At 40.6% G+C, this 415,000-nt stretch overlaps 5 protein-coding genes, 2 long non-coding RNA genes and 1 other non-coding gene across 12 annotated transcripts in view; 4 read left to right on the top strand and 4 right to left on the bottom strand.

Annotated features, from left to right (window-relative positions):
- traf7 (TNF receptor-associated factor 7) overlaps positions 1-5,938 on the top strand; it is a 41,774-nt gene extending 35,836 nt beyond the window's left edge. For all 3 annotated transcript variants that reach the window (XM_017713763.2, XM_017713764.2, XM_017713765.2), the window contains exons 20-21: positions 1,661-1,780; positions 5,200-5,938. In XM_017713763.2, the coding sequence (XP_017569252.1) occupies positions 1,661-1,780; positions 5,200-5,214 (135 nt within the window). In that variant the 3' untranslated portion in view covers positions 5,215-5,938. The remainder of the gene's footprint in view (positions 1-1,660; positions 1,781-5,199) is intronic.
- A 12,554-nt stretch (positions 5,939-18,492) lies between these two features.
- caskin1 (CASK interacting protein 1) lies at positions 18,493-194,848 on the bottom strand. The gene is given in 24 exon segments (XM_037544688.1): positions 18,493-21,117; positions 23,969-24,272; positions 24,275-24,445; positions 24,602-25,373; positions 25,713-26,744; positions 26,908-27,077; positions 28,631-28,769; positions 28,855-28,956; positions 31,355-31,465; positions 37,928-38,025; positions 39,211-39,307; positions 42,361-42,479; positions 49,012-49,116; positions 55,797-56,015; positions 58,614-58,740; positions 64,092-64,186; positions 64,828-64,936; positions 66,839-66,947; positions 80,995-81,125; positions 85,750-85,845; positions 90,041-90,186; positions 95,184-95,281; positions 109,800-109,851; positions 194,245-194,848. Coding segments are annotated over 24 exon segments (4,593 nt in total). The 5' UTR covers positions 194,339-194,848; the 3' UTR covers positions 18,493-21,020.
- A 5,253-nt stretch (positions 194,849-200,101) lies between these two features.
- crlf3 (cytokine receptor-like factor 3) lies at positions 200,102-237,018 on the top strand. The gene is made up of 9 exons (XM_017713755.2): positions 200,102-200,173; positions 212,086-212,213; positions 222,807-223,014; positions 226,928-227,015; positions 230,191-230,368; positions 230,689-230,911; positions 232,868-233,006; positions 234,698-234,810; positions 236,145-237,018. The coding sequence occupies exons 2-9, from the start codon at positions 212,097-212,099 to the stop codon at positions 236,411-236,413; spliced, it is 1,335 nt and encodes a 444-aa protein (XP_017569244.1). The 5' UTR covers positions 200,102-200,173; positions 212,086-212,096; the 3' UTR covers positions 236,414-237,018.
- A 6,685-nt stretch (positions 237,019-243,703) lies between these two features.
- Positions 243,704-259,836, bottom strand: suz12a (SUZ12 polycomb repressive complex 2 subunit a). Its single transcript, XM_017713754.2, has 16 exons — positions 258,902-259,836; positions 256,251-256,297; positions 256,064-256,128; positions 255,536-255,604; positions 255,108-255,157; positions 254,713-254,798; positions 254,218-254,437; positions 253,551-253,653; positions 253,364-253,469; positions 252,345-252,525; positions 251,294-251,382; positions 250,880-251,023; positions 249,356-249,513; positions 247,911-248,109; positions 246,254-246,333; positions 243,704-244,055 (listed from the first exon to the last, which is right to left on the bottom strand). Exons 1-16 carry the CDS (start codon positions 259,065-259,067, stop codon positions 243,791-243,793), a joined length of 2,028 nt encoding a protein of 675 aa, XP_017569243.1. The 5' UTR covers positions 259,068-259,836; the 3' UTR covers positions 243,704-243,790.
- Positions 259,837-265,770: 5,934 nt separating this feature from the next.
- LOC108436953 lies at positions 265,771-267,802 on the bottom strand. The gene is made up of 2 exons (XR_001858573.2): positions 267,719-267,802; positions 265,771-266,917 (listed from the first exon to the last, which is right to left on the bottom strand). It is a non-coding gene; the product is annotated as an uncharacterized LOC108436953 (long non-coding RNA).
- Positions 267,803-268,904: 1,102 nt separating this feature from the next.
- Positions 268,905-268,976, top strand: trnat-cgu. Its single transcript has one exon. It is a non-coding gene; the product is annotated as a tRNA-Thr (tRNA).
- A 2,487-nt stretch (positions 268,977-271,463) lies between these two features.
- On the top strand, positions 271,464-290,473 carry LOC108436952. The gene is made up of 2 exons (XR_001858572.1): positions 271,464-271,901; positions 290,315-290,473. It is a non-coding gene; the product is annotated as an uncharacterized LOC108436952 (long non-coding RNA).
- Positions 290,474-342,648: 52,175 nt separating this feature from the next.
- rab11fip4a (RAB11 family interacting protein 4 (class II) a) overlaps positions 342,649-415,000 on the bottom strand; it is a 115,292-nt gene continuing 42,940 nt past the window's right edge. For 2 of the 3 annotated variants that reach the window (XM_017713752.2, XM_037544965.1), the window contains exons 4-15: positions 370,841-371,043; positions 370,058-370,225; positions 369,529-369,663; positions 362,913-362,948; positions 361,111-361,210; positions 360,895-360,998; positions 360,205-360,345; positions 359,926-360,007; positions 355,372-355,509; positions 353,737-353,886; positions 352,932-353,075; positions 342,649-344,124 (exon numbers count right to left, since the gene is read on the bottom strand). In XM_017713752.2, the coding sequence (XP_017569241.1) occupies positions 344,008-344,124; positions 352,932-353,075; positions 353,737-353,886; positions 355,372-355,509; positions 359,926-360,007; positions 360,205-360,345; positions 360,895-360,998; positions 361,111-361,210; positions 362,913-362,948; positions 369,529-369,663; positions 370,058-370,225; positions 370,841-371,043 (1,518 nt within the window). In that variant the 3' untranslated portion in view covers positions 342,649-344,007. Of the gene's footprint in view, positions 344,125-352,931; positions 353,076-353,736; positions 353,887-355,371; positions 355,510-359,925; positions 360,008-360,204; positions 360,346-360,894; positions 360,999-361,110; positions 361,211-362,912; positions 362,949-369,528; positions 369,664-370,057; positions 370,226-370,840; positions 371,044-396,601; positions 396,951-415,000 lie in introns of those variants that run through there. The other variant, XM_017713753.2, reaches the window with a different exon arrangement.

Below are 415,000 nucleotides of genomic sequence, written 5' to 3'. Positions count from 1 at the left end.
ATTTCTGCATCCGCCGTCTAAAGGCTACCACAACTGGCCTAAAATTTCTGCAGCTGCCATATGAAGGCTACCACACACGGTCTAAAATTTCTACAGCCGCAAAAAGGCTACCACACATGGTCTAAAATTTCTGCATCCGGCGTCTAAAGGCTACCACACGCGGTCTAAAATTTCTACAGCCGCAAAAAGGCTACCACACGGTCTAAAATTTCTGCATCCGGCGTCTAAAGGCTACCACACGCGGTCTAAAATTTCTACAGCCGCAAAAAGGCTACCACACGGTCTAAAATTTCTGCAGCTGCCATCTGAAGGCTACCACACACGGTCTAAAATTTCTACAGCCGCAAAAAGGCTACCACACATGGTCTAAAATTTCTGCATCCGACGTCTAAAGGCTACCACACGCGGTCTAAAATTTCTACAGCCGCAAAAAGGCTACCACACGGTCTAAAATTTCTGCAGCTGCCATCTGAAGGCTACCACACACGGTCTAAAATTTCTACAGCCGCAAAAAGGCTACCACACATGGTCTAAAATTTCTGCATCCGGCGTCTAAAGGCTACCACACGCGGTCTAAAATTTCTACAGCCGCAAAAAGGCTACCACACACGGTCTAAAATTAATGCATCCGGCGTCTAAAGGCTACCACACGCGGTCTAAAATTTCTACAGCCGCAAAAAGGCTACCACACATGGTCTAAAATTTCTGCATCCGGCGTCTAAAGACTACCACATATGGTCTAAAATTTATACAGCCGCAAAAAGGCTACCACACATGGTCTAAAATTTCTGCATCCGCCGTTTAAAGGCTACCACACATGGTCTAAAATTTCTGCAGCTGTCTAAAAGGCTACCACACGGTCTAAAATTTCTGCATCCGGCGTCTAAAGGCTACCACACGCGGTCTAAAATTTCTACAGCCGCAAAAAGGCTACCACACGGTCTAAAATTTCTGCATCCGCCGTCTAAAGGCTACCACAACCGGCCTAAAACTTCTGCAGCTGCCATCTAAAGGCTACCGCGCACGGTCTAAAATTTCTACAGCCGCAAAAAGGCTACCACACGCGGTCTAAAATTTCTACAGCCGCAAAAAGGCTACCACACGGTCTAAAATTTCTGCATCCACCGTCTAAAGGCTACCACACACGGTCTAAAATTAATGCAGCCGTCTAAAGACTACCACACATGGTCTAAAATTAATGCAGCCGTCTAAAAGCTACCACACACGGTCTAAAATTACTGCAGCCGTCTAAAGGCTGCTACACACAGTTTAAAATCTACTGCAGCCATGTAACCATTACTGCACATCATCTAGAATTACTTGAGCCGTCTAAAGGCTACCGCATACCATCTGAAGACTACTGCAGCTGTCTAAATTCGAATATCAAATTTGAATGAAATTCCCTGAGCTAGCATACACAAACACTCTGTGCTGTCTGTTTCAGCTACTTTGAGGAGCTTTTTTTTATATCTGATAAATCATCATTGCAAATTTGGGCTGAGTTTAGCTCCAGCCAAATTTAACACACCTGATCCAGGTAATGAAGGCCTTCAGGGGCCTCTGAACATCAGAGCCAGGTGTGGATCAGTGGTTTAGTGCTGCTGCCTCTGTGCTGTTCTGGTTGGTTGTGTCTGGCTGATTGTTTGATCTACCTGTGCAGGTGTGGAGTATGGACAACATGATCTGCACCCAGACTCTGCTAAGGCACCAGGGCAGTGTAACGGCGCTTGCTGTCTCCAGGGGGCGCCTCTTCTCTGGAGCTGTGGACAGCACAGTGAAGGTCAGAGACTCGTCTGAAGCTCCATCACTCATTCTGCTTTTTACACAGTACTTATCAGGTCAACGTCGGTAAACAGGCTGGTGCAGAACGGCGGACCATTCACTGAGAGAACACAGTACCGTTCTAGAGATCAGAATTTGTGTTTTCTGACTTCAAACTGACTTGGGACTTAAGAATAAAATCTTTTTTTCTTTCATATTCCTACCAATAAAATATACCTATAATTGATGATTTTGTACATATTTAGCTTGTTAATGTCTCTAGTGATGTCTTGGGTTTAAATAGATTGAAACAATCTTTGTACATATCTAAAGTCTCAATTTGAATATATGTACAATTTAATGAAACTTCTTTCTTTCTAGACACACACATATACATACATATACATATATAGTAACTCACAAAAGTGAGTACAGCCCTCAGATTTCTGCAAATATTTATTATACCTTTTCATGGAACTATGCTATAGAGGTGAAACTTGGATATAACAAAGTAATCAATGTACAGCTTGTATAGCATTACAGATTTACTGTCCTCTGAAAATAACTCATACAGCCATTAATGTCTAAATAACTGGCAACACAAGTGAGTACACCTCACAGTGAACGTCTCCAAATTGTGCCCAATAGTGTCGTTGTCCCTCCCTGATGTTAATCAGGAGCATGGCTGTTAAATTTGGTGTTTTGGGTACAGTTCGCTCATACTGGCTATATACACCATATATACTGGATATACGGTGGCCAAGGTCATACAGCAGTTTTCCAGGACAGGTTCCACTCCTGTTCCACAAGTTGAGTCCATGAGTTCTGTGTCATATCCAGAGGTTGGCTTCAAAAAATAAACACATGAGTGCTGCCAACATTGCTGCAGAGGTTGAAGAAGAGGGAGGTCAGCCTGTCAGTGCTCAGACCATATGCCAGACAATGCATCAACTTGGTCTGCATGGCCATTGTCCCAGAAGGACGCCTTTTCTGAAGCTGATGCACAAGAAAGCCCAGAAACAGTTTGCTGAAGACAAGCAGTCCAAGAATATGGATTCTTGGAACCATGTCCTGTGGTCTGAGAAGACCAAGATTAACTTGTTTGGCTCAGATGGTGTCCAGCATGTGTGGTGGCACCCTGGTGAGTAATACCAAGACAACTGTCTCTTGCCTACAGTCAAGTATGATGGTGGTAGTATCATGGTCTGGAGCTGCATGAGTGCTGACGACACTGGGGTGCTGCGGGTCATTGAGGGAAACATGTACTGTGACCTTCTGAAACAGAGCAAAGTGCACCGCATGGCAGTTTTCCAACACAACAACGACCCCAAACACACCTCCAAGCTGACAACTGCCTTGCTGAGGGTAAAGGTAATGGACTGGCCAAGTATGTCTCCAGACCTAAACCCAATTGAGCACCTGTGGGGCATCCTCAAGTGGAAGGAGGAGGAGCGCAAGGTGTCTAACATCCACTAGTTCTGTGATGTCATCATGGAGGAGTGGAAGAGGATTCCAGTAGCAACCTGTGCAGCTCTGGTGAATTCCATGCCCAAGAGGGTTCAGGCAGTGCTATATAATAATGATGGTCACACAAAATATTGACACTTTGAATACAATTTGGACACGTTCACTGTGCGGTGGACTCACTTGTGTTGCCTGCTCTTTAGACGTTAATGGCTGTGTGTTGAGTTGTTTACAGAGGACAGTAAATCTATACTGCTATACAAGCTGTACACTGACTAAGTTAGTCAAGTTTCATTTCTGTAGTATTGTCCCATGAAAATATCAAATATTTGCAGAAATGTGAGAGGTGTACAAACTTTTGTGAAATACTGGATATCTGTGTGTGTTTGTGTGTCCATAATGAAATTTCTTTAAATTATATATACATATACAGTACATAAGGGCATATAATATGTCTTGAATGAAGTTATAATACAATTAATTTCCATATATTTCAGTTGATCTCAGTGTAAGGTGACAGTATATTATTTATTTCTTAATAATAACTTATAGTACCTTCTCGTCCCCAAAATGTAAAATACTGAATAAAACTTCTGAAAGTATACTAGTACACTGTATAAGATATTAATGTTTGGAAAATCACAAGTGATTTTATACTTTGGAACAAACAGTGGTGCTTGAAAGTCTGTGAACCCTTTAGAATTTTCTATATTTCTGTATAAATATGACCTAAAACATCAGATTTTCAAGTCCTAAAAGTAGATAAAGAGAACCCAGTTGAACAACTGTACAAAAATATTATATTTGGTCATTTGTTTATTGAGGAAAATGATCCACTATTACATATTTGTGAGTGGCAAAGGTATGTGAACCTGTAGGATTAGCAGTTAATTTAAAGATGAAATTAGAGTGGTGTTTTTAATCAATGGGATGACAATCAGGTGTGAGTGGGCACCCTGTTTTATTTAAAGAACAGGGATCTATCAAAGTCTGCTCTTCACAACACGTTTATGGAAGTGTATCATGGCCCAAACAAAGGAGATTTTTGAGGACCTCAGAAAAAGAGCTGTTGATGCTCATCAGGCTGGAAAAGGTTACAAAACCGTCTGTAAAGAGTTTGGACTCCACCAATCCACAGTCAGATTGTGTACAAATGGAGGAAATTCAAGACCATTGTTTCCCTCCCCAGGAGTGGTCGACCAACAAAGATCACTCCAAGAGCAAGGTGTGTAATAGTCAGCAAGGACCCCAGGGTAACTTCTAAGCAACTGAGTCCACCACCAGGAGAACACTGAACAACAATGGTGTGCATGGCAGGGGTTGCAAGAAGAAAGCCACTGCTCTCCAAAAAGAACATTGCTGCTCGTCTGCAGTTTCCCAAAGATCACGTGGACAAGCCAGAAGGCTATTGGAAGAATGTTTTGTGGACGGATGAGACTTTTTGGTTTAAAAGAAAAGCATCATGTTTGGAGAAAGAAAAACACTGCATTCCTGCATAAGAACCTTATCCCATCTGTGAAACATGGTGGTGGTAGTATCATGGTTTGGGCCTGTTTTGCTGTATCTTGGCCAGGACAGCTTGCCATCATTGGTGGAACAATGAATTCTGAATTATATCTGGGTTCTCTTATCTACTTTTAGGACTTTTAGGTGAAAATCTTATGTTGTTTTAGGTCATATTTATGCAGAAATATAGAAAATTCTAAAGGGTTCATGAACTTTCAAGCAACACTGTACATATGTTACATAATGGTAGATACATAGCAATAAAACAATTCTGTTCTGAACTACAAAACTGTAAAAATACTTGAAACTTGATAATTATTCTCAGTCCTGGTCCTTGTGTGTATATGGAGCCCCGCTGGTGACATCCTGTATAAATGAAAATAAAGTGTGGTCATGACTTAGTAAGGCATGGAAATTAGACCCTGTCTTCTGTCTGACCGGTGCTCTGCTCTCTCTTCACTCTCACAGGTGTGGACATGCTAAAGGAGCCACCATGCTGGACTGTGATGACCACACTACAGCTCTCCCTCACCACATAGATCTCCGATTAACTCAGTCCGAGCTCTACATACCCTACGGTTACGTTCAGATCTCATTGCTTTCAGAGGACACAAAGGATGGGATCGGGAACGTGTTTGTTTTTCTGTTTGTGATTTTTCTTTTTTTTTTGTGATGTGGACACAAACTCTAGACCGAAGAACTGGGATCACAGTTGAAGAGGCCGCTTGCCTTACCACAAACGGTTTTTGGCCATGGACAGCTTTACAATGGCTGCCGTAACCATGATGATACTGAAACTCTGTTTTGTAAATAGACCACCTGTTCTGATCTGTTTAAGCTCCAAGTGATGATGCTGCAGGCTCCGTTCTCCAGACAATGAGCTTTAACCTCTCAGCTTAAAGCCTCGTGTTAACTGGCTATATAGGTAAAGAAACTTTGAGTTAAAGGGTAATTCAGGAGTCGTGTTACAGAAACTTCTTCACTCTGAAATCTGTTATTTGGTCTCCATGACGACTTCAGTCTGGGCTGAATTTGGGACCGTAGCTATTCCAGAACAACAGTTCCTAACTTCATAATCACATCATTAACTCCAGATAAGAAAACAGCATCACATAAACATCCTAACTTCTTCTTTCGGCTGCTCCCTTTAGGGGTCGCCACAGCGGATCATCTGCCTCCATCTTGCCCTATCCACTGCCTCCTCTACTTTTACACCATCTCCATGTCCACCTTCACTACATCCATAAACCTTCTCTGAGGTCTACCTCTTCTCCTTCTGCCCGTCAGTTCCATCTCCAACATTCTTTGACCAATATATCCACTATTCCTCCTCAACACATGTCCAAACCATCTCAACCTGGCCTCTCTGGCTTTATCTTCAAACTGCTCCACCTTCACTGTCCCTCTGATCTGCTCATTTCTAATCTTGTCCATCCTTGTCACTCTCAACGAAAATCTCAGCATCTTCATCTCCGCCACCTCCAGCTCAGCCTCCTGTCTTTTAGCCAGAGCCACAGTCTCCAAACCATACATCATAGCAGGACACACTACTGTCTTGTAAACCTTCCCTTTCACTCTTGCTGCTATCCTTCTGTCTCCACCCACTCCATCCTGCCTGCACCCTCTTCTTCACCTTTTTTCTACACTGATCATTGCTCTGGATGGTTGACCCAAGATATTTGAAGTCATCCACCTTTACGACCTCTACTCCTTGCATCTTCACCTTTCCACCTGCCTCCCTCTCATTCACACACATGTATTCTGTCTTGTCTCTACTGACCTTCATTCCTCTCCTCTCCAGTGCAAACCTCCACCTCTCCAGATTCTCTTCCACCTGCTCTCTACTCTCACCACAGATTACAATGTCATCTGCAAACATCATGGTCCATGGAGCCTCCTGCCTGACCTCATCTGTCAACCTTTCCATCACCATTGCAAACAAGAAGGGGCTCAAAGCTGATTCCTGATGTAACCCTACCTTCACCTTGAAACCATTTGTCAGTCCAACTGCACACCTCACCACTGTCTCACTATCCTCATACATGTCCTCCACCACCCTAACATACTTTTCAGCTACACTTCCTCATACATGTAAACCTCCTAAATATGGTCCTAACTTTAGGATAAACCTCAGTTTGACCTTTTTTACATCAGTAGTACAGCAGCTCACATTTTAATATTATTTTGATTACGTGTTTACAACAGACATAACAGCTGATTTTCAACTTCGATCGAGAAAGTTAAGATTTCCTATATGGAGATGAGATGCTATTAGATTCCTAAATTGAGATCAGATTCGCTTCTGTTATACAAATTTGTTAAAACAAAAAAAAGACCTAAAAGATCTAGGGCTAAAACAAAAGAGAGGAAGTTTCTGTAATACAGCCCCAGGTCCAGAAAGTAAAAATCCCCAGGATTTTGTTCCAGCTTTCTGCAGATTTCTCCTGCTGACCAGAGAAGCCAGGTGGTTGGCACAAATTCCTGGGGTGGGCTTTTACATTTGAAGTAACACCAAAAGTAAAACCTGTATGATCTCACATTCGCCCTTTCCATCAAAATCAGGAAGGAAGGAGGAAGCTGTCTTTGCTGCGCTTCCTGGATTTGTTTCTGATCCACTTTTTCTCCAGATAAGCCGTGTTTTGAGGGGAGGCTGAACTGAAGTGTTTTTGTTGAGGTGGAACATCAGTGCGAAGCCAGACGTCAGAAACAGGAGCAGGGTGTCTTCACAGCTGGTGATAATGACTTTATCGATTATAATGGGATCAGTTTTTGACGTCGATGCTCTCTCACTGTGCTCACCGTCATACAGGGTTAATGTGCTGTCAGCAAGTGTTCAGTGTGCAGGACGGGGCGACTGCTGAGGGTTTGGAGAACGAGCGCTTTAAAAGCCGCTCCTCTCTCAGTGCTGAATTGGGCTCCACACCCGCTAACATACTCTGATGCTGAGTGAATGCTTTAGTGAATACTAAGTGACTGCTAGCTGGGTGAATGTTTGAATGAATGTCATGAATGCTAACGGCGTAAATTCTAACTGCGTGAATGCTAACTGAGCGAATGAGTGAATGCTAATAAGGTTAATGCTGAGTGAATACTGGGCGAGTGCTAGTAGGGTGAATGCTAACTGAGAGAATGCTACTAGGGTTAATGCTGAGTGAATACTGAGCGAATGCTAGTAGGGTGAATGCTAAATGAGTGAATGCTAGTAGGATGAATGCTAAATGAGCGAATGTTTAATGAGTGAATGCTAATAGGATGAATGCTAACTGAGCGAATGCTACTAGGGTTAATGCTAACTGAGCGAATGCTAGTAGGATGAATGCTAACTGAGCGAATGCTAGTAGGGTGAATGCAAAAAGGGCAAATGCTAACTGAGCGAATGCTAGTAGGGTGAATGCAAAAAGGGCAAATGCTAACTGAGCGAATGCTAGTAGGGTTAATGCTAACTGAGCGAATGCTAATAGGAATAATGCTAACTGATCGAATGCTACTAGGGTTAATGCTAACTGAGCGAATGCTAGTAGGGCTAATGCTAACTGAGCGAATGCTAGTAGGGTGAATGCTAACTGAGCGAATGCTAGTAGGGTGAATGCAAAAAGGGCAAATGCTAACTGAGCGAATGCTAGTAGGGTTAATGCTAACTGAGCGAATGCTAATAGGAATAATGCTAACTGATCGAATGCTACTAGGGTTAATGCTAACTGAGCGAATGCTAGTAGGGTTATGCTAACTGAGCGAATGCTAGTAGGGTGAATGCTAACCGAGCGAATGCTAGTAGGGTTAATGCTAACTGAGCGAATGCTAGTAGGGTTAATGCTAACTGAGCGAATGCTAGTAGGGTTAATGCTAACTGAGCGAATGCTAGTAGGGTTAATGCTAACTGAGCGAATGCTAGTAGGGTGAATGCTATCTGAGCGAATGCTAGTAGGATGAATGCTAACTGAGCGAATGCTAGTAGGGTGAATGCTAACTGAGCGAATGCTAGTAGGGTGAATGCTAACTGAGCGAATGCTAGTAGGGTTAATGCTAACTGAGCGAATGCTAGTAGGATGAATGCTAGTAGGGTGAATGCTAACTGAGCGAATGCTAAAAGGGTGAATGCTAACTGAGCGAATGCTAAAAGGGTGAATGCTAACTGAGCGAATGCTAGTAGGGTGAATGCTAACAGACGCTGTGCTGTTCAGACATGCAGCTCTGTACGGAGTATTTACAGTGTTCAGTTAAATTCCTGCTCCTTCATCATGTTTGTGTATAAATGTTAAAAGTTTGGGGAAATTTTATAACCTATTTTACTCCAAACGCTCATGTTCTCTTTGTTGTTTACCGCGTTAAAGCCTAATCAGGTTTACTTCGAGAACAACAATATTACACCTGTAAATATGTGCACCAGTATGAGTGACAGTACTCTGTGGAACGTGAAGCTGAGTGTTGGAGATAAATACACAGAACCTTCTCACAGAGCTGCTTCACCATGAACTGAACCTGCACAGTGGAAATGAAAAGGTGTCCCTAAACTTTTGATTTCAGCACACTGGTTATTCTGCTTTACTCACTTGTTCTCGACGGTCATGGAGGACAAATCTTGCCGAATAACTCTGCGGTTCTCTGCTCTGAGGCTAACATGCTAATAGATCAGTTCCAGTAATTGAATACTGTAATCAGTGTGTAGTAATATAGATTAATTCAAAGCATTTATGAAGAAACAACAGACTGAATTCACAGGAGGGAAGAGAAAAGGTTTAAAGGCTCTCTTCCAAACCAGCACAGAGAGAAGGAAATAATGGGTGCCAATGCTTAAAGGAGAATTTCACCAATTTTTCAGAATTCCTGAATAACTCCGTGTGTCAGGTGTAAACAGGTGGTTCAGAGAGGTTTGGTGTGAAATGGTTCAGATGTCTTTACAGTAGTGGTGATAGGAACCAGGGGTCACCAAGACTATAGACATCAATGTTGATAATGGTAAAATAGTAGAAAAGTTTTCTTGGGGGACTATTTTGCTCCACAACACCCTGCATGTGTCCTTCCACCATGAATGGAGTTTAAGTTATCTAAACTATCATAAAACAGCGTCTCAGTCATCAGGCAGTGAATTCATAACCGTTTCATGTAGGAACTCTGTGAGGGAGTTTTTTGAGGTGGACGTCTGGTTCCTATCAACGCCACTGAACAGTCGTGACTAGATCAGGGCGTTTCACACCAAACCACTCTGAATTACTCTCTTTACATATTTAACAGTTAACTATACCGGGGTTTCAAAAACTTAGTGGATTTGTCCTTTTAAAGAAATCAGAATCAGTGTTGAATTTGCTCATGTAAGTGTTATTTTCTGCAGATGCAGTGGGTTGCCTTTTGAACAAAATCACTAAAAGTTCTGAATAGATTTTGTTGTACTTGCTATAATTGTGTTTGATGTTTTTGTAGTTTTGCACCGGCTGAACTGGTTCCTCGTGTGAGGATTGGGTTTTTTTTTTTCTCCACTGCAATTGTGGACAGGATCACTTGTAAAAAACCACGTATGCCTGATTTTACCATTAAAGCAGTGGATATTTTGAAGTTTTTGTGTTAAATAAGTTGCACAGAGTTTACAGAATGTACACGAGCAGTAAGTCGGTATGAGTGTCTTGTGTGCGTTTCCCTCCCTCTAGTGCACAACCTCAGAACTGCAAGCTACAATCCAAAAAGCACCACTCCAGCTTCACATAACAAGCTTTAATTAGAGGGGAAATTCAAAAGTCCTACATAATTAACTGGTTCAGATGTAAATAGAGCGGTTCAGAGTGGCTTGGTGTGAAACACTCCAGTAAAACTTGCCGAGTCAGAACTGTTCACAGTGGTGGTGATAGGAACCAGACGTCCACCTCTAAAATCTCCCTCACAGAAAGTTACTACATGAAATGGTTATCGATTCACTGCCTGATGACTGAGACGCTGTTTTATGATAGTTTTGAGAACTTACTCTCTTCATGGTGGAGGGATACATGCAGGGTGCTGTGAGACAAAATAAGATAAGATAAGGCTTTATTGTCACTCACATCACATGTGGTACATGAGGTGGAACAAAACATTGTACTCACGGTCCAGTCAACTCCCAAGTAACATAAACAAAAAGAAGGTGCAAATAAAGGGGTGGACCAATAACAGCAGCATGGACCGCAGCAGTATGAGTACGAGGTAGGAGGTGTACATCTAAATGCTGTTAATGTATAAAGTGACATGTGTGGATGATCTAGTGGAGGCACTGATTCAGTAAAGCAGCAGTTAATAAGTGGACATGAAGTGCCATTGCAGTGATTGTCTAATTGGAATTTAAGAGTCTTACAGCTTCAGAGAAGAAGCTGTTCCTCAGTCTGGTTGTTTTGCACTTAATGCTCCGCAGCCTCCTACCTGAGGGGAGCGGAACAAAAAGTGGGTGTGCTGGATGGGTGGGGTTCTTCATGATGCCAGTGGCCCTTTTCCTGCATCTGGAAGTGTAAATGTCCATGGTGGTGGGACTCCAACAGTCCTCTGTGCAGCCTTCACCACCCTCTGCAGAGCTTTCCTTTCTGCCACAGAGCAGCTTCCATGCCACACGGTGAAGCTGGAGCACACAAAACGCTCTCCACCACACATCTGTAGAATAAGGTGAGGACTGAGCTCCCGAGTCCAGCACGCCTCAGCCTTCTGAGGAAGTAGAGGCGCTGATGTGCCTTCCTGATCAGGCTGGAAGTGTTTTTACTCCAGGTAAGATTGTTACTTAGGTGTACGCCCAAATACCTATAACTGAAGACCACTTCCACTGCAGATCTGCTGACATGTAGGGGAGGGGAGGGATGGTGTTGCCCCTTCTGAAATTCACAATCATCTCCTTTGTCTTCTTCACGTTGATGCAGATTGTTCTCACTGCCCCAACTCTCCAGGTGTTCCACCTCCTGCCTATGGCCAGACTCATCAATATTTGTGATGCATCCGACCACTGCCGTACCACAGCCTGGATGGATGGCTGAGCAGTCATATGTGAGCAGTGTAAACAGGATGGGGCTCAGCACACAGCCCTGGGGGGGAGCCGGTGCTGAGGATGATGGTGGAGGAGGAGATGTTGTGGATCCTCACAGACTGTGGCCTGTTAGTCAGGAAGTCCAGGACCCAATTGCAGAGAGAGATGCTCAGTCCAAGTGTGTGGAGTTTGTAAGCCAAATCGTTCCCAAAGAAAAATTATTATTCCAGATTTTCCACTATTTTCCATCATCAACATTCCATATAAACTCAGAAGACTGATGTAGGTTCCCTGGTGGTTCTGGGTAGTAAATAAAATGTCTATATTTGTGTTGTAGGCATGTTGACCCCTGGTTCTTAACACCACCAGTGTAAAGACATCTGAACCATTTCACACCAAACCCACTCTGAATCTTTGTTTACATCTCACACACTGAGTTATGCAGAAAATGTTGAAGTAATTTCGTCAACAAAAGCAAAATAGTCACCAGATAGCTTAATGCAAGTGACTTCATGCTAACTAGTGGCTACTAGTGTCCATTCAGTGTTAGCCACATTAGCATTGCACAAACTTGCTTTAATTCTTACAGGTTTCTCAGACTTATTCTGCAGCATCAGTAGTGAATCTCACCATATTGGAGATTGTGTTTTTGTTCCTTAGTTCATGTCCAGGAAACTGGCCTACATTGTTTTCTATACTTGAAATAGTAACTAGGCTAACACTGACTGCACTACAGCATTATTAAGATGGTTTGGTGGCAAAATCAGCTTTAGCCGCTTTTCACCTCTGTTACTCCAAATGTAGATGACCAGTCAAGACGTGTTTGGTGTCTGAAGTTTGCTGTGTTAGTTTTAGCACTAATGCTATGAGACTAATGTAGCTAACAAGTAATGGAAGCTAACGCAGTCATTTAGCAAATGCATGGACAAGATTTGAGCTGCTGCTACTCTAGCATAGCTAAACAATGTCCTTTAGTCCATGTTTATAGAGAACAGATTCAAACAGTGATAGGGTAATCAATCACGACATAAAGACTATTAGTGATACTAAACACCTCCACGCAGTCTGAAGCTCAAAGCTAAAGTTGGATTCCTATTTTCCAGCTTAGTGGAATTTTCCTTTCCACCTTAAATGATGCTTCAGGTGCCGGAGTGCTGCACTATTTAAGGTGGAAAGGAGCATTTAAATAAGAAGCTGAGACGTGTTTGGTGTCTGAAGTTTGTTGCATTAGTTTTAGCGCTGATGCTATTAGGCTAATGTAGCTAACAAACAATGGAAGCTAATACAGTCATTTAGCAAATGCATGGACAGGATTTGAGCTGCTGCTACTGTTTAGCTATGCTAATGTCCTTTAGTCCATGTTTATAGAGAACAGATAAGTTAAGAGATTGGTGCCATTGGTGATACGGAGCACCTCCACGCAGTCTGAAGCTCAAAGCTAAAGTTGGATTCCTATTTTCCAGCTTACTGGAATTTTCCTTTCCACATTCAATGATGCTTTAGGTGCCTGAGTTTAACTGCTGCACCGTTTAAGGCGCAAAGCAACATGTAAATAAGCTGGTGAACAGAATGCTAAGAGTTAGCACCATGCTAATCGCTAATGCTTCATTTACATACTATTTTTGTTGAAATAAAGTATTTACTACGACTATAATTTGAAGTATTACAACTAAAGAACACCGTACTTTACTCTTAAATGGGTTGTTTAGTAAGGACAATGAGTAGAACCATGAATACTTAAAGATCAATTTGCATGGTGAATTGGTTCTTCCTACTGATGGAGAACGAGCTGTAAATGATTCCATATAGCACCAAAAAAAAGGGTTCTGCTATTGTTTACAATGCCAAGCTTGTTAAAATAGCGGGATCCTTTTCTATTTTCAAAACGGTTCTATATAGAGCTCTATAGAACACATTCTCCATCAATCTAAAGAACCATTTAATATTGTAAGTGATTGAGTGTTCATGGTTCTATATAGGACTAATATTTTTATTAAAGAACCTTTTAAGTTTTTTTCGGGTGTATACAGCACAATTTAAAATCTGCTAAAAGTTAAAAACATCCCACATTTAATTAGAGTCCGTTGTCCTTTTCCTTTCCGATACAATTGTAAGTAAAATCACTTAAAGGCTGGTGCCTCAGTAAGTTCTATTAAGGTGGAGCTGACATTTTGAGTAAGAAGCCAAGGTATGCGTTAGCACTATGCTAACAGCAAGCTTCCATCACTGGCTAGCTCTGTTAGCCTCATAGCTAAAGTGCTAAAACTAATCTGTTTTGGCCTTTTGGCGTAATTTTTTATTGTTTTAGTGAACGATTTGCAGCGAGAATGAGAACAGCTGTTTGTATAGAACATTTATTTTATTTAGAGCAGGTGGTTGTTGTGCATCACTGCAAGCACACCACATTTCCCAATGCCAGTCACAGCAGGTCATATACAACATCGACACAATATACAGCCTGCACACTCGCGCAGCAGTGCAGGAAAACTCGCCTTTTTAAAATTTTCATTTCATTTCTCTGCAAATAGGATGAAAATAAAATTTTACAATTTTTAACCAAATAATATTTTGCACCAGCACACCTTTTTTTAATCTGTTTTTATCAGCAAAAAAGGCAAAAATAAAGAGAGATAAACAACCCTGACAGTAAAAATGACTATTATAAAATGCAGAACGGATGTTAATAAAAGGGGATGAAGCTTCACAACAACACATTCAGCTATTTACAAAGCCGGAGGAGGACGGTTAACAGCTGAATCAACACAAGAGAAGCAATCCAACTGCAGTTTCTCAGAGTTTAGAGCAGAATGAAGCTCCCACGCCGACCCAGCCAACAGCAAACACCAGTCAGAAAGAGCGGAGGAGAGTCCAAAATCACAAACCAGCCGAAAACGGTGTGAAAGAACCAAAGCAAGGCACGTACATTTCTTTAAGAAAAAGAAAAAACATTGCATAATATACAACTTGTCAAAACAATGTGAAAATTTGGCCACAAAAGCTACTTTAATTTAAAAAAAGAAAAAAAATATTCTACAAATCATCTACAGTTAATTTAGTTTCACCTAAAAGCCCTCTTTAAGTTTGCACGTCATTAAATACCATTGTTAAAACATCTTTAATAATATAATCTATGCTTATAACTTAAAACCTAAAGTATTTTCTTCATGACCACAAGGGGGTGACACTGCGCGTGGTGGGTTTTTCCTTTTTCTGTAAATGGTGTTTCTGCCCTTTTCCTAATCGCAGACTCGTTTTAGCTCCGTCTCCTGGATGCTGTGGAGATCATCAGAAGGAGGCGGGAGATTGTCGTGACAATGATGAGAGATGGTGAGGGCGGGGGTCGAGTTCCTGTTCACACTGTAAAACTGCTCTGAACCTGAAGTGCCTTGAGTTAAAGCGATACTTCTGCCCCATTTCACCCCAAACGCAGTCGCTCAGCTGAGACACGTTTGATGTACGAAGGTTTCTTCGTTAGCTTTAGCACTAAAGCTACGAGGCTAATGTAGCTAACAGGTCGCCAAAACCAGAGGCCTCCAGATATTTTCAAAGCAGTTTCTATGACTAAATAAGCGCTTTGTCGCTGTACTTAAAGGGGAACTCCACCACTTTCTCAAAATCCTTGCATAATTAAGTGTTTAAGATGTAAACAGAGCCTTTCAGGGCGGTTTGGTGTGAAACGGTTCGTTCTAGAGAAACTTGCCGAGTCAGATTTGTTAACAGTGGTGGTGATAGGAACCAGACGTCCACCTCTAATAGCTCCCTCACAGAAAGTTCCTACATGAAATGGTTATGAATTCACTGCCTAACGTCTGAGACACTGAGAACTTAAACTTCATTCATGGTGGAGGGATACATGCATCGTGCTGTGAGGCAGAATAGTCCCCAAAGAAAACTTATTTTTACTAATACTCTATGAACCGGCTCACACCAAACCACTCAAAGGCTCTATTTATGTCACAATTATTATTTAGACCGTCAGAGCCCTCAGAGCAGACCTCAAAGGCCAGGAGTTTTTTTAGTTCTCTCTTTTCACTTCCTCTTTACAGGCTAGCAACACGTTCATTTTGAAAGTGTCCACAATGGTGCCAACGTTTGTGTTGTGCGCTCTCTACTGTGCATGTTCATTCAGGAGAAAGATGGAATTCTGTAAAGGAATGTGTGACAAGAGATGCTTTTGAACTCTATTTCTAAAGTTTACAGTGAACTCATAGCTCCGCTGCTAAAATTAAAGAAGCAAATTTCACTCCCCAACCATGTCTTAGCTGATTGATTATATTTGGAATAACTGTTGGAGGCTGTTCTCACCAAACTATTAAGAGTTGAGGTCTAATGTATTTTTGGTGTGCAGCCTTTTCCTATCTGTGATGATAGAAACCGCTGACAGGTGGACGGTGATCTCTTTTCTGTCACTCGGGTCATTAAATCATCTTGCAGTAGTAAATGAAGGTCATTATGAGTTCAGAGGCTAAAACATCTCCAGCTCTGAAGACCAAATGAATGCTCAGCTTTGTATTTATATTTTCTGCAGCAGATCTGAGGCGTCACAGGGAGGGAAAGTGCAGACCTGCGCCATCTGCTGGTTGCATTTAAAACGTGAATCATTTTAAGACATTTTAATAACATACTAAAATCACTGAAAGCACAAACTTTTTTTTGAAACTTTAAAAGTACCAACATGTTTTGCGATACATGGTGGGTCACAATATTTTTTTGCTGACATAAGCCAGAACAAATAAAATAGTGCCAAATTTTAAAAATGCTATTAAAAAATAAGAATACAATTATTTGAATTTAACATTTCACACACTGAGCTTCACTAAATCCAACTAAACAGGATTAATGAGGCTCTATAATCAAACATGCAGTAGTGATGTTAAGAGTGATGTTAAGAACTGATGATATACACAATATGAACACAATATGAACAGCAATGTATATATTGTGATGCAATTAATTGCAATTTTGAGAATATCTGCTAAGCTGTGTAACTGTGGAGATAACATTTCTACAAAACCCACAGCTCAATGCTGCTCCCCATTTTTGGAGGAACACTTTGTACAAACTGTATTTATAACTGTATATTAGATTGTTTTAATATGCTAATCCAATTTAAAAAATGGTCCAGATGTCTTTAGAGGGGTGGTGATAGGAAGTTGTAGTCGCCATGACTACAACACAAATATAAACATTTTATTTACTACCCAGAACCACCAGTGAACCTACGCAAGCCTTCTGAGTTTATATGGAATGTTGATGATGGAAAATAGTGGAAAATCTGGAATAATACGTTTTCTTTGGGGACTATTTTGCCTCACAGCACCCTGCATGTATCCCTCCACCATGAATGGAGTTTAAGTTCTGAAAACGATCATAAAACAGCATCTCAGTCATCAGGCAGTGAATTCATAACCATTTCATGTAGGAACTTTCTGTGGGGGAGCTTTTAGAGGTGGACGTCTGGTTCCTATCATCACTGTGAACAGTTATGACTCAGTGAGTTTCTCTAGAACAGAGCGTTTCACATCAAATCACTCTGAACCGCACTGTTTACATCTTAACCATTTCATTATGTAAATTTTGAAAAATGGGTGGAATTTCCACTTTTTATGCTACATTTTAAATGCAAACAGCAGGGGGCACTCTGCCCAACTTTCCACTCAAATGCAGCAAAAACACCCATCTACATATTTTCCACAGGTGGATTACAGAACCAGAGTTCAGAAACACTGTTCTAGACAGTAACCTCAGTGGTTCTTGCTTAATCAGACAGACGTTAACCCGGTAATATGAGTTTGGTGAAAAGGAAACGGCTGTTTGAAGAGAAAAGAGAAAATCAGAATTCCTTCCTACAGCAGCTTAACACATTATTTATGTTTATCCTGGTCCGGCATGGTGACCGCATCCCCCTCTCCAGCTGTATGCGAGCGTTATGAGGAAGTTTTTACTGCCAAATCCAATTCACATGTAGTCTTAAATTAATATTTATGTAGTTATTTCTGGATTAATCAGTGTAGTTTGCATCATCAGACTAATATTTGCATCGCCTGCCTTTAACACGCCACATTGGCCAGACTTGTCTGAAGTTCAGCTCTGCTCCAAATCTGACACGCCGCTTCTGTCCAGTGTAAATCAACCTAAACACCTGCACTGCATGCAAATCTCCTCCACACAAAGGAACTTAACACGAGAGAAAGTGTGAGGAAGGGTTAGGAGACCCATTAGCGACACCAATGTCAGTAAAGCCATCGTTCTAAATCTTCTCTCAGCTCATAGTCTTATTTTTGGGGTCCTGTTTTGTGCTCATTCTCAGACATGCTTGTTCCCTTCACTTGACCTACAGCACCTTCAGGCCCTCATCAGCTCAGCTCAGCCCCAAACCGGCAGGAATGAAGCCCTTTTAGTTTCCATCAGATTTAAAAATCTTTACAACCAGAATCTCATTGTTTCTTTATTTGCTGTAGACATGCCGCCAAACCGTGTCTACGGTTTTAGACCAACAGCCTCAAAACGAAGAATGCGCAGAGCAGCAAATGCTCCCCAGAGGCTACTGCTAGCTCTGTCGGTACACTGTGTTCACTTTTATTTTCTGAGCCACACGTAGACTGAGATCTTTTGAATGTTAAGCTGACCACAAGCCTCAGGATCTTGTCAGCTGTTTTCTGATTGTCTCTCAGCCATGTAAACACTCTTCTGTGCAGCAGGTTTTATCAGGCAGATGAGCAACATAAGTTAAAATAGTTTCTCGCTCTGCATGAAGTGACCAAGCTTTCAGTGCGAGCTTTTCACTGGACTGAAAAGTATGATGTTAAAGTTAATGTAGGGATTTTTTGAGCATTCAGTAGCTTCTAACTGAGATTCTCATGAGTTTGCTGTGGGTTTTTTTGTTGCAGGCCACGTTGATTGTGATTGGTTAATTTGCGTCAGTCAAACGGCCTCTACCTGTCAAAGTTGGCCGTTCTTGGTCATGGTAAGTGACGAATTGACTCTCTGACAGCAGGCACGAGTTTGGCTTGCAAGACTTAACATTCTTGTCATTGAACTGGTGTAACAACAGTCATGTAAACAGTGCAATGACGGTTGCATTACTGGTGTTCCTTGCAGTGTGCGAGAGGTGTTAGCCACTGTTTTATCTTGGAAGGTGTTTTTAACATACTAATCTTTACAACAGTCGTTTGATTTTGTTATCCAGTAGCTACACCTGGGAATATTCCACAAAGCAGGATTTCTCAGTTTAGCTGGATAACTTGAGCTCAAAGTCAAGCCTGTTCAATAAGAAAAGAGCTGAGTATTCCCATTGGACAGTCCTCATCTTTGGCCTTAAGTTGTCTGGCTAACTGGGGAATCCTGCTTTGTGGAATAACCCCCTGGACACTGAAACTATGGGCGTTCAGTGCCTGCATTTCCGAGGAAATACAACCTGGATTATTCATTTGTGACGGTTCTTGGTGGAACATCATGCAAACCACTGCAGCATGCTGCTGTTGCCGTTTGCGGTGGCAGAGCTTTCCATATTTGCTCCTTTCAAAAACAGGGAATGTCCAGTTTGCCATTGCCAGTCTACTGTCATGATGCTAATCCTACTCGTAAACTTAACTGAAAAAGAATAAATTTGGCGTAAACATAAGTCATGCAGCTTTTATGTCTTGAGATATTACCGCCTTCAATGGCTAGGTGGTGCAAGATTTATGAAAAGAACCAAACGTTGTTCTAAAACTGTAGTTGTAAACCTGTGGTGATGTCATGGGGGCTTTTATCTTCTATATTATACTGCAGTTTTGTTATCTGCTCAGGCCAGGATTTGTTTAGATTGAGGTCACTGATTTCTATTTTGTTCAGAATCTCTCCACAGCACCCTCTACTGACTCCCAGAATCAACATCCGTGAGTGTGTTTTCAGCTCTGAGGTCACCTGTCGTGTTAAGGCACACGAGACACTGCGCAGGACGAGGTTGGGGGGCAGAAACGGGGGCATGATGGCACATACGGACCAGGGATGGGCATTTTAATATTTATGAATATGCAAATAGTAACATCATTTCATCAGTTGGATTTGATTAGACACAACTAATTTGATTAGTTGAATACAGCTAATAACAGACACACAAGTTTTTGCAATTTTCTATTCGTTCTGAGCCCTCCCCCTGACTGTGATTAGTTCTAATCACTGCCTCATTAGTTCTGAGACCTCCCCCTGACTGTGACTGGTTTTAAGCACTGCTTTGTTAGTTCTGAGACCTCCCCCGACTGTGATTGGTCCACATCACCACCTTGTTTGTTCTGGGACCTCCCCCTGACTGTGATTGGTCCACATCACCACCTTGTTTGTTCTGAGACCTCCCTTGATTGCGTTTTTAATCATTTTAGCCGATAGAACAGTCAACTTCTCAACCCTTTTTTGCATCTGGATCAGGACGATGACTGTTTGTAAACAGTGCTAATGAATAAACTGAACTGAGTTCATGCCCATCCCTCGTGCGGACACATCCGTGTTGAATGAGGCAGCGGAAAACTAAAAGGTTCTATACAGAGGTACGGGAGCTCGAGGCAAGCACACAGAGCAGAGTAGGATTTCACAGGAACTCCAATCACTAAAGTCAACACGGCTCACTACTGCCCTCTACTGAGCACAGTTAATATATATTTATATGACAGCTAGCTTAGCATCTTTTTTAAACTCTGTTTTTGTCATAGAAAAATTTGTATTTCTGTCAGGAAAGTCCATAGAGTTCTGTAACATAACACTGTATTGTACCATTTACCATGAAATAAAAACAAAATAAAATATTTATATATATTTATATATATATACTTATATATATATATATATTACTGTACTAATGCATGACTCTCACTATGAGATTTTTTTCTTTATAGATACAAACTTTCCTCATGCTTACAATGTACACATACCATACTATAATTTCATATACAGTAATTATTGGTATTGTTTTTCTATTCATTCCTCACGATAGCATTTTTGAATGGAAAAGAACAGACAGTTGAGTTTATTTTCTGGTAAAACTCGTCCTCTGCCCTCTCCACCCTCGTAAAGCCCTGGATGATCTTCATCGCCCAGCCCTGAGGTCACTTCACCTGTGGGGGTTGTGCAAACCAACTTCGGGGGGGAGAGAGAAGGAGAGTGGGGATATTCAGGAAGCAGGAGAAGAACAGGAGGGAGAAGGTACAGGAGGCTGGGGGTCGGAGGTTTTGGAGGTTCTGAAGGTTTTGTGGGTTTGTTTGGTTAGTCGGTTGGTTATTTGTGCCCTTTTTGTGCTCTCCTGGGTCCTGAGGTTGTGCCACAGAGACGCAGGCTGTGCTCTTCACTCCAGCATGGCGTCCAGCTGGTCTGCCAGGTCGTCAAACATGCTGCCGATGTCGTCCAGGATGCTCACTGTGCTCTTGTTCTCTGTCACTGAGCTGCAGGAACACAAACACATTCACAGTATTTAACACCTCAGTACCACTGGACCACTACCATCTTCAGCCTGACAGCAGGGTTAGGGTTGGATATTTTGCCTTCAGTCAGAGCCCAACGAAAGTGAGTGAAAAACTTAGGTGCATAGCCTATTTATAGAATTTAAATACAAAAAACATAAATATCTAAGAAGAAAGAGAAATACATATATATACACTCACTGGCCACTTTATTATGTACACCTGCTCAGCTGCTTGTTAACACAAATAGCTAATCAGCCAATCACCAATCATAGCCAATCACTAAAAGCTCAATGCATTTAGGCATTTAGAGATAGTTGAGACAACTTGCTGAAGTGCAAACTGAGCATCAGAATGGGGAAGAAAGGTGATTTAAGTGACTTTGAACGTGGCATGGTTGTTCGTGTCAGACGGGCTGGTCTGAGTATTTCAGAAACTGCTAATCTACTGGGATTTTCACACACAACCATTTCTAGGGTTTACAGAAAAAGAGAAAAATACCAAGTGAGCGGCAGCTGTGTGGACGAAAATGGCTTTTTGATGTAAGAGGTCAGAGGAGAATGGGCAGACTGGTTCGAGATGATAGAAAGGCAACAGTAACTCAAATAAATAAACGAAATCACTGAGGAATGTTTCTAACACCTTGTTTAAAGGTATGCCATGAAGAATTAAGGCAGTTCTGAAGGCAAAAGGGGGCCCAACCTTATACTAGCAAGTGTACCTAATAAAGTGGCTGGTGAGTGTATATGTGTGTGTGTGTATATATTATATATATATATATATATATATATATATATATATACACACACCACACACGCACACACATACACTGACTCTGAATATACAGTTGTACAATACAATGTACAGTTGTACAGTAATAAGTTACGAAAAATAAAGCTATGAAATGTGCTGCTGTACACATTCCGTATGTGCAGTTAGTCTGAGGTAGATAATAAATGAGATGCAGGACAGGATACTGATATAGAATCTTCCAGATTATACAAGATATGGTTAGAAGATGTACAAGATGTCAATCTATATGTGCAAGTACAGATTTGCAAGACTGAAGGTGCAGTAAGATCAGAGTAAGTCTGTTGGTTGGATGAAGTTTAGATTGTCCATGGAGATAATGACTCAACCTCTTGGACACCACAAGTGGTCCATGAAGCCCCTTCAGTGGTCCTCAGACCAGTACTGAGGGAGGCCAGTTGTCTGCAGTGGGCATGTGAAGGCACTTTGTCATTAAAATCAGTGAATAAATAATAAAAAGGGAAATATAAAATGTGTTCAAATAGGAAACAATATTAATACAAGCCTTGCAAAAACAGCAGCTTTGTTCATTTTTTGCCCTTTAACTCTAAAAACTAAATATTACAAGCAACTGGCTCAAAAATTGTGTTGTAGAAACATCCCACTTCATCGGGCACTGTTCTGCCTTATTTCAGGCTACAATATCCCACTCTGTTTACATTTTAAGTTCACTGATTCATGTCCCAGATTGTGGGGTAGCCAACCAAATACAACTGTAGTGGATTTTTACAAAATTATGTTTTCAAACAAAAAGTTTACAGTAACACTTTACTGTAGGGTACGGTTCATAAGCCTACATGACGCCTACATCATGACAACTGACACAGATCTACATAAATGTTTAGAAATTCTAGTTCCAATAGGTGTCTTTAGCTATAAAGGTTACATCTGCCAATTTTGATCAAAGTCAGCTAAAGTAGCCTTTATGACAGATTATGGAATTAGCATTTATACACATTCATCTAGGTCTATGTCAGTTGTCATGACAAGCCTATGTGGGTGTCATGTAGCCATATGAACTGTACCCTGCTGTAAAGTATTACCAACTTTTATTTCCCTGTGGGCCTTCATGCTTTCTAGTGGTAAATATGTGGGCGTTGAGGTGTAAATGTTTAAGAACTTTTTTAGGAGACAGTATGACAGTAAATATGTGGGCGTTGAAGTGTAAATGTTTAAGAACTGGTTTAGGAGACAGTATGACTTCCTATGAACTATTAACACAAACCAAATTCTGAGTATCCACTTTGGAAAACAGGATCTGTATTCACAAACCACCTCAGGTGTCTGAGTGCTAATCTAGACTGAGACAGTGGTGATCGTCAAAGGATTCTGATCTGAGATTAGATTTGAGAATACCGCCCCCTGGCTACTTGTAGCGGTGAAGTTTTGTTTATGTTTGTAGTAAGTCTTATAGATATAGACCAAGATCAGAGTGGAGAGGTTTATTTACGTGTCTTATCGAAATGACACTAAAGTGTGCCATTGCCAGACCCAAAACAGACCCTTTCAATTGCATCAGCTGTTCAGAACGGATTTCCAATATAAACTGTATAATATAAACTGTCCCTTTTTGTATCACATTCACCTTCATCTAAACACACTTATCTATTATGTATAACGTGCATCTTTAAGTTGGTACATGCAGATCTTAGTGGTTTGCAAGTTGATACTGTGTATACCTAATAAATCATGTTGGCAGAACCTCTACAGCAGTGGTCTCCAACCCTGATCTACCTCCCTGCAGAGTTTAGTTCCAACCTGTCTCCCATAAGCTGCCCTACTCCTTACTGTGCTCTAATACATCTAATCCAGCCAATCAGGGACTTAGGAAGAGGGTGATTAGCTGGAGCAGGTGAAGCAACCTGTGGTTGAAACCAGGCTCTGCAGGAAGGTAGACCTCCAGGGCCAGACCACTACTCTACAGTGTATTTTTGCAACGGTCCATTACTTCAAATCATAAATTCACTGTTATGACCCTGACCATGGCGACATATATGATATTCACAGCATGTATGGGACTCACTCTCTGTGCCTGTCTTCTTTAATCTTCTCTTCCACGGCCTGTAATGCTGCAGCCAGTGAAGCGCTAGTCTCCTCAATCTTCTGCTGCACAGCATCCGCAGTCATTACTCCCGATCCTGGCCCTGATCCGCCGCTGCCACTGTCCATAGACACCCCACTGATGGAGGAGCGAGGAGGCTTCACAGGGGGAGGCACAGGGGTCTGGGGAGTTTGGGGCGTCTGCGGGGTTTGTGGCGTCACCGGGGTCTGCGGTGTGTGTGGAGTCTGGGGGCTTTGGGCCGGCGGAGTCGGGACTTGACCGGGTTTGTGGTCAAAGCTGGGCTTTCGATCTTCGTGACCGGTTGCCTTGCTGGAGATGGCACAGGGGTCTGGTTGGGCGTTGCATTCATGGACTGAAGGATGTTCTTCGACGGCTTGGGAGCCGTGGGAGGAGGGGTGGGTTTCGGAGAAACTGGAGGAGGCATTTTCTTCCCTTCAACTACATAAAAGAGAGAGAGAGGGGAGAGAGATGGGAAGAGAAACTCACCTGAGCAAATTTTGATCCAACAAGAAAAGAAAGGCATCAAGCCTTTGAGAGGATACTCACATAATTGTGTAAAGACAGGGCAAGAGAAAGGGCCACACTGTGTAGTACCTGGGCTGCCAGGTGCCCCTGGTCCAGGAAAAGGGGCTTTCTTGGTCACGGCAGCCGGAGGTCCCTGCTTCTTCAAATGTTGGGCCAGAACAGGTTTGGGTGACACTGGAGGTTTGGCAGGTTTGCGAGGCATGCTTTCATTAAGCTGGCCCTCCAGGTCTGCGCTGTCCCTGCGAGGCTTGTTCTCTACATGCTCCTGTGGCCTAGGCTGTTCAGACACAGTCATGTCAGATGTTGGGCGTCTCTTGATGGTGCCAGTACCGTTCTGGTAAGGCACAGCCTGTGGTTCTTGCTGCTGCGGCTCCTCAGACTCCTTGTTCTCCCTGCTTTTGGGTCTTCGTTTCACCGTGTTGGACTCAATGAGGTGGAACTTGGCTTCCTCTTGGTGTTGCTTGGAGCTCCAGGTCCTCCTTTTAAAAGTGCTTGTACCATCCATGTTGGGGGGCTCCTCTTGTGGCAGGGAATATATACCATCCACTCCGTCATCACCCTCACCCTTGCCCTGTCTGGGTCTCTGCTTGATGGTGAGGTTTCCATCCTCAGCGAATGGCAGATTTTCGGCTGAGCTGCCAGTAGAGCTTTGCTGAGGTTCCTGTGACAGTCTGTCCTGGACCTGCTGGACTTGCTGGATCTGCATAGGCTGAGGCTGGTGTGGACCTCTTTTAGCTGCAGCCACCAGATCAGTCACTGGCCCACTGATGGTCCTGCGCCGGTTCACCACCTCTCCATCCAGACCAATGGCATCGTGTTGCTTCCCGCCTGTTGTACTCACCTGAGGAGAACAAATCTATCAAGGATTTATGCAAAGGTGCAAAGTGAAAGCCTTAAGACAAATGCAACTACAGTTTGTAGTAGCTACAAAACACAAACTTCCAAAAAAGTTCAATACTTTTTTACTCACACTGACTAAACCTCTGACACCAGAAACTGGTTCAATTTGATTTTCCACAAAATTATTGCTCTGAGGATTGGATAGACATGAAAGTCCTCCAACTCGGCAGCCTCTGTCTTCCATTTTAATATCATTTAAAAAGTCCTGTTTTCAGTATCGCCATGTTTCTGCACATATGGTAACTGCCGATTTTAGCATTTCTGATTCAGTCTTGCTTACCTGTAGATAATGTCCTGTAGATTTCTGAGCCAGACCTTTAGCTCCCCCTCCAATGGAGGACATCTCCAGCATGGCAGCGATGCTCCTTACACTGCCCGCACTTCCTGTGTCCACGGTGCCCCCCAGGTCACTGGCGCGTCTCTGTGGTTGGTAATTGACATCCAGGAGGTGACCACCTGTGCCTGTTTCTTTGGGCACCTCAGTCAGGTTGCTGCTGGAGCTGGAGATAGCCGAGCTGGAGCGTTTGGGTGGAGGCGGTGGAGGACCCTTCTTCTTCTGCCTAAGAGCAAAAGACTGGCTGCGGTTCACATTCTTGTCTGCTTGCCCTTTCATGGAGTTACTTCGGCCCACCCGATGCTGGACGGTTGCGTATTTGCCACCCATGTCTGGCACGTTTACCTCATCCCGCTCTGTTTCACTATCGGAAACAGCATAGCGGTTCAGACTGTGAGCTCGCTTCTTTGGTGTACCTTGCTCATTTCCATCGTCAGCATCACCCTCTGGTGGCAGGCACAGGAGAGGTACAGAGACAGCTGGTGCTGACTGCACTGCTTCTACACTCTCCACAGGCTGTGGGGCTGGTTGTGGATGCCCTCTGTGAGTTGGAGACTGAGGCATAGAGCGAGGGGACATGGGTCTCTCTGTCTGCTGCAGAAGCTGGGGGCTCGGTTTGGGCTTGGTCTGAGATGATGCCATGGTCTGAGAGGAAGGCGGCTTGGTCTTGGTCGGAGTCTGAGGTGGAGTATAAGGAGGACCACTGCCTTGTGGGTAAGACTGTCGTGGTTTTGGTTGTGAAACACTTCCTCTCTGGCCTCCCGCCTGACTGCTCTGACGCATTGTACGAGCCTCTTTTCTAGGAGGACCAATCGGTTCCTCTGAGTCCCGGCTCTTGTTGATGCTGTTCTCATGGAGGCTACGTGAGCGCTGCTGGGGAACCGGACCCCCGTTGGCATTATTTCGGACCTCAGGTCCATCCTGCACATTTACAGGGCGGCTCAGGGCAGCCTGAAGTTCCCCGCTCAGCTCGCTGTCCTGAAAGTTGGGATGGCTGTGGTTATTTAAATATACAGCTAAACAAATTTATCTCAGTATTCATTAACTACCAGTTTGAATGCAAAATTATATTGTTTAAGCAGAGCTTTATTTTTGTTTTATTGTTCAGCATATCAACTGGTAGTGATATTCCCACCTTTACCTGGAAGGTGGTCATCTTTGGAGACATGCACTCTCCACTGTCCGGTGGAGGGCTCTCGATAGCCACCATGTCCTGTGAGGATGGAGGTTTCTTACGCGTATTTCGATTTTCAGAGCTTTTCTGCATCTCTGCCAGCTTCTTCACAGCCAGCATGAGCTTCTTCTGGTGGCCTGGACCGATTTGGGTAGGTACATTGGTTATTATCACAAATATTAAAAGTAAAATGGGTAAATCTTAATTATTGCTTTTTTCATATTCAAAGAATGACGCCTGATTGAATACTTAAAAGTAGATCTGAATGATTTAATTGATTTTACATTCATTTTTATTAACATTTTCTTATTTCCGTGACCGAATTCTCATCACCACAACTTTAGTGTCCTGTTCTCGTATTTTTAAAGCTAATTCTAAAAAAAAAAAAAAAAATCTTTTTGCAAGTTTATCTCATTACCACAACACCTTGACAACCTCTGTATTTTTTTTTTTTTTTTACTTATGCAAAAATGTTGTGACTGTAAGTAACATTTTGTTGTTTTGGTCCACTTCCTTAGCATTTACAATGAAATCATTAAAGTTAATGTCTACATCAACAAATACAGCATACAATAACAGAATACAGTGTAACACAATATAGTACACACATTTATTCTCCAATTGAATAAAGTAAAAACTGTCGGTAAAAAATATCAGTAATGAGAAACTGAAATTTCAATGAATTGCGGTGATGAGAATTAGACTGCCAAAAACTTTTAAACAGAAAAGTTAAATCTTTCTGCTGTACCATAAGGAACTTCAACTCAGAGTAAATGTGTCAAATGTGTCCAATAATGTGTCACTCTATATTTTTTGCCATATCATTTTATATCAATGATTAGTGATCAAGCTCTGCTGTTGCAAGTGAATGGCCTGACTTCTTCGACCCATTTAATAAGTAAAACACACACCGCGTCATCTAGTGCATCAAAGCAATCCTTTACACAGATGACTATAAAAGTCATACCAAGACAGATAGAGTTTTGCAGATGATACAGTGATTGTTGGCCTGATGCAAGATAAGGAGACTGTACATGTGCAAAGTGGTGTATAGATATGAATTTGAAATTAAACATTACAAAAGCAAATTATATGAAAATTGACTTCCATAAAGTACCCCAGTCTCCATCAGCTGTATTTGTTGAGTTATATAGAAATGGGGAGAGTTATTGATGATAAACTGATCTTTAACATGAACACTGATATAATTTGTAAAAAAAGGGAGCAGATTGCACTTCTTAAGCAAGTTAGACAGTTAAACCTCCTCTATAAAGTCATTTACTGAATCTGTTTTAACTTTTTCTATGATTTCTTTTTTATTAGGAACTTAATGTAAGGAATAATAATTGTCTCAACAACATTGTTAAGGCGGCAATCAAAATAAACTCCCTTAAATAACATATTTATCTGTCACGTCACCCAGAAAGTGAGACTGATACTGTTTTGGTAATATTTTTATATTACTAGATATAATATATGAGCTGCATTGTGTGTTTTTGTGGATGTTGCTAATGATGCGTTTTTTTCTTGTGTTATATGTTTAGTACACCTGGCTCTGAAACTAATTTCCTCTCTGCGGATAGTAAAAGGAACTGAACTAAAGCAGCAAAAATACCTCAAATGCGCATAATAATTAGATGAAAATGATCATTTGTGATTATTAACATCTTGTAATCGTTTTCTCTCCTACCGAGCTTCGTGATGCCGATCTCCTGCAGGTCCTCCCAGGTGATGTCAGTGATGAACTCAATGTTCTCATAGCCGTTCTGGACCAGAACTTGGTAGTACTGACTCAGCCCTATCATGGTTAACCACTCGCCGAGATTAGCCTGAGAATCACACATACCTCATTATGGTTTCTTAATGTAATAATTTATTTTCTTGTTTGTCCTCTTTTGTGTTTGTGACACTCACAGGCTTTTGGTCAGGTGTCCACTCTGTCACGCTGAGCTTGTTGATCTCTGAGGTCATCTTCTTGCGATGACCTGGTTTAGTTACGCCAATGGCTGTCAGGTCCTAAAAAAAAGCATAAAGCATCCCAACCTACTATCAGACCAGCCCCAATACCCTCTTCACGCAACCATGCACTGTAAACATACACAAACATAAACATACTTATACAGTAAAATAGATACAAATCAATGAATGCATTCATATTGTTTATGTATAAGTGATTAACAGTGTTTTTTGAAATGACAATGTAAAAGCCCTGCAAAGCAATGAGGAAAGCAAAACAATACCAGCAGTAAGTGAGGAAAAGAAGCATTTTCAGAGTACCCTCAGACTTTTCCACCCAGCACACATCCACTAGGTGCTCAGACTTTTGCATTTGTACAGTATTCCGAAGCTTAAATAATCATCCGTAAATAGGTTAGCATAATGAAGCCAACACAAACAACCTCAAGGTGAAATATGGAAAAAGCATTAGGGGTAAGCGCTCACAAAGACTAGAAAAAGGATTAATCTGTGTAGTTAATGTGATTTCAAATGGTTTACACTGAAAACCTGCATCATGCCTCATTAAAATTTCATTAGAAAGCATTTCAGTAACACTTTACTGTAGGTCAGTGTCCATAAAGCTACATCACACCTACATTAGCCCTTCATAACAACTGACATAAACCTACGTAAACTTTTATAAACACGTATTCCAATAGGTATCATCTGTCAAAAAGATTTGTCAGCTTTGATGTCAAGTTCACAAAAAGTTCTGACATTAGGTTGTCGTGACACTTTATGGGATGAAATGATAGATTTTGTAGCTCAGTATATGTCGCACTAACAAAATTATGCTCACCATGTCAGGCACTGGGCTTTAGAAACCACCTGGGAATACTGTAGTTACCACCAAGCAACAATCTAGCAGCCACACATAACACCATAGCAATGCCCTAGCAACCACCTCTAGCACCATAGCAAAATCCTAGCTAACGCCTAGGATACCATAGCAATCACATACCAACACCCTAGCAACCACATGGAATATCACAGTAACCACCTAACAACTCCATAACAACCACCTAGCAACACTGTAGCAACAACCTGTGATCCCAGAGCAACCACCTAGCAACATTGTAGTAACCACATAGAACACTGTAGAAACCGCCGAGCACCTAACCACCTGCTGACATACCAAAACAACTGCATAGCAACACCCAAGCAACCACCTGGAGCACCATAGCAAAATCTTGGCATCATTCTATCAGCCACCTGGGATACCACAGCAATACGCAGGCAACCCTGTGGAATGACACAGCAAACACCTGGGACACCATAGTAACCACCTAGCAATGCTTTAACAGACACATAGATCACCAACACTCTGGCAACAACATAGATTATCATAGCAACCACCTAACAACACTGTAATAACCTGCAAACACTCTAGCAACAACCCGTGGTAACAGAACAACACTTAGCAAAACTTTAGCAACCACCTAGCAGTGCCATAGCAAACACCTGAGATACCAGAGCAACATCACAGCAACATTCTAATAACCACCTGGGAAATCATAGCAATCACATGGCAACACCCAGGCAACCATGTGGAATATCATAGCAACCACCTAACAAAACCACAGCAACCACCAGAGACACTACAGTAACTACACAGCCCCACCTTAGCAACCAGATAGATCACTGTTGAAACCACCTAGCAATGCTGTAGCAACCACCTGGAATACCAGAACAACCACCTAGCAACACCCTAGCAACCACATGGAATATTTTAACAAGCACCTAGCAACACTCTAGCAAAAACCTGGGATTATAAGAACAACCACCTAGCAACACACTGGCAACCACCTGGAAGACCATAGCAAAATCCTGACAAACACCTGGGAACTGCTTAATCTGCGCAATCTCTGTAATTTCTATCGAAAATGCACATTTCTATTTATTACGTATTATAAAGTTATAATGTTGTTTCATCCCAAAACGAGTAATGACTTCAAAGTTGACAAATGCAGCCGCTGTGATAGATGACGCCCATCAGAATAAGCCTTTATAAATGTTTATATCAGTTGTCATGGTGAGCTTATGTGGGTGTTACGTAGCCTTATGAACAGTGAAGCATTACCAACATTTCTACAGATGTACAACACATTACACACAATAACTGACCATCCAGCACTGGGGAGGAACAGATTCACACAGGGGAACAGACAAAAAGAGACACACAAAATAAGAGAGCACCATATGGACCGTGCCGTCCAACAGCCATGACTCTGCCAGCTCTGGCTGGGAGAGTTCAGCTTGCCCACTCATGCCGTGGGAAGCGGGACCAATCAGATTCAAGCTCCCATGACGCCCTGCTCTCGACCGTGTGAGCTGGAGGCTCATTTTTGGCCGTAACGGAGGAGCCCAGACCGTTGGAGGTGTTTTGGGGAGCGCTGAGGGAGGGATTGGCTCTTACCTCTGGGGTCATTCGGCTAATGGTGGGAATGTCATAGCCGGCGTTGATGAAGTTTGGAGCGTAGACCTGCAGCTGAAATTCGCTCAGCCATTCGATAACGGCCTCTGAGCTCTAGAAGAGAAGATATGAGGCAGTGGGTCACTGTCTCAGTCCCATCGCTAAGGGGTCAGTGGAGGGGCCAGAAAACTGAGTACCACAAACATACACTCTTGCCGGAGACTCACCCAGTCTGGTCACGCGTGAACTTAAATTTCACCTGTGTTGCATAAAGTGCACCTCTTGCACTTCATTTCAAACTTGTGTAGTACTCAGGTGCAACCGTCTCAACTTTGTTAAACAAGTTTCGTGAAACTTGTTAAAATGTAGATAATTAGTTAATGTTAACACCTGAGCCATATATGAGCTTCACAAAGCTTAACACATCATGTTGCTCATTTGCTGAGAATGAGCAGGTGGGTGGAGGATGAGAGGATGGGTTCCTCTTTTGAGTCTTGATTCCACTCAAGGATTTGGGAGGAGGCTTTGACCCAGATTTTCTCTATATTAATAAATCTTGATTGATAACCAGCTAGAGCAATTTTTTTTGACACTGGATGGACACTATTTGCATGAGACTTGTCTTGAACTTGTTAGTATTTGTCCTCTGATTTGTACTGGACTTGTTTTGTACTTTCTATTTGACCCTGTAGCATTTGTACTCGGTATTATATTGATCTCTGTTATTTGTACTATTATTATTTGTACTAAGTATTGTTTTAGACTATGGTATTTTAACTAAGTATTATTTTGGACTCCATAGTATTTTGATAGTATTTACACTCAGTATTGATTTGGACTCTATAGTATTTATACTCAGTACTGATTTGAACTCTATAGTATTTGTTTTGAGTATTGATTTGGACTCTGATTTTATACTCATTATGGTTTTGACTTGATAGTATTTGTACTTGGATTTCTCTTGGATTTGTTAGTATCTTTGTGTCAGATGTATAGGGTTTGTTCCCAGACTGGTGTTAGTCTCCATCATCGGCCTAACCATTATTCTTGGGTTTTGACCAAAGCCAATCCCAGCTATTTAAAATCTATTTAAAACAATTTTTCTTTGTTTTAACTGCTGCTAATGGACAAAGACTCATACTCGAGCAATGCAAAACCAAATCATTGCTTCTATATCTGTTTTATTTAACTAATTTACATTAGTATTGGTTGGATTCATTCGGAGCAACAAATGGAGAAAACCTCAGGGCATAGATGCTGATGCTGATCATCTGAAGACCTGAAAAGCTTCCCCACTGAGAGACTACAATTAAAAACGGACTGTTGAAGTCAAATTCTAAACTTTCAATTCATACGCATGTGTGCTTGTAAACAGATAGAGGTATTTTATTTATTTTGTTTTTTGAGGAAAAATATGTTACCTTTGTCAGTTTCTGACATTGAAACAAATGCTAATGTGTCAGATGTGCAGAAGTCAAAGCTGACTTTGTTCCAGTTTCTGTGATTTGTAAATACTGTATGTGAAAATGAGATCTGATCAATATCTGGAAACTGCATTTATATGGCCAGTGTAAATATGCTGTCTTAATTCAATGCTGGTCAGATCACAGTGATCAAAAACAGCCTAGGCCAGTCAGATATGGAACCGTATTTGTACTCAGTATTATTTTGGACGTGATAGTATATGTACTTAGTATTTATTTGGACTCTATAGTATTTGTACTGAGTATTGATTCGGACTCTATAGTATTTGTACTCTGTATTGATTCAGACTCTATAGTATTTGTACTCTGTATTGATTCAGACTCTATAGTATTTATACTTAGTATTGATTTGGACTCTATATTATTTGTACTCTGTATTGATTCAGACTCTATAGTATTTGAACTGAGTATTGATTTGGACTCTATAGTATTTGTACTCTGTATTGATTCGGACTCTATAGTATTTGAACTGAGTATTGATTTGGATTCTGTAGTATTTGTACTCTGTATTGATTCGGACTCTATAGTATTTGTACTGAATATTGATTTGGACTCTATAGTATTTGTACTCTGTATTGATTCGGACTCTATAGTATTTATACTCGGTATTGATTCGGACGCTGTAGTATTTGTACTCTGTATTGATTCGGACTCTATAGTACTTAAACCTGACTTTGCTCCAGTTTGTGGGATTTGTAAATATTGTATGTGGAAATGAGATCTGATCAATATCTGGAAGCAACATTTATAGGGCCGCTGTAAATGTGCTGTCTTAATTTGATGCTGGTCAGATCACAGTGATCAAAAAGGTCAGTCAGACAGGGAAACATACAGAGCCTTGCTCTGTCTCTGCCTCTGGGACAGATTTTTCTCAAACAAACATGACAGCGCACAGATGTGGGAGTAAACACCGCGCTGGCCTCTGAGAGCCAAAGGTCAATAGGGCAAGACCGATCAGAGACAAGTTGACATTGCTTTACATGAACCCTGAGGACATCTACGAGTCCTCTCACCCACCTTCACATGCAAGCACTGTGGAAAGAAGGCACTGAGGAGCTTAGCAATCTGCCAATATGATAGCAATTAACATGCTAAGCACTGCCCACTCTCACACAGAAGTGAGAAGCTCAGAGTCTGTTCCTTTCAGGGAGGATACAGTATATGTCCAAAAGTGTCTGCAAAACACTTCTCATCTGTGAGTTTGGCTAATTAAAGCCCACTGTAAAGAAATCTGAGTTGGTAAGTTACAGTTAATTTAGTTACATCGTTAATGCACCATTTAACTTCAAAACTGCCTGAATAACTTTATAGATTTACCAGAATGGGGTAACAGCCCATTCTGCTAAAATAGACCATCGCTGACTTGGAGGGGAGCTCTACAGCGGGTGCTGTGAAGCTCTGCTTCAGCTCAAACCTTTGAGCACTAAAAGAAGTAAATAAACTACAAGAGCAACCATGACCTCTGACATTAAGTTTTCAGATTTTTTTTTTTTGTAAAACTTGTAAACATGTGGAAAAAGTTGCTAGGCTTTGTCAACCCCCTCAAGTGAAAAGAGGAACTGCCCTAGATATGCTGAATTTTACTGTAAAATACACATCACAATAAAAAAATCAATATTTATTGAAAATTTTGTCCTAATTTATTTTTTTAAAGCACTGTGGATGGGATTCTCTGGAGAAACCACAAGGCTAAGGTCACCACGCCCAAAGTTTCATTAAAGTTGCACAGCATTGAACTGTGAATGGTCGGTTCTTCAAAACACCGGTCTACAAACTTTTGGACATATATTGTATCTCTGGCTGGTGGAAACTGTACAGCGTTTCTTTTTTTGAAAGGAAAGACAGAGCAGATTTGGTCAGATGGCCGTAAGATCCGGTCTTCAGGCATGAAGCCACCCAGCACTTTACAAACCCGAAGCCATCCGATTTCTCTCAAAGTGAATGCCGGAACTACTGAATTAGTTCCACTGTGCTCCATCTGGGAGCTTCACAAGATCCAAGGCAGTCAGGACTCAAAAAATCAGACTCTAAGTCTCACACTCTCGTTTCGTTTTATTGCCACACCAAATAAAATGAGTCAACACTGCTGGGTACCTCCTGAACAGAAATCGCAGGCTAAATAAAAAGTCTGGAATGGGTTTCTAAAAGCAGCAGATGAAAGAAGAGATGGTAGAGAATGACGGATGAGGAGCCTGGCCAGGACGCAGAGGAACACCTACAGGAGGAGTCAGTGTAGTGGAGCTGGAGAGAGGATAGGAGAGAGAGGAGGACAGACACACTGCCCATTTGGGGATAGCTAGCTGTTTTCAGCATGTATTCTGTTGTTTGTTTACTGTTTTAAAGCCTTTTATTTTATTTAGAGGAAAACAATCATATTAAACAGCACACAGTAAGTACGAGTGCTGAGGGCACAGTGACACTGCAAGATTCAAGGATTGTTTCACTGCAACTGCCAAAAATAATGTAAAAAAGATCAGGGGCCCTATCACAGAAACTTCACTCTGAAATCTGATGTTTTTAGTTTCCATGACGACATCAGTCCGGGCTGAATTTGGGACAGTAGCTATTCCAGAACAATACTTCCTAACTTAATAATCCCATCATTAACTCCAGATAAGAAAACAGCATCACACAAACATCCTAATTAGACTAAACCTCCTAAACACTGTCCTAACTTTAGGATAAACCCCAACAGGGTCCTAACTAATGTTTAAGGCCTGTTTCTATGGTTTTTAGGTGGCTGTATCAGGCAGCATAGTTCACTACCAGCATTTGGGAAATGGAGACTGAAACTAGGGAGCAGCAATGCTCTGATAAACAGCAGGGGGCGCTCTCACATTATTCACTACTTACAGTTTATCATGCTTTAGGTCAGTTTGAGCTGTCTGGCTAATCTGATTATTTTGATTATGTTTCTGCTGTGTGTGTTTATGATCGGTTGCTAGGAAACAGACATGACAGTTGATTGCTGACTTTTATCAAGTAAGTTAAGATTTCCTAACTGGAGATAAGAAAAGATGCTGTAGGATGAGATAAGATTCCTAAATTAAGGTCAGATTTGCTGTAGATCTTATCTTGAAGAAAAAGATCATACGTTAAGCCTGAAAGAGAAGAAGTTTCTGTAATACAGCCCTAGAACTTTAAAGTAAACTGAATGTAGTAAAGATCTACAACCTCAGAAAAGAAAGGTACCAAACTGTCAGTGAGGCAGAACCCTTAAGGCTACATCTTCAGTACCTTTAGTCAGGAAACATAATTGTACCATAATACATAACAAATATACATTTAACTCTTTATAACTTAATAATTAATTATTATAATCATTTAATTACTGACTCCACACACGCTGTCATCACTCCAGTCTAATATTTAATGGTTCTGTTTAAAAACATTAGGTTATGAAAAGTAACACTCTTAAAATGAAAAATGGTTCTTTAGTAAAGACAATGGATCTATGAAAACACAAAGAACCATTTGCATGCTTAAGCGGTTCTATGCATGGTTAAGTGCTTCTTCAGGTTAATGGAGAATGTGTGTATATAGTTCTATATAGAACTTTTTTGATGAGGGTTCTATGTAGCACCAAAAACAGTTCTGCTCTTATTACAATGTCAAGGTTGTAACAATAGTAGAACCTTTTTTGGTGCCATACAAAACCATATACAACACATTTTGCATCAATCTGAATTATTTTAGTGTTCATGATTAAATAAAGAACCCCTGCCTTTACTAAAGAACCCTTAAAGAACCATCTTTTTTATGAGTGTAGTTCTGAGGCCCAAAAATGACCTATTTTTACACTTAAAAAAGCAACTAACATAATAATGTGTTTTTATTTAATCTCTTTCTCTGTGGTTCACCGTGTGCCCACTGGACTGACACCGTCGGTTACAGTACCACATGCGCAACAGTCTGATTGATCGCCACTCAACATATTTGCATAAAGTTTGTCCAGACGCAGCGAGCTGGGAGAGGAAGGTGGCCATCAGTGGTCTGATGTGTCAGTTATGTGCATATATTACATCACTGAACAGTGAGAACATTAACATCTCACGTGTTTATCTATCACAATCACAATATGGGTTTCTGTGATGACAGAACAGATCATATAAACGACACACGCAATCAATGAATTACATTAAGCAGCTTTTAAACTTAGCTTTTCAACAACCGTAGCATGTTAACATGAATTCTTGACTTATTTGAACTTGAATAATTTGTTTTACATTTGTTTAATTTGTTTCAATGAACTCATTTCATGCTAATCTGGTTTCTAACTTTTTCAGGTAAACTGCGTCATTTTTTACAGTGTAGTAACTCACTGGGTCTTTTAGTCAGGGACTAGTGGGAGTTAAAGAGCAATTCAGTATGTTAAACTGTGGCCTGAATATAGAAATTTGTAGTCTCAATATAGTAATTTGTGGCCTTAATATAGTAATTTGTGGCCTTCACATTTTAATTTGTGTTCTCAATATATTCATTTCTAGCCTACATATATGAATTTGTGGCCGCAATATATTATTTTACAGCCACAATATAGTAATCTGTGGCCAGACTTTATTGAAAAATAATCCCCATTTCACAGTTCGTTCTGTGCAGTATTTCATCTAAAAAACCCACCACAATGATAGTTTGTTACCACTAACAGTGATTTACATTAACAATTAAAAGTGTCTTATAAGAATCTTCTGTTCCACCTTAAACGCTGTGGGAACTACATTCCGGTGCCTAAATGTGCCAGAATCTAACCGCGGCACTGTTTAAGATGAAACAAAAAATCTGAACAAGAAAAGTTCATTATTTTAATCATAACTTATCGCTTCTCTTATCGTCATGGTGATACCTGACAGCTTTATCGATCATCACGTAATGTCAAAATCACGCAGCCCTAATGGGCAGTGAGAGAGAGAGAGAGAGAGAGAGAAAGAAAGAGGGAGGACTGCCACTCACCGTGTCTCTCCTGCAGCCCAAAGCCTGCAGCACAGATGAAGCGAGCTGAGACAGGAAGTGCTGCGGCAGCATCCTGATCAGCGTGTATGAAGGTAAAGGCGCACCTGTCCGTGTGTGTGAAAGCAGGTTCAGCCCCTCTTACCTTCCCCTCGGACTGAGCGTCAACTTTCCTCTGAGACTCTGAGTACGGCTGCTCGTGGAGAGGACAGCTCGACACGCTCTGGCTGCGCGAGGTGGGACCTGCAGGAAACACGCACATGTTGGCACGTTAACATGGCACAACCAATCCACTTTTCTGTTGCTTGACCAACTGGCCTCCTCAGCCAATCCTCTCGCCCCTGTTCCTCCTCCCACGGCCATCTGGTACAGTAGAGCAGCCAAACTCTCAGTACTGTAACAACTCACACCGAGATTTTACAGCAGAAATTGATTCATGAAAAGATAGGCCTGGACGAAGGGGAGACGTAATCAGATATCAGCCACTAACTGATAAATAATCAGACAGCAGCGAGTGCTGCATTGTGAAACTGATAGAAGACTGATTGTTAAACAGCTTGCTAAATAATATCAAATCAGGGTGGGTGATATAGAAAATAACACTATACTTAAAACTATACAAAAAAACAAATCACAATATCATCATATTGTCTGCCCCTAATATTAAATAAAAGTGTGAAAAATTCCTGCATAATTAAGTGGTAAAGATGTAAACAGAGTGATTCAGAGTGGTTTGGTGTGAAACTGTTTACAGTGGTGGTGACAGGAACCAGACGTCCACCTCTAAAAGCTCCTTCACAGAAAGTTTGTACATGAAACGGTTATGAATTCACTGCCTGATGACTGAGACACTTTTATGATAGTTTTTAGAACTTCAACTCAATTCATGGTGGAGAGATACAAGCAGGGTGCTGTGAGGCAAAATAGTCCCTCAAAGAAAACGTACTATTCCAGATTTTCCACTATTTTCCATCATCAACATTTCATATAAATTCAGAAGACTCATGTAGGGTCACTGGTGGTTCTGGATAGTAAATAAAATGTCTATATTTGTGTTGAAGTCGTAGCAACCCTGGTTCCTATCACCACCACTGTAAAGTCTCTACAATCAGTCATTTCACAAAATCTGAGGAATCTCCTAATCAAGAGTTTGAATACAGCTGAATTACACAGCAACTCTAGAACAACAGGAAACACCTGTTTGTTTTATATGTATGCACATGAACAGGGATTTGGAACATGCTGAGCAGAAGTTTCTCCAGCTGGGGGCGATATTATAATTATAATCCAAGTCATATTTGTGGTGATATAATCAATAACAGAACTTAAACAACACAATAGTGTGCTAATTATTCTAGATATCGCTTAGGACCAAAAAACAGACTGTCTTCTTTCTAAACTGCCGCCCACTCTGGTGCTCATGCGTACCCTTCGTTGTGGTAATGGACGAATGTTCCAGGGACTTGGACTGTTCCAGAAGGTGCTCTTTAGCTTTAGCTGACTGCGACAGCACTGTAGCCAGAAGCTGCAGGATGAACAAAACATCAACAGATCATTAATAACTCAGCATTGCACACCATTACTGGTTAATAAAATGTAGCCAATTTTCCCCAAATGTCGTTGATCAGATAAGTGATGTTTGGTGTCTGAAACAGACACATAGCTAACAAAACTAACCCCTACAAAGCTAACCCCCAATTAGCGTGGTGCTAACTACAGGCCTAAACCATCACACACTTGCCTCAAACTGTTGCACACAATTTTCCAATCACTCCTGGTGGACTCGATCAGGAGAAAGAAGACTGTAATCCAAAATGTAATTCTTTATATTATTATACTGGAGCTACAAGGCTAACATTGCTCACACTAGAAGTCAATAGTCACCCAAATATTTTCCTTAAAACTTCTCTCTATCTGCTCAAACCTCATCCAGGTCTTCGTTAAGGTGGTACAGACTTGAAGATGTGGATTAGGAGGTATTGGGCCAGATTCATAAAGCAGCAGATTTACAGACATGTTAAGAGTGAATAGCGTGGCAGTTGCACGTTTATTGATTCATAAATTACCGCCTTGTTTTACAAGGTTGTGCAATGTGAGGCTTGACTACACGATTATCTCATTCAACATGCCGTGGTAGAAATTCATTGCACGACTAAGTACCAAAAATAAGGCCTGAACTTCTCTGACGGTCATTTTCCTGCTAAGAATGATATTTTCTATAAACATGTTTGGTCTTACATGCAACAAATCACTTATACACACACTCAGCTCATTAACCAACACATTTCAAAGACGTGTTTTCTTTGGACGGAACATCACAGTAAACCTTACGTGCTGTTGTAGGAGAACATAGGAGAAAAAAGACATGCTTGAGGAAATAAAAGCTAAACCAGCTTGTCAGTAAAGTAAATGTTAGCATGTCAATTTAATTTTAAATTGTAATAAGAAATTATAAATGTTACTTTTGTTATGAATACATTATTTCTGTAATTATAATGCAAAAGGCCTAAATCATTATTATTATTATTATTATTATTACTTAATTGATTAATTGATAACTTGTACAGCAATATATAATTGAAATTTAAGATAGTAAAATAAAAAATAATTTTGTAAGAGTAAAAACATTTTTATAAAGAAATTTTGGTTCTTGATTAAAAGTTATGATAGATTAAGATAATTTAAAGAATAATAAGCTCTTAATAATAAGCCCTTGATCAACAGGTGCATCCAAATAGTTGAAAGCGACTGAACCCTTACTGAACCTGATATCTCTATCCATATGACAATAAACCGGCCTGGTAGAGCATCATAATACCGCATACAATGTAATGTGAAACACCTCAAGAATAACAATGAACATGCGTACTGCACAAATTATACAGCGCTAAGCTGACAAAGAGAGGTTTTAACAAAATGATGACAGCGTTACAACCATAATAAGCTGTCAGACCTCCATATTTTACACAGATTCAAAGTCCGATTACTGCTAGAAAATAAGCCTGAAAAACAAAAGAAAGCCACCTCTAATGCTGTGAGATTGTTAACACTGCTGTCGCTGCGTCACCGTCTCTGAGACACTGACACTGTCCTGATCAGAAGGTAGCTTTCAACTGTTTAAACACCGAAGATAAGATTGTTCATATCTGACTGGATAATTATCATTAAGTCACACATCTTTAGAATCATTGAGGTATTTTTATATTTTGGTTCATTTAAATAGCTGAGTGCAGTACATTTTTACACCTCTGCAGTACCGTTTAATGAAAAGTAAACCTGAATTCAGTTGAAATCACCTCCAAATTACAGAGCACATGCAAACAACCCAGTCATCATGAATTATTTCAGGACTTTCCACTGGCAGAATGGAAATCGACTCATCTGCTGTTATTATTTATAATAACAAAACTGCATAGTTTAATTCAAAATATTATAAAAGTAATGAAAAATGTTTAAAAAAGCTTAAAAAATTTATTTAAAAATATTAAAATTCAAAGCCAAACTGGGAAGCTCCAAAACAGCCTGAAACTGAACATTTTACAGCTAAAGTGAAAAGGGGTGAATGGTGCGACGTCAGTCTAAGCATTGGCCTTATCGTCAGGAGATCCTGGTGATGTTACAGCCATCCGTGGCCGGGAGTCCAAGAGAGCACTAAATAGATATGACTAAATTGGGGAGAAAAATGGGAAAAAAACATTCTACTGAGTTTTCAAAAACCTGAATTTTCAGTGATCAAAATGCTGTTTTGGCGTGGACAGGTGCCAGTCCCGGGTCATCAAAGTAACCTGGGCACAAATTGCCATTTGGCAATCGCAGTGTTGGACATGTCACTATTATAGGTGGATATTTATATTCCAACTGAGACAAAACAGGAGTACGATTACTTACATATTAACGACAGCAAGTTAACATAAACTCAACAACCAATAAAACACTTCCTCCTATAAAGCATGTGTCCACTCTTCCCAAGCACATTGCCCAATGAAGATGACATCAATTAATATCAGACAGCTGAGATGGACATAAAGATAAAGCAGCAAACTTAAAAACTGTCAATCATCTTAAACGGAGAGCATGTCGAAGTAGACAATTCACAGATCAATGGTGACAAAGACGATGCACCTTTTTTCTTTAACTCTTGCTGATATTTTATATTTGGCTTGAGGAAACGTGCATCCACTACTCTGTTGGGGTATCATGTATCACTTTAAGAGATCCACCAAACACATCTTCTGAAGCTCCAAATTCAAAGTACATCCAAAGAAAGTACATTCGCTCACTGCTAAAACCTGAAAGTCTGACTGAGGTAATGGCGGACCATGTAACGGCTGCTAAGCAGTGATAGAAGGAGAAAATAAAGAATCATGATTATGATCGTACGGCTGTAACACAATAACAAAATAGAATATACTTAATTTTTTCCACTAGTAGGCTTCCCAATGACTCCTAGTGGCTCAGGCCCATAAAACTGTGGGATGATCCAGGTCTGATAGGAGGTCAAAAACAAATAACTTGTCCAGGTTTGAGTGGACGAGGCGTCCCTTGAGTCTGTAGAAGCAGGTCTGAAATAACTCTCACCTTCACCCCCTCAGCCTGGGCATGGAGAATGTGGGAGCTGCTCCCAGCGCTCTGGCCGCTACCTGAGGAGCGGGCACTGGCCACGCTGCCCGAACTGCCCACACTGCTGCGATCTCCACCTGAAACAACACATGCATGGACAGACGGACAGACAGACAGACAGTGAGTCCAGGCTGCTTCTGACTGGCCCTGAACTCACGCTCCGCTGCAATGCACTGATACTGAAACATGCATGAGGAGACAGAGGATGCACTGCAATCATGAACATCAGGCTGTTAGAGTGGACAGAGAGGATACTTAAAGCGACAGTTTGGTGGAAACTTAGATTTACCCAACTTAACCCCGTCAATTCAAATGTAGATGATCAGCCGAGACGTGTTTGGTGTCTGAAGTTTGTTTCTTCAGTTTCAGCACTGGAGCTTCAAGGCTAATGTAGCTAACAAGTAACATGATGCTAAAAATATGTCTAAATGACAAACTCTGTGCAGTTATTCATTGTCTGTAACAGGCTTAATTATGTGGTTTCTGACACTGTATGACTAAAGCACATTGGCATTTAACATTTTTTGTGGAGTGCCTCAGGGTTCAGTCGTAGGGCGACTAGGTGGTTATCATTAGGAAACCTAATATCAATTTTCACAGCTATACTGATGACACACAATTAGAGTTGGCACTGGAGCTACAAGGATAATGTAGCTAACAAGTAACATGGTGCTAAATCTATGTGTAAATGCCTCAAACTGTGTGTAGTTGTTCAGTATCTCTAATAGTCTCGATTATGTCGTTTTTGACACTGTATGAATCACTGTTATCTATAAACATGGAGTCCCTCAGGGTTGTTTAAGGGCCTTTGCTTTTCTCTTTGTACATGTTACTTCTAGGTGATGTCATTTGGAAACATAATATACATTTTTATAGCTATGCTAATGACACACAATTATATATTTCTAATCCTTCTCATGATCAAGACTCTGACCAACTGTGTATCAGATATTTCTCACTAAATTCTTTACAACTAAATCACAAAAAACTGAAATACTGACCATTGGAACTAAAACTCACAGAAAGTTGCTTTATGAGAAGCTCATCTCTTTATTTTAATGTACCAAACCTGTAGTAGAAACCTGGGTGTGATCTTAGACTCTGAGCTCTGTTTAATCTGGATGTAAACACTTATTGTGTAAACTGTCATTAAAGCAGCTTTTTATCAGTGAGGAATATAACAAACGTTCAGTCCTTTCTCTCTCAGAGCAATGCAGAGAAACTATTTGCTGTATTTGTTTAGTGTATTGGTGAGGTGATCAGCAACATAGATCCTCACAACACCAACACAGAGCGCTCATATCACCCTGTTTACACACTGCACTGACAGCCTGGATCTGTTAGAGAGAGTTTAAAGCTCTGCTGCTGGTTTTTATAGCTTTAAATGACCTTAAATCTCCTGGATGTTGGTCTGTTTACGATCTCAGATCTTCGAAAGCACCTTCAGTAAAACACAGAAAATGTGGACACTTTCAGTTATTCTGCTTCTAAACTGTGGACCTCAGATCAGCTTTTATTAGATAGTTAAGTTCAGAGTTCACTTTTAATAAACACCTGAAAGCGCAGCTCTTTGACTCAGAGCTTCAGTAAACCTCTACGGCTTTTTGGTCTTTATCTCTAATCTGATCTGCATTATTGTCTTATATGGTTTTAAATTAATACTTATAATTTCCTCTATTACAGTTCAAAATTCGAATGAGAAGTTGTAGAATGAGAAACTGACTTTGACTTCATGACTTTTTAGCGTTTGTCAGTTTCTCGTTGCAGATTAACTGTATCAGGAAACCAGCTGGTGTGATTATAAACACAATTCTGTCTATTTGTCTCTAAATTATCGATGTTCATCTTAAATCTCTCTCTTTGCCATTTCGTTAGCTACTAGCTGGGCGAGACTGTTGTATATGTTGCTATGGTTACCAGCAGTCTGTGCTGATCGTCAGGGTTAAAGGGTGAATTAGCAGTTCTACATTAACTCCAGAGTTTGACCATTTATTGTTAAACTGTGTTGAACGATCAACAGAGCTTTATTTTACTGTAAAAGAGGATTATTTTATTTTTACCTACAAATCTGATTCTGCTGTGGAGCTGCAACAGGACAGTAAAAGAACCGCATATTGCTGAGCTTATGTAGAAGTCTATGTAGAATCTATTGTCAGAGTTATTTATAAAATATATCCTTGAGTCATTATTAATAAAAGGTTTGCAGTAATCATTAATTTAGAAACTATTAAAATAGAGTATAGAGTCATCGTAACTAAGGCCCAGGCTGTCTTAGGTAGGAAAACAGGCCTCAAGCTTTTAGGCGAGAGGGGGTCTGTATTTTTGCAGCGCTAAGAAGCCTTAAGAGATAAGCAGACATCGCCATGTAAGAAATACGGTCTGTTCACTAAAAGCAAGCTAGCTTTTAGTGAGGAGATAGATAAGCAACTCTTAAATAATTAAAAAGGCCCAATTGGAGAGTCGTAAAAAAGGTCCTTGTCAGACAAATTTAACATAGCAAATATAATGATAGCTAATGGGAACCCTAGGATGGTCAGAGAGGAGGAGTGAAGAGAGTGTCCCAGGGAGGGGCACTGACCATATTCAAAAAACATTAGAAAAACTGACGTAATGTGTTGAATCTTTGCATTTTGGCGATCCAGGAGCCGACTTGTCACCTGAAACTTAATAAATGAAGATGACCTTCCTCAACAGAACCATCGGCTGAAGTTTGGTTTTTCATTTTTCTTTAACCTTCTGCAAGAATGCTTTTTAATCTTTTTGACTGCATTAGCCTTTTTGCATTTTGTAAGAATCCTTTGATTTTAATCACCCTTTTTTGTCTTAGAGAACAGAATAATTTAGTACTAAAACAACATGAATTAATTGATACTTAACAACACGCGTTTCATCCACATCGTCCAAGACTCGGGGTAGGAGGGCGAGTCCCGACACTATGTAGAAATTCTAGATAAGAAGGACCATCGTTTTAAGTGTAAAACCTTTGAGCAGTATAGTAACAGTTCCAATTGTTGGGGTGCATGTTTATTATCCGTTAGCAACATTAGTCTCGTAGCTCCAGCACTAAACCTGAAATAGCAAATGTCTCAGCTCACTGCTGGATTTTGGGGTCAGTTTAAAACTGTGTAAAATCAACCTCCTCTCCAAACTCTCCCTTTAATAAGTGGACTGCTGGAGGTGCAGCGTGTGACCACAGACTGGACATGGTAAAGGACAGACGTGGACAGCACAGAGTGAGAGGTGGATCTAATGGTCTGATGAGCTTAATCTGTATGACACACAGCAGACAGGAGATGTCCTGGTCCACTGAGAGTCAATGCTCAGGCCACCACACGGCCACGTCAGTGTGCAGGGCTCTGCCGGAGCTGACTCAGCGGACGCTCCTCTGACAGCGCATGGAGGCTGGGTGTCTGCAGCCGAGGAGCATCTGAGGTCAGGCGGACAAACAGTGGCCTGGAGAGGAGCAGGACAGACCAGGGCGAGCGAGGGATTGGGGGTGGGGGGTGGGGGGTGGGGGGGGGGGGGGTGGGGGGGGTGTTGCTTGGGGGTTGCTCCGATCGAGCAGCTGACGAGCTAGACTGGATGATTTTTATTCGAAACACCTTGTTTGAATCTCTGTCTTGATTAGATTTGAAGACATATATGATAATCATCAGTGAAGCAAACTGCAAATATTTACACTGCAAAAAGATGAGCTAAAATAAAATAAATAAACTGTGAATTTGATCAGATTACTTACTACTTACTCACTACAGGTCAGTAGTCAGTCTAACACACTGAATATTAGCAAATAACTTTTTTTGTGTTCTTAATTTCAGCACAAGGCTGAAGAAGGAGCAAATAAGTGAGCAATCCAGTGTAACTGACTGAACTCTAGTGGAGGTGATTCTGCTGATACTGAAACAAGCTGTCTGATGTTGAAACAGCTCTTTATTAAAAACCCATGTTTAATTTAAAACTAGTCCTTAATCTCAGAGATGACGTCTTACAGCAGGACACTGATTTTACTGACATCACTGCCAGCACTGAGAGAAACTTTACTCAGCATTCAGTATTTTAAAAAATATGTCGTTTGATTCTTAAATCAACCAGCTGAACTTGAGTTTGTGTGTCAGAATCTTAAATCAGGTTATTTTAGTGAAAGAGAGACAGTACAGACTGGTTATCTGTCTAATGTAGCTTGTTTCACTAGTACAATACTCAGTTTTCAGATTTCCAGAGGCATAAAAGACACATTCATGATCAGTTTAACATTAAACAATGAATTCAAAGATAAAAACTAGTAAATAGGTTTTAAAACAGGATCATTAATCTCATAAACTACATTCACATTACAAGTCTCATTGCTTAAATCAGATTTTTGTGCTAAAATCCAATCTCTCTGACACAACGGTTCACACTTGTTTAGGTAAGTGACTCAAATCTGTCATTAATGTGAACAAACTGGCATCCTGAAATGATCCTCATGAGCACATCTTACTCAGTAACGTCACATGAATGAATCGTGTTCATTATCAGCACGAACTAACGAGCAGAATGAGCTTCACTGAGAAGATAATTAACTCTAATCAGCTGCTTCAAGGAGAAAAGGGGATGAGCTGCTTTTCCATTGTTTACAGGCTTTAACTTCTGTTCAGCACTGCTGCCATGGTAACCCTGAATGATGGCGCAGCGCAGTGGGAAAAGAAAGAACATGAATTCCAATCTGAGCGCCACATTAAGGTCACGTGGCTACAAATCAGATATGTATCCAATATAGGATCACATATGAAAGTGGCTCAGGTGAAATGTGAAAAGATCAGATTTGCGTCCACACAGCCCTGAAACATAAGATCTGAGTCACATTAGGGCAGAAAAACAGATTTGTGCGACTTTAATCTGAAAATGTGAACATAGCCATATTTCCAGATCTGAGTCCGCATGTGGGTTGGTTCAGGACGCAGGCTCACATTAGGCAGATTTGAGCCACTTACCAACACAAATGTGAACCATCATGTTTGTGAGGTCGGATCTGGGCAAAAAATCTAATTGTAATGTGAACATAGCCAAAGTGGCTCAGATCTGATTTGAAAAGATCAGATTTGTGTTTCCCACAGCATTGAAAACATCTGATGTGAGTCACATTACACCAAAAAATCTGATTTTTGCACATTGCACATTTAAGTGACTAAGTAATGTGCTTCAGTGCTTTTGCAGAGTTCTGTATGTAAGTGTTATAAAAACAACAAATTCAAAACTGGCTGTTTTTGCAGCTTAGTTTCCATATTTGGACTGTATGGACTGGGAGGTAAGAGGAACATTTTAAAATGTTTCTCCATGACATGGAAAATAGGGTAACACAATCCAAACACAATTTGGATGGTCCACTGTGGATACTGTAAATGCTCAGCCTGTCTATAAATATCATTCAACTAAATTTCCATTAAATGCAACTGAACTTAAAGCTCAGTATGAAGGATTTTGTTATATCTATTCCTAAACCTAAACTTAAACCTAACCCTAACCTCAAGGCAAAATTTCCACCTACTCCTAACCCTAACCATAACCGCATTGTTGTTGATAATCAACTGAGTATCCCCAGAAAGAAGAATTGCAGCCCCCAAATAAAGCGTGACCGACAGCCATGTTAGCAGAAGAGTTGAGTTAGGCTGACATCTATTAGCAGCAGACTCCAGTCCTCCAATGATATGTGAGTCAACCCCATAAATACACTTTTCAAACAAGACTAACGTTAGCCAAGTTATATAATAGCTAGCTTTCCAGCAGGATTGATCACTGTAATGGTCTCCTAACTGGATTTCTTCAGCCAGTTCAGAATGCAGCTGCCAGAGTCTCACTAGGAGTAAAAGGAAGAACCCCTCCATTCTTATACCCTTACACTGGCTACCAGTGTTTACGTTACTGCTCAATAATGTCTTAATGGTCAGGAGCAGGGTATTTATCGGACCTGCTGCGACGATATGAGCCAAGTGAGATCATTTGGAACTGGTCAGTCAGTCCTGCTGAAGGTGAAGACTAAACATGGAGAGGCAACGTTTAGACACTGTGCTGCTCTTAAATGGACCCAGTGGACAGAGAGCATTAAAAGAGCCTTGACACTGGACACTTTAAACTAGCCTGAAAACGTTCCTGTTAGAGCAGGTTTCAGCTCAGTTTAAACACTGTTAGCTCTGCCACTCTTCTCTCCTCTAACGACGCTCTATTATCATCATTTCATCTTTAATCTGACTTTAATGTTTATTCTTCTCTTTTAAATTTGTTGCTTTGGTGACTTTTTTTCTATTCGACATCTTTTTATATGTTAATTAACATTATCTTTGTATTTTCTCATCTGTAAAGCACTCTGTGTGACCGCAGTGTATGAAAGATGCTGTGTAAATGAACTTGTCTTGCCTAAAAGCATGGCAGAAATAATAGTTAAATGGCTACAAAGGTCCTGGATTATGTCTTTTATGTGATTGTTTTGGCTTTGCTCTTTAACATCTTATCTATGATTAATAAAGAATTCTAATGACATGGAATTAGTGGTTGTTATCAGACCCAAAGAGCCAGATCGGAGCATCCCTAAGCTGGAGGGGCGGGGGTGGGGGGGTTAGGCCCTGCTGTTACCTGCTACAGGCTTGCGCAGGACCCAGATCTCCTCACTGCTGCCCCCCTGTGGCCCGCCAGAGGGAGTCGGGGAGCCGTGAGGGCTGGACTCTGAACCGCGGGAACCTTCAACACAGAAATCAGCGTTAACGCCCGCCGCCCTGCTCCAGCCTGCACTGCCCTCTGCTGGTCAAGAGGATGTCTGAGGTACGGTCAGTTAGTGAAGAGTCCGTCCATTCTTGATTTAGGCCAGAAACACTCCCCACGCAAATGCCAACACCCAGCAATGAACAAGTACAAGTTTCCACAGTGCAAATTCCACGTTACTATGCTGTTTAAATCAAATCAGCATCTCTGCAAATTATTAGACAATAGCAATAAATGTGTCAACAGTTGAGGGCGCTGTGCTGCTTTATTGTTACATAGGTGAAAAAAACAAGTTAGGTACTGTGGGTACTGAATTGCTCAAAGAATGGGAAGTAGGGCTGCATCCAAAACACACAGTGCACTATTCTGTGAGTCTGCCATCCTGTAGCCGCCTAAAATACAGTGACCCTCTTCGGTTTTCACTTAACAAATGAGAACAATATCTTACAATAACCTGCCCATTTGGTAGCTTTCCCTGCAGCTGTCATTGACCTCCACATATGAGAGACATATTTGGAATGTGTTTCATGTTAAATAACATCTACTTTTGCTAATCCACTTTTTAGATTTGTTAAACTGACTTAACCCACCCCCCTCCCATCGACCCACCACCAATGGGAGGGGCAGTAGTAGGGGTTTGGTGCTTTGTGGATCGGGCAGTGTCTGAAGGCGTGGGCCTTGGCGTTCTGATCCTCGGTTGCTGGCTTTTGGAACTTGGAACGTTACCTCACTGACGGGGAAGGAGTCTGAGTTGGTGCGCGAGGTTGAGAGATACCGGCTAGATATAGTTGGGCTCACCTCAACACACAGCTTGGGCTCTGGGTCCAATCTCCTTGAGAGGGGCTGGACTTTATTCTTTTCTGGAGTTGCCCATGGTGAGAAGCGGCGGGCAGGTGTGGGCTTTCTCATAGCCCCTCGACTTGGTGCCTGTATATTGGGGTTTTCTCCGGTGGACGAGAGGGTAGCTTCCCTACGCCTTTGGGTTGGGGAACGGGTCCTGACTGCTGTCTGTGCTTATGCACCGAACAGCAGTTCAGAGTACCCAGCCTTCTTAGAGTCCTTGGAAAGGGTGCTTGAAAGTGCTCCTCCTGGAGACTCTATTGTCCTACTGGGGGACTTTAACGCTCACATGGGCAATGACAGTGAGACCTGGAGGGGTGTGACTGGGAGGAATGGCCTCTCTGATCTGAACCCGAGTGGTGTTCAGTTTTTGGACTTCTGTGCAAACCACAGTTTGTCCATCACGAACACCATGTTTGAACACAAGGATGTCCATAAGTGCACATGGCACCAGGACACCCTAGGCCGCAGTTCAATGATTGACTTTGTAGTCGTGTCATCGGACTTGCGGCCATGTGTTTTGGACACTCGGGTAAAGAGAGGAGCTGAGCTGTCAACTGATCACCACCTGGTGGTGAGTTGGATCAGGTGGTGGGGGAAGATGCCGGTCAGACCAGGCAAGCCCAAACGTATAGTGAGGGTTTGCTGGGAATGTCTGGCAGAAGAACCTGTAAGATTGATCTTCAACTCACACCTCTGTCAGAACTTTGACCAGATATCGGGGGAGGTGGGGGACATTGACTCAGAATGGCCATGTTCCGTTCCTCCATTGTTGAAACGGCTGAATGTAGCTGTGGCCGTAAGGTAGTTGGTGCCTGTCGGGGCGATAATCCTCAAACCCGGTGGTGGACACCCCAGGTGAGAGATGCCGTCAAGCTGAAGAAGGAGTCCTACCGGGCATGGTTGGCCTGTGGGACACCAGAGGCAGCTGGCAGGTATCGACAGGCCAAGCGATCTGCGGCTTCAGTCGTCGCCAAGGCAAAAACCCATGTATGGGAGGAGTTTGGTGAGGCCTTGGAAAGTGACTTTAAGTCGGCTCCGAAAAGATTCTGGCAAACCGTCAGGCGACTCAGAAGGGGAAAGCAGTGTGCCACTAGCACTGTATATAGTGGAGATGGTGTGCTGCTGACTTCGACTGAAGACGTCATTGGGCGGTGGAAGGAATACTTTGAGGACCTTCTCAATCCCACCGACACGTTCTCCGGTGAGGAGGCAGAGTCTGGGGACATGGGAATAGGCTTGTACATTACTGAGGCCGAAGTCGCTAAGGTACTTAAGAAGCTCCTTGGTGGCAAGGCTCCAGGGGTGGATGAGATCCGCCCTGAGTTCCTCAAGGCTCTGGATGTTGTAGGGCTGTCTTGGCTGACACGCCTTTTCAACATTGCGTGGACATCGGGGGCGGTGCCACTGGATTGGCAGACTGGGGTGGTGGTGCCTCTTTTTAAAAAAGGGGACCGGAGGGTGTGTTCCAACTACAGGAGAATCACACTCCTCAGCCTCCCTGGTAAGGTCTATGCAGGGGTACTGGAGAAGAGAGTCTGGCTTATAGTTGAACTTCGGATCCAGGAGGAGCAGTGCGGGTTCCGCCCTGGTCGTGGAACACTGGACCAACTCTTCACCCTCTCCAGGATTCTGGAGGGTTCATGGGAGTTTGCCCAACCAGTCCACATGTGCTTTGTGGATCTGCAGAAGGCATTCGACTGTGTTCCCCGGGGTATTCTGTGGGAGGTGCTTCGGGAGTACGGGGTACATGGCTCTTTACTACGAGCCATTCAGGCCCTGTACAAACAAAGCAGGAGTTTGGTTTGCATGGCCAGCAGTAAGTCAGACTCATTCCCAGTGAGAGTTGGACTCCGTCAGGGCTGCCCTTTGTCACCGATTCTATTCATAATTTTTTATTTTATGGATAGAATTTCTAGGCGCAGTCAGTGGATGGAGGGTGTCCGGTTTGGTGACCTCAGGGTCACATCGCTGCTGTTTGCAGATGATGTGGTCCTATTGGGGACATCAGGCCGTCATCTTCAGCTTTCGCTGGATCGGTTTGCAGCCGAGTGTGAAGCGGCCGGGATGAGAATCAGTACCTCCAAATCCGAGACCATGGTTCTCAGGCGGAAAAGGGTGGAGAGCCCTCTCTGGGTCGGGGATAGGCTCTTGCCTCAAGTGGAGGAGTTCAAGTATCTCAGTGTCTTGTTCACGAGTGATGGTACAAGGGAGCGGGAGATTGACAGGCGGATTGGTGCTGGGTCAGCAGTGATGCGGGCTCTTTACCGGTCTGTTGTGGTAAAGAAAGAGCTGAGCCATAAGGCAAGGCTCTCGATTTACCGGTCGATCTACGTTCCCACCCTCACCTATGGTCATGAGCTTTGGGTAATGACCGAAAGAATAAGATCGTGAATACAAGCGGCCGAAATGAGTTTCCTCCGCAGGGTGTCTGGACTCTCCCTTAGAGATAGGGTGAGAAGTTCGGTCATCTGGGAGGGACTCGGAGTAGAGCCGCTGCTTCTTCACATCGAGAGGAGTCAGCTGAGGTGGTTCCCAGGACACGCTGGCGTGACTATATCGGCCAGCTGGCCTGGGAGCGCCTCGGAATCCCCCTTGGAGAGCTAGTGGAAGTGGCTGGGGAAAGGGAGGTCTGGGCCTCATTGCTTAGGATGCTGCCCCCGCGACCCGAACCCCGGGGAAGCGGAAGATAATGGATGGATGGATGGATGGATGGACCAACCCACTTAGGCCACCTGTTTAACAACTGCTACTTAGTCAGAGTAGCCAGTCTCTATAAAAATCATTTAAAAGACCTGACTGTGAATAAGAAAGTCAGTTATGCTGATTAACATGATGCAGTAGAAACACTTCACAAACAGCTGAATTAAAATCTTTTAGTGTAAATCTCACTGATTAGTGTGATGAGATGATTGGACAGATCAGAGTCAGCTGACACAGGGAGCACACATACATAAATTGCATACAAGGAGAGACAAAGATAATCTATAGAGAGAAAATGTGTGATTTAAATGCATATTGTTTTCTTACAGATGTAAGAGAGACGTAAGCAACATAAATATTATTAGGCTAGTAACTGTTATGTGATTAGAACAATTTAAATTGTAAGGGGTCATTAAAGAAAAATTTAATAATGTAGCATCTTATTTTGGACTGCGTTGCCCCCGACACTGCTTAAAGGTAGTGTGTGATTATTTACCTGAAGGCTGTTATGCACCGAACATGATTCATCAGTGTGATTTATTCAGACAACGGTAAATGAATTCAAACGTGTATAACTGACGGTATGCTGCACAACAAACATGACATTTCAGAGAGTGAAAATGTAACTTCATTATTATTTTATTTGCTCTCTGTTCAATTTTTGTGAACCTTCACCCATGACAAAAACTCACTAACCATTCATGTTTGCCTCTGCCGTTGGCATGACAACAACTAAGATGGTGTTGCAGCTATATTTATGTTGTTTTTTAGCAGCTCATTCAGTGAGTAACAGCCTTCAATCACAAATTCTGTTCTTATTATAGTGGTTATATTGCATATTTTACCTTAGAAAATCAACCTTTTTGTGCCCACACTTTTGCAAATTTACATTACATTTACGGCATTTGGCTGACACTCTTAACCATAGCAACTTACTTAAGTTAAGTTAAACGTACTTAAACGTACTTATGGTGCTTAAACGTAGCACCATACCCACCACATGACTACATATTGTGCTCCAGATTTTCTAATATAAAAACATATTTTGTCCAACATATGCATGGGTTAAAATATGCTATAGTGCCCCCTTGCTGCAATGCAACGCAATGTTGATTTTTGTGTAGCTAAAAGCACTTGTGTTTGTGTTATTGCATGGGGTGTGTTTCTGGCCTTCATCCTACCTGCAGGCCTCACACAAAATTATCTTTTCTATCAAAATTCTCTCTCATACACTCACCTCCACACCTCACAGAGTGCACACATGCAAATATACTACATTTTAAACACAAATATATGTGAACATTTATATACATTAGTACATAAATATATAGATTACACATGTATATCTGTATATATACATATATAAATGCCTTGAGGCACACATACACATAGATAAGTACATATATAATATATACAGAGATATATAATTATATATGTGAACAGGTTAAGAACGAGAGGAATTGCAGTGCATCACAAGAGCAAAGTTCATCAGGGTTATAAATGCTGAGAAATTCAAATCACAGCATCATTTACAATAACATATTACTCCGTGGAAAGGCACAGGTGAGATAGCTTACCTGAAAAATTAGATTTGGTCATACTGCTCTGGCTAGTTCGTAAGTAGTAATAATAGCAAAGGCTCCGTAATGTTCACACAGACGTTCTTCACGTTCTCTTTTTTTCGCCATATTGAGAAGCATCCTGCGTATCCAGGCAAAAGCCTTTTCCTCTAACAGAGTCCATTCTCAGATTGGGGGGGTTAATCAGAAGTCAGAGGAGGGTCAGATGGAGAGGAAAAATGCAGGAAACTGGACAGAGACAGAGATGCAGGCAAAGGAGAGAGGAGGCCATGCTGTCCTTTTTTGAGTGTGACAGAACCCCACATTAGTACAGAGACAGTGGGAGAGGTCAAAGGTCAGGGAAGATCAGAAACAAAACACACAAAAGCCCACACGACCTGCTGGTAACCTGCCTGACCAAAACTAAAGTCAACGATGTGTAAAATAAAGAGACAAATCCAGAAAAAGGTTCAGAAAACTTAAAGGAATGTGAAAACGCTACTGAATTGTAAAGTAGTTTAGCAAAAAATCCAATTTACAGAATTTTCCAAATTTTAAGCCAAATGCAGTCCATCAGTCAGAGACTTGTTTGGTAAGTTTGCTTCTTTGATTCTTGTTTATGTTAATGTAGCTAACAATTCAATGAATTCTTACATCTGCCAGGCTTAGCAGGGCCTACAGTGCACAGCTTTTAGCCTGATTTTAACTCCAATTTCTCCCTTCTGACAAATTTTCACAATCTGAGTGATTTTCCAGGTTGGGACTGATTGACAGTGTGGATGATCATGTGGTGAGAGTCAAAGTTTAGCCTTCTGATTGAGCTCTGGAGTGACAACATTGTTAAACATGATTAATTAATTCTCAAAACATTTTGAGAATACTACACACATGTTCTATTGATGTTTTCAATGGGTCATTTTCTTTTGTTCCCAGAATGTTCTTCTGGGAACATTCCCTAAAAACATCATCATGTAATATAATCTGTTGCCCTGACATGTTGTCTTAGTTAACATGTAATCTTTTAGGAACATTATTTGAAATGCTAAACATCCTTAAAATGTTCTTTGAACATTAGATTAAAAGGTTTTCTTTAAACATCGTTAGAAGTTGTAGGAAACGTTAGCCAAAGTTCCCTGCTAGCTGGGAATATTCATGACAGAGTTGAGTGATATGGTAAAAATATGGGGATACTCAATATGTCATGGTATTTTTTAGCCATCTGATCAGGTGGCACTGAGAAAAAAGAGCCAGTAGTGCTACATTTTTAAAAATCAAAAACTGAACACAGTGATTTTTATTCAGTATTTGGCACTAAATATAGTTAAACATGACTAATTTTGCTCTATTTATAAAGAAAAATTCTACTGATTGACTACATTTGGGGTAAAATTGAAAAAAAAATGTGTACATTAGTTTCCTGGTGAATAATTATCCTTAAATTTTGAAACATTCCTCTAAGTTTTGAGAATGAAATAATGAATAAGTGAAATAATAACAATAATAATAACAATAAAAAAAAAAAAAAAAAGTATTCATTGGAGAGTTGGGGGCGTGTACCTTGTTGGTTGAGTGGCTCAGTTGGGGTGCTTTGCGACCTGTTATACCCAAAGGAAGTAAAAAGTGGCTGATGGGCATGTGGCACGGGTGGAGGCGGCAGGATAAGAATCTCATGATACGATTCCCCATTCGGCAAGGCGGCAGTGGGGGACGCGCAACCACTCACGCACAGCGGGATGGTTTGATACTGTTGGGTACAAACGACTGTACTCCATGAACCTAGATACAGGAACACGACCACCAGCAGCACCGGCACAGAAAAAAAAAATACACGCAAGAGAGGGGAAAACAAAATTAACAGAAGGAGGAAAAAAATTCAAAACAGCAACAAATCAACAACAACAAAATTTAAAAACAGCAAAATCATAAAAGCAGACAAAGGAGGATTGATAAGTAGTGAGTTTCTCCTTATTAGCTGAGACACAGACTGACTAAATTAGCCAAAACTGTTACACATATTATTAAGAGTCCTACATACATATATACATTGACACCGTTGGAATGGAAAAGCGTTTAGTGGTAAATAAAGATGAAAACAATTAGTAGCAAAAGGAATGGATGTAGAACATGTCTGAGGAAGTATAACCGTATAATCAATGAACCTACTGAATTTTTATTGATTTTTTTTAGCTACAGTAAAACAATAGGAGCCACTTCACCCCTACACTTCCTGTAGTGTATTACATTCTGTCAGAGTGACTGTGTGGATCATATGAACATTATAAAGGCTTTTTAAATGAAACAGAAGAAGCCATATCGCCCCCTACACTTCCTGTAGTGTATTACAGTCTGTCAGAGTGACTGTGGATCATATGAACATTATAGAGGCTTTTTAAATGAAACAGTAGAAGCCATATTGCCCCCTACACTTCCTGTAGTGTATTACAGTCTGTCAGAATGACTGTGTGAATCATATGAACATTACAGAGCTTTTTAAATGCAACAGTAGAAGCCATATCGCCCCCTACACTTCCTGTAGTGTATTACAGTCTGTCAGAATGACCTACAGTTGACTCAATTCTCCAGCTAAGTGTGTGAATGAGTGGATGGTGAACGGTGATGAAGATGCTGAATGTTTGGTTAAGCATGAAACACGCTGAACACAGAGGGACAGATGAACACAAACACAGAGCTGAGACTAAAGCCACCTCTTCTGATCCAAACAGTGAAACACAGCAGAGTCAACAGTGGAAATAAAGGCCTTTCCCCTCTCTCCTTTCTTCTCCTCTCCTTCATCATCTTCTCTTCTTCTCCTTCCTTTTCTTCTTTCTTGTCTTTTCCTCAGAGATCCATGCTTTCTCCAAGCCTCAGCTATTAGTTACTCTCAATTGCAGTTCCCTCTGTGGCCACTGCTGTTCACCTTTTTGCATCATTGCCATTTGCTCAAACTGTACTGCTCATACTGCAGCTGTTTGGCACGAGGATAATCTGAGGCTACAGGCGTATTTGTCCTCCTGAATCCCGCTCTAAATCCAGAAAGGTCTGATAAATGTCAAAGAGATGGCTGCATAGGTCACATGGCCTTAGGCTGGATGCGGTTCCCATGACAACGGCAAGTTGTTGTGAGCAGAAACTTTTAGAGCCACCAGAGGGTGCTCACACAATAAATGCTGCCAGAGTTGAGGGTAAGCTGTAAGATTATCGCACTGGAACTGCTCGAAGTGTTGATAAAATTTCAGAGTTACATCAGTTACATCAGTTATCAGTTAGAGCAGAAATATAGCGTGTTGAGTTGTTTCCTCAAATGCAGTACCAGTTAAAAGTCTGGACACACAAACTTATGAAAGGTTTTCTTCATTTGTATTATTTTTCACATTTTAGAATAATAGAGAAGACAAAAAAGTGCTAAACACAATATATTCCACATTACATTCAGTTCTTCAGTAGCTCCCTTTTGCCTTAATTCAGGGCACAAACTCTCGGTGTATGTTTTCTTTTGGAAATAAATTCACAGACATTAACTGATACACTGAAATTAAAATTTCTGACCCAAATCTGAAAGTAAGGACAAAACAGAAAATCGAAAGAAAGAGTTTCTATATATAATATTCACTTATTTTCATTATTCTTAAAGGTGATAACTGTTGGGAAAGACAACTGATAGAGCTAGAGGACCAATATCATTTTTAACAGCTTTATTATTACACTATTAAAGAATAATTAAAGTCTTAATAAAGTTGTTAAATGGTGAAAATATAATACTTCATAGATTCCCAAAGGCATCTAAAGCTGAATTCCAGAGTGGTGCCATTATACTGATGGAAAACATCTTGCTTTTTAATAAGTAAATAATCCAGGAGTGGCTTTGTAACTCTGAAGATTCTCCAGGGGGCACTGTTAGCACACGAGTCAATTTAGTGTTCTTCATTTAGAGATGAAACAGTCGTGAACCCACACCAGCAGGATCTATACAATGCTCATATGTATGCTACTCTGTGTGATTTATGTGATTTCTATTAAAAACAATCATCAATTAGATTTGTTTATTTGTTAAGTGTTAGATTTTGACACTTTGTTGTAGTCCAAAAACAAAAATTGACCGTTTCTGGCAGCTGGTCTGAATTTTATTGAGACTGATTTACTGAATGTCTACTACCTGCATATGTCGAAGAAACAAGCTGTAATCATTTAATCACAAACCTTTCAATCAGAATATCTTTAATATTACCAGAAATGTCCATTTACTTAGGTGGGTCCAAACTTTTGACTGATTCTGTGAGGATGTACAGGATTCTGTACAGGAAGGAAACTCCAGAAAACAAAGCACTGTTGCTCTGTACTGCTGACTGCTGCTGACCGTTCTACTCCCTCTCTTACCTGGAGCACCTGGCCTTTTGCAGATCACCTCCACTATGCTGGAAGGGAAGTAGCCCACTCGGTCATTTCCTGTGCGGTTGTCATGAATACAGCCTTTCCATCTGCCGTCCGAGTGCTGCTCCAAAACCTGGAGAAAAAACACAAGTCATCCAAACTGGACAGGTGGAAAGCTCTCAATATCCGACAGGAATAACACATAGAGGACGGTGATGCACTTAGACGCTCATCCAAAAAAATAAAATAACTTTACAGGCGCAAAAAGGTTCCTAACTCTTTATATAAGTTAACATGAACATATTTTATTCTTGAATAAAATATAATATAATAGAATATAATATAAAAAACATTTATGCTTTAGTAAATAAACTATGAATTAATGAGAAAAACGGTTTTAATACTGATGTCAGTTGTGTCAATCAGCAGATAAGCCTGAAAGAAATAAAAATTCAAGTATTACAATTTGTATATATTAGGGATTGCACAGACTTATGGACTGCTCAGTAATGAAGCTTTAATCTTTATGCCATCTAGTCACTGATCACATGACTATGACACTAACATGGACGCCTCAGAGGTACAACAGGTGAGGAGCCTAAAGATTTCAGGGTCTATATCTCTGGTTTGCTGAAGGCTAACAATGCTATCTACTTGGAAAGAGCACATTACACTCTACTGACCTGATGAGTTTCATTCTAACATTTCTCCACTGATCTACCGAGCTTCAAAGATCACATATAAAGTAGTTTTCTCAGACTACATAATAAAGTCCTATGTGGTTGGAGAGGAAACATAACGCCCTGTAATCCTGTATAGTTTGAAGTCAGTTACTCTCATTTTCGCTTAGTTACAGTGCTCTAAACATCTCTGGCTTTAGAGTCTTTAGAGTCTCAGTCAGGCCTCCTATGGTGCGTCTAAGTAGGATACAAATTTTCAAGATTCTGGGGTCCTAATATCCAACTCCCTAAAGGTCAGCAATGTGTCACAGTTGACTGACCTGTGGAGTTTGGCTTCATCACAGATTTTTAAAGCTGGATTTTTAAAGTCGCCTGTCGCATTCACTTCTCCTGTAGTTCCATGTATATTCAAGACGTCATTGGTGATTAGTCGACCACAACTTGACCTTCATCACATAAAATCTGAGTTTCTGCTGCTTTGTGTATATGGTCTTTCTAATTTTCTTTTACTTTAGTTGTTTTCTCGATTTTTTTTATTTGTCATGTATTTGAGAAACTTTTATCATTACTATTATATATTTTATATATTTTTTCTTCTCCTACTCAGTAGCTTTATTTCTTTACATTTATTACTAATTGCTTAATAATTTTATTGAATTGTTTTGATTTGTTAATCTTATTTCTCCTTAAGACCTTATTTCTCCTTAAAAGTTTCTTAATTTTTAATTTGTCTTATGTACTGTTTTACAAATAATTTTCAGTTTTATTTTTTTTATTTACTTTGCTATATTTTACTTTAAATTTACATTTCCTCTTTTTTTATATAATGCTCAGATACACTGTAAATGAGGGTCACTCTCATTGCACTGAGTTGGATTGATTAAATTATCATGGTATTCGATAATATCAGTATTTGGCCCAAGGCTAGCAGGATGACGTGTTTTCAAGTGGAACCAAACCCTCAGTGGAGACCTTCTTGGTCACCCTGCTGCACTGACTGATGTAGAAGAGTGAAGCAAAGAAATTTGTGTAATTTTCACTTCTGTAAACTGATCTGTAAAATCTTAGATTTTGAGGCTTATTGATGTTTTTCAGTAGGTTTACAGCCTTTATCTCTTTCCAGTGGCACCCTTGATCATTTTCATTACCTTTGATCATTGTCAACCAAAATATTTAATGCATCCCTATATCCCTATTAGACATATTAATAACTATAGTTAAGAGGTTCATGCAGCTGCAGGTGGAGGACTCTCGAGCAGACACAGAACTGCAAGGGAACCTTTTAGAGCCTCTTAGAAATCTGTTACAGCTGCACCATTTAAGGTGGAACAGGAAATTCAAATGAGGCGAAAAGGAACTGAAGTTTGTATGGCTCTATTCTTCTATTTTGGGATCTTTTTGGTCTAACATAAAGTCCTAAATTTACAAAGTGAGAGGTTTATGGTACTTTGTATGCCTTGTAACACATTATAAACACATTTATAAAGTATTATGAACACAGGACTCAACCACAGATAGCTTTCCCCACAAATACACCTGAGCAGAAAAACTACAAATCCATCAAAACTGTACTTATGTGCACAAAATATGTAAATGGAGCTGGTTATTACCCTAAGATGTTAATTATAACAACAGCAGTAGCAGCGTTAACCTCCCTCTTTCTGCACTTTCCTGATTATTAGCTGATTAAGGCTGTAACAGATCTGAGCCGGGCTCTCCGGAGCATCATTAATTAATATTCACGGATTAGAAGTGTGAAAGTCACTCAGGACACACAGGATAAGCTTTTCTGAACGTAAAGAGCTCCTTTAATTATGAACAAATTACCAGCAGCGTCTGGAGGAAAACACGCGCATCAGCGCCCCCTGTAGATCATCCATCAGAGGACACCAAACAAACTGCTGTGATTACTTGAGACATCACAATGTTCCAAGTTTAATTATGTCCGAAATCTGACTTTCCACTGCGTTTAACTACAGAGAGCGTCCTCAGAGGAAGAACTGCTATTGTTCCATTTAATATGAGAGGAAAGCAGTTTTAGTCCTGATCACCTGGGTCTGTTAGAGAGAGTTTAAAACTCTGCTGCTGGTTTTTAAAGCTCTAAATGACCTTAAAGCTCTTGAATGTCTGTCTGTTTATGATCTCAGATCTTCGCAAACAGGCTGAATGTGCATATAATGTGTCTATACAGAACCTCTTTGAAAATGGTTCTATATGGCACCAAAAGGTGTTCTTCTATTGTTACGATGTCAAGCTTATAACAACACTCTTAAAAATGGGTGGTTCCATATAGAACCTTGAACACTCAAAAGCATGATGAAAAGGTCTTGAGATTGGTGAAGAATGTGCTGTAGATGATTCTAAGCAGAACCTTTTTGAATAGGGTTCTATATAGCACCAGAAAGGTTTCTTCTATTATTAAGATGTCAAGATTGTAACAACAGAAGAACCCTTTTTGGTATTATATAGAACCCTTTTTAAAAGATTATGTATAGAACCATCTACAGCACATTCTCCATCAATCTGAAGAACATTTTCACAATGCAAAGAACACTTTAATCATACTAAGGGTTCATTATGTGTTCATGGTTCTATATAGAACCACTTTCTTTACTAAAGAACTCTTGAAGAGCCATCATTTTTAAGTGTGTATGATAAAAACTTAATTTGTTCACTGGCTTAATTGGCTTAATAGTTTCTAATAGAGGTCACTAGTTTTGTGTAGAACACAAGATTAGATTCCATTAGGAAACCATCAAAAGCATCCTTTAGACTGTGAAATCAACCCCTTAAAAAGCCAAAACACATTACAGAACCTTCAGGAACCAACTGAAGCACTTAATGTTTTCTATGGTTTTTCAGCAGGTTGTCCACCATGTTTGAGATCTACCACTGTGTTCCACACAATCAGTCGGTCAGTTTAAAGTGATAGTTTGTGAGTCCTGTGGTTTCTGACACTGTGGGACTCACACTGTGTCTTCTCTATAAACATGGACTAAAGTACATTAGCACAGATAACATCAGCAGAGAAACATCATTATTTAAAGCTTTGGACTCACTCATCTCATTAAACGCTGTTATTCAGTAACAGCTTTAACAGTGTTATGAATTAGAACATAAACTGCTGGATTATTTATAATTTAAAGCTCTTTTACAATTACTAAACTATTAAATAACTGTAATTATCAGCTCACAGTCATTAAATTACTATCAGTAGCTACACTATATTGCAAAAATATTTGGTCGTCTGCCTTCACACACATATGAACTTGAGTGAGATCCCATTCTTAATCCTGGCTCGCAGTTTCCACTCTAATTCATCCCAATGGTGTTCTATTGGGTTGAGGTCAGGACTCTGTGCAGGCCAGTCAAGTTTTTCCAGACCAAACTCGCTCATCCCTGTCTTTATGGACCTTGCTTTGTGCACTGGTGTGCTGTCACATTGGAACAGGAAGTGGCCAAACTCCCCAAACTGTTCCCACAAAGTTGGGAGCATGAAATTGTCCAAAACCTCTTGGTCTGCTGAAGCATTAAGAGTTCCTTTCCCTGGAACTAAGGGGCTGAGCCCAATTCCTGAAAAACAACCCCATACCATAATCCCCTCTCCACCAAACTTTACACTTGGCACAATGCAGTCAGACAAGTACCGTTCACTGAGCTCCTGAGAGTTGTGTTTGTAGAATGTTTGTAGAAGCAGTCTGCAGGCCTAGGTGCTTGGTTTTTTTTATACCTGTGGTCATGGAAGTGATTGGAACACCTGAATGCAATGATTTGGATGGGTGACTGAATACTTTTGGAAATATAGTGTATTTTATCAGTGAGACTTGACTGCCTTTCAAATATGAGACACCGTGCATATGAATTAATTAAGTAATTCATTAATTAATAATAATCTGTGTTATACAGCTTTCCTAATTATAATGTATATATGTGAGTCAAGCAGCATCAGAAACCACATAATCGAGACTATTAGAGATACTGACCAGGGCCAATTCTCTTTTAAGCTACACTGGCCTCTTAGTTAATATACACCAAACATGTCTCAGCTGAATGACTTCATTTTGGGGTGAGAGGAAGGGCCAAACTATTACTAGCCACATTTAAATGCAGCCTAATAATCTGTTAATAATCCGACTAATAGCTCATTTGGAATAGTCTAGTCTGATTGAGACCATTCAGAATACAGTTTCTATTCAACCGAGGTGGGTAATCCTGTAAGTAATCTGTTAAATAGAAGAGTTATATCTGTGTAAACGCCTGTATCTGATTACATTCCCTATCGGAAAGTTTAAGTCTGTTCTGCAGGTGCGTTGCGTCATGGTGAAAGTTTACACTGTTCAACATGTCAAAGCAGAACTTGGTCTGCAGAGGAGAAGAAGTTTATGCTATGATCTTTAAAAGACAGCAGTGGGACGAACGTGCAGCTTATGTGTCTCAGAAAACAGAGCCTTCTTCTCGGCCTTCTCAAGCACAAAACACAAGCGCTGCTCATCTCAGTCTGACTGGACTCACGTGATGCTGATTGTCATGGTAATGTCTACACTAAGTGGTTGGATCCGAATACTTGTAGTGAGCATGTAAACAGAGATTTTCCATCAAGGTGTTGAGTAGCGTGAGATATAAACCCCTCAGTGCTGAATGTATTCAATCGAAGTTTGCATGTAAACACTTTACTGTCACTGCAGCCAGATGGGTAATGTAAATGGTAAACATTTCTCTGTGATGCTCAGTGCTGCATTACTGCCTCCACAGTCCTGCTCCGGGAGACTGACTGCTGCAGAAAGTGAATTGAACAGAGTCTTACTGTGATGACGTCTCCTGCTTTGATGTTGAGGCTGGTCAGGTCGTAGTTGTTGCAATAATCCTTCAGAGCCCTGACCTGCAGGGCGGCCGACGCATCTGCACACAAACAAACACACAAATACAGCCTTGTAAATCAGAGCTTCTGCCCACACCACACACAGAGGTTTGTTTTCATATCTTTTAAGGACATGGGTCATATAATAGGTGTTAGCTATATGTAATAATGTTTTCTTTATGTTTTATATATGTAAATACATTTAATAATGATGTTCCAACTATATTATAAATGTGTAAGTATGCATATATAATGATAATATTTCCCATATGTAATAATATTATTCCCATACATATTGGACATATTTAAGTTGTAATAATATGTAATATTATTATATGTAATAATTTTATTTCTTGTAAGTATTATATACATGTACCTATATGTAATAATATTTTTGTATGTATTATATATATTTAATTATCTATATGTGATGACATTATTTCCTTCATGTATTATACATGTGTAATTACCTATATATGATATTAATTCCTGTATGTTTTATATGTTTAGGCACGTATATGTCATAATATTATTTCCTTTATGTATTATATGTTTAGGTACATTAATGTGATAATATTAATTCCTGTATGTATTATGTATGTGTGAGTTCCTTATATGTGTAATATATATTGACTCAGTAAGAGACAGAGCAGTAGAGACAGACACTCTTTTCTCTTTGTACCTCTCAGCATCTGTTTGATCTCCTTGCTGGCCTGTGTGGCTGTGAACTGGTAGACGATGTCCAGTGCAGTCTGGCTGTACGTGTTCCTTACTGTCGCATTAATGCCGCTCTGCAGAAGACCAAAAGATCAAAGGTGAAAAAGGCAAGATGTTTCCTACGATGGCCCCATAACAGGTACACAGTCAGATCATTAAAGGGCTCATATCCTACAGCTTTCTTGTATTTACTCTTCCCCTGTGCTCCACTTATGTCCTGTGATTTTTACAAAGGGATGGGTGAGTACACAAGCACTTTCACATAAATCTACGTAAGTGAGTAAAGTAAGCAAAGTACTCCAAGTTGCAATACTATTTTACTGTTTTATTACTATTTTAAGTTTTTTATGTCTGGAATCTCATCAACAAAATAATACTATACAAGTACTATATACTATATACAATACTACACAACTTACTGTGCCAAAAGGCAAACTTGGTAAAAAAAAAACAATCTGTGTTCTGACTCCATAAACACTTTTATACATTAGACAACCTCCATAAAAGCTCCTATACACTAGAACATGAGATATTACTCCATAAACAACCTCAATTAACACTCGCATACACTAGAATAGGAGATATTAGCCCATAACTAACCTCAATAAAGGCTCCTATATGCTAGAATAGGAGATATTAGTCCATAAACAACCAAACTAACTTAGATGTTAGTCCATAAAAGACTGAACTGACTGAACATAACACAGGATATTAGTCTGTAATGGATATTAGTCTATAACCAACTTCAATTAAACACTCTTATATGCTAGAATAGGACATAATATCCCATAAATGACTTCAATAAATATGCGTATAGGCTAGAACAGGAGATATTAGTCCACAAACAACCTCAATAAAGGCTCCTATATGCTAGAATAGGATATATTAGTCCATAAGCGACCAAACTGACTGAGATATTAGTCCATAAACGGCTGAACATAACACAGGATATTAGTCTGTAATGGATATTAGTCTATAACCAACTTCAATTAACCACTCCTATATGCTAGAACAGGATATATTAGTCCATAAACAACCTCAATATACGACTTGTATACACTAGAATAGGAGATATTAGCCCATAACCAACCTCAGTAAAGGCTCCTATATGCTAGAATAGGATATATCAGTCCATAAACGACCAAACTGACTGAGATATTAGTCCATAACCGACTGAACATAACACAGGATATTAGTCTGTAATGGATATCAGTCTATAACCAACTTGAATCCTATACATTAGTCCATAAATGACTTCAATTAAAACTCCTATAAGCTAGAACAGGAGATATTAGTCCATAAACAACTTCAATTAAACACTCCTATACATTTGAATCAGAGAAATTAGTCTATAAACAACCTCCATAAATGCTCCTATACACTAGAATAGGAAATATTAGTCTATAAACAACCTCAATAAACGCTTCTATACACTAAAATAGGAAATATTTGTCCATTAACCAACCCCAATTAATCACTCATATACTCTAGAATAGGAGATATTTGTCCATAAAAAGCTCAATAAATGCTTCTATACACTAGAATAAAAACTAAGGAAAATATTTTTCCCCATTATACGGGCTCTTTAAATCATATTGAAACATACTTATTATGTCACAGGTAAAGAAGAGGCAATGTTTTGACTGAAGCAGTAAAGCTGCTGATCAGCGCAGGCTGAAATGCCTCCTCTGAGAGACTGTGTCTTTGGTTTTGTTCTATCCTCTGCAGACTCCCTCCTCGCTCACTTGCCTCCTTCCAGTCTGATCTGATCACTCTGAAGTGGGTGAGACAGATGAAGGCAGTGCAGCTGTCTCCGTCTGAAATACTATGGACTGTTCTGGCCTGTCTAAGCACTTTAAATCAACACAGAAACAAGGCTAAAGAATGCCTTTTCTAATAAAAGTTGCATTTCTCAGGATTGTCAGATTCAGCCATCTGCCCTTGTCTGTTTTTATTTTAGGTGCAGATATACTTACGTCCAGCAGGAGGCGCACCACGTCTGTTTTGCCACACAGTGCCGCCTCATGGAGGGCAGTGCCAGCTTTCGTCTGCCTGTTGATATCGATGCCTGCCTGAATCAGCAGCCTACAGAGAGAGATTATTAGGGAACATTAATCCATAAACAACCTTCATAAATGACCTCAATAAACATTCTTATACACTAGAATAGGAGATATTAGTCCATGAACAACCTCAACAAAAGCTCTTATACGTAAGAATAGGAGATATTACTCCATAAACAACCTTAATAAATGCTCTAATACACTAGCATAGGAGATATTAGTCCATAAACAACCTCATTAAACACTCCTATAGGCTTCCTATAGGCTCAAAAAGGAGATATTAGTGCATGAATTACCTCAGTAAATGCTCCTATATGCTAGAATATGAGATAATAGTCCATAAACAACCTTAGTAAACGTGTGTATATGTTAGAATAGGAGACATTAGTCCATAAGCACTCACTAAACAGCCTATGTTCTGTAGTAAGAAATATTAGTCTACAAACAATCTAGTAGTGACTGAACAATTTGTTTTAAGACTAATAACTTAATTAAAGGGGTTTAAAGCTCCACCCATCCCCTCCAGAATCCATTCTTCATGCAACTGTCTATTCCAGAATCCCCTAAGAATACAATGAATTGAATTAGAGCTGCACAGGTGGGACACATCACTGATGCAGAGAGAGAAACTCCAGACTGCATCAGCCTCATTGACTCTCTACAGGATTAGCTGCTGGAATCATGTGCTAGTGTTATATAATCATATTACTGATACAGTGATATACAGCAGAGGGTCCCAAATATGTTCACAGCAGGGCCCACACATAGAGGTAGCATCTCTCCAAAGACCCACCCACTCATCTAAAAGTCCTCAAACCCTTATGCTTTCAATCTAGTCTAACTCAAAATACTTTTCTTTCAATTAGCAAATGCAGTAGAAAAAGAATGAAGCACTAAATCTCCAGTGTACTGTGAGACTGTAGAACAGAAAAGCTATAAAATATTACAGCACTTTTTTATTTTATGTTTGGAATGTATTCAACTCTTCCCTTCAGTACAAAAACATTAACAAATTTCAACATACACAATGTGCCCAAAGCTATGTGGACAACCTTCTTAATTACAGAGTTCAGGTGTTTCAGCCATACCCATTACTGACAGGTGTATAAAATCAAGCACACAGTCATAAAGTCTCTGTAGACAAACGCTGGCAGTAGAATTAGTCACACTGAAGAGCTCAGAGACTTTAAACCTGGCACTGTCATAGGATGCCACCTCTGCCCCAAGTCACTGTCAGAGCTGTCCTAGACAACTGTAAGTACTATTATAGTGAAATGGAAGCTTGTGCTTAAAGCGCCCTGCTTCAGATTGTCCTCAGTGGGTGGTAAAGCATTTTTAACAGTGTCAAAACTTTGGAACTCACTTCCTCAGAGTCTACATGATCTCTGTCTCACCCTTTTAAGACACAACTCAAAACCTACCTGTTTTCCCAGTGCTTTCGTTTGCTCTAAAATTCAAATTTTTATTTTTTTGTGTAAACTGATTTTGTTCACTATATAAAGAACTATAAAAATATATAAATTAAATATAAAATACATACATTCGCTATATAAATGAAATTATTATTAGGTGCAACAATAGTTCAAACACAAGTGCTGAAGCGTGTACAAAATCATGTATATCAATATCAACTATTCTTTGTTGTATTACTCACTACAGAGCTCCAAACCGCCTCTAGAAGCAGCATCAGCACAAGAACTGAGCATCAGGAGCTTCATGAAATGGGTCTCCATGGCTGAGCAGCTGTAAACAAGCCTAAAATTGCTATGTGCAGTGCCAAGCGTTGGCTGGAGTGGAGTAAAGTGCCACCACTGGGGCCCAATCCCACTTCTTATTTTTGCCCTTACCCCTTGTTTTCGAGTGCCACCCTAACCCCTTGGAACGGAGTTACAGGGCAGTAGTTGAAACCTTCTCTATGAAATGGGACCCTCAAATAAAAAGAGCATTACTTCATTAACAGCTACTAGCACTGCTCTGTAGGCAACCCTGCCAGTCTGCAGTGATAGCAGAGGAGGGTAAAGTTCAGCTGCTCACTGCTGGGCTTTAGTTACATTTAGGGAATCATAGGCCTTCAAAGAGGGGGCCAATTATTTATTATCACCCACCCCTAATTCTTCAGTGATATGAAGCTGAAGTCAGATATTCTCCAGCTTCTCATTTGAATGTTCCCATTCCACCTTAAATGGTGCAGGACTTACATTCTGGTGTTTCAGGTGTCAAAACTGCTGGACTATTTAAGGTGGAACTGGAAAGTTAGCTAGCTAGCTACTGAGCCATTAGCCTGCTACTAGTGATTTTTTAAGTGTGTTACAAAGATATGACCATAATACATTGAAACGACATTAAACTAAGAAAATATGATGGATATCGTATTTTTATTGGAGAAAATTCTCACATTTGTGGGTTTCTTTGGTCTCTTGTTCAGCCATCTTGCCGTTTTTTTTCCCTCATAACACTATAACTCATAACAGGAGTCTCTGAAAAACCTCCATTTGGAGGGTCATATAGTCTTAACATTTCTCCCTCTATCTCAACAAGAATCAGGACACACTACCCCCTAGATGTGAATGTGCAAAATAGAGGGCTGAGTGGTAGTTGCGAGTGGTATAATGGGCTTGGATCAGTAGAACCATGTTCTCTGGAATGATGAATAAGCTTCTCTATGAGTCTGATGATGAATCTGGGTTTGGTGGATGTCAGGAGAACGTTACCTATAGAAATGCACAGTGCCGACAGTAAAGTTTGGTGGAGGAAGGATAATGAGCTGGGCTGTTTTTCAGGGTCTGGGATCGGACCTTTAGGACGAGTCCACTTTAAGCATTTTGCCCCACACTGTGACCATCCAGTTGGTCGCGACCCACAGTCAGAACACCACTAGTTTAGGCCATTGAGCCTTTTCCTCTTGCTCTCTTTTTCTTACTAAAATTCTTTTTGGTTGCTAATGAGCACATCCATCTGAGCTAATCAGAGCTGGAGCTGAACTTTAATGACCTCAATGCTCCGATAAAGCGGTCCTGATCAGGGTCAGTGCTCGGTTTCATATTTCCTCTATAAATCAATCCATCTGAGTGAGTCTCAGTGTGACTGCCGCTGGTGCTATTGGATTAATGATATAATTACCAGCCTTTTCTCCGCTGCTGTAACCTGTGGATTCACACGGCCCATTTTTAACTCTAATTAGAGCTGGCCGCTATGTGGGCACAGGTGCGGTTTGTTTTTCTACATTTTCAGGACAGAAAGTCCAAGACTGAATTACAGTTTTAACCTACAGGAGCAACAAAATACTCCTGACCTTCTAAAGTTCTTTTAACTAACTGAAACTAATAAAGCTGTTTTATATTTTGTAAAAATTTCATGATAAATCAACCAAAGAGGAATGCTGCAAAATCACATTAATTTACATTGAAAGTTATGAACATTTTTGTCTTCATGGGATATATTACTATTACATATACATAAATAACTATATATCTTTATGTCCATTGTGTATCATTTATATTTAAGTACTTATATATATCATTAATGTGACATATATACTATAATCAATCATCTCTATATGCATATATTACATATATACACTGCTCAACAAAATAAAGGGAACACTCAAATAACACATCCTAGATCTGAATGAATGAAATATTCTCATTGAATACTTTGTTCTGTACAAAGTTGAATGTACTGACAACAAAATCACACAAAAATCATCAATGGAAATCAAATTTATTAACCAATGGATTCCTGGATTTGGAGTCACACACAAAATTAAAGTGGAAAAACACACGACAGGCTGATCCAACTTTGATGTAATGTCCTTAAAACAAGTCAAAATGAGGCTCAGTATTGTGTGTGGCCTCCACGTGCCTGTATGACCTCCCTACAATGCCTGGGCATGCTCCTGATGAGGTGGCGGATGGTCCCCTGAGGGATCTCCTCCCAGACCTGGACTAAAGCATCCGCCAACTCCTGGACAGTCTGTGGTGCAACGTGGCGTTGGTGGATGGAGCGAGACATGATGTCCCAGATGTGCTCAATCGGATTCAGGTCTTGGGAACGGGCGGGCCAGTCCATAGCTTCAATGCCTTCATCTGCTGACACACTCCAGCCACATGAGGTCTAGCATTGTCCTGCATTAGGAGGAACCAAGGGCCAACCGCACCAGCATATGGTCTCACAAGGGGTCTGAGGATCTCATCTCGGTACCTAATGGCAGTCAGGCTACCTCTGGCGAGCACATGGAGGGCTGTGCGGCCCTCCAAAGAAATGCCACCCCACACCATTACTGACCCACTGCCAAACCAGTCATGCTGAAGGATGTTGCAGCCAGCAGATCGCTCTCCACGGCATCTCCAGACTCTGTCACGTCTGTCACATGTGCTCAGTGTGAACCTGCTTTCATCTTTGAAGAGCACAGGGCGCCAGTGGCAAATTTGCCAATCCTGGTGTTCTCTGGCAAATGCTAAGCGTCCTGCACGGTGTTGGGCTGTGTGCATAACCCCCATCTGTGGACGTCGGGCCCTCATACCATCCTCATGTAGTCGGTTTCTAACTGTTTGTGCAGACACATGCACATTTGTGGCCTGCTGGACGTCATTTTGCAGGGCTCTGGCAGAGCTCCTCCTGTTCCTCCTTGCACAAAGGCGGAGGTAGCGGTCCTGCTGCTGGGTGCTGGGTCTGGGAGGAGATCCCTCAGGAGACCATCCACCACCTCATCAGGCGCATGCCCAGGTGTTGTAGGGAGGTCATACAGGCACGTGGAGGCCACACACAATACTGAGCCTCATTTTGACTTGTTTTAAGGACATTACATCAAAGTTGGATCAGCCTGTAGTGTTTTTCCACTTTAATTTTGTGTGTGACTCCAAATCCAGGCCTCCATTCGTTAATAAATTTGATTTCCATTGATGATTTTGTGTGATTTTGTTGTCACCACATTCAACTTTGTACAGAACAAAGTATTCAATGAGAATATTTCATTCATTCAGATCTAGGATGTGTTATTTGAGTGTTCCCTTTATTTTTTTGAGCATATATATATATATATATATATATATATATATATATACACACACTCACTGGCCACTTTTATTAGGTACTAGTAAAAGGTTGGACCCCCTTTTGACTTCAGAACTGCCTTAATTCTTTGTGGCATACTTTCAACAAGGTGTTGAAAACATTCCTCAGATATTTTGGTTGGTTATTTGGGTTGCTGTTGCCTTTTTATCATCTGTAACCAGACTGCCCATTCTCCTCTGACCTCTCATATCAACAAGGCATTTTCATCCACACAACTGCCACTCACTGGATATTTTCTTTTTTTCTGACCATTCTTTGTAACCCCTAGAGATGGTTGTGCGTGAAAATCCCAGTAGATCAGCAGTTTCTGAAATACTCAGACCAGCTTGTCTGGCACCAACAACCATGCCACGTTCAAAGTCACTTAAATCACCTTTCTTCCCCATTCTGGTGCTCGGTTTGCACTTCAGCAAGTTGTCTTGCCCACCTCTACATGCTTAAATGCACTGAAGTGTGGCCATGTGATTGGCTGATTAGCTATTTGTGTTAACATATAACGTTGTGTGCATAATTATTAGGCAGCTTTTTTCTTTAGGCAAAATGGGCCAAAAAGAGATTGAACCGACTCTGAAAAGTTAAAAATTACCAAAAGTCTCTCAGAGGGATGCAGAACTCTTGAAATTGCTAAGATATTGGGGTGTGTTCACAGAACCATCAAACGTTTTGTTGCAAATAGTCAACAGGGTCGCAAGAAACGTGCTGAGAAAAAAAGACGCAAAATAACTGCCAAGGATTTGAGAAGAATCAAGTGTGAAGCTACCAGGAACCCATTATCTTCCAGTTCTGTCATATTCCAGAACTGCAACCTAGCTGGAGTATCAAGAAGCACAAGATGTTCAGCGCTCAGAGAGATGGCCAAGGTAAGGAAGGCTGAAACCCGAGCACCACTGAACAAGTCACATAAGCTGAAGTGTCTAGACTGGTCCAAGAAGAATCTGAAGACAGATTTTTCAAAGGTTTTATGGACTGATGAAATGAGAGTCTTGACGGACCAGATGGATGGGCCCGTGGCTGGATCAGTAACGGGCACAGAGCTCCACTTCGAGTCAGACACCAGCATGGTGGAGGTGGGGTACTGGTATGGGCTGGTATTATTAAAGATGAGCTGGTTGGACCTTTTCGGGTTGAAGATGGGCTCAAAATCAACTCCCAAGCCTACTGCCAGTTTTTAGAAGACACTTTCTTTAAGCAGTGGTACAGGAAGAATCTGCATCTTTCAAAAAGACAATGATTTTTACGCAGGACAATGCTCCATCACATGCATCCAAGTACTCCTCTGCATGGCTCGCCAGTAAAGGCATTAAAGATGAAAAACCTATGACGTGGCCCCCTTCCTCACCTGACCTGAACCCAACACACTCACCAGGAGAGGAGCCCCTCAGCGTGACACCAGCAGAAGTAAGGAGGACGCTGAGGAGGATCAACCCCCGGAAAGCTGCTGGCCCGGACAACATCCCCGGAAGGGTGCTAAGAGACTGCGCCGACCAGCTCTCGGACGTCCTGGCGGACATCTTTAACGCCTCCCTCATCCAGGCAGCAGTCCCCACTTGCATGAAGACTGCCACCATCATCCCGGTCCCCAAGAGCTCTGCAGTGACAGGTCTGAATGACTACCGGCCAGTAGCCCTCACGCCGATAGTAACAAAGTGCTTTGAAAGACTGGTTCAGACCCACATCAAAGCCACCATCAACGTCACTGTGGATCCACACCAGTATGCGTACAGGAGGAATCGATCCACAGAGGATGCCATCTCCTCTGTGGTCCACACTGCCCTCACCCACCTGGAGCAGAAGGATTCCTATGTTCGTATGCTCTTTGTGGACTTCACATCTGCTTTCAACACCATGATTCCTCAGACCCTGATAACAAAACTCTCCTCACTTGGACTGAGCTCTTCCATGTGCAACTGGGTCCTAGACTTCCTGACCAACAGGCCGCAGTCTGTGAGGATCCACAACATCTCCTCCCCCACCATAACCCTCAGCACTGGCTCCCCTCAGGGCTGTGTGTTGAGCCCCCTCCTGTTTACACTGCTTACATATGACTGCTCACCTATCCATCCAGGCTGTCATATTGTGAAGTTTGCGGACGACACAGCAGTGGTTGGATGCATCACAAACAGAGATGAGTCCAACTACAGGCAGGAGGTGGAACACCTGGAGGGTTGGTGCAGAGAAAACAACCTCTGCATCAACGTAAAGAAGACGAAGGAGATGATTGTGGACTTCAGAAGGGGCCATCATGACCACCTCCCTCTGCACATTGGAGGTTCTGAGGTGGAAGTGGTCGACAGCTACAGGTACTTGGGTGTGCACCTGAGCAGCAACCTCACCTGGAGCAACAACACTTCCACTCTGGTCAGGAAGGCACATCAGCGGCTCTACTTCCTCAGGAGGCTGAGACGAGCTGGACTCGGGAGGGCAGTCCTCACCTCCTTCTACAGATGTGTGGTGGAGAGCGTCGTGTGCTCCAGCATCAACGTGTGGCATGGAAGCTGCTCTGCTGCAGATAGGAAAGCACTGCAGAGGGTGGTGAAGGCTGCACAGAGGATTGCTGGAGTCAGCCTCCCCAGCACCACAGACATTTACACCTCCAGATGCAGGAAAAGGGCTACCTGCATCAGGAAGGATCCCACCCACCCAGCACATGCACTTTTTGTCCCGCTCCCCTCAGGCAGGAGGCTGCGGAGCATCAAGTGCAAAACAACCAGACTCAGAAACAGCTTCATACCAGAAGCTGTAAGGCTCCTAAATTCCAACTGAACACACTGCACTGACACTTACAAGAACAAGTACTGTTACAGGCACTGTCACTTTAAACCGCACTGAGACACTTTATCTAGACACTTTATCCACTGCTCTAAGTCAATATCATGCTGCTATAGCAAACTTGCACTCTGGACTTCATATTGCTGCTAACTTCCTACTCTCCCTCTCTTGTGTACTTTCTATTTATTTATCTATTTTAATAACAGCTCTTGGGTGTAAACTGGACCATGAGATCTTAATTTCGTTCCACCTCATGTACCATGTGATGCGAATGACAATAAAATCTCCTTGAATCCTTGAATCCTTGAACAGAGAACTTGTGGGCAATTCTTAAACGGGAGATTTACAGTGAAGGAAAACAGTACACCTCTCTGAACAGGGTCTGGGAGGCTGTGGTTGCTGCTGCACAAAAAGTTGATCGTCAACAGATCAAGAAACTGATAATATTTGTAATAATTCTGCGCAATAATAGTTGCCCAATAAATGTGCACATATAGATATTCTCCTAAGAAAGCCAAAACCTCACTTTTACTTTCTTAAACATTCATGTTTGAGGTTTATTAACATTTTGGATTAACTGAGAGCACTGTAGTTGGTCATTAATAAAAAATAATCCTCAAAAATAAGACTTGCCTAATAATTGTGCACACAGTGTACACACATACATATATAGCTGTTCTCAGAAAAGAACCTCGTATCTCCAAATGGTAACTTTACAGGAGAAGAAAAAAACCTTCTTTACATTTCATGTAAGTCAATTGAACCAGCCGTCTTTCCAAGTCATTTTGGGCAATTTTCAAATTATGTCAAAAACTGAAAAATGCCAAAAATGGAAATACAGGGTTTTATTCCAGCAGCAGTGGTGTATATATAAGACATGCTTTACTATATATAAGATATATATGACATATTTTCTATTTTTTATTATTACATACAATCTTTAAGGCTGTATATAGAACCATTTTATGCTGAAATGGTTCTTTGCATGGTGAAATGATGGACAGTGTGTTGTATATGGTTCTATATAGCATTAAAAAGAGTTCTGCTGCTGTTTTTTGTGCTATAGAGAACCATTTTCAAAAAGGTACTGTATAAAACCATATACAACACATTCTCCATCAATCCAACCATCCTTTCACCATATGAAGTACCATTTTAGCACTAAATGGTCCTATATAGAACCCATGAACCTAAACCATTCCCTGTCCTAAAGAACCCTTGAAGAACCTTTTTTTTAAGACGCTGCAGATGTTGCAAACATCAGGCAGTGAATTCATAAACATTTCATGTAGTAACTTTCTGTGAGGGGGCTTTTAGAGGTGGATGTCTGGTTCCCATCACCACCACTGTGAACAGTTCTGTCTCAGTATGTTATTACTAAGTAACTTAGTAAGTAAATAAGTAATTATTTAGAAATTCTAATGTACAGGCATTCTGTACAGAATTCTAATGTATATTGGCAGATGTTCTAAGATTTTATAAGTGTATAAAATGTCATCACTTCAGACCAATCAGTGCACAGTTTGGGGAATTTTCTCCTCATCAAACTGAGGTTAGCTGTTGGCTATGAAAGGGTTAAAGTCAGTGGAGATTCTCGGCTGTCGGCCGTAATAGTTATCTGTATTGATATTTACTGTTCCTGACCCTGATCACTGACCTGCAGCTCCCAGCACTGTTCATCCCACCACACAGTCACAGATGACCTTAACCCTCACCCTAAGGGGGAATTCCATCAAAATTCCTGCATAATTAACTGGTTGAGATGTCATTCGGAAGTTCAGTGTTCACAGTGTTGGTGATAGGAAGCAGACGTCCACCTCTAAAAGCTCCCGCAGAGAAAGTTATTACATGAGCTTGCGATGAATTCACTGCCTGATGTCTGAGACGCTGTTTTGAGAACTTAAATTCCATTTATGGCAGACGGAGGAAAAACAGTCCCCAAGGATAACATATTAATTGAGATTTTCCACTATTTTCTATCATCAACACTCCATATAAACTCAGAAGGCTCATATAGGTTCTCTGGTGGTTCTGAATAGTAAATAAAATGTCTATATTTGTGCTGTAGTCATGGCAACCCCTGGTTCCTGTAACCACCACTGTAAAGACATCTGAACCATTTCTCACCAAACCAATCTGAATCTTTCTGTTTACATCTCACACACTGAATTATTCATATATGTTTAAAAATCGGTGGAATTCCTCAAAATGGTGAGGTAAATGTTTTCAACACTTCTTAGCTACATTACGAATGCCTGCACAGACAGGATGTTTAATGTGAGGCTTCTCCACTGAACACTGCAATTTCTTCATCCTTCTTGAACATTGTTCTCTATTTTGAGCTTTTTTTAACACCCGTTCCACTGTTTTCTATTCTGAGCTGTTACACACAAACACACAAACAGAGACACACACACACACACACACAGCTGTGGAGAGGCAGATATGAGGTGTGTGTGAGGCTTTTCTGTCACAGAGCTGCTGAGGAAGTTTCACAGCAGGTCACATGACCAGGGTGTTAATTGAAGCAGCGCTACTCATACAGGATCAGAGCTCCTACGTTTCTCATCCCTCAGCTACATTTCACTGTATTAGAAAAGCCCTTCCGTATGGCTACAAACACTGGCCACTTTATTAGAAACCAGTACTTAGATAAGGGAAGTGTTTTCAATAAAGTGGCCAGTGGGTGTAACGCAGTCTCAGTGTTTCTAATAAAGTTGCCAGCTGGGCAAAATGCAGTCTAGGTGTTTCTGAAAAAGTGACCAGTGAGTGTAACGCAGTGTAGGTTTTTCCAGTAAAGTGACCAGCGGATGTAATGCAGTTTAAGTTTCTAATAAAGTGAGAAGTTGGGGGAAATGCAATCTAAGTGTTTCTAATAAAGTGACAAGTGAATGTAATGCAGTCTAGGTGTTTCTAATAAAGTGGCCAGTTGGGCTAATACAGTCTAGTTGTTTCTGATAAAGTGGCCAGTGGATGTAATGCATTTTAAGTGTTTCCAATAATGTGGACTGCAAGGGTAATGTAGTCTAGGTGTTTCCAGTAAAGTGACCAGCGAGTATTTGCAGTTTGTCAGCCAAACCTACGTGGTATATAATGTTTCTGACAATCTCTCTGATTGCCCAGCAGGAGAACAGAGGAGCATCTAGAGGTCACCTCCTGCTTCCTCTCTGTGTGCTCAGACAGGCAGTAAATCCAGTAGCAGTAAATCACAGACTGCACCCTCACACTCATTTCAGAGCTATTATGATCAGCGCCCAGCCTCCCTCTAGACCCCCCCCCACTGTTTACTATTGATGCGGTTGAGAAATGTGTCCTATTCCATAGCAACAAAGGACCAACAGGTGGATCCTTCATTAGCCTACGCAGGTTTTAGAGGACATGCCTTCGTAAACCGCATCCTTTGAAGGCTGCAGCCCCTGAATTGGGACACAGCTTGTATGTAAGCTCTGTGAGGGGTAGCATGAGAGATGTGACACCATTCGTGGCAGTCAGATCTGAACCTCCTCAACATTCTGCCAGTCAAAGTCATGTTTGAACAAAACTTGTTTGTGCGATCGGCCCTAAAAGCACAAGCTTTGGTAGTTCTATCTTGTAAATTCTGACCCATGAAAACATTACTAACATTAACCCCACCAAGTTTCATTACACACTTCTATAACCTAAACAGCTCAGCCAGTTTGCACTGAAGTCTCTGTAGTTACTCAGTAATAAGCCTTAGTGTGTAATAAGACTGAGATTTTAAGGTCTTTGTTAGAAGAACAGTAGAAGTTTGTCAAGCCAGCTTCATTGTTTCTCACTCGTTTCTCACTAAACAGGCAGAGAAACTGTGCTGACAGTGCAGACTCCAAACTTTCAGTTCATACTGCATCTCTGTGTTTGTGTGTGAACACCTGAGCTCCAGGTTTGCTGGCAAGCTGCCAGAGACAAAACACCGCTGCCCAGTCCTAAAGAGGTGCAAAGCCTGCTGGGATATCTCGCCTGTCTCAGTACACTCTCACAGAGCCTTGTACCAACTACTAAAAATAACATCGCAATTCACTCCCATACTCTCCATCAACACGCCGGGCCTGATCAGCCCCGAGCCCAGATTAACTGCGATTAAAGAGCCCATATCACAGAAAACTGAATTCCTCACGACTTCCTCGCTTTTTTAGACAGAAGTGTTTGATGTAGAACATGAACACAATTAAAGCTTCAGCTTGCTCCTCAGTCCAAATATGGAAACTAATCTGCAAGAACAGCCTGTATTTGACTGCATCATGGCTGTGATGTCACAGCTATGAAGATGCTTACATGCAATGTGACTGCTCATTCAGCCTTCACTCTCCCTCTCTCTTTCTCCCTCTATCTCTCCCCGTATCTCTCTCTCTCTGCCTCTCTGTCTCAGTTTCTCTCTCTTTTTCTTGGTCTCCCTCTCTCTCTCTCTTTTTCTCCCTCCCTCTATCTCTCTCTCCCTCTCTTTCTCCATCCATCTCTCTCTCTCCCTTTCTTTTTCTTTCCCTTTCTGTCTCTCTCTTACTCTCTCACTCCCTCTCTCTTTCTTTCTTTCTCTCATTCTCCCTCTATCTCTCTCTCCCTCCATCTATCTCTCTCTCTCTCCCTTTCTTTCTCTCTCTTTCTGTCTCTCTCCCTCCCTCTGTCTCTCCCTCTGTCTCTCTCTCTCCCCCTCTTGCTCCCTCCCTCTATCTCTCTCTCCCTCTCTCTTTCTACCTTCTCCGTCTCTCCCTTTCTTTCTCTCTCTTTCTGTCTCTGTCTCACTCTCTTACTCTTGCTCGCCCTCCCTGTCTGTCTCTCTCCCCCTCCCTTTCTCTCTCTCCCTCTCCCTCTCTTTCTCTCTCTCTCTCTCTCTCTCTCTTTCTCCCTCCCTCTCTTTCTCTCTCTCTGTCTCTCTCTGCCTCTTTCTCCCTTCCTCTATCTCTCTGCCTCTCTCTTTCTCCCTCCATCTATCTCTCTCTCTCTCTCCCTTTATTTCTTTTATTTATTCAACAACCTGTTTGCTTTTATTGCTGGTTTGAGGGCTGAATTGGCCTGAAGTCACTTTTACACACTTTAATGAGACGTGGTTACAATAAAGTGTTGTTAAAAGTCAAAAGTCTCTCTCTCCTTCTTGCTCTCTTTCTCTCTATCTCTCCCTCTGTCTCGCCCTCTGTCTCTCTCTCTCCCTCTTGCTCTCTTTCTCTCTCCCTCCCTCTTGCTCTCTTTCTCTCTCTTTCTCCCTCCCTCTCCCTTTCTTTCTCTCTCCCTCTCCCTCTCTCTTTCTTTCTTTATCTCTCTCTCTGTCTCTCTATCTCTGCCTCTCTCTCTTTCTCTCCCTCTTTCTTTCTCTCTCACTCTCTCTCTCCCTCTCTTTCTTTATCTCTCTCTCTCTGCCTCTCTCTCTCTGCCTCTCTCTCTCTGTCTCTCTATCTCTCCCTCTCTCTCTTTCTCTCCCTCTTTCTTTCTCTCTCACTCTCTCTCTGTCTCTCTTTCTATCTATCTCTCCCTCTGTCTCTCTTTCTCTATCTCTCTCTCCCTCTATCTCTGTCTCTCTATCTCTCCCTCATTCTCTTTCTCTCCCTCTTTCTTTATCTCTCTCTCTCTCTCTCTCTCCCTCTGTCTCTCTTTCTCTCACTCTTGCACTTGCTCTTTCTCTCCCTCTCTCTCTCTTTCTTTCTCTCTTTCTCTCCCTCTATTTCTTTCTCTCTCTCTCTGTCTCTCTATCTCTCCCTCTGTCTCTCTTTCTCTCCCTCTCCCTCTATTTCTTTCTCTCTTTCTCTCCTTCTCCCTCTATTTCTTTCTCTCTCTCTGTCTCTCTCTCCCTCTTTCTTTCTCTCTCTGTCTCTCTCTCCCTCTTGCTCTCTTTCTGTCTCTCTCTCTGTCTCTCTCTCCCTCTCTTTCTCTCTCTATCTCTCCCCCTCTCTCTCTATCTCTCCCTCTTACTCTTTTTCTCTCTCGCTCTCTCTCTCTTTCTTTATCTCTCTTTCTCTTTCTCGCTCTTGCTCTCTTTCTGTCTCTCCCTCCCTCCTCTCTCTCCCTCTCTTTCTCTTTCTCTCTCCCTCTCTTTCTTTCTCTCTTTCTCTTTCTCGCTCTTGCTCTCTTTCTCTCTATCTCTCTTTTTCTCTTTCTCTCTCTCCCTCTCTCTCTCTTGCTCTCTTTCTCTCTCCCTCTCCCTGTCGCTCTCTCTTGCTCTCTCTCTTTCTCTCTCACACCTCTCTTTCTCTCTCTCTCGCTCTTGCTCTCGCTCTCACCTGATGATGTCTATGTGTCCATTCTTTGCGGCCAGGTGTAGCGGACTTGTCCCATTGGGGTCGGTCGAATCTCCGGGTTTGGGCTCCAGAAGAGCCGCACACATATTACTGCTGAGGAGCAGCTGAACCACCTACAAATTATAATAAAAATTCAATATTAATAATAATAATAATATTTCAATAATAACAACAATTATAACAACAACAGAACAAAAACAGAATTATTATAATGATCACTATTTATACCACCACATAAATGATAATATACCTCTCCATGGATCACCACCTTATCGTGGTGGAGAGGTTTGTGTGCTTGAAGGACCCTAGGAGCTATGTTGTCTGGAGCAAAAGCTCCTGGTAGGGTCTCCCATGGCAAACTGGTCCTAGGTGACAGGCCAGACAAAGTGTGATCCATAACCACCCCTATGAGGACAACAAAGCAGGACTTGTGTACCCTGATCAGGGTTACCGGGGCCCCACCCTGGAGCCAGGCCTGGGGGAGGGGCTCGCAGCGAGCGTCTGGTGGCCGGGCATTCACTCATGGTGCCCGGCCGGGCCCAGCCCGAAGGAGCTACATGAGTCCCCCCTCCCATCGACCCACCACCGATGGGAGGGGCAGTAGTAGGGGTGCGGTGCATTGTGGATCGGGCAGTGTCCGAAGGCGTGGGCCTTGGCGTTCTGATCTTCGGTTGCTGAAACTGGCTTTTGGAACTTGGAACGTTACCTCACTGGCGGGGAAGGAGCCTGAGTTGGTGCGCGAGGTTGAGAGATACCGGCTAGATATAGTCGGGCTCACCTCAACACACAGCTTGGGCTCTGGGTCCAATCTCCTTGAGAGGGGCTGGACTTTTTTCTTTTCTGGAGTTGCCCATGGTGAGAGGCGGCGGGCAGGTGTGGGCTTTCTCATAGCCCCTCGACTCGGCGCCTGTATGTTGGGGTTTTCCCCGGTGGACGAGAGGGTAGCTTCCCTACGCCTTCGGGATGGGGAACGGGTCCTGACTGTTGTCTGTGCTTATGCACCGAACAGCAGTTCAGAATACCCAGCCTTCATAGAGTCCTTGGAAGGGGTGCTTGAAAGTGCTCCTCCTGGAGACTCGATTGTCCTACTGGGGGACTTCAACGCTTACGTGGGCAATGACAGTAAGACCTGGAGGGGTGTGATTGGGAGGAATGGCCTCTCTGATCTGAACCCGAGTGGTGTTCAGTTTTTGGACTTCTGTGCAAACCACAGTTTGTCCATAACGAACACCATGTTTGAACACAAGGATGTCCATAAGTGCACATGGCACCAGGACACCCTAGGCTGCAGTTCAATGATTGACTTTGTTGTCGTGTCAGCGGACTTGCGGCCATGTGTACTGGACACTCGGGTAAAGAGAGGAGCTGAGCTGTCAACTGATCACCACCTGGTGGTGAGTTGGATCAGGTGGTGGGGGAAGATGCCAGTCAGACCAGGCAAACCCAAACGTATAGTGAGGGTTTGCTGGGAACGTCTGGCAGAAGAACCTGTCAGATTGATCTTCAACTCACACCTCCGTCAGAACTTCGACCAGATATCGGGGGAGGTGGGGGACATTGACTCAGAATGGGCCATGTTCCGCTCCTCCATTGTTGAAGCGGCTGACTGTAGCTGTGGTCGCAAGGTAGTTGGTGCCTGTCAGGGCGGTAATCCTCGAACCCGGTGGTGGACACCCCAGGTGAGAGATGCCGTCAAGCTGAAGAAGGAGTCCTACCGGACATGGTTGGCCTGTAGGACACCAGAGGCAGCTGGCAGGTATCGACAGGCCAAGCGATCTGCGGCTTCAGTCGTTGCCAAGGCAAAAACCCAGGTGTGGGAAGAGTTCGGTGAGGCCTTGGAAAGTGACTTTAAGTCGGCTCCGAAAAGATTCTGGCAAACCGTCAGGCGACTCAGAAGGGGAAAGCAGTGTGCCACTAGCACTGTATATAGTGGAGATGGTGTGCTGCTGACTTCGACTGAAGACGTCATTGGGCGGTGGAAGGAATACTTTGAGGACCTTCTCAATCCCACCAACACGTTCTCCAGTGAGGAGGCAGAGTCTGGGGACACGGGAATAGGCTTGTCCATTACTGAGGCCGAAGTCGCTAAGGTAGTTAAAAAGCTCCTTGGCGGCAGGGCTGCAGGGGTGGATGAGATCCGTCCCGAGTTCCTCAAGGCTCTGGATGTTGTGGGTCTTGGGTCTTGGCTGACACGCCTTTTCAACATTGCGTGGACATCGGGGGTGGTGCCACTGGATTGGCAGACTGGGGTGGTGGTGCCTCTTTTTAAAAAGGGGGACCGGAGGGTGTGTTCCAACTACAGGGGAATCACACTCCTCAGCCTCCCTGGTAAGGTCTATGCAAGGGTACTGGAGAAGAGAGTCCGGCTTATAGTCGAACCTCGGATTCAGGAGGAGCAGTGCGGGTTCCGCCCTGGTCGTGGAACACTGGACCAACTCTTTACCCTCTCCAGGGTTCATGGGAGTTTGCCCAACCAGTCCACATGTGCTTTGTGGATTTGGAGAAGGCATTCGACTGTGTTCCCCGGGGTATTCTGTGGGAGGTGCTTCAGGAGTACGGGGTACATGGCTCTTTGCTACGAGCCATTCAGGCCCTGTACAAACAAAGCAGGAGTTTGGTTCGCATGGCCGGCAGTAAGTCAGACTTTTTCCCAGTGAGAGTTGGACTCCGTCAGGGCTGCCCTTTGTCACCGATTCTATTCATAATTTTTATGGATAGAATTTCTAGGCGCAGTCAGGGGATGGAGGGTGTCCGGTTTGGTGACCTCAGGGTCACATCTCTGCTGTTTGCAGATGATGTGGTCCTATTGGGGACATCAGGCCGTGAACTTCAGCTTTCACTGGATCGGTTTGCAGCCGAGTGTGAAGCGGCCGGGATGAGGATCAGTACCTCCAAATCCGAGGCCATGGTTCTCACGCGGGAAAGGGTGGAGAGCCCTCTCTGGGTCGGGGATGAGCTCTTGCCTCAAGTAGAGGAGTTTAAGTATCTCGGGGTCTTGTTCACGAGTGATGGTACAAGGGAGCGGGAGATTGACAGGCGGATTGGTGCTGGGTCAGCAGTGATGCGGGCTCTTTACCGGTCTGTTGTGGCAAAGAAAGAGCTGAGCCATAAGGCAAGGCTCTCGATTTACTGGTCGATCTACGTTCCCACCCTCACCTATGGTCATGAGCTTTGGGTAATGACCGAAAGAACGAGATCGCGAATACAAGCGGCCGAAATGAGTTTCCTCCGCAGGGTGTCCGGACTCTCCCTTAGAGATAGGGTGAGAAGTTCGGTCATCCGGGAGGGACTCGGAGTAGAGCCGCTGCTTCTTCACGTCGAGAGGAGCCAGTTGAGGTGGTTCGGGCATCTTGTTAGGATGCCTCCTGGACGCCTCCCTTGGGAGGTGTCACAGGCAAGTCCACCGGGGAGGAGACCCTGGGGAAGACCCAGGACACGCTGACGTGACTATATCGCCCAGCTGGCCTGGGAGCGCCTCGGAATCCCTCCCAGGGAGCTAGTGGAAGTGGCTGGGGAAAGGGAGGTCTGGGCTTCATTGCTCAGGATGCTGCCCCCACGACCCGAACCCCGGAGAAGCGGAAGATGATGGATGGATGGATGGATGGATGGATGGATGGATGGATGGATGGAAATGATAATATATGATATATGATATATGTGATAATATATGATATCATTCATATAATTATAACAATAATAAAAATAAAAACAATTGTTATTATTTTATTTATAGTTTATGACGTTAAAATAATGAAATAAACAGACCTATAAGAGATCTTCTGTTCCTGATTCAAAGTTACCAACAAACTATTTATTTGCATTAATGTATATTTCAGTGATGAATGTTTCCTGTTCATTGTGTGTGTTTAGTGATGTTTAGGTTACACTGTGTATTTTTTATTTTTTTTAATGAGACCAAATATGATTGTTCTCCTTTGGCTGGACAATAAAGTTATATATTATATTCCACTCTATTCTACACTCACTGGCCACTTTATTAAGTACACCCCCTTTTGCCTTCAGAACTGCCTTAATTCTTTGCGGCATACTTTCAACAAGGTGTTATTTATTTGAGTTACTGTTGCCTTTCTATCATCTCGTACCAGTCTGCCCATTCTCCTCTGACCTCTTGCATCAACAAGGCATTTTCGTCCACACAACTGCCGCTCACTGGATATTTTCTCTTTTTCTGACCGTTCTCTGTAAACCCTAAAGATGGTTGTGCATGAAAATCCCAGTAGATCAGCAGTTTCTGAAATACTCAGACCAGCCCGTCTGGCACCAACAACCATGCCACGTTCAAAGTTACTTAAATCACCTTTCTTCCCCATTCTGGTGCTCGGTCTGCACTTCAGCAAGTTGTTTTGACCACCTCTACATGCCTAAATGCACTGAGTTGCGGCCATGTGATTGGCTGAATAGCTATTTGTGTTAACAAGCAACTGTACCTAATAAAGTGGCCGGTGAGTGTATATGCATAACATACCATAAAATATTAAGATAAAGAGATAATATATTGTCACAGTTATTACAAAACTGATGCACTCCAAAACTAAATTTCCCAAATAAAACAGTTCATGATCCAAAAGGAGCTGGAGCTCCTTTGGCTGACAGAATGTAACCTGTACTGTGGTATATGTGTGGTGTTATGTAAACAGGTGTTTTGAGTTTTTGATGTCAGAGATGATGCTGCAGTTTGTGGGCGGGTCATTGAGCTCTCTCAGAGCCGTAACTCACTCCGACACGGCCGAACTCGCAGGCCAGGTCCAATGGGGTTTTTCCAGCGTTGTCCACGATGCAGGGGTTCGACTGGTGCTGCAGCAGCATCTCTGACTGGACACAGACAGAACATACAACTCTTACTTACTGCACTGTGACCAAATATACACAAACATACACAGATATAGTTGTAGAGTAACACACTGTAGTTGATCTATGATCCATATGGATTTTCCTCACAGTTCAGCATGCATGTGTACCAGCGATTCATTAATAAAGTTTAACCATAACAGTGGCGAATGCATCTTACTGCAGCTGTTTCTTTCCAAAATAATAATTCCCTAAATCTCAATATGGAGCTACAATGAAAAGACAGGCAAAGCAGCTGAGTGTCACATAAACAGAGCACATTCAAAGCAGTTAAAGCTGCACTATGTAAGTTTTTGTGTTCAAACTGATGGAGGTATCATTACTGTATTAGGAGAATATAAACAAGCTTAAATATGGTGAGCGTGAGCTGCTGCGAGTCACAGGAAAACCTGAAATGATCAGTTGAAAGTCATGTTGAGTTTTTTAAACCACGTCATACGTCTTTATATATTAATTTCACACACAGACTCAAAAAGAAAATCTTACTTAATGATCAGGTCTCTTGAGGTTGACTGTCTCCCCAAACAGTGTAGACATCCTGGTCTTTTTAAAAGAGTTCAAAGTTATAAACTCAGGTTTGCTTTGTTTTGTTTCTTTTTTTTACTTTTTTATGATGCTCATGTAGGCTATTTTTCATTCACTATTGTTCAAAGGAAGTAGGTCATCCTGCCTCATACTGTATTTTACTTTAACAGTACTGACTACTTTAAGATCTATTTTAACATTGGATGCCCTGAATGTTATTTTCATTTAAGACCTTGCTTTAAGTGTTCTTTAAGTTCTTTGTATAATAAATCAAAAGCAAAGTTATGTTTGTTTCCCTTTTTATATTGCTGATGTGAAAAAATGATCTAATCCATGTCTCACAAAACATGATACGATCCAAACTGTGATTTTTGTGATCCATTGGACCCCTAAATACATGTCGTCGCTGTCAGAACAAAACCAAACCTTGTAACTCCATTTATGTTCCTTTTGATTTTTTCAGGCAGTTGGACTTTCTGTTGTCCATGAAGATGAATGGACAACAGAAATGGTCTAAAATGAATTTGAATAAAATCTTGTTGCATTAACTACCATTTAAAGTTGAGGATGTTTTTCCTTCTCCTGAAAAGCACATATATATATATATATACACACCCACACACACACTACATTGCCAAAAGTATTCACTCACCCATCCAAATAATTGAATTCAGGTGTTCCAATCACTTCCATGGCCACAAGTGTATAAAACCAAACCCCTAGGCCTGCAGACTGCTTCTACAAACATTAGTGAAAGACTGGGTCGCTCTCAGGAGCTCAGTGAATTCCAGTGTGGTACTGTGATAGGTTGCCACTTGTGCAACTGTGCAAGTCCAGTCGTGAAATTTCCTCACTACTAAATATTCCACAGCCAACTGTCAGTGGTATTATAACAAAGTGGAAGCGATTGGGAACAACAGCAACTCAGCCATGAAGTGGTAGGCCATGTAAAAGGACAGAGCGGGGTCAGCGGATGCTGAGGCGTGTAGTGCACAGAGGTCACCAACTTTCTGCAGAGTCAATCACTACAGACTTCTAAACTTCATGTGGCCTTCAGATTAGCTCAAGAACAGCATAGAGAGCTTAATGGAATGGGTTCCCATGGCCAAGCAGCTGCATCCAAGCCTTACATCACCAAGCGAAATGCAAAGTGTGGAATGCAGTGGTGTAGAGCGCCGCCACTGGACTCTAGAGCAGTTTAGACGTGTTCTCTGGAGTGACCAATCACGCTTCTCCATCTGGCAATCCAAAGGACGAATCTAGAGATGCTGTGAGTCCACGCTCTGGTGTGCCAGTTATGTGTGTATATTGTTGTCTCTCACCTTGCTATGGCACTGTATAGCATATAATGTGATGGCATTATAAAAACCTGTATGGCAATCAGTTTAATGTAAATCACAAAAAAAAAAACCCAAATCTTTTGCATGATGTGTCACGCCCCCAAATATGCTGCTTGAAATTTCAGCATCTCCAGCTTAAACACCTTCCCAGCTCCCTGCTTGAATAAATAAAAAGTGGGTCTGCCTTAAAGGGCTGAGCTCTGTTTGTCTCTCTAACCTTCTACTGCGCAGACCTCCGTCTCTATAAGCCCTGAATTAAAAGCTCACAGGACGCCGAACTATGCCCCTCTCCTCAGGCCACTGTGACTAAGCATTTCTGTTACTGCAGACAGAAGCAGCAGTCAGAGGGACGATGATGATGAAAGTGTTGACTTGGAACACTGCCCTGTACACATTACTGTAGCACACTATCCTCAGGGTGGAAACACCATCACACACTACAGCCCGTCACTCACAGCTCCATTAAGAAACAGCATTCACACTTCATTTAAAATCTCATCACACACAGATCACAAAGCCATGAATCTGCTCCTTTAGAGAGAGAGCGCACAGCGAGGAGCTCAATTAGCTCTTCATTAGGGTTGGCCAACGCTTAAAGGGTCAATATTCTACATCTTTCTAGCATTTTTATTGTTATAAACATTATTTTTATTACAAGCTTGTGTGATGTTATTTGTTAAAAAAAATCATAACTCGTTTTTACACTATCATTTTCCAACCTCTCTTTATCAATTTAAATTAAAATGGCCCTTTGTGTTAATGGACCTTTAGGACTGATCTATGCAAATGAGCTCAGTTCTGATTGGTTGCGCCATTCAAAAAGCAATATGGGCTGAAATGTCTAAATTCTCAGAGCTGCTATAGGCTGAATAGGTAGGGCTAAACTGCTGTAGGCTGAAAAGGAGGGGCTAAACTGCTGTAGGCTGAATAGGTGGGGCTAAACTGCTGTAGGATGAATAGGTGGAGCTAAACTGCTGTAGGCTGAGTGGGAGGGGCTAAACTGCTGTAGGCTGAATGGTTGGAGCTAAACTGCTGTAGGCTGAATGGTTGGAGCTAAACTGCTGTAGGCTGAATGGGTGGGGCTAGCTGTGTGTTAGTTTCCATATGTGGACTGTACAGTCTGGTATGAATGGTATATTTTGAAACTTTAACAATGTTCTGTACTACATAAAACTCCTTAATAAAAATAAATCAGAATTACAGTTAATATAGGTCTTATTACTTAACTCTGTGGGTGTTAGTTTAGCACTGCAAGTATTAATGCACATCTGCAGGTGATACTTCAATACAAATACAAATGTAAATCACCAAACATTTTTCTGAATTAGATTAAATGAATAACTGGCTCAAAATGTAGGTAATGTGATATAAACTGAGTCTGTTCTACAGTTTCTCATTAAGTAATAGATGTAAACATTAGTGATCTGAAAGCCGCAATACAGTGTATGTAAGGTGCAGTTACTGAGCGCAAGGTTGGCCAAAGTTAAACCGGTTCAGAATGGGAGGGGGGAAGAGGTAGTGAGTGAGATATTCACCAGCCTAATGGCCTGTGAATAGAAACTGTTCGTCAGTCTTGTAGTCCTGGACTTCACACTCCTGTAGCATCTGCCTGAAGGTAGGAGTATGAAGAGTCTGTGCTGGGGGTGTGTACTGTCCCTGATTATGTTGTGGGTCCTCCTGATAACCCTGGTGTGATAACTGTCCTGTTGTGAGGGGAAGGCTGCTCCTAAGATGGACTGTGCAGTTTTGATCAAACATTTATTGTGATGTAAAATCAGTCTGTTCTACAGTTTCTCATCAGGCTGAATGAATAACTGACTCTAAATGTAGGTATTGTGATATGAACTGAGTCTGTTCTACAGTTTCTCATTAGGCTGAATGAATAACTGGCTCTAAATATAGGTATTGTGATATGAACTGAGTCTGTTCTACAGTTTGTCATTAAGCTGAATGAATAACTGACTAAATGTAGGTATTGTGATATAAACTGAGTCTGTTCTACAGTTTCTCATTAGGCTGAATGAATAATTGGCTCTAAATGTAGGGATTGTGATATAAACTGAGTCTGTTCTACAGTTTCTCATTAGGCTGAATTAATAACTGGCTCTAAATGTAGGTATTGTGATATAAAGTCAGTCTGCTCTACAGTTTCACATTAGGTTAAATGAGATTTTATCCAACAGTAGAAGAATTAATGTATTTGGGGTGAAGTCTGGATAGGACAGTTAAATTATCTGATCTACCTGACTGAAAGACTGTCCACTTCACTATTAGTTTCAGCACTGGTCACTCACCACATCATAGTGTCCGTGCTGTGCTGCCAGGTGCAGGGGAATCTGGCCTTCATCTGACTGGCCATTGACTGAAGAGCCAGACTTCAGCAGCAGCTTCATGGGCTCAGATCTACCCTGCCAGGCAGCGTAGTGCAGGGGGCGCATACCTATAGCAAACATACACAAACATTTATTATTATTAAAAACCCTTACTTTGTGATTTGACCTTGCTGGCCACTTTATTAGAAACACATACCTTGTGCTTACACTGGATCAATTAAACATTACAGAACACTTTTTAAATAAAATGATAGAAGCCATATCGCCCCCTACACTTCCTGTATTGTATTACAGTCTGTCAGAGTGACTGTGTGGATCATATGAACATTATAGAGGCTTTTTAAGTGAAACAGTAGAAGCCATATCGCCCCCTACACTTCCTGTAGTGTATTACACTCTGTCAGAGTGACTGTGTGGATCATATGAACAATATAAAGGCTTTTAAAACGAAACAGTAGAAGCCATATAGCCCCCTATACTTCCTGTCGTCTATTAAAGTCTGTCAGAGTGACTGTGTGGTTCATATGAACATTATAGAGCTGTTTAAATGAAACAGTAGAAGCCATATCGCCCCCTACACTTCCTGTAGTGTATTACAGTCTGTCAGAGTGACTCTGTGGATCATATGAACATTATAGAGGCTTTTTAAATGAAACAGTAGAAGCCATATCACCCCCTACACTTCCTGTAGTGTATTACATTCTGTCAGAGTGACTGTGTGGATCATACGAACATTATAGAGGCTTTTTAAATGAAACAGTAGAAGCCATATCACCCCCTACACTTCCTGTAGTGTATTACAGTCTGTCAGAGTGACTTTGTGGATCATATAAACATTACATCTGTTCTTTAACAGATTTGATACTGCAGGCTCTGTCCTCCCCGGTCCTGACTCCTCTGCTGCCGGTCCTCACCCCCCTCTCCCTCCTGATAGCCTGCCCCCCTCCTGTGACACCCCATCTCACACCTCCACCCCTCCCCGACCCATCACCTCTACAGTGCGTCTCACTGCTGACCAGTTGAGAAGACAACTGATGAGACTCTACACAAACAAGGCTGCAGGTCCTGATGGGGTACCCCCAGGGCGCTTAAAGCCTGTGCCCCCCAGCTTTGTGGAGTACTGCAACATGTCTTCAACATGAGCCTGAGTCTCCAGAGGGTCCCTGTGATGTGGAAGACATCCTGCATTGTTCCTGTTCCAAAGACGCCAAAGACTACAGGCCAGTGGCACTGACGTCCCATGTCATGAAGACCATGGAGAGGCTCATCTTGGATCAACTCCGGCCCATAGTCCAGCCTTCTCTGGACCCCCTCCAGTTTGCCTATAAGCCCCGTCTGGGAATTGAAGACGCCATCATCTATCTGCTCAACCGATTATACGCTCACCTGGATAAGCCAGCCAGCACTGTGAGGGTCATGTTTTTTTACTTCTCCAGTGCATTTAACACCATCTGGCCTGCTCGTCTGGGTGATAAGCTCACAGCGATGCAGGTAGGCGACCCCCTCGTGTCCTCGATTTTTGACTACCTGACTGGCAGACCACAGTATGTACGCCTGCAGCACTGTGTGTCAGACAGAGTGGTCAGCAACATTGGAGTTCCACAAGGAACTGTCCTCTCTCCCTTCCTCTTCACCCTCTACACCACAGACTTCAGCTACTGCACAGAGACTTGCCACCTTCAGAAGTTTTCTGATGACTCTGCAATAGTTGGATGTATCAACAAGGGTGATGAGCAAGAGTACAGGGCTACAGTGAAGGACTTTGTCGCATGGTGCGAGCGGAACCACCTGCAGCTCAATGTGACAAAGACAAAGGAACTGATGGTGGACCTGAGGAGAGGCAAGGCACCGGTGACCCCTGCGTCCATCAGGGGGGTCAGTGTGGACACTGTGGAGGATTACAAATATCTGGGTGTGTAAATTGACAATAAACTGGACTGAGCTAAGAACACTGATTCCCTCTACAGGAAGGGCCTAAGGTCCTTCAACATCTGCGAGACTATGCTCAGGATCTTCTATAAGTCTGTGGTGGCGAGTGCTATCCTCTATGCTGTTGCATGCTGGGGAAGCAGGCTGAGGGTGGCAGATGCCAAAAGACTCAACAAACTGATCCGCAAAGCTGGTGATGTTGTGGGTGCAGAGCTGGACTCGCTGACAGCAGTGTCGGAGAGGAGGATGCTGTATAAGCTGCAGGCCATTATGGACAATGGCTCCCACCCACTCTACAACATGGTGATGAAACACAGGAGCTCATTCAGTGCAAGACTCATTCTACCAAAATGCACCACAGACCGCCACAGGAAGTCATTCTTACCTGTGGCCATCAAACTCTATAACTCCTCCCTTAATGTGTTATTCACAAAGTGTGGCTCATCTGTGCAAAACTCAATGCCAAACAGTTCATATGTGTAATAATAATAATTGTGTACAATAATTCAGAGGTAAAATAATTTGAACTGCTCTATACTAGATGTTTAATATTTATTATCACAGTCACCACCACTTTACTATATTCATAAGAACTTAAATCTTGTGTTCTCTTTATCTTTGTTTTTAAATTTTTAAAGTGTCTATTCTTTTACATAAATGGCTGCAAATGTAACAACTGCAATTTCCCTCTGGGATCAATAAAGGATTCTGATTCTGATCATAGAGGCTTTTTAAATGAAGCAGTAGAAGCCATATCGCCCCCTACACTTCCTGTAGTGTATTACACTCTGTCAGAGTGACTGTGTGGATCATATGAACAATATAAAGGCTTTCAAAACGAAACAGTAGAAGCCATATAGCCCCCTATACTTCCTGTAGTGTAATAAAGTCTGTCAGAGTGACTGTGAGGTTCATATGAACATTATAGAGCTGTTTAAATGAAACAGTAGAAGCCATATCGCCCCCTACACTTCCTGTAGTGTATTACAGTCTGTCAGAGTGACTCTGTGGATCATATGAACATTATAGAGGCTTTTTAAATGAAACAGTAGAAGCCATATCACCCCCTACACTTCCTGTAGTGTATTACATTCTGTCAGAGTGACTGTGTGGATCATACGAACATTATAGAGGCTTTTTAAATGAAACAGTAGAAGCCATATCACCCCCTACACTTCCTGTAGTGTATTACAGTCTGTCAGAGTGACTTTGTGGATCATATAAACATTGCATCTGTTCTTTAACAGATTTGATACTGCAGGCTCTGTCCTCCCCGGTCCTGACTCCTCTGTTGCCGGTCCTCACCCCCCTCTCCCTCCTGATAGCCTGCCCCCCTCCTGTGACACCCCATCTCACACCTCCACCCCTCCCCGACCCATCACCTCTACAGTGCGTCTCACTGCTGACCAGTTGAGAAGACAACTGATGAGACTCTACACAAACAAGGCTGCAGGTCCTGATGGGGTCCCCCCAGGGTGCTTAAAGCCTGTGCTCCCCAGCTTTGTGGAGTACTGCAACATGTCTTCAACATGAGCCTGAGTCTCCAGAGGGTCCCTGTGATGTGGAAGACATCCTGCATTGTTCCTGTTCCAAAGACGCCAAAGACTACAGGCCAGTGGCACTGACGTCCCATGTCATGAAGACCATGGAGAGGCTCATCTTGGATCAACTCCGGCCCATAGTCCAGCCTTCTCTGGACCCCCTCCAGTTTGCCTATAAGCCCCGTCTGGGAATTGAAGACGCCATCATCTATCTGCTCAACCGATTATACGCTCACCTGGATAAGCCAGCCAGCACTGTGAGGGTCATGTTTTTTTACTACTCCAGTGCATTTAACACCATCTGGCCTGCTCGTCTGGGTGATAAGCTCACAGCGATGCAGGTAGGCGACCCCCTCGTGTCCTCGATTTTTGACTACCTGACTGGCAGACCACATTATGTACGCCTGCAGCACTGTGTGTCAGACAGAGTGGTCAGCAACATTGGAGTTCCACAAGGAACTGTCCTCTCTCCCTTCCTCTTCACCCTCTACACCACAGACTTCAGCTACTGCACAGAGACTTGCCACCTTCAGAAGTTTTCTGATGACTCTGCAATAGTATATATCAACAAGGGTGATGAGCAAGAGTACAGGGCTACAGTGAAGGACTTTGACGCATGGTGCGAGCGGAACCACCTGCAGCTCAATGTGACAAAGACAAAGGAACTGATGGTGGACCTGAGGAGAGGCAAGGCCCCTGCGTCCATCAGGGGGGTCAGTGTGGACACTGTGGAGGATTACAAATATCTGGGTGTGTAAATTGACAATAAACTGGACTAAGCTAAGAGCACTGATTCCCTCTACAGGATGGGCCTAAGGTCCTTCAACATCTGCGAGACTATGTTCAGGATCTTCTATAAGTCTGTGGTGGCGAGTGCTATCCTCTATGCTGTTGCATGCTGGGGAAGCAGGCTGAGGGTGGCAGATGCCAAAAGACTCAACAAACTGATCCGCAAAGCTGGTGATGTTGTGGGTGCAGAGCTGGACTCGCTGACAGCAGTGTCGGAGAGGAGGACGCTGTATAAGCTGCAGGCCATTATGGACAATGGCTCCCACCCACTCTACAACATGGTGATGAGACACAGGAGCTCATTCAGTGCAAGACTCATTCTACCAAAATTCACCACAGACCGCCACAGGAAGTCATTCTTACCTGTGGCCATCAAACTCTATAACTCCTCCCTTAATGTGTTATTCACAAAGTGTGGCTCATCTGTGCAAAACTCAATGCCAAACAGTTCATATGTGTAATAATAATAGTTGTGTGCAATAATTCAGAGGTAAAATAATTTGAACTGCTCTATACTAGATGTTTAATATTTATTATCACAGTCACCACCACTTTACTATATTCATAAGAACTTAAATCTTGTGTTCTCTTTATCTTTGTTTTTAAATTTTTAAAGTGTCTATTCTTTTACATAAATGGCTGCAAATGTAACAACTGCAATTTCCCTCTGGGATCAATAAAGGATTCTGATTCTGATCATAGAGGCTTTTTAAATGAAGCAGTAGAAGCCATATCGCCCCCTACACTTCCTGTGTCTTACAGTCTGTCAGAATGACTGTGTGGATCATATGAACATTACAGAGCTTTTTAAATGAAACAATAGAAGCTTTTTTCTCAGCTCTGACCTTTCTGGTCCCTGATGTCCACCATGGCCTGAGACTCCAGCAGCAGAGAGATGAGCTCCAAGTTTCCGTTGAGAGCAGCATGGTGGAGCGCAGAAAACCTAAAACACACAAACATACAAACACACAGTCAATGTCATTACATTAGTGATCACAGACAGTTATGACTGTAGTCTTACTTTTATTAGACAGTCAAGCTCAATGCTCACTTTTAAGAAGCATCTATAAACGTATCTCTTTAATTCAGTATTTGATTAAACCTCTGTGTCGTGTTTTTTATCTTTTAATTTGATCTGTTTCATTTTCTTCTGATTCTAAATTAATACTTATGATTTCTTGTATAACTATGTTTTATCACCTGTCTGTAAGGCACATTGAGCTGCCATCGGCATGAAAAGGGCTATATGAATAAAAATGAAAGAATCAATCTAGCTCAATCAACTGTGTGATATGACAGGCTTCTAAAGCAGCGTCACAGTCAGGTTTATCAGGTCTATATAGTTTATATAGTGTATAGTAGTACTGCTGAGTCCTGGACACATTAGTTAGCATAGTTAGTACTGATTAGTGTATAGTGGTACCGCTTAGTCCTGATCAGACTAATTAGCACATATTAGAACTGATTAGTAAATGTTAGTACTGGTAGTGTATAGTAATACTGGTCAATACTGGTTAGACTAGTTAGCATATGTTAGTACTGATTACTGTGTGTGTTAGTATTAAGATTAATGTATAGTAGTACTGCTTAGACTAGTTAACACGTTAGTACCAGTTAGTAAATGTGAGTACTGATTAGTGTATAGTAGTACTAGCTAGCACTGGTTAGACTAGTTAGTATATGTTAGTACTGATTACTGTGTGTGTTAGTACAGATTAGTGTATAGTAGTACTGCTTACTCCTGGTTAGACTAGTTAGCAAATGTTAGTACTGATTAGTGAACAGTAGTACCCGTTAATACTGGTTAGACTAGTTAGCTTATGTTAACACTGGTTAGTGTATGTTAGTACTGATTAGTGTATGGGAGTACTATGTGGTACTGGTTAAACTAGCTAGCATAAGTTAGTAGTGGTTACCATGTGTTAGTACTGGTTAGTATATGTTACTATTGTGGTAAGTATCAGACAAAGTAAAGCAGCTGGATAAAAAAATTCACAGAGGAGCAGGCGTGGAGACAGATGGACTAACAGACCAATGAATGGCTGAACAAACACATGCAGCAATGTGCAAAGGAAAGGACAGACAGATGGACAAACAACCAGATGGATAAAGCAACAATGAGAAGAAAGGGGCAAACAAACAAAGCCATTTGTGAATGAAGGAACAGACCAGTGAATGTTGGTGTTGAATAAAGGAGTGAATGGGCGACAGGCGGCTACAGACAGGTGGGCTAGTTTGCTAGCTTCTGGTTATGCTGGGTTAGCTTTAGCTCGCTAAGCTTCTTTGACTTTGAAACTGTTTTGTGTGAGCGGGGCCAGAGACACAGCCTTGTGATTGGTCTGGGGGATGATTACGGAAGTGTTACCCAAGATTAGGACCCAGTTTACACTAAGAGGACAGACATATGGTGAAGGTCATTAGGGGTCATTGATCATAGGAGCTTTATTCAAGGGATGAACTTGGTATGTGTTTACCTGCAATCGTGACTAACCTCATTAGAAAGAAAACACAAGATTATGTTCTTTAACTGTCACTGTAAGAGTGAATGAGCCACTGCCTACACCCCCCACCCCCCAACCAACCCCACCCCCATAGGGGTTTCTTCCCTCTATTCAATTATCAGTCTGAGAAAAAGGCACAGAGACAGTTCAGCAGGGTCGCAGCAGCTAGCAGACACTGTCAAGAATACAAAAAATGAATAACGCTCGCAAAGAATCAGCTCTGAAAGTAAACGTAACATAAGCATACCCATAATCCCCGGCTGCAGACAGATTAACGTTAATATTCAGTGATATAAAGCCTCTGTAGTGCTCGCTGTAGGATTCACATGTGGGTTTTTTAAATGGGCCAGACAGAGCGATCTGATTGGTCAGTCTACGCTGCGGCTCAATCGCCACGACTAGAGTGTGGAATGTGCTGTAACCATGGTGACGGTCATGAGAGAGAGAGAGAGAAAGAGAGAGTGAGAGTGAGAGAGGATGCTTAGAGTGGAATACTAAACACATGCACAATCCCTCAGTGACCCCACTTTCACTTTCTCTGCATCTCTCGTCCTCTGTACCTCTCTCTCTCTCTTTCATTCTGTCTTTCTTTCTCTTTCATTCTGTCTCTCTCACCCTCTCTCATTCTATCTCTCACCCTCTCTTTTGCTGTCTATCTCTCTTTTTTCCACCCATTTCACCCCTCTCTTTATTTGTCTTTATCTTTTTGTTCTTTTCTCTCATTTATCTCCCTCTCTTTCCCTTGCTCAGTCTTTCTTTCTCTCTCACTTCCACATCTCAGTCTCTCTATCTGTAGCTAACAGTGAAGAAACCCACTAACTCTCTGTCTTTCTCTCTCTCTCTCTCTGAGTTCAGTAGTAGAGTCACAGCTGTGCAGTCTTCATCTCTCTGCAAATCACAACAACTACCTCCATGTCTCACTCTCTTACTCTCTCTCTCTCTGTCACACACACACACACACACACACACACACACACACACACACACACACACACACACACACACACAAACAGTGTGACCTACTTTTTCTAATGAGTGTACTGAAGCCTCAGGCTTCCCTCCAGAGGAGCTGCCAGGACCTCATCACTGAACACCATCAGCATCACCATTATTGTCACATCATCATCGTCATTATTATGTCACCATCATCATAACCACCATCATCAATACCCTCATAAACACCATCATCTTTATGTCACCATAATCACCATTGTCCTCATTACCATCATCACCATCATCTTCATCACCATCATCATCTTTGTCACCATCATCACCATCATCCTCATTACCATCACGATTATCGTCATCAACATCGTCATTATGTTACCATCATCATCACTATCATTATCACCATCATCACCATCGTCTTCATCGTCATTGTCATTATGTCACCATCATCGCCATCGTCATCACCATCATCAAATCACCATTATCATCATCGTCACCACCATCACAATCATCCTCATTACCATCATTATTATCACCATCAACATCATCATTATTATGTCACCATCATCATCATTATCATTATCACCATCATCATCACCACCATCTTCATCGTCATTGTCATTGTCACCATCATCACCATTGTCATCACTATCATCAAATCACCATTATCATCATCATTGTCACCACCATCACAATCATCCTCATTACCATCATCATTATCACCATCACCATTATCATCATTGTCACCACCATCACAATTATCCTCATTACCATCATCATTATCACCATCACCATTATCATCATTGTCACCACCATCACAATCATCATTACCATCATCACCATCATCTTCATAGTTACCATCATCTTTATGTCACCATCATCACCATCGTCCTCATTAGCACCATGATTATTGTCATTATCAACATCGTCATTATTATGTCCCATTCATCATCACTATCATTATCATTATCATCATCACCATCATCTTCATCATCATTGTCATTATTATGTCACTATTATCATCACTATCACCTTCATCATCATTACCATTATTATGCCATCGACATCAACATCATGATTATCGTCATCATCACATCAACATTATCATCATCATTGTCATCACCATCACAATCATCCTCATTACCATCATCATCATCACCATCATCATCATCATTATTGTTACCATCATCTTCATTATGATGGTATATGTATATATGACACCATCACTTTCATCATCATCATCATCATCATCATCATCATCATAAGCAACATTGTCACACCATCATCAGAATAATCATCATAACCATCATCAACACCATCATGACCGCAATCATCTCAATCAACATCATCATCAAAAAAAATCTTAAGTATCAACACAATAATGAACACCATCATCAGCATCACCATTGTCATCATCACCATCTTCACCATCATCCTCATCATTAACTTCACCACCATCGTGACTATCAGTAGCAGCAGAAACAGTATATCATGACCACCATCAACATGATCATTGTCACATTCACCAACATTATCATTACTTTCATCGTCATCGGTACCATCATTACAATCATTATTATTATTGTTCATCACCGTCATCACCATCATCATCACAATCATCATCACCATCATCACCACTTTCACCATTATCATCACAATCATCACTGTCACCATTATTATCAACAACACAATCGTCATCATCACATTCACATCATCAGTATCATCACCAGCAGCACCACAAACCGCACCATCACTATTATCATTATGAGCACCACCAAGATCACCATCAGCACCATTATCTCCACCACTGGCATCACATGATCTTCACTGTCACAATGTTGAGCACGTGATAATACTTAATGATAATTCACGTCTGCAGAGCTACGTTTGTGTGGTACACTGTATCCTCTCTGACTCACACCGAAGGAACAATAGGAGAACTGAAGCGACCTGTGGGTGGGAGTGTGTTGGTTGGCAGTGTGCCAGTCAGTGTGTTTGAGCTCAGTGTGACGTTGTGTATGCGTGCGACTGGTTCTCGTTACGTGACTGTGAGCAGCTTACAGTAACATCTCTGTTCTGAGCACAATGCATTATTACAACTGTACGTTCATCACATCAGCGTCCAGATGTGCTGAATATGGTTAGAGCCGCTCTCCTGTGGAATCCAACAAGGAGAGAACAGGTGTCTCCTCCGAGCAAAACCTTAATAATTCATTAACGATGCTCCAGATTGTTCTCATCTGTCTGGGGAACGTTAATTATGCAGAATCGTGACTAAACATGCAATCAAACACTTACAGTGAAATATCTCTGAAAATTATGCTGCTGGTTACAATATATACAAGGCCTTATTAGGACTGAATTGGGCTCAACAGCCTGTTAGGGTATAACAGCTGGAGCTGGGTAGAGGGAGCCACATACTAAATGTTTGGGAAATTTAGCCAGTTTCCTCTGTTTAACCAATTACCCCACCAATTAGCATGAATGTCAGAAAAAAACATTGCTTACCTCTTGAAAATGTAGTAGCCTATGAAGGTATAAGGTGGGTGTTTCTAATAAAACGGCCAATTAGTGGAAGCACGAGCTAGGTCTTTTCAATAAAGTGGCCAGTGAGCAAAAGTACAAGGTAGGTGTTTCTAATATAGTGGGCAATGACTGAAAGTACAAGTAGAGTGTTTCTAATAAAGCGGCCATTCAGTGGAAGCACAACGTGGGTGTTTCTAATAAAGTGGCCAGTGAGTGAGGGTACAAGGTAGGTGTTCCTAATAATGTGGCCAGTGAGTGAAAGTACAAGGTGGGTGTTTCTAATAAAGGGGGCAATGACTAAAAGTACAAGGTAGGCGTTTCTAATAAAGTGGCCAGTTAGTGGAAACACAAGCTAGGTGTTTAACAAAGTGGCCAGTAAGTGGAAGCACTATGTGTGTGTTTCTAATAAAGTGGCCAGTGAGTGTAAAGCCTGATGAAACCCTGAAACAGACTCTTTTTCTCTGATTTGATGACACTGATCAGTGTGACAGTGACTGAATGATGGCAGCAGCTTCTTTTCTGCACACACTGACAATTATTTAAATAAACATCCATTCATTCTGCTGGATGTCCTCTTAGTTTAAGCTGATTGTGGAGATTAGCTCAGCCAACTTGACCGGTTACTACTACAATCATGTAAACAAACATGTTCAGTCATTCATCAGCTTTATTAGCTCTATATACTGACCTCTGTGTTGTAAAGCCTGATGAGTAATCTGGCCTCAACTCTTTACTAATCCACACAGAGATTAGTGAGATAAGCAAACTCCACTGTAAACGTTGAGCACTCCAGAACAACAGCTGAACTCTCCTCTCTCACTTCAGCACTCAGAGAGCCTGTTTACAGCTGTTTGAGCTGTCAGTAGCTGTTTTTAGCTCACCAGATCCACTCAGGAGAAGAACGTCAATCTCTGACTTCACAATGATTAAATCAGTTGATTCTTTAGGAAAAGATACAATAAACAAATACAACAAAACACCAGTATGTTTATGAAAAGCCATATTTTTTAAAACTGTAAAAGTCAGTGACAGTGGAGTTTCACGTTTGCAGTTTTACTGTGCTCTAATCCACAAATAACAAGTCTGCGCCACCTTAATGAAGACCTGGTTGAGGTTCGATGGCGCTGCGAGAAGCTCTGAGGGTATATATAAAGAAAAGATCTGGGTGACTATTGGGTGGTTTGGGTGGTTTTAACTACAGTAAAGAGGCACAATTTGGACACCAAACATCTCAGTTGATTGACTACAAGAGTGTGCACTGAAAAACTGAAAAAATGGTGATGCTATTCCTTTAAAGTTTATGTGTTATGTAGTTAAAATGCATACTTGAAAAATACTTTAGTTTTATGTATTTAGTAATGTGTAAAAACCTCCGCTGTGGTGACCCCTAAAGGGAGCAGCCGAAAGACGAAGAAGTAATGTGTAAAAACTGTATTGCAGTTAAAAACCATTCTTGTAAAATAATGCAAGACACGTTTTTTCCTACACAATCAGTTCCCCCTTTGAAGAAGATCACTTGGCTAGTCACCCACAGGTAATTTAAGAGTCAGACCCCTGGCCTAATCCCACCTTCCAAACCGCTTATGCATCTGAGTCATGGGGGTGATGGGATCTATCCCAGCAGTCATTGGGCGGAAGCAAGGATACATCCTGAACAGGTCACCAGTCCATCTCAGGGCAGACAGACAGACAGACAGACAGACACACACACACACACACACACACACACACACACACACACAGGCAATTTAGCATGTCCAATTGTCCTGACTTCATGTCTTTGGACTGTGGAAGAAAACCAGAGCACCCGGAGGAAACCCATGCAGACACAGGGAGAACATGCAGGCTGGAACAGTCTGTAGAAATGAATATAGGTCTCCTTCATCTGTCTGACTGGAACAGCAGTACAGGACTGCATATGTAAATCTTCACAGGCTGAGCTCTGAATTCAGCCTAGTCCTGAATCTGCTGGTTTAGAGTTGTACGGTCTTCGTTTCCCTCAGCTCTGTCATGCAGGGCTGTGGTGATGAATGCAGCCATTGTTCTGAGAGTTCTTGGTGTGTTCTGATCAATGCTGCAGTGACTGGGATATTCTTCCACAGCTTTTGAAAATACAGCCAAAGAAAAGAGGCGAGGCCGAGCTTTGATCTGTGGAGCTCTTGGCTGAATGCAGGTTCAGGCAAGAGATGAGTCTCTCTAGCGTTACACAGTCTCATATTGAAGAACCATGATCTGTCTGAACTCTATCCTCCACCAGAGGGCAGAATAGAGCTGCATCTCATGTTTTGGTAGAAGAACTTATCTGTTTAGTCCAGTGAAGGAAACAGAAAGTAAAAAGATTACTACACATTGTCTGCAGGCTACTGCACCATATAAAGATTACCAAACACCATCTAAAGACTACTGCAGTCGTCTAAAGACTACCAAACACTGCCTAAAGACTATTGCACTCATGTAAAGACTACCAAACACCATCTAAAGACTACTGCAGCTGTCTAAAGACTGCCAAACACCATCTAAAGACTATGCAGTTGTATAAAGACTACCAAACACGGTCTAAAGACTACTGCAGCTGTCTAAAGACTACCAAACACCATCTATAGACTACTGCAGCTGTCTAAAGACTACCACATACACTACATAAAAACTACTGCAGCCATCTAAAGACTACCACACACTGTATAAAGATTACTGTAGTCGTCTGAAGACTACCAAACAGTCTACAGATAACTCCACTATATAAAGACTACGACATGCAGGTAGACTACTGCAGCAGTTTAAAGACTACCAAACACCATTTAAAGACTACTGCAGCTGTCTAAAGACTACCAAACATATCTAAAAACTACTGCAGCTGTCTAAAGACTATGCAGCTGTATATAGACTACCAAACACCATCTAAAGACTAGTTAGTGCAGCTGTCTAAAGACTACCAAACACCATTTAAAGACTACTGCAGCCGTCTAAAGACTATGCAGCTGTATAAAGACTACCAAACACCATCTAAAGACTAGTGCAGCTGTCTAAAGACTACCAAACACCATTTAAAGTCTACTGCAGCTGACTTAAGACTACCAAACACCATCGAAAGACTACTGCAGCTGTCTAAAGACTACTAAACACTGTCTAAAGACTATTGCAGCCATTTTGAAGCTGCCATACACCATATGAGCTCAGCTGTAGCACTTAGAAATGCTCCCATTAACAACAGACTAAACCATTTTTACACTTTACCCTCTACTGTATAGAACAAAACTTTCAACAACCTTTCATGAACTTTAAGTTACTTCAAGAAATTTTCATGATACCTGATATGGCACAATATTTGTTTCAGTCATCTGATCAGTTGGAAGAGAGACAAAAGAACCGGTAGTGGTACATTTTAAAAATTACTATCAAAAACTGTGAGCACAGAGATTTTTATTCAGTTTTTGCATTAATCCAGTTAAATAGGACTAATTCTGCTCTCTAGCCTCTACTATCTGCCAGGACTTGCTGATGATCAGCTGTGAGCCGAGTTTGCTTTGTGCTGTGATTACGTCTTTATTTCTGAAGTCTACAGGATCTGAGTGAGACCTAAAATACTCACAGAACCAGCACACAGATGGGCAGAAAATGATGGAGGGATGAGTGATGGCACTGAGAGATGGAGGGATGAGTACTGGCAGTATTACATGCTGGATAAAGTGTCCTCTACAAACCCTCTGTCTGTATCAGGATGCTAAAAGCTCTCTGATGCGCTGAAACACTGAGTGCTCTAAAGCTGGGCTTCATTTCCAAGACTGATAAAGCCTGAACATGAAAAAATTCACCAAACACAATCAGTTATTACTTTCTATTGAATCAAACACTGCTGTAGGACTCATTTGCATAACAGTCTAGTAAACTACACTTAATTGTTCTCAAATACACCCAATGACACTCATTTACATTGTATTTCCACTTATTCTGTACACTTTCTTCAAATTCCAATCAAATTCTGCTCAATTCCACTTTACAAATACTCATTAATATCCGTCTCTTGTGGCTCAATTTCTACTAATTTTCTCTTATTTCTGCTGATATACACTAATTTTCACTTAATTCCACTCAATTTTACCCAATTCCACTCAACATTATATAGCCCAATTTAGAACTGGGCAATACAGCAAATATTGCAACACTTGAAGACATTTTCATAATATTTTTTCAGATATCTGATCAGTTTGGATTGAGAAAAAATAACTAGTAGTACTACATTTTAAACACTATCAAATTCAATGATTTTTATTTGGTATTTGGCACTAAGTTTAGTTAAACGAGACCAATTTTGCTTTTTTTCAAGTAAAATTATCTTAAATGTAGTCAATAAATCTAATATAACTCCTTTTGAGATTGTTTTCAGCTTAATATTAGATTATTTACTTTATTTTTAGTCTGTTTTTACTTGCAAAATTTTCTGCCAGTATAGTAAGAAAATTTTGTTCAGTAAACTTACCCAAACCAAGTAAATAATCAGTGCACAACCATCTCAAATTGGAAAATATTATATATATATAATATTATATATATAAATATTATATATATATATATATATATATATACAATATATATTTCACTTGACAAGATACTAATTTTCACAGTGTTTATACTGAAAAATTCAGTTGGTCAGCATCTGCAAGTACTGACGATATACATGATATGTTCAGAAAAGCATATCACATTATATAACATAATTTATCACGATAATGACATATACTGTCATACTGCCCCGAGTTTACTCAGTTCCACATTTGCCACACTTAATTTTAGTCATTGCCACTTCTTCCACCATTCCCACTAATTTCACTTCCACTTAATTCTACCTATTTCTGCTCTATTCCTCTCAGTTCTACAGAGAAATATTCATTATTAGAGAGCAGAGCTGAGGCCACTAACTGTCTGACTGAAGTCATACCCGAAAGCAGTGATGTTATGGTGCTGCAGTGATGGAGAACACAGCAGCTGCTCTCTGTCTCTATCTGTATATACAAACTACTGGCCTCAGGAGAGAGAGAGAGAGAGAGAGAGAGAGAGAGAGAGAGAGACAGAGACAGACAGAGAGAGAGCATGCAGAGTTGTCAGCCTTAAATTTGTGCTTTTATTGACCAATTTAGTCTATTTTGTTCACTGACATCCTATTTGTTGAACTCTACATGTTTGCCTTTTCACTGTTATCTCTGTCCATATGTATCCTCTGCTTGACCCTCTGTGATCTGAGGGCATTTTCTGGATTTGTTCTTCATTTCTTAAACTCTCCTTTAACTCTCTTCATAGAACATGATCCTCATATGTTTCATATCAAAATGCTTTGTTATCTCCATCACTACTTTCCAAACCCGCTTCAGCAGCTGTAAAACCTCTGCACACTGTTTCACACGAGATGTGGACTGAATGAAGAATGAAGGCTTTCCAGCGAGATGGTCAGTCCTAAGTGATTTTCTGAGTGTCCATCGGTCAGTTACACACCAAATGTAGACAAACACACAAATCCACCAGTTCTACACGGTGAGAGGCAGATGACCATTATCTGGTTTACTGCTTTGTGGCTGAGCTATTGTCACTCCTAGACACTTCCAATTCACAACAATAGTAGTTGTCTGGGGCAGATCTAGCAGGGCATAAATTTCACAACCTTTGGCAGAGGGGACATCCCATAAAAGTGCCATGTTTGAAGTCTCTGAGCTCTTCAGTACAACTCATTCTACTGCCAGTGTTCGTCTATGGAGACTGCATGACTATGCGCTTGACTTTATGCACCTGTTAGCAGTGGGTGTGGCTGAAACACCTGAACTCAATAATTAAGAGAGGTCTCAACATAATTTTGTCCGTGAGCTACCACGACTCATTTTTACTGCTTTCCTGGTTCTTTTGCTTCTTCTATTGTTTAATGGTGATGAAATCCTGCCTTAACTTCTTGTAATTGGTCCAAAAGTGTTAATGCATCCAAAACAGTGTTCTCATGCTACAGACAAACCCGACCATGGTTCAATTTGACTGAGCCCACCAATCCAGACTGTGGCCCAGAACTAAATAAGATAGAAGTGAAAGCAGCCTTAATGGTGAAGTCAGGCAAAGTGCATCCAGACAAATGTATTATTATTATTATTATAAAGGATGGGAAAAGACGGTGATTAGTATTTATTAGTGATGCGGTATCGGTGAGCCAACCCAAATGCTAATGCTAGCTTGGTTGTATTTATGTGTTTGTAGCTTTGTGGCTAGGCTAGCAGTCTGGATTGGGTGGCACCACAGGAATTGGTATAGTCAGAGAACACTGAAGAATGAAAACATGAAATAACACCACAAATAACACTCTAAAACTCTAAGCTTAGGCTGAAAAGCCTCTTTAAAGGGTCTTTAATTAAGAGAGAGAGAGAGAGAGAGAGATGGAGAGATGGAGAGAGAAAGAGAGAAAGTGAGTGAAACTGAGAGACAGACAGAGAGACAGAGAGAGAGAGAGAGAGGGAGAGAGAGAGAGAGAGACTGAGAGAAAGTGAATGAAACAGAGAGACAGAGAGAGAAAGAAAGAGAGTGAGAGAGAACGAGTGAGCGAGAGAAAGAGAGAGAGCAAGTGAGAGAGAGCGAGAGAGAGAGACAGAGAATCAGAGAGAGAGTGAGAGAGTGAAAGAGAGAAAGAGATAGCAAGAGAAAGAGAGAGAGAGCGAGCGAGAGAGACAGAGAAACAGAGAAAGAGAGAGAGAGTGAGAGAAACATAGAGAGAGAGAGATGGGCCCAAAACATCTCAGAAAAGTTCCAGAAAGCAATCAGAGACCCTGATTGAGATTTGTCATATTTACACCCTACACATCCTAATCGATAAATACATCGTCCAAAATAAAAACAAAATCTTTGCATGTTTTATTGATTTCAAAAAGGCTTTTGATTCCATTTGGCACCAGCAATAAATGCAGCATAAAAATTGGCAATAAACAAACAAATTCCCAGGAGAGCGGAGTGAGACAGGGCTGCTGTTTAAGTCCAACTCTAATATATACAGTAATGAATTGGTGAAGTTATTAGAGGAGTCCACAGCTCTCGGTCTCACTCTGCACGGCTCAGAGATTAAATTCCTGCTCTGTGCAGATGACCTGGTTCTGCTGTCCCCCTCAGAACAGCAGAACCTGGACCTGGGCCCTGGCAGTAAACCTGAAAAAGACTAATATAATGATATTTCAGAAAGGATCCAGATCTCAGGGAAAACAACACACATTTAGATTAGGTATGAATAATATTCAAAAGTCAAATAGTTACAATTATTTAGGTTTAAACATCAGTTCTTCTAGAAATTTGAACTTTGCAGTGAATGAACTGAAAGGCAAATCTCGCAGGGCTTCCTATGCCATAAAACAACAGATTCCTGTGAAAATTCCATTCAGAATTTGGCTAAAAATATTTGAATCAGTAACTGGACCAATAGCCCTTTATAGCAGTGAAGTGTGAGGCCCACTTACTAATCAGGAATTTCACAAATGGGACAAACACCCAATTGAGACCCTGCATGCAGAGCTGTGTAAAATTATTTTAAAGGTGCACAGAAATGCCACAAACAACGCATGCAGGGCGAAAATCGGCCGATTTCCATTCATTATAAAAATACAAAAAAGGGCAATCAAATTTTGAACACATTTAAAAGACAACGACCCCCACTCATATCATTATAAAGCCCTGTAGGACCAGTAATTGAGCAAAGACAACAGCCTCCTCACTCAGCTGGTCCTGAAGCACAGTTCAACACAAACACACACTAACCCCTCACTAACACACACTAACACCTCACTAACACACACTAACACCTCATAGGCTCAGGACCAGAACACACCAGCTGAACCAAATTACAAAACAGCTCAAACTGAATTACCGCACCTATTGGGAAACTGAGTCAAACTCACAGAGCAAAATGCAGTGTTATTTGGCCGTAAAACGTCATTACAGCGTAGCAGATTACCTGACCACAATGACTGACCCTAAACTGAGGTCCACCTTGACGAAGTACAGACTCAGTCAGCATCGTCTGGCCATAGAGACGGGCAGACACAGGAAGTCTTGGCTACCCAAGGATCAAAGACTGTGCCGGCAGTGCCAGAAGAATAGGCCTGAGACAGAGCAGCACCTTCTGACTTAAAGTACCAAATTTACTCCCATTAGAGCAAAATTCTTCACCAAAATCACCAAAACATGTCCTGTGTTTGAGAATCTTCTCCCCATAGAGAAGCTGCCATACGTTCTAGGAGAACATAAAGAGTTCTGCACATTGGCAGCGCAGTACGTTCACACCTGCCACACTCTGAGGGACAGTGAGTGAAGGCACCATATCAGAGACACACATCTAAAAAGCCATAATATACCGGATGATGATGATGATGATGATGATTATTATTATTATTATTATTATAGCAGCACCTGTTATATCTGTTCTTGCTTTATATCTGTTACTGGCTGTTTTTTTTGGTATATATTGTACTTCGTTCTTAATTTCCATGCGAAAGCTTTGGCAATACGAGTGTTAATATAATATAATAGAGAGAGAGAGAGAGAGAGAGAGAGAGAGAGAGAGAGAGAAACTGAAGTTCAGACACAGAAGCTTTTGTCCTCCTTCATCTCAGCTAACCTACTTCCTTCCTGAACGATGACATCAGAATGACCCTGTTTAACATTCAGCCTCATGAATATTTAATGAGGAGGGAAGACCCTCCATTCTCACCCTATCAATATTAATAAGCAGAGTGGTTTAGTTTGTCCTGCAGACAGAGGAGAGGGAGGAAAGAGACGCTGCTTTTCAAAAGTTTCAATTCACTGTTTACAGTAAGAAAAATCAGGAAATAAAATCATTTACATACATAAAACATAAAATAATATCCTGATAAAATGATGCAAGATATGAAATAACTCTGATACTCTGGTGCTCTGCAAATTCAAGGGCTTTAGATTGTTAGTTATAAACTGTAAATAAATATTTATGTAATATAAATATGTTAGAACATCAGGAATCAGGGAGAAAAGGTTCTATTAAAATTAACTTCCAAAGTTCTTTTATAATAAAAAAGCCACAAAAGTTCTAATAAAATTCATATACAGAATTAAATTATAATAAAATTAACATCTAGAATGAAGTTCTAATAAAATTCATATCTACCACTCTAAAGTGGTGATAAAATCTTGAGGCAGATCAGAATAAAAACAACTATTGACTATTACAGTATTTTATTTATTAACTAATTAATAACGTATTGTTTCTCTTTGAATATTGAATAAAACCTTCAAGTTTAGTTTGAAATATTTCTAAAAATATATAAAAAGTTACTACTGAATAAAATTAATTAATAATTCCCAAATGACTCCAAACTTTTGAAGGTAAATAAACAGTTGCACACAGAGACTCAAATAAACACTGTGAGTGATGCTTACAGTGAGTGACCCCGAATGACCCCAAATGACCCTGAATGACCCTAAATGACCCTCACTCACCCGTCTGTGTCCTGGAAATTAACGTTGACCTTCTTAGCAGAACCCAGCAACTCTGCACAGAGAGAGAGAGAGAGAGAGACATTAGATAACAATAAAATAAACATTCTGTCCAGGAAACTGAATACAACGTTACAGAACATTTCCCTCCTTTATAAACATCTGCTGTTATGATTTAGAATCAGCTAATGCATTAGCCTGAATGCTAACTCCTGCATAAAACTTCAAATTCCACATTGTTGATTTTCTAAGTGAAAAAAGTTACAAAGAGCTCCTTCTGCCCATTTTAATACACAATTAATGTTGATTTACATGAGTTTAACATTTTTGGAAACAACAAAACTAGAAAACATGCAGCCTGTGCAAAAGTTATCGCACATTATATATATTTTAGGTTTACTTTGTTAGTTTAATGCTAAACTCCGTAAATAAACAGAGCACTAAAATATGACAGTATTTGTGATTCTGTAGATTTCAGACACAAACAGAAGTCCAGTTTAATATTTTCTATCTGACTTCTAACAATCACCTGTCTAATATAAATTAATTAAATGACTTAATTTAACATTGTTGTGATGTCAGCACTCAAACCCCTCAGATGTTTAAACCAAAACAGTTTCAATAAAACATAAAACTGTCACACTATTATTTAGACAGAATCTTCACAATGTAATGGACATGCAGATAAATATAGAAGATGAACATGCCTGAAGGATTAGCACAGAGCTGCTTCAAGCAAAAATAGGAGTGAAAATCAAAATTTCTATTGTCAGCCAGCGCAAGTGCACACAAACTTGTAGCTGATGAATGAAGGACACTTCAATAACCGAAGCTGTGTTACTGATAGATAATCAATGGCCATAGATTTCACAACTAAACAGTCTCTTCACACATTAGCAAAGCAGCTAACACTAACAGCAGTGACAGGAAGGGAGAGGAAGAAAAGCCTGCTGGTCCTCGAAGGCCACAAACACAGTGAGCACAGTCAAACAGAAGCCTGGATCACAGTGGAAGGATGTGGGAGAGGAAACAGCCTCTATTGTTCTTGTGTCCCTCAGGATGAGCTGGATATCAGCGTCCATGGCTAATTTACACTCTGTTAGAGCTCAAGATTAAAGAAAACTCCTGTCTTTAGTCCTGAGTTAAAATCAAGATGAGATTTTTCATAAATTCATATTGTAAAATCAAATATTTTCTTAATTAAGGAGCTAGATCTCATCTTACAGCATCTTATCTCCAGTTAGAAAATCTTAACTTACTCAATCAAAGTCGACAATCAGCTATCATGTCTGTTTCCTAGCAACTATCATAAACACATGCGGCTGAAACACAAACACGTCATCAAAACAAGTGAGTTACATGTAAGTTACGCTGCTGTTACTGATGTAAAAAGGGTCTAAACAGAACTAAAGAGTGATAAACTATGAGTAGTGAATACTGTGAGAGCACCCCTTGCTGTTTATCAGAGTCGCCACTCCCCAGTTTCAGTCTCCATTTCCCAAATGCTTTAGCTGAGTGCGCTAACATTATTCCTCCTAATAAACAGAAAAACGTTAAGCTCCGTCTCCTCATTATTCACCACCATCACTGTAATATTTCATCATCAACATTAACACACAGAGGTAATCAGAGGGGCGGTGGAGTTCGAGTCTGCAGCATCTGAGGTTTTTAAAACACAGAGTTAACACAGAGCTAGACAGTTATGTGTGATTTTAAAGGGCTGCCAGAATCTGACTCCCCTTCATGCACATGTAGGCATATGGACACTTTAGTGAGGGACTGACAAACACTGACCAAATAGTTTCTCTCATCACAAGTAAAAAAAAAAAAAAAAAAAAAAAATATAAATATATATATAAATATATTTGGGAGGAGTTTCTCATAAAGTGGCCAGTGGGTGGAGCTACAAGGCAGGGGTTTCTGATACAGTGGCCAGTGGGTAGAGCTACAAGGGAGGGGTTTCTAATAAAGCACTATAAGGGAGGGGTTTCTCAAAAAGTGGCCAGTGGGTGGAGCTACAAGGAAGGGGTTGTTCAAAAAGTGGCCAGTGGGTGGAGCTCCAAGGGAGGAGTTTCTGATCAAGTGGCCAGTGGGTAGAGCTACAAGGGAGGGGTTTCTAATAAGGTGCTATAATGGAGGGGTTTCTCAAAAAAGTGGCCCTTGGGTGGAGCTACAAGGGAGGTGTTTCTGATACAGTGGCCAGTGGGTGGCGCTATAAGGGAAGGTTTTCTAAAAAAGCAATCAGGCAGTAAGTGTGAGGTACAATGCAGGATGAGTTCAGCATATTCCACGGTATTTGAGAGTTTGTACGTAATATAATCCTTTATTTCTCCCTGACCTTGACGAGGATTTATATTCAGTATACACTGATGATATAAATATATGCTTTCGAATCAACTCCACAGCTCCTGAACATTGTTATCGTTAATTACGTTGCTGCAGTATCTCTGATGAGCTCTGTGAATCAGCTAATTAGATCTCTTTCTCTTTCCACACAGCAAGTCTGCATGCAGGGGGATAAAATATGGGTCAGTACAAATAAAGCTCTCAGAAGGGAGCTAAACATTTCACTCCACCGACCCAAACAGCGCAGAACGACACATCAGAGAAACGTAAAGGGCTTCGTATTATCATCCATTAGGTGATACAGAGTGGAGACTGGCCCAGTGGGGGAAAGGCTGGTTCTCTATCAGAATTAATGAGAGATCTCAGTAGTGCTCAGCAGGTTTCAGCGAGCTGGTATTTCTGTAGTCTTCTAGTAGAAGATAAAGCTGCAGTTTCATAACACATGTATTAAAAATATTAACAGTAACCACATAACTTCTTTCTTAGCAATATTTGTAATTATGATGACTCACAGAAACTCATCTGGAGCTCTTCAGTCAGAAACTGACCACTGATCAATGACTAGAAAATGACCAACACAGACATATGTACATATGAGCTAATGTCTCTAATGCTAGGGGATTTTAATAAAGTGGCCAGTGGGTGGAGCTATAATGTAGGGTTTTCTGAAAAAATTACCACAGGGTGGCGCAACAAGTGGCAGATTTCTAATTAAATGGCCAGTGCTATATGGTAGAGCTATAAGTTGCCAGCTGGTGGAGCAACAAGGAAGGAGTTCCTAATAAAATGGCCAGTGGGTGGAAGTAAAAGGGAGGGGTTTCTAATAAAGTGGCCATAGGGTGGAGCTATGAGGGAGGGTTTCTAATAAAGTGTCCACTGAATGGAGCACCAAGGCAGGGGGTTTCTGATACATTGGCCAGTGGATGGAGTCTGTTGATGGGAGCTATAAGGGATGGGTTTTTGATAAAGGGGTCAGTGGGTGTAGTTACAAAGCAAGGTTTTCTGATAAAGCAGCCAGTGAGTGGAGCTACAAGGTGGCCAATAAGTGGTGTGTGGATGAAATATGAAAATCTTCAAATGAAATATGACTGATTTTGGTCCATAAACCCACACGAATGTCATGTAAGTAACACTTTTGCAAAAACAAAACAAACTACAATGAAAACATTATTGGCACTTTAGCTAGTAAAACATTGCACAGTCCTCATAATCTCAGTATAAAAGTCCTAAAAACAGCACCAGTATATCGACGCTCTTCCGAAAGGGCCGGCAGATTGTGCAGACTCACACCCGACAGAGCGGGGAGCAGATAAACGTGTCTGAGTGTGAGAGCATCTCTGGGGGTTTGGGACTGGAGCTGTTTTTCAGGCTGATGCTGGAACTTTTAGAAGGAAACGGCTCTAATGGAAAAATCAAAGAGCCAGAAGTAGCCGTGGAGATAGAAACAAGAACAGAAACAATGAGGAGCTGCCCAGAGCTGATTGATTCAACATATCCAGCCTGTTACGAGGTGAAAAGGAGCGATGGCCATCCTCGCTGACCCGCTAACAGGACTCTGACTCTAGGAAAGTCTGGAAAGTTAATAAAGTCTGACTGTCAGACTTTATTAACAAAATCCAAAACTTTCACGTATTCAGGCTATTTCAACTGTGGCATATTTTTTTGTTGTATAACAGTTAGTTCTGTGCACATTGATCTGATTGGCATTCTATTCACATTGCTGCAGACTTCAGAAAGTATGAGTCACTCTGCAGACACCCTTATTCATTTTATTCTAAACTGTTTTTTACTCTACAGGGACGTTTTTGACTATCACCGCTATCTCATTCAGAGGTAAACAACAATATTTCAAAGCTGAAGTGTTTTGTCCTGACTGGTCAGAGTTTTTGAATATTCTAATAGTCATGAAATAATCGAAGAGTAAATAGTAGACCCTTCACTAGAGGGCAGTGCAGAGCTGTGTCTCACATTTTGGTCAGATGTCCTAATCTAGAGTTTAATCCAGTGAAGGAAAGAGAAAGACTATTACACCCATCTAAAGGCTACCACACACCATTTCAAAAAGGCTGCAGCTGTCTAACGGCTACTGCACACTGTCTAAAAACTACTGTATCCTTCTAAAGGCTAACACACACCATCTAAATACTACTGCAACAGTCTAAAGACTACCACACACTACCTAAAACTGCTGCAGCTGTCTAAAGGCTACCACACACCATCTAAATACTACTGCAGCCATCTAGAGACTATCATACACCATCTAGAGACTAATGCAGCTGTCTAAAGGCTACCGCACACCATCTAAAGACTGCTGCAGCCATCTAAAGGCTACCGCACACCATCTAAAGACTGCTGCAGCCATCTAGAGACAACCACACACCGTCTAAAGACTGCAGCAGCCATCTAGAGACAACCACACATCGTCTAAAGATTACTGCAACTGCCTAAAGGCTACAACACACCGGCTACAGACTGCTGTAGCCGTCTAAAGACTGCTACATAGTGTCTAAAGGCTACTGTAGCCATCTAAAGACTACCACACACTGCCTAAAGACTGCTGCAGCTGTCTAAATGCTACCACACACTGTCTAAAGACTGCTGCAGCTGTCTAAAGGTTACCACACACTGCCTAAAGACTGCAGCAGCCATCTAAAGGCTACCATACACCGTATAAAGACAACTGCACCCATTTAAAAGCTACCACACACTGTCTACAGAATATTGTACACAGTCTAAAGGCTACTCAGCTATCTAAAGGTTACTGCACACTGTTCTTTCATTACTGCAGCCATGTAAAGAGTACCACTACTATCTGATTCGATAGCATTACTGCTACTAATTGATGATTGGTTAGCATCACTGTTACGAGTGCTGATTTGTTAGAATTACTGCTACTGAGTGCTGATCGGTTAGTATCAATGCTACTGAGCACTGATTGGTTAGCATTACCGGTACTGAGTGTTGATTGGTTAGTATCACTGCTACTAAGTGCTGATTGATTAGCATTACTGCTAATGAGTGCTGATCGGTTAGTATCAATAATACTAAGCGCTGGTCAGTTAGCAAGCTGATTGAAGTCAGCTCTGTCCACTCTGTAACAATCCTAGCAACACCTCCTGGTCAGTTATTTATGGTCATACAAGACCAGCTAATGTTGGCCAAGCTACATTTTATAAAATGCATCTGAAATAGAGTAAAAATGGGCAAAATTTGCAAGCATGACTAGTGGTGTTCTGTTGAAATAAAACCTGGTGGAGCTGAACATGGAATGTCTATTCCTAGATAGCTTATTAGCTAAATACCCAAATATGACTAGATTAGCCTAGCCTAAACTTTTAACTCAGCTTGTAGCAACGTGGCATTCATGAGATATTATATTCAAATTTCACGTCTCCTCCTCATTATATAGAAGTCCATTCCTGGCTTCAGGCTATCATGATCAGGTCTGATTAAAGTGGATTCAGCATCTCTGAGGGTTCAAACATATTCGGTTTGCACAACTATGTCCCATTTGTCTTTTTTTAATCAGAGAAACAGGAGGTAAATGGCAGCAGTTAAGCCGCCTTCAGCTGTTTTGAGCTGCCAAAATGCTCCACTTCATAATGAGCGGCCTCAGCAGAGCATAAATCAGCTTGTTACGTCTTTCTGTCTGAGGAGCTGGACACACTCAACATTCTGCAGCACAGATTCAGAAACATTCAGTTCAGTTCACCTTTAATAGAGCCTACAGCTAGGCTGTAATAGTTCAGCGAGAAATCTGATTTACCCCAAACTTAGTCGATGAGCTACGAGGCTAACGTAGTTAACAAGTAATGGAAGCTTACACCAATTACCATCATGCTCACCTGAATCATCACACACTTGCTGAACTGTCAAAATTCCTCCATAACTCAGTGTGTGAGATGTAAATAGTGATTAAGAGAGGTTTGGTGTGAAATGGATTCAGATGGCTTTACAGTGGTGGTGATAGGAACCAGGGATCGCCATGACTACAACACAAATATAGACATTTTCATTACTATCCAGAACCACCAGAGAACCTACACGAGTCTTCTGAGTTTATATGGAATATTGATGATGAAAAATGGGTAATGTTTTGCCTCACAGCACCCTGCATGTATCCCTCCACCATGAATGGAGTTTAAGTTCTCAAAACTATCATAAAACAGCATCTCAGTCATCAGGCAGTGAATTCATAACCATTTCATGTAGTAACTTTCTGTGAGGAGCTTTTAGAGGTGGACGTCTGGTGACTATCAGCACCACTGTGAAGAGTTCTGACTCAGTAAGTTTCTGTAGAGCAGAGAGTTTCACACCAAACCACTCTGAACCGCTCTATTTATGTAGAATTATGTAGAATGTTTTAAAAATGGGTGGAATTCGCCTTTAAGAATTGAGTGCAGCAGTGGAGCTGAACTGTCAGTGTGAGATATATATATATATATATATATATATATATATATATATATATGCGCTATGACTAACAGCTGGTGTGGATCAAATGCATGCAGATGTATTGCGCTCTTACATACCAACCCAAACATATGGGAATGCTTCATTTACCTCAGCCAGAGAGGAAATCAGCTCCGTAACCTGCAGGATGTTTGGAAATATGCCGAAATCAGAGTGGGCAGGTGGCCGACTACAACCTCTGCATAAACGTACTAGACAACACGTGAAACCTCTTCCAAACTGCTGGGAAAGAATCCCAGGAGGTTCCTCACAAAAGCACAGCATGAACATTACATTCTTTTATGAACACAGAAACCCAAATGGGTTCTTTGTACAGTGCCACAGAACAGCCTTTCAAAGGATTTAGAACCAAACAAGATGTGAGTCTTACAAACTTTATAGATTGCACAGCCTTTGTGTAATGAAAAGGTTCCAGGAAGAACCTAAACAGATATTGAACCATAGAACATTGCCCCATATATTATGTGAAGAAACTTTTAAAAGTCTGAAAAACTTCATATAACGCCAAAGTTCTAGGGAAAACCCTTTAATTGGTATAGAACCTATACATTATATATTTACAATGCACTTTTCATCTTAGAACCTTTACGATATGAGAAGAACCATTTTAAACTTTAAAAAACGTCCATATAATGTAATGGTTCTAGGAAGAGCCCTTAAATTGGTAAAGAACCTTAACATTACAGCCTAATAATAAGAGAATGTAAAGGTTCTATACCTATTAGGGTTCTTCCTCGAACCTTTTAATTACTTGAATGTTCTTCAGACTTTTAAAAGACTATTTTCATAATGTGAAGGTTCTAGGAAGAACACTTAAGTTGGTGTAAATTGGCATAGAACCTTACCATTACTGCCTTAAAATGGGGGAATCTAGGTGCTAAACCAATTTAAGGGTAATTTTTAAAACCATAACATTTTTTGCAGAACCACTTTAAAAGTTTGAAGAACTACCATGAAGAAGGCTCTATGGATAAGTCTTAAAGTGGTATAGAACCCCTACACTGGACCTTTAAAAAAGAAGGCCTTTAAAGGTTCTTTACTAAAGTCAGTGGTTAGGCAGACACGACACAAAGATCCCTTTAAATGTGTGTTTTTGTTAAATGGTTCTTCTCTGTATATAACCTGCTGTATATGGTTCTTTAAATGTATATGGTTTTTCTATGTGTGCGTCAGAGGGTTAAAGCAGACAGTGAGAGCAGCTCTGTTGAGTGTGTGGTGGTCTCTGGTAGTCCCAGAGCTGCAGGTGACTCTACGACAGTGTTCCTCTGCTGCTGCTGGCACACGGTTTGGAAAATCATTAGTTAAAGTTTGGCCCTGTTTACCAGCCTGGCTCTGCTGAGAAGAGAGAGCAGAGCAGTCAGACATTACCCAGCATGCACCAGACACACTCCACAGTATTACATCACACAGTACTGCCTCTGTATTCAATACACCCTAAAGCATCATCACAGACAGGGTCGGACCACAGCAAGGCCACGGTTCTACTTTCAGAACAGAAACGAAACAACGCCAACACTAATGTTATACAGCACAGACACTGAGCAGCCGTACGTTAAAGAGTGCATCTACGCTCACTGTCCACTGTATCAGCTCCACTGACCATGTAGTTCCACTCTGTAGTTCTACAGTTACAGACTGTAACCATGTAACCATGGAAAGGGGTGTGGTGTAACCATGGAAATGGGTGTAGAGTAACTATGAAACAACTATGGAAATGGGTGTAGTGTAACTATGGAAATGAGTGTAGCGTAACCATGGAAATGGTTGTAGCGTAACCATGGAAATGGGTGTAGCATAACTATTGAAATGGGTGTAGTGTAACCATAGTCCACTGATCCATGTACCAGTGTCGTAGTTTGTAATTTAGATGGACATTTCTCAATCAGTTCATCCTATAATTAATTTCTATAGTCTGGATTATGACAGCGGGGCATTCTTTAAGGATGGGGGGGCAAAATTGGATTTGGAACTACGCCTACGGACCAGAGAGAAAATTTAATTTGCTGATTTCTTCCTCTCCCTTCTCCTTGTCCCTCTATCTCTCCATCGCTGAGTCTTGGCCCTGAGTTTGTCTCTCTCTGTCTGTGTGTGTGTCTGTCTGTCTCTCTCTCTCTCTCTCCCTCTCTGGGGGCGTGCGGGCCGTTTTTGTTTTGCTCTGTGTTTCTATGTTTTAATTCCTGCCTGTAGGACCTCCCTCCTCCTGCAGCGTCTTCATAAAAGGTCCGGGACACTGAACAGCTGAAACTGAGCCAACATCAGCATCTCTCCTAAAAATATCTGCTCTCCTCCTTCTCCCCCCACCAAACACTGCCTGGGTCAGCACAAAAACTCTGCCGTACGCAATAAGCAACGTACAGCAGGAGAACCTGCAGCTTCTCACCTGTGGAGAACTGAGAGCGTGTACTGTAGCACTGTGAGCAGGAGGACAAATACAAACCTGATACTGATCAAAGCTGATCTAGGATCAGATCTCAAGATTAAAAGCAGAGCTTCTAAAACAAGTCCTCACTCCACGTAATGCTAGCCAATGCAGGCATCTGTTAGCTTCTTTAGCAGAAGAAGCAGATAGTTTTCTCCTCCAAGCATGTTGAGCTCCAATGATTCAGTTTGAAAAGATGTGGTGGAGCTTCACGTGTCTTGGAGGAAGCTGGTGCTAGTCTTTACCCTCCCAGTTTAGCAGCATCACTGGACACAGCTAAATTAAAGTGAAATTTGGGTATAAATATGCAACTATTCTGCTCTGATGTACATATTCACACATTTATCTCTTCTCTCATTTTCTCTTCTATTTTCACTCTCTATTTATTGGCCTTTCTATTCTATTTGTCCTTTAGTTAAATGTTTTTCTTTCTTTGGAATGTTTGTTATTAGTGCGTGGACTCGTCTGGTCTGGTCAGTATGTTAAACATTATACATGTGCATACTCACCAAGAAAAACCTATTTTATACACACTTGGTGCAATCAAAGTTGAAGTTGGTAATTTTGTAGAAATCAGCAAGTATAAACTAGCTTTTAAAAAAAATCCCTCCCCTTACTATCAGCGTTCCCTCCAAATCCACTCCCCCAAAACACACTAACACTCAGCGCCTGACTGCTCACGACAGAGAGCACTGGAGCCACTCAAAACCCATATAGACTAATATCACATAAATGCCATCAAATGACACCTGCCCAAAACTACAATACAGACAATGTTGAACACAGATATACATAAAAGATCACCACAGCTAGCTACATCACATCTACAGTTTAGCTAACGTTATGAGGCTGCCTATTTGCCAGCTTCTCATTCAAATTTTCCCCTTCCACCTTAAATGGTGATTTCAACTTCATGCTGACATAAGTGTTGCACTAATACATAATGTAGCTACAAAAGCAGCTAGCTACATTAGCTACATATTTCAGTAAAATGACAAATTCTCTCATAAACAAACCAGATAATTACCTGTCCAACAGAAAACAGCAACCTTGACATCGCTTTCCAGACCATCAGCGTCCTCAGGTTTTATATTTCCACCTTAAATGATGCTGCAGTTTCCTTCTGACACTGGCGCACCTTTAAGGTGACTGATGCATCATTTAAGGTGGAACGGAAAAGTTAAATAAGAAGCAGGCGGATCTGCAAACCTCAGTCTCTTGTGAGCACAGTTATGATTTTCTCAGTACATCAATCTGTGTGGTAAGATGTGTTAAAACAATCACCTGTAATCAATATTACATTATGATTCTACCTGATATTATTTGATGTAATTATGATTTTAGGATGGTTATTCTCCGTCATTATAACTGGCTCTGGTGTTGTCTTGGCTATAACTGATTCCAGCAGCAGTCAAGATTCAGGGTCAATTCCAGAGGACCCTGAGACATATATCACTAAATGATTTATGAGACAGTGCAAGCAGCAAGACATCGAGACAGCTGATTTCAGTTTTGGACACAGCCAGCATTTGCGTCAGTAATATGAATTTAAGAATGCATTGATTCAGTATTTTAAATTGTTCTGTGATGTCTGAAGTTCTGCGACTTTGGTTCGGGGGGGGGGGGCGGCTGCAGCTTTATATGCCCATTTACAGCCTCACGATTTGGCCCTAGAGTAAAACAAGCTGTTTCCCTTTTTTGGGGGCTCATGACTAATCTGACGACCGTGACGTGAGGCACCACGATGGTTCACACAGAAGCAGCATGTGGAAATAAACATGTAAATAAGCCTGTCCTCAGGCTGTTTAGTTTGCTATGCTAGTTACTTGGAGCATGCTAGTAACTAACATTAGCAACAAAACAACAAAGTAAATGAAGTTGTTAGCTCATTATGAAAATTCCAGTTTAGGATGGTCTGGATTCAACCACTGGCATCGCCATTAGCTGGGAATTCACAGCAAATAGCCAATTTCATCACATGACATCAATGAGCCTCGTTCACTAACCGTTCTTAAGAATAAATTTCTTCTTAAAACCCTGATCAATGTTCTCTTATTTGGAATTTGTTCATAGGTAAGAACACTTGCGAACTAAGGACCGTTCTCAAGAACAAATTTAACCCTCTATTGCATAAATTGTTGCTTAAAGATCATAAAAATGTTTTATTTTGTTTTTGTTATTTAAAAATGCTTAAATAATAGAAATAAAGTAAAAAAAATGTTTTAAGTATTTGACAAATTGTTGACACATGGCCATAATGCGCAATTGCACAATAGCAATATAATTTTTAAAAAAAAAAAAAAAAAAAAAGCAAAAAAAAACATAAAATGTAATTTTTCTCTTAAAACATCCGTTTTTGAAAATAAGACCAAACAAATCCAACTCATATGTACTGAAATGTATGACTGAATATTTACAAATATTGGAAATTAATACAATTTCAATTGGTTTTTGGGATGTATGATGATAGCAACATCATAAGAATTTCTGGTTATGTGATGTCATAGTATTCGTCCTTTTAAAGTAAAAGTCCCTTTTTCCACAATAGGAAAACAAAAAAAAGATTTTGTATTACTGCTTTTTATTAAAACTGAGATATAGTCATTTATTATAACTTTGGCTGATTTTGGTGAATGAGATCCATTATTTTCATATCATCCTTCATTATTTAATTACTATTTTTTTTCTGTAATGTTTATTTGATCTGAGCTGTGAGCAGGACAGTAACATCACATTGTCACGACTGCCCGTAACAGGAGAGACACTCGCTGATGGATGTTACAAGGTTTAATTTAATAGGGCAATACAAGATAATCGTAAGGGACCGGCAGGGTCAAAAACAACAACAGCAGCAGCAACATAGACATACCAGAGGGTGGTCGGACTGAAGAAAGGTCGGTACACGGGAGAGCAAAAACCAGGTAAAGGGGCTAGGCTAAAGGGTAGAGACAAGTACAAACAAAACGGCAACAGAAAGGCAATCAATGGGCAAGGCAAAAAAGGAGAAAACGAAGTACAGGCGAAGGACAGAAATAACAAAGGGAAAGAACAAGGAAAACGCGTCGTAACAGAGCTAGAGGCTAGATAATACTCAGCACCAAACACAGGAAACAACAGGGCTTAAATACACAGGTTCACAGGTGTAGACAATCTCACTGATTAGAAACAAGGCGAGCCGGAGCGCCGGAGTGTCACATGCTCAGCAGAGTCACTGTAGTCCATAGGTAGAGCATGCTGGGAATTGGAGTCCATGGAGGTAACAGAGTCCAAGGCAGGCAGACTGACAGCGTCAGAGCTGACACACATCTGCCTAATTTTAGCCACAGTGTACAACGAAGTCGGCTTCCTATTCACCAGCTTCTTGTTCGAATGCCTATTTCACCTTAAATGGTGCAGAAGTTGCATTCGGGCACTAATAACTGGTGAATAAGATGACCTCAGATTAATAAGTGAACACAAATGAGTCTCAGTGGTGTCCAATGCCAGTTTCTCAGATCAATAAACAGAAATAATACAATATGCTTATTTCTCATGAGCCTCTTGAGTGCCTTCGAAATTGTTTTCAAGCAGCTGTTCAGCTCTGTGACTTTAGTGGCACATTCATTCATTATACCAAATATGTCCTCCCCAACGTCAAACTCACTCCTACACCCTTGAGTTCCATGTACTGAACTCTCCTTATTCAAACAATAGCATCAAAACAGTTTTAGCAAAAAGAAAATGAAGTCTCAGTCGTTGTGTAGACTAAAGCAGACTGACGCACTGGGATATTCACTGTATAAAAGCTGATGTCCACACTTACGGATAGCAGAATGTATGTGAAGGGTGTGTCCAGTGTTTCTGTATTGTTTTTCTACAAACACCCTGCATCCTGTAGAACTGTAGTGGGGTTGCTAGGCAACAAGCATCTTCTACCTCTTCCTACACATGTGCACACAGATTAACGCAGGGCACCCACACTAACACAACACAAACACTGTTTCATTAGATTACATAATAATGATTGTTATTCTTTGTTATCCATCAGCATATATGTTTATATTATATAAATATAAACATTATTTTCTCATAAATTCATACTCAGTCTTTGTCTCTGGCTGTGTCTGAAACATAACCACTGCTATTCAGACAGTTTTCTGAGGCAGGACGTTTCTCAGTTGTGTCCTGATGTGTGTATAAACGCTGCCTACTGCGGTACCTCAGCTCGGACGTTGTTCGGATGGCAGTGTAAATTTGCATCCTTCAGTGCCTACATTTCCAACATTCCGGTGTGTCGATACCAATACAGTCAGGAGGAAAAAGGCAACAGCACAGAAGAGAAGAGAGACCGGATTGCATACAAAATCAGGGTGTTTTATAACTGTTTGCTGTAATTTATGGAGAATGTTTTAATTTATGTACAACTTTATATTTTGGTAATAAGTTGTGGTTTGGAACATGTTAACCACAACAGTGTAATACAGTGTAATGTGTCTAATCTGTAGATGCAGTCTAATGTTTGTAATCTGCAATGTAATCTTTGTAATCTGCAGTGTAATATGTCTAATCTGCAGTATAAGGTTTCCAATCTGGAGTGTATTGTTTATAATATAGTGTAACATGTTTAATCTGGAGTGTACTGTTTGTAATCTGCAGTGTAATGTGTTTAATTTGCAGTGTAATGTGTTTAATTTGCAGCATAGTTTTATAATCAATGTATTTTTCTAATCTGCAGTGTAACGTGTCTGAATTCCAGTGTAATGGTCCAATCTGTAGTGTATCTAAATTGCAGTGCATTGTGTCTAAACTTCAGTGTAACGTGTTTAAATGCAGTGCAATAGTCCAATCTGCAGTGTGTCTAAATTGCAGTGTAATGTGTTCGAAATGCAGTGCAATGTGTCTAATCTGCAGTGTAATGTTTGCAGTGTTAGTGAAAAAGAAAACATGATTGACAGCTGCTTGAGACTGATGTGACATTTAATTCGATTCGAAAACTGAAGGCTAAACGCCTTCAGTACACTCTCACCCACCCACACACCCACACACACACACACACACACACACATACACACACATACACACACACACACACACACACACGCACACACACACACACACACAAAAGAGCTTATCTGGACATGTTTTAGTACAGATTCTCATCAGGCTGAATGAATAACTGACTCTAAATGTAGGTATTGTGATATAAACTGAGTCTGTTCTACAGTTTCTCATTAGGCTGAATGAATAACTGACTCTAAATGTAGGTATTGTGATATAAACTGAGTCTGTTCTGCAGTTTCTCATTAGGCTGAATGAATAACTGACTCTAAATGTAGGTATTGTTATATAAACTGAGTCTGTTCTACAGTTTCTCATTAGGCTAAATGGGATTTTTCTCAGGATTCTGTAAAGCTTGTTCAACATTACAACAGTAGCTACATAACAACACGTTTGTGGGTGGATCCTGGAGGGGGAAATCTAACTCAGCTCCGAGTGGGGATCATAGATGATCAGAGAAACACTGCAAAGCCACAACCAGAGACACAGAAAGACACTCTGAGACACTACAGAGCTCACATTGTTCTGAAGCCAAAAGGAAGCCAGTTAAACTCTGGCCAGCATCAATTCATTTCCTATAAATAGACACTAATGTTTTTCCAAATTGGACTGATTCCTTTCAAAGCTCCTAAACCTCACAGCAGCATCTGCAAAAATAACAAACACATTAGAAAAAAAAGCTCAGAGGAAAAAAAATCCATTTTGACTAAAGAGAAAAAGAGGAAGCCAATCAAACGTCTGTTACATAAGGAGAAACACAGAACTGTCCCAGAGCAAACTATTCGAAAGAACTTACACAAGTAAGAAGAAACTTTACTGAAGCTTTAGATGAACCAAATTCAGCCATCCTCCTCCTGAGTTTAGCTTTGTGACGTCTGTTTGTTGACGTTTACTGTATGTCACTCAGCATCAGAAACCATATAATCGGGTCTATTTGCATACAATGTGCATGTACTAAGGACCTAGAACCCTTTGCAGGATGAAAGGGTGAGTTTACAGTAATTCTCGGTGCAAATATAAATAGTGCAGTAATAGAATGTGCAAACATGAATAGTGCAGTAATACTGGGAAAACATACAGTAATACACCTAGTTTATGTAATCAATCATTCAATCAATTGATACAGTTATGCTGCTGATGGAATTGTACAAATCCCAGTGATGGCTGGAGTGCAAGAGAGCAAGAAGTCAGAAACCAAACCTGTTTGGTTCTTGTCTGTTCCAAAACTGTTCTTGTCTAACCTACATAACAAATAACTTCACTACCAAACAACACATTATTTTATTTGTATACATTGGTATTTAATCTAATGTTATATAGCAGACCAAACACATTATACGCTAGTGGGTGGAGTGGCGTGCCTAAAGAGCATCAACTTGTTTGAGAAATAACAATACCAAATAAACGTCCAGATTACATTGTCATGTTGGTATGGTGGGTGGAGGAGCATTAATTGTTCTAGCACTGGGGCCCATAAGATTCTAGTTACAGCACTAATCCTCAATCACAAGGCTGATTGAGTTGGCCCACACAGTTTTATCAAAACTGTGTTCCCCTACAGTCTACAGACAAAGCTAACCACCAAGCGAACATTAACCTAGTCAGCATAACTGAGCTATCAGGCTAGCCATCTGTCTGTCATCATCCATTTATTTCTGTTTGTCCTTCTGCCTCTTCATTCATCTGACCATTAGTTAATTTGCTCATAGAGAAGATTACAAAACCACTCGTCTATGTAGAGACTTTCACTTGTTTTCTGATACCTTATCTTTTGTGTATCTGGATGTATCACTGGATTTCAGTATCACACAAACATTTTTAATATTTTACACTGTGTTCTCTGGGACTTTAACATCTTGACAGTTGTCAACGGTAATTAACAATTTAGCAGAGTTAGCATAGCCTGCTAGCCCAGCTTCTTGCCTCACTTCGTCTGGCTGATAATTTTCCCTTTAGGTTCAACACCACTACTAAATCAGGAGCATCAGACAGTCTAAAAGACACAAATGCCTTTCAAAGAGAGTGTCGGCTTGACTTTGACATCCACTTTGCCTATGTATGAACCAAAAAACAGAAAAACACTTTCATCAACAGCCCCACAGTCTGATCACCAGCACAACAGCACCACAGCCTGATCCACAGCACAACAGCCCCACAGTCTGATCCACAGCACAACAGCACCACAGCCTGATCCACAGCACAACAGCCCCACAGCCTGACCCACAGCACAACAGCCCCACTGTCTGATCTATGGCACAGCAGATCTACAATCTGATCCACAGTAAAACAGCCCCCTAGTCTGTTTTACAGGAAAACAGCCCCACAGTCTGATTCATATGAAAACAGCCCCTCTAGTTTCTGCTTTCATTATCTGCTCCTGATGGTCTGATGAGTGCCAAGCCTTTAGGGCTCCAGGAAGGAGAAAATGTACTCCTTAACTACTTAAGATAAAGAAAACTCACTCTTTAACCACATTTGTCTGAGGTATAATGCTGAGGGCTTTTGTTTGTGCAAGAACAGTTTGCTGTTTGGCATTAAAACCAGAATAAGGTGGCGATGATTTCAGAGCATCAGAGGCAGATGGTCAGAGAATATCTGTTTAATATATATATATATATATATATATTTATATTTATCTGTAATATAAACACACAGTCTGCCACAGAATCTGGCCAGGATTTTATTGCCATTATCTCAAGCACCATTGTTACATGCAGTAAACTTATAAGAACGTTGCAGCAGGCATTACAGTCAAAAACACCAAAAATATGCACAAGTGGCCTCTTATACAGTGCTGGGCAAAAGTAAGAGACCATCATTCTTTTAGCTCATTTCCAGTGAAAACAGCCAGAGTTGAAGTACAACTTCAACAGTAAAATCTAATCCCAGCTCTGTGAGGGTCAGTCTCTCTCACTTTATTCCAGCTTTCATTCTTTTCAGGAGACTCACTTTCAGTTCCTGAAAGAATCTGCAGACACACCTAAAAAGTTCAGTCTTAGAAGTTGGTTTAGCAACAAGTAATTACTAATTCAGTATCACCAATCCATAAAATTTTCCCCGTATCTGAAATCTTAACCATAGATGAAAAGGGTCTCTGACTTATGCACTGAACTGTAGGCCTTTGCGATCTAAAAGAGTTGTAAAGTTAGGTGGTCAGTGGGGGGTTAGAGGTGTTTTGTGAGCTCCATGATTAAAGAGACTGTCATAAGTGTGATGTGGAAGGCCAGACTGACCAGTGCAGACGGCAGCGTACAGCCTGTTTCCTGATTCAATTAACAAGTGTCCTCTCTGCCTCCGTTTTCCCTCGCGTGATCGCTCCTCACAGCACATCTGGACATCCTAAAGCACATCTGGATCTCCTGCCGCTTCTCCACAGGCGGCCACAGATGGGCTGGAACGGGGTCTCCGCAATTATGGCTGTTTTACATTTTATGTTAAAATGCTTTTAACAGCATGAACTGTGTTACTGTATTTACCCACAGAACCTCCTCACTGGAGCAAGAGTAATGCTTCTAATCTGCTGATTTTGCTCATTTTTAGCTCTAGCAGTACTGACCAAAAATGAAAAGTAGTTACCAGCACTGGTTACATTATCCAGATCCAGTTACATTATTAAAATATTTTTTCATTATTTAATATTTTGGATAATGTATAATGTTGCTACATAAATGCTACATAAGGTTCCTTTAGTTGTAACAATCCAAAGATGCTCTGTCGGGTTTCTAACACAGTCTTTAGTCCAGATCAGCAGCAGGAAGCACGTATTTATTAACTTAAATATCATCTGAAAACCACGATATATTTTGAAAATACTGTGATATTTATTGTTATTATTATCAGCCTGCACTGTATTTGTATATAAAGCAGTGCTGAGCTGAGTGGAATGAGGAGCAGAGCTGATTAGTAATGAGTCACTGATCAATATTTACTCCAGGAGACGACCCCTGCCGTCTGTCTGCGGAGGTCACAGTCTGCTGTTTAGGCCTGCGTCCAATGTCAGTTCACTGAGTAACTGCAGTAACACAGGAAGATATGGCTGCCACTCCCACTGCCCACCATCACCACTCCCACTGCCCACCAATGCCACTTCCAATGCCCACCAATGCCACTACCCACCGCCACACCCATTGCCCACCAAGACCACTCTCATGTCCCCTCCAACGTTACTTCCGTGGCCCACCAGTGCTGCCCAACAACACCACTACCACTGACCACCAACACCACTTCCACTGACCACCAACACCACTTCCACATTCTACCAGCGCCACTCCCGCTGCCCACCACCATTCCCACTGTCCACGAACGCCACTGTCATGCCTCCTCCAATGTCACTCCCACAGCCCATCAGTGCCACTCCTGAGTTCCCTCCAATGTCACTCCCATGGTCTACCAACACCACTCTCACGGTCAACCAACACCATCCCTACTGTCCAACCAACGGCACTCTCACGACCCTCCAATGTCACTCCCGTGGCCCATCAATGCTGCCCAACAACACCCCTACCACTGCCTACCAACACAACTCCCACAGTTCACCAATGCTAATCCCACTGCCCAACAAGGCCATTACCATGGCCCTCCCACACCACTCCCACTGCCCAACAAGACCACTCTCTTGGACCACCAACGCCACTCCCATGCCGTCCCAGTGCACACCAATACCGCTCTCACTGCTCAAAAGGCCACTCTCAGAGGCCACCAATGCCATTTTCACTCCACTTCCACTGCCCACCAATGCCACTTACATATCCCACCAGCCCAACTCCCACTGCCCACCAATGCCACTTAAACTGCCCACCACCACTCCCACTGCCCTCCAATGTCATTCACACGGTCCATCAACACCACTACCACTGCCCACCAATGCCACTCTTATGTCCCCTTCAATGTCACTCCCATGGTCCATCAACACCACTTCCACTGTCCACCAACACCACTCCCACGGCCCATCAACACCACTCCTATTGTCCAACCTCACCACTCCCACTGTCCACCAACACCACTACCACTGTCCACAAACACCACTACCACGGTCCATCCACACTACTCCCACTGCCCACCAATGCCACTCTTATGTCCCCTCCAATGTCACTCACACGATCCATCAACACCACTAACACGATCCATCAACACTACTCCCACTGTCCACCAATGCCACTCTTATGTCTCCTCCAATGTCACTCCCATGGTCCATTAACACCACTCCCACTGTCCACTCACAACACACCTACTGTCCACCAACACCACTCTCATGTCCCCTCCAATGTCACTTTCACTGTCCACCAATAGCACTCCCATGGCCCATCAACACCACTCTTACTGTCCACCCTCACCACTCCCACTGTCCACCAACACCCCTACCACTGTCCACAAACACCACTCCCATGGCCCATCCACAGCACTCTCATGTACTCATTTTAGAGAAGCCAGAGTGTAAAACACAAACTTTTAGAATAATTGCTTTGCCTGGTATAAGTGTGGCGTACTGGCCTGCTAGTTAAGTAGCCATTAGCTTGCCAACTATCAACTTACAAACCAGAGATGGTATAAGGGGAAATGGTATAAGGGGAAGGTTGATGAGGTCACATCAAAAACAGAGTTAAAATGGAGGGCAGATGTTGTTTTTGCTCAACGATTCCACTGTTAGCATGATGGCCAAATTTGGTAATGTTTTGCAATGTTGATAATTCAGTGAAGAATTCTTCACTGAAACGTTCAGAGTGTGTTTTAAGGAGGGAATCTATCTGGAAGCATGTACATCTACTGCACATAGAACATCAGAATATATGTTTGCCAGAGGTGCAGACATTTTCATTTTTAGATTGAAGATTAAGCCTGTTCATCATGGCTGTGAAGCAACCGTTTGTGGATTCACAGACGGGAATGTTAATCAGTGTGTGCATTTTTAGCCCTTCATAAATAAACTCTGTTGTTGTGCTGTCAGCGAGTCACAGTCACGTCAACACACTGAGGGCTTTAGGACTGTCTGTCTGTCTGTGTCTGTAGGACCGTTTGTTTTATTTATGAGGTTTAACTTCTGCTATTGTTCTGTGATGGATTTTACTCCAGAGACTGCGCTACGAACGCACAGCGACCATTTAGCATCAGATTTTGTGCAGATTTGCTGCTGTTCTCCACTTCATTACCACCAGTAAATACTGAACTGCCTGAGCTATTTCTACAAACACACCAGGAAATGAGTCCTGTTCTAACTGCATAATGATCTCATCATCTAATCATTACCAAAACCATCACTACATTCTCCCTTCACTAACATTTAGCAGCAGCAACCCACACTGCAAGCTTTCTGTTTAAACTACAAAAGTGTATATCCTGAAGAAAACGCATGATTGCACAGCTTATGCAGTTGCCAGATGGTTGCTAAGTGGCTGACAAAGGGTTTTTTAGGTGGTTACTATAATGTTGACAACCAGTTGCTACGGTATCCCAGCTGGTTGCTAGATGGTCGCTATGGTATCGCAAGCAGTTGATAAGGTGTTGTTAGGCAGTTGCTATGGTATCTCTGATGGTTGCTAACATAGACATATACACGTAGATGCCGCTTTGTCTGCGTGTCCACCATGTTGGAGAGGTCAAGATCCGCTTGTGAACAAATTCACTTGTACTGAGAGACAATGAGTCTCAGGATGAAATCAGCCACAACTTCCGTTTTACTTAACCAATTTTCACCAAATCTGCTTCGTTAAAATCCTCCGATACAGATTAATCTAGGCTGTACGGGCTGCTCTCGGCAGAGGAAAAACAATCAAATCAACAGGTTCTCTGTGCATCACCAACCACTCGGCCATATCTACACATAACATCACACAAACATGAGCGCGGATCACTGCGTTCCCTCCGTTATTTAGTCCTATTCCCATTTCTGAGAGCAATATTCTTGAAAGAGTGTAATTTTGGACAGCATCTGTCTTAAACTGCTGTATATCTATGGTTGCTAGCATGTTACTAGGTCGCTGGTATGGTAGCCCACATGGTTAACAGGATTTTGCTAATGGACTTGTATCATCAGTATATAAGCTGGATGCCCTCCATTCTTTCTTAAGGGAAAAAAATGTTATTTAACGGTGACTGCACAAAAACTGTACATCCAAATATATACAAAAAGCAGTATTTAAGCACACTATTCCCAACCGGACCAAACGGCACAAGCAGTCATAAATGTGGGAGAAGCAAAAGAAGAAAAACATACCAACAGATAACAATAGTGTGGCACAATCAGTCATTATTGGGGAAAGTAATGAAAACTTTAGCACAGTTAGGAGATCATGCTGGTAGAAGTTTGTTTCTTTGGCTTTGCACTGGAGCTACGGACAGCTAATGTAGTTAAAAATGCAAGTTTACACCTTATTACCACTGCATAGCTAATTCATTGCCTCAGACTGTGTATTCAGTACCTCTAACAGACTTTATTATGTGTTTTCTGACACTTTATGACTCACTGTCATCTATAAACATGGAGGAAAATATGGACACGAGTCTTCTGAGTTTATATGGAATGTTGATTATGCAAAATATTAGAAAATCTGGTAAAATACATTTGCTTTGGGGACTATTTTTGCCTCACAACATCCTGCATATTATGTATCCCTCCACCATGAATGGAGTTTAAGGACAAAATCTCTCAAAACTATCAAAAAACAGCATCTAAGTCATTGAATTCATAACCATTTCATGTAGTAACTTTCTGTGAGGGAGCTTTTAGAGGAGGACAGGTATGCGGCATGCAGGGGTGTGGCAGCACCCCCAGATTATGGGACTGCTGTAATCTGAGAACTGCTAAAAATAATTTTAAAAACTCTGAACATGTAAAAACATGTGTGCTTGAATTTTTGTATTCATTTCATGAGCTTTTTGTCATATAATGATAAACATATAACACACACACACACACACACATACATATTTTCTAAGCCGCTTCTCCTTCTGGGTTGTGGGGGATGCTGGAGCCTATCCCAGTGGTCATCAGCCCGAAGGCAGGTGGCCAGTCCATCACAGGGCAGCACATCATAACACAGCACTGTTATACTTTTATACTGCAGTTTTACAGTAAATCACACTGTAAGTGCTTTAATTTAAGCCTGTGGTATTAATGATGTAGCTGTTTAGGCTGTTAGCTCTTTTAGCCTGTTAGCTAGTTGACCAGCCAGGTTCTAGTAAAGAAAATAAGCAATCAGCCCCTCAGTTTAAACAGAACCAGGTTCTTACTTCATCAGTACACTCGGTGCTCCATGTGAGCAGCACCAGAGTCAAAGTTTATTCATTAACAGCAGAAGGGTTTTTCATGACATGGCGCAGTTATACAGAGCTCAGCTGATGTGAAGTGGTCAGTGTGCACAAGTATTTGAACACAGCTCAGCCAGTCAGCTATTTGATTTATAAGAGACAAGACACAATTGGTTGCCGCACCACACATCAATAATCTGACTGGTCGCCTCTGCCCAGAATGAGAGAGAAAGCGGCTAAATCACAGTATTCATAAGTGGTTTGATATGATAATTATATGTAAATTCTCAAAAATATTCACATATGTTTTGCTTAAAATGTCAGAACCCGAACTTAAAACATATTCCCTCTTCCCTAGAAGTGGATGTCTGGTTCCTATCACCACCACTGTGAACAGTTCTGATTTTTTCAAGTTTTTCTAGAAACCACACACCAAACCGCTCGGAACCGCTCGGTTTACATCTTAACCACTTCATTAGGCAGAAAGGAAAAAAACCACGAAGAAATCCCCCTTTAATAACACAACAGCTGTCAACAGTAATGAAAAATGAAAAGCTTAGCAGAACTGCTTTAGCCTGCTAGCCTAGCCTCGTGCCTCAGCTCCTCTAGATTCAGCAGCATCTCACAGACAGTCTGAAAGACACAAATACTCTCCAAAGAGAGCGGGAAATTTATTAGACGTTAAGCCGTCTGCGATTCTGGCTGCACTGTTTTGCAGCTCTGACGTAGACGTTCACTTTGTCACTATGCAAACCAAAAACAAAACAAAAACAAAACTGCGAAGTGGACTCAGGACAAATGGAAAATATAAATTCCTCATAAATTTCCTCATGCATTGGCTGGAGGTCACATCTCAGCGACTGAGACACTGTGTCCCAGAAAAAAGGAGCCATCCAGAAGCTTCCATCAGAAAACAGCTATGACAGATCCAACCAGACCCCGTCACCAAAAAAGTGGTGTGTGTAGGTGTGAACCATTATTCAAAAGTTTCAGACTGTTTTCATTAGTATTAAATCAATTTGATTTCCAATAAAACTTAAAATGTTTCTAAGCTTAATAATATAAATATATATAAAAATGTAATTATGAATAAAATCTATTAATTAATAATAAAAATCTGCTTTGCAGGATTCAAACAATCATTAGGCAGCTGCGAGAAATATTTTTTCCAGACTGATGAACAGCAGAGGATTTCAAAATGACAAAATGAAAGCTGTAGAACATTTTCAGCAAAGAATTGTAATAAAATTAATATCCAGAATGAAGTTCTAACAAAATTACTATCCAGAATGAAGTTCTGATAAAATTAATTTCCAGAATGAAGTTCTGATAAAAATTAATATCGAGAATGAAGTTCTACAAATTAATATCCAGAATGAAGTTCTGATAAAATTAATTTCCAGAATGATGTTCTAATAAAATTTACATCCAGAATGAAGTTCTGATAAAATTAATATCCAGAATGAAGTTCTACAATTTAACATCCAGAATGAAGTTTTGATAAAATTAACATCCAGAATGAAGTTCTAATAAAATTTACATCCAGAATGAAGTTCTGATAAAGTTAATATCCAGAATGCAGGTGTGGGTTGTTGCAGTTCTCATGCTAAGCCATATTGTTCCTGCTGCCTTCAGAAAACAAGCAGGTTGGACTAGTTGGCGCATACAAGGCTTTTTCTTTATTTTTAATCATTAGAATAAACAAATTAATCAAAACCGTGCATGGGGGTGTGTTAGTGCCCATGGCATGGGTAACTTGCACATCTGTGAAGGCACCATTAATGCTGAAAGGTACATACAGGTTTTGGAACAACATATGCTGCCATCCAAGCAACGTCTTTTTCAGGGACATCCCTGATTATTTCAGCAAGACAATGCCAAGCCACATTCTGCACGTGTTACAACAGCGTGGCTTCGTAGTAAAAGAGTGCGGGTGCTAGACTGGCCTGCCTGCAGTCCAGACCTGTCTCCTATTGAAAATGTGTGGCACATTATGAAGCACAAAATACGACAACAGACTATTGAGCAACTGAAGTTGTACATCAAGCAAGAACAGGAAAGAATTCCACCTACAAAGCTTCAACAATTAGTGTCCTCAGTTCTCAAACGCTTATTGAGTGCTGTTAAAAGGAAAGGTGATGTAACACAGTGGTAAACATGCAACTATCCCAACTTCTTTGGAACGTGTTGCAGGCATCAAATTCAAAATGAGTGAATATTTGCAAAAAACAATAAAGTTTATCCATTTGAACATTAAATATCTCGTCTTTGTAGTGTATTCAATTGAATATAGGTTGAAAAGGATTTGCAAATCATCGTATTCTGTTTTTTATTATTAACTTTGTTTAAGGCTCAGCTTTTTATTTGACTTTTCCATTCTAACTTAAACGATGCAGCAGTTAGGCAGCAGAATGTAACTGCAGCACCATTTAAGCTGGAATGAGAAATTTGAATAAGAAGCTGGTGAACAGGAAGCTAACTTTGCTAACACATTTCAGGTAAGTATGTAATAATTTAGGTGCAAGAAGCAAACTGAAGACACCAGACATGTCCTGGCTGATTGATTATATCTGTGGTAAGTGGGGTGGGTGGGGTGGGTGGGGTGGGGGATATATAGGGGGAGGGGGTTAAAGTAGCCTAGATATATCGCCAAACTACAAACACAGCACCATCAGTTCGTCACACACGCTCACAGACTGTGCTGCTCGCAGTAGTGGTGTCTAGATGACAGTGGGTTCAGTTCTCCAGGTCAGAGGTGTGAAGACAGAGGAAAGCAGAGCTAAAGCTCCAGGAGACGATAACTTCTCTGTGACCTTGCTCTACTCGACCAGCGTGATCGATGATGGCAAAGGGAGTATTACATTTCTCCTTTCAGATAAGAAGACACATAGGCGAACATCCAGCATGGTGCCACCTCAGGCAGCAGGATGTAACTGCTACCTCATTTAAGGTGGAACGGAAAATCAGAACATGGAGCTGGTGAAGTGAATGATGATTTAGGCACAATGCTAATTGGTGGGGTGTCTGCTTCCATCATCTGTTAGCTAGATTAGCCTCATAGCTCCAGAGCCAAATCTAAACATGCAAACTTCAGACACCAAACACTTAGTAAGATGGGAAATATTTTTGACCAAAAAAACATTACGTATTAGTATTTCTGCCTTTCTGGACCAACATCATGGCAGACCTTCATTCAATCACATCTTCATTTAATCAATCACATTCAATTCAGTACAGTCTCTCTCCACTTAAGCTAGTAATGTAAATATGGAGAATACAAATAAGGAACAAAACACAGTGATGGGAATCACATTATGGACCGTACAGAAAGTGACTAGAATGTGTGGCCTCTCAGAGGTCCTAGCAACCAATAGGGATACCACAGCAACCACATAGCAACAACCTAGAAACCACTTTGGCATCCACCTACAGGCACTCTAGGAACTACTGGAAAAGAAACAATAATAATCACCATTCATTATTCTAGCAACTACCTGGGATATTAGAGCAAAACATTAGCAACCACCTAAAAACCACCTAGCAACACCGTACCAAGTAAAACCCTAGCAACCACCTTGGTAAAACATAGCAACCACTTACCAATACCCTAGTAACCATCTGGGAACTGCTTCAGCTGTGCAGTAACTGCATTTTCTTCAAGATATGCACTTTTCTAGTTTTCTTTTGGGCCAAAAATATGAAGTAAATAGGTTATTGAGGTAAAATATTTCATTTTAAGGAATGAGTGATGTGTACTGTGATTTCTTGACATGAAAATAAAAACAAAAAATTAATTAGCATGTCAGTGCCAATCTGGTGGAATGTGTTTTGTACAGGTTCAACTTTTAACATTTACATCAGTACACATCAGCTTTCACAGATAAATAGATAGATACATTCATAAATAGATATATTCATAGATAGATAGATAGATAGATAGATACATTCATAAATAGATATATTCATAGATAGATAGATAGATAGATAGATAGAATCATAAATAGATATATTCATAGATAGACAGATAGACAGATAAATAGATAGATACATTCATAAATAGATAGATAGATAGATAGATAGATAGATAGATAGATAGATAGATATATTCATAGATAGATAGATCGAGAGATAGCTAGAGAGCTAGATAGATAGATAGATAGATAGATAGATAGATAGATAGATAGATAGAATCATAAATAGATATATTCATAGATAGATAGATAGATAGACAGATAGACAGATAAATAGATAGATACGTTCATAGATAGATAGATAGATAGATAGATAGATAGATTCATAAATAAATATATTCATAGATAGATAGATAGATAGATAGATAGATAGATAGATTCATAAATAGATATATTCATAGATAGATCGATAGATAGATAGATAGATAGATAGATAGATAGATACATACATAGATAGATAGAGAGATAGAGAGATAGATACATTCATAGATAGATAGATAGACAGATACATAGAAGACATTTTATACAAACATATTAGGGCAAAATACAATGATATTTAGTGCAAGGTGAGAAAATCTGAGTCTTAGTCTTGGTATTCCTGAGGTGGGGTAGTGCTGTACCAATAATTTCTGCTACACTGGATGTTAAAAGAGTCAGCCTAGGGGAATTGGGGGTTTAGGGGGGGCAAACACTTGTTGGCACTGCAATCCAGCACTAAAAGTTTAGTTCAAAAACAGAATATGATGAACTGCACAGCCACAAAGCCTCCAAACAGTGCAGCAGGTCATTGTAATACCATGACTACTGTCGCTGTGAGTAGTAGATTAGCCATCAAATGATGGTGTTATAAACCTGCGTTTTTCCTCTCCACTTGGCAGTGATCTTCTCCTGATAGCTTTCTTTCATTCTGGCAACACCAGAGCAGATTTTGTCTCCTAGCAACTGCATCCTCTGTGTGGAGGTTATCAAAGAGCAGCCTTATTTTCTAAATCTTAAATCATCTTCAAAAACTAAATAAACACGCCTCCGTCAGCAGCAGCACGACGACCAGTGAGCGAAGGAGGACGCATGGCGACCCTGACCTTTGACATGACATCTGTGATGAGGAGGACACAGACAGTTAAATGTATAATCAATACATCTCATCCATCAGCCACAGTCAGACTGCTCGACTGCCGCTCTGCAAGTGAGCGTCACTATTTAACCCTTACAGGTCACCACTATGACCAGTCTTAACACAAGCCTGTTGTAATTATATGTTAAAACCCCTGACGACTCATTCTCAGCACTGTTTTCTACCTATTATCTGTTGGAGTTTTTAACTATGCAGAGGCAGTGAAAGAATACTGTTGGTCTTTTCTGTTGAGAAATTTTTGGATTGACTTTCTCTGCCGTGTTCTTCAGTTGGATTTGAGCTGGACTAAATTTAGCATCAGATCTCTGGTCACATCAAGCATATCAAGATTACATCTGGATGTGGGCAAACCACAAAAAAGTGTAAACACAGTCAAGATGTATTTAAAACATACAAATCTGATCAATCAAACCACTTCAGGTGGTGGACTAAGACACATTTGAGCCACAATGTTACAGCAGCATAAACACATCCATCTCAGCAACCAGAACCCCTCAAAGTACAACCAAAACTCCTCCCAGTACAACCGAAACTCCTCCCAGAGCAACCGAAACTCCTCCCAAAGCAACCGAAACTCCTCCCAGAGCAACCGAAACTCCTCACAGTACAACCGAAACTCCTCCCAGAGCAACCAAAACTCCTCACAGTACAACAAAAAACCCTCCCATCCCCTCCCAGTCCAACCGAAACTCCTCCCAATACAACCAAAACCCCTCCCAGTGCAATGAGATCAACTTCATTTACAACACTGTGTAAATGAAATGTCTATATTTGTGATGTAGTCATGGCAACATCTGGTTCCTATCACAACCACTGTAAAGACATCTGAGACTTTAAAATCAACCATTTCACACCAAACTACAAAAAATAAGTCAATGTGCCTCAGGAAGAGTCTCAAAACAGCTGGATCAACCCTGTGTATGATCTTCAACTCTGCTCCTAAACTATAAATGCATCCTAAACATGCTCATGTTGGTCCAGGATTGTGCTACAGGGGTCCGTTGGCCTTTGACATGCTGGTGCCCATAAATGGAGGGCAGGGGTATGGGGGCAATGATGCCTCTAGTCCCCTGAAACTAATGGAGGTGAAACCAGGGCAGCATCCCATCCATCACAGCCAGGGAGAGAGAGAGAGAGAGAGAGAGAGAGAGAGAGAGAGAGAGAGAGAGAGAGAAAGAGAGAGAGAGAGAGAGAGAGAGAGAGAGAGAGATGAATATTTGATATTTCTGTTCTGCTGAGTAATCTCCTGCCATCACTGTGAGGGATTCATTAATACAGACCCTCCCCCTTATCCCATATATATATATATATATATATATATATGTGTGTGTGTGTGTGTGTGTGTGTGTGTGTTTGTTCAACCATTTTCAAGCCTCTCCTCGAGGAAGCCCAGTATTATATGTAGTTCAAAAGCAACTCCTGGTTTGACCAATCAGTGCTTCAGTAACTTGTGCTCATGATGTAATTGATAATATTAACATGTCTCTGTGGTGGCTGTGAAGGTGTCAAAGAAAAATATGGACCCAAGAAATTCTTGTTACTTTTTATTGTTTTTATGTTAATTTGAATTATGAATATGACTTTATTATAATGTATATTGTGATAAACTCACTGCTGAGGTAAATTGTTTAAACATTTGCTTGGATGCCTAAAATGTTTGCACAGTACTGTATATATCAGTATTAATCACCATGTGCATCAAAACCTGGACTTGGTTTAATTCACAATCAGTAAAATTTCCGTGTAATGACAATTCAGGGTCATTTGGATTTAGTGTTATTTGGATGTAACGTAATTTGGTTCTAAAATAATCTCAATTTGGTGCCATTTAGATCTGGTGCCATTTGAGTCTAAAATAATGAATTATATAATAATTTAGTGTACCTTTAAGTAATTTGTAATTTGTGTTCAGTGTAATTTGTAATTTGCAGTACACTTTGGATTTGGGGTGCATTTGGATCTGATATAATTCTGATTCTGTGTTATCTGAATCTGGAGCCATTAGGATTCAGTGACATTTGGATCCTAAGTAATCTGGATTCAGTGCAATCTGCATTACGTACTAGTATGTAATATTATACAGTATATAATGAAATAGTTTTGCCCCAGAAACTATTTCATTATATACTGTATATAGTATAAATGTCAATGAATCCAAATGACTCCAGATCCAGATAGTTCAACATTTTTTGCTGAACTATCACTTTAAAGTTATCACAATAGAAATTATACATGTTTTTGGTTTAAGCCCCCAAAATCATCTGCACACACACACACACACACACACACACACACACACACACGTTTGTCTTATTGTACATATGAGGATGTCCATTGGTTTCTACAGATTTTTGTGTTACTGTAGATAAATAATACCTCATGTAAACCCTAATCTTAACCTCAGTATCCATTTTTTCTGCTCTTTTAGTTTTCAAATAAAAAAGTAAATGTGGTGAAAACAACAAATGCTCAAGTGAGAACCAGCAAAATGTCATCACTTGAGCAAAAAATTAATAAAGTCTGATCATAGCGAGGACATGGGGTAAGGGGTACTCACAAGTATAGCAATACAAACACACACACACACACCCCACAATGCAATAAATGCTGAAATGTGTGTGTCCCGACACGTGATGCTGTTTTTATGCCATGAATGGGTCTTAAAGCGATAGTTCAGAAACACATCAAATTCCTCCAGTTCTCATGGTTCAGTGTAGGAGTGACAATTCTGAATTAGAAACTGAAACCCCGGTACAAACATCCCCAGCACCCCCCAAAACCCAGCCTGCTGCCACCACTGCTGGTGCAACCTGTTGAGCTCTCGTTGTGTTACTTATGTATAAAAACTCATTTTCATTTTGGGAGTAACACTATAGCACATACAAATAACCATAATTATTATTCTATCTGTAGTCAGATAGAATCTCTTCTCTTTAGTGTAACAAACTCGCTGGCGATTTAATAAAACCCAGAATTTTGTCCCTACATTTTATCTCGTTAATCCCCCCCAAAGAACACAAAACGAAACAACAGCAAACACAAGCTGTAAACCGGACTGTGTATTCGCAGAATCATTACAGTCCTACTTCTATACTTCTATCCTTCATTTTAGGTTTGCGATTAACAATTAATGACTGATTAATAACAGCCAGCAAATCAGTCAAAAGAATTTGCCAAAATTCCAGTAGGCCAGTAGATGGTGGTCATCGTCACTACAGTGATGTCTCTGAGAGACATCTTCCTAGCTGCCCCCTTAATCTGTAACCAGGTAAGGAAGAACAGAGAGCAGAGAGAGAGATGGAGAAAGAAAAGAGAGAGAGAGAGAGATGGAGAAAGAAAAGAGAGAGAGAGAGAGATGGAGAAAGGGGGAGACAGAGAGAGAGAGAAAGAGATGGAGAAAGGAAGAGAAATAGCAGAGAGAGAGAGATGAATAAAGGGAGAAAGGAAGAGAGAGAGATGGAGAGAGAGAGCAGAGAGAGCAGAGAGAGCAGAGAGAGAGTGATGGAGAAGGGATGACAGAGAGAGGGGATGAGAGAAAGAGAGAGTGGGCAGAGAGAGCAAGAGAGAGAGAGCGGGAAAACAGAGAGAGAAGGAGAGAGTGAACAGAGAGAGAAAGAAAGAGTGGGGAAGAGAAAAGAGAACAGAGAAAAGAAAGAGAATGACAGGGAGAGAGATCAAAGGGAGGGAGAGAAAGAGATGGGAGAAAAGCAGAGAAAGAGAGGGAGAGAGAGAACAGAGGACAGAGCGAGAGGAGAGAAGGATGGTGACAGGGAGAAGAGAGAGAAAGAGACAGGGAGAGAGAAAGGGAGAGATGAGAAGAAAGATAAATAGAGACAGAGAGAGAGAGAGAGAGAAAGACAACTGAGAAAAAGAAAAACGAAAGCGAATGAGAGGAAGAGTCAGAAAATGAAGAAAAAAGGAAAGAAAGAAGGAGGAAGAGAAAGAGAGAAATAGAGAGGGAAAGAAAGAGCGAGCGGGATGCAGTAAAAGGGCACCTCTCAAACAAAAGGGTGCAGCAGGTCAGAGAAAATGTCAGACAATATGAATATTCATCACAGCGTTTTACTCTCCACACAAAATGAAGGTGTCAGATTGTAACTGCTGCACCATTTAAAGTGGAACAGAAAATTTGAATTTCATTTCACTAAATACAAATGAATAAACACTAAACAGTATCAACTATTAACTATTCAGTAGCTACTATGAATTACTTTGGTCCAGTTTTCTAGATAAACTCAGCTAAAGCAATAATACTCTAACCTATATAATCCATTTATAATCCACACAGGCCTATGTGATGCCTGTAGGCTGGCATATAAACTGGGGTTTTCCCATAAATGTAAATATAATCTCTAATGATTATTCATGGCCTGGAGGCAGTATCTCCTCGTCTGTAGTGCACAGTCATAAACAGAGAGTTTCCTTTAATGAATCTGTTTGTGGATCTCTGAGTGGCTCTTACTGCACCGAGCAGCCTGGAGCTCTAACGAAGACGTACAAACAAACTCTTAACCGCTCATTAAAATTCAGCACACTCGCAGCACACAGACAAAAACACTGACAGGAGCTATAATCACCTTTCCACTTTGCTACAAACACCTAGAGAGTATTACCCCCACTGGCCACTTTATTAGAAACACCAAAACAATATTACACCCACTGACCACTTTATCAGAAACACTTAGACTGCATAACACCCACTGACCTCTTTACTAGAAACACTTAAACTGCATTTTCCCACTGGCCACTATATTAGAAACACCTAGACAATATTACACCCACTGACTACTTTATCAGAAACACTTAGACCGCATTACACCCACTGACCTCTTTATTAAAAATGCCTAAACTGCATTTTCCCTACCGGTCACTTTATTAGAAACACCTAAACTGCATTTTCCCCACTGGTCACTTTATTAGAAACGCCTAGACAATATTACACCCACTGATCACTTTATCAGAAAGACCTAGAATGTATTCTGTTTATTAACACCTAGACTGCATTACATCCACTGATGACTTTATTAGAAACACCTAGACTGCATTACACACACTGACCTCATTCATTGAAACACCTAGACCTCATAATACACACTGGTCACTTTATTAGAAACACCTAGACTGTGTATTCCCAACTGGCCACTTTATCAGAAACACTTAGACTGCATTACACCCACTGACCTCTTTATTAGAAAGACCTAGGATGTATTCTGTTTATTAGAAGTTTATTAGAAGCACCTAGACCGCATTACACCCAATGGCCATTTTATTAGAAACATCTAGACTGTTTTACCCGCAGCAGCCACTTTATTAGAAACACCTAAACTGCATTATACCCACTGACCTCTTTTTTTTTGAGAAACACCTAAGCTGCATTATACCTACTGGCACTTTATTAGAAACACTTAAACTGCATTACACCCACTGGGCACTTTATTAGAAACACCTAGACTACTCCTAGTGGAGCTACAAGGGAGGGAACTATAATCGAATGGTTGGTGGGGCTACGAAACCAGGGTTTCTAATGAAGTGGTAAGTGGGTGTAACTGCACGGGAGGAATTTCTGACAAAGTTGCCATAAGGATGGGTCTCTTATCAAGTGGCAGACACATTACACAAACACTGAAAAATTCCTTTGCTGAGTCTCCAACAAACAATGACACATTCATGACAATTTACACATGCAAACAAACACACACACACACACACGCATCACCTCCTTCACACTCTCTCAGCTGTCCATCCGTCACATTGAAAGCAGAGTCCCAGCACAGATCAGGAGGATATTAGCATATATTACCATGTATTAGCATACGGCGACTTGCGACTCGTAGGCAGCACTGATGGATCATGTTCATGTCCAGCACGTTCCCCCTGGAACTGAGTCTGAACACTGTCAATGTTTAGCCTGTTTATGCTGCAGCGTTCCAGACACAATTGAATGTGGGAAGTTCCTGCTTGTTATTTACAGCTTCCAACCCCAAAGCGCTGCACTGATCGGAGCCCAAAACAATCACAAATAAAGAAAACACAGAAAGCTCCAGAAACTAGTGTTTGTTTTATGATGAGGCTGTGTAGTTGTAGTTGTGTCTGCAAGCCTAACAGGTTATATTATCCCATTGAGAAAATCTGACTCATCTGTGAAGATATGTGTTTCCAGACTGCTTTCAGAATGAGGCACCATGCAAAACCAACCAGAACAGAGCTCATTTACATATATCAGTCAACCCTCTGGGGTCCATGTTTCTGTATCTATGTCTGTATCTTTGTGATGATCCAGCCCAGAAATCCAGTTCAAACACTTCCTCAATCTGTAGAGTCTCCCTTTCCATTCCATCTTATTATGAGATCATAGGAGACTCATATCCGGAGTTATGAGCCTATGAAGAGGGGCTGGAAATCTGAGTTGAGTCTCGAGTCACTGAGGTTTGAGTCCAAGTTGACTCTGGAGTATGAGTCCGAGTCGAGTCTCTGAGGTTTGAGTCTGGAGTTATGAGCCCATGAAGAGGGACTGAGATACACATCATCTGTCTCTCACCGCATGGAACTGGTGGATTCGTGTGTCTACACTCTGTGGGAAACTGACTGACGGACACTCAGGAAATCACTAAAGACTGACCATCATGTGGGAAACCCTTCATTCGTCATTCAGTCCACATTGGAGGCTCATGTGAAACGGCGTCAGAGAGTTTACAGCTCTGAAGCTACTGTAGCGGGTTTGGGAAGTAGTGATGAAGAAATGATATGAAACATATGAGGATCATGTTCTATGAAGAGCCTTTAAAGGAGACTATAAGAAGAGATTAATTGAGAGAATGACCTGTTTAATTCTAAGGGGTAAAAAGAGGTTGGAAAATCATGTAATGATAAGCCATGTAAAAGTAAATTATGGCCGTTGTTAGTACATAAAACCACACAAACATTAAAAATACAGATTTCAGGGGAAAAATATACAACAGAAATGTAGGATACGGGCCCTTTAATATTATCTTAAAGGGGAATTCCACAAAATTTTCTGGATAATTAATTCGCTAATGAATGATTCAGAGTGGATTGGTGTGAAATGTTCCATTCTGAGCCAGAATTTCCAGAGCCTAATTCAATTGGTTAGTGTTTTTCTATGGACATAGAAATATCTGTGCCAGCAGTGAGTGACCTTAAAGTAGCTGGACACATTCATTAGAAGGTCTGTCTGGATACTTTTGGATCATGTTGATTTCCTCGAATGCAGGATGGCACTGCCGTCTAACTCGCTCTCACTGCCTCAGAGATCTGAACTCTGTAAGGTAATTACGCTGTGCTTTGAAGATGATGCAATTAAGTTAGGCCTCATTTCCTCTCTGAGCTCTGAGACTGAAACTTCTTCTCAGTGTTTGTACAGCACAGACAGAGCACAAAGGATATCAGTCTAGAACCATACACATAAGCTCCGCCCACAAATGTGTTCCTTAATAGCTGCTGTTGAGAAACTGTACAAGCTTTACACAATGCTGGTAAAAATCACACTAAACCGAACGAGACTCAATTTATACGACAATACCTACATTTAGAGTCAGTTATTCATTCAACCTAATGAGAAACTGTAGAACAGACTCAGTTTATATCACAATACCTACATTTAGAGTCAGTTATTCATTCAGCCTAATGAGAAACTGTAGAACAGACTCAGTTTATATCACAATACCTACATTTAGAGTTGGTTCAACCTTCGTTTTCTTTCTCCATCTCACTCTGTTTATTTTTTCTTTCCCTCTCTCTACTTTTCTCTCTTCTGCTTTATCTTTCCTTTTCCATCCAGCTTTCCCTCTCACTTCCTCTCTATTTCCCTTTCCTTCCCTATTTCTCTCCTTATTTTCTTTGCCGCTCTCTCTCTCTCTCTCTCTCTCTCTCTCTCTCTCTCTTTCTCTCCTTTTATTTTTTTCTTCACCCCTCTTTCTCTCCCCTTCTTCTTCTTTCTTTTTTCCATCTCTTTCCTTCTCAATTTCTCCTTCCTTTACCACCTCTCACTCCTTATTTCATTCTATCACTCACTATCAATCTCTCTCTCCCCCTCACTCCTTCTGTTTCTCTCTCCCTCACTCCCTCACTCCTTCTGTTTCTTTCTCCCTCTCCCTCACTCCCTCACTCCTCCTGTTTCTCTCTGTCTCTCCTTCTCTCTTTCTTTCTCTCTCTCTCGTTTCCTTGCCTGAAATTCAGAGTCACTGTAATATTTCAGTCTTGTTTACAGCAGTTCTGGTTGGTTATTTACTGCAGGCGTGTTTGGCAGTGGAGAGAAAGTGCACGCTTGTGCATGTATGGCCACAATTACACTTTGGGTCATGCGAGCAGCAGCCAATCAGAAACAGCGTACAGCTGCATAGTCAGACGATAAGCAACCTTAGACTGTATGTGTTTGCATGGGTAAAATAAGTTAAAAAAACAAACAGATAAATAAACAAATAACTACTTTTTAATAAAGAAATCTGAAGCTCACCTACAGCAGACTGTAAGTGTGAATGTGGATAAGCTCTGGCCACTCTCTGTCTATAATATATAATAATATATGTGTGTATGTATGTGTGCGTGTGTATGTATGTGTGTGTGTATATATATATATATATATATATATATATATATGAGTGTATGAGTGAATATGTGAGTGTATGTGAATGTGTGTGTGTATGTGAGCGTGTGTGTATATGTGAGTGTGTGTGAGTGTGAATATGTGAGTGTGTGTGTATGAGTGTGAGTGCGTGTGTGCACGCATGTGTGTGTCCATGTGTGTGTTTGTGTGTGTATGTGCGTGTGTGTCTATGTGAGTGTGAGTGTGTATATATGTGAGTGTGTGAGTGCAAGTATGTGTGTGAGTACATGTGTATGTGAGTGAGTGTGTGTGCATTTGGGTGTGTGCGTGTGTATGTGCGTGTGTGTGTGTCTATGTGAGTGTGTGTGTGTAAATACATATATATATATATATGTGTGTGTGTGTGTGTGTGTGTGTGTGTGTGTGTGTGTGTGTGTGTGTGAGTGTCTGTGTACGTGTGTATACAGTGGGGGAAAAAAAGTATTTAGTCAGTCACCAATTTTGAAAGAGTTAAAAGATTTAAAAAGAAATAAAAAGATGAGAGAGGCCTGTAATTGACATCATAGGTAGACCTCAACTATCCATCCATCCATCCATCCATCATCTTCCGCTTCTCCGGGGTTCGGGTCGCGGGGGCAGCATCCTGAGCAATGAAGCCCAGACCTCCCTTTCCCCAGCCACTTCCACTAGCTCCCTGGGAGGGATTCCGAGGCGCTCCCAGGCCAGCTGGGCGATATAGTCACGCCAGCGTGTCCTGGGTCTTCCCCGGGGTCTCCTCCCCGGTGGACTTGCCTGTGACACCTCCCAAGGGAGGCGTCCAGGAGGCATCCTAACAAGATGCCCGAACCACCTCAACTGGCTCCTCTCGACGTGAAGAAGCAGCGGCTCTACTCCGAGTCCCTCTCGGATGACCGAACTTCTCACCCTATCTCTAAGGGAGAGTCCAGCCACCCTGCGGAGGAAACTCATTTCAGCCGCTTGTATTCGCGATCTCGTTCTTTCGGTCATTACCCAAAGCTCATGACCATAGGTGAGGGTGGGAACATAGATCGACCAGTAAATCGAGAGCCTTGCCTTATGGCTCAGCTCTTTCTTTACCACAACAGACCGGTAAAGAGCCCGCATCACTGCTGACCCAGCACCAATCCGCCTGTCAATCTCCCGCTCCCTTGTACCATCACTCGTGAACAAGACCCCGAGATACTTAAACTCCTCCACTTGAGGCAAGAGCTCATCCCCGACCCAGAGAGGGCTCTCCACCCTTTCCCGCGTGAGAACCATGGCCTCGGATTTGGAGGTACTGATCCTCATCCCGGCCGCTTCACACTCGGCTGCAAACCGATCCAGTGAAAGCTGAAGTTCACGGCCTGATGTCCCCAATAGGACCACATCATCTGCGAACAGCAGCGATGTGACCCTGAGGTCACCAAACCGGACACCCTCCATCCCCTGACTGCACCTAGAAATTCTATCCATAAAAATTATGAATAGAATCGGTGACAAAGGGCAGCCCTGACGGAGTCCAACTCTCACTGGGAAAAAGTCTGACTTACTGCCGGCCATGCGAACCAAGCTCCTGCTTTGTTTGTACAGGGCCTGAATGGCTCGTAGCAAAGAGCCATGTACCCCGTACTCCCGAAGCACCTCCCACAGAATACCCCGGGGAACACAGTCGAATGCCTTCTCCAAATCCACAAAGCACATGTGGACTGGTTGGGCAAACTCCCATGAACCCTCGAGAATCCTGGAGAGGGTAAAGAGTTGGTCCAGTGTTCCACGACCAGGGCGGAACCCGCACTGCTCCTCCTGGATCCGAGGTTCGACTATAAGCCGGACTCTCTTCTCCAGTACCCTTGCATAGACCTTACCAGGGAGGCTGAGGAGTGTGATTCCCCTGTAGTTGGAACACACCCTCCGGTCCCCCTTTTTAAAAAGAGGCACCACCACCCCAGTCTGCCAATCAAGTGGCACCACCCCCGATGTCCACGCAATGTTGAAAAGGCGTGTCAGCCAAGACAGCCCCACAACATCCAGAGCCTTGAGGAACTCGGGACGGATCTCATCCACCCCTGCAGCCCTGCCGCCAAGGAGCTTTTTAACTACCTTAGCGACTTCGGCCTCAGTAATGGACAAGCCTATTCCCGTGTCCCCAGACTCTGCCTCCTCACTGGAGAACGTGTCGGTGGGATTGAGAAGGTCCTCAAAGTATTCCTTCCACCGCCCAATGACGTCTTCAGTCGAAGTCAGCAGCACACCATCTCCACTATATACAGTGCTAGTGGCACACTGCTTTCCCCTTCTGAGTCGCCTGACGGTTTGCCAGAATCTTTTCGGAGCCGACTTAAAGTCACTTTCCAAGGCCTCACCGAACTCTTCCCACACCCGGGTTTTTGCCTTGGCAACGACTGAAGCCGCAGATCGCTTGGCCTGTCGATACCTGCCAGCTGCCTCTGGTGTCCTACAGGCCAACCATGTCCGGTAGGATTCCTTCTTCAGCTTGACGGCATCTCTCACCTGGGGTGTCCACCACCGGGTTCGAGGATTACCGCCCCGACAGGCACCAACTACCTTGCGACCACAGCTACAGTCAGCCGCTTCAACAATGGAGGAGCGGAACATGGCCCATTCTGAGTCAATGTCCCCCACCTCCCCCGATATCTGGTCAAAGTTCTGACGGAGGTGTGAGTTGAAGATCAATCTGACAGGTTCTTCTGCCAGACGTTCCCAGCAAACCCTCACTATACGTTTGGGTTTGCCTGGTCTGACTGGCATCTTCCCCCACCACCTGATCCAACTCACCACCAGGTGGTGATCAGTTGACAGCTCAGCTCCTCTCTTTACCCGAGTGTCCAGTACACATGGCCGCAAGTCCGCTGACACGACTACAAAGTCAATCATTGAACTGCGGCCTAGGGTGTCCTGGTGCCATGTGCACTTATGGACATCCTTGTGTTCAAACATGGTGTTCGTTATGGACAAACTGTGGTTTGCACAGAAGTCCAAAAACTGAACACCACTCGGGTTCAGATCAGAGAGGCCATTCCTCCCAATCACACCCCTCCAGGTCTTACTGTCATTGCCCACATGAGCGTTGAAGTCCCCCAGTAGGACAATCGAGTCTCCAGGAGGAGCACTTTCAAGCACCCCTTCCAAGGACTCTATGAAGGCTGGGTATTCTGAACTGCTGTTCGGTGCATAAGCACAGACAACAGTCAGGACCCGTTCCCCAACCCGAAGGCGTAGGGAAGCTACCCTCTCGTCCACCGGGGAAAACCCCAACATACAGGCGCCGAGTCGAGGGGCTATGAGAAAGCCCACACCTGCCCGCCGCCTCTCACCATGGGCAACTCCAGAAAAGAAAAAAGTCCAGCCCCTCTCAAGGAGATTGGACCCAGAGCCCAAGCTGTGTGTTGAGGTGAGCCCGACTATATCTAGCCGGTATCTCTCGACCTCGCGCACCAACTCAGGCTCCTTCCCCGCCAGTGAGGTAACGTTCCAAGTTCCAAAAGCCAGTTTCAGCAACCGAGGATCAGAACGCCAAGGCCCACGCCTTCGGACACTGCCCGATCCACAATGCACCGCACCCCTACTACTGCCCCTCCCATCGGTGGTGGGTTGATGGGAGGGGGGACTCATGTAGCTCCTTCGGGCTGGGCCCGGCCGGGCACCATGAGTGAATGCCCGGCCACCAGACGCTCGCTGGCGAGCCCCTCCCCCAGGCCTGGCTCCAGGGTGGGGCCCCGGTAACCCTGATCCGGGCAGGGTACACGAGTCCTGCTTTGTTGTCCTCATAGGGGTGGTTATGGATCACACTTTGTCTGGCCTGTCACCTAGGACCAGTTTGCCATGGGAGACCCTACCAGGAGCTTTTGCTCCAGACAACATAGCTCCTAGGGTCCTTCAAGCACACAAACCTCTCCACCACGATAAGGTGGTGATCCATGGAGAGGAGACCTCAACTATGAGAGATAAAATGAGGAAAAAAAATTCAGAAAATCACATTGTCTGATTTTTAAAGAATTTATTTGCAAATAATGGTGGAAAATAAGTATTTGGTCACCTACAAACAAGCAAGATTTCTGGCTGTCACAGACCTGTAACAACTTCTTTAAGAGGTCCTCTGTCCTCCACTCATTACCTGTATTAATGGCACCTGTTTGACCTCGTTATCTGTATAAAAGACACCTGCCCACAACCTCAAACGGTCACACTCCAAACTCCACTATGGTGAAGACCAAAGAGCTGTCGAAGGACACCAGAAACAAGATTGTAGACCTGCAGCAGGCTGGGAAGACTGAAACTGCAATAGGCAAGCAGCTTGGTGTGAAGAAATCTACTGTGGGAGCAATAATCAGAAAATGGAAAGACCTACAAGACCACTGCTAATCTGCCTCGATCAGGGGCTCCACGCAAGATCTCAGCCCGTGGGGTCAAAATAATCACAAGAACGGTGAGCAGAAATCCCAGAACCACACGGGGGGACCTGATGAATGACCTGCAGAAAGGTCAACGTTACAAAGGCTACTGTCAGTAACACACTATGCCGCCAGGGACTCAGATCTTGCAGTGCCAGACGTGTCCCCCTGCTTAAGGCAGTACATATCCGGGCGCGTCTGAAGTTTGCTAGAGAGCATTTGGATGTTACGGAAGAGTATTGGGAGAATGTCATGTGGTCAGATGAAACCAAAGTAGAACTGTTTGGTACAAACACAACTCGTCGTGTTTGGAGGAGAGTGGATGCTGAGTTGCATCCAAAGAACACCATACCATCTGTGAAGCATGGGGGTGGCAACATCATGCTTTGGGGCTGTTTCTCTGCAAAGGGACCAGGACGACTGCTCCGTGTACATGAAAGAATGAATGGGGCCATGTATTGTGAGATTTTGAGTGCAAACCTCCTTCCATCAGCAAGGGCATTGAAGATGAAACGTGGCTAGGTCTTTCAGCATGACAATGATTCCAAGCACACTGCCAGGGCAACAAAGGAGTGGTTTCGTAAGAAGCATTTCAAGGTCCTGGAGTGGCCTAGCCAGTCTCCAGATCTCAACCCCATAGAAAACCTTTGGAGGGAGTTGAAAGTCCGTGTTGCCCGCCGACAGCCCAAAACATCACTGCTCTAGAGGAGATCTGCATGGAGGAATGGGCCAACATACCAGCAACGGTGTGTGCCAACCTTGTAAAGACTTACAGAAAACGTTTGACCTCTGTCATTGCCAACAAAGAATATATAACATTAAGTATTGAGATGAACTTTTGCTATTGACTAAATACTTATTTTCCACCATTATTTGCAAATAAATTCTTTAAAAATCAGACAATGTGATTTTCTAAATTTCTTTCCTCACTTTGTCTCTCATAGTTGAGGTCTACCTATGATGTCAATTACAGGCCTCTCTCATCTTTTTAAGTGGGAGAACTTGCACAATCAGTGGCTGACTAAATACTTTTTTCCCCACTGTGTGTGAGTGTATGTGAGTGTGTGAGTATATGTGGTGTGTGAGTGTGTGTGTGTGTTTATATGTGCATGTGTGAGTGCGTGTCCGTGTGTGTGTGAGTATGTGTGTATATGTGAGTGTGTGCGTTAGTGAGTGTGCGTGCATGTGTGCGTGTGATGTGCTGTAGGCTGTTATTAGCAGCTCCAGTGCAGGCAGATGTACGTTGTTTACAAATGCCATGATCTGTGTGGTTAAAGTAAGCCCGGCCCCTTCAGAGCCCCGCCCCCTCTGCGGAGGCTGAGTGTGTGTGTGTGTGTGTGTGTGTGCATGTGTGTAGAGCGTACGGAGTGGTTTGTTTTCCTCCTCCTCTCTGCCAGTCGTGCTCTCCGCCCCTCTGTTTATCTTAGCTCTGTATCACTGTGCTGGTAATTGTGAGCAGCAGTGGCGGATGCTCGTGACTTCAGATGGTTTGTTTACAGTCAGAGGATGTTTAGAGGACGTTTAAGTTGTCTGGCAGAGGCCATTCACTTTAGTTTAACCCTCCACCTAAAGTGTGTATGTGTATATAACCCCAGCCTAATCCTAATACTGTATATTCATAACATATAGAGGGCACATCGCTACTGTCGGAAGAAAATCTCATATCTCTATTTTTGACATAGTTTGAAAATGTCAGTTACCCTTTACATTGTGTGTAAATTTCATGATGAATGGACCAGGAGAAACGACCCAAAATGACTTGGAAAAAAATCTGGTTCCATTGACTTACATTAAAAGTAAAGTATGTTTTTTCCTTCTCCTGTAAAGTTGCCATTTTGGAGATACAAGGTTTCATTCTGACAGCAGCAATATGTATAAAAGCATTACACTCTCAAAAAAGATGGCTCTTCAAAGGCTCTTTAGTAAAGAAATGGTTCTATATACAACCATGAACCCTTAAACAACCCTCTGCATGAATAAATGCTATCATCACTTCATTGGCTGCCTGTTAAATTCCGTATTGATTATAAAATTTTTTATTGACATATAAAGCCCTACACGGGCTTGCTCCTGAGTACCTGCAAGACCTTATTTCCCATTACGTGCCATCACGACTACTCAGATCCCTGAGTGCTGGCTTATTAATAGTTCCTAGAATTCATAAGGCTGCAGCTGGGGGAAGAGCTGTTTGTTATAAAGCCCCCAAACTCTGGAATGATCTTCCAGAAACTGTTCGGGACTCAGACACAGTCTCAATCTTTAAAACTAGGCTGAAAACTCACTTGTTCAGTTTAGCGTTTGGTAGGTAATGTTCTCCCTTAGATAAAGGCAGCAGATCCAGGGCTCCATGGACACAGGGAATTATAGTAAACTGAGACACTGGTGCTGTCGTCCCGCTGCTCGCACGTGGTCACTCAGGTTTGTGGATGGTGGAGCGGAGGAATGCCAAACTGTTTCAGAGTGCTACCGTGTCTATGTCTCCTTCTGGTTCTCTCCTTTTAGTTAAGCTGTCATAGTCAGATCTGCCGGAGTCGTTAGCAACACTCTGGAAATGTTCACATTCCCTGTTTTACATACAACAGAAAGACTAAAACTAATTCCCTCTCCCTGACTTCTTTCCAAGTATACAATCCCCCACATGTCTGGCCGGACACTGATGGACGACTAACTGTCGAGCCCTCCTGCTACCCACTTCAGACCAGCTGCCCACGCCCCAGCTACCGCCACCTACCTTGGACCAACTGCCCACCCTACACTGATGTTTTCATAGACTCCTAGCTGTTACTACTACTAATACGACTGCTATTAATATTAGTACTATAATCACTTGTAGGTGAGCCTGGTTCCTCCCAAGGTTTCTTCCTCAGTTGTGAGGGAGTTTTTCCTTGCCACTGTCGCCCCTGGCTTGCTCACCTGGGGGTTTTTTACACTTCTTGTTAAAACTCTGTCTTTTCTGGAATTCTGTGAAGCTGCTTTGCGACAACATCCATTGTAAAAAGCGCTATACAAATAAAATTTATTTGATTTGATAAATGGTAGTCTGCATGGTGAAATGTTTCTGCAGATTAATAGAGAATGAGTTGTGCATGATTCTATATAGAACCAAAAGGGGCCTTCTACTGTTACAAGCTTGACATCAAGTAGAACCCTTTTTGAAGCAGAATCCTTTTAGGTCTATATGGAACCCTTTTCAAAAAGGTTTTATATAGAACCTACTATGGCACATTCAGTCTGATGAACCATTTCACCGTACAAGGATCCCTTTCATGATGCAAAGGGTTCTCTGTGTGTTCATGCTTTTGTATAGCACTATTTTCATGGCTAAAGAACCCTTGAAGAACCATTGTGCAGAGCGTGAGCTGCATATCAGCGTATTTGTGTGGAAGATCAATCAGTGAGAGCTCTGTGGACTGGAGAAGCTTCATCCTCAGCCACATCACAATGAACCAATCATTCAGAAAACTCCACCCCCATTGCAGACTCAGAGTGGCTGTTTCTGAGATCTGTGGTGGCCACACTGATGGTAGCTCTCTGTCTCCACTGTGGTTTGGATGCTGTGGTGCTGCTATGCTGTGATGAAACACTACACATGCCAGAGGAATGCTTGCTACACTATGCTAGCATTAGATGAGAACAGAGGTAATGTGAAGGGATGTAATACAGAGATGATTTATAGAGATCTGGAATCATGAAAACGCCCCTAAAGCACTGATAAACCACTAAACCATTAAAGTACCACTAAAGTCATAGTTTAAACCATAAAAGAGTATCTGTGTTAAATAATACTTCCTTAAATATGATTATTTATATGATTATTTTGCCCAAGAAACTACTTCAAACGACACTCATTAAGAAGAATCATGAATATGAATGATTAAGCAAACTAAAAATGCACCCTTGCCATGCCAGGTACTGAACTGGGAAAATCTGCCTTTTGTCTCTAACCACCTTCACTGTGCCCACAACTGTTTTACCTGGTTTTTCACTATTATTGTCTTATTTTCATTACTTTACTTATTTCCTTACTTGTTTATTTATTATTATTCATACTCTTACTATTATTTTAATTTAGATTAATTTATTATTAGTCTGCCCTGCGATGGACTGGCAGGCTGTCCAGGGTGTATCCTGCCTTCCACCCAATGACCGCTGGGATAGGCTCCAGCACCCCCCCGCGACCCTGAGGGAGAAGCAGCTCAGAAAATGTGTGTGTGTGTGTGTGTGTTATTATTAGTCAATTTAATTACTTTTTAGTTTCCTTTTTGATCTTACCCTCCATTTGTTTTATTTATATCTTCTGATTTTATTAACTTTTACCTTTTTCGCTAGGCTTTAATTATTGTTTTATAATTTTATTATTAATGTTTCGTTTTTTATACTTACCTGATTTGAGTAATTTTTTATTAAATTTACTTGTATTATCTGATGTGTTCTTACACATTATCTCCTTTTTTCTGCTGTATCTGCTCGGCAACATTGTGAACGAGGGTCACCCTCAGTGTTCTCCGGGGGTTAATTAAAGCTTAATTGATTAATTTTGAACCATTTTCTTTACTACATTTATGAATTCACTGCCTGATGACTGAGACATCGTTTTATGAAAGTTTTGAGAACTTAAACTCCGTTCATGGTGGAGGGATACATGCAGGGCGCTGTGAGGCAAAATAGTCCCGAAAGAAAAGAAAACTGATTATTTCCATCAACAACATTCCATATAATCTCAGAAGACTTGTGTAGGTTCTGGATGGTAAATAGGCAAATAAAATGTCTATATTTGTGTTGCAGTCATGGCGATTAATAAATGGAGAAAATGCAGAAAATGCTGTTTATCAGAAACACGCACTGTTTAATTAATGCATGCTTTATTATCTCCAGAACTGGGCTACAAATTAGAAGGTTAGATTAATTTAATGCTTCAGATCCTGAGGCTCACACACGTAGAGGGGTTTAATTAGGTGAGTGTCAGTGAGGGAGCAGCGCTGTAATTTGCCGGTGGGTAATCAATCCATGTGATCAGCTCTGTAGCTTCATACTGATCAACTAATGAGAAAAACACAGTAAACTTAGCTATAGGCAGGATTAAAGTGATAGATCAAGAAAGATAGATCTACACACACACACACCAGCTGAGACTGTAACATGGAGCACTGTAGTGGTGAAAAATAAGACTGACTGACATCCAACTGTACAGGATGACAGGGTGATGCCTTTCCAACCACACAGGACTTTTTACCGTAGTCAAAGAAAACTTCACTTAATAAACGAGCCTTGGATTACAGACCCTGACATACAGACCCTGAAATCACCAGGCTCCTCACCCGCCATCTTTTCTGAGGCATCCATATCGCTAGGGTCATAATTACGTGATCAGCAATTAGTCGACATCAAGATTGAAGCGTCATCACTGAGCAGTAAAGTCGACAAGTGTGTGCAACTCCTAGTAGCTAACAGCTAACGGAATTAGCAGCAATTCAGGCCCTGAGCCAATCAGCTGCACTTTATTGCTCTCAGTAAGGCTTAATCACTTTTACATCGAAATCACGAAAAGAATGAGTCCAATTTTCTAATCGCAAGAGCTATAATTTTAATGAAAACTTATATTTTACATCATCATCTAAAGTTTAAGTAGAGGAATTTTAGCAAAAGAAATTGTGAGCTCAATTTATACAGAATAATAACATTACAGGATACATATCCTACACTTATTAGGTCCACTTATAGCATTTGTGTGGTTTTATTTTCATTCTTGACTGTTTTCCAGTCTCTCTTTATCCATTACAAGGATTTTTATTACTGTGCCTTTAAGACTAATATGTAAATGAGTTCTGTTCTGATTGGCTGTTCTATATTGTGCCTCACTCAGAAAGCAGTCCAGGCTTAAGACTCCTCATAACTTCAGTGTGAGTGGGGAGTGGAGCTCATCTGCTGTAAAAGATGGATGTATATAGATTAGTAAACAGTCAATTGCAAATAGGTTGTTTCTGAGGGTTTGTTTGCATGTATGGAAAGTTTTGAAAGTTGTAGCTCGTTTGTTTCCAAAAAATGACTTGAATTTGGTTTTTAATCATACGAGCCCTTTAAATCACAATCTTAATATTGATAAAAAATATATATTTATCTCACATTGTTCAATCATACTTCTCAGTTGGGTTCATGGTTACAGTATATATAAAATATGGCAATAACAATTGAGAAACGCTATATTACGCAGCCTTGATTTACAGAGCCTCCTGACTGTTGAAACTCTGACACTTTGTCAAACTTCTCCGCTTTTTTTATGAGCTCTATTTCATCAGCAGACCATAAACAAATTCATCCTGAGTGAATTACAGGCTCAAATTCTGCAAACACTTTCTACAAACAGCCGATGGAGATTTTCAATCAGAGGAAATGACTCAGAGAAAGACAGTGGCACTGAAAGTGGCTCCTGACATGCTTCCAGACTCTAATGGGCTCCAGCAGCGAGATGGAGAAGCTCCAGGGAAACAGAGAGAGCGCTGTCCCTCCAACAGGAGCTGCAGTCCACCTGCCAATGACCAACATCGCCGAACAGGACGGAGGGTCTGAGTTGCTCGACCATGTATCCCATGTCCACTTCAGCAGAACTACACATAGAAATATAGAATTAACCAAAAACTGTGCTTACTGGACATAGAATAGCTGTAAATGAAATCATCCTCCAATAAACAACAATGTCCTCCAACAAACACCAATGTCCTCTAACAAACACCATCATCCTCCAACAAACACCATCATCCTCCAACAAACATCATCCTCCAATAAACACCAATGTCCTCAAACAAGCACCATTATCCTCCAACAGACACCATCATCCTCCAACAGACACCAATGTTCTCTAACAAACACCATCATCCTCCAATAAACACCAATGCCCTCCAACAAACACCATCATCCTCCAACAAACATTCATCCTCCAATAAACACCAATGTCCTCTAACAAACACCATCATCCTCCAATAAACACCAATGCCCTCCAACAAATACCTTCATCCACCAAGAGACATCATCCTCCAATAAACACCAATGCCCTCCAACAAACTTTATCTTCCAACAAACACCATCATCCTCCAACAAACACCATCATCCTCCAATAAACACCAATGTCCTTCAACAAACACCATCATCCTCCAATGAACATCATCCTCCAACAAACACCAATGTCCTCAAACAAACACAATTATCCTCCAACAGACACCATTATCCTCCAACAGACACCAATGTTCTCTAACAAACACCATCATCCCTCAATAAACACCAATGCCCTCCAACAAACACCATCATCCTCCAATAAACATCATCCTCCAACAAACACCAATGTCCTCAAACAAACACAATTATCCTCCAACAAACATTCATCCTCCAATAAACACCAATGTCCTCTAACAAACACCATCATCCTCCAATAAACACCAATGCCCTCCAACAAACTTTATCTTCCAACAAACACCATCATTCTCAGAACACCAACATCTTCCAACAAACAGTAATATTCTCCAAAAGGCCATCATTCACAAAACACTACCATTCTCCACCAAACACCATCATTTACCAGTCAATGCCATATTCTCTAAAAAAACATCAGAAACCTCAAAGAAACACTACAATTGTCCTTAAATCTGGCTTTTAAAACAAGCCAAATTAACCAGAGTAAATGGGGAAAAACATTCAGGACCATCAATATAGGCAAGCAAAAAAATCAACAGACATTATCATTCTCAAGCAAACACAATTTTTCTACACACAACACCAACTTTCTTCAACAAAGACCATCATTCTCCAACAAACATCACTATTCTCCAGCAAACACAATCATTTTACAAAAAACACCATCACTCTCCCTCCCAAAAACATAATTCCACAACAAACACCATCATTTTCCAGAAAACACCACCCTTCTCCAGAAAACACCATCCTTCTCCACCAAACTCCATTATTCTACAAAAACACTGTCACTCTCCATCAAAGACAATATTCTCCAACACAAACACCATAATTCTTCACCAAAACCCATAATTCTCCAGAGATCATCACCATCCTCCACCCCACAGTCTGATCCTAAGGTTTGCTCTGAGCTGAACTCCACAGTCTTTAGGGAGAGAGAGGATGGACAGATGAGAGAGCAGAGAAAGAGAGAGAGGCTGCAGTAAAGAGTGTTTAGTGGTCACAGGGCCAGCAGGACAATCAGGGCCAGTCGTCCATGTAATTAGGTGCGATAACACTGCATCAGCATCCTCTGATTAAACTTTGCTGATTAACGTTCGTCTCTGACAGTCATGGCTCACTTCATGCTTTCAGGACACTGAACTCTCTGAGCTCTGGGGCTTCTGACCACCACAGAGCTGACATGGTGGACAGCATTAGCACTGCGTTTCAGTCATAAAAATAACAGCACTGCTGTGTAGTCAAGCAGGAGATACTCCCTCTGTCTGAATCTCTGCACAAGGAGGAAAGACTTTAAAGGACACATTTCATCATGTCACTCAGTAATTATCAATAATACCTATTAGTGATTGTGCAATACAAACAATGCACAACGCTATTATTATCTGATGGTACATTATTCTTTTTCTTGGTAAACATTAATTATCCATTGACTTGTCTCACAGTTTTAAAGATACTGGTGCCATTCCTACTCCAGAATGTTTGGTCTGATCAGGAATGGTGTGCTTGCATAGGATTCCATTCATTTTAGCCGTCATGCAAGCCCTATTGTTTCTTTACCCAATATCCACCAAACTACATGTCCTCACTCAGTGCAGGTCCTCAAGCTCTAATCCACAGCCACACTGACCTACACTACTCTATGTGTTGTTTTTTCATCCCCTATTCAACAACACCTAGCAAGCAGTTGAAAACCTTATAATAACCCTTAGTAAACACCCTGTACACCATGGCAACCACTTAACAACACCTCAGCAACCACCTGGGATATAATAGCAGCTGCCTGGCAACCACCAAGCAACCACCTGGGATACCATGATAATCACCTGGCAACAAATAAGCAACCACTTGGAATACCATAGCAACTGCCTGGAAACCAACAAGCAACCACCTGCGATACTAAAGCAACTGCCTGGCAACCAAAAAGCAACCACCTGGGATGCCCTAGCAACTACCTGGAAACATTTTAGCAAACTTAAGCAGTGCAATCACCCTGCATTTTCATTAGGAAATGCACTATTCTAGTTACTAAAGTGCCAAACTGTAATTCCTGTTTATTATTTCTATGCATTTCCCAATGCTCCTCTCTGAATCCTGAAGAAAACAGAACGGATCGGATTTCTATACTATATGATATTCGGTAACTGAGTTCTTTATTGACGCATGATTAATCCAAATGATTACATTTAATTTTTATACATTCAACCTAATGAGAAACTGTAGATCAGCTTAAGGGGAGAAAAAGTGAACAGAGCTGGACGCAGGGATGGTGCAGCAAAAAATCAACCCCTACAAAGATGAATGTGCGGGCTTTCTCGGCAAAAAAGGGATCGAAGCTCAACTTATAAATAAATAAATAAACAAATAAATAAATGTAATAACACTAAATTGCTCATTTCCTACATTTATTAGGTCCATTGTGTGGTTTTATGTACCAAAAGCAGTCATAATTCACTTTTTCTTGACTTTTGTCCAATTTCTCTTTATCCCTCAGAATTAAACAAATTTTACTTTGCCTTAAAGACTGATATATGTAAATGAGGTCTGTTCTGATTGGCTGCCCTGTATGGTGCCTCATTCAGAAAGTAGTCCAGGCTGAAAAGCTCCTTACAACTTCAGTGTGATTGGGGAATGGAGTGCAAATAGGAGGATATAGGCAAATGAGCTTATTCTTGTGACATCACAAATACAGTGAATTTGAAGTACTTCTTTGCTGAAAATGCCTCAAACAGGCATTATTGAGGTGGAGAAGGTGTCAGACTTTGGTAATTGTTATTGTTTTATTATCCAGACCTACATAACATACATAAATAGTAGCTTGTTCTCTAAATGACTCCTGTCGGGACCAGTAGGCGGAGAAGAGCAAAGGATAGATTTGAAATACAGTATGAAATCTCTGTTATCCAAGCTGGGTAGGTGATACAGGAGGCCTGTTACACACCCACCGCGGCCTCACTCCGCCTAGCTCTGTCTTTCAGACGACTGCTGGGCTTTGAAGTACAGCATGAATAGTAGATGTGAAAAATGAGACAGAAGCGCTTCTGTATCTTATATTAATGTCCCGGCTTTCTCCTGAGGCCAAACTGGAAGTACAGGTTAGCACAATAACCCAGTAACCCCCACTCGTCCTCGATTACACTTCTCTGAAAGGGACCGGGCTGGGTGTGATACTTCCTCTGAGAATGGAGCATCATTATCACTCGGCTTGTTCTGCAAGGTCAGAACCATTTACGCAGTTCCTACCTCATTCAGGATACTCAGAGTTCCACTGAAAATTCCACCCATTTTTCACAATGCATAATCAAGTGGTTAAGATATAAACAGAGTCGTTCAGAGTGAGTTGTACTGAGTCAGAATTGTTCACTTTGGTGCTGATAGGAACCAGACGTCCACCACTAAAAGCTCCCTCACAGAAAGTTCCTACATAAAATGGTTATGAATTCACTGCCTGATGTATGAGACACTGTTTTATGATAGTTTTGAGAACTTAAACTCTATTCATGGTGGAGGGATACATGCAGGGTGCTGTGAGGCAAAATAGTCTTCAAAGAAAACTGATTATTTCAGATTTTCCACTATTTTCCATCATCACCATTCCATATAAACTCAGAAGACTCATGTAGGTTCACTGGTGGTTTTGGATAGTAAATAAAACGTCAACTGTGAGTGGGATTACTGAAAAGTAGGGGCATTTATGAACCACAGCAGCTCAGCCAAGTGTCAGACCGTGAAAAGTTACAGAGCAGGTCAATGAGTGCTGAGCAACGCTCTGCTGATCAATAACTGCAGAGTTCAAACCTTCTCTGGCATCAATATCAGCACAACAACTGCACCAGGAGCTTCATGATTGAGCAGCTGCATGCAAGCCTTATATCAAAAAGTGCAATATTCTGTGAAGTGAATCAGGTTCTCTGTCTATCAGTCTGATAGACGAGTCTGGGTTTGGCGAATGCCAGGAGAATGTGCCTGACTGCACTGTGCCAGCTGTAAAGTTTGGTGGAGGAAGGATGATGATATAATGTTGATTTTCAGGGGTTGGTCTAGAACCCTTAGTTCCAGTGAAGGGAATCCTAGTGCTTCAGCAGAACAGGACATTTTAGACAATTATACACTTCCAACTTTGTGGAACAGTTTGGGGAAGAACCTTTCCTGTTCCAGCATGATTGAGCTCCAGTGACCACAGCAGCTGAATAAAGTCATGACTGGGTGAGTTTCGTGTGGAAGAACTTGACTGACCCTTACAGAGTCCTGACCTCAACCCCATCACACACCTTTGGGATTAACTAAAACAGAGATTGCGAGCCAGCCCCCCTCGTCCAATATCAGTGTCTGAACTCACAAATGCTGTTCTGGATGAAGCAGCACAAATTTCCACAGACAAACTCCAACATCTTTGTAGGAAACTTCCCAGAAAAGTGGAAACTGTTAGAGCTGCTAAGGGAGACCAACTCCATATCGATGCCTAAGAATTTAGAATGGGATTCATAACAGCACAAGTGTCCCAATACTTTTGTCCATATAGTGTATGTTAAGGCTCTTGATGCAAAAATGTTCCACTGCCCTTGAAATCGCCGGTTGTCATTGACGGCTGCTCTGTTCGTGTACAGTCATGACTGAATGTCACTCAGTAAATGAATTAGCAGGTTAATTGCAAAGTAATTGTAGGTTTAGTAGTGCAGCCACCAACATGTGAAAGGAACAAATGCAGCATATGGACTGAAGGGCCAATTTAAATGAATCCATGGGCCACAGGCCCTGGGGCCAGACTCTGGACACCCTTGCTGTAGGAGTTTGGAGAGTGTTTTATCTCAGGCTCCAGCGCTGCAGCACTCCTGTTAAACGCTGCTAAAGTTACCGGCTGAACAATAGCTCTGTTGTCTCAGACGAGGTCAGTGTTTCAGCCCAAGAGCACCAGCGAACCCCAAACAGTGTCCGCTCTGTGAGAGCGCATGACTGAACGAGAGTGAAAGAACAAGTGAAAAGATTAATTACTGCACAGGCTGTAGAGATTCCAAAGTGAAGCATCAGAATGAAGGAGCACAATTTCTAATAAAAATTAGAACACCATGATAATGAAATCATATCAGTATTTGCAGATAATTGGTTTAAAAAATAACCAGTATTTGACAGATGTGTAGACATGCAGATATTTTAGACTGATGTGTGATGGTGTGTGTACTGAACTCCAGAAGAGCAGCATGTTTAGGTGATTCAGAGTTACCACACTAAAACATCTGCATTTTAACCATAAGTGTTATATTTCTCTGTAATGCTGATTCAGATGGATTGAAGCCTTGTACAGGCTAGATTAGTTTACCCAATCAGTGATAATCTCATGCAAATTTGAGCATAAAGGTACAAACCTGGATGCTTGTGTCACATGTGGTCAAGGTGCAAAATACAAGAGGACGAGGGATCGGGAGTTGGGAGGGGGTGTTTGGATGGTGGGCAGGACCTCCTAATTAACCACTTGGACCTGAATGCCTCAAAATCAACATTCATGGGGGTCTCTGAAAATAACCTAATTATGACGTAATACTGTTCAAGTACAGATCCAGTGATGCTCATTGTTTCTCCACTTCCACCACCATCAGCTTACGTTTCTGGTGATCTTAATTAACTAGAGCTGCAGCACTGCTCTGCCTCAGGGTGGCACCCAGTTGGTCCTTCATTGTCTAGAAACTGTAACTCTGCCTGGAATCCTCTGAAAAACTTTACAATGAGCTGCAGCAGATCTGTAAATCTGAAAACTCACCCAGTTTCCCAAGAGTGACCGTTCCTCATTTCTCACACGGAAGACAAAAGAGGAGACGAGGAAGATCTCAGTTAATGTGAGGAAGAGCACAGAACCGCACTAGAACAGAGACTTTACAGAAGAACAACAACCGAAAAAACTGACACTGAATTATTAGCATCGCTACGGTCAGTGAACTAGTCTTGGGTGTTTACCACACTGCATGTGGTCATACGATCACATGTGATAAAGTGAAGATATTGTGCATATACAGAAATGTTTTGGTGGTATTATGTAGCTGTATGTGGATATAAAGTGCTTATAATGTAGATGTAGCTACTGTTATAATCTCCTCCTGATACTTCTCTTCCAGTGAAGAGAGGATGGACAAGAGGTTCTGCCACCCAGACCAAGTATGACTTAATGGTTAAAAGATTTCCAAAACATCCACGGTTCATGAACACGGTTCATTGGAAAATGTTTAATGTGAATACGTGCACAAAAAACTATATATGGCACGTAGCAGTACTCAAAACCTATTTTTTTTCCAACACAGTGCCACATCTGCCTGGAAAATCCACCAAAATCATAGAAATCTGTACTGCTGCGATATACAAATTCAGTCCGATTTTAACATGATTTTGCTGCAGCTGACAAATTTCCATCGTTGGGCCTGAATATGAGCATTGAGAACATTGGGCCTCATTCACCACCTATTAGTGAAGAAACACACTAGGGGGCAGTGAGCACACTTGCCCGAAGTGGTGGGCAGCCCTATCCACAACGCCCAGGGGTTAGGTGTCTTGCTCAAAGGCACCTCAGTCATGTCCTGTTGGCTCAAGGTATCAAACCGGCAACCTTCCGGTCACAAGGCTGGTTCCCTAGCCTCCAGCCCACGACTATCCATTCAAGGGGGTTTAAGAACAAATTTAGGCCCAATTCCATTTCTTCTATTTACCCCTATCCCTTGTTTTTGAGTGTCACCCTAACCCCTTTGAACTGAGTTACAAGAGGTAGTGGTTGAAACCTTACCCTACGAAATGGGACAACCAACTTAAATAAAAAAATAAACACATAAAAAAGCATTGCTTCATTCAGAGTGCTACTCTGTAGGCAACCCAGCCCATCTTCAGTGATAGCAGAGAAGATATTAGCACAGCAGTTACATTCTGGCACTTCAGGCTTCAGAACTGCTGGACTATTTAAGGTGAAATGGGAAAGTTAGCTAACTAGCTACCGAGATATTAGCATGCTATTAGCGATTTTTTGTGCTTGTTAAGAAAAAAACAACCATAATACACTGAAACAACATTAAACTAAGATAATACAATGATTATTGTGATTTTTTAAAAGGAGAAAATTCTCACATTTGTTTGGTTCTTTGGTCACTCACTCAGCCATCTTTCCGGTTTTTCTGTTTTTTCTCGTAACATTCCATTTGGAGTGAACCTCTGAAAAACCTCAGTTTGGAGGGCCATATAGCCCTAACACTTCTCTCTACTCCTCTATCTCAACAAAAATTGGGATACCCTAACCCTAGAGGTGAACATGCAAAACCATGTGGTAGGGGCAAGGTGTGAAATGGGATTGGGCCTAGTGAATGAGGCCCAATGAATGGGTTGTGTAGTGTGACATAATCAAAGAACAGCAATGTGGTTTCTAGGACACCCCAAGGAAAAGTCTGACATCTTGACCAATAGAATGACAGAGTGCTGTCTGGAGCACATATGTAAACACAGTGAAAAGAAAGAGGAACGCTGCTGTTATAGATTTCAGGCGGTACAATGAAACAGAAGAAAGGTTCTCTGTGGCCACACTACCCCTCGAGGGAGAACCATGTCCAAACATAAAATACATAATGTTTATGATACATAATAAAAGATTATTTACCCCAATTACCTATAAATTCGTGCAAGAATGTGAACAGAGATTGGTTAGTGCCAAACCTCTTGCTGACAAGCACCATGAAAAATATGTCATCTCACAATCTGTGTCATAAATATCATAATCCTGATACGTTTTGTCCTGTAAATGTTTTCCCCACCAGACATCACTGGATTCTCTGAATTATTATTTATTATTATATTATTATTATGAATATAAACAATATTGCACTCCTTTCAGGTTACTCAAAGAATCTGCAAACACACCTCCAAAGTTCAGTCTTGGAAGCTGGTTGATGATTTTCTGACGTAATCAAACCCATTCAGTGGTGTTGAGGTCTGGAATCTGGGGTGGTCAGTCCATTGTTCAGCTTCTTTGTTTGATGTGTCCATCTCCTTTTCTCAGTGAGGCTCTTCTTGATCAGCTACACATCCTTTCAGACCCATAGTGCTGAGTCTTCTTCTCACAGGGGAAGGATGGACAGAAACACCTGGGGGTGCTTTTTATTTGATGGGGCAGTTTTCGTGTCTACCAGGTCTTCCAGGTGGTTGTTAGGAGGCACATTTTCTCTGTTGCTTTTTTGACTTTCTCCTTATGCAACTGGATTATTTCATGTCTCCTCACATATATCTCCTGAAAAATGAAGAACTTGTACTCACAGGCCGGTTTGACTGGAAGTGGGGCTCTGACGTTTGCATGGCGCTGTATGTGTTGTAGATGGTGAGGCTGTCTGTGAGAGGCTGATGCAGGCTGACACAGCAGCTGCTGGCTGCAGGAGCTCCGTTCAGTCATTCAGACCTGCATGCGCTCAGTACTCTACTGTAGTATGACTCACTGCGAGAGAGAGAGAGCAGTTAAAGAGGCAGAGCGCTGCTCTCTCGCTCTCTCAATACATCACCATGGTGTGTGTATACAGGATAAACTACTGCTATCACTCACAGCAGGAGTACAGAACAGTGACTCATGTAGCACAGAACAGAATCAAACCGAACCAGCTTTAAAGTGATAGTTTAAATAAACATTCTCAATATAAGGCTGGCTGAGTGACAATTAGTTTCACTTGTGTATGCAAGTGTCAATACTTTTACTTGAGTATTGATTTCGGCTCCTCTACCTGCCTCTGAACCTGATCATGAACAGTGTCAGTATTAGTTCTGATGCTGCTTCAGCAGCTGCAGCCTCAGATAGCAGTATTGTTAGCAAACGTCTCTGAAGAACATCAGGTTGTTTTCATACCCAGTTTTTTAAAGATACACCACAGTTTTGTTTTTTATGATGTATCTCTTTCTTTTGGTTTGGTTAGTGGACTGTAAACGCTAAAGTGGACTAAATTACATACCACTTTTGTCAGAGCAAAACCTCGTATCTCCAAAATGGTAATTTTACAGGATAAGGAAAAACCTTATTTTACTTTTAATGTAAGTCAATGGAATCAGATTTCATTAAAAGTCATTTTGGGCAATTCATTATGAAATTTGCACACAAGTTAAAGGGCAACAGACATTTTCCAATAATGATAAAAACTGAAAAATGATACAAGGTTTTGTCCTGACAGCAGCTTTACGTAGGTGTTTGTTTATTGATCAGAAGTTTTGAAAGGATACAAGCGCCCTGTTACTCTAACACTCACCACCCCGAAAACAGAGAAATGGAGAGGCTTATCGTCTGTGTGTGTACCAATCTAAATTAAAAACCAGGTCACTGATGCTTGGCCAGAAACATGCTCCACAATCCATGCTACAAAATTAAATGCATATTATTATTTTATTGCTTGTCTCTTGTTATTTATGGCAGCTCGCAGTACAGGAACGATATGAGTATTTGTAAAGAGTGTTAAAGAGTGTTAAAATGTTAAAGCAGCAGGTTGTGCAGACAGTACAGAGAAGATGTTGCCTTGAAAAAAGAAAAGCTCTGGTGTTGAATTACCTTGTGAATCAGCGTGGGCCAGGTGTTTGGTGCTGTCTGAATTCGGGTGGAAACGCATGTCTTAACCAGAAGAAAGAAAATGCTTGACAGGTCCGCACCAACCATGGCAGTTCTGAAAGCTCCTCCCAGCTAAACTGGAGATTCTGATTGGCTCTGCTGCTCACTTTTACTGTTCGTGCTGGGCAGCGCTTCATACAGTCATACAGAAAGTGTGCTGAACTCAAAAGTAGTGGGGCATCACCACAGTACTTTCAAAGTGGTTTCAAAGTTATAGAAGCATGTACCCAACCAATTAGCATGGTTCAGTATCTGTAGCAGTCTTGATGATGTGGTTTCTGACACTGTATAACTCACTGTTACCTATAAACATGGACTAAAGAACATCGGCTAGTATTTTGTCTTTACACTCTAAAAAAATAAGGTTCTTCAAGTAAAGATAATATAAAACCATGGACGCTAAGAACCTTTTGCATGCCTAAATGGTGAAAGGGTTCTTCAGATTGGTGAAAAGTGTGCTGTATATGATTGTATATAGCAGCAAAAAATATTCTGCTATTGTAAACTGTACCGTAAATACATCCTTTACCAATCTATTACTACTACTACTATTTAAGCATGCAAAGGGTTCTAGAGTGTTCATGGTTCTATATAGAACTAAAATGAAGAAAAATGATCCGCATAAATACTGTAATGTATTGATATCTGTACTGTATGATATGTATGGTGCTGTAAACCGCTAAATTATCTATAATACTGACTTGCATATAGTATTCCTGCACAGTATAGTATTCTACAATACTTGTACAATGTCTAGGGCTAGGTTAGTTGACCATAATGGCTGTCTATAATAATCTTAAATAAACAATGTTTTTGTCTAGTTTGTGCCTTGGTTGCTGTTGGTTTGGCTATATTGGAATACACTAAATGGCCAAAAGTATGTGGACACTCCTCCTAATTATTAGGTTTGGGTGTTTCAGCCACACTCATTGCTAACACTTGTATAAAATCACACAGCCATGCAATCTCTATAGACAAACACTGGCAGTAGTGTCATACCGAACATTGACATGGCAGTATCATAGGAGGTCACCCTTACCACAAATCAGTGATTTCTGCCCTGCTAGATCTGCCCTGTACAACTATACAGCTGCACACAAGCCTAAGATCTCTATTCGCAATGCCAAGCGTCAGCTGGAGGAGTGTAAAATGCCACGACTGGACTCTGGAGCAGTGGAAATGTGTTCTCTGTAGTGACGAATCAGCTTCTCCATCTGCCAGTCTGATGATGAATCTGGGTTTGGTGAAGGTCAGGAGACCGTTACGTACCGGAATGCAGGGCCAACAGTAAAGTTTGGTGGAAGACGGATGATGGCCTGGGCTGTTTTTCAGGATTTGGGCCCCTTAGTTTCAGTAAAGGGTGATGGTAATGCAATTATATGCTGTCAGCAGTTTGGGGAAGAGCCCTTCAATTTCCAGCAGGACTGAGCCCCTGAGCATAAAGCAGCTCCATAAAGACATGGAGTGATCAGTCTGGTGTGGAGGAACTCCAGTTGCCCTCACAGAGCCCTGACCTCAACCGCACTGAACACCCAGCCCGTACAGCCCATATATAGAAACTAAGCTGCCATTTTGAATTCACTGTTTCTGTGATGTAACAATTCTACCTCATTTATATATACACTATATTTCCAAAAGTATTTACTCACCCATCCAAATCATTGAATTCAGGTGTTCCAATCACTTCCATGGCCACAGGTGTATAAAACCAAGCACCTAGGCATGCAGACTGCTTCTACACACATTAGTGAAAGAATGGGTCCAGTCGTGAAATTTCCTCACCACTAAATATTCCACAGTCAACTGTCAGTGGTATTATAACAAAGTGGAAGCGACTGGGAACGACAGCAACTAAGCCGTGAAGTGGTAGGCCACGTAAAATGAGAGTGGGGTCAGCAGATGCTAAGGAGCATAGTGTGCAGAGGTCACCAGCTTTCTACAGAGTCAATTGCTACAGACCTCCAAACTTTATGTGACCATCAGATTAGCTCAAGAACAGCATAGAGAGCTTCATGGAATGGGTTTCCATGGCTGAGCTACTGAATCCAAGCCTTATATCACCAAGTGCAATGCAAAGCATCGAATGCAGTGGTGTAAAGCGCCGCCACTGGACTCTAGAGCAGTGGGGACGTGTTCTCTGAAGTGACGAATCATACTTCTCCGTCTGGCAGAAACAAAAAAAGCTTGTTTATGGGATAAAGTGAGCTTGGCAAAAGGCCATATGCAAATGAATCATGAGAAAAAAAATATGAATAAGAAAAAAAGAAATGTAGAATATGGGCCCTTTAACTCAGTAAACGCTGTTATAACTATCTTATGTTTGACATTGTGTAGCTACAGCTGGTATATTCCTCACAGCTCCACAACAGCCCTGAATCGGCTTCAAATAACAGAGATTTCCTCTGAGGTCTGGCTGGAGGCCATAACGTCACACAGCTCACGGCAGGGCAGCTTTTATCTCTCTCCTGCCCCCCCACCCCACACAGCAGGGCAGCTTTTATCTCCCTTTGCCCCCCCCCACCTGTCTCCAGCAGCCCCCTGTGCCCAGTCTGTGCCAGCCTCACCGTCTGAGTGAGCCGTCTCCATGCCCTGGCACCATCTGCCCACTCTAATGCCCTTCTGGATGCAGTTAATTCATACTGGAGATACAGCGTGGCATGAGTGGCTCAACCAAGCTCAACCACATCACAACTAACAATTAATTGGGTAATCAATTAACCTTCCAACAGTTATTCACTTAACTGACTATCTAACTATAGGAGAGCAACAATATAACAGAATTGTGTTGCAGTATTTCCTATTGTGTCATGTTGCTGTACAGTGACTAGTATGAAAGCTAGCTAACACTAAGCTAACATATTACTGTGTGGGTAGTGTATTAGTTTAGAGCTAACATATTACTGTGTGGTTCGTGTGTTAGCTTAGAGCTAACATATTACTGGGTGGTTAGTGTGTTAGCTTAGAGCTAACATATTACTGGGTGGGTAGTGTCTTAGCTTAGAGCTAACATATTAGCTTAGAGCTAACATATTACTGTGTGGCAAGTGTGTTAGCTTGGGGTTAAAATATTAGCTTGTGGATAGAGCATTAGATAGGGACACAAAACAGCTTTTATTTCACATATTTCGCTTTAATAATGTTGAATATACTAACAAATAAATATCTGAATCATTAACATATTAATGAACCCCAAAGTGCCTAACTGTTGTTGAGGGAAGCGATTTGACTTGCTGTGATGAAAATACACTGTTAATTCAAACAGTGCAGCTACTGCAGGTGTTGGAAATATATTAATAAATATAGAAAAATACAAACTCTGAACTCAACCAAACACACAAGTTTTGCTAAACTAATATTATTAAAAAGTTCAGAACTCCGTATTATTATTATTGTTTTCAGCAGTTGTAGTCCTGAAATCAGGGAATGCTGCAGCCCCCTGAGCCACCCCCCCACCTGCCCACACACATTTCCTGTGTCCCTAACATATATAACATATAACAACTTCAGTATACAACAGCAATTGTTACATTTTAGTGCAGATAATACAAGCAGCAAAGCAACCAACTCTGTAGCTCATGCAAATAAAGTTAAAGAGTAAATAAAAGGCTGAAATAGCCACCTAAATGATTAAAGAATGTGTGCATGTTTGGTTGCTACCTTTACACAATGCACAGAGACTGACCGGATATGGGATATCATGCTGTCGCCAGGCCAACGGGCGTAAGTTTAACCTCCAACAGCACTCTGATCCCCGACCCGTGAGGAAATCCCCCTCTGCTCTAAAAAAGGCCTTTCTTCTCAGCAGGGAATCCTGACACACATACAAACCATCAAGCTAGAGCACAGCTCGTGGCCCGTACACACTCACAAACACTCATGCTGTACGACCACAGACTGGAGCGCATCAGTACAGAGAAACGCAACTCATAGTGTGTTTAATATTAGGCTTTTACAATTAGACTGAACACACTTGAATACTGTGGCCTTATTTGTTTATTCTCTTACAACATGATCTACAGTTATACTCAGTGAAACATAGGGGAACATACTCTGCATCTATCTGAAGTGCCCTTGAGCAAGACACCTAACCCCCAACTGCTCCCCAGGCGCAGTGGATAGGGCTGCCCACCAGTCCGAGCAAGTGTGCTCACTGACCTCCTAGTGTGTGTGCATTCATCTGTGTCTCACTGCTCAGATGGGTCAAAATGCGGACAATCCCCATTGTGAGACTAATAAGGGTCACTAAGGGTTTTCTTTACAAAAGAATCCTTGAAAAACCATAAGTTTTAAGAGACATCCACAAATCACATGTACATTTCCTGAGCTTGTTTTCTTTGGCTGTTTTGTTTACCATTACTCTTTATTCTAGATTCTATTCATGGTATTTTTATTGTATTTGTCTCTTACTTTGATGCTTGTTATCAGTCTGTGTTTATCTGGTTTGTTCAGTGTGTTCATGTCATACATGTGTGACTCGCCAAGGCTGATTCCTTATATGTGTAACACACATGGCCAAATAAAGTGATTCTGAAATCTAAGGGAAAACCCTGAGCCTCCAGCTGACTGACTGTGCTCAGGTTAAGGGGAGAAACTGGGTAAATGTGATTTACTGCCGAAGCACCGCTTCCAACCGAGGAAGAGGAATTTCCGCAGCAGTCTGAGAATGGAGAGAATTTGGGGGAAAGACCCGTTAGCTCTGAGCTGAGTGGTGGTTTTGGAAACACCCTTAAAAATCTACAACTAGCGCTCACGTGCCAAAGCCACATGTAGGCCGTGTGTGAGGAGACTGGAGGCTCTGTGTGGCTGTGCGTACAGTAGATGTCTTTCCAGTCAACTGTGTTTTTACACGGAACATGGAGCTTACAGTGACTGGAAAGAGCCCTGGACGGACGGCACTCCATGGAAAAATCTGTTCTGCTTATTTTCCACTCAGTGCTCACAATAGCAGGAGCTCAGCTTACGTAAGGCAAAAAAAAAAACCAGAAAAAGCCATCCTGCAGGGTGATGCTTACTGACTTAACCACCTCCACTCAGTCTGACACTGTTAATTTAGTTTTAATTCACTTTTAATATGATTATTTGTAATGTTTTCTTTCTTCTTATCTTTTTAGCATTTTTCTTCATCTTTTTATCTATTTTATTACTGCAAAGTTATTGTTTTACATCCCTTTATTTAATTAATTATTAAATAATAATAGAATCTTATTCATTTTATCCCTATTTGGTTTCGTATTAAGTTATTGTTGCAATTTAATGATGTAATAATTTTTCATTTTTTACTATTAAAGTTAAAGCACACTATGCATTTCAGCTCAGACTGCTTTTTGAATCAAGCAGCACATTTGCATGTGTCAGTCTTAAAGGTGCAGTAACAGAAACAGTCTGTTTAATTCTTACTTTTATTTTGATGATAAATCAAATAAGATCAAATGGATCTTAAAAATAATAATCTCCTAAAAATTAAGGACTTTGGGACACATTTCCCTCAAAATAATGGGATCTAACTGCTCACCATGTGGCCATGAGGGACAGGGATGCAGCCTCACTTCCTGCTCTAAAATGCAGAGGCATGGCTAAAAGGCTCCACCCACAGAAAACTGTGTTTCGGTAGTGATATAAAATGTGGGATAAAGTTTTTTTTATTTAAACATTAAACTCATTATGAATCTAAATCTTTTAACTTCACTTAGAAAGAAATGAAAAAATATCTCTATTGAAAAATAACATTTAAAAATATTTTTGAAAAAAGACCAAAAAATCTAAGTATTATTTTCAGAAGATTAAATTTAAGGGTTAGGGTTTAAGACACACACCTATAGAAAGTATACAAGTCTGACTACTGCTGATTCCTCCAGCGCGGTGCTGAAGCAGTGGGCTTTAGTGGGTTTCTCTGTACCCTCACAGCAGATCAACACAGATTTCACTGTCCTGCTGCCTCTGTAATCGCTCTCTGGCTGTAGGACGTGTTATGTGTGCACTGCTGGGCTCCAGCAGGTGCTGATCTCCAGCTTGGTTATTTCTGTTCAGCCCCAAAACACAACATGCCACATCACACGATCTGTCTGACTCCATCTCAGTCCCACATTTGGATCTCCATTGCAGCATTAGCCCCTCATTCTTTATCCTTTCTGTGAGTGCAATCAAACGGCACAAAATCAAAAGCAACATTGATTTAAAACTATAGTTTGGCAAAACAATCAAAGACCCTCAGTTTCCCCTTCACTTCAAATACAGTCAAACAGTCAAGACATGTTTGGTGTCTGAAGTTTGCTTCTTTAGTTTTTTTCGCACTGGAGCTATGAAGCTAATGAAGCTAATAAATAACAGAAGCTTATATCCCAACATGCTGACTGCATGCCTAGATCATCACATGTTTTGCGTTAAGTAATCTCTGACAGACTTGATTATGTGGCTTCTCATACTGTAAACTTGCACAAAATTATGACACAGCTTAAAAGAGTACGGTTCAGCAAAATAATAAACATCATATCGCCCCCTACACTTCCTGTAGTGTACTGTGGTCTGTCAGAGTGACTGTGTGGATCATATGAACATTACAGAGGCTTTTTAAATGAAACAGTAGAAGCCATATCGCCCCCTATACTTCCTGTAGTGAATTACAGTTTGTCAGAGTGACTGTGTGGATGAGTGACTGAGCTTTTTTAAATGAAACAGTAGAAGAATGACTGTGTGAATCATATGGCTGCCTCTTCAGATGAGCTAATAAGGTAGCAGAGATAATCAGTTTCACACTGGATGAGGACTTATTGTCTTCTACATGAGGCCTAACATCCGCTAGACTGGTTAGCCTAGTTAGAGATAAAGCAGCACCATCTCTGCCTTTTCAATCACATCCTTAATACTCATGTTCAGGCACTCATCTTCCAGAGGAGCAACACACAACATACTTACAAATATGAGCAAAAACATCATATTTCACTGAATTGTTAGCCATCGTCCTGTGGTGAAACACATTGAATACCGGCATTATGATTTCAGTATTCTGGTACCAATACTTCAAATGGTTAACTGAGTACTCCATTATCTGTACACATCACTAGTCTTAACAACAAGGGTTCTATCTTCTTCTTCTTCTTCTTCTTCTTCTTCTTCGTTCGGCTGCTCCCTTTAGGGGTCGCCACAGCGGATCATCTGCCTCCATCTTGCCCTATCTACTGCCTCCTCTACTTTTACATCAACCATCTCCATGTCCACCTTCACTACATCCATAAACCTTCTCTGAGGTCTACCTCTTCACCTTCTACCCGGCAGCTCCATCTCCAACATTCTTTGACCAATATATCCACTATTCCTCCTCAACACATGTCCAAACCATCTCAACCTGGCCTCTCTGGCTTTATCTCCAAACTGCTCTACCTTCACTGTCCCTCTGATCTGCTCGTTTCTAATCTTGTCCATCCTTGTCACTCCCAATGAAAATCTCAGCATCTTCATCTCCGCCACCTCCAGCTCAGCCTCCTGGGTTCTATACAGTACCAAAAAAGGGTTCTTTGACTTATACCATTAGTAGAACTACAATACATTCTTCAACAATGTAAAGAATCTTTTACAATGCAAAGAACCCTTAAATCATGCAAAGTTTTATTTAAATGTTCATGGCTCTATATAGGATCATTTTCTTTACTAAAGAACCCTTGAAGAACCGTCTTTTTAAGAGTGGACCAGAAACAGTATAATAAAGTTTGATAGAGTTCACTTAAAAACACGGTTGGAGGCAAATGAACAATTATTAAGGCATGCTGTTAGAGTCATGCTAATGGGGGGTGTAGAAGTGGGCAATGTGACAATATTTAATTGCTTTTGTGATAAATTATGTCAAGTATGCTTTTTTAGGTCAGTGTTAGGTCAGTATGTAAAGGACAGCAAGCAACTGCATGTTTCAGTACAGAGAGAGCATAAATTGGCCTTTATCTGGCATCGCTGGGGCTTTTTTGTCTGTTCTATCTTAACAAACATCAGAAAAGTTAAATATGTAGATACATATTACGCATTGTGAAAATGTAAAGTATCGTGATACTATATTTTTTCCATATCATCCACCCCTAGTTAGTGCTATGTTAATTGGTGGGGTCTCAACTTCCATTAATCATTATTTGCATTAGCCTCATGCTAAAGCTGATGAAGCAAATCTGCTGATTAACTACATTTGAGCTAAAGGAGGGGGAAGCTGGGGGTATACGATCTTTTGCTGATGTGTGCATTTAATAGACGTCAAGTTATTTCAAGCTGTTAGACGGGTTTTAATATACAGAGATATTTCTCATTAGACAGGTCTTAATGTACAGAGATATTTCTCATTGCAATCAGTGAGATGGAGTGGAGACTAATTTATCATCGCTGTCTCTGTGAGCACAGATGAGAACACGTTATTTTCCAAAAAGAAACAGAGATCCAGTTTGTGCAGCCGCTCTCTATCCACCCACCTCCACCTCCACCTCCAGCACTCCACTGTGTGAGCTTACATAACAGCTCCATCGGCCTTCATCCACCGCTTTCCTTTTTTGCATTCAACAGTTAACAGGCTGGCCTCCTGCCCGTCCACCTCTTTTATCTTTACTGTCCGTTTGAGCAAGCCCTGAGAGACTTTAGCAAACACGCACAAAATAACATGCAAATTAGAGCTGCAATTCATCTGTCTTCTTTGTTTGTGAAACAACAGAATTCATATCGCCCCCTACACTTCCTGTAGTGTATTGCAGTCTGTCACAGTGACTGTGTGGATCATATGAACATTATAGCGCTTTTTCATTGAAGCAGTAGAAGCCATATCACCCCCTACACTTCCTGTAGTGAATCACAGTTTGTCACAGTGACTGCGTGGATCATATGAACTTTATAAAGCTTTTTCAATGAAGCAGTAAAAGCCATATCGCCCCCTACACTTCCTGTAGTTTATTACAGTTTGTCAGAGTGACTGTGTGGATCATATGAACATTATAGAGCACTTTTTCCCAGCATCAATAACAAAAATCCACATTAACATGGGATCAAAATAGGCATCATCAACATTACTGAATAGTCATTGTAGTAGTAGTGCTCATCTAAATCTCTCTAACCGGTGGTCCAGTGTGACACACAGAAGAGACGTGTTGGTACGCCACAGTGGCAGCCGAGACATTTTAGGACCCTTCTGGGTGGTCCTAAGCCACATCAGGGAGTAAAAGATCTAAAGCAGCCCACAGTACCGCATGGCTTATGTGGGACAGGTCCCCAGATTAAGGTCATGTGGAGACTGGTGGGGGGGGGGGGGGGCAAAGCCCATTATGATTCCACTCACAGCCAGGAAACCCCAAATACAGAAATGTGGAGAAGGAAGTGATGAAGCAGCACTCTTAAAAATAAAGGTTCCTTAACGGTTCTTGGCTTAGACGTATAGGACTGACATAAAGCTTATATGCTTATGTATATTATGTCGTTTTTTTAAACTTTCAAAAGGTTCTTTACATTCATAACTCATCTGCAAAAATGGATCTTCAAAAAATCTTCCAACGACAGGTTCTTCAAGGAACCAAAACTGGTTCTACTGTGGTATCCCTCCAAAGAACCACCTCTGTGTAATTCTGGGTAATATGGCTGAAAATCTTATCATCATGTATGTTTTATATGTCATTTGATTAAAGCACCCTGAAAGGAAAAACAACATAGACCAGCATGTCTGGTCACCACCAAACCCAGCATATGTTGTGTTTTGGATAATGATATGCCAGTCAATCAGCATGACAATGCTAAGGTGATCGGCTAAAACTGAAGCAGACCAACACTAGACCAAACCAGCACAGACCAGCATGTACTGGTCTGTGCTGTTTTGTGAGTATTGTATGCTTAATCCTGGGTCTAATTAGTGTTTTAAAGCTTAAAAAACCTGATTAATAAATTTTAGATGTTCTGTGTTTTAAGAAAACTGAATCAATTCCACACACTACAAATTGTGCTGTCCTCTTGCTGTGTAACTGCTAATTAATCCTGCTAACTAGCTAACACTAGCATACTCCACTAACTGTAAACAGACAACGCTAGCTTACCTTGCTAACATAAATGACACCAAATCCAGCACACAGATAAATACAGCTAACTCTGCTAAACATAAACAGTTAACACTAGCTAACTGTGCTAGCTGAAAACAACTAATGCTAGCTGACTGAAAATATCTAATGCTATCATTCTCTGCTAACTGAAATCAGCTAATGATACCTAATGATAGCTAATGATAGCTAATGCTAGCTGAAATTGCTAATGTGATCAAACTCTGCTAAATGAAAACATCGAATGCTATTTAATGCTGTTAACTGAAAATAGCTAATGCTAGCTGACTGAACCCAGACAGTGAGCATATATTGGTCCGCTGGTTTGATAAGGTTGCCACTCCACTGACTGTTTGCCACCGCAGGTTCACCCTCGGACCACCCAGATTACTGTCCTGCCTACAAGTTGCAACTAGTTTGTAATCTTCTCAAACAGATTTTAAATGCACAGAGACTTTTATTTTAGAAAATAAGCTTACTCAAAATTTACAAACAGAGAAAAAAAAAAATGACTAGTCATAATGTAAAATGACTATAGAAAATGTTGCTGATTAAATTATTTACTATTCTAATTTATAAGTGTAACTAAAGAAATGAAGGAAGAAAAAATCAGTAAATTGGAATGTGAATGAAATATGAGCGATGACAAGTGGACATTTGTTTAATCCTCTGCTTAACTGCCAGTGGACCGCCTGGAAAACACTGAGCAAAGTGCCAGTAGAGCGCCAGCTTTGTCATTAGCAGGCCAACAGAGGACCACTGTCCTCTTGCTATCAGGGAAAATAACTAATGCTATCAAACTCTGCTAACGGAAAACAGCTAACGCTATTTAATGCTATTAATTGAAAAATAGCTCACACTAGCTGACTGAAAATAACTAATGCAACTTAACCAAAAGCTTTTTTTTTTCTGCTAACTGCTCCTCTAGTGTGAGCTGCTGCGAGTGAATGGCTAGACTTCCTTTCCTGGCATCATCATTTATAAAAAAAAAAACATGTATGTGCATTATCAATGTAAAAATTCAGATTTTCATCATCATTAGTGCTTCCCCGCCAAGGACAGAAGAGCCTCTCTAGTTCTACACACACTTACACACACACTTACACACATACCCACACCTCCTCCATTTCCTCCCACATGTTTTAGCAGAATCATCACTTTACTGAAGTGAGATCCATCCATCAGGCCAGCGTTGCGGCCCCTGCAGGCCCTGAATTGCGCAGCAGATTTATTTCACTCTAAATCTACAGAAACGCTCCTGCAGAGAGAAACCAGCTCAGGCAGGAGCAGAACAGTCAGGAGGAGGGCAGAGAGTCAGTAACATACAGCTCCATTAGACAGTACAATCCACATACAGGCTTCAGGGTACATGCTTCATAATAGGACATGTGTCACAATCAGTGTCCAGGGTAATGCATTACAACATAGAACGTTACTGTAATCACATTACATTTGTCTGTAGCACAGTGACATAACGTGTTACTGTCTTAAAGTCCAATAATCGTGTTACTGTTCCTAATAGAGCGCACTTGGGCAAATTTGGCTGACCTCTCGTCGTGTAGCTTTGACCAGAGCTCGTGCTAGAGGTTGGTCAAAAATGACAAAGCTGCACAAACCTCACCTGCATGATCTGACCCTCCTGCTGCTGCTGCATAAACTCAAATCATCTAATTAACCACTGCTTCACCTGTTTTTCCTTGTTTTATGTTATTTTATTCTAACGCTATTTGCTATCCTGTGTGAGTCAGAAGAGCATGGGTTCCCCTTTTGAGTCTTGGTTCCTCTTAGTGTTTCTTCCTCTTACTCTTAGGGAGTTTTTCTCTCCACTGGCGACGCTTATGGGGGCTTGGTCCCTGATTTTTCTGTAAAGCTGCTTTGTGACAACACCTGTTGTAAAAAGTGCTGCATAAATAACTTGACAACTAGTAGCGAAAGACCCCCAGACCCAGAGTGATGCTGAAGCTCAGTGTCAGCCAACCACAACCAAGGAGCCAAGGCTTTTCAACAGGTAGCAAAAGCAGACTTTATGAAAGAGCATGAAAGGAAGACCTTGCATATGTCCTGCTTATCAGGATAGGCTTTTGCGCTGAGGCTGAAGTCGGCTTCCAATTCACCAGTGTCTTTTCCCGTTCCACCATTTGCCAGTCCATTGCAGGGCAGACACACAGAGATATAGATTCACACACACACACACACACACACACACACACACACCTAGGAGCAATTTAGTGTGCCTAATTGGCCTAAATGCACATCTTTGGACTGTAAGTAGAAACCCAAACAGACACAGGGAGAACATGCAAACTAAACCCTGGTCGCCCAGCTGGAAATCAAATATAGGCCCATCTTGTGACCCACTGCTCCAGCATGCCGCCCTGATAATAATGTAGTTTTTCAAAATAAAAATGAGGACTTTTATTTTGAAACAGATCTGTCCATAAAATGCCTAATGTCTGAACAGCTAAAAATGACTTTGCTTTACTCTTTTGGGCCGTTTAAAGTAACATTTGCATCTTACTTTACTATATGGACAGTAAATTACTCATAAATATTGTATGAACAATATTACGATGCAGTCTCAAAGTGGTGGTGGAGTACTTTGCATCGCAAGCGAACTCCTTAAATGTCCACAACCCACACACAGACAGCAAGTTCTATTACACTCTTCTATAACTTAAAAATAGCTCTACCAGTTTGCATTGAAATCTCTGGAGTTAAGCCTTAGTATGTAAACAGCCTGGCACTTTAAGGGATTAAAGAGCCATATAACATGCATTTCAGTCAGGCTAACTTAATATCACTATTGAAGAAAAGGTTAAACACAATTCATTAATCTTGGGGATATTTAACCTCAAAGAGTGTCAATTCAATGGCATAGCAAGTGCATAATGATACTCCACAGACCCCTCTCGCCCTGGACATCACCTGTTCCAGCTCCTTCCCTCAGACCGGCGCTTCAGCCAGAAGAGGATCAGGACATCCAGGCTACAAAGGAGCTCCATCCTACAAGCCATCACTCTCTTGAATAGTTAAAATATTACACAAAAATAATATTCCAGCTTTAAACTGCTGTTCTACATATACATGTATATAGTATCAACTCAATTCTATCCTCTGGAACTGCCGTCTCAAACCAGTGTTTGTTCTAGCATCTTACTTACCTGAGACATTACCCCACTGATCTGACTGTCACCTCATTGATCCCTTTCTCTGCGACTTTACACACTTTAACTTTAACTTTAGACCCATACTTTGCACACTGTAAGGTTTACAGGTATGACTGTGTGTGTGTGTGTGTGTGTGTGTGTGTGTGTGTGTGTGTGTGTCTGAGTGAGTGATGGTAGGAATGCACGTTATATTTAATATTTATTTTATCTTATTCCCTACATTGACTGTCTGATACTGTACACTGTCAGCTCCTGTAACCAAAACCAAATAGCATCCCTGGCCAAAACATCTTGATTCTGAATTCTTGGGCTTTCTTCAATACCACAAGCAAGGAAGAACATCACAAAAAATGAAATGAAACCTCTAAAATAATTGGGATAACAGTTCTAGCAATTACAATGAATAATGTTTTTCATCAACAGTGTACAGTTAAAGTTAAATTAAACCTTTGGCACAACAACATTTTAAAGAAGATATAGACTAAAAAGGAGAAAGAATAACAAACTGAAAATACAAATGTTTAAGAAAAAGCTAATAATTAAAAAGCATAGGTGAATCATGTCCAAGCATCTCAGCACTTCATGGTCATCTTTATTATGCATGAGTTTTGGCTGTCCATAAACGAAAGACTGAAAATAGTATAGTTATTCAAATTAAAATAAATGCATGCTTTATCAATGTTGATTTAAATATTAATTCAAATGTAACCCCCTTATAGAACTGAAACACATAAACCTACACTATATTTTCAAAAGTATTTACTCACCCATCCAAATCATTGAATTCAGGTGTTACAATCACTTCCATGGCCACAGGTGTATAAAACCAAGGCCTGCAGACTGCTTCTACAAACATTAGTGAAAGAATCACAGGAGCTCTGTGAATTCCAGCATGGTACCGTGATAGGACGCCACCTGTGCAACAAGCCCAGTTGTGAAATTTCCTCACTACTAAATATTCCACAGTCAACTGTCAGTGGTATTATAACAATGTAAAATGACAAAACGGGGTCAGCGGATGCTAAGGAGCATAGTGTGCAGAGATTGCCAAATTTCTGCAGAGTCAATTGCTACAGACCTCCAAACTTCAGATTTGCTCAAGAACAGTGTAGAGAGCTTCATGGAATGGGTTTCCATGGCTGAGCAGCTGCATCCAAGCCTTACATCACCAAGCACAATGCAAAGCATCGAATGCAGTTGTGTAAAGCGCCGCCACTGGACTCTAGAGCAGTGGAGAAGATTCTCTGGAGTGATGAATCATGCTGGCAATCCGATGGATGAGTCTGGGTCTTTGGCGGTTGCCAGGAGAATGTTACTTGTCTTCATTGTCCAAAGTGTAAAGTTTGGTGGAGAAGGGGTTATGGTGCGGGGTTTTCTTTCAGGAGTTGGGCTCGGCCCCTTAGTTCCAGTGAAAGGAACTCTTAATGTTTGTGGGAACAGTTTGGGGACGGCCCCTTCCTGTTCCAACATGACTGCACACCAGGGCATGAAGCAAGGTCCATAAAGACATGAATGAGTGAGTTTGGTGTGGAAGAACTTGACTGGCCTGCACAGAGTCCTGACCTCAACCCCACAGAACACCTTTGGGATGAATTGAAACGTAGACTGCGAGCCCGGCCTTCTTGTCCAACATCAATGTCTGAACTCACAAATGCGCTTCTGGAAGAAGGGTCAAAAATTCCCATAAACAAACTCCTAAACCTTGTGGAAAGCCTTCCCAGAAGAGTTCAAGCTGTTGTAGCTGCAAACGGTGGGCCAACATCATGTTAAACATTAAACCCTATGGATTAAAAATGGGATGTGCGTGTGAAGGCAGACGAGTGCATACTTTTGGCAATAGAGTGTGTAAGAAAAAAATAGAAGACTCTAAAAAAGAACTATATATATATATATATATATATATATATATATATAAATTATCAACGAGTATTGCACCATTTCCAACGTACAGTTTTTGTAACAGGAATATAAGTTATGGAATAAAAGCCTAGCCTTTGCTATATATGCTAATAGTGAGTGTGAGGTAGATAAATGAGATGCATTCATGATGAATGGACCAAAAGAAACAGCCCAAAATTACTTGGTAAAAAGGCTGGTTCCACTGACTTACATTAAAAACATTTTCCTTCTCCTGTAAAGTTACCATTTTGGGTCTATGAAGTCCGATAGCAGTGATATGTACATATATCTGTGTGTGTATATATATATATATATATATATATGTTCATGTTATGAAGTATAAGATGTTATGGATGATGTCAAGAGTTCCCTTTTTTATTAATGTATTAAAGCAGATGTATAAATATTGACATGCTCACGTCTATTGATTCCCGTATCAGCACAGTTTATCTGTGATATTTAGCCGTATTGATATTATGTACGCCGCAGAGAGAAGCCGCAGTACGGAGGTGGTTAATGATTGCTGTGCTGCTCTCCTCTTTTTTTGGTACCTCCATATGTTCCTCCTGCTAAAATTCCTCCGGCCTAATCACCGCTGGGACGCCGGCGCAGGTTGGAGAGAGAAACGGAGAAACAGTCACACCTCCATCCACGAGACTGAGTCACGGCGGCTAATTCATCACATTTGATCACAAACCTACTCACTAATAAGAGCAGCAGCGCAGAACGCACGGTTACACTGCAGCTGTGAAGGCGAGGCGGTGCTGAGTCAGCGAGGAATATTCAGTCTATTGAGTGCAGGAGAGTTAATTAATAAATATCCAGAGTCTCCTCCTCTTTTCTTAGTGCTTTTGTGCTCTAACAGACCTGAATGAACTCATTAATGATCTCGTTAGTCGTGAGTCAGAGCAGGAAAAAGGCCGACACTTGGAAAGTACTGCTCTATACTAATACATTAGTGCCCATGTTTTGGACATATTACATTTTCTTTGGTCCAAATGTTCTCTGAGCACAAACCTGAAGAACTGACCAAAGAAGGCGTGCTAGGCCAAAAAGTGAGCTTTTATGACTGATATCAAAGCTAAACTAAAACAAGAGAAAACCTAAACTTGTTAGCAAATAAGAGTATAATTATATGAAATAAATAAAATCAGTAATGTTATTCAGCAGTATAAATATTAATCATGACAAAGGAAATATATTATTGGTAGTAATTTTAAAATTCCATTAACGTCTGACCCTTCGACCCATCTGTAGTAGTGCAGGCTGTATGCTGCTCTAGTAGAAGACGCGTTTTTCATTCAAATACAGCTTTTAAATGTCTTTTAAAGTGATATTTATTCAGATACTGCGCAAATTATGGTAATTCCTTATTTTAAATCAGTCATACAGTGTATATGATGATGTAACAGACATTATATTTCTGGGCAAACAATAACAATAATAAGTTAAATCTAAAAAATCTGCACTCATGAACATATTAAATGCTTGCACAAATGTAATGTATTATTGTTCTAAGTATAAACCAGAGTGCCTCTTAAGACTGATTTACATAAATAAGCTCTGGATTGGCTGGCCTGTCCGATTTGGATGATTCTTGCAGTTTCCTGTAAATGGAGGAACAAGGCCTCTAGTAACATATTTGTTAATGAAAGCAAACAATACATTTTTGATGAAGCTTATTTGGTCCAGTTCTGTGCAAAAGTATTTGCCCCCCTTTGATTCCTTCTATTTTTGTATCTTTTTGTATGTCAGATCTCCCAACTATATTTAACATATGATAACGACAACCTGTGTTAGCATAAAAGTTTTAAAATGATCAAATAATAAAATTATCCAACACCAACAGGCCCTGCATGAAAACACAGTTGCCCACTGGGTTATTCAATCAACCAATTAACCAAATAGGGCAGTCGTGGGCTGGAGGTTAGGGATCTGGCACTGTGACCAGAAGGTTGCCGGTTCAATCCCCAGGGCCGACAGTCCATGACTGAGGTGTCCTTGAGCAAGACACCTAACCCCCAACTGCTCTCCGGGTGCCGTGGATAGGGCTGCCCACCGCTCCGGACAAGTGTGCTCAATGCCCCCTAGTGTGTGTGTTCACTACTGTGTATGTGGTGTTTCACTTCACGGATGGGTTAAATGCGGAGGTGGAATTTCCCCGGTTGTGGGATCAAAAAAGTATCACTTAAATGTAGTTGTGAATGGGGGTTAATTTTGCTTGATTACTGCCAGCCTTGTCGAATGTAATTATCACTTAATAAGAACCTTTCTGGTAATGTAAGGAATGATCAAAGATCTCAAAAAGTGGCACACAGTGCGGCGATCAGAAGAAATACCGTAAGAGATGAGAGAAAGCTATTAACATGTCGCTGCTGTCGGAACAAAACCTCGTATCTCCATTTTTGTCGTTTTTTTAGTTTTTGACATAATTTGAAAATGCCTGTTGCTCTTTACATTATGTGTAGATTTCATGATGATTCAACCAAAAGAAGCATCCCAAAACGACTTGGAAAAAAGTCTGGTTCCCTTGCCTTACATTAAAAGTAAAGTATGTTTTTTGGAGATACAAGGGTTTATTCTGACAACAGCAATACATTAAAAAGACTGACCTGCATTGCTGTTGTTACCTTTGACTCATAAATAGTACTGCACTGGACTCACTGGAGTACACTCCATGTGTGTTATGATGGCTAAAGCGCTCAGTCTAAACGGGGGATGTTTATAAATTTATCGTTCTTGCAAATATGGAATTTCCTCAAGCCTCAAACCCTCTCATTCCTCAGCACTTCAGTGGCATAAATACAGAAGTGCCTGCTGTGATTGCCATGTATGAAGCAGAACTATTAAAGCAGCACTGTCACTTTCAAAGCCACTTACTCTCACAGCTCTATGGCAGACACACATTAACAGGTGAATACAGGCAGTTTACACAGCACAGCGTATGAACAGCTGCCATAAACAAAGCTTTTAGACCTTCAACACATCTTTCATGACTGATGGACTGATTGTATGCAGTTACTGAAACTGTTCTTCTATCTAGAGCTGCAGTTTATCAAAGGCCCTTATCCCACCCTTCCTCCAATTCTCCAGCAGATCAAGAATCAGGGTTTTGGTTTTTCCCAAAACACAGATTGTACCTTTAAGCAGGAAAGGAAGCGCCGAGGACCGGGGCCAGGTTACATAACAGGCACAACATGCTCTTTAATGCCGTTTAATACAGACCTTAAAGGGCCTGTTTTATGGGAAACTGATACGTTTAATGAAATATGTAACTCCACCATTCAGCCTACAGCAGTTTAGCTCCACCCACTCACCCCACAGCAGTTTAGCTCCACCATTCAGCCTATAGCAGTGTAGCTCCACCCACGCAGCCTACAGCATTTTAGCTCCACCCACTCACCACACAGCAGTTTAGCCCCACCTACTCAACCTACAGCAGTTTAGCTCCACCCACGCAACCTACAGCAGTTTAGCCCCACCATTCAGTCTATAGCAGTTTAGCTCCACCCACGCAACCTACAGCAGTTTTGCCCCACCATTCAGTCTATAGCAGTTTAGCTCCACCCACTCAGCCTACAGCAGTTTAGCTCCACCCACTGGCCTACACAAGTATAGCTCCACCTACTCAGCCTACAGCTGTTTAGCTCCACCCATGCAGCCTACAGCAGTTTAGCCTCACCGTTCAGTCTACAGCAGTTTAGCTCCACCCACTCAGCATACAGCAGTTTAGCCCCACCCATTCAACCCACAGAAGTTAAACAGCCTGTTTAATTAATAAAGGAATATAGGGAGGCTGAAAAATGTCCACTCAAAATTAATTAATTACCAATGTATTAAACCACACAAATTTCATACGAGGACTTTAAAACACAAAAAATGCATGATATGGGCTCTTTAACTGAGCTCTATTACAGATGCAGTAATCCTGCCCGTCCATCCTCCGAGCGCTCGTATCCCTCCATCCTGCAGTGTTACTGTACACCACTCACAGCTCCCCATGGCGGCCCAGCATCCGCACACCAGAGCCACGGCCAGCGTCCACTACCACATTAATGTCTCTCTCTCACTCTCTCTCTCAACCGTTCAGTTCCATCTCTCTCTCTCTCTGTTTTCTTTCTTTCTCTCTCACTCTTTTTCTGTTTCTCCTTCTTCCTCCCTCTCCTCTACTTTTCTTTCCCTCACTTAATTTCTTTCTCTATCTTTTTTATCTCTTGCTGTTTCTAATTCTCTCTCTCTCACCTATTTTCTCTCTGTCCACTCTCTTTCTCCTGTTTTCTTTCTTCTCTCTTTTCCTCTCATTCGATCTCTTTCTCCTGTTTTCCTCTCTCCCATTTTTCTTTCTTCTCTCCTCTGCCTTTCTCACTTTCTCTCTCGTTCTCTCTCTCTTTCTCCTGTTTTCCTCCATTTCTCTCTTTCTCTCTCTGCTCTGTTTTCTTCATTCTCTCTCTCTCTCTCACGCTCTCTCAGCCATCTGTGCTGTAATGTGATCATCTCGGTGTGTGCTGAGAGATGGAGGTTTGGATTGGGTTCAGGATCTGAGGCTGAGTGTGAATATTGCCTGGAATAGAGCTGCCGAGGCCTCATGTTTTCCTGGAGCATCTCTCAACCTGCTCGGCTTCAATAACAGCACAGATTTAAAGCAATAGCTTGCAAAAAACAACAACAACAACAAAAACAACCCCCGCTCCCTTTACTCCAAAACTTAGTCGATCGCCCGATACAGGTTTGGTGTCCGAAGTCTGGTTCTTTAGTTCTAGTGCTGGAGCAATGAGGCTGTGTGTGTCTAACGTAAAGACGAAACCACATAAGCGAGTCTATTACTCACTACTCAAAGGGTAATCCCACTAGTTTTACAAAATGTATGCAAAACTTTGTGAAATGCTTCCAATGCTTCCAAAATAAAAGTCTTGAGCACACAGCATTCCCGAGAATTCAGTCTTTTAAGTACAACGTCCTTTAATGTCGCATGCAACATTGTCAACCAGAGAGGGAATTGTGAAAATTCCACAATTTCTCTCATTTTCTGTATAATTGTTTTCTGCTTAAGAGATATTCAGAGCAGTTTGGTGTGAAATGGTTCAGATGTCTTTACAGCGGTGGTGATGGGAACCAGGGGTCACCATAACTACAACACAAATGTAGACATTTTATTTACTATACAGAGCCACCACTGAACCTACACGAGTCTTCTGAGTTCATATGGAATGTTGACGATGGAAAATAGTGGAAAATCTGAAATAATTTTTTAGGGACTATTTTGACTCACAGCACCCTGCACTGTGGGCAGTTGTGACTCGGTAAGTTTCTCTAGAACGAAGCGTTTCACACCAAAACAGCGACATTCGGTCTAAACACTGAATAGTGACACTCTTCGGGTCCACCATGCACTCGGTGAGTTATTTCCCTTTCCTAGCCCTGCTCTCTGCTGTGCTGTGTTTGGTGGCCACTGTGGAGTGGAGTTTGCTTTCACTGCCCACATGTACAGTCCATTTTCATAGAGCTGGAATGCTTTTCATCCTGCAGAAGAAGGTTCACTCGCTGCAGATGGAGCACAGTCTACTGCAAATCTTCTGCTTTGTGTTAGTTTACAGCCAGTCAAGTCCCAGCCAATAGGAATCAGCCGCTGCATCTCCCCATCCCCTGCTCTGATTGGCTGCTTTTGGACGACACATATTTTAAGATGATCCTCTACACACAAACAGCACCAGACACAGCTCACTGATTTAAGTTCACCGCGTCATTATCAGCACCAAGTGTTCAAGCCATAGTTCAGTGGTAATTCAAATTCCCCCACTGGAGCTGCTCTCTTAAAAAGATGGTTCTTCAAGGGTTCTTTAGTGAAGACAACGGCTCTAATGGACTATGAGCACTCAAATTGTTCTTCTATTGTTTATGATGTCAAGCTTGTAGGTATAGCAGAACCCCTTTTGGCGTTATATAGACCCATATACAACATATTCTCCATCAATCTGAAGAACCATTTCACCATTTATGCATGCTAAGAATGTTCATTGTTCTATATAGAGGTATTGCATTCCCTAAAGCACCTTTGAAGAACCATCTCTTTCACACCAAACCACTCTGAATGACTCAACCACTACATTATGGAGGAATTTTGAGAATTGGATGGAATTCCCCTTTAGGTAACCTGTAATAGGCTTTCTTATGCTCTCTTATGTGGGTCATATCAACTAACACCAAACATGTCTTGGCTGATGGGCCACATTTGAGGTCAGTGGGGGGTTGGGGTTAGTTTTTGGCAAAGTATCGCTTTAAAACTGCAGCAGCTCTGTTCTGCCTCACAGGACATCACACTGATGATCATGTTCACTCCACACACAGCCGGTTTGGCGTCTCTCGCTGTGTGGGGGTGCGCAAATGTGCAGCGGTGTGGATGCTCGTGTTCAGCTAGCCTGTCACTTCTGGAGGCAACATTCAGCTGAGCAGCTACATGCTGAGACGGAGAGAGAGAGAGAGAGAGAGAGAGAGAGAGAGAGAGAGAGAGACAGAGAGAGAGAGAAAAAAAGAGAGAGAGAGAGAGAGAGAGAGAGAGAGAGAGAGAGAGAGAGAGACTGCTGTCTCCCAGATGCCAGCTATGAAATGCAGCTGCCTTATCGCCGCTGCCGATATTAAAGGGACAATTTAACAAAAAATGAAATTTTAGCAGTTTTCTCTCTTCCTCTAAATATGATCTTTTATCAATAAAATTAAAAAATATTTAAATGATCAAACACAAACAAAATTAAGAAAATTGCTTCTGCTACTGTTTCCAACTATGTGACATCATTTTGTGTCATAAAGGATCAGAAAGCACCGTCAATTGAAATCGAGTCTATTAGAGGTTACTTAAAGGCCTCATATCATTGAAAACTTAAATCTTCCCATTTTTAAAATAAAGCAGCTTGATGCAGTATGTAAACATCATTTTAGTCAATACAATTTAAACTTAACTACAATAACTACAGTAATAAGTTTCTGTGATGTCACAAAAACTAACGCTTAGTTATACCCACCTATTCAGAGTACAGCAGATTAACCCCACCCATTTAAATTTTAGTTTTAAGGAGTGTTTCAAACTAGACTGCTTTCTGAATAGGGCACAAAACAGGACAGCCAGTCAGAACAGGGCTCATTTACATATATGTCTTAAAGGTGCAGTAACCAAAGCCTGTTTACTTGTAAGGGACAAAGAGAGGCTGGAAAACAACCATGTAGAAAGGAATCAGGAATGTTTGGGTTAAAGAACCACACAAACTTTGTTAGTGGACCCCCACAGGAAAATTTAGGATATGGGCCCTTTAACATCTCATCATGGTTCGAGGCAAGTATGTGCTGACTTAGGCTACGTTTACACAGCAGGTAAAAGTGGCCGAAATCCGTTTTTCTTACTCATATGTGAGTCTGTGTGTCAGTGTGCACAGCAAAAAATGCACTGAATCTGACATTTTCAATTCCGATTTGAGAGGCTTTCATATATGGTACTGAAATCCGGGACATGTCTGATCTGCAGCAATGCGACTCAGCCTGAACAGCCAGATTGGAATTCATGTGACTTTTACATCAATCCAACTTGACATTCGCCATAATTTCATGCAACTGAGACTACACTTAGTGGCCTATGGCTTTGGCGATGACTGAAAATAAAAATAAGATGCAGAACTACAAAAGCAATTGTATGTCAACCCTTTTAGTACTTTCTGTATGTTTAAAAACCCATGCGTGAAGCCAGAGGACTGTTCCTGTTAGCTGTACTAGTTGCGTAGGCTCTGGTTATTTCAATGGTCATGCTAGCATGAGGCACCAGAATGGGACTGCTGCACCATTTAAGGTGGAATGGGACAATCAGAACAAGCTGGTGAAGAAGAAGCCGACTACAGCTTCATCTAGAGTTTCTGTATGAACGATGGACAACATTAACTTATTTCTGCTTTTTCACAGAACCAATAGGTCAGTTTTGTCCCGTTTGCTAACATTTGTGATAGTTATTGTTTAGCTTTGCAGCAGCAATTGTACCAACAGTTTCTAACCCACAGCCTAGTTAGCATTAGCTAAATTACTTGCTGTGTGGTTGTTTGTTCTTAGGTTATATTATGGTATTTGTCTGTACAATGTTTTGCAAAGGCTTTTATGGCCACAAAGATCTAAAAGTTGTTTTGGCTTGGCAATGCACGTCCATGAATTTGCGCCTTTAAGCTTGGCATCCAGCCCCGCCCTTTATCGATATCAGCTACTGGCCAATTGTGCTGAAAATCGGTATCGGCTCCAAAAACACTGAATGGTCCATCTTTAAAAATGTGTTCTGAGTGTAATTATCTTCCTTAGAAATAATTAAAACCATAAATTACTTCATAGCACAAAAATGCTGGATAATACATGAATTAATACTGACCACGGCCAAGGTTTCAAGTTAATGAGTCACACAGACGCTGGTCAAATGTGACCGCCGCCAGCTTTACACATCCTCACCACACTGATGGCACAAGCAGGTGTCAGAACGCGCCAAAAATTAGAGTGTTACAGGAAGCTGGTGAATTAGAGGGAGGATATGATGGATTACAGTCATTTTCCAGCATCGCTGGAGCAACTTAGCAGCATGTTTTCTGCTCCAGTGTCCTGATGGACCATTAGACTGACCTGAGCCGCTCTGAGACAGAGACAGAAAATGCAAAAAATGCAAAAATAACCCAGCTGCACCTGCAAGTGCTGCACATTAAGTACTTCAGAAGTACACAGCGAAATAAAAGTCTCACTCCACTCTAACCACACTCTTTAAAAAGATGGTTCTTCATAGGTTCTTGAGTAAACCTACAATGGATCTATATGGAACCATGAACACTCAAAGAACTATTTGCAAGCTGAAATGGTTCTCTACATGGTGAAATACTTTGAATGTGATGTATGGTTCTGTGTAGCATCAAAATGTTTTAGTGCTACACTCTTAAAAAAGATGGTTCTTTGAGGGTTCTTTAGTAAAGAGAATGGCTCTATATAGAACCATGAATACTCAACAAACTTCTTGCATGCTTAAAATGTTCTTGCATATGGAACTATTTTTCAAAAAGATTCTATATAGCACCAAAAATGGTTTTGCAATTGTATACAAGCTGGATATTGTAGCAACAGCAAACCCTTTTTTGGTGCTATAGAGACCTCCCTCAATCGTACCACGCAAAGAACCAATTAATCATGCAAATGGTTCTTTGAGTGTTCATGGTTCTTTTTTAAGCATGCGTATTATTTGTTGTCGTATGCAGCGTCATATCACTCTGCCTCTATTTTATATTGCTTTCATGTATTCATTCTTCAGTGTTCTTTCACTACAATACCCCGCATGCATTACACAAATACAGCACACACCACTCAGGCTCTCAGCTTCTGCCTTCCAAAAGGTGTACCTGGAAGACTAATGCACAAGAGAGAAAGAGAGAAAATCTCCTTTACCTTCCATTAATTTGGGCTGATTTCAGTTATAAAACAAAGACGCAATTGATCCATATTGCATCACCGTACAGCCCTGTCCTCTTCTACAGATACTGGACTGTCTGTCTTTTGATCCACAGGTCTGTCAGTCACTTCATAGGTTCAAAATAAATGCTTATCCACGAAACTGACACAAAAAAGTGAGCTGTAATATCTGAAGTAATACAAAATGCAGAGTGTGTTCACTTATTAATACTACAACAATAATGGCTCTGCTAGAAAATCCCACATAAACCATAAACCAGCATGTCTTGTGTTTTGGATGGTGGTATGCTGGTCAACCAGTATGACCATGCTGGTTGACCCGCTAATCCAGCACAAGACCAGTAAAAACCAGAAGAAAACAGCTTGGAATTCACTGCTACAAGCATAAACAGTGCAGAGCTTGATGACTGGCAGATGATAAACTGCCAGTTAATCATCAGTGTTTGCTCCTAACAGACTCACTTTAACTTTGAATCACTCCACAATCTCTTCATAACTGGATATATTCTGCTCTCACTAGCAGACTGGACAGAGAGCAAAGAGCTAGCTGGCTAACAGGCTAAAGCTACAATAATAAGTTTAAGCTGTAAAATAAAGCATTACTTTAAAACTGAGACATACAATGTAAAGATTGTTACTTAAATGGCTGTTATAACCTTCAAATGTTCGTAATTAAACCAGAGCTGACATAAAAATCCCAAACAGCCTCACGCTAACTCCGCTAGCTTGATGCTAATATAGTATGCTATATTATTGTATACACATACATGCATACAAAGGTGTAATAAGCCTACATTTTTAAAATACTGTCATTTGTAATTTTACTGGCCTTCAAAAAATGAGGAATGAATAAATGAAAATGAAAGTACAGATGTTGCACATAAACAACTTTCAAAGTAATTCTATCAGTGAAGGCAAAAACTTTGACTGGCCGTCTCAGTTAATGTACGGAAAGAATTGTCCTTCTTGTCTTGTCATCAACTCTGTATTCTTTGTTATTATTGTTTTTTTTTCCGGTTTCACCCACATAAACCCTGGCGTTTCTAATGAAATAGCTAAAGAAACTCCATCATGGTGCGATTTTGGTTTGTTTTGATGTGTATGGGGAAGGGGAGCAGGGAACAGGGTTGGGGACAAACCAGCAGTCTAACTTAATTAAATAGGTGTAGTGGAGAGAGACCAGGTCAGGAGCCCACACTAGCAACTATACAAGCCCACAAACACACAATTCATGACTAATATTTGTAAGCAACTTTACTGAAAAATACAGCCTAGGTCGCTTTAAATAAGCAGACTTAGCAACAGTGGTGTGGGCTGGGGGTTGGGAGTTGGGGGGTGTGGCATCACAATGCTGGCTTAACATTGTGATGTCTGTCAGCCATCGACGATGGACAACAGCATCAACTACCAGCCCAACCCTACCAGCACTAAAAGCTTTGATATGAGCTTCTGTAGCAAATACATTACCATGAGGGTTTAAACTCCCTTCAGAGAGCAGAGCAGAGCAACAAGATTCAGTTCACAGTCGTGTAGCTTCTAATATTTAATGAAGTCTGTTGCTGCAATCTATGCTCACAAGTTGTCATCAAAGTTCTGTGGTAAGAGAAATCCATACGCTGGAAGGAGGTTCCTTAATAATCTCTAGTGGAATCTCTATGAAAAGACCCAGCATGACTGCAGAAACTGTGATCTGAGCCAGAATCACGGCAAAGAAATGCCTCAAGCTTCAAGACTGTGCTGAAAATCATGCAGGAGCAACCAACAGGCACACCTGGACACCTCTGAGGGTCTTCAGGCATTAATTGTCTGTCAATGACAATGCAAGGCAATCATGTATAACATGTGAACAGTAAACAAAGTCCAGCTGAGCGATTTCCCCATCACAACATACCACTTACACTCAGTGTACCCTTTACTCATTGATAATTTCAGCCACTGGCCACTTTATTAGAAACACCAACCTTATGCACCCATTCACTGGCCACTTCATTAGAAACACCAACCTTGTGCACCCACTCACTGGCCACTTTATTAGAAACACCAACCTTATACATCTACTGCACTACAATCTATCAGCCCCCCCCCCCTTCAGGACGGCTGCTGTCCAGATGATATTTAGGTGGTGCCTGATGTGCTAGGTGGAGCTACCAGGGAGGGGTTTCAGATAAAATGGCAAGCTACGTGTACTGCACACGGCCTGCTGAGCTGCAGTGAGAGCCGCAGTAAAGACTATGATGTGGACCAGGAGACATCTAGAGCTACGTTTTCCAGCTTGTGCTGCAACAGCACCCGCTTGCACACGTCCAGCAGGCTCAGCTCACCACTGTGCTCTGAAGGTGTCACTGATGCCCCCCCCCCCCCATACCCCCCCCCCCCCCAGCACCCTCGGTATCTCCTGAACATGTTTCAGCCATCATCCCAACCTTAGCACCCATGCACACCCATGCACTGCTGCAGCTGCTCATGATGATGATGATGCACCTACTCGCTTTGCCTGGTTTGGGTCTCTGCAGGATCTTTTGCACGGTGAGCAGATCCTCGGTCTTCACGGCCTGAAGCAGCTCCTGATCCTTCCCCATCCTTCAGCACAGCTTCATCACATCCACAGCATCCTCTTCGCGCGGGGGGGGTGGGGGGTGGGGGGGATGGGGGGGTGAAGGTGGTGTGTGTATGTGTGTTGGGGGGGTGCTGCTGAAATCCAGGGAGCTCTTTTGCAGCGAGACGGTTACACCGAGCACGATTTCAGGCTCTGAAAATGACCAGAAGCATCAGATTCTAGGCTGCAGCTTCGCAATCAGCGAAGAAGAGAGGTTCCCAAAGCGATCCGCGCATTTTCCCTTTATTTCATTTATTGTTTTTTTTTTAAATTATTATTCTTTAGTCCACGGTCTGTCCTAGAAGCCGAAAAATCGCGACGCTGACGAAGCTGTGAGACAAAAACAAAAGCGAAAAAACGAACACGCTCGACACGCGCAGGCAGAAGCGAAAAGGACGAAACAAAAGAGCAAAAATAATAAAATAAACGTGTTTTTTCTTGTTAAGTGCCGAGGCGTGGCGGCGGTGCGCTGTCTGCTGCCATAGCTGCGCCTGATGTGTGTGCGTGTGTGTGTGTTTTTTACTAGCGTCTCCGAACAGCGTGCAAAAGCCCACCCGATTTCGGACAGGCCACGCCTATATACTCTGCGATTGGTCAAGCTTCACAATTGGTCATCTGTTATTCCATAGATCTGCATACAAGTAAAACCTGAGGACGTGATTATGGTTTTAATTGCTGTGTTTAATTTTTACATTTATCTTTTTTTAAAATGTCATTTACACATAGCAACATTTAGCGCATGTGAACTGTCTCATTAATTTAGTTTATCTAAAATCTCTTAGAAACAACACAAAAAGCAATGTCCACTTATCTTTAGTGAGATATTAAAGCTTGATGAAGCACTTATTGTTGTTGACTACTTATGAGATTAATTCATATTTAGTATGGGTGAATTTGAGTATAATATAGACAAACACTGGCAGGAGAGGGTCGCACATCTCAGTGACGTTAAATGTGGCACTGTCAGAAGACGCCACCTCTGCTTCATGTCAGTTTGTAATAATTCTGGTCTGTTAGAGCTGCCCCAGACAATGGTAAGTGTCCTTACTGTCAAATGAAGCAACAACAGCTCAGCCACAAAGAGGTAGACCACACTAACTCACAGAGAGGGGCTGTCAAGTATCATACCATGAAAAAGTTGTCTATCCTCCAAGCTGCCTCTGGAAGCAGCATCAGCACAAAAAAATGATCATCAGGACCTTCATGAAGTGGGTCTCCATGGCTGAGCAGCTGTACACAAGCCTAAGATCTCTATGCGCAATGCCAAGTGTCAGCTGGAGGGTTGTAACGCGCCGCCACTCGACTCTGGAGCAGTGGAACCATATTCTCTTGAGTGATATTCTCTATCTGTCAGTCTGATGAATCTGGGTTTGGTGGATGTCAGGAGACCATTACCTACCAGAATGCAGTGCCAACGGTAAAGTTTGGTGGAGGAGGGATAATAAGCTGGGCTGTTTTTCAGGGTTTGGGCTCTCACTTCCAATGAAGGGAGATGTTGATGCTGCAGCACAAAGACATTTTACACAGTTATCTGTATATACTTTAAAAGCTATATTTCTACACATAAGTGCGTTTATATTTGTGTGTGTGTATATATATATATATATATATATATATATATATATATATATATATATATATATATAAACACACACCCTATATTGTATTACATATATTAATATATCAGTATATTGTTTGTGTCTTATATATTTAAAAACAGCAATCACTAAAGACCTATAATATACAATCAGATATTTTAATGTAGTATATTTATTTTTATTTCTCTTTTCAACTCTTGACAATTAATAGTTATAGTAAAAGAAGGGAGAAATAAAAAAGAAAAACCGAGAGAAAACGCTGATACGACGTTAGCCCCGCCCCTTGTGCGCTGTGATTGGCTGGTGCAGTTTGTACACTCCGTTCTACAACGCTTCGCCTCGCGCTGTAGAATTTCACACATCGGAAACAAATACACGGCGGTCTGGAATGGCGGGACGCTTGTGATGTCATTAACCAATCGCAGGAGGGGCGGGCCTTTCAGGAATACGGGTGGGAAATATAAAAAGAACGCTAAAGCTACTGCTTTGGAGAAAACACCAGATTCTCTGAACTCAGCTGAGCAGCGTTTCACATAAATGAGTCTGTTTACCTTCTAATATGGAATCATTTACTGACTGTAAATATGAAGCGGAGATGAAATTTTAACATGTTCAATAGTTTATTTATTTATGTGTCATCCACTGCAATGTTTTATGGATTATTTTCATTTATTGAGTTAATTGTTTTTGTGAATTTGGTAAGCAACACTGTTTTTCTGTCAGTAGAGGTCAGAAGAGGAGCTGAGTATTAACTCCATTCAGGTCAATGTGTGCACAAAAAAGCTGCTGTTTTAGGAATAAGCGGGAAAAACAGATCTGCAGGGAAATTTGACACACAGAGAGAAAAAGGCCAAATCTGTAGACCTTCAGCAAAAAATCAAGCATAACATTCTGACCACCTCATTGATTCTGCACTCATTGTCCCTTTTATCAGGTCCACTTACTATATAGGGGCACTTTGTAGTTCTACAGTTACAGACTGTAGTCCATCTGTTTCTCTGATATTTTGTTAGTCTCCTTTTACCCTGTTCTTCAGTGGTCAGGACCCCCATGGACCCCCACAGAGCAGGTATTCTTTGGGTGGTGGATCATTCTTAGCACTGCAATAACATTGATGTGGGGGTGGTGAGGTAGTCCACCACCTACAAACATCCAGCCGACAGCATCCTGTGACCACTGTTGAAGGACTAGAGGACAACCAACACAAACTGGGCAGCAACAGATGAGCTGTCGTCTCTGACTTCACATCTACAAGGTGGACCAACAAGGTAGGAGGGTCTAATAGAGTGGACAGTGAGTGGACACAGTGTTTAAAAATATGAATATTAATTAATATATAATTAGATATATAATATTAAATGCTGCCTGATTTATGTGAATTCTCTAATATGGGCTTCATTCTTCATCTTCCATCATCATCATCATTATAATTATCACCATCATCATCACCATCATCATCATCATCATTTCCTCTTCTTCTCCCTTTCCTTTTCTTTCTCTTCATTATCATCATCATCTTCATCATCATCATCATTTCCTCTTCTTCTCCCTTTCCTTTTCTTTCTCTCCATCATCATCATCATCATCATCATCATCTTCATCATCATTTCCTCTTCTTCTCCCTTTCCTTTTCTTTCTCCCAATCATCATCATCATCATCATAATCATTTCCTCTTTTTCTTCCTTTCCTTTTCTTTCTCTCCATCATCACCATCATCATCTTCTTCATCACCATCATCATCATTTCCTCTTCTTCTCCCTTTCCTTTTCTTTCTCTCCATCATCATCATCATCATCATCATTTCCTCTTCTTCTCCCTTTCCTTTTCTTTCTCTCCATCATCATCATCATCATCATTTCCTCTTTTTCTCCCTTTGCTTTTCTTTCTCTCCATCATGATCATGATTTTCTCTTTTGTCTCTTCCATCATCGCCTCCCTTTCCTTTTCATGATTTTGAGACATTTAGGGGGTCCTGGACCTTGTCCTGTTTCTGATTCTACTCCGATGTCACAGTATTGCTGCTCAATTCTTTTCACTGCACATTTTATATTTATATACTTCATATATGTTTGGGTTTTTATTTATCTTCCATTATTCTGTTCTAGTCCATTATTGCTTGCTTTCACCTACCACTTAGTATTTACACAGTTTGTTTATGAATGTACAGTGTAAGAGGCAGTGCAGAGTGAGAGTTTCATTAAACAGTGCAGCTGTTTATCTATGCATATGACAACAAACTAACAAACTATAGTCAAAGAATTACATTTTATGTTGACATCACATTTCTACACATCACATTGAGCGGGTGATCAGACGATGAGGAGCTTCAGGCGACACCTAGTGGAGAGTAATGACAAGTACAGTTTTCAGCTGTGCGGTCCTCTGGCGCCCTCTAGCGCTGGTTAATGAATTGCGCTCTACAGAAACGAGTAATTTCTGGGACGGAATATTTAGAGTTTATTATTGAAATCCATTCAATTATAGATCATAGGCATTCTGAGAGTTTAAGGTTAAGCTTTAATTCATTTATGTTATTAAAGATCCCTGCTAGAAAAAACAATATAATGGCCAGTTAAACCAGCAACAGACCAGCACAAACCAGTTCAGACCAGTATGGCGCTGTTTTTTCAGCAGAAATAATCCTGTTTTCATTTTAAATAGTCATTTTATTTATGATCTCATCTTCATTGGTGATTTATTTTGCGAGTCTTTAATCAGAATGTGCTATTATTGCTTATACCATCAGTTCCGGTTCTGTAAGGTTCTCACCCTGGTCAAACCAGAACCGCATTCGTGTGAGCAAAATCTCATATTAACACTGTTCTGTCACTTTCACACGTGTGTTATGGTATGATAATTAAGTTATATAAATTAAGTATATAATTACGTCACTATAAATATTTAACTGCTCAAGCTTTGAAGAGAAGCTCCAACATTTTTTCAAAAATTCTATGTGATGAAAGACATAAACAAAGCACTTCAGAGTGGTTTGCTGTGAAACTCTCTGTTCTAGAGAGACTTACAGAGTCAGAACTGTTCACAGTGGTGGTGATAGGAACCAGACGTCCACCTCTAAAAGCTCCCTCACAGAAAATTACTACACGAAATGGTTATGAATTCACTGCCTGATGACTGAGACGCTGTTTTATAATAGTTTTGAGAACTTAAACTCCATTCATGGTGGAGGGATACATGCAGGGCGCTGTGAAGCAAAATAGTCCCCAAATAAAACTTATAATTTCAGATTTTCCACTATTTTCCATCATCAACATTCCATATAAACTCAGAAGACTCGTGTAACTTCACTGGTGGTTCTGGGTAGTAAATAAAATGTCTATATTTGTGTTGTAGTCATGGCGACCCCTGGTTCCTATCACCACCACTGTAAAGACATCTGGACCATTTCACACCACACCACTCTGAATCTCTCGGTTTACATCTCACACACTGAATTATGGAAGATTTTTGAAAAATGTGAAAACTTCCCTTTTATCAAGGAGGGGAAATTTATTTCTAACCAGAAAGGCAGGAGCATCATCATGTGTTATAACAACGTCATAACAAATATATGTTTGGTTTGATTTTTAGCAACTAAATATCTAATTGTGATTGTCTTCATGCTTGTTAAAACTTAAAATACATGTTGATTAGTGAAGTATTATGATCAATTGCCAAAAAATTTAGGGCAGAATAATGATCCAGTCACATAGAAGGATTAGTTGTTTGTTATGAGGAACGAGAAGCAAGTTTGGAATCACTTTCACCCACAGAATCAGCTAAAGTCAAAGTATATTTTCATTGTTCAATTTTATCAAGAATCCTCAAATATCAATTTAATCAACCAGTAAAAGCTGTTCTCAGATCAGCGTCAGACTTTATTTTCCCACCCGTTTTCCGACAGAACCCGCCCGTCTCAAGCCGAGATTAGCTAGTAGTTCATACTCGCAAGCCAATCGAACCACTCTAGAACGACGAATGTGCCACCACAGCCAATCCCAGCGCAGGGAAGGCGGCGTTTGACGGAAAAGTGGTGAAAAAAACAGCCGCCTCGTTTCGTGAGGGGGCGGGTAAACCTGGTTTTCTGATTGGCTCGAAATGAGAGCGCCTCGGTCGTGATTGGTCATCGCTTTGCTATCAAAGCGCTAGCCCTCGCGGTTGGGCCGTTACTGTTGTCGTAGCTTCAGTGGAGTTAGCATGAAAAAGGGGAAACTTTTCTGAGGTAAAAAATCTCATATTATACGAATTATTTTGCTGTTTGTGTGTCAGTGTTATCTAACGTGCCCATCTGTTCAGATTTAGCCTGTCATAGTCGAATATTTTGGATGTTTAGAGCTGAAATCTTAACGAGTGGTGAGAGAAAAACTTGTTGGAATTTTCCCGTTCCACCTTAAATGGTGAAGTAGTTACAGTCTACTGCCTCAGGCGGCAGAATGAAACTACTGCTCCATTTAAGGTGGAACGGGAAAATTCCAACAAGAAGCTGGCGAATAGGAAGCCAGCTTCAGCCTCGTAATTAGTAAGTTTTATTGCTAACTAACTACAGTACCACATTCATCCTCACATATTTTCTACTTTTAAAATGATTTAAAGGGTTTAAGGTGTAAATATCTGGATGGTTTCGTGGTGGATGTTGTTTGTGAACGGGCTTTTATCACTTCTGTGTTTTTAGGGAAGTTTTCTTGTCTCTTTTTAAGCGAGTATGAACATGTTAGCGTTGTGCAAGCTGCTCTGTTTTTGCTCATGAGGACCTAACAGATAATAACAGGCTGTCAGTGGAAGGAAAAATGTGGTTTTATACCAAAATGATCTTTATCTGTCTGTTAATGTGTCTGTCTGCCTAGTGTCTGTCTGTTTACATCAGTCTCCGCTCGGGATTGGATGATTACAATCCTAATTTACATAATTAATCTGTCGTGGGTGAGTGGGAGAACAAAGTTTTATACAGACTTAAAAAGAATGGTTCTTAATAAAGGAAATGGCTGTTTTTAGAGCCACGAGTTATATATAGAACCATATGATGCTTAGGCCCAAGTGCTTGACATCGTAACAATAGAAGAACCCTTTTTGGTGCCTTCACTAAAGAATCCTTGTAAAACCATCTTTTTAAGAGTGAGTAGCTAGCAAAACCCTTCTGGTGCTATATGGAACCATTTTCTTAAAGGTTCTGCATAGAACCATATACAACATGCTTTCAGTCAATCTGAAGAACGGTTTCACCATGCAGAGAACCATTTAAGCATACAAATGATTTTATATAGAACTCATGGCTCTAAAAGAACTGTTGCCTTTACTAAAGAACACTTAAAGAACATCTTTTTAAGAGTAGCAGAACCCTTTTAGTGCTTTATAGAGCCATTTTAAAAGCTTCTATATGCAACTCTATGCAACACGTTCTAAAGAAACATTTCACTATGCAGAGAACAATTTAAGCACGCAAATTGTTCTTAATACAACTCTTGGTTGGTTTTACTAAAGAACCATCATTTTTAGGAGTGAACAGCAGAACCCTTTTTAGGTTCTATGTTTTTGAAAAGCTTCTAAATAGAATCGCACGCAACACATTTTACCATGCAGAGAACCGTTTGAGCATGAAATGAACTTGTGGTTCTTGTGCAACCCTTCTAAGAACCCTTGAAGAATTATTTTTAACAGTGAACAGCAGAAAAAATGTTGTTGTTATACATGCCTGTGCTAAGCATGCAGAGGTTTCTTTATAGAACTTGCTGTTCTAATTAGATCCATTGCCGTTACTAAAGAACCCTTGAAGAACCATCCTTTTAGTGTGTACCAAACAAACCTGTCTGTCTGTCTGTTAATGTTATCAGCCGTAGAGGAGAGAGCCAACACTGGGGTCAGTGAGGCCTGTGGGTTGGTGGTGTTGTTTTGTTGTTTGTTGTTCTGGTGTAGGACACTTTCAATTTCATTCACATGCCTCAGCTTTGACCGTCAGCTCAGGCATCCGCACTTGTCAAGTCAGCTTTGTTGTCAATACTACAATATGTACAGGACATACAGTGTACTGAAATTGCGTTACTCTCAGACCCCGTGGTGTAGCAATAACATTAAATAGACAATAAACAAGGAAAGTGTGAATTTAAATAGACACTAAAAATAACACTAATCGTAAAAATCAATTTTTCAATCAAAAAAACATTTATTGTAGAAAAATATAATAATAAAAAAATATATAAGAAATTAACACTAAAGTGACATAAGGCACATACAGATTAAGGTCTGTGGGTATAAATAGTGCAGATGTTAACAGTAGTGCGATCAGAATGAGCTTATGGAGCAGTTAAACTGTGGCGAGGTGAGCGTGTCCGAAGTCATGAACATGCTCCTGATTTTAACTAGAGATGACCATGAAAAATGCACACCATTCTGAAATTGAAAAACAGCTTGAGCAGGAATTCCCAGCGTTGTTGTTTGGCGGGGGCTCGTTGCTCTGAATCTAGGTCAGCGGCCGTCGTCCCCTCTGCGAGGCGGCTTCTCGCAGTTTTGGGAACCCGTTCAGCTGGACCAGAGCTGGACCAATTAATTGCTTGAGTTAATGCTCTCTCTCTGCAGATTACTGGCCTGGAGCTGCTGGAGCATGAAAAGAAACCCCTTGCTGCTAACCAGGGGGATTAGGGCAGCTCCCTTTCTCTGGACCACAGTCAGTTTCACTGTTTGTAAACTGTCACATTTCACAAAAACTAGCGTATCTTATCTTACCAAGTGTACGGCTCAGTGAAAAAGAAAAGAAAATGTAGCACTTTACAATACACACTGGTTATAGAAAAGCTAGCAGTGTTTTATGGCATTTAATAATACACACTGACTATACAGTGCTAAGCCATGAAGAAGGCATTTAGCAATACAGACTGGATATAGAAGGGATAGCAGTGTTTGATGGCCTTTAGCAATAAACACTGGTTATAGAACGGATAGCAGTGTTTGATGACCTTTAGCAATACACACTGGTTATAGAACGGCTAGCAGTGTTTGATGGCCTTTAGCAATACACACTGGTTATAGAACGGCTAGCAGTGTTTGATGGCCTTTAGCAATACACACTGGTTATAGAAGGGATAGCAGTGTTGATGGCCTTAAGCAATACACACTGGTTATAGAAGGGATAGCAGTGTTTGATGGCCTTTAGCAATACACACTGGTTATAGAAGGGATAGCAGTGTTTGATGGCCTTTAGCAGTACACACTGGTTATAGAAGGGATAGCAGTGTTGGATGACATTTAGCAATACACACTGGTGGATGGTATTTAGTAGTACACACTGGTTATAGAAGGGATAGCAGTGTTTGATGGCCTTTAGCAATACACACTGGTTATAGAAGGGATAGCAGTGTTTGATGGCCTTTAGCAATACACACTGGTTATAGAAGGGATAGCAGTGTTTGATGGCCTTTAGCAATACACACTGGTTATAGAACGGCTAGCAGTGTTTGATGGCCTTTAGCAATACACACTGGTTATAGAACGCATAGCAGTGTTTGATGGCCTTTAGTAATACACACTGGTTATAGAAGGGATAGCAGTGTTTGATGGCCTTTAGCAATATACACTGGTTATAGAAGGGATAGCCGTGTTGGATGGCCTTTAGCAATACACACTGGTTATAGAAGGGATAGCAGTGTTGGATGGCCTTTAGCAATATACACTGGTTATAGAAGGGATAGCCGTGTTGGATGGCCTTTAGCAATACACACTGGTTATAGAAGGGATAGCAGTGTTGGATGGCCTTAAGCAATACACACTGGTTATAGACGGGATAGCAGTGTTGGATGGCCTTTAGCAATACACACTGGTTATAGACGGGATAGCAGTGTTGGATGGCCTTAAGCAATACACACTGGTTATAGAAGGGATAGCAGTGTTTGATGGCCTTTAGCAATATACACTGGTTATAGAAGGGATAGCAGTGTTGGATGGCCTTTAGCAATATACACTGGTTATAGAAGGGATAGCAGTGTTGGATGACATTTAGCAATACACACTGGTTATAGAAGGGATAGCAGTGTTGGATGGCCATTAGCAATATACACTGGTTATAGAACGCATAGCAGTGTTTGATGGCCTTTAGCAATATACACTGGTTATAGAAGGGATAGCCGTGTTGGATGGCCTTTAGCAATACACACTGGTTATAGAAGGGATAGCAGTGTTGGATGGCCTTAAGCAATACACACTGGTTATAGACGGGATAGCAGTGTTGGATGGCCTTTAGCAATACACAATGGTTATAGAAGGGATAGCAGTGTTTGATGGCCTTTAGCAATACACACTGGTTATAGAACGCATAGCAGTGTTGGATGGCCTTTAGCAATATACACTGGTTATAGAAGGGATAGCCGTGTTGGATGGCCTTTAGCAATACACACTGGTTATAGAAGGGATAGCAGTGTTGGATGGCCTTAAGCAATACACACTGGTTATAGACGGGATAGCAGTGTTGGATGGCCTTTAGCAATACGCACTGGTTATAGACGGGATAGCAGTGTTGGGTGGCCTTAAGCAATACACACTGGTTATAGACGGGATAGCAGTGTTGGATGGCCTTAAGCAATACACACTGGTTATAGAAGGGATAGCAGTGTTGGATGGCCTTAAGCAATACACACTGGTTATAGAAGGGATAGCAGTGTTGGATGGCCTTTAGCAATATACACTGGTTATAGAAGGGATAGCAGTGTTGGATGGCCTTTAGCAGTACACACTGGTTATAGAAGGGATAGCAGTGTTGGATGGCCTTTAGCAATACACACTGTATATACAGACAGCTCCAACCAAGCACAGTACCGCTTTAAAAAAAATCATTTCTGGCAAAAGGTTTCAAAGCATCTTACGTCATCTCGGTTTAGTAGTAGTACTTGCACTCCTACCATCAGACTTTAGAACTCCACTCTGCAGTCGTAATCTTGTTTTTTATGTCAATGTTACTTTATTGAGACTGTGTGTTTTGTGTAGGAGTGTATATTGTTTGCGTATTGTGTTGTGTGTGTTTGAGCAGCACCAAAAGAAATTCCTCTCAGTTAAGTACCGACTGATATGGCGATATAGTATTGAGACTTACTGGTGTCGGGTAAATGTTTGGCTGAAAAGGCAGAAATCTCTGTTGGCAGAGATGCAGAGGTAGATCCGGTGCGGTTGCCTGGGTAACGGTGAAGTCCAATCTGGTTTAAGGCGTTTAGTCATAACCAGAACTGATTGCTTCATCTTGTTAGCGGTGACAAAAAACTGGAAACGGACACTGATAACACTGTTCCAGTGCTGCTATAATTCAGCTCACTCACATCCTATCTCAGGTACTTTCTGAAATGTGGTTCAGAACACATTACTCCTCTATACATGTCATCAAAGGAAATGTTCAACAAAAAAATCAAATATACAGTTCTGCCCTTAGCCTAAATGTAGTCAGTCAGTGAAGGTATAGACTTATGGTATTTCACTCTGTGACACCCTGTTATCTGTAAATGTGGGTCAAAGTACCATATTCACACTTCAAGACAGCTGCTGCTGTTTTAGATATTGATGGTCGTTATCTCTGGTTTCCCAAAGACTATAGTAAAAAGTCGTTGGAGAGGGGGGCATAATGCACTGTAATTCTATGAAGTAGTCAGTTACTCTCATTTTCAATTTAGAGGTATGGTGCTCTAAATTTCTCTGGTCCTCCAGATCTCCGCTGCGGGTGAGCGTCTCGGCAAAGCCGCCTATGGTGAACCTATATCAGATACAAATGTGCGAGGTTCTGGAGTCCAGGTCGCCGGTTCCCTGAAGGCCAGCAGTGCGATTCGAGGCTTGTTGGAAAGGGCACGTCACACTCTATTACAGAGTTTGGCTTCGTCACAGATTTTTAAAGTTGCTTATTGAAAAGCATTCACTTCACGTGTGGTTTTATTCTTGACGCCATCAGCAAGTAGTCAGTGTTGACTCAACTTTCATCACACAGCTGTTGACTTAAAAAAAAAAACTGTCCTGCAAGTTATAGAGAGCATACAGTGTCATAAACCACATGAGATTACTGAAAAACTCCACACTGAGTATGACTGAGTATGAAGACCTGGGAGTGCAGTTAGTATCATGCTAATTGGTGGATTATGAGGTTCCATTACTGGTTAAAACTAAAGAACCAAAATTCAGACACAAATTGGCATGATATTTCAGTTGGCGTAAGTTGGCAGGAGGATCCGATTTCTTGCAGTGCTGCCACTTTTATAACATGTCATTAAGAGCGTCGTGATGAAGTCCACAGTGATCACCATGCTCTGTTTTGTTAGGAAGAAAATCTGTTTTTTTGTCCTTTATGGAATTTGAGGTTCCTGTTATTGTTATTGCAGAGCCTGACATTTTCACAGTCAATTTTGGGAGCGTTCCTCTTTTCTCTAACCTGCCTCAGCTTAGAGCAGGAAAACTCCACATTAGAACATGCTACATAAAAAGAATGTTGGAGATGGAGCTGCCGGGTAGAAGGAGAAGAGGTAGACCTCAGAGAAGGTTTATGGATGTAGTGAAGGTGGACATGGAAATGGTTATTATGAAAGTCGAGGAGGCAGTGGATAGGGCAAGATGGAGGCAGATGATCCACTGTGGCCACCCCTAAAGGCAGCAGCCGAAAGAAGAAGAAGAAGAAGAAGAAGAACATGCTACATAACAAATTAACCATCATTAACCAAAATTCCACTGATGTTTCAGTTTTTTTGTGTAACTCTGTGTGTGAGATGTAAACTGAGAGATTCAGAGTGGGTTTGGTGTGAAATGTCTTTACAGTGGTGGTGATGGGAACCAGGGTTACACCATGACTACAACACAAATTTTATTTATTATCCAGAACCACCAGAGAACCTACACAAGTCTTCTGAGTTTATACAGAATGTTGATGATGGAAAATAGTGGAAAATCTGAAATTATAAGTTTTCTTTGGGGACTATTTTGCCCCACAGTGCCCTGCATGTATCCCTCCACCATGAATGGAGTTTAAGTTCTCAAAAATATCATAAAACAGTGTCTCAGTCATCAGGCAGTGAATTCCTAGCCATTTCATGTAGTAATTTTCTGTGAGGGAGCTTTTAGAGGTGGACGTCTGGTTCCTATCACCACTGCTGTGAAGAGTTCTGACACGGTAAGTTTATCTAGAATGGAGTGTTTCATACCAAACTGCTCTGAATCGCTCTGTTTACATCTGAACCACTTAATTATGCGGAAATATTTAAATATCAGTGTTGTTCCTGTGTAACTTTACCGTACATGCTACATCTATTCTCAGTGACTTGTCGGCTTGTAAGGATGGATTCTGCATCCACGGCTACTGTTTCCTTGCATTGACACTGTTCTGGGATTTGTTGTTTATGAAAAACAGGCTGCTTTAAGGAGTCGCATCAGCCGTTAAATACTCAATTGTGAAACTTGTGAAACTTGCACTGTTCTGACTGTTATAGTCTTATGTAAATGTGTATATATAAAGTGTGTGTCTATATATTTATTGAAATTCTTCATAAGGTAAATGCAGATAATGTGAATACAAACAGTGCAGAAACATTCACCTCCGTTTAACCGCACTCAGAGAAGCCGCTGTGGGCTTTACACACACTCACTTTTATCTTGTTAGGGTTGAATAATATTGAGCTCTGTCTATATGTTGTTCATTTCTGTTCTTACTGTTTCCCCCATTAAACATATTGTAACGTGGGGTTTTTCTCTGTGTTTAGCTTAGCAGCTACTACTCAACATTGAGTGCCCAGCCCAGCCTTTGCCCTGCTTTGTTTACATTCAGGCTATGGGAAATTCCTGTTAGCAAGCCCTATAAAGAAAAACTAGCCCCCACCGTACAAATTAAGAGTTCAATTAAGAGTCAGGAGTCAATCTGTAGTGTTGATTCCCACTTTATTTTTCTCCGTATGTGCAGAAAGAGTGAGCTTCCTCTAGCCATTCAGCGCAGGTTTTCTCCCCATAATAGCCTCAGCTCTTTAACCAGCTTTTGTAATGTTCGTCTCTTTAGTCCCTGGGGGAAAAAACACAGAAAAAATCTTAACAAAACAGCAGCATTTCAGGCAATATAGGATCTGAACTGTTCATAACAACCGGTATTTTAAGGCAAGGCAAGTTTATTTATACAGCACATTTTACACACAAAGGCACAGTTCAGTGTTGTTTACATTAATAAAAGGAAAAATAAATACAAAGGGCCTAAGAGTGACACAGTACAAGATAAAAATCTTCAAATAACCAATTAAAAAAAATTACTTGAGTGTTATTTAAATGAGCTTATTTAGAGGAAATTGCAGTAAGAATAGAGCTCAATTATAACAGTGAACGAGAAAATCACTGCATTTGGTCTTCTGGCAGTTTATTCTGGTCGTAGCCACATAACAGCTGAATACTGGTTAGATTGTACTCTGGGCTTGACTAGCTGACCGGAGTGGATGGATCTCAGAGAGACCTACTTGGTTTGTATTCTTTAAACAGATCCAGGGTGCATTCCAGGCTGAAACTATTGTGATTTATATACTACACACTTAAAAATGACAGTTCTTCAAGGGTTCTTTAGTAAAAAAACAGAACCATAACCACTCAAAGAACACTTTGCATGATTAAAGGGTTCTTTTCATTGTCAAATGGTTCTTCAGATGATGGAGAATATGTTGTAGATGGTTCTGTGTAGCATCAAAAAGGACTCTTCTCTTGCAACAAGCCTGACATCATAACAATACCAGAACCTTTTTGGTGCCATATAAAACCATCTACAGCACATTCTCCATCGATCTGAAGAACATTTCACGATGAAAAGAACCTTTCAATCTTGCAAAAGTTTCTTTGAGTGGTCTTGGTTCTACGGGGAGATTCACTCGCAATGAGCAATCCTAAGGGGTACAGGGGGTTTGCACCCAGAATTTGCAAACAGAGGTTAAACGTCGCCACGGCTGTCTGACGCCTACCTCATTGCTCCGATGCAGGGGCATCCCGGCTTGTTTGAAGCTCCATGTCACTGTTGTTGGAAGAAAACCTCGTTTTTCAGTTTTTTACATAATTGTTGACGTGTTGTCATGTTGACCTTTTATACTTTGTGTAAATTTCATGACGAATGGACTAAAAGAAATGAACCTTAATGACTTGTAAAAAATTCTGGTTCCATTGACTTACATTAAAAGGAAAGTATGAGCACATTGCAGGTTGTTTCGTTCAGCGAGAGTTATTACAGAATATTTGGGGCAGCTTTCGAGTGAATCTCCCTGTATATAGTAACATTTTTCTTCACTAAAGAACCCTTTAAGAAGCATCATTTTGTGTGTGTATTCGTAGTTGTAGTACTTGAACTGAAAACCGGTGTAAAGGTTTTAGAACTTGAGTAAAACTGTTTTCTCTCTTGTATTGCAGAGCCAGCGTCCTTACACAGCGAGTCCACTAGCTAAGTTGATTAATGTTGGCTTCACCTATTGTGTTACAAAGGCAGTCTTTCAGGACGCGTTATACAAGCAAGCTGCCTACATTTAACCCCAGAAACAATTTCTAATGATCTACAAACACATATGTTAAAGAAATATGGCGGTAGGTCAAACAAGACATCGGTCGTCAGAATCGGCTGCTCAGTCTGCCGTGTTTATCAAACGGAAGCATTGGAACTTTCGGCTGGTGAACAGTATTATGGAATTGCCTTCAATTGTTGTTTACATGCAGAGATTTTTGCTAATCTGATTAGTTCATTCTGATTATAGATTAAGACTGAGGTGTTTTATATGTTAAGTCTACTCAACAGTCTGATAGAAATGTCCGTTTACATGCTCATGACAAGTAATCAGATCCAAAATTACCTGCATACGTAGTAGAGGTGGGCATCTGTAGGCAACTAGGGCTGCGATGCAATTATGAAACGATTATCGATGCATCCACATAAATTTTTTTAAAATCAAGATTTATTTTTTTTCTCACTGTGTGAGGACTTTATTTTCAATATCTTTAATTACTAAATCAAATGGAAGTGATGTGGCAAGTGAACTGAAAGAGTCTCCTTTGCTGCTCTTGTTTGGAGCACATGAGGCGTTGCTGCAACTCATCTATGATAAAATGTGTAGTTACGATGAAATAAGATCGTGTGGCAGTAGATCCATGCAGCAAATTACAGCTATTCTGCCCATTTTCCTCTGTGATTTCTTAAATTCAGCTTTGTTCTCGTTGTAGAGTTGGGTGTGGTGGGAAGGGGGGAGGGGCTGTCACTGTGTCAGTAAAATATGTTTGTGAGTGAACGCTGTATCTTACATAGCGTACAAGCGTTGTATACAAACATAGCGCCCTGGTTGTCAGCAACTGAGTACAAATGCAAGTCCTTGGTAATATAAGTTGCAACACAGTTTGTAATTTGCTTCACCATTTCCGAGGTGGGTGGAAGCTCTGACATCAGTTGCTTGATGGTCCACTTGTTGACAGCAACTACAACCGAGTGGAAAATGGGTGGCAATATGTAATATGGTTTCTCATGTTTGTCGTTTCCAAAATATTTTAGTATAGTGTGACACAACTTGTAAATAGTGTGGCTCCTGTCCAGGTTCCTCTTCCCTTCAACTTCATAGAAGCCAAAGTCCTTCCATACGCTAGCTCAGGGGTTGGCAACATACCTAGCTAGTAACTAAAGACAAGTCAAAGTTAATATTTGAAGATGAATGGAAGTGTTATCATTTAGAAGCACTCAGCTGGTTTCCCGTAACATTTAATCTGCAATGAGAAACTGCTTGAAGCTTGCCGTTCCACCTTAAATGGTGCAGCAGTTACATTCATGCGCCTCGGGCACCATTTAAGTTGGAACGGGAAAATTTTAACATGAAGCTGGCAAATGAGATGCGACTTCAGCCTCGTAAATATTTAAACGTTGAGAGACATTTTACAAGAAATGATTCTTGTCGCCAGACTGTCCGGGCACTGTGCTTCCACGCTGCCAAGTTCCACCTTTTGCGTTCCGTCAACATTACAGTATTTAAAAAATCAAAATTTTGAAAATTCATTTTTGACAGTTGTGAATCAATTCAGAATCGTCAATGTCTGCATTGCGATGCTTCTAAGAATCAAACACCCCCCCCACCCACATGTGTGCAGTAAAGCCACGACAGAAAATTCTGCCACCCCAAGTGGTAATGGTCTGCATTCTGCAGCATTGAGCAGTCAAGAGTTCAGTTTTCCCAATTTTTGCCATCAGCCATAGTGGGGTAATAAACTATAATATTTTATCTATTTATTTATTTATTTGTTTGTTTGTTTGTTTGTTTATTTTTGTGGACACCAAACATCTCATTGTTGAATTCTAGACTCAGTATTATACAACCAAAAGAGAAGATTGTCCTCCCGCCTCTCTCCACCATGAATAAACAACCTACACTGCTAAAGCTCTCTTCTGAAAATCATCTGTTTTTGTAGTGCCATGGCAACGTTTGCATACCTTTATTCCGTCGTTGGCTCTTACCACTGTAAGGTGTGGAATGACTGTTTTCAATGAAGCATGCAAATGCAGCATACCAGAGTTTTTCCAATTGCGAATGTAATCAGATACATTCACACAGCTGTTATTCTTCTATTTCATGGATTATTCACCGGATTTCCTGCCTCATTCAATGAGAGAAATTGATAGAAAATTTCTATCTGAGATAGAAATTGCATTCAGAATAGACTCAATTGGACTAGCCTGTTCCGATTAAAGCATGGACATATTCTTTTCCGATTGAACTCTCTCGTTGGATAATCAACAGATTATCAGGCTGCATATATAGGTGGCTACTGAGAAGGATACATGTAACACTGATTTCAAACTTGGTCAAAATAAGGAACCTTAGGAGACAGCTGACTTATGTAATTTATTATAACAACATATATTGTCATATTGCCTAGACCTGATGCTAACTGCATTTGTAAATCAACATGTTGCCTGAAATCACAGAGTATTCTCAAATCTCTAACAATTGTTGAGTAATATCTAATAACTGTTTTGTATGTCGCTTGCAATTACATATTTCCACTAGAGAGGTCACCAGACAGACACAGTGCTGTTTCAACCCTTAATTCCATAAACTGCATAATTCTATATAGGAATTATTTTATAATTATGATGCATTTTACATCCCTAACTATTATTGCTTCTTATTTATTTATTTTTAGGAGCTGCAAGGATGTCTGTGGAGGCGGAAGTTTTGCTGCAGGAGGCGAAGGAGAGTATAGAGGCAGCACAGAATTACAGGAGTGAACTACAGCAGAGACTACAGGGCCTCAGCCAGGCACGGAAACAGGTACGCGCTCATTGCCGCAGAGAGAGGATGTGAAAACCGTCACACATTTTGAGTTATTTCTGCAAAACTTTCCCAGAAACAAGCACCAGATTACAGATGCTTACAGATGTTGTTTAGCCCCGTCAATTAAGCCTACAGCACCCATTGAAGTGGTGTGGAGTGTCGTTCCTGCAGACAGTCTGTATCAGAGTTACTGCAGTAGAAGTTGTAGGAAAACTATTAAGCATGCTGTTCCTGGCTGTTGGGAAATGAATCATTGCAAATCACTCCAGAGATCTGCACTTCCAAATGGAGCGGCTGCAGGTTATAACAGAGCTCATGTATCATTCTTAAAGGCACAGTAACAAAAACAGACTGTTAATTCTGAGGGATAGAGAGAGGCTAGAAAATTATCATGTAAACGTGAATTATGACTGTTTTGGTACATAAACCCACACAGACGTTATAAGTGGTGCTCAGTGGAAAAATACAAGATAAATGCAGGATATGGGCTCTTTAATGAGGCTGAGAGACAGAAGCTGTGGAGTGTGTGTGTGTGTGTGTGTGTGTGTGTGTGTGTGTGTGTCTTTCCGTCTGCTGCTTCTCCGGCTACTTCCTCCCACACACACACAGCTTACTGCACGTAAACAATGCAGCTATTTCCTGCAGCACAGACAACACACACAGATACAGAGCTCTCTACTTCTCCCTCTCTAAATAAATAAATAAATAAATAAATATATCCTCTCTGATTTTCATTTTCTGTGTTCTTCTGTCTTCTTTTTCTCTCTGTCTTTATTTGTGTCTTATTTTCTTTTTGTCTTTATCTGTATTTCTCTTTTTCTCTCACTCTCTCAAGTTGACCCTGTGTTTAGTCCAGTTGACAGATTGACCCCCACTCTGGGTGAGACTGTGTGTGCAGCTGTCTCACTGTGAGGACATATGTTCCCATCTGACACCGACACACACACACACACACACACACAAAATGAATTAGTAACATATTAATATCATTCAGTATTAATTATTCAGTGTCAACTGTGAATTACTCAGTAATTATTATGAATTACTGAATGAAGCTGTTGTGTAGTATCTGTACTGGTCTGAGTTTGTAGTTGCAGTTCCTGCTCCACTTCCTGTGTATCTGTTCTGGGTTCCCAGCTAGTGCAGAACACACGGGAACGGCTCTACTGTTTTGTCTCGCCCACACTAACAGTTACGTTTGAGCTACAGTGTTAATGCCGTTTCTGCCATGCAGTTTGATGTACACAGAGTTCTGTCATGCAACAGTGATTACAAACAGCTCTTATAACCACATCCACAACCGAGTTCAATCCTTAAACAGCAGTCAAAGACAATGGCACTCCTGAGCACACTGCTGCGCTGAGACCGTGATTTCAGCTCTATCCGCCTCTAAAGAGCATTTTAAGAAAGATGGTTTTCTAGTGGCTAAATTGCTGTTTCACTTTGGAAGGATGTAACTACTATGAAATATTCTGTGCCTGCAACGAATTATTCAGGGACACATTCATTATTAACTACTATTAATTATTCAGTATATGCTGTTAATTATTCGGTATCTACTATGAATTATTCAATATTCACTATGAATTATTTAATATGTAATATTAAAAATATGGTAACCACTACGAATTATTCAGTATCTATGACTTATTTGGTATATACCGTTTTTTATTCAGTATCTCCTATGAATTATTCAGTATGTAATATTAATTATTCTGTATCTATTATGAAATATTCAGTATTTAGTGTGAATTATTCAATATCTGATGTGAATTATTCAGTATGTAATTAGTTATTCAGTATCTACTGTTATTCAGTATTTACTGTATATTATTCAAACTAGCTTTTTTGTGCTCCTGAATGGTGCAGCCATCTAAGTGGGCACATCATTGTTCAATCAATGGCCAGGAGTCCAAGAGCTAGTAATTTCACAGTATTGGATTACATCATTGACAGCAGCAGTAACACAGCAGGAAATCTCAGCTGTTTAGATTTCATCAAGCAATACGCACATATATTAGTTAATACACTTTAAAAATTTATACATACACTCCCCTCCCTTGATGATGGAGGAAAACAGTGGAAAATCTGGAATAATAAGTTTTCTTTGGGGACTATACTCACAGCACCCTGCATATTATGTATCCCTCCACCATGAATGGAGTTTTAAGTTATCAAATCTATCATAAAACAGCATCTCAGTCATCAGGCAGTGAATTCATAACCATTTCGTGTAGTAATTTTCTGTGAGGAGCTTTTAGAGGTGGATGTCTGGTTCCTATCACTACCACTATGAACATATGTATTCTCTCATACATACATAGTACAACCCCAATTCCAATGAAGTTGGGACGTTGTGTAAAACATAAATAAAAACAGAATACGATGATTTGCAAATCCTTTAGAACCTATATTCAATTGAATACACTACAAAGACAAGATATTTAATGTTCAAACAGATAAACTTTATTGTCTTTTGCAAATATTCACTTTGAATTTGATGCCTGCAACACGTTCCAAAGGAGTTTCGACAGGGGCATTTTTACCACTGTGTTAAATCACCTTTCCTTTTAACAACATTCAATAAGCATTTGGGAACTGAGGACACAAATTGTTGAAGCTTTGTAGGTGGAATTCTTTCCCATTCTTGCTTGATGTACAACTTCAGTTGCTCAACAGTCCGGGGTCTCCGTTGTCGTATTTTGCGCTTCATAATGTGCCACACATTTTCAATAGGAGACAGGTCTGGACTGCAGGCAGGCCAGTCTAGTACCCGCACTCTTTCACTATGAAGCCACGCTGTTGTAACACGTACAGATGTGACTTGGCATTGTCTTGCTGAAATAAGCAGGGACATCCCTGAAAAAGACGTTGCTTGGATGGCAGCATATGTTGCTCCAAAACCTGTATGTACCTTTCAGCATTAATGGTGCCTTTATAGATGTGCAAGTTACCCATGCCATGGGCACTAACACACCCCCATACCAGCAGAGATGCTGGCTTTTGAACTTTGCGCTGATAACAATCCGGACAGTCCTTTTCCTCTTTGGCCTGGGGGACATGACGTCCATGATTTCCAAAAACAATTTGAAATGTGGACTCGTCAGCCCATAGGACACTTTTCCACTTTGCGGCAGTCCATCTCAGATGAGCTCGGGCCCAGAGAAGCCAGCGGCGTTTCTGGGTGTTGTTGATATCTGGCTTTCACTTTGCATGGCAGAGTTTTAATTCGCACTTGTAGATGGAGCGACGAATTGTGTTCACTGACAGTGGTTTTCTGAAGTGTTCCTGAGCCCATGTGGGAATATCCGTTATAGAATGATGTCGGTTGTCAATGAAGTGCCGCCTGAGGGATCGAAGGTCACAGGCATTCATTGTTGGTTTTCTGCCTTGCCGCTTACTTGCAGAGATTTCTCCAGATTCTCTGAATCTTCTGATGATATTATGGACTGTAGATGATGAAATCCCTAAATTCCTTGCAATTGCACGTTGAGAAACGTTCTTAAACTGTTGGACTATTTGCTCACGCAGCTGTTCACAAAGTGTTGAACCTCACCCCATCCTTGCTTGTGAATGACTGAGCCTTTCAGGGATGCTCCCTTTATACCCAATCATGACACTCACCTGTTTCCAATTAACCTGTTCACCTGTGGAATATTCCAAACAGGTGTTTTTTTGAACATTCCTCGACTTTCCCAGTCTTTTGTTGCCCCTGTCCCAACTTCTTTGGAACGTGTTGCAGGCATCAAATTGAAAATTAGTGAATATTTGCAAAAAAACAAAGTTTATCCGTTTGAACATTTAAATATCTTTTGTAGTGTATTCAATTGAATATAGGTTGAACAGGATTTGCAAATCATCGTATTCTGTTTTTATTTATGTTTTACACAACGTCCCAACTTCACTGGAATTGGGGTTGTATTTTTTTCTGTGTGTGTGTGTGTGTGTGTGTGTGTGTGTGTGTGTGTGTGTGTGTGTGTGTGTGTGTGTTTGTGTGTTGGAGTGTGCTTGTTAAATGTATAACAACTCTTGTAGAGCCCACACTTTCGTACAAGGTGTCACATCATTCTCACAGACAGAAAGATTTATAGATATGATTCTTCAGAGTTACGACTCGAGCACAACAAGAATGCCATGTTTGTGTCTGAGTAAATTAGGTCAGGCCTGCACTGCACGCTTTATCAGAGCGTTAAACACTCTTTAACAGAAAAGGTTGTATTATGATGTTACAGCGTAGATTGCTCTGATAAACATACTCATAACACCAAGTTCTCTTTGAAGGGGTCTGAAGCACAACCCATGCTACAAAATGTTCTTTCACACGTTGTGTGCAATTACACATTTTCACCAGAGAGGTCACAAATCTCCAAATCTTGCATAGTGCAGCTTTTAAATTTTCCACATACGATCTGGACCCGAAAAAAGTTAATGCAGTGTGTAAACAGGCTTGTTGTATTTATGATCATCTCTTTCTGCCTGTTCATTTACGGTGCACACCATCATGGCAAAAATTCAAAAATTTTGGCAAAGACTGACGTTAATTGTGAGATGCTATCAGTTTTAAGTCTTGTAGTGTACGCCCAGCAAACAGAAACATATTGGTATCGGCAGGTCCTTTAAAAAATTGGATAGACTCAATGATATTTAATACTGATATTTAATGATGTAAGAGAGCAGAATGTTTAGGGGACGCTGGTCTACTGCACTGAAATATCTACATTTTACTCAGTTTACTGCAATCACAACTCAATTCAGTATAAAATAAATAGGCAATTTAGAGAAAATAAAATATGCAATAAATATATATGTATAATGAATATATGTATATAAATATTTTAGCGGAATACAGTAATAAATATTGTGTTTCTCTGTTACGCTGATCCAGGATTCAGTCCCAGGATTCAGGTTTTATTCATTTGGTCTGATTCAGATTTATTGTTAAAAATGCTGTATAGACAAGTGTACCTGGTAGAGCTGGTGGAACAAAGAACCACTAAGCTTTATTAGTGTTTTTTTTTTTTTTTTTAATTTGTAAAGTGTTTAGTTCATAAATGCATACTTTAATAAGATGTATTATAATCAATAATATTATTGTAATCAGTCAAAAAATCTAAAAAATGTTTTTATGGAAAGACCAAGCAGTCGTGTGTGTGTGTGTGTGTGTGTGTGTGTGTGTGTGTGTGTGTGTGTGTGTGTTTGTGTTACTGCAGGTTTATCTGTGTTACTTTAGGCTGTCTTTCCGTTTCCTGTTAGAGAACTCTCTCTCTACATGCTACACACCAGTCTGTCAGTCAGCAGCTCTGGAGCGTGTTTGTGTACTTGTATGTTTTGTGGGGCACTTCAGATTTTCACCTCAGAGGCTCGAGACTTGACTCGGACTTACACCTCAGAAACTGAACTCAGACTCACACCTCATAGACTCGAGACTCAACTTGGACTTGAATCTGAAGAGTTAAGATGTTCACCTCAGTTTCACACAGAATGTAGGCAGATACACAAATGCACCAGTTCCACACGGTGAGAGGTAGATGATGTGTATCTCAGCCTCTCTTCATAGGCTCATAACTCCGGATGTGAGTCTCGTAGGATCTCGTGATAAGATGGAATGGAAAGGGTGACTCTACATAACTCTTCAGAAAGTGTTTGAACTGGATTTCTATGCTGGATTATTTTTAAAATACACAAACAGATATAGAAACATCAGATATGACACATACAATCACTGACCCCAGAAGGTTAATCCTTTTTTGAACACCAGTGGAAACTCCTGTTTTTTTTTTCACTTTCTCCTTCTTTATGCAAGTACATCATCCTGTATAATCTCCTCAAAAATATTTCCCAAAAAATCTGTTTGTCCCTGACTTTTGCACAGTGTGTGTGTGTTCCTGCCTCTCCCTGAGGCAAGTTTATACGTGAAATCTTCCTCGTTCCAAAATTATGACAGACGATTTAAAACATGCTCTGCACTCTGTTTCAGGATCACCTTTTATGTCCCTGTTTAGCTTCAGTGCTCAAACCCAACCATTCAGAGTAAAAAATAACAGCATGTATAACTATTTCAATAAACTACAGTGTAATCACTCAAACAATGTGCAGAAAAACATCATAACTATGTTTTATAGATGTATGTATGATCTTGTGCTTTGTAGGAACTTTTACAGAATGAAATGGCCCATATCCTGGAAAACTGTGAGAGCCTGTAGTGGTATGTCAACATTTGTTAGTTTCAAAACTGTTTACTCCCCAGTCCAAACACTGCTTATATGGACCTAAACTGCAAAACCTGCCTGGTTTTAATTAACTGTTTTTGTGATGTCACAACCACCAAGCCTTTTTTGTGTGTGTGTGTGTGTGTGTGTGTGTGTGTGTGTGTGTGTGTGTGTGTGTGTATGTATGTATGTATGTGTGTGTGTGTGTATATATATATATATATATATATATATATATATATATATATATATATATATATATATATATATATATATATATATATATATATATATATAACACACACACACACACACACACACACACACACACACACACACTCTGACCAGGCATAATATTATGACCACTCATTTTCCATTTTATCAGCTCCACTTACTATATAGGTGCATGATGTAGTTCTACAGTTGCAGGCTGTAGTCCATCTGTTTCTCTGATACTTTGTTAGCCCCTTTTTACCCTGTTCTTCAGTGGTCAGGACCCCCATGGACCCTCACAAAGCAGGTGCTATTTGGATGGCGGATCATTCAAGTCAGAAAAAAAAAATTTTCAAAGCTGCTGCACAGTTTGTGTTGTTGGTCATACTGTTGTCCTTCATCAGCGATCACAGGACGCTGCCCACAGGACACTTTTGGCTGGATATTTTTGGTTGGTGGACTATTCTCAGTCCAGCAGCGACACTGAGGTGTTTAAAAACTCCAGCTGGTCTGATCCACTCAGACCAGCGCAACACACACTAACACACCACCACGTCAGTGTGACTGCAGTGCTGAGAATGATCCACCACCCAAATAGTACCTGCTCTGTGTTGCTTTGGGTCCTGACCACTAAAGAACAGGGTAAAAGGAGGCTAATAAAGTATCAGAGAAACAGATGGACTACAGTCTGTAACTGTAGAACTACAAAGTGCTCCTATATAGTAAGTCGAGCTGATTAAATGGACGTTATGAGGAGTGTTTTCGCTCCTGGACTGCTTCCTGAACGAGGCACAGCCAGTGAAAACAGCTCATTTGCATATCAGTCTTGAAGGTGCAATAACAAAAAAACAGGCATAGAGAGGTTAGAAAATGGTGATAAAAAATGAATGATGACTGTTTTTGGTGCATAAAATTACATTGAGGTTTAAATGTAGAATTATAATTAACTACAGAGCCAACCAATACACATGTAAGATCACTGAAGTTAGAAGTAAGAACTGTTTATTATGAGCCCCATGGTGTCCCAGTGAACACAGACTGCTTTCTTTTATCTTCGTGTGCCTCGACCCACCACGCCCAAGTATTTTGTTTGTTGCGGCTTGTTGTTATTGTGAAATTTAAAGTGGAAAATAAAAACTGTGCTTATCTTAAATAACAGCAATCACCACAAGTAATTACAATTAGGCAATTGTGACTGGACTGCACTCGTTCAGTGGGCTCTGGAGAAATGTAGACGGTGGGTGAGTTTAAGTAGTTTCTCTTACAGCTCTTATAAGCGGAATTGCGATGTTCATGCTGAGAAACCGCGGAGCTTCCTGCCTCTCTGGGTTTCATCTTGGTGAGTGTGAAGAGCAGTTAATTCTGAAAGGTGAAGAGTGGCTTTGTCTCACAACCATTTCCCTTTTCTCATGTAGGCTGAGCATGTCGAAGTGACTTAATACTGCATACAAGTCGAACTGTCCCCGAATAAGCAGATCCTCTGTTTCTCTTTCACTCTGCTGTCTGTGATAAAATATGACAGAAACACTTCCCATTTCTTAAAGAACAGGAGATAAATTTAGCCTGAACGATTTGTCAGACAGTCTGACGTAAAGGATTTTGTACACGTAGCAATATATCGTCAATGTTTAGGGGTCCAAGCACCCACAGTGCTTCAGCCCTAATGTTTTTCTCAGACTTGCATGAGTAATTTTTCTTCCTTAAAACAAATGAAGATAAAGGCTTACAAACATGAAATTAGGTTAACAGATATGGCTGCAACAAACTAGTAAGTTCATAGTCGAATAATCGATTACTGAAACGAATACTCGATTATTTGGAATATGAATCACTACATTGCGAAATAACTTTTATGTAGCTATTAGCTTTTAAATTTAGCTTGAGGCTGATTTATGCATTTGGATGACAACGAAAAATGAAGATAATAAAGATGAATACCATTCAAGAATTCACTGTTTTAATGAACTTTTTTGCTAATACAAAACAGCAGGGAGTATCTGCTATCAGAGGAGAGTGAGTCTCTCACAGGAGCCTGCAGAGATGCTGACTTAAAAAAAAAAATAAAACTTCAACATATTTTTCCTGTCAAAATTTATAACCAAGGATGTGCAAAGTAGCAGCAATGAAATATAACAAAACTAAATCAGTTTTCCTTCTATCAGGTACAAAAATCAACCTAAAATTAAATGTTGAATATAAACAGTGTAGTCTGCTCTGTGCAGTCTGCTGTCTGTCTACATTTATATGTATTGTAACAGAGGAAAGTCAGCATCTCTGCAGGCTCCTGTGAGAGACTCACTCTCCTCTGAGAGCACATACTCCCTGCTGTAGATAGAGGTGAGTGGCGAATGTTTACTGGCAGACCTCTCTGTGAACAGTTAAATTTGAATAACTTTGTGTTAACGCTACATTTCAACGGTAACCCTTCGTCCAGCTGCCCTGTATGTTCATGTAGAACTACTACCGTAGCAAGTTGTGCTAAATGTTCGTGCAGAACAGAGAACTGTTTGTAATCGCTCTCCTGTGTTCCCCGAATTCGACTGCACTGGTGGCCTCGACGCAAAGACAACAATGCGGTGTTTAAAACTGTAAACATCTGGAAGGTGAAGAGCGTCGCTGTGAATAACAGTTACTTGCTTCTCTGTTCAAACTCCATTAACAATTCCAGAGAACAGTATTTCGGAATAGAAAATGTTCCAGCTCAGCTCAGAACATGTAGTAGGACAGAATTTAACATTAACATTAGCTAACTAGCTCGCTAGCACATCTATCGCCACGTCCTAAACCACACACTACTCTACTTCACATACTAGACTAATAAGTGCACTTCTAATGGTGTATGCACTATTTAGTGAGCTAGTATGCGGTTTGGGATGCAGCGTATCTTACCAAGATAAATCTTCACCCAGTAAGCTGATATGTTTCCTCTTCAGGTGCTCCAGCATGGAGGATGAGCTCAGCTGGCACGGAGCTCAGCTGGCACGGAGCACAGCTTTACATATAGCACAACTGACAACCTTTTTTCTGAGTTTAGTTCCACATTTTTGAGGATTTCGTTCTTGAGGCTGCCTTCGTGCTGTTGTTAAATCTGCAGTGAGCAGTGATGTCACTTTCCCAGTGAGTGCTGAATTTAGTTGCAGACTAATTTGGACGCCGATTTAAGTCGACCAAGTCGAATAATCGTTGCACCCCTATTAGCAGGTATTACTCCATTCCATTACTAAGGCACACAAGATGAACCCGATTGGCCTGAAAGGGACGCGATGGTGCAGTGTCTTACATTTTGGCCGATACTTCTTCAGCCTCTTGCAAGAAGCGCAGACTCATTCTTTGCCTCCTGATCAGTGATCATTATTATTAGACACATTAAAAAAAATGGCGTAGAACTGTCTACAGGACATTCTCCATCAATCTGAAGAACCCTTGCATGATGCAAAGAACCCTTTAATCATGGAATGGGTTCTGTGAGTTCTATATAGAACCCATCCATCCATTTTCCAAGCCGCTTCTCCGTCAGGGTCGTGGGGGGGGTACTGGAGCCTATCCCAGCGGTCATCAGGCGGAAGGCAGGACACCCCCTGTCCATCGCAGGGCAGACAGATAGACACAGACAGTCACTCACACCCAGGGGCAATTTAGCATGTCCAATTGAACCCGGTGGAAACCCACGCAGACACGGGGAGAACATGCAAACTCCACACAGAGAGGACCTGGTCACCTGGCCGGAGAATCGAACCCAGGCCCTCCTCGCTGTGAGGCAACAGCACTACCCACCGTGCCACCGTGCCACCTTCTATATAGACTATACATTTTCTTTATAAAGAACCATCTTTAAGTATGTAGTTGACAAAGTAATCACAAACAAAAACTAGCAGTGAAAAAACATGCTCGTTAACTGTAATAATAATAATAATAATAATAATAATAATAATAATAATAATAATAATAATAATAATAAATGTTTAACTCTTTACATCTCAAACACTCAATTCTAATGAAGTATCAGTGAAATTCCCCTTAATTAAGAAGCTTGAAGACCCCAAGAGAAGACGGGACGCCAGAAGTCGAAATCATTTTTATGGCTCTTAAAAACAAAATATATTACAGTAGTAATAATAATATAGTAATGATGATGTAAAGCTAATTAGTCTGTATTTGTGTGTTGCAGGTTCGGGGCAGTTCCACTCACACTCGCGAGGCATTACGGAGGCACTTCCAGGAGCTGCAGACGGCGCTGAGTCGCCTGCTGAGTGACCGGCTGAGCGCACTCTTGCAGGAAGTGGACGCCATCGAGCAGGACAGTGTCAGCCCGCTGGATGACTGCCAGAAACTCATCGAGCATGGGGTCAGCATGGCAGACGAACTGCTGCGTGAGGGTGAGAGACTCACAAATACAAACTACAGCTCACTACAAAACTTAGTCTTTCATCTTTATTATTCAATCTCTGAAATTAAAGCGTAGTGTAAAGTGCGAATGTTTGTTAAAACTGAGTGTGATTTCTGAGTGAGGACAGTAAAAACAGGCTAAAATATGGTGAGCTTGCGCTGCTGCCGCGTGTTGCCCTGTAAGGCCTAAAATAATCTTTTAGAACTCGAGAGATGTCAAGTTTTTCACACCACGTAGTACGTCTTTATGTAGTAACATCACACACAGACTCAAAAAAAAGGTCCGGTTTGATGTTTAGGACTCAAATGATCTCAGAACCAACATCATACTGATAAAGATGTGATGATAATAGTAGATAATTCACTCACATCCTCAGAAGACGCTCCCAAGTTTTCAGTCGCCACCACCAAATATTGTACTAGGAGTCAGAAGTAAATTGTATAGAATTATAAAATTATGAGCTTTAATTACCACAAGATTTTTGTGTTATTTGAACAATGTCAGCTTTTTATCAGCGAAATTTTGCATTGAACTGCTCAGTGAGGCTGAGACACTCAGTACGACACCTTCGTCTTCAAAATGCCTCAAGCCTTGGGTTCACTGCACAACTTGGTCTTAACGGATTATAAAGACGTCTCACGCTATCAAACTGGGGTTTGCAGATATTTTTGGGTGACAAACATTGAAGATCACACACTTAAATGACTTTTAAACTGTTGCTGAACCAAACTGAACTCACTGAACTTGTGCAAACTCACACATTCTCCCATTACTAGAAGATGCAAATAAATAACGTGGAGGTGCTGCTGCTGTTTTCTCTGCCATTTGTGTTGAAACAAAAATCTGAGTCTGTGCCCCTCAAACACGACTCAACTCTCTATCCAACTGTCGATTCCGACTGACCCAAAAATCTGCAGACTAGAGCCGACCAGCTCAGACTGAGCATCAGGGCTAAAATCAGGGTAAGTTGTGTAGCATAACCCTGGCTTTTACTAACATTAAAGAAATAGTTAAAGTTGCATTGTGTAAGTTTTTTGTGTTAAAACTGAAAGAAGTGTCATTGCTGAGTGAGGAGAATAAAACGGGCTAAAATATGGTGAGCAGTCGCCGTGTAAAGCCTGAAATAATCATTTAAAGTCTGAAGGCGTTGAGTTTTTCAGACCATGTCATACGCCTTTACGTATTAACGTCACACATAGACGCAAAAATAAGGTCTGGCTCAACGTTTGGGTTCCTGTTAGAGAAGTAAATTCATCACATGTCCCAGACAAGCCTTAACATCAGTACCTGCTCAGATCAAATCTTCAACTCAAAAATAAAAATTGCTTGTAGACACTGACCAACTGCATGTTTCATTATAAAGAGAGCAAATTTAGTCAGTTTTAACTCGATTTAGTGCCAGATTTTTTTAATGTAGCTCTACTGGCTCTTTTTTTCTCTGTTTCAACTGCTCAGATGTCTGAAAAAATAGTGACATATTGTGTATTGTTAAAATGTCAAAGTATCACAGTATTAGATTTTTGCCATATACCTCTAGTTTAATATATATGCATCATTACCTAATAAAAAAAAGTGTAACACTGTTCTTAAATCTCTGTATGAACACGTGTCGGGATTGTGACTGTTTTATTAATGTTACATCTATCTGTTTGTCCAGAGCTGATGGCGTGATGATATTTTTGGACTTGTATATGCTGAGTTTCAGGATGTTGACATAATAGAAGTTTGTTTGGACAAACAGCGCTCACTGTTTTGGCCCAGTTCACTTCTGTTATTAGACAGTGCGAAGCGAGAGCAGCCTGACACACTCTTAACTCTTTATTCCATTATTATTCCACTGATCTGTAAAATGAGGCTCCACAGTTACAAAATGATTACGTTTGCCTTTGATTTCTATTCTGTGTAGACAGTTTTGAGTCTACACTTATGTTTTCTCTTTGTTTTGATGACCTTTCAGGAAAATCAAGACTAACACAGCAATAACTTTATCAAACTCAAATCAGATCTACTACTTACAAACACGGACTGAAAGTTCACAATCTGCACTTTCCAGTTTTTCCACTTTTTTTTTTTTTTTTTTAAGTAATTCATACAAAATAACAATTAACAACTTTAAAGGTTCTGTTTTCAAAATAATAATAGTATTCTATCATTATATAAATTCTGTTGTGATGCGCTTTTCTTAAACCCATAGCCTACAAACACATTTATGTATTTTATGTCTTTGTCACAGCTTTAAAAAGGCACACAGACTGTGTACAACGTCGTCGCTGTTGGAACAAAACCTCATATCTGGTCCATATACTGGTCCATTCATCATTAAATATAACTCCAGTAACTCTGTAAACAAGTGAAAAAGAAGTAAAAGACTGAAGGATACAAGATTTTTGCGTGACAGTGAGATGTACTGTATATTTTCTGTTAAATATATAATATATTATAATATATTGTGTGTGTGTGTGTGTGTGTGTGTGTGTGTGTGTGTGTGTGTGTATGTATATATATGTGTATATATATATATATATATATGTGTATATATATATATATATATATATATATATATATATATATATATATATATATATATATATATATATACACACACCAGTCAGGCATAACGTTATGACCACCTCCTTGTTTCTACACTCATTGTCCATTTTATCAGCTCCACATACTGTATAGCTGCACTTTTGTAGTTCTACAATTACAGACTGTAGTCCATCTGTTTCTCTGCGTACTTTGTTACCCCCTTTTACCCTGTTCTTCAATGGTCAGGAACACCATGGACCCTCACAGAGCAGGTACTATTTAAGTGGTGGGTCATTCTCAGATCAGCAGTAACACTGACGTGGTGGTGGTGTGTTAGTGTGTGTTGCACTGGTCTGAGTGGATCAGCAGTGCTGCTGGAGTTAAACACCTCATTGTCGCTGCTGGACTGAGAATAGTCCACCAACCAAAAATATCCAGCTAACAGCGTCCTGTGGGCAGCGCCCTGTGACCACTGATGAAGGTCTAGAGGACGACCAACACAAACTGTGCAGCAGCAGATGAGCTGTCGTCTCTGACTTTACATCTACAAGGTGGACGGACAAAGTGGGAGTGTCTAATAGAGTGGCCAGTGAGCGGACAAAGTGTGTAAAAACTCCAGCAGTACTGCTGTGTCTGATCCACTCGTACCAGCACAACACACACTAACACACCACCACCACGTCAGTGTTACTGCAGTGCTGAGAATGACTCACCTGCTCTGTGAGGGTCCATGTCCCTCTGTGCTTTATTTCTTCTCTTTGTACAGCACGTAAGTGAGCGCTTAGTTAAGTACTTATTGAAATGTATTGTGCTGCGTTTAATTCTGTTCTCTTGGTGTCAACATGAGCTTCTGCTTCTAGCAGTATCTGAGCTCAGTAAAGATACTAGCAAACTGGCAAACATACTTTCTCTGACTGACAGCAGAACAGTTTTGTGAGTCACTCTGAATAAGAGCGTCTGCTAGATGCTGTAACTGTAATTCATGGTTAGCGAGTTAGCTTGCTAGCCAACTGCACCAAAAAGGAGTATTTTTAATAATTCTTCTTGTCCAGCCTCGGCAACACAAACAGCACATCTCCACTGTGGCTGCAGCTTAATGGTTTCAGTAACCGTCCATCTTGGACTGAAATGCAAACAGAAGGTTCTTTTCCTTGATTAATTTTCAGTAATTAGATCAGTTAACTCATTAAAGGTTTAGCTCAGTCCAGATCCTGACAGATGGGCATGTGAGACTCCACAATGCAGTGTGTTCTCAGCAGAGCTACGGTGTTTTCTACACAGCTGAGTTTCTGACCTCCCCAGCCCCTCTTCATCTGAAGGTCTCTCTGCTCTCTCTCTCTCTCTCTCTGCCCTCTGCTCTCTCTCTCTCGCAGGAGAGGCTGCCCTTCGCTGTGGGATCAGTGATAAAGAGGATAAGCTCTGCAGCTTCGCTAAAAAAGCCCTAAACATCCAGCTGGACAGGTGAGCAACATCTGACAGTTATCAGGTCATGTGTGTTTTAACGTGCATACATTTAAATTATGATACTTTTATATTCGTTCAGATCAGAATCTCTACATAACAACACAACTTACAGTTTCTTAGTAGGTACTAAACAATTCATAGTAGTTACTGAATAATTCGTAGTAGTTACTGGATAATTCACAGCATATATTGAATAATTCACAGCATGTACTGAATAATTCATAGTAGATACTAAATAATTTATAGTAGTTACTGAATAATTCGTAGTAGTTACTGGATAATTCACAGCATATATTGAATAATTCACAGCATGTACTGAATAATTCATAGTAGATACTAAATAATTTATAGTAGTTACTGAATAATTAATAGTAGATACCAAATAACTAATAGTAGATAATGAATTATTCAGTATCTAATATAAATTATTCATAGAGGATGTTGAATTAAGTATATTCCTAACCTTAACGATTCATTTAAATTTTTTTTTTTAAGTTTATCGTTTCAGTTCAGAGTCACTATTGAAAATGCTCTGAATTCACTTGCATAACGGAAGGCAAGTTTATTTATACAGCGCTTTTCAAACACTGCCGTCATTCAAAGTGCTTTAAAAATGAGAAGACTGTTTACACAGGAATGGAAAGCAGAAAAACAGGAACTAACCTTTTACACTGATCAGCTACACTTTACTGTGTGTTGCTCTTTCTGTTCACTCTGGCAGAGACAAAGCTTTTCGTAAGTGAGAGCTGGAACAGAGTTTAGAGATCAGTCCAGATTCTGATCTGATCCGTGTTTATTTGGAGTGAAATCTTAAGTTCTTTACATTCTTTGCTGATTCTCATGTCTGATATTTGTTATGCTGATGCAGACGCACAAATATTTATAACATAAAAACTGGGACTAAATCTCAGAATCAAAGGAATAATCATTTGTGTAGAGTTACAAATGCAGTAAACAGAGTAAGATGGACGTTTTATTGCAGTAATCCTGTGTGATCTAAACATTCTGCTGTCTTGGAGTTCATACATCAGCAAAATTTATTTATTGGCCCAAAGCTGCTCATTTTTTTTAAGCAAACATCTGCAAATACAGATACGATGCCAATATTACTGAGCATCCTTAGCTCAAAGGTGTTTTACTGATAAACTCAAATAATAATTATAATAACTATTATTATTATTATTATTATTATTATTATTATTATTATTATTGCTACTACTGCTACGTTATTCTGAGAGATGGAGGTAAATTCTATTGGGTGTTACCAAACACAGAGACAGATCACTAACATATTAATATAAATGACAAATAAGTAACCTTCAAATAGTAAACCATCCTTTTTTCAACAGCCAAAATATGACATTTTTAACATAACTCTTAATTATAGAGTAAACAGAGTCTGAGAGACGCGCTGGTGCAGTCTGAGCCGTAAGCCTGCTTATGAGATTTAAATTCAACCCTGCTGAGATTTACTGAAGATCACAACTTAATCACCTTCACATAATTTCAGGCTCTAATTGATTTCCTGCAGTTCTGCTGTTGCCTGCTAAGAAGATGAAGTGTCCTTTTAAAGGGTCCGTATAAAAGAAAAAAAAAAGGGTGAAAATTTCAGTTATTTATTTATTTTATGTATTATGTAAACAAAGTTTAAAGCTGTAAAAACGGCCTGGTTTGAATACTTCATGGCTGCAACGTCATAACCATGAAAACATTTACATATATATCCATCAATTTATTTAGCCCACAGCAGTTTAGCCCCGCCTGTTCACACAGTTTATAAGGAACGTTTTAGAGGTGTGATGCACGGCAGCCAATCAGATCAGAGCTTAGTTACATATATCAGTTTTAAAGGCACAGTAACAAAAACAGCCTAACTTACGACTATGCGTGCGGGAAAAATTCTTAGATGCATCGCGATGCGGATGTGAACGATTCTGAATCGATTCACAAATGTCAAAAATCGTTTTTCTAAATATTTAATTTATAACGTAATGCTGACAGAACGTAAAAGGTGGAACATGGAAGTGGGTAAGTGCAACGCCCGGACACTCTGTGAGATGCACATAACACCACAACTGCATGAGTGAGAAATTTGACTGGCTCCCTCTGCATTAAAAGCCAGGTTAGGTCAGGAGTAACAACCCAAATGTTAAGAAGAGCCATTTTGTCCTTTCAACAAAAATCAAACCACCTTGGCATCCACAACATTTATGTCTCAGTTCATGCTGGTGTCCTAGTATGAGTTAGGTTAAAAATATAAATGAAAATGCGGACTTACTCTGCTCTGCTTTAAGCTTTAGCTATAGCCGCTTTCCTCCCATCTCCGCCAGGAAACTTTTCCTCTAAAGTAGAGCAGCTTATTGTAAAATGTCTCTCAACTTTTGGCTGTTTTACGAGGCTGAAGTCATTTCTTGAAGTCGCTCCAGCTTCTTGTTCAAATTTTCCCGTTTTTCATTTGAAAGAGAAGCGACTTCATCTTCGCAGCTTTTTAGTGTTTGACAGTCTCTCATTGCAGATTTAACTTGCCAGGAAACCAACTGCAGCGCTTATGAATGCGAATAACGCATCGTTGCTAGGTGACCTGCAGTATCAGTCGTTGCGAAACAGGGCTTTCGCACTGTGTTGCATACGTCCCGTTTCAAAGATATTTTACTGACACAGCGATCCTCCCACTCTACAACGAGACCAAAACTTAAGCTATGGGCTGGAAGGCTGTAACGTGTGCTGTGTGTACATCCACCGCCACTGGGTCTTATTTCACCGTAACTGCACTTTATCACAGATAAGTGGCAGCAGCATCTCATGTGCTCCAAGCAATAGCAGTGAATGAGAGCCTTCTAGCTCACTTGCCACATCAATTGCATTAGATTTATTAATAAAAGATATTGGAAGTAAATTCATTGTAGATCATTACAAATACTTTGCTTTAAAATTAAAGTCATCACACAGTGAGAAAATAGAAATCCTGTATAGGAAAAAAAAGATGCATCGAGATGCAATGATGATCGTTTTATAATTGCATCGCAGCCCTCTGAATCATCATAGAGTCGAATTGTGAGGTGCCTAGAGATTCCCACCCCTACTTACGACTGTTTGGAACATAAACTCACACAAATGTAACCGGGTAGGATACGGGCCCTTTAAGTACACGGTATCTATGTGTGTTGTTCAGCCTCCCGGAAGTTCCTGCGTTAGTGGACGTGCCCTGCTTGTCTGCACAGCTGGACGACTCATTGCTGCATGTGATGCGCGAGCGCGTGGCACGGCACGGCAGTGTATCGGCTCATCCGCCCGTACAGATCGAGGAGCTGGTGGAGAGACCAGGAAGTGTGCTGGTGCGCTGGTGTAAGGTGGGGAGAAATAGATAATCAATACATTGTAATAGCAAGTGAACCATTCATAGTGTATACTGAACAATTCACACAAAGTAATGCTTAGTAGATACATAGTAAACAGTAGAGGCCATATCGCCCCCTACACTTCCTGTAGTGTATTACAGTCTGTCAGAGTGACTGTGGATCATATGAACATTATAGAGGCTTTTTAAATGAACAGTAGAAGCCATATCGCCCCCTACACTTCCTGTAGTGTATTAGTCTGTCAGAGTGACTGTGGGATCATATGTATCGGCCTGGTTAGTGGATGATGTTGAAATGCTGTCTGTGTGCAGGTGGATGAAGACTTTAACCCTCAGGATTACCGACTGCAGTATCGCCGTAGCAATGCGACTCAGTATGAAGATGCGTATATCGGTAAGGACTGTGAGTTCCTGGTGCTGCATCTCGATCCCCACACGGATTACCTGTTCAGAGTGTGCGCTCGCGGAGAGGGACGAACAGAGTGGAGCCCATGGAGTGTCCCACAGACAGGATATACCACCCTCACACCACACGGTACACACACACACACACACACACACACACACACACACACACACTTTATATACAGCCGTAAACAAAAGTTTTTAAATACTTCTGGTCAAATTACCTTTTGAGAAAAAAGACATATTTACTTATCCTCTATAGAGAACACTCAAATGTGACACTTCCTGCGCATTTTAATGGACAATTACCATTTATTTGCAGAATTTAAAATGTTGGAAAACATCAAATCAAATCAAATTTATTTGTATAGGCTTTTTACAACTGATGTCACAAAGCAGCTTCACAGAATTCCACTAAAGACAAAGTTTAAAATGAAATGTAAAATCCCCAGGTGAGCAAGCCAGGGGTGATAGTGGCAAGGAAAAACTCCCTCAGAGCTGAGGAAGAAACCTTGGGAGGAACCAAGGCACCAAGGGGGGGACCCATCCTCCCCTGGTAAAACTACCCTACAAATTACTGACAAAAACAAAACCAAAAAAAACAAAAGAGGAGCATATACATCACATAGGTCTGCTGTTATGCTCATGTGTAAAACGGGCCTTTGGCACAGGTTGCATTTTATGTTTTCTGTTTTCCCCCCAATGTTATATTTAGCAAAAAACAGAAATTGTACAGTAAAAATGCAGACTTGTTCTCCATTTTTGTGCACATTTCTTATTTGCTCAAGTTAGAAAAGAAAGATTTGGTTTCATTGAAAAAACAGCATATTGTGTAAATCACAAAATAAGCCTCGTCAGAATGTATTTATGAATGCTTATTCCAATAAGCTGCTTCTACAAACATTAGTGAAAGAATGGGTCACTCTCAGGAGCTCAGTGAATTCCAGTGTGGTACCGTGATAGGACGCCACCTGTTCAAGAAGTCCAGTCGTGAAATTTCCTCACTACTAAATATTCCACAGTAAACTGTCAGTGGTATTATAACAAAGTGGAAGCGATTGGGAATGACAGCAACTCAGCCACGAAGTGGTCGCCCTCGTAAAATGACCGAGCGGGGTCATGCTGAGGTGCATAGTACGAAGCGGTCACCAACTTTCTGCAGGGTCAATCTCTACAGACCTCCAAACTTCATGTGGCCTTTAGATTAGCTCAAGAACAGCATAGAGAGCTTCACGGAATGGGTTTGCATGGCTGAGCAGTTACATCCAAGCCTTACATCACTAAGCGCAATATAAAGCGTGGAATGCCGTGGTGTAAAGCACCGCCACTAGACTCTAGAACAGTGGAGACGTGTTCTCTGACGAATCACGCTTCTCCATCTGGCAATCAGATGGATGAGTCTGGGTTTGGCAGTTGCCAGGAGAACGGAACTTGTCTGACTTCATTGTGCCAAGTGTAAAGTTTGGTGGAAGGGGGTTTATGGTGTGGGGTTGTTTTTCAGGAGTTGTGCTCGGCCCCTTAGTTCCAGTGAAAGGAACTCTTAATGCTTCAGCACGAAGAGATTTAGGACAATTTCATGCTCCCAACATGACTGCACACCAGTGCACAAAGCAAGGTCCATAAAGACATGGATGAGCGAGTTTGGTGTGGAAGAACTTGACTGGCCTGCGCAGAGTCCAGATCTCAACCTGATAGAACACCTTTAGGATGAATTAGAGCGGAGACTGTGAGCCAGGCCTTCTCGTCCAAGATCAGTATCTGACCTCATAAATGCAGTTCTGGAAGAATGGTCAAAAATTCCCATAAACACTCCTAAACCTTTTGGAAAGCCTTCCCAGGAAGAGTTGAAGCTGTTATAGATGCAAAGGGTGGGCTGACATTATATTAAACCGTATGGATTATGAATGGGATGTCACTCAAGTTCATATGCGTATGAAGGCAGACGAGCGAATACTGTATATAGTATGAATATAGTAATGAATACTTTTGAAAATATAGTGTATTCATTACATTCTGAAATGTTCAATTTAAAATATTTCAAGTTTACAGCTCGGTATAACGTGTGCTCTGTCCTGTGTGTGTTTAGAGTGGAGTCCAGGTGTGGACGGTTACATCCTGAGCAGCAGGAAGAACATTGCGATGCGCAGTGACGCTAACCCCGGCGCTGGGGGGGTGCTCTACTCCAGCTCCCCGACTTACTTCTGTGGACAAACACTCACATTCAAGTACGTCCCAATACAACACTGCAGCTAAAAATGACAATATCAGTTGTAAAAAGCTTGAACTGACTTGCTGAAAGCAGCTTTGCAGAATTTCAATAAAGACAAAGTTTTAACGTGAATGTAAAAACCCCCAGGTGAACAAGCCACAGAGACAGTGGTAAGGAAAAACTCCCTCAGAGCTGAGGAAGAAATCTTGAGATGAACCAAGGCTCACAAGGGGGGACCCATCCTCCTCTGCTCAAACTACCTACAAAATTATTATACTACTAATATTAATAGTAGCAGTTTTAGTAGTACTAATAGCTAGGAGTCCATGAGAAACTTAAATGTAGGGTGGGCAGCTAGTCCAAGGCAGGTAGCGGTAGCTGGGGCATGGGCAGCTGGTCTGAAGCGGGTAGCAGGAGAGCTTGACAGTCAGTCGTCCATCAATGTCTGGCTGGACATGTGGGCAGTCGTTTACTCTGAAAAAGGTAGGGAGATGGAATTAGTTTTGTTCTGTTTGGGTGTATGTAAAGCAGAAAATGTGAACATTTCCAGAGTGTGGCTAACGACTCTGGCAGATCTGACTATGACAGCTTAACTAAAAGGAGGGAACCAGAAGGACACACAGACACGAGAGTACTCAAACAATTTGCCATCCCTCCGGTCCACCGTCCACAAACCTGAGTGATCGCATGCTCACGGGACGACAGCACCAACGTATTAGTTTACTATAATTCCCTGTGTCCATGGACCCCTTGATCTGCTGACATTTCAGCAGATCACGTTTCAGCTGATCTGCTAACATTAGCTACCAAAAGCTAAACTGAACAAGTGAGTTTTCAGCCTAGATTTGAAGATTGTGACTGAGTCTGAGTCCCGAACATTTTCTGGAAGGTCATTCCAGAGTTTGGGGGCTTTATAAGAAACAGCTCTTCCCCCAGCTGCAGCCTTATGAATTCTAGGAACTATTAATAAGCCAGCACTCAGGGATCTGAGTAGTTGTGATGGCTCATAATGGAAATAAGGTCTAGCAGGTACTCAGGAGCGAGCCCGTGTAGGGCTTTGTCAATAAAAGAATTTTATAATCAATACGGAATTTAACAGTCAGCCAATGAAGAGATGATAGCGCTGGACTGATATGATCAAATTTTCTAGTTTTAGTGAGGACCCTGGCTGCAGCATTTTGGACTAGTTGGAGTTTGTTGGAGGTGTAAATTCCTGCTCGTACATCCTGACAGTAGTGCATTACAGTAGTCTAGCCTAGAAAGTAATAAAGGCATGTACTAGTGTTTGTGTCAACTGGGATAGGGTATTTCTTATCTTGGCAATGTTGTGAAGATGTAAAAAAGCTGTCCTAGTGATGCTGCCTGTGTGTTGATCGAATGATAAATCAATCAAATATGACACCAAGATTTTTTGCTGCTGAGCCAGGTGTAACTGGAAAGTCAGCAAGATTTAAAATTAAATCACATAATTTATTTCTTGGCACTTTTGGACCCAGAATGAGAACCTCTGTTTTCTTACTTCTGCCCACCAGTTAGCATAGTGCCTAAATCAATCAAACTGTGGTGGTGTCGAGTGGCTCGTATAGACTTCATTATGTGGTTTCTGACGCTGTGTGACTCACTGTTCTCTATAAACATGGACTGAAGTATATTAGCACAGCAGAAAACACTAGCAGCCACCTGGAAGACTGAATTCTGTGTCTGCAGGATTTCGGCGGCTGGACAGATGGATAAACGTGACAGTGTTGGAGTTTGTGCGGACAACCACAGCGGAGCAGAGTCTCTGCAGAGAGATCAGGCCGTCTGCATCACCACTAGCGGTACGATTCATTTACTTCATTTTATAGGAATGTAAATCTGTGACCAGACAGCCACACGAGTCAAATCAGTCATGAAATCACTGCAGCTGCGTTAGATTTTATTATTATTTATTATTATTATTCAAAATTATTTTAAAAAATATACTCCATACTAGTGAAAGTCTACATGTTGCTGTAATATAGTAATTTTTTTTAGTTTTTTTATGTTACTTAAATTGCACACTTTACCCAGTTCTCTATTAATTAATAGTGATATCTTTTAACACGAATGTGATGTATGGTTTGGAGACTGTGGCTCCGTCTAAAAGACAGGAGGCTGAGCTGGAGGTGGCGGAGATGAAGATGCTGAGATTTTCGTTGGGAGTGACAAGGATGGACAAGATTAGAAATGAGCAGATCAGAGGGAAGTGAAGGTGGAGCAGTTTGGAGATAAAGCCAGAGAGGCCAGGTTGAGATGGTTTGGACATGTGTTGAGGAGGAATAGTGGATATATTGGGCAAAGAGTGTTGGAGATGGAGCTGCCGGGTAGAAGGAGAAGAGATAGATCTCAGAGAAGGTTTATGGATGTAGTGAAGGTGGACATGGAGATGGTTGGTGTAAAAGATGGAGCCAGATGATCCGCTGTGGCGACCCCTAAAGGGAGCAGCCGAAAGAAGAAGATCTTTAACACGAATGTTTGCATACATGGATTCTGGTTTCTCATTGAAGATTGATCTGAGCACACTTATTAAAAAGTCTTAAACAAATTCTGCTGTTCTTTCTCATAATATGAAGCAAAAAGACGTGTGAGCTTTAACCACACCATCCTCTGTCCTGCTGCATCTTCGGAGCTGATGTGTAAAAGTGTATCGCTCTGGATGACTCGACTGCAGCGATTAGTCCTGCTTTGTTCAAAATCTAAGAGGCTCCATTGTCCAATATCATTTCCTATTGTTACTGACGTGTGTATTAGAGCTTCATCAAATGTTCAACTTTTTTCAGTCCGTTTTCTGTCAAGGCATCATTTTCATGGCAAGAGACATTTTTTGACAGAGAGCAAAACGTCCTTAAAAGACAGCCCCTTTTCATCTTTGTTCAGTTCTGCCTTTTTATTAAGGGTTCATTCATTTTATTTCATTTCAGTTTTTCTTATGATGAATAGCAGGTGTAATAAAGAAGTAGTAAAAATTTCACAAATGCTGACATTTTTCTCTGTAATTACTTTGTTTTGCAATAGACATTTTTTATTTACTTTTTGTGCTGTCATTTTTTGTTTTAGTAAAGTTTTAGTTAACTATGAAAACTCTGCTGTTTTAATAGATAACCCAGCCAAATATCCCTGTATTTCGCCGCAGGTGCCGTGTTTGTTAACGGGAAAGAAATGACCAACCAGCTGCCAGCGATCACCGTGGGGTCTTCGGTCACGTTCGACATGGAGGTGGTCAGCCTGTTTCCCATCAGCAACAACAACAACCCCAGCGACGGCGGCACCTTCAAGCTGAGGGTTACGATTGGCTCAGGGAACAGAGAGGTGGTGTTTTACTGGCTGCTGGATCAGGTGGTGGACTGCCTGTTTTTCGGCTGCTCTTTCACGCACCCTGGCTGGAAGGTGCTGGTGTTCTGATGTTGGCGATGCAGCTTAAAGTGGGGGAGGGGGGTTCCCGGCCTGCTGGACCCACAGTCCTGCAGCACATTAGTTTTACACACACTCAGATTTCCCCCGCCATCTTGATTAGGTGGACATTATCCGTTCTATCAGTGCAGGTTTCATTAAAAAGAGACTCATGAACAATGTAGGTGTTAAATGTTTTCACTCTGTCGTCACATTTGAATCCTGACAATACTATGAGTCTAAGGCTGCGTTCACATTACAAGCCTCTGCTCATTTCTGATTTTTTTTTGCAGAGATCTGATCTTTCTTACTGGATCGTTCACATTCCTGAACATAATTGCTCTCAGCTGTTCATATTAGAGCAAAACAAAGGTGAAAACAACAGCTCAGATACACTGGGACTGATTTTCCAACATCTAAGTTTGTTCTTAAGCATGCGCATGAGAAGGATCCTAAGAAAAAGTCTCCATCAGATTCATGATGCGTTCTTAAAGCACAGAACTGTTCTCACCTTTGTGCTCTTGAGTGTGTGTAGATTCTGTTCTTACCCAAGAAAAAAAATCCTACATAAGAACATTAGTGAATGTCAGAGTCTTCGTAACAACTGCGTAAGGGGGTTTTAAGAAATTTTCTTAAGAACGTTTGGTGAATTAGGCTCTTTTGATTCTGCTGTATTTATTGGCACTAACTTAACACTGAATGATGCCGTATACGCAGTGAAAAAGTCCACATAAATTCCGAGCCGGCTGTTCTCATTAACGCCACAAATCAGATTTGCATCCGATTCAGGACCACGTAAGAAAGATATACAGGTCTGATTTGAAAAGATCAGATTTGCGTGCCCACACAGCTCAAACATTGGGACAAAAAAAATGTGTGTGCCACCTAAAGGGCAACTCCACCAATTTGCACAACATTTCTGCATAATTAACTGGTTAAGATGTAAACAGAGCGGTTAAGAGTGGCACCTTGGTGTGAAACGTTCTGCTCTAGAGAAACTTACCGAGTCAGAAATATTCAGTGGTGGTAATAGGAACCAGACCTCCACTTCTAAAAGCTCCCTCACAGAAAGTTACTACATGAAATGGTTATGAATTCAGTGCCTGATGACTGAGACCCCATGAGAAGTTAAACTCCATTCGTGGTGGAGGGATACATAATATGCAGGGTGCCATGAGGCAAAATAGTCCCCAGAGAAAAATTAGTATTTCAGATTTTCCACTGTTTTCCATCATCAACATTTCATATAAACTCAAAAGACTGTAGGTTCTCTGGTGGTTCTGGATAGTGAATAAAATGTCTATATTTGTGTTGTAGTCATGGTGACCCCTGGTTCCTATCACCACCACTCTGAGTGACACTGTTTACACCTCAAATGCTCAGTTATGCAGGAATCTGGAAAAAAAATTGGTGGAATTCCCTTTTAGGTCTAGTAATGTGAACGTAGCCTAAGAGAGCGTAATTAACCCTGATGAGCAGTATGTGAAACATTACTTTGTAAATGTGGCACTACTGTTTGGATAGTTTAAATTTATTCAGTCTTATGCTTGTCAAATTTCATGTTTGTGTTGATTTTCTGACTGTTAACAAGTTACTAATCCTCTACAGAGACACTTCTGCACACGTTAGACAATTACTGTTTATTTACACAATCGTTGTAATTTGTAATGTTGGGGGTGGGGGTTCCCTGTAGAGGCAACTTATTTACAGTTAGAAAATTATCAAAATTTAATTAATTTTAACAACTGGACTGTATAAACATCATGTATCTGTTTGTAGGCATGACCGCGGATTCACACCAGACACGTCTCTGAAGTGATTTCAGTCGTCCGTCTAATCACTAAACCCACATCTTGTATTTTTTTTTTTTTTTTTTTTTTTTTTTTTTTTTAATGAGCATCAACTCTGACATTGTCAAATCAGGCACTTCCAATTTCTACAGCGCACTAAACTAGATTTATGATCATTTACCAAAACGTGATCTTGTTGCAGCTGCCGAGCAGCTCCTGTACTGTACCAACGCTGTAAAGCATACGTTCAAGAGCTTTTAACTGATAAAAACAGCAGTGAAGACTAGAGAAGGACTGATCAGGGTTTTTGTGGCCGATACTGATCATCTTTCAGCACAGTCAGCCAATACTGGTCAAGGGTAGGTCTGGACTGTTAAGGCCTGACAAATAGGGTGCAATTTTAATATTGTCAAACTTTTTTTCTTTTAAAAACAATGAAAACGTTTCTTTTAAGCACTTAAAAGCTACATCCTATTCTACACAAAAAAAAAAAAAGACAACAGGGAGTCCCAGCACCTCCTACAGGAGCCAACGCTGCATAAAAAACAATTCTGCAGGTCAGACGGGGGATTTGAGGCTCATTTGTTCTTCCTGCTGTATTAAAAAACATTGATTTAACTACAAAAAAAGCAGGTGTGTTTGTAAAGGCAGTAAGATTTAGGAGTGTAATTTTCAAAAAACTACAGTTTACAGCAGACATCAAAAACATCCTAAGTTTAACACAGAAACTAAGCTGTTTGTAGATCATGTAGGCAACCAAACCTCCATGGGTTGTGACATCACAACCACAACTTACTGGCTGTCTGACACACCATATGCAGGGGCCTTAAAGTAGATATTAAAAATCTGAATCTCAATTTACAGAAAATCCCAAATTAAATTACAGGTGCATTATTAGCCATAAAAATTGCAATGATCTGTTTTCCCCAAACCGTGTTGTGAAGTTTCAAAATCACTATAAAATTGCTTTAATTACAACAGAAGCAGCGTAGTATACATGATGGAGAGTGTTGGAGGCAGTGCGGCTCGAACGCTCAGCTGCTACACTTAAGTGAGCTGTCTGGTGTGAATCTGGGGTCATGAGATTTTTGTTGTTTTGGCCGTGTTTAATCCTGATGTCGGAACCTTTTAATCTTTTTAGTTTTCAACGTTCGTGAAGCTCCCTCATAACGTTAGAGCTGCTAACATATTCAGTAGCGCAGTGTTTCGACTGTAAACTGTGCACGACTCTTTGAGAAGCAAGTCTGAGGTGTTTGAGTGTCTTGTCAGGAAGAGGTGTGTTTCAGCAGGTCTGAGCTGCAGAGCTCGCTGCTCAGGTTTTACCACAGAAAAGAAACAAGGTGAGAGCAGAGCAGGACTGCAAAGATCAAAGGCAGGTTTTTTTTAGGGGTTTTTTTGTAATGAGCTTCAAGTGTAAAGGCATCCCCATCCTGCTAACACAATCCCGTCAGTTTTTAGGAACCTTTTAAAACTTTTTTTTTTTTTTTTTTTTATGAGCCTTGTGGCTGAAATTACAGCCCCATGGAGGAGAACGTTAATCTCTACATCCACATTGTGGTCTGTTTTAGGTTTTGAGTTTTCTTAGACAACACATACTGTGCACAGGGCGTTTCATATTGTTGCTGTTGTATGAAAACTTCTATACAATTTTATAGAAGAAACATTTTTACTTAGCAAAACTTAGTTTGTCCATTTGTAATGAAGTTCAAATAAAAAATGGCGATGATATTCAGTTGGATGCAAAGGTTTTAAAAACCCTGGTCAATTTACAACCGTGTGGCTGATAAGTATGAAAACAAGAGAAAGCCAGAAAATTGTTTTTCAGTATAAATATGCTTGTTTTTTTGGCTTATTTTCAAATGGTGTTTTTTTATTTTATTTTTTTTTAAAGAATTGTCTATGCAAAGAGAATTTTGAAACTTGTGAACATCATAAGGCAGAAATAATAATTATCCAGACAAAAAAGGTACGTGAATCACGCACTGCTGTGTAAGCTACTTTTTCTTTTTCATAGAGGATCTTGTTGAAGTGAGGCTACACCCCACCAGGGCCCGATCGAGTGATACTTGTGACTGATACAGATTTTAAGAAGCTAGAAATTACAATAATTGATCATGATGGCAGATTGTAATTTAATATAGTCAAAAATTAACCAGACTTAACTAAGCTGTAAACAGAACAGTCAAATAAGGTTTAATCACTCCTTAATTAAATAATACAAATATTGTCACATTGGGCGGAGCTTAGTATCATTTTGGGTTTGTTATAATTTGCTCTTGTTTCAAGTTCTCTTAGATAATAATCTGAGGGACCTTAATATCGGCTGATATCAGTCGGGCTCTACATGAGAGAAAAGTCGCATATGGATACACTTATGAAACTGTGATGGTTCAATGTGTTTTACCTCATTTATGTTTGTGCCTTCTGGAGACGCCTGTAAGAAAGCAAGTGAACATTTGAAACAAAATAAATAAAAGTTTAGTAAACACTTCAGAGTGCACTTAATATGCCAATGTGTCAACGTGAAAGTGTTCATTTTCCTGATTTCAAGCAACATGACATCAATAATGGAAAAAATCTTTATTTTTAAATAGAAAAAACAACTTTCAGATCACTCCTTTAGAGCAAAAGCACCAACCTCAACAAAGCTGGCCAACTATCAATTCATGGCAAAGAATTTTTCTTTCTTTTCTTCCTTAAAATCCATTTAACTTTCTTATGGCCAACTACATCTTGTGCAAATGATGCTGGTCTCCGTTTTGAGGCATAGAAAGCATAGATAAGCATTTCAGCTGGTAAAGTCACAACTTGACAGTCTTAAAAATCAGAAAACTCTCTCAGCCCCCCCCCCCCTCAGCATTTTCATCACCACGGCGCTCCAGCAAACGAAAGCAAAGCATTCAGAAAGCAGTTCTGCTTCCTCCAACACTCACGCTGCCTTTGGGAACTAAGGATCAAGCATGAACAGTGTCGCTCCCTTTGGTATGTAAATTCCACCATAAGACTAATTGATTAACAAATGCTTTGCGCCATTTTCTCTTCCCTTATGTACATATCAGAGGACTTGGGGTGTTTAGACACACCTGAAGAAAGAAAGCTCCCATCAGACAGTTTCAGGCTAGAGACAGAAGAGAACTGCATGGAACAGCAGCAAATAAAACTGCCGACAAGAAAGAGGAAAGGGCTGCGTCCTCAAACTACTAGTTTAAACCAAATAAAAAGAGAAGTGGAGCAGAATCAGCCCATTAATGGCAAACAAACAGCTGCCACTCTTTAAAAACAACAACTGTGCTTTCAGACCTAAACCTGCACTGATGTCCTTACAAAAAGGTTTGTGATAAAAAGCCTGAACCCTGCTCAAAGTCCATGAATCCATGGGAAAAGAAGTGTAAACATTGAGCGCAGGGTCATCTCCCTGCTCAGGAGGCTGATTCTCCTCAAGTGTACGTGATCAATACCCTGTATGTGTTTGTGTCTTGTGTTTGTGCATCACCTGGTTTCAGTGTAACAGTTTAAGACCCTGGCAGACATTCACTCTCACATTTTCAGCACCCTGGACTGACAGGAATCCAGCTCCAGTCATCTATTCAGCACACCAGGCCTGGAGGACTACAGTGCTGCTTTCCTCCTACCCCTTAATGCAACTCTCAACAGCACCTGGGCATATGGTGAATTATCACAGACTCAGCATGTTTCCCTACAGGCAGGCGATATGATGATGCATTCATCATCAAGACCATCTTATATGACTATATATGAACATGAATATATTCGATTATATCATTATAGTAATAAAGTATGTCAAAATATCCTTTTCTGAGCATATCACTGGTACTCAAAGATACTTCCCAACTGCATTTTCAATTACAAAGAGTCTCATTAGTCCTGTTTACTAGGACTGTGTGAATACAAATGAATTGGATTCAGTTTTTGATCATGTTTTTTTAAAATGCAGCTCTCCTTTGTCTAATAACTTATTAAATGTCCGAAAATAAACATCGCTATCCATCGCGCATCATAAAAAACTTAAGTATTGCGATATTGCCCACCTCTATATCAGTATCATGAGCATCGTAAGCACTTCCGCACCGATCAAAATTTGAACGATTTTCATATTCCTGAAACTCAGCTGGTTCACTGACATTTTGCCCAAAAAAATTGTCTGAAAATGCCTTCAGGTATCATGTAGGGGTGGGCGATATGACCATATTTTATTGATACCATGATTTGTTAGTGTGCTTTTCTGAGCATATCATCAGCACTTACTACATGTTTAATTAGAAAGTGAGCAGTTATGCCTGTTTAATTGTAATTCATTGTTTGTAAAACACTGAATACAAATCATCTCAGTTGTAGGATTATCATTATTATTACTGGCTTTTTATATGCGGCTCTACTGGTTACATCTGATCTGTTCCAGCTCATTAAATCTGAGAAAAACTAAATATTTGTTATGCATATAACAATATATGCACAACATTTTCCCCTTACATTTTCCTGCAAGTGAGAATGGAAATCTTATTGCCGCAACAGTCCATTGTAGTAAAAGCCAAAGGGCTGTTGCTGAATTCCACAAAAACACAATGAAATTCGTGACTAGCACAAAATCAAATCTACAGCCATTACAATTTCACTTATAGAAGCAAACTAGTCACTTGCTCTTTAATGGTACCAGAGCATCTCATTAAAGCTGTTCTTACTAGTTTTATCCAACTTTACAACACTGGATCAAGCGGTTCTGATTATTACTTTCCTTAAACGTTGTCTGGTATCCACAGTGACCATAATGAACTAGACTTATCAATGAACTGATGAATGTTCTACAACAACACATAAATGCGTCCTAACTGGACATAATTTAGCACCTGCCCATTTCAGCTTCTGGCAAACGCACTGAAACTGTAGCCTGTGGTAATCGACCGTAGACCACAGATGCAGAAAATGAGACACTGGGTTAAGACTTACTGTAATTAGCTGAATCAGAAGTACTAAAGCAGGGAAGCTGCTCTGGCCCTTCAGGACTGGTCTCCAAATGTTCAGCCAGATACCTGTACTCTCCATACAGTTTCAGAAATATTGACAAGCTAATGCACCACCATTAGAGAGAATGATTACAAAACCTCAGAAAAAAATTCAGTAAAAGCCACAGAGGAATCCCCATTTTTCCACCATGCTATTTAAAATATATTAAAAATCTTTCCAAAAGTCTTTTTGAAACAGTCACCAAAAACTATAGTTAATACCAAGATCTCAGGGTAGAGGCCAGAGGTCACAAAGACAAATGCACATTTATTTTTGAAGCTGATTGCTGAAGACGTCCATCAACATCACCCTGAACATCTCGTTTGGGTGCAGAGGAAAACGTCAGATTCCTGCTCCAATTATTCAACTGATTTGAGGTTAAAAAGCAATAAGCTGGCATCCTGGACACACTGACAACGGAAAAAAGCCATCGTCTTCAAAGTCTTCCCCCCCCCCCCCCCCCCTCCATCCCTCCTGCAAATCACCCCGCAACAAAACCCTCCACCACCCCTCCTGTGTGAGACACCCTTTGGCCCAGTGCCTGAGGAGAATGCTTCCAGAAATCATGTGAAGTTCCTTAGGCTCGTGCTTTCCCGGGTTCTGCCACTTTACTAGCCTGTCCAGGAGAGTTGCTGGCACTGCAGTTGTTCTCGGTCCACTGCTGACCCTGCCTCAGTAGAGCCATCGCCTTATCAATGGTCACAGTGCTCACCAGGCCAAAGTCGTGCATGCTGACCAGGTGGAGAAGAAAGTTTCTGCAGAGGTTTTTCTCCATGATAATGGAGCCACACTCCTCCACAAACAGCATGCAGGCCTGATTCATCTGATTGTCAGCTATGAATCTGAAGGCAGAAAGAATAAAAGATAAAGACATTAGATCCTTGTTCAAACTACCTTAGTAATTATAAAAAGCAAAGACAAAAATAATAAAAGTAATAAACGCACACATCTGAGATTGTACAATCCTATTTCCAAAAATATTGGGACTGTGCAAAATGTAAATTGAAAACAGAATGCAATGATATGCAGATCATTTAAGTCCTGTATTTAATTAAAAATAGGACCAAGACAACATGAAATCTGAGAAATTTTATACACTGCTCAAAAAAATAAAGGGAACACTCCAATAACACATCCTAGATCTGAATGAATGAAATATTCTCATTGAATACTTTGTTCTCTACAAAGCTGAATGTGCTGGCAACAAAATCACACAAAAATCATCAATGGAAATCAAATTTATTATGGAGGCCGGGATTTGGAGTCACACACAAAATTAAAGTGGAAAAACACACTACAGGCTGATCCACCTTTGATGTAATGTCCTTAAAACATGTCAAAATGAGGCTCAGTATTGTGTGTGGCCTCCACGTGCCTGTATGACCTCCCTACAACACCTGGGCATGCTCCTGATGAGGTGGCAGATGGTCTCCTGAGGGATCTCCTCCCAGACCTGGACTAAAGCATCCGCCAACTCCTGGAGTGTCTGTGGTGCAACGTGGCATTGGTGGATGGAGCGAGACATGATGTCCCAGATGTGCTCAATCGGATTCAGGTCTGGGGAACGGGCGGGCCAGTCCATAGCTTCAATGCCTTCATCTTGCAGGAACTGCTGACACACTCCAGCCACATGAGGTCTAGCATTGTCCTGCATTAGGAGGAACCCAGGGCCAACCACACCAGCATATGGTCTCACAAGGGGTCTGAGGATCTCATCTCAGTACCTAATGGCAGTCAGGCTACCTCTGGCGAGCACATGGAGGGCTGTGCGGCCCTCCAAAGAAATGCCACCCCACACCATTATTGACCCACTGCCAAACCGGTCATGCTGAAGGATGTTGCAGGCAGCAGATCGCTCTCCACGGCATCTCCAGACTCTGTCACGTATGTCACATGTGCTTAGTGTGAACCTGCTTTCATCTGTGAAGAGCACAGGGCGCCAGAGGCGAATTTGCCAATCCTGGTGTTCTCTGGCAAATGCCAAGCGTCCTGCACGGTGTTGGGCTGTGAGCACAACCCCCACCTGTGGATGTCGGGCCCTCATACCATCCTCATGGAGTCTGTTTCTAACCATTTGTGCAGACACCTGCACATTTGTGGCCTGCTGGACGTCATTTTGCAGGGCTCTGGCAGTGCTCCTCCTGTTCCTCCTTGCACAAAGGTGGAGGTAGTGGTCCTGCTGCTGGGTTGTTGCCCTCCTACAGCCTCCTCCATGTCTCCTGGTGTACTGGCCTGTCTCCTGGTAGTGCCTCCAGCCTCTGGACACTACGCTGACAGACACAGCAAACCTTCTTGCCACAACTCGCATTGATGTGCCATCCTGGATGAGCTGCACTACCTGAGCCACTTGTGTGGGTTGTAGAGTCCGTCTCATGCTACCACGAGTGTGAAAGCACCACCAACATTCAAAAGTGACCAAAACATCAGCCAGAAATCAGAAAGGTGGTCTGTGGTCCCCACTTGCAGAACCACTTTATTGAGTGTGTCTTGCTAATTGCCAATAATTTCCACCTGTTGTCTATTCCATTTGCACAACAGCATGTGAAATTGATTGTTAATCAGTGTTCCTTCCTAAGTGGACAGTTTGATTTCACAGAAGTTTGATTTACTTGGAGTTATATTGTGTTGTTTAAGTGTTCCCTTTATTTTTTTGAGCAGTGTATATTTTTAAAAATATCTATACATTCTGAATTCAATGGCAGCAACACGTCAAAAAAGTTGAAACCGGTGCGACAAAACACTGGTTAAGTTGTGTAATGCTTAAAAAAAAGAAAAATGGTGAAACATCATACAACTAAGTAAATTGGCAACAGGTCAGTAATGAGTATAAAAATAGCAACTTCTGTATCTTAAGGCAGACAAATAAAGATAAACATTATTTTCTTTCTCAAATTACCTCAGTGATCTGAGGTTTAAAAAAATTGATACAGGTCAGGTAACGGTGACCTACGCTCAGACTAGGTATGAAGAAAGACTGTGTGTACTGATTATATTAAGCCATAGATTAGATAGATCAGGTGGAAGGAAAAGAAATACACACCCGTGTTTCATTACATGAAGGTTCCACAGTTTCATCACCTCTTTCTCTCCTTCGTTGACATCTGTGAACTCCTCGATTTGCTACAGGAGACAAATCATGTTATTTCAAACAATGACAGCACGAGAGGAAACGAAAACAAAACAACAACTGCTGCAAACTGTTCCAATATTTGCGCAAGTCCAGACACTCACTTCATGGAAAAAGATTTCTCAGTGACTCAAGCTAAACGTCAAAACTGTCCAATATGTTGTTTGCTTGTTCGTGTGATTCTGATGAACAATAACAACAACAACAACAACAACAACAAATGACTTTGAACCATTTCTAGTCAATATATTCAAAAACAACAAGACCAGCAATGACATACCAGCTACTCCAATTCTAGAACTGGGCAACATGACAATATATCATCATTATCGTAAATTATTTCACAATACAGCATGATTTCTGAACATATCGAGTATATCATTGGTACATGTGGAACACTGACCGACTGCATGTTTCATCATAAAAAGAGCAAAATTAACCCTGGTTAACTGGATTGTGCGCCAAGTATTGAATAAAAATTCACAGCTTTTAATAGTATTTTTAATGTAGTACTACTGATCTACTGATCAGTATTGTAAAAGTGGATGTATTTGTGATATATTTTTGCCATACTGCCCACCTCTATCAAATTCTACACTTACTGGCCACTTTTTTCGTAGCTCCTTGCTATAGTAGATCACCTGTTGACATACAGTTTGTGTTAGCCATCCTCGAACCCTGTGGCCACTGCGGTAACGAAGAGCCTTTCTTCTCTGACTGACCTACAGCTTCATGTACTGACCACATTTAGTCCAGACTGCAACCATGAAGCTCAAATCAACACAGAGAGCCGCAGATTTTGATGTAAATTTGAACACTTTGATCCATTGAGCCTCATACTTCAAAAGACTTTTTCAAACGAATTTAATATCAACAGACATGAAACAGCATGAAGATTACAGTAAATATTCAGGAGAGAAACTAAAGCAGCTGCAGCTCCGTGAGTCCCAAACAACCGACTTCTTATCAGAACAGATTCAGCATTTAAGGTAATAACGGCTGTTTATGCGGTTTAATCTGCTCTACTAGTTTAGTATAGTGATTTCTGATGGCAGCTGCTGCATTTATTTGATATTTGATAAACAAAACTGAAAAATGAAAAGATGTTTGTTTACTTTGTCTAACAAATTATATTTCTGAACAGGTAAACACTTGAATAGGAATATAGTTAAATGCATTATACGTGTTTTCTTGTTATTCATTAACAATTTAGATATTGGTTGTATTTGCTTACAGAGCCAAATGGCTCTGAGCATCAATAAACAAAGCACTGCATCTTTTATGCAGTGAAAGAACACGGTAGCTCACAGAAAGCACAAATTCTATTCACTGATATTTTGAAAACCAAATATTTTGAATCATTTGTGAATAATATTTTGGCCTTCAGGTATTTTGACATGGTATGATGTGGCCCTCTTTGAAAAATGTTTGGACACTCCTGGACTACAGTTTGTAACTCTAAACCAACAAAGTGCACTCATAAGAAGTGTTTCTGATAAACTGGCCAATGAGTGTAGCCTCAAGGTTGACGTGGCCAATACACTGAAAAATCCCTTGAGTAAGACCTCACCATGGTGGTCTTTTCCCGAAGCCACTCAGGGTCCCTCTCGTCCTCGCTGTCCACATCCATCTCCTGCGGTCGAAGGGGCATGCAGCTGTCGCTGTGGAAGTACAGGCGGTTGTGTCCGCTGACGTACGTCCGCTGCTGCTCCAGCTGACCCTCCTCTGACTCCAAAAACTCGGACAGGCTGGGCTTCGGGCGCTTTGGCCTAGAGAGAGACACCATCACAGACACCACAAACTCTCAGCAATGCACTGGAAGCAGAAACACTGAACTGAACATCAGGCTCCAGTACCACTACATCAGCTGATATGGAAGGATGAACCCAGAAAACAGCATGGCCTTACTTCAATTCTGTACAGTTTTAAGAAAAGCATCCACCTACACACTAATAGGCCCACAAGCCAACTCACTGAATCCCAGTTAAGATCCCACTCTGCACATTTCTGTGATTAAATTCATGCTTCAAGATGGCTGATATACTCTTTTCCAGCTATGCAACTTCCTTTTGTATGTTTACAGACAACAGAATGTTGTAAACAAAGGAAAGCTTAAGATGATTAAACAACTTGATAAGGAGGTGTGTGATGATTTAAGTATGCAGTTAGCACCATGGTAATTGGTGAGGTATAAGCTTCCATTGCTTGTTAGCTATATTAGCCTTGTAGCTCAGATGCTAAAACTAAAGAAGCAAACTGCAGACACTAAATGCCTTGGTTTATTGCCAACATTTGGAAAATTGGTCAATCTATTCCTTAAAGGACTTGACAATTAACAAGTTTAGATTAGTAAAAAAAACTGCACCGATCATTTTCAGGACTGGGCACTAACTAACAGTGTTTCCTAAACTGGTATACGAGGAGCCCCAGTAATGTTGGGGGTATAGAATTTTTTCCATGACATTTTCACTTACTTTAGTCTTCATTTCTGGATAGTTTTGTGTACTTTTAAACATAGTGTGTATGGCATGTGCAATGAGTCTGCAATATTTATGCCACCCAGCACTTGGCAAATGTGGCCTATAATCAGTTGGGTATTTTGTCCTTTCTTTACTAATATTTGTGTAAAAGACTGTGTGGGAGAAGACATTCTTCTGCATGTCAGGCTCAGAAGAAACTAATGATAGTCGTTTATCATAAGAGGTAGGCAATGTGACAATGTTTATAGTTTACTTCAGAGTGAACTACATACATAATACAGGCCTAATGTTAACACTTTATTCATCCTGTATTCAGTATATCTGGTGTGTTCGTGCCACTGCATTGTAAACATTTTATATGTTTAGGTGGATTGATTTTACAAGGCTAAATGTCTGCATTAAGGCACTGTGTGTGTGTGTGTGTGCAAGGAGTAAGATGGGGCACTCAGCAGATGGTTTAATGCGAGAGTGTGTACAGGACTAAGAATTTTGAGAACCACTGTGCTAATAGAAAAATAAGCACAGCGGGACCGACCTGCAGACGAGAATGTGCGTAACGGAGGTTCTTTTAACTGGGCCGTTACGGCTGAAGGCAAAGCCAGGCTGGCAGTGGATGTCCTGAGGATTCCCCACATACGAGCCATCGTAGCACTCATTCACAGATACATCAATCCTGGCTCCTTTGGGGTGAGGCTGCCCAGCAGGATCAGGAGAAACATAAGCAAGAAATTAACATTTCCTTAATGAAAAAGAAGATTTACCATAAGCCATGATAGTACATACATTCACTGAGCACACTATTAGTAACAGCTCCTTGTTTCTACACTCATCCTCCATTTAATCAGCTCCACTGTTCATATAGTTGCACTTTGTAATTCTACATTTAGAGACTGTAGTCCATCTGCTTCTCTGCATAGTTTCTTACCCTGTTCTTCAGTGGTCAGGACCCCCTCAGAGCAGGTATTATTTGGGTGGAGGGTCAATCCTACCTTGTCAGTCCACCTTATAGATTTTACATCTACAATAGCTCATCTGCTGCTGCACAGTTTGTGTTGGTCATCCTCTGGTCCTTCATCAGTGCCCACAGGATGCTGCCAGCTGGATGTTTTTGGTTTTCAGTCCAGCAACGACAAAGGTGTTTCAAAACTCCAGCAGAACTGCTGAGTCTGATCCACTCTGACCAGCACAACACACTAACACACCACCACCACCATCAGTGTTACCGCAGTGCTGAGAATGATCCACCACCCAAATAGTACCTGCTCTGTGAGGGTCCTGTGGGGTCCAGACCATCGAAGAACAGGATGAAAGGGGGCTAACAAAATATCAGAGAAACAGTCGGACTACAGTCTATAATTGTAGAACTACAAAGAGGCAAGTGGAGCTGATAAAATGCACAATGGTCTAGAAATTACGAAGCATTCCTCATAAATTGAGTGTGTATATATATATATATATATATATAAAAAAAGAAACTGCTGTTGTTTGGAACAAAACCTCGTATCTCCATTTTTGTTTTTTTGTTTTTTTAGTTACATACATTTGAAGGGCCTGTTGCCCTTTACACTGTGTGTAAATTTCATAAGGAATGAAACGAAAGAAATGGCTTGGAAATAATTCTGGTTCCACTGAGTTTTTTAGGTTTTTTCCTAACCGTCTAAAGTTGCCATTTTGGAGACACACTATCACTGTACAACAGTGATATATCTGATCTGTAAAACTACTGTATGTTCACTGTTGACTGATAATTAGTTTCAGAATTACTTGTAATTTGTTACTTTATTCAATAATATCTTAGAAAACGCAAGATATTCTGGCATTCTGAATGTTAATTTAATTCTTGGCATCATTTATCATCTAGGCCTACAGCTACATTCATTTCCTAGTAATTATCTGAAACCTTTTAAGTTGTAAACTGATTTTTTTTTATCGTGTCTGCAACAAAACTGGTCTTATACTCTTAAAACCACTGAATCTAAATCTTTTAAACAGTATGTCCATCGCCCTGGATGAACGAGTGAGCGTGCCTAGAAAGCACTGGCAAGTTTATTTTGCTCACCACATAGTTGAAGATGAAGCGGCTGTGGGAGAGCTTGAGGTGTTTGAGGAGGCTGTAGAGTTTCCGGCAGTTCAGCGTGCACCAGGGGCAGTGCAGGTCGTCTCTCGCCTCCGTCTGCTGCCGTGTGTTATTGTTGTACAAGAACTAGTCAGAAAGCAGAAACAGAGAAGCAGTTGTCAGCACGACACTTAAACCCTGAAGAAAAGGTCAGTGCTAAATGTCAGAGTAGCCTCTCAGGAAGGTGGCTCACACACAGCCACTATGCTGACTATCCATAGCCAAAAACAGCACAGATGACCTCAATGCAGAATTACAGGAAGCTCTGAGCTCCTCTGATATTCCTGGAGCTGAAATCTCAGACAGAACAGAGCACCCACACAGGTCAGACAGGTCATAGTCTGAAAAAAATGTTACCTGATAATAAACACGTAGTTTCTGTCGAGGCTCAACATGGACCTGCTCCCTCCGCACCGGCAAGTCTGTGCTAACTGGATCTTTAACAGCTGAAAAACAGCAGACACATCAGCATAGCACATGTATATAACACTAAAGAAGAAACCTTCCTACTGTCAGTCATTTATTTAACATTACACTATGGGCAATATGACAATACCTTACCACAATAATGTGTCACAATACGCTTTTCTGAGCACATCGTGGATATCGCCAGTACTTAAACTCTTAACTATGCTACATTACAATGTGAGCATAATTAGTCTGATTATGCAGTGAAGTTCGCAAGACTGAGTAAAAACACCATGGTTGTGGATTTAATTATTACTATTTTTGCATATTTTAAAAAGCACCACTGCAGGTTCTATTTTGTCTGTTCCAACTTACTAAATCTCAGTAAAACTAAATATCGTGAGGCATATTGCATATCATCTTTAAAAATAATTTTATTGCCATGATCACCAACGATACGTTACGCTAGTAAAAAGACATTCAATTAATGAATATCCAAATAAATTTATTCATGTCCAATCAGACAACTTTACTTAACCAGGTACCTGAAGGAAGCATGTGTGGCTTGCAATTCAATCAATAAATAACTTGTGCACTGTAATTCTACATTTTTAGACAAGCTTTTACATCTCAAGTAAAATGATAGTACAGATGTACTTTTGCATTTCTAAACTAGCCGTCTGTTTTTATCCTAGCTTTTTGATGTCTGATATATTTAGATACCCAGTTCTGAATTTAGGATATCAGCTATTTGTATAGGTTATTTTTGAAATCGTTCTTAACAGTTTATCAAAGTCTTGGCCACACAAAATATACAAATGTTAAATTGTCCATGCCTTCTTTTTTCATTCATAAAATATTTCCTTGTTGGTATGTTCACATACCTAATAAATGTGTGGCACCTTCTTTTTCTGTTTAAAAATGTTTAAACAGTAAAACCATCCAAGCTGCCCATCACTAGCAAAAACTTACCCAGTCGAATCAACAGAGCAGAACGTACCTACTGTCTGAGGAGGTTTCGGGGCGCTGGGCCTGTGGCTTTCTCCACCGCTGGTATCAGAGTTACGCGTAGCAAGTGGTCTGGCTACAGGCGCTGTAGTGCGCTCACTCGTATCACCTGTCCAGCGCAGGGTGAACTGCAGAGTTGGGCCGTGAGAGAAGGTGTCGAACGGAGGGACCCACTGAAACAAAAGACGCTGAGGACAATTAAAAGAAAATCCCCATGACCATGATATTGCAAATGCAAGAAATATGTCACACTAAAATTTTATTTAGCATCAGTTATCAGTGGTGGGAGAGATAAATTTCAATACAATTTTCTTGCTACATCATTAAAACTTTAACACCTTTGTGTTTGAAAGATTAGGTGGTGCTGATACTGTGCATTCTGCTTCAATAAATTATTATCATCATCACGGTTATGGATTATTAATATTAATGGCTTTTTAAACAGCATCTCTCTGATTTTAGTCATGTTCAAATACACTCATTTTTACAGCCTGCGTATTCCTGCCATCAGTAAAGATGCCTTTTATTTTCTAAAAAACAAGCTGTTGAAATAATTCCAGGTGACATTCCTCCCGTGTGAATGTCGGTAACAACTATTATATTTTGTGGAAAAGAGTTTGGAGGCGCTCGAAAAAGCATTTACCTCTGTTCTCTGTGGCTACAATCGAGCCAATATATACTAAACTTTTCCTTGAACAATAAAACATAAAATTTACAGAAAAAGTTACATTTTATATGTGATTAGTCTTGGCTGCCAATTCCCAAAGTGATGACAACGCAAAGTCACATTTACGCTACACTACAGACCGCAAGACAGATGTTTAGGGTAAACAAAATAAATCTCGTCTGAACAGTGCCTGAGAGTTTCAGGTGTAATCTCTCTTCTAGATTTCAGTAAACACAGCTACACATGTACGGTTAACATCATGATTTTTGAGACTAAAATGAGTCACATAAACTCAGTGCAACTCATCACCAGACATGCATATGTACACAAACATTTCCACAAACCTTTCCATCCAAAATAGTTTCCCATGTGGCTCTCTTTTTGCCAATAGGACACTCTTCCATCTCCTGCATAGATACTTCATATTCACCGTCCAGCAGCTGCAGACGCCTGATATAGAAATTAATAAACAGTTACTTAAAACATGCAGAAATTAAAGTCTTAAAGATGAACTATGTAGTAGTGTAGTACCTGTTCTTATCAAACACTGTCATCTGGGCCACAAACGTTGTCTCACCATCATCCCGATGGGAGGAGTAGCGTTTCTTCCTGCTGGGAACCTCTTCGATAACATCTGAAAAACAAAAATATTTTCTGTGCGGTTTTTTTGTTTTCTTCACAATTTCTACCAGCCAGTTCATAACCTAGCAGGTCATTGCCATAGAACTGTTAGAATTATCACATTTATAAAAATTGCAAGCATTCAATAAAGGCTCTTGCACTTTGCTCCCTCTTTGTTTCAATTTAAGCCTAAGATTTATGCTTTTATCCTACATGTTTATGAAGTGATGGTTAATAATCTGCATTTTTCAGATGATTAGCCTTCACTTCATAAACATGCAGGATAAAAGCATAAATCTTAGAGTTAAATTGAAACAAAGAGGGAGCAAAGTGCAAGAGCATTTATTACATGCTTGCAATTTTTATAAATGTGATCATTTAATATCAGTATCTTTTCAGTACATGTACAAAATATTTCATTTGCATACATGCAAATGCTACAAACCAAAACCTCAACCCATTTACAGTAACATGCTAAATAATCACTGAACCACAGAAACCCCCAACATACTCCACAATAACCTCAACAAAATACTGAAACATTATATAACGATGCATCACAAGACAAAGTCCTTACTGGTCTCTCTGCTGGACAGGCCGTTGATTTCCCTCCCTCCGGGACAGGTGACCCTGAACAGCAGTGAGTAGGATTTCACCATGTGGCTGTTACTGGCCTCAAATTCCTGACTGGACACAACAATAGTGGGGCACGAGCCCACCTTCATCTGGCTGCTGTCCGGGTTCAAAGGCACCTGCTTCTTACCTGTAGGCACTTGCTTAATAGGGCAACTGACATCCTGCAGAAGGCACAAAAATATCAAATGGGGGGGGGAAGGTTACAGAGATAAAAATTCACTACTCAACTTTAGTCACAAATACACTCCACCACACTATAAAACACAAGCAATCGTAACAAAAGGTACCTTAGAAACTTGACATATTTAACTGTAGAGTAATTTTGAACTGTACCTATACCATTCATCATGTAACATTCACAGTCAAAAGGCCAGCTGATGTGTTTAAATGATATCCAACAAACATGAATAAAAGCACTAAAATCAATGCTTTTTACCTTCCGTTTCTTATGACAGACTTTGATGAGTAGCACCTCCAAAGACACAGAGTTTTCTTCATTCTCTGAGTTCTGTGAATTCTTATCTGATGGTACAGCACAAAATAAATAAAATAAAAATCACTGTACAACCGCCAAAGATCACTGGGCCCCATTCACCAACCGTTCTTAAGAAGAAATTTTCTGAAAGGTGAGAACAGTTCTGCACTTTAAGAATACATCATGTATCTGACGTTGCCTTTTTTTTTTTTTAAGGACCTTTCTCAAGAACGCATTTAAGAAGCAGCTTAGGAAGATGTTGGTGAATGAGGGCCAATGTCTTTATGATTGAGTCCAGCATGAACTAAAGAGAAGGAATAAAATGTTAAAATGCAAGCTTGGTAGACAGCTCTTACCAATTTTATGGAAAAATCCGGTGAAAGTGAGCTGTAAGTGGGAGGCCAAACTGGAGAAAAAACAAACAAAGCAGTAGACGGTTCAAAGTGGGCAATATGGCACAAATGTAACATCACAATATTTGAATACTTTCACAATACACAGGCTTGCAAATAAGGTACAATATATAAAAATATATAAGCAAAACAGCAGTGCTGGTACACCAAGTACATTTGCAACGATAAATGACTTAAAATGAATCAGTACCAAAAAGATGCATCACTGACATTCTCAGAAAAGCATATTGTGACTCATTTTATCACAACAGTGGTAACAAATTCTCATATCATCCATCCCTAAGCACAATTTAGACATTTACAACAAATTTAATACATTCTTCCAGCACTACAGAACTGAACCAAGTCCAGATGAGCAGTTATCTTCTTACTTGTGCGACTCCTGCTCCATTTTTGTTCGCTCCACTTTGAAGAGCAGGTCATCCACATTAAAGCATTTTCTAAATCAGAATAAAAGAAAAAACAACTCACTAATACAGTTAAGAGCTTTTACAACCTCTTGGGTAGTTTTGTAATAGAAGAAAATCAAACACATATCTTGGCTGCCCCTACACAGCTTGTGTCAGTTGGAGTGGATTTGCCTAGATATGCAAATTTTATAACTGAAGGCAATCCAGGTGCCAAGTCTCTCTTTTCATCACATTATAATGTTTCAATTACAGTGTACAAAAAGCAAGTTTAGTATATCTTTAGGTGTATAAGACAATACATACACACACACTGCACTGTTTGCACTCCACAAGCAACACGGTGCACTTCAAAAAGTGTGCAAAAGTGTCCTTACACTATTATGCAGTTATTCAGCATGCAAAGACATACTGGAAGTCTTCAAACAGAGCATTCATAGTGTTTGCGCTAGCTATTTGAAGTGTATATTCACAAAAACAAAAGTCTAGTACCTTTTCCCATTGGTTCTGGAGTTCCGGTGAGACATGTATGTGAGGGTTCTATGCAGGAAAATAGGCTGGACATAAAAATAAGAAATAAAAAGTAAAGTCTGTTTAAGGAAGCACAGCTTGTAACCTCTCTGATGATTGTTAGTTTCATAATAAACAACGACACATCGCTCCTTCATGATGTACTTACCGCCATGAGGTTCCTCGTCCGAAGGAATCGATATATTTGAGTCGGTTCTGCAAACAGAGGACACAATGCAGTTTAGAGAACTGAAAGGGTTCTGTAGGCTGTGCAGAGGTGACAATACTTTGGTTTTTTTTTTTGGAACACAACACAGTAACCTGCATCATCACTTCATGATATCACCAAGTTACATTTCGCCAAACATCTTTTCATCTATGTGCCTGACAGGGACCGGGTGATCATCCTATTATATACATCCAATATTGACATCACACTTATCAGTAGCAGTACAATTTTCTGGTTAGACTGCTGGGATTCAAACTTGCCAACCAGTATCACCAGTAAGGAAGGATTCTGAAACAGCTGCAGAAGTTACTCATGTAAATACATAAACATATGAAAACAACCAAAAAACTGAATAAAAATAGGTGGCATATAAAGGAAACTGAAGAATTCTGAGTCGCCCTGCCCCCAGGTATCAATATATTATTTAAAACTGTAAGGAACTGCTGTTTATCTAGGTTTAAGAGACCTGCCAACAGACATGACAACCATATCAGTCAGTAAAACACAATTCAAGCAAAAGAACTGGGATTTAACATTATCTAAAACCTAAACACTAAACTAAATCATCTTGTACTTCAAGTTATCAGAATTTTTAGCCCTTTACCATCAGTCTCAGTCACAAAATGTTCATGTTAGGCTCTAGTTGGCTGATGTTTAAAAACAAAAGCTGCCTGATTAGGGCAAAAATCTAAATCACAATTATTTTGGCCAATACAGAGATGTTGATTATTTAACTTAGTTTTTACTTAGATTTATAACACAAGACAAAACGAGAACATCATTGTGAAACAAAACAAGGCACAAAATAATAGTTTTCAATGGTTTTGTTTTCATTATTGTCAGAAGCAAAAATTGTGACTGAAAATGAAATTCAATTAATCGCCCAGCTCTACTTTGTGATGCATCATATCACAACACTTTGAGAATTTTTCCGATACCATATTTAATTTTTTCTGACATCTGTTAATTGGAAACAAGCAAAAAAATTGCCACATTTTCAAAAACTACTGCCACTAATCATATTTAAATGTAAATGATTACGTAACATTTTAAACAGGGTGCTGCTCCATATCTGGTTGAACATGATTAATTATGCTCTTTAATTAAACATGCAGTTGTTATAAATGTTCTAGAAGCACTGACGATACTCAGAAAGGCATATTGTGATATAACTGATCATGATAATGACAACTATTGTCATATAATCCAGCCTTACTTTGTGGTCAATGTGAGTTATAGTAAGTAAAGGTATGAAAGGAAATGAAAGTTTATACACAAACATGATAAAACACAAGCAGCTTCTGCCACAGATTGTGATATGAAGGTAGTTTTATAGAGGAGAGCAAGTCAACTGGATGATTAAAGTTTAGAGCAGGGCAATATGATATTTTTTGATATTGTCATAAATTACATCTACAACATGCTTTTCTAAGCTTATCGTTGATATGGATATCGTAAGTACTTAAAAACACTCAGCAACTGCACGTTTGATTACAAAGAGAGCAAAATTTGTCCCGCTTAACTGGATTTATTGCAGCTCAGTTGGTGAAATGTTAAACACAAGTAACTGGTATTGCAGTTTTTGATATCATTTTTAAAAGATGGCACTATTTCTGTCTGTTCTAAATGATCAGATGTCACGAAAAATAAATATTGTGACACATCGTGGATCACAAAGAACCACATCAAGTTGTGTGAATTCCAATTTTAGCATACCTTTAACAATTAGCAGTTTAACTGAATATAGTGCAGCTCATTATGTAAAATGAAGACAAATGGTTGGATTCCGTTTTTGATAAAGGTGGGCGATATGACAAACATAATATATGTTATAATATTTTTTCAGTCATCTGATCAGCTGGAACAGAGAAACGCATTTTAAAAATACTATAGTATACAGTACAAAAACTGTGAACACAATGATTTACGTTAAATATTTGGCACTAAATTATCTTATTATCAGATGTCAGGACAAATAAATATGGTGACACCGTGTATAGTAAAAACACTTCCTGAAGCATTGTGGTCTTACAATTTTATATCGCCCATGTCTACAGAAGGGCACATAGGACACGGAAAGCACGTGTCTTGGGTTTGATACACGTGTCTCTTTCCGTCTGTACGACCAAGAATTAAGCCAATAACATAACCATTATCACAAGTGTCATTATATACTCCTAAAACATGTTATCTTTATGCATATCAGTGGTCAGGAAATGTGTCCAGGAGAAGTTTATGCAAAAGGTCGTCTTCTATGCTAGACAAAGGTGACTTTAAAGTGCTTATTTCAGAGTAAAGAAAGGTGAAAATGTTCGAGCAGATGGCTGAAATGCTGAAATGTGCAGTGCTGTTCTCATCTTCCAAACCACAAGACTAAAGCTCCTTATTCGAATTTCCCGTTCCACCTTAAATGGCGCAGCAGTTACAGGACGTAACGAGGGGAAGAATGGAACTGCTGCGCCATTTAAGGTGGAACGGGAAATTCGAAAAAAAGAACCTGAATAAAACGCTAACTTCAGTGTAACCCTAAGGTAATACAGACATAATTTCCGGGTTCGGTTCCTACCCACAGGATACACATGAAAGCTTACTTTCAAAAGCCTGCAAGAAAAGCTCATGGTCGGCTTGAATCTGCTCCAGTTTGGGTCTCTTAGCCGCGTTCATGAGGCCGGAGTTCGTGTGGTTTCCTGCGGCTTTACCACTGCCTGATCTGCACCCGGCTCCGTGGTGATCAGAGCCGTGCTTCTGAGGCGCCATCCCCGGACACACAGCCTCCAAACACGGTTCCGAAAGGGTCCAACAAACGCGCAGCCGAAAGCTTCTGCCCCGAACAAAGCGGCACCGGCTTCGGCTCTCCACTCGCTCACTCACTCAGCCGGGCACCAGAAACATCAACACATCGGAGATTTGGTTAGCTTCCAAGATCCGGAATAGTGCAGCATCGAACCTGCCATAAGTGCTCGGTCCGGTCCGGTGGGGGAAATTTTAATAAAACGGTCAAAAAAGACACGAAAAACGGTGTAACTCTATATAAATTAAAGCCGGAAAAGGAGGTAGTTAACGTTAGCTGGTTAGCAGGTATCTTCTCTGCCCGTTTCACTCGGTTTCCGCTGTTAAACAAAGCGGGACTGAATATTTTTGATGAAAGTAAGCTCAAGCGGTGCTGGTGCAGGTGTGAATCCGAGTCGGAGTGACAAAATTCTTAGTTACAGACCGACGGAACACGCGCTAGCGTTGGCTTAACATTACCTCAGCGTTAGTTTAGCAACCGACGATTTTCAAAAAAGCCACCGGCGGCAATAATATCGTTAGCACCGGGTGCCGCCAGAAACACCGAAAAAAACAACAAAACCCTCAAAGCCGATCGCCGATAATACTTATAATCTTTAAATTACGTATGTTGGGAAAAACAATTATATTTTTTATCATTTCTCCTAAGAGAACTTCAAACTTCTGTTCTGGCTAACCTAGCTAGCTTTTTCGGCCTCCTCAAGAATCCCGCCCACCGGCAAACCCGCGAAAAGCAAGTTCGGTAGCGCGCGCGCAACTGCGCTCAGCCCTCTGCCTATAATTCCCGCCCGTATTCGGGAAAAGCCGCGCCCCCGCTGTGTTAAGATTGGCTAGTAGCTCGTACGTCACAAGCCCTTCCCGCCAGTCTAGAAGGTTTAATAGCCTCAGGCAATAGGGGCGGGGTCAAGAGTGGCGAAACGGCTCGTCAGTCTGGTCTTCTGGCCAATCCGACTGCAGGCGGTGGGACGCTACTAGCCAATCGTAGCTGCCAGAGGGTGGAATTTCCCAAATACGGGTGGGATAAGGAATCACGCTCATGCTTGCACTGCAAAACTCGTTTTTTGTTTTTGTTCCCACTTGATTCAGACCGGCCAATATAGGCAATACATATTATAATGTTTACTGAACAAAATACGTAAACAAAGTCATTCAGAGTGGGTTGATGTTAGATGGCTTGTTGAAGACATAATTACAGTCTTTACAGTGGAGGTGCAGTGTTGTATATGGTTCTATATAGCACCAAATAGGGTTCCGCTAGTGTTTACAATGTCGAGCTTGTAACAGTAGCAGAATACCTTTTGGTGCTATAGAACCATATACAACACATTCTCCATCAATTTGAAGAACTATTTCATGATACAAAGAACCACTTAAACATGAAAGGGTTCTATATAGAACTTGTGGCTCTAAATCGAAACACTTCTTTACTAAAGAAACCTTGAACAACATTTATATGTGTAGTTTAATAGAATCTAATTTGTTAGGCAAAGTGGCCTGATATTATAAAGTGACTAGTTGCTTAAAATCAAATGAGTTTGCGTTATAAACTATAAACTATTGTTGTGCAGTCTGTTGCTTGCATGTGATTGTCTTAAAAATTAAAGCCACACACCGAGACATTTATGTATCAAATCAATTTTATTTCCATTATAGACTTTTAAATTAATAAATAGTTATATAGTGAGTTGATGGACAAAAGCATTGCTGCTCTCTGAAACTACGGAAGGGAATTCGTGCCGAATTGAAAATCAGTCACTACAGTGGAAAAAGGTGAAACACAATGCACATAAGACATTACTGTCTTCTGCATTAGAAGGTGAAATGCTGATTTCATGTCAGAATCGAATACAAGTTGCCTTTAAATGTAATGAAGGCACGACTATCCTGCTTTCCACTGTGCAGCACATTAAACTGATTTTACTAATTGTCAGCATAACAGTAAAATAAGTGAAATCCACTTTACACATAACATTACTCACTCTTCCACAGGGGATGTGTAGCATACGTGCTATAATGAAAAGTAAAACCCCCACTAGTTTTTTAGATCGTCAAATTCTGTTTCTATATCTGTGTGTGTATCTTTGTGATGATCCAGCTCAGAAATCCAGTTCAAACACTTCCTTAATCCGTAGTCACCCTTTCCATTCCATCTTATCACAAAATCCTACGAGACTCACATCCGGAGTTATGAGCCTATGAAGAGGGGCTGAGATACACGTCATCTGCCTCTCACTGTGTAGAACTGGTGGATTGGTGTGTCCATCTACATTCTATGTGAAACTGGCCAATGGACACTCAGAAAATCACTAAGGACTGACCATCACGCCGGAAACCCTTCATTCTTCATTCTGTCCACATCGGAGACTTGCGTGAAACGGCATCAGAGAATTTACAGCTGTTGAAGCTGCTGCAGCGGTTTTTGAAAGTAGTGATGAAGATTACAGAGCGTTTTGCTATGAAACAAATGAGGATCATGTTTTATGAAGAGCCTTAAAAGGAGAGTTTAAGAAGAGATGAACAAATCAAACTCCAGAAACTGCCAGAATGAAAACTAAAAAAATCCATCAGACTGCACAGTGGAAAGCAGTGACTGCGTATACATGCACTCAATAATCCGATAACAATCAGATTTCTGCAGTTATCTGATTATTAAAATGGTCATGTAAACAGCATACTGAGATCAAGAAATCTGATTAAGAGGCTGGATTTTAGCTCAGTAATCAGATTTCTCTGTGCTGTAAAGTCTTAATCTGATTTCTTTCAGATTTCTCAGTCTGCGAGAGATCAGGCGAAAGACGTTGTGAGACACAGCTAAACACTGTTGGAGCGGCATTGAAACCAAACACAAAATAAAGGATTTAAATATCGTTCATCTTCTAGATGATGATGTATGTTCATATTTTCAGCTGAAGTGGTGCAATGTTTTCAAAAAACACGTCATGAATTTGGAGTTTTACATTATGTTTATGTCACGTCGTCTTCTGTGAGTTTATTGGCTGGTTTTAAGGCAGAATTATTGTCTGACTCATGTAGACCCAGAGTTTCCCCATTATCTGATTACTGAAGTGCAAGTAAACGTGTTGATCGGATTACTGACAAAATCTGATTTTCTGCAGTTATCAAATTATTAAGAGCATGTAAACACACTCAATATAGTTGTGCCTTCATTACATTTAAAGTGGATTGTATTCTGTTCTGACATGAATTCAGCGCTTCTTGTTTAAACTGCGATTCTGCATGTGTTGTTTTTCAGTAAAGAGGTCAAGTGGAGTGAAAACAGTGTAATAAAGGGTTTGTTTTTCATTTTGGCTCGCTTCAGTATCTCACTGTGGAACAGTAATGTCATGTGTGTATGTGCATTTCATGTTTTTTCACTGTAGTGGCTGCTTTTCCATTTGGAACGAATTCCTCTCCGTAGGAAACAGTGATGATCAGTCTGGAAAATGAAATATTATTCTTCAGTGCAAATTCAAGTCATTTATGAAGCTCCAGTGTTAGGTCGAGCCACCTCTCATCCTTCCAGTAAAGGCAACATCCAGCCCAGCCACAGTAACCTACACAATGTAGAATTGGCATTATGTAAAATTAGCGTTGTGGTCAAAAACAGTAGCCAGTCTTCCCCAGACATCAACACGCCCTGTGACTCAATTCAAGCACTATGGCACATGTACTACATGCCAATGGTAACCAAGACAGTTCTTCAAGGGTTCTTTAGTAAAGACATAGGGCCTCGTTTTCCAAGAGTCCTTAAAAAGAAATTCCTTCTTACACACTTTTGACGAAGACTCTGACATTCACCCGTGTTCTCTTATGTGAGATTTGTTCTTAAGTAGGAACAGAATCTACACACACTCAAGAGCACAAAGGTGAGAACAGTTCTGCGCTTTAAGAACACATCATGAATCTGACATAGACTTTTTCTTAGAACCTTTCTCAAGAACACATTTAAGAACAGACTTAGGAGGATACTGGAGAACGAGGCTCAATCAGGAACCATGAACACTCAGAGAACCCTTTGCATGATTAAATGGTTCTTTACATGGTTAAATGGTTCTTCAGATTGATAGAAAGTATGTTATACATGGTTCTGTATAGAACTTGATTCTATGTAGCACCACAAAGGGTTTCCAATGTTAGAATCATGCAGAACCAAATACAACACAGTCTGCATTAATCTGAAGAACTATTTCACCATGCTGGGAAACATGTAATCATGCAAAGTGTTCTGTGAGTGTTCATGATTCTATACAAAACCTTTGCTAAAGAACCCTTGGAGAGCCATCTTTTTTAAGAGTGTACTATACTTTGTGCACTTCTACAAATCAAAAGTCTTTTTTTTGTATGTCGTTAATTCTTTGTTAATTTTGAACGCGACCAGTTTTAACTACACAGAAATAACAAAACGGTTTCACACTTCATTGAACGTTAGTAGTTAGCTAACGTTAGCTTTAACCTGATCTGCCCAGTTTGCCTCCTAACATTTGGAAATCTTTAGCTGCGTATCACAAATAGCCTAATGGAAAAAAGTCACAGAAATAGGACAAAGATGTTTAATTTTTTTTTTTAAATGTCAAATTTGATCATTTTCTTCCCTTCATTTATTCACTTTCCAGGCAAAATGGCTATTAAGTTATTCATTTTTCAGGGAAGACACTTATGAACAGAATCACTTCGCACAGAAATTACAGACACCACTCAACAATTTACTGTCAGACAAGCCCAGAATCGGTCCTCAGTGCGGACTCAAGTATTCGGGACAAGTGTGAAAACGCCGTTAGTCACTTTTATTTTCATCATAAGTCCCATGGTGTCTTAATGAATGCATTTACTGCTTTCTTTAATTCTTTTAATAGACTTATTTGCCTCACACCGCCAGATCTAAATCTATTCGAGTGTCAGTGAATCTCTTTCCCTTTATTCCAGCTTCCGTTGTTTTCAGGTGACTCACTTTCAGTTCCTCAAAGTAGATAGATAGATGGATAGATAGATACATTATTGGTCTCAAAGGAAATTTAGCAGTTTCTGCAAACACACCTCAGAAGTTCAATCTTAGGGGTGCTTTCACTCCTACCTTGTTCAGTTCTGAACTTTGGACTTTTCAGTTTGGTTCGAACCAAAGTAGCAGATGTGAAAGGTGCCTCGGGCCAAAATTTCCATTCACCAAAAGAGGTGGTCTTGGTCTGGATCAAACTAAACTATGGTTCAGTTCGTCTGCAGTGTGAAAACACTTTTTGGATGGTTTAGACCTCTGGACCAATTACAGAAGGCTGAGGCAGGATGGCATCACCCATTAAACAACACAAGAAGAAAAAGAAGCTGAAAGCAGTAAAAATGAGTCGCGGTAGCTCAGAGGGAAGAGACCATTTGTAATTTGCAAAAAGTAAAAAAAAAAAAAAAACATAAAAATGCTGAAAAGCGTCCCTTATTCTCTGAGAGGATGAGACAGAGAGAGAGAGAGAGAGAGAGAGAGAGAGAGAGAGAGGATATACATTTTTCTCCATTCAAATGGAAAAGCCTGCCCACCAAACTGACCACAGACGGATGTCAGACGCTCCTCTACAAACCAATCAGTGTCCTGCACAATGAGACGTATCCCACACAGGTGATGACTACAAGACGCAGGTGAGCCATGTAGAGTTCTTAGTGCACTCACTCACTAAACTGCAATGAGAAACCAAAACTAACCAGATTAAATGTACACAGTGTAACAGAAACTTGAACTTTTTGGTGTGAAAACAACCTCAGAAGTTGGTTGTACTTTTCAAACCTGTCTTGAATACTTGAGTCCACGCCCAGGACTGATTCTGGAGCAGAGAGCTTCCACACATGCAGCAGACCCACCAGGGTTTCTCCAAACCATCATTTTTCAGAAGGACAAGATATCGGATCTCTGTTCTGCTCTCGGACTTGACACACAGCCTTTAAAAACAATCAAATGTACCGAACTGGCAAGCGGACCCGGGTCTGGAAATGGCTCTACTGTGAAAACGCCACCTGATTCTCAGGATCTGAGTAATCCTGCTCACATATTCAGACCCAGCCAATAAAATCTTACGCCACACCTTGGATGTCCAGTTTCTGTGTTCAGATGTATTCACTTTTCTCAGGGAGGTTCTTATTGACAGCTACACATCCTTTCAGACCCATGGCACTCAGTCGTCTTCTCACAGTGGAAAGACGGACAGAAACACCTCTGGATGTTTTCAGATCTGAAGCTTTGATTTTCTCCTCTCTCTCAAAGATGAAAGCTTTAAGTGCTGTTTATCTGATGGGGGCAGTTTTGGGGTCTGCCACGTCTTTCAGGTTTGTTGGGTGCCTTCTTATGCCTGTGAAATATCTCATATCAAATCTTCTCAAAAATATCTTTTGAAACATTAATTAATTTAATTGCCATTTTGACTGGAAATTACATAAACTGATGGTGGTCTCTGACTTTTGCACAGTACTGCAGACCATCCTGGTATTAACACACTACATCATTATGTGTTTCCAGACTTGAACATGCCACTCGCCCTAAAAACTAAAAGCACTTGATTTGAGACACAGGAATAGACCATGATAAACATATTTAAAAGTCTCCCAGTGCAAAACTCCACTGTAACAGCCTTATAACCGCATGATGACACCACACTGAAGAATCACTGCTAGCGCAGAAGAATGATCTCATGGCTTTGAAGCTCCAGCCTGGTCCTGGAGTCGTTTGCAGTAGCATTTATTAAAGACAATGTATGAGCTCAGCATGATAAGGCCTGTTGAGATGATTTCTGAGTGCAGGTTCCATTCCAGCTCAAAACGTGGCTTCTTGGCCCATGAGTTCATACCATTTCATAAGTACACTGTTGCTATGGCATCTACCAGCACCACAGATCTTCTGGTTCTTTTCTCCTACCCCTTTTCCATGCTTATTGGTGCACAGACTCCGTTCTGATTCCCCAAAGCCATTTGAATGATCATGTTGTCTATATGAGAAGGTAAAAGTGCAGTTTGTGAAATGACACAACCACATCCAGTTCTGGTCCTCTGGAGGAACATGAGGAACATGGTCATAATCCCAGGCTAACATCTTGTCTCTGTGATGATGAGCTCAAATACTCAGTATAATGGCTTGCTCTCCAAATTCTTGTGGAGAATCACACCTTTGTGCATTACAGCCACATGAGGATACAACGTTTAGGAAGCTCCAGCCTGGTCCTGGAGGGTCCAGCAGTGGTTAGCGTTTTGGAAGACGTATGTATTCAGATGTTTTCAGATCTAAAGCAGCTTTAGTTTTGGTGTCTACCAAGTCTTCCAGGTGGTTATTAGGAGTACCATTTGTTTTTTCACTTTGACTTTTTCCATGTTCTTGGACAAACATGTGGGGAATCACAAATTTGTGTGTTACAGCTACATGAGGATACCACGTTTAGGAAAGTGCAACTCTTGGAGAAGAATGATAAGATCATTCATTGAAGCTCCAGCTTGGTCCTGGAGGGTCCAGCGGTGGTTAGCGTTTCTTGAAGACGATGTATGAAATCAGCACAATGAGGCTTGCTGAGAGGAACATGATGACAAACTGGTGGACGCTGAGGACACTCTCTAGAGTGTGTATGCGCTCCTCCATGGCACTGGTGTGGAAGTAGTCATAGACGTAGGCCCCGATACCCCACACCATCCACACTATGTCCACAATTAACTTCATGGTTTAGACGTTTAGCCCAGTTTACTGTGTTCCTGAGCCCGACGAATCATTCTGTAGCTGTCATTCTATAACTGGACATCCAGTCGAGCTGTAGGTGTCTGGTCTGAAGCAGCAAGCCACCTTGAGCAGCTTTAGATGCCTGCTGAACAAGACAAGACATTATAGCCATGACAACAAACCTCCACTGGATTTAATGCTAAAACCAAGACCATAAAATGTGTTTATAGCATTAGCTGTGCAGTTAGACTGTTTACACATTATACACACAAAAAATATGGTTCTTCAAGGGTTCTTTAGTACATGGAATGACTCTATTTAGAACCACAAATTCTGTATACAATCATTTCATGCTTAAATGGTTCTCTGCATGGTGAAAGATGTTCTCGAGAGTGATGGAGAACATGCTATACATGGATCTATATTGAAACCTTTTGAAAATATTTCTATATAGAACCAAAAAGGGTTCTTCTGTTGTTACAAGGAAATTGTAACACTAGTAGAACACTAGCTTTTTGGAGCTATACAACTGTGACTTCTGTCTAGAACCACTGGCACGCTTGAATGGCTGCTTGCATTGAGAATGTGTTGTATGTGGATCTATACAGAACCTTTATGGTGTTACATAGAACCATGGAGAACCATGCACTGTACATATTCAATCAATCTGAAGAATGTCACCATGCAACGAATCTTTAAAAAATGGAATGGTTCTATATAGGACTCATGGTTCTAAACAGAACCTAGCTTTACTAAAGACCCCTTAAAGAACCAGTGTGCACATGTAAACAGTCTAACTGCGCCGCTAATGCTATGAACACGTATGGTATTGGTTTTAGCATTAAATCCAGTGCTTAGCATTAGCACACCGTTATAGAAGACTAAATAGTTATGAAAAAAGACCCAACAAGCGCAAAAAGGGTAAAATATTCGCTCCACTTACCTAAATCTTACAAAATCTGCTTCGTAAAATGTCTTACGAACAACACGTTCAACGGTTTGTATTTCCCACCCATATTCCGGAAAGCCCCGCCCTTGAGCATTAGGATTGGCTACTCACAAGCATATCTCCCGTTGGTTGACATGCACCAGCCAATCCTAGCGCAGGTAACGGAATTCTAGCAGCCAATCGCAGCCGAGAGAGGGCGGGTGTTTGTCACAATTTGGGTGGGAAAAAATAAGAAGCACATCAGCTGTTACTGTACTATTTTTGTACTATTTCGCGCAGACTCAGTGCAAACGCGTACACGATCTATTTTAATCTGTTGAAATCTTAACACTGAAAACGTCGCATACGACATTGCTTTTAGATTAGGTTACAGGGCGTGTCTCCTTTAGCTGTTATTGTTTTTAACGCTACAGGGGAACTCTGCCGAATTAAAAAAAAATCTACACTCTCTTAAACCACTCTCGTGCAGAGTGGTTTGGAGTGAAACGCTCTGTTCTATAGTCAGAATTGTTCACGGTGGTGGTGATAGGAACCAGATGTCCACCTCTAAAAGCTCCTTTACAGGAAGTTATTAACATGAAATGGTTAATTTAAATAGGCTCCAGCACCCCCCCCCCAAGCCGTGCGACCCTGAAGGAGAAGCGGCTTAGAAAATGGACGGATGGTTAACTTATGAATTCACTGCCTGATGACTGAGACACTGTTTCATGATAGTTCTGGGAAGATTTTGTCCTTAAACTCTACTCATAGTGGAGGGATACATAACATGCAGGGCGCTGTGAGGCGAAATAGTCCCCAAAGAAAACTTATTATTTCAGATTTTGCACTATTTTCCATCATCAACATTCCATATAAACTCAAAAGACTCGTGTAGGTTCACTGGTGGTTCTGGATAGTAAATAAAATGTCTATATTTGTGTTGTAGTCATGGTGACCCCAGGTTCCTATCACCACCATTGTAAAGACATCTGAACCATTCACACCAAGCCGCTCTGAATCTCTCTGTTTACATCTCACACACTGGATTATGGGATGATTTTGAAATATTGGTGGAATTCCCCTCTTGAAACCAAACGATATTATATCGAGGTGAGAGCGAAGTAATTTCTGAATTCGGTATTCGTCAGAAAGAGTTGGGAAGTTCATTCAAATGACCTGATTTTGGCCGTGGAGACCGATAGGCGCGGTGGCCAAGTGGTAAGGCGTCGGTCTCGTAAACCGAAGATCGCGGGTTCGAACCCCGTCCGTGCCTACGATACAACGGAGAGGCATGTTTTTAATAAATTTAAATATATATATATATATATATATATGTGTACATATATGTGTACATAATACAATATATACACTGACCCCCCACAGAATGAAAACCTCCCGTTTGTTTCTATTGACATTTTTATGCCCTTATTTTAAAGTCTTATTCCAATGATGAAGCGATGTTATAGTCTTCACACATTCCTTACTGAAAAAAAATAAAACCTTTAAGAAATTATGTTAAGCCAATTCATATTAGAAAGCAAAATCATCAGGTTTTAATTCTAATGGTTCTAACAGTGTTTTTTATCCAACAGGGCTTTTATCTGCTATTATAAGCTGCTTCGTCTTATAGCTGCACTCTACAAAGTGACCACAAGATGGCGTCGGAAAACCGTAAAGTACACAGTAGTATTAAAGCGCAGCAGCTTTAATGCAACACCTGGGCGTGAATATCAGTGCAGTTCAGTGCTGAGACTCCAAAATAAAAACACTGAACAAAAAGGAAAAAAGACACACACACACACACACACAAGCAAACACACCCCCTTACACCCCCAAACAAACACACACACAGGGGAATAGCATCAGAATTTCAGATTTTGGGCCCTGGGCACAGTTCTCTCACAAGAATATATAGGAAAGGAGAAAATACACGTACACACACACACACACACACACATACATATATATATATATGTATTTATAATTATTATTATTACCTCTATGAGGCTGGTCTGTATTAAGCATTAAACAGCTGAAGATCAGTAAGGTAGGCGTGCTCTGAGTCATCAATCCTGCTGTAGTTCATTAAGGAGTCAAACGGTGTTTATCGGGTTAGCCTCTGGGCTAACGCTAGCTTCAGAAACACTCTGTTACGTGAGCCGTTTTAAAAATGCTTACCTGCTGCGCTGAATCAAACTCTGAGCTCGTTTACTATACGACTGTGAATGCAACTACTGTTACTTGCTATTTAACTAACCTAGGTTAGCTAGGTTACGTTGGTACAGCATGTTTACAGTTTGGCGCTTTAGGCTCACCTGTGGGTCAGCGCTAGCCTTACTATTTTCACCTCCTCTGTCTCTCTCCGCTCCTTTCGTTTGTCTGCCTTCACGTGAGGTAGATGGATGATGGCAAATCAGAGCCATGATGGGAAATTCTGCCACCAAAAGCGGCAGAAGGAAGCCTGTGAACTTAGCACGCGAGATACATTTTCCCAACCTTTGCCACCACAGTGGTGGAATAAACCAGATTTAGATTTTTTGGGAGCCGTGGATGCCGAACATATCGCTGTTGAATTCCTGACGAATTCACTATTAAAGAACAGTAATAAAGAGCGCAGAGCGCCCCCTGCCTTGCTCCACTTCAGATAAACACTACAATGATAAAGCTCTTCTAACAATCATCCATTTTTACCGGCGTCACTGTCACCATGGCAACGTTTGCATAGCTTCATGCTTTGCCTCGTTGTGAGGCCTCGTTTTTAACTGTAGCTCTATTTTCCATCATCAATATTTTATATAAACTCAGAAGACTCGTGTTGGTTCACTGGTGATTCTGTACAGTAAATAAAATGTCTATATTTGCGTTGTAGTCATGGCGACCCGTGGTTCCTATCACCACCACTGTAAAGACATCTGTACCATTTCACACCGAACAAGTCTGAATCACACTGTTTACACCTCGGCTACAGGGGAATTTTGAAAAATTGGCAGTATTCCCCCCTTAATTTCTAGGTTATATTAATCGAGGTGAAGTGAGAGGGCCATGGTTAGTCAGGGCCAAACACACACACACACACACACTATTACAGGGCGGAGCAGCAGGACTGAGAAACTAAACCACCAGTGAAGGAACTGGCCGATTTAAAAGAGGGCGTTGAGAAGAGAGCAGACCGGAGTGGATTTAATGCACTGGAATGGACTTAGTCGACAGGATTGTTCTCACTGAACTGGATTGACTAGATTGTAATTGAATGACTGGACTGGATTGGGTTAACTGGACTGTAATCTCTGAACTGAACTCATCTGGGTTGATTGGAATGAAGTGTATTTACTAGTATTTATTATTTACTAGTATTTAGTATTTAGTAACATGGATTGTAAATGTATTTACAATCCATTCCATTCCTAGAATGTAATGGATTGATTAGACTGGATCAAACTCATGGAACTGGATTGGGTTTACTGGACTGGATTTACTGGATTGGAGTAACTGACTGTGTTGACTGGACTGGAGTATATTTACTGGATTGGACTGAAGTGGAGTGACTGAAACAACAACAACAACAATAATAGTAATGTAAAAGTACAGTGCAAGCGAAAACATTTTATTTTATTTATTTTTTAATCAGTGATGGGAGCTACAGCAGAGTTACTGGACTGGATTGAATGTACTGGATTATCCGGACTGGATTTCAGGACTGGACTGCCTCTAAAGCAGCCTCTAGCAGTGTGACTCAGTGCTGGAGCTTCTCAGTTGCACCAGAGTTGCTCCGTCCACCTCTCTTTTGTGGAGAAACTCAGCACTGAGAGAGAGAACTGGACCAGAGCAACTGGATTAGACAGAACACACTGGACTGGACTGGATTTACCGGACCGGGCTCACTTTAGTCACGGTTTAGTTTAACTTTTTTTTGTACAGCTCCAGTAATGTGACTCAAACCTGGAGCTTCACAGTTGCATCAGTCGCACAGACTTGCGTCCAGTTTTCTCTGGTGGAGAGACATGGCGCTGGGGAAGAACCGGACTGGAATAACTGAAACGGACTGGACTCGCTGGCTTGGACTGACTCTGCAGTAAAGTGTGTCAAAGCTGGAGCTTCACAGTTGCTCAGACTTGTTCACAACTCTGTCCAGCAGCTATGAGGAGCTAAACATGTGCTGTGGAATGGCCTTCACACCGGTCAGCTCACGCAGTACCAGGTAAGATTCAGTTCTCCGACACAAGATTTTCATTTTGTGTGCCTAACAACTTTATAACTGCAGTTGTAAAGCCTATATAACTGCTAATATAACAATATTAACTGATATAGTCTTAAGAAAAAAGGGCTCATGACTAAGCAGAACCACTTTCGGTTCCTTGAGAACCCTTTCAGGGCATGGTTCTTTAAATAACCATGTGTTTAAATGACTGGGATAGGCTCCAGCATCCCCCGCGACCCTGAGGGAGAAGTGGCTTAGAAAATGTGTGTGTGTTTAAATTATATATGTGAGGGCGAAGTGCCTTTTGTAAAATCTGAAGATTTTCCACGTAATGTATAGGTTCCAATGAAAGGTTCCTCCAGAAGCATGTAACCAAGCCAAGAACCTTTTAGTTTAGGTACCTTTTAAGAGTGTATGCGCCACTGTAAACTCCAACATTGGCCCAGTTATGCTGTCCTACAAGGGTTCTTTAGTAAAGGCAGCGATTGTATATAGAACTGTGACTAAACAATTCTTGTTCTATATGATGTACTATATGGTTCTTTGAGGAATCGTTTAAAAAATGTTCTAAATAGCCCCAAAGAGGGTTCCCCTGCTGTTACAAGTCACAGAACATTTTTTTTGTACTATTTAGAACCCTTTGTGCTAAATTCTAGCAATGGCAGCTCTCTCCATTTTGCCTTTTAAAAACTAAAGTTCCTAAACGGTTCTTGGCTTGGACGAACAGTTCTAGGTAAAACTTTAGCTGGAATAGAACCTTTGTGTCATGTGGAGGCTCCTTAAATGTAAAAAAAGGTTCTTTACAGTCACACATCTCAAAACGATCCACTGAGAGGTTCTTCAATAGAATCACTCCAAAGAACCCTTTTTGGAACTTTTATCTTTAAAAGTGCATGGAAAAACCTTTAATCATTAAACACACTATGTGGAGGTTCTTTATACTTTAAAAGGCTCTTGACACTCACATACGCCATTTACAATACAGGTTCTTTAAAGAACAATCCAGTGAAAGTGGTTCTTCTTCTAAAAATCCTTTCTGGCATCTTTATTTTAAAAGTGTAGTTCAAAACTTTAAATAGGATAGAGTCTTTGTATAATGTGGAGGTTCTTTCATTTTCAAAAATGTTCTTTACACTCACACATTTCATTTACTGTAAATAACTATCCATTAAAAGGTTCTTTAGGGAACCAAAGACTCAGTGGTTCTTCTCAAAGAACCCTTTTTGGTACCTTTAGTTTTAAGTGTGCACCAAAAAACCTTTAACTACTAAAGAACCTTTTTTAAAATGCTGTAAATGACACCAAAAAAGGTTCCACAACTCTTAGAAGTCACAGAACCTTTCTGGTACTGCATGGAACTCTTTGTGTTAAATCCTAAAATTATGACTCTCTTCATTTTAAAGTGAACAAAGAATTTATTTTGGAACTTTTATTTTGAAGAGTGCAGTTGATTAATATGGAGATCCTGGTTGCCAGCATTAAAGGGCCAACATCATGGAAAATTTCAGATTTTTAAAAAACATTAATGTAGTATGTTAACACTGTTAAAGATTCAAAACACATCATTCACTTTTCACACATTCATACTGTTCATACGGTCCATTTATGGAAAATAAGCTGCGAAATCAGCCCATTTTGAATTCACAACTCATTAATTTTGTGATGTCACATATTACTTACATCAGTCTAGCTCCACTTATTCATGTTAAATTTTTAATGAGTGTTTCAGGCTTTAACTGCTTTTAAAATTAGGCGCAACACAGCGCAGCCAAACAGAACAGAGCTCATTTACATATTTCGGTCTTAAAGGCACAGAAACAGTCTGTTTAATTAAGAGGTGAAGAGAGGCTGAAAAAAGGTAGTGTAAAAATGAATGACTGGTTTTTGGTGAATGAATCCACACTAACGTTCTCAGTGGACTTCAGGAGAAGAAATAGTGGAAAAAGTGGGGTATGGGCCCTTTAATGAAGCCTGCAGTGGAGTGTGTGAACGAAGGCCGCAGCTCTGTGTCCAGTGCGTTAGAGGTTGGGTCTTTGCGGGCAAGGTGAGCATCTACACTCTCAACTGGCCTACAAAGTCCCAGTTTCTGACTCACATAATCTTCCACACAGTTTCATTCATATTTAATGATATTTAAACAAACACCCAGGGCAGATAAACGTCTCCTGCAGCGGCAGCTTATGGAGTAGTTTACATATGATAAGCCTGAGTGAGGAAACACGGACGGCTTTGCTCAGTTTAGTAAGAAAATAAACTTCTACACTTGTGTTTCCGCTGTTCAACAGTGAGCAGGTCAGGAAATGATCAGCATTAGACTGTAAACGCACTTCAGCTCATTTTTTACCTCCATCATCATCCTTCACTTTATTTTCTTCTCATGTCTTAATTTCTGTGGAAATGATGCACATTTTACTCAATTAAATTCAATGCAGCACCTTTTATAATGTTTGAATGTATAAGAGTGGGGTCAGCCTAAATTTAGACTATGCATATTTTTTTTCCTGTTTTAAGAGCAGGTTTTCAGGACAAAGATTAAGTCTAAATCTAGACTCTGTAAGATTTTTACTATTTGAAGTGTAAGAGCAGGTTTGCAAGACTAAGATTAAACCTAAATCTAGACTCTGTAAGATTTTTTTTTCTGTTTGAAGTGTAAGGGCGGGTTCACTGGACTATGATTAAACCTAAATCTAGACTACATTGGATTTTTTTCCTGTTTAAAGCGGAATGAGACTAAGTCTAGAATTACATAGATTTATTTCCTGTTTGAAGTGTAAGGGAAGTTTCCTGGACCAAGATTAAGCCTAAATGTAGGACATATCAGATTTTTTAAGTGCAGGATTAATATTAAGCCTAAATCTAGACTACATACATTTTTTTCTGTTTGAAGTGTAATGGTGGGTTTTCAGGACTAAGCCTAAATCTAGTACATGTGAGTTCTGTTCCTGTTTGAAGCAAGGGTGGCAAGAACCAAAATTATGCATAAATCTAGACTACATAGATTGCTTTTCCTGTTTGAAGATGCAGATTAAGACTAAATCTAGACTGTATATAATTTTTTCCTGTTTGAAAGGTAAAAACAGGTTTTCAGGACTAAGATTAATTCTAAATCCAGACTGCATATATTTTGTTTCTGTTTGAAGTGTAAGGCCAGATTTACAGGACCAAAATTAAGCCTTAATCTAAATTACATATATTTTCCTCTTTGGAGTGTAAAAGTGGGATTACTTAGATTGAGTCTTAATCTAGACTAAATTGTTTTTTACCCTTAATATCAACTGAAATTATCACATGGTACAAGGTTATTCAATCTATTTCTTAGCATGTTTTAGTTTTTTTTTTACATTATTTTATCCAGTTTAGTTTTTCTATTGGTTGATTATTTTTCATCTTTCAAGCACTTCAAACACAATTATCTGCAAATGATAAAATTACCTTAACATATATAATCACTTGTAACAAGTAAAATATGTTAAGCAATAGACAGAATTACCTTGTAATATTGAATTACATAAATAAATGAGTTCAAATATTCTCACAGGGATCTCAAAATAAAACATATTATTGTATTGACTACATTTAAAGGGCAATTCCACTGATCTTTCAGAATTATCCCATAACTAAGTGTGTGGGATGTAATCAGAGTAATTCAGAGTGGTTTGGTGTGAAATGGTTCAGATGTCTTTACAGTGGTGGTGATAGGAACCAGGGGTTGCCATGACTACAACACAAATATAGACATTTTAATTACTCTACAGAACCATCAGAGAACCTACACGAGTCTTCTGAGTTTATATGGAATGTTGATGATGGAAAATCTGAAATAATATGTTTTCTTTGGGGACTATTTTGCCTCACAGCTCCCTGCATGTATCCCTCCACCATGAATGGAGTTTAAGTTCTCAAAACTATCATAAAACAGTGTCTCAGTCATCAGGCAGTGAATTCATAACCATTTCATGTAGAAACTTTCTGTGAGGGAGCTTTTAGAGGTGGACGTCTGGTTCCTATCACCACCACTGTGAACAGTTCTGACTCTGTAAGTTTCTCTAGAACAGCGTTTCACACCAAACCACTCTGAACTGCTCTGTTTACATCTCAACCACTTACTCATGAATCTCCTGTAAGGTTCACGCAACTAAAGTTGAATGAAAGTTTCAAAGTGATAGAGAGAGAGACAGAGAGGAAGCAGGAGAGAGAAAAAAGAGAATGAAATAGAGGGAGTGAGAGAAGAAAGAAAATGAGAGAACGTATAAATGCCCCTCGTCTCTTCTCCCATGAGAGAACCTCTCTGGAGGGCGAGTGATGAAGCTGGGTGAAGGTTCTCTGTGGAAGTGAAGAACAGTAGAACGTGGTAATGTGCTGGTAATGTGCTGCAGATGTTCTGCTGGTTATATAAAGCCACTCAGGTCTGTGTGAGCTGACCCTGCTGTCCCGTCTGCGCTGTGGTCTGTGTTTGAGCGTATATATTGGATTCTGGGATTGGGCCCAGCAGGGCTGATTAGAGACGCTGATACTGAGCACAGCTGCCAGCACTTTTTCACTGCCATTTAACATTGTTTAACTCATTTGTGATCAGCTGTACTTCACTGCAAAAAACATGTCTCATATTTTATATTATATGGCTGTATATAATATATTATAATAGAATTTATCACTGCTGTCAGAACAAAACCTTATATCTCAATTTTTGTTGTTTTTCTGTTTTTGACATTGTTTGAAAATGCCTGTTGCTCTTTACATTGTGTTTCGTGATGAATGGACTAAAAGAAACGGCCTAAAATGACTTGGAAAGACATTTTTTTTCCTTCTGTAGAAACAAGATTTTGCACTGACAGCAGTGATATATTATATTATATTATATTATATTATATTATATTATATTATATTATATAGCCATAAATTAAGATGCAAGTGAAAGCATTTTAAATTACAGTTATACATAATATTTCAGATTTTCTGAGATATTATATGATAAATCAACCTAGATAGATAGATAGATAGATAGATAGATAGATAGATAGATAGATAGATAGATAGATTCAACTTTATTGTCATTACTCAGTACAAGTACATGGCAACGAAATGCAGTTAGCATCTACCAGAAGTGCAAATAGTAGCAATAGTGCAAAAAGAGACTGTGCAAGTGTGCAATAAATAGGCATAGTGCAACATTACAGTATATAGAATAAATTACTTATAGATATGCAAAAAAATAGATTATAGGTGTGTAGATATATACATGAACATGGTGGAGATGTACACTGTATAGGATAACTGTTGCGATGTGTTATTTGATTTATATATTTGATCTTCTTTGCGATATAAAGTGATCTAATAGACAAAAATGACTTGAAGGGCCAATATCTGGGATTTTTCCTCCCTTTTTTAAATATGCACTCTTAAAAAGTTGGTTCCTCAATGGTTCTGATTCTACATAGAACCATTTAGTTCTTTTCATGGTGAAATAATTCTTCAGATTAATGGATAATGTGTTGTGTTTAGTTCTATCTAGCACCAAAAAAGGGTTCTTCTAAGCCTGACATTATACAATTTTATACAGCACATTCTCCCTCAATCTGAAGAACTCTTTTGCAATGCAAAGAACCCTACCATTTCTTTTCTAAAGGATCCTTGAAGGACCATAATTTTTAAGTGTGTAACAAAAGCAAAACCCTTTTGGGTTCTTCATAGAACCATTTACAGCACATTCTCCATCAATCTGAAGAACCATTTCACCATGCAGAGAACCAAAATGTTCTTTGTGTGTTTATGGTTCTATATAGAACCGTTGTTTTCCTTTGAAGCACCATGTTTTTTAAGAGTGTACTATAGAAACATTATTATCAGTTTCCGTCTGTATGTAGAAACTAATCTGCAAACACAGCTCATTTTGCATTCAACGTTTTTGTGATGTCATACATTTGCATATTTTCATCTACACTTGTTTAGCCCTGCCCACTCACACTGAAGTTATAGGAGTGTTTCAGTTCTGAGTCCTTTCTGAATGAGGGGTAGTACAGGGCAGCCAATCAGAACATACAGTCTTAAAGAGATAGTAACAAAAGCATCTTTAAAAGTGGGCTTCTGTGTGAAAAACAAAATAGTACAATTGTTGGATATGGGCTCTTTAACAACAAGCACACATGTAATCTGATCTTTCAGTGCAGTGAGACAGATTCACTGGATAAAATGACAAACATGTTAAATGTCTATAAATGGGTTGAATAATCTTCTAATATGCTCACAACAATCTCACAGTGAAATATAAGATATTTTTCCACTTTTTCCGCTGGCTTCAGTGGCTGAGATGTATTTATGTGGAGAGCACGTTAGCGCACGCCATTCCAACACAGACAAACACAAACCCAAAGAGGAAAACGTGTAGCTTAAAGAACCGAGCTGAACTCAGTAACCTCTCTCAGCTCCTCCCTCAGATCCCAAAGCAAAGCCCCCCAACCCCCCTCACACACATACACACACACACACGCACCAACACATACACACACATACACACACCCCCACACACATACGTTTATAACAGCAATTTATGAAGAGTTTGGCATGCATGAGAGAGAGAGAGAAGATAAAGAGAGAGAGGGAAAGGAGGGGAAAAAAGAAGGGAGAGTGGGAGTAAGAGAATGAGACCGAGAGAAGGAGAAAGAAAGAGAAGAATGAGAAAGAATGAGACAGAGACAGAGAGGGAGGAAAAACCAACAGAGAGAGGAAAGAGAGAGAAAGAAACAGAGAAAGATGAGAAAGGAAGTGGAAGCAAGAGAGATCAAGAAAAAAAAAGAAAAAGGCAGAAAGAATAAAAAAGATACAGAGACAGAGAAAGAAGGATAAAAAGAAAGGGAGAAAAAAGAGGGAGAGAGGAAAGGAGCAAGAAAAAAGAAAAATAAAGAGACGTAGAGAGAATGAAAGAGAGAGAAAGGGGAGAACAGAGAGACATGGGAGAATGGGACGAAAGAGAATGAAAAGAAAAAGTTAGACAGAAAGAAAAGAGAGACACAGAGAGAGGAAAGAGAGAGAAGCAGAGAAAGATGAGAAAAGTAGAGGAAACAAGAGAGAGAGCAAGAAAAGAAACTGAAAACGAGAGAAGAAAAGAGAATATCGCCTCACCTCTTCCCAACGTTCCTTTGCTTGTTGTGGAGCGCGGTGTTTAAAGTCCCATATGAGAACCTCCCTGGAGAACAAGTTAGGAACCAAAAGGCAGCAAGAAAAATGAGGGACTTTTAGGGGCAGCTGTGTTTTATTAACTCAGTCATAATGCCCCTAAAAATCCTTATTGCTCTTGCAATGTTCGGCGCACTGAGAGCGGCTACCGCACTAAACACAGGTCTAAACATGCTTTAAGCAGGCACATCAGCCTGATCTCAAACTCTTCTCAATCTAGAACCCTAATCTGCTCAGATTTGGCCTGTTAAAGGGATCTGACTGACCCCAAAGCACAGGAACAGAGCTCTGAGTCTGGGCTAGACAGCTACTACTGCACAAAGAAAGAAAGAAACTACTGTAAAAAGGCTTTTAAAAAACCTAAATACCATTAATTGTAATATAAATAAACAAATAAATGAACAGAATAAACAAAGAAATCATTAAAGCATCCAGTGTTTTTATCTATGAAATAAAAAAGTGGGGTCAGTTCCAGTTTCATGTACGCTGACCACAAATAACTGCTGTACTGTAATAAACTCTGGTGAAGGCTGACTGATAAAATGGTCAGGGATACATTTATCACAAAACATTCAGTGGCTGTATGAGCCCATAATTCATATTCATATTATATGAATATTATTCTGGCAGTACAAAAGAGACCCTTGTCTCTAGCCCAGTATCCAGAGCCTAAACTCACCCCTGGGCAGCTTCAGTTCTGGACAGACAGAGACGCTGCTATACGCCATATGTCATATATGGAGGCTGAAAAAGTGACCCAGTTTAAAATGATGCTCTGTTTTTGGATCTCATGGTGTTACATTCATGTAAATCAGACCCCACCGATCACCTGGTACAGCGATTCAGTCCTGTAACTCCACCCCTCCTTTAACACCTGGGTCACCTCGTGTCCTGAAAAGATGTCTGTGGTGATGTTGTGGGCTCACTGGACACTTGCGAGCTTCAGGAGTTTTACACAGCAGTAAAACTAGGTGAGAGAGTTGTATAAGAGGTCAGTAGAGAACAGCAGCGCCCTCTGCTGGATGAAACAAGCTCAACATGAGACGTCTGCCCGTGTGCTCTGCTGCAGCTCTTTCTTAGGACTTTCTACAGTGTTTTTAATTCACAGTTAAATACGGGGACAACTCCAGACGGAGACCGGCTGCCAAAATTCAGGACTGTGTCAATAAAACGGGGACGCATCTCGAGGCTAATGTAGCTAACAAGTAATGAATGCAAATAAGTATGTTCGCTAATGTATGCGATTTCTGTAAAGAGAGAGTCTCTGACTTTACATCCACAAGGTGGACCAGCAAGATACGAGTGTCTAATAGAGTGGAAAGTGAGTGGACACAGTGTTTAAAAATTCCAGCCGCACTGCTGTGTCTGATCCACTCATACCAGCACAACTCACACTAACACACCACCACCATGTCAGTGTTACTGCAGTGCTGAGAATGATGCACCACCCAAATTGTACTTGCTCTGTGAGGGTCCATGGGGGTCCTGACTACTGAAGAACAGGGTATAAAGGGGCTAACAAAGTATAAAATATGGTCAGTCGGTTGGTGTATACAAAATAATTTTTAAGGTTCTTTCTATTCTGAGGAGTCTGTCCCAAAACCAAACCTGTAAATTTACACTTAAAATAATGCTCACTTTTAAAAAAAGAAATTGAAGTATGTTTTTTATCTAAGGAGAAGTTGAATGATTTAGATTTATCAAGAGTTTAATTTTTTTAATAAAAAATGCTGTCTTGCATTTTCATGTCATTGCCAAAACACAGATTTTTATATAGGTGGAGTGTTATTTTAGCCATGCCCCTGCATTTTAGAGCAGGAAGTGAGGCTGCATCCTTGTCCCTCATGACCACATGGTGAGCAGTTAGATCCCATTGTTTAAGTAAATGTGTCCCAGAATCTGAAAATCAGTGAGGAACATTAACACTCATCATATTTTCTGCAGTTCAGCACTTTTTAGTGTTTTAATGTAAAATATTATGATTTTCTGTGTGAACAGCTGTTCAAAGCTGTGTTTGCTGGTCATATAGTGGCATTTGGGAAAGTTTGGTAGAGTTATGATTGGTTCAGTAGTAACAAAATGGAATGTTCAATCATTACTTTTAATAAAATAAACATAGTTAAGATTCAGAGTCACTCAGGGCAAAAGGATTTTAGTCTAAAGTCCAAATCATTTAAAAGTCCTAAATGTGTTTCAGCTCTGACTCTGAACCAGTTCTGCAGAATCATCCAGATAGTTTTTCTGTGTAATTTACTCCACTGTAATGTGCTTTTCTAGATGCAGCACTGCTTCCGTTCTGCTCCAGCAGCCTGTGTGAACACTAATCTGTTAGTACAAGCTACAGAAATGAAAAGCAAGATGTTGTAGGTCAGGTTCGGAGGGAAACTGGGTAAATTGGATTTTTCTGAAACTAATTTTTGGCCTAGCTTTGCTCTTACAGAGCTGTGCAGTGGTGGATAGAGGGGCTAGTGTTACAGTGTTGAATGAAAATGTTGCTGGCAAAGCTGGACAAAAGCTCCACACTGTCTGACTCACTGTGCTGGATGTAGTTAAGTAAAAAAGACGCTCTGATGACTCAGCTCTCACTATACACACCCGAAACAGACACAATGATTGTATGGAACCTCCAGCAGCGTTCCCAGGCGCAAAAAATACTCCACGATGTGGTCTAGAGCTGCACAGTGTATGATTTGTTAATCCTTATAGTCAGTGTGTGAAATATCCCCAGATTTTGGGGGTCTCGTGTTGGCTGCTAACTCTCTCTCCATAGCGGCACTGATGTTTCAATGTAAGTAAATGTGTGTTTTATCAGTTGTTCATCTGTAAAGTCTCTGTTGAGATCTCCCTCGTCTCCTCTTCTGTCTTCAGTGTGTGAAATGAGGAACGGTCACTCTTCACTCCAAATTCTTGGGAAACTGGGTGAGTTTTCAGAGCATAATCTGGCAGATGTTGAAGGACCTCAGGCGCCTCAGAAAATAGAGACGACTTTGGCCCTTTCTGTAGAGGGCATCAGTGTTCTTAGTGTATATTGTTAATATACACTCCCAGATATTTGTAATCCTCCACAGTGTTCACACTGACCTCCCTGATGGACACATGGGTCACCGGTACCTTGTCCCTCCTCGGGTCCACCACCAGTTCCTTTGTCTTTGTTGCGTTGAGCTGCAGATGATTCAGCTCGCACCATGTGACAAAGTCCTTCACTGTCATCCTGTACTGATGTCCATGGTGTAGAGGGTGAAGATGAAGGGAGAGAGGACAGTTCTCTGTGGGACACCAATGTTGCTGACCACTCTGTCCGACACACAGTGCTGCAGGCGTACATACTGTGGGCTGCCAGTCAGGTACTCAACAATCCAGGACACGAGAGGGGCATCCACTTGCATCTTTGTCAGCTTATCACCCAGAAGAGCAGGTTGAATGTTATTGAATGCACAGGAGAAGTCAAAAAACATGATCCTCACAGTGCTGGCTGGCTTGTCCAGGTGAATGTAGATTCGGTTGAGCAGGTAGATGATGGCGTCCTCAACTCCCAGTCGGGGCTGTTGGGCAAACTGGAGGGGGTCCAGAAGTGGCTGGACCATGGGCCGGAGCTGATCCAAGATGAACCTCTCCATGGTCTTCATGACGTGGGGCGTCGGTGCCACTGGCCTCTAGTCCTTGACGTCACTCGGTCGCGGCGTCTTCGGAACAGGAACAATGCAGGATGTCTTCCACATCATAGGGACCCTCTGGAGATTCAGGCTCATGTTGAAGACATGTTGCAGTACTCCAAAAGTTGGGTGGCACAGGCTTAAGCACCCTCAGGGCCTGCAGCCTTGTTTGTGTGGAGTCTCTTCAGTTGTCTTCTCACCTGGTCAGCAGTGAGACACACTGTAGAGGTGACAGGTGGGGGAGGGGTGGAGGTGTGAGGTGGACAGTCACAGGAGGGGGGCAGGCTATCAGGAGGGGGAGGGAGGGGGAGTAGAGTGGGCTGCTGAGGACTGGCAGCAGAGGAGACAGGATGGGGAAGGACAGAGCCTGCGGTGTCAAATCTGTTAAAGAACAGATTTAGCTTGTTGGCCCCATCCGCACTACCCTGTACTCCTCTGTTGTTGCTTGACCTGAAGCTGGCGATGGTCCTCATTCCACTCCAAACCACAAGTTTCCACTCCAGCTTCCTCCTATAGTTGCTTTCTGTGTCCTTAATATTAGCATACAGCAGGTCCAATGTTTTTTCCTCTCGTGGGACAGTCCACATACTTAGTGAAGTTTGGTAGTGCCTTGGCCATAGTGACATGGTTAAAGTCACCCGACATGGCATTAAAGGCACTCGGGTCTTGAGTTTAGAAATGCACTATAGTTGATTAAATGACATCACACAACGATGTCAGGTTGGCAGAGGGGGGGATGTAAACAACCACAATAATGCTCCTCGTTACTATAGTGGACAGTATCTCCGCCAAGAGCACTCACTGTCCCCTAGTGTGTGTGTGCTCATTAGAGTGTATGTAGTGTTTCACTTGACGGATGGGTTAAATGCGGAGGTGAAATTTCCCTGTTGTGGGACTAATAAGGATCACTTAATCTTAATCTTAGTAACGTGGGAGAACTCTCTGTAAATAATATGGCCAACAGCCAACAGCTCAATGTCCAGGCAACAGGCATGTTCCTTGATGGTAATGTGACCAGGGTTACACCAGAGGTTATTAACTAACACAGCGAGCCCTCCTCCTTGGCGCTTACCACTCTTGGTGCAGCCCCGGTTGGCCTGAATAGTCTGAAAGCCATCGATGGAAACGTCATCAATGTAGTTTATATCCCCTCTTCTGCATAAGCCTCCGTCGTCTCACCCTCCTCTGCATCCCCTGTGCGTCAATCTCCATAGCTCTTTGGGGATGTTAGTTGTCCTGGTCGCCATGCTGGCTGGCTTCAGCGCGATCAGCTGATCCTGGGTGTAAACAAAGCAGCCATGTTGCAGCGCAGCAGCGAACCAGGAGAGTGAAGGAAGCACCTTCACGGCGAAAAAACAGAGAAAGACTCTCTCTACTAGCATGTTTTGAGAGGGCACAGCTTCACTATGTTGCCTTGTCAGGTAAATAAAGTATTAGAAAAATAAATAAAAGTTAAAAAGAAAAACAAAAAACACAAATGGGATCTACTGCAACAGGCTGCATGCATGGCCCATGTATACACACTGGCATTCTCATTAGGCTGAATGGATAACTGACTCTAAATGTAGGTATTGTGATATAAACTGAGTCTGTTCTACAGTTTCTCATTAGGCTGAATGAATAACTGGCTCTAAATGTAGGTATTGTGATATGAACTGAGTCTGTTCTACAGTTTCTCATTAGGCTGAATGAATAACTGGCTCTAAATGTAGGTATTGTGATATGAACTGAGTCTGTTCTACAGTTTCTCATTAGGTGGAATGAATAACTGACTCTAAATGTAGGTATTGTGATATAAACTGAGTCTGTTCTACAGTTTCTCATTAGGCTGAATGAATAACTCTAAATGTAGGTATTGCAATATAAGCATGATGCTGACTACATAAGTCTATTAGAGGTAGGTAAAAGTGTCATCTGTTCTGATGCTACAGTTATACTCAGCTTGGCTCAGATTTACTGAGTGTGTGGAATCTCGCACTGTGTCCGGGACGTCCTGAGGACACACACCTCTCATTAACACACGTAAAATGATTGTTTCTTTCCACCACAAGAGCATGAGACAAACACTCAACAGCTGGACCTATTATTCATCTTCTCTCCAATCAGTTAAAATTAAAAATATTTCTAATATGATGTTGCATGCAAAGTGTTTCTTATACAGTAACACAAGCTACAAGGAAGGAGTTTTGAAAAAAGTGGTCAGTGGGTGGAACTACAAGGGAGGAGTTTCTTATAAAGTGACCAGTGGGTGGGGATACAAGAGGGGGTTTCTAATGAAGTGGCCAGTGGGTGAAAATACAAGGGAGGAGTTTCTTATAAAGTGACCAGTGGGTGGGAATACAAGAGGGGGTTTCTAATAAAGTGGCCAGTGAGTGGAAATACGGGGGAGCAGTTAATAATAATGTGCCAATGGGCAGAGCTACAAGGGAGGGGTTGCTAAGAAAGTGGCCAGTTGGCGGAAATACAAAGGAGGAGTTTCTGATAAAGTGGCCAGTGTGTGGGGATAGAGGAGAGGGGTGTCTAATAAAGTGGCCAGTGGGTGGAAATACAAGGTAGGGGTTTCTAATAAAGTGGCCAGTGGGTGGGGCTATAAGGGAGTGGTTTCTAATAAAGTGGCTAGTGGCTGAAGCTAAAAGGGAGGTTTTTCTTTGCAACAATTACAGTTTTTAACTGTGAACCTACAAAGGACTCCTGTATGGTAGGTGTTTCTGATATAAAGACCAGTGAGTGTATCAATGAGATGAAAATACTGAATAAACTGGAAAATCAGTGTGTGTTGATATGTGTATTAGTAGATGAGCTGACAGATGAGTGTTTTGTGACTCACACGCGAACCACACCCTGAGACTGACTCACACACACACTCACGCTCAGGAATTTGCTGGAATAGAATCATCTTTCATGACATTCTCAGTCAGCCAGCGTTCTGATGAAACGTATCTCAGTTAGGGGTGTGTGGGATGGCTGAAATGTAATATTGTGATAATTAAAGATCTTCACTATATACAACATACCCATCAATTACTGAATATTCAGTCAAAGTGGCCATTAAATACAAATTATTCAGGAGATATTTCTGAGGAGATTGGACATATAAGATAATCCACTTGTATAAGGTGGGAGGAAGTCAAAGGAAAACTGTTTAAAAGCTACAGACTCCTAACAACCACCTGGAAGAGCTGTTAGACCCCAAAACTGCCCCCATCAGATAAACAGCACTTAAAACTTTCATCTTTGAGAGAGAAGCGAAAATCAAGCTGCTTCAGATCTGAAAACATCCACAGGTACTTCTGTCCATCCTTCCACTGTGAGAAGACGAGTCAGTGCTATGGGTCTGAAAGGACGTGTAGCTGATCAAGAAGAACCTCACTGAGAAAAGGAGGTGGACACATCAAACAAAGAAGCTGAACAATGGACTGACCACCCCAGAGTCCAGACCTCATCATCACTGAATGGGTTTGATTACCTCAGAAAATCATGAACCAGCTTCTAAGACTGAACTTTGGAAGAGTGTCTGCAGATTCTTTGGGGAACTGAGAGTGAGTCTCCTGAAAAGAATGGACTCTGCATCAGCTTTAAGGTAAACATCTGTAGGAATCATTGGATCTGGTCAACATCTCTTTTCATGAGTGATGAACCTGTGAACAAGAATGATGTTCATGGAAGGAGGCCACAGAGGAACGCCTGTGCTCTCCAAAAAAACATTACTGTATGCTTGAAGTTTGCCAAAGCCTTTACTCTCCAAAACACTGCTGTTTTCTGGACGAATGAAACTAAGTTTGAACTGTTCAGCACTACGTATGGCCAGTGTATGAAATATCCCCAGTATTTGGGGGTCCCGTGTTGGCTGCTAACTCTCTCTCCATAGCGGCGCTGATGAGTCAATGTCAGTAAATGTCTGTTTTATCAGTTGTTCTTCTGTAAAGTCTCTGTTCTAGCTCAGTTCTGCACTCTTCCTCACATTAACTGAGATCTTCCTCGTCTCCTCTTCTGTCTTCAGTATGTGAAATGAGGAACAGTCACTCTTCTCTCCAAACTCTTGGGCTTCAGCTCATTCTAGTTTTTCAGAGGAATCCGGGCAGAGTTATAGTTTCTAGGCTATGAAGGACCAACTGGGTTAACCAGTGTGCTACAGCGCCACCCTGACGCAGAGCAGTGCTGCCGCTCTAGTAAGTCAAGATCAGCAAAGACAGAAGCTGATTGCGGGTGAAGCAGATGAACAATGAGCTTCACTTAATCTGGATTTGAGCATCTGTTTTCACCTTATGGCCAGCATAACAACATTGCTGATCAAGTTGATCTTCAGGGACCCCCCAGAATTTTGATTTTGAGACATTTAAGGTATCGAAGAGGTTAATTAGAGGGTATTTCACGCTTCACATATGGCATAATAAAGGCACTGCATATCACCATGACAACATCAACCCAGAGGTAAAGTATGTTGGATGGAAAGTCATAACTTGGGCCCAGACCGATCCCCATTGTCAGGATGGAGATCTGCCAGCTGAAGCTTGGTAGAAGCTGGGTGATGCAGTAGGACAATGACCCTAAACACAGAAGTAAATCTGCTAATCTAGAGCTAATCTAAAGCCGTTCATACCAACTATCTGAGCAATATGGCTGAGCTGAAGCAGTTCTGTAAGGAAGAATGATCCAGTGTTCCTCCAGAACATTCTGCAGGTCTGGTCCACAGCTACCATAAGCACTTGTTTAAGGTTATTGCTGCCAAAAGAGGTTATGACATCTAATGGTTTACTTACTTTTTACACCAGCGCTGAAAGATTGTAATTGTTTGTATGTTATTAGCTTTAACACATTGTGCTTGTCTATACTTGTGATTTATCATCACAAATCACATTTTATGACCAATTAATGCATAAACTTAGGTCCAAGCAGTTTGTATACTTTTTGCCATTGAATATTTATGATATAATAAATAGTATGAAATAATATATAATATAAGGTTATATATAAGTTATATGCCTTACTGACCCTTTACCTTAATTATGTTTATGTCATCAAATGATTGAAGATTCTTTTTTCCCTAGTAAAACAATCATAACTCTACCCAAACTTTACCAAATGTGTCAGTAGTGACTGTTTTGGTGATAATTTTAACTCATTTTGAGCTCAGAAACTCATGACCAGCAAACAGAGCTTTGAACAGCTGTTCACAAAGAAAATATTTTACATTAAAACACTAAAAAGTAAAAACTGCAGGAAATATGATGATTCTTAATGTTCCACACTGACTATCAAACTTTGGGACGCATTTGCTTCAAAACAATGGGATCTAATTGCTCACCATGTGGCTATGAGAGACATGGATGCAGCCTCAATTCCTAAAATACAGGCTCCACCCACAACCTAAAAGAATGTTTTGTTGTGTTTTGTTTGTTACATGAAAAAAAAATCTAAAAAAAAAAACATTTTTAGAAATGTAAAATTAGGAGTTAGGGTTTGTGACAGACTCCTCCCAATAGAAAGTACTCTATAAATGATGATTATATATATTTAGTTTATTTCTATCGCTATTAAAGTCTTCATTTTAAATCAATCAGAACAAAATCCATGTAAATATCTAAGATCTGAATACTTCATTGTTTTTTGGTTTTATTATAAATATAAATAGTTGTGTTTTACTGTGGGCGTGCAGTTTGAACTAGTTTGGTAGAATGATCCATAAATATATGTCAAAACATTTACCTCCATTTTTGTTGTTTCTCTGTTTTTGACATAATTTGAAAATACTCCTTGGTCTTTACATCGTGGGTAAAATAAAGGTCCAAAATGACTTGGAAAAAATTCTTGTTCCATTGACTTACATTAAAAGTACAGTATGTTTTTTCCTTCTCCTGTAAGTTTCTACTTTGGAGATATGAGGTTTTGTTCTAACAGCAGTGATATGTCAGTGTTACTGCAGTGCGGAGAATGATCCACCACCAAAATAGTACCTGCTCTGTGAGGGTCCATGGGGGTCCTGACCACTGAAGAACAGCAAAAAAGGGGGCTAACTCAGTCAGCACGCAGAGAAACAGATGGACTACAGTCTGTAACTGTAGAACTACAAAGTATAAAGCACCTGTGTAGTAAGTGGAGCTGATAAAATGGACAAGAGCGTAGAAACAAGGAGGTGCTCATAATGTCATGCCTGATCGGTGTATAATTAAAATATGGTTTTGTTATGATTGCTAAACAAATAGTAACAGTTATTTAAGATTACTTCAGCTGGCTAAGTGGCATCCACACATTGCTCCTCACTGCATACCCTGGCGAAAAACTGTACCCTGAGTGGTAATTGGCTCTGGTCCACCTGTGGTCAGAAGCCCAGCAGAGCTCTGAGAGAGTTTGTGTGAACAGTGTGAGATGCGCCAGCAGAAATAATAGAAAGTGTCAAAAGTAAGTGCTGACAGAGAAACATGAAGGAGAGGAAAAGGGGCGGAGCTGTTTGGTCTCCGGCTGGTTCAGTTGGACACATTGAGGCGTTTAGTGATGATCTTAGAGAGAAAGAGAGAGAGAGATTCTGTGTTAGTGATGAAGGATAAATACTGAAGCCCTGCAGTTAACATTAACTCTGTAAAAATAAACAGAGATGTTTTCTAACAGACAGTAATGTGTTTCTAGCAGTGCTGTGTGTGTAAGTGATTCTTAATGAACTCCTGCTGATCGTCTTTACTGCAGAGTTTTAATCTGATCTACCGGATTCTTTCCACTTATACAGTTTGTGTAAGTTTGTGTACCAAAAACAGCCATAAACAAATTTTACATGACATTTTCCCTTTATCCCTGTAGGTACTGTGCTTTTGATATATGATATATGTAAATGAGCTCTGTTCTGATTAGCTGCCACATTCAGAAAGCAGTCCAGGCTGAAACACTCCTTGTAACTTTAGCATGGACTGCAGACTGGTTGCGGCTAAACTGTTGTGGGCTGAATGGGTGGGGCTAAACTGCTGTAGGATGAATGGGTGGGGCTAAATTTCTCTAGTTTGAATAGGTGGAGCTAAAAGGCTGTTGGTTGAATTGGCGGTGCTAAACTGCTGTAGTCTGAATGGGTGGAGCTAAACTGTTGTAGCCTGAATGGGTGGGGCTAAGCTGCTGCAGGCTGAATGGGCTGGGCTAAACTGCTGTAGGCTGAATGGGTGGGGCTAAATTTATCTAGTCTGAATGGGCAGAGCTAAAAGTCTGTAGGCTGAATGGGTGGGGCTAAGATGCTGTAGGCGGAATGGGTGAGGCTAAACAGCTGTAGGCTGAGTGGGTGGGGCTAAATATCTCTAGTCTGAATGGGCGGAGCTAAAGGTCTACAGCAGTTTGGCTTCCCCATTCAGCCTACAGCAGTTTAGCCTGACCCATTCAGCCTACAGCAGTTTATCTCCACCCATTCAGCCTACAGCAGTTTAACTCCACCCATTCAGCTACAGCAGTTTAGCTCCACCCATTCAGCTACAGCAGTTTAGCTCCACTCATTCAGTCTACAGCAGTTTAGCCCCACCCATTCAGCTACAGCCGTTGCTGATGAGGTTAAACTTCTGTAGGCCTTTTTTATTTATTTTCTTGTATTTATTTTTATATTTCTTATTATTACAGGCATATAAGTGGAAGGCAGTGGTGTTTCTTCAGACTGGTCTGCTGTGAAAGTTAAAGCTGGTAGAAACTGACCACGGTGTCAGGTGCCGTCCGCTGGGTTTGTTTGTGAAGACACTGTTTTCCATTTTATATGAAGCATAAAATTGACTTAATAACAAAGGCATGTGGATAGCCCACATTTTCTGAGCTTTAATAAGACATAAAATTTCTTCACAAAAATATTTATGTTCACTTTTCAACTCATTCCATCCTCTCGTCCCGAAATTTACTCTGGACAGGAGCCTTTTAGAAACCAGACGGCTCCTTTTAAAACCCTCCACAGAAACAGCAAATTCTCCATTCCACCTTAAATGGTCATCCAGTTACATTCTGGCACTAGAACCCAGCAAACATTACGTCATGCAGTTAGCACCATGCTAATCGGTGGGGTATAAGCTTCCATTACTTTTTTGCTACATTAGCTCCAGTGCTAAAACTAAACATCAAATATGAAGTGATGATAAAAGACATTTTAAGCATAAATAAAGTGCCCTTCACAATAATCTGGTACATTTATCTGTTACATAACTTAAAAAAAAGAACATTAGCACTTAGAAAACAGTCCTAGACCACCATAACTACATTTTACCTTCAATTATAATCATTGAAATATGTACATTATTTTGCTTTATTGTGTGAATATTTCTGACATCTCATGCTTCAAGCATCCTTTTTTTCTTAAATGAGTTGTACATTACAGGTTGCGAAACAAAGTCTACAGTTCAGTCCATCTTCACCAGGATGCTAAACATCCCAATTAACTGAAACTCAAAGAAAGATAAAAGTAAATGTTGTTGTTTCTCTTTATTTTCAATACTGTGATACAGAGTAGTGAGCTCACTTTGAAACGACAACCCTTTTATGAATAGTAAACTGCATATTTTCTTAGAGTCAGAGTTGAAAAATGCTAAAAAATAATGTTTAAAAGGTTACAAGGTGCTAAACGGCACCTCAGTAGCCCACTGTAGTTGTGTCTTCATTTTGTAGTCGGCACCATGTACTTATGCCCATATTAGGAACTCTGGGTCTAAGCATCATTTCTCTATGGCCAGAATGAATAGGGTTTTTGAAAAATCACCTCTATCGCCCTGTTAAATAAAAATGTTCAGAACCCAATACTTTTTGTTCTATGAACATTCTTCTCCCGAATAGCACTGGATCCTCCGAATTACGAGGTCGTTAAAGAGTTGAAATATGAATATGGCTATATCTGAGCTAAAGCTACTGTGCACCGAATTCACGCCATTAGACTGGCAGCCTCTTTAACTATGTCATCACCCCCTGGTAAACTGATTTAGGCTCTCAGAATATCCTAATTATTATTTTAATGCTGGTAACATTTTTCTGAGGACATTTTCTCAGGACAGTCGCCAGCTTTTTGTTTGACTGGTGCAGAAGTCACATTCTGAACTGCTGCGCCATTTACAGTGGAACAGGGAAATGCGAACAAGCAGCCGGTGAAAAAGAAGCTGACTTCAGCTTCATGGAGGGTGGAAAGGCCTGATATGAGGAGGTTTCTCTATTTCCGCTTAACAGCCAAATAACATAAATTTATTTTTGCTGTTTCACAGAACCAACAGTGTTTTGTCTCATAATGTTTGTGATAGCTAGTCACAGCTGTGGCACCATTTAAGGTGGAATGGGAATATTGAAACAAGAAGCTGTGAAAAAAGAAGCTACATTCAGCCTCGTAGTTTTAATGCTGATAATATTTTTGATAAGGACTTTTAGCCTATCAAATTATTCCACCCAGAGGTTTTATTTATGGGTAATACCTGATATTACAGGCTACAGTAGAACTTTTCGATAAGGTAGCACTGCTCGTTGGAGCGTCAGAGTGCTGTATGTTCATGTGTTGGTCACTGTTTTTAGAATAATTATAATAGGTGTACAGAATTCACTAAGGAGACATAAGCTAGCTATCTAATGCTAATGTTATTGATTATGCTAGCCTCCACAAAACCAATGTTTTCCTCATATTTTCATACTCGTCAGAGAAAAAAAGATTTGTTTGACTCTGTACCTGAATAATGCAGATATCTCTGTAGGTCTGAGTGCAGAACAGTACTATATATAGATATAGAGTGCACTATATCTTTGTCAGCCAGTAAGTTAAGCTAACTAGCAGACAAGGTAGCTAATAAGCCAAATTAGCTACCTTAGCATTACTGTGGCAAAAATGTCCAAAAAGACAGTTAAATGATCAACTGCTGTTGTTATGACTGTTACCTTGGCGCCAGTGGAAAATAAACCATAGCTAGAACTGTATGTTCTGTTGGTTCTAATTTAGGTTAGTTATTGATTTTGAATGTGTAGTGAAAAAAGGCCCAAAAGGAACTGCAGGTAAATTCTTAAATATTAACGATATTATTAATACTGATGTCAGTAATAAACAAATCTAATTTTTTATAAAATATGCACATTATATATTTTATACATCCATTTTCTAATCCGCCTCTCCGTCAGGGTCGTGGGGGGTGCTGGAGCCTACCCCAGCAGTCTTCGAGTGGAAGGCAGGATACACCCTGGACAGGTCGCCAGCCCATCGCAGGGCAGACAGACAGACAGACAGACACAGACAGTCACTCACACACAGGGGTAATTTAGCATGTCCAATCGACCTGACTGCATGTCTTTGGACTGTGGGAGGAAACCGGAGAACCTGGAGGAAACCCACGCAGACACGGGGAGAACATGCAAACTCCACACAGAGAGGACCCCGGTCACCCGGTCGGGGAATCAAACCCAGGCCCTCTTTGCTGTGAGGCGACAGCGCTACCCACCACGCCACAGTGCCGCCCATATATATTTTATATAGTCATACTATATTCTGATTTTAAAAAAATTAATGAATAATGTTGTCATTAATTAATAATGAGATGATTTTGCATTCTAGTATACATACTACAATATTTTGCAGGTAAACAACACTATAGTTCAAAATAATACTAAAATAATAATAATAATAACACAGTTTTTTATACATATTATAACATTTTGCAGGTAAGTTACACTATAGCTTAATAATAAAATATTGTTATTATTACTAATAATATTGCTAATCATCAATTTATGTGCATATCACATTTTGCAGGTAAGTATTAATATATTAATATTAATGCTTAACAACAAAACGATATCAATATCATTGTTAATAATGTCATTTATAAGTAATGATAGAATTTTCTTTTATATGATGTATATTGTGAAGGTACAGGTAAGGTAATTAATAATAAATGTAATTTCTCATTCTTATATGCATATTTGTGGTATGTCTACAGTTATGTTTGTCTTCCAGTTTAGTTGCAGTGAAGGTTGGGGGGCACAAGGTCAGAAGTCATGCCTGGTTTGACAGTTTCTGTCTCAGGATGTGACTCATTGTGTCACAGTGTATTCACTTCTATTTACTTCTATTTACTTCTATGAAAAGTGTTCAGCTGAGATTCAGACCTCAGTCTCAGGTGTAAGCCATACCTCTGGACTTCAATGGTCAAATGTTTGGGGACACTTTGCTTGAAGTCTTAATTTTCTGACTATTGCTTTTTTAATGAAAGTGATAAAAATGCACATAAATGTTTATTTTATCGCATCTGACGTCATTTTCGTTTGAATAAAAATGGAGAGGGTTTAATTCAATGACAAACAAACATGATCATTTGAGGTGTCCCCAAACTTTTGGCAGGCAGTGTATGTAGTGAACATCAAAATTTCACCAAATCATTGGTGCTAATGTGTGACAACCATAAGCTGGCTGAACCGGCTTGCGTTGCGTAAAAGCTATTTATTAATAAAACATGAAAATGTCTGAACAGGCCGAGAGGCGAGCAGCTCCAGTGAGTGTGAGCTAAATGCTTCTGAACACACTCACACATGTATTCAGCTCTTTTAACGTCAGTGTCCCAATGCAGCAGGCCGAGCAATCCTTCTGACTGGTCACTTTAATAGAAACACCCACATTTGGCATGGAGATACTGAGGCAAGCAGTAGACCTGGCCCATATGAGAAATGATCAATAAATCAATATTTCAGATCTAATATTCTACTGTGTTAACCAGCCTTCAGACTGTCTCCCTCTTCATGAATCAATACAGTGTAGAAAATGCAACTTTCTAACTTAAATAAACTAGAATACTTGTCTTTTATATTCACTGAGCTTCTAATACTAAGATAACAGAATAATAAGTTGAGTGTTACATTTGTTAACTTTTTATTTGAAGTCAAAATGAACATAAAGTCAAGGTTAAAAAGTTGTTTATACAATGTTTGTTTATCCAGACTTCTTTTCTTCACTTTCATTAAAACAGAACAGTTTAATACATACAGAATGATTGTTGTATCTCAGTAATGTGTAGTAGATGATGAAAAATGTTGAATAATTAATATTAGTTACTGAATAATTCACAGCAGATACTAAATAATTAATAGAAGATACTGAATAATTCCTAATTATTGATAATTCACAGTAGATACTAAATAATTCATAATATAAACTAAATAGTTCATAGTAGATACTGGATAATTAATAATGCATAATGACAAATGCATAATTACTGAAAAATGCATAGTATATATTGAATAATTCATAAGTACTGAAGAATTCACAATAGATACTGAGTAATTCATAGTTGATACTGAATAATTCATAGTAGATACTGAATAATTTGTAAGTATTGAAAAATTCTGAATTATGCATAGTAGATACTGAATAACTCATAAGAGATACTGAATAATTCATAATTATTGAATAATCCATAGTAGATACTGAAAAATAAATAATTACTGAATAATGCATAGTAGATGCTGAATAATTTATAGTAGATACTGAAAAATTCATAATTACTAAATAATTCATAATAGATACTCAATAATTCGTAGTAGATACTGAATAGAAAAATGAATTCTTTAAAAGTGTGATGTGATTTGATTTGATTTTTTCTCTTGCAGGATTAGATGTGAGATGTGAGGAGTTTTATCCTGTCTGCAGGTCTCTGAGGTCCAGCGCTCTCTTTTGGTCTGTTTAGCAGCATTAGTCTCAAGAACAAGCTAAATTTGGGCCAGGCCGGCCCTCCTTACCCATGCTCAGTCCGATCGCTCAGGCTGGAAGGACAAGTGGGTTGAGCAGTGGGTTAACGCAGTGCTTTGTTTCACGGGGTTATTCGAGGCTGAGTAAGGCCTTTCACTGTGCTAATTGGTTACAGTCTTGATCGCATTTGCCAAAAATTAACACCTCGTCTCACTCACTTCTGGAGAACAGAGTCTCTCCAAGAGGGATTCAGATCTAACTTCCAGCACAGACATTCAGATGAAAATGAAATAATAAATATGGATAATATGGCTTTATGTGTCCTGTTTCACTCTCTGAGTAGAGTTAGTCAGAGGAAAGCCTATGTCACTGGGTTTGTGTTTGGGGTTGTTTATTTCATGTTATTTTGTTTGCCATCTGAAAGTAATGCTTCAGTAAACAGACATTAGAGCTCCATCATTCTTAGCTTAGCTTAGTGTGTAGCTCTGACAACTGAGGTGAATATGCTTCAGCTGCACCCGCAGTGTCTGACTGTTTCTGACTGGTTGAAACATCAGTCTGTAAATATTCACAACTATTTAAATTTTTATTTTAAAATTTTTAACAATTGACAAAACATATTTATTTGTAAGTGATACTAGTGCTGATTCTGATTATGACCAGTGTGCAGTCATCACTGCGTACATATGTGTAGTCAGTTATTAGTTAAGTCAGTTATTAGCCTTGGTCAATTAGTAGTCTAGGTCAGTAATTGGTATAGATCAGTCATTAGTTTAGGTTAGTGATAAGTCTAGAATGGTAATTAGTCATTAGTTTAGGTCAGTAATTAATAAAGGTCTGTTATTAGTATAGGTCAGTTATCGGTGTAGATCAGTTATTAGTGTAGGTCAGCTATTAGTATAGGTCAGTTATTAGTGTAGGTCATCTATAAATATAGGCCTGTTTTTAGGCTAGATTAGTTATTAGCCTAAGTCAGTATGTAGTATAAGCCAGTAATTAGTATAGGTCAATCATTAGCCCATGCCAGTTATTAGTCTAGGTACATTCTTAGTATAAGTCATTTATAAAGTCTAGATTAGTTATTAGTATAGGTCAGTTATTGGTCTAGGTCAGTTATTGGTCTAAGTCAGTTATAAGCCTTAGTCTGTTATTAATGTAGATCAGTTATTAGTCTGTTAGTTAAAAACCTTAGTATTTTATTAATCTAGGTGAGTTATTAGTCTAAGTCAGTTATAAACCTTAGTCTGTTATTAGTCTAGGTGAGTTATTAGTCTTACTCAGTTATAAGCCTTAGTCTTTTATTAGTCTAGGTCAGTTATTCGTCCAAGTAAGTTATAAGTCTTGGTCTGTTATTAGTCTAGGTCAGTTATTGGTCCAAGCAAGTTATAAGTCTTGGTCTGTTATTAGTCTAGGTGAGTTATTAGTCTAAGTCAGTTATAAACCTTAGTCTGTTGTTAGTCTAGGTGAGTTATTAGTCTAAGTCAGTTATAAGCCTTAGTCTGTTATTAGTCTAGGTCAATTATTGGTCCAAGTAAGTTATAAGTCTTGGGCTGTTATTAGTCTAGGTGAGTTATTAGTCTAAGTCAGTTAGAAGTCCTAGTCTGCTATTAGTCTAGGTCAGTTACTGGTCTAAGTCAGTTAGAAGTCTTAGTCTGTTATTAGTCTAAGTCAGTTATTAGTCTAAGTCAGTTATAAGTCCTAGTCTGTTATAAACCTTAGTATTTTAGTAATCTAGGTGAGTTATTCAGCATTTCAAAAATTCAGCATAATTAAGCGGTTAAGATATAAACAGAGTGGTTCAGAGCAGTTTGGTGTGAAACACCCCATTCTAGAGAAACTGACCGAGTCAGAATTGTTCACAGTGGTGGTGATAGGAACCAGACGTCCACCTCTAAGTCAGTTAGAAGTCCTAGTCTGTTATTAGTCTAAGTCAGTTAGAAGTCCTAGTCTGTTATTAGTCTATGTCCGTTAGAAGTCCTAGTCTGTTATTAGTATAGGTCAGTTAGTAGCACTTTAGCTTTGCTTACTCCATCCTAAATATTGTCTAATGTCCTCTATATGGGTCAATGGGACTGAGGGAGAACAACAGACAGAGAAGGAGAAGACCAAAGAAGAGGAAGAAAGAGGGAGAAAAGGGCAGATTGAGAGAGAAAGTAATAAATAGGGAAATATAGAGAGTGAGAGACAGAGGAAACAGACAGTAGAATATGATAGGGATAGAGAGAGAGTGAGAGAGAGAGAGACAGAGAGAGAGAGAGAGGAGAAAAAGTGAGAGAGAAAGTGATAGAGGGGGGAAAGAAAGGGGAAAGAAAGAGCGAGAGAGGAGATAGAAATTGAGAGAGAAGAAAGAAAGGGAGAGAAAATGAGAGAGAAGAGAAAGAGAGAGAGCAAGAGAGAGAGTGAGAGAAAGACAAGAAAGGGAGAGAGTGAGTGAGAGATATAGAGAACGAGAGAGAGAGAGAGGAGAAAGAAATGGAGATAGGGAGTGAATGAGAGAGGAGAAAGAAAGGAAGAGAGAGAGAGAGAGAGAGAGAAAGAGAGAGTGAGAGAGAGAAAGAGAGAGTGAGAGAGAGAAAGAGAGAGAGTGTGAGAGAGAGAGAGAGAGAAAGAGAGTGAGAAAGAGAAAGAGAGAGAGAAAGAGAGAGTGTGAGAGAGAGAAAGAGTGAGAGAGAGAGTGTGTGTGAGAGAGAGAGAGAGAGAAAGAGTGAGAGAGAGAGAGTGAGAGAGAGAAAGAGTGAGAGAGAGAGAGAGTTTGTGTGAGTGAGAGAGAGAGAGAGAGAGGATGTTTTGATGAAGCAGGCTGCTTAATATAGTCAGGCATTCTCAGTATTTGTCGCTGGGCTCTGAAAGCTCAGCGATGCAACCTGCAGCACTAACAGGCCTGTGTTTATGAAGGACCTCCAAACTCTCACTGCACTAATATCCTCCTGCAGAGCTCATCACTGTGAAACTGCCCTGACTCACTGCGTACAGTAAACAGCAGCCATAAAACAGCCAAACATGGCTATAGCGAGCACTTAGCAGATTAGCAACACAGAGAGCATTAGAGCCTCAGGAGCTGACACAGGCCATCTAATGAACACCTCATTGAGAGTCCTCAGCGTCCAGCTGTTATCCAATTAGTTCACATCTATTTAAAGCCTCTTTTAAGGGGTGTTTTTAAAGGCATGACAGGGTGCGTTTAGGTGTGAGCTTCCTCTGACATTATATAAGACAGCAAACTATACGAGACACTTAAGACCAGCTGTTAAAGTTGCAGTGAAACTCAAACATCACTTCTCCACATTGCTGAGGTGTAGAGTAGCAGCTACTTATTCCTGCTGACCAAACTTAAAGGGGAATTCCACCAATATATTAAAAATTCTGCATAATTAAGCGGTTAAGATGTAAACAGAGTGGTTCAGAGCAGTTTGGTGGGAAACACCCTGTTCTAGAGAAACTGACCGAGTCAGAATTGTTCACAGTGGTGGTGATAGGAACCAGACGTCCACCTCTAAAAGCTCCCTCACAGAAAGTTCCTACATTAAATGGTTATGAATTCACTGCCTGATGACTGAGACAGTTTTTTGATAGTTTTGATGAGATTTTGGCCTTTGAATTTACAAATTTACCATTAAATTTAACATTTCACCATGCAGAGAACAATTCTAGCATGCAGATGGTTCTTTGAGTGTTCATGGTTCTATACAGAACCACGGTCTTTACTAAAGAACCTTTGAAGAACTGTCTTTTTAAGGGTGCAGTGTGGAATCTACACGAGCCCCAGCCTGCCTCCTCCAGTTGCCTCAACGGTGGTGGTGGTGAATACATATACAGTATCGGTTTGCGCAGGTCGTGCTGGAGCAGTTTATGAGCTGACGTTAATGAGATACTGCAGCCTTTTTCTCAACAACATCTCAGTGAAGCTCACAGCAAGGTCAGAAACCCGAGGAGCAGGGAGAGAGAGAGATAGACAGAGAGACAGACAGAGAGAGAGAGAAAGAGAGACAGACAGACAGACACATTGAGCGACAGAGAATGAGAGAGAGACAGAGAGTCTCAATTAGCAACCTGCTACCACAACGACCATGCACTCACATACAGTATAATACAGTATGTTATGTTATGTACTTTATTGGTCCTGCAAGGGAAATTTATCACTTTGCTGCCTAACTATGCACAATCTAGGAGCAGCATAGTGCCATCTGGAGCCTTGCCCAGGGTCACAACTGACAAAGTATAACTACTTGTGACCCTGGGCAAGGCTCCAGATGGCATTATGCTGAGCCATCAACCGGAAGGTTGAGGGTTCACCTCTCTTTCTGCCAGGCTACCGGCCTGTATGTGTGTATTAAACAGTATAATACAGTATAATAGAGTACAGCAAAGTATAGAGAGAGAGAAGAGTGAGAGAAAGAGAGAGATAGAGATAGTGAGAGAGCGAGACAGTGAGTGAGAGAGTGATAGACAGAGTGTGTGAGATATAGAGAGAGACAGAGTGTGTGAGAGAGACAGAGAGAGAGAGAGAATGACATCCTACTGACTTAAATGTAGTTAATATGTCTAATGCTACTCATTTCGAAGCTGTTGTAAGAATATACAATACAAATATTTCACCTTTTTCTGTATGTTTCCGCTTTGACTGATTATATCTGGTGAAGGTGTCATATTACGTTGGCGAAGTGTTTTAGTTGTTTTGAGAAATGGTATAAATCCCATGATATTGTTGATTTTTAAGTAAAATAAGTAAACACACAATTTTCTGCAAATTTTAGTGCACAATTTATGTTCATTTGCTGAGTTTAAATTAAGTAAACAAACAGTAATGTGTGCATTAAAATGTGCAGAATTGCATTTCTGTAGCTTAGAAAATCAACAAGAGCATGGAATTCGATTAGGGGCACACAAACCTTTGCATATGACTAACTGTGCATGAAATAATAATAGAAAATGAATAAATAATAATAAAAATACTTTTGCTACTACTAATAATAACAGGCCACTGTGCATTTGAAAATTATTCATTTTGTTTACATTTTTTCTATTTCTGTGCTAAAAGTGCACAAACATGAGTTTCTAAGTAGAATATTTTGTGTAATAATTTTATTTCCACATTTTAACTTCTTTTTAGACATGTTTTACTTGTTAATGATAGTGTCATCTTTATCAAAATAAAAAAATATCTTTAATATTTCTTAAAACAAGTAAAACAATGCTAAAGGAATAAGACATTTTCACTGCAAAAAATGACTCCAAACAAGCGAAAATGTACAGAAACGTGGAAATAATGTCATAATATTCTCATAATGAGAAATATTAGCTTTTTTGGCTACATTTAATATGTTTTCTCTTGATAAGAGACTTTTGCAGTGTGTGACAGTCAGAGTCGTTGGGCTCGACTCTTAACTCTGCATTTACCAAACACCTGTAACAGATTCAACACTGTGAGATGTTCTAAATAAGACCACGGAACGATTCCAAAACAGTGAAAACCCCAATCTTCAGTGGTTCTTTAGTAAAGACAATGGTTTGAAATAGAACCATAAACACTCAAAAATCATTTGCATACATAAAGGGTTCTTTGCCAGGTGAAATCGGTCTTCAGATTGTTGGAGAATATGTTGTCTCAAAATGGTTCTATGTAGCCAAATAGGGTTCTGTTATTGCTTACAAGCGTGACATCATAACAATAGAAGAACCCTACAACACATTCTCCATCACTTTGAAGACCTTTCATGATACAAAAAACCATTTAATCATTCAAACGGCTTTAAGTGTTCATTGTACGATATAGACTGACTGTCTTTAGTAAAGAACCCTTGAAGAACCATGTTTTTGAACGTGTAGTGGACAGATGGAAGTTATCGCGACTCTCTGGAGGAAGCTGCTTTAAGCTGTTTCAGTGCAATTTGTTCACTGGAAGCCTCAGCAGGTGCTGAGCTTCATTCAGTCTCACAGCACAACTATTGTTCTTTTGCTGGAACTTGACAGTAAAAATGTGTTGAACAGTTACATGTGTTTGGGATCACATCAGTATGCAAGAGCAGGGAGGGCAGAGCAGCCAAAACACAAACTCCAGTAAAAGCACTGAAACTTCAGTAAAATAACGACAAAAGTAAAAGTACCAATAAATAGTGGTGGACGAAGAACACAAACCCTGTACTTCAGTTAAAGCAAAATATTACTCCAGTAAAAGTAGAAGTTCCTCCTTTTAGACCTCCACTTGAGTAGTGGAGTACAAAACTATTAGCCTTCAAATGTACTTAAGTATCAAAAGTAAAAGTACTAAAAGATCATTTTTGCTTCATTAAGTAATTTCAGGTGAAAATCCTCCAGTGTCTCTCTTGGTAAACCAGTCTTTTAATAGAATGTCATTAATTAGTGACGCTGGCATCTATTAAAATGATCATAAGCACAAAACACTGAAGGCAAACAGTTTCCATCAGGGAGAACCAAGTGGCTCTGAAATCACTTTTACAAACAAGCAAAGTTTCAGTTTAAGATTTATTTACAACTTAGTTCCAAGTTTAAGTTTAATAAAAAATAGCTTTAAACTCAGGATCACAAATGAGTTTCCTTTATTATGTTGATCTGTAGGTCTCTGTTCATAAACATAAACCAGCCCAGACTAATTTACTATAAAACGAAAGTGTTTGTATAAATTCAGAAAAAAGACGCGTCAGTCACGACTGCATACGTGTCCATATTTCTATATTGTGCTCTATTTACAAAAGGTAGGTTAGTTCATCATTTATGTCGAATAGACTCTCCCAAAGTTTTATGCTGCTGCACTGATGTTGAACCGTGTGCTGCACTTCTTTCGTTTTGACATGTTACGTTTTTATACACACAGAAACCAAAAGGAAGGACAGATTTCTCAAAATGTAGTGGAGGAAAAAGTCAGATATTAGACTTTGAAATGTAGTGGAGTGAAAGTAAAAAGTCGCCCAAAATGGAAAAACAGATACACAAAAAAACTACTTCAGTACAGAAACCAATTACATTTACTTAGTTACTGTCCACCACTGCCACTAAACAACAAAAGTGTCAGTCAAAGGGCTCCCACTACAGTCCTCCCCCTTTTAAACCAGGTTCATCCATCTGTCACTCAGAGAATAAGTAGATCTGAACAGAACAGAATGAGGTATAAACTATATTTATTAAAGAGTATATTTTGTCTAGTATATTGAAGAAAAGTGAATATTAACATCAAAATAATTACTGACAAACTTAAGCATAGGGCCTGAAAAATTATAGATAATACTATTATTAATTTTATCAGCTGTGTCAGGCCTGTTCAAACCGGCTCCCCCAGATTGACTTTTTCAAATATAAAGCACTATTTATACTCTGGCTTGGCTGAAAACTTTACGTTTGTTATTTACTGACAGATGTACATCCATACTGACCAGTATGTCCAGTTAATCAAATTTATTTTCTTGAAATACTCACTTAATATCTCAAAATAATGGCTTATTTTAAAATATTGACTTGATATCTTAAAATGACTATTTTCCTCAAAATATTGATTTAATATCTTGAAATAATTGTTTTTTTATTTTGACTTACTACCTTAAAATAATGACTTAATATCTCAAAACATTGCTTAATATCTCAAAACAATGACATTTGTCCTGAACAAAAAACTTAATATTTCAAAATAATAACTTATCTCAAAATAACATTTTAATATCTCCAAATAATGACCTATTTTCTCAAAGTGTTGACTTAATAACTTGAAATACTGACTTATTATGTTGAAAGCTTGACTTTCTCAAAACAATGACCTATTCTCTCAAAATATTAAGTTAATATGTTGAAGTGGCATTTTCTTGAACTATTGACTTAGTATCACAAAGTAATGACATATTTTATCAAAATATTGACTTATATTGTCAAAATAATTACCTATTTTCTCCAAATGTTGGTTTAATATCTTAAAATAATGACCTATTATCTCACAAAATTGACTTAGTATCTCAAAATGATGACTTTAATCTCAAATTATTGACTTAATATCTCAAAATATTGATTTATTTTCTTGAAATATTTACATAGTATCTCAAAATAATGACCTTTGTTCTCAAATTGTTCACTTAATATCTCAAAATGACTCTTCTTCCAAAACATCAACCAAATATATTGAAATAATACTTAGTTTATTGAAATTTTTACTTACCATCTCAAAATAATGACCTTAACATATTGACTTAATATCTTAAATGTTGGCAATATCGCAATGTCTCAAAACAATGACATTCTTCATAAAAAAAAGCTACTTATTATCTCAAAATGATGAGTTGTCTCAAAATAATGTCTTAATAACTCAAAATAATGACTTATTTTCTCAAAATATCCACTTCATATCTTAACATAATGACTTATTATCTTGAACGTTTGACTAATCATCTCAATATATTGACCACTTTTCTCAAAATATTGAGGTAATATGTCAAAATAATGACAGTTTCATGATTTTTTGACTTAGTATTTCTTAACAATTACCTATTTTCTCCAAAAATTGACAAAACAATGACCTAATATTTAATAAAATTGACTTAACATCTCACAATGATGACTTTCTTCTCAAGATATTGACTTCATATCTGACTTAGTACCTCATTTCAATTATGTGGTCATTTCTCACGCTGTTTACAGGTCTGAAGACTACACAGACCAATATGCTAGCATGGTAACGGGCAGATAACATACAGCACCTTCACATGTAACAAGTCTCAGATTATTATCCACATTTACATTCAGAATCTGGAGTCTGGTATAACACAGACTAATTAAAGACACAGTAAAATATGAAATGACCGCCTGGTCTCGGCCCTGTAACCATGGTGATGCGATTAGGCCCTGGAGAGTCAGTAGGTGAGTAAGTTCATGTGTCCTTGCATGAGTTTGGAGGGAAGGTGTGGATGGACAGTGAGTGAGAGAGTGAAGCCTCAGGGAGTTAGAGTAGAGGGCAGGGGCAAGAGACAGAGAGATTGGATCAGAGAGAGAGAGCGAGAGAGAGAGAGAGGATGTTTTGATGAAGCAGGCTGCTTAGTCTGTAAGTGCTCCTCTGTGCTTCTCCATCCTCTGCTCTATGGTCAGGAGGACACGGAGGCGTGGACACACCTCACAGCTGACACACACTCTAATCCGAGCTGTAATGCTGAGGATCCACACGCACGCACACACACACACATATACACACACACACACACACACACATGCACACACTTCAAAAAAGCGCATCTGATCAAATGACATCGTTAATCTAGTTCGCATCTCCATTTTTCATTTTGACATAATTTGAAAATGCCGGTTGCTATTTACACTGTCTGTAAATTTCATGATGAATGGACTAAAACAAATGGCCCAAAATGGCTTGGGAAAAATTCTGGTTCCACTGACTTACATTAAAAGTAAAGTAGGTTTTTTCCTTCTCCTGTAAAGTTTCCATTTTGGAGATATGAGGTTTTGTTCCAACAGCAGCAACATCTAACATGTCTCGTGTTGAGATCATTTTACTTATTTCTAGACATTTGGATTGTTTTAAGTGATTTTAGAGAGTTAAATTATCTCACTCTACTGCCAGTTAAATTTGCTTGAATGAAATGAGGTTGAAGAAAACAAAACTATCTGCCAGTGTAGTTTTTCTTCACTTAAAGTAAATCAAAATATCTAGGAATAAGTTAAATAGTCTTATAATAGTTTACAACAACACAATAATAAGAAATGGTCTCACTTTATTTGGATAGTCCACAAAGTAAATTATGGCCAATTTAGTAGATATTTAGTTGAATGTAACTTGAACCTGAAGTAAATGAAGTGTCTATAAAGCATCTAAAGTGGACGATCCAAATAAAGTGTTACTGAAGAAATCAGAAATGTACACCAGAGTTAAGATTATATCAGATACCGCTTTTAGAGTGTACAATGTTTTCTCCTTCTATGGCAGCAGTATGTCAAAATGTGGATATTTTAAAATTATGACTCATTTTCCCAAGATTTTGACACAGGATGTCTAAATAATGTACAGATAATTAATTAGTATCTTGTAATAATGACATGTTAAAATCAGCATTTACTTTGTGAAAATTGTATTATCATCATTGTTTAAAGATATTAAGTCAAAATGTCAAGAAAATAAACCATTGCTGTGCAATAAATTCGGTGTTTGAAGAAATAAATGTTTTGAGATATTAAGTCAATATTTTGAGAAAGTAAGTCATTATTTTGAGATTTGATCAAGTGCTGTAGAAACAGAAGGAGAAAAAAATCTAGGTATCAAAAATATGTAGTTGATGTAAACACAGTGCTCACTCTGATTGGTTCTTTCACCTTTTTATTTAATTTTATTGTTCATTTATTATTTTTTATTTACTTTTTTCAATTGTTTTTAAGTAGAATTTTATTTCAACTCAATTCTATTACTGTTTTTAGTTATTTATTTCTATTACCTGCTTGACTTTTACATTTTTGTTTGCCAATTTACTGTTTTGTCGAAATCGTATTAATGGGTTTATTATCTTGCTTTTAATTTTGTTTTTCTCATTCTTAATCAAATCTTAATTGCTCTCTTAATTCTTTTGCTGTTCATCTCGTATGGTTTTTCTGTTGATTTGTTTATGTAGTTCTGTTCATTTTAGTCTAACCTCATAAAATTTCATTTTAATTTATTTTTTTAATCTCTCTAATTTAGCTTTGAAAAGGATGAAGAATGGAAAGGCAGTTGGTCCAGATGACATACCTGTAGAGGTATGGAGATGTTAGGAGAGAAGGCAGTGGACTTTTTAACCAGGTTGTTTAACAAAATCCTGGAGAGTGAGAGGATGCCTGATGAGGGGAGAAGCAGTGTACTGGTCCCCATTTTAAGAACAAGGGTGATGTGCAGAGCTGCAGTAACTACAGAGGTATAAAGTTGATGAGCCACACCATGAAGGTATGGGAAAGAGTTGTTGAAGCAAGGCTAAGGCGAGAGGTTCAGATCAGTGAGCAGCAGTTTGGTTTCATGCCCAGAAAGAGCACCACAGATGCAATTTTTGCGTTGAGAGTGTTGGTAGAGAAGTACAGAGAAGGTCAGAAGGAGCTACATTGTGTCTTTGTGGATCTAGAGATGGCATATGATAGGGTGCCAAGACAGGAACTGTGGGACTGTATGAGGAAGTCAGGTGTAGCTGAAAAGTATATTAGGGTGATGTTTGCAGATGACATTGTAATCTGTGGTGAGAGTAGAGAGCAGGTGGAAGAGAATCTGGAGAGGTGGAGGTTTGCACTGGAGAGGAGAGAAATAAAGGTCAGTAGAGACAAGACGGAATACATGTGTGTGAATGAGAGGAAGGCAGGTGGAAAGGTGAAGAACAACCATCCAGAGCAATGGACAGTGCAAAAAAGAGGTGAGGAAGAGGGTGCAGGCAGGCTGGAGTGGGTGGAGACGGATGTCAGGGCTGATGTGTGACAGAAGGATAGTAGCAAGAGTGAAAGGGAAGGTTTACAAGACAGTAGTGCGTCCTGCTATGATGTATGGTCTGGAAACTGTGGCTCTGTCTAAAAGACAGGAGGCTGAGCTGGAGGTGGTGGAGATGAAGATGCTGAGATTTTCGTCGGGAGTGACAAGGCTGGACAAGATTAGAAATGAGCAGATCAGAGGGACAGTGAAGGTGGAGCAGTTTGGAGATGAAGCCAGAGAGGCCAGGTTGAGATGGTTTGGACATGTGTTGAGGAGGAATAGTGGATATATTGGGCAAAGAATGTTGGAGATGGAGCTGCCGGGTAGAAGGAGAAGAGATAGACCTCAGAGAAGGTTTATGGATGTAGTGAAGGTGGACATGGAGATGGTTGGTGTAAAAGTAGAGGAGGCAGTGGATAGGGCAAGATGGAGACAGATGATCCACTGTGGCGACCCCTGAAGGGAGCAGCCGAAAGAAGAAGAAGAAGAATCTCTCTAATGCTGTAAATGCTTGGCTACATTGAACATGAGGTTCACCCTCCCTGTATTTCTGAGTGAAAATAAAGGTTGACTGATTGATTGATTGATTGACTTTTCTAGATTTTGCCTTTTTGAGTTTATTTCTGTTTGTCACCACCATCATTTAAAGCTGCCAAAGAATACATTTATTCAGCATTTTAAATTGTTCTCTGATGTCAACATAAAAGCCTGTGATTTTGTTTGGGGTAAAAAAAATGTCCAGGTGCAGTTTTATACACTTATTTACAGCTCTGTGATTTGTCCCAGAATGAAATGAGTTGTTCCCCCCCAAATAATCTGATGAGCTCTGCTCTGATTGGCTGGTTTAAAGTCAGGCACCACCACTCACACAGAACCAACATGTGAAAACAGACACAGCATGACAATAAATGAACCTCTGAGTAAATAAGCTGGTCCTCATAATGTTTAGTTAGCTATGCTAGTTACTTTGAACTCACTAGTAGCTAACATTAGCTACACTAGCTAATTGCTTTGATCTCAACAACAACACAAAGTGAATTAAAGCTGTTTTCTCATTACAAAGCTGAGGCTGCTTCAACCATCAGAAAGTTGATAAAGTCTCACAGCAGGGCTGCTTACAGGCTGCTGTTGGGGTTGTGATGTGAATAAAGGTGAAGCTCCGTCTCTCCAGGGTCAAATGCTGAGCGAAGTTGCTCGATGTTGTCCGAGCTTTGAGAAACTGTCCAGAGTGAAATGAGCAGAGAAACTAACAGCTCTGAGTTAAAGCTGTCAGGGTCCTGTTAGAGATGTGGAAGCTGCAATACCTAATGGTGCTGCAGTTACATTCTGGTGCCTGTACATGCTATAACATTTAAGGTGGAACAGAACATTTGATTAAGAAGCTTTGAACATCAGAAAAATATCAACCGCTGAAAGTTCAGTTCTTTGGAAGTTTGGTTTCTTCACAGCCTGGAGCTGCATTTCTGCACACAGTCGGCCATTTTCATTGCTGCTGCTCTGTTGTCGATGTTTTGCGGGTTAAAACGCAGGCTGGGGTGTGTAAATTTTGATTGAATAAATATTAATGAATCAAGACTGTAATAGTTTAGCCACCCTCTTTAGCATACAAACTCTCCTTATTCAACTACGCCAATGTAAACACAGTTTTCTATTCTATAGCACTTTTAAAGCTCTGTTTGGGCCACAAACAATTTCTTCTTATGATACAAATAAACTTCAGTCAGATTGCCCCCATGTGTATATAGGGTGCCCTAAAATGTGTTTAACCCCTTAACAATCCAGGTTTATTTCATACAAAGCCTTATTATTCAGTAATTACAGGGACTTCAATGCAAACTAATGGAGGTCTTCTTAGTTTATAGATGTGTGTAACAAAACTTTGGCAGGCCAATGTCTTGTTAAGAGATTAATTAGAACACATATAAATGTCATACTGCAATTTAATAAGTAAACATTGCCTTACCAATAAAAAATTTCACACTGACATTGTTTAATGATCACTGTAGTGGACTCTGAGTGTTTCCTTTAGTCCACTGAGACGACCTCATTTTCAGGCTTTAAGTGCTACAGATCACAAAACAGATGCATGTAGACATTTACAAATCTCCCAGATTCTTTTCATTCCTGCTGTTTCCTTTCACATGTTCAGAGCGGGAGGGTTGAGCTGAGCTGAGCCTCCTAAACAAAGCTGTGTTTGAAAGGCAAGCCATTACGGGTCTGTTAATGTGACACGGGAATGGTGAGGGTGATTTAGGGAAGCCTGAGAGACTGCAGGATGGGTCTGGAGGTCTCTGGAGGAAATGCTTTTTTGGGTTGGGGGTGGGGGGTGGATGGGATCACATTCTCGTATAGTACTGTACAGAGACCACCCTTTATTTATTCAATTTCCAGTCAAAATAGCCATTACAAAAGTTAAGAAGAAGAAAGCTGTCTCTTTCGCAATGTTGCCTCAGGGCAACAAACTAATTTTTCTCAATTAACAAGAACATTATCCATATTTAAAGACAAAAACAAGGTTAACAATAAAGGGAGGAGTTTCAGTGGGTCAATAAAAAGCATGTATTTAATCATGCTATCTCTTAATGGGTGCACTTAGACCTCTTTTTAAAATTTAGTATGAATTGTTTTTTATTATTAGAATTTGTAGAAATATGTGTGCTGCCTAGAAGCAACATTATGCGACAGTAGGAGATTAGATATGAAATGATTCACATGCATAGAAAGGAGAAAGTCAAAGTGAAAACAGGAGTCCAAATGTACCTCCTAAAAGCTACTTGGAAAACCTGGTAGACCCCAAAACTGCCCCATCAGATAAACAGCACAAAAAGCTTTCATCTTTGAGAGAGAGGAGAAAGTCAAGCTGCTTCAGATCTGAAAACATCCACAGGTGTTTCTGTCCATCCTTCCACCATGAAAAGACGACTCAGCGCTATGGGTCTGAAGGGATGTGTAGCTGTTCAAGAAGGACCTCACTGAAAAAAGGAGATGGACACATCAAACAAAGAAGCTGAACAATGGACTGACCACCCCAGAGTCCAGACCTCAACACCACTGAATGGGTTTGATCATTTCAGAAAATCATCAGCTTCCAAGACTGAACTTTGGAGGTGTGTCTGCAGATTCTTTGAGGAACTGAAAGTGAGTCTCCTAGAAAGACTGTAGGCTGGAATAAAGGTGAAGAGTGATTCACTGACCCTCACACAACTGAGATTAGACTAAATTCTTAAAAAGGTGGTTCTTCAAGGGTTCTTTAGTAAAGACAACAGTTCTATATAGAACCATGAACACTCAAAGAACCATTTGGATGCTTACATGGTTGTCTGCATGGTGAAATGGTTCTTCAAATTGATGGAGAAACTGTTGTATATGGTTCTTTGTAGAACCTTTTTGAAATGGTTCAAAACAGCACCAAGAGGGCTTCTGCTGTAGTTATGATGTCAGGGTTGCAGCAGTAGAAGAACAATTTTTGATGCTATACAGAACCATAAACAACATATTCTCCATCAATCTGAAGCATGCGAAGGGTTCTATATGGAACATTTTTATGCTTGAATGGTTCTTTGTATGGACATTTTCTTCAGAGAATGTTTTGCATATGACTCTATATAGCACCATCTGTTATGATGATGTCAAAGAACACTTTGCATGATTGAAGAGTTCTCTGCATCATTAAAGTGTTCTTCAGATTGATGGAAAATGTGCATGAATGTGATGGTGCTATACAGAACATTTCTGAAAATGGATGAAAATGGATCTCTGCAGCATCAAAAGAGTTCTTCTGTTGTTATAATGTTAAACTTAACATTAAGTGGAAGAGCTCTTCCACTTCTGAAAAATGATGAATTCTGGAGAATGTCATTCTTGATGTTCTCCAGCTTTCTCAGTGATCTTCTGCAGCTCTGCTTGTTAATTTTTAGTTAGTTTAGGGTTAGGTGCCTTGCTCAAGGGCGGCTCGGTCATGCACTGTCAACTCAGGGGATCAAACCAATGGCCTTCCGATCACAAGCCTGGTTCTCTAACCTCCAGCCCACGACTGCAAACAGCATTTTTACTGAGCTGTGTGTGATGAAGGTTCAGAAACAGAATCAGAATGAGAATCAAGCTTTATTGGCCAGGTATGCTATGCATACAAGGAATTTGGTTTTGGTTACAGGAGCTCACAGTGCACAGTATCAGACAGACATTCACATGTAGGGAATAAGATAAAATAAATACAAAATATAACAAAATAAAATAAAATAGAATAAAACCTGAATTCCTACCTCACTCACTCAGACAGACACACACACACACACAGTCATACTTGTAAACCTTACATTGTGCAAAGTATGAGTCTAAAGTTAAAGTGCTGAGTGCAACAGCAGTTAAAGGGTATATAGTAGCAGAGAAAGGGATCAATGAGGTGACAGTCAGATAGGTGGGGTAATATGGCAGGTGAAAAGGTGAAAAGATGCTAGAACAAACATTCTAGCAGCAGTTCCAGAGGATGGAGTTGAACTTGATACTATATACGAGTGTATCTAGAAGTGCAGTTTGAAGCTGGAATTGTTTTGTGTGATATTTTAACTGTTCAAGAGAGGGATGACTTGTGGGAAGAACCTATGTAGCCTGTATGTCCTGATCCTCATCTGGCTAAAGCCCCAGCCTGAGGGAAGGAGCTGGAACAGGTGATGTCTGGGGTGAGAGGGTCTGTGGAGATCTTCTCTGCACGCCTTTTGGTTCTAGAGACATGCAGTTCCAGCAGTGTAGGCAACTCAACCCCAATTGTCCTCTCTGCAGACCTGATGATCATGCTTGGTAGTTGAGCTGCCCCACACTGTGATGGACGTGGTTAGGACAGACTCTGTGATGGCTGTGTAGAACCGCACCATCAGCTCCTGGGGCAGGTTGAACTTCCTCAGCTGACGCAGGAAGTACATCCTCTGCTGGGCTCTCTTGATGATGGAGCTGATGTTGCGGATTGTTCCAGATGTAACTAAACGTACTGACTGTGATCTGCACTGTACTTTACCTTAACCATGTACATCTGCAGTGAAACTCTTACACACTATGCATTTCACATAAACAAGATATCAGATCATAACTGCATTTCATGATCACAGAGTTTCAAAAAAAAGGATCATTTGATCATATTTAAAATGAAGATACTGGAACACAAATTCATTTCTAAAGATGTCAGACAGTGAAACACATCAGACAGGATTCTAGATATTTTCATACATTTTCAGATGGATTTGATAATGATTTTATAATATATTTGGTTAACATGGTAATATATTCTGAAATACATTTTGGTGTTTGAAATGTATTTTAAATATATAAAAATACATGCCCTGTTTTTTTCCTTATGGCCATCTGAGACCTGTGAAGGTGTTCAGGATGAAGAGATTACAAACATTTTATACGTTTATCTGAAAGCAGGCTGGATTCACACTGCAGAGAAGTGGTCTCTTATGTGGACACATCTTAAACATTGTTCATACGTCTAATATTTCTCATTTCGAGACTACTGTAAGAATATTATGAGGTTTATTCCACTTGTTTTTGTACATTTGTTTCAGGTAATTTCATCTGGTGAAAGTGTCTTTTTCTAATTTCAGATTGTTTGACTTGTTTTGGGAAATAATGCAGATTATTTTGCTTATGTCAACAAAAAATGATTCAAAAAAGTAAAATGATCTGCTAATGGAATAAAACACTTTCATGAGATAAAAAATACATTTAAAAAGTTTTTAAAAAGTCTAGAAATTAGTTAAATGCTCATTTTCAATGTTCATAATTCTATTTTTAGGGTGCTTCACTGTTCCAAAAACACATTATCTTCCTCATACTCTTCATGTCTATTCCCCCTCTGTCTGAAACACTCTGTTAGAGCTCCTGTGTTGTTACGTGCCAGCATTGCTCGTATGTTTTTTTTCTCTCTCCTTTTTCTCCCCAACCAGATCAGGTGCAGCTGTGCACATAAATCAAATCAAATCAAATTTATTTGTAACGCTTTTTACAACGGATGTTGTCACAAAGCAGCTTCACAGAATTCCAGAAAAGACAGAGTTTTAACAAGAAGTGTAAAAACCCCCCGGTGGGCAAACCAGGGGCAACAGTGGCAAGGAAAAACTCCCTCAGAACTGAGGAACAAACCTTGGGAGGAACCAGGCTCACCAGGTGGGGACCCATCCTCCTCTGGTCAAACTATCTACAAGTGATTATAGTACTAATATTAATAGCAGTAGTATTAGTAGTAGGAATAGCTATGTAGGGTGGGCAGCTAGTCCAAGGTAGGTGGCAGTAGCTGGGCTGGGTACAATGGACTAATGTGGATCTTGAATGCTTGGCTGTGCTCCTCTCTCCACCAAACTGAATGGCTGATTTCTGCTGAGGGATGGGCCTTGGCAGATAGAAGGATTCACCTGTGGCCAGTTATCAAGAAGAGAGCATTTAGTGTGTTTGAGACTCCTAGTGTAAAACTGTCCTACTTTAGTTGTGAAGATGTAGCCAGTAACACAAGTCTCTTGTGCTCTCTGTCTCTTTCTAGCTCTCTCCCTCTCTCTCTCTCTCGCTCTCTTTTTCTCCCCTCTCCAGCACAAGGTGTGGACAGGTAAGTTGGGCGCGCTTATACATATATGCATACACTGTAGTGGCTGGATTGTTTAGACACATTAGGTAAGGGGCGAGTTCCACCCGCTGTGTTTTGGAGAGGATTAGACTTACGGCCAGGCAGGTCAGATTCGTTTCCTTGGTTTATTTCTTTGGCACCATCCATCGTCCACCCTTGTGTTTGGTTGGGCTTCATTAGTTAATGTTTTGTATACTGAACGTCATTCTTTTTCTTTTCTTTTGATTTATATTTAGTTTTTGCTCAGCATATTGCACCACCTCTCTGTCCTTATAAGTAATGCTCTTGTATCATACACTATTGCAAGTGGGAAGCAAAGTAAAAGTCTTGAATGCAAACGCCGCTGTTGTGTACTTGTGTCCTTCCCTTCCATCTCCCATTACATGCCATGTTATTTCCCCTCTCCCCCTAGCTACATCTGAGGGGAACGTAACATGTGTCTTTAAGCCCCGCCTCCCAATGAGCCCAGTGTGCTCTGATTGCTCAGCTCAGCCACTCTGTTCTGATTAGTCATCCTGCTACAAGCTCCGGCCCACACTGCTGTGTCTGTTCTCACAGCGGTGTCGGTTCTGCCATATCAGTTTGATCCAGAGAGGATCCTGAAAGCTGGCCCGGAGCCGGATGTTTCAGAGTGGGTAGCTGTTACTCTGTAGCTCTCTGTTTGAGGGGGTGGAGCTTGCTGGTAGGCAGGCAAAAAAGACTGTGTTACGAGATGATGTCATCCCATAACAAAGGAAATGGGCAGGAATTCCAACTCTGCAGAACATTCACATGCACAAAAATCTACAAAACACTAAAGGAAAGAGAAAAACTGGAAAAGTGTAACAGATCCTCTTAAAATAATCTAGTAATATTCTTACAACAGTCTCATAATGAGGAATATTAGATGTACTGACTACATTTAAGATGTTATCACTTGATACGACATCGTTTTTTGCAGTGTATACTGAAAACACTCGTTCTAAGCTTTTCCGCAGTGGTGTTTATCACAGTACAGAACACTTTTGGCCCAGTACACATTCCTGTTAGTAGTGGGATGGTCTCTGATTCCTGGCTGGAGGAGGAGTGAGCATCTGTGTGAAAAGCACAAAGGCCACGGCGAGGAATGCAGCCAGAGCAGCCCCTCAAAACCCACCGATCTCTGAGGACAATTTCAGAGAACATCAGAGTCCAGCACTTACAGACTCTGACCAGCAAAAGTTTGGGGACACTTATCGTCTGCGAGTGCTGGTGAAAACACTTCTTTTTTTTGCATTTCTCTCCAATTTTGCACAATATTTTTCATTATGAATGACATTATCAGTAGAACAACATGAGTGAAAAACACGATCTATGAAATTCCAACATGCATTTCAGAACTTCTTGGTATTTGGTGGAGTGTCCCTCTCTTGCTTTAGTGAAAGCGTGCGCTCAAGCTGTGTACAAGCTGTGTAAAAAGTTATGTAAAAACACTTGATCAGTACAGTCTCAAAAAAGACAGGTCTTCAAGGTTTCTTTAGTAAGTCAGTGGTTCTATATAGAACCATAAACATACAAAACCATTTGCATGATTAACATTGTAAGCATTGTAAACAATAGCAGAAGCCTTTTTGGTACTCTATAGAACCATATACAACACATTCTCCATTAATCTGAAGAACCATTTCATCATGTACAGAACCATTTAGGTTTGCAAATGGTTCATTGAATGTTTGTAGTCCTATATAGAACCATAGTCTTTACTAAAGAAACCTTGAAGAACCATCCTTTTAAAGAATATACTGATCAGAGGCTTTTACACAGACCTGTTGTGCTAGTCTGAGTGGATCACCTCAGTGTCACTGCTGGACTGAGAATAGGCCACCAACATCATCCAGTGGGCAGTGTCCTGTGGGCAGCGTCCTGTGACCACTGATGAAGCACTAGAGGACGGCCAACACAAACTGTGCAGCAGCAGATGAGCTATCGTCTCTGACTTTACATCTACAAGGTGGATTGACAAGGTAGGAGTGTCTAATAGAGAGGACAGTGAGTGGACACAGTGTTTAAAAACTCCAGCAGCACTGCTGTGTCTGATCCACTTGCACCAGCACAACACACACTAATACATCACCACCACATCAGTGCAGCACTGAGAATGATCCACCACCCAAATAGTACCTGCTCTGTGAGGGTACATGGGGGTCCTGACCACTGAAGAACAGGGTAACAAAGTATGCAGAGAAACAGATGGACTACAGCCTGTAATTGTAGAACTACAAAGTGAAACTCTACAGTCAGCGGAGCTGATAGAGTGGACAGTAAGTGGAGATACAGGGAGGCGTCCTGAGGCGTCTTAATCCAGTGTGGTGATATAGAGAGGATGTGAGCGAGCATAACTCAGCAGGCCTTCACTGAACATACGGCTCCATATGGGCTGGAGATAACGCAGAACACTGACACATCAAACTGAGCCTACAGGAAGTTCTCCTTGAGTCCAGAGAAAGAATGCAGACCCTGGAGGTTCGGCAGAGTTCACTCACGCACCTCATATGTCTGACTCCGATCTTCAGAGCTCTGCGGGTTAAAAGCTGTCACGGTTAGAGGTGCAAACGCAGGAGGAACATCTAAACATCTAAACCGGGGCCATACAAACTGCAAAAAATAGTACCTTGCCAAGTGAAATTATCTTAAATCTAGTCAATGTATCTAATATTTCCCATTTTGAGATGGTTGTGCACTGATTATGAGATTATATGCTTATTTCCAGACACTGAAAACACAACAATCTCAACAGGAGAAATATTAGATTTATTGACTACATTTAAGATAATTGTACTTGACAAAATACCATTTTTTACAGTACAAGAAGCATAAAGATGAGCTAAAATAAAGGAAATAAATGTCTTAAATGACTAAATACTAGTACAATTCTGCCAATGCAGCATTTTACTAAAGAGGATGTGGAAATATGAGATTAGTGATCATGTTTTAATTTTTATTTACTAGTTTTTATCTTTAAATTCATTGTTTATTGTTAAACTGATCAAGAATGTGTCTTTTATGCCTCTGGAAATCTGAAAACTGAGTGTTGTACTAGTAAAACAAGCTACATTAGACAAAGAACCAGTCTGTACTGTCTCTCTCTCACTAAAATAACCTGATTTAAGATTCAGAGACAAAAACTCAAGTTCAGCTGCTCGGTTTAAGAATCACATCCAGTTTGTTTTCAGTTTCCTGGGTATCAGGTTTATTTTTTTATTTTTAAAAACAATGTTGACGTTTAAATATTAATTTATGTCAGTAAAATCAGCGTCTTGCTGTAAGACATCTGCTCTGAGATCAAGGACCAGTTTTAAATATGGGTTTAGTCCTGTTTCAGTATCAGACAGCTTGTTTCAGTATCAGCAGAATCACCTCCGCTACAGTGGAGGTGACATTTACACTGGATTACTGATTTATTTTCTTCTTTCTCACCTTCATTTTTACACTGTGGTAAAATGAACAGTGCAAAAAGTTTTATTCACTAATATTCAGTGTGTGTCTGATGGGTGAGTCTGATCTCGAGTCACTGGAGCTAAAAAGCAGCATTTTCTATTCATTTCAGACTCTGAAATGGTTCAGGTGTCTTTACAGTGGTGGTGATGGGAACCAGGGGTTGCCATGACTACAACACAAATATAGACATTTTATTTACACAAATCTGATTGTGTCAGTAACTGGTTCAGTGTGTTTTATTGCTCTTGTAATCAGATAATGGGCAAACTCTGGGTCTACATAATTAAGTACAGTCAGTACAGTCACTACAGACAGTAATCAGATTTCTGCTTTATAACCAGCCAATAAACTCACAGAGGAAGACATAAAACTCGAATGTCATGAACAGCTTTTTCAAAACATTGATTCGCTTTAGCTGAAAATATGAACTCACATTATCTAGAACATGAAGAACATTTCCTTTATTTGGTCAAGCATGCAGTCAGTTTCAGCATCGCTCCAAAAGTGCTGTGCTGTGTTAAATGCTCCTTGCTGTTTCCGGGACAGCGCTCTGTTTCCACATATGCTCAGACTGAGAGAAATGAAAGAAATCAGAGGGAGACTGATTTATGCTGAAAAACCCCATTACTGACTCAAATCCAGCCTCTTTATCAGACTTAATAATTGGATTTATAGACCTTAATCTGATCTAAGAAATCAGAGTGTGTTTACAAGGCCAGTTAATAATCAGATAGCTGCAGAAATCTGACCCAATAATTATCTGATTATTAAGTGCATGTAAACACACTATAAGAGTGTTACTACAATACAATGCATACAGAGTTAAAATACAGCAAGTATAATGGCTGTATAAAATAAAAACAATGAAAAAAAGGTATCTTGTCAGGTAAAAGCTTAAGATTATTCAACTTATTTCTGGGCATGTTTTCACTTGTTGTAAGTAATTTTATTGGCAGATTTTTTTAGATATGAGCATGAAACCAGCAACATTATCTGCCAGTATAGTGGAGCATATAAAATAAGTATAAAATAAGAAATAAGCTAGATAATGTTATAATCAGTGCACAGCCATCTAAAAATGGAAATGAAATGTTAGATACATTGACTAGATTTAAGATCATTTCAGTTGACAAGATACTGTTTTATCAGTGAATTAGACAAAAATGAGATGTATTTTTCAGTTCTCAGAAATGATCAAGCCTTCTCTGAAGGGCTCATAGAGTCAGAGTCATAGGGCGCTCCAGGTGTAGCGTGCTGTGACAAAACGACAGCACATTATTCACAGCACAAGATAAACACACAGATGAGGAAACAGCACTTGCACAAACCCACAGCTCAGATAGCGAAAGGGACAATAAGGCCAGATCATGATGAAACCATGAGGCAACAGTTCTACCACAGAGCCAGGCCAACGCTAACAGTGAAGCCTCGCCACAGAGTCTGGCACTTTCACTGTTACACAAACACCAGTGCTTCTCCAACCCATGCACCATCCAAGCCCCTCAGAGTACTTTATTAAACCCCCGCCTCCACCACTATTGCCACACGCTCTGTGGCCTGTCCTGCTAAACCCATTTTCCGACAGCACACGCAGCAGACGTTTCTGCCAGCAACTTAAAATAGCATCGTTAGCACACAGGGGTCAGATGGTTTTGAAATCCGTGACAAATGCTGTGGGTGTTTATAGGTGAAGTGGTGGGGGGCGAAGATTAAGAGGTAGTTTCGCGCACTCCTGACAATCAGGCCTCCGAGCTGCCACTGGGACAAAAGAGCAGTGGGCAGAAGTGCTGGAAAACACCTGCGCTCTTCTGATCAGGAGACCCGAGAAGAGCACTCAGAGCCTGGCAGGGGAAAAAGACGGGTGACCCACAAGGGGTCAAACTGACCTTAAGGGACAAATGTATACCAGCATTGTCATGGTCACTGCACACCCAACACAGCCGTCTGTCATTACGTGACAGCAGATGCTTCATTGAGGTTCGATTACAGCCACAAAGCGTCTGGGTGGTGAACCAAGTGCCCGGAAATTTCACAGGATGGCTTTGCAAATGATCTGAACTGCAAAAAATAATGACAGATGAAAACTTGTCTCACAATCTCACAATATTCTTAAAACAGTTTCTTAATGAGAAATATTGAATTTATTGACAACATTTAACATGTTCACATTTACATTTACAGCATTTAGCAGACACTCTTATCCAGAGCGACTTACAAGAAGTTCTTTTGTCCATCTAAAGAAAGTATCTTTGCTAGGTACCAATAGGTTAGAGATAAAGCTAGTCCTGAGCTCAGATACTGCTAGAAACAAAAAGTCACTGTTATACCCTCTTACACTGTTATACACTGTGATACCCAGACAAAAAGGAACAGAGTTGAACACAGAACAGTGCAATACAATACTATACAATACACAAATGCAGTACCACACATTACAATCAATACTTAATTAACACGTGCTGAGATATCATGTTTGCGGTGTGCTTTTAAAAATGAGAGTTTGACATCCTACACTGCAAAAAATAGCATCTTTTCAGGTAAAATTATCTTAAATCTAGTCAGTATATTTCAGTATATATTTAACGCTTCCCATTTTGAGATGGGTGTGCACTGATTATGAGATTATCCAGCTTATTTCTAGAAATTATTTACTTGCTTTAGGTGGTTTTATTTAGTAAAATTATCTCACTGTACTGGCAGATAATGTTGCTGGTTTCAAGCTCATTTCAAACAACAAAGAAAATAATCTGCCAACATAGTGAGATCATTTTACTTAATAAGACCACTTAAACAGGTAAAAAATGCCTAGAAATAAGTTAAATTATCTAAGCTTACAACAATCTGAACAGGAGAAATGTTAATTTATTAACTACATTTAAGATCATTTTACTTCACAAGACATTTTTTTGCAGTGTACACTGTAAATTGATCGAAAAATCATTCACTCAAAGTATTGATTTAGGTTGAATAAAATTAGTTAATGGAACCACACAAAATAATTAATGTAATTAAGTAAATAAAACACAGCCTAAAAAACACTGATCAAACCTATTTGATAACTATGTGGGTGTGTCCAATAGGCAGCTTGATTGACAGCTCTCTGTTCAACACTCTTAGCTCTGCTCCGCCTCTTATACAGAACTAAAATCAATATCCAGCTTTTTTGCTGCACTAACTGGACGTAAAAATGCACAAACAGACAGACGGATGGAAGGACAAACAAACGGACGAGCGAACAAAGTTGGTGGTGACAGGCAGCTACAGACAGGTGTACTAGCATGCTAGCTTTTGGTTATGCTGGGTTAGCTTTCGCTCGATAAGCTTCTTTGACTTTGAAACTGTTCTGGGTGTGCGGGGCCAGAGAGGCAGCCTTGTGATTGGTCAGGGGGATGATTACGGAAGTGTTACCCAAGATTAGGATCATCCAGTTTACAAAGAGAGGAGAGAAATATGGTGAAACCTATTGGTCATTTGTTGGTCAGTGGAACTTTATTCAAAGGATGAACTTAATACATGTTCACTGTTCACATGCAAGAACAAGATTCACCTGATCAGAATGAAACACAGATTTAGTTCCTTTTAAGACTTTGTTTCAAAATGTGCCCTTCACATTCCAGTCCATACAGTCCATATATAGAATCTAACCTGTAATAATATGTAGTTTATATAAACAGTAAAATATTTTAAACTTTTAATAAACATTGTCAGGGAGGAAAATTTTTGTCTGAGTGTTCTATTAAACACCAACAAGCCGAAATGAAAAAATATATGGTGTAAATATGATAAAACATGGCTTAAAAAACGCTGATCAGACCTATCTGAGAACTGTGTGGGCGTGGCTAATGAGCAGCTTGATTGACAGCTCTCTGTCCAACACTCCTAGTTCTGCTCTGCACCTCATACAGAACTAAAATCAATATCCAGCTTTTAGTTTAGTTTTTGTGATGTCCCACTAAACATCACATATCCACCTATTCAACCTACAGGAGTTAACCACGTCCACTCACGCTGAACTTATAACGAGTGTTTCTTTGCGAACTGTGTCAGATAATCATACAGTAGCTGCCATGATGAGTGAAGCTGGTAAACTATCGAAATATCATATTTACTGGCTTCTGGTGCAATATTCTGTAAAACTAGGCAAGAGAGTGGTAGAAGTGGTCAATAGCAGCAGCAGCAGCACCCTCTGCTGGCCAAAGCAAGCACAACACAAGACGTTAACCTATCTCCTCTGCTGCAGGTCATTTATAAGACTTTCTGGCGTGTTTTTAGCTCACAGCTCCAAACAGGGGGTCAGGCCACCAAAAATGGGGACTGTCCAGGGAAAATGGGGACATCTGGTCACCATAGCTTGTAGAGATGTTTGCATTTCTCATTTTGTCTGGAGTGTCGCTTTAAGCTGCTGTAACACAGCATTGTTTTTGAGAAACTCCGGCTCTCCTGTTCTGGGGTCGGGGTACTGGGTACTGGGTGAAACTCTCTGGAGAGATGTGGCACAGCAGGCCGGATTGCAGCAGATCTTCCAGACCAGAGTGGTGAAATCTGGGCACGTGACCAAGAGCTTGGCGTAAACCCTGATGATTACACAGTTTGAGGTTTAGTACATATGGTTTATCCATTTTTCATGGTTTTATTCCTCTGACTGACTGACTGCAGTGTCCCTGTCCTGAAAGCAAACAGTCAGTCATTCAAATTCAGAGCTGTTAACACTGTGGAGGAAGTACAGCACCTGGAGAGAGTTGTTAGCATTAGCACCTAGAAACCCAGAGAACTTACACATTAACTGTGGCAAGTAGCTGAAGGCCACATCTTCAACTCAGTGGTCATGACTACAGCCAAGACTGGGCATGAGAACCGAGTATCCAGAACTTCCAGAAGGTCTAGAGTGATGCTTTTTTGCTTTTTTTTTTTTTAAACAAAATTGTTCTCACTCACTGTAAATCACTATGTGATTGGTTGGTTCCTCAGTAGTTAACCTGACGACCAAGGCATTCAGTCCAGCTCTGAGGTCCTAAAAATGGCTATTATTTCACAGCAGTGACCCTGGAGAACATGGTTCTGATGGTCCACGCGTCTAACACACTACACATATTCACACATGCATCAAGGAAGAAACACGACGATCCCCTGTCATATATAGACACTGGCGTTAGGGCCTGGCCGGCTGTGAGCTCTCTGAGCCCTGCAGGCTCCCGTGTGCAGCAGTCGATGGACTGAAATGCCAGTAGAAATGCCAGCGCTAACACAGCCCACATGGCTCTCTCCGACTGGCACCACGTCACCCAGCAACACTTCAGCTCTCTGCCCCATTGGCTGATCCGGCTCAGCCAGAACAGACACAAATTTCTCAACACTGTAATGTTTTTTTCCATCAGTTCCAAAGAGCAAATGCCAGCATCCGTTTCTGCTCTGAGTTTGGAAAGGTTACTGCCAAATATTCTTCCACTCTCACAGCAGCTCAGTCTTTAAGTTCCCTAGAACATCTCAACAGATCGTTCTTTGAGGAACCGCTGGAATTTTATAGTCTGTAATAATGTCCTGCACCCGCATGCTGAGCTTCCTGCTCATGGCTCAAACCCAGTGTATCTATCTGTAAGAATTCTCAGTCTACTTTTTAAAATAAAGGTGCTAAAAAGGGTTCTTTGCACAATGCTGTAGAAGAACCATTTTTGCTTCAAGAATAATATTTCAGATTTTTTGTATCTCTAATTCTAATTCAGATGACTGAAAAATGCTTAATTCATGAACACTGAAAGAACCCTTTGCATGGTTCTGTGCATGGTGAAATGGTTCCTTAGATTGATGGGGAATGTGCTGTAAATGGTTCTATATACAGTAGCACCAAAAAGCTGCTGTAGTTATGATGTCAAGCTTATAACAATAGAAGAACACTTTCTGATGTTACATAGGACCACGTCCAACAAATTCTCCATCAGTCTGAAGACCCATTTCGCCCCGCAAAAAGCCATTTAAACATGCAAACGGTTCTATATAGAACCAATGGTTCTAAACTACATGAAGTAGAATTTTAAAAAGATATGTAGAATCTTTTTTGAAAAGGGTTCTATACAGCACCAAAAAGGTTTCTTTATAACATGCCTGACACAGTAACAATAGAAGAACACTTTTTGGTGCCATATGGAACCCTTTCTAAAAAGGTTCTGTATAGAAGCATCTACAGCACATTCACTATCAATCTGAGGAACCATTTCACTATGCAAAAAAGTCTTCAATCATGTAAAGGGTACTTTGAGCGTTAATGGTTCTGTACAGAACATTTTCTTACTAAAGAACCCTTGAAGAACCATCTTTAAGTGTAGGTAACCTCAGTATCTCAAATTAGTCACTGCTATTCACTGGTTAATCTGAACACTTCTGTTTCTTCAGTCTTACATTGTTACTCTTTTTGGTACTATTGCCTTATTCTATCCAGAGCAGCTTAGAGGAGGATGGGTTATCTTTTTGTATCTTGGCTCTTTCTAATAGTACTTCCTTGTGCTCTTAGGGAGGTTCTCTTGATTCCTCATCTGTTCTGTAAAGCTGCTTTACTACAGCACATGTGGTAAAAAAGTGCTATAGAGAAACATTTGAACTGAATTAAACTTGACTGAAACCACTTCACTGAAAACTTCAAGGAACCCAGTGGTTCTTCCATGGCACTGTTCTAAAGAACCCATTTAACTTGGTAGTGTAGCATTCAGAGGGGTCCCAAAAGTCTGAGACTGCATTGAAAAATAAAGTAATAGAAAAAAATAAAAATATAGAAAAATATATTTCAGTTTCTGCACTATTTCTGTCTCGCTGTTCAAACTGAAGCAAAGGTGTGAAGCTGATCAGGTGTTGGTACTAAAAGTTCAGACTCGTTTTAGTCCAGTGACGCTCGCGTTCAGACTCTCAGATCAGATCTTCTGATCAGAGACTTTTACATACACTTGTGGAGTCCATGCAGCTTCAGTACACGCTGTCATTAAATTAGAAGAGGGACACCTCACCAAATACTGAGAAATCCATGTTAAAATGCAAAGATTTTACATTTTACTCAAATTGTCAGATTTTCTATTCACTGGAAAGTATGACAGTATGTGGCCAATCAGTTACATTAACAGTTCAGTTAATGAGCAGTGATCACAAAATCCAGGACTGGGAGCTGAATTTAAGGGCTGGATTTGAAAACCATTTTTCCCATCAACATCACTTCTTCAAAGTGAAAATACAAACAGAGGACAAGCACCGACTAACTTGAGGCTTCTACAGGGCTGCTGCTACTGTGTTTAGCTATGGTAACATACTGTAGTCCATGTTTATAGACAACAGTGAGTCACACAGTGTCAGAAACCACATAATCAGGTATTAGAGATACTGAACAACTATACATGCTTTGAGGAATTTAGACATGCAGGTAGCACCAAGCTAACATATGAACTTCTATCGCTTGTTAGCTACATTAGCCCTGTAGCTCCAGTGCTAAAGAGGGGCAGTCATGGGCTGGAGGTTAGGGAACCAGCCTTGTGAGCGGAAGGTTGCCAGTTTGATCTCCTGTGTGACTGAAGTGTCCTTGTGCAAGACACTTCACCCCCAACTGCTCCCCAGGTGCTGCATATAGGACTGCCCACCACTCCGGGCAAGTGTGCTCACTGCCCCCTAGTGTGTGTGTGTTCACTAGTGTGCATGTTGGTGGGTGTTTCACTGCATAGATGGGTTAAATGCAGAGGTCTAATTCCTCTGTGTGCAAAGCATAGTAGGCTAATGGTTCGGAGTTCTATTCTAAAGCCAAATTAGCAAACCTTCAGACACTAAACATGCCTTGGCTGGACATCTATATTTGGTAAGAGGAGGAATTTGGAATTTCTGTCCAACTCCTTTAAACATGAGGGATTTTGAAGTCGCCAAAGCATGACTGTGTGATGCTAACTGATGGGGTATAGGCTTCTCTTACACGTCATCAGCTAAAGCCTGGTAGAATGGACTCTGCATTAAGCATTGTCTGTATTATATTCCCCAAAGCTGCACACAGAATTCCCCCACTTCAACAACATGCTGCTATGAGTCATCATATGGGAAAAAGAGTGCTGGAGGCACGCCTGCTCTGAGCGGAGTTCCCCTTTTCACAACACGCTCTCGCTGAAAGAGCTGCAGAGTCCCAATAAGGACTGAAATCAATTAGCTTTAGCTTTCTCCTCCAACCCTGTTTCTATGCAAAACTCCACAGAGAAGCCAGTAACAAAATCTAACTGACATTTTTAACTATCACTGCTTGGCTCTGGACTGAAACAAGTGGGCTACTTTTAGAGCAACTACTGTGCGTGTTTGAAGTCATGCTGTGTCATTCAGGCCTCTTTCCGAGCCAAAAAAAGCCAAACTACTTCAAGACAAATAAAGAAGTGAATTTCTGCAGGACTGGGCTCGTGTTCATGTTTTAACAATTTAAAAGTAATGTGAATATGAACTAATGACCACGGATTGACTGAGTTACATATATCCTGACGCTCCTGTCCATCTGAATATAAAACACTCAGACCTTTCAAATGTTTTAAAGAGTTTAGGTAAGTGCTTTCAATAATTGTCAAAATAACACTTAAGCAAATGATCTAATATTAACACCAATAATTCTGAGATGTAAACAGAGTGATGTGTGAAATGGTTCCGATGTCTTTACAGTGGTGGTGATAGATGTCTTTACAGTGGTGGCCATGAGACTTCTGAGTTTATATGGAATGTTGATGATGGAATTGTGGAAAATCTGAAATAAGTTTTCTTTGGGGACTATTTTGCCTCATAACACCCTGCATGTATCCCTCCACCATGAATGGAGTTTAAGTTCTCTAAACTATCATAAAACAGTTTCTCGGTCATCAGGCAGTGAATTCATATCCATTTCATGTATTAATTTTCTTTGAGGGAGCTTTTAGAGGTGGACGTCTGGTTCCTATCACCACCACTGGGACCAGTTCTGACTCGGTAAGTTTCTCTAGAACAGAGAGTTTCACACCAAACCACTCTGAACTGCTCTGTTTACATCTGAACCAGTTAATTATGAATCTCCTGTAAGGTTCACACACCTAAAGTTGACTGAAAGTTTCAAAGTGATAGAGAGAGAGAGGGAGAGGAAGCAGGAGAGAGAAAAAAGAGAATGAAATAGAGGGAGTGAGAGATGAAATATAAAGAGAGTATAAATGCCCCTCATCTCTTCTCCCATGAGAGAACCTCTCTGGAGGGCGAGTGATGAAGCTGGGTGAGACACCAGTGAAATTCCCCTTCAAGCAACTATCAATCAGGTTGATAGGTGGTAGATAGCTGACAGAGCCTGTACTTGGAGAGCTGAGATGAAACACATCACCTGTTAAGGCAGGAGAACCTCAGTGAGATTAAACGGCTCTTCCAAAACCACAAGTGAACCTACACAAGTCTTCTGAGTTTATATGGAATGTTGATGATGGATAGTGGAAAATCTGAAATGATACGTTTTCTTTGGGAACTATTTTACCTCACAGTGTCCTGCATGTTTCCCTCCACCATGAACTGATTTTTAAGAAAAATGCTTTTTAGGCCACAACCTTCTGAGAACTCCTGCTATCAAGAGTTACTTCCTTTCACAGCAGTGCAGAACATATATGTTGGTCACAAAGTGAAAACATGAGCCAATGGAAATCCTACACTCTTATAAAGTTAGAGTAAAGACATTGATTCTGTACAGAACCATGGACACTCAAAGAACACTTTGCACAGTGAAATGGTTCTTTAGATTCTTCAGATAGCACGGAAAAGGGTTTTGTTATTGTTCATGATGTCAGGCTTGTAACAACAGAACAGCCCTTTTTGGTGCTGTATAGAACCACATAGAACCCACTCACCCTAAGGGCCAGTGTGTTAATGATTCTATATAGAATCACTGGGCCTCATTGACCAACTGTTCTTAGGAAGAAATTACTTCTTAAAACCCACATACGCAGTTCTGACGAAGACTCTGACATTCACCCGTGTTCTCTTATGTGGAATTTGTTCTTAGGTAAGAACAGAATCTACACACACTCAAGAGTACAAAGGTGAGAACAGTTCTGCGCTTTAAGATTACGTCATGAATCTGATGTATACTTTTTATTAGGACCCTTCTCAAAAACATATTTAAGAACAAACTTAGGAAGATTTTGGTGAATCAGGCCCATAGACTTTACTAAAGAACCTTTAAAGAACTGAGTGTGGTTCTTCCAGTGGTGGACAAAGTACACAAACCATGTACTTGAGTTACAGTAGAGCTACCCAAGGTAAAATACTTCAGGAAAAGTAGAAGTCCCTTCCTTTAGACCTCCACTTTAGTAAAATTACAAAATTATTTGCCTTCAAAAAATGTACTTAAGTATCGAAGTACTAAAAGATTAATTATAACTCTAATGTCCTGTTATCATTTTTATAACAAGACTCTTGCTTCATCAACAAATTTTAGATGAAAATACTCCAGTGTCACTCTGGTTAAGCCATCATTAATTAGTCTGACGCTGATATCTATTAAAATTATCAGAAGCACAAAACACTGAAGACAAACAGTATCCATTAGACAGTGAGAATGGTGATCAAAATGATCCACAAAGAGACAGAAGTGGGTGGAACTCCGGCACCAGTACAGCAACCAAGACCCCAACTCGTTATGGCAGCCCCCCTACAGTAAGCCCACTTTATCCTCCAAATATTACGACTTTTTTTCTTGAAGTCTACTATTTTCATTTTTATGAACAGTGGCCGTAAAACGGCATCGTTGAACTGTATGCTTGCAGTGGGTCGGTATGTCAAACAGGTCAAAACAAGCTCAAAACAAAGTGACCACTGTGCCCTGATTGGTGTTCTTGCTTTGCGCTTCTTTCATTTTAACATGTTACGTTTTTATACACACAGAAACCAAAAGGAAGGACAGATTTCTCAAAATGTAGTGGAGGAAAAAGTAAAAAGTCACCCAAAATGGATAAACTTCAGTACAGATACAAGAAAAAAACAGAAACCAATTACATTTACTTAGTTACTGTCCACCACTGGGTTCTTCAGTGTTGCCTTCTTACGTTAATATCTCCAGCAGGCCCCTGTGGATCCTGGTGCAATTTCCTGTGTTTGTAGCAGTTTGAGCTACCTGAGTAGAGCCGTCAGCACTAACTGCTCATTGTTTGCACCCACATGTGCTCCCTGAAGGCCGTGAGCCAGGAACACAGAACTGATCTGGAGCCCCACAGATCCACTTTCTCCTTCAGATGCTTCTGCCTGCCTGGAAAACACACGCATGCGGAGGCCCAGCTGGACGCGTGCCGAGGGGCAGAATCAGCACATATCTCTTTACATCCCGGTAGAAGAGACCTTACAGAGAAAGGAAACAAACACACCCAGATCCAAAACACAGTGAGGGTTACAGGCGCTTCAGAAGTTTGGAGACAATTAAAGGTGCTTTGATGATATTCAGATTATTAGGTTCTTTTTCAGTGAGGTAGTAAAACCTCTTTGTGAAAATGTGAAGGAGTTCATCATGAAACAGCTCTGTGCTGATTAGTGTACATGTATCATCTATACTCAGATTCTTTCTCATCAACGTGGTGTGAAGTGCAGGTTGTACATAATTCCAGAGTTTTGTTTTCCAAACTTTTGGAAACTTTTGGGTTTGAGTGCTGATGAGAGCTCTGGAATTAATTCCCAATAAAGCATTAAGTGCTTTAAAGATGAATTCCACCCACTGTTCTGCAAACAAGATTGCTCCATAATCCAGTGTGTGAGATGGAAATAGAGTGATACAGGGTGGTTTGGTGTGAAATGGTTCAGATTTTTTATATGGAATGTTGTTTATATGATGGAAATACTAAGTTTTCTTGGGGGACTATTTTGCCTCATAGCACCCTGCATGTATCCCTCCACCATGAATGGATTTTAAGTGTCTCAGTCATCAGGCAGTGAATTCATAACCATTTCATGTAGTAACTTTCTGTGAGGGAGATTATAGAGGTGGACGTCTGGTTCCTATCACCACCACTGTGATCAATTCTGACTTTCTCTAGAGCGTTTCACACCAAACCACTCTGAACCGCTCTGTTTACATCTTAACCATCCTGGCATTTTGCTGGACATTGTTATCCAAGAGAAAGTTTTGGTTTTAAGAAACATTCATGGTGGAGGGATACATAATATGCAGGTCGCAAAATGTGAGGCAAAATAGTCCCCAAAGAAAACGTATTATTTCCACTATTTTCCATCATCAACATTCCATATAAACTCAGAAGACTTGTGTAGGTTCTCTGGTGGTTCTGGATAGTAAATAAAATGTTTATATTTGTGTTGTAGTCATGGCGAACCCTGGTTCCAATCACCATCACTGTAAAGACATCTGAACCATTTCACACCAAACCATATCTTCTAGTATTAACACAACAGTCTCATAATGAGAAATATTAAATATATTGACTACATTTAAAGATGTTTTCATTCCCTAAGAGTGCATTTTTTGCAGTGTGACTCAAGTTTTTATTTATTGTTTGCTATTTACTGGTTATAAACTGCAGATAGCCGAATGCAGCAGACAGAATCCTAAAAGTCTGAGTGCAATAACGATCAGCAGCGTCCCAGGCTGTGAGCTGGACTCGGCCTCTCCGGGTGGTCTGAGTGAGAGGAAGAGAAGGATAAAAGGACAGAGAAGTGAAAGTGGGACAGAGCTTGTGTTGAGTTTGTCTCTGTTGGCCTCTGTGCTCCTGCTATAGGAGAAGGAGGTTATCCACACCTTCCAGTGTTCAATCACCAGCTCCAAACCCATCTGCCCCACATACACGCTCAGCACTGCTCTCTATGACTACAGTGGTCAGGCAGCATGACCCAGGGCAGGCAGGAACGCTGAGGTCCAGAGTATGAATCCAGTCGTGTTCCAGTCATCAGAACTATTCCTTTAACTAGTTCCTTTAACTCGTTTTCTCCTGGATTAAAAGCTTAAAGGGCCCATGTCCTGTATTATGCTCGTATTTTATCCTTCACCCTGAGCTCTTGTGAGCTTTTACATACCAAAAACAGCTGTAATTCACTTCTACAGGATCATTTCTCCAACAGGCTGCTTTAGTTTCTGCGACTTTAAAACTGATATATTGTCACTGTCCAAAAAAAACCCCACGTCTTCAAAGTTTTCACTTTACAAGAGTAAGCAAAAACTTTTAATATGTCAATGTGAAGAGATTTTATTCCAACACTCCAAAAATGGCATCTAGTTCATTATAATTATCTGAAATATATATTTCTCCTGTTGAGATTGTTGTCATTATAATTTCAGATTATTTAACTCATTATTAGACATTTTACCCATATTAAGTGATTTTATTAAGTGAATTCATCTCACTGTGTTAGCAGATTATTTTGCTTGTTGTAAGAAATCCTCTTGAAACCAGCAAGATTATATACCAGTACAGTGAAATTTACTTAATTTAGATTTAAGATCATTTCACTTGACAAGACACCTTTCTTTGCAGTGAAGTCATTTTGGAGCATTTCTGTTGGTCTGTTCATCATGAAATGTCCATTCGATGTAAATGACAGCTACTGGAGATACATATTTTTGTTTGGACAGTGACTATATGTAAATGAGCTCCATTCTGATAGGCTGCCCTGTACTAAGCTGAATAAGCAGATATCGCAAAAACACTGAATCCAAAACAGGCTTATTTTTCATACACTCAATGCATGGACTGGGAACAAACAGGACATTTTGAAACTTTAATCTTTAATCTAAGTCAATTGTTTTCACACATGCCCACTGAGAGAATCAGAATGAGAGTTTATACTGAAAAACCCCATTACTGGGCTTAAATCCAGGCTTTTTTAGATTACTAATAATCAGATTTACTAGATACTAATCAGATTTATACAGCTTAATCTGATCTAAGGAATCAGAGTGTATGTTTACATGACCAGTTAATAATCAGATAGCTGCAGATAATCAGATAATCTGATAATGATCTGAATATTAAGGGGATACACTGCAAAAAAGTCTTGTCAAGTAAACTGATCCTAAATTTAGTCAGTATATCTAATATTTGTGCACCTATCATAAGATTATCCAGCTTATTTCCAGACATTATTTATTTGTTTTAGGTCATTTTATCATTTATTTTTATACATGCCTGGTAAACCCTCACTGGGAGGTATCATCGGGTCCTCATCAGATGCCCAAACCATCTCAATGTCTTTCCTGGATTGGGGCCTCGCCGTGGCGGAATGGCTCATAGACCTAGGGGTCTTCAGAGTGAAGTCATCTGGATCAGGATGCTCCTGGTAGGGTCTCCTAAACCAAACAGGTCTGGAGTGAAGACTCAAACTAACTGGATCTAATATCATCCATGACTAAGGGGCCTGTAAAATGGCATACCCTGTCCGGGAAAGGTTTACCGGGACCTAACCCAAGGGCTAGGCCCAGGGGGTAGTGTTCCTCGGTGAGCACCTGGTGGCCGGGCAGCCCATGTAACCAGGCCCGAAAGGCAACGTGGGAGGACCATCTGGGTCCACCAGTCACAAGGTCCAGCATGGGGGACCAATGCAACGCCTATAGCTGGTGGGAGATGTCAGGGAGGCCCTCGGCAGCATAGACTCTTGGTACATGAAAAATATAATAACAAATATTTTAAAATAAATGCATTAAAAAAAAATCAATTTAACAAGTTCATTTTGTTATACTTGTTCAGTCAGTCAGTGCAGAAGGAGAACTCACGCTGTTCTTACTCATCAGCAGAAATTCTTACGGTGAAACGCTGATGTTAATCTCTTCTTTTCTCCTGAGGAAGTTCAGGAGAAAGAAATCAGAAATCTCTCACATGCGCACACACACACACACACATTCTCTGAACCGCTTATCCTTCTGGGTCGCGGGGGAGGTGGAGCCCATTCCAGCAGTCATTCGGCGGAAGCAGGAAACACCCTTGACAGGTCGCCAGACCATCGCAGGGCAGACAGACAGACAGACATACATATACACTCACACATATGTTTACAACTAGGGACATGGTCCAGTTGGCCTGACTGCATGTCTTTTGTTAAAAAAAAAAAAAAAAAAAAAAGTATATAAGTATTCACAGCCTTTGCCGTGACACTCAAAATTTTGCTCAGCTACATCCTGTTTAATCTGATCATCCTTCACTTGTTTTCACAACTTCCACCTGTGGTAAATCCAATTGATTGGACATGATTTGGAGAGGCACACACCTGTCTATATATGGCCCCATAGTTGACAGTACATGTCAGAGCACAAACCAAGCCATGAAGTCCAAGTAATTGTGGGATGAAACCGAACAATTCAGAAATCAATGATCCTTTATTTTTATAGTACTGAGATCAGCTTTATTTCTCTGAGATAATCTTAAGAAAGACATTTTTCCTCTGGGATTCCTTCCCAGGTTATGCATCAACATAACCTGTGATGGTAATTAAAGTCTTTTTTATTAATACATAAACAGTGCTTCAGCTCATTTAGACATTCAGAGCAGTTTGATGTGAAATGGTTCATTCACTCTTAAAAACGATGGTTCTTCAAGGGTTCTTTAGGAGAGAAAATTGTTTATATAGACCTGTATATATATATCTATATATATATATATATATATATATCTATGTATATATTCACTTTTTACACATTTTGTTATATTACAGCCTTATTCCAAAAATAAAAATTGTGTCTAGACCTCCAAGACAGGATTGTATTGAGGCACAGATCTGGGGAAGGGTGCAGAGAAATTTCTGCAGCATTGAAGGTCCCAATGAGCACAGTGGCCTCCATCATCTGTAAATGGCCAATCTGAGTGATCAGGGTAGAAGGGCCTTAGTCAGGGAAGTGACCAAGGACCCAAGGGTTACTCTAACAGAGCTTCAGCATTGCTCTGTGGAAAGAGGAGAACCTTCCAGAAGGACAACCATTTCTGCAGCACTCCACCAATCAGGCCTATATGGTAGAGTGACCAGACGGAAGCCACTCCTCAGTAAAAGACACAAGACAGCCTGAAGAATGCATTCCTGTAATATGCGTATGGTGAGAACCGTGTGGGAGGACGCAGAGTTATCAGAGGAACGTTGCTGGAGGAGCATACACTGATCTGCAGACAAACACAGACTGAACACCACACTGGTACCTTTGGAACCACAAAATGTTCCTTTATGTCTAACACAGCGTGATATATGATCAGAGAATGTTGGACAGCAGAGCTGCTGACCGCACTCTGCAAAAATGTTGTGTTTTGAAGGGACCATATCCTACACTCTCGAACAAGATGGTTCTCTTAGGGTTCTTTAGTACAGACAATGGTTCTATATAGAATCATGAATACCCTTTGCATGCATAAATGGTTCTTCACATGGTAAAATGTTTTTTCAGATTGATAGACAATGTGCTGTAAATGGTTCTATATAGAACCTTTTTTAAAAAGGGTTCTACATAGCCCCAAAAAGGTTTTTCTATTGTTACAAGCTTGACATTGTAACCATCATAGAACCCTTTTTGGTGCTATGTAGAACCACATACAACACATTCTCCATCGATCTGAACATTTCACCATGCAAAGTGTTCTATATAGCACCAAAAAGGGTTCTGCTATTGTTATGACGTTAAGCTTGTAGAACATTTTTTGGTGCTATATAGAACCCTTTTCAAAAAAATGTCTATATAGAACCATCTACAGCACATTCTCGGTCAATCTGAGGAACCATTTTACACTGCAAAGAACCCTTTAATCATGCTAAATCTAACCTTTTGGAAAAGGGTTCTATGTAGCACTAAAAGGGTTCTGCTATTGTTATGACATTAAGTTTGTATACAGTAGAAGAACCTCTTTTGTTCTACATATAACCCTATGTATATATAACCCTATGTTTATATTTACTTTTGCATGGTGTATGGAAATGGCCGAATTCATTTTTGTGATGTCACAAAATTGTCACAATTGCATCCACCTACCCATACCTGAGTTTAGCCCTGCCCACACTTGAGTTTAGCCCTGCCCACACTTGAGTTTGGCCCCACCTTTACCGTATAAGAAAGTTGATTGGCCCTCACTAGCAGTACAGCGGGACACATTTCACTATTATTGTCTCATTTTCATAATTTTATTCTTCTCCCATTTACTTATTTGTTCACGTACTATTATTCATATTCTTATTGTTTTAATTGTGATTCATTGATCTATTATTTCATTTTAATTCATTTTAGTTTGCCTTTTTGATCTTATCCTTATTTTTTTTCATTTTCTTTTGATTTTATAAACTTTTATATTTTAGTTATGCTTTAATTATTGTTTTATATTTTCTGTTTATTAAATGTATTTTTCTTATTAATGTTTCATTCTTTTGTACTTTTATTATTTGATATGTTCTTACACATTATTGATCCCTTTTTCCTTTTCTCATCGACAGTATAAATGAGGGTCACTCTCAGTGTTCTCCGAGGTTAAATAAAGGTTGATCGATCGATTGATTGATTGATCAGTCTTAACAGAAACAGCCTGTTTCATTCTGAGGGGCTGGAAAACGATCATGTAAAGTGATTTATGACTGTTTTTGGTGTATAAAATCACACAAATGTGGAGTTGAATGGAGCAATAGTAAGATCTGAGAAAATCGCAGGATAGGGGCTCTTTAAAGAGCTCTGTCAGAGAGAGGTTTAATAACAGCGAGTCAGTGACGCTGTAAATACACTGAACAGTGCAGTGAGGTCCCGATATGGGCAGTGACGTCCCACTGACAGAGAGAAAGAGAAATGAAAGTGGTGTCTGTGGTGATCAGTGCTGACGGTGGTTATTGGATCATTCTGATGTTTTGGTGCGCTGTAGGCAGAACAGCGCACAGCTCAATGGCCCCATCTGTAGGATTTTGAATGTATTACAGCATCTCCACTACTAAATTCATCATTTTATTCAGTTCACTTCCTTTATTTACCTCCCATGTCAAAGCTGGAGGGACTATGACTATGACAAGAGGATTAATATCAATGCCCAATATTCAAATTATAACATTATTATAGATCAAATTCAGCTAAAAGAGCGCAAAACAGAATCTTCCAAGCATCGGTGGGACGGCGAGCTTTAGCTCGCATTGATTCCTCTGTGCTCCTTCAGGATGGACACAGTACATACGCAGTACACTATGGACAAAGTACATACTTCTTTAGTAAAGAAAATGGTTCTGTATAGAACTCTGAACACTCATAACCCTTTGCACTATTAATCTTCTTTGAATCATGAAATGGTTCTTCAGATTGATGGAGAATGTGTTGTCAATAGTTCTCACCAATAAGGGTTCTTCTGTATTTACTACACTCTTTAGAAAGAGGGCTCTTCAAGGGATCTTTAGTAAAGAAAAAGGTCCTATATAGAACCATGAACACTCACAGAACCTTTTGCATCATTAAATGATAAAGCATTATTTTTTTGGGATTAATTTTTCATTTTATTTTCTGTTAATCAACAAATGGTTCTTTGCATCATTAAAGGGTTCTTTAGACTGATGAAGTATGTGCTGTAGATGGTTCCATAAAGAAGATTTTTGGAAATGGTATTATTTAGCAACCAAAAGCAGTTCTTCTACCTTTAGTGTACAGCTTGTGACAATTGAAGAACCCTTTGGATGCTATATAGAATCCTTTTAAAAAAGGTTCTATATGGAACCTTTTACAGCACATTCATGCACACTTTCAATCGATCTGAAGAACAATTTCACAGTACAAAGAACCCTTCAAGAACCATCCTGACATCTTAACATTGTAACAATAGAAGAACCTTTGTGTTGCACTGATGTGAGTGGATCAGACACAGCAGTGCTGCTGGAGTTTTTAAACACTGTGTCCACTCACTGGCCACTCTATTAGACACTCCCACTTTGTCAGTCCACCGTAAAGTCAGAGACGACAGCTCATCTGCTGCTGCACAGTTTGTGTTGGTCATCCTCTAGTCCTTCATCAGTGGTCACAGGACGCTGCCCACAGGGTGTTGTTGGCTGGATATTTTTGGTTGGTGGACTGTTCTCAGCAGGTGGCGCTGATGTTCGTTTTCATTTTCTTTTCATTCTGACTGTTAAAGCGCGACAGCGCCGAAAACTGAATCACAGACTGGCACTTTGCTGTTGATTTATTCATTTTGCATTTTCATTTTAATTTTGGCAGGATATTTGCGCAGATGTTTGGAAAAAGAAATGGCAAAAAGAGGTTTGCATTTATATTTTTTTGTTTTTATTTTAATTTCCTTTTTGGCTGGATTTGCCTCCCATGTGCAAAGGGAGGAGTTTCGTTTGTACTGAGCAGTTTTGGTTGTAATGGGGGCGGGGGGGTGGGGGTGGGGGGGGAGGTGGGGGGGGGGGTTGATTGTACTGGGAGGGGTTTTGGTTGTACTGGGAGGGGTTTTGGCTGTAAGGGGGCTTTGATTGTATTCGGAGGGGGTTTGGTTGATTCTTCAACTCCAACAGGAGTGGGAATCAGGGTCGACTCTGACGAGTTGAAACACTTGGAATCGACTCTTTGACTTTGTTATTACATCAGGATGTGAGATGCAGGAAAGAGTGTTTTTTTAATTTGAAGCTTTTAAATAAGCTTCACTCACAAAAACGTGTTTGATCCATTCTGCATCATAACTCATCAAATTCTTCATGATTAGGGTTCCAAAAGTAAAAGCTCTAATGGTTCTATTTAAAGGCACTGGTTCTATTTAGAACAATGAGCTCTGTTTTGTTGTTTCTGGTTCGGTGCTACATAGAACCCTTTTCAAAAAAGTTGTATGTAGTCACATGTACAGCAGACCCTCTATTAATGTGAAGAACCATGTCACCATGCAGAGAACCTTTTAAGCAGGCAAATAGGCCTTTTCGTGTTCATGATTGTATATAGAACCGTTCTCTTTACTACAGAACCCTTGAAGAACCATCTTTATTAAGAATGTGCACAAAGAAGTCTCAGCAGTGTGGAGTCATGCCAACGCAAATTGTTTATTTCATATTTCCATTTCCAGTTTGTCACAACAAGATCATCAACACTTATTTGTGTTATAACAAAAGAATGTCTGTTTTGTGGGTGGAGATATGAGGTGAGCAAACAAACGAGCAGTTAGCCATCTGTCAAAACCTGAACTCCAGATCAGTACAAAGAACAAGTCTCGCTAATAGAACTGAGTAAAGTACGTTTGGCTTGACTTTTGCTTTTTATAAGAAAACGAATCTGCAGTTACTTGCAGTGACCTACGGGCTCAGTCATTCGCCTGGAGACTTTTATTTTGCAAATAATGCTTTTTTTTTTAGATGAGATGCTACTGAAATAGTGAAGTTTAATAATAACACATCATCTCTCCTCGTGATATGTGAGGCTTAACTACTGATTACAAAATCTCCTCCACCGAGCAGACAGGCCTAAAGACACGCAGCGACGAGTGAGCGGAGGAGCCTTACAGCAGAATCGCTCTAAATGTGGTTTAAACAGCAAATCCTTAACATTAATAAAATCGCCCTATACATTACTTTACCACACTCTAAACTCTAAGCCTTTATTATTATTATTATTATTATGATTATCATCATAAAACTGTATAAAAGACAGCCGCTCATTTTACTCTTTAGGTCTGATGTGTGGCACATAAATACAAATAGTAACTAGTCTTCTGTACAACATTTACACCGTATGAAAAATGCTACAACACAAATCCATGACCGAAATATATAAAAAGCCTGTCTAAACTGGCAAAAGTAAACATTATTAGAAGAAAAAAAACATTCCAAATAAAGGCACGAACATAATAAAATAATAATAACATGCAAAGGAACTACGGAATCAGTACGATTTGTGCAACGGAGCAAAACTAGTTTTGTGACAGTACAGCACACAGCAGTTCTTTCCTCTAGCTACGCTTTTATCTTAAATACTGTGATGTGTGACGTGAGACGAGCGAAATCGAGCTGGTGAGATCGTGAACAGAGCAGGAGACGGAAAACAACGGTGATACATTCATGGAATATACAGTGAGAGCACTTCCGCTCGAGTGGCTGGTTCAGACGCCCACGTCAAGCCTCAGGAGACCACAGTCCCACCAACTATGATGCGTGAATGTGTTTTCTTTGTTTTAGATGATAGAAACATTAACGCTTTGATGATGATTCACACGGGTGAGTTAAAGTGCTGCATTGAGTTTATTTGACTTTTAAAAATGTTATTTTTGCACCAAATTCAACCAAAATATACCTGTACCTGACCTCTCATATACCTGTACCTGATCATTTTAACATTAAACAGGGATAATTACATGTTTGTGACCTTTAAGACTGAACTCTAAACTGCTCTAGGAGGTGAATAGGTGAATATTAATTAAAAAACAAAAAAAAACAAACATGTATTAACACAAAATGGGCTGGTTGAAACATATAAACATGTGCATATCAAGGTGTATATAAACCTTAACAGTGCATATCAAAAAATGAAGAGGTTTTCCTTGATATGGGCCCTTCGCTTTCCCTCAGGGTGTTCTAGAAGGCCTGATAAATCTCTGAAGGCCTGATAAATTCTGCCAATTAAAATGTTCATGTCTATAATTTTTTCTCCATTTTATTTCCAACAGAAAACCGTCCAATCAAGGTTGTTCTCTCTGTGGTATCTATGTAGGTTCTCATTGGTTAGGACTTCAGGAGCTGAACTGAACTACCAAAATAATTAGGAAATTAATCAATCAATCACATTTTGGGACCAATTTAGTGAGAAGAATGGCTTTCTGGAGGTTCTAGGTAGGTCACTGACTGTGAATATGAGTCTAAGCAGTGTTCCGGTTAGTTGTTAGGAATGTAAAACAGTGGCGGCAGCTCTATGTCAGAACTCTTCACTAAGTGAGTCACTGTAACACTGATATATACAAGACCAGATATATAATAATGTCTGTTACAAACTTCAAATGTCTTTGTTAAAGCTAGAACGGCCACAAGCATTAGCTTAATGCTAACATACCATTAGAAATCATATATGGGCGCTAGCAGAAACTAGTACTGTCATAGAGGGGTTATGACTGTTTTTGACATTTATAGTCTGAACTGAAGCTCCAGCTCTGATGGTCACAAAATCTATTGTTTTTAATGTATAAGGATGTATAAAGAGGAGAAATCAAACAGAATTTCAAACATTTCTTGTATTTCTTAAAGATGAATTGTGGGTCTGTGAAAACAATATGAACAGTTACAAAAACCTATTATTATTTGAGAAGATTGGATGTTAAGTACCGCCCAAATTCTGCTGCTAAACTGTCCCACTTCACCTGAAAACAACAGTTGAAATAAAAAACGATCTTTAATGCAGTTTAATAACGTTTACATTTAGGAACCTGGCGACGACTCACAATAACACAACAGAATTTTGTGATTTGATGTTTGTGTGCTTTGATATGGAGTCCTTTAGTGTGTATTTACCATCTTTAGCTGAGTTCACTCTAATACACTGAACGTTATTGATGTAAAAATGATGTGCAGATCAATCAGATCAGTGAACCAGCTCAATTCAATGCAGCACTTTTTTCACTGTACAGCAAGAAGAACCGAGCGTCGGAACATCTCTGAGTTCCTCAGGAGACGTTTACCTCACTGTTATTAGTATGAAAATATACAATAGTTTGATTTTATGTGCAGAAGTGTGTTCTCTGCAGAGGATGAGTAACGTATTTGCACTTACATTCTTGAAAAGATGGTTCATCAAGGGTTCTACACAGAACCAGGAACACTCATGTGCATGCTTAAATCATTTTCTGCATAGTGAAATAGTTATTCAGATCAATGGAAAATGCGTTGGATACGGTTCTACATAGCACCTTTTTGAAAATGGTTCTATGTAGCCCCAAAAGTGTTCTTCTGTTGTTACAAGGCTGACATCGTAAACAATAGCAGAACCCTTTTTGGGGTAATATAGAACCACATATGCCAACACACTCTCCATCAATCTGAAGAAAGATTTAAGCATGCAAAAGGTTCTTTATATAGAATTGTCTTTACAAAAGAACCCTTGAGGAAGCATCTTTTTTGAGTGTAGACAATCAACAAAATCATGGAGTTTGTCTGGGGGTACCAAAACTTTTTCACACATTTTTGTAACCATTATTTTCTCCTAATTTCAGAAGTAAAAAAATGAGAAATATCTGCATTTTCACCTGCAGGGATGTAAATATGCATGAAGGTGGCATCAATATTGGAATGGAAGTGATTATAATCAACTAAAGTTACATTCAATAAAGTTTGCTCTCCTTTTTAGGGATAAAAATCAGTATTTAAAAACTAAAACGAAAAAGTCCTCTAATACAAAAAACATATCCCAAAAAAAGACCATTTTTAATAAAATGACTTCTGATCTCACACCAATATAATGGGAGCCAATCAAATTGTGATTACATTTAAGATTTCTTGACACACTGAATCATTTCCTAATGAATCATAACTGAATTGAATCTCTATGAGGTCACAGATTTATGCTCTGTTTTGGGCGTGACTGTAAGTGGCGATAATAACAATTACAAAAATACCACTCGGAGTGAATTTTGTACCCATTTTCGCAAGGCCGACAGTATCGGGTGGCCTGGAGGCCGCTGGCCTGGGTGGTGGGGTGGGGGAGGGGGATGTGCAGTAGGACTAAACTAAACATCTTTTACACTTCTGTATGAAAAATAAACTTTCATTTCCTTTTTTTTACACATTCTTTTTCTTTTTGTCCTCAAAATAAAGTTCTATTTTCCAGTTCTAGATCCAGTGCTCCAGACTGTGTACATGTTACACGTGTTTACTGTTCTGTGCAAACGTGTTTACTCTATAAAGACACTGTTCACTCCAGTTGTGCTTCGCATCCGGTCGAACGGTCTGTCTGTTCTACAGGGTGAGGAGAGACGTGCTGAAACTTAAAGGAATATTCCAACATTTTATAGTACATAAAGCACTGTACATATACAGTACAGTAAGTCTTAAGCACCTATTCAATTACTGAAATCTATCATATATATATATATATATATATATATATATACACACACTATATTGCCAAAAGTATTTGCTCGTCTGCCTTCACACGCATATGAACTTGAGAGACATCCCATACTTAATCCATAGGGTTTCATATGATGTCGGCCCACCCTTTGCAGGTATAACAGCTTCAACTCTTCTGGGAAGGCTTTCCACAAGGTTTAGGAGTGTGTTTATGGGAATTTTTGACCATTCTTCCAGAAGCACATTTGTGAAACCAGACACTAATGGACGAGAAGGCCTGGCTTGCAGTCTCCGCTCTAATTCATCTCAAAGGTGTTCTGTCGGGTTGAGGTCAGGACTCTGTGCAAGTCAGTCAAGTTCTTCCACACCAAACTCGCTCATCCAGGTCTTTATGGACCTTGTTTTGTGTACTGGTGTGCAGTCATGTTGGAACAGGAAGGGGCCATCTCCACACTGTTCCCACAAAGTTGGGAGCATGAAATTGTCCAAAATCTCTTGGTCTGCTGAATCATTAAGAGTTCCTTTCACTGGAACTAAGGGGCCGAGCCCAACTCCTGAAAAACAACCCCACACCATAATCCCCCCTCCACCAAACTTTACACTTGGCGCAATGCAGTCAGACAAGTTCCGTTCTCCTGGTAACCACCGAACCCAGACTCGTGCATCAGATTGCCAGACAGAGTGCCGTGATTTGTCACTCCAGAGAACACGTCCCCACTGCTCTAGAGGCCAGTGGCAGTGCTTTACACCACTGTATTCCACGCTTTGCATTGTGCTTGATGATGTAAGGCTTGGATGAAGCTGCTCGGCTATGGAAACCCATTCCATGAAGCTCTTTACGCTGTTCTTCAGCTAATCTGTCTGTAGTCTGTAATCTAGTCTGTAGCGATTGACTCTGCAGAAAGTTGGCGACCTCTGTGCACTATGCGCCTCAGCATCCGCTGACCCCACTCTGTCGTTTTAATTGGCTGAGTTGCTGTCGTTCCCAATCGCTTCCACTTTGTTATAATACCACTGACAGTTGACTGTGGAATATTGAGTAAATATTGAGTGAATAGTGAGGAAATTTCACAACTGGACTTGGTGCACAGGTGGCGTCCGATCACGGTACCACTTGTTGCTTGGTTTTATACACCTGTGGCCATGGAAGTGATTGGAACCCCTGAATTCAATGATTTGGATGGGTGAGTGAATACTTTTGGAAATATAGTGTACACACACACACACACACGTATATATATGTAAAGAAACCATTCATCATGAATTTAGCATGTTGTAAAGGGCACCTGACAAAAAAAAAAAGCACAGAACAACAAAAATTGAGATACAATGTTTTGTTTTATAAGGACTAAGTATATAAGGGCTAGGCAATATGATAATATATATATATATTTATAATATATATATATATATGTATGTGTATACACATACATATATATACACGTTTCATTATAAAAGAGCAACATTAGTTCTGTTTAACTGGATTTAGTGACAAATACTGAGTTGATAGTATTTCTTTAAATGTAGAATTATTGGCCCTTTTTTCTATGTCAGATGTCTGAAAAAATGAATATCCTGACATATTGTGTATCGTGAAAATTTCTTGAATTACTGCAATATTACATTTTTGCCAAATCGCCTACCTCTAATGTAAATATTACTGTTTATTTGCAAATTTTATGGCACTATAGACACACACAAACACACACACACACACACACACACACACACACACACACACACACACACACATATATATATATATATATATATATATATATATATATATATATATATATATATATAAAATTTTACTTTTTTAAAAACTCTGACAATTAGATTTTTGCTGTTGTTGTTGGAATATTCCTTTAGTGAGGCTAATTAACAGACCATTAAAAGCAGTAATGGCCCCAAGATCCATTACCAGCAGTTTATATACCAACTGTATATTCACTATATACTACATACATGAGCTTTACCTCCTTCTAATTACACGATACCACATGGTATAGTACCCAAACTGAGAAAACTGCTGAAGTTTTTCAGAATAAAAGTCCTTTCACTGTGGCCTTTGCTCCTGTATGGCTCACAATGGACCACAGACGTCCTTACAGGTTCCACACAATAAGCTGTAGTGGTCTCGGGCGGAATTATACTTCTACATCTGCAAATCTGCAAATGTGCACAGACGTTAAGTGTCCACAAGAGGGCAGTGTTGTATTTATGAAACCAGCACGTACAAATCAAACAGTGATTTGTGTTCAACCCTGTATTATAATATAATATAACTGATAATAACACCTCTTCGGTCACTCGGTCCTCAAACTGCTCTGTTTTGCTGTGTTTAGTTTTGTTTCGGTCTTGTTTAAATCTTATCACTTCCCTGCTCAACCAATCAGCACTGCAGATTCAAACATCTACATGAAAAATAAACTGTCTACACATCTTATATCTTGTTGGAAGACACTGCAGAAAATAATATCCTGATGAGTAAAAGCATCTTAAGTCTAGCCAATGTAGCTAGAATAATATAAAATAATATTTTTTTCTACATTTCATACAATTGTGTCGAGGGAATAAAATCATTTTACAAAATAAAGCTGCTTTAATTGAGTAGAAATGTACTGAAATAAGCTGAATAATCTCATAATACTCTTAAAAGTATTATAATGAGAAATATTGGATATAATGACTAGATTTAAGATGGTTTCTCATGGAAAGGAGCATTTTTTGCAGTGCAGCTGAGATTTTGTCCGCTGAATGTCTACACAAATGCATTGCAGGTTTGCAGAAGCATAAATCAGCCTGTGGAGGCTCCACATTTAAGAGACACAAGTTTGCCGTTTCTATAGGATCTAAAAACAAAATAAAGCTCTAGCTTTTCTAGAAAACATATGGTCCAGTGTTCCACTCGTTTCTCACAGGCTCTCTGTGAGTTTCGCAGATCTACTCCATACAAACATAGGGTGAAAAATACACCTTCCAGGTGTTAAACAGCTCTGCAGCGTGAGGGCTCTGAACTCATGACGTGGTGAGAAGCGTGAAGGAAACCCCCGGGTGATGGTGTCTCACCAGTATGGAGGGGTTCTTGATACAGAATGACGTGAATGAGTGGGAATGTTGGTGCAGTTCACTTCCTGTGAACCTAAACCACTTCCATTAGAGCCTAAAGCCAGGCTCTAATGCTTGATCTCTAGGATGGAGGGGTTGTGGTCCAGGATGGCCAGGATGATCTTATCCATGTACTGCCTGAGACGGAAATTGATCTCCTCCTGCTCCTTCAAGGCTTCCACCAGCTATGAAACAAGCACAGACACACAGTGAACACACGGGCAATAAATAACACCCATTTTAACACCATCAATACAGCATGCAGGCTGTACAAACCTCAGCTCCAAAAAGGTGAGACACAGTATGAGAAATTCAGTTAAATCAGAAAGCAGTAAACACAATTTGACCTGTATTTCAGTGAAAAATACTTACAAGCCAAGTTTTAGGCCCAATCCCATTTTATCCCTCGCCCCTTCCCCCCAGCCCAGTAAAAGTAGATGTTCCTCCCTTTAGACCTCCGCTTGAGTAAAAGTACAAAAGTATTTGCTTTCAAATGTACTTAAGTATCAAAAGTAACAGTACTAAAAGAATAATCATGACTCTAATGTCCTATCATTTTTGCTTCATGAACTAATTATAGGTGAAAATCCTCCAGTGTCTCTCTTGGTAAACCAGTCTTTTAATAGAACATCATTAATTAGTGACGCTGACGTCTATTAAAATGATCATAAGCACAAAACACTGAAGGTAAACAGTTTCCATCAGGGAGAACCGAGTGGCTCTGAAATCACTTTTTACAAACAAGCAAAGTTTCAGTTTAAGATTTATTTACAACTTAGTTACAAGTTTAAGTTTAATAAAAACTGGCTTTAAACTCAGGATCACAAATGAGTTTCCTTTACTATGTTGATCTGTAGGTCTCTGTTCATAAACATAAACCAGCCCAGACTAATTTACTATAAAATGAAAGTGTTTGTATAAATTCAGAAAAAAGACGCGTCAGTCACGACTGCATGTGTCCATATTTCTATACTGTGCTCTATTTACACAAAGTTAGGTTAGTTCATCATTTATGTACAAGCTCAAAACAAAGTGACCGCTGTGCCCTGATTGGTGTTATTTGATACTGAAATGTAAATGAAATATAAGTTATTTGACTTTGAAATGTAGTGGAGTGAAAGTAAAAAGTCAAAATGGAAAAACTTCAATACAGACACACAAAAAAACTACTTAAGTACAGAAACCAATTACATTTACTTAGTTACTGACGACCACTGACTGTAACTAAAGCCCAGCAGTGAGGAGCTGAACTTTACTCTCCTCTGCTGTCACTGCAGACTAGCAGGGTTGCCTACAGAGCAGCGCTAGTAGCTGTTAATGAAGTAATGCTCTTTTTATTTGAGGGTCCCATTTCAGAGGGAAGATTTCAACCACTACCCTGGAACTTAATTCCAAGGGTCAAAAAGACACTCGAAAACAAGGGGTAGGGGTAAAAATGAGAAACAGGACTGGTGTTCTTGGAGGTCAACTCGTCTGGCTCACGTTCCAAAAAAGAATGTAAGAGTAGGAACTATGTGACGTGTATGTGAAGTTTAAAACACATCTTAAACAGGTGATCGAGTCATGCTTGGCTATAAAAGGAGCGTCCAGGAAGGCTCTCTGATCAGCCTGAAAACAATGTTCAACCAGTGATAGAAAGGATTTCACACTCTACAGTGCATATCAGAGCTGGGCGATACAACAAAAATATAATATTGTGATACTTCAAGACACTTTCACAATACACAATAAGCCACAATATTTTTTTTCAGACATCTGATTTGGATCAGAGAAAAAAATCAATAATCAAAAAAGTCAGTAATACTACATTTTAGAAAAAAATATCAAAAACTGTGAATGCAATGATTATTATTCAGTATGTGGCACTAAATCCAGTTAAACGGGACTAATTTTGTTCTTTTCATAATGAAACATACATGTGGTCATTGTCTACAAGTACTGACCAACTGCATGTACTGATATACACGATATGTTCAGAAAAGCTTACAGTACTGTATTGTGACATAATTTATAATGATAATAATATATATTGTCATATTGCCCAGCCCTAATGAATATCATCGTCAGAGGATTCAGGGAATCCAAATAAATCTCATAAAGGGCAAGGCTGAAAACCCTGTGACCCCTCAGGCGGCACTGCATTAAAAACCAGCATGTGTCTGTCATGGAGATCACCACATGGGCCCAAGACAGATTCAGCAGCAGGTTTAATTAGGCAAGGGGGTGTAATAAATGACTGAGCAGGACCACCCCTCCACCGTACCCAGTGAACCGTGGGATTCTGTTTGTAATAACCATTAAGACACGATTGTTGATTTTCTTCAGCATTGAAATTATAACACCATAGAGTCCGAAATATCAAACACACACACATGATCTAAGCCGATTTATCCTGGGTCGCGGGGGCTGCTGGAGCCTATCCCAGTGGTCACTGGGAGGAAGGCAGGAAACACCTTGGACAGGTCACCAGTCCATCACAGGGCAGAGAGACAGACATATACATTTACTCACCCACACAGGGGAAATTTAGCATGGACTGTAGGAGGAAACCCACGCAGACATGGGGAGAACATGCAAAGACACAGAAAGGACCCTGGTTGCCCGGCTGGGGAATCAAACCTAGACCCTACCCAAATATTAAAATAAAAATATTAACTTTAATAAACATCATAAACTTTAAATCAACACCAACCACACATGATACCCGAATAAGCCTGTGAACTGCATTTTACCCAGCTCACCCAGCACAGACCTACTGGCGATAAACTCGCAGACACATGGACACACATTGCTGTTGATGTGAATCAGCACTTTTACACAGCCCTCCTGCGTTTTCCCCCTTTTAAACACCACTGGAGTTTTGGAGCTCCCTGCTCAATTCCTGCCCAGCACACACACAAATATACTAATCTCTGTCTGCAGTCCAGACCTGTCAGTCCTTCAAAATGTGGCACATTATGAAGCACAAAACACTCAATCAAAGAGCCCATACATTTGAAGACTGCAACAGAAGAATATAATAAATAAATAAAATGATAAAATAACAATTCTTCTTTCAAAACGTTCTTGAGTCCCCAAACGATTAGTAAATGGAATTATGACAAATTTTTCACAGTCAGCCTCCAGTTCTGCTACACTGTTAGAAATAAAGGTTCTGTTCAGGTGCATTTTCGTTAATTCAGTTTTTCCAGGTGAAAAGTTCGTATTTGTTCCTTTTCATAACCGAATGTTTCAAAACAGAACAGTAAAATAAAAGCCTGGAGGCGAGACGGGGTGTGTGGAGCCAGTACAGCTTAGAACATATCACTTCAGTGGATTATGGTTCAGTTATGTTCCCTAACTAAAGATACTGAGATGGAGCCTTGAGGGAACCACCCCAGTGACAGGAGAGAACCACCCCAGAGACAGTTTAGTACCTTTATTTCTGAGAGTGACAGATCTCCAGCCCACATTCTTAGAGTTCTCTACCCTCCCTCGTTCAGTCTTCCCTTACACTACCACAATGTGCGGAAGGCATGGTCTGAGCTAAATTGCAGGCTTAAAACTCTGAATAAGCGTTTTTGTGCTGTTTTCAGTTTAATACAGCTCAGACAGAGTTTACTAAATCACTGCTTTCTGGTTCAAATGCTCCAAAGTTATTTGGGGAAAAAAAACATTTTACATTTAAGTACAACCTAAAATCTTTTTTGCCTGACAGCAACTATAAGACCTGGCTATGACTATGGCTCCCTTGGCCATAAAAAGGCTATGTAAAAATGCCAAATGTCATAATTATTGGCACTTAATACATCATGCTCCCACCCACTACCACAATAACAACACTCACTCCTCCCTGTGTCATGGATAAGGATGGAGAACATTTAAAAAGGAGTAAGTAAGTGTTGGAGCTCCCTGCAGCTAATTTTTATTTAGTTATAATTCCCCTTTTTATAAATATCTCAATTCTCCGTGAATAAACTCAGAAATATATTGAGATGTCATTGGATGAGCTATGGCGGTCTACTGAAGCCACAACCAAGTCAAACAAGAACACCAAAGCTCGAGCAGCAGCTAAGCAGCAAGGTCTGACCCAAGACGGCATCGCAGATTCTCTGGTTCCTCAGATTGTACAAGAAGTCTCTGCGAAAATAGCAAACCTCTTAGATGAGTGAGTCTTTGCATCTGTCGACAAGCTACGGGCTGATGTTAGACACTTTACCAAAAGAGTTAATGAAGCCGAATCTAGGATCAGCTCCACTGAGGACCAAGAACAGGGCTATGCCCAAGCCATCAATAAAGCCAAAAACGCTATCACCGCTCTTCAAGAGAAAGTGGACGACCTCGAGAACAGGGGGGAAACAGAAAAATGAGAAAATCATCGGTCTGCCTGAGGGCGCAGAGGGTCAGTCCTCTGTCGAATTCCTTCAAACATGGATTCCTGAGGTACTGGGTATGGAGACGAAGAAGGGCATTTTGAAATTAGACATGCTCATCATACACCTCGCCCGCAGGCTGACCACCCTCGTACCTTGCTCGTCGGGTTCCACGCATTCTCTGATAAAGAAGCCGTACTTTCTTGAATTAAACGGGGAAAAGGTCCTGTTCTTTCAGAACTTCTCCGCTCAAGTCTCGAGGAAACAGAAGAAATATGACCAAATTCGAAAGCAACTACACCAGAGAGTCATTCGATTCAACATGCTGTACCCTGCCACATTACAGATCACACACACTGCTGCTCTCAGCGGGAAGCTCAGGACATGCCTCAATGCGACCAAGTAAGACTGGCAAATGACTTAAATCAGTTGTTTTACTAATAAAAAAAGAGTCTTCAAACTGGTTTGAAGAAAAGTGACTTGATCACTTTCATAGTCTGATCCATGTTTGAAATGGACAGAGAGTTTTGAGAGTTTAATCACTTATTCAATTTGTGCGTCTGGGAGAAACTGTATGTCTACGAGCGGCACCAGAGTCGCTATATTGGTAATGAGCTCATATTCTTCAAGCAACAAGAGGGTTAAAGGCACACATGGTCAAAGTTGCCAGTGTGAAGGTTTTGCTTTAAGCAGTTTAAAAGATCCAAAGGTCAGAGGTTAGGTACTTTTGTTCTATTAAATTTGTATAAAATCCCTCCAGTCTGTGTGAAACTTAATGGCAGCCCCAGATACTATGTGTTTCCATTACTAACTTAAAACTAAAATGCGCATTTGCTCATGGAATATCAGATGAATTCATCATCCTATTAAAAGAAAGATCCTGGAATACTAGAAACACCAACATGTGCAAATTGCATTCCTACAAGAATCACACATCAGTGACAAGGAGCATAAGAAAATGAAATGGGACCAATCTTATATTCATCCTACAACCCCGATTCCAATGAAGTTGGGACGTTGTGTAAAACATAAATAAAAACAGAATTCGATGATTTGCAAATGCTTTTCAACATATATTCAATTGAATACACTACAAAGACAAGATATTCAATGTTCAAACGGATAGTTGCATGATGGACAACATTATTGATTGCTTGATTGGGAATATTGTTCATTGATCAATTTGTCATGCCTCAGTATATTTAATGTACACTCATACCAATGTTGAACCTCAGCTGCGATCTTGGCGAAGTCCTGCTTTTTTGAATAAGGACCCTCAGTTTATCAGTTGTCTAGTAACAATGCAGAATCCACAGATCCTCTTTGATATGGGAAACTCAAAGTTTACACTAGAGTGTAAATAATCTCCTTTGTCTCACAAAAAAGAGAAGACATAATCTGGCCCAGGTTTAATTTAGAGAGGGAAATAGCTGAGTTAGAGAACAAATTAATCAGAGCTCCAGGAAAACCATAGCAAAAAAACCTGGCATCTCTTGATGCTTTACTAACACAGAAAGCCAGCACAACACTTTTGTACACTAGACATAGGTTTTATAATTATGGGAACAGGTCAGGGAAGTATCTTGCTCAATTTATGTCCGGGAGAAAAGATCCTACTTTTATAGCCACAATTAAGGATGAACACAAGAACAGGAAAACTCTGAATAAGGACATGAGGTCTTTAAGCAGTTTCATGAAAATCTATATAAATCAGTGTACCAACTCTGATACCTTAATGTCTTCTTTCTTAGACAGACTCTCACCTTTAAAACACATCCAGCAGGATGACAAATTCATTTAGGATGTTCCACTTACAGAGAGTGCGTTAATAGAAGCAATTAAAGCCCTCTCCAGTAATAAAAGCCCAGGTCCTGATGGGTTCAGCACAGACTTTTATAGAACATTTTTAGACGTAGTTAAAACCATAATGCTTTGCATGTACCAGGATGCATTTGATAAAGGAATTCTCCCACCATCCATTGTCTAATATAACTCTCATATTGAAACAGACAAAAATCCATAAGATCCAGCTTCGTATAGACCCATTAACCCAATGTCTGTTGATGCAAAAATCTTAGCACGCCAACTCGAAGAATACTGCCCAGTATTATTCACCCAGACCAAACTGGGTTCATTAAGGGCCAATAATATTAGACACGTACTTAATATCATACAACATGCTCAAATTGTTAAAGAAGATTTTGCTTCAGTTAGACGCAGAAAAAGCCTTCGGGGATACATGGAGGAATATTATGCTTAAATAAGCTATCAAGACAAGGTGGTATCCATATGCCAAGATGAAGTAGCCCACTGGGGCTCCAGGTGAAATTTTAGTGAGTTCATTGGATTGTTCTGACCTACTTTAGTAGGCATTGCCACAGATTTGGAGAAGTTGATGTTATAGCCTGAAAAAGTCCCAAAATTTCAAATTACTTCAATCAATTTAATTTTAATTTAATAAATTAATATTTGTATAAATATATATAATATATATATATTGTGTAATAAATAATTTTCCGGGTGGAATGGGGATACATGCTTAATTTATTAAATCATTCTGGGTTTGGGGAGCACTTTATTAGATGGATCTGGATACTGTATAAGAACCTTGTTGTCCAATGGCCAGTGCTCGGACCTAATCAACATGGGGAGAGGCACTAAGCAGGCTTGCCCATTGACACCCTTAATTTTCAGTACTGTTATTGAACCTTTAGCTGAAGCAAAAGATCTGATCCTGATATTCACGGTGTTTCAGTTAACGGATCTAATCATTGCCTATCAGTCTACACTGATGATATAATGCTATTCATTAATAAACCAAACACCTCCTTGTCTCGGTTGATTGAACTAATTAGAAAGATTGAAATTACAATGCCTACTAAAGTAGGTCAGAACAATCCAATGAGCTCACTAAAATTTCACCTGGAGCCCCAGTGGGCTACTTCATCTTGGCATATGGATACCACCTTGTCTTGATAGCTTACCACTCACACTGAAAATTCAAAGAGATTTGCAACGCTGGACATGTCTCCCCTTATCTTTATTAGGCAGAGTGAACATAGTTAAAATGAGCATCTTGCCCAGGATTTTATACATTTACAAATGATCGCTGTACCTCTCTCAAAAAAATATATTATGCAGCTCAACTCCATTATTCGTGACTTTATATGGGCTGGAAGGAAGCCTAGATTCAAACTGGGCAAAATGGAACGCCCAACAGGCTCAGGTGGACTAGGTGTACTTAACATACAGCTTTAGAACTGGACAGCCCACTTAACTTTCATCAAACAGTGGTTTGCCAAAGATTTAGAGTGTCTGTGGTTAGATATAGAATTGCATGCATGCAGTCCTATGCCTATTACCTGCCTGCATTGGAAAACATAATTTATTATTTAATACTTTATCAATCTAGGCCAAGATAAAAAGACACTAAAAATGATAAGCTTGGGAAAATTTTCGCCTCTATCCACAGGAATCCAGAATTTCTTCCTGGTATTACTGAGTCTGGTTTCAAACAGTGGAATACCGAGCAATGTTTTCTATAGGTGACCTCTGGTGTGGAGATCATCTTATGTCTGTTGAAGAATTAAATCAAGTATCAAAAATTAAAAATAATGTCTTTTTCTGGTATCTACAAGTCAGGAGCTTTGTCAATTCAATTATACCCTGGGAGCATAACTTAAATAAAACAGAAAAACTTATAAGTTCTGGCCCCAAACCTAAACATTTCATCCCTGAATGTTATAATACATTAAACAAGGGAAATCAATTAAACACTAGTCCCAGTAGAATTGAATGGGAAATGGACCTTAACATGGCAATCTCAGATGACACATTCTGGCCCGTTTTCATTTTTGTCTTGGCTCCAACCAGTTCACAGAAAGACAGTTTATGATTGTCCATAGACTGTTTATCACCCCTGAGAAACTGAAAAAATTAGATCCAACTAGATCAGATTTATGTACTAAATGTCAAACAAACAAGGGCACGCTCTTGCATTACATGTGGACATGTACATATATTAATAAGTTCTGGGGTTGGATCTGCTCCGAAAATGAAGCGTTTTCACATGTATCTGTGCCTTTTGACCCCTTATTCCTAGTTCTAGGAGCATCATTTAATGGACCCTCTGCTGATCAAGATTTACTGATTAGGGGTCTCCTCGCTGTTGCAAGAAATTGCATCCTGGTCATTCGGACTTCATCCACACAACCTAGTATAACTCAGTGGTATAAAACAATATATTATATCCTTCCCCTTAAAAGATTAGCTTACTTATATACTAGAAAGATTAATAAGTTTTATCAGGTTTGGTGTGAGTTACACTAAACCGGCCATTGAATTACACTAAACCGGCCATTAGGGATGTGCTGCATTGTTGAAATGGAGTAGGTTATGGTGAATGGAACTGTCTTTTCTGTACCTTTGTGTCACCTTTAGTATTAATATTGATAATATTGATTGCAGTACTGTTGATTTCTTATTTATTGTATTTAAATGGTTGTTTTTTTATTTCCTATTTTTAATTCTCTGTATGTTATTGTACTGCATTATACATCACACTGTATCACATCTATTTGCTATAATAAAGAAGACTGGGAGGGGGGTCAAATGTATCTGTATGTGATCATGTCTCTTACCTCATCTCTGGAGGCGTTGTCGATCTCGGCGGCGAGCGACTGGGCCTTTGTGTGGCAGGCGAACAGGTTTTTAGCCTCATAAAGACTCAGGCTCAGGATCTGTGCATTTAGATCATCGTTCTGATCCCTCAGTTTATGGTTCTCCTATTAGAAGGAAAACAGACAGAATTTCATTATAGTTGATGTTCTTCAGGAACAGATACACGAACATCAGGTCTGTGAACCGGTTCGTGGAATGAAACAAAATAGTTAACTGAAAATGTCGACTTTAACTGTTCCACACTAGCTGGCACTAATATCTGCAACCACCTAACAGCCACCTTGGAAGCCATGGCAACCACCTAGCAACATCCTGGCAACCACCTGGGATACTATAGCAATCACCTATAGTAAAAGAGCAACCAGTTAGCAACACCCTTGCAACCACCTACAATAACATAAAAATCATCTGGAACCACCCTACACACTTAAAAGACAACACTCTTCAAGGGTTTTTAGTAAAGAAAATGAACACTCAAAGACCCCCTGCATGATAAAATGTTTCCTTGTATCATGAAAAGGCTCTTCAGATTGACAGAGAATGTGCTACATCATCCAAAAGGGTTGTTCAATTTTTACAGTGTTAAACTTGTTACAACAGAAGAACCCTTTCGGGTACTACATAGAAGCCTTTTCAAAAAGGTTCTATTTTCCTATTTCCATTTCAAGCTATTGAGAAACTATAGTACAGACTCAGTTTATATCACAACACCTACATTGAGAGCCGGTTATTCATTCAGCCTAATGAGTAGCTGTGGTGATGTACCTGTCTGAGGCGTTTGACTTCGTGCTCCAGCTCTATCTCCCGTGTTTTGGCGTTGAATTCAGCTGAAGAGGTTCGTCCTCGTCCAGGCCGCTCTGTCTCAAGCTTAAAGAGCTGCAGGTGCTCCAGCTCCCTCCTCAGGTCCTCTATCAACTACACACATACACAGGAAGATCTATCACTCTGTGAAAGAGGATGAACACTCCCACTAAGTGACAGCTCACTAAGGGTGTCTTTACACTTGACAGGTGATCTTGTTCTGACTGCCCTGTAATGTGGCTCCTGAGCTACACACCCAAACACCATGGTACTGGTTTAGGGAGGTACTGGTGTAAAACCAGTGTAAAAGCACTCTAAGAGCAGTGGAAATGTATTCTGTGAAGTGATGAATCATCTTCTCTATCTGCCAGTCTAATGGACAAGTCTGGGTTTGGCGAATGCCAGGAGATTGTTACCTGCCTGACTGCACTGTGCCAGGTCTAAAGTTTGGTGGAGGAGGGATGACGACATGGGGTTGTTTTTCAGTGGTTGGTCTAGAACCCTTAGTTCCAGTGAAGGGGAATCTTAATGCTTAAGCACCAAGATATTCTGGACAATTATACACTTGCAACTGTGTGGAACAGTTTGGGGAAGAAGAGTCCCAGTACACAAAGCAGCTCCATAAAGGCCTGACTGGGTGAGTTTGGTGTGGAAGACCTTGACTGGCCCTCACAGAATCTTGACCTCAACCCCATCACACACCTTTGGGATTAACTAGAATGGAGATTGAGAGCCAGGCCCTCTCGTCCAACATCAGTATCTGACCTCAAAAATGCTCTTCTGGATAAATGGGCAGAAATTCCTACAGACTTGCTCCAAAATCTTGTAGAAGCTTTCCAGAAGAGTGGAAGCTGTTAGAGCTGCAAATCAACTCCATATTAATGTGTATGGATTTAGAATAGGTGCCACTCACACCAAAATGTGCCACCCACACCAGCATAGGCCCGGTTCCAGCTAATTGAAGCTAAAAGAACACATGATTAGAGACTAAAAGACTCTAAAAGTTGAGTGACTGGTGTTGGAGTGACAGTGGAAATCAAATGTAATCTATAGTGTGTGTAGCTGTTAGCCTGTTGTCTGTTGCTGAGCCACTCTTGTGTATAGTTTTTTCTGTATTTCCTGGTGTTGATTTGGCAACAGCGCAGATGGAATAAGAAACCTTTATTAAATACTCCATATACACACCCAGATAGTTAGAGGACAGTGGACCATAGTTTTTACTTATTTATCCTTCACTTCTTTCTTCCACCAACCTTTCAATAAATTAGTTTAGTGAATAATTTTGACAGCAACATCATAAATAAAGCTGGTTATACAGCTGTAACCAACCTAGCACAGAGTCAGCAACATTTTCAACCAAATAATTTTATATCAGGCCTTTAAAATCTGTTTGAAGAAATTTCAAATCTAATTGGACCAAAGGCTGGACAATAATCTGGGTGGTCCGGGGTGGGGGCCAGCAGTGGCAAACAGTTAGCAGGGTGGTGAACTGACCAAGCCGAATGCTCACTATCTGGTCTGATATGACTGTGCACCAGTTATATTATATATTAATGCACCAACAGTTTATGAGAACATATAAATGTCTGCGTTTCTCACTTCTTGCATGGCCTCGCGTTCTTTCTGGAACTCGTGTCTGTTCTGCCACAGCTTGTCCATCATCTTCCTGTACAGGTCCATCTCATCCTTCAGACGCAGGCTTGTGTCCTCCAGCTTATCCGTCATACGCTGCTTCTCCTGGGAAATACATACATACGGATTATTATTTTATTACAGATTTTCCTCTGAAAGGGTCAAGAGTTCAGTGCATATATCTTAAACAAACCACAACTTCAGTCTCAGTAAATAAAAAGGGTAGATGCACATGAAGTCACTAAACACCTCCTGACTGACCCTATCAGATTTGCTTTATACTTTCACATTTAGGAAATTATTTTCCCCAATAAACAGTGCAGAGTTTTAGGTTAAGTTTTGGTATATTCATTAGTTGAACAGTTAAAGAAGCTTAATGTTTTTGCTTTAAATTAAGAAATATGGAACAAAGGCATTCGTTTTCAACCATTGGTGGTAGATGAGATTTAGTAGTGAATCATACCTCAAAGCAAAGAACAATGCCAGAAGCTCTGAAAAATTCACGCCCACAATTGAAGCCTCACTATTACAGAAATAAATAAACATACAAGCCTAAGATTCTAAGAATATGGTCAGCCAGGACCAAACATCTAGTTTTGCTCATTAGATCTTTTTTCCCCAAATTTCTCACAAGTTTATTTGCATTCAGTTCCAACCAATAGTTCTGACTCTTCCATTCACACGAGACCCCCAGCAGTAGCAGGCGATAACACAGTCTTCCTCAGTGTCCTGTGAAGCTCCACCACATCTTTTCAAACTGCCGTCAACAGCTTGAACGCGTTCGGAGGAGACGCTAACCACCAGTTCTGTTACATCAGCTAACAGACGTTTGCGTTAACTAGCATCACGCTGAGTGACACGTAGAGACGGGGGGGCCATCCTGCTCACCCAGAGAGAGAGCAAGGACAACTGTGCTCTCCTGGACTCCTAGCCACGGACGGCTGTAGCATCGCCAGGGATCAAACTTGCGATCTCCTGATGACAGAGCCAACGCTTAGATGGTTATGCCACTTGGGAGCCCCCCTGCTCTTTGGATCTTTTTTTTATGTTCAGACTGCAGCCCAACTCTGATTTCTGTCATTTCCAGATTGTATCCAGATACAACTACCATGTAAAATCCAGAGTGATGAAGTGCTTGGATTCAAGAAGAGCTCCAAAGATTCATGATAATGAAGCGTGCAAGTGACCAGTTCAGATTTGTGTGTCCAGACATCATCAGTCTATCTGCATGGGTTGCTGTAGTAACAATGTAGGCATCAGTAACTACGTAGTTACACTGGTGATGCAGATTTCACTCGCGGATTCAGGAGAGATGGAGGAGCATCATCTCCCCTCCAAACTCTTCAGAACTCTCTTTATCATCATCAGTCTTTGGAGCTCTTCTTGAATCCCAGTACTTCATCTCTTTGGATTCGACATTGTCACTGTTTGTTGTGTTTTGAGTGACAAAAAAAGACACTTTGAAATCCGATTTCAGACTGAGACACATCTGAACGTAGCCGTAGTTAATGACACCTACATCATCATAAGTTTAAGATTAAGTGACCCTTATTAGTCCCACAATGGGGACATTTCACCTCCGCATTTGACCCATCCGTGCAGTGAAAAACCACATACACACTAGTGGGCATTGAGCACACTTGCCCAGAGTGGGGGGAAGCCCTGTCCGCAGCACCTGGGGAGCAGTTGCTCAAAGGCACCTCAGTCACGTACTGTTGGCTCAGGAGATCGAACCGGTGACCTTCTAGTCGCACAGCTGGTTCCCTAACCTCCAGCCAACAACTGCCCATTATAATGGCAGCCCATTCAGATCAGCTGGTGATGTCTGAACACACAAATCTGATCTGCCCACTAGCAAACAACAGCAAACTACACTGAAACAAACCTGTCCTGCAGTCTGAACACAGACTTAGAGATTTAGGCTGACTTGTGATTTAACTGAGCAATGAAAATTGATAACTGCATTAACTGAAACAGGCCTTCCCCTCCTTTTCCTCATTCAGAATGTCCCTACAGTCTCAGAATTTTAATGTTTTCAATATTCACAGGGACATTTGGACCCCACATAGGAAGAAAGATCAACTGCATGCAGAGTGTATGAAATATGAAGAGCCTAAGCCGCCGCTCTCTTGGCTGTGCGGTGGTGGTGACCCAGTTTTTCGGGCTGAAGCAGAGCCTCCATCGCTCTGCAGTATTTCTCTTTGTTCCAGATCAAAGTCTCTGCAGTACAGGAGAGCTAATCCCCCTCCCAGCACCACCCCCACCACCATCCCACCCCTCAGACAGCAGTTTCACACTCTCATTACATCGGCTAACGTGGTGCTCTCGTTAGCATTCACAGCCCGACTCCACGCAGCAACATGCAGCAGCTCTGATACAGTCACAGCTCAACAGCTGTTCTGAGTGGATCTGAGAAACTGCCTGATTCATTTTCAGAGTTCTCAAACACATCTGCAGCACTCAGCCACTGCAGGGCAGCTCAAAGAGGAGGGCTGGGACTGAGGGTCTGTGTGATGATAGTGATGAAGGTGATAATGGTGATTATGATGATGGTGATTGTGGTGAGTCATGAGGATGACATTTTTAGCATCACTGCTCTGGCTGCCTGTTTCCTTTAGAATCCACTAAAAAAAATTTTCTGCAAGTTTCAAATTTCTTAACACTTTAACACCTTCATACGTCTCTGCGTGCCAACAGATTGTGTTCCAAATCGACCTTTAAGATCATCTAGTTATAGATGATACCACACTGAGTACCTAGTTAGAATGAGGTATCTGTTAGTGTAAATGAGTGTAATGAACCTTAACAGTTAAATCCTTAAATTCTACCTGAATGTAAATGAAGTGTGTTAGCTAGCTCTGCTACGTTAGTTATCTCTAAAGGAGCAGCACTGCAGTGGGGTTTTGTTCCCCATCAGAAAAGTTCTTCTGTACAGCTATGAGTAAAGTAGGTTTCATAGTTTTGATCCTCATTTGTCTCTTTTAGCAGCAGCATAGTGACAGCAGAAATCACATCTGAGGCTAATGCACCTGAGGAGCTCACCATTCCATTTTTCTGTCTTGTTGGAGTCTTTTGATTGGCTGGTTGAGCTGTAGCTGAATGTCCTCTAAAGCCAGACAGACACTGCGTGATTTTAGAGCTCTTGAAATATATTCAACTGAAAAGTTATCTCCACCAATAGATATAGGTATATATAACTATATCTAGATATAGGTATATATATACATACTTTTATTATTATTAATTATTTTTAATGGTATAGATTTTATGAGTACCAGCAAAATGAGCATGGGATCAGCCCAACAGCTGATACCAGTTTCAGTATCGACGCATCCTTAATTGTTATGATTGTACGATGGTGTTGGTGGTGACAATAGTGTTGACAGTGATGGTGGTGATGGTGCGGTTATGATGGTGATTACAGTGGTGATTATATTGGTGACAGTGGCTATGATGGTGATGATTGTGATAACGATGGTGCTGATGACGGTGGTTAGGGTTAGTGATGATAATGACTGCAATGATGGTAGGGTAATGATTGTGATGGTGATGATGGTAATGATGCAATGGTGATGGTAATGACGATAGTGATCAAGATGTTGATAATGATGATGGTGGTGATTATGATGGGGATGGTAATAATGGTGATTATGATGGTGCTGATGATGGTGGTAGTGATGATAATGATTGCGATGATGGTAGGGTAATGATTGTGATGGCGATGATGGTGACGATGCAGTGGTGATGGTAATGATGATAATGATCAGGATGTTGATGATAATGATGGTGGTGATTATGATGGGGATGGTAATAATGGTGATGATTATGATGGTGCTGATGATGATGGTAGGGTAATGATTGTGATGGTGATGATGGTATTGATGCAATGGTGATGGTGATCAGGATGTTGATGATAATGATAGTGGTGATTATGATGGGGATGGTAATAATGGTGATTATGATGGTGTTGATGATGGTGGTAGTGATGATAATGATTGCGATGATGGTAGGGTAATGATTATGATGGCGATGATGGTGACGATGCAGTGGTGATGGTAATGATGATAATGATCAGGATGTTGATGATAATGATGGTGGTGATTATGATGGGGATGGTAATAATGGTGATGATTATGATGGTGCTGATGATGATGGTAGGGTAATGATTGTGATGGTGATGATGGTATTGATGCAATGGTGATGGTGATCAGGATGTTGATGATAATGATAGTGGTGATTATGATGGGGATGGTAATAATGGTGATGATTATGATGGTGATGATGATGATGTTAGTGATGATAATGATTGCTATGATGGTAGGGTAATGATTGTAATGATGACTGTCATGATGACGGTAATGATGCCGTGGTGATGGTAATGATGACAGTGATCTGGATGTTGATGCTAATGATGATGGTGGTGATTATGATGAGGAAGGTAATAATGGTGATGATGATGGTGTTAACAATTCTGATGATAGTGATGATGACGATTATAATAACAATGAATGTGTTTCTCACCTGGTCCAGTTTCTCAGTCTGTGATTTCAGTCTGCAAACGTTCACCTTCAACTCCGTGTTCTCCTCCTCCAGCTGCTGCACCCTGAGACCCAACAGGAAGTTATATAGCAGTTATATAGCACGACCCTCAGACAGGAGCTCAATCGCCAGTTCAGTGAGGACCAGGGTGCTTTTATTAAAATAACATTTGATGGTAATTTGAAGTCAAAGACAGCAGCTGTAATCTGTATGTGGTCTTCTTCCCTTTGTGTATTATACAGAGTGCAGTGTACACTGTACCTGTTACAGAGGAGCTCTATCTCTGTGCTTTTATCTCTCTCCATTTTGCTGTAAATTTCTCGGTGCCTCTTCAGTTCCTCCTCCAGACTCTGCTCTGCCCGCGTCTCCTGGTCTTTAATCTGTTCCTCCAGCTCGTGCACTCTGAACACACACACTTTCATCACTACAGTGTAGTTTACTCTGAAGTGTAGGAAGCCTTTTTGTATACATGTCACTGTCATATCAAAACCTCAAAGCTCCATAATTTATTTTTATTTGTTTTTTTACCATCTCCTGACTGTGATTAGTCCTAATCACCACCTCATTTCTTCTGAGACCTCCCCACTGACTGTGATTGGTCCTAAATACCACTTTGTTCGTTCTGAGACCTCCCTCTGACTGTGATTATTCCAAATCACCAACTAACTTATTGTGAGACCTTCCCCATGTCTGTGATTAGTCTTAATCACCACCTCAGTTATTCTGAGACCTCCCATTAACTGTGATTGATCTTAATCACCACCTCATTTATTCTGAGACCTCCCCCTGACTGCAATTGGTCACTATGGTGTCATGGTTGCCTGCAACACTGCATGGAGCCTCTAGCGGTGCTGACATGTACACCAAGTACATTTACAGCAGCATGCTTAGCTGTAGTTTGATTTTGTTTCAATTCTTTCAACAAAAGTCTCTGTGTATGTGTAAATGTACCGATGAACAAGCTGTGTGTTCTCCTGTTTCAGTTTGCTCTTCAGGTCTCCGTTGGCCAGGCTTTCGTTCTCCAGCTCCGTCACCTTCTTCTCCAGGTAGCTCACCTGAAGGACACAGATACCTGCTGTCTGAAATAGTGCACTGTGCTAGCTTTATTTTATAATATGCTCTTTTATTCTCTAAAGCCCAATCCAGAGTCAGTGTGGCTCTCAGTACCTTCTCTGTGATATCGATGTCGCAGGAGTCGATGCTGTCTCTGAAAAGGTCTTCTGTGCTGCCCTGACTGCTGCTGAAGTTACTGTGGTGGAAGAGCTGACTGTAGGACAGATAGAGACAGTGAGGACAGTCAAGTTAATACACACTTTAAACATGGGCAACTTTGTTGTTTGTCCCTCTAGAACCATTCAATGCCATCCTACGGTATTCAGGGCCATTCAAAACCACTCAAGACAATTTGAGGTGTGTGTGAGCTCCACTGTAAGTACATTGGCACAATATGGCTGCTGCTTTACATCGTTTTTTTTGTATTGTCTGTGTGTATGTTTTGAAGTTTTCCTGCTGACTAAGGAGACTGCCATCATATCTGCCGAGAGTGATTTTCCAGCTGTGGTTCAGAGGCTTCTAGGGTTGTTTGGATGACGCTACATCACACCTATGATGCAGCCTGAACCGGCCACTTGAGAGACGCTGTATTGTGACTGCGAAGATCTCTGGATTGAGGAACTGATTGATACAACATTGTAGCCTGGACCTGCTGCTTGGTTGATGCTGCACTGCAGCTGCTAGGACACTACATCACAGCTACGTGGCTGCCTGGGCTGAACACTAGGGCGATGCTGCATTTCAGCTATGAGGCTGTCTGGGCTGATGGTGTTTGGCTGCAGGAAAACGCTGCCCCTTTGTGGCTGAGGACATTTTTGGCCTTTGAGGCTTTCCAGGCTGCCTCCTGTGTGATGCACCATAGTTGCATTGTGAGACTTTCACCACGGCTAAGGACTCTTTCGGCTACCTAAGTGACTCTACACCATGGTCAGTGGAATCCCACCCACTATCTGTATGTGTGTGTGTGTGTTCTGTGTTACATATTGTTGATCTTGTATTTTATTACTTTACAACTGTAAAGCATCCTTGAGCCTGGGAAAAGGATGATATGAATAAAAGTGATGGTTATCATTATACTATTCAAGACTATTGGAGATCAATACAGACCATTTAAGCCAAGGATATTTAAAATGATTTAAAATCATTCTTGATTTAAGATTGTTTGAGACCACCAGGAATAATTTGACACTACTCAAGACTATCTGTGTATATTCAAGACAATTCAATATAGTTCAAGAATACTGAGGACATTTCAAGACAATACAAGGCTATTAAATATTTTTCAGGGCTGCTCAAAATCATTCAAGAGCATCTGAGACCACTGGGGGTCATCTGAGACCATGTGAGCCCATTCAAAGCTTTTGAAGACCGTTCAAGATGACTAAAGACTATAAAGATGGTTCAAGACCATTTTAGAGCTTATCTGACTCTGACGCCACTTGAGACCATTCAAGACTACTCAGGACCAGTCAGGTCTATTCAAGACCATCCGGCATCATTTGAGAATTTTTAATGCCATCCAATACAATTCAAGAGAGTTCTTTGAGAGTTTTCAAGATGCTTAAAACTTTTGAGACTGTCAGAGACCACTCAATACCATATAGGTCTATCAAGGACTATTTGAGACCACTCTTTTCAAAGCCATTTGAAACTATTTGAGAGGGCACTAGAAACCAGTCAAGGCCCTGGATCTACTCAAGAGTTCTGAGGTCTCAAAATTCTATATATATATTCTATATTCTAAATAGTTAAAGATATTTGCAATTAATGCTCCTTCTTTCCTCCTCATCATGAAAACAGATGTATTATTTATCTTATTTAGTTCTGTTGGTTGGAAACCCTGAAAACCACCTTACATGTGATGAACTTTGTAATATTTGTGCTCTAACATTAAAGGAGACGGACTGGGTTCTTACCGGCCAAAGGCGGTGCTGGAGATCTTTCTGTTCGGGCTGAAAACCAGAGAAAAAAACAAGTCTGTCATAAAGAATAAACAGATGATCAGGCAGCAAAATATGTACAAGATTTAAATAAATCTGTCTTTCATAAATAAATCTGGCAGAAAGTTCTGTTCTAGATCTGATCTGTTCATTAAAGTCTGGTGGATTTCACTTTTTGTGCAGAGAAATCACTTTGTTCAGTAGTGGCTGATGGGTAATGAACGGAGGCTCATCTATGAATCCACCCATTTTTATTTTTCATTAATCTATTTCAGAAGCAAACATTGACATCTCACTCCTTATTACAGGTTGAAGCTGCTTTATAATCCTACATACAGTATTAGCACTGCTGTGTCTGATCCACTCGTGCCAGCACAACACACACCAACACACCACCACCATGTCAGTGTTACTGCAGTGCTGAGAATGATCCACCTCCCAAATAGTACCTGCTCTGTGAGGGTCCATGCGGGTCCTGACCACTGAAGAACAGGGCAACAAAGTGTGCAGAGAAACAGATGGACTACAGTCTGTAACTGTAGAACTACAGAGTGAAACTATACAGTCAGTGAAGCTGATAAAATGGACAATGAGTGTAGAAACACTAGCATCAAATGTGAAAGAGAGAGATAATAGAATGAGAGAGAGAGACAGAGAGAGAGGGGGGGGGCAGACGGTGGCAGTCGAGTGAAGTAAAACTGTAGGTTTCAGGGATTTTCAGTTGATGATAATTGAGTTAATAAACAACTGAATAATTTACCAGACAGAATGAAACTGCAAACACGGAGTGGGTGTGTGTGGGTGTGTGTGGGGAGGAGGGGGGGCAGTTGGTGCTTACAGCGTTTATATAACACACAGTGACCCGCGTCACGCTTTAAACTCCTTTAGCTCTTACATCACACACACACACACACACACACACACACACACACACACACGTCTCAGCACACACACTCACGTCCTCTTATCTAATACACACCAGCTACTAACCCTGGAGACGAGGACACGCGTTCCTGCATCTTGTGGAACTCAACACAAACCTTAACCAGGGAAGCAACACACCTGAGGTTTAACATTTGAAAAACAGCCTGAGCTTTTATTACAAAAATGAGAACATAATTTAGCACATATTCTTATTATAATGTATTACAATCCTAAACTGATGCAGCTGAATCACTTTTACACCCCTGAGGAACACAACATCATATAATGTTAACTACACACAAGATGGTTCTTCAAAGGTTCTTTAGTAAAGAAAAATGTTTCTATATGGAATTCTTTTGAAAAGGATTCGATTCAGCACCAAAATGGGGTTCTGTTATTGTTGCAAGCTTGAAATCGTCACAAAAGAGGAGGCTTTTTGGTGCTATATACGCAACCCATTTCAAAAAGGTTCTATATAGAACCATCCACAGCACATTCTCCATCAATCTGAAGAACCATTTCAGGATGGAAAGAACCATGCAAAGAGTTCTCTGAATGTTCATGGTTCGAGTCATTTTCTTTACTAAATATCCCATGAAGAACTCTTTTTTAAGAGTGTAAGGGTATAACCATCTCCAAATCCATGGTTTGTTTGGACAAGCTGTCATTATAGCACCCCTCTGCTGTACTGCCCAGAATGCAGCTCATGTTTGCAACCCAACTACACTCAAGAAAATGAATGATGACCATAAGAAACATTAAGCAAATATTATAACTTGTTTACAAAACATAAAAATATACTTTACGTGTTTATATTCATTAGAATCAACCCAATTTGGATAAATTCAAAACTGATTTAGTTGAATTGTATAAGACCTGTTAGATTTTCCACTAAATCTTATTAATGGAAATAGTTATTTAGTTAGTTCAATTAAATTAATAAATAAAAAATTTGTTCAATCTTATTTCAGTGCACATGTGCAACAGTAACAGGAAATGCATCGGGTCAGTCATGGGCAGGCGGTTAGGGAACCGGCCCTGTGGAAGGTAGCTGGTTCTTGCCCCAGAGCTGACAGTGCACCTAACCCTGAACTGCTGCAGATAGGGCTGCCCACCACTCCGGGCAAGCGTGCTCACTGTGTGTGTGCTCACTTGTGTGTATGTGGTGTTTCATTGCATGGATGGGTTAAATGCGGAGATGAAATTTCCCCATTGTGGGACTAATAAGGGTCACTTAATCATCAACCAGGAAATCGCTTCAGCAGCCATGGTGGACATGAAATGGCTCTTTTTATTTTTTCAATCTCCTGCCATCCTTTTTTATTCAATGCAACTGCAATGAAATTGTGATTCGCATTAATTTAATTTGTGTTTATGTTTTTGACCAAATATTAACATTTCATTTTGCTTATTTTGAGAGACACTCTAGATAACACCAGTGAACTAGCTAGCTAGCATCCTTGCTAGGTCTGCTGTCATGGTAACGGGTACAAAAGGTAGATTAAATAAACAGTGGCAGTGATTTACTGTGAAGTGCAGTAAATAAAAATGTATTCCATTAATATTCAAATCAACAGTTCCTGGTTTTTGTAACTGTAGGTGACCTCAACAAATTAGCACGGCATGCATTGCCTGATAGCGTTAGCTTGCTAACTTGCATGATGGTTAGCATGAGAGCTGCACCTCAATAGGAATGTTGTGCCCATAAACATTTGCTTTATTTAGTAGCTCAGTTGGGGGTGAATAGGAATTCAAAAATGTTATGTAAAAGAATTGCATCCTACAAGCGCTTCTAATTTAAACCTTATTAAATTCATTCAGGTTTATTGAACATGATGGAGAAACATACATTATAATACCATTTTTACATTAGATTTATGTATTTAATTTGAATGGAAATTGATGTAATTAAAATACATATGTCTTAACTTTTGGGCTTAAATGTTTTTTGAGCGTACGCACAAAACCCCATCTACGTGACTCGAAGCGTCTGTGTGTGCGTTCCTGTGTGACGCATGGTTTTGGGCCTGTATCTGCGGCTGCTTTGATCAGTCAGGCTGCTTCTGAATGAGAAAATCTGAATGAGAAACTGACTCTCCTCCTTATCCTGGCTGTTGGCTCCTCCTCTGAGCCGCGTTTACGCTCTTGAATGAACAGATTTATGAATCTTGGGCTTTTGAAAGTTATTCCAAAGGAAGTGGCAGAAACAGTGCCACCTCTGAGCACCAATCCACCTTGAGGAATTTTATAAACATCGCTGTTGGCAAAGTCATGACTGTAGACACAAACGCCGGGATTTACTCTAAAATTATGGAGTGGTCTCCTGGGGCGGCAGCATCTCAACTGCGGACAGGAAGAGAAGATGGCCAGTTCTCTCCTGAGAAGCCCTCTAGACCAGGGGCAGGATGGATGTTAGCCAGACTAGCATCCATGCTGGAGAACAGCTCCCACTCCATGCGTGAGACTCTGGCAGCACTGGGCAGCTCCTTCAGTGACCGGCTGCTTCAGTCCAAGTGTGTGATCGCAGGTCCTTCCTTGCTGCTGCTGTTAGACTGTACAACCAGCACTGCTCCAAGTAGAACCTCCTCTACCCCCCCCCCCCCCCCCCCCCACTGGACCTCACACACCTACAGAACATACTGTGATTTTATCACCTTTTCCTGTGTGCAATACAATAAACGCTCCATGTGCAATGTATATAGTTCAGTTTTAATATATATTGTCTATATAGTAACAAGTAACAAACTGTAAAAACTCTATTAAGTACAAAGTTAAATACTTGCTTGTTAATTCTCTTCTTTTGAATTCTTTTCTTTTTCTTGAGTGCCTTGCTGTCCCTTTGCTGCTGCAACACTGAGAACTCCCCGTCGTGAGACTAATAAAGGATCGTCTAATCTTATCTCATCTTATTAGGACCCTCTGCCCTTCAGATCTATGTTAATCTTAATGTGTGCTTGGTCGGAAATTCATGGAATTCCAGGTGTGGTTGCTTAGTTTGGACTTCTGAGGAACACAGTGAAATGCCTCAAAACTGAACTGAACTTCAACCTGCTAACAGAAACAGAAGTGAGAACTCAGAAATGTGAAAAGGGCCAACTGACGCCCGAGTGGACACCTGGAATGACCCTCATACATGTGATCATATCATTTTTACTTTATTAGCAGTGCCTAATAGCTACATTAGCCTCAAAGCTCCAGGGCTAAAACCTCAAACATGTCTCTGCTGCTCAAGAAACCTCATTCATATGTTTTGTGGATTCTGAGGTGAGAACCATGCTGCTAGAACCGTTGCTATTCTTTATGTTAGCATGAATGGACTGAGCTGAGTCCACAGTGCAGCGTTAGTCCGGCAGTGTGGGAGGGATTAATGGTGGACGGATGCGGGATTTAATATGATCCCACTTCCTCATCACACCTATAGACCCAGCAGAGCAGGAAATTACTCAACTCTCAGTGAACCCGCAGCACCATCTAAACCACGTACAGTATAAAAACCAGAACAAATCACATTCAACCTAATGAAAAACTGTTCATATCACAATCCCTACATTTAGAGCCAGTTATTCATTCAGCCTAATGAGAAACTGTAGAACAGACTCAGTTTATATCACAATACCTACATTTAGAGACAGTTATTCATTCAGCCTAATGAGAAACTGTAGAACAGACTCAGTTTATATCACAATAACTACATTTAGAGACAGTTATTCATTCAGCCTAATGAGAAACTGTAGAACAGACTCAGTTTATATCACAATCCCTACATTTAGAGAGTTATTATATCACAAGACAGTTATTATATCACAATACCTACATTTAGAGACAGTTATTCATTCAACCTAATGAGAACCTGTAGAACAGACTCAGTTTATATCACAATATCTACATTTAGAGCCAGTTATTTATTCAGCCTAATGAGAAACTGAAGAACAGACTCAGTTTATATCACAATACCTACATTTAGAGTCAGTTATTCATTCAGACTAATGTGAAACTGTAGAACAGACTCAGTTCATATCACAATACCTACATTTAGAGCCAGTTATTCATTCAGACTAATTAGAAACTGTAGAACAGACTCAGTTTATATCACAATACCTACATTTAGAGTCAGTTATTCATTCAGACCAATGAGAAACTGTAGAACAGACTCAGTTCATATCACAATACCTACATTTAGAGTCAGTTATTCATTCAGCCTAATGAGAAACTGAAGAACAGACTCAGTTTATATCACAACACCTACATTTAGTCAGTTATTCATTCAGCCTAATGAGAAACTGAAGAACAGACTCAGTTTATATCACAATACCTACATTTAGAGTCAGTTATTCATTCAGCCTAATGAGAAACTGTAGAACAGACTCAGTTCATATCACAATACCTACATTTAGAGTCAGTTATTCATTCAGCCTAATGAGAAACTGTAGAACAGACTCAGTTTATATCACAATACCTACATTTAGAGACAGTTATTCATTCAGACTAATTAGAAACTGTAGAACAGACTCAGTTTATATCACAATACCTACATTTAGAGTCAGTTATTCATTCAGACTAATGAGAAACTGTAGAACAGACTCAGTTCATATCACAATACCTACATTTAGAGTCAGTTATTCATTCAGCCTAATGAGAAACTGTAGAACAGACTCAGTTCATATCACAATACCTACATTTAGAGAAACTGAACAAACTGAAGACTAACATTAGATAAATTTTGTCTGAATCTGAACAAACAAGTGAAGTCTCTTCAGGATCAGATACTGTGAGCTGTAGTTTGATACGACTCCATCTAAACTGGACTGAACTGAAGGAGCTAAACTCTCTGTATATCCTTCACTTAAAAAGATCTTTTTGGTAGTTCAGACGGTTTTCCTGCCGTCCCGCCTCCTCCCCGCCTGCGCCCGTGTGTTCGCTCGGCTAATTTTAGTCTCAGCGTCTCTTTTTTCTGCAACGGGGAGCCAAAAAGATCCCCTGAAGCCTTTGACAGACACGGCGTTGCTATGGTGACAGAGACCCTCCCCCGAATAAAGGCTCATACTGGGGTGATTAAAGAGAATCATCAAAATAAATCCAGCTTTGAGCAGACACCCTGGCACAGAGAACCGCCGCGCCGCTCCGAGACACAGAGTCCACAGAACAACAACACTTCAGACACGACCCACAACTTTACATGAGACTAATGGCCGCTGTGGTGGGGAGGGCAGTATTGGGGGGGGCTTTGCTGAGGTGGCTAAAATAGGGCTACAATTAGTCAACCTGATGAATCTGTCAAGTATGATAGAGTTTTCTTTCTGAATCATTTATATAAAGCCTTATAAAAAAGCAATAATCCATAAGAGGCTGTGCATTACAGTGATTTTACCATTTTTCCACAATAACGAGCTTTTATACAACACTGACAAACTACCATATGATAAAATCAAATATAAAACCAAGTCATATAATTTATTTCAACAGTCACACTGTCATGCTATCAAGCTAACTAATCATGCTAACAAGCGATGGGGTTAATAGGCTATGTTTGCCCAGCAAAGATAGAAGCATAAATCGTTATATGTGGTCTTAATATAAAAATATAAATACAAATAATAAGAAAAACTATCAGACAGGCAGAAAATCTCAAACCTCTCTGAATTACTTTGAATCAAGTGACCAGCCTCACCTGTTAGCCTTTAGGTTCTTTAGCCGGGCCTCCAGGTCGTTGAGCAGGTTGACTTTCTTACAGCACTGTGAGCAGTAGACGTCCAGCAGCTCACTGTTATAGAGGTGCCTGATCTTCTGAGGAGTTTGACCGGCACTACGGGCCAAAAACAGAACCACTGATTACACATATGGCTAATAAAGTAGGTGTTTCTAATACAGTGACCAGTGAGTGGGTGTTTCTAATAAAGTGGCCAGTGAGCGGTAGCACAAGGTAGGTGTTTCCTGTTTGCGGCTGTGATTTAGTGGTGTTGTATATTTAGACTCTGGCCTAGTTGCTCTAGCATAAGGATACATTTATCAGCTAGAAGATCTGTTAAAAATTTTGTTAGATGGTCTGGATAAGATGCCACAAAAGCTGAAATGTTGTGGTGTAAATCTTGAATCTTGTTTAAAAAAAAGGTTATTATTTTTATTTTATTATTTTATGACGATGCATTTTTCCACCTCTACTGTAAATGTAAGCATATATGTGTGGTGTGTTCAGTAACCTGGAAGGCAGTGATGAGCCGAGGTCTGAGAAACCGTTGGTTCGCGTGTCGTCGTCGGGGCAGGGGCTGCTGGGAGTAAAATCCACATCCTCCCCTTCTCCATAATCCTCAAATTGCTCCTCAGCCGAAATCACGGAGGCTGTGGCCGACGGGACCAGCTGACAGGAGCTGCACAAACACCAGCAGACTTTTACTGCAGGAACCACGTGAGTGAATTATCTAGTACTGTCTTCACATTTTCATCAGTATGTTGATTTTGAGATCATTTGAGGCCAAAACATCGGGTCGGACCTTCTTTTTGAGTCTGTGTTTGACGTTAATACTTAAGAGACGTACGACGTAGTGTGAAAAACCCGACATCTCCGACTTTTAAAACATTATTTCAGGCCATATCTGTTTTTATTCTCCCCACTCAGTAATGACACTCCTTACAGTTTTATTATGAAACATCTTATATAGTGCAGCTTTAAATAATCAGCAGCATTCAGAAGTATCTGACAATTACAATTAACTGTATGTACTTTATATCTATGTTATAACCCCTTCAACTAGCATGGTGCCCCTCCACAACAGAGTACAGAGTCATTGGACTCTCTGTCCTCCTTGGACAATGAGGGTAAGGGGCACTGCAGAGGACCACACAGAAAAGAATAAGCACAATAAACTTAGAATTAGAAAATTAGAAAAGCATCAGTCCAATAAATCAAACAGAAAAGAACCAGTACAATAAATCATTGAGAAACAAATCAGTAAAAATGAATCAAAGCCTCTGGAGACACTGACTTGTTTCCGGGTAGAAACAATCCTCCCAGGCTTTCCTCTTTGTCGTCATGGCGACCGCCCTCAGACGTCTCGGATGCCGCTCCACTGTCCATGTCGGACTCGTGCGTGTCCCGGCCAGTCGGACTCTCGCCTGGGTACAGCGGGCACTCCACGTACGGCTGGGTGCACATGATGAGGGGGGGGGTGAGTCCAGCTGAGCCGTGCTGAAACACACACAGTACATGCTCGGTATGAATCAATATAATCAGTATAAACTTATACACAACAGGTATCAATAAACACAAACACTCAGTGATAATAAAAGAGTCTGTATACTGTATTTTCCTTACATATTATTCTCCTGACATATGCCTGTAACATGTATGTGTTATATATCAAAAACAATTATAACTCATTCCTACTTCATCATTTCCCAACCTCTATCCCTTAGAATTAAACAGACTCTGTTTTGATTGGTTGTGCCATGGGCGGAGCTAAACTGAGGTAGACTGAAGACTTCACACAAATGTTACATTCAAAACGGGCTTTCTGGTTAGTTTCTATGATATTCAATGATATGGACCCTTCAAAACATGCAGTATGAATTTGTGCAATCATTTAGGCTAAATGAACGCAAACAGTATAAACAAACACACACAATACTTAGGATCAGCTTATGTACAGTTGCATGCAAAAGTTTGTGCATCTGGTCAAATTTAATGTTTTGTTGAACATAAAATGTGGCCCATGCAAAAGTAATGGCAAACTTTATATTTTATATGTTAAACGAAAAAAATTTAAACTGAACCATGAAAACTGCAGAAAATTGTTTTTATTGTTTATTTGTAAGTGTGTTTTTATTTTTCCAATGTTTTGCTTGTATTCCTGTTTAAAGCACTTTTGTAGCTACCATAAAAAGTCTTATATGAATACTATTATACTAATATTAATACTAATGAATACTAATATTAATACTAATATTAGTATTGAATAGTATTGAATACTAATACTAATACTAATATTATTACACTTGTATAGTATCCATGAACTCTAATATCACACAATAATTGGTGGCTGAGTTGTGCTCTGATCCATTTAATCCAGCGTGTGAAAAAGAAGCAAAACAAAACAGGAATTTATCAAAACATCTACAGATCAGGCAAATGTGAATTTTATTCAAATATTTAAGGATCATTGTGCGAACAGCAGAGCTCCCTCTACACAGGACAGTATAAAAGAAGAGGGGTCAAAGTCACAGCAACTCTGAGACCAGTGACCCCTCACAACAGAGGAGGAACACAGAGAGGGAAAAGAGCAGCACAAGTTGACCGGACATAAAAGAATCAGCACAATAAACTGATGAGAAAAGATTTAGTACAATGAACCAAATAGAAAAAGAATCAGTACAATGAATCAAACAAAAAAGAATCAGTATAATGAATCAAACAGAAAAAAATTGGTTGGTCATATCTGGGAATATCTTGGGCTTCTTGAACTTCTGTTCTATATATTTACTGACAAATAATTGTGTGAAAATAGAAATGGGAACACCAGCTGCTCCTGAATGAAAACTGGACCATAAATCTGGTTAATAATCTGATAAATAAAGGTTTATTGTTTTTTTACATCCAATCAGATGACTGCAGTAATGATTTTCTCAGTACCTCACTGGGAGTTTCCCATCCAAGCTCAAGCTCCATTTAGCAGCCTCGTTATGAATTATTTGAAATCAATTATTCCAATGGTGGGATGTGCTGAAGCATTAATCAGCTGTCATCATTTATCAGGCTTGCTAATATTACTCGGGACAATCTATGAAGTTGAAAAAATGAGGATCCTCAAAAATGAGGAATCCTTTCCCGTCATTCCCTGGACTCCAGCGACGAGGCTGTTCCAAGGTGAGGTCAGTGTGAATTAAAGTTAGACCCAGTGCTCACCCATTAAGAACCTACACAGAAGAACCTATAGTACATTTCTATGCTTGTTAAATGTGAATACAACAAACCTATCAAATCAATCTGGCAACCTGCCTCTCCTGCACCTGCAGCGTCACTTGTTACGCTGAAGAAGTGATCATGTTCAGAGTGGACAGCAGTTACGTAACCCTCTCACACAAAGGCCAACAGCAGCACGGAAACGTTCCAGCGGAGACACAGAGGAGCATTTGCATCCCTCAGTCTACAATAAACACAGAGCACCGGCACGAAGAGCGCTCTGATTATCTATTCAAAACTCACCCCACATTTCAATAACGGGAGGACGAAGAGCCTGAGCTCCTCATTTGAATAAACATCTGAAACAGAGAGGTGGAATCATGCTGAGGCATGTGAGGGTTTGTTTATCGTCACTATACCTCTATATGTATCTCTCTCTCTCTCTCTCTCTCTCTCTCTCTCTCTCTCTCTATGTCTCTATGTCTCTCTATAGTCTGTCAGCGTAGTGTTTATTTTTTTGAGCAGTATATATATATATACTGCTCAAAAAAATAAAGGGAACACTTAAACAACACAATATAACTCCAAGTAAATCAGTAAATCAAACTTCTGTGAAATCAAACTGTCCACTTAGGAAGCAACACTGATTGACAATCAATTTCACAGCTGTTGTGCAAATGGAATAGACAACAGGTGGAAATTATTGGCAATTACCAAGACACACTCAATAAAGGAGTGGTTCTGCAGGTGGGGACCACAGACCACTTCTCAGTACCTTTCTGCTTTCTGGCTGATGTTTTGGTCACTTTTGAATGGTGGTGGTGCTTTCACACTCGTGGTAGCATGAGACGGACTCTACACAAGTGGCTCAGGTAGTGCAGCTCATCCAGGATAGCACATCAATGCGAGCTGTGGCAAGAAGGTTTGCTGTGTCTGTCAGCGTAGTGTCCAGAGGCTGAAGGCGCTACCAGGAGACAGGCCAGTACACCAGGAGACGTGGAGGAGGCTGTAGGACCGCTACCTCCACCTTTGTGCAAGGAGGAACAGGAGGAACACTGCCAGAGCCCTGCAAAATGACCTCCAGCAGGCCACAAATGTGCATGTGTTTGCACAAACGGTTAGAAACCGATTACATGAGGATGGTATGAGGGCCCGACGTCCTCAGATGGGGGTTGTGCTCACAGCCCAACACCGTGCAGGACGCTTGGCATTTGCCAGAGAACACCAGGATTGGCAAATTCGCCCCTGGCGCCCTGTGCTCTTCACAGGTGAAAGCAGGTTCACACTGAGCACATGTGACAGACGTGACGGAGTCTGGAGAAGCCGTGGAGAGCGATCTGCTGCCTGCAACATCCTTCAGCATGACTGGTTTGGCAGTGGGTCAGTAATGGTGTGGGGTGGCATTTCTTTGGAGGGCCGCACAGCCCTCCATGTGCTCGCCAGAGGTAGCCTGACTGACATTAGGTAAAGAGATGAGATCCTCAGACCCCTTGTGAGACCATATGCTGGAGCGGTTGGCCCTGGGTTCCTCCTAATGCAGGACAATGCTAGACATCATGTGGCTGGAGTGTGTCAGCAGTTCCTGCAAGATGAAGACATTGAAGCTATGGACTGGCCTGCCCGTTCCCCAGACCTGAATCTGAGTGAGCACATCTGGGACATCATGTCTCGCTCCATCCACCAACACCACGTTGCACCACAGACTGTCCAGGAGTTGGCGGATGCTTTAGTCCAGGTCTGGTAGGAGATCACTCAGGAGACCATCCGCCACCTCATCAGGAGCATGCCGAGGCGTTGTAGGGAGGTCATACAGGCACGTGGAGGCCACACACAATACTGAGCCTCATTTTGACATGTTTTAAGGACAAAGTTGGATCAGCCTGTAGTGTGTTTTTCCACTTTAATTTTGTGTGTGACTCCAAATCCAGGCCTCCATTGGTTAATAAATTTTATTTCCATTGATGATTTTTGTATGATTTTGTTGTCAGCAATTCAACTTTGTACAGAACAAAGTATTCAATGAGAATATTTCATTCATTCAGATCTAGGATGTGTTATTTGAGTGTTCCCTTCATTTTTTTAAGTAGTGTATATATATATATATATATATATATATATATATATATATATATATATGTATATGTGTGTGTGTGTGTGTGTGTGTGTATAACAGCTCATTCTCCATCAATCTGAACAACCATTTCACCACAAAAAGAACCATTTAAACATGGAAATGATTCCTGTAGTGTTCATGGTTTTATACAGAACCTCTGTCTTTACTAAGGAACCCTTGAAGAACCATCTTTTAAAAGAATATATTACATATGAGACATTATTTTTACATTTAGTTTCATGTGTATCTATTTGTGTCTGTTTATCCATCCATCCCTGTATACACACACGTATGTGTGTGGGGGGGCATATATACAACACAAATAATAATAATAAACAAACAACTGTTTATTTACTAAATTTAACATTTTTCCTAATGATTTGAAATTTTTTTCATAATGATGTGAAAATCCCTGTTGTTCTATACATTGTGTGTAAATTTAATGATAAACGGGTGAAAAAAAATGCCTCAGAATTACTTGGAAAGATGTCTGGTTCCACTGACTTACATTAAAAGTAAGTTCTCTTGTAAAGTTACCATTTTGGAAATATGAGGTTTTGGTCCAACAATTGAGACTGATGATGAATTTTGGGACACACATCTGATTAAGGTTTACTCTTTTTCTATGCTTTATAAGTGAGAATTCACTTTTCCATTAAATGCTGTTAATAGCTCCCTTTATACAAGTGAATATGAAGTTCGAGTTATATGAATTATCATAATCCAGCAGCTGCCCATTAACTTCCTTTATGAGTGAATATAAAGGTTATAGATTCAAATTTGCATGGCATATATTGCATGTAGGCATTTATATATCTATAATACATATGGGACACATTCGATTATTGTATTATATACCGTACCTTGACACTGTTCCTACTGTACATCACAGTAAGAACTTCACCTGTTCACACTCCTCTCTGCTCTGTACGCATGTGAGTCTGTCTATGAGCCGAGCTATTTATAGTGTGTTTCATTAGAGCTGTGAGTTAGTGTTCACACTCATCTGGAACACGCACACACACAGACACACACACACGCACACACATTGATATAAATGATCCAGTCTTCCTTTTGCTAAAGAGTAGAGGGGGTGGCTTCATTGTGGGAACAGCCCTGAACAAAACACAGCTAAGATTTACACACAGCAACAGGACATTTCTGGACCAAAGTCAAGCTCTCCATCACGGCCACACCAACACAGAGGAGAGAGGACGGATAAGACAGTGAAAGGACTTCTGTCAGGGCTGAACAATTTGGGGAAAACATCTCATTTGAATTTTTCTGACAGTTATTGTAATTTATAAGTGATTAATTTTGACTTTTTTTCATTTCATTCATTTTTTTTGAGCTTTGAGGCTTTGAGCACTGAAACAACTGACCGATTGCCAGTTTATGAGCCCTGCATTAAGCCATCTTTGAATAATGTAGCATCTAATTAAAACTGCAGCTCTGATCTGAAAATATTTCATTTTTTCTTATGTACCAAAAACTGTCATAATTTATTTCTATATTATGATTGTCCAGCCTCTCTATATCCCTTACAACTAAAAAGGATGTTTCTGTTAATGCACCTTTAGGACGTTATAATAATATAACATATAATAATATATGTTTTATATTATTATATTATATTATTTATATAATTATATTATTATAACATAATAATATATGTTAATGAGCTCTGTTCTGATTGGCAGCTCTGCACTGGATGTTTGGTCACCCATCGCTGTACACTGCAATCATTTCATGAATTTCTTTTTTTTTTTTTTTTTCTCCCCAATTTAGTCGTTTCCAATTCCACCTGCTACTTAAGACTCCCCCAATCACACGATACTACCAACGCTAGGAGGGTGAAGGCTAGCACAGACTTCCTCCGAGACCTGTGAAACTAGCCACCGCATCTTTTCGAACTGCAGCTCACGCTCAACATCACTGGACAGCCGAACACGCTCGGAGGAAAGCGCCAACTGCCAGATCTGCTGTGCCAGCTTACAGACGTCTGCGCTGACTAGCACTACATTGAGTGATAGGGGAGGGGGAGGGAGGGGCATCCTACCCACCCAGAAAGAGCGAGGCCAATTGTGCTCTCTTGGACTCCCGGCTACGGACAGCTGCAGCATCACCAGGGATCGAACTCGCAATCTACTGATGATAGGGCCAATGCTTAGACAGTTGCATGACTTGGGAGCCCTTAAACTTTGTTTTATGACAAAATGAACATATCGCTGCTGTCGGAACCAAACCTTGTATTTCCCTTTTTGTGTTTTTTTTTGTTTTTGACGTAATTTGAAAATGGCTGTTGGTCTTTACATTGTATGTAAATTTCATGATGAATGGACTAAAAGAAACTGCTCAAAAGGTTCTTTTTCTTCTCCTATAAAAGTTACCATTTTGGAGATACAAGGTTTTGTTCCGGCAACAGCAATATGATAACAAGCATAACATTGTTCAATGCAAAAATCTACTTTTTGGTCACCAAATTACCACCGCAAGTCTCAGTTAGCACTAGATATAGTCATTATATAGATATAGTCATTTGAGACCCGATAAATGATGCAAAGTTTGGCTGTAGAGGCTACAATTTCAAAACTTTCATAGATAGAACACTGTTTAGGGAGTACGGAGCCGTTTGGGATTCTCTGGATTTGACATGACTTCTGACAGAAACACAGAGATTTGAAGTGTGTAAAACGTTCAAGTGACAGTTTTTAGACTTTTATACTGTTGTTTTACAGTCTGTGATATTAATGATGGAGCTGTTTAGGCTGTTGGCTCTTTTAGCCTGTTAGCTACCAGCCTGGTTCTAGCTAAGAACATAAGTACACTCGGTGCTCCATGTGAGCAGCATTAGAGTCAAAGATTATTCTTTAACAGCACAAGGGTTTGTCATGCTGTGGCACAGCTATACAGAGCTTAGTTGCTGTGATGCAGTCATAGGTGTGGTATATCATGGATTTCACAATGGCTTTGAACACAGCTCAGCCAATCAGATTTTAAGACTGAAACTATATATTTTATAAAGTCATATATTTCAAATGTTTACATACAGGACTCTATGGAGTCTTGCTGGTGACATCTCATATAAATAAAAATAATAAGTGGCCACATCTTATCAACATGTGGAAACAAAATCCTAATGCGTGGTCATGACTTACCAAGGCAGGGTATGAGATACAGTATACTGCCAAAAGTATTCACTCACCCATCCAAATCATTGAATTCAGCTGTTCCAATCACTTACATGGCCACAGGTGTATAAAACCAAGCACCTAGGCCTGCAGACTGCTTCTACAAACATTAGTACGAGAATGGATCACTCTCAGGAGCTCACTGAATTCCAGCGTGGTACCGTGATAGGACGCAACCTGTGCACCAGTTGTGCACTGTCCAGTTGTGAAATTTCCTCACTACTAAATATTCCACAGTCAACGGTCAGTGGTATTATAACAAAGTGAAAGCAATTGGGAATGACAGCAACTCAGCCACAAAGTGGTCAACCACGTAAAAATGACAGAGTGGGGTCAGACAGAAAAATTATATAGTACGCAGAGGTCACCAACTTTCCGCAATCACTACAGACCTCCAAACTTCATGTGGCCTCCAGATCAACTCAAGAACAGCATAGAGAGCTTCATGGAATGGGTTTCCATGGCTGAACAGCTGCATCCAAGCCTTATATCACCAAGCACAATGCAAAGCATCGAATGCAGTGGTGTAAAGTGCCGCCACTGGACTCTTCTCCGTCTGGCAATCCGATGGACAAGTCTGGGTTTGCCGGTTGCCAGGAGAACGGTACTTGTCTGACTGCTTTGTGCCAATGTAAAGTTTGGTGGAGGGGGGGATTGTTTGGGGTTGTTTTTCAGGAGTTGAGCTCAGCCCCTTAGCTCCAGTGAAAGAAACACTAAATGCTTCAGCTGCTAAAGAGATTTTGGACAATTTCAAACTCCCAACATTGTGGGAACAGTTTGGGGACGGTGCCTTCCTGTTCCAAGATGACTACGCACCAGTGCACAAAGCAAGGTCTATAAAGACCTGGATGAGTGAGTTTGGTATGGAAGAACTTTCCTGGCCTGCACAGAGTCCTGACGTCAACCCTACAGAACACCTTTGGGATGAATTACAGAGGAGACTGCAAGCCAGGCCTTCTCATCCTACATCAGTGTCTGACCTCACAAATGCTCTTCTGGAAGAATGGTCAAAGATTCCCATAAACACACTCCTAAACCTTGTGGAAAGCCTTCCCAGAAGAATTGAAGCTGTTATAGCTGCAAAGGGTGAGCCGAAATCATATTATACCCTATGGATTAAGACTGGGATGCCATTCACGTTCATATGCATGTGAAGGCAGATGAGCAAATACTTTTGGAAATATAGTGCAAGTCATAGCCACAACTTAGTAAGGCATGGGAACGAGAACATGCCTTACTCAGTCATGGCCACTCATTATTTTTATTTATATAAGCTGCCAGAGGGGCTCCGTAGCATTCAGCAACTGCCCACTGACTTCTGTTGTAAGTGAATGGATTTCGATTCCAATCTTCGAGTGACATATTTCATATGTTTATCCACAATCCACAACTACAAACTGTCTTCTATTATACACTTAAATATAGATGAGCTGCAGATTCAAATTTGTGTTATACAGTCACACATTTCAAATGTTCACTAACAGAATTCATCAAATACCCACTGACCTCCATTATAAGTGAGTGTAGAGTTGGGGGTTTTCTATTCTCTTCTAAGTTCAGGGTACCTGCAGTAAATCAAGTGTGCGCTACAGATACAGCAGACAGAGACCAGGGTGAAAAATATCAGGAATTATAAATTTGATATGAAACATCTGAGCACTTTCAAGAATTTAATAATTCAGATGCTGAGAGAGCCTTAGAAATACAGCCTGATTTAATTCTCTGTCTGCTTTCGCTGCTGGTGCTGTGTGTCCAGTCTGAAAATGTACTGGATCTCCACTTCCTGACTGCTGAGCACACAGTTACACCACTTCAGTCTGTGTGTATAAAAATGCCCTCTAATAAACCTGATGACATGGTTTCTGCGTGATTCTGTTACCTACAGACCAAATCAGAGTGTCTGTAAACATGATTCATTTAGCAGTTTTTGGCAGCTCATTTTTAATTTTGCTTCAAAATTCCTGCATAATTCAGTGTGTGAGATGTAAACAGAGAGATTCAGAGCGGTTTGGTGTGAAATATTTCAGATGTCTTTACAGTGGTGGTGATAGGAACCAGGGGTTGCCATGACTACAACACAAATATAGACATTTTATTTACTATCCAGAACCACCACTGAACCTACACAAGTCTTTTGAGTTTATATGGAATGTTGCTGATGGAAAAATAGTGGAAAATCTGAAATAATAAGTTTCCTTTGGGGACTATTTCACCTCACAGCTCCCTGCATATTATGTATCCCTCCACCATGAATGGAGTTTAAGGTCAAAATCTCTCTAAATCTCTAAACCATCATAAAACAGTGTTTCAATCATCAGGCAGTGAATTCATAATCATTTCATGTAGTAACTTTCTGTGGAGGAGCTTGTATAGGCGCACATCTGGTTCCTATCACCACCACTGTGAACAGTTCTGACTCTGACTGGTAAGTTTATCTAGAACTGAACGTTTCACACCAAACCACTCTGGATGACCATTTAATTAGTGGAATTCCCCTTTAAGTAGCATTATGACCAGAACAGATGGAACCAAAACAGTGATGCTGATTAACTCTTGCTGTGTTTGAGGCTGTAATGTTGAATGAACCGAGTTTATAGATCTTGTTTCTGTTCTCCAGCTGTGAAAAGCCAGCACAGCTGCTGTAACAGTATTAAAGCCAGTGAGAGAGAGTTAAGATTTTGGGGTGTTAACTTGTTTTTTCCACTGAAACTGTCGCTGTAACTGTTCAACCTGCAGGCTGAGCAGCTTTACTACAGGAGTTCATTCAGAGAGTCAGAGTTACTGACGCCTGACTGGACACCAGGAATGACCACCACACACCCAAACAGGTCAGCCCACCCTGCTCACATCTCTCTCTCTCTTCTTCACACATTCTCTCTCTTTGTTTCTCTTTGTTTCTTCTCTCTCTCTCTCTCTCTCTCTCTCTCTCTCAACTCTCTCATTTTTTCCCTTCTGTCTCTTTCTCATCCCCCCTTTCTTTTCTGCCTCTATATTTCTCTACTAATCCTCTTTCTCTTCTCTCTCTCTCTCTCTCAAGCTTACTCTTTCTCTTCTCTGTCTCTCCTTAGCTCAATCTTTCTCTTCTCCCTGTCTCTCTAGCTCACTCTCTTCCTGTCTCCAGTTCACTCTCTTGCTTTCTCTCTCTCTATAGCTCTCACTCTCTCTTTCTCTTTCACTGTCTCTCTCCAGCTCTCGCTCTATTTAGGTCACTCTCTTTCTCTTTTCTTTGTCTCTCTTTTGGTTGCTTACTCTCTTTCTCTCTCTGACTCACTCTTTTTCTTCCTCTCATCACTGTAGCTCTCTCTCTCCTTCTCTCTGTCTCTCTAGCTCACTCTCTCTTTTCTCTAGCTCATTCTCTTGCTTTCTCTCTTCTGTCTCTCTGAAGCTCACTATGACTTTTGTTACTTTCTTTCTCTTTTTGTTCTTTCTCTGTGAGTATGTGTGTGTGTGTGTTTTTCTCTCTCTCTATTTTCATCCTTTCCTGTCTTTGTCTTATTCCTCCTTTCTTTTCTGCTTATATATCTATATTTCTCTAATTCTCTCTTTCCATCTCACTCTTTTCTCTCTCATTCTATCTCTTTCCATCTCATTGCTAATTCTCTCACTCTACCTTTCTCTATTCCATTACTCTCACTCTCGATCATTCTCTCTCTCCCCCTCACTCGTTTCCCTGCTTTTTTATCTTTCATATTCTTATTTCTCTCTCTATGTTAAATCCCTCCACTAGCTGATAACATGGTGTGTGTTTATGCTCCTCTGAGTGTCTTATCTTTATGAGTCAGTCACGCTCAGTGCTGGTCTTGCTTTGAACCCCCCTCCACCCCATCCCCCCGAGCAATATGGTTGCTAAAGCCCGAGTTCTTTACATTGAATATTATTACAAGACCTGCACAGATTCAATAACGCACAGTGAAAACATCCAATCACACACTCACAAGTCTGAATACATCAACAACACCAAAAAATGATATACTACTGATTCTAACCTCTAGAGCAGTTACCATTACTCGATTAAAACTGATTACTCAATTAAAAAAATACTGATAATAATAAATTATTAATATTTATATTGGCAGTCAGGTAGCAGATAATCTATATGCATGCTAATTCAGATGATCAAAGAACTCCTGTTGTACATGCTGTTTTAATTATGTGCAGAACACCACGACAAATGATGCGGTGAGTATGAGTTCGGTTTGGTAAGCAGAACAAACACTGCACCATATGAACCACTGCATTGTTTTGGCCAAAAAAACCCACCTTTTTGCTTTGAAACAATTTTAGTTTGAAGTACACTGCCAGCTTTATGAGCATCACTGAAATAGAGGAAACCCACACCAGCAGGATCCACTAATGCACATATGTAGCTATAGATTTCATGTATATGAAGAATGCATGTGCGCTTCACTGTAAGTATACTGGCATAATATAACTACCGCTTTACATTTGTTTTGTATTGTTTGTGTGTATGTTGTGATGTTTCTCTGCTGGCTGAGGGGTTTGCCATCATATCCGAAGAGGTAGTAACCTAGAGTGATTTTCCAGCTGTGGTTCAGAGGCTTGTAAGGCTGGCTGTTTGGTTGACGCTACCTCACAGCTATGATGTAGCCGCTTGAGTGACACTGTATCTAAGAGGCTCTCTGGACTGGGGACCTGACTGATGTGACATCGCAGCCTGGGCTGGCTGCTTGGTTGATGCTGCAGTGCAGCTGTGGGTCTGCCTGGACCAGTAGTGGTTAGCTGCATGAGCAGGTACAAGGCCTCTCGACCCGGCTGCCTTTGTCATGCTACATCGCAGCTATGTTGCTGCCTGGATGATGCTGCACTGCAGCTATGAGGCTGCCTGGACTGGTGGTGTTCGGCTGCAGGAAAATGCTAACACTTTGTCAATAAGGATATTTTCGGCCTTCAAGGCTTCCCAGTCCGGCATCCTGTGTGATGCACCATAGTTGTGGCGTGAGACTTTCTCCCACAGCTAAGAACTCTTAGCTGTTTCGCACAAGCGAAATGACTCTATACCGTGGTCAGTGGAATCCCCCCACTAGCTGCGGGAACTATGTGTATTATGTATTGTTGATTATGTATTGATTGTAAAGCATCCTTGAGTATGGGAAAGGTGCTTTATAAATAAAAGTGATTATGATGATGACATTACTATTTTTCTGTTACAAACTGTGTTTATATGAAGTTAAATATTTAGTTTAACAGGTCTATGCTGACCATCTCAGCACACATCACACAGGCTTCTCTAATAATCTTAACTTAGGCTTCACTGAGGGATGTTTGTGATGAGGTTGCAGGTAAATTTTCCTTCTGATGACTCTTTCATGTAGATCATGTTTGTGCTGAGCAGTAAAATGCTACTCCACTACTCCTGTATCAGTATCTGCAAGTCCTTGCCATCATGTGGGGGTTTTGCTTTGCATTTCTGTCCAGCATATGAGCAGCTCTATCTGAGTTTTCTTGGTCTTCCGGATGTGTCCGTGGCTTCCACAGTTCCCCTTAACTACCATTTCTACATTATATGTTACCACAGGTTGAAGAGTCAAAGAATTTCTTACAATTTATTATGGAATTCTTTCCAGCTAACACTTTCTAATGACACCTGCCTAATCTAACCAATCCATATGAGTCAATTAAGGCCTAATAGTTTAATTAAATGAGTTCTGAGAATTTACAACTGGTGGTCCAAATGTTTGCACTACCAGTTTTGTAAACGTTAATGAAATAGAGTAAACCCACACCAGCAGGATCCACTGATGCACATGTGTACTTACAAATTATATGTACGTGAAGTAATAGTCAATATTTTTTGTTACAAATTGTGTGTAAATAAAGTGAAAAGTTTAGTTTAACAGGCCTCTGCAGAGATTGTTTATTTTAGTCCTAACGAGTCAATTAAGGCCTAATGACTTAAATTGATTTTGAAATTTTAAAACTGGAAAGGAGTCCACGCCATAACTACTACTATGTATCTCTTGTCAAATATAAAGTAACTGTGCATTAACATTTACAAAAAATGCTATTAACATTTTACTTTGCTTAAGCAACAAAACATTTCCTTGGGGTGCCTAGACTTTTGCACACTACAGCAGACATACAGCAGGCTCACATACACACGCATGGCCACACTTGACCTGAATACAACACCCCACCCCCAAAGAAGCTGCCTGCACTGTCTGGAAAACACTATTCATTATTTAAATTCAGACCACACACACAGTGTTCGTTCATACACACATATTTTTATTTTAGTTTTTATATCAGTGGTCCCCATCCCAGGCCCTGGAGGACCCCCGGCTCTGCACATGTTTGTACTTATCTGCCCAAACACACCCATTTCACCTGAGGAAGGACCACTGTTCTACATTACTGTTACTGAACTATACAGAGCATAACACATATTTTTATTATTATTACATAATTATACTGTGTCTAACCCAAACATATATACTTAACAACATGTAGTAAGCCTAAATGCAAAGTTAAAATATTTAAGTTGAATGAATAGCTGACTCTAAATATAGATATTGTGATATAAACTGAGTCTGTTCTACAGTTTCTCATTAGGCTGAATGAATAACCGGCTCTAAATGTAGGTATTGTGATATAAACTGAATAAGGAGTGAAGAATTTTGTTTCTAGATAGACCCACTGTCTTTACTAAAGAACCGTTGAAGAACCATCTTTAAGTGTGTATGAAACAACACAACTGTTATCCATACCTGCTCTCTGTTTTGAGGCCTATTTGTCTCCTTCTTTACCCAGCAGGCTGTGAGGGAGCTGATCTGACAGTGTGATTTCTCTCTCTTGTGTAGATGAGTGTGAGCAGTGTTTTTGAGAGAGAGATGAATTTTTTATAAGTTTCCCTCCCCTCTGGAGTTGGGAGGAGGAACGTGTTGATATGGGAAGAGCTGCAGAGAGAAAACGTGCGTATCCTAAAGACACTTTCTAGTTAAAGCACTTCTACTGCAGTGAAATGATGAGGATACTGAATCTTTCCATAAAACAACTTGAGCAGAGGGACGAACACAACAGCTCACAAAACAAGTTAAAGAGGAACCCAGATTTTACAAAATCTCTGCATAAATAAGTGGTTAAGATGTAAACAGAGCAGATCAGAGTGGTTTGGTGTGAAACACTCTGTTCTAGAGAAACTTACAGAGTCAGAACTGTTCACAGTGGTGGTGATAGGAACCAGACATCCACCTCTAAAAGCTCCCTCACAGGTTACTACATGAAATGGTTATGAATTCACTGCCTGATGACTGAGACACGGTTTTATGATAGTTTTGAGAACTTAAACTCTATTCATGGTGGAGGGATACATTCAGGGCGCTGTGAGGCAAAACAGAAAACCTATTACTTCAAATTTTCCACTATTTTCCATCAACCACATTACATATAAACTCAGAAGACTCGTGTAGGTTCTCTGGTGGTTCTGGATAGTAAATAAAATGTCTATATTTGTGTTGTAGTCATGCAACCTCTGGTTCCTATCACCACCCCTGTAAAGACATCTGAACCATTTCACACCAAACCAGCAAGTGCCTTTCCAAATCTGACACTCTGAATCCCAGTCCTAGACTGTTTTCCCAAAATCTAGCACTCCAAATCCCAGTCCAGGATTGGTTTCCCAAATCTAACATCCTAAATCCCACTTTGCATTGTAGTCATGACGTTTCCTTCCAAATCTGACACTCCAAATCCTCCTGTGTCCTCCTAAATCTAGCACTCCAAATGTCAGTCCTAGAGTGTGTTCCGAAATCTAACACTCCAAATCCCAGTCTTAGAATGTCTCAAATATCAAATCTGATATTCTGAGTCCCACTACTAATGTCTTCCTATACCTAACACTGGGAATCCCTGTTCTAGATTGACATCCCAAACCTAATATTTATAATCCCAAACCTAACATTTAGAATCCCAATCCTACAGTGCCTAATCTGACATTCTGAATTCCAGTTCAAGTGTATTTCCAAATCTAGCACTCTGGATCCCAGTCCTACAGTGTTTTCCCCAAAGCTAACACTTCTGAGGCCGGTTTCATCTCAGCAGTGTGAGTTGCAAACTATCCCTTTAAAACTAGTTTTACGCCATTACACTGTTCATAACTACCGCCGTTATTCCCATCACTCTCACCTGAGGACAAAAGAGGCCACAGGTAATCTTTCCACAGGCTGAGGGAACGCTGATAGCTCTCAGTGGCCAGTTTTAGCTCACTTCTAAAGGGCAATTAACCTTCTGTCCAAACTTTAACGCTGAATTACAGCTTCTGCTGCCCGCTGCATTACAGTGACCATGAAATATAAATATAATGAGGACGACAGCACAGTTAGTCCCGCACGGATTCTCTGCTGGCCACGCAATAACCAGAGCTGACGCGGAAAATCATACCGGATCAATTCCTTCAGCTTCCAGAACCATAAACAAGGAGGTACAGAGCCAAACATAATGGTTCATACCGGAAATATTCAGGGCATCATCTGCCTTTACTGCAGTGGATCCAAATCCAAGTCCTCCACTGTTTTCCCAAATCAAACACTCTGAATCCGAGTCCTAAAATGTTTTACTCCCAATCCAAGAATGTCTTCCCAAATCAAAGATCTCAAAAATTACTATTCCTTGTCCAAGAGCGTTTTTTCCATATCTATGTATTCCCACATCCAAAACGCCAAATCCTAGTCCTAAAATTATTTCCCAAACATAACACTCTTCATCACAGTCCTTGACCATTTTCCCAAATCTAACACTCTTAATCCCAACCCAAGAGTGTTTTCCCTAAATATGGCTCTTCTTCTCCCAATCATGGTGTTTTCTAACTTTCTGCCACTCTTAATCCTGATCCTAGAGGGTTTTCCCCAAATCAAATATCCTTAATCCCACTCTTAGGGTGTCTTTCTAAATCCAACACTTGGAATCCCAGTCTCAAATTTAGCACTTCTAAATCACTTCACATCCCAGCCATAGATCTTTTTATTTTTAAAGTCTGAGACTTTACACATATTAGCCGCCATGTGTGGAACTGCAACAGCTTGCACACGTTGGTCATTCATATATACAGTGTTTGTGAACTGAGGGCTTTATAGCAGAAATATCTTTCATCTGAAACCAAGTTCCTCTGGTATCATTTTTCCGAATGGATAAGTAGTGAAATCTGGTCCACCCGATGCCGTGCTGCACTGATCACGCAGGCTATGAGGATGCTAGTACCTGTTAATATGAGAGCTGAAATGCTCATCACTCACACCGCACAGAGGTAGCAACTGTAAAACTGGACCCCCAGTACTAGAGTGTTCCCCCAAATCTAATACTTCTACACAGTCCTTTCTCAAAGAACTTCCCAAAGGTTTCCCAAATATAACACTCCTAATCAATCCTGGAGTGTTTTCCCAAATCTGCACTCCTGATTTGAAGGGGTATTTCACAAATTTTCTAATTTAATTTCTCTATAATTCAGTGTGTGAGATGTAAACAGAGAGATTCAGAGCGGTTTGGTGTGAAATGGTTCAGATGTTTTCACAGTGGTGGTGACAGGAACCAGGGGTCGCCATGACTACAACACAAATATAGACATTTTATTTAATATCCAGAACCACCAGAGAACCTACACAAGTCTTTTGAGTTTATATGGAATGCTGATGATGGAAAATAGTGGAAAATCTGAAACAATGTTTTCTTTGGGGACTATTTTGTCTCACAGTGCCCTGCATGTTATGTATCCCTCCACCATGAATGGAGTTTAAGTTCTCATAACTATCATAAAACAGTGTCCCTGTCATCAGGCAGTGAATTCATAACCATTTCATGTAATAACTTTCTGTGAGGAGCTTTTAGAGGTGGATGTCTGGTTCCTATCACCACCACCGTGAATGACTCTGTTTACATCTTAACCTTAATCTTTAATTATGCAGAAAGTTTGGTGGAAGTCCCATTAACTCATTTATCCTGCTCAGATGTAACTTTCAGAGCGTTTGGTCCTCTGGATCCAGACTGGGACAGAAGCAGAAGAGCAGCGTTGAACGTCTCCAGCAAACACAGTGAGAGGTTATCAACATAGACGGCTGCCAAGCTCCCCGCAGTTAAAGTTTAACTGGTCTCTGTCACTCTGTCCACAATATAAAACCCCAGCAGGAGAGCGAGAGAGAGAGCGAGCGAGAGAGAGAGAGAGAGAGAGAGAGAGAGAGAGAGAGAGAGAGAGAGAAGGAATTTCAGTGGAAGTCTCAGCTATTGTTCCTGACCTTTCCAAAGCAAAGTGCAGTTACTTCATGAGGAAAAACACCCCTTTAAAACTGCTATTCTCCTTCAGGATAATGTCATCCCTGAAATCACTGTAATCTGTGCTTATGTACTATTGATATTTAAGGTTTATATAACTTGAACCACAACGTCACAGTAAGTTTGTCACAAGCTGGTTGCATTTAGCATTGCCCATGTATGTGTATGTATACACATATATATCGCTGTTGTCAGAAGAAAACATGTTCTTTGAGGGTTCTTTAGTTAAGAAAATGTTTCTATATAGGACCCTTAACACTCAAATTGCTTAAATTGCTTAAAGGGTTTTTGTATTGTGAAATTGTTCTTCAGATTGATGGAGAACATGCTGTGGATGGTTCTATATAGGACCAAAAAGTTTATTTTATTATTATGAGTTTGATATAGTAACAGTATGAGAACCCTTTTGCTATGTACTATGTAGAACGCTTTTCTAAAAGGTTCTGCATGCAATGATCAATAGCACAATCACGCACTGAAAAAGCCTTTAATGAAGCATAGAACCCTTAAGCCATGCAAGGGGTTCTTTGAGTGCTCATGGTTCTATATGGAACCATTTTCTTTACTACAGATTCCTTGGCATGATTAAAGTGGGGAAATGGTTATTCAGATAGGTGGAGAAGATAGAACCTTTCCGGATAGAACCTTTTTAAAAAGGTTTCTTTAAAGCACCAAAACGGTTCTGCTTTTGTTATGATGTCAAGTCTGTATCATTAGAAGAACCCCTTTTTTGGTGCTATATAGAAGCCTTTTCAGAAAGGTTCTATATGAAACCATGTGCAGCACATTCTCCATCAATCTGAAGAACCTTATCATCATGCAGAGATTTTCTTGAGTATTCATGGTTCTATACAGAACCATTTTCTTTACTAAAGAACCCTTGAAGAACCACCTTTTAAAGCATGTGAATATACTGAACTGTGTCAGAGTCAGAGCAGAAACACATTGGGGACTTTTAACTGATCTTGGACTTCAGACTAAGATCATTTTGCTCTGAGTGACTCTAAAGCTTATGATTATTTTTGTTAAAACTAATGACTGAACGTTCCATTTTGTCGCTACCAAAACAACCATAATGATGATAATTAATGTTCCACAGTGATTCTCTGACTTTGAACTTCACAAATTCAAACTGAAAAGACACAAAAATAAGTGTTATTTTTTCAAGTGTAAACTTTGAGGCAGACACCTCTAAATAGAAATCACCCTATAAATTTTGTATAAATAAGATTTTGTATATGTTTAGCTAATTATTGCATATCTCTATGATTTTGTGTGTGTTTAACCATTTCTCCTCGAGGAAACCCAATGTTATTTGTAGTTACCATCCAATACCTGGTTTATTTACTCAATACTTCATTATGTTAAATCAGGAGCTGCTCATGATGTGTAGAAATCTGTATATTACAATTTCTTTGAAAAAAAAATCTTGTTATATTTCACTGTTGTTAGAGGACTTTTTTTTTACATTATTTGAAAATGCCTGTTAACCTTTACGTTGTATGTAAATTTCATGATGAATGGACTAAAAGAAATGACACACACACACACACACACATACATTATATGTATATATATATATATATATATATATATATATATATATATATATAAACATACATGCACACACATAAATTATAAATTCACAAACACAGCAGGTGGTCCTCAAATATGTAGGACCCCCTCACTCACTAAGCATTATGAAGGAGGTGGGGGGTGGGGGGGTAGACTGAAGGTCAGCATTGGCCTAAACGCATACATACACACACACACACACACACACACACACCACGCACATTCCTTTTGTATCCGTATCAGCTGTATTCAAAACTCCATTAGCCCCCCATTCATTCAGTCTCTCGTTCTAGTCCACACTGCCCCGCCCCCAAACTGTGATGCTCCAAAAGTAGGACTGGGTAACAACAATAGAGCGGACAAAATTATCAATAAATATTTGAAAACATTGTTTACAACCAAAAATATTTTACAGTAATGTTCAGTTTGTACAGTACAGTTTCCATTTATTTAACCCATAAAAGTCGACTCTGCATGAAAAGACCAACCACTAAACATTAGACTATAAATATAGCTGCTGCTTTACGGCTGCAGCAGCATCAACAACAAAAAAAAATCAAACACTGTGAGCTTATAGTGTCTCCAACACCGGGAGGGGAACGAGGCTAAAGAGCTGAGCCAGCCAAGGAGAACCCTTCAACAGAGTGAACAAACAGGAGGAACTTTCAGCCTCTCTTCATAACACTAACATCCTCAGGCTAACTGACTTCTGACATCTACTTAGAAGTGTCCAGATATCTTCTGCTTTGGGTACACAAAAAGATGGCTATTGAAGGGTTCTTTAGGGTTCTGTATAGAACTATAAACACTCAAACCACCATTTCATTCTTAAAGGGTTCTTTTCATGGTGAAATGGTTGTTCAGATTGATGGAGAATATGTTTACAGTTCTATACAGCACCAAAACGTGTTATTGTTGTTTACAACTTCAAGCTTCTAACAATAGAAGAACGCTTTTTGGTTCTGTATAGAACCATATACAACACATTCTCCATCATTCTGAGGAACCATTTCACCATGAAAAGAACCCTTTAAGCATGAAATGGTGGTTTGAGTGTTTATAGTTCTATTCAGAACCCTAAAGAACCCTTCAATAGCCATCTTTTTGTGTACCTAAGAATACCAAAGAACCATTTAAACATGAACTGGTTCTTCAAGTGTTCATGGTTCTATTTACACCTACTGTCTTCACTAAAGAACCCCTGAAGAACCAATTTTTTTTAAGACAGTGAACGCAGTTGATGCCAGACCATTAGCAGAACACATGCTAACATCAAGCTAACACTGATTAACCCCATCAAATACAGATATGCAGCTGTAGCTCAGTTCTGCAATCACAGAGGCCTTTGATGGTGAAGCTGATGGTAAAGACAGAATATCGCTGACCTTCCACAGACGGGTTTATGACTGTGGTGAGTTGTGTGCTTTTATCTTCTGTGATGTGAGTGCTGATGCAGTATTTATGGTTACTGTAGATGACTGGATGTGCTATCATGGTCAATAATGCATAATCAGGACTTAGAAAAGAAAACCTATTGATTTGTTATGGATCAACATCTCTGATCAAAGGTTTTCTTCATATCTTGACAACTAGTTTTAGCTTTGGAGCTATGAGGCTAATGTAGCTAGCAAGTAAAAAAAAGCGTATACCTTATAAATAAGCATGGCGCTAACTGAGTGCCTAAAACCTACCCATTACAGAGGTGTTATAAATGAGGAGACGGTCACTGGTTGAAATAACGCTCAACATGGAGTCTGTTTACAGAGAAAGCCCCACCCTTTAGTAAAAAGAGCCAATGAGCTCGCATTTTAGGCCATGAGCAGGGAAAGCCACACCTCGTTGTGGAGACCTGCGCAAGCACAGTAGCCAGTACAGCCTGAAAAAGCACCTTTTTGTGCGTTACTTGAGCCAAACGCAACAAACTGTTTATGAGGTTTTTGTCAGATTTCATCAGTGTGTTTAAATCTGTTTTTTAAACTGGAATTTGACCTTAGGTTTTGAGTATTTTGGTCTCTCCCCATTTAGAGAGAGAGGGCTCTGGTCATGTATGGCTGGAAATAACTGCCCGGTGGCTAACTATGATCTGATAACTATCTATATAACTATAGATACTTTATCTATTAACAAGGACAAAAGTGCGTCACAGCAAAAAACAAGTAGTAGGTAACAGCAGGTCACCACAAAAAGAAGTCTATTAGAGATGACACAGTTTAGCCATGCAGTTAGCACCATGCTAGTTAACGTACATAAGCTTTGATTACTTGTTAGCTAGATAAGCCTCATAGCTGCAGTGCTAAAACCAAACTTCAGACAATAAACACATCTCAGCGGATTGGATGAGCTCACCAAACTAGCGCTTTAACTCCACTCTCTGTGTAGAGTACTGAGAACCCTGCTGACAGAACCAACAGAAACACAATGGAACAGAATCCTGATAGTTTTGTAATGTTTTTTGACCTTTTTAAATGGGTTGATATCACAGTGTAAACGATCCTAGTGAGTTGGCAGTTGATTTATAGTTGATCCCAAATGCATTTGATGGTTTCCTCATGGTATCTGAAGGTGATCTACAGGAAACTAGTAGAACCATTACGTTTTAATCCTAATAGTCTCTAATGGTCCTTTTTCAGCAGGCGAGGCTGATTAAGACTCAGTTATATATCTGTTCAGATCAACCCGCACATAAACAAACGTAACCATTAGACAAAATCTGAAACACTTTTCTACGTCTCATTGTCAGAGAAGTCAGAAAGAAATCTAAACAATCAAGGTCACCAACGGCTGCTCATAATGGACAGCAGACGCGAACTCACACGGCTGTTACACGCAGAGTCGGCCTCATTAGCATGTGAATGGCGTGGCCTCCCTCCCCTGTAACAGATTACCGCACAATTCAGCCACACTAACGCCGCTCGCTCAGCAGCAGGTGTGATACAGCAGCCTGGATTCCACAGCAGACGCACACTGACATGGAAATAAATAAATAAATAAATAAATATCAACTCCTCTGATTTACTGAAGGTGAAGAAAACAAACCCTTGAAGGGCTCACATTTTTCAATCATAATTCCAACCTCCATACTGTCCCATTAAGATTCATATATGTAAATGAGCTCTGTTCTGGTTGGCCATCCTGTATAGGGACACTGGAAAAAAGGCAGTTTGGGCTGAAACGCTCCTTATAATTTCTGTGTGAGTAAGCGAGGCTAAACTGCTGCTAAACTGCTGTAACTGCAGCAGTTGCTTGGTTTTGCAGCCTAGTTTCCATATATATCTACACTATACTGCCAAAAGGATTCAGTCACCCATCCAAATCATTGAATTCAGGCGTTCCATTCACTTCCATGGCCACAGGTGTATAAAACCAAGCACCTAGGCCTGCAAACTGCTTCTACAAACATTAGTGAAAGAATGGGTCGCTCTCAGGAGCTCAGTGAATTCCAGCGTGGTACCTGTGCCAGCTGTGCAGCAAGTCCAGTCATGAAATTTCCTCACTATTAAATATTCCACAGCCAACTGTCAGTGGTATTATAACAAAGTGGAAGCGATAGGGAACGACAGCAACTCAGCCACAAAGTGGTCGGCCATGTAAAATCAGCGTATGCTGAGGAGCATAGTGTGCAGAGGTCACCAACCTTCTGCAGAGTCAATCACTACAGACCTCCAAACTTCATGTGGGCTTCAGATTAGCTCAAGAACAGTGTAGAGAGCTTCATGGAATGGGCTTCCATGGCCGGGCAGCTGCATCCAAGCGCGATGTAAAGCGTCGAATGCAGTGGTGTAAAGTGCTGCCACTGGACTCTAGAGCAGTGGAGATGTGTTCTCTGGAGTGACAAATCACGGTTCTCCATCTGACAATCTGACGGACGACTCGGGGTTTGGCGGTTGCCAGGAGAACTGTGCTTGTCTGACTGCATTGTGCCAAGTGTAAAGTTTGGTGGAGGGGGGATTATGGTGTGGGGTTGTTTTTCAGGAGTTGGGGTCAGCCCCTTAGTTCCAGTGAAAGGAAATCTTAATGCTTCAGCACCAAGAGATTTTGGACAATTTCATCTGGGATCTCACTCAAGTTCATATAAAGTCATGCTCACCATTATTGGCACCCCTTCATTTTTTGCATAAACTGTACAATATCTTCAGAAATAAATGGAAATGTACCAAATTTATATTATCAGGATTTTTAATTGGAGGTTCAAAGTAATATAACGAAGAAATATAAAGGCACCCCTCCTTAATATTTGGTAGCACATCCTTTGGCAGTGATGACAGCCTCCAAATGTTTCTTTGTAGCAATCTATAAGCTTCTTGCACTTCTCAGCTGGTATTTTCTCCCACTCTTCCTTTGCAGTTTGTTCAAGCTTGTGAATGTTTGCAGGGTTCTTTTTCCCAGTGGCAGATTTCAGCACACCCCACAGATTTTCAATGGGATTGAGATCAGGACTCATTGCTGGCCATTTTAAAACAGTCCATTTCTTCCTTTTCAACCATTCCTGTGTGCTTTTGGATGTGTGCTTTGGGTCTTTGTCTTGCTGGAGGACCCATGATCTTCGACTCAAATGAAGTTTTCTTACACTGGGTAGCACATTTCGCTGTAAAATCTCTTGGTAATTCTCTGATTTCATGATTCCTGTGATACGGACAAGGCCCCCAATACCAGACGCTGCAAAACAGCCCCACAGCATTATGGATCCTCCACCATGCTTAACTGTAGGTAGGGTGTTCTTTTCCTTATACGCTTCATTGCGCCGTCTGTAAACAAACTGTTGGTGTGCATTACCAAAAAGCTCTATTTTTGTTTCATCGGTCCACAGAACATTTTCTAAGAAGGACTGTGGTTTGTCCAGGTACTCTTTGGCAAAGCTCAGTCGTTCCTTTTTATGTCTTTTCTTCACAATGGTGTCTTTCTTGGCCTTCGCCCATAAAGCTCTGCTTGGTTTAGTGTGCACCGTATGGTACTTGTTGAAACCATGACCCCAGACTGTTCCAGGTTGGCCTTCAGGTCTTTGGATGTTTGACGTGGTGTTTTTTCCACCATTTGCACCAACCTTTGAAGACATCTCTCATCAATTTTCCTCTTCCCTCCACGTCCAGGTAGGTTCTTGACTGTTCCATGCTTGGCAAACTTCTTAATAACATTGCGCACTGTTGAAACAGGGATACCAAGGTCTTTGGAGATGGCCTTATACCCTTTGGAGATCTTGTGCTTGCTAATAATAGCACTTCTGATGTCCTCAGACAGCTCCTTTGTCTTAACCATTGTGAGAAAGGAACAGGGAATAACAATTGGCTTTTTAAAACACTCAAGTCATCATTCATTGGTTAATTAATGTCATATGGGCACTCACAATTTATCACAGGTGATTCTCATTTGTGATTTAGCACAGGTGAGTCAAAATGTGTTTCCATACTGATTTACTGTAAAGGGTGCCAATACCAATGCCACAGCAAGCTTTAGGTTTTTCAATTTTTTCTTTCCTGTTGTTTTTAGTTTTAAATGTTGTTTATCATTTGCTCTTTTGTATCAAACAGAAGTTCTCTATAGAAAAAAGCTGTTACACTTGATACATTTTTTCCAGGAGATATTCCACATTATGTACTGAAACATCATGGGTGCCAATAATGGTGAGCAGGTCTGTATATATATATATATATATATATATATATATATATATACACAAACACACACACACACACACACATCGATCAGGCATAACAGGCATCCTTATATCTACGCTCAGTGTCCATTTTATCAGCTCCACTTACTATATAGGTGCACTTCGTAGTTCTACAGTTACAGACTGTAGTCCATCTGTTTCTCTGCATACTTTGTTAGCTCCCTTTTAAACTGTTCTTCAGTGGTCAGAACCCCCATGGATCCTCACAGAGCACGTGACCCATGGCCTTTCATGTATCAGAATTGGTATCAGATCAGTACTTTGTATTGATTGATACTTCAAATGCAGTCGTCAAAATAAGTATCGAATCACTACTCACATTGTCAGAATCAGTATGAGATCAGTACTCAAACTGTCAGAATCAGTATCAGATCTGTACTCGGTATCAACCCACACCCTGATTTCAGATTTCAGAACTGGTATCAGATCAGTACTCAGTATCAGCCAACACCCTGATTTCAGATATCAGAACTGGTATTGGATCAGTACGCCATATCCACTTTGAATTCAGTTATCAAAATAAGCATCAGAATACTATTCAAATTGTCAGAACCTGTATCAGATCAGTACTCAAATTGTCAGAACCAATATCGGATCAGGATTCAGTATCAGCACACATCATGATTTCAGATATCAGAACTGGTATCAGATCAGTATTCAGTAGTGGCTCACATCCTGAGTTAAGACACCTGTATCAGTTCAGGTATCAGTATCAGGAGAGAAAAAAGTTGGATCAGTTAATTACTACTAATATTACTTCTACTACTAATAATAATAATAATACCTCCAATAATAATACCAATGCTTTATTAGAATAGATCTTTTCATAAACTCAAGGTCACTGGAGTCAAAAAATCAGCTATAAAAATGTGTCAGTACACACACACACACACAAACACACACAGGGGACTGTAACAATGGAGCTCACTTGTCTGCAGCACCCACACACACACACACACACACACGCATGCTCTCTCTCTCTCTCAAGCCTCTCTCTATGTCTCTCTCTCTATCGCTTACCCCACTGGTCAGAATGGACAGTCCGTCGGCCGCCGACATCCAGGACGTTGTGGCCACCTTCTCCTCCACGGTCCAGTGGGTCAGATTAAAGTCCGAAAGGTCAGATTATAATCCAACAGGTCACATCCAACATACATACACACACACACACACACACACACAAAACAAGATTATAGTCCGGCGGACGGCAGCTGACCACAGCACAACACTATCACTCACATTACACACCTGCTCCAGTCGCACGCTCTCACACACGCGCGCCGTGGCTCGGCTCGGCTCGCACGCTGCAACACACACTCACTCACGCACACACATCAACACACACCGACGCCAATGGTCTGGCAACAGTTGTCGGGCTTCTGGCCACTCCCACTCTCCCCCTCTCCCTCTCATTCTCTCTCTCTCTCTCTCTCTCTCTCTCTCTGGTGTTGCTAGGCAACTATTCAGCTGGGCCGTCCCCTAGCAATGACATCGGAGTGTGTGAACCGCACCACACACACACAGGCATAAACGAAGGGTGATCACACTCCACTCACACACGCTGACACAGCTGAACCACAACCTACAAATAAAAAAATTAATAAACCAAGATGACCAGGTGATCAGATGATACCAATAAAAATACAGAACATTATTAACCTGTTCTGAAAATCTCAAGAATGAAAAAAAGCTATTTAATCAGGCAAAACTTTGTACATTTTACTGAGAAAAACACTAATATTAGAATAAATACCAACAAAATTAACAGAAAAGGGTTCTTTAGTAAAGACAGTGGCTCTATAAAGAACCATGATCATTCATAGAACCATTTGCATGCCTAAATGGTTCTTTGCATGGTGAAACAATTCTTCAGATTTATGGAGAATGTGTTGTATATGGTTCTAGGTAAAACCTTCATGAAAATGGTTTGACATCGTAAACAACAGCAGAACCCTTTACAATGCTATACAGAGCCACATACAACACATTCTCCATCAATCTGCATGCGAAGAACCATTTAAGCATGCAAATAGTTCTTTGAGTGTTCATGACTTTATATAGAACCATAGTCTACTGAAGAACCCTTGAATGACCTTCTTTTTAAGAGTGTAGTGTTTTTTGTATGTGAGTGTGTTTGTTTAACCATTTCCTAACCTCTCCTCAAAAAAGCCCAGCATTATTTGTAGTCACCAATAAAAGCATGCGCTGTGTTCACCCCCGACAAAACGCAGTAGAACATTCAGACGGAACTGGTTGTGCGCTGAGCACTGTTTTGTTAGTGTTGAAAATATGGGAGCGAAGAGAGTAAATGTAGTGTAGACTAAAAAATAATCATATAAATGAATACACAGACTTACTTTGCTCTGCTTTAAGCTTTAGTTCAGCTATAGCTGCTTTTCTCGCATCTCTGGCAGGAAACTTTTCCACAGAAGTAGAACAGTTTCTTGTAAAACTGACTTTTTATGAGGCTGAAGTTGCTTCTCATTTGCTGACTTCTTATTTGAATTTTCATGTTCCACCTTAAATGGTGCCTGAGGTGTGAATGTACCTGTTGCACCATTTAAGATGGAATGGGAGAATTCGAACAACAGGCTGGTGAACAAGAAACTGACTTCAGCCTCGTGACTTTTTCATGTTAGTCAGTTTCTCATTGCAGATTAAATGTATCAGGAAACCAGCTGGAGTGATTACAAACACAAATAAGTCCGTTTGTCTCTAAATTATCAATGTTCGTCTTAAATCTCTCTCTTTGCTGTTTCGTCAGCTATTAGCCAGGCTGTCTGCATCGCTTTGGTGAATTAGTAAATTATTTTTATTATTACCTACAAATATGACTCTGCTGTGGAGCCACAACAGCGCAGTAAAAGAGCCATATGCAGCTTCAGATTTGCATGTTGCCGACCCCTGATCTAGTGATATGAAGGCAAGGCAACTTTATCTGCATAGCACCTTTTGTACTAGGCCTGGGCGACCGAGCGATGTAATCAGATATTATCAATGATGGATGGTGTATGAGGTAATTAGATCTGTTCTGTCATCACCGCTCTAATGATGCATTTATTACAGAAACTCATATACAATAATGATAAAAATACGCAGTATCGTGCAGCACTTCTGCTCACTGCTTCCAGGCTCAGTCAGTATGATATCATTGTGTTACGCTAGAGAGACTCTCCTCCTGCGCTGAATCAATGCTGCCCCACTTTCCCAGCTCTCCCAGGAGATCAGCACAGTCACACTCACACCAACGCAGGCCGGACCGAGCACCACACCCACACCTGCCAACCTCGCTTAGCACAAGAGTGGAACACTTTAAAACCAACAACAGCAAAAAAAACACTTCGCTAAGCACACAGTCATCTCTTCACTTGCCACCATATCATCAGACTTATTCAGCAGGATCTGCTGCTCACTGACCATGTCAGTGTCCACCTCACCTGACATTTGGTTTATTTTAGCTGTAAGGCAAGAAACAGACTCAACACCAGGACAATCAATGCAAATGACCGCACTTGTCCAACACATTTCCAAACGCTCGGTCCTTGTGTACAAACTCACTGTGCACTCTTATGTTGCTGTGGTGATTAAAAAACTCAGTACTGAAGGGGGCGCTAGAGGACAAACCAGAGAGGAAAGGCGGTGATGTTCCCTGTTTACATAAACCATCTTTGGATGAGACTCGACTGCTTGTCTGCTGTGGCAGTTGAGAAGCACACTGGCAGTACAAAATCACTTGGACAGGCTTGGCTGTTGTTATAGCGCCCTGTGCTGAAACACTCAGATCACGCTTGTGCTTGCTTTGCGTTATGAAATGCATCGTGACACTTTTTGGAACACTACTATGTATGAAACCTGTCTGCATAGTTCGAAGTGTCTGCATTCACATTCTTTCATGAAGTACATTTCAGGCCTAAGGCTTACAAACATGCACACACACACCTCACAGTAAATTTCTACGCAACATTATTTCTGCAGCACATGCACTCGCTTTTTTCATCCTGCTGTGATCTGCTCTTCTTATTACGGTTACAGGTTTAGCTGGAATGATAATTATGAATACATCACTGTAAAAAAAAAAAGTCAAGCTTGATAACCTGCGGCACGGTGGCGCGGTGGGTAGCGCTGTTGCCTCATAGTGAGGAGGGCCTGGGTTCGATTCCCCGGCCGGGTGACCAGGTTCTCTCTGTGTGGAGTTTGCATGTTCTCCCCGTGTCTGCGTGGGTTTCCTCTGGGTTCTCCGCTTTTCTCCCACTGTCCAAAGACATGCAGTCAGGCCAATTGGACATGCTAAATTGCCCCTAGGTGTGACTGTCTATCTGTGATGGACTGGTGGCCTGTCCAGGGTGTATCCTGCCTTCCCAATGACTGCTGGGATAGGCTCCAGCACCAACCCCCCCCCCCCCCGTGACCCTGACGGAGAAGCGGCTTGGAAATGGATGGATGGATAACCTGCGACACACACAACTAAACGTTACTTTGGCATCTTAAATATCTGGGGCCGCATTACAGATATTTTTATCTTAAGATAAAATAAGATAAGATTTTCACAAATCCGTATTACAGAAGTAAATCTGATCTTAATCTAGGAATCTTATCTTACATCATCTTATCTCCAGTTAGGAAATCTTAACCTACTTGATCAAAATTGATAATCTGCCGTCATGTCTATTGCCTAGCAACCGACTATACACACACAGCTGCAACATAAACACACAATAAAAATAATCAAGTTAGTCAGCCAGACAGCTAAAGTTACTGGTGTAAAAAAGGGTCAAACTGACCTAAAGTGTGATAAACAGGACTGCTAAGCAGAGGGCGCCCATGAGTGAGTCCTCAATGAATGGGAGTAAAAGGAGCTCAACAGCTAAAAACGAAATGTTAAAATAGTTTCTAATCACCCACCTAGAACTTTCCTTTAATTTTAGAAAGTAGCAGGATATATTTCACTAAAAAAAGCAAAGCAAACTCACCTGTTTGTTTCCTTTCTCTTAAGCAAACAGGTTTTGGGCATTAGAACACTAACATTACTGCTACTGAGTGCTGATTGGTTAGCACGAGCCTTTCTCTCATTTCCGGGGGCAACATTTCCTTTTTGGGAAGTTATGTGTAAAATCTTATCTGTTTTTGTTTTCATTCATTTCCATCTGATGATGAGCTCAGAAAGAAATGGTTAATCGCGCTCATTTCAAACTGTCGGACATCTATGTTACACTGAAGGGAAAAACGTGGCTAAAAAGGGGCACAGTACCATGAACAAAAGATATAGCATAGATATAGCAGAGTGAGGGCCTACCTCAGAGACTCTACTAATGAAGAGGAAGGAGTGGTGGAGCAGGATAAGCCAGGGATAAGGGAGGAAGAACAAGCATTATATATATATATATATATATATATATATATATATATATATACACACACACACACACACACATACAGTATCTCACAGTATATCTTGTCATGGGACAGCACTATAGAAATAGAAACTTGAATATACCTTAAAGTAGTCAGTGTTCAGCTTGTATAGCAGTACAGATTTACTGTCCTCTGAAAAGAATTCAACACACAGCCATTAATGTCTAAATAGCTGGCACCACAAGTGAGTCCACCTCACAGTGAAGATATCCAAGTTGGGCTCAAACTGTCAATATTTTGTGTGGCCACCATTATTATCTAGCACTGGCTTAACCCTCTTGGGCATAGAATTCACCAGAGCTGCACAGGTTGCTACTGGAATCCTCTTCCACTGCTCCATGATGAAATCACTGAGTTGGTGGATGTTAGTCACCTTGCGCTCTTCCTCCTTCCGCTTGTGGCCTCCCACAGGTGCTCAATTGGGTTTATGTCTGGAGACATACTTGGCCAGTCCATCACCTTTACCTTTAACAAGACAATTGTTAACTTGGAGGTGTGTTTGGGATCATTATTGTGTTGGAAAACTGCCATGCAGCGCAGTTTCCGAAGGGAGGGGATCATGCTGTGCTTCAGAATGTCGCAGTACATGTTGGAATTCATGTTTCCCTCAATGAACCGCAGCTCCAGAGTGCCAGCAGCACTCATGCAGCTCCAGACCATGATGCTACCACCACCATGCTTGACTGTATGCAAGAGACAGTTGTCTTGGTACTCCTCAACAGGGTGCCACCACACATGCTGGACACCATCTGAGCCAAACAAGTTTATCTCGTCAGACCACAGGACATGTTTCCAGTAATCCATGTTCTTGGACTGCTTGTCTTCAGCAAACTGTTTCTGTGCTTTCTTGTGTGTCAGCTTCAGAAGAGGCTTCTGGGACGACGGCCATGCAGACCAGGTTGATGCATTGTGCGATGTATGGTCCGAGCACTGACAGGCTGACCTCCCACTTCTTCGACCTCTGCAGCAATGCTGCCAGTACTCATGCTTTTATTTTTTGAAGCTAACCTCTGGATATGATGCTGAACATGTGGACTCTACTTTGGTCAATCCTGGCGAGGCCTGTTCTGAGTGGAACCTGTCCTGGAAAGCCTCTGTATGACCTTGGCCACTGTGCTATAGCTCAGTTTCAGGGTGTTAGCAATCTTCTTATAGCCTAGGCCATCTTTGTGGAGAGCAACAATTATATTTCTTACATCATCAGAGAGTTCTTTGCCCTGAGGTACCATGTTGAATATCCAGCAGCCAGTGTGAGCAAATTGTACCTAAAACACCAAAATTAACAGCCCTGCTCTCCATTCACACTTGAAACCTTGTAAGTTTAACGAGTCACATGACACCAGGGAGGGACAACGACACAATTGGGCACAATTTGGACATGTTCACTGTGAGGTGGACTCACTTGTGTTGCCAGCTATTTAGACATTAATGGCTGTGTGTTGAGTTCTTTTCAGAGGACAGTAAATCTGTACTGCTATACAAGCTGAACACTGACTACTTTGTTGTATCCACGTTTCACTTCTATATTGTTGTCCCATGAAAAGATCTAATAAATATTTGCAGAAATGTGAGGGGTGTATTCACTTTTGTGAGATACATATTATGTATATATATATATATATAGCCTATATAAGAGGCAACCACTACTTACATTGTGTGTGAAATGCTGTTATTAAAATATACCCCTAAAATTTAAAAAACCACCACTGTAGTCAGCTCCCATTTTAATTTCTACACCTTTATTTATTTTCCTTTAGCTTTGTACTACATATGAGCAGTCATATATCCTGAGTTTTCATGTTCTCCCCATGTCTGCGTGGGTATTCAGTTATGGACCAAAATCATGATGTGTGTACAAGACCCTTGAGACTGGCAGCAAAGAACTTCTGTGACCAGGTGATGGCAGGTGGTTACTGGAAAGATGCATGGCTATATGTAATACATATAAACCTAACAGTGAATTAGCTTATAAAGCAGTAAATCTAATGGTTCGTGATGGGTTGGTGAACTGCAGTGTTGTAACAATGAACTGGTTCAATTCCTTCGAACTTCTTTGAAATTTTTGGACCACTAGTCCGTGTGGTTCCTCGCTATTCTCGACAGGGAGATCTGAGCCCTTACACGGATCTCCCTATCTACAACATTGGACACTGAGAAGGATATAATTTAACACAATGATTCATGTTAGACACAGTTTACTTCCTACTTAAACAGACACATACTTGAAGATCTCTAAATCTGAAGAATGCAGAAACGAACATAAATCATCCTGTTTGTGACATTAAGTAAAGTAGCTAGATACCTACAACACTGTAAACCAGCTAAAGATTTACCTTCATAATCAGAAAAAAACTGCTCAAAAAAGAATTTATATTCCTGGTCGAGTTTTGCACATTTGGTGCTCGATAGCTCTTCCACAATTCTGACCACATTATCCTGCCTAAATCATGAGAGTTCAGCCAAAGATGATGAATAATGAAATGCACCCATATTCGGAAAGCGAAAATAAGTTGACACATAACCTCTCCCAGAACTTAACCCCCCCTCTGTGTGGGAAAAACTTCCAGTACTCCTACTGAGTGCTGATCGGTTATCATTAATGCTACTGAGGGCTGATCGGTTATCATTACTTCTACTGAGGGCTGATCGTTATTATTACTGCTACTGAGTCCTGACTGGTTATCAATACTGCTACTGAGTCCTGACTGGTTATCATTACTGCTACTGAGGGCTGATCGGTTATCGTTACTGCTACTGAGTCCTGACTGGTTATCATTACTGCTACTGAGGGCTGATCGGTTATCGTTACTGCTACTGAGTCCTGACTGGTTATCATTACTGCTACTGAGGGCTGATCGGTTATCATTACTGCTACTGAGTCCTGACTGGTTATCAGTACTGCTACTGAGGGCTGATCGGTTATCATTACTGCTACTGAGGGCTGATCGGTTATCATTACTGCTACTGAGCGCTGACTGGTTATAATTACAGCTACTGAGCGCTGATTGATTTATCATTACTGCTACTGAGGGCTGATCGGTTATCATTACTGCTACTGAACGCTGACTGGTTATAATTATAGCTACTGAGCGCTGATTGGTTATCATTACTGCTACTGAGGGCTGATCGGTTATCATTACTGCTACTGAGCGCTGATTGGTTATAATTACTGCTACTGAGCTCTTAAAATCTAACATGTGAACATGTTGAAACGTTTATGCTGTTCATGGTTCAGCAAATGAATGAATTCTTTTACATTAAAAATGTTTAAGCATTAATAAACTATGATTTTGCTCAAATGCTCCATATTATCCTGTTCATTTTGGACATTACTCATTTGTCATCTCTAGGAAATCCCCATTCCCAGCTTTTTGCATAACTTAGAGTGGCAAATCATGCCAGTGCACTTCATGCCAGAGGTCAAAATGTGTACCTGCAATGCAAAATGCTTAAAGGTTGGCAGGTCTGCACACCCAGCATTGACCAACACACACACCAGGTTTGGATATTTGCGTCCGCCACCCGCCAAATGGGGGTGATTTTGTGTAGGGAGTGAATTTGCTCAACCTACCAGCCACGGTCAACAAAAACATAAACTCTCATAAAAGCGTACACTCTCAGAAATAAAGGTGCTAAACTGTCAATGGGTCAGTGCCCCTCTCATCACCACGGTGGAATCCTCAAGGCTCCATCTCAGTAACTTTAATCAGGGAACATAACTGAACCATAATCCACTGAAATGATATGTTCTAAGCTGTACTGGCTCCACACACCCCTTCTTGCCTCCAGGCTTTTATTTTACTGTTCTGCTTTAAAACATTCGGTTATGAAAAGGTACCTCCCAGAAGGAGGAACAGGCCAAAAAAGCAAAGGTCAAAAACACTTTTTTTAATACCTTAAATGGCGCAGGGCACACCAGCAGTCAAAAAGGTCTATTACACCCTAAGAACAGCTCAAATTTGCATTACAGTCCCCATAGTTACTAAATAATAAGGTTTAGTATGTAATAAGCCTGAAATTTTAAGAAGTTAATGAGAAGCAGAGAAAAGCAGACCCTGCCCTGTGATTGGTTATCAAGCCAGACGATGTTCTGTTCTGTATGTATGTTAACACACTTTAGGGGCCAATAAGAAAACTAATAGTTTATTTGCTGGGATGAAAAGCCTAAAATTAGCAGCAATAAAAGACCACAAATCATCTTAATGCCCCATTCAGGTAAGGGAGACAGTCCAGGAAACATCAGCTCCTGAGGACACGGCTGCCTTGAAGATGAGCAGTCTGTTTAGGAATGTACACACAACTGCGACAGAGGAGGGCCATTTCCAGATTATGAATGATAATACAATCATTAGTCATTTTTTCAGTCTGTTTACCAAAGTTAGATTAAATGCTGAATATCGCTGTAATGTCATTAGCTAGAATGTTAGTATTTCCCTTAAGAGACTTTCAATATTTACCTTGTGAAATTAATTGGTCTATTTATAAATGATCACGCTTGAATACCGTAGATCTAGTATTTTTTGTGCCCTGAATTCCAGTTTCAGGTCTTGGCCTAACATGTCCTGAATTCTGGTTTCAGATTTCGGCCTAACAGGTCCTAAATTCCAGTTTCAGTTTTTGGCCCAACGTGTCCTAAATTCCAGTTTCAGTTCTCGGCCCAATGTGTCCTGAATGTCATTTTCAGTTTTTGGCCCAACATGTCCCGAATTTCAGTTTCTGTTTTCAGCACAACATGTCCTGAATTTTGTTTTCAGTTTTCGGCCCAATGTGCCCTAAATTCCGATTTCAGTTTTCGGCGCAACAAATTCCGGTTTCAGTTTTTGGCCCAGCAAATTGCAGTTTCCAGTTTTAGGCCCAACGTGTCTGAATTTCATTTTCAGTTTTAGGCCCAAAGCGTCCCAAATTCCGCTTTCAGTTTTCGGCCCAATGGATTCTGGTTTCAGTTTCTGGCCCAGCAAATTCTGGTTTCCAGAAATTCTGGTTTCCAGTTTATGTCCACGTGTCCTGAATTTTGGCCCAAAGTGTCCTGGATTTCACTTTCAATTTCTGGCCAGATGTGTCCTGAATTCAAGTTTCAGTTTTTGGCGCAATGTGTACTGAATTTCATTTTCAGTTTTTGGCCCAACGTATCCTGAATTCCAGTTTCAGTTTTCACCCCAATGTTCCCTGAATATCATTTTTCAGCTAGGATTTTTCAGCGAATCACTATTTTATTAGTTTCCATTCATCATGAATATTCTCCTTCTGTGAAGCTCCTCTCTTCAGGGAAACACTGCAGAGAGGATTGTGGGAGATTCTTGTCTGTTGTGTGACTACAGAGAAATGCAACTTCACTCATCTGTATTCACACAGAGCTCAAACTGCAGGGCCTTTTCTTGCTCCTTCCTGCAGTCCTTCATTCTCTCTCTCTCTCTCTCCTGTCTCTCTCTCTCTCTCTCTCCTGTCTCTCTCTCGCTCTCCTGTCACTCTCCCTCTCTCCCTCTCTCATCTCCAGCAGCTGTTTGGGTCTTTGATGTCATCATTGAGCATCTTGAGCTTCAGGGCAGTGGGTATTAGTCAGTTTATTTATTTCTTTATTTACATTATTGGATTCTTTATTTTCATTATTTGTTTCTGCATGAGAGAGCAAGCAATAGAGAAAGAGAGACAGACAGAGAGAGAGGCATACACACCGAGAGAGAGAAAGAAAGAGAGACAGATGACCGTAATAACAGGAAGTGCCTGTAGTCGAGCCACACCTGCACTGTAATAACAAACATCTCAGTGCAGGATTTTTCCATCATCATACTCACCCGATATTTTCTGTTGATACATGTTTTGACTTTGTTCTGCTCTGGAATAAATATGGAACAAACCTGCATCCTGCTCGGAATATTGATCAGCTGTAACATTAACTCCACCATTTCTACACTCACTGTCCATCTTTTCAGCTCCACTGACTGTATAGTTTCACTTTGTAGTTCTACAGTTACAGACTGTATTCCATCTGTTTCTCTGATACTTTGTTAGCCCCCTTTTACCCTATTCTTCAGTGGTCAGGACACCCATGGACCCTCACAGAGCAGGTGCTATTCGGGTGGTGGATCATTCTCACTCACTGTCCACTCAATTAGACATTACTACCTTGTGGGTCCACCTTGTAGATGTAAAGTCAGAGACGAAACTCATCTGCTGCCACACAGTTTGTGTAGGTCATCCTCTATTCCTTCATCAGTGGTCACAGGACACTGCCCACATGATGCTGTTGGCTGGATATTTTTGGTTGGTGGACTATTCTCAATCCAGTAAACTCAATCCTGTTCAACATCTCCAGCAGCACTGCTGTCTCTGATCCACTCAGACCTGCGCAACACACAGCCCCGCACGCAGCCCCTTAAAGGGACTTTTCACCTTCATAAAAACAGTGAATTCTAAACGGGCTGTTCAGTTGGACTGTATGGACGGGGGGAGGGTGCAGGGGAATGACAAGCTTTAATGGTGTTTACATACAACACACAGCTGAGTTACTCTAAGACAGAGTGGACGGTCAGTTTTCAGGGTATGAGTCCTTTATGGACCTCAGAGCTGAGTGACCTAAGAGAAAGATGGAGCTACAGAGAGGGACACCACCAAGAAAGAGAGAGAGAGAGAGAGAGAGAGAGAGAGAGAGCAAAGAGAGACACATAGAGAGAAGAAGAGATAGACAGAGAGACAGAGAGAGAGAGATAGAGAGACATAGAGAGAGGGAGAGATAGACAGAGAGACAGAGAGAGAGACATAGAGAGAGAGAGAGAGAGAGAGAGAGAGAGAGACAGACAGACAGACAGACAGACAGACAGGCAGAGAGAGGGGGCAGAGAGAGAAACAGAGACAGAGAGAGGGAGAGGCAGACAGACAGACAGAGAGAGGGGGCAGAGAGACAGACAGAGAGAGTTAGAGAAACATAGAGAGAGGGAGAGATAGACAGAGAGACAGAGAGGGAGACATAGAGAGAGAGAGAGAGAGAGAGAGAGAGAGAGAGAGAGAGAGAGAGAGAGACAGACAGACAGACAGAGGGGGCAGAGAGAGAAACAGAGACAGAGAGACGGAGAGACAAGCAGAGAGAGAGACATAGACAGAGGGAGAGACAGAGAGAGAGACAGAGAGAGAGACAGACAGAGACAGAGAGAGAGAGACACAGAGACAGAGAGACAGACAAACAGAGAGGAAGATAGACAGAGAGTCAGAGACATAGAGAGAGGGAGAGACAGACAGAGACAGAGTGAGGGGGGACAGACTGAGTGAGAGAGAAAGGGACAGACAGGGGGACAGACTGAGTGAGAGAGAAAGGGACAGACAGAGAGAGAGACAGAGAGAGACAGACAGAGAGGGAGGGACAGACAGAGAGAGACAGACAGACAGAGAGGGAGAGAGAGAGAGAGACAGACAGACAGACAGAGGGGGCAGAGAGAGAAACAGAGACAGAGAGACGGAGAGACAAGCAGAGAGAGAGACATAGACAGAGGGAGAGACAGAGAGAGAGACAGAGAGAGAGACAGACAGAGACAGAGAGAGAGAGACACAGAGACAGAGAGACAGACAAACAGAGAGGAAGATAGACAGAGAGTCAGAGACATAGAGAGAGGGAGAGACAGACAGAGACAGAGTGAGGGGGGACAGACTGAGTGAGAGAGAAAGGGACAGACAGAGAGAGAGACAGAGAGAGACAGACAGAGAGGGAGGGACAGACAGAGAGAGACAGACAGACAGAGAGGGAGAGAGGGGGAGACAGACACAGAGAGAGAGACAGAGAGAAAGAGAGGGAGAGACAGACAGAGAGGGAGAGAGACACAGAGAGAGAGGGAGAGACAGAGAGAGACAGACAGACAGACAGAGAGAAAAAGAGAGAGAGACAGACAGACAGAGAGAAACAGAGAGAGACAGACAGAGAGAGAGACAGACAGAGAGAGAGAAACAGAGACAGAGATAGACAGAGAGAGACAGAGAGAAACAGAGAGAGAGAGACAGACAGAGAAAGAGACAGACAGACAGAGAGAAACAGAGAGAGAGAGACAGAGAGAGAGACAGACAGAGAGAAACAGAGAGAGAGACAGACAGAGAGAGAGACAGACAGACAGAGAGAAACAGAGAGAGAGAGACAGACAGAGAGAACAGAGAGAGAGACAGACAGAGAGAGAGACAGACAGAAACAGAGAGACAGACAGACAGAGAGAGAGAAACAGAGAGATACAGACAGAGAGAGCAGTGTGATGGTGTGTGTGTATTTGTCTGATATTTACTGCTCTGTCCATTAACATCAACACCCACACACACACAGACCTCCAGCTCTCTTATCTTTATTCTGTTTCTTCTCTCTCTTACTCTCTTCTTTCTTTTCTATCTTTCATTTTTGACCTTTCTTTTCACTCTTCTCTCAATTTTCTTTCTTCCCTCTCTTCTTGACTCTCCCCTTTATTTTCTTTTTTCCTCCTTCTCTTCCTTCTTTTCTCTGCCCTCTCTCTCCTGTCTCATCTTTCTTTTCCCTCCCTCCTTCTTTTTCCCTCTCACTATCCTCTCTTCCATTTTTCTGTCTCTCTCTTCACTTTCTTTGTCCCCCCCCCCCCCTCTCTCTCTCTGTCTCTCTCTCTCTCTGAATGTCAGTGAAGGACACAGTATTTTCTCCCAGTTTAGCTCAGACACAGATCATTTGCTCTCTCAGTAAAAGCTCAGCTGCATTTATTTCAGTTTCATTACACTGTGATAAAAGGAGGATAAAAAATAGATCCCAAACACATCCCTCTATCTCTACCACTCACTCTAATGACATATGTCTCAATTTCTCTCTCTCTCTCTCTCTCTCTCTCTGTATAAAAACCCCTGCAACCCCTGCAACCACTGGCCACTTTATCAGAAACAGCTCTCTTGTAGTTCACCCAGTACTGTGATACTACACTCAGAACTGGTATCAAAGTCAACATCCTGGCATCGTGGCACCCCTTAGTCTGACTGTCCGCTCCACCTGTGTCCAGTTGAGGTCAGTCTGAGCCTGAATGATAAGATAAACCCCGAAGGGTCCATGTGGTCAGTATTAGATTGGCCTGTCCTGTCCTGTATGTGTGGGTTAATGAGGGCAGCAGTAAAAACGCTAATCTAAGCCTCTGTCTTATCCTATTACACTGTGAACTGTTCTCAATCAGGTCCAGCGCAGAGGAGATGACACACACTGATTAAACGTCATCAGCTTTAGCGCACACACAAACACACACACACACACACACACACACACACACACACACGCTGAATGAGCTCAGAGGTGTACAGATACACACTGTCTGTGTTAAAGCGCTGAGGACAGCGTGACGCCCTCCGGTCAAATTTTCAATATTTTTCAGCTTTGTTACTCAGTTAAATGATAGTAAATAGTAATAATTTAACTCAATCCTTTCATACTTTGTTACAGAGTAGAGCATTTATTTCATTGTGCTCTTTTTTCAATTAACTTTAACTTTACCGCACTAATGATCTTGTGGGTGAATGCAAATAAATCCTCACAGCAAAGTTCCAAAAGCTTACCCCTTTACAAGGCCAGAGCCCGTCAGCAGGCGCAAAGCTTTATTACACACTTCTATAACCTAAGAATAGCCAGTTTGATTGAAGTCCCTGTAGTTACTGAATAATAGGCCTTAGTGTGTTAATAAGCCTGAGATATTAAAAGTTAAGTGATGCATTTCATACAAGAATTATAAAGTGACCATGACGGCAACCGTCTTCCCTCTCTCACCTGTTTTTTAAATTGGCCGCTATAAACACTGATAACAATTTATCAGCAATCAGCTACTATCAGCTGATAATATCGGCATGCTGATTTATCGGTGCAGCTCTAATCAACACCTTTCATTTCAGAAGAAGCTCTGGAGTCCACAGTGTTTCAGACAGATGGTGTTCACTGTCAGTGATGATGTCAACAAGTATTTCCTACAAATAAACCTGATTCCACCTTAATACAGTGATTAAACAACAGTGTCTCCAAACTCCTGACAGACAGATGACACTCACACACAGAAATCAGAGTGACGCTGCACATCTGAGCGAGACCCTCAGTGATAAACACAGATCATAAAGACTTTAAGATAGATAGATAGATAGATAGATAGATAGATAGACAGACAGACAGACAGACAGACAGACAGATAGATAGATAGATAGATAGATAGATAGATAGATAGATAGATAGATAGATACTTTATTGATCCCGAAGGAAATTCTTTAATGAAGAGTTGTTTTTTTTAATTGTATATTTATTCAATTTTTACAAAAGGGGTATAAGACATACAATAGATATAAGTCCCAAGAAAGCGAAATAAGAAAAGACAGACCAACAAACAAGCAAACAAAAACGGAGCTAGGTATACATTACAATGATAATACCATTACATCGCTAGTACATATCTCATCATAGATACATACAAACAAGGTGAGTAGAATAAACTGAACTAGGTTAACCGTCAGTCTCCATCATCCTGGGCCAGTTGGTTCAGAAATGGCTGCCAAATTTCAAAGAAAACCTTAAGTTTGTTCAATAAGCCATATCTGAGTCTCTCCACGTGTAATACACCTGTGAGTTCTGACAGCCAATCCGTAAAAGTAGGCACAGTTTCTGATTTCCACAGTCTTAAGATCAGCATCTTAGCAATTACCACTCCATACATAAGGGTCTTCTGTACAGAGAGGCTTTGGTTCAGTAGGGACAGGGAACATCCAAACAGTGCTATGTTGGGATCAGGTTTAAATTCAGTCTCATACATTTCAGAAAACCACATGAATATTTCACTCCAAAAATGATACAGATTTGGACATGTCCAGAAAAGGTGGGCAAGAGAGCCCTCAGCAGACTTACAGATCACATAAGGCAGAAACAGTAAGGTATATTCTATGTACCTTAGTTTTTGAATAATGAAGCCTTTGCGTTCCTTTGAATTGAATTAACTGATGTCTGACTGATTCACTCATTCACAGAGCAAGATTGAATTCTTCTGAGACTCTCCCTCCAAACAGTATCATTGATCTGTACCCCCAATTCCTCCTCTCATGCCGTCTTAATAGATTGTGTGTCAAAATTAGTATATTCAGAAAATATCTCAACAGAATTGGAAATCAAATTTTTTGAGTCTGGTGGGCCCAACAAAATAGCACCTTTTTCCCTCAGGGATATGCTCAAAGTTTGGTATACTCTGGCAGACATAGTTCCTGATTTGTAAATACCTAAAACAATGTGTTGATGGAATAGAGAACCTTTCTTTTAATTGGGTGAAAGCAGCAAACTGTTAATGTATAAATCTTTTTTTGCAACAATGCCTTTTTGCCTCCAGCTATCAAATGTTGCATCTGAGAGGTTGGAGGAAAGGCATGATTACGGTAAACTGGAGCATGGATGGTGGTGTCTAACAGTCCACAGTTCTTCCTAATTTGCTGCCAAATTTTCAAACTATGCAAATTATTCTGTTATGCAGCTTTGTGTTTGCAGGCAGACCAGGTACTGAAAAAAGGAGTGCTGTAAGTGAACTATTTATGACGGTTCTCTTTTCAATGGCAACCCAAGCAGGAGTATCTTTTGAAACCTCCATTGTATAATCATCCTGCCAGTAGACTATAGCCCTTAGAATTGCCGCCCAAATAGTAGCGCAGAAAGCTCTCTTGATTTATATAGATGAGTTTTTGATATTCTGTGAGCTTTGAAATTCCAAATAAAGGGAATGATTATGGAAAAATGAGAAAAGTGAGAAAAATGGGGAGGTTTTGAAAGAGATATATGAATCTTGGCAGGGTGAGCATTTTGATCGCATTAACACGGCCTATCATAGAGAGGGGGAGAATCCGCCACCTCTCTATGTTCTCTTTAAGCTCTTCTACCTTTAGAAGAAAATTCAATTTGAAGATTAGCTTATGATGTTTTGGCAGAACTACTCCAAGATATTTTAGTTTATCCATAGTTTTGAATGGGAGGTTATTCAGAAAGTTAACATCCCGTTCTCCACCTAGAGGTATAAATTGACTCATCTGCCAGTTAACTGTATAACCAGAAACTTCACCAAAAGACTTTAAAAGATCTAATAAAATGGGAATAGACTGCACAGGTTGAGACATAAAAATGACCAAATCATCTGCATACAGAGAAAGATGATGATCCACCTCCCCAAGATGTATGGAATTGAGAGCAGGGTGTTGCCTGATACTAATAGCAAGAGGCTCGATCGCGATTGCGAACAATAGCGGGCTAAGAGGGCAGCCCTGGCGTGTCCCTCTATGTGACGAAAAAGAATCGACCTATCTTGATTAGTTAAAATGCAAGCGGTAGGGTGGACATATAACGTTTTAATCCATTAAGTAATTCGTGAGCCAAATCCAAATTCCTCCAACACTCCCCACATTGCCACTCCAGCTGATCAAATTCTTTCTCCACGTCCAAACAAAGTGCAGCTACTTCATGGTCCTTATAGTAATTATGATACATTATGTTCATTAGTGTTCTAACATTAAAAAAGGAAAATCTACCAGGAATAAACCCAGTCTGATCAGTGTGGATAATGGTGGCGATGTATTTATTCAATCTGTTTGCTAAAAATTTAGTAAAAATCTTCATATCTGTGTTCAGCAAAGCAATAGGGCGGAAAGACAATGGATCTGTCTCATCTCTACCCTCTTTTAATATCAATGAGATATTGGCCTCATATAAAGAACTTGGGAATCTCTGGTCTTCAAATGAGTGAGTAAACATTCTCAACAGTAGGGGAGCAAACTGTTCTGAATATTCTTTATACAATTCTATGCCATAGCCATCTGGGCCAGCACTCTTACCACTGGGAAATGATTTTATAGCATCCAAAACCTCCTGTCTGGTGATATCAGTGTCTATCTCTTCTCTAGCTGCTCTGCTCAATTTAGGAAGATCTAGATGTGCCATCCAGTCGGAGGTGTTTCTTTTTGCTTTTGATGTATATACTTGTTGGTAGTATTCCCTGAAGTGCTCATTTATACCCTTAGGATCAGTGAGCATCTCTCCAGTTTTTGATTTGATTTGGTGTATAGCCCTGCTGGCTTGCAAATCCCTCAGCTGTCTGGCAAGTTGTTTCTGGGGCTTATCCCCAAATTTAAAATAGTTTTGTCTTAATTTGAACAACTGGTCACTTATTGGTCAGATAGAATGCTGTTATATTCATATTTCAGTTTGAGAATGTTTTGCGGTGAGGTGAGTGGGTCAGTGGCCAATTTTTTCCAATTGTGTTAGCTACTTTTCAATTTCCAGAAGCCTTTTTTGTTTTTCTTTTTTCCTTGAGGTTTCAAAAGAAATTATATGTCCCCTGATTACAGCCTTAAAAGTTTCCCACAAAGTGGAGTCTGTTACTTCTCCATTGTCATTAAATTCCAAAAGTTCAGCCATTTTAGAGGATATAAGCTGATCAAATGATGAATCAGAAGGGTGAAATCGCCATCTATACTGCTGCTGCTTATGGTTAAGATTAAGAACCAATGAGACAGGAGCATCATCGTAAATCAAAATATTATGATCTTTGGAGGAAATTACATTCGATATCAAATTGGAATCTATTAAGAAATAATCCATTCTTGAGAAAGAAGTGTGTCTTTTCGAGAAGAATGAATAATCTCAATTGAAGATAATTCCATATATCAACTAGATTCATGGAAACCGCCAGGTTGTGTAAAACCTTGGAAGCAGCCGAAGGTAACTTATTCGCCTGGTCCGATCTATCCAAAACATTATCAAGCACGCAGTTGAAGTCACCACCTACAACCAGATGCGTATCAGAGAGACTAGGGAACAAGTTAAATAGTTTGGTGAAAAGTCAGGGTCATCAAAATTTGGGCCATATACGTTCAAAAGTGTAATGTAAAATTAATTAATAAGACCTGTTACCAAGATATATCTGCCATTTGGGTCACACACAGTTGAAATATGTCTGAATGGACAGTTTTACGAATCAGAATCGCCACACCCCAGGCTTTACTGGGGAACTGAAATATCTGATTAAC

This window comes from Pygocentrus nattereri, chromosome 14 (genome assembly GCF_015220715.1).
Source record: "Pygocentrus nattereri isolate fPygNat1 chromosome 14, fPygNat1.pri, whole genome shotgun sequence".
NCBI lineage: Eukaryota > Metazoa > Chordata > Actinopteri > Characiformes > Serrasalmidae > Pygocentrus > Pygocentrus nattereri.
This window is presented reverse-complemented; position numbering and strand designations above follow the sequence as displayed.

Bases quoted from the DNA above. Each gene is read 5' to 3' on its own strand.
- crlf3 (XM_017713755.2), top strand. From the start codon at position 212,097: ATGTCTGTGGAGGCGGAAGTTTTGCTGCAGGAGGCGAAGGAGAGTATA. The intron at 223,015-226,927 runs GTGAGAGACTCA...TCTCTCTCGCAG, and splicing joins AGACGAACTGCTGCGTGAGG to GAGAGGCTGCCCTTCGCTGT. The intron at 230,369-230,688 runs GTGGGGAGAAAT...GTCTGTGTGCAG, and splicing joins TGCTGGTGCGCTGGTGTAAG to GTGGATGAAGACTTTAACCC.
- suz12a (XM_017713754.2), bottom strand. From the start codon at position 259,067: ATGGCGCCTCAGAAGCACGGCTCTGATCACCACGGAGCCGGGTGCAGA. The intron at 255,158-255,535 runs GTAAGAAGATAA...TTTTTTCTCCAG, and splicing joins ATGGAGCAGGAGTCGCACAA to TTTGGCCTCCCACTTACAGC. The intron at 246,334-247,910 runs GTGAGGTCTTAC...TGTCTCCTGTAG, and splicing joins TTCGGGAAAAGACCACCATG to CAAATCGAGGAGTTCACAGA.